A 576716-nucleotide genomic window follows, 5' to 3' on the forward strand; every position below is an offset into this window, starting at 1 on the left:
GCCTTTCATGAGCAAGTGCTCTACCAACTGAGCTACCCAAGCACGACTCATGCCCCATCCTCACAGCTTTAGTTCTGCCAGTACCTCGTCTCCTCATTCTGGAAACATCCCCAAGGCTGTGGCTAAGCCAAGTCTTTGCAATATCCTTTCTTTCAGGAGTGCTAGTTCTGCAAGGTTCACAGGAGAGCTTCTGTAAAGTTTGGAAGATAGGAGATGAGGTACTGGCAGAACTAAAGCTGTGAGGACAGGTCGTGAGTCATGCTTGGGTAGCTCAGTTGGTAGAGCACTTGCCCGCAAAAGGCAAAGGTCCCGAGTTCGAGTCTCGGTCCAGCACACAGTTTTAATCTGCCAGGAAGTTTCATATCAGCGCACACTCCGCTGCAGAGTGGAATTCTTATCTCATTCTTAAAGAACATATTCGAAGTCTTCACTTTGACAGTGGTAAAGCAGTGCAAGCAGAGGTGAGGTTGAGGCTCTGTCAACAAAGTCAAACATTTTACAGTGACAATATACAGTGACAGTATCAACAAATTGGTCTCTAGTTGCGAAAAATGTGTTTGTCACTAGGTTGACTACAATGAGAAATACATATGGACACATGAAAAATAGAGATGTACAATGTTAAAAGTGTTTGCTTTACTTGAAAACTCTAAGAGTTTCAGAAGAATTACTTGTCAGCACATTCTTGTACTTCTCACTTCCATCCCATACGTCGTTACTTCAATGTCCTAGACAGAATTTTGTATAACATTATTTAAGACTTTCTTGGTGTATTTGACATTCAGGTAACTCTCAAGTGTTCTCCCAGATGGAATTCAGAATATTAAATGTCATCTGTGTGTGGTGTGAAAATATCAGTGTGTTTAAATGAATTCACAAATTTAGCAAAGGTTGACAAGGGGCAAGCAACATGGGCACCTTGAAGGTAATGGCAATCCAGTGTCTGAGAATACATGGAAACCAAAACAGACTTTTAATGCAGACTTCTTTTATTCAGTTCAATAACTGGTTTTGATCATAATGACCTCTTAGCAACCAATAATACTGACCTAATGATGAGCATCAAAATGGATACATGGATTAGTGTACACAGTGTTGTTGTAGTGGGACTGAGAACCATAACTCTAAATCCATCAAAAATAAATGAAAAATATATGTATTCAAAAAAGCAGATTCAGACCAGATGTGGCTTGAATTCAAAGAAATAGTATCAACAGCAACTGAGACATTTATATCAAATAAATTAACAAACTACGGGGCTGATACCCCATGGTACACTAAACAGGTCAGAACATTGTTGCAGAAACAGCAACAACAAAAAATGCCAAATTCAAACAAACACAAAAGCCCCAAGACAGGCAATCTTTTACTGAAGCTCTAAATTTAGTAAGCTGGCAGATGAGCCAAAGAGATTCTTGTCATATGTAAAGTATGCATGTGGCAAGACACAACCAATGTATTCTCTGTGTGATATCAATAGAAATACTATCAATGAGAGTGCTGCTGAAGCAGAGTTACTCAACACAGCTTTCTGAAATTCACAATCCAATTCAAGAACAGCTGCCAACACGAGTAACTTAGAGTTAGATATCCTTGAAGTGCGAAGCAACTTAAATCACTTAATGAAAGCAAGTCTTCCAGTCCAAATTTTATACCAATTCAGTTCCTATCAGAGTATGCTGAAGCAATAGCTCCATGCTTAGCAATCATATACAACCAGTTACTCAAGGAAATATCTGTACCACAAGACTGCAAAGCTGCACAGGTCACACCAATAACTGAGAAAGGCAATATGCGTAATCCACTAAATTACAGACACATATAATTAATGTCAATATGCAGCAGGATTTTGGAACATATATTGTGTTCAAACACATGAAATGTTGAGTGCTATCGACAAAGGATTTCAAATTGATTCCATATTTCTAGATTTACAGAATGTGTGACTGGATTAATGATTTGCTATGAGGGAGGTCATAGCTCATAGTAATTGACAGAAAGTCACCGAGTAAATAAGAAGTGATTTCTGGCATTCCCCAAGGTAGTGTTGTTCCTTATCTATATAAATGATTTAGGAGACAATCTAAGCAGCTGTCTTAGACTGTTTGCAGATTATGCTGTTGGTTATTGTCTGTTGAATGCATTATAAGATCAAAACCAATTGCAAAATGATTTAGATAAGATATCTGTGTGGTGTGAAAATTGGCAACTGGCTCTTCATAAAGAAAAGGGTGAAGCTATCCACATGGGTGCTAAAAGGAATCTGTTAAACTTCAGTTACGCAATAAAGCAATCAAATCTAAATGACATAAATTCAACTAAAAACCTTGGAATTACAATTACGAACAACTTAAATTGCAAAGAACACATTGTAAATGTGGGGAAGTGAACCAAAGACTGTTTTTATTGGGAGAACACTTAGAAAATGCATAAGTTCTTCTAAAGAGTCTGGCCACACCACACCTGTCCGTCCTCTTTTTGAGTATGGTTGTGCAGAGTGGGATCTTTACCAGATAGGATTTATGGAGTGCATTGAGAAAGTTCAAAGAAGGGCAGCACATTTTGTGTTATTGGGAAATAGAGGAGAAAGTGTCATGGACATGATACAGGGTTTGGGGTGGACATCATTAAAACAAAGGTGTTTCTCATTGTGGCAGGATCTTCTCACAAAATTTCCATGGTCATCTTTCTTCTCCAAATGAGAAAATATTTTGTTGAAACTGACGTACATAGTGAGAAACTATCATCATAATAAACTAAGGGAAATCAGAGCTTGCACAGAAAGACATAGGTGTTCATTTTCTCTGTGGGCTGTCCAAGAGTGGAATAACACAGAATTATTGTGAAGGTGGCTCGATGGACCCTACGCCAGGCACTTAATTGTGATTTGCAGGCTAATCATGTAGATGTAATCAAATTGAGCAGTCTCCTTAAACTTACTAAAAGAAGCAAAGCAATTTTATTTTGTTCTTTTACTAAGTTTAAGGTAGCCGACCAATCTGATGACCATCATTATGATCAAGAACTGTTTATTGAACTGAATAAAAGAAATGTGTGTTCAAGGACTGTTTTGGTTTCAACGAATTCATAGTGACAGATGCTGATGTAGCAGAGAAAGATAAATTCCCATGGACTTCAGCAAGAAGCTGACTATCTCACAAATTTAAAAAAGTTTTCATAAAGGATGTGTCAAATCTCTGCTAGGTAGGATGGGATACTCACATAAATGATCAAAGCAGTACTTTACATAATAGCACCCCCACTGTTCTTATCCTGTCTAAAGTGTTGGAGAAATTAGCTGCAATTCTTTTTCAAAATTTTACTGTACAAAATTATATTAGTCTAGACATCTGATTCGATTTCCGACAGGGATACAACACTAGGGATGCAGAGAAAAGTTATATTGAAAAGGTACATGAAGCACGAGGTCAAAGGATGCATGAATTTTCTGAGATCTTAAAAAGCCTTTCCTCAGTAAACCAAGCCTTGCTTATCAACAAATTGGGTAAAAATCAGATTAAGAGGAATGGTCTGCAATGGCTTACATCATTCCTATGGAACAGAAAATAGAATATAACTGTCACTCCAAACGTATGAATTATTATTCTAAACAAAGTACAGTATCACATGACATACCCAAAGGTTCCATTTTAAGGCTAATGATATTCCTATTCAGTGTAGATGACTTACCCTTAAATATAAATTCCCCATCAGTTCTGTTTACAGGCAATACTTCTGTTTTAATAGGAGCTGATAATTCAGAAAAATTTCAAGCTCTACTGTGCGCATTTGACACTCTGCGGAACTGGATCCAGTTAAATGCATTGAAGCTGAGGATTGCAAAAACCTATAACGTATGTTTCATAAATGAGCATTAAAAATATCTACAGTTTACATCTAAGCATAACAATTAAAGTATGGAAAATACTGACACCATCAAATCCCTAGAACTAAACGTGGACACGAAGTTAACCATGCATAATAATGTTGACTTCCTATCAATTAAACAGTTTTGATTTTAGAATTCAAACGTGAGCAAATGCTACTGACATGAGTGCACAAAAACCATAAAATCATAGTTATTTTGAATCGTCATTAAGTATGTTGTCAGATACATGTGTGCTGCACGGCAACAGAATTTGGTCACTAATTATTTCGGAAACTACAAATCCTAATTATTTCCTACCAATAAATTTACAAAATTATATTTTTCTTGCATAGCAGACGAAAATTAATTAAGGAGAACCATTTTAGTCATGCATGCAATACAATAAACAAAGATAATTTTATGTTTCCCATCCTCGGACAAGTTACACAGAGTTTCTACAGTGTATGGAGATGAACATACATATTAAATTAATACCCTGAAACATACTTAAAATGAAGTCAGATTGTTGTTGTTGTTGTGGTCTTCAGTCCTGAGACTGGTTTGATGCAGCTCTCCATGCTATTCTATCCTGTGCAAGCTTCTTCATCTCCCAGTACCTACTGCAACCTACATCCTTCTGAATCTGCTTAGTGTATTCATCTCTTGGTCTCCCTCTACGATTTTTACCCTCCACGCTGCCCTCCAATACTAAATTGGTGATCCCTTGATGCCTCAGAACATGTCCTGCCAACCGATCCCTTCTTCTAGTCAAGTTGTGCCACAAACTTCTCTTCTCCCCAATCCTATTCAATACTTCCTCATTAGTTATGTGATCTACCCATCTAATCTTCAGCATTCTTCTGTAGCACCACATTTCGAAAGCTTCTATTCTCTTCCTGTCCAAACTATTTATCGTCCATGTTTCACTTCCATACATGGCTACACTCCATACAAATACTTTCAGAAATGACTTCCTGCCACTTAAATCTATACTCGATGTTAACAAATTTCTCTTCTTCAGAAACGCTTTCCTTGCCATTGCCAGTCTACATTTTATATCCTCTCTACTTCGACCATCATCAGTTATTTTGCTCCCCAAATAGCAAAACTCCTTTACTACTTTAAGTGTCTCATTTCCTAATCTAATTCCCTCAGCATCACCCGACTTAATTAGACTACATTCCATTATCCTCGTTTTGCTTTTGTTGATGTTCATCTTATATCCTCCTTTCAAGACACTGTCCATTCCATTCAACTGCTCTTCCAAGTCCTTTGCTGTCTCTGACAGAATTACAATGCAATCGGCGAACCTCAAAGTTTTTATTTCTTCTCCATGAATTTTAATACCTACTCTGAATTTTTCTTTCGTTTCCTTTACTGCTTGCTCAATATACAGATTGAACAACATCGGGGAGAGGCTACAACCCTGTCTTACTCCCTTCCCAACCACTGCTTCCCTTTCATGTCCCTCGACTCTTATAACTGCCATCTGGTTTCTATACAAATTGTAAATAGCCTTTCGCTCCCTGTATTTTACCCCTGCCACCTTTAGAATTTGAAAGAGAGTATTCCAGTCAACATTGTCAAAAGCTTTCTCTAAGTCTACAAATGCTAGAAATGTAGGTTTGCCCTTCCTTAATCTTTCTTCTAAGATAAGTCGTAAGGTCAGTATTGCCTCACGTATTCCAGTGTTTCTACGGAATCCAAACTGATCTTCCCCGAGGTTGGCTTCTACTAGTTTTTCCATTCGTCTGTAAAGAATTCGTGTTAGTATTTTGCAGCTGTGACTTATTAAACTGATAGTTCGGTAATTTTCACATCTGTCAACACCTGCTTTCTTTGGGATTGGAATTATTATATTCTTCTTGAAGTCTGAGGGTATTTCGCCTGTTTCATACATCTTGCTCACCAGATGGTAGAGTTTTGTCAGGACTGGCTCTCCCAAGGCCGTCAGTAGTTCCAATGGAATGTTGTCTGCTCCCGGGGCCTTGTTTCGACTCAGGTCTTTCAGTGCTCTGTCAAACTCTTCACGCAGTATCATATCTCCCATTTCATCTTCATCTACATCCTCTTCCATTTCCATCAAATTGTCCTCAAGTACATCGCCCTTGTATAGACCCTCTATATACTCCTTCCACCTTTCTGCTTTCCCTTCTTTGCTTAGAACTGGGTTTCCATCTGAGCTCTTGATATTCATACAAGTCGTTCTCTTATCTCCAAAGGTCTCTTTAATTTTCCTGTAGGCAGTATCTATCTTACCCCTAGTGAGATAGGCCTCTACATCCTTACATTTGTCCTCTAGCCATCCCTGCTTAGCCATTTTGCACTTCCTGTCGATCTCATTTTTGAGACGTTTGTATTCCTTTTTGCCTGCTTCATTTACTGCATTTTTATATTTTCTCCTTTCATCAATTAAATTCAATATTTCTTCTGTTACCCAAGGATTTCTACTAGCCCTCGTCTTTTTACCTACTTGATCCTCTGCTGCCTTCGCTACTTCATCCCTCAAAGCTACCCATTCCTCTTCTACTGTAGTTCTTTCCCCCATTCCTGTCAATTGTTCCCTTATGCTCTCCCTTAAACTCTGTACAACCTCTGGTTCTTTCAGTTTATCCGAGTCCCATCTCCTTAAATTCCCACCTTTTTGCAGTTTCTTCAGTTTTAATCTACAGGTCATAACCAATAGATTGTGGTCAGAGTCTAAAAATAAAGCTGCAGAAGACTGTAGCAAAATGTTACTATTTCACAGTGGATGAACTAATAATTTGTGCGAGATCATTCTTAGTATTAAGTCTTTTCCCTCTATAACAAAACTCTATTATTATTATTAGGACACTATTATTAGCATATATTATGCTTTTGTAGTGAAATTTAACTACAAATTTTTGACATGACGCCTGTAACTGAATCAAATGATTTAGATTATGTTCGTTATGAGGCTACCAAAATAAAATTCACAGTATCACCACCATCAGATGACTGATTTAATTGAGATACGGCATGGATGTGGTAGCTTGTACATAATATGTATACCTCCCCTCACCATGCACATCAGTCACACTTTGATACAAAAAATAATGAGACTGCCGGGATTTACCTCCTCATCCTCATCTGCTGCTTTTCACACTGTCATAAGTACAATTCAGCCAGTGAAAGCTAATTATCTGGTTTGAATACATTATTGCCAGTGGAAAAAAGCTACTATCTGAACACATAAAAAGTCAATATGGTTCGTTTAAAAGACTGACTGAAAATTGGGGTACCAGCTGCCTCATTCTACCTTTCTCAGCACCTTTAAAAATGTTCACAAAACTCTTGGCATGTGAACATATTTGTGCACTTATTAATGTGCAGCTCACTTCTCACAGCCACTAGCTCCCCTAACCGTAACTTACTGACATCAAGCAGTTCACTGCTGTAAGTCACATACCCACCCACTCCCACTTGTCCATTCTCACTCTCTTTCAGCCCAACTCATTATCATCATCTCTTTGCGTGTCTCTGTCTCTGTCACCTGTCTCATAGTCACAGTCTTCATCATTCTGTCCTACAACTACCATCTACTCTCACTGTCTCCGTCTTGATTTCTCTTACTGCTACTATCTCATTCACTCATTCCCACTGCTACTGTCTCTTCTCACTGTCACTATCTCTCTCTTCCTCATCACCATCATAGACTGTTTCTCATTACAACTGACTTTCTCCCACTTCCACTTTCTCCATCTATTTATTCCTCTCCCATAGGCACTGTCTCCTAGCGCTGTTCAGTCACTGTCAACCATGGTCCACTGTCACCATATCCCTCTCTTTCTCTCACACTGCCATTGTCTCCTTCACTCTGTCTGTAACACAGCCACTGCCTACTATCTTCCAGTATTTATTACTTTCCAATGTCTTTCCTAATGCCACCATTGCCTTCTCTCACAGCATGAAAAAATGTGAATACGTTCACATGTCAAAATTTTTGAATACATTTTTAAAGGTGTTGAGGAAGGCTGAATCAGGTAGCTGGTGTCTTGTACCCAACTTTTCAGCCAGAGGCTTTTAAACAATCTTTGAGCTCCGATAGGAGCATTTTCCAGCTGGTTACCTTCTTTTCCCTGCCACAGCAAGGTATTTCACTTATGTGAAAAGAACATTACAGTAAGTAAAATTTTGATAGTTTATGTGTGTGAATGTGAACTAATGCAAAACTAATTTTATGCCTCAGACCAGATTTCACAAGCACAAAAATTTTGGATGTGTTTCAGTACAACAACATGGGCTTCCCAGAACACTTCTGAGCATAACAGAGACACTTTACATCATATTTCTCTGTGCTATATCAATTTATAAACTATATTTTCGAGACACACATTTTATGTGCATATTTTTCAGGTACTGGTAGTGTAACATCGAACTTCTGTATCTCAGAAACAGGTGAAGATATCAATAAAATTTTCAAGGTTTTTGAATACTGGGATCTTAGGAATGTATCACAAAAATTTCAGCTCTTTGCTGAGTGTAGCCATGTTGGAATCCATAGTTCGGTTTTGATATGAAAAAAAGCTTTTTGGGGGGGGGGGGGGGGGTTCTAAGGTACCAACCACGAACCAATGATGTCCCAAGAAACCCCTTAAAGACCCACCATATACCACATCAAATGCAACAAGAACCAACTGATTTGCTCCATTTGCCCATGCAGGAGGAACTGTGTAATATTCAAACTCTGGCCCTTGTTGTAGCATAGTGACACTAAGACAATTAAAACAGTCACTGAGTCATTCGTGTTGTTCATGTTTAATGCTGGTACTAGGAATGGCAGGTGTTAGATGCTGAGTGATCACTCAGAAGACCACAGAGATGCTGCATACTCCTGAGAGACAGTATTATCAGAAACTGGCAGAGTTTGAAAGAGGTTTCTTTAAGGATCTCCAATTGCCTGTCGGGTCAAATTGTACAGTGTACAGATTTGGGGAGAATTCACATATGACAGAAGCTTGATGTTATTGCATGGGAACATAATGGCAGGTATAATTGTCAAGGGTCTGGCTGACCACATCAGATCTCCGGAAGGGATCACTGTATAGTGCATGAAGCACATTGTAACCCCTGCATATCTCTGCCTGACATCCACAAACAAGTAATGGACTCCCTGAAACATTCTGCATCACCTTGACTATTGATCGGAGACTAGCAGCAGCCGGACTTGAGGAATAGTGTCCTGTATGTACGCTGCTATGAACACCACAACACAACTGGCTGCAATAGGAGTGCTGCCGTTTCTGGGAAGCTTGGACTGCTGATGCATGGTGTTAGCAATAAATTACAGTTCAGCACTACACCAGATGACCTTCATCTGCGAGTATGGTGCTCACATGGGGATGGGGGAAAGCTCCCATTCATCCAATGCATTGGAGAGGCACAGTAAATTTACTCCAGGCACCCGGGTGTGGGGATCCATCGTTTATTATTTCAGGTCATGGCAGGTAGTGACTGATGGACAGTACAATGGTACATCATGGACACAAAGTGTCCTCATGTGTTACCTCTCATGTGACAGCATTATGGTGCTGTTTTTCAACAGGACAATTCTCATCCATAAGTGGCATATGTCTCTATTAATTGTGTGCAAGATGCTGAGATACTCCCGTGGCCAGCAAGATCCCCAGATGTGTTCCTGAAAATGTGTGGGGCCAGCTCAGTCATTAAAACAGTTCCAGTGGCAATATCCAGCATACCAAGTACCAGTTACAACAGTTGTGGGTTAGCTTGCCTTATACAAGGATACATACGAGGATACTGTGGCTTTATAACAACCTGGAAAGATTGTGCTTGTAACCAGGCCAGAGGGAATGCAAAGTCATTCTGATAAGTGGGCTCATACTCCCAAATTATTTGTAAATTTCACTCAATTGTGTAATCACTGAAACAACATCAAATTCCCCCTCAACCTGTGAAGTTTCATTTCGTTCCCTCCTCCCCTTGTGGATGTTTCAATATTCTTGTCAGGTAGCATAGTACAAGGGGCATCAAATGAAATCTGGTCACTAGTGTAAAGTAACAGTAATGATCTTATTAACTCAAAAATGCAGTTATACAGAGTACACATACTCAAAAATAGTCACCAAAACTGTTGGCACATTTATCCCATTGTGACACTAGCCAGTCGATTCCATCCTTGAAGAAGCTAGTAGGCTGCTGTCGGATCCAGGTCTGGACCCAGTCACACACTTTGTCATCCATTGCAGATTGACGTCTGTGAATAGCTCGTTTTAGAGGTCCAAACACATGAAAGTCACATGGTGAAAGGACGGGACAGTTATGGTGGATGTTCCAGCATTTCCCACCAAAACTGCTGCAATGTATTCTTCACCGCATTGTCCGTGTTTGGGTGGGCATTATCATGTAGGAGGATAACACCATTGGACAGCATGCCTCTGGTTTTCGACTTGGTGGCTCGTCTAAGGTTCTGTAAAGTGACTTGATAATGCTGGACAATGATGGTGGTTCCCTGTTCCAGGAACTCGACTAGCAGTGGGGCCTTGTGGTCAAAAACGAAAGGCCATCATGACCTTATCAGGACTGATGTGCATGGCCTTTGATTTCTTTGGAGGTGGTGAAGTCGCATGTTTTCACTGCTTGCTATGACGCTTGATTTCCCGTTCAAAATGGAGACCCCATGTTTCATCAACTGTGACAATATGCAACACATAGCTGTATTCCTCCTCATGATAATGTTGCAGATGACTCAAAGACAGCGCCATTTGAGTATTGCACTGTTCGGCGGTCCGTTGGTGGGGAACCCACTGCGCACAGATTTTTCAAAAGTTTAAGTGTTGATGTATTATGATGTGGGCGGTGCCCACCCTAATATCCTGTAACCAATGGATCTCGTCCACGGTGATTCTATGGTTGTCCAAAACTAAAGCATTCACTTTTGCAACCATTTCCAGTGTGATGACACGATGAACCTGTCCAGGATGGGCATCGTCTTCCAGTGACTTGCACACCTCAAGGAATTGTTTGCGCCATGCAATTGCATTCAAGTGTTGTGTATTCCACAATGACTCAAACTGTATGCACCGTACGCAGCCTCCAACTCCCTCCAATTCCCTCTGCCACCAAAAATCGAATCACTCCTCATTGTTCCTGCTCACTTGCCTTCATGTTCAGTAGTGGATGATAACTTGTGTGACCATCTTCTCTTTGGCATGAAACCACATTGGCACTATGCAACATCAAACGGTGCACATATGTCAGTCTCTCTACCTGTAGATGGTGCCACCATACCAGCAGTTACTTAGTGCCACCTTACCTGTTAAGGCAAAGGCAGACAGACTGACCAGGTTTTATTTGAATGAACCTCATACACAATGTGTATTCCATAATACCTTTAACAGTAAATAGTAGCATGGTAAGCAGCTGATGATGTAACAGAAAGTGGTCCCATCCTTATGCATCTCAAAACAACTGACATACTATCATCAAATCATTTAGTGATCTTGCCAAACCTATTTTATGCTACACATGATGTTACACATAAACTTTTGTCAAGTTTCTTGATTGGAGTAGCTTCAGTTCTGTCTGATCTTGGAACCCAGTTATGACGCAATCTCATTACGATTAAATGTGTTTTTGTTGTCAATCATATCTAAGCTAAGAACAAGGCATGGTAAATCTCTTTAAATATATACAGATTTGCATATAAGCTCTGCTAAATGAGTCATGTGATGAGTACGGAAAGTCTCATTTGTTTTGGGCAATCACACTCAGCTTAGCGATACTAAAATCTGTCTACTGCTTCAGATACAACAATATATGTATAGTTCAGTACACAGACAGATTATGTAATGAAATTTCCTTGGCAAGCCTAATTCCTTCCATTCTGTTATTACCACCATTATGGAAAAAAATGGTTCAAATGGCTCTGAGCACTATGGGACTCAACATCTTAGGTCATAAGTCCCCTAGAACTTAGAACTACTTAAACCTAACTAACCTAAGGACATCACACACACCCATGCCCGAGGCAGGATTCGAACCTGCAACCGTAGCAGTCCCGTGGTTCCGGACTGCAGCGCCAGAACCGCTAGACCACCGCGGCCGGCCCACCATGATGGAAACTGAGAGGATTAGACAGTTACCTTACGGTTTCCATACTAGTGGTATTGTGGTGGCTCTTTGTCACAGATAAATATTGGCAGTCCGGCCACATTCTATATTTGCTTAGCTCGCTACAGCCGTCTGCTGGTGCAGCAAGTTTCTTTCTTAATGCAGTTACTTCCATTAACAGTTCTGGATTCTGCAGTGTGACTGGACACTTGTCTATTAGATTCTATGACTACTGGGATCCAGACAACAGCTCCAGACCCAGCTAGGCTTCTGCCAGCCTAAACTCGTCCTTAGTCTGGATCTTCCCTTTGTGGTGACAACAGTGGATTTTGGCCCCATGCCCACACTGTGTCAGACTGCCATTTGGCAATGCACTTTGTATCCAGATGTTTGTTGCACAGTATTGAGATTCACCTGTGTCCCACCACCTTTATCCCTGCACTGCAGCTCAGCAGGTTAAATAGAGCTTTTTGCTGCTAGGCATTCCCACAGATCAGGAAGCATTTGTGCCAATGGGGGTACCAGCCAAGTTTTAAGCCCTGCCCGTACAGCCACATGGTCGTGTGATAAGTATGTTCCTTTTTTTTTGGATCTTGCCCTGGTCATTCCTCCCATGAGGAATGTTCGATTCTGCACCTCGTATCAACAAAAATCATGTTTGTGCTGCTACATATTGATGATGAGGTAGTGACTTTGTTCTGTGCCCTACACACTTGTGGAACATGTGTGGGACATTTATTTTTCAGGTGAGTCAGGATAAAGGATGCTATTCTTGCCAAGCTGCTCTTTTATTTAGTTTTATATCAGCAAGTGACTTTCACTAAGAACTGTTAACTTTTGAGATCGTTCAGTGCTCCATGTTTTAATTTAATTATTTCTAAACCTGCTGTTTTTTTAACACCTTGTGAACTTTATTCATGGTGCAGCACCCAATATGCCCTTCTCATGCCCTCAATTCCTGCTAAGTTTTTTTGTTTATTTTATTAAGTTAGGTAGGGACAGTTCCCCACAGTTCCATTATGTAACCAGATGTGCAAGCCCCTTTTATCTTTGTTGTGGCTGTTGTGTGTGTATATCACATATGTATGCCATATCTCTTGTGCATAAGATCAATAGATAATGGAGAACAGTTCACTGTCAAAATATAACAACATTTCTATGAATTTGGCCATATACACTTGGAAATTTTAAGATAATCCTTCACATTTCTTCACTATTTACTTCAATGTCCATTGCAGGTTTTCTATGTCAATTTTGAATTAAGTATCTTGTTCTACTTCTAGTGATTCACAGAAATGAAGCACTTATGATGTAACTTGAGTAAATGATATGATCTGACTTGCAATGAGGACTAAAATGTGGCTGGAAGTCACAATTTTTTTTTCATCAAAAGTGAACAGGTTCACAATGAAATTTACCTAGAAACACAAGTTAACAACAGCAGTATTGATATTTATTATCTTTTGTTACAATGTATTTACAAGATAGCTGCAGTCAAGAAGTCTTTCTACAAACAAAATAAATATTTACAATTTATACTCACAATTGTTTAAACCACAACCTTTGTTTGCATGCTGCTGCTCTTTTTTCATGTTATTCACAGCAAAAAATATAATAAAAGAGGCAGCAGACACATCATAAAAAACAGGTGCAAATTTTTTTAATATTCTTACAAATGCAAATTGGGTTTACTAAAAATGTTTTTAGGATAGTTAATGAGTATGTTATCTTTGTACCTTTGGCAATGGAAGCTCAGCTCATATCAACTGAACTACATTAAAACATACATTCAATCACAAGCAGTTGCTTGCAAGGGTATGAAATGAGTGATGTGCAAGATATGCATCAGTTATGCAGCATGTGAATAAGTAAGTAATGTCCACAGAATGAAACTTAATAATAGCACATTTAGTATATAGACCTCTTTCTATTTTTGTGAAACATGTGATCTACTTGAATTCCATTTGCACTTCAGCTAAACTGTATCAACAGGCACGAGGCCAAGCTCTGACCTCCTTCAAAACAAAATGAGTTTTCATTCAGAATGCACACAAGTGATACAAAAAGCTCTAAAACACAAACTTTTACCAAGATCAAAATAATACAATATTTATGAAAAATATTACACAAACACACAAATTCTGCTGTGCGATCTCTAAGATGTAACATTTCAAAGCAGTACAATACCACTGCGAACTGTGCCTGTAACATTGAATGAAGTTGGTCTCTACCGAAATGCGTGTTTTTTTTTTTTTTTTTTTTTTTTTTTTTTTTTTTTTTTTTTAGCACAGCATATATACTCAAAAAGGGAGGAGACTGTAAAACATCAGTATATATATATGTAGTCTTTCAGTAACACAGAAATTTTCTCCCACATTTCTTGTTTTGGCTGGCCTGTTTTTCCTTCCACATGAAATGTGTATATTTATGATTGTAGTCTGTAATATTCTTCATAATATTATATTATTTATTATCTATAGATTCACATATGTTGAGGGTTTAATGCATCACTCAGGTGCTAAAAGAGTGTCCATCACTTGTTATACAATATTTCTATAAAATATTTCAAGATAATGAAATATTTTTAATTATTGAACTCTTTTCTATTACCTCTTTAAATCTAGTTACATGCTCAGATTTCACCCATATTATTACTAAAGCAGTAACTGTGCTGTATGCACCATGACTAACAAATCCTAATTGTCTGCTCTGAATACGTTGGTGTATTACTATAAATAAATATTAATAAGCTGGTGTAAGAACAAAAATAATATAGTGCCACTATAAATGAATGTTCAACACCACGTTTATATTCACAGGCAATGAAAAACCATTATTGGAAGCCTTTTTGTGCACATAAGATTTATGACCAAAGCATTATATACCACAAACGACAATCTAGTTTCCCCCTGGAAATTTTGTCTTGTTATCACTTACAAAGTGATTTTTTAAAAAAAAAAAAAAAAGGGAGAGAGAGAAAAAGAGGATGCAATCCACAATGCTTCGTAACTAATTTGTGTTGGTGAAAACCTCTTATAACGTCTGTGTCATACGAAAGTATGATTTCTATACCTCTGACACTAAATGTTATCACATATGTCTACCAATTTCTGCACAACTGATGACATTTCATGTTTCATGTTATTTTGAGTTGTTCCAATGCAAAAGTGTGAAAGTAAGTGATTAATCAGTTTGAAGTGGTGACCCAATAATTGCTGAAGTGAAGACTTCATTCAAGCATGTCTCTAGCATACAAATAATGACAAAACACAGTAACAAAAAATTTCCAGTAATCTTGTTCAAAGTATGTAAGAAGTGTGCATTGACATACACTAGCTGTGATGACTTGCACTTAACACTCACATTGTATCTGACTGTAATTGTGGCACTGGAGAAGTGAAATTCCATGAGCTTAGTAACAAATGCCACCATTCTGCACCACTTCTGTACTGTCAACATAACACTGCACATATTGTCAAATCTGCATTGCACTTCATGAGATAATGATATGTTATGACACATATCCTTTGTCTTGTTTCATACAGTTTCAACCATGCCTTTCTTTCTACGAAGTTTCTTTTCTTCTGCCTGTGTACCATCAGGCACCTGAGTGAAAGAAGTTTCCTCTGAACTAACAGGAGGTGGTTGTGGAGGTGGTGTTGGAGGCGGTGGTGTCGACGATGGCTGGGAGGTCGATGGCAGTGGAGCTGTAATAGTACTATCACTAGCAACTGGTGTCGTCGTTTCTGTTGCAGTTTCAGATGAATCTTGCTGTGGCACTGGAGAAGGGGTCATTGGTGATCTAAACATTGCATCTCTATGATGTAAAGGTTTGTGCCTCATCTTCACTGGTGGATTTATGCTCCCAGATGTTCCTGCAACACCATTGGTGCCTCTACCAGTTTTCTGTAAATTAGAATGATTAGTAAGAAATTAGAGGTTACAGTAAATGTGGTGGTTTATTACTCCCAAATAAGAAAATTATGAAGTTTGCTTGTCAATTAATTAATCATACTGTTATGCTACCACTTCTGTTGTCTGCCATAATAAAAGCTACTGCTAAACTAATTAAAGTAATCTACAGGGCACAATCGAAAAGTTGTAGGCCCCATTTTCTGCAGGACAGACAAACCGATGGAGGGGAGGTTGACTGGATGAGCGTGGTGAGGGCAACCTTCACAAACTGAATGTGACTCTCTGTAGTTGTGTGCAGGTCTTTGGAGGGTGAGCACACTGCTTCTCATGAACCACTGTGAAGCAGTGTCATTACATGCAGCATGGAATGGAATCTTGATTGGTGCTATGTCATGAAGGTTTGATTCAGACTTGAAAAAACCATCATGGAAACCTTCGATATGCTCAAGCATGCCTACATGTACGTTGCCATGAGTCCCTCAAGTGTCCCTGAGTGGCACAAGTTGTTCCAGGATGGGGGTAGAGCTCATCATGGGTGACCAATGCGCCGATCACCTGCCAACATTAAGGGCCAACAAAAATCTGACAAAAGTGAAACAACTTCTGGAGTCCGATCATAGGTTATCGATCCATCTGATTAGTGAGTGTTGAGCTTTTTTTTTTTTTTTTTTTTTTTTTTTTTTTTTTTTTTTACAGAACCAATTAAGCCTTTCTTTGCCAAACCACTCATCATCATAGAAGATTTGGCGATTAGAAAAATTTGTGCAAAGTTTGTGCCAAGTATCTGGACTGGTGAAGAAAATGTGAATCATGTGCAAATTTCCAGAGAAATTGTGAACTGTGTTTGAGAAAATGTAGTTACAGGAGATGAAACCTGGTGTTTGCAGTATGACCCACAGATGAAACACCAAAGTTTGAAATGGCAGACTAACACATCTCTTCATCCAAAGAAGGTCCGGATGAGCAAATCCATTGACACAACCACGCTTCTGATCTTTTTTAGCTTCATGACATCATCCAGAAAATATGTGTTTCTCCTGCGCAAACTGTGAATGTACAGTTTTATACAAAAGTGCTCAACAGGTTGTGAAAATGGGTCAACCACGTGCAACCACACATTGCCCGTTCTTGGAAGCTCCACACCGCGCTGTTAGTGCAAGAGTAGGTGGCCCAGTACGAACTTGTCATGTTGCCTCACCCCATCTAGAGCCCAGATGTGGCTCCATTGGGCTTCTTCCTCTTTCTTCACCTGAAACGGGACATGAACATCACCAAGGGACAATTTTTTTGACTCTTGTCGAAGACATCCAAGTGGCTGTAACAAAGACTCTCAACAGCTTTCTGCCAGTGACTTCCAGAAGGTGTTTGTGGATTGTCAGACACATTCCACTCAGTGTGTCGAAGCACAAGGTTCCTACTTCGAAGATTATTAAGGTTTTTTACTGATATATTAAAGGTTTTTACTGATATGTGCAATAAATTATTTGTAATAAAATCAGTCCTACTACTTTTGGATCGTACCATGCAGGTCTCATCACAACATAAATTAATCTGTCTGGTAGATGTCTGATGTAATTCTATTGCACTTGCCACACTTTTTAAAATCCGAGGTTGACTGCACCCAGCGAAGGTATTCCAAATTGATTGTTACAGAAGACAACTCCTTCGTAAACTATAACCTAAAATTTTACATAGTAAATGTAGGTTCCGATGTAACATAACAAATATGTTTGGCCACTATATGAAACTGCCCTTCCACATCGATCTTTTTGCTCATATCTACTTTACCTGCTTTCTCTGTGTGGTTCACGTGCTCATATTTGGTTTCTCTTTCAGAAATTATACCCAGATTTACTAACATTATTGAGAGTCAGAATCATCTCTTATTCAGAGTGCAAAGTAGTTTTTGTCGGCAACAGCTTTCGTCTACTAATCCTGCAAAGCCTGATGTGGGTGCACTGCTCATATTAATTTTGACTTTCTTTTTTTGTAAAAGCTTTCTGAAGCAATTTATGTACTTCAATCAAAGCTTGAGGTCAAAATACTCCAATTCTGATACCTAAATTTCATTACATCTACATTTATACTCTGCAAGCCACCCAACGGTGTGTGGCGGAGGGCACTTTACGTGCCGCTGTCATTACCTTCCTTTCCTGTTCCAGTCGCGTATGGTTCGCGGGAAGAACGACTGCCGGAAAGCCTCCGTGTGCACTCGAATCTCTCTAATTTTACATTCATGATCTCCTTGGGAGGTATAAGTAGGGGGAAGCAATATATTCAATACCTCATCCAGAAACGCACCCTCTCGAAACCTGGACAGCAAGCTACACCGCGATGCAGAGCGCCTCTCATGCAGAGTCTGCCACTTGAGTTTGCTAAACATCTCCATTAACGCTATCAAGCTTACCAAATAACCCTGTAATGAAATGCGCTGCTCTTCTTTGAATCTTTTCTATCTCCTCTGTCAATCCAACCTGGTATGGATCCCACACTGACAAGCAATACTCAAGTATAGTTTGAACGAGTGTTTTGTAAGCCACCTCCTTTGTTGATGGACTACATTTTCTAAGGACTCTGCCAATGAATCTCAACATGGCACCCACCTTTCCAACAATTAATTTTATATGATCATTCCACTTCAAATCGTTCCGTATGCATACTCCCAGATATTTTATAGAAGTAACTGCTACCAGTGTTTGTTCCGCTATCATATAATCATACAATAAAGGATCCTTCTTTCTATGTATTCCATTAAAACATGATGTAACCATTGATCAAACAGAACTGTTTCATACACACTACAGTAACATTTTATTTCATTTTTATTTTGGTATTTTTCTAGTGATTTTTGTTTCTGCATGTTTTTAGGCATTCCATATACATTACAACATAGAACACCAAGAATACACCTATTCAGAGTTGCCTGCTCTCAGCTCCTGCTGTCACCAAGAAGTAAAAATATGGTCTTACGATGGTCCTATACAAGGTGTGATCAATAAGTAATGGGAATTCCTCTTAAAGACTCTTTATTTATTGATCATAATAAACTTTGTACCCTTCAAAGTAGTCCCTCTCAGACATAATACGATTGTGATAGTGCTTTTTCCGGTCTTGTAAGCATGTCTGGAACTTACTTTTCATTATGGTGTTCAGCTCCTTCAGTGGTCCTGTTTTTATCTCGTCAATGGTGGCAAAACGATGTCATTTTACGGTGCTCTTCAGCCTCACAAATAGTAAACAGTCACAGGGGGCCATTACTGGTGAATACAGTGGCTGAGGCAACATAACAGTATTGTTTTTTGGCAAAAAAAATCAAGAATAAACATTGAAGTGTGAGTGAGAGAATTGTCGTGATGCAATTTCCACGAGTGGTTTTCACGCAATTTTGGTCGTTTTCTTTGGATTGCTTCACACAAACAGCATGTAACTTCCTGGTAGTATTCCTTATTGACCGTATGACCATAAGGCAGGAACTCATGATGCACTATCCCATTGAAATCAAAGAACACAGTGAGGAGAACTTTCAAATGTGATCAAACTTGTTGAATTATTTTCGGTCTTGGCTCTTCATGCAGTTCCCATTGGGACAACTTGGCCGTGGTTTCACCTGTTATAACCTGCTTTAGAACTTGGCCTTGGTTTCACCTGTTATAACCTGCTTTAGAAGTTCTGGATCACTGTTGACTTCATTAAGCAATTTCTGAGTGACATTCTGCACAAATGTGGCTGCTACACAATTCATGCCCCAAACATCTGAAAAAATTGCTTGGCATGAGCCAAAGGATATGTTGACATCATCAGCAACCACTCTGATGGTGATTTTCCAGAATAATTTTCTTTACTTCTTCCATCAACATTTCTAATGCAGTGGTTAACTTTACACCATTTTTCAAACAAAATTTAATGCAAATTCTTTTACCCCCTTTTTGAATGTAAAAATTCACCAAGCAATCAAATACGTTTATAACCTTTCTGACTGTCAACAATAAATTAAACATTCAAAACAGCTAAAAAATACATCAAAAGCATGTCTACCAACAAGACAAAAAAATTAAAAATCTGATGTATAAAGCCAATGAAATTAAAAAATTCGCATCTTAAGACATCAAAACTGATCACCAAGTGAAATACACATAACTTATGCCCAATCTGTTAATTGAAGTAATTTTAATATCTGTTTTAGTAATGAATAATACTAAGTAACATTACCATAAAATTTTATTTGTTATTTATAAAGATAAATCACCTCAAACATAAAATGTATCCATGGACCTGCAACAGTGAACACCATCAACCACTGGATAAGTATATACAATCTACTGTTGGGGGCTTGCATTTTGTAAACTAAACAACGAAACATATCAACAATGTAGGAAAAAAAGACAGATTGCTATTAGCCATAAAGAAGAGATGTTAGGTTGCAGACAGGCACAATTAAAAGACATTTCCACAAAGCTTTCGGTCACAACCTTCATCAGTAAAACACACACACACACACACACACACACACACACACACACACACACACACACACCATTCATATGCACACGCAAGCACCGACACACACACACACACACACACACACACACACACACACCATTCATATGCACAAGCAAGCACCGCCAACGCAAGCATTTTGGGCCAGAACACAATTATCATGTGGGATCCAAGCAGCACTCTGGAGGGGGCAGGGAAAAGATAGGGTATGGGTGCAGAGAAAGATGAAAGCTGTCTGGTGGAGTGGGCAGAGACTAGGATGCCAATAGGTCCAGTGTCAGACAGTTTTGAGGCAGGGAGTGGGGGGAAAAAAGGGGCAAAAAAGGAGGAGTGGGGAAAGACAAGTAGATGCTTTGGCAGAGGGTGGCAAATAAGCAGGGTGGGAGATGACAGGACAGAAGAGTTGGAAACTGCTGGGTGAAGGGTGTGGGGACAGTAGTCACCATATGTTGAGGTCAGAATAATTACAGAAGCAGAGAATGTGTTGTAAGGCTAGCTCCCACCTGCGCAGTTGGTGGAGGGAAGGATCCAGATGGCTCGGTTAGTGAAGCAGCCTTTGAAATGAGGTGTGTTACGTTCAGCTCCATGTTGTGCCACATGGCAGTCTACTTTGCTCTTGGCCACAGCTTGGCGGGGGCCGTTCATCCTGGTGGACGGCTGGTTGATAGTCAGACCGATATAAAGCTGTACAGTGACTGCAGCAGAGCTCATAAATGACATGCCTGCTTTCACAGGTGGCCCGGCCCCTGATGGGGGTAGGATAAACCTGTGACGTGACAGGACAGGACAGGACAGGACAGGACAGGACAGGTGTTGGGTAGGTGGATTGGGCAGGTTTTGCGACTGAGTTTCTCTCAGAGACATGATCCTTGTGGCAAAGGGTTGGGTCTGGGAGTGGCATAGGGATGGTCTAGGATGTGGTGGAGGTTGTGTGGGTGACAGAACATCACTTTAGGAGGGAAGTATCTTGGGTAGAATGTTCCTCATTTCAGGTCATGATAGATAATCAAAGACCTGGCAAAGGATGTGGTTCAGTTGCTCCATTCCGGGATGTGGCTGGCTCTTGGGGTTGGTGGGAGGATTGGGGGTGTGAGGGTAAATGGCACAAGGAGATCTGTTTGTGGACTAGGTCTGTGAAATAGTGCCTGTCTGTGAAGGCCTTGGTGAGACACTCAGCATACTGAGCAAGGGAGTTCTGTCACTGTAGATACACCATCCCTGGGTGGCCAGGTTGTATGGGAGGGATTTTTTGGCGTGAAAGGGTTGGCAGCTGTCAAAATGCAGGTACTGTTGGTGGTTGGTGGGTTTAATGTGGACAGAGGTATGGATGGAGCCATCAGAGAGGGGGTCAGCATCTAGGAAGGTGGCACCCTGGTTTGAGGAGGACAGCGTGAAGGTGTTGAGGTTGTAAATGATTGAAGATAGGCTGTCTTGGCCCCGAGTTCAGATCACAAAGATATTGTTAATGAACCTGAACCAGACTAGGGGTTTGGCAGTCTGGTAGGCTAGGAAGGTCTCCTCTATCTGGCCCATATAAAGGTTGGCATAGCAGAGTGCCATGCAAGTGCCCATGACTATGCCACAGATTTGTCTATGTATCTTTCCTTCACAGGAGAAGTAGGTGTGGGTGAGGATAAAGTTAGTAAGGTGCATGAGGAATGAGGTAGTGAATGTGGAGACTGAAGGACATTGGGAAAGATAGTGTTCAAATAGACCATGGACATGTGGGATATTTCTGTCTAAGGAAGTGATGTCAACAATGGCAAGTGGGGATTGAGGAGGTAAAGGGATGGGGTTGGTGGAGAGCTGGTGAAGGAAATGGTTGGTGTCTTTGATGTGGAAGGCTAGGTTACAGGAAATTGGTTGGAGGTGTTAGTCACTGAGGGCAGAAATTCTTTCAGTGGGGGCACAACAACCAGCCATAATGGGGTGTCCAGGATTGTTGGGTTTGTAGATTTTGGGGAGCATGTTGAAGGTGGGTGTGCGGGGTGGCCTAAGGGTGAGGAGGGAAATGGTTCAGGAGAGATGTTCTGGGATGGGCCTCAGACATTAAGCAGGTATTGATGGTTGAGATGGGCTTCTGTGATGGGATAACACGGGCAGAGTTCATAGGTGGAGGATTCAGTCAATTGGCAGAGGCCTTCTGCTAGGTAGTCACTGTGATTCGTAACAATAGTGGTGGAGCCTTTGTCTATAGGTAGGATGATTAGGTCACAATTTGTTTAGAGGTAGTGTATGGCTGTTCTTTCTTCTACTGAAAGGTTGACGTTCTGAGGAAGAGACATGGGGAAAGACAGTGAGACTAAGTTGGAGGTAAGAAATTCGTGCAAAGTGAACAGCAGGTGGTTAAGTGGGAGGATCACAGCTGGATGGTGGTATGGACTAGAAGAGGCAGAGTTCAATGTTGGAATTAGGGTGGTTTTGGTTGGAGGGATTGGCAGCAAATAAGTGCTTCCATTGCAGGAATCAGGAGAAGGAGAGCAGGAGAAGGATAGTAGGTCTTTGACAAGTCCAGCGCGGTTAAATCTGGGTGTACAACTAAAGGTGAGGCCTTTGGATAGGACTGAAACTTCTGTGGAGCTGTGGGATTTGCTGGACAGGTTAACAACAGTGCTACAGGAATGTTTTTCCTCTGGATTTCATGGAGAACTGGTAGGGAGTATTGGGGATGTGACAAGTTGGAAAGATCAGCCAGGTACGGATTAGCTGCTATGAGGGGTGGATGAGGAGGAACACTGTGGGTACAATAGGGGTTGGATAGTGGTACCCTGAGGCAGTAGTCCGATCTCAACAAGTTGGACACCTCATGGAGGTGGTGTCTGGAATGCTCCCTGTGGACAACCTGGGTGCAAAGCTTGCCAAATCCATCTACAGTTTTATCCTAACCCATCAGGGGCCAGGCCACCTGTGATAGCAGGCATGTTATTTACACACTCTGCTGAAATCATTGTACAGCTTTTTATATTGATATCAATACCAACCAGCTGTCCACCAGAATGAATGGCCACTGCCAAACTGTGGCCAAGAGCAAAGTAGACACCATGTGGCACAACACAGAGCTGAATGTAACACACCTCATTTTAATGGCTGCTTCAATAACTGAGCCATACGGATCCTTCCCTCCACCAACAGCTTTTCTGAACTGCACAGGTGGGAGCTAGCCTTACAAAACATTCTCAGCTCCCGTAATTATTCCGGCCTCGACCTACGGTAACTACTGCCCCCATACCCTCCACCCAACAGTTTCCAACTCCTGTCCAATCATCTCCTCCACATTCTCATTTTCCACCCTGTTTATTTGCCACCCTCTGCCAATGCATTCACCTTCCTTTCCCTACTCCTAGTTTTTGCTCCTTTTTTTCCCCCATCTCCCTGCCCCACAACCTCTTGACGCTGGCCCAGTTGTCATTCTACTCCCTGCCTTCTCCACCAGACAGTGTTTGTCTCTCTTCCCACCCATACACTACTATCCCTTCCCTTTCCCTGCCCCTCCAGGTTGCCGCTTGCATCCCACGTGATGGTTGCATTCTGGCCCGAGATGCTGGAGTTGGCAGTCATGTGTGCATAAGATGTGCTTGCTAGTGTGTATGAATGGTGTGTGTGTGTGTCTCTTTTTACTGAAGAAGGCTGTTGCCAAAAGCTTTGTGGAAATGTTTTTTTGATTATGCCTGTCTGTAACTTCATTTTTCTTCTTTATGGCAAGTAGCAATCTGCCTTTTCCTACACTGATGGTATTCCTACCTGGAGTTTCCATTGTTTGAGACAAAGAAACATATGTAGATGTCAAGAAATGGCATAAAAATTGAGATTGTTTCGTGTATAGTGGCTTGAAGACACCAAGCCTGTTTTCGAAAATATCAGTGAGGAAGAAAACTGCAGATAGGTTCAAGTTTCAGTATATTACATATCAATGAAGGAGACCTCTGTGTAAAGTAACAGTTTTTCCCAAAATAAAAATGTGAAATTTGACAAGAAATACTCATTGCTGTCTGACTTGGTCTTATGTCTGATATTAGCAATAGTAAAATAAATTATTCATTCAAAAATAGTGTGATTGCAGTTTTTTTATTGATATTTTATAATGGGTCCCAAAACCTGTAATGTCAGGCTTCAGAGATCCTCAAACCAGGCCAATAAAATACAGTCCGTCACTACACTTCTCAGACATCTGTGTAACTACTGGAACAGTAACACAAGTTAAGTGTTATTTTTATTCATAAGTAGCTAATTTTTAGTTCTAAATTTGTGTGTTTATTTTCTATTAAATACATTCTGGGAGAGTGCATTTTCTGTTAAGGAGACATATTCCCAAAATAAGTCTGGCTGCTCACTATAAAAATTTTCCATGGTCATGAGTAGCTGCACACCAGTAAGAATGTGAAGCAAGTTAATTCATAGCCATAAATCAATGTGTTGAGATGGTTTTAATGCTTTACATTCAGCCAGTATTGGTCCACAGTATCAGCAGGTGGAGCTTTGCAAAGTAAGGTAGTTCACTCTCAGTGTGAACTTGTCTAACAGGTATCCCTTGTTTATGTGGGGCATTTAATCAAAGACGTTCGTACTGAAATTACAAAAATAGGGAAGTGCATCATAATTACTGATCACAGATAAGTTTTATAACTGTTAGGGTAAATACACTGGTAACCACCTCTATCCTTGAGTCATTTAAGGGAACACTGTAGCTTTTAACCATATGGCACAGGTCAAGAAAGTCACAGACTAGATTGCCTCACTATTGCCTACATCACAAGACTATTCACTCTGCTAAAAACAAGACCTCCACTATCTATTCTAGAACCAATCTTGTGGTTTTGTCAAAACACTACCATCAAAACTGCTCCTCTTGTAGTCATCAGACTGAATTATTATGGAAAAGTCAACTGGAACCCCTGGTCAGGTGAAACTTACTGGATGGGACGAGAAGGAATGTTGAGAGCATTACGTCATAATTGTGTCACATTGACTCAGACAGCATTTTGTATTTGGAGTTATGGGAGATGGATGCAGCACTCTTCACCAGCTTTCTTTGTACATCACCTCAAGCAACAGTACTAAACTATGTGACATCGATGACAGTAGATGTCTTCATCCATTTAGTTGATTAATTCACATGCAAGCTGATGAGAATGAGCCAAAGCCTTAATTAATTGTCTCTCTAACACCTTACCTTTTTGATTTCTCCAAAGGAATGTTGTCATTTGCTTATCAAGTGCTTTACATGTAAAGCATATAATTCTGGACAGTTATAGTTTCATATTTAATTATGGTTTTGTTGAATTGTTTTGTGGGACAGTGATTAGGAAGAACCTTTTGTATCCATATCATAACAGACTAAAAACATTTTTACAGAGATGCTCAATCATGACTTTTTCCAAAAATCTGAGACAAGATGTTAGTATCAGAGAAGAAAATAGTTGCCAATCACCAATTTATTTGCTGTAGAGTGACAGAAGGTAGCATACTTTAATCTAGCCAATGTAGACATCATGGAAGCCATGAAGACCGGTATTTTGCAAATTTTCCTGATCTGAAATTCCTTTCAAGGATATAATTTAATCAACTGAAAAATGGTGGACAGGTGTACTGATTTAAAAGGGAAGCTAAGTCTGAAACAAGTGCATTTTTAAACTAATGAATCCAATCTTTCATTAACTTTTCAGCTAATGCTCCTATATAACCAAGCACAAAACTGTGTAAGTATAACAGTACATAACTATTGTTCTTGAAAAGCTATCATCACCAAGGAAGATAGCTAGCTGTTTTCTTGAATAAGTTTTCACTTGGCAGCAGACTGTATGCTGAAATGAAATTAAAACTGTGTTCCAGACCAAGACTGAATAGCAGATCCTTGCCTTTCATGGGTGGTGCTCTTACAGATGGAGCTATCTATCCAACTCTAGGCTTCACTTTGTTAGTACTTCTCTCCTACTCAACAACCTTCAAGCTGGCTCCAAAAAGGGACTGTTAATCTGATATGGTAAGCAAATCACCTAGCAACAGCATAAAGGTTGTTTCCAGAGAGGAATATTTTGCAACTGAATGTTCACTGTAATAAATCTGGCTACAGTGGCACAAGCAAAATTGCCCCCACTGACTACTTGGCTCCTTGCACATGGGACTTTTAATGAAAATAAAGATATCAACGGTATTTTTCTTTTTCTGCTTTATGCTAGGTAGCTGATATGGCAAAAAACAAAAAAAAAACTAAATAACTCGCAACAATATTCCCTCACTGTGAAATATTTTAACTTCTTAATGAAGTTCCACAACAAATGATAAACACTACACGGCAGACCCTGCTCTACACTAACCTTTGTACTCATATCTTCAAGAGGTATTTCCTCACTGCGTGGTCTTGGCAGTCGAGGAGAATTTGAGCCCTCTCTCGACCTGACAGCACCATGGCTTACTCCTGCAGGCGGAAGTTCACAACAAGATACTCGCTCTGTAACATGTACAGAAATCAACTGATTGATTATCATAAACAAACATGTAAAACAATGTTATTTAACAAACACAAGAAGATACAGGAGGAACTTAATAAACAGAGAGTATGTACTTCAGAGCACATACAGCATCAGAAAGGAAACTCTGTGAAATTGGAGATGAAATGGTAGTTGTTGGATGATTGGCTGGGGGATGAAAGTGAGGCAGTTTAGCAGGTAAAGCAGACCGAATGAAAATAATGAAAGACAATAATGAAAATTCTTGGGCGGAACAATATTTAAAATAAGGTAAAGGCAACCACTCACTCATAATGGACTGATATGTAGAGACAGAAACATGCAACAGAAAACAGTGTTCACACTACCTTTCGAGCTTCTCCGGATTTTCTAGTAAAAATATACATGTTCACACACAGACACAATCACCAAAATATACAGTCCCACGGCATTGGCATTATTGAGAGCAGTGGCTTGAAATGAGGTAGGGTGGGGGTAGGGAAGGATGCACGAAGCTAAGAAAGGCTAGCAGGATAGTGAGGCAGATCTTTTGACATATGATTCTGTGGCTTCAAAAGTAGACAAAATGAGTTCAGAGAGCAGAGCATATATGAGATACGGAGCGAGGGAGAGGTGGTGGTGGTGGGAGGGGGGTCCATGGAGGATGGAAGAATTGTGGGAGTAGATGGTACAACACATGAATGGGGAAGGAGTGGTGTGGAGAGAAGGGAAAAGGCAAGATGAGGCATTGGGAAAAGGTTAGCGGAAATTTAGGCCAAGGAGATTGTGAGAGTGCAGAATATGTTGGAGACAGAATTTCCACCTGTGTAGTAAACTTGTGCTGGAAGGGAGCATTCAAACGGGCCCTGTTATGAAGCAGGTGTTTAAGTCATTTCTACGAAGGCATGCAGCATGTTTGGCAACAGGATGGTCAAGTTTGCAATATGGAACAGTCTGGGGGTGGTCACTCATGTTTGTAGACTTTTGATTACTTGTCATGCCCGCATAGGAAGCTGTGCAGTAATTGCAACAGAGATACTAGAAGGGGCTATCCTAAAGGACCCTGTAGCGAAGCAGACATGAAATCATTTCTGCTGTTATGTAACGCATGTTCGGCTACAGGTTGGTCAAGTTTGCAGTTTGCCACAGTTTGGAGGTTGCCATTTATGCGAGCAGAGTCTTGATTACTTGTCATGCCCGATAAAAAGCTATGAAGTATTTGCAGCAGAGGTGATATAAAACATGGCTGATTTAACATGTGCTCCTGGCTTTTATTGGGTAGGAAATACCTGTGACTGAACTGTGGTAGGTGGTGATTGGGCTGTATGGGATAGCTCTTGCAACTGAGCTGATCACAAGGGAATGACTCATAGGGTGCAGGATTGGGAGTAGGGTTGGAACAGGGATGGATACAGATATTCTGTAGGATGGATGGGTACAGAACACTACTTTGAGTGATAGGGTAGGAATTTGGGTTGGATATCCCTCATCTCAGGGCACAATTACGAGTTAGTCAAAGCCTTGATGTAGAATGTGGTTGAGCTTTCAAAGCCAGGATGATACTGTGTGACCAGAGGAGTACTGGTCAGTGGTTGGTTGGCAGATCTACTAATGTCAGAGGAGGAGATAGCATGGGAGATCTGTAATTGGGTGAACTCGATAAAATATTTTCAGTCAATAAAGGTTCTGATGAGGCTATCAGTACATTTTGACAACTTCTGCTTACCACTGCAGATATGGGTGATGAGATTTTTTTTATGTGGAACAAGTGACTGCTGTCAAAGTGGAGGTAGTGTTGAGGGTTGGTGCGCCTGATACGAACAGAAGTATTTAAGGAGTGATCTGAGAGGTGTAGGTCGACATTTAGGAATGTGATTTGTAGAGTTGAGAAGGCCCAGGTGAAAAGGATTTGGGAGTTTGGGAAAAGACATGGAGGAAGAGCAAACAAAGGTTGTCCTTGCCATGCATCTAGATCATGAAAATGTCATCAATGAATCTGAACCATACACGGAGTTTTAGTTAACTGGATAGGAAGGATTCCTTCAGATGACCCGCACATAAGTGTGTCATAGAAGTGATGTTGGACTCAGTGTGGATGGATTTAGGAAAGGACAGTGAGAGCAGATTACAAGTGAAGAATTCTTGAAAGAGTGCCAGGGGACGTCTGGATGGAAGAATAAGAGGATTATGGTTGGAGGGAGGTTGGCATGGTGAAGAAATGTTTCCACTGCAAAGCACAAGAAAGAAAAGATGGTCCCTTCCCAGTCAGTCCAACATCAGTCCTACTGAACACAAAGCTATCCATAACCTGACAACCAATCCCTGCAGGCAAAGTCTCCACCACAGGATGAAGGTCTCCGCCAAATTTCCAACGACCGTGATCCCATCCCAGAATTCCAAAATTACCTCCAGCAGCTCCCGAAGGCCTTAGGTCCATTCCAAAACCTGTTAGCTGAATTCATCTCCCTCCTCACACCAGCAATCCCCTGCACTCTTCCTTTTACCTACTCCCCAAACTCCACAACCAAAAGCCATGCCCCCCCTCCCTCCCAGGTATCCATACTGATCTGTGGCTGGGTACAATCCTACCACAGCAACAACACTTGCAAACTACTATCCGTAAGCCCTCATCTTACGTTCAAGAGCTACTCACTTCCTTCGGTGCCAGTCTTTTTCCACAATTCTCTTGTAACAACGTCTTCCTGATTCCAAATCAGCTACCTCTTTCCTAATCCTCCTAGCAAGCAACATACTGACTCTCCATTATTTACTTTCAAAGGACAAGTCTATAAGCAAATCTTTGGTACTCCATGAGTACTTGCATGAAATTATCCCATGCCAAATTAATTATGGGTCATCTGAAGGAATGATACCTATACAGTCAAAATCTAAAACCACCTGTCTAGTCCAGATTTATTGATGACATTTTCAAGATCTGGATTCATGGCATGGACCATCTTCACTCTTTCCTCCATAACCTTACTCCTACTCTCAAATCCATTTCCACTGATCTTTGTTGTCTCAATGGGCCACCCCCCTAAATGTCAATCTCCACATCTCAGATTCCTCCATAAATACTTCTGTTCATAGGAAGAACACCACCCATCAACACTACCTCCACTTTGACAGCTGTCACTGCTAGACATAAAAAGTCTTCTTTACAGCCTAACCACCCATGGGTGCCATATCTGCAGTGGAAAGCAGGAGTTGTCACAATACACTTATAGCCTCATCAGAACCTTTGTTGACTGAAAATATTCTACACAGCTCACCCATAAATAGATCTCCCATACTATCTCCTCCTTTGACACTAGTAAATCTGTGAACCAGCCACTGGCAAGCACTTCTCTAGTCACACACTGTCACCCTCGCTTTGAAAAGCTCAGTGACATTCTTCAACAGGGCTTTGACCACCTCTCACTGTGCCCCAAGATGAGGGATATCCTACCCAAAATCCTACTCACATCACCAAAAATTGTGTTCTGCCACCACTCAACCTACAGAATATCGTTGTCTATCCCTCTTCTAATCCCTAATCCGGTACCCCTGGTTCATTCTCTTGTGGTTGGTGAAACTGCAAGATGTGTCCCATAACTGACAACCCCCCCCCCCCCCCACTCCCCCAAAATCACATCCTACTGCAGACTGCAGTCCAGTCGCAGGTGTTTCCTACCCAATGAAAGGCAGGGAGAAAACAGCAGCCACTTTATATATCACATCTGCTGCAAATACTGCACAGCATTCTATGTGGTCATGACAATTAACCAACAATCTACTCACATGCATGGTAACCACCAAACTGTGGCACTGTGAACTTGATCATATTGTTGCCAAACAGGCAGCTCCCGCCCCTCTTCATACCCACCTTGCTCTCTTTTTCTGCCTCCCTCTCCCCCTTCCACCTCACCCTCACTCTGTATCTCTTATATGCTCTACCCTCTGAACTCCTATCGTCCTGTTGTGCAGCCACAGGTCATTTGTCAAAAGACTAACCTCACTCTGTCCTGCTACCTCTGTCCTGCTACCCCCTCCTTGTCTTGTTTGTTCATCCCTACCAACCTCCATCAGCCCAGGCAACCACTTTCAATAACAGATAATCAGATCAGTCTCACGATGGTTGCAGGAGGGTACATTTGGGTATCTGTGTGGTTCTGTGTGCAAATAGTGTATTTTTAATAGAAAAAGAGTAATAGCTCAAAATATAGTGTGAATACTGTTTTCTGTTAAGTGTTTCTATGCTCCACAGATCAGTCCACTGTAGGTGAATGGTTGCCTTTCCCTTATTTTACGTATGGAACTTATCAGAAAGTTAGTCAATCATTCTAGTAGTGATAGAATGTCATATTAACACATCATCCAATTTCTGTTTTTAGCAGCCTACAATGATTTCTCCTCATAATTAACCAGCCTATAAGTTGTCAACATCAGAGTCATTGAATCATTTATCAGTGAGCATTAAGAGGTGGTGTCCCAAATAATTTGCTCTGATCTTCTGATAAACATGACCAAAGAGCTACATTTCTTGTTATCTGCTCACTTCAAATATTTATATTTCTGGCCATCCTCAGTTTGATTTCCTTCCATACCTACTGCCTCACTTAACTGATACACTGTTTCCCTTCAACCCATTTTTTATTCAAGTCAATAATCTTGTGCATTCCCCAATGTTTTCATGTATTTGACAGTCTCAATCTGTCAGAGCAACAAGTTTCCAACAGTTACATAAACACCAGTTTTCTCTTTTGATGTTTTAATTATTCACATGACTATACTTTCTTAAGCCAAATTTCCAAGACAATTTATTCTTCCCTTTGCAAACTGTCTTGTCTGTCGATGTACATTTAATTCCTTGGCAATTTTATGTTAACTCACATTTCTGATTTTCATGAGCCATCTGAATATGCCTAATGGAAGCTGTAGCCCACCATTATAGACACCACTCCAACTTTTCAACATTCACAGAAACACTACTCCAAACATCACAGAAGTAGCACCAATGCAGTACAGAATGTGGCACATAATAGCTAAGCCACAGCCAAATAATCAAACTTTCACTCTGCAGAAATCACTCAAATGAATTTTCTTGACAGATTAAAACTTCGTGTCAGCACAGGAGAGATACAGGGGGTTTACAATAAGTAATGTCACACATTTTTTGTTCTTGGGCAATTTCAGTTGAAAAATGCGGGATTTGTTAAAGGACATCATGGAATATTCCTACTTCAGTCCATAAAGTTTCATGAAGTTCCAATATGTGGCAGTGCTACACAGTCTTCAAAATTGTGTGTGTAATGGAGGTGAGTTTCAAGCAGAGAGCTGTCAATGAGTTTCTTTTGGTAAAAACCAGAGCATCATAAATATTCACATGCACTAGCACAATGACTACGGAGACCTGACAGTGAACAAACGCATGGTGAGTCATTGGATGAGGCGTCTGCCATCAAGGTCATGCAAACCTGTCCAATCTCCCATGTGCTGGCCAGCCCCAAACAGTTGTGACTCCTGCAGTGTTAGGATGTGGAGACACTCTCTTTTGAGGTGATTGATGGGTCACAATCAAACACTCGCTGCACAACTGGACCTCTCTGCTGGTTGTGCTGACACACTCGTCCACCAGTTGGGGAACTCAAAGGTGTGTGTGCCTGCCGGGATACACCTCACAGCTCGGATCTCACACGTTCTGACTTCCATCTGTTTGGCCCAATGAAAGACGCACACCACGGGAAGCAGTACATGGATGACAGGGATGTTATTGATGCAGCAAGATGTTGGCTCTGACATCAACCAGTAGGGGAGTGGTACCAGCAGGCATACAAGCTCTCCCAGTAAGGTGGCATAAGGCCATCGCGTTGAATGGAGATTTTGTTGAAAAATGGGATTTTGTAGCCAAAAGAACAGGGAATAATATGGTGAATTGGATTCCCAAATAAAACCAACCTTCTTTCAGAAAAAAATGTGTTGCATTACTTAGTAAAGGTCCCTCATTCTGGGATGCTGCAGTCTTTAATCAATTCATGAGACACTGAGGTGTGTTCAAATAGATTAGCTGGTAAACCACTGGCTGTAGAATACATAGTTCTGACCCATTAATAATTTTAACTGAGAAAGGCCTATTTAAGTGAGTAGCATGTGCGCACATCCAAAGTAAGTGTTTAATTTTAGAATCTTCAAGTCTTTTTGTCGGTACTGCCTTTTTATTCGTGTTATACAAAACGTTCAAGAGGTCTAGTGCCTCACTTTACTCATAATAAGAGAAAACATTTACAGCCATTCTCAAATGAAAACAGCATACATTACATTATAAAATCAATATTACTTCTTCATTTCAACACATCTGCCATCAAGTAATGCTTTTCTTTCTACATTTGTAATGTTATAGAAATAAGATCATAACAATTTGGCAAATGCTGCTAACTAATGAATGAGAAGTAAAATAAACTTAAGCACACTACTAGTAAGTTGCGTCAAACTTGGTGAATAATTAAGGTGCTAACAAGTGGCTTAACTGAGGACGTTAATGGAGCTTCGGCAAATGTAAACTAGCAAATAATGCACACAGTTCAAATAAATGACAGCATTATTAATTGAGTTATTCACACTGTTTCTCTTTTTGGTGAGTTGACAGTTGACAGAGAATCTAAAAGGTCATACGCAGGAAAAATTCCCCTTCTGGTTGGTAGTCACACCCACATAAAATGACTTGCTGGAATATTATATTCCATCAAGGACTTCCACACCTTATTTACAAGGTATACACATGCACCACCACTTTAAACAGATTGTTACCAGCTGCTACATAAGAAATATTGTTAGTTGAGGAAAATTCAGTCTGCATAGTATTACTTGCCAGGAGCCTTCTCAGTTTTAAAGAGATGGCGCTAGACACCTGGGACTATCTTTCTGCTTCCATGCCACATTCATCAGCACATGGTACTCATGTGCAAATTGTGTTGGCACCCACTACAGAGAGCACTGTCAAATGTGGACTACGTTGCTTTTTCCTAGTATTGATGGGGATGGAGATCCTTCTGCCAAGAGGCACAAAAAAAGATGCACCACTGAGACCTTCAGCTCCTGCAGTTATGATACTGCCAGCATTCCCTGCAATTATGCTACAAAGCACAGTTTCACGAGTTCCATTCAGAAGACTACAGTTCTGACTTAGTTGTCACTTTTTATGGAGCAATAAAGACCATCAACTATGTGTGTCTGCATAATATTTTCAGTCATAGTGATAATATCGCAATATTGCCAAGAGACTACAAAGTTACTTAGATTTCACTGTTTTAGCTACAGACGCCAAGAGTAACACATTAAACTGTTATCAAAAGTAAGTAATGTTCTGTACCATCACTATTAATAAATGTTATTGATTAATTCTTACTGTGTTGCCATATTTCTGTTTCAGTGCCACCCTGTTTAGTAAGTGTTACATAGATTTTTAACTTACATGCATACTGCCACCTTTCTAGTGAACTAGTGAAATATGTTATCTGCCATGTGAATGTTTGGGTTGAATGGGTGGCAACATTTAGTAACATAACTAAACTAAAATTTTGTAGCTTTAAAAGATAACGTACTGCCAGAACTTGGCCACCTTTAACAGAATAAGATTACAGATCCATAGCCAGTGGTGAACAGGTGACACTGATTGTAGCTGTACAGAAACCAAATGGCTCACTAGGCATCTATGAAGAATTTTAAAACAATGGTTAATGCTGAATCCATTATTTACTCATATCCTATTCCCAAGCCACATGAATCTATGTCAAAACTAGTTGGCAGTGTGAACTTTGTGAAGATTGATCATAAATAAGCATGTTTGCAAATCACTTTGAATGAAGACACACAGATTTATGACGATAAATACTCCATTTGGTCTATACCGTTGCAAAAGGTTACCCTTTGGAATACACAGAGCACTGAGTCTGTTCCACTGGTATTTAGAACAATTAATTCAAAAAGCTCCGAAAGCAATATGAACTACCTTAATGACATAAGTGCTTCAGGCACAACTGCTCCAGGAACTCTTACAGAATTTGGAATCTGTTTTCAAAATTCTTCAGGTGGGAAATTTGAAATGCAACAAAGACAAGTGCATCTTCTTTGAATATAAAGTGCAATACTTAGGACACAAACAAAGACTCTGATAAGGGTACAAAGAAACTGTAGTCAGACTGAGGCGGCAGCTCTCGTGATTATATTTGCAGTCCAGAAATTCCACGATTACATTTACAGGCATAAATATATCCCCCTCATTGACCACAATCCTTCAGTGATTATCTTTGAGCCAAACAATACTGTTCCTACATAAACGCATAATTTTTGCAGCCCTGGGTACTTCTGTCTAATTATGACTAAGAAATTATATTCAGGTCCACAGTACAACGCGTGAAAGCAGATTAATTTTCAAGTCTGCCAATAAGCCAAGACAAAAATTTTGATTCATCAGCTGATGTTTGTTCTTCAGTAAGTATCATTAGCTAAGATACTATGGAAAATTTTTGAGTAAACTCAAACTTAATTGCAAAACTTGTGTCTAAAGATCCTGTTTTGTCTTAAGATGAAACAGTATATTCAAATGGAGCAGCCTAATGATAAGAGGTTGCTTAATAAGCCAGAAATTAAATCTTACTGGGATATGAGACATGCACCTACAGCGTAACAGTCGACCACAATATTGAGCCCACCTGGGAGTGATGGCGCTTCAGTTGGCTTTTCATGGGTTTTTATCATGAAATTTTATGAAGACATGCTGAACCACTTGATAATATATGCACAAGTGTCTTGAAATCCTTCACAGTGCAATGCACTTTCCATAGTCACCACTGTACCTGTTTACCCTCAGGTCATTGTGTGCTTCCAATATGGCTTGGGAGGTCAAGTGCAATATCATCATGGCTGGGTGGTACAAATGTGTCATTCTAGTACATTCAGAATCGGGCAAGACACAAGTGGTTATTCCTGCAGCGTTTAAATCTGCGTTACTACAGATGCTACATCAATGCAATTGGGGCATGGTTCATACAAAACACACTTCCAGGTAGAATTGCTACTGGAAAAATATTGAAAAAGACATTGAAATGATGCTGGCTAATTGCCACTTGTGTCAAGAACACCAGTCCGCACAGCCTCAACAAGATTTTCTGTGGCCACAGCCATCATAACCATGGACACGGTTGCATACTGATTTTGTAGGACCATTTTTTGTATCATCCTCATCAATACCTTCTCCAAATTTCCATTTGTGGTACTGAGGTTTGAATAACACTTAGGCAGTTTTTTTGTTCTACTGATTTTTATTTGTATGAACTAGTTTTCAGCTTATTAGGCTATCTTCAGATAACTACTAGCTATTGTTTACAAGGAACTTGTGTTCTTATGAACCAAACATTCTGGACTAAGATACAAGCACTTAAATACGATCTTTAGTTGTGGTATTGTCTTTCGAATTGGCAAACAGGTCCTTTGACTTTTTGTTCTGTAAAACTGTTCTTTAACATAATAAATCACATTTTATGGTTTGTCAGTACTATGTACGACAACAATTAGAATTATTTAGAAAAAAAATTACAGATAATCCACAACATTAGACACAGTAATACCCTCGTGTTCACAACATCCAATAACACACGAACATGCAACTTTCATTCCATGGTGCATCGCCTCACATCCATATCACGGTCAAAACAGAATTTCCAAACAGAAGTAAACACCATTAAATATATTGCATATAACAATGGCCATAACCCTGAATTAGTTGACAAAATCCTGCACAATAAACGAAGATGGAAACTCTTGCCCTACATTTATGCCCCCTCTGCAATAACAGCTACGCCAAAAACCAACTGGTGCACTATTCCATATCCAGGTAAGCTATCAGACAAACTAGCCAAAACACTGAAATCCCAAAACTATAAAACATCATTTTATGTAAGGCGTACTACAGCTAATCTCCTATTCAACAGCAAGGACAAAACAGATGAAATAAACAACAGTGGGGTCTACAAAAAAACCTGCACTGACTGCAATAAACTGTACATTGGTCATATGGGCTGCGCCAAATCAACAAGGCTGACTGAACATGAACACAGCTGGAGATTAAATAAATCAGACTCCACCTTTGCTGACCATGTGCTCAAAGGAGGATCAAATATCTAACACACACAGAAGTGCTACATATAGCCAACAAAGGCAGAAAACTCAGCCTACTAGAGGCACTTGAAATTAATTTATTATGTTAAAGAACAGTTTTACAGAACAAAAAGTCAAAAGACCAGTTTGACAATTCCAAAGACAATACCACAACTAAAGATAGTATGTAAGTGTGTTGTATCTTAGTCCAGAATGTTTGGTTCGTAAGAACACAAGTTCCTAGTAAACAATAGCCAGTAGTTATCTGAAGATGACCTAATAAGCTGAAAACAAGTTCATACAAATAAAAATCAGTAGAACAAAAAACTGCCTAAGTGTTATTCAACCCTCAATATGGAATTGTTCTATCAAGAAGTTACGGAAGAATCAATAAATAACATTTGTGGCACAATGTCGCTGACAATGAGACACAACTTTCTTCTCGGAAATTTTAACTATTTTATGAAACCAACAGCAATTAACACTTCAAGACTGCAGCGTTACATCCTGGAGCCAATGAACTTGCTGAAAGATCAATACAAACTTTCAAGTCACACATGATGAAGGCGGTTCAACAATATAATATAGACATAAGCCTTATTGAGCTTCCTCTCTTGAATACAGAGCCAGTCCACACAATGCACAATCTCGAGATAAGCAACTCCACAGAAGTCTGCAACAAACAATAATATCAATTTTAAAGCCACTCGTGCTCCACAGGCGAAGCTGCATTGACAGTTGCAACAACAACATTTTAAATTTGATGATCCGGTACTCATTTCAATGAACAAAGATGAGAAAAATATATGCGTACGAATCATAGTCAAAAAGCAGCTAGGCAATTCGATGTTTAAAGTGAAGTAGAAACATGTCATAAAAACCAAATCAGGCTGCACAGCACTCACATGAACATGGGCAAAACTCCTTGTACAAAATCGGAAGACATGTAGCCTATGGATGTCGAAATGGCAAACTCTTCACTGGCCGCCTTTCACTGTGGCTTCCCTATAGTATCGCAGGTGAATGCCAGAGGGAGGCTGGAGTCAGGGGAAACATGGATGTACCCAACAACAATACAAGCTGGTGAGCAAGAAAGCAGGATGCTAATAAGCCAGCCTGCTTTAATAGTCCCCCCTCCCAGGGGAGGGATACCGTGTACATGGAAGGAGATACACAGCAATCCCATTAATTGCAGCCGCCACACAGGCAATTTTGAGCAGCTGCCTCCATATGGCACTCGTCAACTAGAACTACCTTTCTGCTTCTCTGCCATGTCCATCAGGGTGTCATATTAGGCCATAAATAGTGTTGCCAGAGAGAGCAACGTCAACAGTGGACTGCTTTGCTTTGCTTTGCCGAACACTGGTGGAGACGGTGATCCTTCCACCAACTGGCACAAAATACAATGAGCAACTAACACTTCCTCAGTTCCCATAGTTCTACAGTTCCTGCAGTTCTACAGTTCTAATGTGCCACCATTTCCTGCAATTATTCTATGGGGTACAGTTTTGCGATTTTTGTCCAGAAGACTACAGCTACCACTCGGCAGTCGCTCTTTATGGACCAATAGATACTGCCAGCTATGAGTGTCTACGTAGTACTTTCTGTCATAATGACAATATCATAGGTTGCCAAGAGATCACCAAGTTTTTCAGATTTCATTTTATTAAGAATAAGACATCAAGTGTCACACATCAAACTACTACCAAAGTTAAGTAAAGTTTAGTATCATTACTATTAATAATGGTTATTGATTAATTGTTATTGTGTTGCCACATTTCTGTTTTAGTGCCACTCTGTCAAGCAAGTGGTAAGTAATTTTAACTCATGTGCATACTGCCACTTTTATAGTGAACTGTAGAAGTAGTACATTTTCTGCTAAGGTGAATATTTGGGCTGAAGTGATAGTAACACTCACTTACAATGTAACTGATTTATTAAACTAAAATTTTAGGGTGTTCCTTTTTTGTGAAGGTAGTCTGTATAACATCACAAGATGAAACAGAATGCCATACTGAAAAACTACACCAAAAGAATAAACCTAAATTTAGAACAAGTGAACAAGATGTACAGCTCTAAAAGCTTCAAAGCCAGGTACACACTTGTTCTTAACATAAACAACAAACTTCCCAGTTACTTAAAATGACAGCTAAAAAACTGCAGCAATTGGCGATGACACATGATACTAAACAAGGACCCAAACCCTATCATACAATACACAACCCGTATGGTAGCAAAACAGACCTACAGCTGATTCATAGCAAATAGTATATGTCTTAATCTCACAGACAGTCATTATGTAGTTTTACATAAACAATAATGACCTTTTCTGACAAATGAAAATGACCTGCTAACATAAAAAATACACGATAACAGCCAAATGAAGTACTATATAAAAAGATTCCTTAGGGTGTAACTGATCAATTAGTTAAATGGAGTCAATTAACCAATATACTCCATTCTGCATCTTTTGCGTTTAGAAGCATATGTCATGTGCTCATATCGTAATCATGTGTTTAGGGAACATGCCAACTACACCATTAGCACCTGTGCTGTTTTCATTACAAGACAGGTATGGTTAAGATAGTAAAATATTTAAATATTTTTTATAAACTTGTAAAAGTCGCTAAACACACACACACACACACACACACACACACACACACACACACATTCTGTTCACAGATCTTACAGTGATGAAAATAAAACATAAAAACCTAAGACACTGTCAAAACTTATTTTAAAAGGGGTTTCATCAGACAGTAACACCGTAAAAAGTCACTCAAGAAGACACAGCTGGTTGATCACTGACTAAACCATGACCAATCAACCATTCACATCATTATCAAAGCAAACTGCTGTCAGCTACAAGCAAGACAAGCTGGGGGTGCTCCTCAGAGTTGGGCAGCACGAGTTCTTAATCATGTTTATGCTGGCAGTTTTCCTTTAGGATGAATGCCATGAAGTATACCATGGTACCATGGCTTTGTAGTTGGTTTCACCTGGTGTAGCTTGTTGTATTGCATCCACAGCTACTAATTCTCCTCCTGACCAATGGTCCTTTCAACAAATTGATGTGTGGATCACCATTCCAGTTCTTGCAAGCAACCACTAGATAACACTATTGTGTTGTGATATTACTACCACTTTAAAATTTATTATTGGGAGAGAGAGCCAGCCATGACAAAATTATTTCATTTGGTGTGCAAGTTATGTGAGACACACAAAATACCTCATATTTCAGGAAGAATGTAATAATTCCAATTCCGTGGAAGGCAGGTCTGACAGGTGTGAATACTACCAAAAAATCAAATTACTTATGCAAGAACAGAAAAACAGATAGATGCTGACCTTGGTGAAAGTTAGTTTGGGTTCCAGAGGAGTGTAGGAATTTGTGAGGCAATATTGGTTCTACAACTTATTCCAGAAGGTAGGATGATGAAAGGCAAAGTCGACATTGTACACTGGAGTACACTCTTTGAAAAGCTAACGGTACAAGGGATAAAACACAGGGACCAAGACGGTTATCTGCAACTTCTAGAGAAACCAGACCACAGTTAGCTGAAGGACATAAAAGCAAAAAGGACATAAAAGCAAAACTAATTTGTGATAGTGAGACAGGGTGGTAGACTTAGTCTGAAATGTTCAATCTCTACAGTGAGCAAGCTGTGGGGGGAAAAAAATTGAAATTTGGAAAGGGAATTAAAGTTCAAGGCGAACAAATAAAAACTTGACGGTTTGCCAATGACATTGTATTTCTGACATGGATGGCTAAGGGCTTGGAAGAGCACTAAAAGGAACTGATAGTGTCTTGCAAAAACATTACAAGGTGATCACCATTAAAATTAAAACTATTGTAATGTAATGAAGTCAAAGTAAATCAGGGTGAGGGAATCAGGTTAGGAAATGAGACAGTAAATTTAGTAGATGAGTTTTGTTATGTGGAAAGCACAATAATGGATGATGGCAAAGGAAGAAAGGATAATAAATACAGACTGGCAATAGCAAGAAAAGCAAAAAAGAGGAATTTGTTAACATGTAAAAGAAATTTAAGTGTTAGAAAGTCTTTCCTCAAGGTTTTTGTCTGGAGTGTAGCCTTGTTTGAAAGTGCAACATTGATGATAGGCAATTCTGACAAGAAGAAGACAGAATCTTTTGAAATGTGGTGCTATAGAAGAATGCTGAAGATTATATGGGTAGATCAAACAACAAATGAGAAGGTATTGAATCATACTGGGGAAATAAGAAATTTATGGCACAACTTAACTAAAAGAAGGGGTTGTTAACAGAACACATCCTGAGGCATCAAAGGGTTGTCAATTTAACAATGTAATGAAGTATGGGGGGTAAAAACAGTTGAAGGAGACAAGGCTTGAATACAGTAAACATGTTTAAATGGATGTAGCATGTAGCAGTTATCGAGAGATGAAGAGCCTTGCACAGGATGGACTAGCATTGAGAGCTGCATCACACCAATCTTCAGACTGAAGACAACAACAACCCACACATTTCTCACGGGCAGAACATAAAATATGTCATTTCTGACCAGCTCTCCAGTTTACCTTATGTCATTTTTAGTTGATAATTATCAGTAAAAAGGCTGGAACTAGGACAAACAAATATAAAATCACTCACAGAAAAACAGCACTTGTCCTCTTACCAGTTAATTGCTATGGAGAAAAGTATGACACTTAAACACAAACTTCTCAGAAAAAACTAAACAGTGGGAACTAATTTTGCATACATTCAGTTTCTCTTGCCTTGAGGAATTACATTCTGGGACAATGTAATAAAAGTAGCTGAATCATTTATTCAGTAAAAGAAGACATTAAGAACACAGATTAAAGTAGATAATTTCAAATCTTCCCGAGGCGTCTTCAGGAACCTTGGAAGCCAGACACTCGCTTCCAAGTACTCCTTAAATTTACTTATTGTTAAGAATGAAAGTTAGTTTCATTATAAATGTGAAGACAAAAATAATTTCCATGTTGCCTTTGTCACCTTGTCAACAGCTGAGACTGAGGTTCTGCACTCCAGTTGAAGATCTCGAATAAGTCATCATCGGACACGAAACAAGAAAATGAGAATCTCTACAAATTCAAGAGAAAGTTAAATCAGACATTTATTACTAGTATGTCGAGTGTCATAAAAGAAATATCCAGGACATCAGCACACGTGTCCGCATCCGTAGCCGAGCGATCAGGGTGGTTGGATGCCTGGCTCAGAGATTTTCTATGCTTGGAGACTGGGTGTTCTGTGGCCCTCATCACGATTTCATCATTATCGGCATGCAATTCTCCGAGGTCTGGTAAAATAAAAAGACTCGCACCAGGTGACTGAACTCCCCGAAACGGTACTCCAGGCCAAAATATGCCATATGCGCATTTCATATGCAAATGTGATCACACAGGTCATAAATGCCCAATCCACGGGAACTCCACACCCTTGGGTGTGGATATAAGCAGTATTTTTACATGTCACCATGTGAAGGGAGTACCAGGAGTCCCTTAATTTGAGGAAAATTGCCACACTCTGAGTCAACTCCTGTGTATAACAATGTGTTGACAACAGAGATACCTACTGACTATAACAGATTTTAGCATCAGATAGCTGAGCCGCAGTACAACAAGTAACCCACTAATTCAATGTTGGGCTTAAATATGAGAGAACACGAATGTTAGCATGGTGTGGGAATATCACCACTGAATATTTTAAGGGTGGAAAAAGGTCACCTGGACTGATGAGTCGTGGTGCACATTGGAATGTGCCAATTCTAGGTTATGAGCATATCACTAACTAGTTCCAGTGAAGCATCCCACTTGCCAACAGGGCACTGTTCAGGTAAATGGTGGAGATATTTTTGTGTAGGAAGATGTTACATGGGCTGAAATAGAGGGCCTTGATGTGTCTGCCATTGTCTTTCAACGTTGGATATTCAAGATCCTGTTGCGGAATTAAGTGCATCTGTTCGTTTGCCTACTGACCACTGTATGCAACTTGTACCTTCAACAATACACTTCACTTCCCCTTAACTCCCATACTCTGTCATAATGGATTAAGTAACACTCAACACATGAGAGAGTTTGTATTCCCTGCCCCCTTGTACACATCGTCTGGCCTCAATCCCATCAATGACATGTGGCCGGCCATCAAGTGAAATGCACCTGGAAGCACCTGCAACTGGTCTACATGGACTTTGGTCATGGTTCACGTTGGCTGCCCAATGATTTTGGTGTGTAATTCAGTACATGTCACAACACATCACCACTGACATCTAGGCAGAAGTGTATGATGCTAGCTTGTAAGTGTGAATAATTCTGCTGTTCTTCCTTTGTAAAGCAAAAGCAAATATAATTTTTCTCATCTAGGAAACACCAACCACTGAGAGTGATAATATATTGCTCCAAGTAATATTATACCCCAAAAAATACCTCCTCTTCCTAAGAAAGAATAACTGTTCCTCAGCTTCATTTCCAAGCTTTGGTAGTTTACAACACACTGACCTCAATATGAAAAAAAAGTCTAGGTGTAGTCAGTTTTCACCAGAAGTGCTTTAGTTGTAGTTAAGTTGTAGTAGTATTTGTTTCAATGAATATGAACATTAAGAGAGAGATGAAGATGCCAGAGTTGCTGCTGTGTAACATGTGCAATCTTGCACACAATGACAAACATCTCTGGGGGGAAAAAAAACAAAAAACACATTACTGGGCAATGGTGTACGTGACAAGAACTATAGAAAGAATGCCCACCAATCCCTAAGTCTGATATACGTGACAACAGAAACAAATCCTGCTAACATGCAAAGAACATTGCTTTGAACCACTGATTAATGTAGGCACAATCTAAACTAAATTACATCAAACTAACACTGAAACTTCAAATACCTATGCAACCTCTTCTTAACCAATCGGAATAATGTAGAATGATAGTATAAGGTTTCAAGTAACTTACACAATAATTTTTGTAGACAACTACATAAAAATGCTAAAGCAAAGTTGTACTCACCTATACTTTGTTTTTTAAGATATTAATTAATGCATTCATTTGGACTTTCTTTTTCAGACTTCAACAAAAGTTAGTTTTGTATAACCCAACAAGCACAAACATTCCATGCAAAGCTGGTTTTTCTGGTTCACATCATACCATGCAATATCAATGAAACAACAATACTTTTGAAATAACATGCAACATGAATGCATAATTAAGAATATTACAATAACAACAGAGAAATACTGGAGGAAAAGTCTTTATGAGAAAGAATACAACTGAAAGCAATATTTTCAAGTTATAAAAGAAAAAAAGGACAGAATACAGAGAACAACAAAACTGAAGGCCTTTATGGTGTCCAAAACTTGTGCCCTATTTTTGATTGCCTTATATTTTATATCTAGCAAACTATCCCTTTTCAAATAATATGGCACAGCAAGTGCCTCACGATTACAGAGACGTATGTCTGTAAATTTTGTAAACCATTCATTCAGCTTTAAAAGAAAAAAATGTTATTTTAATTTTAAGTTAAAATGTCTTGTAGTCTCATGAGATATCGATAGCTGACACAATAATATTGATGCGCAATATAACAACCACACCTGGCAGGTTGCTGCGAGCAGTGAACAACACAGCACATCTGGCTGGCAGGTCAAATGGGCTGTCATCCGGCCAATTTAAGGCCAAGTGGTCATGGGCCCAGACACACTTTTTTTTTGGTAGCTAAAGTGTTCCTTTTCACTGACATAAGTATCGACAATGACTTGGCACAACACTGGTTATTCTTCTTCATTTTCATGTTTGATGGGCCTGCTTGGGTCCTGCATGTAGTTCTCAAGTTCTACCCAGAACCATTAAGTTCTATTTCGGCAGACTGTGATATCATACAGCTAAATAATGGAACACTGTCTAGCCTATAAATTGTATCTATCTCCATAACAAACTGCATCTATCAAATTATTTTCATTTGTAGTCCTAGAGAATTGACAGACCAGTAATTTTCATGAGCTGTGTGTCATTTATTCTGTATTCAGCTAATGTTAATAAATGACTTCTGTGCTATAAATTAGGGACTACCAAAAATATTTCAGTTTCACTATAATTTGATGTTACCACATTCATAAGGCTAATATACAGTTTTGCAGCAGACATTTCAACCACTGACACTGATGTGCAAACAGTAGTTTGAAGAGATTTTAGACAATAAAACTCATAATAAGGTGAAAAACATCTCAATTAACACAACATCCAACTAAAAATGTACAAGACATACAGAATTAATTTCATCCCGATGAGCACATACATCTTCATGATCGTTTCTCTAGCAGGTGATGCAGTGATGATAGCAACCAATCACAGTGATTAACTATGACTTTATTTTGCTAAAACTGGTTTCCTAAGGGACAGATAGCTTCAAAGGCTTTCACAGTTTGTTTTAGAATTTTAACATCTTGAAAACATATATGCATGAGTGGTACTACAATTACACCACAGAAAAAACGCCACTGTATACTGCTGTTATGGTATAATGAAAGATAGTATCAGCCAATTATCAGATGTACGAGTGTGAATGCATGTCCTTGAAGTAAATTAATGCTTACAATCCACAATAAATATCAGACATTGAATTGCATTATTGCAGCAGTTTTGTGTACAAACATGTTTAAGTAACTAAAATGTTTCTGTTTTCGCAGTGGCATTCAGACATATTCATATAATTTATGTGAAGACTACATAGCTTAGAGTATGGCAACTCTTCAGCAATCTTGGGTGGGTGGGGGTGGGGCAGGGACAGTGGCACAAATTCTGTAATGAAAAAATGTAAATTAATTTAAACACATTTAGCAAGCATACCATATATACAAGAATGTTAAACATTTAACATTCACTGTTACATAAAGGCCACCTCTAGACCTCTCTACACATTACCATCTTTGGCTAAATGCTTCCATGTGGACATCTTTAGCCTTTTGTATCTCTTGGAAACCAGTAAAGATTCCCTGGCTCTACTATTATCAATCTTCTTAACACTGTGTGGCATTTAAAAAAATAAAAAAATTAAAAATTAAAAAAATTTATTGTAAAACACCAACCCAATCTGTTTTAAGTTTTTGTTTTATCATTCTGCAACCAGTTTCAATAACAGACACCTTCTGGCAGAACTTATCATATAAAATGGCAAATGCATGTGGTCTTGAACATCTATTTTTTGAATTTCTGCCAGAAGATGAGTGTTAGGTTGAAACTATTTCATAGCAATAAAACCAAAACTTATAACATCACGGTGTGGTTATTTTACAGCAAAATGACTATCCACTCACTTAGCAACATGCACTGCTGCAACCTCAATTTCATTTTCATTACAGTCATCATTATGTCTTATTCAAGTTCATTTCCTTATACAGGGTGTTACAAAGAGGTACGGCCAAACTTTCAGGAAACATTCCTCACACACAAAGAAAGAAAATATGTCATGTGGACATGTGTCTGGAAACGCTTACTTTCCATGTTAGAGCTCATTTTATTACTTCTCTTCAAATCACATTAATCATGGAATGGAAACACACAGCAACAGAACGTACCAGCGTGACTTCAAACACTTTGTTACAGGAAATGTTCAAAATGTCCTCCGTTAGCGAGGATACATGCATCCACCCTCCGTCGCATGGAATCCCTGATGCGCTGATGCAGCCCTGGAGAATGGCGTATTGTATCACAGCCGTCCACAATACGAGCACGAAGAGTCTCTAAATTTGGTACCGGGGTTGCGTAGACAAGAGCTTTCAAATGCCCCCATAAATGAAAGTCAAGAGGGTTGAGTTCAGGAGAGCGCGGAGGCCATGGAATTGGTCCGCCTCTACCAATCCATCGGTCACCGAATCTGTCGTTGAGAAGCGTACAAACACTTCGACTGAAATGTGCAGGCGCTCCATCGTGCATGAACCACATGTTGTGTCGTACTTGTAAAGAGACATGTTCTAGCAGCACAGGTAGAGTATCCCGTATGAAATCATGATAACGTGCTCCATTGAGTGTAGATGGACGAAACTAAAATGAGCTCTAACATGGAAATTAAGCATTTCCAGACACATGTCCACATAAGATCTTTTCTTTATTTGTGTGTGAGGAATGTTTCCTGAAAGTTTGGCCATACCTTTTTGTAACCCCCTGTATATTTCTATCGCATTCCTATCATCATTTGAGCTTTTTACTGTTCTATCCTTTAATAGGTAACATCTATTTGAGATAGTCATTTCATTTGTCTCCCTCTTATCTGCAACATCTTTTGTTAGCTGCCTATATACATTTGTTACACGACTGTACCTTTTGTGTAATTCACACCTTCATTTTCCACAATGCTACGTTGTTGAATAATTGTATTTGGTTTGCTCCCTATCCTTATATAAATCATCAAAATTTACTTTCCAGTCCTATTTCTGACTAGTTTTTATCAAGGTCTGTCAATTTTTATTCTGTATTTTACTAGTCCACAGTAAATTTGCATTGGTAAGTGAGTTAGGACTGACACATTGTGTTTAATTCATTTGTTATTTGACAAAATATAGTCAAATTCTGATGCGAATTGCCAGGTCCAGTTTTTATCTGTTTTCTTCTGGAAGAATGTGTTAAGGACAATCATGTCCTCCTCTGCAAATTCCACTATTGTATTATCTGTGTCACTTACATGAGTTTCATAGAGAAGATTAATTCTTCAGTTTTTGGCATACTTTTGCTTAATCCTCCACTATCATCTTGTAGTGGGATTCTGTCATTTATCAGTTTCTGTAATTCTTCATAGAGGTCTCCTACTTTCCCCACAAGACTAAGCGCACTAGTACATGTACTCTATAGATTCCTTGAAATATATTTTGTTTATTTTTAAAAACAAGTATTTCTATTCAGTCTGAGATTCTTTCAATATCTGTAATGTTTTTAATTTTCTTGTCTACAATGAAGCCTGCACCACCAGAGGGGAGTCACTGTCTGATGATGAGCGATTTAAGCACTGCTGTGGTGGGCAGTGTGTAACTGAGTTAAGGGCACAGTCAGTAAGTTGCTATTAAGTGACTGCGTGTAGCAAGGGCAGTGACTTTGTGGCCGGTGGTACGCTTGAGTAGTAGTTAAATTTTAAGAGATAGTCTGTGCTGGTTTAAAGTCTCAGTTGTTGCTGGTTGGCCAGTGAAGGTCACCCAGCGGAAAACTTATTTTGAAGGGACAGTTAGACATTTACTTGTTCTTGGCATTTAAGTATCCAGAAAAAGCCTGTCTCAGCTGTGGTGACATATTTGTTACCTATCGCTCGGTTCTGACCACTGGGCACAAGGGCCGCTTGTGGATCAATTTCTGTTGGTTCCTTACTGAAAGTTACATTGTGGACTCTGTTATTTGGGCTGTGATTGATTTATATGTGGATCCTCTGAAATTCTAGTGAGCATTTATTCTTCATTTTAATGGTTGTTACATTGTTACGTGGACTGTGTTCCTTGCCGTCCTGGTTACCCAATTTTGTTAGAAGCAGAGTAGAATCACTGAACTAGTTATGTTAGGTTGTTTAGTAAGTGGTTTTTAGTGGTTTCCTGTAACTGATCTTGTGGTGTTAGCGGAACTGCTTGGAAAAGTCCTATCATGCTGCTCGAGGGCCCCATTCAAAATTGTAAACCTCACGTAAATGAAGTCACTACTGTGACGTAGTAAATAAATTTTATTTGAGGTTGTTTATTGTGCCTTGCGACTATGAGTGGCTCTTTTAATCTCAAGTTGTTCTGTATACGTATTATACTAAATAAATCACTACAATTACTAAAATAAGTAATTTTTGAGATTGATTGGTTGTGTTTCTTGTGTTACTGGAAGGGGACTTTTTAATTGTGTCTGTTTATTTTGTGTACCCATTGACCTCAAAACGGGCCAGTGTATTATAAGTAATGCCTCTACTGAAAAAAACTGTTCAGTTGAAACGGAAAAAGCTTTATGATGTCCTTAACCTGTAGTAATGGAGTTAAATTAAGAAACTACTGTGGCTGCCCAGCTATTTAGTCTAGTGCTGTTAAACTCAGTATTTTTTTGGTTCTGCTTCCATTACCATCTAATGGTTCAATGTTACAGACAGAATTTTGTATACAGTTGTACTATTTCAGGACGTGATTAGCAGTGTTGAGTTTTGGGTCTGCCTAATTTTGAGGGTCTGTTCTGTAATAAATTTTCTGAATGAAAGTGTGTACTGTTTGGTTTGAATTTCATTATTTAACAGGGCCTTGCTGGTCTGGTACAAGTAAATATATTTGCTCCAGTATTTCTGTGGACTAGCCATTCTGAGTTAAATTCAACACTCACTTAATGTCAGTGTTACACATAATTTTAATTATATCAATAGTTTTTAATAGTCCTTTGTTGGTTGTTTCTGAACAAGTGTTTGCTCATTCGATCACTCTATTAAATTCTGCCAGCAGTTGTTTTTCTTAAGCTCCTATAGTAAATTCTGTTGGCATTGGTTGCTCACATTTGTTGTGCCAACAGTTGCTTTTCTTAAGCTGCAATAGTAAATATTGTTGGTATGATGCTTAATACTGAAATCATCAACTTGTCTGTATTAAAACTGCCGAGTGTTACTTGCATAAAATCAAAAGAGTAAATTTTGATGTGTTTTTGGTTTGTAGTTAGTTCTGTCAGCAGTTACCTTTTGGTAAAGTCTCATTAATAAATTCTGCTAGCAGGGGCTGTTCTTATCCGATGTGCTTCAAACAATCATGTAAATTGTCATCATATTACCATATGTTTCAGAGAGAAAATGTATTATAATTGTAAGCCGATTCATTCCACTCATAGTTAGAGATCACAATTATGATCCATAGAACACGCAAATAACTAACTGACTGACTGACATACAGACATTTTTGCCCCTCAAATGTTTGTATACAAAAGTGGCACATCAGCTCAAGTGTGTGATGAGATGTTCATTGGCCATTTCATGCAGGAATACATTATATGTTTGTGCCTCAGTGCTTTATATTTCAAGTATTAGCCTAATTGTAGCACCAAGCAAACATATACTACTCTGAAACACTGCAACACATTTCCAGGTTGCTAAAAATTTAAAAGAAACTGTGTAAAGCAGAGTAATGTTTTATAGAAAAGAATTGTATGCTCAATCTGTATGTAGCCACTGGCTCTGAAAACCTGCAGACTTTAATATCTTTTTTACGAATGCATGGTGTCTGCTCTTTCGGACATGTCCAAAAGAAAGACACCGCGCATTCATATAACTGACTTGCCTAGATGGGCAATGAATCCACCTTCTTCAGTGTGGACACACAAGTATGTCCGAACTCCTGTGGGAATCTCAGTGCAGTGAGTATGGAGAAAATGGACAGGGAGAGCAGATAAGTGGCACTCAGTGAGAGTGTGTATCGGCTGTGAGGCATACCGAGATAGTCTGCACAGTTGCGCTAAACACTGAGTCCTGTGGGTGCAGTGGTTAATGCAACTGCCTCGTACGCAGGAGAGCCCAGCTTTGAATTCCAATCTGGCACACATTTTCACATGTTGCCGCTGGTGCCACACAAAGTCCTGAAGCAGCTGATATCAACCATCCCTTCCCTTTCCATTCCACCCCCACCCCCCCCTCCTCCAATTAAATCGAAATTTAATATGTTTACTCATGTGTTCTCCCACTGTCGCTTAGTAAGTTGAATTTTTATCTACCCAATTAAATTATACATACAAGCTCTGCAAGCCACAATAAAGGACATGATGGAGAGTATCATGTACCACTACTAATCACTCCCTTTCCTGTTCCACTCGCTATGGGAAAAATACTGTCTATGCACTTGCGTAGAAGTCCTAATTTCTTTTAGCTTGTTTTCACTGTCGTTACGCAAAATGTACATTGGCAGCACTAGAATCATTCTAAAATAAGTCATCTTCCCTCCACAGACCCCCATTTGAGCTCAAAAAACATCTCCGTAATACTTGCATACTGATCAATCCTACCTGTACCACATTTAAGAGCATACCTCTGAATTGCTTCAATGTTTCTCCGTACTCTGAACTACTGGGGATTCCAAACACTCCAACAGTACTCAATAACAAGTTACACTAGTGTTCTTTACTCTGTCTCCTTTATAGATGAACCACATTTTCCTAATAAACTGAAGTTGACTATTTGACTTCCCTATTACTAACCATACATTCTTGCTCTATCTCATATTACTTTCTAACATTGTTGTTGTTGTTGTGGTTGTGGTCTTCAGTCCTGAGACTGGTTTGATGCAGCTTTCCATGCTACTCTATCCTGTGCAGGCTTCTTCATCTCCCAGTACCTACTGCAACCTACATCCTTTTGAATCTGCTTGGTATATTCATCTCTTGGTCTCCCTCTATGATTTTTACCCTCCACGCTGCCCTCCAATACTAAATTGGTGATCCCTTGATGCCTCAGAACAAGTCCTACCAACCAATCCTTTCTTCTAGTCAAGTTGTGCCACAAACTTCTCTTCTCCCCAATCCTATTCAACACCACCTCATTAGTTATGTGATCTACCCATCTAATCTTCTTCTGTAGCACCACATTTCGAAAGCTTCTATTCTCTTCTTGTCCAAACTATTTATCGTCCATGTTTCACTTCCATACATGGCTACACTCCATACAAATACTTTCAGAAAAGACTTCCTAACACTTAAATCAATACTAGATGTTAACAAATTTCTCTTCTTCAGAAACGCTTTCCTTCCCATTGCCAGTCTACATTTTATATCCTCTCTACTTCGACCATCATCAGTTATTTTGCTCCCCAAATAGCAAAACTCCTTTACTACTTTAAGTGTCTCATTTCCTAATCTAATACCCTCAACATCACCCAACTTAATTCGACTACATTCCATTATCCTCATTTTGCCTTTGTTGATGTTCATCTTATATCCTCCCTTCAAGACACCATCCATTCCGTTCAACTGCTCTTCCAAGTCCTTTGCTGTCTCTGACAGAATTACAATGTCATCGGCGAACCTCAAAGTTTTTATTTCTTCTCCATGGATTTTAATACCTACTCCGAATTTTTCTTTTGTTTCCTCCACTGCTTGCTCAATATACAGATTGAATAACATCGGGGAGATGCTACAAACCTGCCTCACTCCCTTCCCAACCACTGCTTCCCTTTCATGCCCCTCAACTCTTATAACTGCCATTTGGTTTCGATACAAATTGTAAATAGCCTTTCGCTCCCTATATTTTACCCCTGCCACCTTCAGAATTTGAGAGAGTATTCCAGTCAACATTGTTAAAAGCTTTCTCTAAGTCTACAAATGCTAGAAATGTAGGTTTGTCTTTCCTTAATCTAGCTTCTAAGATAAGCCGTAGGGGTCAGTATTGCCTCACGTGTTACAATATTTCTACGGAATCCAAACTGATCTTCCCCGAGGTCGGCTTCTACTAGTTTTTCCATTCGTCTGTAGAGAATTCGTGTTAGTATTTTGCAGCCGTGACTTATTAAACTGATAGTTCGGTAATTTTCACATCTGTCAACACCTGCTTTCTTCGGGATTGGGATTATTATATTCTTCTTGAAGTCTGAGGGTATTTCGCCTGTCTCATACATCTTGCTCACCAGATGGTAGAGTTTTGTCAGGACTGGCTCTCCCAAGGCCGTCAGTAGTTCTAATGGAATGTTGTCTACTCCCGGGGCCTTGTTTCGACTCAGGTCTTTCAGTGCTCTGTCAAACTCTTCACGCAGTATCATATCTCCCATTTCATCTTCATCTACATCCTCTTCCATTTCCATAATATTGTCCTCAAGTACATCGCCCTTGTATAGACCCTCTATATACTCATTCCACCTTTCTGCTATCCCTTCTTTGCTTAGAACTGGGTTTCCATCTGAGTTCTTGACATTCATATAAGTGGTTCTCTTTTCTCCAAAGGTCTCTTTAATTTTCCTGTAGGCAGTATCTATCTTACCCCTAGTGAAATAAACCTCTACATCCTTACATTTATCCTCTAGCCATCCCTGCCTAGCCATTTTGCACTTCCTGTCGATCTCATTTTTGAGATGTTTGTATTCCTTTTTGCCTGCTTCATTTACTGCATTTTTATATTTTCTCCTTTCATCAATTACATTCAATATTTCTTCTGTTACCCAAGGATTTCTACTAGCCCTCATCTTTTTACCTACTTGATCCTCTGCTGCCTTCACTACTTCATCCCTCAAAGCTACCCATTCTTCTTCTACTGTATTTCTTTCCCCCATTCCTGCCATTTGTTCCCTTATGCTCTCTCTGAAACTCTGTATAACCTCTGGTTTAGTCAGTTTATCCAGGTCCCATCTCCTTAAATTCCCACCTTTTTGCAGTTTCTTCAGTTTTAATCTACAGTTCATAACCAATAGATTGTGGTCAGAGTCCATATCTGCCCCTGGAAATGTCTTACAATTTAAAACCTGGTTCCTAAATCTCTGTCTTACCATTATATAATCTATCTGATACCTTTTAGTATCTCCAGGGTTCTTCCATGTATACAACCTTCTTTCATGATTCTTGAACCAAGTGTTAGCTATGATTAAGTTATGTTCTGCACAAAATTCTACCAGGCGGCTTCCTCTTTCATTTCTTACCCCCAATCAATATTCACCTACTACATTTTCTTCTCTCCCTCTTCCTACTACCGAATTCCAGTCACCCATGACTATTAAATTTTCTTCTCCCTTCACTATCTGAATAATTTCTTTTATTTCATCATACTTTTCTTCAATTTCTTCGTCATCTCCAGAGCTAGTTGGCATATAAACTTCTACTACTGTAGTAGGCGTGGGCTTCGTGTCTATCTTGGCCACAATAATGTGTTCACTATGCTGTTTGTAGTAGCTAACCCGCATTCCTATTTTGTTTATTCATTATTAAACCTACTCCTGCATTACCCCTATGTGACTTTGTATTTATAACCCTGTATTCGCCTGACCAAAAGTCTTGTTCCTCCTGCCACCGAACTTCACTAATTCCCACTATATCTAACTTTAACCTATCCATTTCCCTTTTTAAATTTTCTAACCTACCTGCCCAATTAAGGGATCTGACATTCCACGCTCCGATCCGTAGAACGCCAGTTTTCTTTCTCCTGATAACGACGTCCTCTTGAGCAGTCCCCGCCTGGAGAACCGAATGGGGGACTATTTTACCTCCGGAATATTTTATCCAAGAGGACGCCATCATCATTAACCATACAGTAAAGCTGCATGCCCTCGGGAAAAATTACGGCTGTAGTTTCCCCTTGCTTTCAACCGTTTGCAGTACCAGCACAGCAAGGCCGTTTTGGTTAGTGTTACAAGGCCAGATCAGTCAATCATCCAGACTGTTGCCCCTGCAACTACTGAAAAGGCTGCTGCCCCTCTTCAGGAACCACGCGTTTGTCTGGCCTCTCAACAGATACCCCTCCATTGTGGTTGCACCTACGGTACGGTTATCTGTATCGCTGAGGCACGCAAGCCTCCCCACCAACGGCAAGGTCCATGGTTCACGGGACGGTTTGTAACATTATGCTTACATAAGTAACTGATGTGACTGTGTCAAGCAGCACAACACTAATACTGTACTGTAACATTACAGGACTGTCTTTCCTACTCATCTGATTTAACTTACATTTTTCTGCACTAAGTCTTCCTACATCCTCCTGCACAGTACTCAACAATGACACTTTCCTGTATACTGCAGCATCATCAGCAGTCACAGATTGCTACTCACACTATCTTTCAGATCATTTACAAACAAGAGTGTTCCTGTCACATTTCCCTGGGATACTCCTGACAACGCTCTTGTCCCTAACGAACACACACCATCGAGGACAATGTATTGGCTTCTATTACTTAAGGAGTGTTTGAGTCACTCATATATATGGGAACCTAGCTTGTATGCTCAGACTTTCGTTAACAATCTGCTATGGGGCATTGTGTCAAACACTTAAGATTTTTTGTGGTATAGTAGAATCAAACTGATGTTCTTCAGCAACAACTAAAAAACAACAATGTATGAAATTTCATAATGAAACACTGCTAATTTGCGGGGACAAAATGAACCTAACACATTTAGTCACTTTACATACCCCACCAGGCCTCTCAACCTACACATCCATACTACTCTACATCAATCATCTTGACAATTACATAAGAATTCAGAGATTTTACGGCATAAATAACTGTATTCCATGGCATGTGGTAATGTTGAAATGTGGAATCCTATCACTATGAGAGAGTAAGATAGGGGTACTTCTCTATCTCTCTTCCAGTTATCAGTTAAATCACCAGCAGCCAATTAGCAGCTTAAGAAGAAACAGAGAATATGTACAATTTTGGGTGTTAAGGAAAATCATGTAACTTCTATTCTGACACTCCTTAATAGTTCTATCATTTACTCAGGCAACACAGATAACTATCTTCACTTCAGAGGAGATGGCTGCCTCCAAGATTTCTGTAGTGCCACTTATATATGCCTTAGTGCAAATCTGCGTGCCACTTATATATGCCTTAGTGCAAATCTGCAATCTCCAATATACTAAAGTTGTCTTCCTATTTGCTTAAATACTTTGGGATGCATATTGCAGCAACGCAGTACATCATTCTTCAGTAATATGGTTTACTATGTCTGCATAGAAGATGGTTGTACAGTTGGCTGTATGGGCTAAGCTAATGGGTTATTTCATTTTCACCATTGCTGTTCCCTAAATGTATATAACAGAGAATCAGCTGCTGAAGTTCATGTTATTTACAAATTCTTACTGTGGAATGAATTAATGCACCAACTTATCCACATATACAAGTAACGTATGCACATTCTCCAATTGCATACAGCTCTTACTAATCTGACCGTCATAAGTGGTGGTCAATAATATATTACTGCATTAAACTTTTCTTAACAAGAGGAATGGCAAGAAAGTCATCTTGTGAAAGAATTCCTGCCAGTATTCCTACTTTGTAGATGCCCAAAATTAAGAGAAAGGACAGCTTTTCTGTTCAGTTCAGTCCTAGGTGGTTTGTTCAAGTCCCATGATTTCATTTTTAAGAAAAACAGAACTTAAGTAGTGTAAATGTTTGGACACAGCTGCATTATGTATATTGGAAAACATTTTTAGATTCTTCAGTTCCTTATTTATTTACAAAACTGACAGAAATCTGTGTACTTAAAACTCTGCAGAGATCTCTCACTGAATTCAGCATAAAACAAGTGGGACATGAAACAACCATCTATCACTCCAATTCTATGCCTAAATTTTATTATATATTACAGGACAACTGAATCTGTGGGGGGAAAAAGGACTACACACACACACACACACACACACACACACACACACACACACACACACACAGAGAGAGAGAGAGAGAGAGAGAGAGAGAGAGAGAGAGAGCGCTGGCTAGCTAGCTTGCTTTGAGTGAGCAATTAGGAGAGTCTTGGAGGCTTATCTGTACATGAAATATTAAAAGTTTTAGGTACCATGGACTACTATATTGAGATAAATCAGATTACTACAGATAATATACATATCCCTCAGATAATTAAGAAATACACAGATTTCAGTAACAGCTGATAAATAATCACATCTAGGAAAAGCAAAAATACATTCATAGGAATATTTAAATACTGTATGTGAAATGTAGGAAGAACTAACAGAATAAAAATGAGTGTTTGATAACATTATTCAGAAAGGAATATTTGGAGAAAAAGTGTTTCTTAATATGGTACCTGCAATGGGGAATCATCATGGACGGCTTCCTCTTTTCACTCATAAATAACACTGCAAAGTCAAACACTGCACTGGACACAAAATTTTACAGTTCTATGTCAACTCTACTCCTTTACCAACCTTGTGAGCCTGAGCGCCTGTTACATGGTGAGCTAGACCTGCTTGTAGAAGGAGGGCTATCCTGGCCACGTGCTGCTGCAAATCCTGGAACTCTGTTGACTTGGAATTGAAAGCGTCGATACGTTTTACGTTGTGGGGCTCTACCACTGCTTGATCCTGCACTCACCAGAAACTTGTAGTAAGTGCTCAATCTCAAAAAGAATTTTAGCCAGCAGACAAAGTATTTCCTTAATCTCTCCAAATATTTATTTATAAAATGTAACTGTAACTCTTCAACATTTTAAATGACTTAACTTTTCTCACTGCTTCATGACAAATGTACATTACAGTAATGGTTTTCAAATACTGTGAAAGAGTTAAGAAGATACCTCTGTCTGTTATACAACAAACTAGTTTTTTTTACCTGTATGAAGCTCAAGGATATGCCTATGAGCACACACAAGCAAAAAGCCTACACAATGTTTCTAAAAAAAAAGAAAGACACATAATATGCAACTTGAACTGAGCAAAGCAGACAAGTTATAAGTAGCAAAAGCAGAGTACAATAACATAAGGAAACCACCATTATAGCACATTAAGAGGCAAGACAGTCAGTTGCTTGTTAGAAGTATATTAGCTTGTGATAAAGGGTAACATTTTTAATCAGCCAGAAAGAAACACACATAGAAAAATTAAATAGTTTAGTTTTACAAGCTCTAAAGAACAAGCTACAGTAATTCAGGGAACACTGAAAGCCTGTCATACCTAATTGCATAAATGTTCTGGAAATCAATCAGGTCTGTTAGAAATAATTAATCTAAACAGGAAAGTCAAAAATGAAAGCTACAATTGTTATACTTACGTAATGTAGTATCTGTGATAAAGTCAAAATGAAACCAAAAAGTTAGTGCTGTATTTTGAGGTTTTACAATCATTAAAATTGTCTTCAAAAGCTGTGGCAGTAAAATGAGCAAGGAGACAATACAGAAAGGAAATACAAATGGAACAAGGAGTTTAAATCAGTGACACATTTGCAATTTTTGTCAGTGGAGGTGCAAGGTATAGGACATGAAAAGAAAGTGTGTGCTGGTATTATGTCAGAAATAATTCAAATCCCAAAGATTTTAATAAATGCACTGCAGAAGAGAACATAATCAAGAAGTACAGCCAATCTGGAATGGGACAATAACTGAGTAAAGATTGAAAGTTGGGGTGGGAAAACAGAGGGAGAGAAATGTGTATCCTGCCACAGTTTTTTTTATCTTCATTCCCCCTGCTTCTCTCTTAAATTCCTCCTCACTCAATCAAACATTTTTAACCATATACTGAAAATGCAAATAATTTGATAACCTCTGGCTTTTTTGCACCTTGTGCCTTAATATGTCGCTATCTCTATCTCTACTATCCTTCAAAGATATCGACCATCTCCAACTCAAAGTATAATACAAAAGTCTTGATTTTAGAATCACTGGTATGTATTACTTCAATACTTGAGACACTACATACAGCTCAAAATTCTTTATGTAATATGATTCTTGGCCCCAATTTACATTCCATTTTTATCACTGGTGGCATCCTCCCTCCACCTATAATCACGTAACTGTGTGGATCATTTGCTTAAAACTTCATATTAATTGTAGGTAAACACAGTTTTCATTAAGATTTCTGGAGTTAATGCTTTGCCATCTAAGAATGCCTCATTTACCAAAACTAGAGCCAGTAATTTTCTAGTCTTGTTTTACTAATTTTACAGAAATTCCATACACTTCATATATCTGCATAGAATGATAGAAGTGGAGACTTCCTTAGCCACGACCTAAATATAATTCAAAAACAAACCAGAAAACGATGATATGTCGACAAGCCACTCACACACATCAATTTGCCTTATAGCAGTGACATAGAGCTGATCTGCTGAACCATTGCCTTTGGCTCATTTGGATGCTGTGAGGGGCAACTAGAGCCCTGGCATAAGGAATGCCTTTGGATGGTTAAACTGGTTATCTCTATAATCTGTAAATAAATTTTTCATGCCCACAATCATTATCTGTACTCTGACAATATGTTTGATGTTATAAAATATTCCTTTTAGGTCTCTATACATTGTTCTGTATTTCCCATTTGAAACACAATTTCTAATTTCCACCTCTAATCAGTAGCTGTCAAAAACAAACATACAAATGTAAAGTAACTGCTGGCACTTGTTTACAAAACACTATTGAGTTATATACTTTTTATATTTTTATTACTGATAAAATACTTGTACATTTCTTCCATGGCATTTCTTACACAACAGTGCTATAAAACCATAATTCCATTTATTTTATACTAACTTTCTTGTTTAGACTACTTTTATTGCTTACTATAGTCAATGAAACCCTCTCCCCACTGTTTTACTGTATTCAGCGGGTATGAATTAACAACTTTCATACCTCCCTCTTCAACCCAAACCAACTGCAGAAGTTTTCCCTCCTGCTCTGTGCAATCACTAAAACAAATGTGACAGATTTCTAATCTTTAATAATTAAAAAATAATGAGAATAATAACATTCAGTCCTTAGTCTTCCTCTTTTCTACTAACAAGGACACACTGAACAGAGAACAGACCTCCAAAATCACAGTTCTCTCACATACATTTACTGACATAAGTAATGGACTTACTTACTTGCTGATGCTTCAGCTGCACGCTGTGCCATGAGATTATAAGGTGGTGGAGAGGGACATGGCAACACATTGCTGGGAAGATCTAGAAGCCTAGCTATCATGTGCATTTTCTTCTGGCGTGCTTTTATACGTCCTTTTGTTAGCCTGCAATTGAAAATAGTTGTCTGAACACCATCAAATGTGGAAAGGTAATTTTCCTGCAAGAATGGGTCAGGTCGAACATCATGTACCATAATTCCAAACATGCTGCTAATAGTAGCACAAACTACTGGAACAGGCACACGCACGCACGCACGCACGCACGCGCACACACACACACACACACACACACACACACACACACACACACACACACACACAGAGTCTGTGCTGTCTCCAGCCACAGTGGTCAGAATGCAACTATCGGGTTGAATGAAAGAAGAAATTCAGAGAGAGGTGGGGAAGGGGTAGGGGCATGAATACCCAGTACACGTAGGAGTAGAAAAGTCAGTGCTGTTCGGAGGAAAGTTAAAGGACTAGATGGCAGCACGACAATACTGCATGCACAGCTTCTTGAGGCTGTGGGGAAGTGGGGGGGTGGGTGGGGGGGGTGGGGGGGTGGGAAGGGGGTTTGGTTGGGTTGGGGGGGGGGGAGACCAAACAGCAAAGTCATCAATCTTATCGGATTAGCGAAGGATGGGGAAGTAAGTTGGCCATGCCCTTTCAAAGGCGCCATCCCGGCATTTGCCTGGAACGATTTAGGGAAATCACGGAAAACCTAAATCAGGATGGTCGGATGTGGGATTGAACCATCGTCCTCCCAAATGCAAGTCCAGTGTGAAGGGGGGAGGGAAAGCAGATGAGCAGAGAAGGTGAAAAGACTGGTGGGTGCATTGGCAGAGAGCGGCGCACAATGAGGGTGGGGGGTGTTAATTGGAAGAGGGTAACAGGGCAGTGGGGGTGGAAACTGTTAGGTGAAGGGTGTGTGGACATTAGGTTACAGTAGGCTGAGGCCAGGATAATTTCAGAAGTGAAGAACATGTTGTAAGGACAACCTCCATCTGCGCAATTTTGAAATGCTGTTAGTGGATGGGAAAATCCAGATGGTCCGGGTTGGGAAGCAGCAACTGAAGTTGAGCATGTTATGTTCAGCTACATGTTGTGCCACACGGTAGTCTAGTTTGTTGTGGGCCACAATCACACCAATATAAAAAGATGTGCAATGATTGCAGCAGAGGTGGTACATGGCATGGCTGCTTTCACAGGTGGCCCACTCAGCCTCTGATGAGGTAGCATAAGCCTGTGACAGGACTTAAATAGGAAGTGCTGGCTGGGTGATTGGGCAGGTCTTGCACCTCTGTCTTCCACAGATATATGATGTCTTTGGCAATGGGTTGGGATTGGGAGTGGCATAGGAATGGACCAGGATGATGTGGAGGTTGGATGGGCGATGGAACACGACTTTAGGAAGGTGGGAATGATTTTGGGTAGTATGTACTTCATTTTAGAGCATGATGATATGTGTTTGGGGAAATGGCAAGGGAAATCTGTTTGAGGACTAGGTCTTGCAAATAGTGCTAGTCTGTAAAGGCTTTGGTGAGACCTTCAGCATACTGGGCAAGGGAGTTCTTGTCATTGCAGATATGCCATCCCCATATGGCCAGACTGTATGAGAGGGTTTTTTTTTTTGTATGGAAATGATGGCATCTGTCAGAGTTGTGGGTTTAATGTGGACGGAAGTGTGGATGGAGCAATCGGTGGCGAGTTTGAGTCTCGGTCTGGCACACAGTTTTAATCTATCAGGAAGTTTCATAACAGTGCACACTCCACTGCAAAGTGAAAATTTCATTCTGGAAACATCCCCCAGGCTGTGGCAAAGCCATGTCTCTCCAGGAGTGCTAGTTCTGCAAGTTTTGCAGGAAAGCTTCTGTGAAGTTTGAAAGGTAGGGGATGAGGTACTGGTTTTGCTTTTGTTTATGTTCATCTTATATCCTCCTTTCAAGATACTGTCCATTCCGTTCAACTGCTCTTCAAAGTCCTTTGCTGTCTCTCACATAATTACAATGTCATCGGCGAACCTCAAAGTTTTTATTTCTTCTCCATGGATTTTTATACCTACTCCGAACTTTTCTTTTGTTTCCTTTATCGCTTGCTCAATATACAGATTGAATAACATCGGGGATAGGCCACAAACCTGTCTCACTCCCATCCCAACCACTGCTTCCCTTTCATGCCCCTCAACTCTTATAACTGCCATTTGGTTTCAATACAAATTGTAAATAGCTTTTCGCTTCCTGTATTTTACCCCTGCCACCTTCAGAATTTGAAAGAGAGTATTCCAATCAACATTGTCAAAAGCTTTCTCTAAGTCTACAAATGCTAGAAATGTAGGTTTGCCTTTCCTCAATCTTTCTTCTAAGATAAGTCGTAGGGTCAGTATTGCCTCACGTGTTCCAACATTTCTACGGAATCCAAACTGATCTTCCCCGAGGTCGGCTTCTATCAGTTTTTCCATTCGTTTGTAAAGAATTCGCGTTAGTATTTTGCAGCTGTGACTTATTAAACTGATAGTTCGGTAATTTTCACATCTGTCAACACCTGCTTTCTTTGGTATCAGAATTATTATATTCTCCTTGAAGTCTGAGGGTATTTCGCCTGTCTCATACATCTTGCTCACCAGCTGGTAGAGTTTTGTCAGGACTGGCTCTCCCAAGGCAGTCAGTAGTTCTAATGGAATGTTGTCTACTCCGGGGGCCTTGTTTCGACTCAGGTCTTTCAGTGCTCTGTCAAATTCTTCACGCAGTATCATATCTCCCATTTCATCTTCATCTACATCCTCTTCCATTTCCATAATATTGTCCTCAAGTACATCGCCCTTGTATAGACCCTCTATATACTCCTTCCGCCTTTCTGCTTTCCCTTCTTTGCTTAGACCTGGGTTTCCATTGGAGCTCTTGATATTCATACATGTGGCTCTCTTCTCTCCAAAGGTCTCTTTAACTTTCCTGTAGGTGGTATCTATCTTACCCCTAGTGAGATAAGTCTCTACATCCTTACATTTGTCCTCTATCCATCCCTGCTTAGCCATTTTGCACTTCCTGTCGATCTCATTTTTTGTATTCCTTTTCGCCTCCTTCATTTACTGCATTTTTATATTTTCTCCTTTCATCAATTAAATTCAATTTTTCTTCTGCTACCATGGGGTTTCTACTAGCCCTCGTCTTTTTACCTATTTGATCCTCTGCTGCCTTCACTATTTCATCCCTCAGAGCTACCCATTGTTCTTCTACTGTATTTCTTTCCCCCATTCCTGTCAATTGTTCCCTTATGCTCTCCCTCAAACTCTGGACAAACCTCTGGTTCTTTCAGTTTATCCAGGTCCCATCTCCTTAAATTCCCACCTTTTTGCAGTTTCTTCAGTTTTAATCTACAGTTCATAACGAATAGATTGTGGTCAGAGTCCACATCTGCCCCTGGAAATGTCTTACAATTTAAAATCTGGTTCCTAAATCTCTGCCTTACCATTATATAATCTATCTGAAACCTTCTAGTATCTCCAGGGTTCTTCCATTTATACAACCTTCTTTTATGATTCTTGAACCAAGTGTTAGCTATGATTAAGTTATGCTCTGCGCAAAATTCTACCAGGCGGCTTCTTCTTTCATTTCTTAGCCCCAATCCATATTCACCTACTATGTTTCCCTCTCTCCCTTTTCCTACTCTCGAATTCCAGTCACCCATGACTATTAAATTTTCGTCTCCCTTCACTATCTGAATAATTTGTTTTATCTCATCATATATTTCATCAATTCCTTCGTCATCTGCAGAGCTAGTTGGCATATAAACTTGTACTACTGTAGTAGGCGTGGGCTTCGTGTCTATCTTTTCCACAATAATGCGTCACTATGCTGTTTGTAGTAGCTTACCCGCATTCCTATTTTTTTATTCATTATTAAATCTACACCTGCATTACCCCTATTTGCTTTTGTATTTATAACACTGTATTCACCTGACCAAAAGTCTTGTTCCTCCTGCCACCGAACTTCACTAATTCCCACTATATCTAACTTTAACCTATCCATTTCCCTTTTTAAATTTTCTAACCTACCTGCCCAATTAAGGGATCTGACATTCCACGCTCCGATCTGTAGAACGCCAGTTTTCTTTCTCCTGATATATAGAGTAACTATCCTTGAATTCCGCATACTCATCGGGACATAACCTTCTTCCCAGCTGGTTGTGATAAGTGAATATAAATGTTTGAAAAGAACAGACTTGTTATACTTAATAACCTCTGCAGGGATCCCATATTCACGTGGGGCCTTTCTTCCATAACTGGCATTTGTTTGATGGCGTCACATGCATCCTTGCTAACTTCATTCTCGGATGCATACAACTCAAGGTAGTGTTCAACCCAGTGTTCCATTTGTTTGCCTTCATCAGTAATGACGTCACCCGTCTTGGACTTCAGAGGAGCTGTTTTTCTGACAGTTGGTCCAATTGCTTTCTTAATACCATCGTACATTGCCTTAGCATCCCCAGAATCGGCCGCTTTCTGGACACCTGCACATAAATTCAGCCAGTCGTTATTTGCACGTCTCCTGGACATTTGCTGTGCCCTGTTCTTTGCTTTTCATAGGTCATTTACAGTTCTTTCATTTTGGTTTCTTTTGTAAGCAAGTAGGGCTTTCCGTTTAGCCTCAGTGACTGGTTCCATTTCTTCCAAATTTTGCTCATACCAGTCCTTATTTCTTTTTCCTTTTATTCCATAGGCCAATACTGCTGAGTTGTAGATTGCACCCGAGAGTTTTGCCCATTTCTTATCAACATTCCTTTCTGCTTGCACGTTTCCTGGGAAAGCACTTTCAAAATTACTGGCAAAATCCTGCTTTCTTTGTGTGTCATGAACATGTTCTGTGTTGATATGGAGATGACCTCTCGGTTTAGCGTGGTGATATTTCTTAGGAGTGAGCCTAAATGTGCACGCCACCAGGGCGTGGTCAGTGTTGCAATCAGCACTATGATAACTTCGTGTCAGTAGCACATTTTTGAGACCAGTACGCCCAGCTATGACTAACTCAAGTTGATGCCAGTGATGAGAGTGCGGGTGTCTCCAGGACACCTTGTGCTGATCCTTAAGCTGGAAATATGTGTTTGTAATGCAGAGTCCATAAAAGCAGCAAACTTCAAGCAGTCTCTGGCCATTTTCATTCATTTTTCCCACCCCATGATGTCCCAGGCAATTCAGCCATAAGTCATTATCTGATACAACTCTAGCATTAAAGTCCCCTAGAATATACAGTGTCTCGGTGCAAGGTACCTTGGCTATTCTGTCGCTGAGTAAATCATAAAACAGATCCTTCTCTTCTATGCTGGATGATAAGGTGGGAGCGTACACATTTAGGATGTTGACAGTGCTGCTTGAGGAGCATATTTTTAAAGCAATAATTCACTCTGTTCCACCGGATGGTGGCACAGTACAGTCTAGGAGTGTGTTTTTAACAGCAAATCCTACGCCATTAAGTCGTGGCTCATCTTGAGGCTTCCCCTGCCAGAAGAATGTGTAATTATCCTCCCTGATAGCGCCCGCATCTGGAAGCCGCGTCTCCTGCAGTCCTGCGATGTCAACATTCAAACAATGGAGCTCTCTGTCAATTACGGCAGTCTTACGGATGAAATCAACCTCTTGGGCATCGTCAATGTACCTTGGACACATGGTCCTAACATTCCAGTTGGCAATACAAACTAGTGATTTCTTTATTATTTCATTTTTGTTTTTAGTAGGTGTACTATATCAACCCGCTTGTCGAAAATTACTTCTAAGCTCCACACACCCCGTGAAACAGGCGGTTAGTGGCGGGACAGCACCTTATTGGCTGGGGGCTGCCCAGCTTGAGGCAGGCAGTAGCTGTCCAATGAGATGCAATGATCTCTCCCACTGTTGGAAGTGGCCCCTGGCACTCGAGTCTTACGCCAATCAGACAGAGCTTATAACCGGTAACTGCCTCTTCCCGTGTTGTGCCGAAGTCCTTGGACGTCGCTGAAGTGTCCTCTCCAGGATGCTACAAGCCTGAGCGATAAATATGAAGACACGTGAGTTGCCCAATCATCAAGGTCTCCCTCCCGACCTAAACGATAATATCCAGAGGAAAGGCAAGCCAATACGTCTGGTATCACTTAGGTTGCAGGAGCTGCTGAAAGGGGACGTAGTACGCCTTCCAACCGCCTTTGGGGCTCCACTCCAGATTTTCTTTCAGGGTTTTCTCCCTTAGCCTTCATCCCTCCCAAGACCAACCACAAGGCAGTGGTGTGTTAAGGTAATTAGAGAAAGAAAAGGAATGGTAACTGAGGAGAGGGTAGGGAATAGGATGTATAGGATATTAGACGGGTTATTGTGAGGCACACTTTGTGTGGCTCCTCTGCTGAGACCTGTCCGGCTAGGTTGGACCTGCCAGTAGCTACGCTACCACCGATATAGCTCTCAGCTTCCTTGGAGCACACAAACTCTCCCGCCCACACGGACAGTGCTGCAATAAGGTGGTGCCTCATGGCAGAGCACAGCTTTATAAATATGTGCAAACAATAGTCTCACATAGTAAGCTTTAAATGTTCTCATGATTCTTTGGTCCACGGGTTGAAGCAAGCTGGTTGCACTCTGTGACAAAAATACAACATGTTAAAATTAATTAGAATAGCAGGAGGATGCCCTAATACATTGTCAATTAATAATGTCACTTTAAATGAGGTGTGTTTCGATTGGCAACAACATCTTGTAGTGCTTTGAGAATTTCCGTGCAAATTCTAGAACCACTTGGCCTTCCTCCATCTCAAACCCACGATATTTTAAGTAGAAGTGTGAGAGAGACGAATCCGACATACTGCATATCGCATGTTTGTGTATGCAGGTCTAAAAACAGTCACAAGCAAAATGTGGATGCGGCGGCCGACAAGTTCCTGCTGTATGATCCATAGAGTTTCAGTGTATGTGTGGAGAAGAGCCTGTACTATTCTTTGCTGGTTTAGTGATTGTGATGATTGTTAAGAACAAATGAAGAAATGAGATTAGACTTTTAAGTAATTCATGTGTTGGGCTTGCTAGAAGCAAGACATGTTCATTTTTTCTGGTGGTTATTAAACCAAGAGTGGAAAGAGCGCCTGATAAATTCCTGTAACCAGCATTATTCTTCGGAAAAGAAGTTTTTGGAGATCAATGTGGTTGGCTATCCAGAGAAGAAGATTGGCTGTGCATACCAAGTTAGTCAACCTATGGGAGAGAGGTGGGAAGTTTGCAAACCAGCTCCACATTGCTTCTTGTCGTCTAAAGCATTGGAATCTGACTTCAAGGATGACATGATTATGAAACCAGTCCTCAAAGAGGGTAGCTGTCACCCAAATCTTTAGCATTCAACTTTCAAATCATAGGCAATCCAGCTTTAGATGTATTTTTTAATGCTCTTGGATTTTCTAAGAAATAAAGTAAGAGAGATTTAATTTGCAATCACCAGCTACATTCGCACCAACCATCACAGAAAACTGATCTTTGGCTGCTTTGAATCCTTGAAAGATCCTCTCTTCATGCATGATAAAGGTTCTTCCAGGCACCCTCTTCCAGAACAGATCACTTTCATCTATGCCGAGTATGGTTTGGCTTGTATAGCCACCTCCTTCTATCACTGCCTCAATTTTCTCTGGATACAGCGACGTAGTCTCTTTGTCAACACTTGCCACCTCTCCACTTTCTGTGATGCTATGCCAGTTATGATGACTTTTGAATTGATTCAACCAATTTTTACTAGCTTTAAACATATCACCTTTGTCTGTCTCCATGGCTGCTTCATTCAGACTCTCAAAAATTAGCTTAGCTTGAGAGCACTCAATGTTCTGACCAACACAACAATTTTTCCCAATTAAGTGATTCTCATACCATACTTTTAACATAGTTTCCATCTACATCTATAATTATGCTTTGCAAGCCACCATGAAGGGCATAGTAGAGAGTATGTCCCATTATACCAATTATTAGGGCTCTTCCCATTCCATTCATGTATGGGAGCACAGAAAGAATGATTGTCTGACTGCCTCTGTGTGTGCTGTACTTATTCTAATCTAGTCCTCACAATCCCTATGTGAGCGATAGTAGAGGGTGTAGTGTATTCCTAGAGCATCAATGAAAGCTAGTTTTTGAAACTTTTTTAGTAGACTTTCTTGAGATACTTCTCATCTATCTTTAAGAGTCTGCCAGTTCAATTTCTTCAGGATCTCTGTGGCGCTCTCTCATGGGTCAAGCAAACCTGTGACCATTCGTGCTGTCCCCCTGTAGATATGTTCAATATCCCCTGTTAGTCCAATCTGAGAGATTTCATCATGACGTTTAAGAATGATACTTGAATTTAAAGACTAAGCATTCTTCACAGTTTCTAGAAAGTTTTCTTTACCTTTTGTAATTGTTCTAACAGTAGCGTCAAGTCGATAAAATTTCTTTGCCAATTAACTAATTTTAATTTTCACATTGTAGTCTTTGATAATATTAAGTTTACATTCTAAAGATAATTATTTAGTTTTCTTGTTTGATGTAAATTAGTTCTTCTTCATTTGGATGACACAGTTAAAATCTAACAATCAGGCCAGGTCCATAGATAAAACAATCCCACATGAAACACATTCAAACCTGTTGTAAGTGGAACACTATGTGGCAGAGTGGGGGAATAGTTGTGGCAGCACCCAAACAAATTGTTTTAACTCTGGATTTGGATAAAATGGGACAGCGCAAGTCAAGGTATTACTATATTTGTAGTCAATATGATTAGCAAGTTTTGCAAAGATACTGTTGTCATAAAGACTGCATCCCTTACTTTATTTTCCTCATATCTGAACTACAGAATAAAAATTTGGAGAGCAACAACCAACACAAATCTCAATAAGCTACTAATCTTTAAAAAATGGGGGTGGGGGGCTATAAGAATAATCTAGGGGGGGTGGGGGGCTATAAGAATAATCTGTTCAGCTAAGTACAAGGAATCATGCTGCAACTTGTTTCCAAAAACAGACGAGCTGATCATAGTAAACATGTATAGTCTAAAAGCTATTCTGCTTGTTGAAAGACTGCACCTGAACATATATTCTGATTGGCATCAGTACAGTATCAGAAATAAAGAAAAAATTTATAACAGCAGCCACAGAAGCACTCAATGAAAAGGATCTGCAATATGCAGTACTCAAATTAGCCAATGCATTGTCCAGTATATTATGATTCTTCCCACAGTGAAGCTTAAGTTTCAGCTTAAGAAATTCCTTTCACAAAACCCTACCAACATATTACAAGAAAAATCATAGCTACATGTAGAATGTTTTGAAAAGAATATGTAAATAGCAGCACATAATTCAAGTGCAATATTATCATTTGAGCATGCTGTTCTGAGAGAGATTTTTGGACTATTGAAGAGTGGAGATGACTGGAGAAAAAGGAAAAACCATGAATTTGGCAGGAGTTTTACAAATTACCAAGCATTGTGGCTGTGGTTAAAGAGAGGAGACTAAGATGGTACAGATGCATAATGCGTTGAGAAGGCCAGATCACCAGGCAGGTGCTAGAAGAAGACAAAAGAGGTAACAGACCAATGCGGAGAACTGGGCCGTGATGGACTTGATAGAATCAGAGAGAATATGAGTATGATGGGACTAGCTGGGAAGAATACAACAGCTGAAGATGATGGAGGAGGCTGATTGGCGAGGCCAAAGACTGACTGGCCTGTGAGGCTAACCTAGCAAGTAAGTAAGTAAGTAAGTAAGTAAGTATGTAGGTAGGTACTATCATACATTAGTCACTGGCATATTCAGAAGAATGCATTATTGTGTTGTGTATCACGTTCTGTGACCTTTAAAGTTTTTGTACACTTGAAATGAATCATTTGCTGTTGAATAAAGGATTATTATTGTTACTGACTTATTGTCACTTTTTTGGCATTTTTTCCTTCATTCTTTTTCAGTGTTATGCTGAAAAAATCTGCCATTTAAGTTATATTTATTAGACATTATGCAGAATGTTTATTTACACAAAACAGAAGAGGTAAACAACAGCAATAACTCTTGGAGACACCTAGCTCTTCAACTGAACACTGCTGATAGTATTTCGAATAACAGAAGAGTCATAATTCCTAAGTTCTCTTCCCAGGAACTGACACACTTATACTTCAACACTTCACTGTACTGCATAAACACCAATTCAATTTCTATATTTGAACATGGAAGCCAAACTGTTGTCAGAGACATAAATCTTAATGACAGTGACATCATAGAGGCTGAGCTTGGAATACTCAAGTGGAAGGGAGAAATTTGAACATACTGCATAGACAATGCAAGTAATCAAACATTTGGCATGTTGTTTGGCAAACATGGGTCTCAAGAGAATTGCATGAATTTCATTATTTAATAGAGAATTTATATATTCAATGCTCACAATTTACAAAAAAATTGTCAATAGAAAACAATTTTTTTTCCTCTAACACTTACTGTTGTCTTCCTAGCAAGAACAGAAATCTATAATAAACAATGATAAGGAGCAAAATAACAAGGTCTGACAAGCAAAATTAACATAGTGAGCAGAACACCCATCAAGTTGTCATATAGTACCAACATAAATAAATAAGAGACACCATTCTATTGATGGTCAGTGTAAATGTTTTTGATTAATGATCAGTGTGAACACAGCCACTTAGACTGCCAAAAATTATTTGATGGTGAAATTCTGTTTGACGTGGTGTTAAAAAAAAAGTGTCATTTGACAATACCACTTCCCTATCAACTGCCTAAAAATTGAAACTAGTACACAGTCACCTTCCACTGTTTTCAGTTTCAATGTCATTTTTTTGGCAATCTTTTTTTTTTGTCTCATTCTTTCCCAGTGTTATGCTGAAAAAAATTGCATTTCCTAAAATTAAATGTTTTGAAGTGGAATGATTGGCATTGACAAATTTATTTTCTATTATTAATATCTTTGTCACATCATATTCCAGTTAGATTTACTGATACCACTCAAGCAAAACTTTTTGACTATCCTGAAATCAGATATCAATTTAGTTTTCATTTATACAAAATTTTCATGTTCTTAATGGTCAAATTTACTGTTTCAATCTGCCATTTCTTTTCTCATCATTTTATGAGCAGTTTGGGAAGCACAGAAATCTACTTCCTAACTGTATTATAGGGGTGAGCCAAGCAATATACCCAGACAATTTGATTGCTAAGAGCTTGCCTACAAAAACCAATGACCAGTCAGCATTGTGTGCCAGGTTTAGCTGGTTTAAAAATACACATTTTTTGACCAAGTTCTGACATATTAAAACTATATGCCAGATTGGGACTTGGTCTCAGTAACTTGCCTTTCATAGGCCTTGCTCGTAACTTCAACTATACAGGCTTGACTTGCAGCCCATCAGTTAAAATTTAGATAGTATCTCTCTCCTACTATCCAAACTTTCTCACACATACCTTGCAGAATTAGTTCTCCTGGAAGAAAAGATATTATGAAAAATTGAAACTGTGTGCCAGAAGTCTTGTGAAAATAAAGTAGGAGGGATATAGTGGCAGAATTTAAGCCATGGGGAAAGGTTGTTAGTTTTGCCTGGATAGTCAGGCAGTACAAGTATTTCCCACAAAATGTAAGGTTCCAAGTTCAAGTCTCATCCTGGTACATTATTTTAATCTACCAGTGAGTTTCAAATTAGGCACACTCCATTGCAGAATGAAATAACTGTTCTGGAAATTTACAATACCAAGTACTGCTTTAGGATTATTGTCAGCTGAAACACAGCATTTCGATGCAAATATCATCAAACCAACTGCAATGAAGTTGTTAATAATCATTATTCGCAAAAATATTTGTGTGTATCAAACAGAACATGTAAGCAAGTGGATGATGTAAGTTTAACTCTAGAAGTATCAAATAAATTTACAATGCTACATTAGAGTGCCACAAAACAACCTATATAATACAACCGAAATAAAACAATAATCTTCTGCAGTGGAAATACTAATTTTCTAGTAGCAAGAATCACAATAACACTTCTTTACGATGACATTCATGAAACACCTCTTTATAATGGGATTCAATTTAAGCAATTTAGGGAAACCATGACAAACATAAATCAAACTGGCCAATCAAGAGTGCAAACTCCACTCCAGGCACCACCTCACTCGATAGCACTGTGTAAATGATCCGGATAATATTATAATCCAACTTCAAGTTCATATCACAAATAACTGTAACTCCAACATAACAGTAAATCATCTTATTTGAACAGAGCTGCTCTTCTCACTGATAATGAAAAACAAAAGACCACATTGTTCAACACAGCAGCCATTTCCTGCTTTTATTCTACAGTATTCAGCCATACGACTAAAGCAGGAGTCATTAACATGAAAAATGATTTTCAGACTACTTTTGTTTCAGGTATAAGCCTTATTAATAACATCTGTAAATAGAAAAAACTTCATATAATTTGAGTTCTCGATAATAACACATCATACATAATTTGGAAGAGTGACGATGAACACAAATGATAAATTATATGAAGCAACAACATAAAGTTAAAAAAAGTAATAAAATCTTAATAGTCACAATCACAAATGAATAATACTAAATGATGACTAGTTTCAGCTGATTATACAACCATCTTCAGATGTCAACCAACGACAGAAAATTGCACTAAGGTACAGCACCAGAAGCAATTACACAAATCATAATAATACAACCCAAGGCTCAATTACATATTGATTATGTATGTGCAGTATCTGCTTGTAAAATGAGACTAAGATGTGTGTGTATCACAATGGACGCTCATGAAAATATGGCATGTAACACTGAATAAAATATTGGGTACTCAAGACCTAAGATATAAACAGAGGTGTCAGTACAAACTAAAACACAAAACTTTAATAAAGCAAGCTAAAACATTCAGAGTACAAACCCATCCTCACAGCCCACATTAATACACAATATTTTAACACATAATATCGTTACATGAGTAACTTGTCAACCAAACCACATTATGTACAGGAATGCTAATGGGTCTAGTACTATGTGGCCTGTTCATAGTTGTAAGCACACTAATCAGCTACATGTGTTCATGCAGACCCACAAGGGGAAGGCAACATGCTGATAGGTAGTACATGTAGTTACTGTAAATAAGAAAATGCAATACACATAATAAAATACAAAAAGTAAACAGAAACTGAAAAAAGAATTGAGTAATATCTACCTAATATCATAACACAATACACAAGCTAGAAGAAATATACAAAAATATATGCATCTAAGATGAATACGTAAAAAATTTTTTGACCATCGGTATGTGATACAAATACATGAAATCATGGAGAAAGGAAAGGGATATGCAATAAATAAATAAAAAGGAGACAACATAGGATACACCGCAAAGTACTTCACAGATAAACGAATCACAGTCCGGTGTCTGAGCTCATGAGCTGCGTGAAGCAGAAGAGATGTGACAACAGCTGCAAATGTGTGGCTGGCACAGATCATATGTACAGTCAGCAAAGTAACAGCACATTCCAAAGCACAGCAGCAAGATGAACAATATTTTTGTAAAATACAATGAAAAAACTGAAGCTCTATCCCTCACTGAAACCATATTTAGTGTTAAGTATAAGATCAGGGGTGTATCTCATTGGGACTGTGACTCTCCAGTTCCTTCACCAAGCCCACTTTTATACCTTTGGGTGCTCTATGCAGCATCTCCACGTTACGTTTGGTATCCAGAACAGTGTACTGCCCAGTAGCCAAATGCGCTCAAAAAGCCATCCTATTCTGAGAGTAGTATGCTCTTATTAGTGAGTTTCAAAAGAATGAATTGTCTGGTCAACATAAAAATGATCACGGTACTTCATCTTATACACCCCAGATCTACTGAACTCATCCTTCTTTGGTCCAATTTTGTGCCAAAAACATGTACTCAAAGTGTTTTTCATTTTGAGCCCAAACCTACCATTTGACTTCCAAAAACTGATTCATTTTATCTGATATGTGACCACTATATGACAGCAACAAATTAATTTTTTATGTTCTGCTTACTTGTTGTATTTTATTAAGTATTTATTTATTATAACTATGTGTACTTGTGCACCACCTATCAGCACATTGCCTTCTGCTTGCGGCCTGCTCAAGCACGCATAGCCAATTACTCTGCTTACAACTCTGAATGGGCCACATACTACTAGACCCCCTAGCATTCCTGTACATAATGTGGCTTGGTTGACAAATTACTTGTGTAACGATATTTTATGGAAAATATTCAATGCTGACAGTTAAGATGGGATTGTACTTCATATTTACTGTGTTTTGCATTTTATTTTATAGTGACATCTGTTGATTTCTTAAGTCTTGAATATGTAATATTTTATCTCAATAGTATAGTTTTATTAATTTTCTGGCCGTCTCATTATGAGTGCCACTGTGATGCAGACATTGCGTCTTAGCCTCATTTTATGAGCAGACACTACATGTTTTTTTTAAATTGGTATGTAATTGATCTTTTGCCTGTATTGTTTTGGTTCGTGTAATCCCTCTGGTACTCTAAATTTGTGCAGTTTTCTGTTGTTATTCCAGATCTGAAAATGGCTGTATAATTTTGCTGATACTAGACATAATTTAATGTTATTCACTTGGAAACTTGACTATTAAAATATTTTATTAAAAGTGTTTTTAACTTTATGTAAAACTTTCAGATTGCTTGTCTCTATCCTGTCTATGTCAGGAATGAACAATATTCTTAACCCTTGAGAGGGTGCACCTGTGTATGAAGTGTACCAACTGCAAATAACATTGTCTTGTACCGTGCCACTGTTGTTTTACAATTATGAACCCACACCTACTCCTTCATTAATTCTTCATCAGAGATAAGAAGAATAATGTAGGAAAAGACAGATTGCTACTTACCTTAAAGAAGACACGTTAAGCTGCACACAGTCACAGTTAAAAGAAACTCACATATAGCTTTCAGCCACTGTCTTCGTCAGTAAAACACACACACACACACACACACACACACACACACACACACACACACACGACAGCCAAATCCAGCATCTTGGGCCAGAACATCCAAGTGAGCAATAGCAATATAAAATAAACAGTGAAAAATTTACGATCTGTGCAAGAAAATGCCCCAGATTCAAAGCTAGCAGCACAGTACCACAAAGAGGTAGTATTAGTAATTAAATAAGCATTTAGCTGAGATGTGAAGCAACTGTGCTGTTTAATGCTTTGAATGGGTCATTACGGGGTAACACTTGTACGCAGCAACAGTGGCATAACGAAAGTTTTTTATTATTGTGTAATTAAACAGCAATTTACCTCCTATAACTTACTTTTATTTTATTGTTGTTTAATTAAACTAAGATTAAACTGTGAGTCTGCTCATAAGTGTTTACCTTGGTAACATAAAAGCAGCTATTCTTTACACGTGTACAAAGTATGCCATGAGCCCACTCTTTTTACGAAAATTGGTGTGTCATCTCAAGGTTTAATTGTTACTGACAAAATACATATAATCTTCTAGGACATTTTCTTTTACATTTCTTGACATCTATTTAAGATCATGTAACTCACCGTTGTTTAGCTGCCATGCACCTAATATGATCATCAAATATGAACTTTGCTGACAACAGTGGCACCCGGTTGGAAGAGCTACTCGAAAGTGGACGGTGAACAGTAATATGCAAACAACGGGAGTCATCTTTGTCTCCTGTAACTTCTATGTCCTGAAACATGAAACAATTTTATTCTCATTAATTAAACTGTGGAGGCAAGACATGAACACTGTGATGACCACACTGAGTAGTAATATAAAGCCACCTTTACCCAAAAAGAATTGTTATTGTTGATTTTTCCACTTCGTATATAAGGACAAATGGTAGACAGAGTCTCTTTTGAAAGCTAAAAAAAAACCTTTCCAATAACATAAAAACAAGCGTATAGTACATCTTCCCTGCCAATGCCACCAAAAGTTATTTTCCTTGTAAGACTATAAATCTAACACTATGAAATCAATTTTAAAGAATTATTACACAAGTTCATTTTGCATGCATGCACAAAGACAATAAGAAACATAAACAAGTGCACACAATGATTCTGTGCTTGTAGAGAGGCGGAAAACACTAAACCACTCACAAAAAATTTATTTTAGTTAAATATTCAAGTATGTTAGGAATGATTTCTTTATCAGAAACAAAGAGTGATCAAGATATTAAATGTGTTGGCATGAAAGTGAAACAGTGGAGGCTATGTCAAACTGCAGGATTGAGACCTTCTAACATGATAAAAAAATTATAAATGTAATAAACATGATAATAATGAAATCAGTGTGGAAAAGATGAGAGTATGCACAGACAAAGAAACAGTGATAGGAGCAAGCCCAGTTACTGCAGCTGACTGAATGATAGCACCATCATTATTTATAATGAATTGTAAACAGCTGCAATACATTAAAAATTTTTCCATGGGAGCGATGAAAGAAAACATGTAGAAAGGTGAACTCAAACAATGGAAACTCCAGGTAGGAATGTCAATAATGTAGGAAAACGTAAGGTTACTGTTAACCATAAACATGACATGTTACACTGAGGACAGGCACAATTAAAAGACACTTATTCATAAGCTTTTGGCCAGAGCCTTTGTTAGAAAAACAGAACAAACTCCATTCATTCACACAAGCAAGCTACACCTCTCCCACACACACACACACACACACACACGCACACGCACACGCACACAGGACTGCCAACTCCGGTAGCTTGGGTCAGAATGCAACTATCACATTGGATGGAATCAGCAATCTGGAGGGGGCAGGGAAGAGAGAGAGAGGAGCACTGTCTGGCAGACTGTGCAGAGTCTAGAACACCAACAGGTGCAGCTTCAAGAGGTTGTGGGGCAGGGAGGTGGGGGAAAAAGGAGCAAAAAAGAAGAGTAGCAGGGAAAGACAGGCCACTGCATTGATAGAGGGAGGCAAATAAAGAGATGGGAGACGAGAATGGGGAGGAAATGATAGGCCAGACAGGGTGGAAACTGTCAGATGGAGGGTGTGGAGACAGTACATTACCATAGATTGAGGCCAGGACAATTATGGGAGTGGAGAATGTGTTGTAAGGATAACTCCCATCTTCTTAGTTCAGAAAAGCTGGTGTTGGAGGAGAGGATCCAGATGGCTTGTGTAATGAAGTAGTCACTGAAATCAAACACGTTATTTACAGATGTACGTAGTGCCACAGTGTGATCTAATTTGCTCTTGGCCACAGTTTAGTGAAGGCCATTCATTCAGGTGGACTGGTTTGTGGTCATACCAATGTAAAAAGCTGTGCAATGATTGCACCAGAGTTTGTGTATGACATGGTTGCTTTCACAGGTGGCCTGACCCGCAATGGCATAGGATAAACCTATGACAGGAATGGAACAGGAAGTGCTGGGTGGGTGGATTGGGCAGGTCTTGCACCTGGGTGTTCCACAGCGATATGCTCCTTGTGGCAAGGGGTTGGGATTGGGAATGGCATGTTGTGATGATATCTTCACAATCTGGACTTAGGAACAAGACACCTATCTTCATTTCTTCACAACCTCAAAACCTTCTCTCCCACCCGCTTCACCTGGTCCTCTTCAACCCAGCATGCCACCTTCCTAGACGTTAACCACCTCCTCCTTGATGGCTCCACTTGTATTTCTATTCACATTAAACCCACCAACCTCAACAGCACCTGCAGTTCGGGAGCTATCATACCTTTCACACCAAAAAAATCCCTCCCATACAGCCCACCCACCTGAGGACCTTAACCAGTATGCTGAGGGTCTCACCAAGGCCTTCACAAACAGATCTCCTTCGCAATTCGCCTCTCACTCCCAATCCTCCCACCATCCCCAAGAGTCAACCACAAAGTGGTGCCTCCCTCATCACCAAATACCACCCCGGACTGAAACAACTGAACCACATCATTTACCTGGGATTTGATCACCTGACATTACATTGTGAAATGAGAGACATTCTACATCTACATGGATTCACATTCAAGTGCCTGGCAGAGGGTTCATCGAACCACTGTTACAATTCTCTACTATTCCAATTTTGTTTAGCATGTGGAAAGAACAAACACCTATATCTTTCTGTATGAGCTCTCATTACCCTTATTTTATCGTGGTGATCGTTCCGCCCTGTGTAGGTCGGTGTCAACAAAATATTTTCGCATTCGGAGGAGAAAGTTGGTGATTGGAATTTCGTGAGAAGATCCCGTCCCAACGAAAAACACCATTCTTTTAATGATTTCCAGCCCAAATCCTGTATCATTTCTGAGACACTCTCTCCTATATTTCATGATAATACAAAATGTGCTGCCTTTCTCTGAACTTTTTTGATGTACTCCGTCAGTCCTATCTGGTAAGGATCCCACACCGCGCAGCAGTATTCTAAAAGAGGACGGACAAGCGTAGTGTAGGCAGTCTCCTTACTAGGTCTGTTACATTTTCTAAGTGTCCTGCCAATAAAACGCAGTCTTTGGTTAGCCTTCCCCACAATGTTTTTTATGTGTTCCTTCCAATTTAAGTTGTTCGTAATTGTAATTCCTAGGTATTTAGTTGAATTTACAGCTTTCAGATTAGACTGATTTATCGTGTAACCAAAGTTTATCAATTCCTTTTAGCACTCATGTGGATGATCTCACACTTTTCATTATTTAGGGTCAACTGCCACTTTTTGCACCATTCAGGTATCTTTTCTAATTCGTTTTGCAGTTTATTTTGATCTTCTGATGACTTTATTAGTTGATAAATGACAGTGTCATCTGCAAACAACCGAAGACGGCTGCTCAGATTGTCTCCAAAATCGTTTATATAGATAAGGAACAGTAAAGGGCCTATAACACTACCTTGGGGCACGCCAGAAATCACTTCTGTTTTATTAGATGACTTTCCATCAATTACTGCAAACTGTGACCCATCTGACAGAAAATCACAAATCCAGTCACATAACTGAGACGATATTCCATAAGCACGCTATTTCACTATGAACCACTTGTGTGGTACAGTGTCAAAAGCCTTCCGGAAATCCAGAAATACGGAATCGCTCTGAAACCTCTTGTCAATAACACTCAACACTTCATATGAATAAAGAGCTAGTTGTGTTTCACAGGAATGATGTTTTCTAAGCCCATGTTGACTGTGTGTCAATAGACCATTTTCTTCAAGGTAATTCATAACGTTCGAACACAATATATGTTCTAAAATCATGCTGCATATTGACATTAACAATATGGGCCTGTAGCTTAGTGGACTACTCATACTACCTTTCTTGAATATTGGTGTGACCTGCGCAACCTACCAGTCTTTGGGTATGGATCTTTCGTCGAGCAAACGGTTGTATTTGATTGTTAAGTATGGAGCTAATGCATCAGCATACTCCAAAAGGAACCTAATTGGTATACAGTCTGGACCAGAAGACTTGCTTTTATTAAGTGATTTAAGTTGCTTCACTACTCTGAGGATATTTACTTATACGTTACTCATGTTGGCAGCTGTTTTCAATTCGAATTTTGCAATATTTACTTCATCTTCTTTTGTGAAGGCATTTCGGAAGGCTGTGTTTAGTAACTCTGCTTCGGCAGCACTGTCTTCGATAGTATCTCCATTGCTATTGCACAGAGAAGGCATTGATTGTTTCTTGCCACTAACATACGACCAGAATCGCTTTGGATTTTCTACCAGGTTTCGAGACAAAGTTTAATTGTGGAAACTGTTATAGGTATCTCGCATCGAAGTCCGGTTGGTTTGTGGGATTAAAGGGACCAGACTGCGATGGTCATCGGTCCCTTTTTCCAAAAAAATTAAAACCACCCAAAGAGAATAAAAAACGAACAACAGGAAAGACGTCAGACGACACAGGACGAGAAAGACTCCGACAGAGATCAGACAAAACAAATTAAAACACACAGAGTGTGACGGTGGTTGGCCGACCATGGAGAAAAAAAAGAGGAAAAGCCAACCACCAAGAACACATTAAAAACTCAGTTTAAAATCAGAGGCTAAAAGCCATAATCAACACTAAAAAACAAACACTCAGATTAAACTATAAAAACCCCCTGCCCGAATAAAATGCAAAACTAAGTCCACCATGGCAGAGTCATCTAGTAAAAGGGCAGGGAGCGTGTCAGGCAGCGCAAATGTCTGCCTGAGCACAGTTAAAAGCGGACAAGTTAATAAAATGTGCACCACCGTCAAAACCGCCCCACAGCGACAGAGGGGTGGGTCCTCACGGCGCAATAAATAACTGTGAGACAGTTGGATGTGGCCAATGCGGAGCCGACAAAGAACAACTGAATCTCTGCGAATGGCTCGCATGGATGACTGCCACACACGCGTCGTCGCCTTGAGAGAACGGAGTTTGTTTGGCGTGGGCAGATTGCGCCATTCAGTGTCCCAAAGCGAGAGAACTTCGCGGCGGAAGACTGCCCGCAAATCAGTCTCCGGGAGGCCAATGTCCAGGGTGGGTCCAGTGGTGGCCTGTTTGGCCAGGCGGTCAACACGTTCATTGCCCAGGATACCGACGTGACGGGGGGTCCACACAAAGACCACAGAGCGGCCGCAACGCGCAAGAGTATGCAGGGACTCATGGATAGCCATCACCAGACGAGAACGAGGAAAACACTGGTCGAGAGCTCGTAAACCGCTCAGGGAATCGCTACAGATAACGAAGGACTCACCTGAGCAGGAGCGGATATACTCTAGGGCACGTAAGATGGCGACCAGCTCAGCAGTGTAAACGCTGCAGCCATCCGGCAAGGAACGTTGTTCGGAATGGTCCCCTAGAGTTAGCGCACACCCGACACGACCAGCAACCATCGAACCGTCAGTGTAAACAATTCCAGAGCCCTGATACGTGGCCAGGATCGAATAAAAGCGGCGGCGGAAGGCCTCTGGAGGGACTGAGTCCTTCGAGCCCCGTGCCAAGTCGAACCGAAGGCAAGGGCGAGGAACACACCACGGGGGTGTACACAGAGGTGCCTGGAAAGGAGGTGGAACAGGGAAAAACCCAAGCCCGGAGAGAAGCTCCTTGACACGTACGGCGATCGGACAACCCGACCTGGGCCGACGGTCTGGCAGATGGACGACGGACTGCGGGAACAGGACACGGTAATTTGGATGCCCGGGCAAGCTAAAAACATGGGCAGCATAAGCAGCCAGTAATTGTTGGCGTCGTAACCGCAGTGGAAGGACACCTGCCTCCACTAGTATGCTATCCACAGGGCTGGTGCGGAAAGCACCAGTGGCAAGGCGTATCCCGCTATGGAGGATTGGGTCCAGCACCTGCAACGCAGATGGGGAAGCTGAACCATAAGCCAGGCTCCCATAATCCAGACGAGACTGGATTAACGCCTGGTAGAGCCGGAACAGGGTAGATCGGTCGGCACCCCAGCGGGTGTGGCTCAAACATCGCAGAGCATTGAGATGCCGCCAACACGCCTGTTTGAGCTGCCGGATATGAGGCAGCCAAGTCAACTGGGCATCGAAAACCACCCCCAAAAACCTGTGTGATTCCACCACGGAAAGAAGTTTGCCGTTAAGAGAAAGCTGCGGCTCCGGGTGGACAGTACGTCGCTGGCAGAAATGCATAACGCAGGTCTTGGCTGCCAAAAACTGGAACCCATGAGCTACAGCCCAAGACTGCGCCTTGCGGATAGCGCCCTGTAGCTGACGTTCAACAGCTGCAATGCCAGTAGAGCTGTAGTAAAGGCAGAAGTCGTCAGCATACAGGGAAGCAGAGACAGAATTTCCCACGGCTGCAGCGTGCCCGTTAATGGCTATTAAAAACAGGCAGACACTAAAAACAGAACCCTGTGGCACACCGGTCTCCTGGACATGGGAGGAACTATATGAGGCCGCGACTTGCACGCGGAAGGTACGATACGACAGAAAATTGCGGATAAAAATCGGCAGAGGACCCCAAAGACTCCATCCATGAAGCGTAGAAAGGATGTGATGACGCCATGTCGTATCGTACGCCTTCCGCATGTCGAAAAAGACAGCGACCAGGTGCTGACGGCGAGCAAAGGCAGTACGGATGGCCGACTCCAGGCTCACCAGATTGTCGGTGGCGGAGCGGCCTTCACGGAACCCACCCTGAGATGAAGCCAGAAGGCCCCGAGACTCCAATACCCAATTTAAGCACCGGCTCACCATCCGTTCAAGCAACTTGCAAAGAACGTTGGTGAGGCTAATGGGACGGTAGCTGTCCACCTCCAGAGGGTTCTTTCCAGGTTTCAAAACGGGGATGACAATGCTGTCCCGCCATTGCGACGGAAACTCCCCCTCGACCCAAAGACAGTTGTAAAGATCGAGGAGGCGTCGCTGGCAGTCCACTGAAAGGTGTTTCAGCATCTGACAGTGGATGCCATCTGGCCCAGGAGCCGTATCAGGGCAAGCAGCTAGGGCACTGCGAAATTCCCACTCACTGAATGGAGCATTGTAAGAATCTGGGTGGTGGGTGCGAAACGAAAGGCTCCGACGTTCCATCCGCTCTTTAATGGAGCAGAAGGCCTGGGGATAATTCGCAGAAGCGGAACTCATAGCAAAATGCTCTGCCAAGCGGTTTGCCAATGACGTCGGAGTCAGTACAAACTGCGCCATTCAGTGAGAGCGCAGGGATGCTGACAGGGGTCTGATAGCCGTAGACGCCTCGAATCTTGGCCCAGACCTGCGATGGAGTGACATGGAGGCCAATGGTGGACGCATACCGCTCCCAGCACTCCTTCTTGCCTTGGCGGATAAGGAGGCGGGCCCGCGCACGCAGCCTTTTGAAGGCGATAAGGTGGTCTATGGAGGGATGTCGCTTGTGATGCTGGAGCGCCCGCCGGCGATCTTTAATCGCTTCAGCGATCTCAGGCGACCACCAAGGCACAGCCCTCCGCCGAGGGGACCCAGAAGAACGGGGAATGGCAGATTCGGCAGCAGTAACGATGCCGGTGGTGACCGATTTAACCACCGCATCAATGTCATCAGTAGAGAGAGGCTCAATAGCGGCAGAGGAGGAGAACAAGTCCCAGTCAGCCTTATTCATAGCCCATCTGCTAGGGCGCCCAGAAGAGTGATGTTGTGGTAGTGACAGAAAGATCGGAAAGTGGTCACTACCACACAGGTCGTCATGCACACTCCATTGGACAGACGGTAAGAGGCTAGGGCTACAGATTGAAAGGTCAATGGCGGAGTATGTGCCATGCGCCACACTGAAGTGTGTGAAGGCACCATCATTTAACAGCGAGAGATCGAGCTGCGACAATAAATGCTCAACGGTGGCGCCTCGACCTGTTGCCACTGACCCACCCCACAGAAGGTTATGGGCGTTGAAGTAGCCCAGTAGCAAGAAAGGTGGCGGCAACTGGGCTACCAGTGCAGCCAGGACATGCTGCGAGACATCACCACCCGGTGGAAGGTAAAGACTGCAGACGGTAACAGCCTGTGGCGTCCACACCCGTACAGCGACAGCCTCTAAAGGTGTCTGGAGAGGGACAGACTCGCTGTGCAGAGTGTGAAGGACATATATGGAGACGCCACCAGACACCCTTTCATAAGGTGCTCGGTTCTTATAATAACCCCGATAGCCACGGAGGGCGGGGGTTCGCATTGCTGGAAACCAAGTTTCCTGAAGAGCAATGCAGAAGAAAGGGTGAAGGCTGATAAGTTGGCGGAGCTCAGCTACATGGTGGAAGAAACCGCTGCAGTTCCACTGGAGGATGGTGTTGTCCATGGCTGGGAAAGGCGTGACGGGACTGGGAAAGCAGATTACGTCGCTGGGTCACCTGCTGCCTCCGATGGGGCACTCGTGCAAATGCTATCCATTGCGTCCGAGGGACCGGCGAGATCGAGGTCCTCAGCGGACGCCAGAATCTCCACTTCGTCCTCAGACGCAGAGCTTGTAGGAAGCGGTGGGATGGGTGCCACCGCAATGTCGTTAGCCTTGGGGACTTTCTTCTTCTTCTGTTTCTCTCGCTGTGCCTTCGGTGGTTCAGGCTGGGAGGGCTCCACTGGGTCAGTCTCAGGGACAGACGATGACCGTGAGGCCCTACGACCAGGGACCGGTGGTTGTTTGAGCCACTTGCGGCTGTCTGCTTTTGTACCGGTCGGAACTTGCGAAGGGAGGTCCCCAAGGGAACCCTTCCTGGCGAGAGGAGCCGAAGAAGACTTACGCTTCTCCGGCTGGGAAGGGGGAACTGATGTCCCCAATGGTTTGGGGGGTGTTGCTCCTGAAGTAGATGGAGCAGGAGCAACAGGGAGTTTAGTGCCCCCCCACCATCAAGGGGGCAGGTGTGGGCCTTCGACTCTGAGAGCTGACTGGAGCTGATGGGACTGTAGCAGGAGTGACAGTTGCGGCATAAGAAGAGGTCATACGCACTGGATGAAGCCGATCATATTTCCGCTTCGCCTCAGTGTACGTCAGTCGGTCGAGGGTCTTGATTTCCATGATTTTCCGCTCCTTCTGCAGAATTGGACAGTCCGGCGAGCAAGGCAGATGGTGCTCACCACAGTTCACACAGATTGGAGGCGGGGCACAGGGATGATCAGGATGGGATGGTCGACCGCAATCGCGACAGACGAGGTCGGAAGCACAGCGTGAAGACATATGGCCGAACTTCCAACACTTGAAGCACCGCATCGGGGGAGGGATATACGGCTTGACATCACAACGGTACACCATCACCTTGACCTTCTCAGGTAACGTGTCACCCTCGAAGGCCAAGATGAAGGCACCGGTGGCAACTTGATGATCCCTCGGACCCCGGTGGATGCGCCGGACGAAATGGACACCTCGTCGCTCCAAGTTGGCGTGCAGCTCGTCATCGGACTGTAAAAGGAGATCCCTGTGGAAGATAATGCCCTGGACCATATTCAGACTTTTATGGGGCGTGATAGTTACGGAGACATCCCCCAGCTTATTACAAGCGAGCAAGGCCCGCGACTGGGCGGAGGATGACGTTTTTATCAACACCGATCCGGACCGCATCTTGGACAAGCCCTCCACCTCCCCAAACTTGTCCTCTAAATGCTCTACAAAGAACTGAGGCTTCATGGATATAAAGGATTCCCCATCAGCTCTGGTGCAGACAAGATACCTGGGCGAATAAGTCTCACTTTCATTCAATGCCTTTCGTTCCTCCCATGGTGTGGCGAGGGAGGGGAACGATTTGGGGTCATAAACGTTACCTTTAAAATGGGCCCTTGAACGCTTAGAGACTGCTGGTGGCTGGCCACCAGCAAGAGAAGATGTGCCACGCTTCATTGCATGTCATCCACCCTGATGCCACCTACTCTGACCAAGGGCCCTCCCTACGGGCGCCACCCAGCCACAGCAAAGGCCACCTGGCAGGATGGCTATTGCCGGGAGTCTCGATGCCCCAGGGAGATGGGCATCTACTCCTTGGCATACGTGGGGAGTTAACGGCGCAGGCATCAGTAGAGCAATCCCTGTGTTGTCAGGGGGCTACAACCAACAGGGTACATGGCGGCCCCACCACAACGGACTGGCTACCGTGCTGTATCTTAGGTGCAAGAAAGTCCAAGGTCGTCGTCGCAGTTAAAAGCAACACTGCAGAGTGCAGCGTGGTAATTGCACCCAGGGACGTATCCTCGCCCAAGAGATGGAAAACGAGCGGGACACCATTGCAACGACGAAAAAGCCGGCTAAAGGTCTCAATGCACGACGGATACAGTGCACCATGTAAGGCGCCCTTCCCCAATTGGCTCTCTCTTCGGAATAATTTAGAAAGATGGAGGTCAAACCCGAGAGGGGACCATCACATAAGGCCGAAACATTTGAGACTCCTTTTAGTCGCCTCTTACGACAGGCAGGAATACCGCGGGCCTATTCTAGCCCCCGAACCCGCAGGGGGGGCATTGAAGTCCGTGCCAAATTTCGAGCTTCTGTAAAAGATCGCCAATCTTGTCGATTTTGTGTCTGTTTAAATTTGGCATGTTTGTTTCGTTGTTTCTGCAACAGTGTTCTAACCCGTTTTGTGTACCGAGGAGGATCAACTCCATCGTTTGTTATTTTATTTGGTATAAATCTCTCAATTCGTGCCAATACTATTTCTTTGAATTTAAGGCACATCTGGTCTACACTTATATTATTAATTTGGAAAGAGTGGAGATTGTCTCTTAAGAAGGCGTCAAATGAATTTTCATCTGCTTTTTTGAATAGGTATATTTCTCGAGGATTTGGGGACTACAATATTCAATCTCGCTATGACAACTCTATGTTCACTAATCCCTGAATCGGTTTTGACACTCGTTATTAACTCAGGATTATTTGTTGTTAAGAGGTCAAGTGCATTTTCACAACCGTTTACTATTCGCGTGGGCTCATGAACTAACTGCTTGAAATAATTTTCAGAGAATGCGTTTAGCACAATATCAGATGATATTTTACGAGTACCTCCGGAATTAAACATGTATTTTCGCCAACATATCGAGGGTAAATTAAACTCACCACCAACTATTATCGTATGAGTCAGGTACGTGCTTGGAATCAAACTCAAGTTTTCTTTGAACCTTTCAGCAACTGTATCATCTGAATTGGGAGGTCGGTAAAAGGGCCCAATTATTATTTTATTACGGTTGCCAACAATGACCTCTGCCCATACTAACTCACAGGAAGTACCAACTTCAATTTCCAACAAGATAAACTACTTCTGACAGCAACAAACACACCACCGCCAACCGTGTTTAGCCTATCCTTTCGGAGCACTGTTAGGTTCTTTGCAAAAATTTCAGCTGAGCTTACAGCCGGCTTTAGCCAGCATTCAGTGCATACAACGATTTGAGCATCAGAGTTTTCTATTAGTGCTTGGAGCTCTGGTACTTTCCCAACACAGCTACGACAATTTACAACCGTTATACCAATGGTTCCTGTATCTACATTCTTCCCGTGTTCCGCCTGCACCCTTTGTGACTGAAACCCTTCTTGTGTTTTTCTGAGACCCTCTAACCTAAAAAACCACCTAGTCCACGCCACACAGCCCCTGCTACCTGCTACCTGTGTAGTCGCCTCCTGCATATAGTGAACACCTGACCTATTCAGCGGAACTTGAAACCGAATCACCCTTTGGCGCAAGTCGAGGAATGTGCAGCCTACTTGGTCGCAGAACCGTCTGAGCCTCTGATTCAGACCCTCCACTTGGCTCAGTACCAGAGGTATGCAATTGGTACTGTTGACTATGCTGCAAATGGTCAGCTCTGCTTTCATCTTGCAAGCAAGACTGGCAGCCTTTACCACTTCTGTTAGCCGCTTGAAACCAGAGAGAATCTCTTCTGATCAAAAGTGACACACATCATTGGTACCGACATGAGCAACCACCTGCAGTTGGCTGCACCCTGTGCTCTTCACGGCATCTGGAAGGACACTTTCCACATCTGGAAGGACTCCGCCCAGTATGCTCACGGAATGCACATTGGTTTTCTTACCCTTGTTGTCAGCCAAGTCCCCAAGGAGCCCATAACGCACCTAACGTTGGAGCTCCCGACTACCAGTAATACCACCCTCTGTGATTGCTCAGATCTTGCAGGCTCAGTGGTTTACTCTGAAACAAGACAGGTGGCAGCATCTAGCTCAGCGACAGTGTCAGCCACAGGCAGCACCTGGAACCTGTTTGTCAGACAAACCGGGGAGGCCTTACATGTGGCCACCTGGGAAGTCTTTCGCTGCCTGCTTCACCCCAGGGCGACCTCCCACTCAACCACAGGTGAGGGGTCAGCTTCAGTGTGAGCAGTAACTGGGTTGGCCACCGGTGAGGACCGATTGGAGGACTCTTGACGTGCTGGACATCCGTTGGATCCCCACGGCCAGTCCACAACAATGGTGCCCATCCACTGCAGCCTCAAGCTGTGTAACTGAAGCCATCACAGCCTGAAGCTGAGAACAAAATGTCACCAACTCAGCTCGCATCCGGACACAACAATCGCTGTCCCTGTCCATACTACAGGCCGTGGCAAACTAAACTACACAGATAAATGGACTATCGGCACGTGCTGTGCAACTGTACTCTAGACCCTGACAGAAACGCGCAAACTGTGTCTAGTAATATGCAGATATTCGAAAACCTAACTACTGAAGCACCCAGGTGAAACTAAATAACTTGCCCCTGATTAGGAACTTGTAATATGACACAAAATCTGTTTACTTTCCCAGACAAAGAAAACACTACAACTGTGGCTATTAGATATTAAATTTACATGCAGAAACTCAAGAAACTAAACTATTAAAGCACACAGATGATACAATAAAATTCGCTCCTGGTTAGGAACTTGTAAATGACACAAAAGCAGTTGCTGCATCTGTCTCGGTCGGCTACTGCTGCCCAAGATCCTTCCGGCTCCTCCTAAAGGGGTGTTCTATTACCCACCCAACATCAACAACATTCTTGTCCATTCATCTACATCTACATCTACATTTATACTCCGCAAGCCATCCAACGCTGCATGGCGGAGGGCACCCTATGTGCCACTGTCATTACCTCCCTTTCCTGTTCCAGTCGCGTATGGTTCGCGGGAATAACGACTGCCAGAAAGCCTCCGTGCGCACTCGAATCTCTCTAATTTTACATTCGTGATCTCCTCGGGAGGTATTAGTAGGGGGAAGCAATATATTGAATACCACATCCAGAAATGCACCCTCTCGAAACCTGGACAGCAAGCTACACCGCGATGCAGAGCGCCTCTCTTGCAGAGTCTGCCACCTGAGTTTGCTAAACATCTCCGTAACACTATCACGCTTACCAAATAACCCTGTGATGAAACACACTGCTCTCCTTTGGATATTCTCTATCTCCCCTGTCAACCTGACCTGGTAAGGATCCCACACTGATGAGCAATACTCAAGTATAGGTCGAACAAGTGTTTTGTAAGCCACCTCCTTTGTTGATGGACTACATTTTCTAAGGGCTCTCCCAATGAATCTCAACCTAGACCTGCCTTACCAACAATTAATTTTATATGAGCATTCCACTTCAAATCATTCCGTACGCATACTCCCAGATATTTTATAAAAGTAACTACTACCAGTGTTTGTTTCCTTTATCATATAATCATACAATAAAGTATTCTTCTTTCTATGTATTCGCAATACATTACATTTGTCTATGTTAAGGGTCAGTTGCCACTCCCTGCACCAAGTGCCTATCTGCTGCAGATCTTCCTGCATTTCACTGCAATTTTCTAATGCTGCTACTTCTCTGTATATTACAGCATCATCCGCAAAAAGCCGCATGGAACTTCTGACACTATCTACTACGTCATTTATATATATTGTGAAAAGCAATGGTCCCACAACACTCCCCTGTGGCATGCCAGAGGTTATTTTAACGTCTGTAGACGTCTCTCCATTGAGAACAACATGCTGTGTTCTGTTTGCTAAAAACTCTTCAATCCAGCCACACAGCTGGTCTGATATTCCGTAGGCTCTTACTTTGTTTATCTGGCGACTGTGCGGAACTGTATCGAACGCCTTCCGGAAGTCAAGGAAAATGGCATCTACCTGGGAGCTTGTATCTAACATTTTCTGGGTCTCATGAACAAATAAAGCGAGTTGGGTCTCACACGATCACTGTTTCCGGAATCCATGTTGATTCCTACAGAGTACATTCTGGGTTTCCAGAAATGACATGATACACGAGCAAAAGACATGTTCTGAAATTCTACAATAGATCGACGTCAGAGATATAGGTCTATAGTTTTGCGCATCTGCTCGACGACCCTTCTTGAAAACTGGAACTACCTGTGCTCTTTTCCAATCATTTGGAACCTTCCGTTCCTCTAGAGACTTGCGGTACATGGCTGTTAGAAGGGGTGCAAGTTCTTTCGCGTACTCTGTGTAGAATCAAATTGGTATCCCGTCAGGTCCAGTGGACTTTCCTCTGTTGAGTGATTTCAGTTGTTTTTCCATTCCTTGGACACTTATTTCGATGTCAGTCATTTTTTCGTTTGTGCGAGGATTTAGAGAAGGAACTGCAGTGCTGTCTTCCTATGTGAAACAGCTTTGGAAAAAGGTGTTAAGTATTTCAGCTTTACGCGTGTCATCCTCTGTTTCAATGCCATTATCATCCCAGAGTGTCTGGATATACAGTTTCGATCCACTTACTGATTGAACGTAAGACCAGAATTTCCTAGGATTTTCTGTCAAGTGGGTACATAGAATTTTAATTTCGAATTCACTGAACGCTTCACGCATAGCCCTCCTTACACTAACTTTGACATTGTTTAACTTCTGTTCGTCTGAGAGGTATTGGCTGTGTCTAAACTTGCAGTGAAGCTCTCTTTGCTTTCGCAGTAGTTTCCTAACTTTGTTGTTGAACCATGGTGTGTTTTTCCCGTCCCTCACAGTCCCTCCTATGCCATTTCCAATACCACTCTCTTGCCACGAGGATCATATCCCTGTGGAAGACCACAATCCAGACCTGTCCAATCCACCCAGCCAGCACATCCTATTCCAAACCTGTCACAGGTTTGTCCACCCCATCAGTGGTCAGGCCACCTGTGAAAGCAGCCTAGACATTTACCATATCTGCACAATCACTGCACAGCTTTTTATATTGGTATGATCACTTACCAGCTGTCCACCAGGATGAATGGCCACTGCCAAAACGTGACCATAAGCAAAGTAGACCACCTACTGGCACGACATGCAACTGTACATAACACACTTGATTTCAATGGCTGCTTCGTTACCCAAGCGATCTGTACCCTTCCATACACCACCAGCTTTTACTGAACTGTGCAGATGGGAGTTATCCTTGCAACACATTCTCTGCTCCCATAATTATTCCCACCTCAACCTACAGTAACACACTGTCGCCACAACCTCCACCCAACAGTTTCCACGCCTTCTATCCTATTACATCCTCCCCATTCTCATCTCCAACCCTCTTTGTTTGACTCCCTCTACCAATGCACCCATCCATCTTTCCCTGCTCCTTTTCTTTTTTGTTCCACTTTCCCCACTTCCCGGCTGCACAACCTCCTCATGCTGCACCTGTTGGCATTCTAGTCCCTCCACCAGATATTGCTTCTCCCCCCCACCCCACCCGTACACTGCTATCCCTTCCCTTTCCCTTCCGACTGACAACCATGCAGTTTAATCTCTTTAATCTCCAAATCAACCAACCTTCCTTGCCCCCTCCAGATTTCTGCTTCCATCCCATGTGATAATTGTATTCTGGCCCGAGCTGCTGGATTTGGCAGTCCTGTGTGTGTGTGTGAGATATGCTTGGTTGTGTGAATGAATGGCGTGTGTGGAGGCTATGTCTGTAAGCTAGTGTGCAAGTGATTTTTAACTGTGCCTGTCTGCAGCCTAATGTGTCAGCTTTACAGTAAGTAGCAATTGATCTTTTACTACATATAGAAAGATTAAACATGATTCATACTCATTTTGTCATATATTAAATTAAGAATAAATGCTACAAAGGAATATCATACTCTATCTTGTCTTAAGATTGACAACTTGCTTCAAATGTAAATAAATGTAAAACTGTGCACTTTTCCAAATGAAAAAATGCAGTATCCTATGATTATAACATCATCAATGAGTCACTGTTGGAAACGGCCAACTCGTACAAGTACCTGGGTGTAACACCTTGTAGGAACATGAACTGGAATGATCACATAGCCTCAGACATGGGTAAAGCAGGTGGTAGCCTTCAGTTTATTGGTAGAATACTGGGGAGGTGCATTCAGTCTACAAAGGAGATTGCTTACAATCACTTTTATGACCAGTTCTAGAATATTGCTCAACTGTGTGGGAACCATACCTAACAGGACTAAAAGGTGATGTTGAATGCATAAAGAGAGGGGCAGCATGAATAGTCACAGGTTTGTCTGATCTGAGAGAGACTGTTACAGAGATACTGAAGTGGAAGACCCTTGAAGACAGATGTAAACGATCCCGAGGAAGTCTATAAACAAAGTTTCAAGAACTGGCTTTAAATAATAAGTCTATGAAAATATTACAACCTCCTATGTATTGCTTACGTAGGGATCATGAAGATAAGATTAGAATAACTACTGCACACATAGTGGCATTCAAACAATTATGCTTCTCAAGCTCCATACTTTAATGGAATGGGAAGAAATGCTACTAAGGGTACAATGGGACATACCCTCTCACATGGACTTCATACTGGTATGCAGAATATACCTGTAGATGCAGAAAATTACACAATTAGAACTCTGCATAAACTAAGGGAAAGGCAGCCACTCACCAATAGCAGATTGATGTGTGGAGCACAGGAACACACAACAGAATACAGCATTTACACTGCCTCCGAGCACTAGCTCCTTTTTCTAACAATAGTAATCACATTCACACATATAACCACACAGACACCCAAATGCACAATTCCATGGCCGCAGCAAGGCTAATTATTGATACTTGATTATTGAATGTGCTGACTGAGCTGATGGATGTGGGGAGTGGGTAAGGAAGGACGCAAGGTGTAGGTAGAGGGAATGAGGTAGGTCTTTTGACCGATGACTTTACAGCCATACAAGAACACAAAATTAGTACAGTGGGTACAACAAAAAGAGATGTAGGGTGAAAGATAGGGGGCTAAACTGGAGGGAGGGATGGGGAGGGGGAGAGGAGGGGAGAAAGGAGAAAAAGGTGGTGATGAAGAGGGAGAAAAGGGAAAGAGAGAAGGGAGAGGGTTGAAAGGAGAGTACAAAACAGGATGGGGGAAGGACAGGGAGAATGCCTGCATTGGGAGGACATGAAGGAAGAGTGGAGGGAGAAGGCTGTGCAAGATCTGTATGGGGGAGGAGTTGGTTGGTTGGTTGGATTAAAAGAGGGGGAAAGGGACCAAACTACGAGGTCATCAGTCCCTTGTTCCGAATAAAACAATGCCACAAGTGTGAGAATAAAACAAACAAGACTGACAACTCAAAACGGAATGAAAGGAAAAATCACAAGAATGAAGATGTGCAAAAAATATGTAAATGGGCAAAAGGGGAAAAGAAAACCACAGAAACACAAGAAACGGGAGAAGAGATTAAAACAGCAAAGCAGATTACCATGGCTGGCTGACAATGAGAATAAAAAGGAGGAGCCAGCCACCCTGCAAGATATTAAAACCTCCACCCTAGAAGCACTCAGGTGGAGGACACAGAGGGACAAAGGACATGTGCTAAAACTTATATCAAATGATAAAACCCACCCTCATGAATAAAACATAAAACTGAATCAGCTGATGAGGTGTTAACAGATAAAATTAGTGGCAACGAGTCCGGTAACCCAAGATTTCGTCACTGGGCAGTCAAAGTGGGAAGTGTACCAGAATATGGGTCACTGTCAACCAGGTGCCGCACCGACACTCAGGCTGGTTTTCACGGTGCAGGAGGTAACCATGGTCGCCCAAGCATGGCCAATGCGGAGCCGGCACAGGACAACTGATTCCCTGCGAAATGCCTGCAGCGAAGGCTTCCACATATTCATGATCTCCTTAATGACATGCAGTTTGTTGTGTGTACTGTTATGCCATTCTGTCTCCCAAAGCCAAAAAACCCTAGAACATAAGTCAGAATGCAGGTCAGGTTCAGAGACGCCCATCTCCAGATGTGGTTTACGCGTAGCCTGTTTTGCCAGCCTGTCGGCATGTTCATTGCCTGGGATGCTGACGTGTCCTGGGGTACACACAAATACCACTGAACGACGGGATTGTTCCAGGGCATGGATGGACACTACCAAAGAATGGCACGGGTAGCACTGGTCGATAGCTTGCAGGCTGCTCAAGGACTCAGTACACAGAAGAAACAATACCTTGGGCCATGAAAGGATACACTGAAGTGCATGAGAGATGGCCACCAGCTCTGCAGTGAATACACTGCAGCCATCGGGCAAGGAATGCTGTTTAAAATGGCCTCTGTGGACGTACGCAAAGCCAACATGACCATCAGCCATCAAGCCGTCGGTGTAAACCACTTCAGAGCCCTGGAACACGTCAAGAATCGAGAGGCAGTGACAGTGGAGAGCAGCGGGGTTAATGGAGTCCTTAGGGTCATACAAAAGGTCCAGATGAATCTGCAGCCTAGGTGTACACCATGGAGGTGTACGTGGACGGACCTGGATGGGAGTGCAAAAGGATAGGTCAAAATGGGAGTAGGTGTGCAAGGAGTCGGAAAGGAAAGTGGGTGCTCCAGTGTTACGACAGAAGAGGTTAATTTGATTAAGAAGGTCAACCAAGAGGGCACCTCTCTGACAGGTCATGGGAGAACCCCAAATGGGATTATGCGCATTAAAGTCATCAAGTAGCAAAAATGGGGTAGGTAGCTGCCCAATAAGCTAAAGGAAGTCTGCCATGGTGACATCAAATGACGGAAGTACATATATGGTACAGACGGAAAAAGTCAGGTGGGGAAGGAAAAGGCGAACTGCATCAGCCTGAAGATGGGTAGTCATGGAAATGGGTTGACTATGAAGGTCATCCCGTATGAGCAGCATGACGCCCCCATGAGATGGAATGCAACCTCAGGGGGAAGGTCAAAATGAATTGGTAAGTAAAGTGAAACCTCAAAGCAGTCATGAGGGAGCAATTTCGTTTCCTGAAGGCAGAGTACAAGGGGATGCTGCGATGCTAAAAGCAGCTGTAAATCCTCTTTGTGGGACTGAAGGCCGCGAGCTTTCCGCTGGAAGACAGTCATGAGGAGGAAGAGATGTAGGGGTGTCAACTCGGCAGCCGCCGAGTGACTGCCGGTGTGCAGTTGCTACTACAGGGCACAGATGCACGAGGATCCTGCTCCATGGGGTCCACAGAAGCATCGGCTTGCTTGTGTGGTCAGTCCGTTGAGTCCAACACTGAAAAACTATTGGTGGTGCGCACCGGCATGACAGAGGCCGGCAGGGCTAAGGTACCAGACGGCAACACTGTCAAACAGGACCTTCGAGTTGGCGAAGGAGAAGACTGTTTGCCTTTGGCGGACTACTTCGAGCCTTTCCAGTTAGAGGAAGACTCAGGTGGTGTTTGGCTGGAGGGACAGAGGAAGTCTTCACGGGAGTACTCCTTCTGTCCTTTCCTGCCTACTGGTTGTGTAGTTGTTGGCTTTGCCCCTTGAGGTGAGAGTTTTACGGTTTGTTGCAGTCAGAAGGGGGGACGGCGATGCTATCTTGTCACTGGCCAACTTCACAACCCCAGAGCCAAATTTCAGATCACATGTCTGCGTGGCCATGTCCCTCATGGAGTGAGGGGTAACGAGAACAGAACTATAGGTGCTAGATGGGAGAACATGGGGTTTCTGACTAGCCGGTAACTTGACAGCTACTGGGTGAGGCACCTTTTCCTTTACCTGAATCTCTTGGACAGCCCGCTCATCTAGATACGTGGGGCAATCCTGTGAGGAGGTGGTGTGGCCGCCATTGCAGTTGATACAGCGGGAAGGAGGATGCAGACAATCGCCCTCGTGCACTTCCCTACCACAGGTTGGCTGGGTGTTGACGAGATGTTAAGTGTGATTGAACTGATGACACTGGTAGCAGTGCATGAAGTTCGGAAAGTATGGCCGGACTGTGATAATTCCATAGCCTGCTTTGATCTTTGATGGCAGCACCACTCTATCAAAGGTGAGGAAAGGAGTGCCAGTGGGCACTAAGGAAGAATCTACCTTCTTCAATACACGATGGACAGCAATGACACGCTGAATGTAGAAGTAAGATCGTATTTCGGCCTCAGTTAGACCGTCGAGCAGCCTGGTGTAAATTACACCACGGGAAGAATTTAAAGTATGACGAGCCTCGACAGAAACAGGGTAGCCGTGGAGAAGTGAGGCAGCAAGCATATGTTGCGTTTGGGAATCAGAAGCTGTCTCCAAAAGCAAAGTGGCATTCTGCGAATGAGAGCAGGATTTCACAGGGCCAGCAATTGCATCAATGCCTTTCTGAATAATAATAAACAGATTAACTGTGGCGAAGGACTGACAGTCTTCAGTACGTGAGACCACAAGGAACTGTGGTGCAGCGGGAAAGGTCTTTGAATCAATAGACTCAGTATGTTTACATCTGGTAGATGTTGAATGGGGAGATGATTGACTCATCGCGAGAAAATCCTCCATGTTTGCCAGCGTCTCCAATGGTGCGCTCCTTCCAACTGGGGACTCCCTTCACAAGGGGGCACACCCATCTTAGGTGATTGTTCACACCTCAGATCACACCTCCTGAACACGTGACAGAGGGACCAATGGCCAATTTGGGAAGGTTGCAGCTCAGGCAATCACCCCTTCTTGGGCCTGGCCTGTACCAGGGGGTACGTACGAACCCAACCTGCTGACCTGGGACTGGGAATTAAGCGTTACTCAGTCACCTGTTATGCATCAGACGTGTGGGCCAGTCTTCAGGAGCACGCAGGAAAAAGACGAAAAAAGAGGATCCTCAACATCAAAGCAGAGGAATGAGAGGAGAAGGGAAACAAAGATAGGAAAAGGGAGCCAAAAACAAAGGTGAGACTGTCTGTATGTAAGCGACAGAATGCATAACATTCCCAAGAAGCCCCCAGGCATCTTCCCCAAGGGGGGGGGGGGGGGGGGGGGGGGATAGCAAGAGGATAGACATGCAGCACAGAAGGGAAAAATGCTGGAAAGGCTGGAGACCTGTGGTAGCCCCCTGGGGGGGGGGGGGGGGGTTTAGATTTGGTGCCGGTGAAAGACATGATGGGCACATTTTGCTCAAAACCCTTGAAAAGGCAGCTGGGCTTGCACTGGAATATGTTGGTCACAGTTACAGCAAAACCTTGTATTAACAAACCCACTTTTAATGAACATTTCCATTAGTCCTGGTCATGTTCCCATAGGAACAATGTTATTCCTCCCTAGTTTTAACGAACCCCACTTAAAGTCAGATTTTAAATAATAAACATAAAATTTCTGCAAATGAAAATAAAGTTTTTATGCCGTTCCTAATATGTCTGAGTAAGTTTATGATTTCTTTGAGTTTCACTACTTGTACTTCATGTCGTGTGATGCAGTAAATGGTAATCGATTCAATCGATCGACACCTACCTAGAGCATAAACAATAATTTGACTTACCCTGTAGAAAACAGGCATATGTGTTGAAAGTATTGGAAACTTATTTTGGCCCTGCCTAATATATGACTTACGTCACATGATCTGGTGTCACAGTCACGAAGGCTGTGAAGCGCGAAAAGCGTTGTTTGTTTCTTGAAGTGTCAAAGTTATCGATGTTACTACTGTGGAGTTGTGGCCTACAAACAGAAAATTTAGAGTTCAGCAAATTCTGATGATAATCTGTGAGGTCAATGACAACCTAAACATAAAGCTTTCTAAAAGGAAGAACATTTACGATGAAGCTGGTATCTTTTATAATTTACTTCCTGCAAAACCATGTCCCATTAAGAGAGAAAAATGCCATGGGGGGAAAAAAATGCAAAGAAAAAATGACAACACTATCATGTGTAAACAATGATGGAAGTGCGAAGTTGCCTCCATTAGTAATAGGAGTTGATTGTTACAATGATAATGATAATGATGATGATGACGAAGCTGCTTTGTAAATATGAGTATAACAACAGTGCTTGGATGACAACAGAAATCTTTATGAGACTTTTTAGGCATTTAGATGCCAATACAGGTACAGCAGGAAGGAAAATTGTACTTAATATTGACCACTGTCCAGTAAATTTCGAAGGAACATAGATCTCCGTTTTCTTCTTCTGAACTGCACAAGTCATCTGCAACCTCTGGGCCTGGACTTCTTACACTCAATGCAGAGTAGCTGTTGTGCAGAGGTCAATTTGATTCCTTGAGAAGAAGGAAGTGATGAGACTTAGCATTCCACAGGGTGTGCATATGTTTGCTGCTGCCTGCAACTGTGTAACACAATATGCTGTGTTATTCTGTTTCATACAAGGCTGACTGTAGTATATCAGTTGCTGCTGAAGACGACATTGTTCCACAAGAAGAACAAAGGAGAATCACTGATATTTCTGAAAATGTGACACTCGAGAACTTTTTTGTTGTGATGATGATGTCCGACTTCCACATACAGGACTGACGTAAGTCAAATGCTTGTGAAGGAACACTGACATAGGAGTTGGTAGTTATGATGAAGATGACGATGATGTTTGTTTTGGGAAATGTTAAGTCAAAGCCTTCTTATGTTTACCTTAGTTGCCATGGTATTAGTAAATAAACAAATCCTTTCAGTATTGAAAACACAATCAATAGTGGACTCTTTCTCTACAGTTCTTATTGGAGTAGTTTTTATTGTGTACTGAACATCCTTCCTCCATCATGAATCGAATTGGCTAATTGTGAAGGGTGTCACCAAAAAGCATGTGTTACTGACATCAGTTGAAAAGTGACACGTTGTGTCCCACTTCCAGCCATGTGTGTGACATCTGCTCGGCCTTATTCTTATTGCACTAGTATTTATTGTACATTTCTGACTAAGATGTATTCTAATCATCAATTTCAGACATGCACCTGACGTATGGACTTGCAAACTGCAACAAACTGCAATGCACCTGAACCCAGATGTTCGTATGCTGAAAGATTATCCAATACAAATTTATTGAACAATAACATCTTTCAAAGAATACACGAACATCTTGTGGAGGCAGGTTCCTTTTTTTTTTTTTGGGGTGGGGGAAGGGGGGGGGGGAGCGGCGACATGTCATTTCACTGTGGAAGACTAAACTGTGTTAAAACATCTGATGTAGAGAAGTTGAGTACTACATACTGAGGGCAACAATGGCAGCAGTATCAAAGAAATACCAGAAATTGATAATGTGAGTCATGTGACAGTGTGGAAAGTGTTATGAGACAACTTCTTTATCAACAGCATCTTCAGAGAGTGTAAGTTCTTACTGAAACAGATTTTCAGTCCAGAAAAGTGTTTTGTACTTGGTTACTGGGGTGTTTTCTCAGGACAATCACTTGCTGTCTACCAACCTATTCATTGATGAAGCAAAGTTTACTAGAAACTGAGTGCAGAATTTTCATAAATCTTATTTAAGACCGGATGAGAATCCTTTTGTAGTTTTGGAAACAAGATGTCAACAGCTGTTTAGTATTAATATACAAGCTGGCATTAGAAGAGGCAGATTAACTCGACCTCTCATTTTCCATAGAACACTGACTATAGCATCATACAGTGAATTTTAAAAGGTACATTTAAACTTTTGCTGGAAGACATTCTACTACATTTACATCAGAACATGTGGTTCTTGTTCGACAGGGCACCATCTCATTTTGCTCTACAAGCAAGAACACTTTGAAAGCAGCATTTCCCAAATAAATGGATAGGTTGTGGAGTAGCAACATCTTAGCCTACTTGATCTCCTGATCTCAATCCACTGGAGGGGGGGATTTAGAGATCTTAAGTGAATTCAGGACCTTTTGCAAATGTTGACATTCTTCCCCAGCCTGTTCAAGAAAGATTTCTGTGGATGCAGTAGATACCTGGAATAAGGGGGCAAGTAAGAATAGCTTGAAGGTGGTTCCAATGAACTTCCTGCCAGGCACTTAATTGTGAACTGCAAGGTAATCATGTAAATGCAGAAGTGTAGATGAAGACAATATGTGATAAGGTGTTTAGAAGCTTCTGTTAGAAGCTAATGGTAGACATTTCAAGCACTTCATATAGCCACCAGAAGACAAAATTTGAAAAGAAAAAAAAAATCTTTAGAAACAAGCTGGAAATTTGAAAACAGAAAGACAGAAATGAAACAAACATGTAACAACAAGAAAAGTTTTTAACTAAGCAAACAGGAAAAAAAAAACCTGTGCTTTTGCATATATGAACTTTTATTTTTTTTTTGCTTCTTTTTAAGTCCTCTATCCATTCTGCAGAGGTTACCCACATATTAGTTACACGATGTATATTTACTGCATTTAAATTGGTAGCACAGGATATTGGTAATTTTGTACTTAAATAGCACTTATGGTGATCACATAAACTATCTTGAATTATGATTCTCGGCCACTTCTTCCATGTAGTCTGGCAAAACCTTCATTTAAGGAAAACCCCTGTTTAAGGAAAAAAACATTTGGGTTCTGAGATGGAACACCAGCAATGGGAAGTGGCACAAAATGCATTTGCATCAGTACTGCACAAAAAAGTTACAATGATCATTGGGCGATTTGTGTGGGATTCCGTGTTTTGTACGTCAAGAAGCACTTTGTACAAAATTTTCAGACATGGATAATGTAATGAAATTGATGGTATGAATAGTAAATTTTCTCCAACACTGTGGTTTTTCACACAATTTCAACTGTTTTTGATGGAACTGAACAAAGAGCATGGAGACAGTATTTATTACTGTGAAGTACATTGAAAGGCACGTGGAATGCTTGTAATGATGTTTTGATTAAAGACACTCTATTGTTCAAATTCTGAATAAAAAAGAAAGCAGGATGCAACAGCAGAAAATCCGGGATGGATTGCAGACTTCGTATTTTTAGTGTACTTGATGGCACATGTTAACACCTTCAGCAAGATGAAAAGTAACTTGTTTCTGTTTTGAAAGGAAGCATTTAAAAAGAAAGTCATACTGTGGAAGGGACCTATGACAAAAACCCTGGTGCTAAATAAAATACAAATTTTGAAGAATTAACTGCAGTGTTGGAAGAAACACGATGACTGTTTTCTAAATAATGTAAGACAATTCCATTCTCACACTTGTTTTTGAACTGTGTTCAAGACCATCAACTGCATCAGTTCAAAGTGTCCCTGTCCATTCGCAGATGGAACAGATCGATCTACAACGTAATTCGCATTTAAAAGACAAATTCCTTTCATTACACAATTGTGCATTTGCAAATGGAAGAGATCAGCCAAATAAATCCAGTTCAAAAGGTGTATTCCTTACATTAAAACTGTCCAGGAGTTCTAAAGAAGGTTTACATGGAGAAAAATTTTTACATCTTCATAACAAGGCTGCAAAAGTGATAGCATTGTTCGGATCAATGCAAGTGTGTAAAAGGTTTTATTTTTCTTTTCTTCTTTTTTGATTATGAAACTAAATAGGTCACGATTATGTGGCAACCTGAGTGATGAAAATCTACAAAAATGTCCATGCCTGTCTGTGTGTCAGCAGTTCATGCTGGCTATAAATTTTATTATGCTTTCAGTGAACCAAAAATTAATAAATAATGGTGAAAATTTGTTTTGTTTGTGTGCTATGTTGACGAGAAATGAAACCACTGAAATTTTGACAGAGCGATAGCAAATAAAAATTTGTTTCTTTCACATGTGGTTAATATCATTTATTCTAACTTAACAGAGTGCTATAAAAGCTAGTTGTTTTGGCTCTCTCTATTTAAACTTAAATGTTGGCAGAATTTTACAGGGAACAATGTGGTGTGCACAAAATAGCTGGTGTAATGTAGTTGCAAATCCAGCTTTATTTTTTATTTTTTTAGGGGTATTCTACATCTATCTACATCTACATGGATACTCTGCAATTCATACTTAAGTGCCTGGCAGAGGGTTCATTGAACCATTTTCATACTACTTCTCTACTGTTCCACTCTCCAATGGCACGTGGGAAAAAGAAACACCTAAATCTTTCCGTTCGAGCTATGATTTCTCTTATTTTATTATGACGATCGTTTCTCCCTACGTAGGTGGGTGTCAACAAAATATTTTCGCATTTGGAAGAGAAAGTTGGTGATTGAAATTCCATAAATAGATCTTGCCGCAAAGAAAACCGCCTTTGTTTCAGTGACTGCCACCCCAACTCGCATATCATATCAGTGACACACACACACCTATTGCACGATAACACGAAATGGGCTGCCCTTCTTTGCACTTTTTCAATGTCCTCCGTCAATCCTTCCTGGTAAGGATCCCACACCGTGCAGCAATGTTCCAGCAGAGGACGGACAAGTGTAATGTAGGCTGTCTCTTTAGTGGATTTATCGCATCTTCTAAGTGTTCTGCCAACAAAGCACAGTCTTTGTTTTGCCTTCCCCACAATATTATCTATGTGGTCTTTCCAATTTAAGTTGCTCGTAATTGTAATTCCTACGTATTTAGTCGATTTGACAGCCCTTAGATTTGTGAAATTTATCGTATACTTAAAATTTATCGGATTTCTTTTAGTACCCATGTGGATGACCTCGCACTTTTCTTTGTTTAGTGCCAACTGCCACTTTTCGCACCATACAGAAATTCTCTCTAGATCATTTTGTAATTGGAATTGATCATCTGATTATTTTACTAGACGGTAAATTACAGTATCATCTGCAAACAATCAAAGGGGGCTGCTCAGATTATCACCTAGATCATTTATGTAAATCAGGAACAGCAGAGGGCCTATGACACTACCTTGCGGAATGCCAGATATAACTTCTGTTCTACTCGATGATTTACTGTCTACCACTACGAACTGTGACCCCTCTGAGAGGAAATCATGAATCCAGTCACACAACTGAGACGATACTCCATATGCACGCAATCTGCTTAATAGTCGCTTGTGAGGAACGGTATCAAAAGCCTTCTGGAATACCAGGAATATGGAATCAATCTGAGATCCCTTGTTGGCAGCACTCATTACTTCATGGGAATAAAGAGCTAGCTGTGTTACAGAAGAACAATATTTTCTGAATCCGCGTTGGTTATGGATCAATAAGTCATTTCTTTGAGGTGATTCGTAATGTTCAAGTACAGCACATTCTCCAAAATCCAACTGCAAATTGGGGTCAGTGATATGGGTCTGTAAATCAATGGGTTACTCCTATTTCCTTTTTTGAATATTGGTGTGACCTGTGCTACTTTCCAGTCTTTAGGAACAGACCTTTCATCAAGTGAGCGGTTGTATATGATTTCTAAGAACGGTGCTATTGTGTCTGCATACTCTGAAAGGAACCTGATTGGTGTACCATCTGGACCGGAAGACTTGCCTTTCTTAAGTGATTTCAGTTGTTTCGCAACACCTAAGATATCTACTTTTATGTCACTCATGCTAACAGCTGTTCTGGTTTTGAATTCTGGAATATTTACTTCGTCTTCTTTAGTGGAGGAATTACAGAAAACTGTATCTAGTAACTTTGCTTTAGTGGCACCATCATCGGTAACATTTCCATCGCTATCGCGCAGTGACGGTATTGACTGTTTTTTGCCACTGGTGTACTTTACATATGACCAGAATCTCTTTGGGTTTTCTACCATATTTTGAGACAATGTTTCATTGTGGAAACTATTAAAAGCATCTCGCACTGACGTCCGCACTAAATTTCAAGCTTCCGTGAAACTTAGCCAGTCTTGGGGATTTTGCGTTCTTCTGAATTTGGCATGCTTTTTTCGTTGCTTCTGCAACAGTGTTCTGACATGTTTTGTGTACCATGGTGGATTAGTCCCATCTCTTATTAACTTATGCAGTATGAATCTGTCTATTGCTGTCGATACTGTATCTTTGAATTTGAGGCATATCTGGTCTACACTTACATAATTAGCTTGGAAGGAATGGAGACTCTCTCTTAGGAAGGCATCAAGCGAATTTTTATCTGCTGTTTTAAATAGATATATTTTGCATTTATTTTTAGTGGTTTTGGTTGATATGGTTTTGAGCCTCGCTACAATGACCTTATGTTCACTGATCCCTTATCCGTCATGACGCGCTCTATTAGATCAGGATTATTTGTGGCCAAGAGGTCAAGTGTGTTTTCGCAACCATTTACAATTCGTGTGGGCTCATGGACTAATTGTTTTGAAAGTAATTCTCAGAGAAAGCATTTAGTACAATTTCAGATGATGTTTTCTGTCTACCACCAGCTTTGAACACATATTTTCGCCAACAAATCGAGGGTAGATTGAAGTCTCCACCAATTATAACTGTACAAATGGGGTACTTATTTGTAATGAGATTCAAGTTTTCTTTGAACCGTTCAGCTATTATATCATCTGAGTCAGGGGGGGGGGGGGGGTCGGGTCGGTAGAATGAGCCAATTATTATTTTGGTATGGCTGTCGAGTATAACCTCTACCCATAGTAATTTGCAGGAACTATCTATTTCAACTTCACTACAAAATGAACTACTATCAACGGACACAAACACACCACCACCTACTTTATTTAATCTATCCTTTCTGAACACGGTTTGTGCCTCTGTAAAAATTGTGGCAGAATTTATCTCCGGCTTTAGCCAGCTTGCTGTTCCTATAACAATTTCAGCTTCAGTGCTTTCTATCAGTGCTTGAAGCTCTGGCACTTTTACAACACAGCTACGACAATTTACAACTACAATACCAACTGTTGCTTGGTCGATTCTTGTCGTTCCTTTGCCCTGTACCCTTTGAGGCTGGAGCCCTTTTTGATCTTTCCCAAGACTGTGTAACCTAAAAAACCGCCCAGTCCGTGCCACACAGCCCCTGCTACCCGTGTAGCCACCTCCTGTGTGTAGTGGACACCTGACCTATTTAGCAGAACCCAAAACCCCACCACCCTAAGGCTCAAGTTGAGGAATCTGCAGCCTACAAGGTCTCTTGCACCAACTGTCAGTAACAGTATAATATTGCTCTTCATGATGTGTTGTATAGATATGCCATTTCAGTGCATGCATGTCTGAAGGAACAGGCATTGTGTCAACAACAGATATTAAATATATGGAATGTATTTGCCTTTTCAATATCATCATTCCATTATACAGCTGAAGGTTGTCCATATTTGCAACTGTGAATACATTTAATGTATTTCATAACATCTGTACTTTCTGCAATGTTTGTTCCTTTGGAAATGTGTGCTCCACAATACCATACTTGTACGTTGATACCAGGCATGCGACTTTCAATTAAAACATCTCCACTGTATGGGAATATACATAATGAATGAACGAGTGCAGGTTGTAGACACATGTATCACACCATACGGAAGTTTGGATCTGTCCGTGAAGCATGCTTGGATAATCAAAACTGTATCATGTGACTGGTCATGACAGGCGGGAAATCTGGGGTCGATCCCTGGTCTTGCACAAATTTTCAATGTCGTTGTCCCATTATAAAGCTGAAGGTTGTCCATATCTGTAACTGCCAATACATTCATATTGTACAGAGCTCAGATTTTTTTTAATTTCATAATACAGTATAACATCAAACCAAGCAGCATGCAAGCAATTCAGTGTTCATGTTGTCAGTGTTCTGTGCAGCTCCTGTTAGCTAGCCTTAGTCTGGTGCCCACACTGGTAAGTTCGATCGCCTTCTGGAAGCCACAAACCCTTAACAAACAAGAGATTCAGCCTTTGCTATTACTTCAATGGCTCAACATGTCTTGACTACATTCTTGGCACCTCAACTCAGACAATGCCATGTGGCTTGTGACCTTAGCTTCCACACACCACTTGTGTTTGTTTTACCAGTGAATTTTCATATTTGGAAATAGTTTATCACAGATTGTCACAGTTCGTACATAACACGAATCATACTGTGTCTTCTGCACCTCAGTTTTGAACTGCACTTTCTCAGAAGACTTCAGGGTTCTGCAGCAAATTCTGATACCAGACGCCTGGTTCATTCCTCTCAGTATCAGAGCTGGATTCATACGCAATTGCAGCAACTGGGCCTGAACCTGTATTCATGCCAGTGCAAAAAGGTCGGCTGGCATCTACGTGCACCTCACCACCTTCTCATCAACACGACACTGGTTTGTATAAGCATGTTCAACATTGTCGGTCCACTGTCGATATCTGTTGACAGTTATCATCCGATTTACGTGCTGGATGGAGGCCACTTCCATTCATGAAATTTCTGTCGAAACAGTAACTGAAGCCTTTGTTTGGCCCTAGGCATCCTGTTTTGGATGCCCCATCATGTTACTTCAGATTGTGGGCATCAATACCTCTCTGCACTTTGTCAGACACCTGCGACTTTAGTACCCATTATACTACCAGCTATCACCCTGTTGCTAACAACATGGTGGAACCATTGCCCTGCACAGTTACGGCTGTCTTCACATGTTATTTTTCTGAAGAGTTTGTCACCCTGCCCTTGGTACTCTGAGCCTGCAGATCACACAGAAAGTCAACCTGGAAAGTCTGCCACTGAGCTGGTATAGGGACATAACCAGGAACAGTGTGTGGCTTTTATGGTAGCAGCCCCTCTTCCTCTTGACAAAATTGGTTCAGGTTTCATGCAATGTTTCCCACATTTCATGGGCCAGCTGCGATCAACACCTCTACAGTGCCATGGCAAGCACCACATTTCCATTCATCACCTTACAGCATACACACACATCATGTTTTGGATAGGTATGTACCAGCCGTCACTTTGCCCACAGTACTCAGACACCGTACCTGATGTTGCAATGTAGGGACAAGACATTCTCCACTCATCTGAATGGGGTCACAACAACTATCTCATGCACAGGCACCAGCTGGCCTACGTAGTGAGCCTACTCTCAGCCAGCAAGCGCAGCACCACCGAAGTGCCATTTCCCTCGCCCATCACCGGCACCAATCACAACACCAATGCCAGTTCCTCTGCCGCTACTTACAATTCACTGCCAGCTGACACTGCCCCTTACACACCGCCAGCAAATGCCACCTCCAACATCGCTCCCAACCTGCCACCAGCCACCCAGCATCTGAGATCCTGGAGTTGTCACTGCACTGCCCTTCTCACAGCCCTTGACTGACAAAGACTCTGCCCCAACTCCATAGATGTCCAACATGGAGCTGCCACTGCTAGCACCCACACCTTTGGGACAGTGGTGTTATTTCATATGCTCCCAGTGGTGTGCACAGGAGCTGCTCATGGCCAGTCTCTCAGCAGCGACAACATGGGAGACTGTGAGGGTGCCTCTCAACCCGAGTTCCATGGCCTGCACCAGCTGTTTCGTGTGGTTCCAGCCGTGCCACTGCCATGAGAATGCCAACCGTCATCCCCATCTGGCACTGAGCACCCTCCAGCCTCATTGGTGACGGCGTTAACCTCTCGAAAGGTGGGAACTGTGTGGCAATTCCACTGACAGCAGTAGATTACATGCCATGCTCGCCAAACGTTAGCAGCTAGCTGGTACACTTTTGACCCCCACATCCTCTGGAAGCCATGTGCTCATAACCGTCACTAGATGCAATCTTTGCTCCTGCTTTGACATGTCTCCCTATCCCACCCACACTTTCGGCAGTTTAACTCACAAATTACCACATGGCTTGTAGGCTTAGATACTGTGTATCATCAAAGTTTGTTTTAACAGTCAAGTTTCATATTCAGTACTAGTTTGCCAAAGATTCTTACAGTCTGAAGTGCAAAAGGTAATCTACTATATCTTCCGTGCCCCAGGTTTGAAATCCACCTTCTCTGAAGACTTTAGGGTTCTTCAGAGAAGTCTGATAACCAGTTCATTCCCCTGGAATTACCACTGGATTAGTAAGCGAGTGTAGTGGTCACAGTTCACCGTGATTACAACCAAGTACCTGGTGACTATTTTACTCATTTCTTGCCCAGTCGTTTTGGCACCTCCTTACCGCCAAGCGTGCCCAGAAACAAATTCCTTTCTGACCGTTTTGGCCCCCTTCATTGCCAGACATGTCCATTTCACTCCATAACTTAAATGTCTCCTCTTTTTATTGTCCATTACCTTGCTGTCACGTGCGAGATACGAGCACTACCCAATGAACCTCCAATCTGTCCTAATATAACAGACTTCCTGTACAGTGATATTAATTTAATACTTCTTGGTGCCTATTTCTGGAATCAAACAACATAAAATTCAGGTTGGAACAGTGACAATATTTTGAACAGGATAGATTCCCACTCACCATATAGTGGAGGTGTTGAGCTGCAGACAGGCACAACAAAAAGACAGTTAAACAAGTAAGCTTTAGGCCAAGGTTTCTTGTTGTGCCTATCTGCAACTCAATATCTTCAGTATATGGCGATAGCAATCTATCCTTCTAATAATAATACTTTTGGAATTGCAATACGTGAACTTTGTCCCAATGATACCTTTTGTGATGGTTTTATTCAGCGTCTATTGAAGTATGCTGTCCTAGAATGAGACACAAAGTGCCAGACCTCACCTCATCAAACATCATAATTTGTTACTAACCTGTACCTTGTTTCTGGACTACACTGCTACAACTAAGTTCAATTCATTACTGTCCTAAACTTCATGTTTTGTTGTAGCCAGATCTCTAGGACAAAGTTGGGATTACTTTTGTCAAAATCAACATTAAGTTTAATTTCTAAGCCTGTGAGATCATGCCAACTAGCTTACATGTTCCTTACGGTGAGTTGTATTATTATGTTATATAATTACTTATTTAAATTTTGTTTGCTTAGAAGTGTGCTTAAAGTGCTAGGACATAGAAAACTGATTTCTGAGTGGTAGCCACTAATAATAACAAAGTCATTCCTTCAGAGTTATTGAAGTTGTTATGGTAGATTAAAATTTAGATCTCTTGGGGACTAGAATCCATTAACAAGACTAGGAATAGAAAGAAAAATAGAAGGAAAACGGACTGTGTGTAAAAGGGGAAGCTGTACAGAGCACATTTAATCACCATGGGTCACGAAAGATGGCTGTAACCTGAAGACATTAGAAGATTTCAGATGGATTATGTAAAGGCAAGAGAGAGATTCTGCAAAACCAGATTTTAAGCTGCAAAAAATTTCCAGGAGCACATGCAGAATTGCACTATCATTTTTTGTTCATGAACTGCTGATTCAAACTCAAGAAATTGCAGTAATGTAGGAAATTGAGAATGTAGGGCCTGCATAAGATGAAAACAACCAGAATTTGTTGAGAGTTTCAAAGAGAGCATTAGGCAACTGATGACTGAAATAAGGGAAAGGAACACAGTAGAGGACAAATACCTAGTTTTGAGAAATCTTATAGAAAGGCAGCATATGAACAACTACATAAGGAGACAAGGCTCAGTAAAAATCATTGGATACTACGTGAGATACTGAAATAATCTAATGAAGGAGAAAACATAAAACACACAACACCTAAAACTGAGAGTGACAGAATGTGCAAATTGACAAAGAAGGTTAGAAGAGAAATGAAAAGCTGTAGAAGCATGCAAGACTATGGAAGAAACAGATGCTACCTATAGGAAAATTTGGAGAAAATAGTAGCACCCTATGAATATTAAAAGCTCAGATGGCAGGCAGACTAGTAGTAAGTAAAGAAGGGAAGACTGAAAGGTGGAAGGAATATAAAGCACGGCTATACAAAGGAAGCAAACTTAAGACAATATCACGGACATGAAAGAGGAAGTAGACAAAGATGAGATGGTAAAATGATGCTGTGAGGAAATGCAAAAGAACATTTAAGACCTACACAGAAACATGAAATGTGGTGTAGATGACATTCCCCCAGATTGATATCCTCGGGGGAGACAGCCACGACAAAACTGTTCCAGCTGGGGTGTAAGATATGTGAGCAGCTGAAATACCTTCAGATTTCATGAATAACATAATTATTCCGATTACAAAGAAAGCAGGTGCTGGAAGCTGTGAATACTATTGAACCATCGGTTTAGTAATTAATGGTTGCAGAATACTGACACACATTATTTACAGAAGAATTAAGAAACTGGTAGATAATGATGATGGTAAAAACCAATCTGGGCTTCCAAGAAATTTGGCAACAACAAAACTACATATATAGCATTTGTACATATAGAAAAAGCTTTTGACAATGTTGACAGTAAAACACTTTCAAATTCTGAAGGTAGTAGGGATAAAATATAGGTAGTAGAAGGTTATTTACAACTTGAACAGAAATTAGAGTGAGGGAGTTAAATTTCAGGGAGAACAAATAACAACTTTGAATTTTTATTTTATAAAATAAATAAAAAATTAACATGCAGCATGTAAAAGACATTTTTATTGTAAACTACTGCAATTTATATACAAGTGCTGTGAGAATGGCCACCACAAGGACCTGTTACATAAGCCCTGCCAGGCATTTCTATTTGGCCTCTACCATAAATTCAGAATTCCAGGACACCCACTGAAGATTCCTTGTTTAATGGGCAAAACATGTTTGGGTCCACAAAAAAAAAAATTAAATATTAATGCGCATCACACAAAAGGCTTTTTTCTTGTAAACTAATGCAATCTAAAAACTTTCAGGTTAGCTGATGATTTTGTCATAGATGGCAAAGGACTTGGAAGAGCAGTTCAACAGAATGTATATTGTCACAAAAAAAAGGTTATTAAATGACAATCAAAGTAAAACAACGATGATGGAATGCAAGCAAACTGAATCAGGCAATACTGAGGGAATTAGACTAAGAAATATGGCATTAGAAGTAGTAGAAAAGTTTGCTATTTCAGCAGAAAAAGAAATGGTAATGTCCACAGACAAGAGGATATAAAATACAGGGGCAAAAAAAAATAAATGGAAATGACCCAGAAGAGAGGATATAAAATACAGACTGGCAATAGCAAGTAAATTATTTTGCCTATAAGAGAAATTTGTTAACACTGGATATAAATTTTAATGTTAGGGAGCCTTTTCTGAAGGTATAGACGTGAAACTTGCATGAAAGACAGTTGAGACACGATAAGAATCGAAGCTTTTAAATGTAATGCTACAGGAGGATGCTGAAGATGTGATGGGTATACATTGGATATCATGAAACCAATGCAGGGTCCCATCCTACCTAAATGTGCAGAAACCGAGTATCCTGTTTCTAACTAATTAATGGTTTGTTTCTGTACTAAATGTGCTAAAGCTCAGTGCCAAAGAGTGTAGTGTTATCGTAAAAATACCTGCTTCACAGGTAATGGATAATGCACACAAACTGAACCTATATGAAAGGTAATTTTGCTTTGATTATTACTATGAACTATTTTCTGAAGTTAATTGAACTTAATATTTGAATTACTTGCTTTAAAGTATGAACGTATAAACTATTTCAAGTGGGGTTAGAAAGCAATATTGGCAAATTGCATTTTGTTTCTGAAATAGTCACAGAATTTGCCTGTAAAGACAGTTTCAGATTATGGGCCCCCACTATAATCTTTTCTATTATAAGAAAGATAAACTAAATACTGCTTTTGCTAAAGAAATCTGAAGCATTTCCATAGAAGTGTGAGCATAAAAAAAGTGTCTGTGTAATGTTATTTAACTTCACTTGTGGTGTCTGTATGTTAGTTAAACCAGGACTCTGGCCATGCTCAATTTTAGTCTAGTGAGGTCATTAGTAACATCTTATTGCTGAGTTAGCTATCGACTGTAACAGTAACTATTATTACTATGAGTGAAATAACTTTTAAAATTCCTATGATTGCTGATTTGTGTAAATAGTAACTACTGTTACCCACTACTCACTTTGTCCGGTAGTCACGTGTGTTCATTGCACTATTCAAAAGGAGTATATATGAAAGTCAATTTAGTATCTCTTATTAAATTTTCTTGAGACATAATGTTTTAAATTATGATGCCTAATTAGGCTGGCAACCATTTATTATTTCATTTGTGTGAATGTCAATACTAGTATTACCTCCAAAGTGAAGTCTTTCAGTTTTCTATTAATTGCCGCTTATACAAAATTAACGTTTTGATACCCTCTGTCCATTAGGAATACAAACGGCCAAACATCAAATTCCTCCCAGAGGGTAATGCTAGTTTGTGAGCATAATGTTATACTTGGCGCAAACCTGCAGGCTAGTGTTATAAGGTCCTACATTATCATTATATTGAAGTTACTTATAATGTTTATAAAATCAAGGCAAATGCCCTATAAGCTCAAGCATTAAAAATACGAATAAAAAGAGTCATGGGAATCAAGCTCCACCTAATACGAAAAGACACCTCTCAAGGTTGGTCACTGCTCTGGGAAAACACAGATCACATTGTGTGTGGGAACTGGGGAACAGTATGTAGTGAACATGAACACTCTTTGAAGAAAAATACAGGTCTGAAATGGTCTCTTGCATAAGGTGGGATTTCTCCTCAACTAAGCTACCATGTGTAACTTTTTAAACATATGAGTATCCTTTGCTGAATATCTTCCTTATACGATGAGTGATTGTCTTCACTTAGTCCACAGTTAACATGGAACATTCTTACTGTTTTTCTTGTTTTACTGTACTCATTTCTTATATAAAGATTTGTTCTATTGTTTTCTTATAATATTCTTTGTTGCTCCTCTACCACATTGCATATTTGTTGCTCATAATTTTGTGATCTCTCATCTTTTTCTCTTGCACTGAACTTACTACTCACAATTAATATTATCTTACCTGAAGGAAACCAACAAATTTTGTAACACCCCATCCAAGGCGTCTTGTGTCAGGTTCAACAAGAATAAACTGCATTACATCAATAACAAGAAATCGTCGAATTTTGTGTCCTTCTTTGTTAACCACAGTGCATGCAATCAGGTCGCTGTTATCTGCACAAAGAGAAAGCCATATGAAACATGGAAACAATACAGTAACAATTTCAACAATAAACTAAATCCTAAAATAGTAACTGGAAGCATGCTGTCAGATGATCACATGAAAATACAGATAATACAGACTGGTTTTACAGTATATTGATAATTTTTACTTTTTGGACCATATGACTACAACTGAATGAAACACAATTGTAGTAACACTGTTCACGTTTACGTCGCACTTCACTTAGCGTAGACCGGGACTGTGCCCTAGGCATGCCCGATGTTAACTGACTGGGCACGGCCCGTGCTGCCTGAGTTTTTGTGTTACGCCGGCAGAGGTCGCGTCCGAATTCTTGCGTGCCCTCTGGTGGACGGGACTCTACTTGCGGCAACTACCGTCCGTGACGCGCCGTGCCGATGTGCGCCTCCCGCAATCTTTCTCCTCCTTCGGGGGGGTGAAGCCACTGTGATCCACTGCGTCGGAATGTGGAGCGTCGGGCAGGAGTGATGACCTCCACATCCATTGGAAGGCCGGAGTCGAGGGGATCTGCCAACCCTCGAGCCGGAACCTTCGAATACGGCTGGAAGTGACCCACACGAAGAGGCCCCCGTCGTCCCAACACCGGAGCCCAGGACAGAACAGGCGACAAGCTGTCGAACTCCGGATCCTGTTCCACCTCAGGAGGGGCAAGACCCAGTGGCGGGGACGATGGGGAAGTGATGACCAAAGGTGAACCAGCCTCCTGAGAAACCGGGCCTGCGAGGGGGTCCGGCTCTCGCTGGGGCATCTCGAACGATGGCGATGCCGGTGCTGGAGCTACTGGAGGCTGCCAAGGCTGAGAGCCATTGCAGTGTGGCAGAGTCACAGCGGGGAGAGGCGGTAACGTCCCCTGAGAAACCAACACGGGTGCCGGCAATGGGGAAGCCGGTGTCCGAGAGGTCGGAGGGTGGGTGCCCAAACGTGGACGTAGCTGATTTTGGTGACGACGTACCACCCGGTCCCCTGCCTGCAAGGTATAGAGCCGGCGGCCATTTCGGCGCAGGACCACTGCCGGTAGCCAACGTGGATTGCGACCAAACCCACGTGCCCAGACCGACATACCCAGTGGAAAGGCAGGTACTCCGTTTTGCGAAGACTGGTGAGGACCAGGCTGGAGGAGGTGCAGCAGAGTCCTAGGTTGGCACCCGTGGAGGAGCTCTGCGGGGCTGCGTTCTCCCATTGGTGTAGTCCGGTATGCCGTCAGGAAAAACGTCAATGCCTCCTCCGCAGGAAATTCGTGCACATACTTTTTCATCTGCGTCAATTGTGCGCACCATGCGCTCGGCTTCCCCATTTGATTGTGGATGGAAGGGGGGAGAGCAAACGTGCCGAATACCGAAGCGCCTACAAAAATCCTGGAAGGTCTGCGAAATAAACTGCGGTCCATTGTCCGAGACCAGGGTGATTGGCAGACCTTCCACAGAAAAGATTTTTGCTAGTGCCTGGATTGCAACTTCTGAAGTGGTGGAGGAGCAGCGAACCACATATGGTAATCAGGAATAAGCATCAATGACAATGAGCCAAAAGCCATTGAGAAACGGGCCCGCAAAATCGATGTGAACACGTTCCCATGCTTGGGTTGCCGGCGGCCATGAAGAGAACGCTGCCCTGGGAGATGCCTGTTGGCTCGCACACTGGGAACAGGCGGCCACCAAGTGCTCAATTTCTCTGTCAATATCGGGCCAGTACACATGTCTGCGAGCCAAGGTTTTAGTACGGGAAACACCCCAGTGCCCCGCATGTAATAACGTGAGGACCTCCATTCGTAAACTTGCAGGAACAACCACGCGAGGAGCTGTATCCTCCGTAGCCAGAAGGAGAACTCCTTCCAAGACCAAGAGGCGGTCTCGTAGAATAAAATAATTACGAAGAGGGTCCGAGGCCCGGCCTGGAGGGCGGCATGACCACCCCTGCTGAATGAGGCGAACTACTTGCCAGAGAACCGGGTCAGCTGCCGTTTCCCTGGCGACTCGAGAACTAGTGATCGGGAAGCCATCAACCGCTTGGCCGGACGCCACATCCAAATGAAAACACATAATCTCCTCTCGATCGAACGTAGGATCCGGGCCCACCGGAAGACGGGAAAGAGCATCGGCGTTGGCATACTGTCCGGTAGGGCGAAAATGAATGTCATAATGGTACTTAGAGAGGAACAAGGCCCAGCGCTGTAGTCTGTGGGCTGCCCTATCCAGGATCAGAGAGGCGGGGCCAAATAACGATATTAACGGCTTATGGTCAGTGATTAACTGAAACTTCGCGCCATACAGGAAAGGGTGAAACTTGGTAACAGCGTAGACAATGGCCAAAGCCTCTTTTTCCACCTGGGAGTAATGGGCCTGCACGGGACTAAGAGTTTTAGACGCAAATGTCAGTGGTTGCTCGGAACCATCTGCATTGCGATGGGCCAGGACCACCCCCACGCCATACTGCGAAGCATCTGTAGCCAGGACCAACGGCTTATGGGGGTCAAAAGTAGCCAAACAAGGCGCTGACGTGAGGAGGCCCTTCAACGAGGTGAACGCTCGCTCGCATGCAGGCGACCAATCAAAAGGAACACCCTTGCGCAGAAGGCAGTACAAGGGGTGGGCTATGGTGGAAGCCCTAGGAATGAACTGGTGGTAATAGGCTATCTTGCCTAAAAAAGCTTGTAACTCTTTCAGCGAAGCGGGCCGGGGAAGATCTACGATACCTTGGACCAAACTTCCTAGTGGCCGGACGCCGTGCCGAGAGATGGTGTAGCCCACATACTCAATGGACGGTTGGAAGACGTTTGACTTATGCAGGTTGCAACGCAAGCCCACAGACCTGAATTTGAGAAAGAGGATGCGAAGGTTGTGCAAGTGTTCCTTCGTGCTGCGGCCTGTGACAATTATGTCATGCAGGTAATTAATACAATGAGGGATTGTCGACATGACGTGCTCAAGATAACACTGGAATATCGCCAGGGCACTGGATATTCTGAAGGCCAACCGCTGGTATCGGTAAAGGCCAAACGGGGTGTTGACGACCGCCAGCCGTTTGGAGTCCTCATCAAGTGGTATCTGATGATAAGCCTCCAAAAGATCGATTTTCGAAAAATATTGGCCTCCCGCCACGGCGGAGAACAATTCATCAGCACGAGGCACAGGATAGGTGTCCACCACCAATTGGGAATTAATGGTGGCCTTGAAATCGCCACAAAGACGTAATTTTCCCGAGGGCTTCCTTACAATAATGAGGGGCGAAGCCCACTCACTAGAAGAAATGGGAAGAACGACCCCTAGGGCTGTCAGCCGGTCTAGCTCTTCCTTTACCTGAGGGCGGAGAGCCAAAGGGATCTGCCTCGCGCGTAGAAAACGCGGGCGAGCCGACGCCTTCAACGTTAAGTGAGCTTCAAAATCTGAAACACGCCCCAGGCCCTCCTCAAAAATATCTGGAAAGTCTGAGATCAAAGATTCCAATGATTGATAGGGAACGTCTTCGGAGACCAACTGTATGGTGTCAGCGATAGAAAAACCGAAAGCTTGAAAGGCATCCAGGCCAAAAAGGTTAGCGGAGCTCGCATCACTGACAACAATAAAAGTAATAGGCCGAATGACTGATTTGTAAATCACGTCAGTAGTGAATTCACCCAGTAGGGGAATGAACTGTTTACCATAACCGCATAGACGCCGGTAAACTGGCGCCAGCGGGGGCGATCCAAGGTCGGAATAAGTTTGTGCATTCAACAACGAAACTGCCGCGCCCGTATCTACTTGCAGTTGTAACCGGCGCGACAGAACCGACACCTCGATAAAGAGTTTGCATGCTGATGCGTCGGGAGCCTGGCCCGATGAAACTTCCTGAATGTCCACGTCCATGTCCTCTGTACCTGCTTCCTTCGATTCTTTTGAGGCTGAGCGGCAAACTTTAACAATGTGACCTTTTTTATAACATTTGCGACAAACGGCCCAACGCTGGGGGCACTCTGACCGATCCTGATGTATATAGCACGACACACAGGACGGTAACAGGGGCCGGCGGCCAGAATTCTGTTTACGCGCCGTGCGGGAGCGGCCGTAACGGCCGGATTGTACCGCTCGCACGTCGTCCACCCCGGACACAGTGGACGCGGACGCGCCGCCGTGAACGCCGCGACGTCGCACCACGCTTCCAGCTGTCGACCTGCGGCATGAGAGACTTCATACGATTGAGCAATGGACAGGACTTCCTCAAGGAAAGGGTCTTCTAACTGCAGGGCCCATTGCCGGACCTCCCTATCAGAGGCCGAACGAACAATGACGTCGTGTACCATAACGTGGGCATACGACTCTCGCAACTGCTCCGTGACAAAATGACACCTGCGACTAAGACCGTGCAGGGTAGCAGCCCACGCCCTGTAAGACTGATGGGGCTGCTTCTTGCATTGATAGAACTCGACCCTAGCTGCCACAACATGCGTGCGGTGGCGATAATATGAAGACAGCAATGAACACAATGCGTCAAAAGACAAGGACGAGGGTTCCTGCAATGGCGCTAGCTGCCGCAAAACTTGATACAGCGAGGGAGATATCCAAGACAAGAAGAGAGCACGACATACCTCCGCATCGGCAACATGAAACGCCTGGAAATGCTGCCGAAGGCGATGTTCATATGCGTCCCAATCCTCCGCCGTCTCGTCATACGGGGGAAAGGGAGGAGGGAACTGCGCCGGAGCAGACGGCGTGGAGAGCAACGCCGGAAGCACTTGTTTCATGGTGGCCATGAGCTCCGTCTGCTGCGCCACCAAAACCCGCACCAAATCCTCCATGCCATGGAGAAGCTGCGAAACCGGAACAATGACGCAACACGCGAAAGAACGACCCTACTCGTCGCCAATTGTGTAGTAACACTGTTCACGTTACGTCGCACTTCACTTAGCGTAGACCGGGACTGTGTCCTAGGCATGCCCGATGTTAACTGACCGGGCATGGCCCGTGCTGCCGGAGTTGTTGTTGTTGTTGTTGTTACGCCGGCAGAGGTCGCATCCGAATTCTCGCGTGATCTCTGGTGGACGGGACTCTACTTGCGGCAACTACCGACTGTGACGTGCCGTGCCAATGTGCGCCTCCTGCGATCTTTCTGGTGGCTACTCCACCCCCCTTCTAACAGACGTGTACCGCAAGTCTCTAGAGGAGCGGAAGGTTCCAAATGATTGGAAAAGAGCACAGGTAGTCCCAGTCTTCAAGAAGGGTCGTCGAGCAGATGCACAAAACTATAGACCTATATCTCTTATGTCTATCTGTTGTAGAATTTTAGAACATGTTTTTTGCTCGAGTATCATGTCGTTTTTGGAAACCCCGAATCTACTATGTAGGAATCAACATGGATTCCAGAAACAGCAATCGTGTGAGACCCAACTCGCTTTATTTGTTCATGAGACCCAGAAAATATTAGATACAGGCTCCAAAGTAGATGCTATTTTCCTTGACTTCCGGAAGATAGTAAGAGCCTACGGAATATCAGACCAGCTGTGTGGCTGGATTGAAGAGTTTTTAGCAAACAGAACACAGCATGTTGTTATCAATGGAGAGACGTCTACAGACGTTAAAATAACCTCTGGCGTGCCACAGGGGAGTGTTATGAGACCATTGCTTTTCACAATATATATAAATGACCTAGTAGATAGTCTCGGAAGTTCCATGCGGCTTTTCGCGGATGATGCTGTAGTATACAGAGAAGTTGCAGCATTAGAAAATTGTAGCGAAATGCAGGAAGATCTGCAGCGGATAGGCACTTGGTGCAGGGAGTGGCAACTGACCCTTAACATAGACAAATGTAATGTATTGCGAATACATAGAAAGAAGGATCCTTTATTGTATGATTATATGATAGCGGAACAAACACTGGTAGCAGTTACTTCTGTAAAATATCTGGGAGTATGCGTGCGGAACGATTTGAAGTGGAATGATCATATAAAATTAATTGTTGGTAAGGCGGGTACCAGGTTGAGATTCATTGGGAGAGTCCTTAGAAAATGTAGTCCATCAACAAATGAGGTGGCTTACAAAACACTCGTTCGACCTATACTTGAGTATTGCTCATCAGTGTGGGATCCGTACCAGATCGGGTTGACAGAGGAGATAGAGAAGATCCAAAGAAGAGCGGCGCATTTCATCACAGGATTATTTGGTAACCGTGATAGCGTTACGGAGATGTTTAACAAACTCAAGTGGCAGACTCTGCAAGAGAGGCGCTCTGCATCGTGGTGTAGCTTGCTCACCAGGTTTCGAGAGGGTGCGTTTCTGGATGAGGTATCGAATATATTGCTTCCCCCTACTTATACCTCCCGAGGAGATCAGGAATGTAAAATTAGAGAGATTCGAGCGCGCACAGAGGCTTTCAGACAGTCGTTCTTCCCGTGAACCATACGCGACTGGAACAGGAAAGGGAGGTAATGACAGTGGCACGTAAAGTGCCCTCCGCCACACACCGTTGGGTGGCTTGCGGAGTATAAATGTAGATGTAGATGTAGGGGTACAGACAGACAGTCATGCAAAATACTTTGGAACATGTTTTCTGAAAAACTGTCTTGAACAGCTAGCTCAGCAGCCCACACAGAATGCGAATATCTTAGATCTTGTAGCTGCAAATAGGGTGGACCTTACCAGTAATGTCAGTATAAAAATGGGGATTAGCAATCATGATGTCATTATAGCAACTGCTGTTGTGGTCTTCAGTCCCGAGACTGGTTTGATGCAGCTCTCCATGCTACTCTATCATGTGCAAGCTTCTTCATCTCCCAGTACCTACTGCAGCCTACATCCTTCTGAATCTGCTTAGTGTATTCATCTCTTGGTCTCCCTCTACGATTTTTACCCTCCACGCTGCCCTCCAATGCTAAATTTGTGATCCCTTGATGCCTCAAAACATGTCCTACCAACCGATCCCTTCTTCTAGTCAAGTTGTGCCACAAACTTCTCTTCTCCCCAATCCTATTCAATACCTCCTCATTAGTTACGTGATCTACCCACCTTATCTTCAGCATTCTTCTGTAGCACCACATTTCGAAAGCTTCTATTCTCTTCTTGTCCAAACTGGTTATCGTCCATGTTTCACTTCCATACATGGCTACACTCCATACAAATACTTTCAGAAACGACTTCCTGACACTTAAATCTATACTCGATGTTAACAAATTTCTCTTCTTCAGAAATGCTTTCCTTGCCATTGCCAGTCTACATTTTATATCCTCTCTACTTCGACCATCATCAGTTATTTTACTCCCTAAATAGCAAAACTCCTTTACTACTTTAAGTGTCTCATTTCCTAATCTAATCCCCTCAGCATCACCTGATTTAATTTGACTACATTCAACCATTATCCTCGTTTTGCTTTTGTTGATGTTCATCTTATATCCTCCTTTCAAGACACTGTCCATTCCGTTCAACTGCTCTTCCAAGTCCTTAGCTGTCTCTGACAGAATTACAATGTCATCAGCGAACCTCAAAGTTTTTACTTCTTCTCCATGAATTTTAATACCTACTCCGAATTTTTCTTTTGTTTCCTTTACTGCTTGCTCAATATACAGATTGAATAACATCGGGGAGAGGCTACAACCCTGTCTCACTCCTTTCCCAACCACTGCTTCCCTTTCATGCACCTCGACTCTTATAACTGCCATCTGGTTTCTGTACAAATTGTAAATAGCCTTTCGCTCCCTGTATTTTACCCCTGCCACCTTCAGAATTTGAAAGAGAGTATTCCAGTTAACGTTGTCAAAAGCTTTCTCTAAGACTACAAATGCTAGAAACATAGGTTTGCCTTTTCTTAATCTTTCTTCTAAGATAAGTCGTAAGGTTAGTATTGCCTCACGTGTTCCAACATTTCTACGGAATCCAAACTGATCTTCCCCGAGGTCCGCTTCTACCAGTTTTTCCATTCGTCTGTAAAGAATTCGCGTTAGTATTTTGCAGCTGTGACTTATTAAACTGATAGTTCAGTAATTTTCACATCTGTCAACACCTGCTTTCTTTGGGATTGGAATTATTATATTCTTCTTGAAGTCTGTGGGTATTTCGTCTGTCTCATACATCTTGCTCACCAGATGGTAGAGTTTTGTCATGACTGGCTCTCCCAAGGCCATCAGTAGTTGTAATGGAATGTTGTCTACTCCCGGGGCCTTGTTTCAACTCAGGTCTTTCAGTGCTCTGTCAAACTCTTCACGCAGTATCTTATCTCCCATTTCATCTTCATCTACATCCTCTTCCATTTCCATAATATTGTCCTCAAGTACATCGCCCTTGTATAAACCCTCTATATACTCCTTCCACCTTTCTGCCTTCCCTTCTTTGCTTAGAACTGGGTTGCCATCTGAGCTCTTGATATTCATACAAGTGGTTCTCTTCTCTCCAAAGGTCTCTTTAATTTTCCTGTAGGCAGTATCTATCTTACCCCTTCCTGTAGGCAGTATCTATCTTACCCCTAGTGAGACAAGCCTCTACATCCTTACATTTGTCCTCTAGCCATCCCTGCTTAGCCATTTTGCACTTTCTGTCGATCTCATTTTTGAGATGTTTGTATTCCTTTTTGCCTGCTTCATTTACTGCATTTTTATATTTTCTCCTTTCATCAATTAAATTCAATATTACTTCTGTTACCCAAGGATTTCTATTAGCCCTCGTCTTTTTACCTACTTGATCGTCTGCTGCCTTCACTACTTCATCCCTCAGAGCTACCCATTCTTCTTCTACTGTATTTCTTTCTCCCATTCCTGTCAATTGTTCCCTTATGCTCTCCCTGAAACTCTCTACAACCTCTGGTTCTTTCAGTTTATCCAGGTCCCATCTCCTTAAATTCCCACCTTTTTGCAGTTCCTTCAGTTTCAATCTGCAGTTCATAACCAATATATTGTGGTCAGAGTCCACATCTGCCCCTGGAAATGTCTTACAATTTAAAACCTGGTTCCTAAATCTCTGTCTTACCATTATATAATCTATCTGATACCTTTTAGTATCTCCAGGATTCTTCCAGGTATACAACCTTCTTTTATGATTCTTGAACCAAGTGTTAGCTATGATTAAGTTATGCTCTGTGCAAAATTCTACAAGGCGGCTTCCTCTTTCATTTCTTCCCCCCAATCCATATTCACCTACTATGTTTCCTTCTCTCCCTTTTCCTACTGACGAATTCCAGTCACCCATGACTATTAAATTTTCGTCTCCCTTCACTACCTGAATAATTTCTTTTATCTCGTCATACATTTTATCAATTTCTTCATCATCTGCAGAGCTAGTTGGCATATAAACTTGTACTACTGTAGTAGGCATGGGCTTTGTGTCTATCTTGGCCACAATAATGCGTTCACTATGCTGTTTGCAGTAGCTAACCCGCACTCCTATTTTTTTTATTCATTATTAAACCTACTCCTGCATTACCCCTATTTGATTTTGTATATATAACCCTGTAATCACCTGACCAAAAGTCTTGTTCCTCCTGCCACCGAACTTCACTAATTCCCACTATATCTAACTTTAACCTATCCATTTCCCTTTTTAAATTTTCTAACCTACCTGCCCGATTAAGGGATCTGACATTCCACGCTCCGATCCGTAGAATGCCAGTTTTATTTCTCCTGATAACGACGTCCTCTTGAGTCGTCCCCGCCCGGAGATCCGAATGGGGGACTATTTTACCTCTGGAATATTTTACCCAAGAGGACGCCATCATCATTTAATCATACAGTAAAGCTGCATGTCCTCGGGAAAAATTACGGCTGTAGTTTCCCCTTGCTTTCAGCCGTTCGCAGTACCAGCACAGCAAGGCCGTTTTGGTTAATGTTACAAGGCCAGATCAGTCAATCATCCAGACTGTTGCCCCTGCAACTACTGAAAAGGCTGCTACCCCTCTTCAGGAACCACATGTTTGTCTGGCCTCTCAACAGATACCCCTCCGTTGTGGTTGCACCTACGGTACGGCCATCTGTATCGCTGAGGCACACAAGCCTCCCCACCAACGGCAAGGTCCGTGGTTCATGGGGGTTCTGTACTCATGAGACATAAAATTATTTTTCTGAATTCCACATAAAGTGTCCAGGAACACCTCAAAGTGAAAATTGATTAAGTCAAATGCTGTGATGGCTCTTTACAAAGTACAAGGCATTTTCCTCCACTTCCTTGTCCAATATGAGATCGTGTTTATAATTGGTGTATCATTGATATTTCCCTTTTTCGGTATTTTATTGAAGGGCAAATGAAAAAATAATAAGAACATATAGCTGCCCCTGCTTCAGTATCACTTTGTTCCTGTCAGCATATATGAGTGTGTAAAGGCCATATAATGCTTTGAAAACACACCAATTTCTGTATTACATAATTCTCTCTCTTCTTACTTTGGTTGCTGTATCATACATACATCCTACAGGCATTAAGAGCAGTCCACATTCACAATTACACAGCAGTGAAGAGTCCCCTTGTGTAATCAACATTATCTTTATGTAATCTTTACTTCTGTGTAAGGTAAATAAGGGATAAAAGAAAAGAGGGTTGGTGATGACTGTACATGGGGAGTGGAGGAAGAGGGCAGGAAACAGTGAGGAGGGGAGAGAAGGATGAGAGAAGTAGCAGAGGTGGAAGGAAGCCACTAAAGTACACAGGGACAACAGATTTATCATTTATTTGAACATAGAAGTTGTTAGCAAAATAATATATTAAAATAAAATATTACACATTGGCTAAAAAACTTAACAAGTTTCGTTAACCAGCACTTACTTAGATCTAGAACAACATCAACTTGAACACACGACTGTGGGTTTGTGAGAGGCAACTGAGTTTCAGGCTCTCCTCTAAGGGTCAATGACAGATCTCTGACCAAGAAGAACACTCTTATTGCCCGTCTTGCCCGTTCAACCTGCAAATACGAATGCCTTTTGAAAAAATAAACAACCAAAGTTATTGTAAGCTACAGAAACACAGTTATGAATCTGCTCAAATGTTATGATTACAGTACTAAAAGAAAAGAAATTATTTTAATGGTAACAACAACTACAAAAAAATTGTATAATATTTAGCTTTCAGGATTAAACATTTAAAAGGAGAAGCCAGCCACTCTGCAACACATTAAAATCTCCACCCTAAATGCAAAAGGGTGGAGGACACAAGAGGCATTTAAATCGGGCAGTTCACACATGGATTAGTAGGCAGGAACAAATGCCCACAGAATACTATGTGACAAAACCAATCTCTGTTTTACACAAACAAAAACAAAACAGAATTGTTTATTCCACCCAACTGTAATCTTTGAATTGCATTGTGAATATGTTGCTCATATGGATGTATGCAAAAATAAAGCATAATATGAGCAACATATTCACAATGCAATTCAAAGATTACAGTGGACACAAGAAAATGTAATCACAAACATAATGCAATGAAACTAGGTTTTACATCATGTCAGATATTTTTCATTTTTGATATGTGCTAAGGCGCATTTATTTCCACTTGATACGAACCACATGACTGAAACTGCAATTATAGATTTTACAAATAATAATTTTATGGTCAAAAGGTAACAACGAAGTTATTTACAAACTTTTACATGACTGTCAATCCTAGCTATGAGAAGTTAATCTTAGTTTTTTGTCAAGATTTCTCAAATATATTATTTTGCAAAGCCACAAAACTCTTTTGCCCAGACACACAGTTTACTACTGGACTCTATGGCTCACTCACAAGGCATACATGAAAAATATTGTTACCTAAATCCCGTATTTCAAATTGAAAACACAGATATTCATGCCACATTTTCCATATTCAAAGTTCACTACCACGCCATCAGGAGTGCAGCAGTCATTATCCATTACCATATCATGGATCCTGCACTTATTATAATTTGGTGTTCTGTGATGGCACCAGAGAATTGAGCACATCGACACATCGTTACATTCATGTACTTTTTATTTTGCAAACAGTTTCTTATGCACTTTATGTTGTGTTATCTAAATTAATACATATAGATCCAAGAAAAACTATAAATGAAGATTGTATAGAATGTAAGTTATTGACAATATTATGAAAAGGACAGATTGCTACTCACCATGTAGAGGAGATGTTGAGTCACAAATAAGCACAACAAAAAGACTGTTAAACATGTCAGCTTTCGGTCAAAATTCCTTCTTTAAATGAAACCTGTCTTTTAGTTAAAAAAGTAAATAAAGCTGTAAACCATAAAGCCGAGAATCTCTCTTCTGAAATTATTGAACTGAGGGAGAAAATGAAAGATTGCTATATACTTTTTAGAGATACTAAAATACAATATTTCTCAACAAAATATAAACTGCTCAGAAAACACACAGAGAGTCCTTGACTAACCTAAAAGCACAGAAATAAACCTCTGAAATAAGAAACTCTAGCTGTATCAGTAAAACTGCCTGGAAAATAATGCATAAAGAAAGTGGGAAACAGAATTCCTGTGAACACAGCAACATAACATTAAAAGAAAATGGTGAAGAAATAAATGATCCAAAAGAAGTGTGGTTCAGTACAGTTGGTACAAGTGAAGTTCATGTCAAGACACAAGATTTTAATCTTGGAAAATCTAGCCAGTCCTTTTATATACACGGCTTTACGGAGAGGGACGTCCTCGCAATCATATCAGCACTTCGACCAAAAATGTCTTGTGGCTGGGATGACATTTCACCTAAACTGCTAAAGAAATGCAGGGATGAATTAGTGAAACCCCTGACTCATTTGATAAATACCTCCATCAGTAATGGTATTTTCCCTGACCTTTTGAAAATTACTGAAATTATACCAGTGCATAAAAAGGGATTAAAAACTGACACTAAAAACTACAGGCCAATATCATTAACCTCAGAACTAGGCAAATTGTTAGAGAGAGTAATACTAAATCAAGTTGAATCATATTTCACCAAACACAATCTGTTAAACAACCTACAACATGGATTTAGAAAAGGGAGATCTACTACAACAGCAGTAGTATCTTGTATACATGAAATATTAAATAAGCTGGACAAAAGTGACAAGGTAATAGGCACTTTCCTAGATATGAGTAAAGCCTTTGACACTGTGAATCATACCATTCTTCTGTGTAAGCTAGAAGAGTACGGGTTGAGAGGACTAGCCCTGAAACTACTTACCTCCTATTTGAAAGACAGGAAACAGTGCAGCTCCTAACAACCAAATCAACCTCCAGGACACTTCAATGTGGCGTGCAACAAGGAAGCATACTAGGGCATTTTCTGTTCCTTGTATACGTAAATAACTTATTTGAACCCCAAAGTTGCATGGTTGTAAGCTATGCCAATGACATATCCTTCATCAGCTGTGGCAGTGATATGCAGTCTGTGGCTAACAGCACTGAGATCAGTTTCAATACTCTGTCCACATACCTTACAGCAAACAAGCTTCTTGTAAATAAAGACAAAACAGTAATTTTAGATTACAAAAAAAGGCAGTAAGAATGGTAGCCAAGGTAAAGAAGAGAGAGCCTTGTAGAGACATCATTAGAAGATATAAAATTATTACGGTGTACTCCATGTATATATTGCAGACACTCATGTTTGTGAAACAAAATCTTGAATTTAATATGACAAACAGTAATGCACACAACTATAATACATGGGGAAAGGAAAATTTTCATAGAATTGTGACCAATAAAAAGGCAACGGACCACAGCCCACATAGAATGGGAGCAATTTTCTACAATGCACTACCCTGTGAACTCAAGAAAGCAAATCTAAATATGCTAAAGAGTAGAATGAAGCAATTATTAATAGAGAAGTGTTGTTATTCTATAGAGGAGTTGTGGTGCCATCATGGAAAACAGTGTATATAGACAATGTCTCCGATATATCAGTGGTATGAAAGAATGTAATTATACACTGTATTATGTGTACTGTACTATTATAAATATAAGCTGATTTGTGTTACACTATAGAGGAATCTACTTGTAGCGCCCTTTTGAAAAATAATGTGTACAGACATGTGTCTGATCCATAAGATGTTATGAAAGAATGTAAATATTTTACAGTATGTGTGTAATGTAAGCTAAATTTTCCTGACAATGTCCAAAAACTTTTTGTTATATGGACAGAAAATAAATAAATAAATTATAAAGTACACAACACACACATTCACACATTACCACGGTCTTTGGCCACTGATGCCATGTGTGTGCAAGTTACGCTTGCATGGATATATGTGTGTGTGTGTAAAAACAAAGATGATGTGACTTACCGAACGAAAGCGCTGGCAGGTCGATAGACACACAAAAAAACACAAACACACACACAAAATTCAAGTTTTCACAACAAACTGTTGCCTCATCAGGAAAGAGGGGAAGGAGAGGGAAAGACGAAAGGATGTGGGTTTTAAGGGAGAGGGTAAGGAGTCATTCCAATCCCGGGAGCGGAAAGACTTACCTTAGGGGGAAAATAGGACAGGTATACACTCGCGCGCGCACACACACACACACACACACACACACACACACACACACACATATCTATCCACACATATACAGACACAAGCAGACATATTTAAAGACAAAGGGTTTGGGCAGAGATGTCAGTCGAGGCGGAAGTGAAGAGGCAAAGATGATGTTGAATGACAGGTGAGGTATGAGTGGCGGCAACTTGAAACTTGAAATTAGCGCTAATTTCAAGTTGCCGCCACTCATACCTCACCTGTCATTCAACATCATCTTTGCCTCTTCACTTCCGCCTCGACTGACATCTCTGCCCAAACCCTTTGTCTTTAAATATGTCTGCTTGTGTCTGTATATGTGTGTGTGTGTGTGTGTGTGTGTGTGTGTGTGTGTGTGTGTGCGCGCGCACGCGCAAGTGTATACCTGTCCTATTTTCCCCCTAAGGTAAGTCTTTCCGCTCCCGGGATTGGAATGACTCCTTACCCTCTCCCTTAAAACCCACATCCTTTCGTCTTTCCCTCTCCTTCCCCTCTTTCCTGATGAGGCAACAGTTTGTTGCAAAAGCTTGAATTTTGTGTGTGTGTGTTTGTGTGTCTATCGACCTGCCAGCGCTTTCGTTCGGTAAGTCTCATCAACTTTGTTTTTAGATATATTTTTCCCACGTGGAATGTTTCCCTCTATTATATATATATATATATATATATATATATATATATATATATATATATTGTCCCAGCTATCTTGTCCACCAAAAATATCTCTGGAACAATAACAGCTATTGGAAAACGACTTTCACCGGTATCAATGTAGGACTGGGGCCCATGAATGTACATATTTGGAAACATTCTAAAACGAAAGCATATGTGTTTTTTAACACAAACTTATGTTTTTTTTAAATGGACCTCCTATATTTTCTCTTCAGCAATTCATAGCATGACAAAGCACATACACAATGGCGTTGATTGCATCGCAATATTCCCATTACATCCCGAGATATTGAGACGCGAAGTTGACGCTTGAAACACCCGACATGCGCTGCTAGCGCCCGTCCTGAGGCTCAGGCGTGAACCCCATGCTGCCTGTAATCGCAATGTGATTGACATGTGTAATCACACCTCCATACTCATCAGGAGGTCCGAAACGAATAATACGGCCTGCTGCTATTACGGGCAGCATGGGGTTCACGCCTGAGCCTCAGGACGAGCGCTAGGAGCGCATGTCGGGTGTTTCAAGCGTCAATTTCGCGTCTTAATATCTCGGGATGTAATGGGAATATTGCGATGCAATCAACGCCATTGTGTATGTGCTTTGTCATGCTATGAATTGCTGAAGAGAAAATATAGGAGGTCCATTTAAAAAAACATAAGTTTGTGTTAAAAAACACATATGCTTTCGTTTTAGAATGTTTCCAAATATGTACATTCATGGGCCCCAGCCTTACATTGATACCGGTGAAAGTCGTTTCCCAATAGCTGTTATTGTTCCAGAGATATTTTTGGTGGACAAGATAGCTGGGACACCCTATATATATATATATATATATATATATATATATATATATATATATATATATATATATATATATATATATATATATATATATATATATATATATATATATATAATAGAGGGAAACATTCCTCGTGGGAATGTGTAGGTTTGTGTTTGTTTGTGTGTCTATCGACGTGCCAGCGCTTTCGTTTGATGATGTGACTCACCAAATGAAAGCGCCGGCAGGCCGACAGACACACAAACGAACACAAACACACACACAAAATTCAAGCCTTCGCAACAAACCGCCGCCCCACCAGGAAAGAGGGAAGGAGAGGGAAAGACGAAAGGATGTGGGTTCCAAGGGAGAACGCAAGGAGTCACCCCAATCCCGGGAGCGGAAAGACCCACCCTAGGAGGAAAAAAGGACGGGTACACACTCGCACACACACACACATCCATCCACACATATACAGACACAAGCAGACATCTCACAAGCAGCTTTAAATATGTCTGCTTGTGAGATGTCTGCTTGTGTCTGTATATGTGTGGATGGGCCGGCTGCGGTGGTCTAGCGGTTCTAGGCACTCAGTCAGGAACCGCGCGACTGCTACGGTCGCAGGTTCGAATCCTGCCTCGGGCATGGATGTGTGTGATGTCCTTAGGTTAGTTAGGTTTAAGTAGTTCTAAGTTCTAGGGGACTTATGACCACAGATGTTGAGTCCCATAGTGCTCAGAGCCATTTGAACCATTTTTGTGTGGATGGATGTGTGTGTGTGTGTGTGTGTGCAAGTGTGTACCCGTCCTTTTTTCCCCCTAGGGTGGGTCTTTCCGCTCCCGGGATTGGGGTGACTCCTTGCCTTCTCCCTTGGAACCCACATCCTTTCGTCTTTCCCTCTCCTTCCCTCTTCCCTGGTGGGGCGGCGGTTTGTTGCGAAGGCTTGAATTTTGTGTGTGTGTTTGTGTTCGTATGTGTGTCTGTCGGCCTGCCGGCACTTTCATTTGGTGAGTCACATCATCTTTGTTTTTAGATGTATTTTTCCTGCGTGGAATGTTTCCCTCTATTATATATATATATATATATATATATATATATATATATATATATATATATATATATATATAACAAAGATGATGTGACTTATCAAACGAAAGTGCTGGCACGTCGATAGACACACAAACAAACACAAACATACACACAAAATTCAAGCTTTCGCAACAAACTGTTGCCTCATCAGGAAAGAGGGAAGGAGAGGGAAAGACGAAAGGATGTGGGTTTTAAGGGAGAGGGTAAGGAGTCATTCCAATCCCGGGAGCGGAAAGACTTACCTTAGGGGGAAAAAAGGACGGGTATACACTCTCACACACACACATATCCATCCACACATATACAGACACAAGCAGACATATTTAAAGACAAAGAGTTTGGGCAGAGATGTCAGTCGAGGCAGAAGTGCAGAGGCAAAGATGTTGTTGAATGACAGGTGAGGTATGAGTGGCGGCAACTTGAAATTAGCGGAGATTGAGGCCTGGTGGATAACGGGAAGAGAGGATATATTGAAGAGCAAGTTCCCATCTCCGGAGTTCGGATAGGTTGGTGTTGTGGGAAGTATCCAGATAACCCGGACGGTGTAACACTGCGCCAAGATGTGCTGGCCGTGCACCAAGGCATTTTAGCCACAGGGTGATCCTCATTACCAACAAACACTGTCTGCCTGTGTCCATTCATGCGAATGGACAGTTTGTTGCTGGTCATTCCCACATAGAATGCGTCACAGTGTAGGCAGGTCAGTTGGCAGATGACATGGGTGCTTTCACACATGGCTCTGCCTTTGATCGTGTACACCTTCCGGGTTACAGGACTGGAGTAGGTGGTGGTGGGAGGGTGCATGGGACAGGTTTTACACCGGGGGCGGTTACAAGGGCAGGAGCCAGAGGGTAGGGAAGGTGGTTTGGGGATTTCATAGGGATGAACTAAGAGGTTACGAAGGTTAGGTGGACGGCGGAAAGACACTCTTGGTGGAGTGGGGAGGATTTAATGAAGGATGGATCTCATTTCAGGGCAGGATTTGAGGAAGTCGTATCCCTGCTGGAGAGCCACATTCAGAATCTGATCCTGTCCCGGAAAGTATCCTGTCACAAGTGGGGCACTTTTGTGGTTCTTCTGTGGGAGGTTCTGGGTTTGAGAGGATGAGGAAGTGGCTCTGGTTATTTGCTTCTGTACCAGGTCGGGAGGGTAGTTGCGGGATGCGAAAGCTGTTGTCAGGTTGTTGGTGTAATGCTTCAGGGATTCCGGACTGGAGCAGATTCGTTTGCCACGAAGACCTAGGCTGTAGGGAAGGGACCGTTTGATGTGGAATGGGTGGCAGCTGTCGTAATGGAGGTACTGTTGCTTGTTGGTGGGTTTGATGTGGACGGACGTGTGAAGCTGGCCATTGGACAGGTGGAGGTCAACATCAAGGAAAGTGGCATGGGATTTGGAGTAGGACCAGGTGAATCTGATGGAACCAAAGGAGTTGAGGTTGGAGAGGAAATTCTGGAGTTCTTCTTCACTGTGAGTCCAGATCATGAAGATGTCATCTGTACCAAACTTTGGGTTGGCAGGCTTGGGTAACCAAGAAGGCTTCCTCTAAGCACACCAACCTATCCGAACTCCGGAGATGGGAACTTGCTCTTCAATATATCCTCTCTTCCCGTTATCCACCAGGCCTCAATCTCCGCTAATTTCAAGTTGCCGCCACTCATACCTCACCTGTCATTCAACAACATCTTTGCCTCTGTACTTCTGCCTCGACTGACATCTCTGCCCAAACTCTTTGTCTTTAAATATGTCTGCTTGTGTCTGTATATGTGTGGATGGATATGTGTGTGTGTGCGAGTGTATACCCGTCCTTTTTTCCCCCTAAGGTAAGTCTTTCCGCTCCCAGGATTGGAATGACTCCTTACCCTCTCCCTTAAAACCCACATCCTTTCGTCTTTCCCTCTCCTTCCCTCTTTCCTGATGAGGCAACAGTTTGTTGCGAAAGCTTGAATTTTGTGTGTATGTTTGTGTGTCTATCGACGTGCCAGCGCTTTCGTTTGGTAAGTCACATCATCTTTGTTTTTAGATATATTTTTCCCACGTGGAATGTTTCCCTCTATTAATATATATATATATATATATATATATATATATATATATATATATATATATATATATATATATATATATGGGGGGGGGGCGTTTTTAGTCTACTTTAGAAGAAGGCCTTTTGGTCAAAAGCTCACATTTAGCAATCTTTTTGTCTGCGACTCAACATCTCCTCTATATGGTGAGTAGCAATCTATCCTTTTCATAATACTGTCATTATTCCATCCTGGATTTTCCATTGTTAGAACATAAGTTGTATATTTTTGGAATGGATTTTGTAGATTTAATTTATTAAATGACAAAATCAGGTGAAGGTTTACATCGTTTTTTATTGGGTGGCATCAATATTAATTGGTATGGGTTTGTATAAAGGACTTTTGTACTGTTTGTAATTTCTAAATACTGTGTTTGGGTCTGTATTTTTTTTTGGGTTGAGATTACCTTAGCTTAGTTTAAGTTGTTAATTACTTACTCTGAATTACCAGAAGGACTTAGGATTAAGGTAGAGGTGCAATTGACTGACTCGCCCTCTTTGTAGTTTAGCCCAACCCACATGAACACTGAAGATGCTCTCTCAGAGAAGACAAAAACAAGAATTACCATCATAGATTTTATATTCCAAAAATGAAAAACAAAATCAAATGCCATAAATGCAGCAGTTAGACTGTTTATATCTATTTAATAAAAATCAACAGGAGAGGATTCTTCTAGTCAGACCACCATTTACTCTAAATCGAAGTAAAATCTCAGTCCAACACAAAACAGAAAAGAGTAACCTAGAGTTTAAGACCGATGACAAATATCTAGCACTCAACAAAAGAAACTCACTGAAAAAATCTGTGGGATAGATTTCACAAACTGGTCTTAACTCATGTAGAAAATGATTCAAACAATAAAATTAGGTCAACCCCCAAGGAGGAGGAAATATAGGTAGTGGAATATAACATGTGATCAAGCTGTTGAATACAGGATTAAAGCATGGAAAACTTCAATATACACAACACAACAGAAAAGTGACAAGAATTTGTAGAGGTATGGAAAACCATCTCTAAAATTATTCAAAAAGAAAAATGCAACTATGATAATAAGACGTTGAATGTAATAAAAAAAGACTTTACTGAGACCACCACCCGCAACTATTAGAAGAACTTCAGAGAAAATTTAGCTGGCTACCAACCTATAAGCCTAAGCTTCCAATAGCCTGATGGATTCTTGGAAAATAATAAAATAAATAATTGTGGAATTCTAGGAAAATATTTCAGTACACTCCTGAATTCAGAGTTATCAGAACAACTGCGATTTTCAAAATCAGCACCAAATGCCAAATACCATCCATCCTCACACGAAGAAATAGTGAAAATAATCAAATCAATGAAAAACAATAAAGCACCTGATGAAGATCCAATCATTGCAGATTATGGAAACTGGACCACAACAAAAACACCAAAAATTTTTAGAACAAAATCAGGAGCCTGACAAACAGAGGTAATTCCAAAAGAGTGAAAGAGCACCTTGACACACCCACTTGACAAGAAAGGATATGAAACAGATCTGAACAATTACAGAGAAATCTTCTGTATTTCTGAAGTTTTGCTGGACCAACTTGAGCCAAAAGTGGACCAACAGGTTGGCAAGAATCAGGCACACGTCAGATGATGCCGGAACAGCACAGTCACATTTGTGGATTTCAAAAAAGCTTACGATTCTGCTGACAGACAAATGTTGTTTAAGAGCCCAGTAGGCTTAAGAGCTGATAGAAAGAACACAGCCATCATCCAAGAAATCTTATCAGGAACCACTTCAAAACTGAAATTCATGGGAGAAATCTCAAACTCTTCTGGAATTCATACAGGAGCCATACAGATAGAGTATCATCTTAGCCCCACAGAACACTCTCAATATATGTTACCATAACAGCAAAGGTGCATTATTGTCTGCTTATGCTGTGAGATTTTTGTTTTTCTCTCAGACTGAGGGGAAAAATTCAAGAAACTGAAACTCTTGCGTTTTGCAAATTCTACAAAAAAAGAAAAGAGGTTCAGATTGGTAATGTAAAAATATAATAAACTGTCTGCCAAAAGGATGTCAGTATAACTTTGTACACATATGCACCATTGGCAGATACGTAATTCGACTTGCAGTTTTCTTCGACAGGTAGAGAGGCCGTCAGAGTGCATTAGTCTTGTTCATTATTGGTGTTGCTACAAGGCTTGGCAGGGTATATGACAGGCATGAATAGTATCTTTTGTTGACTTATCACTGTGAAGGACACAGAGGTGCCATGTACTCCTGTGATACAGCATTACTGTTGTGACTGGAAGTGAACAAGGTGGCACAGACACTTCAAGAGTAATAAAGGGTTAAAACATTAGCACTTTTATTGTATTTATATACAATATTTGCAAGACTGATGTATTTATACATAACTTTTATATCCTTGTATGTAACTGTTCCACACTGTCTGTTACAATACTGTGTATCACTACACAGCGGTTTCCATGTACAATCACTTGCTATCTGGTTTCAGATTAGCAGCGTTCTGCTAGGTCCTTCGATTTTCACTGCGAGTCTTCAGAGATCACGGATGGAGATCAATGTGAGTCTTAAAACGATGCGTGGAGGGATACATTGCACGCAGAGTTCAAGTAAAGATGGAATCTTCTGGTGGTGTCTGTGGTGTCATTCATTGCAAGACAGCAGGCTCTGGAGACAGGAAGGTTAACAACAGCTTGCTGGCAGGCACTTTAAAACTCTCTTCTTCTGCAGTGAAAAGCATGACGTGTGGCCACCACGTGTAGTCCACACCAACAGTGCCAATACCACAAGTATCAGCATTAGATAAGAGTTTGAAAGCGGGTCACCATTTGCACTCCTGGTCAAATAGTGCAGTGACGAAACTTGTGGGGGAATTGAATGTAACAGCAGCCTGATGTCAGACTGCTTGGGAACATGGGGGCAGGCATACTGACTGTCAAGGTTCCAGCTGACCATGTCTGACCACCACATGGGAGGATCACGAAACTGTGTGTCAAGCACAGTGTAACCTATAACTTTTCATGCTTTCCCGATGGATCTGATGCAAATATACTTCTTGGGTTTGCAGCCGGATCATATTGTGTAACTCGCACAATATTTCATTGATGCAAGTGCTCGATATCATCAGGTAGTGGTAGATTCTGCTGTCATTGCTGTAAAGCGCGACTCACGATAATCACATGGCGACGCCAAAATTTATCATGCTGGGAGAAGGCAACATGCGAGCCCAGGAAGCCGCTCGTAGTAGGAGGAAAGCAGTGCTCCTGGTGCGCCCTGCTGGGAGTTGCCCAGAGGCCATCCACACATGCGCGATGGGCGATGACTGTGCTGCTGGACACTCCTGTGGTTAAAGGCTGACTTAAATCTTGGTAGTGCATTCCATCACATGATGAATCAAATGTTCTTATTTTCCCTGTTTTAATGGCAGCCAGTTCTGGATTTTAGGCAGTGCTTAGTTGAATACCTGCATCCCTGTTGATAAGATTGTCTGCCGTATAGATATGTATGGCCTCCTTAACAACACAGTCCCAGAAAGATGACGCTGGAGATAAAGTTTCAGTCTTTTCATAAAACATACGATGCCCTTGTCCAGGCAATGCTCCGCTACTGCAGATTTATCAGGTTGCCCCAGGTATGTATGATGATGGTGTTCGATGCAATGTTCATGCACGGTTTGGCATGTCTGCCCAATGTAAGATTTTCCACATTGACGTGGGATTTTATAAGCGCTACATTTCCTAAGGCCAAGGTTGTCTTTGACCAAGCACAATAAATTCCTCAATTTTGATGGTGACCAAAAAACACACTTCATATTGTGCTTTTTGAGGATTATTTCTATTCTTGAAATTGTGGGCAAGATGGCCGCCGAGTAAGTGACGCCAGAAACCATTTCCAGAAAGTTAAGTGATTTAGACAGGAATATAATTTAGTTTAACGCCGACAACAAATTAAATACGTGCATTAGTGTATCGTTTAGTCTTGCCGTTAAAGGTTTGACTTTTCTTTGCGTATTTTTTCAGAAAACACGAAAAGATCGTAACTTTGCAAAGTCGCGCTTAGGCTTAAATTTTGTAAACGTGTTTATTTCTTGTTTCACGGTAATTTAACTAGTTTCTCGGTAACAAATAAGTAAACTACCGTAAACAGCGAATAACTTCATTGTTTTAATACAGATTTCAGAAAAACAGCGTAACTTTATATCAGAAACTTGCTTATATACATTTGTTTATAGGCCTAATTCTCGTAACGTCTTTGGAGAATCAAAGTTAAAGTAGGCTATCTCGTTTAATTGTCCTTTTTTTTTCATTCCATCGAGTGAAATACATAATAAATAGCGTATACCTTCATTGTTTTAATACAGATCTCAGAAAAACAGCGGAATTTTAAATCAGAAACTTGCTTATATACATTTGTGAATAGGCTTAATTCTTGTAACGTCTTTTTTGATTTTCGGTAATTTAATTGATTTATTCTAGCTATAGTATTATTTTTGCCATGAGTGAGAAGTGCCTGACTTGCCGTAGAATTGTTAGTTCCGGGGTTTGGTGTGATGGATGCAGTAGTTTTTTTCACTGGGGGGACTGCAGTGGCGTGGGTGTTGGGAAAGTGGATCAGGCTCATCAGTGGTTATGTAGGATTTGCAGCAGAGATAGGAAGATAGTGGAACAGGAGGGGAAAATTGCTGCCCTTCAGGCTGAGCTAGATCAGGCTAGGGAAGATCTGGACAGGTTAAGGAGGGAGAAGGGCAAAGAGAGGTGGGAAGTGGCAACAGGTAACAGAAGGAACAGGCCTAGAACTAAGTCTGACAGTTTTGTGGTGAATGTCAAAAATAAGTTTGACCTGTTGCTTCAGTTAGAAACTGATGAGCCTCAAGCACAGGTAGGTGTAGACAGGACACAACAAACTTTCAATAGGAAATTGAAAAAGAATGTAGGAAAGTCATCGAAAAGGAAGAAAGTTTTGTTGTTAGGCAGTTCTCATGCCAGAGGTGTAGGCCAACTTCTGCAGGAGGAATTAGGACCAGAATACCAGGTCACAAATTTTTTCAAACCAAGTGCTAGTCTGGATCAGGTGACAGAGGATTTAGGTTCACTCTGTAAAGGATTTACCAGGGAAGACACCGTGGTTATTGTGGGAGGGCCAGGGAACAGCATCGACAGAGATCCTGGGTACAGTATAGAGTGTGACCTGGTAAAGATTGCGTCGGCATCGAGACACACCAATGTTGAATTTGTATCTGTCCTGAGACGCCATGACCGGCCTCATTTGAACTCTGTTGTTGGGAGAGTTAATTTGGAGTTGGAACGGCTGCTTGGGTCGGGTGCGGGGGCTCATATTGGTGTGGTTCCTGTTGATTATCTCAGTAGGTGGGACTATACCAGGCACGGCCTACATCTCAACAGGAAAGGGAAGGGGAAACTGGCTGGGGTAATAGCAGGAAATTTAAGGGGCGGAGGCACTGCCATGAATGGTAAAATACCAGTGGTTACAGGTGTTGGAGCAGCACCTTTTTTAGGATAGGTAAGACAGAAAGACGTCAAGTTCTACGAGAGGTTAGGATTGAAACAAATCTTTAGTTTAGGAAAGAAATTAAACAGCACAATTCTAGCACATTGGATCACCAATCACAGCTGTCAATTATAAATTTTCACCAATCACCAGAAATTTTATCTCCACCAAGTTGTATCTCAGTCCTAGGTAATTGCATTGATGAATTAAAGTCACCCAACCCAGTTGACATAATCTGCCTCTCTGAACACCATGTGACCACTGGTATAGGAACTAGGCCTAAGCACAATGAGAAACTCAGACAGGAGAGTACTGCAAATGTTAGAATAAGGAAAGGTTCTCATAAAAGTATAATTAAAAATAATGTAAGTATATTTCATCAAAATATTAGGAGTTTAAAGAATAAAGTAGATGAGCTTCTGGCTTGTTTAGAATATTTAGAAGCTGAGAATGAAATAGATATACTATGCCTGTCTGAGCATCACATTGTTACTGATATGGATAAGGTAAATGTAAGTGGATATAAGCTCTCTGCACATGTAATGAGAGAAAATATGGAGAAAGGAGGAGTTGCCATATATGTCAAAAGTTATCATTGTGCAAAAAGTATAGAAACAAAAAAGTTTTGTGTAGAGAAACATATAGAAGCATGTGCCTGTGAGCTTAAATTAAATAAAGGCACATTTATAATTGTAACTGTATATAGGTCCCCATCAGGAAATTTTCATCTATTTCTGAAAAATTTGGACTCCTTGTTGTGCTATCTGTCAGACAAAGGGAAGCAAATTATTATTTGTGGGGACTTCAATGTAGATTCTCTTAAAGAGGGTAAGAGGAAAAATGACATTGAAGTATTACTTGGTTCTTTCAATTTGACACCCGTTATTGATTTTCCTACTCGGGTGGTAAAGGATAGCAGCTCACTGATAGATAACTTCTTTATAGACCAAGATAAGTTTAACCAGATAAATGCTCAGCCTGTTGAAAATGGTCTTTCTGATCATGGTGCACAGCTAGTTACAATATATGACATAGCTCCATTCAGCAATACTAAACAGTCCTCCAAAGTAGTACGTTCAGTCAACGATTTAACAATTGCAAATTTCAGGGAAAGCCTACAGCAGTTAGACTGGGATGAGGTGTACCGTGAACCTGATGCCAATTTAAAATATAATTTATTTCATGACATTTTTGTAAATGCATTTGAAAACTGCTTCCCCAAGAAAATAGTTAAATATACTTGTAAGAAACCTTGTAACAAACCATGGCTTACTAAGGGTATAAAAATATCTTGTAACCGGAAAAGGGAAATGTATCTGACAGCAAGAAAGAGTAGTGACCCAGAAACTATCAAACATTATAAAAACTACTGTGCTATATTAAGAAAAGTTATTAAAAAATCCAGGAGTATGTGTATCATGTCTGAAATCAGCAACTCTGATAATAAAATTAAAACAATTTGGAATATTATTAAACGAGAAACAGGACAACCAAGAGCAGAGGAAGACAGTATTACCATCAAATTGAATGAAAACTTTACGAACAAAAAGTCAAAAGTTGAAAATATTTTTAATAATCATTTTCTAAATGTTGTGGATATAGTAGGATCCAGGTGTTCATTAGAAGATGCTAGGCTGTTAATGGAAGAGGCCATACCTATGCAATTTGATCCAATTGAAATCTCACCCACTTCTCCCTCTGAAATTAGGAAAATAATAAACTTGCTTAAAAGCAAAAACTCACATGAAATTGATGGCATTTCCAGCAAAATACTAAAAGCTTGTACTCAACAGATAAGTAAGATTCTCAGCCACCTGTGTAATAGCTCTCTGGAACAGGGCATTTTCCCTGATAGGCTGAAATATGCTATTGTTATACCTTTGCATAAAAAGGGGGATAGATCTGATGTCAACAATTACCGTCCAATCTCCCTTCTAACAGCTTTATCCAAAATTTTTGAGAAAGTAATGTATTCAAGAGTAGCTTCACATATCTGTAAAAATGAAGTACTAACAAAATGTCAGTTTGGTTTCCAGAAAGGTTTTTCCAACAGAAAATGCCATATATGCTTTCACCAGTCAAATTTTGAATGATATGAATAACCGAACACCACCCATTGGGATTTTTTGTGATCTCTCAAAGGCTTTTGATTGTGTAAATCATGAAATTCTGCTAGACAAGCTCAAGTATTGTGGCATGAGTGGGACAGTGCACAAATGGTTTAATTCGTACCTAACTGGAAGAGTGCAGAAAGTTGAAATAAGTAGTTCTCATAACATGCAAAGATCAGCACATTCCTCAAACTGGGGAACTATCAAGAATGGGGTTCCACAAGGGTCAGTCTTGGGTCCTTTGTTGTTCTTATTATATATTAATGACTTGCCATTCTATATTCATGAAGAGGCAAAGTTAGTTCTCTTTGCTGATGATACAAGTATAGTAATCACACCTGACAAACAAGAATTAACTGATGAAATTGTCAATACTGTCTTTCAGAAAATTACTAAGTGGTTCCTTGTAAATGGACTCTCACTGAATTTTGATAAGACACAGTACATACAGTTCCGTACAGTGAATGGTATGACGGCATTAATAAATATAGACCTTAATCAGAAGCATATAGCTAAGGTAGAATATTCCAAATTTTTAGGTGTGTCCATTGATGAGAGATTAAATTGGAAGAAACACACTGATGATCTGCTGAAACGTTTGAGTTCAGCTACTTATGCAATAAGGGTCATTGCAAATTTTGGTAGCTTACTACGCCTATTTTCACTCATTGCTTTCATATGGCATCATATTTTGGGGTAATTCATCACTGAGGAATAAAGTATTTATTGCACAAAAGCGTGTAATCAGAATAATAGCTGGAGTCCACCCAAGATCATCCTGCAGACATTTATTTAAGGATCTAGGGATATTCACAGTAGCTTCTCAGTATATATACTCTCTTATGAAATTTGTTATTAACAACCAAACCCAATGCAAAAGTAATAGCAGTGTGCATAACTACAATACTAGGAGAAAGGATGATCTTCACTATTCAAGATTAAATCTAACTTTGGCACAGAAAGGGGTGAATTATACTGGCACTAAAGTCTTTGGTCACTTACCAAATAGTATCAAAAGTCTGACAGATAATCAACAAGTATTTAAGAAGAAATTAAAAGAATTTCTGAATGACAACTCCTTCTACTCCATAGAGGAATTTTTAGATATAAATTAAGAAAAAAAATATTAAAAAAAATAAAAATAAAAAATAAAGAAAAACAAAAAACACAAAAAATAAAGTTGTTATATTAACTTAAGTATGTTGTTAAATTAACCTAATTATGTCATGTATTGGAAAATTCGACTCGTTCCACATCATTACGAAATATCGTATCCATGATCCATGGAACCTGTATTAATCTAATCTAATCTAATCTTGAAGACATGCTACCAAAATAGGGCAGGAACACTGTTGCAGTAGGTCCTCTGCATCTTCATTTACATCCCTGCTTCAAATATGCTTAGAATGGTATGCATGACATATCTGCCTATTGGAACAGCAATTCTGTTGAAATACCGTTCTTAGGTGCTGTAGCTCACCAGGTCGACTGTCAGCATCTGAGACCACATGTGCTCTATGCACCAAAGAGCATAATACACTACCACATTGTGCAGGGTGAAGACAACTTGTGGCTTGCAAATATAGTTCCATATAAGTTGATTTGTGATAGATGCTGTTCCCAGTGTACCATCAGCATTTCTTCTAACTATGATGTCCAGGAATGGTAAAATGCCACCCTCTTCCACTTCCATTGTGAATTATATATTAGGATGGAGCGCGTTCAGATGCCGGAGAAACACAGGTAATGTCTCTATTCCGTGCGGGCCACCCCACAAAAGTATAGTCTACATACCGCCAGAAGCAGGAAGGTTTGAGACTTACTGACTGCAGAGCTTTTTCTGCAAAATCTTCTATAAATAGTTGGCCACCACGGGAGACAGATGACTTCCCATGGTGACACCATCAAATTGTTCAAAATAATGATAACTGAATAAGAAATAAGTTGATGTAAGCACATGTTTAAATAATGCTGATAAGCTCTAACGAGACTTGCAGAGGTGTTTTTTAAACGAAGATACAATGTCTAAATTAACCAAAATATCTGACACTTGTATCTTACATGTCTTGAGGAATCCTATGAAGTCCTCTGAAATCCAGATATGGTGATCACCCTTTCCTATGCGAGGTCCCAACTTTGTAGTATGATGTCTCTGTGAGAGTGGACAAAGAACTCTTGATTTTACCTGCTGACATGGGGCAATACCACCGTCCTCCTCACACAAGTTGAATACAACAGTATGATGGTAGGTGCTGCTTCACAATCCTGCCTAGAGAGGATCAGACTGGCAAAACCAGAGAATGACATTAGATCTTCTCAAGAAGAGTTCTATTCCTTCTAAAATGATTAAGAGGCCACGCCAACATGCTGCAGTTCGCTCAAGACTGTATGGCCTACCCACGATACATAAGGATGGGAGATCTGTTCGTCCAATAGTGAGCAACACTGTGGCTCCTACCTGTTGGGACCTCTCATAGGCAAGTGTGATCACCATACCTGGATTTCAGAGGACTTCGTAGGACGCCTCAAGACACTTCCTGCTTCTGGCGGTATGCAGACTACACTTTTGTGGGGTGGCCCGCACGGAATAGAGACATTACCAGTGTTTCTCCAGCATCTGAACTCGCTCCATCCTAATATATAATTCACAATGGAAGTGGAAGAGGATGGCATTTTACCATTCCTGGACATCATAGTTAGAAGAAATGCTGATGGTACACTGGGAACAGCATCTATCACAAATCAACTTATATGGAACTATATTTGCAAGCCACAAGTTGTCTTCACCCTGCACAATGCGGTAGTGTATTATGCTCTTTGGTGCATAGAGCACATGTGGTCTCAGATGCTGACAGTCGACCTGGTGAGCTACAGCACCTAAGAACGGTATTTCAAAAGAATGGCTATTCCAATAGGCAGATATGTCATGCATTCCATTCTAAGCAAATTTGAAGCAGGGATGTAAATGAAGATGCAGAGGACCTACTGCAACAGTGTTCCTGCCCTATTTTGGTAGCATGTCTTCAAGAATAGAAATAACCCTCAAAAAGCACAATATGAAATGTGTTTTTTCGGTCACCATCAAAATTGAGGAATTTATTGTGCTTGGTCAAAGACAACCTTGGCCTTAGGAAATGTAGCGCTTATAAAATCCCACGTCAATGTGGAAAATCTTATATCGGGCAGACATGCCAAACCGTGCACGAACATTGCATCGAACACCATCATCATACATACCTGGGGCAACCTGATAAATCTGCAGTAGCGGAGCATTGCCTGGACAAGGGCATCGTATGTTTTATGAAAAGACTGAAACTTTATCTCCAGCGTCATCTTTCTGGGACTGTGTTGTTAAGGAGGCCATACATATCTGTACGGCGGACAATCTTATCAACAGGGATGCAAGTATTCAACTAAGTGCCGCCTAGAATCCAGAACTGGCTGCCATTAAATCAAAACAGGGAAAACATGAACATTTGCACTACCAAGATTTAAGTCAGCCTTTAACTACAGGAGCATCCGGCAGCACAGTCATCACCCACAGCGCATGCACGGATGGCCTTTCTGCAACTCCCAGCAGGGGGCACCAGGAGCACCGCTTTCCTCCTACTACAAGCGGATCCCTGGGCTCGCATGTTGCCTTCTCCAAGCATGATAAATTTTAATGCTGCTGCACACTCATCATCAGCTGCACCTTGCAACAATGACAGCAATAGCTACCACCACTTCATGATGTTGAGCAGTTGCATCGGTGAAATACTGTGCAAGTTACACGATATGATTCTGTCCGCAAATGTGAGAAGTGTATTTACCTTGTAACTTCTTCACGTCTGTGCCTTCCATCCAAGAACAAATTATAGACACTCTACCGCATTCAGTGTCAACCGCACGATTGTTGGAGCCCAGCAGCAACTGGACTATGGAGTTACCATCTGTGGGTATGCTGCTGTTAACACCGCTACACAAACAGCTGCATTTGGAATGTTACTATGACAGGCAAGCTTGGACTGCTGATTGGCATTGCATTGTGTTCAGTGATGAATTGCAGTTGACAAAACTATTGTCTCTATTGAGGTCGAAGTTGAGTGTGACAGTGATGCCATCTGGTCGTGCATAATAGATGGTGAAACAAATTAATTGTTGGATGTTTTTACTGGCCACCCGATTCTCTCGCGAAAGTTCTAGAGTCATTCAAAGAAAGTCTATGGTCAATAGCGTGTAAATACCCATATCATACCATACTAGTTGGAGACAACTTTAACCTACCAAGTATAGACTGGTATGTCTATGGATTCATTGCAGGGGGTACAGACAAATACTTTGGAACATGTTTTCTGAAAAACTGTCTTGAACAGCTAGCTCAGCAGCCCACACACAATGCGAATATCTTAGATCTTGTAGCTGCAAATAGGCTGGACCTTACCAGTAATGTCAGCATAAAAATGGGGATTAGCAATCATGATGTCATTATAGCAACTATGATTAGGAAATTATTAGAGAGATGCACCAAATAGCTGCTTATAATAAGCAATCTTCATTTAAAAACAGACTGTTTTGGCTTTATTGTTATTTTCAGGTACACCTAGATTGATGTGACGTCCATATTACTTCACTAGTGGACTGTTTTATAACTGTCACTGTTTTAATAAGATGGTAAATGACATCAATATGTTGAAAATAAAATGTTAATTATGATGTGACTGCAGTTTGACAGTTCCACTCTTACGACGCTATATGTTTACCAATAGCATATATGTTTACCAATAGCTATATGTTTACCAATAGCATCGTAAGAGTGGAACTGTCAAACTAAATGATTAATGGAAAGTCTCATATAAAGATGTGAAACAAATACTAACAAAGAGATAGAGGGGCTGGCCAGTACTTACCTCAGCTCAGTACAGCCGATAGATACACAAAAAACAGAACCGAAAATTTACGTTCCTAGCTTTTGGAACAAATGTTCCTTCATCAGGGAGGAGAGAGGGGAAAGAAAGGGAAGAAGGGAAAGTAGCTTCAGTTACTCACAACCCAGGTTATGAAGCAACAGGGAAAGAAAAACAGGGAGGGTAGCAAGGATGGAGGCATGGTTGTCAGAGGGAAGCCAAAGATATTCTACTGTAAGTACTGTGCCAGCTTCAAACCAAAGAGTATGCATACGGAAGTAAAGAGGTATATAGTATAAAGATAAACACAACTATATAGGATGAAAAGATGCGTGAATGGCTAAAGAGGAAAGGGAAAGAGGATAAGACTGAAGAGTAAATGGGAGTGAGGTTGTTTAACGTAGGTTCAGTCCTGGGGGATGGCGGGATGAAAGGATATGTTGGAGTGTAAGTTCCCATCTCCGCAGTTCAGAGGGACTGGTGTTGGGTGGGAGAACCCAAATGGCACATACAGTGTAGCAGGCTCCTAGGTCCCTAGAATTATGCTGGAGGGCATGCTCCACTACTGGGTATTGGACATCTCCTAGGGGGACAGTTCGTCTGTGTCCGTTCATGTGCTCAGCCAGTTTAGTTGTTGTCATACCGATGTAAAAGGCTGTGCAGTGCAGGCATGTCAGTTGATAAATGACGTGTCGTTTCACATGTGGCCCTGCCTTGAATTGTGTGTGTTTTACCAGTAGCAGGGCTGGAGTAGGTGGTTGTGGGGAGATGCATGGGGCAGGTTTTGCAGCGGGGTCAGTTACAGGGGTAGGAACTGCTGGGTAGAGAAGGTAGTCTGGGAATATTGTAGGGTTTAACAAGGTTGTTACGGAGGTTAGGGGGGTGACGAAAGGCAACTCTGGGTGCTGTGGAGAGAATTTTGTCAAGGGATGATCTCATTTCAGGGGTTGACTTGAGAAAGTCATATCCCTGGCAGAGTAATTTGTTGATGTTTTCGAGGCCAGGATAATATTGGGAGACAAGGGGAATGCTTCTGTGTGGTCTGGGGATAGTAACATTGTTGTTGGATGGGGAGGAATGTATTGCTCGGGAGATCTGTTTGTGGACAAGGTCTGCGGGATAGTTGCGGGAGAGGAAAGCACTGGTTAGGTTATTGGTGTAATTGTTGAGGGATTCGTCACTGGAGCAGATATGTTTGCCTCGAATACCTAGGCTGCAGGGAAGGGAGTGTTTGATGTGGAATGGATGGCAGCTATCAAAGTGAAGATACTGTTGTTTGTTTGTGGGTTTGATATGGACAGAGGTGTGGATGTGAGCTTCAACAAGATCCAGGAAGATGGCTTGGGTTTTGGAGAAGGACCAGGTGAAATTCAGACTCGAAAAGGAGTTGAGGTTATGGAGGAAATTAAGGAGTGTTTCTTCACCATCAGTCCAGACCACAAAGATGTCATCTATAAACCTATACCAGGCCAGGGGAAGCAGCTGTTGGGTCTTCAGGAAAGCCTCCACCATGCGGCCCATGAAGAGGTTGGCACAGGACAGAGCCATCCTGGTTCCCATGGCCGTTCCCCTGATTTGTTTGTAGGTCTGGCCTTCAAAAGTGAAGTAATTATGGGTGAGGATGAAGTTGGTAAGTGTGATAAGGAACGAGGTATTTGGAAGATCTTCGGGTGGGCATTGGGAGAGGTAGTGCTGAAGGGCAGAGAGACCATGGGTATGTGGGATGTTTGTGTAAAGGGATGTAGCATCTATGGTGACAAGAAAGGTTTCAGGTGGGAGAGGAGTGGGAATGGATTTGAGGCGTTCTAGGAAGTGGTTTGTGTCTTTGATGTAGGATGGGAGTCTGCAGGTGATAGGTTGGAGGTGTTGGTCTACCAGAGCTGAGATACGTTCTGTTGAGGCTTTGAAGCCTGCCACAATGGGACGGCCAGGATGGTTCTCTTTGTGGATTTTGGGTAATAGGTAGAAGGTAGGGGTACGTGGCTCAGGTGGAGTGAGTAAGTCTATGGAAGCCGTTGTGAGGCCTTGTGAGGGACCTTGTTTTTTTAGGATTTTCTGCAGCTCAGTCTGGATGGAGGGAATGGGATCCTGGGTAACAGCTTTGTAGGTTGAGGTGTCGGAGAGTTGACGCAGTCCTTCTGCCACATACTCCACACGGTCAAGTACGACAGTTGTGGAGCCTTTATCTGCCGGGAGGATGACAATAGAGTGGTCTATTTTCAGCTCCTTAATGGCACGGGATTCAGCTGGGGTGATGTTGGGGGTTGTCGGGATGTTCTTCAAGAAGGACTGGGAGGCAACACTGGATGTGAGGAATTCCTGAAATGTCTGCAAGGGATGGTTTTGGGGGAGGGGAGGAGGATCCCTTTGAGAAGGCGGTCGGAACTGTTCTAGACAGGGTTCAACACTGGGTCTAGTATTTGGGGGCTGTGTTTGGGTAGTGAAGTGATATTTCCAGTTGAGGTTCCGGGTGAATGAGAGGAGATCTTCAACCAGGGCAGTGTGGTTGAATTTAGGTGTGGGGCTAAAGGTTAAGCCTTTTGATAGAACAGATGTCTCTGGGGGAGAGAGGTATCTGGATGAGAGGTTTAGAACTGAATTGGGAACTTGCACTCCAACACATCCTTTCATCCCGCCATCCCCCAGGACTGAACCTACGTTAAACAACCTCACTCCCATTTACTCTTCAGTCTTATCCTCTTTCCCTTTCCTCTTTAGCCATTCACGCATCTTTTCATCCTATATAGTTGTGTTTATCTTTATACTATATACCTCTTTACTTCTGTATACATACTCTTTGGTTTGAAGCTGGCACAGTACTTACAGTAGAATATCTTTGGCTTCCCTCTGACAACCATGCCTCCATCCTTGCTACCCTCCCTGTTTTCCTTTCCCTGTTGCTTCATAACCTGGGTTGTGAGTAACTGAAGCTACTTTCCCTTCTTCCCTTTCTTTCCCCTCTCTCCTCCCTGATGAAGGAACATTTGTTCCGAAAGCTAGGAACGTAAATTTTCGGTTCTGTTTTTTGTGTATCTATCGGCTGTACTGAGCTGAGGTAAGTACTGGCCAGCCCCTCTATCTCTTTGTTAGGAACTGTCAAACTACTGTCACATCGTAATTAAAATTTTATTTTTGACATCTTGACGTCATTTACCATCTTATTAAAACACTGACAATTATAAAACAGTCCACTAGTGACATAATACAGACGTCACATCAATCTAGACGTACTTGAAAATGGCGATAAAGTCGAAACAGTTTGTCGTGAACGAAGATTACTTATAATAAGCAGCTATTTGGAGGATCTACTCTAATAATCATGTCGTTATCAGACATATGCTGCTGGCCTTAAAGAAGAAAAAATGTTTACAAAAGTTTACAAATTAGTCAAGAAGGCTAGGAGAGTGTTTCTGCTAGACAGAGCAGACAAGCAGTTACTAGTACCTCACTTAGACAGTGAATTGGCAGCACTTATTTCAGGTAAGATGATCATAGAGGAATTATGGACAAAGTTGAAACAGATCGTAAATCATGGTCTGGAGAGTGATATGCCTAATACATGGATAAAGGATGGAAAAGACCCACCAGGTTTCATAACAAAATTCAAAGGATGCCGAGGAAGCAGAGGCTGTTACACACTCAGTTCAAAAGGGAATGCACAAATGATAGCAAGCGAAGGTTGCTAAAGATTCGTGCATCCGTGAAAAGATCTACGGGCAAAGCATGCAGCAACTAACACCGCCACAACTTAGCAAAAGATCTGGCGGAGACTGCTAGAAAATTCTGGTCTTACCCAAAATCCCTAAGCGGATCTAAGGCTACCATTCAGTCCTTTATTGACCAGTGTGGTGAGACAGTTGAAGACAGCAAAACAAAAGCAGAAGTTTTAAATTTCACATTCAACAAATTGTACACACAGGAGAATCACACAAACATACTGTCATTTGACCATTGGACAGAGTCTCATATAGATGACATAGTAACAAGCATCCCTGGTGTAGAGAAACAACTGAAAGATTTGAAAGCAAATAAATCACCAGGTCCGGACAGAATCCCAGTTTGATTTTACAAAGAGTGCTGTAAGGCATTGGCTCCTTGCCTAGCTTGCATTTATCGTGAAATTTCTTGCCCATCATGAAGTACCAGGCGACAGGAAAAAAAGTGCAGGTGACTCCAGTATATAAGACAGGTAAAAAAAAAATGGACTTGCAAAATTACAGACCAATATCCCACACTTCTGTTTGCTTTGGAGTAATTGAACATATTCTCAGCTCGAATATAATAAACTTTCTTGAGAGTAAGAAGCTTATATCCATGAATCAACGTGGTTTAGAGAGTATCGCTCATGCAAAACTCAGCTTGCCCTTTTCTTACATGATATGCTGCGAACAATGGATGAAGGACAACAGGCATACTCCATATTTCTAGATTTCCAGAAAGCATTTGACATGATGCCCCATTTCAGGCTGTTATGATGGTATGAGTATGGAATAAGTTCACAGATATCCGAGTGGCTCAAGGACTCCTTAAATAATAGAACCCAGTACGTTGTTCTCAATGGCGAGTGTTCATCACAGACAAGAGTATCTTCAGGAGTGCCCCAGGGAAGTGTGATACGACCACTGTTTTTCCCGATATACATAAATCATTTGGCAGACAAGTTGGACAGCAATATGCGGTTGTTTGTTGATGATACCATGGTGTATGGTAAGGTGTTGAAGTTGAGTGACTGTAGGAAGATACAAGATGACTTGGACAAGATTTCCGGTTGGTATGAAGAATAGCAGGCAGTGCTAAATGCGGAAAAATGTAAGTTAATGTGGATGAGTAGGAAGATCAAATCTGTAATGTTTGGGTACAGTATTACTAGTGACCTGCGTAGGACAGACAAGTCGTTTAAATATCTGGATGTAATGAAGGAAAGCAATATGAGCTGGAACAAGCATGTGAGAACTACGGTAGGGAAAGCAAATGGTGGACTCTCGCTTATTGGGAGAATTTGAGGAAAGAGTGGTTCACCTGCAAAGAAGACTACATACAGGATGCTGGTGCAACATATTTTTCAGTACTGCTCAATTGTTTGGGATCCATACCAGCTCAGATTAAAGGTAGACATCGAACCAATTCAGAGGCAGGCTCCTAGATTTGTTACCATTAGGTTCAAACAACACGCAAGTGTTACAGAGATGCTGTGAGAGCTCATCAACTGGGAGTACCTGGAGGGAAGACGATGTTCTTTTCAAGAAAGGCTACTGAGAAAATTCAGAGAACCGGCATCTGAAGCTGACTGCCAAATGATTCTACTGCCACTAACATACTTTGCGCATAAAGATGAATCATGAATATAAGACACAAGAAATTAGGGCTCATACAGAGGGATATAGATAGTCTTTTTCCCTTGCTTTACTTAGGAGTGCAACAAGGAAGGAAATGACTAGTAGTGGTACAGGATACCCTCCGCCACCCACCATACAGTGGCTTGTGGAGTATCTTGTAGATGTAGATGCACTACCCTAGATGACCATCACTGGTTAGTATGGCACAAGCCTGGGAGAAATATTCTGGAAAAGCACAGCAGCATTAATCCTGGCATCTTAGAGTGGGGAGCCATAGAATATGACTTCAGGCCATGGCTGGTAGTGACTGAGGGAACTCCGATGGCACAGTGGTACATCACAAACGTTCAGCATCCTCGTGTGTTACCTCTCAAGTAACGGTATTGTGGTGCAATTTTTCAACAGGACAATTCTAATCCACAGATGACACGTGTCAACAGACTATCTGTGTGATGCTGAAGGACTCCTGTGTCCACCAAGATCCCCACATCTGTTTCTGAAAGAGAATATGTGCGATCAGCTCAGATGTCAACTCCATTCTAGTATCAGTATCCTAGGTATCAAGGAAGAGTTACAGCAGTTGTTGGCAGGCTTATCTCAGGAGAGGATACAAATGGCTTTGTCACACCATTTACAAACAAATAAGTGAATACATCAAGGCCAGAAGAGCTGAAATGTAATACTGAGAAGTGTTGCAGCAAAGTTTTTGTAAATTTCAGCCTAGTTTTGTAATTACTGAGCTAAAATCATAGACCACCACAACCTGTGAAATTTAATTTCACTTCATTTCCTCCTTCCCTTCTGGGTGCACTGTATTTCAGTCACTGTTACTCTTTTTGAGTTGAGTCATATCATAGTGGAATGCAAGATTCCTCTTCTGATACTGGGCATAATATAAATGCAATGACAGTGCATGAACTGTACAATGCAGCTGAGGCCGGGCAGTCAAATCATGTATGAGATAGTACAACGTGTGTATGTTGCTGTTATCGATACATTATTTAGTTTCTTCTTTGGTTTACTGTGAAGTACAGTATGCAAACAGAACAGAGACACAGAAGTTACATGGATCCAATTATCAGTATTATCAAATTTTAACTTGAATTCAGCTATTCCTATTGCAGAATGATATTGTTTTCAGAGTATAGGGCACACAGAACTTATCTACTAATGACAACCATAATATTAACCTAACTGCACTTATACCTAGTTGCTGGTAAGAGAGAAACACTGAACAACGAATAGTTGAGTGGAAGGGATAGAGTTTGGCAGAGTAATCTCATGTGTTTTAGAACAATAAATTGAGCCAATGATACAACTGCTTTCATTTCAAATTAGCTTCAAGCAACAGATGTGCAGCACGGTAAATTACTGAGATGTTTTGGAATAAACAGGTCCATGATTAATTCAATCAAACTAGATGTGTCCTGGTTGTAAGCTATCATTGACTAAAATTATCAGTGTCCTAAACTGAAATTTTATTAACAATAGAAAATGGAAAAGGGGGTAGGGGGGTAGACTTTTAGTACAAGACAGCCAGAAACATGCAGTCTGAAGTTACATTAACAGCAATTGTTAACATTTTTGGAAGAAATTAGAAAATAACTTATTAATAATTACAGGAAAAATCACAACTAAAAACACTGGTGCAGTACCCACATACCTTTTAACCAAAGTATAAGTATTCTTGCAATTTTTTATTACTGTGTGACATTACTTCGTGGATACATATGATCAGTATTCATGAAATGTGTGCCAAACTGGCAATTAAACATCAACACTTACTTTTCATTACTGTTTTCCAACAGTCATCTAGGCACACAACACACTTAATGGCTGAAACTTCTGAAACGGTGCGACTCCTCTCCTTTCACTCAAAATTCCGTGCAAGTACTTCAACAGAATACTTATACTCCCACAAGGATTAATATGGTACCAAGTTAACCCAATATGTTCTAACACATAAGGACATTACCTCTCCGCATGGTAACCGTTTGCTAAATTCAATTCCTGTCATAGGAGTTCCTGTTGGTGGCAGTAGAATGTTGGAATCCATCATAAGCCACTCTACATTCAGTGGGCGTTTCTTCATTTCATTGTATTCATCTTCAAACATATCGAGAAATATTTCTTCACTCTGAATGGGCAAACAAATTAGATGTACATGCAACAAATAAAATCCTGTGACTGTAACAAGAGATACACAATACATATTCCGACTGCTTTAAGAATGAACATATAAACTTTAGTTTTACTGGTACAAAAATACTTTGTTCACTTTTGCCTTCAAAAAAAGCTCTCTAGAAAACAAGGAAAAAAATTTAACTTTTCTGTTACAACATAATCATATTTCAGAAGAAATTGAGACATACAGAGGTGCAATTAATAACTTGAAAAAGATAACCAATACTGAAATTTCAAGCCACTGTTAACAAGCAAAGAATGTATCACATGACCACCCACATATCACAAAGACAAGACAAACAAAACTAAAATTCTGTTTTGGAGAAACAAGAAAAGTGATGAATGCCACAAAAAATGGAAAAGAGAGGAACAATTTTTTTCAGAACTCAAGTCAATATTGGAAAAAGGTAAGGGAAAGCAGACACTAACATGTTTGTTTGGAATGTGGGTTCAAAACAGTTCGAGCTTTCAATGACCCTTGTGATGACCATCATCTGCAGCAATGTGGCATCAACTACTGAATATAGGCCCCCTACAGACTTTTAAATTCTCAGTCACTACTCTCCACTTGGAATTCAACAAAGAACATACCGTACTTGGTCCATCTATATATTTTCCATTTAGGTTGTTCCTCTACCAATTTGTTTATTTCCTTTTCTCTCCCAGTAATTCCCAATATGCATCTCTATATCATCACTGAACAAACCTTTGGTTTTAAATAGCTTTCACATTTAAAATCCATGACTCACTCCAATAAGTTACAAGTGGCAATACACAACTATTGCACACTTTCATTTTTAAACACATCTGAAGCTTTGTTTTGAATGTCTTATTTACTTTATTGAATGTATTCCAGACCCTTTTGGCACTTCTGTTTAGTTTTATTGCTTTCCATACACTTTCTTGCAGCTGCCTTCAACATAAAAATTAAAATGTATCTACAAGTTCACTATTCATTATATATTCATTATAACTATTTTTCTTCTCAATGTGTTGGCTTTACATTGTTTTATTACAATTTATTTTCAGTCATTCCCCTTAATCCTTAATTAGAGGTCATAATAAGAACAACCTTCACTGTCACTTAAGATGTAAAGGATCAGTGACCAGTTTCTGTGTGTGTCTACATCTACACCTATATACTGCAAAGCCACTTTACAGAGTGTGGCAGAGGGCACACTGCATACCAGTGTCACTTCCCCCTTTTCTTTGTTTCAGTTGCGAATGATTTGTGAGTAGAACGATTGCAGGTAAGCCTCTGCATAAGCTCGAATTTCTGTAATTTCATCTCCATGGCCTTTTCATGAGAGATACATAGGAGGAAACAATTTATAGGCTGACCCTTCTCGTAATGTACTGTCTCAGATTTCTTAACTGTAAAGCACACCATGATGCAGAACTCTTCTCTTGGAGCATCTGCCCATGGAGGTGGCTGAGCATGAGCCCGTAACAAAACTTGCTGTTCTTCTTTGGATCTTGTCTATTTCCCCTATCAGTCATATCTGGTATGGATCCCAGACTGCTGAGCAGCATTCAAGTATTGGTCAAATGAGGCTTTTGTAAGCTACTTCCTTCCCTGATGGACTATATTTCCTGGGGATGCTTTCAATGAATCCGAGTCTGGCATCTGCCTTACTGCGATTAATTCCATGTGGTAGTCACACTTTAAATAGCTCCATGCACATGCTCCTAGCTATTTTATGTAAGCAACTGCTTCCAGTTACTGTTCTGCAATTGTCTAATCACATAATAATGGATCTATCTGACTATGTATATTCAATATGTTACATTTTTTCATGTTGAGGGTCAGCTGCAACTCCTTGTTGATCCTCTTATTGCATTTTGCTACAATTTTCTAGCACTGTGACTTCACTGTATATAACTGCAGCATTTGTGAAAAGCCTCATGAAACGTAAGACATTACGTAACAGGTATTTATATATACTGTTCAAAGTAATGGTCCTTTAACACTCCCTTGGGGTATGCACGAAGATACTTCTAAGTCTGAAGGTTTTTCTCCGCTCAGAATGATGTGCTGCGTTCATTTGCTAAAAACTCTTCAATCCAATCACATGGTTGGTATGGTATTCCATTTGCTTGTATTTCGCTCATTAAATGTCAGTGCGGAACTGTATCAAAGGCCTTCCAGAAGTCCAGGAACACAGCATCTACTGCTTTCTGTGTCTCATGGATGAACAAAGCAAGCTGAGCATTGTTTTTAAAATCAATGTTGATTTCTGCAGAGGAGATTTCCAGTCTCACAAATATCATACTATGCATGGGTAAAATATGTTACAAAATTCAACAACAGACTGACATCTGGGGTATAGGCCTACAGTTTATGCATCCGTTTGATGATCCTTCTTGAAAATGAGAATGACCTGTTCTTGTTTCCAATAATTAGGAATGCTTCAGGCCTTCAGACACCTAAGGTACTGCCACAAGAAGAGTGGCAAGTTTTTTCACTTACTCTATTTAGAATTCAATTGGTATCTCACCAGGTTCAGTGGTCTTTCCTCTGTTGAGGGATTTCAATTGTTTTTCTATCTCATGGTCACTTACTACTTACTACAGTAGTACAAGTTTATATGCCAACTAGCTCCGCAGATGACGAAGAAATTGAGGAAATGTATGATGAGATAAAAGAAATTATTCAGGTAGTGAAGGGAGACGAAAATTTAAGTCATGGGTGACTGGAATTCGGGAGTAGGAAAAGGGAGAGAAGGAAACATAGTAGGTGAATATGGATTGGGGATAAGAAATGAAAGAGGAAGCCGCCTGGTAGAATTTTGTGCTGAACATAACTTAATCATAGCTAACACTTGGTTCAAGAATCATGAAGGAAGGTTGTATACATGGAAGAACCCTGCAGATACTAAAAGGTATCAGATAGATTATATAATGGTAAGACAGAGATTTAGGAACCAGGTTTTAAATTGTAAGACATTTCCAGGGGCAGATGTGGACTCTGACCACAATCTATTGGTTATGAACTGTAGATTAAAACTGAAGAAACTGCAAAAAGGAGGGAATTTAAGAAGATGGGACCTGGATAAACTGAAAGAACCAGAGGTTGTACAGAGTTTCAGGGAGAGCATAAGGGAACAATTGACAGTAATGGTGGAAAGAAATACAGTAAAAGAAGAATGGGTAGCTTTGAGGGATGCAATAGTAAAGGCTGCAGAGGATCAAATAGGTAAAAAGACGAGGGCTAGTAGAAATCCTTGGGTAACAGAAGAAATATTGAATTTAATTGATGAAAGGAGAAAATATAAAAATGCAGTAAATGAAGCAGGCAAAAAGGAATACAAACGTCTCAAAAATGAGATCGACAGGAAGTGCAAAATGGCTAAGCAGGGATGGCTAGAGGACAGATGTAAGGATGTAGAGGCTTATCTCACTAGGGGTAAGATAGATATTGCCTACAGGAAAATTAAAGAGACCTTTGGAGAAAAGAGAACCACTTGCATGAATATCAAGAGCTTTGATGGAATCCAAGTTCTAAGCAAAGAAGGGAAAGCAGAAAGGTGGAAGGAGTATATAGAGGGTCTATACAAGGGCGATGTACTTGAGGACAATATTATGGAAATGGAAGAGGATGTAGATGAAGATGAAATGGGAGATATGATACTGCATGAAGAGTTTGACAGAGCACTGAAAGACCTGAGTCAAAACAAGGCCCCCGGAGTAGACAACATTCCATTAGAGCTACTGACAGCCTTGGGAGAGCCAGTCCTGACAAAACTCTACCATCTGGTGAGCAAGATATATAAGACAGGCAAAATACCCTCAGACTTCAAGAAGAATATAATAATTCCAATCCCAAAGAAAGCAGGTGTTGACAGATGTGAAAATTACCGAACTATCAGTTTAATAAGTCACAGCTGCAAAATACTAACGCAAATTCTTTACAGATGAATGGAAAAACTGATAGAAGCCAACCTCGGCGAAGATCAGTTTGGATTCCGTAGAAATGTTGGAACACGTGAGGCAATACTGACCCTACGACTTACCTAAGAAGAAAGATTCAGGAAAGGCAAACCTACGTTTCTGGCATTTGTAGACTTAGAGAAAGCTTTTGACAATGTTGATTGGAATACTCTCTTTCAAATTCTGAAGGTGGCAGGGGTAAAATATAGGGAGCGAAAGGCTATTTACAATTTGTACAGAAAGCAGATGGCAGTTATAAGAGTCGAGGGGCATGAAAGGGAAGCAGTGGTTGGAAAGGGAGTGAGACAGGGTTATAGCCTATCCCCGATGTTATTCAATCTGTATATTGAGCAAGCAATAAAGGAAACAAAGGAAAAGTTTGGAGTAGGTATTAAAATCCATGGAGAAGAAATAAAAATTTGAGGTTCGCCGATGACATTGTAATTCTGTCAGAGACAGCAAAGGACTTGGAAGAGCAGTTGAACGGAATGGACAATATCTTGAAAGGAGGATATAAGATGAACATAAACAAAAGCAAAACGAGGATAATGGTTGAATGTAGTAGAATTAAATCAGGTGATGCTGAGGGAATTAGATTAGGAAATGAGACACTTAAAGTAGTAAAGGAGTTTTGCTATTTGGGGAGCAAAATAACTGATGGTGGTCGAAGTAGAGAGGATATAAAATGTAGAGTGGCAATGGCAAGGAAAGCGTTTCTGAAGAAGAAAAATTTGTTAATATCGAATATAGATTTAAATGTCAGGAAGTCGTTTCTGAAAGTATTTGTATGGAATGAAGCCATGTATGGAAGTGAAACGTGGACAATAAATAGTTTAGACAAGAAGAGAATAGAAACTTTCGAAATGTGGTGCTATAGAAGAATGCTGAAGATTAGATGGGTAGATCACATAACTAATGAGGAGGTATTGAATAGAATTGGGGAGAAGGGGAGCTTGTGGCACAACTTGACTAGAAGAAGGGATCGGTTGGCAGGACATGTTCTGAGACATCGAGGGATCACCAATTTAGTATTGGAGGGCAGCGTGGGGGGTAAAAATCATAGAGGGAGACCAAGAGATGAATATACCAAGCAGATTCAAAAGGATGTAGGTTGCAGTAGGTACTGGGAGATGAAGAAGGTTGCACAGGATAGATTAGCATGGAGAGCTGCATCAAACCAGTCTCAGGACTGAAGACCACAACAACAACGGTCACTTATCTCGATGTATGTCATTTTGTTGTTCATGCAATGATTTAAAGGAGGTACTACAATGTGATATTTCTCTGTGAAACAGTTCTAGAAAAAGACTTCAAGTATTTCGGCCATTTCTGCATCATTATTCATTTCAGCGCCATTATTGTCACAATGTATGGCTTGTGGTTTCAATCCATTTACCAATTTAACATAAGCTCAAAACTTCTTAGACTTTTCTGTCATGTTGGTGGACAGAATTTTGCTTTTGAATTCATTGACAGCTTCACGAATGGTTCTCCTTATGCTAATTTTGGCATAGTTCAGTTTTGTTTCTTTGTGAGTCTTTGGTTCTGTTTAAAGTTGAAGTCAAGCTCTCTCTGGTTTCGCAGTAGCTTTCTAATACTGTTGTCAAACAAAAATGGGCCTTTCCGCGCATCTCACAACTTTGCTCGGGATACTCCTATGTAGAACATATTGTAAATACTCTTCAAGTATTTCAATTGACACTCAACAATGTCAGTGCTGGAGATGAAATTTTCATGTTGATCTGTCAGGTAATTTGAAATCCATTTTTTGTTGGTCTTTCTACACACAAAGAACTTCCTATCTTTCTTTGTATTCCTATCTGCAGTCATATTCAGTGAGGCTGTAACAGTCTTGTGATCACTGATTCCCTGTTCTATGACAAAAAATGGGTCAAATGGCTCTGAGCACTATGGGACTCAACTGCTGTGGTCATTAGTCCCCTAGAACTTAGAACTACTTAAACCTAACTAACCTAAGGACATCACACACATCCATGCCCGAGGCAGGATTCGAACCTGCGACCGTAGCAGTCGCACGGTTCCGGACTGCGCGCCTAGAACCGCGAGACCACCGCGGCCGGCTGTTCTATGACAACTGAGTCAAAAACTTCAGTCTCTTTGTCACCAGTAGCTCTAAGATGTTACTTCCATGAGTCGGTTCATTGATTAACCACATAAAGTAATTTTTGGAGAAGACACTTAGTACAATTTCACATGATCTCCTGTCCTTACTACCTGCCTTAATCACCACCTAAAACTTTAACTTGGCCAGTTACGTGAAATATTCTTCAAGTTTGCCCACAAATGTTACACCACCACTAATGCTGAGGCAGAGGATCTATAAAAGCATCCAATGATCACTTTTAATCCAGTTGTTAATGCTCATCTTCACACAAATTATTTCTCATTATGAACCTGCACTAATCTCGCTTCATATTATCACATTTTTTTATGGCTGTAAACACACGTCAGTGATATAAATTTCAATCTGGGTTTAGAATTTCACTACTATTGACAGCTTGTTTTAGCCAATTTTTACCACATAACAAGGGACACTAGTTTACAACCTTTTCATACATGCTCCTGTAATTAACTAATATTACATAAACTTTCTCCAATCTGCTACAATGAATGCTACTCTGTCTGGAGTCAGAAGGCATCTTATCAGGCCTCTGAAGGGACTTCTCCAAACTAAAAAGCCCACATGTGCACACCACATGTGCTCTGCTACCCTAGTAACCACATCCTGCATGTAGTGTGTGCTTGACCTGTGAAAGGGGGTCCATCTGATAGTGGAGGTAGAAAAATCCACATCCAAGACTATCACAGAATTGTCTGAGCCTCTAGTTTAAGTTTTCCACTTGGTTCCAAACCAGAGGTCCGCAATCGGTTCTGGAATTAATGCTGCAAACGCAAGCTCTGCTTTCAGTCCATGAGCGAGACTTGTTGCCTTCATCAAATCAGGCTGCTGTCTGTAGGAAACGAACCTGATCTCTGAACCCAGGCGCACCCGGTGCACTCAACTCTTAGCAGCAGAGCTTCCTCAACATCTCGGATGACATCATCTGGCAACCTAAAAGAGTGGGCACTGGCCTTCTTTCCTGACATGACCTCTATTTCCCTAAAGGGCTCCAACACAAGCATAACATTGGAGGTACCAATGACAAGAAATCCCACTCTCTGCACTTGTCTAACCTCTCAGGAACATTGGCAGCAGTCCCAAAAGGTGAGGCATTGAGCAATACCTCAAATCTGTTTTAAGGCTTAAGAAGACAGCCATCCACAGTCAGTATCCACTTTTGCCTTCTGCCCAAAAGATTTGCAACCCACCACTGTTCACCAGTTGCTGCCTGGTCGACTGGTCGGGATGTGCAAATCAGAGGGCACTGTGACATCAAGGATCCCAGGCTGTGGCCAACACAGCTTCCAGCTGTTTACAGACAGTGGCCAGTTCCCCCTGCATCTGTACACAACAGGTACAATCCCTATCCATTTTTCATAAATTTTTGTCTATATCACAAGTAATATAACATTAACTCAGCGGTTGGTGGGTGTAATCTAAGATCTGCTGCTACACTACTTCTAATTTATGTAATGCTCCGAAGTCAGCTCACACAAAAATAATGCACTAACATTTACGCAAAAACCTATAGAGTAGGTTAAGTTAGTAAACACTAGTCTACAAGTAGGAAAGACAGGTGTAATTCACTTCTTTGCAGAAGTTCGAGGGCTTCCCAGAAAGTAATGCACTGCACATTTCTTCTTCAACAATTCTTTATTGAACATAACGAGAATTACACACACGAAAGATTGGTGTTTTATCTACACACCCTATTTTTCCACGTAATCTCCATCCCATTCTATATCCTTCCTCCAGCACGAAACAAGGGCGAGTACGCCCTGTCAGTACCAATCCTTGTCTTGGCGACGAAGCCAGTGCTTCATTGTGTGAATCACCTCCTCATCATTCTCAAAATATCTTCCATGAATGGCATCCTTTAATGGCCCAAACAACTGACATCATCAGCTTGCTGCAACATGTCAGATGTGACAGCCGTGGATGGTCTCCCAGACCGCTGCAAATCATGGAGCTCTGCCGAACTGCCTTCTGATGACCTCACCCTCTGTGCCTACTGACTAACTGTACATCTGTTTACAGCAGATGCTCCATAGACTTTGCACAAGCATTTGTGAATATTCCCCACAGTTTCTTTCTCTGCAATTTCTTCAATGATGGCACATTGCTTGTAATGTAAATCACCTACAGATTCCATTATGAAACTGTTCTGCAGCTACAGTATCTGTCGAAAGTGACAGAAACTTAGCACACTCACTCAGGGGACATCAAATAATACATACGTACCATTTCGCATTCATAGCATTGTTTTCGGCTGAGAAAAAATAAGTGGTGCATTACTTTCTTGGCAAACCTCATATGTGAAAACAGACTAAATTACTGTGTATAAAATAGAAACTGCATCTTTTCAACTACGAAACAGCTGCTATACTGCATATTGGTTGAGTGAACAGTACATTGTCTAAAAGTGATTATTGAAATAGTAAGTACCTTAAGAGGCAAAATCAATAAATACATACATCTTTGCTAAAATAATTTGAAGTATCTCATACCACTGAGCCACTAACGTACTTACATAATTATATACATTTTTCATTTTTTCTTACAAGAAGTCAAACGATTTTTCAAAATTATCTCATGTGTATGTTGTGAGATATGAGTGTTGACATATTCATGCTTAGAACAGTGACATTAGACTATCATGTAATGTACTCATTGCCAGAAACAGAATAAAGTACATTTTCCACAGGGCAATTAATTCATCAGCTATAGAAGTGGATAGATAATATTCCAAATACCCAAATAAAATTACTAGCAGCCAGCTACTTCATTTTCAATGAACAAATAATGGTACTGGATTATTTAACCACTACATGCGCAACAATAACTAGTAACATGATAATGGTAAGACCAAATGCCACATGGATAATTACATATCTAAACAAAATAAATGACTGTGACTGTGTTATAGTCTCACTACCAACAGTTGGCATAAACCTCAATTGATGTCATAAATCATGACCACAGTATACTACCATAAAAACAGTGACTGTGTTAATGACACCTAAATGGTGAACCACAAGAAAAAATATGAAAAACTAAAAGTAAAAAAATTGACTACATACAATTTTATAATTCTTACTTTCTGCAACAGGAAATTAAATGCACTGCAGAATTATCAACAATATCTATACCTTATAAAAATTTCTCAGGAGAGCAACACTTTCCTCTTTCGCTCCTTCAATTGCCGCCAAGTGACCATCACGGAGGAAACTTTGCCCATTCTTCATCACTAGCTGTATTAGTAAGCGAATACTAAGCTCCAATGTCACAAGTCGTATTCGACTATCTGAAGATACAGAGAAAGAAACAAGTTGAGTAACAATACCATTTAATAAGTATAAGAGAAAGTGAAATTGGGTCATACTGCAAAGTCAATATTAATAATTACCATACAACTTAACAGGATGAAATAACAAAGTGAAAATATGAAAACTGGGGGAAGTGAAGAAGACACATTTCCTTTTTTCTGATATTTCCTTCATGTTCTCTAGACAACTACATATCTTACAACAGTATAAATGAAATATGTGACAATAATATTAATAACATACTACTACAAGTGTCCATAATGCTTGGATGCCATTTCAAAATATTCACACACACCATCCAATAGCACATGATAAGCTCTGATTGAAAGCTACTCCTACTTACGGAAAACTAAGTACTTACTGCATTTCTATATGGGCGTGTTTAGACATTCCCCAATAGCAAGTATGCCATCTAATGAGTTCATTACTACTATCCCATTTTCACACAAGAAGCCATTCCTGTTTCCTGTGATCAGAAAGATTTTTGTAGCTATATAGTAATTGCAAAGCTAACAGAGTCAGCAAAGGAGTCAGCAAAGGTGTCAGAAGAGCAACTGAACGGAATTGACAGTGTCTGGAAAAGAGGTTATAAGATGACATTGAGAAAAGTAAAACAAGATAATGGGATGTAGTCAAAATTAAATTGGGCAATGCTGATGGAATTAATTAGGAAATGAGATACTGAAAATAGTAATGAATTTTGTTATTTGGCAGCAAAATAACAGATGATGGAATGAAGAAGAGAGAATATATAATACAACTTGGCAATAGCAAGAAAACATTTCCGAAAAAGAGGATCTGTAAACATCAAATCTAAGTGTTAGGAAGTCTTTTCTGAAGATATTTGTCTAGAATGTAGCCTTGTATGGTGGTGAAGCAGACAGACACAACAAACAATTCAACAAGATAATAATAGAAGCTTTTGAAATATGGTGCTACAATCAGGCATCAAGCACCAATCCCTTTGGTATTGGAGGGAAGTAAGTGTGTGTGTGTGTGTGTGTGTGTGTGTGTGTGTGGGCGTGCGCGCGGGGAGAGGAGTATTATAGAGGGAAATCTAAGCATAAAAACAATAAGCAGATGCAAGTGGATATAGGTTGCAGTAGTTATCCTGCATCAAGTAAGTCTTTGGACTATAGAGTGTAGACAACAACAACATAGTAAATATAGAATCATACCCAAAACATGTATTATTTCATGGCGTATTTGCTAAATTCTTAGGGATTATGAATGTCCTACATCCACACAAAAAGATGAAGCTCCTTTCATTACCAAAAAGCTGTCATATTAGCAGACAACTGTTTTTTGAATTTGAACTGTGTCCTTATTCTTGATAAGTTAATCAAAATCAGTCTACTTGGTGACAAAGTACAGGTAGCTAAGTATAGAATGTTCTTGGAATCATCTATAAAATGTGTGCAACACCTGTCAGAAAATAGATGACCATAAAAGTATCTATTTGTGACACTATAACATATACAATAATTCTACTCATCAAGTGGCAATAGGAGTACACACATATATTTAAAAAAAAGAAATTTATAGCACAACCTGACTAAAAAAGGTATTGACTGACAGGGCACAGGAGAACAGACATGTGTTCTCCTGCCACTGCTTGGTAAGTGGATTTTTTTTTATCAATTCTATTACTTCGTTTTGTCAAAAATTGATTATTTTCATTGTTAAAGTATCTATCTGAGTACACAGATGTATGCTTCCATTCATTTCACTGCTCAAAGCATACATGCACGTCTTCCACTTAATTTTGCCATAACTCAACTGTCTTCGCCTTCCGGCAGAGTGTACAGGCAACTCTGTATGAAACCTCTTATTCCCTGTATAAAATTTATCACTTTCTTGATATTTTTTCTAGTATAAGGACACAGTCCAATGTCAAAAACAGCCATGTACTCATACACACTGACAAATAATTCCTTAATAATGCAACCAATCTGGTTCTTTTGTATCAATATAGCATTCCTTAGTATTATACAAAAGGGACTAGGAAAGATCTGAAATACAGCACTCCATTTCCCTCCAAGTATGTTTACATTTGTCCAAATAACAAAACAGACTAACTTAAGAATTCTCGTCTCATTTGCCGGTAGTAATGACTTACATAAAGGAAGCTAAGTGGTGTAGAGAAGACTGGTAAGTGGTGCAAGCAAATGTCTCTTGAGCTTAGGAAGATTGTCCACATTGTTGTAAAGCTGACTGTTTCAAGGTGTAAATCCAGTCTCAGCCACATTCCTTTCTACCAGTCACTGAAGAGAAAGCAGCTGCTGCAGAGAAACTACAGGAAGAGACCGACGTGTGCCATATTTTCGGATAGTAGAAACTTAAGAATGCTGACATTTGCAATTTCTACCATTCTAAAAGAGCACTTTAAAGTGAGGGGACTTTTTTTTTGTGGGCACCACAATTCACAAAAACAAATAACACAATATTCCTATGATGAAAATAAATGCTAAAAAATTCTCATAAATGGAGCATCTCATATAAAAATATCATTCTCACTGGTGACAAATGTTGCCTTGTGTTTCAACCAAACTGTAAAATAAAAACTGGTGTTTGAAGAGTAAGGAATTAATTATAGCCAAGAATAAATGAAATGTGTGGGAACATTAAAATTTCATCCAGAAGAATTTTAGGTTGAGAGGGGGGTGGGGGGTGGCAAGGTCTGCCCAATCATAAAGCATATTATTTGATTAAACTTTTATCCAGTACTGTATAATGTAATCTGCTATTTGTAATGTAATTTCACAAGCTCAGCAAGTAGAAGATAATGTTGCAGTATCACTTCAGAACAAATTAGTTTATTTGCATTCTTCTGTACCATTTTTTCTCTCAGTAATCTAAAATAATGTTATTTGCTGCATGTTACAATGATGAGTTGTTTTAAGTGTTAGCAGGTACCATGTGCCCTATAGGTATACACAAAAGTTTGTTTTAATCCTCAGACCAACCATTTATGTAATATGGTGCCAGCTGCAGGACATATACAAACCAAATAAGAAAATGTGGTTAAATGCTTCATTGGAAGTATGTAAAGCTCTTTCTCAGACTATAACTGTGGAAGTATTCAGAATTGCAGCTACTGCAGGAGCTAAACAACAACAACAACAAGAAGAAGAAGAAAAACAATAATAATGATAATGACAAGTACTGTAAGGTTTGCTTTGCCTACTCTGAGTTCTTTGACATCCATATAAATCCATGGATTTCTAAAGTGAAATATCTTGACTTTAAATGTAGTGCTGCTCCTACAGGCGCTCACAAAACAATAAAAATATGATTACTGTATGGCTAGAATTTATCTTCACATAGGATTAGAAGAACGAAAATAGGAAACTTTCTAAGTGCTATTTTTTTTACAAAAGCCTTTTCATTGCTGTTGCATTCTCTGTACTCTTTTGCTTGTCCCTAAACTGGATTCAGGTGTCAAATCAAGGAGAAAGTCCTTCACACATGCATTAGTAAAAGTCTCATGGCCTTTCTGCCATGCTGTGCTTTTCCCTGAAGTTCAAAATTTTAAAAGATATGATAAGTGGTTATTGCTGTCTATAGTTCTAACAGGTGTCCAGGAAGGAAGGACGAATTTGAATTTTGTGCCATTTCGTCATATGATGGTTGGTAGCCATGGTTTTTTCACGTTTGTTTTCTGCGATCCTTCACATTAGTAGCCTGACAAATTTTGTATGGTGAGCATTATTGTTTGAAGTTTCTTTTAATCATGGAACAGATGACAACTGAGCAATGCATGCAAGTGATAAAAAGTTATTACAAAAAGAGTGAAAATCCCACAGCAACTATTCGTGAATTGTGTGTGACACTCAGATGTAATGCTGCTCCAACTGAATCATCAGTTCAGAAGTTGATCCGGAAGTCTGAGACCATGGGTACTGTTTCAAATGTTAAGAAAACAAGACAACCACATTATGTTCGAACACACACACACTGCTGTAACTCTTCAGGCTTTCCCGGCAAGATCTTGACATGTGGAATAATCGGGTCTACTGCCAGATGTTTGTGTCGCTCTGGCACAATATTTCAGCCACGTAACTCGTTGCCTTCTTCAGGTGCTACCTGAGACTGCCGTATTGGAGGATCTTGTCCAATATTTATGCCCAGAGGGCGCTGGGTGCTCTCTTTGCCGTCCGCACCCACCTGGCGCTGCTTGTAATGTGTTGTCTCTTCCCTGGTGCTCCCTCGGACTTGATGGCGGCCAAGTCGGGCGCGGACAGCAAAGAGAGCACCCAGCGTGCTCAGTCATAAATACTGCTCAAGATCCTCCATTACGGCAGTCTCAGGTAGACCTGAAGAAGGCAACGAGTTACGTGGCTGAAATATTGTGCCAGAGCGACACAAACATCCGGCAGTAGACCCGATTATTCCACATGTCAAGATCTCGTCGGGAAAGCCTGAAGAGTTACAGCAGTGTATGTGTTTGAACATAATGCGGTTGTCTTGTTTTCTTAACATCTGAAACAGTACCCATGGTCTCAGACTTCTGGATCAACTTCTGAACTGATGATTCAGTTGGAGCAGCATTACATCTAAGTGTCACACACAATTCACGAATGGTTGCTGTGGGATTTTCACTCTTTTTGTAATAACTTTTTATCACTTGCATGCATTGCTCAGTTGTCATCTCTTCCATGATGAAAAGAAACTTCAAACAATAATACTCACCATACAAAATTTGTCAGGCTACTAATGGGAAGGATCGCAGAAAACAAACGTGAAAAAACCATGGCTACCAACCATCATATGACGAAATGGCACAAAATTCAAATTCGTCCTTCCTTCCTGGACACATGTTAGAACTATAGACAGCAATAACCACTTATCATATCTTTTAAAATTTTGAACTTCAGGGAAAAGCACAGCATGGCAGAAAGGCCATGAGACTTTTACTAATGCATGTGTGAAGGACTTTCTCCTTGATTTGACACCTGAATCCAGTTTAGGGACAAGCAAAAGAGAACAGAGGATGCACACTTCCACCTCAGTGGGCACAACAATAAGCAGAACTGCAGAATTTGGGATAACAAAAAAAATCCATGAGTGACTGTGGAGGATAAGATGTATCTACAATGCATCATGACTGTGTGGTGTGGGTTCTGGGTAGGACTGATTGGCCCATACTTTTTCAAAAACGATGAGGGAGCTGCTGTCACTGTGAATGGCGACCATTGCCAAAAATGGTTTCTGATTGGATTTTCACTCTTAGTGATGAAAATGATGATTTTTGGTTTCAACAAGACAGTGTGACATGTTACACCTCCCATGAAATGATTGCTCTGCTGAATGAAGTTCCCTCAAAAAATTATCTCTTTGCATGGCAACCAGGAGTGGCCTGCCACATCATGCAATCTTATGCCCCGTGACTTTTTTTGTGGGGATTTGTAAAATCAAATGTGTACACGAACATATCACAAACCGTATTCCAATTGAATGATGAAGTTAATAGGGTTATTACCAGCAGCCCACCAGATGTTTGTGAATGTGCCATCGAGAACTTCAACATACGCACTGCTCTTTGCCATGCAGGCTTGGGTAGTAATATAGAGGATATAATTTTACATACATAAATGGGAGAAGGTGCTTAATGTGTCTGAAAAATAAAACAAACAAACAAACACACACACACACACACACACACACACACACACACACACACACACACACACACACACACTACATTTTCAATAAATTTTCTATGTTCTATGGCATTTTAATATTCGTCCCTAGTTCGCTGACACCCTCTACTTGTATTAACTTAATGCTGTATTTCTGTACCTGTATTATCACAAATAGAACATAGTGCCTCAGTATTAATGGCACATAGAACAAAAACTTTCTTTCTGGTATTTTGTTGAAAACTGACATTTTTGAGACGATGGCTGTGTACAAAATACAAGCTAAATCTTGCAAATAGCTAATATAAACTACATCAAATGCAATATAAATGTGAACAGCCATTTGAAGATGAACCTCTTGGTTCAAATCCGGTAACAGCAATATTAGCATTAATAAATAGCATTATTAACAACAGCTAGTTGCTGTTTCCTTTTTTGCCAAAATTAGCTTGTAAAAACTTGCTTATTGGCACTGTGGACCACTCAGTTTTTATGGTATAGAATTTTGAACATTCTTAATAAAGTATTTATTTTCTGATTTATATCATTATTTTTTGCAGTGATATGGTGAGCAACACAATTCTGTAATACCAGAATGACTCCTCAGTTTTTTGGATACAACTCAGTTATGTACAAATAAAGGTACATTGTTTTTACATTCTCCAGGCAAATGTCAGGTTTGGTACTTAGCACATTTTCCATTTACACTCTTCAATTATTCTTCACACAAAGGGCTGTTTCAGGTGTTCTCAGACTGTGTGTATTCTCTATATTAAGATTAAAAGATTATGTTAATATACAAGCATACAGTTGTTGAGTGAATAAACGCTACATAAATATTTGGGCCGCAATCCTTGTACAGTCCCAGTACTACTCTTGCCCTGTCCTCTGGCAATGATTCATCTATGTGAATAACTACAAGTTGCACCACGATTTTAATCCCATGTTGATCTGTAGGTCCCCCTATTTATTTCTAAGTCAGTCTGTCAGCCAGCAGATTGGAGAAAAGCAAGCCATATTATGTCCAATAGAATCAACTCCTGCAATTATCAAATCAAGCTTCAGAATGGATGCAGAAATCTGTGCAATCAAGACAAAAATAAAATTCTGAACAAAAAAATAAAAATTAAATAAATACCATCTTCATGTCATCTGAAAACTCAGCAGCTGCATGCAACAATAAATGATCATCTTGTATCAATGCTCAATGAGCAGCAAAGTTGTTTCTCTACTGTCGCTTACTACAAATCTCAACCAAAATATAGCATACAGTTATTGAGAAAGATTTCCTAGAAAGAGCATAGTACATTAGATATTATGACATGGCAACTGATGTTTTTGAAGCAAAATACATACCATCTTCAAAAACAGAATGATCCCACAACAATTTTGGAACATTTGGTGAAGGAAGTTTATAAAAGTTTATTAGAGCAATGTCAGGGAACACTTAATCCTGACATATGATAGAATTTTTATCAGTTGCGGCAATGTCAATTCTCTAGTGTATATTGTTTTAATGGAAATAAGTTACGACTGTCTATACTTAAAGATTATAAATGAAATAACATAGTGTAAAAAAGAATGAACTGATATTTCCCTTCTGTTTGTTTGTGCAAGCTATGCCTAGATGTGCAGTGTGTCGACAATAATAATTTATCACTATATAAGATACGACTCACTGTTTTTTCCCCTTTTTAAATCTGGTTTAATAAACAGACTGGCTTTATTTTACAAATGTCAATAAATATAGAAATAAGTGTTATTCATATTAGGCAAAAAATGTATCAGTTTCCTTGTTCCAATGGAATTTTAACCACACACATTTTTGGCATTTGGAAGGAGTGTTGTGTGTTGTCCAATGAAAATTACATATGAAGCCAATGAAGGAAGTAGACAAGTTTGTGTTATGAACAGAAGGCATTAAAGATATTTTTTTCATAGTGGATGAATTCAATGTAATATAGTTTTGCAGTGTAAAACAAATTACAATTTCACCAGATGGTATATTCATGATGGTACTTATGACAAACAGCATGATGACAATGAGGGCAGCCTTGATCACAAACAGCCATTGATAATATCTTTACAGAAAAGTCCAATTAACAAAATTATATTACAAAACCAATACTCATTGGCCTCTCAGACATGACATGCAGTTCCTTCTGTTAAATGTTAATACTGAATAGGATATAAGATCTGTTAAATCTGAACTCAAGACGGTAATCAATAAGCCAAAAATTGATTATTTTAGGACACTCCTCAGAGACATTCACTGGAGTGATGTTTACAGTGCTCATGGCATGAATGAAAAATATAACACTTTTGCTAATAAAGGCTTACCTTATTTGAACACTGTTTTCCCCCACAACTAACCAAGGCTAGAGCAAGGTCTACAAAGAAGCCATAGATTACTCAAGGGATACAGGTATCTTGTAAAACAAAAATAAAACTGTATCTTCCAATTCGAAACAGTTCTGACGTTGATGCAATAGCACATTACAAGAAATTCTGCAAAATATTAAAGACTGCAATACGGACATCAAAGCAAATATATTACAAGGAAATATAGTCATATAAGATAACAAAATAAAGACTATATGGGATATAGTCCCCCCCATGAACCATGGACCTTGCCGTTGGTGGGGAGGCTTGCGTGCCTCAGCGATACAGATAGCCGTACCGTAGGTACAACCACAACGGAGGGGTATCTGTTGAGAGGCCAGACAAATGTGTGGTTCCTGAAGAGGGGCAGCAGCCTTTTCAGTACTTGCAAGGGCAACAGTCTGGATGATTGACTGATCTGGCCTTGTAACAATAACCAAAACGGCCTTGCTGTGCTGGTACTGTGAACGGCTGAAAGCAAGGGGAAACTACGGCCGTAATTTTTCCCGAGGGCATGCAGCTTTACTGTATGATTAAATGATGATGGCGTCCTCTTGGGTAAAATATTCCGGAGGTAAAATAGTCCCCCATTCGGATCTCCGGGCAGGGACTACTCAAGAGGATGTCGTTATCAGGAGAAAGAAAACTGGTGTTCTACGGATCGGAGCGTGGAATGTCAGGTCCCTTAATCGGGCAGGTAGGTTAGAAAATTTGAAAACGGAAATGGTTAGGTTAAAGTTAGATATAGTGGGAATTAGTGAAGTTCGGTGGCAGGAGGAACAAGACTTCTGGTCAGGTGACTACAGGGTTATAAACACAAAGTCAAATAGGGGTAATGCAGGAGTAGGTTTAATAATGAATAGGAAAATAGGAACGCGGGTAAGCTACTACAAACAGCTTAGTGAACGCATTATTGTGGCCAAGATAGATACGAAGCCCACACCTACTACAGTAGTACAAGTTTATATGCCAACTAGCTCTGCAGATGACGAAGAAATTGAAGAAATGTATGATGAAATAAAAGAAATTATTCAGATAGTGAAGGGAGACGAAAATTTAATACTCATGGGTGACTGGAATTCGAGTGTAGGAAAAGGGAGAGAAGGAAACGTAGTAGGTGAATATGGATTGGGGCTAAGAAATGAAAGAGGAAGCCGCCTGGTAGAATTTTGCACAGAGCACAACTTAATCATAGCTAACACTTGGTTTAAGAATCATGATAGAAGGTTGTATACATGGAAGAACCCTGGAGATACTAAAAGGTATCAGATAGATTATATAATGGTAAGACAGAGATTTAGGAACCAGGTTTTAAATTGTAAGACATTTCCAGGGGCAGATGTGGACTCTGACCACAATCTATTGGTTATGACCTGTAGATTAAAACTGAAGAAACTGCAAAAAGGTGGGAATTTAAGGAGATGGGACCTGGATAAACTGAAAGAACCAGAGGTTGTAGAGAGTTTCAGGGAGAGCATAAGGGAACAATTGACAGGAATGGGGGAAAGAAATACAGTAGAAGAAGAATGGGTAGCTCTGAGGGATGAAGTAGTGAAGGCAGCAGACGATCAAGTAGGTAAAAAGACGACGGCTAGTAGAAATCCTTGGGTAACAGAAGAAATATTGAATTTAATTGACGAAAGGAGAAAATATAAAAATGCAGTAAATGAAGCAGGCAAAAAGGAATACAAACGTCTCAAAAATGAGATCGACAGGAAGTGCAAAATGGCTAAGCAGGGATGGCTAGAGGACAAATGTAAGGATGTAGAGGCTTATCTCACTAAGGGTAAGATAGATACTGCCTACAGGAAAATTAAAGAGACCTTTGGAGATAAGAGAACCACTTGTATGAACATCAAGAGCTCAGATAGAAACCTACGTTTCCTAAGCAAAGAAGGGAAAGCAGAAAGGTGGAAGGAGTATATAGAGGGTCTATACAAGGGCGATGTACTTGAGGACAATATTATGGAAATGGAAGAGGATGTAGATGAAGATGAAATGGGAGATACGATACTGCGTGAAGAGTTTGACAGAGCACTTAAAGACCTGAGTCGAAACAAGGCCCCGGGAGTAGACAACATTCCATTGGAACTACTGATGGCCTTGGGAGAGCCAGTCCTGACAAAACTCTACCATCTGGTGAGCAAGATGTATGAAACAGGCGAAATACCCTCAGACTTCAAGAAGAATATAATAATTCCAATCCCAAAGAAAGCAGGTGTTGACAGATGTGAGAATTACCGAACAATCAGTTTAATAAGCCACAGCTGCAAAATACTAACACGAATTCTTTACAGATGAATGGAAAAACTAGTAGAAGCCGACCTCAGGGAAGATCAGTTTGGATTCCGTAGAAATACTGGAACACGTGAGGCAATACTGACCTTACGACTTATCTTAGAAGAAAGATTAAGGAAAGGCAAACCTACGTTTCTAGCATTTGTAGACTTAGAGAAAGCTTTTGACAATGTTGACTGGAATACTCTCTTTCAAATTCTAAAGGTGGCAGGGGTAAAATACAGGGAGCGAAAGGCTATTTACAATTTGTACAGAAACCAGATGGCAGTTATAAGAGTCGAGGGGCATGAAAGGGAAGCATTGGTTGGGAAGGGAGTAAGACAGGGTTGTAGCCTCTCCCCGATGTTATTCAATCTGTATATTGAGCAAGCAGTAAAGGAAACAAAAGAAAAATTCAGAGTAGGTATTAAAATCCATGGAGAAGAAATAAAAACTTTGAGGTTCGCCAATGACATTGTAATTCTGTCAGAGACAGCAAAGGACTTGGAAGAGCAGTTGAACGGAATGGACAGTGTCATGAAAGGAGGGTATGAGATGAACATCAACAAAAGCAAAACGAGGATAATGGAATGTAGTCGAATTAAGTCGGGTGATGTTGAGGGTATTAGATTAGGAAATGAGACAGTTAAAGTAGGAAAGGAGTTTTGCTATTTGGGGAGCAAAATAACTAATGATGGTCGAAGTAGAGAGGATATGAAATGTAGACTGGCAATGACAAGGAAAGCGTTTCTGAAGAAGAAAAATTTGTTAACATCGAGTATAGATTTAAGTGTCAGGAAGTCTTTTCTGAAAGTATTTGTATGGAGTGTAGCCATGTATGGAAGTGAAACATGGACGATAAATAGTTTGGACAAGAAGAGAATAGAAGCTTTCGAAATGTGGTGCTACAGAAGAATGCTGAAGATTAGATGGGTAGATCACACAACTAATGAGGAGGTACTGAATAGGATTGTGGAGAAGAGGAGTTTGTGGCACAACTTGACCAGAAGAAGGGATCGGTTGGTAGGACATGTTCTGAGGCATCAAGGGATCACCAATTTAGTATTGGAGGGCAGCGTGGAGGGTAAAAATCGTAGGGGGAGACCAAGAGATGCATACACTAAGCAGATTCAGAAGGATGTAGGTTGCAGCAGGTACTGGGAGATGAAGAAGCTTGCACAGGATAGAGTAGCATGGAGAGCTGCATCAAACCAGTCTCAGGACTGAAGACCACAACAACAACAATGGGATATAGTGAAGGAGGAGATCAGTAGAACCAGACATGAAGAGGGGCAAATAGCATTAAGAGTTAATTATACATTGGTGACATATGTGTATAGTGTTGCAGAACTTTTTAACAAACATTTTATAACTGTTGCTGAAAAGATGGGGTTGTCAGGTTCTGTAGATGCTGCCATGGAATACGTAAGACCAGACATTTCAAGTAACTTCCATAATATGAATTTGACCCTCACTACCCCGGCAGAAGCAACATCCATTATAAAATCTTTAAAATCAAAAACATCTAGTGGGTGTGATGAAATATCAAAAAAGTTAATTAAAGAATGTGATTTTGAGTTAAGTAACATATTAAGCTATCTGTGTAACCAGTCGCTTATCAGTGGAATATTTTCTGAATGGTTGAAATATGCTGAATTTAAGCCATTGTTTAAGAAGTGTGATAAAGAAATAGCGCAAATTTCCATCCAATTTCACTTTTTTCCAGCATTCTCAAAATTTTTGGAAAAGGTAATTACAATCAGCTTTATAACCATCTTATCACAAATAACAAACTGTCAAGGTTGCAGTTCAGATTTCTAAAGGGTTCTGATATTGAGAAGGCTATCTACACTTACAGTGAAAATGTACTCAATTCGTTAGACAAGAAATTGCAGGCAAATGGTATATTTTGTGATTTGTCAAAGGCATTTGACTGTGTAAATCACAATATCCTTTTAAGTAAATCAGAATATTATGGTGTAACAGGAAACGTTGCAAAATGGTTCAAATGTTATATCTCTGGCAGGAAACAAAGGGTGTTATTAGGAAAGAGACATGTATTAAGCTATCAGATATCATCCAACTGGGAACTAATTACATGTGGGGTCCCACAAGGTTCCATCTTAGGGCCCTTACTTTTTCCTGTGTATATCAATGACCTTTCATCAGTAACATAACCAGATGCCAAGTTTGTTTTATTTGCCAATGATATAAACATTGGAATAAATAGCAAATCGAGTGCAGTCTTAGAAAGATCGGCTAATAAAATATTTGTGGACATTAATCACTGGTTCCTAGCCAATTCTTTGTCACTTAACTTTGAAAAAACACGATACATGCAGTTCAGAGCTTGTAAGGGGTGTCCCATGAGTATATGCCTAACGTATGATGACAAGCAGACAGAAGAAGTGGACAGTGTTAAATTCATGAGCTTACAGCTTGATGATAAATTCAACTGGGAGGAGCACACCACAGAAATGCTGAAACATCTAAACAAATCTCTATTTGCAACATGAATTTTGTCAGACATAGGGGATTTAAAAATGAAAAAGCTGGCATACTATGCTTACTTTCACTCCATAATGTCATATGGGATTATCTTTTGGGGTAATTCATCAAGCCAACCTAAAGTTTACTGGACACAAAAACATGCAATAAGAGTTACATGTGGTGTGAACTCAAGAGCATCCTGCAGAGGCCTGTTTAGGGAACTAGGGATACTAACTACTGCTTCTCAATATATTTATTCCTTAATGAAATTTGTCATTAAAAATGTATCACTTTTTCAAACCAACAGCTCAATTCATGGAATCAATACTAGAAACACGAATAATCTTCACAAGGATTTAAAGTCACTTACTCATGTACAAAAAGGTGTGCATCATTCAGGAACACACACTTTCAATAACTTATCAGCAAGCATAAAAAGCTTAACAACCAATGAAACTCAGTTTAAGAGAAGCCTAAAGGAATTTATTGGTGGCCAACTCCTACTCCACTCATGAATTTCTCAGTAGAACCAACTGTGTGTGTGTGTGTGTGTGTGTGTGTGTGTGTGTGTGTGTGTGTGTGTGTGTGCGCGCGCGCGCGCAGTACAATCTTGACTTCTGCACCATTTCAGTGCAGTAATGTGTTCATTTTAAATAAGTATTGTAGTAGTTCAATCATATGTTTATTACGTTATAAATAAATAAAAACTTTTTTTAAAAAAAAATTAAATTCAGTGCATTAATGTGATCTTAGTAAATGAGTGTTGCAAAATGATCCTTTCATATAGTGTTCATTAAGAAATAAATAAATAAAATGACTATCATAACACTTGAGACCTGTGGACGGTACATTAGCTTATTTATTTGAGTTGTAAATATTTGTCATGTATTATTGTTTTTCTGACATATTCTACATCCTATAGGACCTCCTCACTACAGATCAATTGGAATGAAAGTAAATGTAATCTAATCCTGAGTGCAGATTTAGAGGCAAAGTCAGAAATACTCAGATTTTGTAGTGCAGTTGCAGCACACTCCCATGGGCCTGTCCACTGATGCAAGAGCACCAGTAAATGTTGCGACCCTGCAGTAGTGCCCAAGTTCCTCAGCATTATTATCTGATGCCTTCGGCACAAGCCACTGATAGAGTGATTGCCCATGCCCATGTTCATATTTTTCAATTCAGGTTGCTTCCTGGACTGTTTCGCACCTACTCATGAGATCTTTTGCTGCTCTCTGGACTTTGCTTACACCTAGCCAGTCACTTTGTGATATCCACGACCATCGACCACAAGAACTGCCTGTTCGTTCCACTAGTCTCTGCTTCTCCACTAGTCTCTGCTTCAGCATCGGTATGAGTGATCATAAACTGCATTCTAACCATGCAGACTGGGACAGAAAAACTGCAATTATTATTAAAGAGCAGAAAGGCTTTAATGTTTGATATTAATAACTTTTCAGTGCTGGCACTGTGACAGTAAGCACTGTAGCTATAATATTAAGGTAAAATGTACTGTTATATGAATCCTGTAGTGAACAGCCATTAGTCTCAGATGACCTGTTACAAAAAATTCTCTCTTCTCGAATATGAAGGTAGGGTTAAGCAAGTGTCTCTCTCTCTCTCTCTCTCTCTCTCTCTCTCTCTCTCTCTCTCTCTTTCTCCCAACAACAAGAACTGTTAAACCAGTATCATGACATACATGTAGGGACTTCAGAAAGTAAGCTACACATGTTGTCCCATGCTAAGGCCACTGTGCAACAAGAGTGGCACATTGTCAGAAGAGAGTATATGTTTCCAGTTTCCTGCAGAGAAAGTTCTGCTGCAGTATGGATAACAGGTGCAACACAATTCAAAGTTCAGTTACGTAGGATAGTACAATTCATGTGAGCAAAATGTATAAATTGCTCATAGATTCACCATGTTATTCTGGGGGGTATATGAACCAAATGTCACATTTCATACAGCCATAGTGAAATGGTACCAGCAATCTGATTGAGGACACACAGACATGTGTGATGCTACAAATTAAATGACTGGTTCAAAAAATGTTCAAATGTGTGTGAAATCTTATGGGACTTAACTGCTAAAGGTCGTCAGTCCCTAAGCTTACACACTACTTAATCTAAATTATCCTAAGGACACACACACACACACACACACACACACACACACACACACACGAGGGAGGACTCGAACCTTCGCCGGGACCAGCCGCACAGTCCATGACTGCAGCGCCTTAGACCGCTCGGCTAACCCGGTACGGTAATGACTGGTAGAATGTTTTGACCACAGTGTTCAGAGACTTGGTGGTGGTGGTGGTGGTGGTGTTTAGTGTTTAACGTCCCGTCGACAACGAGGTCATTAGAGATGGAGCGCAAGCTCGGGTTAAGGAAGGATTGGGAAGGAAATCGGCCATGCCCTTTCAAAGGAACCATCCCGGCATTTGCCTGAAACGATTTAGGGAAATCACGGAAAACCTAAATCAGGATGGCCGGAGACGGGATTGAACCGTCGTCCTCCCGAATGAGAGTCCAGTGTGCTAACCACTGCGCCACCTCGCTTGGTCAGAGGCTTGGTGATTATGTTGAAAAATACCAGTGTTACTATGAAGTGTAGCACAGCTTTCAATAAAAGTTACTGGGTCTGCCATAATAATGTGTAACTTCCTTCTTGAGGTTCCCTTGCTGCTAAATACAGGAAACAACTAGAGTTCTGTAAATGGTTGTTTAAATAAGCTATAATTTCTAAAGGCCAAGGTGCAATATATAAATAATATTCACTTGGAACATAGAAAGTAACATACAAAACAATGCAAATGAAGTTTTTGAAAATACATAGATGTATAGTCTTCAGAGAAAGTGAAGAGAAAAGGGTAGGTCTAATCACTGTAAAAACTCGAATAAACATAGCTGTATGACTAAAAACAGAAACTGGACATGTACAACACAATCATACAAATAATATTTACAATACAAAAAAAAATGGTTAGTGTACAAATCAGCAGCCCATCATAATGGAAAGTGATCAAAGAGAGGGAAGTACAGAAATCAAACAAAATATACAAAAGGCAGTAACACACAACTGTCTGACAGCATGGATGATGTGAGAGCTCAAGTTTTGAGAGCTCCCAGCTCTTCAGTAACAATAATGTTTCCTTTTCCTCTATCACCCATCTGCAGCCAATCATCTCTCTCCACATTATTTTTGTCTTCTGATTCTCCTGAAGATAGAACTTTTGTTTTGATGAAGATGATAATGTTTGGTTTGTGGGGCGCTCAACTGCGCGGTTATCAGTGCCCGTACAAATTCCCAACCTTTTCTCAGCCCAATCTCGACACTTTTCATGAATGATGATGAAATGATGAGGACAACACAAACACCCAGTCATCTCGAGGCAGGGGAAAATCCCTGACCCCGCCGGGAATCGAACCTGGGACCCCGTGCTCGGGAAGTGAGGGTGCGACCGCAAGACCACGAGCTGCGGACAACTTTTGCTTTGAGCAGCTCATTACCAATTACATTGTTTATTAGGGTTTTTTTCATTTTCTTTTTCCCCCCTCAAAAGTACCAATCTTTGTATCAGCAGAGATAAGAATAATTATCTGTCAACTGTAATGTGAAACATTCATTATTAATCAACAGTTTAACATTCAAGCCACATTGTTCTCATTCTCTTTTTTGCATTCAAATAATTCAAGATCTTTCTTCTAGTAGATGATTTAGATCAGCACTGTCTGTGTGGTCTCTTATTTAAAATCTAACATTAATCTTTAAAAAATAAAATGTTACTCACTTGACTGGCATGCTTGTGATATAATTTTAATGAGCTTCTCAACTAGAAGAACATTGTACCAGTGTCGAGTTTCTGGCTTCTCTGAAGGAAGCAGAACCGTGTCAATAAGTTCTTCATTTACACCTGAAAAAAGGACAGTATACTGCAGTGGAGAAAAAGAGAACAAAAAATCAAGACAAAGTTGGAAGAGACTTATCTCACTCTACGCAGCAATTACACGAAAAATTATTTTTATCAAATATGTAATACTGAATTGACATACAATTTTCTAGATAAATGTCTAACAACATGCACACAATAAAGTTGTAGCACAAATATTTTTCCATGCTTCATAAAGAACGAATTCTGTCCTTGGAGAAATTAATACTTAAGCAGATAAGTAAAATTCTAGGCAAAGACAAAATTGACAAAAATGCTGAGCATCACAAAAATGCTGAAAATCAGCTTTAGCATTCAGTGCTGAAAAAGTATAACAAGATGCAATTTTACAACAAAAATATGATGAATGAAATTGTAGATTTTATGTGCAATATATTCAAACACATTTGTGGAAATTACAACACCCAGAAAGAATGGTAGGAGTGAAGCAAAATTTAAAGAATGTGTTACACAGCAAAAAGGGGTTCATGTATCAGACTGTGTAAATGTAGAACCCCTTTTTTGCATGACTAGAAAGATAAGTGCTACAACAACAACTCATCAACCTATGACTTGAGGTCAAACAGCCCACAATTATTGGTATCTTGGAAATGGGTTGCACAGTACATACTGCTATGGCAGTGATGCATTGTGGAAGCAGTAGATAGAAGACAACTGTGTGTGGTGAGGAGCCATAACTAGACTACACAGTGTGATCACAGAATGTAGGAAACACCTCCTTGTTCGCATGGCTATAACGGATTTAACAGCCTTGTCCACAGTGTTGGCTAGATGCTGGAGCACCAGAAAGGATATGAACCTCTCTGTATTGATGAATCAATCCACTTGTTATTCACTGGACTGGTGGCATGTTTGCCAGTGCATCAGCCTCACACTGTCTAGAAACCACGAACTCCTCAGACTGTAACGAGTACACAAACACCCTCACCAGCACCCTAAGTGGCAAATCATAGCATTTACCCGAATTGAGGCCTGAATGTTCACATAAACTTCTCTCGCCAAACATCTGTGGACTTAGCAACTCATTCATCACAATCCTCTAGCAACCACTGTTGATACGATGTTGACTTGTAGACAAACCACGTGAAGGGAGACGAAACACGATCATATCCAAAACTTCACATTTTGTTGAATGTTATTTAGAGGCAGTGATCGCAGCACATGTGTACTTCACACCAATTGGAATTCTCCGAGACAGATATAGCATACAAATTGCATTCCTAATCATTTGCATATTGTAATGTGTGTAATCTCATGAAAATGATAGTTTACTTGGGAAAACTATAACATTACAAATAAACACAAAGGGTGGCCATACCTATCTTCATAAGGCTAAGATCCAGTACTGCCGACCAACACATTTAAAAGTGAGAAACTTTTGGAACTATTAGTTTTTTTCCTAAGGGAGGGCGGTGGAATAGTGGTAAAATTTGGAAAGGAGGGGCATGTCAATCAGACCCCACAATGAGAAGGGCACAACTTGTGTGACAGGTACACAGCAAACAACAACAAAAAATATTTTTTCCCCTTTATCATCCTTGCAACAGGTGTCTTCCTTGCACCCCAGTGACATGCATCTCTTTCTAACCTTCCCCAAGCAACCAGTCTTTTCTCCTTGAGGATGTAACTAATAGTTCCAAACGTTACGAATTATTTTCTCACTTTTAAATGCGTCTATCGACCGAACTAGAACTTCATCTGATGCATGTCAAAACTGTCTCTGTAAACATTATCTGTGATGTAGAGTTCACTTCAGTTATATACACACTCACAGTGTTGCAATTTTCACATTGGAGTATTATGTTGTTCATTCATCAGAATAAAAATAACGCATGCAGCTGGTGCCATATCTGTCCATGTATGCATGTTTATTCTCATTAAAATTTAGTGTAACTTGTAATAGGAAATGTTTTACTTTCTCAAACCAATTTCATTCTTCAGATGTATCTGATGATACTTAATCTTGATGGTGGTGTCATTACATCAACTTAAATATACTTCTTTGTACTTTTCTGGCAATACAAGATTCACCTGACTTCCCCATATCCCCCCCCCCTCCCCCCTTTGACATGCTCATTTCACTTCAAATGGTTACTTGAAAAGTAACTGTCATTTTGAGTAGTTTATATCTGATGACTTAACATAACGACCGGCCTATTAGAGTCCCATTTACTACATCTAATACCAATTTTTTCTGAAGTTCCCTATTTTATCGCCATTCCCTACTTGCGACATCAATAAACAAACAATTGCATTATCTGGGAACATACTTTTTGCAACTGACAAAAGCTTCACAATGGAACTATGCATCTCAACTGATGACATACTTGTCTTGTCGACAACATCTTCAATGGTCAAAGAATCACCCAGAGCAGTCTTTGTTATGAGTGTTTGCTGAAACAGCTTTGTCAATCTGGAGATCTGATCTTTCACAGTCCATGACTGCTTGTGATGCCTGCAAGAAGTCCCATCCGAGAATAACATCATGTCTACTGTGTTAGTTATTCTTGCAATACATGTTCCTTTCGACTGGATGTATTTCCCATTCGCGACCTTCAGCACAATCGCTGTTACATCACGGAATAGTCTTCATTAGCTGGTAATGATAAGCATGAAACAGAACAAACTGGATCCAACCATTTGTTCTTGTTACACCCCTACAAATATTTAATTTTTTACTCAGTTTTAACTTTTAAGAAACGCTTGTGTAATACATATTCAAATTCATCAGGACTTTAATTACACTTTGCCTCACTTGAATTCATTATTCAGGCTTTTCTGTTCAGTACACTGATTTCATTAGTGTAATTAATTTTCCTGAAAACCGTGCTGATTAAAAGTTATTAACAAAACAAGGTAGGGAACTTTGACTGAGCTAATCACGTATGTTGACATCACAAATTAGAAAGATTGGCAGTGGGATCTTGGAGTAACATCTTTAAATTTCTATGAAGATAATAAAAGATAATTGTAATCAGTGTTCAAATACAACCAAAATTACTTTCACCATTTGTACCATTAAGCCTGTTCATTGCTATACTTGTGTTAACCTATTTTCTTCCAAATCAGATGACAACTTTCACTAAGTAATTAAGCCAATAATGAAGCATTTGCATAAATTTGCATCAATTATTGTTGTTGTTGTGGTCTTCAGTCCTGAGACTGGTTTGATGCAGCTCTCCATGCTACTCTATCCTGTGCAAGTTTCTTCATCTCCCAGTACCTACTGCAACCTACATCCTTCTGAATCTGTTTAGTGTATTCATCTCTTGGTCTCTCTCTACGATTTTTACCCTCCACGCTGCCCTCCAATACTAAATTTGTGATCCCTTGGTGCCTCAGAACATGTCCTACCAACCGATCCCTTCTTCTAGTTAAGTTGTGCCACAAACTTCTCCTCTCCCCAATCCTATTCAATACCTCCTCATTAGTTACGTGATCTACCCATTTAATCTTCAGCATTCTCCTGTAGCACGACATTTCAAAAGCTTCTATTCTCTTCTTGTCCAAACTAGTTATCGTCCATGTTTCACTTCCATACATGGCTACACTCCATACAAATACTTTCAGAAAAGACTTCCTGACACTTAAATCTATACTCGATGTTAACAAATTTCTCTTCTTCAGAAACGCTTTCCTTGCCATTGCCAGTCTACATTTTATATCCTCTCTACTTCGACCATCATCAGTTACTTTGCTCCCCAAATAGCAAAACTCATTTACTACTTTAAGTGACTCATTTCCTAATCTAATTCCCTCAGCATCGCCCGACTTAATTCGACTACATTCCATTATCCTCGTTTTGCTTTTGTTGATGTTCATCTCATACCCTCCTTTCATGACACTGTCCATTCCGTTCAACTGCTCTTCCAAGTCCTTTGCTGTCTCTGACAGAATTACAATGTCATTGGCGAACTTCAAAGTTTTTATTTCTTCTCCATGGATTTTAATACCTACTCCAAATTTTTCTTTTGTTTCCTTCACTGCTTGCTCAATATACAGATTGAATAACATCGGGGAGAGGCTACAACCCTGTCTCACTCCCATCCCAACCACTGCTTCCCTTTCGTGCCCCTCGACTCTTATAACTGCCATCTGGTTTCTGTACAAATTGTAAATAGCTTTTCGCTCCCTGTATTTTACCCCTGCCACCTTCAGAATTATAGATCTAAAAATGGCACTTGTACTCATAAATGGGTTATAGCCAACACAAATGTATGAAGTGGTTCCATGATCTTTTGCATTTTCCTAAACTATAAATTTTGCAAACCAAATAACTACCATAACATGCAGCTCATCCACATTGGAAAAATCTAACCTAGCTGTTTTTCAAACCAAAATGTAGTTCCTAAAACTGCAATATATTCGTATGGCACATTTACATAAAACACCCAGCCCCAAAATAGTGTCTGTGGGAGTCTTTCACCATGCTAACATCTCTGTGTTATTCTCATGAGTAAAAAGTCCGCATTGAGCTAACACATGACAAACGTTTATGAGTAGAGTCTATGCTCAGATATCTTAAAGAGAAGAACTGTGTGAAAGTTCTGCACGAGCTAGCACACACCCAACACCTTTGTAACAAAATCAAAGGCTAGTTGGAGCACAGTTCTGGATCACTAGACTGCACCTACATCCCAGGTAACTCCCACCCCCACCTCATAGTATAACACGGGATGAAGGCTAATGACGCTATTGACGGCAACCCATCTATAAGAACAAAAGGTTTATCTTGTCAGCTCAGTTTCACTTCCCTTCTTTGTTTGAATATTAGAATAATTGATAATACAAGTACAGCATTTTTAAGCTGCTAAAGCATGACACTTCATTAAAAAGACAATTTGACTTAGCATGACATAACAAATCCAAAGGTTCACTGTCTTTACCTAACTAAAGTCTCTGCCAATAGTTTGTGTACATAAAAAAGTTATAACTTTACTACAGTTCAATTTTAACTTAAAATCTTTGACCCTATAGTGACAAGGTTGATTAGGCAAGTCTCACAAAAGAGGAAGACATTCCCAGCGAGATCTTGCCCTGTAAATCACCGTGGAACTCAAACAGAGAGCTGTACTTCTGTAAGTACTACATCTCTAAACTGACCCTGTTCTCATTGCAAATTCTGGTTATAAATGTCCAAAAAGTAAAATCTAAACACAAAACACATCACTATGGTGGAAATACCATAACACAACTTTACAACCACTTATGGTTGTGTAATGTCATTCTTATTTCCAACTGTGTTTATAGTGAATGAGTTGTTTAACAAGATTCAAAATAAAGTGTGCACTAGTCTAATTTTCTCATTGAAATCTAAATTTTAAGATCAAGATAATGAAAATACAAAAATCTACAATTACTGCATACCATCTATGCAATACCATGGATGCATGGAAAGGAGAGAAAAAAGCATTGTGCTTAAAATAATATCAAATATATAGTCTAGCAATAAAATATTTAATTATTTTAAATTACTATGCTGAAATTATAGTTTCTACATTAAATGATTTTCTTCTGTGGTAGAGCACCTATGTTTATACTATTTATATTACAGGAATGAAATCTTATACATAAAAGCAACTAAAACACAGTACATTTAAAATTTAAGAAATGTATGGTACTATCACTTGACAGATTAACAGCACTTAATGGAAAACATGAAAGGGTACCCAATAATTTATTTTCCCACAAACTGACATCACTGTTGGAGATTTCAGCATGTTTTAATGGTTGATAAAATGGCCCCAGGGAAATAAAATGTTTATTGCAGTAGAGAACTACTCTTAACAGATGCACAAAATCCAAATCAAAGGGGAAATGGAGTCCGTTCTTCATCCTGAATAAAAGTAATTTGCTGAATGGATTATGATTAAGCAATAAACAGATTAAACCTCGTCAGTGAGAAGGAACAATTCTAACAAAGTGTATTTGTGAATTACTGAACTGCTACATATAAGGAAAGACAAAACCATGGAAGTTAGGCACAAAAATCAAGTTCCTCTACTGAGAGTATGCCGATGTATGTGCTGTTAGAGTGAATGAAATTTATGAATATGAAAAGATTTCTCAGTTTCGTGGCAAGAGCAGGATTAAAGGGAGAAAACCGATATAAATTCTGGTCTATAGCGGTTATGAAAAAATCAACAATTGGCAAAAAAGCATGGAAACACTTCTCTTCTTGGAGATGCACTATGTATTAGGCTCACAGGATTCATAATGTTCACACTGGCCACTACTCAAGGACATTGGGGTTTCACAACTATTGCAATTTCACAGTGATGTCAAACAGAAATGTTATGGTATACTGCTACATGTGCCAACATGCCACACAACATTACTGTAAAACATATGGTGCTATTTAGGAAATTGCTGCCTTCATAGAGCTTCATCATTCTCTCCACATTAAGGACTCAGCACTTAATAATTACCTTGTGTCACAAATAATTTACCTGGTTTGACTGAGTAAAATTGAGACACCTTCCACTGTTGATGCAACAGCCTGTGGAAGCAGCTCAGTTTGGCTGGCCAGGCAAAGTTACACCAGGGGCTTCCTGTTTATATGACAAGTACTGTCCCCAAGGCACCACGACAGTTACCAAATGCTACTGCCAAGCAGGAGAAACACAGGCATAACAGCACTAATACACCAGAAAGGCAGAGCCGTTGCAGCACGTACGGCCTGAATGCTACACATCTGAGCCACAGTTCCGTTATGGCTTACATAATAGAAACAAATGCTTTAGCAAATAAGCCCACATAAATACTCCACATCTCTAGTCACAACTAGTGCAGTCTGCCAGCCAACAGCTCCGAGGGGGCACATATGATGGACTGCAAGTCTATATGGACCAACAAGTCTCCACCTCCAGACTCTGCTGCTGCTTCTCCGAGTGTCTACTAATTTTCTGAAGATCCAATTCATGACTTTTCCATTACTTATTTGGTTCAATTTATGAACTCTCAAACATGTGCCTGATACAATGAAACAATCATTATTTTAATGAATCTGGAATCCAGGCGACATGAAAGATGAATGTAATAACTCTTATGTAACCTAAACTGCGTGTTAACACAAATAATGTTACAACATGTGAATTGTAGTAAAAAATTCATCAAATGTTATAAAAACATTCAACTATCATCTATGATGGGGTATGACTATACAAAATTTATGTCAAATTTCACAGTTAAAGATTCAATGTTCAAGCTTCTTCGTACAATAATCCTTTTTTATCTTTGGCCTCTTATTTCTTGAACTGCTCTCCTTTACGAGATTGGCCACTTCATATTCATCAAACTACTACTTTTTTAAGCCTTGTACTCTTTTTGATGAAACTCTCTTCACAGCCAGTATCATTCATTTTGTAATGTCCACATTCAGTTCTTTCTCTCTATTAAGTAAACCACATAGCAATTGTATTGTATTGCATTGTAAACAGTTCTCTCTGTAACAACCGTATCTTCTAAGTTTTCAACAAGCCTCTTGTAACTCAATATTTCCATGAAACATACATAGCAGCTTCTGTATGAACTTGATAAAGTTATGCTTCACACTGCATAGTAAATTCATCAACTAGTGATCTAGTCTGTCCTCCTTAGGATTGAACTGTTTCAGTTGTTTTTCATGTTGTTTAAAATACTCTCTCTTCATCACATAAGCTGTTGATGGAGTCGTATGATTTTTGACAGAAATTCTTCCAATGCAATCACCATTCGAGAGTTTTTCAAAATGGAGCTCTGCATAATTTCAGGTGATGAACACCTTTGAAATCTTTAATTTTAAAGGGCTCTTCTCAGCAAGTTTTAGATACAAGCTTTGCAAAATACCTGTGCACTCATGTTTGAAAATTAGAATATTGTTTTCTGCATAGTTCTTGCAGCAGTGGCACCAGTTCCAATATCTACATGACTTGTTTTACATTACATGCTTTGGCAACAAAAACAGCAAGTAATTTTTCCATAACAATTGTATTTATGAACTGAGAAGCAATTCTACACATTAAACTGAACAAACCTTTGCATAAAAAGAGGAAGAGAGAGTCATCTGACTGACATTTAGATAAGAACTGATAATGATATAAGAAACTCAAGTTCTGGACAAAGGAATTTGTCTTCTAAATGATGCTTAATCTTTTCAAAGTTGCCTTTCCAGAAAAGATGCAGCTTAAAGATATTTATATAGAAAAGGGAGTGAACAGAATTAAAGAAACAGCTGCTCGAAATGACACTCCTCCAGCAACACATTAGATGGCTGCAGTGTCTGAGGCGGAGCTACAGTTCACACGACATTTCCACTATGTGTGCAGACGTCATATAGACCTGCATTAACAATGCCACACCTCAAAATTTCTCCATCTGCTTCTGTTCCAAACTGCAGTAGGTGGTGTCGTGCTAACAAGACTTGCACAAATGCACATACAACTCACTTATACATAGCTATGACTGGTGAACCTTTATATATGTTATTTTTTATTAAATGGACTGCAGGATACAAGACTTTTGGAGGTAGCACTAACCTGCACTACCTTCTAGAACCACAATAAATAAATATGCAATGACCTCCCACTCAATGTCATTATTTTTTCATTATTTTCATGACCATATAACCATTTTCTTTACTTTTTCATGACTTTCATCACCAGTAGATGCCCTGAGCTACCTGCAACCCTGCTGCTCACCCTGCCCTGTGGACTTAGCAACCTCCAACTCACTGGCCACCTGATGGCCTATAGTTTGAGCTCAGGGTAGTGTAGCTGCTGAGCTACCTTCACTTGTGTGGGCGAACTCCCTGGTTCCTGCGTCTGCTGCTTCTGTGAGTCATCTCAAACACATCAGGTCCACGGCATGACTCAGCGTGCCTCTGTGTGCTCTCTCATGTGCTGCCAGGCATGTCCTTGTCTGCACTGCAGTGGCTGCCTGCTGCTGTGGACAGCACCCTTGGTGATCAATGGCATCATCAGCCCACTAGCTGTACAATGCTGTGTGCCACTGAACTGCATGCTGATGACCGTATCTCTTAGATGGCCGTCTACTGCTTCCATCCAGGGGATGCTGGCCTCTCCAAGTTATCATCACAATTGTTGTAGTTGATGAATAATCAATAAATGTTTTAACAATGATATTTTTATGATGATACATCAGACCTATATCATGTATCCACTCACCACTCCACTGATCACTGGTTTCCTGACACCTGCCACCTCAGTTCCACCACCCACCTGCCACACCAGTCTCTATAACTATAATGAGAAACTAAAAGTTTGTGTTTGTGTGTGATGATTTCCTAATGTAACCGCTATCAAGGGAACAGTAATGAAATGTCTTGGTACTGAAGGTATTCCTTCCCATTCTTGAAATAATGTGTTACAAGGGGCAATAATTGAACACACGTACAAGCTATTATAAGGTCCAAGAAACATTTCAAAACACCAATACAGATGACAAATGATCAGGAATAACGTAACAAATGATGCAGTATGTAAAAGACAATTTTCTTTACATTGTCTATAAATGTACTGTGTGACTACATTTTGTCACATGATGCACATCTGACTGGTTGCCCAGTTCTTCCCATACTCAATCCAGCATATAAGAAGTGATGGTAAACAGCAACTGCAATGCGGAGTCAAAAGTCTTCAAGGTTATCTGGAAGAGGCAGAACTTCCTTGATAGGACACCACAAGAAACAACTGCAAGGCATCAAGTCTGGTGACAATGGTGCCACTCAAGCAGTATCAGACAGTGGCCACAACATGGCCTATCCACTGAAATGACAATGTGTCATTCAGGTAACATTACACACTGTTTTTTAAATGTGGGGCACCATTTTGCTCAAAGATGATATCGGTGATATCAGCTTCACGCTGGGGCATAAGCCACAATTGCAGCAAGTCAAGATAGTTGATACCACTGACAAATCTCTCAGCAAAGAAGAAAATTATACAGACTGACTTTTTGGACAGTTGCATGTGATTCTCTGTCTTCCACATTCATATGTAGCATAGACTGATCTTTCCCAAAAGATTAATTTGCTTGCAGTCATTATTTCCACAATGTTTCTGGATATCGATCCAGAACTGCAGGTGGCACAATCGATTGTGATGGCTTAAGGCTTGCAGGAGTTCCAATTTGTATGGTTTCACTCTTAATAACTTGCGAAGGATTTTGTACAATTTTGACTGTGGGATCTTCAATTCAGCACTAGCTTGGGAAAGGTAGAGTTGTGAGACTTCATGGCATCATGCCACACACACACAGTCCATTGTCTGTTCTTACATTCCCAATCAACCTGAATGTTTTGCATCACACAAACAACCAACATCCTTCAATTTCTTGTACCACTTCACTATACTCTTGGCACACTCACTACTGACCGACAACAGAAAAACTCCAGCACACAAAATGCTTTGTCTGCCTAGTCTGGCGCCATTTTCAGCAACTATAGTTGGTAGTCTCCCTGTTGGCAGTTTACCAAATTAATTTGCTCACACACACACACACACACACACACACACACACACACACACACACACGAGCGCGCGCGCACGAGAGGGTCTCTTTCATGCACTGTATCATCTGTTATGTTATTTTCAGCCATATATCTATACCAATTCGTTTAAGTGTTTCATGGACTTCATAATTATCCCGAATTGTTATGAAAGAGGGATTCAATGTAAAATGATAATTTCTGATGTCATGTTTGTAGATTACCATCTGAATGTAGATGACAACAACACAAATCTCTCTTCGCTCAAATACTGCTGCCATTACAGCACATAATTTAAATCTTCTTGTATTCAAAGCAATACACAACACTTTTCCTTTGTGTTCTGTCTGAAATAAAAAGGTATACTTTAAAAAATTGATGTTTTTATCTCTGGATGTTAAATCTGTCAAGTTAGTGGTACTAGATCTACTCTCCACATTCTTACAGCTACACAATCCCTAATTACTTTATGAACTACTTTTTGTCACATTCAAACTGAGAAAACACTACAACACTAGGTTACCATAAAGCATTGCTTACTGCATTGTTCAGTACATCGATCCCTGCATGAATGCCTTTACCAAAATTTCTCTTCACACTGAGACACACAAAATTATGAGCCATGAAATTTATGTTTACCTTATATTTTTAAATGGCCATATGAGGCAAATGGTATATGACACTTCTTGGAACACACATGAAACTGAAAATGATTTTTTAAAATGTTGCTGACATCAACAATGTCTGATCACAAATATGTATCAAAACAGGAAAGAGCTTGGCAATGTTATACTTGGGAAATAGAATGGACAATAAAAACAGTTCAGACAGTCCCATGTGATAAGGCAAAAAGGCATGAAGGAAAACAACTGAAGATGTTGCCAGAAAAAAAAGTTCTTGGACATAACTGCATGTGGCACCCAAAAGTCATTCATACCGGGTATACTGCCTTAGGGAAACACAATGAAAGTCTTGTAAAACTGTTTTATCATACATTTCAGCTTCAAGTCATCCAACTTGGGTGATCTGAACTAAAATATGTAGCACAGCAAAAGTGATTCAATTATTTAAAAATTTTTGGTGTTGTTACTAGTTGTGAGATGCTTAATTTAATCTCATCCGTGGCAAAGAACACAAGCATCGGCATTGCCATCAGTGCATTTACTGCATATGGTGGAAAAAATGACATAACAGAATCCCCAGTATCCCTTAAAGCCAAAAACACCAACAGCAAATCTGCTGTAGGGATTTTATCTGTGTAGAAGCCTTTCTGTACTCCAACTTCTCTGATTATATCCATACTGCCGATAGTTCAAGATAAATCTTTCAACAACGTAGCTGCTTAAGTATGTCATCACTGAAAGTTTGTGAATAATTAACACTACATGACAAACTTGCTTAGGTGGGCAGTGAATATGACTTGATGGTACCCTTTAACAGAGACAGAGCTAAGAATGAAGCTCAGTAGTGGATAGATAAAACCATAAACCTGGACTTACAACTAACTTTTCATATATACTATATAGTCTGAAAGACCTGAGATACAAGACAGAAAGATTAAACCTACAGTCCTTGTGAAAAAATAGTTACTGTATCATGAAAATGCGTATGAACTATCAAGTGGTGAATGAATATCAATTTCATTTTCCCCAAATGTCTCCTTCACAGCTCACTGATCTGAATATAAGAGGCCATTTATTTTAAGCTAAACTATTGTACACATTTTCCTCTTCTACAAAGTATTCCCTGGAAAAAAACACTGGAACTACACAGTGTCATTTATCCATCAGGTGTAAGCAATCATTAATAAATTGTGCCAACTGCAAATATTAAATACATCAAATGAATAAATTCAGTGAGCCAAATGATATTTTGGAACAAATGATATTTCAGTCATCCTGGAAATGTCAGTGATTGTTCAAATGCTTGTTTTCAAAATAATTTATTTTCCATAACAATCACATATAAATTCAATATGAAATGACCAGCTTCGGCTATCACTGGTCATCTTCAGATCCACAAGACAAACAAGTTTGAAAGTTAAAAGAGAAATTACGCATATTATGTCAAAAATAGAACACAGTAAAATAAAGTGATGTCATACCATGACACTTGGTGTAGTAGTTCACTGTAACCACAGAGGAAACCACATTGTCAATTTATGTACATAATGTGAGTCTGTATACAGAAGATAATCCCCTGATGGGCTAGTAACTACTAAATCTTATTGAAATATGTCAATAACACATGAATAATTAACAATTAGTCCACCACGAGATTAGCTTTAATGTAGTGTACTCCCCTCGTGTGGTGTGAAAGGCATTCCACTTGCATGGATGGAGATGTACCAAATAAAATAAAGTAGAGGATCATATTAACACATGATGAAACAGGAGTGAGACTAAATTGAAGTAGGGAATCACTAAAAATGATGTCCTGCAACATTCAATGATTCATAAATGATCTACCTAGGACAACTGGTGTATTCTTCAGTTACTACGATGTTTGCTCGTAACACAACACATCCACACCAGACACTGCCAAGAGAATAATGGTACAGGGTTACAACTAGATCACAACAAACAGCTTAACCCTTAATGCTAAAAAGACCCATGTGGAATACCAAACCAATCAAAAACACTTAAACAAATCTAAATTAAAGATCAATGGGCACACACTGGATGAGGCTTCAGGTGTGAAGATCCTAGGCATCCTGATGGATAGTAAACTAAGTTAGCACCAATATGTGACTAAGTTAATCAAAAAGCTCAGTTATAAATGTGTCGTACACACAAATTTCTCTCACTGTGTTGATCTGCAGATGGGCTTGCTATCATATTTTGCATACATTCACTCATTACTGCCCTGTGGCATATTCTTCTAGAGCAGGGGTTTCAAACTGTGCATCACAGCTCCCACAGGCGGTGCAGACTCACAGCAGGGTATTGCAGTGGTTTCATTTACATAAATTGATATGTTGGGGAACTTGTAAACATCATTTTAAAGAAATAAGTTTGGTGTAAAGCCATTCAGGAGACAATGGGAGATACCATGACGCTAGTGACAGCGGATGACCATTTGGCAGAGAGCACAAGTTATCACAGAGCATCACATTTTGGTAAAATTGCTGAAAAGTTAGGAAAATAGTTAAGAGCAAAATACATAAACCCCACCTTTTCTACCCCTCGCAAAGTAAAAGAGGCACCGACACTTAAACAGTGTGCATCCTGTCAAAAGTACAGTGCTACAGGGGCATCTCGTATCAGATGTGATGATTGCCTGAAGCAATACATGGAGCAGGCTAGTAGGCTCTTTAATATTAGGTTTAGGCAGCATACAGACCTGGCTAATTCCAAGTCTGCCATGAGTAACCACCTATGGGATCACTGCCACTCCCTCACTAAGATATTTAACATTTGTAAGATACTGTACAGGGAGAGCACAAGCCACAACCTTAACATCCAGGAAGTAGTTGTGTTAATGCATTGCATGTAACACCTCCCCCAACATACACTCAATGAATACTTAGAATGATACATTGTCATTTCTTACGTAATTTTGATTGCCTTAACAGTGCTCGATAGACACACACACTCCTGTGACTGTATACGTGTCAGTAGTAGTATTTCTTTTAGCAACGACTCACCCTCACCTTTTTTCTGCACAGTTTTTGGTTACTGCCAATCCCTTTGTGGCCTTTGACTTTTAATTGTGCTGTTATTCTTTATTTTTTCCATCTCAAATACATTAAAATATTTTTTTACAAAAGTGTCAACAGTAATTTTTACAGCGCTACAGGGGCTTCATTTAGATTGTTTTTACTGCATCAACTTATCCTCCCACCCGAATCTGATCTAGATCAATACTCTGAAAGCTTCTTTGTCATTGCATGGGGAAGGTACTTCTAGTATCCACGAAGTGATCCGCCCCTGTCTGTTCCACTTGTGAACGGCGTGTGGGAGAATAACTGTTGATAAGCCTCTGTATTTGTAATTTGTTTTGCACTTCCTATGCAATGACTTGAATCCAACGCCACTCTCGTTTTTTAACTTGTTAGCCTCAAGTGAGAGTGGCTTTTCTGGGAGGAGGGGGCGATAGGTTGATACCAGTAAATTATTACATACTATTAACACAATGGTTCAGATGTCTATTCAGTCACCCCTTGGTGTAAATCAGTATTGTGTGAGGCTGTGTCCAATGGTAGCCGTATAATGTTGGATTGCTGCTGTTTACTGTTATAAAGAAGTTATGTTGTAAAGAAGATACCTAACTTTCCCTGTTGACACATAAGTGGGCAGGTGAGGCTACACGTTGTTCTTGTCCTATACTGCAGTGGACTGGCATGTTCCTGCCTGGTGCGCACGTGCCACACTATGATAGTTAGCCACCTGTTCCTGCAGGCCCAGTACTATAACGTCGTTGCTGGGGCTCCTTTGGTGCATGAGGTTTTCTGAATGTTTGTAAGTTTTATTAACACAGAGGATGCAGTTTTTTAGAGTACATTCTGTGGCTTTTACATTCGTTCTGATTATGTTGTGGGTTGCAGTTCAATTTTCAATGGTGTTGGTGGCACCACTCAGCCTATTTACAATTTGACAATACACTCACTAGGCAGATTACTATTATTTGGGTCTCATACAATGTAATTTATGTTTGTATGTATTTGCTATTGCCATTAGGCACGACTGGGGCAACATTCTGGTTTTTAAGGCATATTTCCTTTTTCTATTCAGATATCCATCTGAATATGTGGCCTTAAGCTATAAACCAGTTGTGGATCCAAATAAAATATCTTACATACAGCTGTCTGTGGTTTCATTCCACACAATAAAAATAATAATTTGGCTTACTCACTTTCTGAATAAGGGAACAACGTGTACACTATAGTTGAATTCTTTTATCTTGGCGACTCGCGCATGCCCGCTTAGACGCTGGAGATTGCTGCGTTGCCAGTTGCACACGACGCACGCGCCAATAGAAGCAGCGCCATAGTATAGCATAGTTCGCAAGCTTACGTTTAGGGGGGAGCGCGCAGTTCATGAATTAAAGCCAGCACGGCCGCATTAACCCTTCCGCTGCTTCAAAGACGTGCCCCCTGCATTCCGCGCTGTGCGCGATTTTGTCACTGCACTGCTCGCCTGTGCAGACACATCGTGTTCCGAATGCTTTGACACTCTTATCATTCGATTCCACAAAAACTATTTGGCCCAAAAATTAGATTTTTACACATCTTCTTGATTGATACCTTCCCCCCATAAATGACTTAATTTTGTTTCGATGTTCAACGCAGTTATTATGCCCCATTAAATATAGTAAACCATTGCACGAAATTTTGAAGAGTTTGCAGAGGTAAAAGTCCATAGAGTATACTTTCTGTATGGTCGATTTTAGTCGCCACAATTTTTATATAAAATTTACTGTATAACAATATCTCATTTAAGTACCACATAGGTGTCGTATGTAATATTGAGAAATATTCCGTCTTTCGCAATTGTAACAAAAGTTTTATTTACACTGAGCACGTTTGGCTTTATTTTAAAGCACTTCAATCAATCAAAAGGAAGTAGACAAAATACATCAAACAAAACTGTGGACTTACAAAAACATCAGGACTTCAATATTCCGTCTATCAGTGAAGTGCTCTGAGCTATGTGAAATATAATTTTTGTGTGTGGCACACACAAACATCATTTATTTGCTAAAACACTGATCAGCCAACACAAATGTTGAATATTGTGTTACTGCAGCACAAAACTACGAAAGGTGACTTGGCAATGGAGGAGACAAAATACTGTCCACTGAAGATGCTTCAAAAGAGAGAAATGCGTCTGGTCTAAATAAGTCGCTTATTACAGTTGCAGAAGTATTTCAGTACCATTGGTAAAACTGCGACTGTGGAACAAAAACAAGAAAGAGAACATGCGTACCATTGTGTATGTGCCAAACCTTTCATTGACTGAAGTGCTTTAAAATAAAGCCAAACGCGTTCGGTGTAAATAAAACTTTTATTACAGTCGCGAAAGACGGAATATTTCTCAATATTACATACGACACCTATGTGGTACTTAAATTAAATGAGATATTGTTATACAGTAAATTTTATATGAAATTTAGGTATCTTGTCCACATTTCATTCTCAACATTGTGGCAACTAAAATCGACCATACGGAAAGTATACGCTACGGACTTCTACCTCTGCAAACTCTTCAAAATTTCGTGCAATGGTTTACTACATTTAATGCTGCGTAATAACTGCGTTGAACATCGAAACAAAATTAAGTCATTTATGGGGGGAAGGTACCAGTCAAGAAGAAGTGTAAAAATCAAATTTTTGGCCCAAATAGTTTTTGTGAAATCGAATGATAAGTGTGTCAAAGCAGTGGGAACACCATGTGTCTGCACAGGCGAGCACTGCAGTGATGACAAAATCGCGCACAGCGCGGAATGCGGGGAGCACGTGTCTGCAGCAGCGAAAGGGTTAATGAAGAGACAAAGCACTAGAAATTTCAAAAAATTGCATTCAAACGAATATAATTCGTGAAGTAAGGAACTTTGATATTGTTTTCAAATAATGAAAATATAAAGCACCGCACCAGGTTTGATCTCACAACCTTTCACATAGCAGCCCAACACCTTAACCGTTACGCTATGGCGCCTCATTCTACAACAGTACGCTTGAGGGCTATAACACGTGACGCAAAATACTGACAAACACTGTTGGTATGACTATGAATTACTCACGCTTCGTCGAAGTACAATAGGAAATAAACAATTGCCGCTGTTCTTTATTGCGAAAAAGTGGTTCGTGAGATTGATACAAACACCTTTCCTTGCTATCGCCTGGATTAGGAGTCTTATTGCTTGTTTGGTTTAATTAATTAATAGAATATGAAGCAATTGGTATAAAGAATGCTTTTTCCAAACTTACTATAAAAGAATGTCTGCTATCAAGACATTGCTTTTGTTCTATTACTTTATTTATGACTGAACGTTTCTAAAACTGAAGACACTCGTCCATGCTCTGCACTGCAGTCGAGATCTGGCAACGTCGTTCTCTGTTCATTGGCTGACTGTCTTTTGTGACGTCAGATGCGTAGAACGAACCTAAACTCGGCCGCCAATATAAATGACGCGCACTTTAGTAATGATACCTAGTGGGCCAGTAAGTAAGTGTCGTCATTATGGCAGCATGGTAAGAATCAGTCGAATCATACTATGTGCCTCATTCGTTTTTGTTCTGTAACTAGAAGTTTGGAGGTGCATATCATTCTTAACTGTTGTAGTGAAAAACAACCACAGAATGTCATTTGTTTCAAAGACCTAGATGCTGAAAGTGCACTTCCTAATAAAATGAATTGATATTTTGAGTCAAATCACAGTAGTTTGGTAAAGAAATTACAAATATACATTCCTTACAAGTTAAAAGAAACATCAGAACAAATAAAAAAGTTTCACTAAACAAGTTACAATTTCTACAAAAGGCTCTTCTTTAATCTTACAAAGTTGCCTACAGTGTAGTGTGGGGCGGCGGATAAGAAGGGAAATTATATGATTGCTGCATAAATGTTTGCATGTCGAATCAGTTTCTGGCTATTAGAATGTTGTTAATGCTGTCTTTCGCCGTTCTCAACACTGGCTCTCTATTTACTTTTTAGCCCCCAGAAAGCGATTTAACAAAACGTGAAGCCTGTAATTAGAGTTCCTAGTGCCCACTTCATCTGAGAAGAATATTATAGCTGCAGCTTATAGCTCTGAGGAATTAGGAGATTGTCCGGGATTTCTAATCAAAAACGATTTTCCAAAATAGTTGAGTATATTCTCAAAGTCACAAATAAAAAAAAAACACAAGTATCCCTACAACCTAACTAACAGAGCAGTTCAGAGTCGAATGCGCTGATGCAACTATAAATGTCTGAATTAAATGTTCAAAAGAATGCTCGCCATAATTTGATGAAAATATTTCATCAAACGCCACGCTAAATTATTGGTAGAATGTCTGTCCCGCGACGGCACGTGAAAATACGACAATACGCAAACTGAAGCTAGATAATGAAAATCGTCCCAGAATTAACACTTCACTTGAAATGATTTCATGGTTCCGCGTATCTCTATTAATACGGCACCCGAGGCTGTTTGTAGCAGTGATACCGACGCGACGCGACTCCCGTCACAGATGGCGTGTTATTCAGCGTCTGGAGAGAACTGGGGCCTTGCTTCCTCGCGCAACGCTCTTATATATAAAGCCGCGGTGCGGACGGCTAAGGGAACGCCTGATCAAATAGGCTCTCCCGGCTAGCCGCTGGGCTAGTAACGCACCACTTCAAGTTACATAATAAATTATGGCTTCTTTTGCTGATGGCCGATGAAGCTCTTAATTTAACTGTGCATTCAGCACGCAGGTAAGTATTGGTAATAAAATTTTGACGTGGCTAACTTAAATATTTTGGGCGAGAGAACTAATTTAATTGCACTGCACGCAGCAGATGAGCTCTGAACTGTCCCTTTTGAGATCCGCTATCGCTATAATTTTATAGGTATTCAAAAGAAACTTTTCACATCTTCATAGTCATAGCGGACCTCCAACCTATTTAAATCTAAACATCCTAGCCTTATTTACTAGCCTACTTAATCTATCTTGCTTCCTTCAGTTTTGAGACGAAAACCAGAAAATCATGAATTTCCACTAAAATCTTAATTTGTGAAATCCAAAGTACAGTTTTTATTAAATCATTATGAAAGATGAATCTAAATATAAATTTTGAAGTCTCTAGCTCTTTTCTGTTGCGCAAATGGTTTTTACAGAAAAACGTCCAAATTTCGGAAATGGCGTAAGTTATCGAACTGATATTTAACACATATTAATTTAGTATTATTTCTGACATGCCAGAAAAGTTTTAGGTTATTTGCTTGATTTTTAAAGTATTGCGCAACATTTATGACGTCAGAGCTAGTTACAGCATACTGGCTGGCACACAATTGAAAACTGATGTGAATTTACTACAGCGTGAGTAGGCTGCTTCCCTACAGTAGGAAAGAGCAAGAAATGCTACACCATAGCATGAAACCACATTTTATCAGCAGCTCTCGAGATTGTATCTATTATAATAGGTGAATCAGTTTCCAAGCAACTAGCAGGAGTGCTTTCGTCTCTCAACATTATCAGTCACTGAGTACTGGTTATGACAAAAGACATCAATGATCAGCTGGCTGAAAATCTCAAAGGTAATGGTGATTAAGCTATTAAGTTTGATGATGCTACAACCACAACTTTTTACGTGCAATTTATGCTCAACAACAATTTCATAAAGCTCTTCTTTCCTACAAGGAATTAACTCCTGGAACAAAAGCAACAGACCTCTTTGAAACATTGCATTCTCTTGTGGAAGAAGACAACATTAATTGAGAAAGTCTATAGGCATGTGTATAGATGGAGAGAAAACAGGTTGTGCACCCAGTTCATGGGCCACATCATTCCAAATCGCAGCCGAGGCAGTGCCGTAGACAACAGCAGCAGTCGGCACACACGGACAAATCTTGCCCTCACTGCCTCACATCACACAAGCGGCAGGAGTGCCCTTGGCATGACACAGTGTTTCCATTCTGGCAAGCACGAACGTGTACAATCAGTGTGTTTGCAAAAACAGAAGTCACATACGCAACCTGTTCCTTATTCAAAATGCCAGTCTTGGAATGTCAATGTCGTACTTTACAAAGCCATCTAGTGCTACTCACAGTGCCACATCAGTGTCAAAATCTGTGTTGAAGAAGTCCCAGAACTCTACCCCTATGCAGTGGCAAGCAAACAAACTTTCTGTCACATTACAGATTGCAAACTGCAACTAGCACATGCAATTAGATAATGGAGCACCACAGAAAATTTTGAACAGGTGCACGCACGAACTGTTAGGAAAGCACACACATCACAGTTCCTGGTATTTGTACCCCGCCCACCACTTTTTGTAATGTCACAATGACAGTTTCATTCAAAGTGTTGTTTTCAAAGGACAGTCTAAATATTTTTGGTATTAATTCAATCTTCTTGAGCTGCACATTCAGGACAATGTATTCTCTGTGAATTTTTCTGTGCCTCAGGACAGTGTTTCAAAACTTTGTGCAGAATTCAGATAACTTTTCTAGGATGGCCTAGGCAAAGGAACCAATTCCCAGGCTCACATTACAATGAAGGAAAATGCACAACCTCAGTTTTATTGGGCACCGCCCGTCCTTCATGTAATTAGGTCTCAAGTGGCACAATAATTGTTAAATTGGTAGGGCAAGAGCATAATCACTCCAGCAGCAGTTAGCCAGTAGATATCTCCTCTTGCAGTCATCAGGAAACTGTTTGGCAAATTAAGATTGAGTGCTGATTTCAAGTCAACCGTGAATCTGTGGTACCTGACTCCTCTCTGCTACCAATCTGCTGTAACTGACTCCTCTCTGTTACCAAGGCCTGATGAACTGATGTATAAGCTAGGACCTGGTTGCTTCTTCTCTAAAACTGATTTACAGGATGCATATTTGCAGATTCCATTCGACGAGCAGACTCGGAAACTTTTTGTGATCAACACCTACGAGGGGTTATTCAAGTTTTTACGTTTGCCAGTCAACAGTGTTTCTGTGCCTGCAATTTTTCAGCACTGTCTTTAACCGTTGACTGCTACAGTGCCTTCATGCACGAATTATCTCGGTGATAGAAGGGTCATCCAGACAGTAAAGAATGTTTGCGCATACCGTTGGCACACGTCTTGTGGCAGCTGCTCACTCGTTTCTGGTGTTCTGAGATGCAGACAGTTGCCACATGCAATTGTACATCGAACCTTGTCATACGGTAAGTGCAGATATAGCTATGAGCATGGCTGTGCTGACTGCGAATCTTGCTGACTGTAAGGTGTTATATGTTTCTGCAAGTGGAAAATGTTAAATCCTGTGACATTCACCAAAAATTTGTTACCATTTAAGGCAAATATGTAATGAATGCAGCCAGTGTCTGAAAGTGGTGCATAACATTTAAGAATGGGAGAATAGATGTTCATGACAAAGAGAGATCAGGCAAACATTCGTAATTACAGGTGCAGTGAAACAAAAAGATGAATCACAATTAGCAATGTCCATGAACACTGTTAGGAAGCATCTTCTTCAATTGCACACAAAATTGTCACTCAACACTTACGGTAACACAAAACCTGTTCATGATGGGTACCAAGAATGTTTATAGGTGACCAGAAAACTGCGAGGATGGGTTCTACAGCAAGGTTCTTGGAGCATTATGAAAGGGATGACAACACATTCCCCATTAAAAGAGCACCCCTACAATAAAGCGACAGTCTATGAAATGGCACTATCCTCAGCTGCCACAGAACCCACACACTTCAAACAAACTGCAGCATGTCAAAAACTGATGTCTCATGTATCCTGGGACAGTGAAGGGGTACTACTCTGCAATTTCATGCCCCGTAACACGACAATCAATAGTGGTGCATACCAAGCTACTCTCAAACATTTTCGTTGGGCTATCTTAGAAGAAAGATTAAGGAAAGGCAAACCTACGTTTCTAGCATTTGTAGACTTAGAGAAAGCTTTTGACAATGTTGACTGGAATACTCTCTTTCAAATTCTGAAGGTGGCAGGGGTAAAATACAGGGAGCGAAAAGCTATTTACAATTTGTACAGAAACCAGATGGCAGTTATAAGAGTCGAGGGGCATGAAAGGGAAGCAGTGGTTGGGAAAGGAGTGAGACAGGGTTGTAGCCTTTCCCCGATGTTATTCAATCTGTATATTGAGCAAGCAGTAAAGGAAACAAAAGAAAAATTTGGAGTAGGTGTTAAAATCCATGGAGAAGAAATAAAAACTTTGAGGTTCGCCGATGACATTGTAATTCTGTCAGAGACAGCAAAGGACTTGGAAGAGCAGTTGAACTGAATGGACAGTGTCTTGAAGGGAGGATATAAGATGAACATCAACAAAAACAAAACGAGGATAATGGAATGTAGTCGAATTAAGTCGGGTGATGCTGAGGGAATTAGATTAGGAAATGAGACACTTAAAGTAGTAAATGAGTTTTGCTATTTGGGGAGCAAAGTAACTGATGATGGTCGAAGTAGAGAGGATATAAAATGTAGACTAGCAATGGCAAGGAAAGTGTTTCTGAAGAAGAGAAATTTGTTAACATCGAGCGTTGATTTAAGTGTCAGGAAGTTGTTTCTGAAAGTATTTGTATGGAGTGTAGCCATGTATGGAAGTGAAACACGGACGATAAACAGTTTAGACAAGAAGAGGATAGAAGCTTTCGAAATGTGATGCTACAGAAGAATGCTGAAGATTAGATGGTTAGATCACATAACTAATGAGGAGGTATTGAATAGAATTGGGGAGAAGAGGAGTTTGTGGATCAACTTGACTAGAAGAAGGGATTGGTTGGTAGGACATGTTCTGAGGCATCAAGGAATCACCAATTTAGTACTGGATGGCAGCGTGGAGGGTAAAAATCGTAGAGGGAGACCAAGAGATCAATACACTAAGCAGATTCAGAAGGATGTAGGCTGCAGTAAGTACTGGGAGATGAAGAAGCTTGCACAGGATAGAGTAGCATGGAGAGCTGCATCAAACCAGTCTCAGGACTGAAGACTGCAACAACAACAACATCCACAACCGCCAAAGTGGCAACCTCTCATTTGGAATTGTTCTACTGCATGCACGACAATGCTCATTTGCATACTGACCAGCAGACACAAGCCTTGTTGTGTGAAAAATTCCAGTGGGACATCTTCAAGCATCCTCCCTATAGTTCAGACCTCAGACTTTTTCTTATTTTCAAAACTGAAGGCGCACCTCACTGGTAAATGCTTCACAAGTGATAAAGAACCGAAGTACGCTGTCATGATCTTGCTGAACAGCCAGGTGGCCTCATGGTATGTAATGGGTATACACAAACTAGTGCCCAGGTACGGCATGTGTATTAACATCAAAGGCAACTATGTGGAAAAGTAGACAACTTATGTGCCAAAACATGTACATTCAGTTTCTGTATCTGTATCTTGGTATGGCAAACATTCTTTACTTTTCCAATGGCCCTCGTATTATGGTTTCAGGTCATACTGCTCAGGAACATCTCTCTAATCTGAGAAGTTTGTTTCAAGCTTTCTCTGTTGCTGGTCTCAAGTGCAGCAGAAACAAATGTTTCTTTTTTCCAACTGAAATAAATTATTTAGGCTGTGTAATTAATGCACAGGGCAGCCAGCCTTCACAGTCTCATTTATCTGCAATTCGTGACCTCCCAGCACCACACAACATAATTTAACTTGAAGCAGTACTAGGAAAACTCACTGACTAAATTCACTTCATTCGGAACGCAGCACAAGTTGCTGTTACGCTGCACACATTACGCAGGGCAGCACAAGTTGCTGTTACGCTGCACACATTACGCAGGAAAAATTTCCCTTTTGAATGGTCTTGGGAATGTCAAATTGCTTTTCAGCAAATTAAGGAAGCTCTGTTGAGTGATAGTTGTTTAATACATTTTGATCCCACAAAGCCAGTCGATAATTCTTCATACATGACTGGTGCTGTGCTTTCGCACAGAGTTGGATCTATGGACATACCAAATGCTTTTGCAATGGAGCTCCTGACCATGACTCAGTGTAATTATTCACAGTTAGAGAAGAAAGCTCTTGCAATATCTATGATGTAACAACATACCACCAGTATCTTTATGGAAGGAAGTTTTACCTAGTGATGGACCACAAGCTACTGATGCCGTCATTCACCCATTCCAAGCCTGTCCTGCTAAGCACAGCCCAGAAGCTGCAAGGCTGGTCTTTCCTTTTTTTAGTTTTAATTTTTTTAACTCTGTCAAATTACCAGTATGAAATCATGTACAGACAGACTAACAGACAAATTTTCCAATGCAGACACCTTCTCTCATTTACTTCTTGGCAATGACATAGTGTGTGTCACTATCAGAAGAGACTTGTTTCAACATTGATGTGCAGGACCATGAAACTCTTGATGGTTTCCTCATCAACCACCACTGGATTGGTTAGGTGATGGCTGCGGATACTAATCTACTAGTCTTGCTGCAGTACATTTGCACTGGTTGACCACATTCTGTCAAAGCTGTTCACTATCCAGTGGTTCGCCGATACTTTGCATTCTGGCATGGTTTTATGGGGTGTGTTCAAAAAGAAACTGAACTCTTGCTGTATCAGCTTTATTGCTTATTGTACAATGTTTTAAGCACCGTCCCCTTCAAAATAGTCCCCTCTCTTGGCAATACACTGTTCCCATCATTTCTTCCTGGAACACATTTTGTGGGACACCGCACAGGTTTCTCCTCACATTGTCCTGTATCTCCTCTATGGTTTGCAAACAATGTCCTTTCAACGTGTTTTTCAATTTGGGAAAAAGGAAAAGGTCTGCTGGGGCTATGGTGGATGGGGCATAATAGGAATGTGGTATTTTGCTAGGTAGCTGCGAACAAGGAGTGATGCGTGATTTGGTGCATTGTTATGATGCAACATCCAACTCTGGTTTTCCCACAATTCAGGCCTCTTCTTGTGTACAGCATCCCTCATGCGCACTAAGATTACCGTCTGACCAACTGGCACAAATTCATGATGGATAATGCCTTTGCAGTCAAAAAACATAACCAACATCACCTTGATCTTTGATTGATTAATGCATGCTTTTTTTGGACGAGGTGACCCTTTGCCCACCCACTGTGTTGACTGCATCTTCACTTCAGTGTCACAGCCATACACACCCATCTCATTGTCTGTTAGGATGTTTTGAGAAAATTTTCATTGTCATTAACAGCAGCAAGCAGTTCCTCGTACATTTCAACAGAGGTCTATTTATGATCTTCAGTCAACAAATGTGGTATGAATTTTACACTGACACGATGCATACTTTTTGGTGCTATCTATCTATCTTTTCTAAAACCAGATTGAAAAGTACTGGAGCTAAAGCATAGGCCTGTTCTGACTTCAAACTCCTTTGACACTAATGAGTTGGTCTTTACTTTGCAATAGGTTTCCTCCAAGCACATCTGCACTAGGCATATTAACTTTCCAGGAAATTGAAACTCCTTGAGAAACCTGGTTATAGTGCTCCTGTGTGTGCTGTCATAAGCTTTTTTGAAGTCAACAAATACCATGTGGATGTCAACATTATGTTCCCATGCTTTCTCAGTTATCTGTCAGAGTGTAAAGAGGTGATCACTTGTTGACATGTCTTCCTACAACCACACTGATAGTCACCTATAATTTCTTCATCTTGTGGTATCACTCTCTTGAGTAGACACTGTGAAACGATTTTGTAGGTTACATTAAGGAATGAAATTACTCTATAATTGTCACAATTCAGAGGGTCATTATTTTTTTGAAATGGGGCAGATTATGGCCATTTTCCAGTCGTCATGCATTTTCTCATATTCCCACACTTTCCTTATCAACTTCACAATTCTTTTTACCAATTCTGGTCCTCCATTCTTTATTACTTCACCCACAATTTTATCTCCACCTGAAGCTTTATTATTTTTTAAAATTTTTAATTATTCCCTGTATTTCTTCTTCACTGGGTGTCCGCCCCGATAGCTGAGTGGTCCGTGTGACGGATTGCCATCCTATGGGCCCGGGTTTGATTCCCGGCTGGGTCGGGGATTTTCTCTGCTCCGGGACTGGGTGTTGTGCTGTCTTCATCATCATTTCATCCCCATCCGGTGTGCAGGTTGCCGAATGTGGCGTCGAATGTAATAAGACCTGCACCAAGGCGGCTGAACCTGCCCCACAAGGGACCTCCCGGCCAATGATGCCAAATGCTCATTTCCATTTTTCTTCACTGGGTGTCTCTACTTTGATGTCTACTGTGTCAGGCATGTCACATACGAGAGGTTCAGTGGGGTCTTCGCAGTTTAGTAAATTAGCGAAGTAGTCTACCCAATGCTGTTCTACTTCAGCATCACTTGTGAGGATTTTTCTTTGGGAGTCTTTAATAAATGTTTCCCTCTTTTTATATTTTTGTGTTACTTTCTTTACTTTTTGGTACATCTGTCTTGTCCCGTGATGAATACAATCCTCTTCTGCCTCTTATTAGTTCCTTGTAATACTTCTGTTTCTCCTGCCTTAGTATAGTAGCAGTTTCCTTTCTTATTCCAGTGTACTTGTCTCTGAGATCGTGGTCTCTCAGACATAGAATTAAATTTTGAAATCTGCTCCACATTTTTAATAATATATAAAATACATTTCATATTGTTCTTGATGGTAGCATTGCTCAAAGCAAAGCTGCAATGACAAATCACGCCTCCCCTGCCAACAACCAACTCCTCTACAAGCAGCAAAGAAATAATGCATTGCTAATAGTCATTTTCGTTGCAAGCATTCCTTTCTAAGAAGAAGTAATGTTTATATACCCTGAAAGTGATATTTTTCTCAGATGGCATAATGTTTGAAAATACTGTGTGGCACACACAACAGAAAGGGAAGAAGCGTTGCAAGTACAATAGTTTACCTATTCTCACGCTCTGATCTCTGAATATAGAGTAGTTGTCTCACGAACATTATATAGCATATAATGTCATTCTTTACACACATGAGAAAGGAATGTTGTCAGTAGATAAAGTCAGATATCCTTATTAGTCCCACAGGTTTTCATAGCTACAAGTTACTGCATGAAGGGGAAGGGAGGTGGTGAAGTTCCAGCTTCAAACGATATTGAAAACTTCACATTTTGCACAAATCATCATGCACAAGACATTCTTTGAGGATGACACGGCGGTCGGATGGTCCCAGTAGGCCATTCATGGCCTGAAGACGAAGTGCTACAAGACAAATGAACTGAAATGGGAATAAATGTCCTCCAATCATAGTACATGGTGCCAGCTTTCAAAAGGGTTATAAGTGCTTATTTTCTTCCATTTTTAATATAGACGCTTATACATTAATTTTCTTTTCTCTCCCTTTACATTCATGATTAAGAAGAATCAAATTACAGCAACACAGGGAGAAAACTGGATGTAAACAAGCTCACCGGTGCAATTTAGAAATATGTCAGTTTTTGAAATCGTACATCTATGTTCAGAATGATTTCACAGCTGTCTACTTACCTGTGGAATGAAAATGACCAAGAACAAACACAGCTGCTATAATCATCAGCTGTCACCAATCATAGTCAGTGATACGAACGGCTGTTGATTCGGAAAGAGGAGCAGCAATGGCTTTGTTCAGAGAAGCTGTTTCTCTCCTGACATACATACAAATTTATAAAATAATCTAGAACTAATTTCCATAATTATAAGCATGAGTAGATTAGTGTTCATCATTATCTGTTGTTAGCAACTTTACAAGAGTATCCTGCAATGACTGTTTCTGCCTATTACAGGACACAAAGTGTGAATAGCAGAATGAGGGAATAGTAAAAACTGTAAAATAGTGCTATGCAAGGGAGTGAAGCAGCTATCAATGAACGAAACAAAGCTACACATGGATAAGGAAATTTCTTTGTCCACAGGTTGTTCGACATCACTAATCTATAAAACAACAGTGAACTTTCCACGTTATGTTGGTACTGAAAGCAACGATGCAAAGTGAGAATGTGAGTGAAAGTAATACTGATAGAAATATTATAGATTTATCTTAAAATATCTCAAAACTGATTTAATTTGAAATTAATTTGCTGACTGTGAAATCCTTGACATCAGCTGTATTAGATATAGATCTACTATCGAAGTCATGTATGGAAATCTGTGACAACTTGAACTGAAACAGGACTTGAACCCAAATTTCCTTGACCGAACCAGGATTCGAACCTATATTTCCTGCTTATTGCGAGTGGTCACCTTAACCACTTTGGCTATCTGTGCAGACTCCCCAGATTGACCCAAACTCCCTATGTCACACTATCTACATTCTTACATGCACTAATTTCGTCACTTAATGCTCACAAATTTACTTGGATTTCCACAACAGGGAGATTGTATGGATAGTCAAAGAGATTAAGGTGACCATTTAAGCGAAAAACCTGGGTTCGAGTCCCAGCCTAGCACAAATTTTCGCAGGTCACTATTGGATAATAGACCAAACCTAATACAGCTGATGTCAAGGAACTCACAGTCTGCAAATTAATTTCAAAGTATTTCATACAGCTGTGGATCATCAACAGTGATGTGCTTTCAGTCATGCATGTAACTAAAAACCAATGTTGCAATTTCCTAGACACTCAACAGATATACATTTTCACTGTCTGCCTGTGTGCTACGCAGCTATATTCAGTGAACTAGTGTTTGGTTTTGTTTTCTTGTTCAGCATTTAGAAATGAACAGGGACTGTGCTGCTTGTGTGCAGAAATTAAGTGAACTGGCCTCTGTCTGGAAACAGCTAGAAGTTGCACTGGCCACAGTTAACACACTTCAGCAACCTCAATGTCACTGTCGACAGTTACTGAATGCACTGGCTACAAATGAGAGCTCATGTCAGCATGAATTACACTTGCCATTCTGAGGCCACGCTTGGTTCCTTTAGGTGGTTGGCTGAATTGGTGAAGATAGCTAGCCTCACCCACAGGGTGGAAACATGGCTCTCTACTTACAGCATCATACCCAGAAACGACCATGGTCAACTGTTTTGGACCTGAGTAGAAGATCTAAACCAGAGACTTTAGACTATTCTGCATTGATCTCAGTTTTGCATTTCAAAACCTCCGCTATTGGGTGGAGAACTATACGGTACCTCTGAGGAACCTCTTCTTTGGGACAGTAATGAGTTGCCTACCAAAAATGGAGAGATGGCAGCTACTTTACTCTCAGAGCAGAACTTTTGTCCCTGCAGAGCAAAAAAGAAAATGTTAGTATGCCACTAGTAAATTGCAAGAGTGCCCTTGTTGAGATTCCTGAATTAGCATGACTTATTAAAGGTAATAACCCCCACATAGCATTAGCAACAGAAAGCCGGCTCAAACCAGAAGTGGATAACAATGTAATTCTAAATTCCGATTAGAATATATATGAAACATACAGACTAAATGCCAATGATAGTGGTGTTTTTATCACGTAAAAACCTCTGTATCTAGTGACGTTATAAAAGAATTCGAACGTGAAATAATCTGTCTAAAGGTAATTGTCAAAAGTAGGTCCACCAAGGCAATCGAATGCTTTTACAGACCCCCTGCCTCAGAAGTGTAGTGATAGAACACTTCAGAGAAAGCTAGGAGAGTACTGGGAGTAAGTAAGTTTCCCAAACATTCCATTGTAATTGGGAGGCGAGAAAGGGGGGGGGGGGGGGGCAGAGACGACTTCAATTTGACAGCTATAGAATGGGAGAGTTTCAATTAAAAGTGGTGCAAGAAATATGAATTTGTGAGAAATTGTTCTGAATTATGATATTCAAAGATTCATATAAGATTATGAAATACTTCAAGCACACAGAGAATCAATCTCTGAAGGTAATGGCTTAGACCTCCCAGTTAATACTACACACAAGCTTTAGAAATTAGTTAATGTACATGTGGACATTAGTGATCACAAGGCTGTCACAGTATAACTGAATACAGCTGTCAAAAGGAATGTTTACAATGGTGGGAAAATATTTTTCTTTAACAAGTGTAACAGGAAACAAATTGTAAAGTATCTAAGTAGTCAGTTCTGATGACAAAGATATGGAACAAAAAGAACAGAATTCAGGAACACTGTACAACACTCCTTAGATGAGTATGTGTCAAGCAAGGCTGTGAGGGACGGCAAAGGCCCATCATGTTACAATACCTGTGTTAGAAAGTTGGTACAAAAGCAAAGAGAGCTTTGTCTTGGATTTAAGATAAGTCAAAATCTGTTGCTGGGCAACAGTCACATAATAATTTTTGAATGAACACACCACCATTTGACTGCATTGTTGTCTATTTAATTATGACCCAGGTTTCGGCCTTTTATGCCATTTATGCCATTTTCAAATGACTGAGCTTATGTCATTAACATATATTGCAGGCTATTGAGCTCAAAATTGGCCAACAATTAAGAAAAATATTGGCTCCCCACAAAATGCCAGATGTAAAATCATCATATTGTAAAACGTTCAGTAAATAATAGAGGGAGCACATCATATTTAGTAAAAACAGGTATACTTTGGCATATAAAACATGGACAAATGTCCTCGAGTCATAATGATACTATCATTACGGAGGCCAAGAAATAAATACAGTAAGCAGATTCAGAAGGACGTAGGTTGCAGTAGTTACTCGGATATGAATGTGCAGGATAGAGCAGCATGGAGAGCTGCATCAAACCAGTCTTTGGACTGAAGACCAGCAGAACAACAACAACAACAACAACAACAACCTTTCTTTAATTTTCAAATAAGTATTGTCGACAGTAAATTCCATCATATTTTTCACGTAGTTTGCGGGATTACCCACATATTATCTAGTGACATAAACCAAAAATACCATGTTTCGACTTGGGTCGCTTTTCTTGCCACACTTCCACCTTATACATGACAGCTGCTAGATGGCAACCTGTCCTAGAGTCTGTCGAAAACCTACACAGGCATTCATGCAGTTTCTATTTTTATGATGTATTAATCATAAAATTTATCTTTACATCACTCTATGATGCATCCACAGACAATGTACTTCACAAATATTGTGAAACTGATTATATAGTATGCTATTTCAAACAAGTAATCAAACACAGTGCAATACTTAAGAAAGCTCCACATACTGTACTGAATATACACTATTTAAACTGTAAGTGAGATTAAGGAATACAGTAAAAGTTTCTCACCTTGATTGTGGCCCAATGCATACAGCAAACAAAGTGCAAACAGAGCAGAATAATCATTTTCTGAACACTGCAGGGTGTTGAAAATCATTTCCAAAAATGGTTTGTTGCTAAGTGTTTGAGACTGCTGTGGCAGCACTGGGGCCACAGTTATGCTATCGGATACCGCTGTTGGCGGTGGTGGTGCTGCTGCCGCCGCCGCCGCCACTGTCACTGGTGGATTTGATGTTTCTGTAATAATATTTCAGTGAATTACAAACTGAAAACAAAGACTTGAACATCTTAAAACCACTTTTCTTCCAATGACCACAGGAAGTTACCAACATTCACGTAAATGAGTAGTTTCTATGTTTGGTTAACCTTGCACTTTCTCTAGTTCATGGACATCGTCCTAGTTCTGCCAAGGCTGCCAGTTCCAGTATCAATGCAGCCTGCTCCCTGAATTTCCTCAACACCTCAGCCTCCAGCTTCAGTTCCTCTACAATTGTCCAGCAAAAAAAGCTTCGCCATGGAACTGACCACAGGGCCCACTGAAAGCAACCACGCACTACCACCTTCCCTACAATGGCCCGGGCAGTTTCGGTTCTACAAGCTGATTCAAATGGGAACAGGAAGGATCTCATAACTCTCGCGCACCCGTCCTAATGCAGGCCACCACACAGGGTAGACAAGGTAAATATCAAGCCATACACTAAGAACTCAAAGGAATTAATTTTGAACTAATGTTCCAGAGCAGCCACACCTGCGTGTGTTACTGGACTTACAATTTCTGGTGCAGCTAAACCTGCATTAGCATAACTACGTCCACTCTGAACAATTCACAGTACCTCTCTCCCTAACCATTGTAGATGGCAGCGCAGTCTTGTATCCGAGGGCAGTGGCTGATTGACTGACTACACGATAAGTACACATAAAAACACTAATGTTTGCTTGTATTTTAAGATTAATGATAACAAGTATGTGTATTTCATGGTTTTCCACAGATAAAATTGGCATAATAATTGCATAATTAATTATGCAGTTATATTATTTATTATTGATGAAAGAAGGCCAGTTAATTAGTACAGAATTTTCTGCTGCATCACATATTCTAAGTTACACAGATGCACGATACTTTCCAATAAGAAACATCATAATTAACAGAAACTATTTAATTGGATGGATAAAACAAGTGGAAGCAGAACACACACATAAAAGAGGGTTGTAATTGGCAAGCTTTCTGAGCCAGTGGTTCCTTCTTCAGGCAGAAGTGCTTGAAGGGGGAAGGAATGGGGGTGAAGGCAAAGGACTGGAGTGATCTAGGAAAAGGGGTAGATTTCAGGAAAGTCACCCAGAACCAATGGGTCAGGGGAGACTTACCATATGGGATGAGAATGAAAGACTTTTTTTATCGATCCAATTAAATAGTTTTGTGAATAATTGATTGTTTTTGTTGTTCTAATTAACAGAAAGATAAAACGGGAAAGATTCATAATACATTTTCTTGTCTAATCCTGGTGAAGGTTGTTATATATTATTTTTAGGGCACCTAAAGATCATTACGGATGCAGTACGCCTCACTTTACCAGTCACAAAGCTGGGCAAAAAATTTATTTTATTTATTTATTTTGTGTATTTTAGTTATATGATTATATTTACTTCAATGACTGACAGGAGCAAATTTAGCTTCTTTTTTTTTATTTGTTTGTAAATGAAAGCGATGCAAAAGTTTTACTTATTTATATAACTTAAAGAATTTATTAGATGTTCGTTCATTTTCATCTGTTCTAGCAGAAAACTGAACATTAAATATAATTGCTGGTTAAGAAGCAGAGCATAAGCCTAATGTTGAGCAAATTACTCACAGGTGCTAAAGCACTGCTGTGTTTCAAATCTGATATTCATTATTGAAACTGGCTATTAAAGTAAGTGATGGTACAAACACGTTTAGTTATATTTTTTACTTTATTAATTATTAATGTCACTTTTTGATAACTAATGAAGGTTTTATACCTGTATTAAGTTTTATTCAATGCTCAGTTATAGCTAATGGAGACATTTTAGATTACCTGATCTGATGTAAACACATTTTCCTAGAGACATATCTATTCTCAATTTTATCTTCCATAAGGATATTCTGATGGACATTTGCCAGCTGATATGCAGCAAGGGAAGTCACCTCACATTCAGAGTTAAGACTCTTCGACTGTCAAAATATTATCAGTAAATTGTCAAAGTATTTGCAACCAAGTTCCTAAATTCACTGTCCTCCAGGAAAGTTCTCACCCTCAAATTATTCTCGGAAGTGGGAGCTGGCTACAACCCGAAATGGAAATATCCGAGATAATTAACAAGTCATGGAACATATACTGGAGAGACAGTGAAGTTATATGGCTGCATATAATAGGTCTAGGTGAAACCAAGTTAATTGTTGGAGGTTTTTAATGGCCACCCATTTTGGCTGTGCCAGTTGTAGAGACATTCAAAGAAAATCTACAGTCATTAGTGCGCAAGTACCCAGATTATGCAATATTAGTTGGAGGAAATTTTAACCTGCCGAGTATAGACTGGGACATCTATGGATTCAGTGCACGGGGTACAGAGAGTCATGCAAAGCACTTTTGAACATGCTTTCTGAAAACTGTCTTGAACAGCTAGTTCAACAGACCACACGCAATGGAAATATCTTAGACTTTGTAGCTGCACATAGGCCAGACCTTATCGACAATTTCAATATAGAAACAGGGATTAGTGATCTTGCTGTCATTATATCAACTATGGTTATGAAAGTTATAAATCAGTTAAAAATGTTAGAAGAGTATCTCTGCTAGAAAGAGCAGATAAGAAGTTATTAGTATCTCTCTTAGACAGTGAACTGACATCACTTAGTTCCCGTAAGGTGGACATACAGAAATTATGAGCAAAGTTTAAGCAGATTGTAAACTTCGTGCATCTATGAAAAGATCTATACGTGAAATATACAACTACTAACATCGCCATAGTCACTTGTTGACTAGTCTGGTGTGGCAATTGAAGGCAGAAAAACAAGAGGACATTTTAAATTTCGCATTCAGGAAATCGTTCACGCGGAAGAATCATACAAACATACTATCATTTGACCACTGAAATGACTCCCATATGGACGACACAGTAATATGCATCCCTGGAACACAGAAACAACTGAAAGAATTGGAAACAAATGTCACCGCATCAGGATGGAATCCCAATTCGTTTTTACAAAGAGTATTCTAACGCAATGGCCCCTTAATTAGCTTGCATTTATCGTGACTCTGTTGTCCAGCTTGAAGTCCCAAGCAACTGGGAAAATCACAGGTGACTGCTGTACATAAGAAGAGTACAGGAACGGACCCACAAAATTACAGAACAGACCCACAAAAGTATAGACCAATATTGTTAACATCAGTTTGCTACAGAATTCTTGAATATATTCTGAGTTTGAACATAATAAATTCTCTTGAGACAGAGAATCTTACATCCACGAACCACCATGGTTTTAGAAAGCATAGCTCTTGTGAAACTCAGTTGGCCCTTTTCTCTTACGATATGCTGTGAACCACGGACGAAGTGCTACAGACAGATTTCATATTTCTAGATTTCTGGACAGTATTTGACATGGGGCCCCATTACAGGCTGATAAAGAAGGTACAAGCACATGGAATGAGTTCACAGATATTGAGTGATTCAAAGACTCTAAGTTATAGAACCCAATATGTTGTCCTAGACAACGGCAAGTGATCATTTAAGACGAGGGTATCATCAAGAGTGCCACAGGAAAGTGTGATATAATATCTCTATATACAGAAATGATTTGGAGGGTAGGGTGGGCAGCAATCTGCTGCTGTTTGCTGGTGATGCTGTGGTATAGGGGAAGGAGTTGAAGTTGAGTGACTGTAGGAGGATGCAAGATGACTTAGACAAAATTTCTAGTTGGTGTCAGAATGACAATTAACTCTAAATGTAAAAAAGAAGTAAGGTAATGGGGATGAGAAGGAAAAATAAACCCATAATGTAGTAGTGTCCCTCCTGACACAGTCACATCATTTAAATATCTGGACATAAAATATTGCAAAAAGCTATATGAGCTGGAATGAGCATGTGAAGATTGTGGTAGGGAAACTGAATGGTTGACTTTGGTTTATTGGTAGAATTCTGGGAAAGGGTAGTTCATCTGCAAAGGAGATTGCAGATACGACACCAGCATGACCTATTCTTGAGTACTTCTTGAACTTTTGGGATCTTTACCAGCCATTCAGCGGAAGGCTGCTAGACTTGATGCTGGTATGTTCGAACAACACACAAGTGTTATGGACATGCTTCCAGAACTCAAATGCGAATTCCTTGTGAGGAGACAACATTCTTTTTGAGGAACACTATTCACAAAATTTAGAGAACCGGCATCTGAAGATGACTGTTGAACAATTCTACTGCCTTCATCATACATTGCGCCTTCATCACACGTTGCGCGTAAGGACCACGAAGATAAGATCTAAGAAATTAGGGCTCGTAAAGAGGCATGCAGACAGCAATTTTCCCCTCACTCTATCTGTGAGCTCAGTAGTGGTATGGGGTACCCTCTGCCACATGACATACAGTGGATTGTGGAGTATCTATGCATATGTAAATGTAGACAGAAGCTGAAGTAATGAATCAAAATTTGTGTCAAGGCCAGGAATTGAATCAGAGTCTCCTGCTTACTAGGCAGATCTGATATCCAATACACCACACTGACATTTTGGCTAACACAGCTGCACAGAATGCCCTTGTCCAATCCCCTCCTTAACATAAACTTCTATTCACACTGCAGCCCATCTTGTTTCTCCCTTTTCTATCCTTAGCAAAAATAAAATTGAGATTGAATATGTTTCAAGGAAAATAAATGTATTTCCATCAAATCAGTAGATCACCTATGCCTGAGGTACAGGGAGGATTTCCCCATTATGTACAAAGCTGAGGTGCAACTCCAAAATCAGAGAGCTTCAACAATACTGGCAATTTGAAAAGGGGAAACATCACAATGGGCTGAGGCATGAACTAAAGTTTGTGTTGGAGAGGGGACTGAACTAGCGTATTCTGTACAGCTCTGTTAGTCACAATGCTAGGATGTGTAGTGGGTGGCACATTCTGCCTAGGAAGCAGGAGACCTGGGTTCAAGACCCAGCTCTGGCACAAAATTTACTTCATTATATCAGCTTCTATACTTATTTAAATTTTAGATTATGTTACAAACGAAGTGAATCATGCATTCAACTCTAATGAATCAGCTGGGATGAGTGAGTCAAACATTATCATTGGAGCAGTGGCAGTAATAGCACTGTAGTACAAAAATTGGAGCATGTCACATAGTAAATACACTATATTATGCAATATGAATATGTTAATGAAATCCAAGTCCTCAAGAGAATCTGCTATCTTTGCAGATTATGCAGACTGACGACCGCTAGGTTCAGAGTTGGTATGGAAATCTGTCTTTGGGGATCTGTCTTCTTTATTTCTTCGATCCTCTCACACTCATTCTTAATTTTATTTTTCTTACTTATACAACTGGAGTATCTATTCTATTATTCCTTTTTACTCATTCAAATTATTCTATCACTGGAGCCCTTTTTCCCACATATCACATCATTGTTTTTATAACCTATAAATGTTAACAGACACAGACGATGTATTCGGAAGTAATAAATACGTTAGCCCCATCACAAAACAGGGAGAAGAATGTTGTGGAGTAAATGCACTATAAGTGAAGAAAGATGTGATGGACTAGCATATAATTAAAGGTAAAGCTTGAGTCCAGAGAGAAAATTGTCCTGCAGCTGTATATCTCCAGAAAAGCACACAAATTTTATCAATAAAAAATAAAGTAACAAACTTAGGAAGAATACAGTAAGAGTTATTTTATTAGTTTGTTTCTAATATATAGCTTACAACATAGCAAGGAAAAGCAGGCAAGAGATATAAAAGAAGAAGTTAGGAATAACAGAAGGATGAAGTGTTCTCCAAAATAGTTGAAGTATAACAGGCTTACATTCACATTCTTTACATGTTGAATTTCCAGAAATCTGAGATCTGAAGTTGTAAAGAGGTTGTAGTTTACAATGTAAGCATGTCACTCCTTATGGCAATGATGGAAGTAAACATTCTTTATCTCAACAAATTTGAGAAAATTTATGCTTTTATAATTAATGATGCATAGGCACAAAAGGACTGTTACATATGAGCAACCAGGATATACCGTATTTACTCAAATCCAAGCCGCACCTGAAAAATGATACTCGAAATCAAGGAAAAAAAAAAAATTCCCGAATCTAAGCTGCACCTGAAATTTGAGACTCGAAATTCAAGAGGAGAGAAAAGTTTTAGACTTCACCTCCAAATCGAAACAAAGTTGGTCCATTGTAATAAGAGACAATTTAGGTCGAATGGATGAAGTTACAGCTACAGTAGTTTGGTTCGAGTCGTAAGCTTAACAGTCAAGCTTTACCAAGTAGCCATTGCTACGTTCAGGCGCTCCGTCCACATTTACATGGGTACCCTTCCTTTTTCATGTGCTTCATCTGGTTTGAATCGATTGCTTGTTTTGCTTTGATCTGATAAGTGACGTTCTCTTTGTTATAGGTGTTTACGTCACTCTAAGTTCAAAATACATGATTGTACTGTGTCATGCATTGTTTGTCGAATTCTGATAATGAGCGTTTACGACCTGTCGCCGCCCGCAGCATGGCTTGCTTTTGTGTGCACTACCGCAGCTTACAACTTAAAAAAAAAGTCTCATAAGCAAAACAATGGCAAGAGACTGCTATTCGTTGTTACTAACACTGCTGCTTTCTTTGAGAATGATCAACAAGAACCAAATAATAAACTATGTATGATAGAGGATGTTCTGAACGAGAGTTAAGCAAAAATTTTTCTCCGTTGTAAATCTTTGCGGCCGCTTCTTTAGTACATCAAATTCTGCACAGAAATTAGCCATCTTAGATTTAAAAATCTAGTCACAGTTGCCGTGCTTCCTTTCTGACTGTATCACTATTCAGCATAAGAATAATATGAATATAAACATGACATGATAAGCATATTCTTCCGCGTTTGCTGTTGTCTCCCTCTAGTTTCATAGTTTATTAGGCAGACAGGATTTAAATGAGATAGCAGCAAACACGAAAGAATACATGGCATAATGTTTACATTCTTCCACCTTTTCTTTTAATATATTTACTGACACAGAGGTTTTGGCGCCAGTATTTATCTTTGTGTCTGCAAAGTATGCCTGTGTAGCGCTACATACAGTGGCGGTCGAAATAATAGAGCCACCTCTATTGACGAGATTAAGAACTAGGATATCTATCAGTTCGCGAAATCGCCACGAGTGCCGTGTTGTCAGTCCCTTGTAGACAACATCAGGGAAGACGTTGCTGCTATCTTTAGTCGTCCGAAAGGAAGTGTTTGAGCTAGACGTGTGAAAAGAGGCATAAAGGTAAGAATCTTATGGGTCAAAATAATAGAGCCGCTTTACACATGTGCCTTTAAATTGATTTTTATGCAGTTGTTTTGTATGTAAATTGACGTGTGGTTTTGTTTACATTCGTCTAGATGGGCAGAGCAAAGCATACCAGTGAAGATGAGCGTATAGTAATGTTCCGGATGTTCAAAAGTGGGATGTCCATGAATAAAATAGCCAATGTCTTGCACGTTTCGCGAAAACAAGTCCAGAACGCCATGAGACGGTCAAAACAAACAAAGCCGCAGGTGGAGAACAGGGGGCGACCTCGTGTAACTACTCCTCGCGTAGACAGACTCATCACTAGGGAAGTGAAGAAAGGCCCATTTTTGTCAACACCACGACTGAAAGCCATTTTGTTTAGCGACGAACATGATGTTCAACCATCAACCTCAACGATTCAAAGACGACTGAGATCTGCAAAATTGAATGGGCGCATTGCAAGAAAGAAGCCACATGTTTCACAAGCTAATGTTCGGAAAAGCCTTTGCCCGGAGAAATGAACAAAAACCTAATACTTGGTGGAGGAACATCCTTTGGTCCGATGAATCCAAGTTTAATAGGTTTGCCTCAGACGGAAAAGCCTATGTGCGCCGCCCACCAAACCAGGAATTTAATCCCAAGTACACTTTAAAAACTGTGAAATACGGTGGCGGAAGTGTTATGGTACGGGGATGTTTTTCGTGGTACGGCATTGGTCCAATACACCGTATCAACGGCATAATGAACGCAGAAATGTACAAAGACATCTTGGCAAATGTGATGCTGCCTTATGCTGAAGAGGAAATGCCGCTGAAATGGAAATTTCAGCACGATAACGATCCAAAGCATACTGCAAGGATCATAAGGCAGTTTGTTCAAGAGCACAATATCGAAGTATTAGAGTGGCCACCTCAGTCCCCTGACGCATCACCCATTGAGAACTTATGGGAGATCTTAGACAAGAGAATTGACCGCTCAAAAGCTACATCTTCAGAAAAACTGTGGGAAGAAATCCAGAGAGCCTGGTATGCGATCAGTAGTGACGAATGCAGGCGTTTAGTAGACTCTATGGGTAAGAGGTGCAGGGCAATCCTCAAAAATAAGGGTTACCCCACGAAGTACTAATGCAGTCCTATGCAAAAAAAGACTGTTCCTGTACGTTTCATAAGATTGAGATCAAGTACAATATATTTGTTTCAATTGGCTCTATTTTTTTGACCCTGGGGTCTGGTATTCTTTTGAATATTATTGATTATTACTGATTATTTTGTGTTGTGTTATCTATATAACTGACTATAGTACAATGTGACTCGGTTGTAATGGTTTCCATCATAGTTCAAACATGTCTAGTAATAAATGTGCACTTTATTCCAAACCTTTGCCAGGTGGCTCTATTATTTTGACCGCCACTGTATATTCGATAGCAGAAGTTAGTTGTGGCGGCACCTACCAGCATTTTTCAGAACTTCCACTTACTTTGCACTCGATTCTAAGCCACAGGCGGTTTTTTGGATTACAAAAACTGGAAAAAAAGTGCGGCTTAGATTCGAGTAAATACGATAGTCGGGATACACGCACCTACTATCTTTTATATTCTTCGCTACAAAAAGGGAAATAATGTACAAGGGAATTCCATGCGAATAAGGCAAAAATATGTAAAAGGGAAAAATTATTTGCTAGAATATAGGATGTGACTGTGGATCCCAAAAACTCAAGCAGTACTCAAGAATGGGTTGCACTAGTGTCCTATATGCAGACTGCTTTGTAGATGGACTTCACTTTCCTAAAATTTTCCCAATAAACCAAAGTTAACCATTCACCTCCCCTGCCACAATCCTCACATGCTCAGTCCATTTCATACTGCTTTGCAACGTTATGCCCAGATTTTTAAATGACATGACTATGTCATGCAGGATAATACTAATGCTGTACCCAAACATTGTGGATTTGTTTTTTCTACTCATCTGCATTAACGTAGATTTTTTTAGATTTAGATCTAGCTGCCATTCCATCACTTCAACTAGAAATTATGTCTAAGTCATCTCAGATCATATACTACAGTCACTCATCTTCAACACGTTGCCATACACCACCGCATCATCAGCCAACAATTGCAGGTTGCTGCCCACCCTGTCCACAAGATCATTTATGTATACAGAAAATAACAGTAGTTCTATCACACTTCCCTGGGTCATTCCTGACAATACCATTGCTTCTGGCAATCACTCACCGCTGAGGAAAACATACGAATTTCTATTACTTAAGATGTACCTGAAAAGTAATTTTATTTTCCTTAGAAATACCACTTCCTGCTGTCTCATCTGGTAAGACACATTTTTTCTAGTGCCTGGGCCCACCTTTTCTTGAATGACACAGAAACATCCTCACACACAGTTCGTTTTCAAAAGTTCACAGTATTTTTCCACTGGATATATTCTGTCAGTTCTCCTGCTGAACCATTTAATAGCCTTCTCACAGGGAAGAAAGGAATATCCTCAAACATGGAAATAGCCGGTTATAGTTTTCAATATATCGTTATCAAATATATTAAGCTGAAAATGCACCAGTGTATGATTTCTATTTTGCACAGGACATGTGTCACTGAACAGTATCAGATGCTGCAATCTTGCTCTTTAATATTTTCTTGAATGTAGTCCAACAAAAAGCTACAAATTTCATCAGTTCTCTCGGCAACTCCTTCATGGTAAACATACGGTGCTGCATGGCCAACAAGACAACCAACAACTAGCACTACCATGTCCCAGAGGATGTACATGTGACTCATCTGCACAGTGCATGGAATTACAATCCAGCTATCAGTTAGATATGCTCTGCAGTTCAATTATATTATGACTGCTTGTCACTATGCCATATGCTTGTCACACATGGGGATATAATGTACCAATTACTGAATATCACCAAACATACATGGTACTATAAACTTATCTTGAATATTATCCATGTCAACTTAAATGCAAGATGCAGTAGCCACCAGAAAGATCGCGGGAGGCGCACATTGGCACGGCGCGTCACGGACGGTAGTTGCCGCAAGTAGAGTCCCGTCCACCAGAGGGCACGCGAGAATTGAGTAGAGTCGTTCTTTCGCGTGTTGTGTCGTTGCTCCGGTTTCGCAGCTTCTCCACGACATGGAGGATTTGGTGCGAGTTTTGGTTGCGCAGCACATGGAGCTCATGAGCACCGTGAAACAAGTGCTTCCGGCGTTGCTCTCCATGCCGTCTGCTCCGGCGCAGTTCCCTCCTCCCTTTCCCCCGTATGACGAGACGGCAGAGGATTGGGACACATATGAACATCGCCTTCGGCAGCATTTCCAGGCGTTTCATGTTGCCGATGCGGAGGTATGTCGTGCTCTCTTCTTGTCTTGGATATCTCCCTCGCTGTATCAAGTTTTGCGGCAGCTAGCGCCGTTGCAGGAACCCTCGTCCTTGTCTTTTGACGCATTGTGTTAATTGCTGTCTTCATATTATCGCCGCCGCACGTATTTTGTGGCGGCTAGGGTCAAGTTCTATCAATGCAAGAAGCAGCCCCATCAGTCTTACCGGGCGTGGGCCGGTACCCTGCACAGTCTTAGTCGCAAGTGTCATTTTGTCACGGAGCAGTCGCGAGAGTCGTATGCCCACGTTATGGTACGCGACGTCATTGTTCGTTCGGCCCCTGATAGGGAGGTCCGGCAACGGGCCCTGCAGTTAGAAGACCCTTCCCTCGAGGAAGTCCTGTCCGTTGCTCAATCGTATGAAGTGTCTCACGCCGCAGGTCAACAGCTGGAAGTGTGGTGCGATGTCGCGGAGGTTCAGGGCGGTGCGACCGCGTCCACTGTGTCCGGGGTGGACGACGTGCGAGCGGTACATTCCGGCCGTTACGGCCGCTCCCGCACAGCACGTAAACAGAATTCCGGCCGCCGGCCCCTGTTGCCGTCCTGTGCGTTGTGCTATATACATCATGATCGGTCAGAGTGCCCCCAGCGTTGGGCCGTTTGTCGCCAATGTAATAAAAAAGGTCACATTGCTAAAGTTTGCCGCTCAGCCTCAAAAGAATCGAAGGAAGCAGGTACAGAGGACATGGACGTTGACATTCAGGAAGTTTCATCGGGCCAGGATCCCGACGCATCGGCACGCAAACTCTTTATCGAGGTGTCGGTTCGGTCGCGCCGGTTACAACTGCAAGTCGATACGGGCGCGGCAGTTTCGTTGTTGAATGCACAAACTTATTCCGACCTTGGATCGCCCCCGTTGGCGCCAGTTTACCGACGTCTACGCGGTTATGGTAAACAGTTCATTCCCCTACTGGGTGAATTCACTACTGACGTGACTTACAAATCAGTCATTCGGCCTATTACTTTTATTGTTGTCAGTGATGCGAGCTCCGCTAACCTTTTTGGCCTGGATGCCTTTCAAGCTTTCGGTTTTTCTATCGCTGACACCATACAGTTGGTCTCCGAAGACGTTCCCTATCAATCATTGGAATCTTTGATCTCAGACTTTCCAGATTTTTTGAGGGGGGCCTGGGGCGTGTTTCAGATTCTGAAGCTCACTTAACGTTGAAGGCGTCGGCTCACCCGCGTTTTCTACGCACGAGGCAGATTCCCTTGGCTCTCCGCCAAGGAAGAGCTAGACCGGCTGACAGCCCTAGGGGTCGTTCTTCCCATTTCTTCCAGTGAGTGGGCTTCGCCCCTCGTTATTGTAAGGAAGCCCTCGGGAAAATTACGTCTTTGTGGCGATTTCAAGGCCACCATTAATTCCCAATTGGTGGTGGACACCTACCCTTTGCCTCGTGCTGATGAATTGTTCTCCGCTGTGGCAGGAGGCCAATATTTTTCGAAAATCAATCTTTTGGAGGCTTATCATCAGATACCACTTGATGAGGACTCCAAACGGCTGGCGGTCGTCAACACCCCGTTTGGCCTTTACCAATACCAGTGGTTGGCCTTTGCAATATCCAGTGCCCCGGCGATATTCCAGCATTATCTTGAGCATGTCACGTCGACAATCCCTCATTGTATTAATTACCTGGCTGACATAATTGTCACAGGCCGCAGCACGAAGGAACACTTGCACAACCTTCGCACCCTCTTTCTCAAATTCAGGTCTGTGGGCTTGCGTTGCAACCTGCATAAGTCAACCTTCTTCCAACCGTCCATTGAGTATGTGGGTTATACCATCTCTCGGCAGGCATCCAGCCACTAGGAAGTTTGGTCCAAGGTATCGTCAACCTTCCTCGGCCCGCTTCGCTGAAAGAGTTACAAGCTTTTTTAGGCAAGATAGCCTATTACCACCGGTTCATTCCCAGGGCTTCCACTATAGCCCACCCCCTGTACTGCCTTCTGCACAAGGGTGTTCCTTTTGACTGGTCGCCATGCGAGCGAGCGTTCACCTCGTTGAAGGGCCTCCTCACGTCAGCCCCTTGTTTGACTACTTTTGATCCCCATCAGCCGTTGGTCCTGGCTACAGATGCTTCGCAGTATGGCGTGGGGGCGGTCCTGGCCCATCGCAACACAGATGGTTCCGAGCAACCACTGGCGTTTGCGTCTAAAACGCTTAGTCCCGCGCAGGCCCATTACTCCCAGGTGGAAAAAGAGGCTTTGGCCATTGTCTACGCTGTTACCAAGTTTCACCCTTTCTTGTATGGCACGAAGTTTCAGTTAATCACTGACCATAAGCCGTTAATATCGTTATTTGGTCCCGCCTCTCAGATTCCGGATAGGGCGGCCCACAGACTACAGCGCTGGGCCTTGTTCCTCTCTAAGTACCATTATGACATTCATTTTCGTCCTACAGGACAGCATGCCAACGCCGACGCTCTTTCCCGTCTTCCAGTGGGCCCGGATCCTACGTTCGATCGAGAGGAGATTATGTGTTTTCATTTGGATGTGGCATCCCGCCAAGCGGTTGATGGCTTCCCGATCACTAGTTCTCGAGTCGCCAGGGAAACGGCAGCTGACCCGGTTCTCCGGCAAGTAGTTCGCCTCATTCAGCAGGGGTGGTCATCCCGCCCTCCGGGCCGGGCCTCGGACCCTCTTCGTAATTATTTTTTTCTACGAGACCGCCTCTCGGTCTTGGAAGGAGTTCTCCTTCTGGCTACCGATGATACAGCTCCTCGCGTGGTTGTTCCTGCAAGTTTACGAAGGGAGGTCCTCACGTTATTACATGCGGGGCACTGGGGTGTTTCCCGTACTAAAACCTTGGCTTGCAGACATGTGTACTGGCCCGGTATTGACAGAGAAATTGAGCACTTGGTGGCTGCCTGTTCCCAGTGTACAAGCCAACAAGCATCTCCCAGGGCAGCGTTCTCTTCATGGCCGCCGGCAACCCAAGCATGGGAACGTGTTCACATCGATTTTGCGGGCCCATTTCTCAATGGCTTTTGGCTCATTGTCATTGATGCTTATTCCCGCTTCCCATATGTGGTTTGCTGCTCCTCAACCATTTCAGAAGTTGCAATCCAGGCACTAGCAAAAATTTTTTCTGTGGAAGGTCTGCCAATCACCCTGGTCTCGGACAATGGACTGCAGTTTATTTCGCAGACCTTCCAGGATTTTTGTAGGCGCTTCGGTATTCGGCACGTTTGCTCTCCCCCCTTCCATCCACAATCGAATGGGGAAGCCGAGCGCATGGTGTGCACATTTAAGATGCAGATGAAAAAGTATGTGCAGGAATTTCCTGCGGAGGAAGCCTTGACGTTTTTCTTGACGGCATACCGGACCACACCAATGGGAGAACGCAGCCCCGCAGAGCTCCTCCATGGGCATCAACCTAGGACTCTGCTGCACCTCCTCCGGCCTGGTCCTCGCCAGTCTTCACAAAACGGAGTACCTGGTTTTCCACTGGGTATGTCAGTCTGGGCCCGTGGGTTTGGTCGCAATCCACGTTGGATACCGGCGGTGGTCCTGCGCCGAAATGGCCGCCGGCTCTATACCTTGCAGGCGGGGGACCGGGTGGTACGTCGTGACCAAAATCAGCTACGTCCACGTTCGGGCACCCACCCTCCGCCCTCTAGGACACTGGCTTCCCCATTGCCGGCACCTGTGTTAGTTTCACAGGGGACATTGCCTCCTCTCCCCGCTGAGCCTATGCCGCACTGCGATGGTTCTCAGCCTTGGCAGCCTCCAGTAGCTCCAGCACCGGCATCGCCATCGTTCGAGATGCCCCAGCGAGAGCCGGCCCCCCTAGCAGGCCCGGTTTCTCAGGAGGCTGGTTCACCTGTGGTCGTCCCTTCCCCTTCGTCCCCGCCACTGGGTCTTGCCCCTCCCGAGGTGGAACAGGATCCGGAGTTCGACAGCTTGTCGCCCGTTCTGTCCCGGGCTCCGGTTGTGGGACGACGGGGGCCTCTTCGTGTGGGTCACTTCCAGCCGTATTCGAAGGTTCCGGCTCGAGTGTTGGCAGATCCCCTCGACTCCGGCCATCCAATGGATGTGGGGGTCATCGCTCCTGCCCGACGCTCCACCTTCCGACGCAGTGGATCACAGTGGCTTCACCCCCCGAAGGAGAAGGAGTGCAGTAGCCACCAGAAAGATCGCGGGAGGCGCACATTGGCACGGCGCGTCACGGACGGTAGTTGCCGCAAGTAGAGTCCCGTCCACCAGAGGGCACGCGAGAATTCGGACGCGACCTCTGCAGGCATAACAACAACAACTCCGGCAGCACAGGCCGTGCCCAGTCAGTTAACATCGGGCATGCCTAGGACACAGTCCCGGTCTACGCTAAGTGAAGTGCGACGTAAACGTGAACAGTTACTACACAAGATGTTTAAAGAACACAGTAACTGCGAAGTATATTATTGAAGGAGGTTGTGCTGTAAAAATTCAATGCTTAGGTTTCCAAATTTATTTATTCATTCTTTAGTGTCGGTTGTTTCACATCCACCAACAGAAAGTATGTACATATTTAGATTTACCCTACAACAGTTAATAGAAGTTATGTTTATCACTCCATACTTTCTTCTCGGAGGTGTGTAAAAAGTCAATAATGTAAACATCCATTTTAAGTTTCAGTTCCTGTTTGATGGGACAAATAATTATGTTCCAACTAAGTGTTTCAAAGAGCAATACACATTTATGGAGGGAGAGCATCTGGAATTCTATTTGCTACATATAATTAAATTAGCACCTCATGTACACAAGTGTGAAAACATCCTAAACTGGTAACCGTTAATAAAATAGATTTGAAAAGCTAAACAATAACTTGACCTGTAGCTGACAGATGTATGGCATGTAAACATAAGTAACACATTAATAAATTTTATGTGAGTGGTTGCCTTTCTTCATTTTTATTTATTAGTTCCATTTTGAAATTCTTTATGGTAGCAAATAGTGACTGATTGGTGCAAATCTTTCCTCATCAACTAAATACAAGTGCAGTTATTCTAAAAGAAAATTTAATGTTGCTGTTCCTTACCTAGTGCCAAGCGCTCTTTTTCTTCATCTGTTATGTTGACATTAAGGTCAGTAGAATCATCATCAGGATACTCCCTCAACGTATTGTCATTGCTCTCTTGATTTTCTGTAGTTTCTGAAAACAAGGTTTTACGTTCTTAAAACATATACATCTAGAAACAAAGTATTGACAATATAGATCGGAATACTGCCTACTTTTTTCAAGACAGGAATTTGTTCCCAATACAGCATCAGTACCAGGCGATGCATCACTTTCCTTTGTAATATCAAGTGCGCTTGTTTCCAAAGATTTTTCCAGTGTCTCTGTTGGTGGAACAAACCCAGGTTTTATCGTTCCAGTGACCTGTCTCCAGATGAAAACAAAAATTAGTTGGAAACAATATATGGTTGAAGAGAAGGTGTGCAAAATTATTTCTTACTTGTTCCCCAATCAATTCTGAGTAGCCCTGTAAATGAGAGTCAATTACTGTTGACATGAAACATGAAATACGATAAAGTCATGAAGAAGATCGACTGCTACTAGAAGATGTCAAGTAGCAGACCAACATAAAGATTGCGATACATTTTAGCTTTTGGCCAAAAAGGAGTAGTAGTCCAAGCTTTTTAGTATTTATGGTCATGAAGAAATAAAAATGTTAGTGTAATATTCAGTAATTATAGCTCATGAGCAAATCTGTCATCTAAATTGAGGAACATTGCAAATGTCCCCAATAAGGTCTTAGTTCCTCTGTGTTGGAGCTGGGTGGAAAGCTTAAAAGAGAAGCTCTGTTGATTTTTTTATAGTAGAGGCTGTCACAAGGCTGCCCCATAGGGTGTGGGTAGTGATGGGTGCCCCACAACTCACTAGCAGGCAGGCACAGCTAATACAGCTACCCCACCAGATGGTCCTACCACAGACATTAAGCGAATGCACAAACCATTTGGGCAATCCCGCCCGGAGGTATTCGGCCAGTGTAGGAGAATTATATAAGCTATAATCTAGCAGCCTTACTGCCTGCACTTCAACTGCTTGCCCACTCCTGACCATCTGTTCCAGGGTTGCCTAGCTGCCCACCAACAGGGACATGAACTGGAACAGCCTAACCTACACTATCTGGTCAATTTTAGGGTGCCCCTGAAATGTAAAAGCATACACAACACACAGGTAGCTAATAGGGCAGCTTAATACCAATGTCACGAATGTGAGGGACCTTTAATTCAATCAGAAAGACCCATATTTGGGTCCCATACACACTTAAACGAAGTACAACCCAAAGTCAGCAGTGAGTCAAGAGCGGATGGGAATATATGCCCTAGCAAGTCAGAAACAGAAAAATGTACACCTGGCATTAGTCAACCACAGGAATGTTCAAGGTAACATCCCTGAGTTACCTCCCACTTATTAAAGCAAGTAACACCCATACAAGCATACATGAAGATCTGCATATTATCATGAAAATTCCAGTAATGTCTATTACAATTTACTATAAACTGGAAGACGCAAATATTTAGAACATGAGGTAAACACAAAGATCACTGCAACCTTTTTGCAAAGGATTTCCAAACATTACTTGATCACATGGTTAGATAAATTATTTAAGAGGGAAACCAATTGTATGGCAACGAGCAAGCCCAAAACTTTCAATTCACTGACCATACAAACAAGAATAGTCACCACAAGCTTAATGAAGCATCACTGATTACTGGCATTGAAGGAAAATACTTCCTTGAAGGAAAATACTTCCTTGAAGTAAAATATTTTTGGTTCATAAGTGTGTCAGGAAATGATTACAAATTGCCTAGACAGCCAGCATCAATGACTGAGCTCTTGCAAGAACAATATGGAGGACTCACAGTATTTTAGACAAAGTGCTAGATTTGTTTGTGCAGTGAAAGATAGTAGGCTAAATGATGGAAAGGAACCATCTTTGTTCGATAACAATATTAGAAAATCACTACAAAATCAGAGATACCTGCATAGCAGATTCAAATGAAACCAAAAGTTCTTACCGGCAAAGAAAAGCTGGAAAAGTCAAAGAAAAAAATAAGAATGCCTGTTTGAGACATTTTTGATTAAGATTATGGTTTAATGCCCTTTGACAGCCAAGTCACATTAAGCACAAGCTCAGATATGGGCATGGATGAAGAATGAAATTGGCTATGTCCTTTTTAAAGCAAATCAATTGTTACAACGGCAACAAAATGGAATGAGATAAAATAGAGGTCAAAGTACTACATTTTGCCTTCCGAAATTGCTTCACTGAAGAAGATAACAACACGGTTTCCATTTTTTATTATCAAATGGATAGGGCAATAAGAGATGTCGAAACCTATATTACTACATGGCTAACCGGAGCATGGTCTCCTGGTCCCAGCTGCAGGATGCCTACAGTATCTAATGGCTTCAGGGGAAACAAAAATTTGATTTTCAATAAATAGTTTAATTATTGTTCAAATTGTAAATGCTGTCATAACCTATTTATTAAGAGGTGCAACATTGTGTTAAGGTGTCACAGTAAGACATGTATTACAGTGAGAGACTGTGTATACATCTTGAGGCAAAACAACTCATTAATTTTAAATCTTTTCTATAAAAATGTTCTCACTCACTTGTTAACATCAAGTATTTAACACAATAACTCATCTGTAACATAATCAGATGTTTAAAGCTGTTTTGTACAAGAGAGTTGGGTCCTTAACACTTTTGAAATGTGTGACATAGCTTCTACAGCAGGCAGATTTACTTTGAAAAGAAGAACCAGCTTTGTAAAGGTATCCCAAGATTTGCTTTACTTCTGTTATCTACATAAAGGTATTCAGTGAAGCCTGTACTACCACAATAAAAATACAACTTGAAGCACCTGTAACTCTTATCGGCAGGAATGTTACTTGCTTTGCGGCATGCTGATTCTTCTTATTGCTTCACACAGTGCCTCAGAAGGCCACACAAAAAGCAAAGGGCCTCAGTAGTTGTCTGTGTTGACAGTGTCACTTGATGGACAAATTTCTAGTTTCAAAAGCAATAACGGTAAGCTATTTGTTTTGTCACATATTTTCTGTAAGTGTACGTATTGTCTACTGCACACAAGGAAGCTAATTTTTAAGATATGTGCTATAGAAAAAGAAGGCATCTGTGATGATGCAGAGTCAGCAAGCCCTAATGATGAAGCTGCTGATGTTAATACTGCATCAGAGATCCCTCTGCCTCAACTTAGCAATCTGCCCACTTTGACTGGGCAGTGGACAGATGATGACACAACCGTTCCACAGCTTCCAATTTTTGAAGAATCAAGTGGAATTCAAATTGACTAGTACACTCGCAAGTTTGAACATTTGATAAAGAACTGCTGAAGATGGTAAAATGAGAGACAAATCGCCATACTAGAACATACATTGACAAGCTAAATGCAACAGGGAACCTCAAGCCACATTTCGTTTGGCACGAGTCAAGTATTGTGAAACTCTGTGGACTGTAGAAGTTTTTTGGTGTTGTTTTACAAATGTGCCTCATTAGAAAACCAAAAATGACCAAATACTGGTCTGCAGACCTGCTTTGCAGGACAGTTTTTATCATGAGACCATTTTTTGCCAATTCTGCAAATGTTACATCTCGTAGATAATGTGACTAATTTTTTTTTTTAATCAAGAAGTATATGATCCTATTCATCAGGTGTGACCCATCTTTGACATATTCGTGACAAAAAGTGAAAGTGCGTACAAAAAAAGAGAAAATCTCACTATAGATGAAGCAATCTGCCCTTTTCACAACAGACTTATTTCAAAGTCTACATGAAAATTAAGTGTGATAAACATGACATAAATTGTTTCACATTTTGAAACAAGAAATATATTCTGGTAGTCAGGGAAATGCTAATAATAACATTCTGCAGGTAGTAAACAGACTGTGAGAAAGTTTCTATGGTAAAGGCCATACTCTACACACGGGTCATTTTTACATTAGTACTGATCTACTCTCATCATTTATGGAGCAACAAAACCAGAGCAGTGATTACAGTAATGAAATATAGAAAAGGGCTAGCAAAGATCAAGTAGCACAGAGACTGAAAAAAAAAAAAATGAACTTTATTTTCATAGATGAGACCTTCTGCTATTTGTGAAGTGGCAAAACACTAGGGAAGTACTTATTTTGACAACAAAACATACGATGACAGCAACTAACGTCAGTGTCAAAACGAAGTTAGGAATCACAGAGAAGATGAAACCTAATTGTACTTTGAATTACAACAAAAACAAGGCTAGTGTCAACCCTTTTGAGAGACTGTCAATAAAGTGGTGGAATAAAGTTTCTTTTCACCTTTTCATAATGATAGTGGTAAATTCGTATGTTCTACCTAAAAAGTTGAGGCCTACTAATAAAGATTTTGTTGACCTCATTAGTGAATTGGTTAAAGGATTTGGTGAACAAAGGTGGATTGGTTGACTCAACTTCCACTGAAAACAATTCACCTGTAAATAACTCAGTGTAAGACATTTTCCTAAACTGATTCCAGCTGCAGAAAAGTCAAAATAGCCTAAGAGGCGATGCAAAGTTTCTGCAGAAAGAAGCAAGGCAATATCTGGCAAATTGGGAAGGAGAGATACCAGGTACTACTGCAAGAATGTGACGTAGGGCTTCATTTTCCAAAAAGCTTCAAAATTTTTCACACTAAACCAAATGCAACTAAGTAATTTAAATAATGAAAACCACATTTTAAAACAATTTTATTTATAGTACCAACAGATTCTAATCTTATTTCCATCTGGGAAATTACAGACAAAACAACTGTTGTTGTTTCGAAAACAATACATTCCAAAAAAAAAAAAAAAAAAAAAAAAAACCTTATAGACATAATTTTATGTTTGTTCGGAGCATTTCATGGAAAAAATACATCTTTCAAATGCAATAAAGTGGTATAAATTATGTGCAATAGGACTCGCCCCCCATGAACCATGGACCTTGCTGTTGGTGGGGAGGCTTGCGTGCCTCAGCGATACAGATGGCCGTACCGTCGGTGCAACCACAACGGAGGGGTATCTGTTGAGAGGCCAGACAAACCTGTGGTTCCTGAAGAGGGGCAGCAGCCTTTTCAGTAGTTGCAGGGGCAACAGTCTGGATGACTGACTGATCTGGCCTTGTAACATTAACCAAAACGGCCTTGCTGTGCTGGTACTGCGAACGGCTGAAAGCAAGGGGAAACTACAGCCGTAATTTTTCCCGAGAACATGCAGCTTTACTGTATGATTAAATGATGATGGCGTCCTCTTGGGTAAAATATTCCGGAGGTAAAATAGTCCCCCATTCGGATCTCCGGGTGGGGACTACTCAAGAGGACGTCGTTATCAGGAGAAAGAAAACTGGCGTTCTACGGATCGGAGCGTGGAATGTCAGATCCCTTCATCGGGCAGGTAGATTAGAAAATTTAAAAAGGGAAATGGATAGGTTAAAGTTAGATATAGTGGGAATTAGTGAAGTTCGGTGGCAGGAGGAACAAGACTTTTGGTCAGGTGATTACAGGGTTATAAATACAAAATCAAATAGGGGGATTTGCAGGAGTAGGTTTAATAATGAATAAAAAAATAGGAGTGCGGGTTAGCTACTACAAACAGCATAGTGAACGCATTATTGTGGCCAAGATAGACACAAAGCCCATGCCTACTACAGTAGTACAAGTTTATATGCCAACTAGCTCTGCAGATGATGAAGAAATTGATGAAATGTATGACGAGATAAAAGAAATTATTCAGGTAGTGAAGGGAGACGAAAATTTAATAGTCATGGGTGACTGGAATTCGTCAGTAGGAAAAGGGAGAGAAGGAAACATAGTAGGTGAATATGGATTGGGGGGAAGAAATGAAAGAGGAAGCCGCCTTGTAGAATTTTGCGCAGAGCATAACTTAATCATAGCTAACACTTGGTTCAAGAATCATAAAAGAAGGTTGTATACCTGGAAGAATCCTGGAGATACTAAAAGGTATCAGATAGATTATATAATGGTAAGACAGAGATTTAGGAACCAGGTTTTAAATTGTAAGACATTTCCAGGGGCAGATGTGGACTCTGACCACAATATATTGGTTATGAACTGCAGATTGAAACTGAAGGAACTGCAAAAAGGTGGGAATCTAAGGAGATGGGACCTGGATAAACTGAAAGAACCAGAGGTTGTAGAGAGTTTCAGGGCGAGCATAAGGGAACAATTGACAGGAATGGGGGAAAGAAATACAGTAGAAGAAGAATGGGTAGCTCTGAGGGATGAAGTAGTGAAAGCAGCAGACGATCAAGTAGGTAAAAAGACGAGGGCTAATAGAAATCCTTGGGTAACAGAAGAAATATTGAATTTAATTGAGGAACGGAGAAAATATAAAAATGCAGTAAATGAAGCAGGCAAAAAGGAATACAAACATCTCTGAGATCGACAGGAAGTGCAAAATGGTGAAGCAGGGATGGCTAGAGGACAAATGTAAGGATGTAGAGGCTTGTCTCACTAGGGGTAAGATAGATACTGCCTACAGGAAAATTAAAGAGACCTTTGGAGAGAAGAGAACCACTTGTATGAATATCAAGAGCTCAGATGGCAACCCAGTTCTAAGCAAAGAAGGGAAGGCAGAAAGGTGGAAGGAGTATATAGAGGGTTTATACAAGGGCGATGTACTTGAGGACAATATTATGGAAATGGAAGAGGATGTAGATGAAGATGAAATGGGAGATAAGATACTGTGTGAAGAGTTTGACAGAGCACTTAAAGACCTGGGTCAAAACAAGGCCCCGGGAGTAGACAACATTCCATTAGAACTACTGATGGCCTTGGGAGAGCCAGTCATGACAAAACTCTACCATCTGGTGAGCAAGATGTACGAGACAGGCGAAATACCCACAGACTTCAAGAAGAATATAATAATTCCAATCCCAAAGAAAGCAGGTGTTGACAGAAGTGAAAATTACCGAACTATCAGTTTAATAAGTCACAGCTGCAAAATACTAACGCGAATTCTTTACAGACGAATGGAAAAACTGGTAGAAGCGGACCTCGGGGAAGATCAGTTTGGATTCCGTAGAAATGTTGGAACACGTGAGGCAATACTGACCTTACGACTTATCTTAGAAGAAAGATTAAGAAAAGGCAAACCTACATTTCTAGCATTTGTAGACTTAGAGAAATGCTTTTGACAACGTTAACTGGAATACTCTCTTTCAAATTCTGAAGGTGGCAGGGGTAAAATACAAGGAGCGAAAGGCTATTTACAATTTGTACAGAAACCAGATGGCAGTTATAAGAGTCGAGGGGGCATGAAAGGGAAGCAGTGGTTGGGAAAGGAGTGAGACAGGGTTGTAGCCTCTCCCCGATGTTATTCAATCTGTATATTGAGCAAGCAGTAAAGGAAACAAAAGAAAAATTCGGAGTAGGTATTAAAATCCATGGAGAAGAAATAAAAACTTTGAGGTTCGCCGATGACATTGTAATTCTGTCAGAGACAGCAAAGGACTTGGAAGAGCAGTTGAACGGAATGGACAGTGTCTTGAAAGGAGGATATAAGATGAAACATCAACAAAAGCAAAACGAGTATAATGGAATGTAGTCAAATTAAATCGGGTGACGCTGGGGGGATTAGATTAGGAAATGAGACACTTAAAGTAGTAAAGGAGTTTTGCTATTTAGGGAGTAAAATAACTGATGATGGTCGAAGTAGAGAGGATATAAAATGTAGACTGGCAATGGCAAGGAAATCGTTTCTGAAGAAGAGAAATTTGTTAACATCGAGTATAGATTTAAGTGTCAGGAAGTCGTTTCTGAAAGTATTTGTATGGAGTGTAGCCATGTATGGAAGTGAAACATGGACGATAACCAGTTTGGACAAGAAGAGAATAGAAGCTTTCGAAATGTGGTGCTACAGAAGAATGCTGAAGATAAGGTGGGTAGATCATGTAACTAATGAGGAGGTATTGAATAGGATTGGGGAGAAGAGAAGTTTGTGGCACAACTTGACTAGAAGAAGGGATCGGTTGGCAGGACATGTTTTGAGGCATCAAGGGATCACAAATTTAGCATTGGAGGGCAGCGTGGAGGGTAAAAATCGTAGAGGGAGACCAAGAGATCAATACACTAAGCAGATTCAGAAGGATGTAGGTTGCAGTAGGTACTGGGAGATGAAGAAGCTTGCACAGGATAGAGTAGCATGGAGAGCTGCATCAAACCAGTCTCAGGACTGAAGACCACAACAACAACAACAACAACAACAACAACAATAGGACTCGCTACACAAAAATCAGAAAAACTGTGGAAATTGCACATTATCAGCCAACTGAACAACACCATAGCTGTCCAGTCCTCAAAGTGTCAAAAGAATTGTGGGTTTGCTGGTTACAGCAAAATAGGCACCTAGACAACATGAAATTCCTGTTAGTTTCCACAACATATATGCAAAACACAGCTACCATAGTTCCCTCTACAGCAATGGGAAAGGGATGGGAGTATGATTCTGAAACCATACCTTGGTTTGTGGAGAAGAGACTTACTTAGATTATGTGCACAATATTTTGCTATGTACTAATCACAATCAGTTCTTATTTTGCTATGATTTAAAACACATAACAGACTTCCATATTTGATTTTTTAAAGCCCACTGTCTCCTATCCAAGATAAGATTTTTTTAATTCTTATATGGTTTTAACATTTTGTGAGTCTTTATGGAACTGAGTCAATGATATTGTAAAATTAGCATATCACCTTAAGATGTGCAAATCCATTACATTAATTCAGTATAAATGGCGCATAATGCAATAACCAATGGTGATAGAAGAAGTTGTATTAGCAAAACATTGTGCTCACTTTATTTAGAAATAATAAATGCAATCATCAGGCCTAAAATTTATCAAACAATGGAAACTCCACATGGGAATATCAACAATGTAGGAAAAGACAGACTGCCACTTACCACAAAAAAGACAAGTTAATTTGCAGACAGGTACAACTAAAAGACACTTACACAAAGCTTTTGGCCACTACCTTCATCAGCAAAATGGTCACTGTGTGTGTGTGTGTGTGTGTGTGTGTGTGTGTGTGTGTGTGTGTGTGTGTGTGTTTTTTTTTCTCTTTTGTGATGAAGGCTATGGCCGAATGCATTAATCCTTGTTCCATAGATCACGAATATGACATTTCGTAATGATGTGGAACGTGCCACTTTAACATAAATTTTCTTTACACGAAATAACTACTTAATTTTTTTCAGTTACTACTTCATGTCTAAGAATTCATCTATTGAGTAGAAGGAGTTGTCATTCAGAAATTCTTTTAATTTGCTTTTAAATGTTGGTTGGCTATCTGTCAGACTTTTAATACTATTTGGCAAATGACCAAAGATTTTTGTGTCCACATAATTCACCCATTTCTGTGCAAATGTGCAGATGCAAATGCTTGACAAACAAATGCTTGGAATGTTTTGCTGGCAGTGTCATAGTCATACAATTAAATTATTTGCTAACATCTTAAAAATATTCAGTTTCTTTTATCTCTCTCATGTAAAAGTTCTCCGACTGAATGAATGAATGAATGAATGAAAGACTGTGAAAAGTGTTGAAAATGTCAAGGTAGAGAATGTTATTATCAATCACCTAACTTTTATCTTAAAATGAAATCTCATATCTAAGTTGCAGATAGAATTTAATCTCCATGATATTAAAACTGGACCTTTATCAGAATTTGACTTAAATTTTAACTTATTCTGCACAGTAATTTTCACTGTGGATTCACTGCACCGCGAACTGACAAGTATTACAATTAACCAAAATACACACATCAAAAAAAGTTTTGCATCACCTCGGTTCCAAGAGTTCCAGAACCTGTACAGAAAATTGGAATAGAGATCAACATAAACAACATTTCCGCCCTTTATACTGCTCATGAAAACCACACATTTCATGTTGTACAACCCTACAGCGAGACCTTCAGAGGTGGTGGTCCAGATTGTTGTACACACCGGTACCTCTAATACCCAGCAGCAGGTCCTCTTGCATTCATGCATGCCTTTATTCGTCGTGGCATACTATCCACAAGTTCATCAAGGCACTGTTGGTCTAGAGTGTCCCGTTTCTTAACAGCGATTCAGCGTAGATCCCTCAGAGTGGTTGGTGGGTCACATCGTCCATAAAAAGCTGTTTTCAATCCATCCCACGCCTGTCGATAGGGTTCATGTCTGGAGAACATGCTGGCCACTCTAGTCGAGTGATGTCGTTATCCTAAAGAAAGTCATTCAAAAGATGTGCACGATGGGGGCACGAATTGTCGTCCATGAAGATGAATGCCTTGCCAATATGCTGCCGGTATGGTTCCACTATTGTTCAGAAGATGGCAGTCACATATCGTACAGCCATTACGGCACCTTCCATGACCACCAGTGGCATACGTCAGCCCCACATAATGCCACCCCAAAACAGCAGGGAACCTCCACCTTGCTGCACTCGCTGGATAGTGCATCTAAGGTGTTCAGCCTGACCAGGTTGCCTCCAAACAAGTCTCTGACGATTTTCTGGTTGAAGGCATACGCAACATTCATCGGTGAAGAAAACGTGATGCCAATCCTGAGCGGTCCATTCGGCATGTTGTTGGGCCCAATTGTACAGCGCTGCATGGTGTCATGTTTGCAAAGACGGACCCTGCCATGGACGTCGGCAGTGAAGTAGCGCATCATGTAGCCTATTGCACACAATTTGAGTCATAACACAACATCCTGTCACTGCACGAAAAGCATTATTCAACATGGTGGCATTGCTGTCAAGGTTCCTCCGAGCCATAATCCATAGGTAGTGGTCATCCACTGGAGTAGCAGCCCTTGGGCGGCCTCAGCGAGGCATTTCATCGACAGTTCCTGTCACTCTGTATCTCCGACGTGCCCGAACAACATCACTTTGGTTCACTCCGAGACACCTGGACACTTTCCTTGTTGAGAGCCCTTCCTGGCACTAAGTAATAATGCAGGCACAATCTAACCGCAGAATTGACCGTCTAGGCGTGGTTGAACTACAGACAACAGGAGCCGTGTACCTCCTTCCTGGAGGAATGACTGGAACTGATCGGCTGTTGGACCCCCTCCACATAATAAGCGCTGCTCATGCATGGTGGTTTGCGTCTTTGGGTGGGTTTAGTGACATCTCTGAACATTCAAAGGGACTGTGTCTGTGATACAATGTCCACAGTAAACGTCTATCTTCAGGATTTCTAGGAACTGGGGTGATGAAAAACTTTTTTTGATGTGTGTATTTGTATCAACTTCTTCTTCAACATTAAAAACACATGTTAATAGTTGCAGTAACAAGCTGCACTTCAGTCTCTCCCAAATAAAGACATTATCGCAAAATGCCAATTTTTTCTTTGCTGTTTAAACGCAGTTGAGATCGATACTGAGTCAGACTGTGAAATAGTCTGGATAAAGCTGTCAATCAGACATGGATTGACCATTGTGTTAGGACGTTTTTATAGGCCACCAGAATCCGCAACAAACGTCGCAGATCGTTTCAGGGAAAGTCTTGAGTACATAGGAAGTAAATATCAAAATTATCCATTAGTTATACGTGGAGACTAATCATTGACTGAGAAAATTACACATTTATCACAGGGGGCAGAAGCAAAGATTCATGAGAAGTTTTTCTAGGAGCACTCTCAACATACAACCTTGAGCAGTTTGTTAGAAAACCAATTCGAGATGGGAACATATTAGATATCTTGGCGACAAACAGACCTGATCTTTTTGAGGAAGTTAATCTAGAAAACGGTATTAGTGACCATAATGTCGTTGTGGCTTCTATGTCAGTGGAAGTTGCAAAAAAAACCAAAGAAACAGCATAGAGTTTTCTTGTTTGGGAAAGCAAATAAAAGTGTCATTAAGGAATATCTTCATAGTCAGCTCCAAGCATTCACCGTGGGACACAAAGATATTGAGCATCTTTGGTCGTAATTTAAAGGTATTGTACACCAAGTGCTAAGAGAAGTATGTGCCTAGCAAAAATATAGGGGAGGGAAAGGACCCACCTAAGTATGACAAACATATTAGGAGGTTGCTGAGAAAGCAGAGAATATTGCACAGTTGTTTTAAACGTAGTGACTGCCCCACTGACAAACAGAAATTATGTGAAATAAAAGCAGCTGTCAGAACGACAATGAGAGATTCTTTTAACGAATTTGAAAGAAATATTTTATCTGCAGATTCTAAAAATAACCCCAAAAAATTTTGGTCATACATAAAATCTATGAACACTACAAACAATTCAATACCTTCTATTGCTGACAGTACGGGTAATATAACTGATGATGATAAACAGAAGGCCAAAATTCTAAACCTAGTTTTCAAAAACTCTTTTACGGTAGAGGACTGCAGCACCATTCCCCGTTTCAATCATCGAACAAATACAAGGATGACTGACATAGTGTTTAGTGTATTTGGGACTGTAAAACAGTTAAGATCCTTAGATGCCAGGAAGGCATCTGGCCCAGGCGGTATCCCCATAAGATTTTATGTTGACTATGCTACAAATATAGCACCAGTCTTATCCATCATCTATCAGAGATCATTGGAACAGCGGTAAGTTCCACAGGACTGGAAGAAGCCCCAGGTCATAGCAATCTATAAAAACTGTAGAAAATTGCATGCACATATGTTGTTGTGGTCTTCAGTCCTGAGACTGGTTTGATGCAGCTCTCCATGCTACTCTATCCTGTGCAAGCTTCTTCATCTCCCAGTACCTACTGCAACCTACATCCTTCTGTATCTGTTTAGTGTATGCATCTCTTGGTCTCTCTCTACGATTTTTACCCTCCACGCTGCCCTCCAATACCAAACTGGTGATCCCTTGATGCCTCAGAACATGTCCTACTAACTGATCCCTTCTTCTAGTCAAGTTGTGCCACGAACTTCTCTTCTCCCCAATCCTATTCAATACTTCCTCATTAGTTATGTGATCTACCCATCTAATCTTCAGCATTCTTCTGTAGCACCATATTTTGAAAGCTTCTATTCTGTTCTTGTCCAAACTAGTTATCGTCCATGTTTCACTTCCATACATGGCTACACTCCATACAAATACTTTCAGAAACGACTTCCTGACACTTAAATCTAAACTCAATGTTCACAAATTTCTCTTCTTCAGAAACGCTTTCCTTGCCATTGCCCGGGGGGGGGGGGGGGGGGGGGGCATGCACATAATTACCGGCCAATTTCACTGACATCGATTTGTAATAGAATCATGGAACATATTTTGTGATCAGACATAAGGACCTTTCTACACTCTGAGAAGCTCATCTGCAGAAACTAGCACAGTTTTAGGAAACAGCAGTCATACAAGACACAGCTGGCCCTCTTTGTGCATGATATACAACAGGCTCTAGATACCGGCTCCCAGGTTGATGCCACATTTCTCGACTTTCAAAAGGTGTTTGACTCAGTTCTGCACTGTAGCTTGCTCCAAAAAGTGCGAGCTTACAGTCTACCTGATGACATATGCTGTTGGATAGAAAATTTTCTAGCAGACAGGGAGAAATATGTCGTCCTGAACGGGGTGACTTCAACAGAAACAAGCCTAACTTTAGGTGTGCCCCAGGGCAGCGTAATAGGTCCACTGCTTTTTACGATTTACATAAACAATCTGGTTGACGGTATTGACAGCGGCATTAGACTGTTTGCTGATGATGCTGTAGTCTACAGGAAAGTAGTATCACACGAAAGTTGTGAACAAATCGATGAGGATTTGCAGAAAATAAATGTGTGGGGTAATGACTGGCAGTTATCTCTCAATATTATTAAGTGTAACCTACTGCAGATAACAAGGCAAAAATCCCCATTAATGTAGAAGTACAACATAAATACCCAGTCTTTGGAAACGGTAACATCCGTCAAGTATCTGGGTGTGACTATTCAAAATGATCTCAAATGGAACGATCAGATTACACAAGTAACAGGTAAGGCGAACTCTAGATTGTGGTTCATTGGTAGAATCCTGAAGCAATGCAGTCCTTCAACAAAGGAAATAGCTTACAATACGTTAGTTTGTCCAGTCTTAGAGTATTCTTCGTCTGTATGGGACCCTTACCAGATGGGTCAGATTGAAGAGATTGAGAAGAGAAGAGCAGCAAGATTACTGACTGGTACATTTAGTCATCGCAAGAGCGTTAAAAATCTCATAGAAAGTTTGAAGTGGGACACAGTTGCAAATAGAAGGCGCGCTAAACAGAAGGGGCTGCTCACTAAATTCCGAAATCCGATCTTCACCGAGGATATAGAGCATATATTATTACCACAAACTTTCAAATCGCACAATGATTACCATTCAAAGATACGGGAAATTAGAGCTCATACTGAGGCGTTCAGACAGTCATCTTTCCCCTCGCGCAATTCACAAGTGGAACAGAGGAGAGGGAAATATGACTTTCGCGCAAATTGTGCTCTCCGCCACACACCGCTTGGTGGCTAGTGGAGGATAGATGTAGATGTAGATATTTTCTACAGAAAGCATGAAACAGAGGGCAGGGTACTACAATACATAAACATTTAACATAAGCAATGAGTAACTTACCTGAGCCCGTCTATAAGTTGCCAGTTTATCAGAAGCTCCTTGTGAAAAAATTTCCATGTCACCATTGAGTATTATCCATGCTAACACTTGAACCAGTGGCTTGTGAGTGATTATAAGGAAAACTTGTGACAACAGGAATAATGAAACAACACTGCTTACATGGGGCTTCGTATCCTGCAGAAAGGGACAAAAAAGTGAAAACTTATCATCATTGAATATGTTTTCAGTTGTAATTTTCAACCATAATTAAACTAAAAATTTAACACACCAACCAGAAGGAACTGATATAATTATTTTTAGTCATTTTCTTCCTGTCAAATTAGTAATTTGGCAACTATGTAAAGTTTGGTGATATCTCAACATGCTTAATTTGTAGATGTCATATCACAGGGTACTAAAAAAGCTAAAAAAGGCCTGTAAACATATGTCCAAAAGCAAATTTTTATCGAAACATGAGTTGCCACTCATTCTTATACATCTTTCAGACATTCTTGTCAATGAATCACAAATTAATGCAAACAGGACAAATATTCCTGTAATGTGTGTGTACATTATCAGTCAATGTGGAAAACACTGATGCTCTAAAATTTTCCCAAAGCCAAAAATTTGAAGGGATCAAGATCAGTTGAACAGAGAGGTCATGCTACTGAACCTCTTTGACCAACCCACTCTCCATTAAATATTTGTGTTAAGTTCTGTCACTTGAGGCATACAAAATAAGGTGGGGCACCACTGTTCATAAACTTCATCCACTGTCTTTCTGCAAGAGAAACTTTCTCCAATAGCACAAGGGATTTTTTGTGCACAAGTTGGTGATAAACAGTGCATGTTAATTTGTCAGGGAAAGCAAATGGTCCTATGAATCTGTTACCAAAATTCCGGTGCACACACTGACACTAATGTGAGCCTGATGCCTTGTTCCCATGATTACTTGAGGAATTGCATCTGTTCACATATGAGCATTGTGGTAGCTTATTAATCAGCTGTGAGTGAGTCCTATGTCATCTGTAAATAATATGCAAGTTGTGAACTCCAGATCTTCAGCAGTCCGCCTTAGACTACAAAGGCAGAACTGCAATCTGACATGGTGCTCTTGTAGTCTGATATGTTTCATACAATGCAATTTATGTGTGTAAAGTAACTGCTTGCTCAGAATGTAGTTTATGCCTTCAGCAGCACCAGTCCTGCCACACATATTTCAGGATCATCATCTACTCATCGCACCACTAACTCTTCCATATTTGGGGTGTGAACTGTGTGATGTCTAATGTGATTCCTTGTTGTGTTGGCTATGATCCCACAACTGCAAGTTGCTGGAGCAGCTTGTTGAACCCCCCCTCCCCCTACAGATGGAATGCAGAAATAAGTATGTAGTTTGGCATACATGATACATACTGTAGATGAAATTTGTTGGCTAAGCCAGTACAATACCTTGCCCATCATTTATCACATGGAATAATAGCACTCAATTTCACTTTTTACATTATTCACACTTCACAGAATCACTTATTCTCATGCCAATGCAACCTCAGCCTTGAGTCTTCTATTTGTTTGGATCTATGTACAAGGGGTGTTCAGTAAGTAACACAACATTTATTTTTCTGTACCACTTTAGGTTCAAAAAATGCAGAATTGGCTGAGGGACATCAAGGAATATTCCCACTTCAGCCCCTATAGTTTCATGAAAATCTGATAGGGGACAGTGCTATATGTAGACTTCAAAACAGCATCTGTAATGACTGTGTGATCCACACAGAGAAATTTCTTTTGGCAGAAAACATGATAATGACAAACATTCATAGGCACTTGCAGTATGTTTACGGATATCTAGCACTGAACAAAAGCATCATGGTGAGTCTCGGGCGAGGCATCTGTCATCATCGCAACAAAGTTGCACAAACCTGTCCAATCTCCCATACGCCGGCCAGCTGCACACAGCTGCGATTCCCGCAATACTGGAATGCGCCGACACTCTCATTCGAGGCGATCAAAAGATCATAATCAAACACATTGCTGCATAACTGGATGACTCTGTAGGTAGGCCTCAAACAAGTCTGCGCACCCAAGTGGAGCTCACAAAACTTCATTGGACTGTTCCTCCTTATACACCAACACAGCCTGGATCTCACATCTTCCGATTTCTGTACATTTGACCCAATGAAGGATGCACTCCTCAGGAAGCAGTATGGTAATGGTGGGGAGGTCATTGACAAAGCAATATGTTGGCTCTGATGATGACCAGTAGAGTGATACCAAACAGGCATACAGGCCCTACCAGTACGCTGGCATAAGGCCGTCACATTAAACAGAAATTATTTGGAAAAATACGGCTTGTAGGTAAAAGATTGTGTAATAATATGGTGTACTGAAATCCTGAATAAAACCAACCTGCTTTCAAAGAGAAATGTGTTGCGTTACTTATTGCATGTCTCTTGCAGTCTCTGTGTTCCTCCAAACTGCTTGAGGTTTATCAACCATAACAAATTACACTTCTCAGATCTGTAAGCATTAATGTCAACAATGTCTAGTTTCCTCGCATAAATGTTTCAAAGTGAATTCTCAAAATGCTCACCTCAAGCTGTGAATGCCTCCTTCGTTTTGTTAGGGAATACACATATAATGGTATAAGTAGTTTATTCAGTAGATGATCAGTAAGGACTTGATTCAAGTCAGCAATATCCAAACATAAAATATCATTCAGATAATGCAAATGATCCAAATGTTCAGCAACAAGATCTGATAGACGATTCTGACTCTGATGACTGCAACAAAAAAAGTGGTAATCAATATAACTCAGGAAGAGAAAGATTTTAATGTACATAGTAAGCTTTGAGATTGCACTATACTTACTCAGCATCATTTCGAACACATATATCAAGCTCTAGGACGTGATTGCCAATGAACCAAACAAGGTTTGAAAAATATGGAGCAGCTGTTTTGTCTCGGATAAATTTGAGCATTGATCTGTCTTCTACCCTGTATACATTCAGTGTCAGTGTTCGTACTGCAATACGCACCATGCTCTCTGGGTGGTTGAAAAATTTTATTGCCTCAGTGTACAAAGGGAAATCATTTGTGTGCTGAAAGTGAGACAAAAAAAGAGATTAATAAAACACACACACACACACACACACACACACACACACACACACACACACACAAGGCCAAACATCTTCAGCTACACTTTTATAAGGCAGCTATTTGACACTATACAAAACCTGTTGTCAATGAAATATGATACGTGTCAAGACAACAACACTGAGTCATGCTGATTTAGGTTTCTCGCTGTTTTCCTACATCATTTCAGGCAATTTCCAGGATGTCCAAGATGTATCCTTCAATAAGGCCACAAATGACCACCTGCCCACTCCTCATTACTCATATGTATATATATGACATCTTTTTTACCCATTTATTAAGAGGACAAATCCTGTAGTTATAAATGTAAAAAGATACTTGGATGAATAAATTATTGCTACTACTAGACACCAGTTCTTTCATCCACTTAAACCAACACCTGTCAAACTACCAGAAACAAACAGAACATTGAGGGGCTGGTTGCATTCATAAGACGACAGACAAAGAGAGAAAAACTGATGATCTCATACACAGAAATTTATCCTTTCATCACAAACCCATTGAGACAAACTTAACAGTTAATTCCGCTGTTTCCTGGCTATGAAGAATTCTTTCATGCAAGGTTTACTGCAACATGAACCCCATTCACTTCCTGTACATCTTTATGGTGTGTTACAGGCCCACACTTTTAAAATCACACATATAGTTGGAAAATTTACAACTAACATTCAGCTATCATATATGTACAGCCCATACAACCAATATATGTGCCTGATAATTGAGCTGCACTTGTGCCTTGGAGGGTAAATGTGTAGCTATTACATACTATATAATTAAAAGGAAACAAAACAGCTGATCAGTACTTAAATTCAGGAGGCATATTTCTAAAAATTGCCAACAGATACAAAAAAAGAACAGAAAAGATCCTAGCTTACAAAACTGTCAGTTCTTTCCTCAGAAAGGAAAAGAAGGATAGATGGAGGGCAGTTGGAAAGGAGGGCAGATCACTTAATAGCCTGGAATTAAAGCAACCCACCTGTTCTATGGACCACGGGAGACAAAGCTCTAAGCTTCCCCAACCTTCAAATGTTTTCTCCCTGAGGAATTAACTAATCATTCCAAACAATAGTATAGTTGTAAATAGTCTTCACACGTACAGATTTTGTCAAATTTTCATTTTACCTTCTCACAGTCTCAAAGGAATGTCAGAGTATTCTGAATTAATAAAAATATTCAATCCAGTTCCCCACTGTGGCTCATTTCACATTCTTGTCTCCCCTTTTAACAATTCCCTTGATCCACATGATGTTTTGTTTGCAGTTACTGCTTCTTCATACAAACAACATATTTTTGTGTTTGTCTTACAAGCCCTTGATAAATAATTGTCCCTTCTGTTTGGATCCATACAATCTTCTTTTCTTTTATACAAAACTTATTGCTCAATTTGATCTGGTATGTCTCCCTCTTCTTAAATAAATTCTTGTAAACTTCATTTCTGTCTTCTTGCTCAAGAGCCTGTTTATTCTGAGCTTTGCACCTACTCTTACTCTTCATTTATGTGTCTATAATCACTTTTAATTCACAAACAATTCAGGATTGTCAAATCTTTACAATTTGGTAAGGAAAGTTCTGGTAGAATGTAAACAATTTAACAATAAAAGAGGCCACATACTGAATAGTACATGCATTGAGTTGTCAAAACGTAGCTTTCAGACGAATCTTGTAATGAGGTGTAGTATACACATATATGCAAGGGCAAGAAATATTGGTTTGTTACAGCAGCTGAAATGAACAAATGTAGAGGGATGAGCATGGCTGAAATTAACTTCATTACCTCCGTCACCAATGTTTTTCAATCCATCTGTGAAATTGCGAGTAAACTTCAGATACCAAATTCCACACACAGTGGGTACAGTGAAACAATGAAAATGACACGGAGATGAATGTTTTGCTCTATGTAAAATAAAGCTACCTGCTGTTTAATACTGCATTAAATGTTTTACAGAGCTGAACAGCAACCTTCATTAGGATTTATGTGATTACATTTCAGTACAATTTAAAAAGTTAATGCACAACTCAATCACCCACTGTGATGCCTGCAAGTTACAGTGCACAAACTGATTACCACAGCACAACAAAGGTTGTAACAATACTGATAAATTTAGCACATAGTCAGAAGGTGGGAAGTACATCAGAATCTTCCAAACTATATATATGTAGAAGAGAATTTAACACATTTTGATGCTTTTTAAATAATTAAGTCCACCAATATTGGCTCTGTAGGTCACCAAAAATCTTTGAGGCAAGCAAATAAATAACATGGTGAATTTCAGTTGCTTTCAATTAGTAGTATCTCATGAAAAAAAAATCAAGGAGCTTATCAGTCCATATATCAGGTAATAAAATTTGTTGTCAATCATTCAGTCCATTTGAAAAGAAACTGTAATTTCTATAGTTACAGAAGCAGATACAAAAATTACTTTAAGTACAGTTGAATAAAACTGAAAAAAATTACCAACTGGTTGACTAATGTTCCAAAATAATTAGCAGGAAAGTTAGCTATAAAAGAAAATTGAAAATGCTTTTCAGTACAGTATTTTCTATTCTGCTGGTGAATTTTCATTTAGAAAGTATTAAGATATAGTGTTTCCTCTTCTTCCCGTTCAACTCTTCTGAGAGAAGGACCCACAGGCTCCGAAAGCGTGCAAATTTCAGCATCTTTATACGTGTGTACTCCTGCTGCCACTCGATGAATAGATTTTATATCTATACAATTACATTATATTTTCAAAAATTATGTTCATTGATATATAACTCAAGTATTGTTTCTGATGTTTAAGCATTATCATGCAGTCACACACAAAATTAAATTATGCCCAGCAAGGTCTAAACTGTCTTATTGCACACTGTTACAACATGTAGTACAATTGATCGATGGAACATGTAATTATCTAGTATAGTAGCATGAGTGTGCACGTCCATGTGTGTACACACACACACACACACACACACACACACACACAAAAGATCGTGTGCGCAAGCTCATGCCATGGGGGGTACAAGAAGTAGAAAAGATAGAACTGAAAAAGAAGCAAGAGAAAGTGGCCTCAAGAACAAAGTAAATAAAACAAGAATGAAAACAAAACCAAGCAACAACGGAACAGGAATATAAAAGGAAGAGAAGGAGCAGGTCATGAGATTGAGCCTGCAGTCACATTATGAAAAAGGTCCCAACAAAATGTGATGAAAGTTTTGCCAAGATTTTTAAAGGTAGGAAATGATCATCATTTGATCTCTCAGTTGCAAGGGCAGAAATAAATGTGAAGTACACAAGGATTGATGGACTAGAAGATATACAATATTGGGGGAAGCGGAAGGAAGAGAAAAAGAAGGTAAAAGAACAAAAACACCTTAACTTGTAACAGACAGCTGTTTGAAGAAGCATGCAAGGTAAAAAAAAGTGTATTCTGGAATAGAAATGATGATGAGCGATTGGGAAATCTAAAGAATAAAATAAATAAATGTCAAAACAAAGTTCACATTATGTTGAGAGCCAAATATATGAAAGGAACATATTCTGACAGCGCCAACAACTAGCAAACAATAGACAAATCTATGCTTATCTAGAAATACGCACCTCATTGTAGAAAAAGTGTACTGTATGAGCATTTAGTTTCAATGAGAGGGTCTTCAGAAATGATATATAGTAAGCCATAACTTCTTCATCAGAGAAATCAAATTTGTGAACTATAATTGAATTTACATGGTTATTGCTCAGAAGGTAATCTGAAAATAAAATTTCAATAACAGTTAGCTTATTTTTTTACATCACTCTATTATTCACAAAAATAGTCAACATTCAAATGACATAAGCGTACAACAATTAGTTCTTAAAAATTATTAAGTATGAATTTTTTAAGAACTCAGGCGGGAACAAGTAACTCCCAAATAAATCTATGCCAAATCTAAATGTCACAATGTTGAGAAATGAACAACTGTGTGATTCAAGGTACGTCTGCAGGGGGGGAGGGGGGGGGGGGGGGGAGAGGCGGGCAGAGGGTGTATACATATGTATTAACAATTAGAAAAAATAGTTTGTGTAAACAACACCTATTTATCACAGGTATAAGATAGCAGTGCCATGGGAATGACATACGAAAATAAACATAACTCCGACACATCTGGAGCTATTAAAACCAAACTAGGTACACATGACTCCCTATAGTGGGAAAAAATACTGTGAGGTAAGACACACACACACATCCCCAGTGGCAGAATAAGTTAGCCACTTGGAAATGTACAAAATTAATTAAACATGATCAGTATTAATGTTGAATAAACCGTTAGTTCAAGTGGTACTGCAACTTTCATTTCATCCACCAATATAGTTGCACAACCATATTACACCTCAGCCAGGAAAAGTTTTAATTCCCACAGATGGAGAATGCATGGCTCCACTCCTCTTAGTTCAGAACTAAAGGCATCTTTTTCTCTTTGAAATTTGAAATCACTGCCTCAGCTGTTACCTAACAAACTCATTTAGCCACTTTACATTCCGCACGTCCAGGGCCTCGCTGCGATGGAACACTTCCTTTCACGCCGATCACCTGCCACCCTACCTAAAACCTCTTTCCTCATCACCTCAGCCAGCTTCATCTTGACCCACAACTTCTTCACTTTTGAAGGCCAGACATACCAACAATTAAAGGGAACAGCCATGGGTACCAGGATGGCTCCCTCGTACGCCAACCTATTCATGGGTCGCTTAGAGGAAGCCTTCTTGGTTACCCAGGCCTGCCAACCCAAAGTTTGGTACAGATTTATTGATGACATCTTCATGATCTGGACTCACAGTGAAGAAGAACTTCAGAATTTCCTCTCCAACCTCAATTCCTTTGGTTCCATCAGATTCACCTGGTCCTACTCCAAATCCCATGCCACTTTCCTTGACGTTGACCTCCACCTGTCCAATGGCCAGCTTCACACGTCCCTCCACATCAAACCCACCAACAAGCAACAGTACCTCCATTATGACAGCTGCCACCCATTCCACATCAAACGGTCCCTTCCCTACAGCCTAGGTCTTCGTGGCAAACGAATCTGCTCCAGTCCGGAATCCCTGAACCATTACACCAACAACCTGACAACAGCTTTCGCATCTCGCAACTACCCTCCCGACCTGGTACAGAAGCAAATAACCAGAGCCACTTCCTCATCTCCTCAAACCCAGAATCCCCCACAGAAGAACCCCAAAAGTGCCCCACTTGTGACAGGATACTTTCCGGGACTGGACCAGACTCTGAATGTGGCTCTCCAGCAGGGATACGACTTCCTCAAATCCTGCCCTGAAATGAGATCCATCCTTCATGAAATCCTCCCCACTCCACCAAGAGTGTCTTTCCGCCGTCCACCTAACCTACGTAACCTGTTAGTTCATCCCTATGAAATCCCCAAACCACCTTCCCTACCCTCTGGTTCCTACCCTTGTAACCGCCCCCGGTGTAAAACTTGTCCCATGCACCCTCCCACCACCACCTACTCCAGTCCTGTAACCCGGAAGGTGTACACGATCAAAGGCAGAGCCACATGTAAAAGCACCCACGTGATTTACCAACTGACCTGCCTACACTGTGATGCATTCTATGTGGGAATGACCAGCAACCATCTGTCCATTCGCATGAATGGACACAGGCAGACAGTGTTTGTTGGTAATGAGGATCACCCTGTGGCTAAACATGCCTTGGTGCACGGCCAGCACATCTTGGCACAGTGTTACACTGTCCGGGTTATCTGGATACTTCCCACCAACACCAACCTATCCGAACTCCGGAGATGGGAACTTGCTCTTCAACATATCCTCTCTTCCCGTTACCCACCAGGCCTCAATCTCCGCTAATTTCAAGTTGCCGCCACTCATACCTCACCTGTCATTCAACATCATCTTTGCCTCTTCACTTCCGCCTCGACTGACATCTCTGCCCAAACCCTTTGTCTTTAAATATGTCTGCTTGTGTCTGTATATGTGTGGATGGATATGTGTGTGTGTGTGTGTGTGTGTGTGTGTGTGTGTGAGTGTATACCTGTCCTTTTTTCCCCCTAAGGTAAGTCTTTCCGCTCCCGGGATTGGAATGACTCCTTACCCTCTCCCTTAAAACCCACATCCTTTCGTCTTTCCCTCTCCTTCCCCTCTTTCCTGATGAGGCAACAGTTTGTTGCGAAAGCTTGAATTTTGTGTGTGTGTTTGTTTGTGTGTCTATCGACCTGCCAGCGCTTTCGTTCGGTAAGTCACATCATCTTTGTTTTTACATATAACTAAATAAATACATAGTCATATGACTTCCAGGCTCAATCAAGCATCTACACTGAAGAGCCAAAGAAACTGGTACACCTGCCTAATATCATGTAGGGCCCCCGCAAGCAGGCAGAAGTGCCACAACATGACGTGACATGGGCTAAACTAATTTCTGAAGTAGTGCTTGAGGGAATTGACACCATGAATCCTGCAGGGCTGTCCATAAATCTGTAAGACTGTGAGGGGGTGGAGATCTGTTCTGAACAACATGTTGCAAGACATCCCAGATATGCTCAATAATGTTCATGTCTGGGGAGTTTGATGGGCAACAGAAATGTTTAAACTCAGACGAGTGTTCCTGGAGCCACTGTATAGCAATTCTGAACATGTGGGGTGTCACACACTCTTGCTGGAATTGCCCAAGTCCATTGGAATGCACAATGGATGCAGATGATCAGACAGGATGCTTATGTACATGTAACGTGGCAAAGTCATATCTAGATGTATCAGGAGTCCCAAATCACTCCCACTGCACATGCCCCACACCATTACAGAGCCTCCACCAGCTTGAACAGTCCCATGCAGAGTCCATGGATCCATAGGTAGTCTCCATACCCCTACACATCCATCCGCTCTGTACAATTTGAAATGAGACTCGCCCGACCAGGCAACACGTTTCCAGTCATCAACAGTCCAGTGTAGGTGTTGATGGGGCCCAGGCAAAGCTTAAAGCTTTGTGTCATGCAGTCATCAAGAGCAAACAAGTGGGCCTTCAGCTCCGAAAGCCCATATTGATGAGATTTCATTGAATGGTTCACATCCTGACACTTGTTAATGGCCCACCATTGAAATCTGCAGCAATTTGCAGAAGGGTTGCATTTCTGTTATGTTGAACAATTCCTTCAGATGTTGTTCGTCCCATTCTTGCAGGATCTTTTTCCAGTTGCAGTATTATCAGAGATTTGGTGTTTTACCAGATTCCTCATATTCATGGTACACTCATGAAATGGTCATATGGGAAAATCCCCACTACACTGCTACCTCGGACATGCTGTGTCCCACCACTCAAGTGCCGTCTACAACAGCATGTTCAAACTCACTTAAATATTGTTAACCCGCCATTGTAGCAGCAGTAACCGGTCAACAACTGCAAGAGACACTTGTTGTCTTATACAGCTGTTGCCAACTGCAACACCATATTCTGTCTGTTTACATATCTCTGTACTTGAATACATATGCCTATACCAGTTTCTTTGGCACTTCAGTGTATTTTTTTGCCACTCTGATGGCTTGTTTGTCACTGACACAGCTTAATTAACCAAGCAACTTCTCATTTGGCATCACAAGGTGGAGAGTTAACCCCATACCAGAACTGCTCTTCTTACAAAAGACTGATTTTATCACCATGAATTGAAATCACGACTTCTGCATTAGTAGCTAGCGGTGCGGCCACTGGACCAGAAAGGTGATCTATTTTGTGACTTTCCACATTACGTAAGATGAAGAATTTGAAAGAACAATATTTTTGCTAATAATAGTTCTAGATAATGATTTGTCCTTTCCAAACACCCTGCCAGCTTACTTTCGTACTGTTAAAAAAAGTACATGACAGCAATTGTCCTTAGCACTCTGGTTCCAATAATTAAATTATCACACAAGTAAATAACCCTTTCCGAGACACAATAGTAGTAGTAATGATAATAATAAACAGAAATATACTTAAAATATAAATACAAAACTTTCTGTCAAAATTACACATGGTGTTAGAAACCTGAATATTTTATAGCTTGGCTGTTAGTATATGCCTAAGGAACATCCTTCCAAACAGCTTTGATAGAAACTGGGAAGGGAGGAAAACAATTTAGTAAGGGCTGGACACTTTTAGTGCCATTGATCAAACTGTGTGCATTCTACCAAAATGTGGTATATGGATGTTTGTGTGCCACAATTAATGCACACTGACTGTCATCTGGCCAAATAAAGAATTCATTCATCAAGAAAAGTGTTCTTTCCGAAAGGAAGTAAGTAGCTACATTATTTTTCACCTACCACAACTTCTTGTTCCTCGCTCCTTGCCACTTGTCCTCTAATTAAAATATGGCCCTATGCCTCAACAGCAGGATCTACACTTGAAGTCTGATATTACACAGTGCTACAATGGGTACACCAAATGCCTTCAGAAAAGTATTGTGTGTCAGACAAACTAGATGACTGATTTCTCCATCAAGTACATGGACTGAATGGCACATAATGCAGTCACAGAATTGTAGCAAACAGGAATTTTGTTGTTGAATCTGTCATATCTGCCTCAATGTCTTCAACATTATACGAACCTCTGCATTGAGCAGAGTGAATTCATTTGGGATCAGATCTTGAAAACGTGATCAGGACAAGCCTCACAGTGGCCAAAGTTGCCCCTTTACTTAGATAAACCAGTATGGATTTGTCAAAAAATTAGGTGCTTGCAAAAGTCACAAAAGCTAGTAGACTGCAGTTCTTTCTGCGGATGTGATGTTAGTTTCCATGTTGCGGGATTTGAAGAACAATGGTGATGAAAAGGTTTGCATTTACAAGGTTCATGAAAGTTATCGGGATTATTCAGGGGGAATGGGGGTGAACCACGTTTAGACGGAGGACTAAATTGAGTAAGACAGGGTTCAATATTGGTTTTTGATCAAGTCTAATTGGTATGTCTGGTGGTGAAAAACTGTTTCCAATATAAAAAAGTTTCTGTATCACTAGCCAAAACTCAGTTCCACCTACTGGTCTTGCATTTGCTAGCACATGGAATTCCTCCAAATGGCCTGACCACCAAATTATCCTTCTATGGCTGCAACGCATCCTTCCATAATGAACTCTACCTTTTTTTTTTTTTAATTCCGCAACCCTCACCAACCTAGTGTTACAAAACTATATTGCTAATTATTCCATTACATAAAACCAAATAACTCAAGCCAAGCCCCCTTGCACTACCTCTGCTCCATCAGTAAAGTGCTCCCACTCTGCTAATCCACAATGCCTGCAGTTCATACCCCAGATTAAAACCCCTGCCCTAATCGAACTAGAGAAGCATGAACAATGCCACCTCAAATTGTCCAATCTATCCACCTCATACTTCCTCCTTGGACTACTGCTTACCACCACTTCACTCAAACCTTCCCCACATTCCCTCATTGTCATCATCAAATACTGCCTTGTGGACCTACTACGTGTTTTCCCCCCTAACCCTACCAGTCACCCACACCTCAAAACCAATACTGAACCTTCTCTTACTCAGTTTATTCCTCCATCTAACTGCAACCCATCCCGCTCCCCTCCTCCTGAATAATCACCTAATAGCTTTCCTGAGTTTTCTAGACTCAAACTTTGCATCACCATCAATCCCCAACCCCTCAAGATAGAAACTGGCTTCCTCTGCACAAAAATCTGCAATCCACCATCTAAAACTTGATATTGACCACAAAATTTCACCATTGTGGTTTTGTATTTCAGGGCTCTGACAGATGTCAGACACATCCACCTACAAGCCCTGCTACAGTGATTCCAAAAATCCAACACAATCTCCAGTTTCTCCTCAGACCCCTAAATTCATTCCAGAACGTCTCCCCTGAGGCTATCTCCCTTCTCACTTCCCACCACTAACCACATCCTACCTTTTACATGCTTCCTAAAATACACAAACCCAGCCACCCAATCAGCTCCACTGCCACTGCATACTGAGTCTCCACAGAGAGAATATTACTGTAGTGTTTTGTTTTGTTTTAGGGCACAAAAACAACTAGGGTCATACATGCCCATGTCAGAGCCGTAGAATACAAAGAAGAAAAAAAAGAAAAGAAAAGAAAGAAAAGGAGCTGAAAACAACTACACATTAAGCCCAATCAACGTAAGAAAAGAAATCTAAAAACAGGAACTTGGAGAAAGGCGCATAGAATATGAGACAGAGAAATGGAGGTCCTGAACTAAAGATTAAATGTCCTTCACCTTATTGCTACAATGGATAAAGAGTAACATGCGTTCGACGTCCTGCAAGTAATTCGCTAAAATGACCGATAACTCGAACAGCAAACATAAATGAGAATGTAAGTGGTTAAAAAAGGACATTCCATCAGGAAATGGTGAACCATCAAAGGTTGACGGCAATTAGCATGAAGTGGTGTGGGAGCACCAAATGACAATGGCTAAATAGACAGTGCCCAATACACAACGTAGCTAAAATTTTCTCCTCACAGCGAGAGGGCTGAGAGAAGGTCGTCCAAGCTGCTGGGAGGGGCTTAATTCCCTGGAGCTTGCTCCCATGAAGGGAGGACCAGTAGTGATGCCAAAGTGACACCACTTGCTGACAGACAGCAACACAGAGATCATCGGAGGGAATGAAAGAACTAGCGGGCCGAGGTATGAGGACTGTAGCCTAGGCAGCAGCATCAGTGGCCCCGTTGCCCATCACACTGACATGACCAGGAACCCAGATAAACATCACAGTGGCTCCATCAAGAGTGAACAAGTGACAGCTTTTCTGGACCCGTTGTACTAAGGGATGGACGGTGAACAGCACACAGAGGCTCTGAAGGGCACGGAGAGTTGGAGCTGATGACATAACTGAAAAGCCTGTGTCTCCTGGTGTATTGTGTGGCCTGACACAGGGCGAAGAGCTCTGCTGTAAATACTGACCAGGGTTCCAGAAGTCGATACCGAAAATCGTTGGTGCCAATGATGAAGGCACACTCGACACCAAGGTCCGTCCAAGAGCCATCGGTGTACACAAAGGTATTATATCATGAAGTTCCTTGCAAACGTCATTAAACTTACGACAATAGAGCAAGGCTCGAGTAGTGTTCTTTGGAAGCAGATGAAGGCCAAGATGAAAACGGGCTGCTGCACTCATCGGGAAAGTGGCAGGTGAAGTTAAGCTGTCGGAGCAAGAACTGAAAGCGAACTCCAGGAGGTACCAGAGAAGAGCTTCTGCATACAGACTCTCAACCAGGCTAGCGTAAAAGGTGTCAGTGGCCAAAGGGATGCCATGAGATGGTGGAAAGTATTGTGATGACGTAAGAGCGATGGATGTGAAGATGCCTAAACAAAACACCCAATAAACAAAGGAACCATACAAATGGAGGAGGGTGGTCCAATCCACTCCCAGGAGGTACTGCTGAGGAAATGTAGACACTGAGGGACCACATACAGCGGGCAGCCAGGTAAGACACATGGGAAGGCCAAGAAAGTTTCCTATTGAGCATGTGCCCTGGGAATTTCATGGTTTCAACGAACGGAAGAGCAACAGGCCCAAGATGTAAAGATGGTGGAAGAAATGAACTGCACTGCCAAAAATTCATACAAACGGTTTTGTCAGTGGAAAAGCAAAAGCCATTGTCAATGCTCTAAGAGTAAAGATGATCGAGACATTGCCGAAGACGTTGCTCAATGAGACAAGTCTGTGGAGGACTGAAATAGATCACAAAATCTGTCAATGAAAATGGAGCTGGAGATGCCTGTCGGGAGCCAGGCCATCATAGAGTTAACAGCAATAGCAAAGAGGACAATGCTCTGGACAGAACCCTGAGGCACACTGTTTTCCTGGACAAAGGTGTCCGACAAGGCAGACCCACACTTACCTTGAAAACTTGGTCTTTTAAAAGTTTCTAAATAAAACAGGGCATGCAGCTACTGAATCTCACATGTAGAGAGTACGGAGGATACCAATAACCAAGCAGGTATTCTACACTTTCTCTAAATTGAAAAACATGGCCAGTCTGGTATTTCCACAGAAAGCCATTCGTGACATGGATTGACTAAGTGACAAGATGGTCAACTGCAGAATGGCACATTCAAAGTCTATAGTGTGCAGTTTTCATAAATTGCAAGACTTTGAGCCACCATACCAGCCTGGCACAAATCATACATTCCATCACCTTGCAAACCCAGCCAGTGAGAAAAATACGGCAATAATTAGAAGTAAGGTATTTTTCCTTAGGTATGAGTATGACAGTGACTTCACATGAGCATCTGGGAAACATTCCCTCTGCCCAGATGCGATTGTACATATGAAGGAGAAGACGCTTGCCCGCAAAAGAAACGTTTTGCAACATCTGGCTGTGAACATCATCCGGCCCTGTGGTGGAGGATCAGGATGAAGTGAGAATGTGATCTAGGTTTCACATAGTAAAGGTGGCATTGAAGCACTCGTGATTCTGAGAAGAGAAGGGTATTGCCTGAGCCATCTCCACTTGTTTCCAATGGAGGAAGGCAGGGTGATAGTGAATGGAGTTCAAAATCTCCGCAAAAAAGCAGCCCAAGGTGTTGGAGATAGCAATAGGGTCCACTATGACATCATCTGCTATGGTCAGGCTAGAAATTGTGTAATGGACCTTGGTCCCATAGAGCTGCTGGAGGATGGCCCACAGAACTGAAGAGGGAGTGGAACTGTTACAAGAACTGGTAAAGGAAATCCAGCTAGCTTTTTTACTACCCTAAAGTACACGACGACACTGTGTATGCATCTGTTTATAACGAAAGCAGTTTTCCATCATAGGGTGACTGTTAAAAATGCAGAGACCATGTCTACACGTAAAATGCATCACAACCCGCCTCAGTCCACCAAGAAACCAAGACATGGCATGGTAAAGAGGAAGTGCAAGGATGGTATGTTCTACGGTGGTAAGGATAATGTTTGTAAGATATTCCATCTGGTCATCACAACTGGGGAAATTTTGTTATTCAAAGGGTGCCAGGGAGAAGTAAAGCCTCCAGGTTGGCCTTAGTAAGCTGCCATTTGGGTGTGTACGCAGATGGGGTAGGAGTCAGAAAATGGACAGCACATGGGAAATGGTCACTCGAGTACGTGTCAGAGAGAATGGACCACTCAATAAGATGGGCAAGCTGTACAGCACAGAAGGAGAGGTCCAAATGGGAATAGGCATGCATAGAGTCTGAAACGAATCTGGGTGCTCCCATGTTAAGGCAGGCAAGGTTAAGATGATTGAGAAGATCAGCCAAGAGGGCACCTCTCGGACAGGTTCTGGAAGAGCTCCAAACAGGGTGGTGTGCATTAAATACACCGAGCAGCAGGAAAGGACGAGAGAAGTGTGCCCTGGTGACACCAAATGACGGCAAGATTTAAATGGTACAAAGAGGAAAGGTCAAGTGAGAAAGGAAAATGCAGACTGCAACAGCTTGAAGCCAGGTAGTCAGGGAGATAGGTTGACTATGAAAGTCATCCCAGATAAGCAGCATGACTCCCCCATGAGGTGGAATGCCATCCTTGGTAGGGGTAGGTGGGGTGGGGAGTCAAAGCAGACCAGGAAGAAATGCAAGAGCTCAAAAGTGGTCGTGAGGATGCAATTTTGTTTCCTGGAGGCAGAGAACAAGTGGAAACCAAGATTCCAAGAGCTGCCATAAGTCCTCTTTGTTGGATCAAAGGCCACAAGTGTTCCATTGGAGGAGAATCATGGCAGAAAAAAAAGGAGGAGGAAAAATAATGGAGTGTCACCTTGTTGGCTGCCAAGTGCCAGCCTTCAAAGACTCACTACTATAGCATGCAGAGGCTGGAGGATCCTGTTACACAAGATCTCGAGGAACATCGGCATTCTCCTGTCGGTTTTCAGAGTCCAGGGCAGAAAAATGGCTGGCAGTGCACACCAGTGACATGGAGGTCAACACAGAGGTCGAACAGGTGAAGGTATCACGTGGCGATACCATCGAAGAGGATCTCTGAGTCACTGAAGGAGAAAACCATTTGCCTTTGTTTGATTTCTTGGAGCCTTTCCAGTTGGCAGAGGAAGACTCAGATGTTTGTTGGCTGGAGGGATGTAACAAGTTTCGCAGGAGTATTCCTTCTGTCCATTCAGGCCTGCCAGTTGTGTAGCAGGTGACTTTGCCCTGTGAGGCGAAAGTTTTGTAGCTTGTTGCATAGCTGGAGGAGGAGACAGGTTTGCTGTCATGACACTGGGTGTTTTTACAACCGCGGTGCTGAATTTGAGGTTGCATGTCTGCATGGCCATGTCCTTCATGCAGTGAGATGTAGCAAGAACAACACTGTTAAGTGCCAGATGGTAGAATGCACAGTTTCTGACTAGCCAACCACTTGCGAGTGACCGGTAAGGCACTTTTTCATTCACCTGGATCTCCTGGATGGCCCGCTCATCAAGGTACACAGGACAATCTTGGGAGGCAGCGACATGGTTGCCATTGCAATTGATACAGTGGGGAGGTGGGGGCAGAAAATCGCCATCATGAGCATCTCTACCACAAGTTAGACATTTAGCTGGCTGCTGACAGGACATTCAAGTGTGGTTGTTATGATCACACTTGGTAACAGTGCATCAGGTTCAGAATGTACGGTCAGACTGTGTTAACTTCATAGCCTGCTTTGATCTTTGACGGAAGCACAACTCTATCAAAAGTGAGAAAGAGAGTGCATGTGTGCACTAAGAATGCATCTTTTTCATCAGCTGATGGACTGCAATGAGATGCTGATCAGAGAGGTACATTTGGATTTCTGCCTTGGTGAGACCATCAAGCAGTCTAGTGTAGATAACACCACAGCAAGAATTCAGCTTTCGATGGGCCTTGACACGAACAGGATAGACATGGAGGAGCGAAGATGCAAGCAGTTGTTATACTTGAGAATCAGAAGTTGTCTCCACAAGCGAAGTGCCATTGTGTAAATGGGAGCAGGATTCCACAGGGCCGGCAACTGCATTAACACTTTTCTGCAAAATAAATGGATTTACCACACCAAAGAACTGACCAACTTCAGTACATGATACCACAAGGAATTGTGGTGCAGCTGGGAGGGTCTTTGAATCATTAGCCTTATTCCATTTACATTTTGTAGATGTTGACTGTGAAAATGATGATTGGTTCACTGTGAGAAAATCCACAATAACTGCCAGCGTCTCTGATGGCGCGCTCCTTCCAACTGGGGCCCTTCTCAGAGGGGACGCACCTACCTTAGGTGATTGTTCACACCTCCTGAACACCTGACAGAGGGACCAATCAGTAATTTGGGAAGGTAGCAGCACGGACAATCCCCCTCCCCTGGGCCTGGCCTGTACTAGGGGGTACGTTCAAAACCCTACCTGTTGACCCGGGGCTGGGAATTATGCGTTACCCAGTCACATGTTATGCGTCTGACGTGCGGGAGAGGAAGTGCACAGAGAGGAAGTAGAAAGTGAGGAATCTCAAACACCAAAGTGGAGGAAGAATAGGAGAAGGGGAATGAAAAGACAAAAAAGGAACGAAAAACAGTGGAGAGACTGTTCTGATATCAACTACTGAAAACGCTGAGTACATTTCCAGAAACATCCCAGACATGCTCCCCAAGGGAGGGGAAAAAGAAGAGCAAGAGGATAGACATGCAGCAAGGAAGGGAAGAGATGCTGCAAAGGCTGAGGCCCCATGGTAGCCAAGCACGAATCTGCCAATGACAGGCGAGCACCCTGGGGGAATTTACCCTGTGGATCAACAACTGCAGCCTATTACCTGTAAGTTACTCTCCTATATACAAGATACTAACCATTTCCTCTACTGACTCTCCACAGTTCCTGGCCCTTTATCACCCAATGCCACGATCATCACTATCAATGCCAACTTCCTCTACACTAATATCCCCAAATGGCCATAGCCTTGCCGACACTGAACACTATTATCAATAGCTCACACACTCCAGAGCCCCAACCTCCCTCCTGGTCACAACAACAATTATTGCTCCTATGAATGCATCATTTACAAACAAACTCCCAGTACAGTTGTCGGCACCCAAATGACACCATCCTACACGAATTATTTATAGTAACAAATAACCTAGGTGTGACAGTGCCACAAGTTGGTTTCTGAGAAAATAGCAGTACAAAGTACCGATTGGTTGACAGTAGTATTCACAAGTGGAACAGCAAAGAAAAGGAGTAGTTGTGATACAGAGTACCCTCTGCCATGCACCATATGGCGACTTGCGAAGTATGTTTGTAGACGTACCTGCAGAGGTAGGCCAAGTGCAATTGCCGAGACTGGTGGAGTTAGAAGTTTCATGTGACATGTCGAAAAGAAGGGAAATTGCTGCATGTGTCAAAGTCGCAGCATGAATCAGTATCATTTGGTACCCCTAGTGGCCAAGGACGACACCGAGTGCCCAACCTGACTTCCGGCCAAGTGTGCGAGCCAAACTGCAGCACCCTGCTGATAGCGGGGTGTGTAACGGGCTCAGAAGTCACAGTATGTCTAGGAATGTGCACACTTGCACCAATGCAGTTGTTTATGTCGGCTTCATCTGATGTAACTTGGGCTCAGAGCTCACAGCAGGTCTAGAAATGTGCATGCCTGCACCCAGGCAGTCCTTCCAGTGGGCTTCATCTGATGACTGGGGCAAAATTATATGCCAAGACTTCTTCAATGGGCATCTACTTGAGTGCTTTCCTCATTTGTCCCTTGGAAGTTCTAACCATTTGCTCTGCTTCTGTTTTTGATGCCAGTCATACACGGGCAATGGTCAGATGCTGTATTTCATTGCGTTGGCAGAATGTCTCATATTCTACCAAAACAAAATAGGGATCATTGTTGGGCAGGGAGGGGTTCCTCCCTCTATGGCGAAAATTGTAGCATGTGTGGTCATAAATGCGGCTCTTACCACATACGCAAAAATGGAGAGTGCATCCACCACCAGGAAACAAACTGCACTCTGAAAGAGCCAGTGAAGTTAATATGACCATCTCCCAGGTGTGTTCAGGATGAGACCATAGTAAAAAGATTTTTTTCTGTTGATGCTTGGTTGTGAGCACAAGTCTGACACATACACTCTGTGTGCTTGATTGTGTAATCAATTCCTGACCAATAAACATGGCATCAAGCAAAATTTTATCTCCTGCATTGGCAGCCCAAGTCAAGGCTTACAATTGCGGTTCGCGTCCGGTCCCTTCTGTCTGAAGTGGAGTCCTTCCCGTTACCACCTCCCCTTGAGGTCCATTCATGTACACCGTCATGGTGGCTTGTATGTACTAGCAGTAATTGAAGAATGATGGCACAGAGTGGAGGTGGAACAACAATGTGACATTCAGTATCCTATGTAGACAATAAAACCACTACGTGAACAACACTAAGCTTGTGTATCACAGCAAAATAATTTTGCAACACCAGATCTGATCCTTTTGGGAGAGACTCTGGCCAACCACTCTGCACTGCTGACACTACCTTAGGCTGGAGACAATCCTAACCAGTAGCAGCCCCTATTTCTAAAGTAATTGAAAATCTTGCAAGGTGTGGCAGAGTCCAGTCCAAGGCACATTGCTTCCCGGTGGTTAAACTCAATACTGGTGCCAGTGGGGAGGTATGATAATGCGTTGGCATTTGCACGCTGTGCAGTGAGATGAAAAATGTCACAATGATAACTTAGGAACAATGCCCAATATTACAAATGTGTGCCATTTTCTATGGCACGTGGGAACAGGGATACAAAGAGAAATGAGGACTGATTGGTTGGTTGGTTTAAAAGAGGGGGGGAGGGACAAAACTGCTAGGTCATCAGTCACTCGTTCCGATTAAAATAATTCCACAAGGGTGGGAGTAAAATAATCGAGACATACAAAACACAGCTGGAAGAAAGGAGAAAACCACAAGAATGACAGGTCAACAAACACTAAAATGGACAAAATTGGAGAGAAAAAAAAAAAAACAGAAAGATGCAAGAAACATGTAGAAGAGATCAAAACAAGAGAGCAGATTACCACTGCTGACTGACCATGAGAATAAAAAGGAGAAGCCAGCCACTGTGTAACACATTAAAACCTACACCCTAAAAGCACTAGGGTGGAGGATACAAAGGGACACAGGACATGCGCTTAAACTTAGATCAAATGATAAAACCCACCTTCACGAATAAAACGTAAAATTAAAGCTGCTGTTGAGGCACTGTTGCCTAACACTAAGGTAGGGTGCTGGGAAAGTTAAAAGCCCGCTGCAGGGTGGCTAAAATTAGGCAGTCCACCAAGAGGTGGACGACTGTCATTGGTGAGCCACAGCAACAACGAGGTGGGTCCTAGCAACAGAGGAGGTAACCATGCGTTAGCCACGTACAGCCAATGCAGAGCCAGCAGAGGACAACTGAGTGTTATGCCATTCTGTCTCCCAAAGCTGAAAAACCATGCAGCGTAAGACGGAGCGCAGGTCAGTTTCGGAGATGCCCATTCTCCAGAAGCGGTTTCCGCATAGCCTGTTTGGACAGCCTGTTGGCAAGTTCGTTGCCTGGGATTCCAATGTGTCCTGGGGTCTACACAAACACTACTGAATGACGGGACCGTTCCAGGGCATAGATGTATTCCCGAATGGACGCTACCAAAGGATGGCAAGGGTAGCACTGGTCGATAGCTTGTAGACTGCTCAAGCAGTCAGTATACAGAAGAAATGACTTGCCAGAACATGAGCGGATGTGCTCAAGAGCATGAGAGATGGCCACCAGCCCTGCAGTGAAAACACTGCAGCCAACTGGCAAGGAGTGCTGTTCAATATGTCCTCCATGAACATATGCAAGGTGTACGTGACCATCAGCCATTGAGCCGTTAGTGTAAACCACTTCATGGCCCCAGTATATGTCGAGTATCTAGAGAAAGTGATGGCGGAGAGCTGCAGGGTTAACGGAGTCCTTAGGGCCATATGAAAGGTCCAGAAGAATCTGCCGCCTAGGTGTACACCATGACGGTGTACATGAATGGACCTCAAGGGGAGGTGGTAACGGGAAGGACTCCACTTCAGACAGAAGGGACCGGACGCGAACCGCAATTGTAAGCCTTGACTTGGGCCGCCAATGCAGGAGATAAACTGCTGTGGTTGGGAAAAGAGAAATGGTAATTCGGATGCGCAGGAGAGCTACGAAAGTATGCAACGTACCTGGCGAGCAGTTGTGCATGCCTAACCTTCAATGGAGGGACTCCAGCTTCCACCAGGACACTGGTCACTGGATTGTTCTAAAAGCTCCCGTCGCTAGGCGAACGCCACAGTGGTGCACTGGGTAGAGTAAACGCAATGCTGATGGTGCCGCCGAACCATAAACTAGACCCCCATAGTCAAGGTGGGATTGATCAAGGCTCTGTAGAGCTGCACCAGCGTAGCGCAATCTGCACCCCAGTAGGTGTTGCTCAGGCAGCGGAGGGCATTGAGGTGCTGAGGTGCCAGCACTTCAGCTGATGAAGCTGAGGTAGCCAAGTCAATCGGGTATCTAAAAAAGTCCTACGAATCGATATGTCTTCACTACAGTGAGTGGATATTCATTAAGGTAATGCATGACACATGACTTCATGGCTGAAAATTGGAAGCTGTGGGCTAGAGCCCATGACTGTGCCTTGTGAATGGGTCCAGTAGGCACTGCTCAGCAACACCAGAACTGGAGGAGCAGTACGAAATGCAGAAGTCATCCACATACAGAGAAGGTGAGACCGACGGCCCTACAGCTGCTGCTAGACTGGAGCCCTGCGGAACGCCATTCTCCTGAATACGGGGAACTATGGGAGGCACCCACCTGGACATGGAAAGTACAGAGTGAAAGGAAGTTTTGGATAAAAATCGGGAGTGGGCCCCTGAGACCCCACTCATACAATGTGGCAAGGTTATAACATCACCAGGTAGTGTCGTATGCTTTACACAAGTCAAAAAAGACAGCAACCAGATGTTGGCGTCTGGAAAAGGCCGTTTGGATGGCAGATTCGAGGGACACAAGATTACCAGTGGTAGAGCGACCCTGGCGGAAGCTGCCTTGACATGGAACCATAGGCCACGTGACTCCAGGACCCAAGCCAACTGCCAACACACCATACATTCCAGCAGCTCACAAAGAAATTTGGTGAGGCTGATGGGCCAGTAGCTATCCACATCAAGCCGGTTTTGAGCGGATTTGAGCACCGGAATGATGGTGGTGTTCTGCTATTGTGATGGAAAGATGCCATCGCACCAGATCCAGTTGAAGATGAGGAGATGTTGCTTGTAGTCAGACGAGAGATGTTTAACCCTCTGACTGTGGATCTGATCCGGCCCAGGAGCTGTGTCGGGGCAATGTGCAAGGATGCTGAGGAGCTCCCACTCTGTAAATGGGGCGTTATAGGGTTCACTGCGGCTTGTAGTGAACGAGAGGACTTTCCTTTCCATCAGCCGTAAGAGGGTGCGAAAGGCTGGGGAGTAGTTCTCCGACGTAGTGGGTCGAGCACAGTGCTCGGCAATCGCGTTTGCATTGGTAGGTAACACGCCACTGATGTTAATGCCAGGGACACCTGTTGGGGTCTGGTACCCAGAAATACATCTGATCCTTGTCCAGACTTGGGAAGGTGACATATGGCACCCAATGGTCGACACATACCTCTCCCAACATCCCTGTTTTCATCATTTTATAAGCTGGCAAACATGGGCACGGACCCGCTTAAAGGCTATTAGGTGCTCTAGGGAAGGGTGCTGCTTATGTCGCTGTAGAGCTCGCTGATGCTATTTAATTGCCTCAGTGACTTCCGGCGACCACCAAGGGACTGTCTTTCAATGGGGGCACCCTATGGAATGAGGGATCGCATTTTCTGCCACAAAAACGATCGTTATAGTGACCCGCTCAACGACAACATCAACGGCACCTTTGGAGGAGATTCAGTGGTGACAGCAGAGGTGAAGGCTTCCCAGCCTGCCTTGTTTAAAGGCCATCTGAGTGAGCGTCTGTGGGCATTGCGCTGGGAGAGTGACAGGAAGATGGGGAACTGGTCACTACCAAACAGATCGTCATGTGCTCTCCAGTGGATAGATGGGAGAAGGCCAGGACTGCCAACTGAGAAATCAATGGCTGATTAAGTGCCATGTACCACACTGAAATGTATGGGGGCACTTGTATTTAAGAGGCAGAGGTTGAGTTGTGACAGTAAATTTTCGACCTCCCTACCTCGGTAAGAGAGTATGGTGCCACCTCACTTGGGGTTATGCGCGTTAAAATCTCCCAAAAGTAGGAAAGTTTAGGGAGTTGTAGAATCAGTGCAGCCAGTAGGTGCAGGGTACTGAACAATCTGGAGGAAGATATACATTGTAGACATTTATTTCCTGCATCATCCTTATCCTGACAGCCACATCTTCAAGAGGGGTTTGAAGAGGCACATGTTCACTACATATTGAGTTCAGAACATACATGCAAACTCCAACTGACACTCTATTATAGTCACTACGGTTCCTGTAATATCCCTTATAGCTGCGAAGGGCAGGGGTCCACTTTGCCGGGAACAAATGTTTCCTGGAGGGCAACGCAGAAAGCAGATGTAGAGCTTAACAGTTGCCGTAGCTCGGCCAGGTGGTGGAAAAAACCAACGCAATTTCACTGGAGGATTACATGATCATTAGACTGGGAAGGCAAGAAACACTCAATGAGGCAGTCTACGCCTCAGGGTCACCTGCTGCCACCAGATGAGTACCTGTGTGATCGACATCCACTGTGTCTGAGGGCCCAGCGAGATCTGGGTCCTCAGTGGATGGCAGAACCTCCACCTCGTCCTCAGACACAGAGCTTGTAGGTAGTGGTGGTGTGGGTGCCACCACAGTGCCTTGGTTCTTGGAGCTCTTTTTCTTTTTAGGTGCCTCTTGCTGTTCCTTAGATTTGATCGGCCGCGAGACCTTCAGCAGGGACTGAGGAGGACCGTGAAGCCCTACGACCAACTACCTGTGGTTGCTTCAGCCACTGGCCAGTGTCAGCTTTGCCACTGATAGGAACCTGTGAAGGGAGTGACCCATGGGACCTCTTCCTAGTGAGAGGAGCCAAAGAAGTCGTACGCTTCTCCAGCTGAGAAGTGGGGACTGACGTCCCCGATGGTTGGGGGGGGGGGGGGGGGGGGGGTGCAGGAGCAACAGGGAGGGATGTGCCCTCCACCACCAAGGGGGCAAGTAGAATCTGATGGCTCTGAGAGCCAACTGTACACGGTGGAGCGGAAGATAGTAGAACCGTTGTCGTAGCAACGGCGCAGGTTGACGTCATATGCTCAGGATGTAGCCTCTCAAATTTTCTCTTAGCCTCAGTGTAGGTCAGTCGGTCCAGAGCCTTGTATTCCATTATTTTCTTTCTTTCTGGAGAATCTTGCAGTCTGGCAAGCAAGGCGAATGGTGCTCTCCGCAGATGACACAGATGGAAGGCAGGACACCGGGAGTATTGGGATGTGAAGAAAGTCCACAATCCTGAGAGGTCATGCTGGAAGTACAGCGGGAAGACATATGGCCAAACTCCCAGCACTTAAAGCTGGATATATGGCTTTAGGTCACAGCGGTAGACCATCACCTTGACCTTCTCGGGTAATGTATCACCCTCAAAGGCCAAGATGAAGGCACCGATGGCAACCTGATTATTCCTTGGGCCCTGGTGGATGCGCTGGATGAAATGGACACCTTGCCACTCTAAATTGGCATGCAGCTCATCGTCAGACTGCAAAAGAAGGTCCCTGTGAAATATGATACCCTGGACCATATTTAAGCTCTTATGGAGCATGATGGAAACAGAAACATCCCCCACCCCAGCTTGTCACAGGTGAGTAGTGCCCGTGACCGGGCAGAGGATACTGCTTTGATCGAGACCAACCTTGACTGCATTTTGGACAAGCCCTCCCCCTCCCCAAACTTGTCCTCTAAATGCTCCGCAAAAAACTGAGGTTTCACTGACAAGAAAGATACCCCATCAACTCTCATACATACGATTTACCGGGGTGAATAAGCTTTGCTGCCATCCTTAGCCTGGCGTTCTTCCCATAGTGTGGCAGGGGGAGGTGGGGGGGGGGGGTTACGGGGACAATGGGGTCATATTTTTTAGCATTGAAGTTAGACCTCGAGCGCTTAGAGACTGCTGGTGTTTGACCACCAGCAAGAGATGACATACTACACTTCATGGCGTGTCATCTGCCCTGATGCTATCCACTCCATCCAGGGGTCCCTCCCCATGAGAGCCACCTGGCAGAATGGCCATTGCTGGGAGTCCCGGTGCCCCAGGGTGACGGGCATCTACTCCTTGGCATAAGTGGGAAGTTAACGGCACAGTCATCAGCAGAGCGATCCCTGTGTGGTCAGGGGGCTACAACCAACAGGGTACATGGCGGCCCCGCCACAACGGACTGGCTACGGTGCTGGATATCAGGCGCAAACGAGCTAAGAAGTCCATTATCGTTGACAGTGCAGAAAGCGATACTGCACAGAGGATGGAGGAAAACGCACCCTGGAGGGTGACCTCACCCAACAGCTGGAGAATGAACGGAAGTGCAGATCCACGTTGATGAAGGATGCAAGAGGTCTCGGTGCATTATGGTTACTATGCACCATGTAAGGCGCCCTTCCCCAATTGGCTCGCTCTTTGGGAAAATTTTGAAAAATGGGGGTCAAACCCTACAGGGGACCATCACATAAAGGCTGAAACATGTGAGACTCCTGTTAGTCACCTCTTACGACTGGCACGAATACCTCGGGCCTATTCTAACCCCCGGACCTGCAGGGGTGAGAGAAATGAGGAGTTCGTGATCTGTCCGATACTATAACTTATTCCCAGATAGGAAAACATGGAACTTTTTAAACACTGCACACAACTGCCAACACCTTCTCCTCAATTTGAGTGATTTTGTTGTGTCTGTGGGAGTGTCTTAGATGCAAAAGTTGTTGCTCGCTCTGTGCCACTGGCATTCTTATGGGACAGGGTATCTCCAGCACCATATTGTGACGTGTCGGTTGCAGGAGTTAAGAGCTCAACTGGTGTGAACGTCACTTAGCATGGGGTCAACCACAGGTGGTTATTCAACTGTGAGAATGCTTTGTGACATTCTAGAGACCAAATGAACAGAATGCCTTTCTTCTTCAAATGATTCACTGGATATGTGAGGTGAACTGCAGGGGGAATGAACTTTGCACAGTAGTTCACTTTCCCCAGAAAAGACTGTGATTCCTTTAGATTTTTTGGAACCAGCAGTTTCTCAATAGCATCAACGTGCTCTACCATTAGCATCATTCCTTTGCTGCTTAATGTATGGCCCAAATATTGCATGGATGGTACATAGAACTCTCCAAGTTACAGCCAAGTCTGTTCTCTAGCAGCCACTGAAATAGTGTTTACAAGTATTGCATGTGTTCATCTCTGGTATCATTACTCACACAAATGCCAGATAAATACCTTATGCAGTATGGAATACCTCGAGTTACATGTTCTGCATATCTTTGGTAAACTGCTGGTGCTGAAGTGACCCCAAATAGTAATCCCTCGTATTGATATATTCCAAAAGGCATATGTATTGTCACGATTTTCTGTGTTTATGCGCCTAGAGGCAGCTGCAAATACACATTCTTCAAGCCAATCTTTAAAAAAAGAAAATATTGTGCCCCTGCTAACTTTGCTGAAAGCTCCTCTGGCCAAGGAACTGTGTAAATATCAATCACACTTCATGTGTTAATTTTGGTCTTAAAATCATCGCAATTCCTGATCAACTTGTTTCCTTTCTTTATAATGATCATAGTTGTTGCCCACTGACTAGCTGAAATAGGAGCATTTACTCCCAATTCCTGTAACAATTCGGCCTTTATTACACTCGCATTGTGAACTGGACTGGTTGTACATGAAAAAATGTAGGTACAGAATCCTGGAACTGTACTGAGGTTGACACCCGATACACCTCATCCAATACTCTGAAACCAAATGCAGTGAATGCGTCTAAACCAAAAGTGTTTACAGCCAACAGCAAACTTATGACAAAAAAGACGGTTTGCCAGTCCATGTTCTTGTATTTTGCCCACAGTCTAATTTGCCCTTTAGAAGGAATTTTTTGCAGCTATATGAGATAACTTGTTGCTGCAGTACCTTCAGACAGAGAGAGCCCAAATGCTAACAGGTTTCCTGGTTAATCAAAGAGAGAGAACTGGATTGGGTCATAACACTATTGATATTGTACTTAAGCAGTAATTTATTAGGTGCTTGATTGGGTTCTGCCAACACTGGAGTTAAAGCGAAAACCAATGCTTGGTCAGGTTCTTCTGTCCACAGTGTAATGGTAAAGACTGGCAGTTACACACTGTGTTGTACTGGCACATTATTGTCAATTGCCCTTGCTTGAGATATGCATAACGTGTTGAAAAAATGTGGACACTGGTGACATTGTTGCTGCATCTAACATTTGGGACATGACTTGAACATAAATGAGGATGAAAACAATGCTGAGGGATGGCTGCCTCTCATCTGCCACAAATACAGAAAGTGAACGCTGTCCGTCTGTACGCCTCTTCCATCTGAAATGTCCGACACAGTGGGGGAACTTCTCTCATTATCTAAGCTAGGCTAGGTTGCACCTGTTTACTACAGGAGTCACAGCCTGATTGCCACCTGAGGGACTGAGTTATTTGCCAACTGTCTGAAAAATCATTTTGGTCAGTCATAGATACCTCAATATTTGCAATCGTACTTAACTAAGAGTCTGACGACTCCTAAACTCTAGTCAGGTCCTCGTTTTCAAGTGCTAATCTTACAATTACATCTCTTATTATGGAATCAATTTATAAGACACCACAATTAGCACTTTCAAACTTGCATTTCTGGATGAGCCCTTGTAAGTTCACTAACCAAGAATCACAAGACTTATCATTACACTTCCTGTATTAGTTAAGGCGCAATCCTGCTGGCACAATATGCATCTGGAGACAGAAATGCTCCCTCAACAAATTCCACAATTTGTCAAGCTCTAATGCTTAAGGGTCCATGAGTGTTCACAGCTTTTGCACATTCTTGCACAAACTACTACTGCTAAGTAACAGACTGCTGTGGCCTACAGAATCTGTTACGTTGCTTACCTTGCAATACAGCAAAAAATGTACATAGGCAGTTTTCCCACTTCTCTACAGTGTTGTCAAACAAAGTGAATGGCAAGGGTGGGTGCAAAGATTATTCCATAGATGCTTGCCCCCATCGGGTGCATAATCACATTTAAGATCAGCTTTGCATTTTGTTTGAATATCTCCCACACCTGCTTTTGCCGAAGTTGTTATTGCAGTTGATATGTTGTTATTGTTGGAGTCACTTCAGTTCCAACTGTTGTTGCAGCAGCATCTCTTCCAACTGTTTACAGTGCCAAAGCTAACAAAATCATTTTGAGTTAATTGGCATGTGACAGTAAGCCCTATCACCACTTTACTAATGCACAAGCCAGGTGTGTGTGAGTGTGTGTGTGTGTGTGTGTGTGTGTGTGTGTGTGGAAGTGGGACGGGACACAAGTCAATTTCTGAGAAATTGGTGTCTGGCTGAAAAGACTGAATGGTTGATGGCAGTAACTGTACAAAAATCTGACAGGACAAACCAAGAGTAATCCAAAACGTGAAATCCAAGAATTGTCAATGACATACACACACAACCATATTAGCATACTGAGAGAAAAACCAAGATCAAGCAAGTAACTGTGTACGAAAGTAAAGTTACCAATCAGAAAGGTTCAGAATCATCAACACAACTGGATTAGAAATGCCTGCACAGTTTCCTACCATCAAACGGCCAGCAGAGGCTATTGCCAACTGACGAGAAGTACACACTCCCACAGTAAGGACACAAAACCAAACAACTCTTAATGGCCAATGCTGGTGCAACCAGCTTGATCTCGATATCGATATCATGGTCCAGTGTAGGTACTCAACTACTCGTATTCATAGGCCACACAGAGGAATCCTTAATACTTGCTGGGAATCCTAAACCCATCCCCTGGTTCAGACTCATTGATGACATCTTCATCTTCATGGGACCCTCTCTACAATCCTCAAAAACCTCCCCATCATCATCTCCTTCATTTGTTGCACTTGGTCCTCTTCAGCACAACACACCACCTTCCTCGATGCCTGTCTCCATCTCACAGATGGCTCCATCAGTAACTCCATCCTTATCAAACCTAGCATTCACCAACAATACCTCTATGGCCACAGCTGCCACTCATTTCACAACAACAAGACCCTTCCATATAGCCTAGCCACCCGCAGTTGTCACATCTGCAGTGACAAGCAGTCTCTCTACAAACTGTGAAGGGCCTTGCTGAGGGCTTCACAGGCCAAAATCACTCTCCCCACATAATCCACAAAGCGATCTCTCCGGCACTGTCTCCTCTCAGTGATCTATCATCCCGCATGTACCCACTGACTGGCTACAAAAGAGTGCTCCCCTACACGAATCAGTACAATTCCAGACTGCAACAACTGAACCATGTTCTCGCCAGGGTTTCAACTACCTCTCATCGTGCCCTGAAATGAGAAATATTCTCTGCACTATACTCCCACCATTCCCACAGTGGTATTCTACCATCCACCTAAACTACATAATGTCCCTAATCCAGCCCTGCTCCCAACCCCTTGCCCCATTGCTCATATACCTTCAATACTCCTAGATGCAACACCAGTACCGTATACATCCTCCCAAAACCTCCTACTCCAGTTCCATCACAGGGTTTTCCTACCTAGTCAAAGGCGGGGGCACCTGTGACAACTTTGTTACAAACACTGTGAACATGAATGGCCAAGAGGACACCGGATCACCCAGTTGCCGACCATGCCACAGAACACAGTGTGACTGACTACAACCACTGTTTCACAGCCTTTGCCAACTGGATTCTTCCAAACAACATCAGCTTTTCTTAACTGTGCAGGTGGGAACTCTCCTACAACATATCCTCCATTCCTGACACTCCCTGGTCTCAACCTCAACTAGCCTGTGTCCAACTGTATCTAATACCATATCTGCTCCCGCTCAAGCCTAATATCTGCCTGCTATCCACTCAGAGCACCTGCATAGCCCTTCACCTTCACTGCTTCTCTCCTCTTCTGATTTGCTCACAAATATAGCAATCCAATGCCGTACACAACAGCCCACTATCCCACCATCCATCACACTATCAGAGGTATCACAGCATCTTCCTCCATCTCTACCCTGCTATCCTTCCCTCTCCACACCCCATGCTTCTTCTGTACCCCATTACTCACCTTGACCAAAAACACTGCTCACTGCACCATGCATAATGCCTTTTCCTTCATTCAGTAATTATATACAAATGACTAATAAATGCTACATACTAATTTCTTTTCACATTCTTACATGTCATCATTTCTGACATTCCCAGTGTCAATAGCATTCTGTGCAAGTGTTGTTCACCATCTCTTACATCCTCAGCAAAATTTGTCATTTTCCCTATGCTCGTCTTGATCTTTTTTGGTCTTACATCTTGGGATGAATTGTTTAATAGGGATGCTAATATAAGTACTTACATAAATTTTGTTACTATTTTAGTTTTTAACATAAATCAGATGGGTAATGGTTTAGCTAAATCATCAGTAAACATGAATAGGCTAACCCTATATTTAAAGCAACAAACCAGTACAAAATAAACTGAAACAACTGTACTCACACAAAGACGTTTCATTTCGAATATTTTCAAATAAAATATTTAAGGTCTGTAGTAGCTGCACACAAACATAGCTTCCACATTTTTGCTTCATTATTTTTAAAAAGAAAGACAGCATGTTTTTTTCCAAGAAAAAGCTGAAAATATAATGTACAATATTACTAAACCGTACAGTACTTCCCAAATAACACAATACTGTCACTGTAATTCTCAACAGGAAATACTTACTCAAAGACACTGCTGTCATTTTGGTCACCCCATATTAGTATTTCAGCAATTGACCTCAATGTTTCTACAAGAAGTCCTCTATTTGTTTCTGACACTGACTGGTTTTTAGATAAAACATTGTACAGGTACCTGAAACAGTGCAATTTTATGGTAAGCTTTTTCATTCATAATACACGAAACATAAACAAAATTTGGAAGGCAAATAAGACTGCACACAATGAATATGGCTGAAATCACTGTAGGGAAAAGTGAGGCACATTTCAACCTACTTTAGATCACAATTTTCTCATATGGAACACAATATTTTATTTTTTGTAACCAGTATTGTCTATTAGCCCCTAGTATAGTAGGATGGACAATTTGGAAAAAAAATTCAATGCTTCCTAGTAGCAAACAAAAAGCTGAATTTCAAATTTAAATCAAAACACATTCTTACTGAAATATACCCCTACCACGGAGCACTTTTCAACATGGTATCGGGTACTTTTCAGCACCTAAATAACAACAGCTCTCTATATTTTTAACCAACTACACATATTTTATTGGTGTAACAGGCCTATAATATATCTGCAAATACGAATGCAGCAAAATTACTGATATAAAATCGAAAAAATAGAAACAGAATTGGCTGCCTTTATTTTACTTTGTAATTCCTGCCTTCTCTCTTATTTTGGGTCGACAGAAGCGTCCGATCCCACGCGTCGGCTTTGACCCGTGACGTAAGGGTGTTGTCGTGTGTGACGTCATGACGGCGTGGAATTTGGTTTGTGAGTGTGGCGTGTTTGTAGATGTTGTCGTGTTGTGGTTTGTTGTACTCTCTGGTGGTATGTTCAGGGTTTTCGTTTGTGTGGTGTAATGGGCTCGGTTTGAGTGTCGGGTCTGTTTTGTAGTGGAATTCGTTTCAGTGAGTTAACGATTTTGTGTGAAGGTTAATTTAGTGTTGTTCGCTGTACATCGTGTGGTAATTTTAGTCAAATTAATCGGTTGTTGTTTTTGTTCAGGAATGGATATGACGGATAAAATTAACAGTGCGCAGGTCAAGGGAAGTGTTCGATCCCAGAGTGTGGCTGTGTATGTTGATATTGGTATCGGGAGATGTTTTTGAGCTATACAGACCAAGGGAAGTGTTTGACCCTAATTTATGGGACCGGGAGCTGCTGTTGAGCTATATAGGTCAAGGGAAGTGTCCGATTCCAGATGATATTGTGTTTAGTGGTATTTGGGGAGTTTTGCGATGTTGGTTTTTTTCGTCGTTTTGTATGGGGGTTGGTGTCTAAATTTGTTTATATTAAGTTTGCCCACACCGAAAAACACCCCATTTCCCGCGCTTGTCCCGTTAGTGTCATTAGGCTTTTTGTGGAAAGTGTGTGTGTTTGTTTCTCGATGTATTTTCGTCCTCATAATGTGTATGTACCGACTTTATATGCGCCATATTGGAATTGTGGTTTATGGTCGTTTCAGCTATATTTGTGACGTCATGGGTCAAAGCAGACGGGCGGGATCGGACGCTTCCGTATTTCCCTTATTTTTGCCCCACAAACAGTAATCTGTTGTCCTTCCCTGTACACTTCAAAATTTCAAAATCATTTATTTGATAGTCTTCAAATCATCATCATTTTAAGTCCATAAAAGCTACCACCAACCTGAATGTTGGTTTGAGTACCAGAATAGTACTAGCCATGGTCCTATAGGAGGTGGTATGCCACTACCTTTGAACTGACTTATCCACCCAATTACAGAGGGAGCAACAGTTTAACATGGATCCTGAATCACTATGCAACTCGGCACTTTTCTCATTAAAAACCATCACCAGATGTGTAAAAAGGGATAAATGACAGATTAAAATCTTGATACTGACCAGAAATCAAACCCGTGACCTTTGTATTTGTAGTCTGGCACTTAGCACTGTGCCACTAAGACAGAAATCTTCTACAAAAGGCTTCATTACTCAACTTTTTCAGCACTGGAATGGCCATTTAATTGGCCTACAAATAAACAATCACGTTCCAACCAGAACAATAACTGACAACGCATCCATTATAATCCATAAGAGTATTGCTGTTCAATAAATATTGTTTGTGGTGTGCAAAATAATAGTTAAACTTTGTTTTCAATAGTGCATACTTAATATGAACTGACAAATGAGATTATTTTGCCCAATTAATCCAGAAATTAATCACCTAAATGTACTAAATACCACTCAAAATACTTTCTCTAAAAGTAGTAAGAATGCTTTAACCTTGAGGATTGATTTAAACACTGTTAAATGTACCCTACCCCACTTAAATAGTTTATTTTTATATGAATATATGAAATAATATCATATATTACTATATGGAATAATGCCCACAAATTGTTTCCTTTTTGATTTGGGTAACATGGTGAGAACTTGCAAAAATAAGTGTATTGAACTAGAGGTGATTAAGGAAAAGAATGCAAGGCCATGAAAGCAGCAGAAGATGGCATATCCCTTGGAACTGCTGCAGATCTACATGAGAAGCAGCATTCTGCATTCTTTGGTGTATTAAGAAACAGTAAAATATACAAGTCAGAAAATTTTCACTCCAAATGAAGAATGTCAGCTTTATGATTACAAAAGCAAATGGACAATGTATGTTTTCTCTACTTAGTGTTCAACCCTGGAGTTGGTTTGTAGCAGTATGCCACTCCCTTCTCCTGCCTCTGTCCTCTTCATTGCCGCATATTCTGTGAATCCCACATCATTCACATGTGTTGTTGTACATCCTTGGTTGTCCCTGGTGATTCCTTCCCTTAATAACCCCTTCTGCTTTTGTTCCAATGATTTTGTTGCATCTTAAAATGAGTAATTTAACTTTGTCTCTTCCTGCTTGGATGTGCCTTTGTGGCGATCTGGTTTCCTGCACTCTTCTCAGCACCTTAGATTGATAACACACATCTCTCCAGCAATCATCATCATCCACCTGTAGCATGGAATCTTCATGGCTTCTAACTGTCTTCTCTCTTGTTTTCCTATTGTCCAAGTTTCACACCTGTACATGATTAGTTTCCTTACTCCAGACTAATGTTCTTGCCAGCAATTTTCGCCTGCAGTCTTCTGCTCACAATTTCTTTCCAGCTTCTATCATCCCTTATGATCCTGTACCCATACCTCTATCATTTCTAGCCCCTCTCTTGCAATTCTTACTTTGAAGGTTCACATTCTTCTTCAGTACAGCATACTGTCACTTTAGTCTTCACCTGTTTACTCATATCATAATTATTACAGAAGATCCTTTCCAATGTGCTGAGGACCTTCTCTACATATTCTTCCATTTCCATGATTGTTGTTGTTGTGGTCTTCAGTCCAAAGACTGGTTTGATGCAGCTCTCCTTGCTACTCTATCCTGTGCAAGCCTGTTCATCTACAAACAACTACTGCAGCCTATCTGCAGTCTATGTCCTTCTGAATGTGCTTTTGGAATATTTCTATGATTTTTACACCCCAAGCTTCCCTCCAGTGCTAAATTAGTGATCCCTCAATGTCTCAGAATGTGTCCTACCAACCAAATCTATTTTCGTGTCAGGATGTGGCACAAATTTCTTGTCTTCGCAGTTCTATTCACTACCTCCTCATTAGTTACTCAATATAATCATCTAATCTTTTGCATTTTTTCTGTAGCAGCACATTTCAAAAGCTTCTACTCCTTCTCATCTAAACTTCCATGTTTCACTCCCATATGTGGCTACATTCCATATAAAAAATTTCGAAAAAAATTCCTAACACCTAAATCAATATTTGATGTTAACTAATTTATCCTCTTCAGAAATGCTTTTCTTGCCATTGTCAGTATACATTTTATATCCTCTCTACTTCGGACATCATCAGTTATTTTGCTGCCCAAATAATGAAACTTACCAACTACTTTAAGTGTCTCATTTTCTGATCTAATTCTTTCAGCATCACCTGACTTAATTAAACAACATTCCATTATTCTTATTTTACTTTTGTTGATGTTCATCTTAGATCCTCCTTTCAACATCCAGTCATTGTCATCAAAAGCCTTCTCTGAGTCTACAAATGCTATAAATGAAGGTTTGCCTTTCCTTAACACAGATTTCATAATCAGATTTTAAACTGTTGTACATTTCCAAGGACGGATTTGGACTCTTATCACAATTTATTGGTTATGAACTGTTGATTAAAACTGAAGAAATCGCAAAAAGGTAGGAAACTATGGAGATTGATCTTGGGTAAGTTGAAAGAACCACAGGTTGTTGAAAGTTTCAGAGGGAGCATTTGGCAACACGTGACAATAACAGGGAAAAGGAATACAATAGAAGACGAATGGGTAGCATTAAGAGATGAAATAGTGAAGGCAGCTGAGGATCAAATTGTAAAAAGACAGGCCTAGTAGAAATCCTTGGATAACACAAGAGATATTGAATTTAATTGATGTAAGGAGAAAACATAAAAATGCAAAAAATGAAGCAAGGAGAAAACATAAAAATGCAAAAAATGAAGCAGGGGAAAGGAAATACAAATGTCTAAAAAATGAGATTCACAGGAATTGCAACACGGCTAAGCAAGAGTGGTTAGAGGACAAATGTAAGAATTTCGAAGCATATATCACTAGGAGAGTAATAAATACTGCCTATAGGAAAACTGGAGTGATCTGCCAAGAAAAGAGAATCAGCTGTATGAATATCAAGAGTTCAGATGGAAAACCAGTCCTAAGTAAAGGAGGGAAAGCTGAAAGGTGGAAGAAGTACTTAGAGGGTCTATAGAAGGGAGATGAACTTGAAGGCAATATTATAGAACTGAATGAGGATGTAGACGACGATGAGATGGGAGATATGATACTGTGAGAAGAATTTATTGAGCAGTGAAAGATCCAAGTCAAAACAAGGGTGCAGGAGTAGACGACATCCTGTCAGAATTAGTGATTATGTTGGGAGAGTCTGGCATGATAAAACTATTCCATCTGGTGTGCAAGATGTTTGAGACAGGCGAAATACCCTCAGACTTCAAGAAAAACATTACAATTCCATGTGATTCTTCAACTTCTCCCGGCGTATTTCTTGCTCGAACAGTCCACAGGTGTACTGCCGGTCCACAGTGTCCAACAGGCATAATATTTCGGCGATCAGACATGTCGTCATCGTCAGGTGCACTGACAAACTGAGCTCCTGAGGGCGCGCGGCCGTCCTAAATCCCCTTCCTCTGTAAGGCATTTTCACTGTGTGGAGATGGACGAAGTCATGGAGGAAGAGAGAGCCACTGCCTATATACCGTATAATGGCAGTAGGAACTGTCTTTTGCCCGCCCAATAAAACACGAGAATTATTGGGAAGCGTCAAAGATGATCTCGGTTTGCGGAAGGCCGGCATAGTATACCAGATTCAACTGTGAGTGTGAGAAGACTTACATAGGACAGACAGTGCGGACAATCGAAGATCGTTGCCGAGAACATCAGAGGCACACTCGACTTATGTACCCCAACAAGTCGGCAGTCACAGAGCACTCTTTGTCCAAAAATCACGAAATGGTCTACCAACATACCAGGATCTTGGCACAGACATCTAAATACTGGGACAACATCGTTAGAGAGGCTATCGAAATTTGTACCAGTGACAATCTCATCAACAGAGATTGCGGCTATAACCTCAGCAAGGCATGGGAACCAGCACCGAGTCACACTAAAAAGAGGCTCAGCAAAGAAAATGAATGAGCAACCAGAGTAGATGAGGCAGTTACACCGACGCCAGCACAGACGCAGACGCCCACCTCTCAGCGGCCGAGGACCGTGGAGAGAACGCCTCACTGGGGAAGGGGATTTAGGTCGGCCGCCCGCCCTCAGGAGCTCAGTTCATCAGCGCACCTGACGATAAAAGTTTACAAGATGTCCAATACATTATAGTAGTGTAACTAATGGTCCTATTTAATAAAAATTAATTTTTGTGTTTCACAGAGAAAAATATTATAATCTTCAATTTGTTGAAATGCAATCCTCTCCCCCCTACATCTCATTAAGTGGTAGTAAAAAGTGTATAATATCTGCATTTTATTTTCTTGCTAGAACATGCATCCATTTGTAATTTGCGTAAAACAGTAGGGCCCTTAGAACAATCAAGTGCTATGTACACAACAATCTGCAAATTGATTGCAGTACCAAATCAAGTGCACCAAAACTAAGACCTAATATGATATAACAGTGACTATTCAAATAATGCAAACTATAACATAGATCTTTTCTTCATTCAACTTAAAATTAATACAGTAACACTGACACGCACTATCTGTACCTCATAACAGTGACATTTGTTGGTACATATACCAAACATACGTACATAGCTATTCACAATCAGTTTAAGTAAAAATGTCTGTTAGATTTCAGTTTTGACAGCACTTGGTCACAACAGTCAAGATTAGGTATTTTGTATATGATAAATTTATTAAAAGTGCATAACAATATTTCATTCTGACAGCATATTAATTCTGTAAATATTAGCAGTTCCAGTTTAATATAATCACCTATTTTAACAAAATGACCAGGTAGTAAGTATTATATTTAAATGTTTTATGTTTTTTATGTTATACTTTTTGACATGTTCCACACCCACGAGAATCATCTCAGCTTTTGGTCTATGGAACTACAACTGAATCTAATCTAATTTATTGTAGCTTTTCATTTATACTATAATGGCAAGAGATCATTAAAAATTTCAATACTACTTCCTTAAATAATGCTAGTTTTTTGTTTCTTTTCCTCCATTAGGAGATTAAAAAAATAATGTGTTAAGGAATTCAAATTTTTAATGATCAACTGTTATTACAATGTAAATAAATATCAGGAATAAACTTGCTGCTGCAAATAAATATACATGTTTATCATACAGCTTATGTCAACAGTATTACCAAGTGCTTTCACTAACGTAAATTAATATTTTGAATAAATGTCTCAGAAATCATTTTTATCTGTATGTAAATGTTAGCTGTAGCCTATGCATTCTTTATAAAATACCAAATGTCACACAGTTTTGTAATCCATCTAATTTTTTTAATGCAATTGTTGAATGTGATACTGTATAGGGTAAAATACGGCTACTGCATCTACTAATACTAATTACAACAATAACACTAATAACGCTGCTGTTGGGTGTCGTAATACCTGGTAAACAGCGAAATCAATTTAATACAATAGTTGTTGGATTTTTTACACAACTATGATACATCTTTCCTACATGTACACGTTACAGGATACAATGTCCATTGCATTCAAACGCTAAACTAGAGAGAAACTCGGAATGACAGCTACTCACTTAAGATGTTCCAATGAATGTGGATTTTTCGGTTTCCATAAGCCGCCTCCAAACCAGCTTCTACTTCTGAACATTTCGGCGAGTCTCACGGTGGGTGACAATCACGAGAATAACTGAGTCATAATGCATTAACCACAAAACCCATTTCAAGCGTAACACATTAAAGGCTGGGGGATGTCATTCTCGGCAAACGTATTTATAGGAACATCATCGTCTCACACACAAAACAGAAAACACTTACACTCTACCTATAAGGGATATGCAAATACAAAAGCAAACACTCCCTCTCCACCACCATCGTAGGTTCTAACACTGTTGTTATTAACCCGCTTGACAGCAATACGTCACGTGATGCATAGGTGTTTTATCTTTGTTCGCCTACTAGAGGTGGCAAAAAATAACGTAACTGATAGAAATAACCGGTTACTGAGAAGTAACGGTTATTGCGATAACCGTCCTCTGATACAGGCAGTTATTTCAATAGCCGAAGATCATACTACGCTTTCCCGTCAACTCATCAGAGATCTGGCTAGGAACTACGGAGAGGGTAGACCATTTGGAAGGCGTTCTATAGGCCATGAGAATAACTGTGAGACTGCGCGCCATCTGTTGATAATAACTGTGTACTATATCGTGCGTCTTCATTACTTTTAGCACAAACAATTAAATAAAGTTAATGTCCGAGCGGTGGCTGATAGGAGATGCAGTACAGGCATTAAAAAGTACGGTCGTTCCCTTAAGCCACCGCCTCATACGTCAATTTAGCTTGGACTGATAGTATAAAGAGAGATACCATAAGGAATTCGAGTGACTATCGAAATAACTGTCAGAGATCTGTATTTTCCTCTGGCAGTTATCGTTATTGGCTCACAGTTCACGCTCTCTGGCAGTTATCGGGCTACCATTACAGGTAACCTGGAAGTTGGTAACGGAATAACTGTGTCTGTGTTCCTGATACAGTGACTCCAGTCTTAGGACCCGGTGATATTTCAGAGACGATAGTTACTGGAGCGAACAAATATTTACGTACTTCTTCCGAAATACCCGCTGGCCATCGCGAATGCCATTAACATGTCAGGAAGTATAACATAATACAGTTGAATATAATAATTATTATCCTCATCATTTGTCAGGAGATTGTCAAAATATGTGAATATATTACAGTAATTGCTAATATTTACAGAATTGATACACTGTCAGAATAAAACACAGTTACGCACTTTTAATAAATTCATCATACACAGAATACCCGATCTTGACTGTTGCAACCAAGTGCAGTCAAAACTGAAATACAGCAGAATTTTTACCTAAGCTGGTCTATCAGTCTCTGTTACGATATTCATCTACAGAGTAGGAGGAGGGGTCAATGGAAGCGTCCGATTTCCCCCGTCTGCTTCGACGTAAAAAGGTGTTGTTGTGTGTGAATGTCATTACGGCACGGTGTTTATGAGTTGGTTTTTGTGTGTGTGTGTGTGGGGGGGGGGGGGCGTGGCTCGCCGATCTAGTTTGCAGTGCCGCAATTTGCTGGTGGTAATTATTTTTTTTTTTTCTAGTGTGATGTTTTGTGTCTTTATGGAGTATTGAATGTGATTTAATTTATGTAGGGATGATTGATTTGTGGACTTTTGGGATTGTGGTTTTATTTTTCGCAGTTGTAGGTGTTGGTTTTTTGGCATCAGTAGCTGTGGTGGACCTATATAGGTCACCGGAAATGACCGATTCCCATTTTCATAGTTGTACGTGTTGATGTTTTGGTATCGTCATCTGATTTTTACCTATGTAGGTCAAGGGAAATGTCCGATTCCAATTTTCGTGCTTTTAGTTGTGGGCATTGGTGTTTTGGTATGGTCACCTATGGTTGACCTATATTGTTCAAGGGAAGTGTCCGATTCCTGCAGATTTTTGTTGGTGTAGCAGAATGCTGTATTTTTTTTTCTTTTTGTTCTTCATTTTGTGTTTTGGGATCGTGGTGTGCGTTTTTTTTTTTTTTACTAACTTGTCCTCACCCTAAAACCCCCAACTTCCCGCAGTTGTCCCATTGTTTTTTTTTGTATCTTTGGTGGGAGATGTTATTGTATTATTTATATGTGTCTTCGTGTTTGTTGCCATGTGTATGTAGTGACGTCATGGACACACTTAAAATAGCCATTTCCGGCATATTGATGATGGGTGGAATCAGACACTTCTGTATCAAATAGTCTTTCAAACATACTGTAAACCGTGCTTTATCTGAAACCAAGTTTTTAATGGTTGCTGACTTGCTGGCAGTTTATTGAAAATGCATGTTCCTGAATATTGGACCCCTTTTTGACCAAGGTAAGTGATTTTTTATGTATATTGCTGTTCCCATTCCTAGTAGTGATATTATGTATTGAGCTATTGGTTGGAAATACTTGTAACAAATTTCATTAAAGAATAAATATACTAGGAAGCAGTGGTTAGAATACAAAGTTCCTTGAACAGGTTCCTACATGATGTTCGTGAATTTATACCACAAACGATTTTTATTACATGCGAAAAACTTTCGCTACGTTTGATAAGTTACCACAGAATATGCTCCCTTATGAAATAACAGAGTGAAAAAATGTGGTATGCCCTTCCCAACTGAATTTATTATCGAGTTGTAGTCCCAGAAATGTAAAACTGTCAACCTTTTCGATCTGCATGTCTTCGTATGCTATAAACATGTTGTAGCTGGAGAAATCGAGCAGTTTCCAAATCTCACATAAAACTTTGATTAGCGTACTCACACTTTCCCCAATAGGACTAGCTTTTACAGCACAGGAGTAAACGAATCTGTCACATTACGTATATTTTTGTTGTATTACAAAGCTGTACACTTTATTCTATTATGTGAACAGCACAAGAAATTAAGCTTCGAATTTAACCTAAAGTACTCAGTTTACATATTACTTCATACTTAAAAACGCACGTTGTTAACATGTTACTTAAACAGTGCTGTGGCGAAGTTCCGCGTACTTTCTGTCGCAGCTGCGAAGATATTTCTAATAGCGACCGATAACCTACAAACATATGATATGAAACACTAATAACCGTTCTAACATCAACTAAAATGTACCCGGAGTTAATAAGCTAAGGTTATGACTCGATTCATACGACATTCCTGCCATTTCACACTACTCGCAGTTATACTGACTGATAACTAAACTGATGGATTCCAACTATGTCATTTAACTGTAGCCCCTCGGAGTATTCGGTATTCGCTAGCGAAAAATAACTTGGCAGTTATTAATAACCGTTAACGATAACGGTTATCAACGAATAACTGGAACTTTGATAACGGTTACCCCAGAATAACCGTTTGGCCCACCTCTATCGCCTACATTTCTGATTTCATATCAAGGAGTCAAGCTCAGAAGCGTCTCGCGGGCCCCGAGGAATCATGACGTCACATCATGACATGACGTCGTCTCTCACGCTAGCCAATATCGCTGGTAGTTTTCGAAACGCGGATATTCTTTGAACATGACATGCTAATGATTTGTGGGTGTATAATGGCGGATTTTGTGATTTGTGTGCGTTAAAGCTTTTCAATCACGGAAAAAAATTGATAATACTTGCTGCAAAAGCAGATGTTTACAGAGGAGAAAGGATAGTTTATATTCCAGATAATGGACGGTAAGTAACTTCCGTTAGTAATCTTATAATGCTCAAGAAAAGTAAAGTGTATGGTAAGTCTATAGAAATTTCATTCTTTGTGCCTATAGTATTCTGATGCATTATGTTACCCAGTAAAGTTTCTTTCAATGCATCTATGTGGATTATTTGTGGTAATGGCGTATTCTCATAACAAATGGCGGGTCAACAGAAAGGTCCGATCTTACTCGTCGGCTTTGACCCGTGACGTAAGCGTGTTGTGGTGTGTGACGTCATTACGGCGCGGAAAACCTAATACATGGTTTGATGTACTCTTGTTTAAAGAACATGTATACGTAATATGAAGCAATTTGATGAACATATTGATCTGTAGCGTAGCCCACTTGAGGTTAGGTTGGGAGTTTTTTTTTTGGAATGCGGCCGCGGCAGCGGCCGCCTATGATTCGAAAATATTGATTTGACACTAATGAAGCCTGTGGGGGGATGGGGGGGCACTGCAGACTCCCCCCACCGCATAACGACATATTTAGTTTCTCCCCACCCAAAAACCCCCAATTTCCCACGCTTGTCCCGTTACAGTCATTAGGCTTTTTGTGAAACTTGTGTATTTCAGTGTTTACAATACGTATTCGATGTTTTTATATCCGCCATATTGGAATTGTTGTTTATGGTCGTTTCCGCGGTATTTGTGACGTCATGGGTCAAAGCCGACGGGTAAGATCGGACGCTTCTGTATTTCCCAAATGGCTTCGGTATTTAAGTTGCAATCATCGTAACTTTTTCCTGATCAAAAAGTGTGTAGTAACTGTATTCTAACGTCAGTAACCTGCACATTTGGAAACTTTTGAATGTTCAAAATTACGTCATTCATCAAAGTCAGTATTTTTTTACAATGAAATAGGTATGAATTGCAATGACTGAATCCAGATTTGTGAGTGATGTAATCTGTTTTTGTAATGGATGTTTCAGTTTCTGAAGTGAAAATCCAAAGAAGAGAAGACAGCGAGAAGTAGCTTTTTGTCTGTTTCATGGTTTATAGGCCTGCTGGGGAAACTCGCCATGTAAAAAAACGAGTAACGCATCAAGCTTGGTACCTCTATGGTGATGTGGAAATCCGAGCGTTGTTAATAAAGAAATTAATTCAGTGTGTGTGTGTGTGTGTTTCTTTTGATTCCTTTATCATGTTGCTTATAGTAGACCAAATTTAATTAAAATACTCAGGTGATAATTTCAACATAAATTGGACTATGTGCATAGCTGTTTCTAATGGCTTTGCTGCTTGTCAGAGGCAAAGTACGAATATTTACCATCCTCTGGCATGTGTGTTCACTAGTCATTTATGGCAAAGGAAATCACTGACTGAAAGCATAATTTGCTTGGTAGACATAATTGGAAATGACCTTTTTAGTTATAATTTTACGTTTTTAGATTATAGTACTCCCTGAGAGATTATCTTCTGCATTTCTTGACCCTGACATGACTAGTAATGGATGTTTCACCACCAGGTTAGGCATACAGCATTAAGTGTCCTGCTCCGCTGTGAGCAGCATGGTAGTCAATGTGTTAAGCAGGCATTTAGGAACTTTGAATGTGAAGTATATGCATATGTACAGTTGTGGCTAAAAGAACAGCTAGAATGCTAATTACTGTTTCAGGAATTATCCTTTACACAGTTATATATGTATCTAAAAATGAATTCATGAATAACTTTGTAGTCATTTAATCGTTTGGTTTTGTAAGACATTTAAATAAAAATACTGCACACCCAAAAATAGTCTGGAAATGGCAAGGAATATCAAATATAAGTAAATATTTTTCCTCAGTAAGATAAAAGTGTGTAATTGCTGATACCTGGTTGTTACCATATCACTGCTGGCCCCAGCAGAGCAGTCTGCTGTGACCACCAGCACATTCATGCCAGCCAACGGGTTAATACACAAAACAGGGCAGTGCAAGACTTGGTCCGTAATTCTCATTGGTTGAAGCAACTAAAATCAAATTTCTGAGGTGTGCTGGAATTGTGTTATTGGTATATTCCCCAGCATGATTTAAAATTTTTGCATTGAAATGGCACTGACAGTGCGTAATATATTTTGCAACTGAGAATAGATACTAAAAAATTTATGTGGGGATATATTTCAAGAAACCCTTTCATACCAAACCTGACAATTATATTGACACACAAGTAAACCACCTGAATGGCACACTGGGTTATACAAGCATTCGCTGTAGGTGTAGGTGTAGAATAGGTAATTTACACCGAAAACTTTTCATACAAATTTTATTGTAAAGCGCACTAAAGTTAAGGGAAACGTGCAATGCCTAGATGAGATAAACTTGGACACGCAAGAACTGGTTTTGCTCAGATATATGGAAAATTAACTGCAGTATTATATGACATACAACATATCTGAGGTGCAAATTTATGGAGAGGAGAGATTGCATTTAACCTGTTGTGTATGGTGCACATTTTGTTACAGTGCTGGGATGATGTCATCCAGATTTCAAAATTAGTGGTCTAGTAATGAAACGCTCATCAGTTTTAATATTTAAAAATAAACATGCCTGAAAAAGGAAGCTGAATTAGGACTTTCAATTAAATTGCAAAAATGTTCTTGTTTTGCACATTCACTGTGGATGACACTTAAAAGCATGGTGCTAGTAGCTCTTATTGACCTTTGTGTCAGCCACAGTGAACATGTTGAAGGTTTTAAAGTAACAAAGTAGTTGTTGACATTGAGATATTAATGGATGACAGCAGGAAACAGCAATGAAATACTGTGAATTACTTAAACCAGGAATTAAATAAGTCTACATAGCTTTGAACACAGCCAAAAAATGGTTGGTTCAAATGGCTCTGAGCACTATGGGATTTAACTTCTGAGGTCATCAGTCCCCTAGAACTTAGAACTACGTAAACCTAACTAACATAAGGACATCACACACATCCATGCCCAAGGCGGGATTCGAACCTGCGACCGTAGTGGTCGCGCGGTTCCAGACTGTAGCGCCTAGAACCACTCGGCCACCGTGGCCGGCGAACACAGTCATTTCACTGCATATTTGCGTGCTATAACTAATACAGCAACCTTTTATTTTCTCATCTTTGATCTGGAACACGTGTCACATCTTACTTGTTTTCCTAGAGCAACTCTAGGTTTACAAGATCCACATTTCAGAATTCTGGTAATTGCTAGTCCTACCTCATGCTGAAAGTGTGGGTTGATAGCTGTCTCTTCAGATATGATCTCATCAACTGCCTTTTCAGAAACTTGAAGCAAAAATGTGATTATTCAATTTTCTGTCAGTGATGAATATATCACTAATGTATAGGTATATTCATGATGGTATAGAACAGTGCAGGGCCATCTTCTGCTGGGTAGACTAAACTGTGCACTTCACATCCAGTGCATCAATTTCTTCATAGGTAGTATCATAGTACACTACTATCTCAGACTTGATTGTTGCGATGCTCAATGAAACAGCATTATGCCTTGAAGACACTAAACTAACAGCCTTCTTAAGTTTTTGAATGAAGGATATAAGAAGTAATATATCCAAAAACAATTAAGTTTTACATTTTGCTCTCAGGAACTCTTTTGGAATCTTTCCTTTTATTATTATTTTGTACATGTGTGGCCTTTTTGTTTCCTCTTCCCAGTTTGACAAGCACATCTGATTTGCTTAATGGGGATATTTATGGTTACAAAAAATAAATATGTGGATACAATGCAACCTGCAAACCAAGATCATCCTCCAAAACTTTACGAGCCTAGGAAATAAGCACAATGATTTGGACATAGTAGCATGTTTTAATAAACCAGATGTTTCAGTTATTACTGAGCATTGGTATACCAAAAAAGAATCTTATTATGCACCCATTAACAAAGAATTTCTGCTCATCTTTCAGTAGGGATATCAAACCTTATGGTAATGTTGCAAAAAGTGGCAATAATTGGTGCTCAAAGATGTAATTCCTACGTGTTGAAGCTGTTACTCAACTTTCTGCGATAAGCTGTAGATGGGAAAGGAAACATAATTTTAGATATAGACAGACCTCCATCTGAAATTACAGATTTGTTTTAGCTAATCTCTATCAGTTGCTTGTAGAGAGAGATAGTAAATACTAAGGGAAAACGGCTGGTAATTATGCTGATAATTGTTCACAGTTTAATAAAACCTTATCTAACACAAATCAGTTTTCACTCATAAGGATGGCGAGTGGCACACACAGATCTAACGTTACTGATAGGTAATACAGGGTACCCAGGACTTTGTACTGGGATACTTTCTTTTGTTGATTTGTGTAAATGACAAAATACTGCTCCTCAAATTCAAGGATAGTTCTGTATGCTGATGCTATACCCATTGCATGCAAGTGTAAAGATCGTGAGCAACTACAAAAACTATGAAACTGTATTACAAATGAAATAACTCAGTGTTTCTATGAAAGTCATCTCATTGTCAGCACAATATAGCAGCAGTAACAGATTTTCACCCCAAAAGACAGATTTTTAAATTCAGTTGTGCACTGGAACTGATATTGTCACCAAAGAAAACTACTGCTTGGTTATAGTTAAACTTTCTATATTTAACATGTTATAACATGGAAATAAACGGTCCTTATCAGAGCCAACTGTAACTATCATATCTATAAATATTGAAGGCATATCATCAGCCAAAGAACATCTGTTATCCAACCTATGCCGTGACAAAAAATGCAACGTCCTGTGTATACAAGAGACGCATAGAGATGAGCGACAGAGACGACCAAAAATACCGGGCATGAAACTAGCTGCAGAAACACCGCACTCTCAGTATGGAAGTGCTATATTTGTAAGACCAGGGCTTCAGATAATCAGTGCTCACTGCGCCGTAGAAAATAACATCGAAGTCATTTCAGTGGAGCTGAGTAACTGCGTGGCTACCTCTGTGTATAAGCCCCCTTCGGCTGCATTTTCCTTCACACCATCCAGGAACTTCCATAACAGCAAGACGTCTGTAGTAATCGGTGACTTTAACAGCCATAGTCATTTGTGGGGATACTCTGAAGATGACGAAAATGGGGAGGCAGTCCTCTCCTGGGCTGAATCCTGCCAGTTGTCTCTTATACATGACAGCAGGCTACCCCCCTTCCTTCAACAGTGGCAGGTGGCAACATGGATTTAACCCTGACCTCCTCTTTGTGAGTGAAGACATCACAAAGCTTTGCTCCAAATCAGTGTGCTCGCCCATACCAAAGACGCAACACAGACCACTACTGTGTCAAGTTCTTCCAGCAATAAGGCCACAGGAGATGAATTTCAAACGGAGATACAATTTCAAGAAAGCTGATTGGAAAAAATTTGCTAAGATGCTGGACAAGGAGATGAAGTCTGTGCGACCTATTCCTGAAGAGTATGACAGCTTTGTTCAAACTGTCAAACATTGCTCCCGGGCATCAATTCCAAGAGGGTGTAGGACAATGTATCTGCAGGGTGTGACACCTGAAACAGCTGCTCTGCTGTACGGATACTATCGACTATGTGAAGAAAACCCTTTTAGCGAGGAGACTTATCTGGCTGCGCAAAATACTCTCTCCTCAATCTCTGAGGTGAAGAGAGAACAGTGGATTAAACTGATGACAGAATGTGAGATGAGTAGAAGTAGTCAAAAGGTCTGGAGATTGTTACGACACCTTAACAATGATCCCTCCCAACCCAATACGCATACAAATGTGAAGGCAGACCAGATCGCATACCAGCTTTTGAAAAATGGTAAACCTGATCATACAAGTAAAATCGGGAGATGAACCGTGGAAAGGGAGCCCGAACAAGAGGGAAACACTCTGTCTCGACCATTCAGTTTGAATGAGCTCAACTCAGCGCTAAATAAGTGCAAAGTCGGAAAAGCAGTAGGGGTAGATGACATAAGAAGTGAACAGATCAAGAACTTTGGTCCAGGCGCAAAGTGCTGGCTACTCGAGCTGATGAATAATTGTATCAAAAGCGGCAAGATACCAAAATCTTGGCAGAAAGCAAAAATTATAGCTATACATAAACCAGGGAAAGGCCGGGATGACCCCAAAAGCTATAGGCCAATCTCCCTCCTATGCCACCTGTATAAGGTATTGGAAAGGTTGATCCTCCAAAGAATTACAGATATGATAGAACCATTACTGATCCCTCAACAGGCAGGATTCAGACAAGGGAAGAGCTGTACAGCACAGGTGTTGAATTTGACACAGCATATAGAGGACGGCTTCCAAAGGTGGCAGATAACAGGAGCGGTGTTTATAGATCTTTCAGCCACCTACAACACTATCAACCACAGACTCTTGTTGTTGAAGCTATACAACCTCACCAAGGACTATAAACTAACCTGTCTAATTAGAAATCTTCTGCAGAACCGAAGATATTTTGTGGAATATCAAGGACAAAGAAGTAGATGGAGGCAGCAGAAAAATGGGTTGCCACAGGGCAGTGTACTGGCACCCACCCTCTTCAATATATACACTAATGACCAGCCGTTACCAGAAGGAACACAAAGCTTCATATATGCAGATGACCGAGCAATCACAGCACAAGATTACAGCTTTGGGAGGGTGGAGCGGAAGCTAACTGATGCTCTGAAAGAATTAACTGTCTATTACAGGGACAATCAATTGAAACCAAATCCTTCTAATACCCAGACCTGTGCTTTCCACCTCCGAAACAGACAGGCTAGTAGAACCTTGCAGATAGATTGGGAAGGAACCTCTTTAGAACACTGCAAGACTCCAAAATACTCTGGACCGTGCTCTTACATATAAGGAACACTGCGTAAAAACAAAGCAAAAAGTGGCTGCCAGGAACAATGTGGTTAGGAAGCTGACTGGAACAACATAGGGAGCACAGCCATACACAGTGTGCACATCCGCATTAGCCCTCTGCTACTCTGCAGCTGAGTACGCTTGCCCAGTATGGTGCAGATCTACACATACAAAGAAAGTTGATGTTGCTCTGAATGAGACATGTCGTATCACTACGGGTTGTCTAAGAGCCACACCTGTGGAAAAACTGTACTGCTTATCCGGCACAGCCCCCCCGGACATCCGAAGAGATACAGCAGCACGGAGTGAAATGAAGAAGGCATTAACAACCGAAGCCCACCCACTACATGGCCACCAACTGGCACAGCAAAGACTTGTGTCTAGAAAGAGCTTCCTTCACAGTACAGAACCACTCACTGACACTCCACATCAACACCGGGAGAAGAGATGGCAGGTCAGATGCCAGCATCTGGAGGAGTGGCTGATCCTGCAAGAAGTATTTCCTCCAGGCCACACAGAGAAATGGTCCACTTGGAAATCACTCAACCGCCTGTGTTCTTCTGTCACAAGATCCAAGAGTAATCTGGAGGGGTGGGGCTTCCAGGTGGACTCTCTCCAGCGTGACTGCGGAGCTGCCGTGCAGACATCAACACATCTACTACAATGCACATTACCTCAAACTGTGTGCACCATGGAGGACCTCGTAAACGCTACACAAAGTGCACTGGACGTTGCAAATTTTTGGGCATCCACTGTATAGATTAAAATTACCTTATGTTTGACAACACAATCTGTGTCTAATCATTTATTTCATTCTTGACTAGTTTAATTTATAACCCATAATGTATGTATGTGTGTAGTAATGTATCTAATAATGTTTTTTTTAGTTTGCTTCTGACACGATAAATAAATAAAATAACACGGAAACTAATTACCGTACAAGAACATAACTTGGTAGCATTAATGTCAAGGACATGGGGAAGAGAGATAATGCAGAATCAATTCAATTGCTACAGTACACCATAACATTACATACCAGTACCATTACTGGTGACGGTGATGGAGGCTGTTATGAAAAGCTTGCAATATTATTCAAATCTGATATGGCAAGTTAACAGAACTTTTGATCCATGTGAGTAAAATTATTGTGTAGAATCGATAGTGCAGCTTCTTACAGAAGCCTCTTCAGGGCCATCGGAGTCTTTCACTTACATGTCAACATATTTACTCCCTAATAGTATTTGTTGTCCATAATAGGGGTAATTTTACTCTGTTCAGTGAAATGAACTTGCAAAATACTGGAAGGAAATGGAATTTCACATTCTGATTGAAAGTCTTTACGAGGTTGCTGCAAGACATCAGCAGCAAACTGAAAATCTTAAGATATTAATAAAATACAAAGTAAAAAAATTATTTTATTAGCCTCTCCTTCTATAATTATAATTAAACGTAATGTTCTTACTCAAGGATGCATATGATAGTTAACACTAAGGTTCAAATTAACAGGGTTTTAATGTTACCATTATATGTAGGGCTGCCAGTGCTCATTGTAAAATTCTGAAATGCTTTGTACAAAGTATGAGAGAAACAGCACTTGAAAAAAAAACCATTTCTAGCTTTCAGGGTCATTACTTCCTTCCTCTGGGAAGATGAATATGTTTTGTGACTGGAAATGAGGGGAAGATCACTTAGACCACCCGTATCGAACACTTATGTGACACATTCATGAGTACTGCTCCAAAGTTTGAGATCCATGTCAGATTTAAGCAACACATTGAAGCAACTCAGAGGCTGGATGCTAGATAGGTTACCAGTAGTTTCAAACTATGTGCAAGTATTATTTTGTATAACACTATTGAGAAAATTTAGAAGGCATGAGAAATCAGGGCTCGGATGATAGACAGCCTTTCTTCCCTCTCTCTATTTGCAAGTGGAACAGTACCATTTGGTTTCTTGTGTAGTATGTATATACATAAAAATACGGAAGAAAATTGTGACTGCCTACTACATTAAGAAGTAATAGTTGAACTAACCTAAAGCTTCGTGATTTACTTCAAATGTTTTGTGCCACTGACACACTCTGACAATCAGTGACTTCCATCTATAGCAGTCTTACAATTTGGAGATGTGAGTATTGCTTCGATCTATTAATATTCCCTCATTGAGCTCTTTTTATTTTAAGATCACATAAACTGGATTTTTGAGAAACTACATACAGGAATATGTGATTGGCATATAGCTGTTTGTTTACAGAAAAACAACAGTCAAAATTTAAGCATATCGGTAACACACACAGGGCAAGAGCACATATCTGGGCAAGAGCACTATACTGGATTTCGCCCCCTTTTCCCTAGAAACCTTGACTGGAGTAATAACTTTATTTGTAGCATAGTCTGAGGTCTACATTAGGTTGAAAAGCAATAATTTCGTTGATAGTTGTGGAACACAGCGAATGAGAAATAAAGATTGTGGTAACAGACAGACGTGTGTCTTTGCCTAATATTTGTTTGTGGCATATTTAAATGCACTTTCCCACATTTAACGCATTTCTCATAATAAGAAAAATAAAACTACTAGGTCATCCCCAAAAAAACATATATTAGAAAATGAACAAGCATCCGACGTGTTTTGATGCATATTACGTACAGATATCGTACACAAACTGGAAAAATGCAATGGGCGTTCCACTACGCATCCTTTACCATATTTGATTCGTTTTTCCGCATTTGCTACTGCTGGTATGGGTTCAAAGACAAATTCGTGCTGCAAACGTCTCAGTGGTAGTTAGCCTACATTAGTAAGCAGCAGTTAATGCCTTAAAAACATTTAGACACATTGTCCGCAATGTGTAATATGTGTTATGCTATAAATCACTCTGCCTTTCGACCAATAATTTGTAATGAGTTGGTTTCAATCAATCACGTACGGCTCTAATATGTAACCTTGACTGCGCTGCGGATTTATCATGTCAGCATAATACAGATTATTCGCATTTAAACCTTCTTTCTACATTTTATTCTGTTAACGGAAGCTTCATTCAAACAATCTGGATTGATTTGACATTCCAAAACAACAGCTGAAGGCAAGTCTGTATAAATACTGTAGCCAACATGCGACGTCACTTACGTCAACAGAGTTGTTTACAGGTTTAGTCACCAGGCAGCGCTGTCACGCTTTCAGCCTTGTTGATGACGTCATGAAGCGATTCCTCGGGGCCCACGAGACGCACGTGTCAAGTTCTATAGTTCACGCCATATGATCTATGGTTCACACGATAGATTATAAAAATCTTTGAAGTGAGCATTCGGATGGGCACAACGACAATTTTGTCTGCAAAATCTACTGCAGTTCAAGTCACTTGATTTTGGGACCGCGCAGTTTAGCTCATATATCGCTCATCGGACTTTGAGCCTTATTACCTTGCTGCTACATATAGATCACATTTAGAAGCACCGTGAATCAGTTTGATATCAGGAACTTAACTTAGCTTAAAGATATGAAGAGCAATTGTATTGTGCCTTTTCCCACAGTGTCATAGCACAGATTCCACTTTATTTACGTTTTCCAACAACAAAATAAGAGGTGACAGCCAACAATATTTTTTTTACGTTTTCTACTTATTCATATTGTAGAATCTCTATTCTAATTAATTACGCTACAGTGACACTGCAGAAGCTGACGAAGTGTCACCAAACACAGTGCATTTGATACTATGAAACTGTTACACTAAATACAGTAAGCGATTTGCAACACCTACTTACCTGTTATTATTTTCAATTTCTCTTTATTTACTCTTCTACTCTTTATACACAAGAAAATATCTATGATCAGAAAAGTAAAACCATACACTCTGCACAAAAAATAAAAAATACAATATCAATGGTCGAATATTGGAATAATAAAAGAACTCACAGCCAACAATATTTCTTTAGATTTTTGTAGCACTGATTCATGTTACCGAATCTGTTCTGATTAATTACGTTACAATGACACTGAGTAGGAAACCGTCTCATACAGAAATGCTTAGATACACACATGGGTTTGAGAATGTGCACAAAGTGTAGGATATTAATCAGACTGTCATGTACGAATTTTATCTGCATTTGAGCATAGCACTAATATGTATACACTGACTGGAAGTTTACTCAAACACACTTGCAAATTTATCTAGCAGTTTCTCATAAACAAATGGCCATAAAATTGTAGAAATTATCTCTAAATTATCTCTACAATACAAGGACCTAGCCAAAGGGAGGAAGTTTTCCAGAAGGTCTGGACCATCCTTCCCCTCCCCCATCTCCCAGAAGAAATGTCACTCAACCGTTTTGCCATGTAGTGAAATTTAAAGATATTTGTTTCTCAATCACATGACGAAAAATGGATACACACTATGAATAGTCAGCAAGGCCAATGATAGATTTAAACCATCTATATATCCATAATATTATCGGCTGTCGCCTGTCAGTGTTTTAGCCATGACTTGCCAGCAGCCATAAGAAGCTTAAGAACCAATGAAACTGAGTTTAAGAGAAGCCTAAAGGATTTATTGGTGGCCAACTCCTTCTACTCCATTGATTAAAACCAACTGATTTATATATATATATATATATATATATATATATATATATATATATATATATATATATATATATATATATATAATTTCTGCACAATTTCAGTGCAGTAATGTGTTCATTGTAAATGTGTGTGTGTGTGTGTGTGTGTGTGTGTGTGTGTGTGTGTGTGTGTGTGTGTGTGTGTGTGTGTGTGTGTGTGTGTGTGTGTGTGTGTGTGTGTGTATGTGTGTGTGTGTAAGTACAATCTAACTTCTGCACCATTTCAGTGCAGTAATGTGTTCATTGTAAATAAGTATTATAGTAGTTGTATTAGATGTTTATTACCTTATAAATAAATAAAAAACTTTTTTATTTTAAATTCAGTGCGTTTGTAAATGTAAAATGACTCCTTCATATAGTGTTCATTAAAAAATGACAATCATTCCACTTGGGATCCGTGGAATGGTACATTAGCTTATTTGTTTATTTGTTTTAGTTGTAAACATTTGTCATGTATTGTTGTTTTTCTGACATGTTCAACATACTGGAGGACCTCCTCACTACGGATCAACTGGAATGAAGTAAATTTAATCTAATCTAATGTAATCAATTAATGGCCCTGCTTGAGCTCAGGCATTGTTCACTCAATCGGTGCAATTCTTACTTGCAGTTGAATTTAATGTAAGTGCTATTGTTTATTGTTTTTGTGTTGTGTGCTTCTGTGATAGTTTCTAATAATGGGTCATTTGGTGATGAGAAAGGAGAGGAAAACAGTGTTTGTTTTGCCACTAGTGTTGTGGAAAGTTAAAAATAAACATGCACTTCTAAAATAGTTCAATTAAATATCTATAGCAGTTAAATGTTAGCACTGGTGTCATTATTTGAAGGCTGGTAGAACTTTGGAGTTGCAGCGTTTCAGTATTTCACAAGGCAGCAGAGCAGCAAATGCAATTATATACAGCATTAAATTAAAATAAGTGCATAAATCTGCACTTGGACTTGTCTGTGAAGCCCAAAAATTGCGCTGAATTACCATGCAGAATTAAATTTTAAAATATGCATGGATTCATACACAATGAAAGAAGAAACTTGTAATGTCAGAATTCAATCATTTTTGTGATGCATTTTTATTTTATTTTAAAACAATCAGTTTTTTCAACTTCTGCACTGAATTAGGGTAGCTCTGCTTATTGAGCCACTGCGCTAACAATCCCTGGATCCTGGAGGCAAAGTGGTTTGAATCAAACTGCTGGCAACCTTGAAAATGATTTTCTGTGATTTCTCATTTTCAGTTTGGGTACATGCTTGGGTTGAGTCCTTCTATAGGCCATAGCCAATTCATTCTGAATACCCTTCTTTCCTGGAAGATTCCAATTCCCTTAAAGATGCAGCTCCTCCGCTTTAATGAAAATGGGTGCATTGAAGGTGTGCCAAGCATTTGTTTGGAGAAGCCCAGCTCTAAAAGCCATATGATAAATAAATAATAATCCAAATTCTCCTTATTGAGGCTCATGCATTCATCTTCCAGAACATTCGTTAACTCAGAAAATGATCTTTCATACATGGCATGAAGCGACAGATGCATACTTAAATGAGGATATTTGCAAAAGTGTAAGCTTGAATACCCCCCCATGAACCATGGACCTTGCCGTTGGTGGGGAGGCTTGCGTGCCTCAGCGATACAGATAGCCATACCGTAGGTACAACCACAACGGAGGGGTATCTGTTGAGAGGCCAGACAAACGTACGGTTCCTGAAGAGGGGCAGCAGCCTTTTCAGTAGTTGCAAGGGCAACAGTCTGGATGATTGACTGATCTGGCCTTGTAACAATAACCAAAACGGCCTTGCTGTGCTGGTACTGCGAACGGCTGAAAGCAAGGGGAAACTACGGCCGTAATTTTTCCCGAGGGCATGCAGCTTTACTGTATGATTAAATGATGATGGCGTCCTCTTGGGTAAAATATTCCGGAGGTAAAATAGTCCCCCATTCGGATCTCCGGGCGGGGACTACTCAAGAGGATGTCGTTATCAGGAGAAAGAAAACTGGCGTTCTACGGATCGGAGCGTGGAATGTCAGGTCCCTTAATTGGGCAGGTAGGTTAGAAAATTTGAAAAGGGAAATGGATAGGTTAAAGTTGATATAGTGGGAATTACTGAAGTTCGGTGGCAGGAGGAACAAGACTTCTGGTCAGGTGACTACAGGGTTATAAACACAAAGTCAAATAGGGGTAATGCAGGAGTAGGTTTAATAATGAATAGGAAAATAGGAACGCGGGTAAGCTACTATAAACAGCTTAGTGAACGCATTATTGTGGCCAAGATAGATACGAAGCCCACACCTACTAAAGTAGTACAAGTTTAGCTCTGCAGATGACGAAGAAATTGAAGAAATGTATGATGAGATAAAAGAAATTATTCAGATTGTGAAGGGAGACGAAAATTTAATAGTCATGGGTGACTGGAATTCGAGTGTAGGAAAGGGAGAGAAGGAAACGTAGTAGGTGAATATGGATTGGGGTTAAGAAATGAAAGAGGAAGCCGCCTGGTAGAATTTTGCACAGAGCATAACTTAATCATAGCTAACACTTGGTTTAAGAATCATGATAGAAGGTTGTATACATGGAAGAACCCTGGAGATACTAAAAGGTATCAGATAGATTATATAATGGTAAGACAGAGATTTAGGAACCAGGTTTTAAATTGTAAGACATTTCCAGGGGCAGATGTGGACTCTGACCACAACCTATTGGTTATGACCTGTAGATTAAAACTGAAGAAACTGCAAAAAGGTGGGAATTTAAGGAGATGGGACCTGGATAAACTGAAAGAACCAGAGGTTGTACAGAGTTTCAGGGAGAGCATAAGGGAACAATTGACAGGAATGGGGGAAAGAAATACAGTAGAAGAAGAATGGGTAGCTTTGAGGGATGAAGTAGTGAAGGCAGCAGAGGATCAAGTAGGTAAAAAGACGAGGGCTAGTAGAAATCCTTGGGTAACAGAAGAAATATTGAATTTAATTGATGAAAGGAGAAAATATAAAAATGCAGTAAATGAAGCAGGCAAAAAGGAATACAAACGTCTCAAAAATGAGATCGACAGGAAGTGCAAAATGGCTAAGCAGGGATGGCTAGAGGACAAATGTAAGGATGTAGAGGCTTATCTCACTAGGGGTAAGATAGATACCGCCTACAGGAAAATTAAAGAGACCTTTGGAGATAAGAGAACCACTTGTAGGAACATCAAGAGCTCAGATGGAAACCCAGTTCTAAGCAAAGAAGGGAAAGCAGAAAGGTGGAAGGAGTATATAGAGGGTCTATACAAGGGCGATGTACTTGAGGACAATATTATGGAAATGGAAGAGGATGTAGACGAAGACGAAATGGGAGATAAGATACTGCGTGAAAAGTTTGACAGAGCACTGAAAGACCTGAGTCGATACAAGGCCCCCGGAGTAGACAACATTCCATTGGAACAACTGACGGCCTTGGGAGAGCCAGTCCTGACAAAACTCTACCATCTGGTGAGCAAGATGTATGAGACAGGCGAAATACCCTCAGACTTCAAGAAGAATATAATAATTCCAATCCCAAAGAAAGCAGGTGTTGACAGATGTGAGAATTACCGAACTATCAGTTTAATAAGCCACAGCTGCAAAATACTAACACGATTTCTTTACAGACGAATGGAAAAACTAGTAGAAGCCGACCTCGGGGAAGATCAGTTTGGATTCCGTAGAAATACTGGCACACGTGAGGCAATACTGACCTTACGACTTATCTTAGAAGAAAGATTAAGGAAAGGCAAACCTACGCTTCTAGCATTTGTAGACTTAGAGAAAGCTTTTGACAATGTTGACTGGAATACTCTCTTTCAAATTCTAAAGTTGGCAGGGGTAAAATACAGGGAGCGAAAGGCTATTTACAATTTGTACAGAAACCAGATGGCAGTTATAAGAGTTGAGGGGCATGAAAGGGAAGCAGTGGTCGGGAAGGGAGTAAGACAGGGTTGTAGCCTCTCCCCGATGTTATTCAATCTGTATATTGAGCAAGCAATAAAGGAAACAAAAGAAAAATTCGGAGTAGGTATTAAAATCCATGGAGAAGAAATAAAAACTTTGAGGTTCGCCGATGACATTGTAATTGTGTCAGAGACAGCAAAGGACTTGGAAGAGCAGTTGAACGGATTGGATGGTGTCTTGAAGGGAGGATATAAGATGAACATCAACAAAAGCAAAACGAGGATAATGGAATGTAGTCTAATTAAGTCGGATGATGTTGAGGGTATTAGATTAGGAAATGAGACACTTAAAGTAGTAAAGGAGTTTTGCTATTTGGGGAGCAAAATAACTGATGATGGTCGAAGTAGAGAGGATATAAAATGTAGACTGGCAATGGCAAGGAAAGCGTTTCTGAAGAAGAGAAATTTGTTAACATCGAGTATAGATTTAAGTGTCAGGAAGTCATTTCTGAAAGTATTTGTATGGAGTGTAGCCATGTATGGAAGTGAAACATGGACGGTAAATAGTTTGGACAAGAAGAGAATAGAAGCTTCCGAAATGTGGTGCTACAGAAGAATGCTGAAGATTAGATGGGTAGATCACATAACTAATGAGGAGGTAGTGAATAGGATTGGGGAGAAGAGGAGTTTGTGGCACAACTTGACTAGAAGAAGGGATCGGTTGGTAGGACATGTTCTGAGGCATCAAGGGATCACCAATTTAGTATTTGAGGGCAGCGTGGAGGGTAAAAATCGTAGGGGGAGACCAAGAGATGAATACACTAAGCAGATTCAGAAGGATGTAGGTTGCAGTAGGTACTGGGAGATGAAGAAGCTTGCACAGGATAGAGTAGCATGGAGAGCTGCATCAAACCAGTCTCAGGACTGAAGACCACAACAACAACAACAACAACAATCTTGAATAATTCCTGGTCCTTTGCAGTTGCCACCAGAAATTATTGTAGCTTCTCTGTTGAACAGAGATCCCTTTATTCCAATAGCCCTGTCGATAATAATCAAGGTGTCCTAAAAAATTAGCACTATGTGTTACTGATCACTTCCTCAGCTCCAATTCAGACTGAAAGTTGAAGAGTGTAAAATGTCCTTGGAGAGTGATCTGCGATTGGAGCATGACTGCTTCTTAGTTGTTTGGCAAAATACAACACTCCTAAGTATCAAGAGTATGTCTCCATTTGGTGGAAACTCCGAGATCATTTTCGAATAAAATAGTTTATCGCTCTGCATGGAAAGTTTTAGAATGAATAAAAATCCTGAGTCTTTTTATGGTCCTCTTTAACATATCGGACCCCCTCCCCACCTTTGGCAAAATCCTGGCTACATCCTTGTGCAATAGAAGACATATCAAGCGCCTCATACATTTGTTTTACATAGCTATGAAAATTAAGTGGTGTTCCTTTTTATATTTCTCTTTACATCTGTAGCAACAACTATACTGCACTAAAACTCAAACATGCAGAAATGTATGTAAAACAAGGCAAATACCTGTGATATTCAAGTTTCGCTATTATCGAAAACTGTAGGTAAGCAGATTCGTCCCAAAATCACCTGACTATCCTGGTTTGATGCACTTGACTGCCCTGGTTTGATGTTGAGCACAAGTGCAGTAGACTAGGTTTACTCCATAGATAAACATGCTCTATGGTTCACATCAGTGGTTCACTCTGTGATGCACTTATTGCTAAATATGTGCACAAACACCCAAACATTCCCTTAAAGAGGGTAGGCCTAAATATTAACTGCATTTATCATAAATTAAGTCTGTTATCGAGTTTGATAACAACTATAACTAAACCCAAAATGTTTTAGGAAAATAGCAATTTTTACCACAAGTTTTTGTGTTGCCTTAATAGAAATCTTGTTTTGTGTATTTGCGGTAATTCTTATAGGGAATTATCAACTTTTTAGCTAAACATCTTAAAAGACAATCAGTGGTCTTAATTTAAAGTTGTTTACTGCCTTATAAAACATTGTTCCAGCCGAAATGCAGCCCCCCTGTGAATGCTGTTCTTGAGCATGGGATGAATTGGCTGATGTTTGAAAGCAGCTGGATATCGCCCTAACTACTGTCAAACGATTGGCAGCTGCTGCTACTCAGTGTGTTGGAAGAGCTCCTGTGAGTCGTGTACCTGTGAAACCAACACCAGAGGTACCTCAAATTCTATACTCTCCTGTGAATCCCATCTCCTCTGTAGAAAGTACAGGATATGACTTGAGCTGTAGGGTTGAGAACTGTAGGGCCCCCCTAAAGGGGTCAGGTGTGCACTACACATCAGAGGCTGCTACTCAGGTAGCTGTCTGTGTGTGGGGCGCGCACAAGGGTTTTTAGGTTAGGTGATTCTCCATTGAATACAGATAATGATTGCTGTAGGAAACACAGATGTATCTGTGTAAGATCAAAAGAAATGCCTCTCAAGGTGAGAGTACTAAAATCCTAATGGAAAATTGCCAAGGCAGTCGCAACAAAGTGACAGACTCTGAAGGGCTCATGAAAAGCCGTGAAGCTCACATAATACTAGGTACAGCAAGCTGATTGAAACCTGATATTGACAGCAGTGAGAGTTATATAAGTTCGAACACACTACCCCGACTTACACTATTAGAATATATCGGCCCTTTCACAACGAATACTGCATAACGCACCCATCATTATTGATGAAAGATGACATAGGACATAAAACAGCGAAACTGTAGTATGTAAATGCCGTAATGCAATAATCTCGCTTAACCTGTACACATGTCAGGTGTCCATACAATTCTCCTACGTGTCTTTTCGAGTCAAGCACATTTTATCATATCATATCTATTTAACAATAGCCCTTAATATAAGTAGCTATAATTCTCTTTTGTAACACATAGTGAAATTGACCTCTGTCGGTCAATAGAGTATAAGGGCGATGAAAGGGCGTTGCACGTCCGTTCAAGCAATTACCACATTTTTTACACATAAAACATAATTTGACCTATGCTGGTCATTTGCTATTACATGGTGATGAAGTGGTGTTGTTCGTTCACTCACGCGTTTTTTTTAGTAATAAGATAAAAAATCAATCTTGATAATATTCTTCATTCAGTGCATGTCAGCAATAAGAAGTATATCTACATCAACTGATAAAAACACCTACTCGACCATCTGTGTACAGGTTAACCGAGATTATTGCTTTATGGCGTTTACATACTACAGTTTCGCTGTTTTATGTCCTATGTCATCTTTCATCAATAACGATAAATTCGTTATGCAGCATTCGTTGTGAAAGGGCCGATATATTCTAATAGTGTAAGTCAGGGTAGTGTGTTCGAACTTACATAAATCCACACATCGTTTGTTACATTTTAGTCATAACCTGGTGCCAAGGCTTTATGTTTAAGATTTTCAACCTTTCTATAAGTTATTTGTTTTAAGATATAACTGCATTGGTCTTTTACCTTTGACAGTCATGGTCTGAGTTAGATATGCGCAATGTTCCCCACCATGTTGATTTGCAACATGTTATCTAGTCCTACTTAGTTTGAAGTGAGCTCCCAATGCCTGCCGCACGGCGTCTATGGAGACAAGGTGTACACCAGAGCTTAAGTCTTGGTGTTGACTTAAAACTTATGTACTGAATTTTTAAAACATGACTACGCCTATTCAGGCTGTTTTAGTTTTATTTCTAGACCATGCCCTCTTAGACAAATTATAAATTCAGTTATATCTTCTGAAGAAGGCCCAATTATTTGGGCTGACGCCTAGGTAAAAGTTGGTTTCATTACCGCAATCGAGGCTGACAGTTTCTTATATATTTCATAACGAATTCTTCTCGTGCGCCAACCTATTCATCTCAGAATAACACTTGCAACCTTCAGCCTCAATTATTTGTTTGATATATTCCAATCTCTGTTGTCCTCTACAGTTTTTATCCTCTACAGCTACCTCTAGTACCATGGAAGTTATTCCCTGACGTCTTAACAGAAGTCCTACCATCCTGTCCCTTCTTGTTGTCAGTGTTTTCCATATGTTACTTCCTCGCCGATTCTGCAGAGAGGCTGAATCAATTGGCATGGCCATAATAGATAGTTAAAAGCTGTTTGGCCAGGATGGTAGAAACTTGGAAGGAACAAATGAATCTATGTTCCACAAGATATTGTAATTTAAATGATGGATAATTGGACAGGTATAAGATGACTTATGGAATAATGAAACAAATACTGTCTCGTGTAGAATCAGGTAATTTGTTCACATGAACTAATGGCTAACTGTCAACAGTCTCAGAGAACTGAATAGATGAGTGCCTGTGTCGTTAGAAGTACATTACAATGTTCCTCTGGACATGAATGTATGTTCAAAGTAGCAGGCACTGTGGCGACTACGGCTAGTATGAAACATATGAAAAGTATTCACAGTTGCAAATATGGACATCAGCTGTATAATGGAATGATGACAATGAAAATTTGTACCGGGCCGAGATTCGAACCTGGATTTCCCGCCTATCACGAGCAGTCGCCTAACCATTGGGTTATCTGTGCACACTCCATGCCCAGACAAAATTTCCATGTCGTCAGCTGTGTGTCTACAACCCATATTTGTATATTAATTACTTAGACTCACATACAGGGGAGACATATTAATTGAAAATCACTTGCGGATAAATACAATACTGCAGTGCCTGTGTTGTTCAGAAGTTCGATGGCATGTTCCTTCAGAAATGCATGCATTTGAAAGTTGTTGAATTACTCCTTAGTAAATGAACGAGTGGTATCGCCTTGCTGTATGTAGCTGATGATGCCACTATTAATGCTGAACTATGTTGCTGTCTCAGTAATGCAAAAACACAAAATATTACTCATTAGTTAATCATACATACTCACCACACAAGAACATAAGATTGTAAATGTGTGAATAACTGCAATTTGATGTAAAGATACTCTATGAATTTCTAGTCGACTGTTAATTAAATTACTCGTGTTGAGACCTGACCATGTATAAAGTACTTTATAAATAAGGCGAGCAGAAGAATAAAGTTAATTGATCCAATCTAAGTAACTAACTGTGGTATATATATTCAGAATTCTTACTGAAAGTGAATAAAAGGTAAAACAGTGGGACATAGTGATGTGAAATAACTATGTTGAATACTGTAAAAGCTAGTTGACAATGAAAGTACGTTTTACTTCCAGTGCTGGAATATTACAGGGATGTCAGAGACTGAAATCACAAAACATATTTTCTTCTTCCTGTGGAGAGTAGCAAATGCTGCAAAATCGATTATAACATGCATATTCGTCCGAAATATTGAGAAGACCATTACTAAGAATGAACATACTGGCCATTGTGGCAGCATTGCATAACCTAGACGGGAAGCCACCCAGTGAGGTGGTTTAAATTCAATTGGTGTTGGCGTTCTGGTGCAACATCTGCATTCTTAACTTTCTGTGAACAAATAAAGGTAGTTTAAAATTTGACAAAATGGCATACAAAGACGCTGAACGCCATGCCTGTGATTAGTTACCGCTGGAGTGGTCATTTACTGATAAAGACGATTTAAAATTGACTAAAGGTTTCCCATAAATAGGTTGTGCTAAAGATACAATGTCATGGTCATGAAATGATATTCTGTCCTCGCACTTAACTTACAAGAATTCCTAATGAATTCCGATTTAAAATGATCTTGATTAGTATTAGTTAGAGAAAACAAATTACTTGTATCCTAAAGTGAACTTTTCTTTCAGCATACACATGTACCTCGTACATGTACCTATTCTAGTTCTCGTCTATATATCTTTTCATCTAATTCGCCAAATGTGGGCATCATCATTACTTCTTGAAATCCTGTCCTGAGTGACCTCGAGGTATCCTGTCCACTGATCCCAAAAACATTTCCTGGATGGTCCTGGGTCTCAATGATGGGTTCTGTGGCATCATGCAACCATGTTAGCAGTCCTTTGTAAGATGTCCATCATTGGCAAAGCAATCTTCACCAGCCCATTCCAGTTGAAACTTCCATTACAATTGGCATAAATGAGAGAGCTAATCGTTTTTATCTAATCTTTTAAGGAAATAAACTATATTGAAGATCAAATAATTTTTACACTTGAGTCATATAATGAGGTATCATAGAAAATGAATGGCTAACAACACTTTATACTTGTGGTATTTACGTGACTGACGTAAGTCTTGAAAATTTAATAACTTTTGGTGTAAGTTGGAAGCTAATTATGGTAAAAACATTACTTCTGTCTAAGTATATTATACATATGCACAGTGTGTGGGTTTAACAAAGTGAAAGACTTAATTTCAGACCAAAATTAAACATTTTTACGAATCCAATAAGGCCTGAAGGTCCCCCCCCCCACAGCTTTTATTCTTGCAATTTTTCTGTTTTCTTGGCTAGATGCGGGGACAGTAACTAATTAAGACCCTGAATGTAATCATGTTGTTGTTGGCTTTAATTTTATTAGGTGGTGATTTTTATTCTTTTATATTTTTTATTAAACTTACTATTTATGTTGTTCCAGACCTTTAACTGGAAGAATTTAACATTGGTAATGAAAAAAAAATTTATCCGTGTATCCTACTAAATATTTGTGGTCCATAGACATTTTAATTTAGTGAAAAGTATCTGCAGTTACTTCCATAGTGTAAATGTAACCATTTTTGTGCCTCAGTCAATGGGGCAGAAACGAGCCATAATATTCTTTTGTTAATTATTTTACATGGAGAGTTTAATGGTTTGCTCAATTTTTACATTTTCTTTTGTGATAAGAGGAGGTTCCCATAATGTATAAACTTGAAATAATGGTGACACTGAGCTGAAAGCTGAGCAAAGGAAATATTTCTGTCAAAAGATTTTTCCTTATTTTCCCTTAGTTCTCCTTATAGCCTTTGTTGGTACACACAAATGTAAATGTGTTAAGCTATTTATTATAACAATAATTACCATCAAATAGTCAAATCACATTGCAGTTTTCATTTTTCGTGTCCCCAGTGCCATGACTGTATTTTTAACGGCATCTCCCTTGGAACTATTGGTGGACTTTATTTCATGGTTAGAATTAGGTGGCTTGTACGTGATATGTTTTGTTTGTGAAGCTGTATTTTGTGATTTTTGTATCATATGCTTGCGTACTACGAAAACATACAGTTTAATTGATCTACCACAATAAATATCTCTTCCAAATACTTCGTTTTTGAGCCAGTTTGTTGGGCAAAAATGTTGAGAAATGTGATGCCGCAGAAAGAAACTGTTAATTCTATTCAAAGTTAAAATTATTCGTTATTCTGTGAAAAGGAATTTTTGTAATGTAAACAGCAAGCGTTTGAGAAAGGAAAAGAGAAAATACAGAGGTGAAAGAAACAGTGAAATGCAATGGGTTGCACCTATATTCGTACAACCACAGTTCTATGAAAGTTTACTACTTGTTCACTTCATGCAGAGTTATGACACAGTGGCTAATGAGAGGAGCAGTTTCTATAGACAGTGTATGACTGCTTGCCAATATTCACTTATTTATGATCTGTGTTCACCTTAGCTCTCAATAATTAGTGTGAAGAGTACCTTCTTTGAACATATCAACAAAATAAAAACATTTTAATCTCAATTATGTATACAGGGTGAATCAAAAAGAATCATCTGTTTGGTATGTCTATATTTCTGAAACTAATAAATATATACAATGAATTTTGTTTTTTGATGAACAGGAAACTCAGAAAGTTTTTTTCATGCCTTTTCATAGGTGTTTAATGTGCCCCCTTGAGATGCATGGCATATATCAATGCGGTATTAAAATTGTTCCCACATTGCATCGAGAATGCCTTGAGGTACAGACTCCACAGCTGCTGTTATGCGGTGTTTCAGTTTATTCATTGTTGTTGATAATGGAGGCACATCAACAGAGAGTTTTATGAACCCCCAAAAGAAATAATCACATAGTCAGCTCTGGTGACCTTGGAATCCAGTAATTTAAGGCTGAATCACTTGGTCCAGTGTGGTTGTTTCACTGTTCAGTAATCCTTTGATTTGAAAATTCCCGCGTTTCCAGATACCAGTGTCGCAGTGCCCCATCCTGCTGGTAAAAGAAGTCGTTCGAATCGGTCTCCAACTGTGGGAAAAGAAAGTTCTCAAGGATATCGAGATATGTTCTTCTTGTAGCAGAGTTTCCAGCAAATAAAAATGGATCATTCACCTTTTCCCATGAAACTGGAAAAACACATCAACTTTTGGAGCGTCCCTCTCATGTTGTGCAACTTTATTTGGTTGTTCCATACCCCATATTCTCACATTATGATGGTCACCTTCCCATTGAAATGGAATGTTGCCTCGTCACTAAATAATAAGTGTGGAAGAAAATTGTCATCGTCCATCTTGTCAAGAACGAAATCACAGAATTCCACGCTTTGTTGTTTGTCACCTGCTCAAAGAGCTTACAGTAGCTCAATTTTGTATGGTTTCATGTGTAAACGCCGACGCAAGACACGCCAGACGGACATCGGGCCATGTTGAGCTGTCGAGCTGCACGGCGAACGGATTTCTGCGGACCCCTTGTGAAACTATGGCGGATATGTTCAACATCTGTAGCTGACACTTGGGGATGGCCCGGCGATTTGCCTTTACACAAACAGCTTGTTTCTCTGAATTGTTCATGCCATCATCTAATGCTCGGTGCTGTTGGACGATCCACACCATACCTCGTACAAAAGTCACGCTGGACAGTTATTACTGACCCACACTGCTCAAAACGTAGAACAAAAAATGCTTTCTGTTGTCCCGGCATCATTTTTATTAGAAGTGAAGTGGGCGCACACTGCTGCTACCTCATGGGAACCATGTACAACTCGAAAGTTTGCTCTTTCCAACAGTACATTGTTGATGCACATATCTCAAATAACATAATAAATGCGACTTTTTAAAAATCGGATGACTGTTTTTGATACACTCTGTATATTTCTATGATCTCTAACTCCCAGTGTCATGTTAACTTTTGTCTATGAGTATGTAGACATGCTGGACATATTGTTGTCTGCCAACTATGGTTGACTAGTTTGGCTGCCCCAAAAAAGCTTTCAGAACTGACCAAGACGATTCGACATAGCTACTCCCATCAGTCACCACACACTACCTCTACGAATAATGAACAAGGAGTAACATTTCTAACCATAGGTTGATAATCGTGAACTCTGTTAATGATGACATTATAGGGTGTATAGTTCTTATGTATAATATTTATGTGTTATTTATGGTTATGTATAATAATTATGTGTTATTTATGGTTGTTCAAAGCAGAGATCCGCCAGGAAAATACGTAAAGACTTATTTATAGGTTAAGTGAACATTTTAGAGCCTTTGATACGTTAAGCCACAATATTTGGAAGCGGCGGCTGTCGAACAAGGAGGTCGACGACCAGTGGAGTTTGCACAGCAGCGGTCAACACTTGGACAGATCAGTGACCGAGCAAACGGGCAATGCTTCCAAGGAGAACAACGACCAGCGCAGTTTGCACATCAGCAGTCAATGCTCCAGGAACTGCCATCATACTGAACTCACGTGCGTGACGTATCTGGCGAATCGGAGAAGGACGACAGAGCAATGCCCAACTACGCCAGCGTGGAAGTGAAACAGGGAAAGCTGGCACGTGCGTCAACATTGGTCACGTCTCTGCCCATCGTAAGAAAGACAGATCTACGACCGAAGAGTCAGTCACCATCCTAGAAACTTCGCGACATTGGCGAAAACACCGATTAAATACCTCTGACAAACGAGCATGGGGAAATCCTCTGAGGAGAGAAAGAAGACAAGAAGAAACGTCGTCACGATGGACGCATGGAAGCATTTTTTGCTGATTTGTTAGTATCCACTAAACTTGGTTCCTGGCCAGATGAACACATGTTGCAAATGACGAAGTATCAGTTGATCGCGGAAGCTAAGGCACATGTGTTATATCACAAAGAGTTACAAAATGCATTAACTTTTGAACAACTGAGACAAGATTAGCTCAAAAGATTTAAAAAGCATAACAGTAGCCGTTTTTATAGCGAGGAGTTCAAAGCTATGTCCCAAAGACACAACGAAACAATAGAAAGCTTTGTGGATAGTGTGCTGGCGTAAGCTGTGGCCAGCACAGTGGTGGGCAAAGATGAAGTATGAACATCAATAAGTAGGTGCGGGATCAAGCGCATCTATCACGAGAGAGTCCAGAGACATACCAACAAGCAACAAGCCGCCAAAGCCCTCTCGACACCACGTATTTAGGTCACCGCCGCTGACCGGAGGGTCTCACTGACTCACTCATCCAGTTGGAGCTTGTCAGTCCACTCGCAGCATAGTGAATTGCCCTCTCTGTTTATTGATTGGATAGCCACTAAATTGCTATTTATTTATTTAATGGGATAATAATAATTATTAAAAGGTGGCAATTTTATTTAAGCACTGTTTTTACTCTTTCGATTGTTGCGAGTCAGCGATAGTGCAATGCTGCTCGCTTTGAAGAATACACATTTTATAAGAATTATTTGGTCCAGGAAACACTTTTGCGATCACGGTTGCGATTTAGACGGTATTGACGTAATTGTACTGATTAAAAGTTACCGTTTCCGAAAGACGCAGGTTCGATTAAAGCTGTGTGCACTTTTGCCCGTATAATGAAAATATTCATAACACGTCGCGTAACAAAAAGAAACATGCGAATCACAACCGTGATCAAACGAAGAAAATATATGATAACATAAATGTTCTTCGCTGTTATTCAGGACAGGCTCAGATTAGACCCTGCAATTTTTAGTTATAGGAAATCACAAGACGTTACACTTCAGAGATATTTGTTTTGAATAACTTGTATTTACCTTCTCTCTCTCTCCTTTTTACAGCCTTTATACCTTCACATCGATTAAGGAACTTTTCCTTCTCTACCGACCAGTACGAGAACAAAATTCAGACTCAACAAAATGTCTTACATAGAATTATTACATGCTTAACCCTAAACAATCATATATAGTTTCGTAGTACAAACAATGCTAATTTATTCCATGCACTAGAAAGTCTTTGATACACAGAGCACAAAAATGAAAATAATAAAATTATAATTACATTTTTAATATCATGAATACTTCTTTAAATCATGAAAATAAGGTTTGACATCGTCGTAATATTAATTTTCATCGTTGTAGCACTACAATAGGTATAGTTCATTGCAGGTTATGACAGTACATAGCGACCAGATTAGTGCCTGCAGCGATGAGACTAATGTTTGTAACAGCAAGATTACCGATATTGTCTGCAAGAGGACTATTACTAATGATCTTGTACCACAAAACATGGACTCAATTCAAGTTAAGTAAATGTTCATGTAAATAAAGAACCGTATTAATCCACATGTGCATTTGTGTTGTAGAAAGAGGATACCGGCCACCTACAACATCTTCTTCTTTGTTTCCTTGTGGTACAAGACTCTACAATGGCGCTGAGGATACTACAGTGGCGAACAATGATAATTCAATGGCGATCGAAGATAATCATCTTGGCCCAAGATTTTGTTTGCTTCTCTTGTGTTATTGCTTGCAGGGGTGATTGCTTTAAATGTTAGTTGGCTATCTGTCAGACTTTTAATACTATTTGGCAAATGACCAAAGATTTTTTTGTGGCAGCATAATTCACCAACCCTTTCTGTGCCAAAGTGAGAATTAATCCAGAATAGTGAATATCATCCTTTCTTCTAGTGTTGTAACTGTGCACTTCACTGTTATTTTTGAATTGGGATGGGTTATTAATGACAAGTTTCATAAGTCAATATATGTATTGGGAAGGTACTGTGAATATCCTGAGCTCCTTAAATAAATGACTGAAGTTGATCCTGGGTGGGCTCCAGCTATTATTCTGGTTACATGCTTTTGTGCAATGAGTACTTTCTTTCTTAATGACGGGTTTCCCCAAAATATGATGCTATATCAAAGGAGTGAATGAAAATAGTCACAGTAAGATAATTTACTGTCACGATTATCACCAAAATTTGAAATAACAATAGTAGCACAAGTAGCTGAACCTAACCATCTCATCAGATCATCGATGTGTTTCTTCCAATTCAGTTTCTCATCAATTCACACACCCAGAATTTTTGAGTATTCTGCCTTAGCAACAGACTTCTGTTCATTGTCTATATTTATCAATGGTGTTATGCCATTTACTGTACAGAACTGTATAAACTGTGTTTTCTCAAAATTTAGTGAGAGTCCATTTGCAGACTATCTGTACTATCCACTCAATAATTTTCTGAAAGACATTATTTGCAATTTCCTCAACTAATTCTTGCTTCTTGGGTGTGATTACTATACTTGTATCATCATAAAAAATAACTAGCTTCGCATCTTCATGAATATAGAGTGGCAAGTCGTTAATATAACAAGAACAATTGAAACGTCCCCTTTTGAACAATATACACGACTGTCCTTAACCTGACACACAATATTTATAGCGCAACGCAATCTGACTTTCCACACACAATATTTTGTTAACGCAACGCAATCTGACTTTCAAAATTCTCTACAAGAGAATGGCCCTGACTAACATTAACCTGTACTTTTCAGAAATCACTTACCTCACAAAAATCTTGGTTACTCCCACTACTGCAATACAGCAAGCGCCACTACTGCCAGCTAAATAAAAGATTCAAACTATGGAAGGCACTAACTACTGATAGGGATAGTTAGCAAATGAAAGATATTAATAGAGAACAAACAATGTATTTACCTTGATATCATGACAAATTACAAAACTCCGCCATCTCTCTCCCCACATCCACCACTGCTGGCGGCTCACCTCCAACTGCGCAATGTTACGCGCTGTTCACAGCCAGCTGCCTAACACTACAATGGTTGAGTATTACAACAATGCAAAGCAGCCACAGGCTGCACACGGCACAGCCGGTGATTTTCATACTGAGGTGGCGTTACCAATAAAAAAACCTAAACAGCCTACTTACATAGCCCCCATGCTCCCCACAAAAAATTTTACAAATTTTGTTGGGCACTGGCCAATACATATTTGTTAAAATTTTTCATAATCGTAATTACAATAACAAAGAAATCAAATGCACACACTTATTGATACAATGTTGGTCAAAAGCTAAAATTTTCTCACAGTCCATAAAGACAGTCCTGATCATTCATCACATTGCAGTGTTTTTCTCAAAGTCTGAGCAGTAAAAGAAAATGCACACGGAAGTAGTGGATTTCCATGCAGTCTTGAAGAAGTATCGTTGTCCTTCCAACGGAAAGACAGTGCTGACTCTTGACATGCAGGCAGGTAATGGGCCACAACAGAGCAAACCCACAACAGAGTCAGTCGAATTTTTGAAGAGTATTGGTGTGTAGGTCATCACAGAGCAGACCCACTGTAGTCCTGGTAGAAATTACGGTATTGGTGGGCCACCAGAGGTGCAGACCCACTGTAGTCCTTGTAGAGATGGCCAGCAGCCATCTGTTGTGACTGTGCAGGTGCACAATCACCATTGAAGAGTCTTGCGGATAATTTAGCAAGTCCATAACCACCACTTGTGCACTCACAAAGTTTTTGGAATAGTCCTCAGAACCAGCAATGCTGTTATCCAGTCCCTTGCTGAATCATTAAAACATGTACAAACACTATCACTCCCTACTTCTCACATATTGTGCATATGCTATGACCAACAGAAACGAGTGCAGTCAAAATATACTTAATTTGACGACCTGGTGTCAATTACAATATTATAACATGAGAATACAATTACAAAGGTACAAAATACATTAGTAAAGAACATAACAATACAGATAACATTTGTAGTAAAACAGGCTTTACAAAAGAATAGAAATAAACATATACATTAGTGTTACAAAAATAATGACATAAGTACATACATAAAAGATCAGAATAGCTTTTGAAACATCAACTTTACACATGAGCATTAAAATAGAACAGAATTACTAATGACTAACATCTTTACAAAGTAAATAACATATTATCAATGCAAATTATATTTGAGGATAACAGTATTCCTCATCATAGTGAATGTAGCTTAGTATTTGAAAAATTCTACAACATAAGTCTTATCAGATATACATATAAATACAGGAAAAACATAAATACACAAGGGAACACAAACACATAGGGGGATAACACAATGGAAAGGACAGGGTTCGTTTTCAGTGTAACTTTTGGTACTGCAGTATTTTGCGAACAAAACCTTTTGTTTGTTCTTGGAGATCTCCCTTCGTTCGTCATTATTCCCAAAAAGTCCTATCTGTACCTCTTTTCTGTATTTTTTTCGTATAACTTCTAAATGCATTTCTTCCAATTCATCACAACGCAGTCTCTTATATAGTCTACCCCCTCTTAAGCTAACTTAAATCTACTGAGCTCAGACATTAAACTAAGGGACGAGGCAATGCAGCAGCACATAACAAATTAACACAAACAGCAATGACAAAAAAAAACGCAGATTTGCGAAGCAAGCAGCATTAAGAAATTAGCAAAGCAATTGTAATATTACAACTAATCTAAGGCAATGTGCAACAAATAATAACAAGAAATCATTAGTAAAACTGGCTTAACAGAATAATACAAAGTCAAATTCAATAACACTATGCCTGGCAAACAGCAGCAGCTGATACCTAAACATGACATAGCTCAAGCAGAAAAAATAGTACACTAGAGATAACAATGCAGATAAGGGAAATGTATAATCACATCTTAATGTCTAAGTAATTAAAGTGGTGCACCACAACAACGTATTGTAAAAAAAATATTACCATGTACTTGAAAAGAAAATTATGTGTGCAGTAACTGTTACTAGTCCCTTCTTATTGTTCTTTCCATTCCAAGAGCTCCTTTTTCGAAGAATGTGGGTCATAAAGTAATTATTTAATAGATCTGTTGACAGAAAGTGTTCACATTAGCAAATGAATTTTTTTTTTATGAAACCAATGCTGCAACACAGCTGGAAACTAGATATCAAATGAAATAAGCAACTATGTACAAAGTAAAGCATAAAATAATCATTCAGTAGTCATGTGACATTTCATAAGTTAGAAATTCTCTCAACTCTCGTAGAAAGACGCTTGTCGTAATCAGGTGTGCAGATGTAAAAATATTTCTCGTCATTTCATTAGGCATTTCTGTAAATATCATAAATTAAGAGCTCCACTGTGTCAACATATGTTTTCAAGTTCGACCGTGTCGTTTTTGCGATGCTCGCTACAAAGGAACGGCAATAGCTAGGCTAATGGCCTCTCTTTTTTTTTTCTCTCCACCTAATGGCTGTTTCTCCAGGTGGCTGGCACAGGTGGCCGCTCAAGACGCATTACTTCAAGGTCACTTAACTTTCTTACTGAAATATTTACGACAGTGACAGTCTCACATAAAAATATTTCACAGGTCAAGAATTAGCGTTGCAAATCTGTAGAAACAAAATCGTATGAATATAACAGTGTCCAAAAAAAATTTTTCGCCGGCATTGTGATACATTCACGCATTTACACTCATTTCATAATTCTAAAATACGATTCTTGGTTTCCAACATCCTTTTCCACAAAGCAGAGTCCCTAAATCACTATTCATTACTCCTTACCTTATTACACATATATATATCGTTGACACATAATCAAATTCCTCATATAGCATCAGCTTCTTGACCATAAACATACCTCAGCAGCATAATACACATCGTCGTCGTAATAATAACATCATAAAACCTCAGTCAAATCTCAAAAACGTCGTAGCTTCCTCCAATAATTTCAAAACCTAAAAAAATTCTCTGCTCATTTCAATAGTGTCATCAACCTCAAACGTACTTTAAAAATCATGCTCCCTTACCAAATACATCATTCAAAGCTCTCATAGTATCACAATGGTTCTGAAAAAATATGAAGAGTTCACAAGGTACATACAAAATACAATTTCGTAAGAGTGAAGTTATCCAACTGTGTAATTACGTAAACATCTGTCACTGATGTAGTAAAAAAAATGTTTATCTCTCAGTTACATGATCTGATAGCTGTGTAATACTGTGTTGGAGAAATATGGTACCGATGTGTAAAGTTGTATAAGCAAATACCATATTAGCTAGGGTTCCTTGTGGTTGCCACACACATGGTACACAAAGTAAGCGTGTACCCCCCTGAGGATTAATGTAATTATACCCTCAGGTGTTACAGATTACAGCAATGGAATGAAATGTATCACGGAAAACCTTCTTTGTAATTAAAAAATCTTTAAAAGTAAGTGTTTTAAGTATAAGATTAATCACTCAAATGCGTGTACTGTAGCGCTAAACTGTGCGTCTTGTCGCAACATAATCTCTGTGGAAGTGTCGTAGTTATCGTCCTCCGAAAGCTAAGTTCTGCAGAAGTCAATGTACTTACCTCATGCTAAACAAAAGTGAAATGCTTTGCGTATAGATATCTTAGTTATTACGCTTATTGTTGTGATGAAGAAAGTACTGTACTGTAACGTATTGTTGTGCCACGAAAAAGGCTGTCTCATTGTTGCCATACCACAAAAGTTACTACTAAAACATGTTTTTCTTTCCTGAAGAATTCAGAAAACTGTGCAGATATAAAACAGATACACCGCAAAAGCAACAAGATGAATTGTGTCACACATTAGTAGCATCGTGATATAATAGTCGTGTAGCTGTCAAATAAACTAACCACTGTGTCACCTGGTATCTCTCAGAAAGCACTTTAATTTCAGAATGTATTTGCAAGTAAACCAAAATGTTGCATTAAAATCTCAAGTTAAAAAAGCACATTATCTCTCAATAAACGGTTTTACGTGTGAAATGTGGTGTAAACCTTTGCTCTTCATAGTACTCAGAGTTTGAACAATGCAATTAACATGCGGTATACGTCGTTAAAGAATACTGGAATTTTTCTCAAGGTTAGCGTCTATGTTATTTTTCTCGGAGCCAGCCGGCGCAGGTGTCTGCCTGCGGTGCGGGTCATTGTCTGTCTCTCCACTGGCGCGCGTCGCTAATGGGATTCGGAGACCGAACCTCCACAAATTCGCCTTGCCGAGAGGGCCCAGCTCTGTTAGAATCCCGCCAGTTCTGATGCAATTCAGGTCTGTCGTTATGTCGGTAGTTTACATAGTTTCTTGTTTGTCGGTCATGTGGTGGAGAATCTCTCCCGGAATCGCAACTGCGCGCCGAACCGTCGCGTCTGAAGTCATTCTGCCACCCTTGATAATAATAATTGTTTTGGTTCCCATATTGTCTGTTTCTATGATTGTCTCTGTCATAGTCATTACTACGGAAATGCGATCTTTCTCTGTAACTATTATTCTGCCAACGGTTGTCATAAGGGTGGTGTCTGTTTTGGTCACGATTTGTGTTGTGAGAATAGCCTTGTCGTGTCCAGTTCTTGTTTCTGTCGTCACGGAATTGTGACGTATGTGACCTGTAGTGATTGTTTTCCTGTTTTCGCATCCGGCGACTGTCAGTGTCAATTTCTAATTCTTGTAAGAGTCCCTGAAATGCTTCAATGTCGTCTTTGCAACGTCCTGCCAAAATAATGTGTCGTATATGTTCAGGTAATTTCATTAAGCAAATGCGGATGAGTTCTGAGGGGCTGTATGGGTTTGACAGGTACTGATTCTTGTGCAACATGTCTTCAAAATATTTCACAAGACTGGAGAATTCAGATTGTTCGAAATGTTTCATCATTATGATGCCATGTTTTACTCAGTCTTGTGTGGCTTGAGACCAATATGCTGAGAGGAAGGCATGGTAAAATTCTCCTTCACTATGACAATCGTGAATGACCGAACGCATTCTTACAGCTGGTTCATTCTCTAAATAGCCACACATAAATTCTAATCTGTGTTCTAACGACCAGTTAGGGGGAAAACAATGAGAGAATTGATGGAGCCACGCTTGTGGATGAATGTCGTTGGCAGAATTTTTAAACGTTTTGAATTTACGTGTAGTAATGAACAGCTTATAGTCAAAGTCATCATGTCGGCGAGTCGCATATCGGTCATTATTACGTCGTTTCGGCGGTTCCATCTCAAAATTCGGTGTGCCTTGCCAATTTCTGTCATAATTTCCGAAGTGTCCTGTGTTATTATTTTGTGGCTGTTCCATATTGCTAAGTCCCTCTTCCCGTATTGGGGCGCGAGTGTTCTCCGAAATACGTAATTCTTGTACTACCTGTGTCAGCTGATCTTGTACTTCGCGGATTTCTCTTTGGTGTTGCGTATTAATTTGATTCTGATTTTGTTTGAATTTCCTAATTTGTTCGCACTCTTCTGTGTCATTAAAGACTACCGGTTTTGTGTCATTCAGATTATCATCTACCTTCGTAGATAAATTATTTAGCTGATCCGAAAGTTCAACTACTTTCTCTGATAATGTACTAATTTCCTCCATGTGTCTTTCTACTGTGTCTTTTAAGTTTTCCTGGGTTTTTGCAAGTTGCGTAACCGAATCGGTAGATGCAACTGAGTCAAATTTAGCTTGCAAGGTCTCATGATTTTCATGAACAGTAGTTTGCAGTTCTTTTATGGCTGCTTCGTGATTCTGTAGTGCATTTTCATGACGCGAAAAAATAGGTTGGAAATGCTCACAAATTTGTGTTTTTACGTCATTACAGACTTTTTGACATTTCGATTCAATGTGATGTAACTCATTAGTTAAATCCTCACGTGTTTGTTCAAGAATTTGCTCCAATGAGTCTAACTTTTGAAGCTGTTGCTGTGTTTGACTCTGATTTTGTTCCATTTGTTTCTGATTTTGTTCCATTTGTTTCTGATTTTGTTCGATTGTGTCTAATTTTTGAAGATTTTGTCCCATTTGTTTCTGATTTTGTTCGAGCGTTGTGTCTAACTTTTGAAGCTTTTGTTGTGTTTGTCCCATTTGTTGTATTAGTTGTAATAACAATGCACTGGTGTCTGGAACATGTTCCTCAGTGCTTTTCGGCAGTGAATTTGCACCGGAAACATTCACATTTTGACAAGCAGAAAATGTGTCTTGACTCATTTGAGAAAACGGTGAGGACCCAAATCCTGAATTCACAGCATTTGCGAGATTGTTTCCTGTCGTTTCGGATTCCTGAGGCGAGCTGTCGCCGACCGATCGATCGATAATGCTTCCCTGTTCTCTAATTGTTTCGCTGTCTACACCATTGTTTGCAGCCCGCTCCATTTCCCTATGCACAGCTACCAAATTATTACTTTGAACATCTGTTAATTCATTACACAGTGGTGCTGGCAAGCTACGCTCGTCGTCACTATTATTTCTCAGTTTGCTTTGGAGCCTAGTGTTACGTTTTTCACACGCCATTATTGTCACAGTATTTCACACGACAACACAGAAAAACACAATTTGAAGAGCAAAAATAAGAAAACACATTAACATAGCACTGAAAATAATATCTAGTTAATTGCAAGCGCAGCTGCGAAATACTTGCTGCAAATCTACATGCATGCCACAACTGTTTTACTGTACAACAATGAAAAACTACAACTACAAAGGAAATTCTCTCTATAATTACGCGCTAGCAATAAACAAAATCTACACTAATTACACAAACTACAAGGAAAAAATCAGAAGATTCGAGTGAGGTATCCTCGGCTAAGGGTCGACATATGAAACGTCCCCTTTTGAACAATATACACGACTGTCCTTAACCTGACACACAATATTTATAGCGCAACGCAATCTGACTTTCCACACACAATATTTTGTTAACGCAACGCAATCTGACTTTCAAAATTCTCTACAAGAGAATGGCCCTGACTAACATTAACCTGTACTTTTCAGAAATCACTTACCTCACAAAAATCTTGGTTACTCCCACTACTGCAATACAGCAAGCGCCACTACTGCCAGCTAAATAAAAGATTCAAACTATGGAAGGCACTAACTACTGATAGGGATAGTTAGCAAATGAAAGATATTAATAGAGAACAAACAATGTATTTACCTTGATATCATGACAAATTACAAAACTCCGCCATCTCTCTCCCCACATCCACCACTGCTGGCGGCTCACCTCCAACTGCGCAACGTTACGCGCTGTTCACAGCCAGCTGCCTAACACTACAATGGTTGAGTATTACAACAATGCAAAGCAGCCACAGACTGCACACGGCACAGCCGGTGATTTTCATACTGAGGTGGCGTTACCAATAAAAAAACCTAAACAGCCTACTTACACAATATATAAGAACAATAAGGGACCCAAGACTGAACCCAGTAGGACACCATTCTTGATACCTCCCCAGTCAGAGGACTCTGCTGGCTTTTGCAGACTATCTGTACTGTTAATTTCAACCTTCTGCATTCTTCCAGTTAAGAATGAATTAAACCATTTGTGCACTGTCTCACTCATACCAAAATACTTAAGCATATCTAGAACAATTTCATGATCCACACAATCAAAAGCCTTTGAGAGGTCACAAAATATCCCAGTGGATAATGTTTGATATTCAATGCATTTAATATTTGATCAGTGAAAGCATATGTAACATTTTCTGTTGACAAGTCTTTCTGAAAACCAAATTGACATTTTGCTAGTACTTTATTTTTACAGATATGTGATGCTACTCTTGAATACATTACTTTTTCAAAAAGTTTGGATAAAGCTGTCAGAAGTGAGGTTAGGTGGTAGTTGTTAGCATCAGATCTATCCCTTTTTTATGCAATGGTTTAACTATAGCATATTTCAGTATATCTGGAAAAATTCCTTGTTTCAGTGAGCTACTACATATGTGGCTGAGAATCCTACTTATTTGTTGGGAACAAGCTTTTAGTACTCTGTTGAAAATGCCATCAATTCCATGTGAGCTTTTGCTTTTGAGTGAATTTATTATTTTCCTAATTTCAGTAGGAGAGGTGAGTTGAATTTCAATTTTATCAAATTGCGTAGGTACTGCCTCTTCCATATAATGCCTTGCATTTTCTGATGAATAGCTGGATCCTATTTTCTCTACAAAGCTTAAAGAGTGATTATTAAAAATGTTTTCTACTTCTGACTTCTTGTTAACAAGCTTTTCATTGTGTTTGATAGAAATACAGTCTTCCTGTGCCCTCGATTGCCCTGTTTCCCTAAATTGTTTTAATTTTATTATCAGATGTGCTAATCTCAGACATAATGCACATACTTCTTGACTTTTTAATAACTTTTCTTAATACAGTGCAGTAGTTCTTATAATGTTTCACTGTTTCAGGATCATTACTCCTGCTAGCTATAAGATACATTTCCCTTTTCTGTTTACAAGATATTTTTATCCCTTTAGTAAGCCATGGTTTTTACGTGGTTTCTTACAATTGCATTTCACTGTTTTCTTAGGGAAATATACTCACAAAGGTATCATGAAATAGGTTAAATTTTAAATAAGCATCATGTTCCCTGTATCTCTCATCCCAGTCTAACTGTTGCAAGCTTTCCCTAAAATTTTGAATAGTTAAGTCATTAATGGAACACACTGTTTTGGTGGACTGTTTTGCATTACAGTATGGAGCTATATCATATACTGCAACTAGCTGTGCATCATCATATGACAGACGATTCTTCACAGGAAAAGTTTTTATTTGATTAAATTTATCTTGGTCTATAAAAACATTATCTATCATTGTGCTGCTTTCCTTTACCCCTCCCCCCCTGAGCACGGAAATCAATAAATGATATCAAATTGAAAGAACCAATTAATACTTCAGGGTCAAGATTTCTATCAGACTCTTTCAGAAAATCTACATTGAAATCCCCACAAACAATAATTTGCTTTCCTTTGTCTGACAGGTAGTACAACATAGGATCCAAGTTTTTCAAAAATAGTTGAAAATTTCCCAGTGGGGACCTATACACAGCTACAATTATAAAAGTACCATTATTTAGTTTAAGCTCACATGCACATGCTTCTATATGTTGCTCTACACAAAAATTTTTAGTTTCAAATTTTTCACACTATGGCTGATTTTAACATACACTCCTGGAAATGGAAAAAAGAACAAATTGACACCGGTGTGTCAGACCCACCATACTTGCTCCGGACACTGCAAGAGGGCTGTACAAGCAATGATCACACGCACGGCACAGCGGACACACCAGGAACCGCGGTGTTGGCCGTCGAATGGCGCTAGCTGCGCAGCATTTGTGCACCGCCGCCGTCAGTGTCAGCCAGTTTGCCGTGGCATACGGAGCTCCATCGCAGTCTTTAACACTGGTAGCATGCCGCGACAGCGTGGACGTGAACCGTATGTGCAGTTGACGGACTTTGAGCGAGGGCGTATAGTGGGCATGCGGGAGGCGGGGTGGACGTACCACCGAATTGCTCAACACGTGGGGCGTGAGGTCTCAACAGTACATCGATGTTGTCGCCAGTGGTCGGCGGAAGGTGCACGTGCCCGTCGACCTGGGACCGGACCGCAGCGACGCACGGATGCACGCCAAGACCGTAGGATCCTACGCAGTGCCGTAGGGGACCGCACCGCCACTTCCCAGCAAATTAGGGACACTGTTGCTCCTGGGGTATCGGCGAGGACCATTCGCAACCGTCTCCATGAAGCTGGGCTAAGGTCCCGCACACCGTTAGGCCGTCTTCCGCTCACGCCCCAACATCGTGCAGCCCGCCTCCAGTGGTGTCGCGACAGGCGTGAATGGAGGGACGAATGGAGACGTGTCGTCTTCAGCGATGAGAGCCGCTTCTGCCTTGGTGCCAATGATGGTCGTATGCGTGTTTGGCGCCGTGCAGGTGAGCGCCACAATCAGGACTGCATACGACCGAGGCACACAGGGCCAACACCCGGCATCATGGTGTGGGGAGCGATCTCCTACACTGGCCGTACACCACTGGTGATCGTCGAGGGGACACTGAATAGTGCACGGTACATCCAAACCGTCATCGAACCCATCGTTCTACCATTCCTAGACTGGCAAGGGAACTTGCTGTTCCAACAGGACAATGCACGTCCGCATGTATCCCGTGCCACCCAACGTGCTCTAGAAGGTGTAAGTCAACTACCCTGGCCAGCAAGATCTCCGGATCTGTCCCCCATTGAGCATGTTTGGGACTGGATGAAGCGTCGTCTCACGCGGTCTGCACGTCCAGCACGAACGCTGGTCCAACTGAGGCGCCAGGTGGAAATGGCATGGCAAGCCGTTCCACAGGACTACATCCAACATCTCTACGATCGTCTCCATGGGAGAATAGCAGCCTGCATTGCTGCGAAAGGTGGATATACACTGTACTAGTGCCGACATTGTGCATGCTCTGTTGCCTGTGTCTATGTGCCTGTGGTTCTGTCAGTGTGATCATGTGATGTATCTGACCCCAGGAATGTGTCAATAAAGTTTCACCTTCCTGGGACAATGAATTCACGGTGTTCTTATTTCAGTTTCCAGGAGTGTATATGGCAACTCCTCCTCTGTCTCCATAGTGGCTCTACTTGTGCTGAAAGCTTATACTCACCTACACTTACCATTTCCATACCTGTGACTATATGATGTTCAGACAGGCATTGCACATCTATTCCACCCTCAGTTTCTAAATCTTCCAAACAAACAAGAAGCGCATGTACTTTGTTTTTTAATCCCCTAATATTCTGATGCAATATATTAACATTATTTTTCGCTGTACTGTTATGAGAATCTTGTGATATTTTCACACCTCTAGTACCTTCCTGTCTGAACTTCTCATTAAGAGTAATTTCAATCAATGTAGGATGATTGGACACTGATCTTAGCCTAAAGAAGTACTCCCATGAGTTTCAGTGCCCCCCACCCCCTTAAAGACCCTGCAGAACTAATCAAATTTCTCTTTTCAGGGGCTTTGCTTGCTGTTTGATGTGATGTATTCATACAAACCATGAAATCCCTGCACCCTGTGCCCCTTGCCCCGTGCCTCAGCAGTAGACGGTCAGTGTGACAGATCTAACACAAGCTTTTCAGTTTCAGAACCAACAAAATGCTACGCTACCGACGACAGTACAAAAACTACTGGCTGTACAAGCTGCGTCAGCTACACAACCGACCAACCAGCCAGCCCAAAAAGTTCCACCGACTAGAATACCAATGTCCCTGCAATATGCGAAACAGAAGAGAAACGGATTGAATACCTGACTCTGTTGCAATCTCATTGTCAAGTTCATCATGTTCAAGGTATTGTAAAGATAAATACTTCCTTTCGATTGTGGGGTTCCCAGCGTTCAAGTTAATACAAAAGCTGTTCCCAACCACATCTCCCACTGAACTCAGCTATGACCAAGTAATTGCTACATTAACTCAATACTATGACCAGTAAGTCCAAGTAGCTGCAGCTAGATATCAGTTCTTTCGTTGCAGAAAAAGCTGGAACAGACATTCTACCAGTGGTGCACAAAATTACCAGGCATGACTAGGAAGCGTAAATTTAAGTGCAGTTGTGGCAACTTTTTCGGTGATTTAATGATACGTGATGCTATAACATTCCAGATAGTAGAATACGGGAACAGATTTTACAGTACTCTGATCCATCACTTCCCCAAGTATTGCAAATATTAAAGCAATATGGTTCGGGTGCCATAGCGGCCGATAAGTTTGTCCAGGTCCCAATTTGTAGGGTCGAGTTGCTTCTTGTTCACGACCACCCCAAATAGCCACAACAACGAGCGTGTACACAGCCGCATGGACAGCCACGTAGACATGTAAACAGGCCTGTGAATTTAGTGAAGTCTTGCCCTAGATGTTTTGCTCGCTATAAAAGACACACATTGCCCCTCACGTAACGCAATGTGCGCAATGTGTTACATGTGTGGAAGAAAAAGCCATGTCCAAGTAGTTTCTTTTCAACGGACAAAAACGCCGATTTTGCCTGCTCCTAGGGGAAAAAAACATGCTCGTGCACATGCAGTGAACGCCGTGTTTTCAAAACCTCCAACAGCTTCTGACAAAAGTAAGGTTGAGGTTGAGCCTCCTTCTCGCCCTAGTCCGCAGCTCACGGTCTAGTTGCTAGCGTTGCTGGCTCTGGATCATGGGGTCCCAGGTTCGATTCCTGGTCGGGTGGGAGATTTTCTTTGTCGGGGAATGGATGTTTGTATAGTCCTCATCATTTCATCATCATCATCATTCGTGTCAGTGGCTAGCGCGGGCTGTGAATAAAATTGAACTGTGTAAAAGTTGGGACTTTGTACGGGCGCTGATGACCACGGAGTTGGTCGCCCCACAAACCAGACATCATCATCTTCTTCTCGCCCTAATGCTGTGCAACGACGTTCTAACTATTTGTCTGATTACGAATTGCTGGCCGTCGTGTGAACTTTCAGTTAGACACAGGTACCTCAGTAACTTTGCTTAATTGTGCCATGTACGAACAGTTAGGCTCACCACTCCTTTCTAAATCTAGCAGCACCCAACTGCCATGTGAAGTGGCTGAACTGTATGAGGCGCCATGTCACGGACTGCACAGTCGCTCCCCTCCGGAGCTTCGAGTCCTCCCACGGGCATGTGTGTGTGTGTTGTTCTTAGCGTAAGTTAGTTTAAGTAGTGTGTAAGTCTAGGGACTGATGGCCTCGGCAGTTTGGTCCCTTAGGAATTCACACACACAAGCACCTCACTGCTTACAAGGGACAGGAAATTCAAGTGCTTGGACAGTGTAGTTTGCCTGCCACTTACAAATCTCACACCAGGACAGTGAATTTTACTGTGTTGAAATCAAGAGACAGTGGGAACGCTTTCGGTTTACATGCCTTTGATTTGTTTGAACTTAGCATCCAAGACAATGTACTTTCCGTGTCTGCGTTTAAACCAAAAGACAGTGTAACTAGCTTGCTTAAAACATTTCCTCAACTATTTCTAGAAGGAATGGGAAAAGCTAATAACTTTGTAGCGCATGTTAGATTGAAAGACAATGCACAGCCTAAGTTTTTCGGCGTCCATCGCATTCCAATTCCTTTAAGAGACAAAGTAGCCAGAGAATTGAAAGAACTGCAACATAATAATGGAATTGCTCCCATTCTAGCTAGTCAATGTGTAAGTCCTCTCGTCTTGTTGCCTAAGCCTTCTGGTCACATTCACATTTCTGTTGACATCAAGTCTACAGTAATCCCACAGACAGTAGTTGACGTTTAGCCGTTACCTCGCCCTGATGAGCTCATGGTCAGGATTGGTGCAGGACGTTACTTTTCTAAGACAGATTTGCGTGATGCCTACTCGTAAATTCCATTGGATGAAGACTCACAGAAAGTGTTTGTTGTGAATACACACTTAGGACCACAAAATTGTTAAGGCTTTTGTGGCCACTTGTTGACAAACTGCTTATTGGCTTCTATCTCTGGTTCTTTGGCGGACATTTGTCTAATGATTTTATTGACGTTAGTCAGTCTGCGGCCGCGAGATCGCCTCCAGTTCACCACCAGCAATGGAGGATGAAGCTTTGACAATGCCAGGCACTCTTGCTGGACAAACGTCAGTAAAATAATCAGATGAACATTGGCCGAAGAACCCATAACAGAAGCCAATAGGCAGTCTGTCACACTTAGGGCTGTTTAAGTACTTGCTTTTGCCCTTCGGCAGTGCTTCAGAACCCGCCATTTTTCAACATTCCTTGGAACAGCTGACTGCAAAAGTGCCATTTTGTTCAAACTACCTTGACAATATTGTCGTCTCAGGTCGTACACCAGAGGAACACATTGCCAATTTGCATATTCTTTGCTGGCCAGAGTGGCCAAGAGGTTCTAGGCACTTCAGTCTGGAACCGCGCCACCGCTGCGGTCGCAGATTCGAATCCTGCCTCGGGCATGGATGTGTGTGATGTCCTTAGGTTAGTTAGGTTTAAGTAGTTCTAAGTTCTAGGGGACTGATGACCTCAGATGTTAATTCCCATAGTGCTCAGAGCCATTTGAACCATTTTTTGCATACTCTTTTTAGAGTGTTGTCGGAAACAGGACTCAAGTGCCAGTATTGGGACAAAGCAGGTTCTACCCCATTCTCCATTGTTGTCAGATGTATCCAAGACAGCGGCGACGATGTCATGCAAGATGGCGGAATGTAGACTTGGGAACAGTGCATGATGTCATCGGAGATGGCGACCGTGATGCCATTCAATATGGCGGCTTTTGGTGGGAAGTTTGAATTTTGGTGGGAAGATAGTTCGATTGGGCTACCTCCTCTAACCTAACCCCCTCCACCAGAAAATGACTGGAAGTTCAAATTCCATCAGGATAATGCATCCTCTATTAACGTAAGAAAAATGGTAGGAAAGAAAGTGCAGTTGGGGTACCTCCGCTAACCCAAGTCATCCAGGTGGCACCTCTTCCTAGGGATTGGCGCGAAGTTCAGATTCCATCAGGACAATACAACATACCTAAGAAAATGGTGGGAAAGAAAGGGCAGTTGGGCCACCTCCTCTAACCTAAGTCAACCAACCGTCTTAACCTAATGGTTGGCCCTTTGTCGGCACTTAAACTATTGTTCTGTTATGTGGTTTTCCATGTCACCCCCATTTCCTTAAACTACTCTACCTCTTTTGATACCAAATTAAGTAATTAGTTATGTCATCCCACCATTTTATGGTACACTTTTCGAATTTCACATGCTTTTGAACGCCATTTCCTGTGTATTCTTCTTTGTCACCCACCCCCTTAAACTTTTGTACTGTGTTTGAAACAAAAATTATGCAAATTAACCTAGTGTTCTGCACTTAACCTGCTGTTCTGCTCCATGTCACCCACTCACGCACACCCTTCCCTTAACTACTGTACCGCTAACAACATGTTGATATAAAAAATTTATGCAAATTAGTTAAATCAATAATTTTCACATGTATGGGGTAGTTTCTTTTAATTTGCGGCATCCTACTGGTCAGTGAAATCGATGGAATACAGTTTAAACAAAAGATCGCTGCCACTCGACATCTGACGCTGCCGCTGCCGCCGCCCCCACCAGAGCTACCACCGCCTCCGCTCCCCCTGCCCTGACACCACCCCGGCCGCGGCCGCCACAGTATAGCTCTGGCGTCCATGGGCCGCCCTCCCTCAGGCTAGTGGGTTAGAGGTGCAGCAACCAGGCTGCTCACAGCAGCCCGATTCCGCAGTGTCTCCTGCTCCGCCGTCACGTCCTGGCCGATCACATGGGGTACAGCACACACCCCTGCCCACCTCGCCATAGACCTCGAAGGCGCGCTCACACCGATCCCACGCACGAAACGCCTCCAGGCAGCACGTGTGTTTACCGTTGCTGATGCTAAACCTATGGTTACTGACGTCACAGATCGCGCTATAGAAATCTGTTCCAGAATAGGACAGACTGCTTTCTCCCTAGCGATCCTAACGGAACATACAAGCTGCGTCCAGCTGTGTTTACCTGCCCCAGCATGACTTATACCTCGCTGCGAAACGTGCGTGGCGGCTCACCATCTAAAAGGTTCTCAATTTTTTCCTGACTTCACATGACTATGTAAAATGAGAGTTAAGTCGACCTCTCGGAAACTTTGTAGCGTCCCAGAAATAGTTAATGCTCGCTTTCTTGATGTCTCAGCTTGTATGCAAGGAAATTCTTGTCCTAACAGAACCTGTTTACGAAAATGGCGTGGAATAACGCTAAACGCATTCTTCCTCGCGGTCCTAACGTGTCACCACGTCCATCACGTGTTACCCTTCCTGCTTTCAACATATGCAAACGTTCTCACTGTTATGTAGAGACTCCTATATCCCACCACAAACGGTGTCACGTGAATGAATCGAGCATTGTGATTGTCTCTTATCGAATTTACCCTCTGAATTACTGATGCAGCCAGTGTGGAAGCACCATCCGCCTTTCTTTCTGCAGATGAGACTTTCAGCGGCAAAAAAAAAAAAAAAAAAAAAACTATTTTACACAGATTGCCATATTGCACCGACAATTAAACCCTGCAAAGTGCCTCTAAATATCCCCAAATATGGAAAGACTCTTACTCAATTACACTGCTCTCCCACTGAGGACATGAGTTTTGAAACACCCCCGATTAAGTTCTTAATTGGGTTTTGCGTGATTTACCGAAGCCGCCAAACAGTTAATTATTATGATTATATGACTATATGACCGTGTGCTTAATGGATGAGAGGCTATCGGTTTTTCTGCTGTGGCTTCGGCGGTATTTCAACCGAGTGCGGCTGTTCTGAGACGGAATAGTTAATGATTGAAAGTTTGTCTATTATTAAGGACCACAATGGTTGTGATGTACAAACTGATGTATATTTCCTGCTATATTATAACACACAAATTCTGAGGCAGTTGCTACCTTCGCCTCACACGTCTAATTACGGTTATATCTTTTTATTGGTTGCTGATTTTCAGTACTTCGTCACACCTAATGATGATGGTTAACATTCACAGCAATCCTCACTGCAATCCATGGTTGTCGCTGGCCGACGTGGTTGACGCGAAACACATAATTCGGCACTTGTCACTTTCGGTTTCGATGAGGGTCCACCCCACGACGATCAGGGTGACGCGCTCATTTGTCATACTCTGGTGAATTTACTTGACCACCATTCTTGCCCGTCTCCCCAGTACCACTTCTCACTCGACTCTCTCTAGTACAGGGCTTAACAACTGGCCGGTTTTGAGCGCGAGTACTCGCGTCTGCTCAGGCACGTGCTCACGAGCAGGTGCAAGGTCGCAGAGTAGGGAGGGAGGAGAAATGCGCGCGCACGTTTGAATAGGGCCGCAGCGTGCCTATTGAATTCGCGCCGACTGTGTAACGTTTAAAGTACTACGATCAGCTCTAACAGTCATTTCGCTGGTTCAGAATCATGTAAAGTCGCCGTTGTATAACCCCAACCATGCTTTCACAGTTCAACCCCCATTGGGAGGAATTGTATATGTTTACAGAAAAAGATGGTGTTGCAAAATGTTTAGTATGTCACAAAACGCTGAATTCTTTTAGGAAATTTAATTTGCAGCGACATTATATGTCGTACCACGCGAAAGACTATGGAAGTGGAAAATATGATGACAAGATCGTGCACAGGAAGTTATTAAACTGAAAAGGAAGCTATCCGAAGAAGATCTGGACGACGAAGAAAAATCAACTGAGGCAGCTCTCAGAGTGAGTTACAAAATTGCTTTGCTTTTAGCAAAATCCCTGCGCCCCTTCACTGATGGCGATTTAATAAAAGAATGTTTGGTAGTTGCAGCGGAACATTTGTGTCCATCTCAAGTTGAACAGTTTCGGATTGTGTCATTATCTAAGATGACCATTATGCGTCGCATACAGGACATGGCAGACGACGTCCAGAGCCAGCTTGCAAATATCTGTAAAGATTTTATGGCGTATTCTCTAGCTCTGGACGAAAGTGTTGATATCACTGGAACAGCGCAGCTTGCCATATTTATTAAAGGTGTTAATAGAGATCTTCAGGTGAGGGAGGAGCTCCTCGATGTAGTAGCCATGAAGAACACTACAACCGGAGGTGATATTTTAATTAGTGTTGAAGAAAGTGTTGAAAATATAGGATTGTCGTGGAATTCTTTAGTTTCAGTGTCTACAGACGGTGCACCAGCGATGACAGGGAAAAAAATCAGGTTTCGTTGCGCTGTTGAAGGAGAAAATGCAAAAAGTGACCGTGCCAAATGAAATAATGGGCATTCACTGAGTGATCCACCAGCAAAACATACACTCCTGGAAATGGAAAAAAGAACATATTGACACCGGTGTGTCAGACCCACCATACTTGCTCCGGACACTGTGAGAGGGCTGTACAAGCAATGATCACACGCACGGCACAGCGGACACACCAGGAACCGCCGTGTTGGCCATCGAATGGCGCTAGCTGCGCAGCATTTGTGCACCGCCGCCGTCAGTGTCAGCCAGTTTGCCATGGCATACGGAGCTCCATCGCAGTCTTTAACACTGGTAGCATGCCGCGACAGCATGGACGTGAACCGTATGTGCAGTTGACGGACTTTGAGCGAGGGCGTATAGTGGGCATGCAGGAGGTCGGGTGGACGTACCGCCGAATTGCTCAACACGTGGGGCGTGAGGTCTCCACAGTACATCGATGTTGTCGCGAGTGGTCGGCGGAAGGTGCACGTGCCCGTCGACCTGGGACCGGACCGCAGCGACGCACGGATGCACGCCAAGACCGTAGGATCCTACGCAGTGCCGTAGGGGACCGCACCGCCACTTCCCAGCAAATTAGGGACACTGTTGCTCCTGGGGTATCGGCGAGGACCATTCGCAACCGTCTCCATGAAGCTGGGCTACGGTCCCGCACACCGTTAGGCCGTCTTCCGCTCACGCCCCAACATCGTGCAGCCCGCCTCCAGTGGTGTCGCGACAGGCGTGAATGGAGGGACGAATGGAGACGTGTCGTCTTCAGCGATGAGAGTCGCTTCTGCCTTGGTGCCAATGATGGTCGTATGCGTGTTTGGCGCCGTGCAGGTGAGCGCCACAATCAGGACTGCATACGACCGAGGCACACAGGGCCAACACCCGGCATCATGGTGTGGGGAGCGATCTCCTACACTGGCTGTACACCACGGTGATCGTCGAGGGGACACTGAATAGTGCACGGTACATCCAAACCGTCATCGAACCCATCGTTCTACCATTCCTAGACCGGCAAGGGAACTTGCTGTTCCAACAGGACAATGCACGTCCGCATGTATCCCGTGCCACCCAACGTGCTCTAGAAGGTGTAAGTCAACTACCCTGGCCAGCAAGATCTCCGGATCTGTCCCCCATTGAGCATGTTTGGGACTGGATGAAGCGTCGTCTCACGCGGTCTGCACGTCCAGCACGAATGCTGGTCCAACTGAGGCGCCAGGTGGAAATGGCATGGCAAGCCGTTCCACAGGACTACATCCAGCATCTCTACGATCGTCTCCATGGGAGAATAGCAGCCTGCATTGCTGCGAAAGGTGGATATACACTGTACTAGTGCCGACATTGTGATGCTCTGTTGCCTGTGTCTATGTGCCTGTGGTTCTGTCAGTGTGATCATGTGATGTATCTGACCCCAGGAATGTGTCAATAAAGCTTCCCCTTCCTGGGACAATGAATTCACGGTGTTCTTATTTCAATTTCCAGGAGTGTATGTGCAAAGAGTATCACTCTAATAAATGTGATGAGTGTTGTTGTTCACACAACCAATTATATAAGGAAGCATGGGCTACAACACAGGCAATTTAAAAGCTTTCTTGAGGATGTAGAAAGCCAGTATGGTAGCCTGCCTTATTACAGCGAGGTCCGCTGGCTTAGTTGTGGCGAATTATTTAATCGATTTTTTTGCCTATTAGATGAGATAAATACGTTCATGGAAATAAATAACATGTGTGTTCCTGAACTGAAAGAGCCTTCATGGAAATGTGATCTCGCGTTCTTAGCAGAGTTAACTATCCATCTGAATGCTTTGAACATTTCACTACAAGGTAATGATCTGCTAATTACTCATTTCATAGATCGAATACGAGCTTTTAAAATGAAATTGACACTTTGGGTGAGTCAGCTGGAAACAGGAAATCTAGCTCATTTTCCTAAATTATCATCCATGCAAGATATTCACAAAGACTGTGAACGTTATTCACATTGTTTTTTTGCCCTTAAGGAAGAATTTGATCAACGCTTTCAAGATCTGACAGAACTAGACAGTGATTTTGATCTGTTCTCCTCTCCATATTCAGCGAATATTGAAGAGATTCGTCCTGAGCTGCAACTAGAAATTATTGACCTACAGTGTGACAGAGAATACAGAGACAAATTTCAGAACAAGAAAAACATTTTGGAATTCTACAGACACTTCCCTCAGGATAATTTCCTCGTTTGCACAAACTGGCGGCTACAATAATATCAGTGTTCATTTCCACGTATGTTTGTGAACACCTGTTCTCTGCAATTAAATGTAACAAGACGTGCCTGAGAAACGCATTGTCTGATCGAAATTTAAACTGCATGCTGCGCCTACAATGCACAAGAACAATTACTCCGAACATAGATGCAATTGTAAAGGGCAAAAGGTACAAGATAACCGAGAATCCCACACTTCAGTGACACCTTTTATTGTGTAACAGTTCACAAATTAATAGGAATGTAGAGGCATACACTAAGCTAATAAAATTATGTGGCACATGTACATTCTCCTTTATTTGTTTCATTTGTCGCAGTAATAATTCGTGAATGATATCCCTGCAGGTGGCCGCGGATTTACGTTGGCTGGCGGCAGCTGTTGTATGCCCCACATGACACTCCCCACTCTCCGCTCTGGTCCAGTAGTGGGGGTAGCGTGCTCGCGCTGCTCCGTGCTCGCGCCTTGCTGCTCACAGCTTGCTCCACAAGCACGTATGTTCTGAAGCCCTGCTCTAGTACTACTGCCTCCTGCAGCACTCGACAATCGACTCCTGTCTGCTATCGACCTGGGTGCCAGATACTAATATCTTTGTTCGTGGGATCACGGATCCCTTACAGTTTGTATATTAGAGGGTGAAACCGATCTCCAACCGAGCAATATATCACCACATACAATGTCGAAGTAGTAAACATACAATTAGTAGCCTGCACCAAACAAAATCCCCCCTTTTACGTCATTTGTACATATACTACGAAGACAACCGGCACCATATACACCCCTCACAGCACTAGATATTTTCCTGCAGCCGACTGTCACAAGTCATCCACTCCCAACGCTCGACCAGAGAGCCCTCAGTGGACAGAAGTCACTCACAGAACTGTTCTACAAGTTCGGGCTCGTTTCCCTATTGGCACAAACGCGTTAATGTTTCTGGTCCGAAACTGCTTCCTTGCTTGCTCGCTTTTCTACACCCATCTGCAGACTCTGGGATTACAAGAACACTTGTATTTTCGCATGGTTTCCTAGAATACCACACCATTTTGGTGGTACTTCTCGATATCAAGCACACAGCAGTATCCTATCGATCAATCGCGCAACATAATTCCGAAGATATAGACTAGAAATTATTTCTCTACATACCTGAAACTTTAGCTGGGCAGTGCGTGTTCTAAACCATAGAGTAACTAGAAACTTATCCCATATGTGAATACCTTTACATGAAAAAACTCGACAAAAGAAAAATAGAGTAAACTGATCTCCACTCGCTAATACCAATGTCGGTGACGTAACAGATTCCAAATCATCCCTATAATTTACAAAGACAAATAACGTGTTTCTCCTGTCTAGAGAACCAGCAAAAGTGTCTTCCAGCTGTTAGATGCATACTCCACAAGCGATGTTCTCTCAACTATATAAAGACACAAAATGTGAAGAAGCAGTCAACTGAACAATTTACATAGGCGGGAATAATGGCCCAGCGCAAACACACGTCCATATTGAATCTTCTCAAATTTCCACGCGATCATAAAAGCTATCCAACACATACTAAGTATTAGTTCGCTATTCCGTCGTCTAGAGGACAACCCAGTTAAGACGTCTACATTCCTACACTCCAATAGGCCTCTCCATTCAGACAGATTCTACTGTTAACATTTAAGGTGAATCACCCCCACACAGGTCACCAGCACTGCATGCCAAGCACGCACAGGTAGAATCATCATCCTAAGGAATCATCCACATACATATTTTATCATCCCTGTACTTACAACTAAATGATACGATCGCGGTCTCAGTTGAGCAACATTCGACAATGAGCGAAATATCGGAAATACACCCTGTTGAAGGCTGTGGCTCTGGAAATAGAAAAATCAGTACCATTCTTATGACTTGACATGATCTTCCCTTTGTCATTGCAGTACTCACCGTGAAATCCATACCTTCCTTACGAATGGACATAGTCATTTCCTTTGCTCATATCAGAACACAAACACATACTTTATAAGCCTGATGCTCAAGGTGAACCTATTATGCACCCCCTATTACTAAGTATAATAGTTAGTCAATAACTGTTTGCTGGCGATACGAATTAATACTGACTGAAAATCGACAATGGGTAGGCATGTCTCATAAGTTTGTCTTGCGAGTGCTACCACTCTGTCTTAGAAAAAGAGGTTTAATCGTCTTACAAACCGCAAGATGTTAAAAAAAACGATCCCAACAACTACTGTATGTTACTGCCACAACTAGTCTTGGTTCTATAAAGCTATACCGGCTTTATAAATCCACATATGTCTTTACCTATGACTCGTGTGGTTTTTGCAGGCAAATACCGAGACGGTGATCTTAGGAGCATATATTATCAGACCTGCAGTCCGTTTATGCATAACCCATGATGCAACCTCATCATAAAATCGTTCAATTTTGAAAGTGATTTGGCTAAGGAACGTGGTATGAAATCGCTATTTGCAACCCCCTCATGCTGCCGCCACTAGATATTTCTCCAGTATTTTAACCTATTTTGTTTCGATACCATGTTAGAGGTTCTGTGCTATATCCACTGAGTTATAGGTGATGACTGATCGAGAAGGATCACAAACAGCAGTAGATGGTGTGCTGATTGAGGTCTTAAGCACTAGCTTTTCAGATCTCTAGTGCTACGCTTTCTGCTAGAAATGATAGTAGTGGGGCAACAAGGACGTAACCCCACATTCCATTGTTGACAGATGTATCCAAGATGGCAGCGATGATGTCATACAAGATAGCAGCGTCTAGACTTGGCAGCAGCACATGATGTCATCCAAGATGGTGACCATAACGTCATTCAAGAAGGCGGATTTCGGCGGGAAGTTTGAATTTTTGCGGGAAGATAGGTCAATTGCGCTACCTCCACTAACCTAACCCCCCTCCCCTCCCCCAGAAAAATGGCGGGAAGTTCAAATTCCAACAGGATAATGCATCACACCTAAGAAAATCGCGGGAAGATACGTCACTTGGGCTACCGCCACTAACCTAAGTCACCCAACCGCCACTTCTTCCTAGGGATTGGTGAGAAAAGGACTCAGCCTGCAATCAGCTGCTGGAGAGAGTAAGGAAGGAGTCTACTTTATTTTGGAACAATTCCTTAGGTATGGAGTATATTTATCACAGTGATACAGAACACACGCTCTGACATGCTTGGGGTCACCCCACACAGCCTGCAGACATGCAAACCACTAAAAGACTCTGCAAACATGCTTGCTAATCGTCAGCTGTCGAAATCATGCACCTGCCTTTATCTAAGCAATTTGAGCCACTACTGCCACCAAGTGTGTGTGTTCGCCACAAGGTCCAGAGCCCAACTGACTTAGTACATGGTACCACCACCAGAGAGCGCTGTCGTCCTAGATGGGAGCCATGACATCAGGTGATGAGGCAAGTACCATTATCCAAGATGGCGTCAAACAGTGTGTCCATCACAAGGTCACTATGGACACAAGTCCTTATTTTGCAGGCAGTGTCTCCACCATGAGATCTAGAATCCAACTGACCTAGTACACAGTACTGCCACCAGATGGTGCTGTCATCCCTCCTGTGACGTAATCTAGGATGGTGGTCTGGGGTGGAGGAAAATGGCGGGAAAACAGCTCTGGACACAAATCTTTATTTTTCAGGCAGTGTCTCCACCATGAGATCTAGAGTCCAACTGACCTAGTACACAGCACTGCTACCAATTGTGCTGTCATCCCTCCTGTGACATAATCCAAGATGGTGGTCTATATGGGGAAATGGCGCGAAAATGACTCAGCCTCCTCTGGGCTGCTGGGGGACAGTAAGAAAGGGGTGCACTCTATTTATTTTGGAACATTTTATAGAGGGATGGAGTATATTTATCTCACTGACACAAAACATTAGCCCTGATGTGCTTGGGGTCACAATACACAGTCTGCAGACACACAAAAAACTCCTAATTTTCCAAAATAATTTCAGTACAGACCTGAAAACTGCTCCTAAATAATGCAGTACACAGATGTGCAGACATGAAGTCAACTCGTATACTGTCCAAATAGCGCATAGCACAGCCTACAGGCCCACTCGCAAAATAATGCAACAGACACGGAATCAACGTACGCCCCCCCCCCCCCACCTTGTCCACTGGACCACACAAGAGGTTAGCAGCAACCCCCATAAGTGACGTGGCCGTCAGCTGTCAAACCACACACAGGTGTGCCCTCCAGCATGAGGTGGCGACATCCCTTTCATACTTGACACCTGAGAAATTCCGATCAAAATACGAGTTCACCTAGATACCGGTGCAGACGCGCACAGCCGCGAACCGCCGCCAGACACAGGTGAAAGTTGTCTCTATTTTCGAGTATACAGTCGCTGTTATACTGACGCTGCAGAACTCCAAAACGCGCTCACGCCAGTCTCATACGCGATACACCTCTGGGCAGCACTTGTCTTTACTGTTGATGATAGAATAGCATAGGCTGCTTTCCCCCTAACAGAACATACGTACAAGCTGTGTTCAGACGTGCGTACCCGCCCCCAGCGCGACTGACGCCTCGCCCCGAAACGGTGGCAACTCCCCATCTAAATAGTTCTCAATGTTATTCTTATGTCACATGGCTTTGTAAAAATAACAACCGTGTCGACCTCTTGGGAATTGTATAGTGTCCCAGAAATAGTTAACGCTAGCTTTCTTGATATCTCAGCTTGTGTGCACGGAAATTCTTGCCCTAACAGAACCTGTTTACGAAAATAACGCCGAATGCAGTCTTCCTTGCGGACCTAAGGTGGTACCCAGTCCATCATGTGTTACCCTCCTGCTTTCAACACACACAAACGTTCCCACCGCTATGTAGAGGCTCCAATATCCCAGCATTAAGGATGTGAATGAATCGAGCATTATGATTGGCTCTTATCGAATTTACCAGTCGAATTACTGATGCCGTCGGTATCGAAGCACCGTCAGCCTTTTTTTTCCTTCTGCAGACGAGACTTTCAGCGGCAATCAACTATTTTACACTGATCAACATATTGCAACGACAACTAAACCTCGCAAAGTGCCATAATACCGTCAAATACGGAAAGACTCTTACTCATTTACACTGCTGTCCCACCGAGGACAGGAGCTTGAATATAAGTCTGTGAAACCGATCTCCAACCCAGCAATATATCACCGCGTACCTTGTCGATGTAGGAAACACACAATTCATATCCTCCACCATACAAAATCATCCCTTTTACATCATTCGTACATATATCGTGAAGAGAGACAGTACCGTATATACACTCCTCTCAGCACTAGGGCATCTACAACTGACCGGTGCCCACAGCACCTCAGCGGGCTGAACTCGCTCTCAGAACAGTTCCACAAATTCGGCACAAACGCGTCACTGTTTCTGTTTCGAACCTGCATCCAAGCTTGCTCGCTTTTCTATGCACATCTCCAGACTCGGGGATTCCAAGAACACATGTATTTTTTTCGCATGGGCCGCCATAATATTAGACCATTTTCACGGTACTTCTCGATATGAAGCACTAGGCAGCATGCTACCGATCGCTAGCGCAACATAATTCCCAAGATATAGACTGGAAATTATTTCTGTACAAACCCCAAATTTTAGCTACGTGCAATGTGCTGTAAACCACTGAGTAACTACAAAAAAAATTCCACTCTCGAATACCGATGTCGGTGATGAACCAGATTCCATATCATTCCTATAATTTACAAGCCAAGTAAGGTCTTTCCGATAAACTGGAGAACACGCAAATGTGTCTTCCACATCCTAGATGCACACACCACAATCGATCTTCTCTCAACTAAATAAAGGCGCGAAATATGCAGAAGCAGTCAACTGAACAATTTACATGGGAGGGAATAACGATCCAGTGCAAACGCATCTCCATACACAATCGTCTCAAAAAATGATTCAAATGCCTCTAAGCACTATGAGACTTAACATCTGAGGTCATCAGTCCCCTAGACCTAGAACTACTTAAACCTAACCTAACCTAAGGACATGACACACATCCATGCCCGAGGCAGGATTCGAACCTGCGACCGTAGCAGCAGCGTGGTTCCGGACTGAAGCACCTAGAACCGCTCGACACAGCGGCCGGCCAATCTTCTCAAACTTCCACTCGATCACGAAAGCCACCCAGCACATACTAAGTATTAGTTCGCTATTCGGTCATCTAGAGGACGGCAGAGTTAACTCAGATACATTCCTACACCCCAACAGGCCTCTGTATTCGGACGGCTGCTGCCGTTAACATGAAACGTAAATCATTCCCACCAGAGGCCATGCCTACACGAAATCATTCTAGAAAACCGGTTACATATATGTTTTATCATTACACTTACAATTAAATGCTATGATCGCGGTCTCAATTGAACGGCATTCGACAATGAGTGAAGTATCGGAAATACACCCTGCTGTCGGCAGTGGCTCTGGAAATAGAAATATCACACTACCTTTCTTATGACTTGTCATACTCTTCCCTTTGCTATCACAGTACTCCAAGTCAAATCCATACCCTCCTTACGACTTGACATAGTCATTTCTGTTCCACAAACACATACTTTATAAACCTGATGCTCAGATGCGAACATATGACGCATCCCCTACTACTAAGTACACTCCTGGAAATTGAAATAAGAACACCGTGAATTCATTGTCCCAGGAAGGGGAAACTTTATTGACACATTCCTGGGGTCAGATACATCACATGATCACACTGACAGAACCACAGGCACATAGACACAGGCAACAGAGCATGCACAATGTCGGCACTAGTACAGTGTATATCCACCTTTCGCAGCAATGCAGGCTGCTATTCTCCCATGGAGACGATCGTAGAGATGCTGGATGTAGTCCTGTGGAACGGCTTGCCATGCCATTTCCACCTGGCGCCTCAGTTGGACCAGCGTTCGTGCTGGACGTGCAGACCGCGTGAGACGACGCTTCATCCAGTCCCAAACATGCTCAATGGGGGACAGATCCGGAGATCTTGCTGGCCAGGGTAGTTGACTTACACCTTCTAGAGCACGTTGGGTGGCACGGGATACATGCGGACGTGCATTGTCCTGTTGGAACAGCAAGTTCCCTTGCCGGTCTAGGAATGGTAGAACGATGGGTTCGATGACGGTTTGGATGTACCGTGCACTATTCAGTGTCCCCTCGACGATCACCAGTGGTGTACGGCCAGTGTAGGAGATCGCTCCCCACACCATGATGCCGGGTGTTGGCCCTGTGTGCCTCGGTCGTATGCAGTCCTGATTGTGGCGCTCACCTGCACGGCGCCAAACACGCATACGACCATCATTGGCACCAAGGCAGAAGCGACTCTCATCGCTGAAGACGACACGTCTCCATTCGTCCCTCCATTCAAGCCTGTCGCGACACCACTGGAGGCGGGCTGCACGATGTTGGGGCGTGAGCGGAAGACAGCCTAACGGTGTGCGGGACCGTAGCCCAGCTTCATGGAGACGGTTGCGAATGGTCCTCGCCGATACCCCAGGAGCAACAGTGTCCCTAATTTGCTGGGAAGTGGCGGTGCGGTCCCCTACGGCACTGCGTAGGAGCCTACGGTCTTGGCGTGCATCCGTGCGTCGCTGCGGTCCGGTCCCAGGTCGACGGGCACGTGCACCTTCCGCCGACCACTGGCGACAACATCGATGTACTGTGGAGACCTCACGCCCCACGTGTTGAGCAATTCGGCGGTACGTCCACCCGGCCTCCCGCATGCCGACTATACGCCCTCGATCAAAGTCCGTCAACTGCACATATGGTTCACGTCCACGCTGTCGCGGCATGCTACCAGTGTTAAAGACTGCGATGGAGCTCCGTATGCCTCGGCAAACTGGCTGACACTGACGGCGGCGGTGCACAAATGCTGCGCAGCTAGCGCCATTCGACGGCCAACACCGCGGTTCCTGGTGTGTCCGCTGTGCCGTGCGTGTGATCATTGCTTGTACAGCCCTCTCGCAGTGTCCGGAGCAAGTATGGTGGGTCTGACACACCGGTGTCAATGTGTTCTTTTTCCCATTTCCAGGAGTGTATAATACGTTGTCAATAGCTGATTGCCTACGATACGAAATAATACTGACCAAAAATCAACGATGGGTGAACATGTCTCTTAGGTTATTCTTGCGAGTGCTAGCACTGTGTCTTAGAAAGAGAGGCGTAATCGACCAGATGTTAAAAGAAATACCCGATTCCAACAACTTTTGCATGTTACTGTCACAAGCGATCTTGGTTCTACAGGTGCACACAAGAATCCATGTTAAAAGCTATGCCACTTTACGAATCGAGGTACGACATTACCTCTGAATGAGGTGGTTATTTTCCTGACAAATACCGTGACAGTGATGGTAGGAATGTGTATTATCAGATCAACACATAGCCCATGATGGAAGCTCGTGATAGAATTACCGCATTTTGAAAGTGATTCGGCTAAGGAACGTGGTATATACGCGGTATTTGCGACTCCCTCACCCTGCCCCAGCTAGATAATTCTATAGTATTTGTAGCGCATTCTGTCTCGAGACCATGTCAGAGGTTCCGCAATATATCCACTGAGTCATAGGCGATGACTGATTGAGAAGGAACACAAACAGTAATAGTAGATGATATGCCGATTGAGGTCGTAAGAACATGTACACTAGCTTCTCAGATCTCTCGTGTTACGCTATCCACTACTTTCTGCAACCCATGCAGAAGCAGAACGATCTGAGTTACTACAAACAAGACCGTGTTTTGACCATTCGGTGGAAATGCGAACAATGTGGTACGTCTCCAAACTAGATACAGATACTACAGTCTGAAGCAGATCCGTTTCCATTCACATCTACAGGGTGTTTCAAAAAAGTACAGTATATTTGAAACGGCAATACAAACTAAACGAGCAGCGATAGAAATACACCGTTTGTTGCAATATGCTTGGGACAACAGTACATTTTCAGGCAGACAAACTTTCGAAATTACAGTAGTTACAATTGTCAACAACAGATGGCGCTGCGGCCTGGGAAACTCTATAGTACGATATTTTCCACATATCCACCATGCGTAGCAATAATATGGCGTAGTCTCTGAATGAAATTACCCGAAACCTTTGACAACGTGTCTGGCGGAATGGCTTCACATGCAGATGAGATGTACTGCTTCAGCTGTTCAATTGTTTCTGGATTCGGCGGTACACCTGGTCTTTCAGGTGTCCCCACAGAAAGAAGTCACAGGGGATCATGTCTGGCGAATAGGGAGGCCAATCCACGCCGCCTCCTGTATGTTTCGGATAGCCCACAGCAATCACACGATCATCGAAATATTCATTCAGGAAATTAAAGACGTCGGCCGTGCGATGTGGCCGGGCACCATCTTGCATAAACCACGAGGTGTTCGCAGTGTCGTCTAAGGCAGTTTGTACCGCCACAAATTCACGAAGAATGTCCAGATAGCGTGATGCAGTAATCGTTTCGGATCTGAAAAATGGGCCAATGATTCCTTTGGAAGAAATGGCGGCCCAGACCCGTACTTTTTGAGGATGCACGGACGATGGGACTGCAACATGGGGCTTTTCGGTACCCCATATGCGCCAGTTCTGTTTATTGACGAAGCCGTCCAGGTAAAAATAAGCTTCGTCAGTAAACCAAATGCTGCCCACATGCATATCGCCGTCATCAATCCTGTGCACTATATCGTTAGCGAATATCTCTCGTGCAGCAATGGTAGCGGCGCTTAGGGGTTGCCGCGTTTGAATTTTGTATGGATAGAGGTGTAAACTCTGGTGCATGAGACGATACGTGGACGTTGGCGTCATTTGGACCGCAGCTGCAACACGGCGAACGGAAAGCCGAGGCCGCTGTTGGATCACCTGCTGCACTAGCTGCGCGTTGCCCTCTGTGGTTGCTGTACGCTTGTCGCCCTACCTTTCCAGCACGTTCATCCGTCACGTTCCCAGTCCGTTGAAATTTTGCAAACAGATCCTTTATTGTATCGCTTTTCGGTCCTTTGGTTACATTAAACCTCCGTTGAAAACTTCGTCTTGTTGCAACAACACTGTGTTCTAGGCGGTGGAATTCCAACACCAGAAAAATCCTCTGTTCTAAGGAATAAACCATGTTGTCCACAGCACACTTGCACGTTGTGAACAGCACACGCTTACAGCAGAAAGACGACGTACAGAATGGCGCACCCACAGACTGCGTTGTCGTCTATATCTTTCACATCACTTGCAGCGCCATCTGTTGTTGAAAATTGTAACTACTGTAATTTCGAAAGTTTGTCCGCCTGAAAATATACTGTTGTCCCAAGCATATTGCAACAAACGGTGTATTTCTATCGCTGCTCGTTTAGTTTTTATTGCCGTTTCAAATATACCGGTCATTTTTGAAACACCCTGTATCAGCCCAACATGCTATCATCGTTGTTCTGTAACAACCAACAGAGAAAAATTACGAACTATAAAAGCTCCAGTAACTCAGCTAGGCACCGATGCTGGCACGATGACACATAGCTACGGCAGGGGTCCAGCGCGGAGAGAGAGAAGTCACAATGCTTCCCAGAATAGCAATCCTAACGGTCAGCCTGTCCGTCACTGAATTCACCTGTCAAACTGCTGCTGCTGGTGTGGGGCGATCCTGTTAAACATACAGGTGTTGATCCACTGCAGAGGCCAGTTTAAAGTTTCATCACCTGTACTGTAGGAGGATGGTCGTATCCCACATACTATATTGTAAATCATAAGAGATGCTCCCTGTGGCCCTGTCTCGTTGTATGAAACATTACTTTTTTTCTGCGGTAGCACGCTTTGTACACTGCCATACATTTTGTTTTTCTTCAAGGTCTGTGTCGGGTTCTAAACTGACATTAAGACATTCTGATCCACGACCTCTCACAGGAAACTATGTGTCACACAGTGTAAATCATATTGTTACTGTGGCTACCATAACATGCCACAAACACTGGATGATTTTAAATAAAAGACAGTTACAACATAAAGAAACTGGAAGATTTTGGTCACGTTGTGAAGAGTTTCCAAACTACAGTCCAAAGGTGATCCACGAGCTCTACATTTAAACTCATCTGTCATAGTGACAGAATAACTGATGACTCTACGTTCCGTTTTGACTGGTTCATCATATTGCAGTCATGTATGCAATCACTGTTTTGGTGCTCTCCACCCCAGAAGGTGCTGTCCCTCCACCAAAACTCTTTCTCCAACTCAAACAAGCGATGTCAGTCAATCGTTATTTGGTAACCAACAGTGTGGCAGTCGATGGCCGGGATGGAAAAGACACCATCCATGTACTCTAATAATAAGCATCACAGTCGATAGTGCAAACAATTTTAGGAATTTTACAGTAATTCCAACACCGATCAATGATGTGACAACATGTTTCCCAATTTCAATACCACAGCTAAACCACCTCTTCTCCACTTTGCTAATATTATTGCGAATGTGGATAGATGACTGTGCGGCACGTCCATTCATTGTTAATTCTCGAACAAAAAAATGGCTCTGAGCACTATGGGACTTAACATCTGAGGTCATCAGTCCCCTATAACTTAGAACTACTTAAACCTAATTAACCTTAGGACATCACACACTTCCACGCCCGAGGCAGGTTTCGAACCTGCGACCGTAGCGGTTGGGCAGTTCCAGACAGAAGCGCGTAGAACCGCTCGGCCACACAGGCCGGCAATTCTCGAACACATACACCATCAAAGTATATCAGACAGTTTTCTACATACTTCAGACACCTCGAGCATAGTGTTTCATTTACGATCTGTCTCTCTGCGTATGAGAGTCACAGAGCATTCTTGCTGTCTTAGGGTAAAATTAGAGTGAAAGACCCCCCTCACACGGTCATTGACCAATCCGTCATGCAGCACTGTTACCGATTTAATCTACAACCGAACAGAAGTGGACCGCTACATTCCACGTCTCGTGAATGAATGGAGTTTGCCGAGTCCTCACCCATCCAAGTGCACAAGATTTCTCGAGGTGCCCATGTCGAGGAGGTATAGTAACAGATTTGAAAGTGTCGTGATGTGATAGCAGACGGTTAAGATGAACAAGAAACAGATTTTAATGCGCGATGCAGCTCCAAACGAATAGAGTTCAAAGAATTTTAACGTAAATCAACCAAGCTATCAATTTTAGGTATAGTAACAGATTTGAAAGTGTCGTGATGTGATAGCAGACGGTTAAGATGAACAAGAAACAGATTTTAATGCGCGATGCAGCTCCAAACGAATAGAGTTCAAAGAATTTTAACGTAAATCAACCAAGCTATCAATTTTAAAGTATTATTCCAGAATCTAGGATCAGTACCTGGAAGGTATTGGTAAGAGAGAACATAAACACACGCACTCCTAGAGCTACAACGTTCTGCATTTAAAATGGTCTATAATGTTAGATCACTTGCATTTCCGACCTATCAGTCGTATGGAATGTAGCGCTGTTAATATTCCAATGTAAGAAATATATTTCAAAGGCTTGACGTACATCCTTCTTCCAGGTTTCTCTACGATAAACTATGTTATCGAATCGTAAAACGAAGAAACTGCTTCCTTAAAACATTTGCTCTGCATGATACGAGCACAATATAGCTTTCCGGAGATGTATAGCGTCCACTGTTCACATCTGATCACGGTTCAGAAATTATACTATGCCTGCATCAGCCTTATATAAAATGATAGTAACGGGGGATACCTCTTACAAGGAAACAGATAAACGCATAACAGCCAGCGTCCGACGTGTGAAAATTACAAGTCATTGCGCCACTAACTCTGTAAACACCACATCTGTCAGGCAAATGTCTACACAGAGATTGCAGTACCTCACAAGCACTTATCGCTAACTTAATTACGAAGCTTTAGTCTCGATTTTATACCCAAGATGCGACAGGGGGATGGAGTACATCGCAAAAATCAAAGTTCGTTTAGAGGAGTGTGTCTCGTTTCATCACACATGAGATGGAAGTCTTCTGATGACCGACAGGTTTATCGTTAACGACCTCAAGTAGACAGTGCTTTAAACCACATACAGAAAACGTGGCTATATACAAGTCGATCGCAGGCTATGTCAAGTGACTGATGCATCCTGACAGAACAGTGGAAAATTTGACCTGCAGTAACTTCTCCCTCTCTAGAACACATCATCAGTCTACCATTAAATCGTACCTCGTTACAGCTCCATCTCAATCGATCATACCGTCCACTCTCTGTTATCCTTTAGCAGATGCAAGTAAGTATAGAGGTGGATGGTTCTATGTCTTCCTGAAAAGCATCAAATACAGTAGTAGACTCGCGTGCATCACTCGTACCTCAATAGATATACAGTATAATACTACCTCAACGGAAAAAAATTGACTGCTTCCCTTCGCTTGCATGTCGGTGTTTTCTCGGATTCCTCTTGCTGCCGCATACTTCTACCCCATGTAGAAATTGCTCTGCGCGAACCAGAAGTATGCAAGTACCTCCTCAATTTCCCCGCAATTCGGTGTATATTCGGTCAATTTATACCTATTCCCCATCATTTTTCGTAATTCTATCGATTTTTTTAATGTCAGTTCTATCCATGTAATCGTGACATAACCTCTCATTCTGTGTTCTAAAACTGCTTGTAAATGTAGCACAGCTGCCAACACCTACCCCAAATGCACTGATCGGGAGGCAGAGTATAGCACTGTACTCGATTGTCTCCAGTCACCTCCAAATTTGGAGAGCGTTTGCTCAGATTTCTTTATGTGTTGATTCACCATTTAAAAGTTTATGGTAAAATACATTTTTGTACAAATATACGGTTTTATCGGCTATTCACCTTCTCGAATTAGAAAAATCACCGTTACAATTTTGATTAATGCCACGTTGTAAGAGGAAGTCGATTGTTGATTCTTTGACACACCATTCTGCAGGATCATCAGTAACGAAGTTATTTCTTTTTGTAGTGTTTGACTCGACACTTATTTCTTCGTTTAACTTTAAATCTGGAACAGTTTGCTTTTCTTCATTTTTAACTTTTGTTTCGTCTGTATTTGCTTCTTTTACAACAGTTGCAGTGCCAGAAAAATAATCCGCACAACTTGAACTCGAAGTCGAACCAGCAACATTTTTTGCGAAAATTTATCTATTCTGCCAAGCGTTTTGAAAAAATTGGCTTCTCGTTCTCGCTTTTCCTTCGATAATTTCCGAAATGCCACTCCACTTAATTTTGCACGTTTGCTTTTTTCACTGTTATTCATTTAAAGTACTTACAAAATTGTCAACCAACAGTCGAAAGAAAAGAAAAAAATTGTAAAAGGAATTAAAGAAAGACTGCATCCATTTCCAATCGTACTACACCGCAGATGAGCACAAAACTTTTCACTTTAAACAGGACACACGAGCACACAGATTTTTTTCCTTTAAACACGCAGCGATGAACTGACCAATTCGGATTACTCGACGTAACTGTGCTATGGAAGAATGACAATGCAGAATAATTTAATTTTATTGTCGCCTGTCACTCTGTTGTCAGTGAACAGTAGAAGCACACCTGCCAGCTGGAATTCGTCTCGTAAAGAAAACGGGACAGTCCCGTTTTTGGCTTCTGTTTCCCGCGTCGGCTCAATTTTAGCTGGGATGCAAATATGTTCTCAATATTCTTGACATTGTATTTCTAATTTAAAATGCAAATAATTTGTGCAATTTCTTGCAGTGAGGTGTGCTGGATCGACTCTTATCCCACTTATTATTATAACATTTTAGCAGTTTCTGTAGGCAGAGAAGACAGACTACAAAGTAGTCTTGTTGGCAATTGATGTGGTGTGTTTGTCATCTGTGTGAACACTGCTCTTATGTCTACACGCAAATGCACCTTTTGTTCCAACATAAAATAAAAATAACCTTTCCTCGAAGATAAAAAGCTTGGGTAAGAAGTTTAATGTAAAATTTGCAATGCTACTTACTATTCGATTGCACAGAGTGGGAACTTTGATACCATGCAGGCTGCAGTACAATAAATGAGACAAAGGAAAGTTGGTTTCCCCTTCTTTTTTCGCCTAAAAAAAAACTAAGTGAATAAATAAAAATTTTAAACTGTTGTGAAGTGTATTTCACACATTATTCTGCTTATGTTCTTTCTGTACAAACATGTGTTTAAAAATGTGAAACATTCCCAGTATCACTATGTTTTGTTAAACAGGTGTCATTAAAACAAAGCTAAGATATTGAAGACCACAGAGCTTTCACATTAATTACAGTTATGGAGGGTTGGCTTGATACTTCCCCATAATTTCTACAAGAAATTTAAGTAGAGTCAGGTTTTACATACTGAGGCCCACACATGTTACAGTATTTAAGAAACTGCTGATTAGTTTATCACAGCTTTTCAGGGGTCCCAGTATTTTCACGGGGAGAACATGGAGGGTTAAGTAGAAGCCGACAACATTCTCGGAATAATAACGTTTCAAACACTGTATTGTAGATTGCCGTCCTGACAGCTTACTTCAAAATATTGTGAACAATCATGAAGATGGTACCAGACAGAAACCCAATGTTAAATTTTCATTCAGTCACCAAGTAAACTATGTACACTCCTGAAAATTGAAATAAGAACACCGTGAATTCATTGTCCCAGGAAGGTGAAACTTTATTGACACATTCCTGGGGTCAGATACATCACATGATCACACTGACAGAACCACAGGCACATAGACACAGGCAACAGAGCATGCACAATGTCGGCACTAGTACAGTGTATATCCACCTTTCGCAGCAATGCAGGCTGCTATTCTCCCATGGAGACGATCCTAGAGATGCTGGATGTAGTCCTGTGGAACGGCTTGCCATGCCATTTCCACCTGGCGCCTCAGTTGGACCAGCGTTCGTGCTGGACGTGCAGACCGCATGAGACGACGCTTCATCCAGTCCCAAACATGCTCAATGGGGGACAGATCCGGAGATCTTGCTGGCCAGGGTAGTTGACTTACACATTCTAGAGCACGTTGGGTGGCACGGGATACATGCGGACGTGCATTGTCCTGTTGGAACAGCAAGTTCCCTTGCCGGTCTAGGAATGGTAGAACGATGGGTTCGATGACGGTTTGGATGTACCGTGCACTATTCAGTGTCCCCTCGACGATCACCAGTGGTGTACGGCCAGTGTAGGAGATCGCTCCCCACATCATGATGCCGGGTGTTGGCCCTGTGTGCCTCGGTCGTATGCAGTCCTGATTGTGGCGCTCACCTGCACGGCGCCAAACACGCATACGACCATCATTGGCACCAAGGCAGAAGCGACTCTCATCGCAGAAGACGACACGTCTCCATTCGTCCCTCCATTCACGCCTGTCGCGACACCACTGGAGGCGGGCTGCACGATGTTGGGGCGTGAGCGGAAGACGGCCTAACGGTGTGCGGGACGGTAGCCCAGCTTCATGGAGAAGGTTGCGAATGGTCCTCGCCGATACCCCAGGAGCAACAGTGTCCCTAATTTGCTGGGAAGTGGCGGTGCGGTCCCCTACGGCACTGCGTAGGATCCTACGGTCTTGGCGTGCATCCGTGCGTCGCTGCGGTCCGGTCCCAGGTCGACGGGCACGTGCACCTTCCGCCGACCACTGGCGACAACATCGATGTACTGTGGAGACCTCACGCCCCACGTGTTGAGCAATTCGGCGGTACGTCCACCCGGCCTCCCGCATGCCCACTATACGCCCTCGCTCAAAGTCCGTCAACTGCACATACGGTTCACGTCCACGCTGTCGCGGCATGCTACCAGTGTTAAAGACTGCGATGGAGCTCCGTATGCCACGGCAAACTGGCTGACACTGACGGCGGCGGTGCACAAATGCTGCGCAGCTAGCGCCATTCGACGGCCAACACCGCGGTTCCTGGTGTGTCCGCTGTGCCGTGCGTGTGATCATTGCTTGTACAGCCCTCTCGCAGTGTCCGGAGCAAGTATGGTGGGTCTGACACACCGGTGTCAATGTGTTCTTTTTTCCATTTCCAGGAGTGTATATTTACAAACTTGTAGTGACGAATTTCGTTCTTAAGGCTTATTTAAACTAGCAAGTTGTTCAACAATATTAAAAAATTTTCTCGTTTGTAAGCGCAGTTATATTAAAAAGTAAAAGGTTAAAATGAGTACAGAGCAAAAAATGCCGCCCCCCTGAAGGTACCACCCCTAGGCCCGTGCATATAGGTGCAAATCCGCCACTGTACATAGAGAGAACATTCGCTTGTCCATTGATGCGAAAATTCAGGCTATCGTGAATAAAGTTGAAGGTATGCACAGGGAGCTAGCGACCTATTACCAGACTCTTCTGAGAATGATAAACGCATTGCATGAGTCAGTGAATGAAATCGGTAAGAAAGTAACCGACTTAACTGAAAAGGTCCAGGCTATTGAGGGGAAAACAGAAGAAGAGGCCGTTGTTGTTGAGAAGGGGGAGCAGGCGCATAAGAAGAGGAAGCAGAGCGGACGTATAAAGCCTAACGCTGCAGAGACGTCTGGTTAATATACACCGAATTACAGTTGCTAAGATTAGGGCATGTGGATCGACAGAAACCACTAAGAGAGACCTTTAAGCCCGTTACTGAATCTCTCAGGCAGCTCCCAGCAAAAACAAAACCACACGATGGTGTTGTCATTGACGAATTCATTATCCGTCGCCCCTGACCAGATAGATAGGACATTCAGCGTTAGCAGGGGAAGACCGTACATGTTCGGTATGCAGCCTACAAACGTAACTCATGACGCAATACAGATTGGTGATAGGCGGTCTGAGAAAACACCTGGCTTAATGAATCATCTTTTCCTAAGACCCCCCAAAAAACCCATAAACTATTCAGTTAAAGATAGGGAAATGTACCGTGAAATACTGCCTTTGACTGATGTACATAACATCGCCAAAGGTCTGAGCAACAAGAAATATAAAACCATTATAAAACCAATATTTGTTGGTGAAAACAACATCAACAACAGCAGCAGCGGCGATAGTATTGACATTGAGCGTACAGCAGTGAACAATCGAATCCCGCAGTGTATAAATTATGACGACCTCAACGAGCTAATCGATGGACTACGGCTGCTCGTGTCATCAGCTACTGCAGGTAATACAGCTCATTCGAATGAGGCTGTTTCATTAATCTCTGAGCTTAGAGAGAGAGAGAGAGAGAGAGGTATCATCGAATAAGTATAGAGACAATCGTTTGAAAACTGCACAAACCAGCAAGCAAAATATACCCGTCATAAGACAGTTATAAATAATGTTTGGATGGCAGGCTGCTCTTCTCCTAGATTCGAGGAAATATTCACATGAGAATAATGAATTCAAATATATTTTAATGGTTATTGAGACATACTCCATATTTTCCTGGGCATTGCCTGTTAGAACAAAAATGGGTAGAAATGTTGCAGACGTGTTTGAGCGTTTGGTACAGAGAGGGACAAATCGATGCCCGGACAACCTCCAAACTGATCACGGTGGAGACTTTTACAGTAGGTATTTCAAGACCGTGATGCAGCGGTATGGAATACGCGTACATCACTACTCAACATTCACACACCTGAAGGCAAGTATCGTGGACCGTCTGAACAGGACAATAAAAGGTCAAATGTGGATGCGTTTCAATCTTCCTGGTCGTACATATGGACTGATATCCTACCAGAAATAATTGCTCAATATAATCGAACCAAACACAGCACAACAAAAATGAGACCATTGGATGTTTATGATAATGGACTCATGGATACGGTGTACATTCGCAGTAAAATGCTGGATCCACGCAAACAGAAATTTAATGTAGGTAATTTGGTACATATCTTAAAACACAAGACTGTGTTGCGTCGATGGTTCGTATCGACCACGTAAATTAATAACTGTGAACTTTAAGTACTCTGTCGAGCTTCCATCTTTACTTTATTCAATTCTTTGTTATACTTCATTCTGTGCGGACGCTGTGTCAAGTGTAAATATATACGAGCTATGACATATGTTGGAATTAAGTTTTCTATATCTCGATTACCGATCCCGTTCCCATAGTGGTGACCCCGCAGTTCATTCGTGTTTCGCGTCTTCCGAGCCAGTGTTTATACAACAGGTTATATGCACTATGCAATGACCACGCCAAACAATGCCTTGTTCGAAGGTGTGGAAGCACAACTCCGCTCACCGAGTTTCGTCGTTTCTTCGTCAATGGCGTATTCATCATTTACGAACAGTGATTCGCTTTCTCAACCAACCCCATGTGCTAACCTCATTAGTTTTCAACGGTCGACATCTACGCTGTTAGAGCGAACAATGGACTCAGGCTTCGCGTCACCGGATTACGCCCATCCGACAGTGAAATGTGAACTGAACAATATTTCGAATTGTGCCTCTTCAAATCGAGTGTTTCAAAAACAAAGTGCTCTCCATTCGAACACGTGTTTAGCCACCCACCGGCATGCTACATCAGTTACTGTCGGGCCATGTGCAACGCCACCATTACCACAAACCGCGCCGGATTCGTTTCGCGCATGTGGTGTTCCAGTTGTGTCCAATTTACATGCACAATTCAGTGTTTCGCATAACATGGAACCCTTACCTCGCCTCAGTGGGCCACCACATGCCCCCCCCCCCCCCTCACTTGCGGGGGTGCCCGTTTCCTGCCGCTCAACCCTCAACTGCCTGCTGCTTCCACAGTCACACCTGTGTCTGCCGCCCCGGTCTCTTGCCCTGTTCCAGAAGCAGGTCGTTTCCATCCAGCACTCGTCACTCACGGTCCAGTTTCCAGGCCCCCCTCGTGTGCCGTCCATCTGCCCACTTCCACGGAACCGTCCATGCCTGCCGCGCTGTGTTTTCGCGACACACAGTCAAATATGCCAGCTGTCGCTACTACGGATTCGTTGTTCTGGCTTAAATCTGGGCCTACCGCGCCGGCCTCTGACTTAACCTCAGTTCAGCTGCTACCCCAGGAGACCCTGAAGCCGCCGTCATCACCCCTTCTTGGCCGCCTGCCGAAGCTACCGCCCTTATATGAGGACAACCCGGCATCGTGGTTCGCGCTCGTCGACCATCTGTTCTAGTTACATCAGGTGTCTGACGACAACTCAAAGTTTCTCTGCCTCGTCAAACACCTCCACGACCACTTGGATTTGATTTGTGACCTGCTACTTTCGCTGCCGCCTGCACCAAAATACGATTTTGTAAAGAAAACTATAATGGAACGACTTGCCTGCTCGCCACAAGAGTTAAGGACCAAGATTCTCTACGAGGAGCACCTGGGGGAACGCACCCCTTCACAACTCTGACTCGGCCTTCGATTGCTCGTGAACGAGCATACCGTGCCTGACGTCACACTATGGGCTGTGTGGTCTGCCAGACTACCTACCAATCTACAGATACATCTGTTTGCACACTCGTTCGAGTCCATCGGCTTCCACCTATGCATCACTGACCAGTTGTATTCGCTGCTGCAGCAACGTCAGCTGGTTCATTCCACAGCCACCCCCGCATACCGACCTTCGGCCAGCAGAAGCAGGGCTCGCTCTGCTGTCACCTTGTCTACTTCTCCTGGCAGCATCAGCTCACTCTCTCCACTGTCCGAGGACTCCAGAATCGCCCATGCACCTTACATGCCAGTCTATTTACCGGAACAAATCAATCAGGACAAGCCGTCCTCGCTGCTGCAGTCTCCACCTCCTCCTCACCTTGATCACCCTTTCTGCTGGTACCGCAAAGTGTTCAGTGACGATGCCAAGAAGTGCAGATTGTCATGCCAACACCCAAACACCAACCACAGGAACTGAGAGACTCCAAGTCCTGCTGGGAACCTAAAAGGCATCCTCTTACATTACACTCTGTTCACTCGTCTGCCCAGCAGAGTGGTTGTCTCTATGTGACTGACATTGCATCAGGTCTAGCTTTTCTGGTCGACACTGGTGCTGACGTGTCGATCATACCTACTTCTTCACAGACGAAGTCACTTCTATGAGCTGTCAATGCATTGACGTTACATACCTCAGGTCCAGTAAAGGTTACGGTGACCCCATCTCCTTCTCTACGTTTTCTGTGGACGTTCTACATTAGCGACATCCATGAATCGATCCTCGGTATGGACTTTTTGTCTCATTATGAATTATCTCTGAACGTCGTACAGGGTTCAGTGCTCCACCATCCTACAAACACTCACATACCTTGCACCAGCACCTATGTCCAACACTCTGTTTCCACTGCAACATACGATATCATACGCAAGTGCTCTGCCCTCGTAGGCAACATTGTGACCTGCATTACCGACCTACTGTCAGAATACGACTCAGCGGCACAACTCCGCCAGGACAACCAGAAGCTGAAACAGCGCATCACACCCACTTACAGCGAGCTCGTCGCGGCTCGTACCTCACTTTTGCAACTGCAGTCCACGGCGCCGCCACCTAAACAAGATTGCTCGGCCGAGTCTAGCTCGAACTCTCACCAGGTTAGTCCACAAACTTAACTTGCGTGTGACGTTCCAACCCCCCTGTCGCGCTCGCCTCATCCAGTGCCATGTGTTTCGAACAGTGCTGCTAAGGACAGTCATGCAGGCATTGCGACTACGCGCGCTCTCAGACACCTACCACGCATGTTGATAAACATTCCCTCTCTCTCACTCACTGGCCACATGACCCAGAGGCCATTGTGGCTCCACGTGCGACGCCAGCGCTGCTCTCGCCCGCGCCGATTGTGCAGTGCAAGGTTAACAGCGGACAGTCGCCGCCCGTTCCCCTTCGCTCGGCGCTGCCTGCGCACCCACCCCCTCCACACAAGCGCATGCTGCGCTCCCGTAAGAGACATGTGACCTTTCCCCACTCGCGCTAATGGCTACGCCTCGTCGCGCCATACTCGTCGAAGACTTGGCGCCAGGACATTAACCAATCTCATGTGCAGTTCTCAGTTTCTTCCGTCACTGATGGAACAACACACAAGATAGTTACCACTGCTGGCCCTCCTATTATGCATAAGGCCCGATGCCTCAACCCTATCAAGTTGCGCATGGCCCAGCAGCAGATTAATGAACTTTTGGCGGCAGGTGTTCTGCAACCTTGAGACAGCAACTGTTCTTCACCAATCCACCTCGTACCCAAACACGACAGATCTTTCCCAATGTGTGGCCATTACAGATGCTTAAACGCTCATACCATCATGGACAATTACCCAGTGCTGAACATCAATGGCTTCACTCATATGTTATCTGGCGCCACAATTTTCAGTGTTATTGAGTGTAAATGCGCCTACCTCCAGATTCCTGTGGCGCTGGAAGACATTCCTAAGGTGGCTATTATCACACCGCTCGGTTTATTCCAATACCACTTCAGGCCGTTCGGCCTAAAGAATGCGGCGCAAACGTGGAAACGTTTCATTGACTCTATCTTGGGACAGTTCGAGTTTTGCTCTGCTTATCTGGACGACATTCTCGTTTTCAGCAGCTCAGCGGAGGAAAATGAAAATCATCTGTCTACGGTCCTCCAGACCTTGAACTGCAACGGTGTCGAGGTCAACAAAGACAAGTTTCAGTTTCGCCAGGCGTCAGTCTCCTTCCTAGGTTGCACTGACGGAATACAGCCTCCCAAATCTCGTGTGCAGGCTTCCGCCGCCACTGTTCAGGCACCCCTGCGGCAAACAAACTTCCGGTATCGAACCCGTCTCTTGGACTGCTCCGATACTAGGACCTTCAAGGTTCTGAAGACTTCTTTAGCTCACGCTGTGACACTCGCCTACCCCGACGCCTCGACCGAGTTATTCATCACTACGGACGCCAGCGACATCACGGTGGGGGCAGTGTTGCAACAACGCAAGGGCGACTCGGTTTCTCCCCTTCATTTCTTCTCCAAGAAACTATCTACAGCTCAGAGAAAATATTCTGCATTCGATAGAGAGCTCCTTGCTGTTTATGAGGCAATCAAACATTTCCGCCCTGACGTCGAGGGATGCTCGTTTTTCGTCCTCACCGATCACAAACTACTGGCAGAAGCGTTCTGCAACCCACCTGGGGACCCACCCCCTCGACGTTATCGCCATTTTGACCTGGTTTCTCAATTCACAACGGACGTCTGTTACATCAAGGGTGCAGATAACGTCGCTGCGGATTTCTTCTCGCGGATCAGTGCTGTTTCCCGCATCGTTAATCTTTCCGATCTAGCCTCCCTCCAAGCTTCTGACGAAGATCCTCAGGTTCTCCTACGAGACCCACAAACATCACTTGTTTTCACAAAGGCTAAATTTCCTGACGTTTTCGTCGAGGTGTTGTGTGATTCTTCGACCAGCACCCTACGCCCTTTGCTCCCACCCAGGCTGCGCTGACAGGTTTTTGACGCCCTACATAACCTAGCCGACCCGGGCGTTCAAGCGACCACACGTCTCGTGTCAGAACGTTTTGTTTGGGAGAATATCAAACGGGACTGTCAAACCTGGGCACGCAGCTGCGTCGATTGCCACCGCAACAAGATCAGCCACCACACCTCCCTGCCTCTGGAGAAGTTCGACACTCCCGCAGGACGATTCCGTCACGTACATATTGATCTGATCGGGCCACTTCCTCCTTCTGAGGGCCATAGACATATCTTATCAACTATCGACCGTTTGTCTCGCTGGGTCGAGGTTGCCCCTCTCCCTAACATTACTGCCGAGATGGTAGCCAAGGCTATCATTGGCTTGTGACCACTCGTTTCGGGTGCCCGACCACTATCACCACTGATCAGGGTCGACACTTCGAATCCTCCATTTTCAACATCCTCTGCAATTTCTGCAGGATTAAAAAATACACACTATCGCCCTTCACCCACAAAGCAATGGGTCGGTGGAGAGATGGCACCGCACCCTCAAGATGGCCATTCGATGCCATGATTGTCTCTGGCCGGAAGCTCTCCCGTGGCTGCAGATCGGCCACTCGAAAATATTGATTTTCCTAAGCTTGTTAGTAGTGTTGCAATTTAGATGTTTTGGAGGTCCCAGCATCCATTGGGTGTCATATGTTACGAAAAATGCAGACACCGTCTACTATTTCGATTCATTTGGTGACCTGCAACCGCCAGAAGAATTAGACGATACTTTACTCACAGAGGATATGTTTTATACGATTTTCGGGACTTTAATACACGCTTCTGCGGACGCCTATGCATCAGGTTTTTCTTGATGTTTACAAAGAAGAAGAAGCAGGATATATAAGAAAGAACTTTAACCACTCCTTCATCAGTTGAGGTTCAGATGCAGTGTCATACATGTTGACTTTAAAGGAACGATCATCTGTATTACATGTAAATTACTTCCAGCCAATTGATTTGAGCACTGGTGAATGGAGTATTAGATTGACTGGACTAGAGACATACAGCAGCATCCCAGATATCACCAAGACTAACAACAAACTGCATCTGGATATTAATGGTGAAAAAGATATTGCATAAACTGGTGCGTACGATATTGACGATTTAAACGAAATCTTAAAACAGTCTGTACAAGGTACTGAGCTATGTGCAAACATCAATATACTTAAACCTGAAATAAGGACTGTGAAAGCAACGATTGACTTTAACCAGAAAGGTTCAATAGGGCGCCTACTGGGTTTCACAAAAGGACAAGTTTTGAAGAAGGATTCTAGTAAATTTTACAAGTCACATAAGACTGTGGACATACTGCCTGTCAGCACAATCCGAGTCAAGTGTAACATTACAACGAACTCCTGCCTCAACGACAATCTGATTCATACTATGGATTCTCCCCCTCAGTTGCAACAAGGTATAAGATTGTTGAGACTCGTACCAACACAATATACCTTCCAGTGACAGTGCAGACATTGGACTGTTTGGAGTTGCGTATTGTGGACCAGAATAATCAACTTGTCGACTTTCGTGGTGAGGCAGTCATTGTACAATTACATATAATGCAGGATGGGCGTAGGTATAAAACCGGGGCACGCAATCCACAGCACATCACTTTGCTACCGAACCGCAAAGTGATAATACATGTGAACTACGAGTTTCTTAAATCAATTGGCTTTAAACCGCGCAATGACGTCCTCCCTCAATATAACCATTCCAATAGAGTATGATGAGCGAATTACATGTCATGGACATTTCTCGCATAAACCTTATGCTTCAGCCACATTTAACAAGAATGATGAAATTAGGATTGTCATCCAGCACCAAGACGCACTAACGCTTCCGTGAAAGAGTTTCATGTATTTGGAGGAATCATTCAAGAAAACCGACGGCAGCGCTACAGTGGGATCCAAGCTTACAAGTCACACTTTAGCATTCCATAGAAGATCTGGCGGGTGGAGCAATTTCAGAGTACAGGCGATTTACTATATGCATACTTTAAAAATGATTATGGGCTATTGTGAGTTCATGAGGCAGATTCTTATGAATGCTAAACAGGAACTCATTCTGGCACAGAGTGCGACGCATAATAACTCATACATTCGAGGAGCTCAAGTGGAAAATATGATTACAATCACTAAGCCAACATGGAAAATGCCTAACATTAGTGTATCATACTAGGAGGGTTTGAAGCTTTTAAAAGTCCTGAATTCCGGTACATCTCTATCACTAACATTTCGTTCTTGGAAGGTTTTCGAGTACCCAGTGCTACCGACTGCAAGCAGACAAACATGGGCTATTAAAAACTCTTCGCAGTTAAGAGACACCTAGAGTCATCATACTTGCATTTCAGATTGATAGAAGAGGGAATATAGTAAATGATTCCATGGTATTCGACTACTGCAAGTTAACTAATGCCAGAGTCTACCCGAATTCAAAATTCCACCCATATGCCAATTTACACCTGCAGTGGGATGAAAGTGTATAATGTCTAGCATACGTAGGGTGACCAGACGTCTGGATTAATCCGGACATGTCTTCCTTTTTAGCTCTTTGTCTGGGCCTATAGATGTACAAATTGAATTTGAATCTTCTGCAAATTTCCTGGAACACACCGCTGTATATGCGCTAGTTCTACATGGCCGTGTCATCAACGACTGCCCACTCACCTGTGTTGTGCAACGAGCTGTATAAATGAATGAGCTGTATAAATGAATAGGTGCTGCGCCATACCTAGAGCATTCCACAATGACATTTCAAGGTGTGAACATCACTGCAGATGCTCAGGGTTTCTATAATGGTGAGATTAGACAGTTCATATTTAAAGATTTACACAGAAAATGCAGGAATAATAGAGACATTCTCAGCAAACATGCATCACCGAGATCTTTCAAGTGTGCTAAAAACTGGAAGAGTGTAAATTCGTTAATACAAATCTGCCATGGAATTCACTGGGATAATACTGGCTTACGCTATAAAGGTATGGTGACGTCGCTTCGAATATAGGACCACACAGATAGGAAGGAGAAGATATCATGGATTCGTCGAATCTTCAAGTTCGCTGCTTTTGAAGCCCTGGAATTCTATTGGTATCCTTCTCTCCATCGACTCAAGAATAAGATGTGTGAAAATAGTGTTTCTGTGTCTGCTTCTGAAAATGTAAAATTACTTTTAAGTTGGAGGAGAAATAAATGAATTTTTGCCTCATAATATGTGTATGATTTCTCTTCGCCCTGTTCCCGTTTTGACAGTGTACAGTTTTACGCAGATACTATGTTTGTGGTTTTCTTCCAGAACTGGAGATACAATTTCAGACATGTTTGCTGTATGTCTTTAGAGGCAGACATGGTTACGTGCCTCCTGCCCCCATAGACCAATTCATACTGCTCGATAGGCGTAATTACATACAGCCGTTCTACATAATTTGTTACTCTCGGTCTTAAACTTTACCTCCTTAATTGCACTCATCTACAGAAAAACTAATGTCATTTGTGAACTGCACAGCCTCTATATATATATATAATGCAATAGGGGAAATAACAACAAAGACATATGGCAACAAACTTTTTTTCGTTTATTCACTTCACACAGACACAATTCAGTTCATGAGATTACAGTTAAGTTCTTGAGATACAGCTAAGTTCTTGAGATACAATTCAGTTCTTGAGGTACAATATAGTTCTTGAGATAGAAAGTAGTTTTTGAGATACAATTTGACTCTGCTATTCCAATGCAGAGATACTTTTAACTTACATGCCACAACAATAACACAAGTCGATAATATTTTTTACAATATTTTTTCCAGTAGCACTGGATGACAATGTTTACATTTTTTTATAAATATATGCTGAAAAGTAATGCAGAGATACTTTTACTGCAAGTAAATTCCACAGTCCCAGTAGCATAGTTTTTACATTAATTCTGATGGACTGTGCACACTTAGAATTTAATTTCAACAGCCTCAATAGCAAAGGTTTTTGCAATACAGAAATAATAATTCTGATGGACTGTGATATAGACACACTTAAAAACTAATCTGACTTGTATGGCTAGTGACAGGAGAAAAACTTAAAAACAATTCTATTTACAAGAAGCATATGGTGTATATATATTTACAGGCTGCACAAATGTTGTGTATGGATAAATAAGTAAACAATATTTTTTGTTTATGCTTTTTTAACTTGTTTCTTTCACTCACATGGTGTGCATACACACTCATGCTCAAAAATTAAGAATAATATTGATACATGGTGAAACAACGCTCTGGTGGGAGGTTTGCGGGTTTAAATGACCTCAGGGTATGACCATGCAGTGCATTTGACCTGTGGCCATCGCACGGTGGCGCTGGCCGCAGTCGACATATGCAGAGGTGTGTTGGTGCATGTCAGAGTAAGGTGCAGCGAGTACGTTTGCAGACGTTTTCAGACATGCTAATGGTGACTGTGTGTTGAAAATGGCTCAAAGAAGACATGTTGATGACGTTATGAGGGGTAGAATACTAGGGCGACTGGAGGCTGGTCAAACACAGCAGATTGTAGCACAGGCCCTCCGTGTGCCACAAAGTGTGATCTCAAGATTATGGCAACGATTCCAGCAGACTGGAAACGCGTCCAGGCGCTACAGTACGGGACGTCCACAGTGTACAACACCACAAGAAGACCGATATCTCACCATCAGGCCCACAGACAGCCACGGAGTCCTGCAGGTAGTCTTGCTCGGGACCTTACCACAGCCACTGGAACAGTTGTCTCCAGACAAACAGTCTACAGACGACTGAACAGGCATGGTTTATTCACCTGGAGACCTGCAAGGTGCATTCCACTGACCCCTGGTCACAGGAGAGCCCGTAAAGCCTGCTGTCAAGAACACATTGGTCCCAGGTTATGTTGAAGGACGAGTCCAGGTGTAGTCTGAACAGTGATTCTCACCAGTTTTCATCTGGCGTGAACCAGGAACGGGATAACAACCCCTTAATGTCCTTGAAACGGACCTGTATGCAGGTCGTGGTTCGATGGTGTGGGGCGGGATTATGATTGGTGCACGTACACCCCTGCATGTCTTTGAAAGAAGAACTGTAACAGGTCAGGTGTATCAGGACGTCATTTTGTACCTGTATTCCGCCTTTTCAGTGGTGCAGTGGGTCCCAACTTCCTCCTGATGGATGATAATGCACGGCCCCACCGAGCTGCCATTGTGGAGGAGTACCTTGAATGGAGTGGCCTGCCTGTTCTCCAGACCTAAACCCCATTGAGCACATCTGGAATGCTCTTGGTCGACCTATCGCTGCACGTCTTCAAACCCCTAGGACATTTCAGGAGTTCTGACAGGCACTGCACTGGTGCAAGAATGGGAGGCTATACCCCAGCAGCTGCTCGACCATGTGATCCAGAGTATGCCAACCTGTTGTGCGGCCTGTGTATGTGTGCATGGTGATCATATCCCATATGGATAATGGGGTACATGTGCAGGAAACAGTGGCGTTTTGTAGCATATGTGTTTTGGTACGGTTTTCTCAACTTATCACCAATATCGCGGACTTACAGATCTGTGTCATCTGTGTTCCTTATGTGCCTCTGCTATTAGCGCCAGTTTTGTGTAGTGCCACGTTGTGTGGCACCACATTCTGCAACTATCCTTAATTTATGGGTATGAGTGTATATACAGGGTGTTTCAAAAATGACCGGTATATTTGAAACGGCAATAAAAACTAAACGAGCAGCGATAGAAATACACCGTTTGTTGCAATATGCTTGGGACAACAGTACATTTTCAGGCGGACAAACTTTCGAAATTACAGTAGTTACAATTTTCAACAACAGATGGCGCTGCAAGTAATGTGAAAGATATAGAAGACAATGCAGTCTGTGGGTGCGCCATTCTGTACGTCGTCTTTCTGCTGTAAGCGTGTGCTGTTCACAACGTGCAAGTGTGCTGTAGACAACATGGTTTATTCCGTAGAACAGAGGATTTTTCTGGTGTTGGAATTCCACCGCCTAGAACACAGTGTTGTTGCAACAAGACGAAGTTTTCAACGGAGGTTTAATGTAACCAAAGGACCGAAAAGCGATACAATAAAGGATCTGTTTGAAAAATTTCAACGGACTGGGAATGTGACGGATGAACGTGCTGGAAAGGTAGGGCGACCGCGTACGGCAACCACAGAGGGCAACGCGCAGCTAGTGCAGCCAGTGATCCAGCAGCGGCCTCGGGTTTCCGTTCGCCGTGTTGCAGCTGCGGTCCAAATGACGCCAACGTCCACGTATCGTCTCATGCACCAGAGTTTACACCTCTATCCATACAAAATTCAAACGCGGCAACCCCTCAGCGCCGCTACCATTGCTGCACGAGAGACATTCGCTAATGATATAGTGCACAGGATTGATGACGGCGATATGCATGTGGGCGGCATTTGGTTTACTGACGAAGCTTATTTTTACCTGGACGGCTTCGTCAATAAACAGAACTGGCGCATATGGGGAACCGAAAAGCCCCATGTTGCAGTCCCATCGTCCCTGCATCCCCAAAAAGTACTGGTCTGGGCCGCCATTTCTTCCAAAGGAATCATTGGCCCATTTTTCAGATCCGAAACGATAACTGCATCACGCTATCTGGACATTCTTCGTGAATTTGTGGCGGTACAAACTGCCTTAGACGACACTGCGAACACCTCGTGGTTTATGCAAGATGGTGCCCGGCCACATCGCACGGCCGACGTCTTTAATTTCCTGAATGAATATTTCGATGATCGTGTGATTGCTGTGGGCTATCCGAAACATACAGGAGGCGGCGTGGATTGGCCTCCCTATTCGCCAGACATGAACCCCTGTGACTTCTTTCTGTGGGGACACTTGAAAGACCAGGTGTACCGCCAGAATCCAGAAACAATTGAATAGCTGAAGCAGTACATCTCATCTGCATGTGAAGCCATTCCGCCAGACACGTTGTCAAAGGTTTCGGGTAATTTCATTCAGAGACTATGCCATATTATTGCTACGCATGGTGGATATATGGAAAATATCGTACTATAGAGTTTCCCAGAGCGCAGCGCCATCTGTTGTTGAAAATTGTAACTACTGTAATTTCGAAAGTTTGTCTGCCTGAAAATGTACTGTTGTCCCAAGCATATTGCAACAAACGGTGTATTTCTATCGCTGCTCGTTTAGTTTTTATTGCCGTTTCAAATATACCGGTCATTTTTGAAACACCCTATATATATATATATATATATATATATATATATATATATATATATATATATATATAGAGTGTTACAAAAAGGTACGGGCAAACTTTCAGGAAACATTCCTCACACACAAATAAAGAAAAGATGTTATGTGGGCAAGTGTCTGGAAACGCTTAATTTCCATGTTAGAGGTCATTTTAGTTTCGTCAGTGTGTACTGTATTTCCTCGATTCACCGCCAGTTGGCCCAATTGAAAGACGGTAATGTTGACTTCGGTGCTTGTGTTGACATGCGACTCATTGCTCTACAGTATTAGCATCAAGCACATCAGTACGTACCATCAACAGGTTAGTGTTCATCACGAACGTGGTTTTGCAGTCAGTGCAATGTTTACAAATGTGGAGTTGGCAGATGCCCATTTGATGTATGGATTAGCAAGGGGCAATAGCCGTGGCGCGGTACGTTTGTATCGAGACAGATTTCCAGAACGAAGGTGTCCCGACAGGAAGACGTTCGAAGCAATTGATTGGCGTCTTAGGGAGCACGGAACATTCCAGCCTATGACTCGCGACTGGGGAAGACCTAGAACGACGAGGACAGCTTCAATGGACGAGGCAATTCTTCGTGCAGTTGACGATAACCCTAATGTCAGCGTCAGAGAAGTTGCTGCTGTACAAGGTAACGTTGACCACGTCACTGTATGGAGAGTGCTACGGGAGAACCAGTTGTTTCCGTACCATGTACAGCTTGTGCAGGCTCTATCAGCAGCTGATTGCCCTCCACGGGTACACTTCTGCGAATGGTTCATCCAACAATGTGTCAATCCTCATTTCAGTGCAAATGTTCTCTTTACGGATGAGACTTCATTCCAACGTGATCAAATTGTAAATTTTCACAATCAACATGTGTGGGCTGACGAGAATCAGCACGCAATTGTGCAATCACGTCATCAACACAGATTTTCTGTGATCGTTTGGGCAGGCATTGTTGGTGATGTCTTGATTGGGCCCCATGTTCTTCCACCTACGCTCAATGGAGCACCTTATCACGATTTCATATGGGATACTCTACCTGTGCTGCTAGAACATGTGCCTTTACAAGTACGACACAGCATGTGGTTCATGCACGATGGAGCTCCTGCACACTTCAGTCGATGTGTTCGTACACTCCTCAACAACAGATTCAGTGTTCGATGGATTGGTAGAGGCGGACCATTTCCATGGCCTCCACGCTCTCCTGACCTCAACCCTCTTGACTTCCATTTATGGGGGCATTTGAAAGCTCTTGTCTACGCAACACCGGTACCAAATGTAGAGACTCTTCGTGCTTGTATTGTGGACGGCTGTGATACAATACGCCATTCTCCAGGGCTGCATCAGCGCATCAGGGATTCCATGCGACGGAGAGTGAATGCATGTATCCTCGCTAACGGAGGACATTTTGAACATTTCCTGTAACAAAGTGTTTGAAGTCACGCTGGTACGTTCTGTTGCTGTGTGTGTCCATTCCATGATTAATATGATTTGAAGAGAAGTAATAAAATGAGCTCTAACATGGAAAGTAAGCGTTTCCGGGCACATGTCCACATAACATATTTTCTTTCTTTGTGTGTGAGGAATGTTTCCTGAAAGTTTGGCCGTACCTTTTTGTAACACCCTGTATATATATACACACACACACACACACACACACACACACACACACACATATATATATATATATATATATATATATATATATATATATATATATATGATGATGAAAGGGTCATACTACTACTCTGCACTCTGCAGACACGCTCTCTCTCTCTCTCTCACTCACTCTCTTACTTTCACTCAATCAGAGTCTCCAACCCTTTCTCTCGCTAAAAGTGAGTAGTGTGACTACAGGAGAGTTTCAATCCTGCCATCACAAATTACTCTCTTACTGCCATGAAGTGGCAGGCCGATTTTAGACTGCAGCACGTCCTCTAGATCGAATACTAGTTTGCCATACCATATGTGGAACCTGTGGTGCCACACCGGAAACACCGCTATACAGGCATCGCAAATAGTCTTCGATAGAGAGGGCTTTCGATGCCATACAACTCCCACCCTTACCCTGTCTCTGGGTGACACTTTCCAATGTGCAATATGTGTACATTTTTTATGGTAGAGCTACAAACTCCACAGTCGGCAATGCATTCGCCTCGTCCTTCAAAAGGCCGGTAACCTTCTTGTTGTATAGAACAATACCATGGGGATTATCGTCTGTGTATGAGGATGTGCCTAATTCATTACTGTGGTAACTCATTATTTCATATGGATTGCAGTTCTTCACCCAATAGTTGAAGCTATCTGTATCCATATAAAGTAATTGCGTGATCTGTGAAATGAGTTTTCACAAACTCATAATGAAAGAGGTACAGATGGAGTTTGGATAGGTCTCGTATGCATATCCCCACATAAATAGGTTTCTTAAAGTCTGCTACAGCCTTCACCATTTCCACAGCAACAAAGTTCTTATTGAATATGATGACCAACTTAAAATTTGGTCTGGCAATGCATTTTCTTACGCTGTAACGCCCATACCATTCGGTTCTAACGAAAATTTCACGTCGTCCCCTCAGGTTCTCCATTGCTTTATCGAAAATTGAGTTATTCATTAATTTATAAAAATCTTTCTCAAAGTCACACATCTCAGAAGTTCTCTGTCTCGTATTTAAACCAATATACTCCTTCAAGCAGGGGGCAGCTTGAAGGAGATAGTCTGAGTGATTCTAATCAACTCCATCTCCAAGCTGAGACACTGCTGGAGATTAAGATAATGAATAACATAGCTCCACTTATTCCCCAGCATTGTCTTCAGTTTTGGGATGGAGTCACCTCACAGAACTAGTTGCTCTGGACACAGCAGCAAATCGGTGTGGGCATCATGCAAACTATTAGGGTATGTTGGTTCTGTGTCCACCACATACCCTACATCAGAATCAGCTGCCATACCTCCCATGAATTTTCCACCTAATCTCTTGTGTTCGTCTTTGGGCACCCATCGAAACTCACCTACTGGCAGTGATAGCTGCATGGCATGCCTGTATAAGATATTTACATCCAGGTACATTACATAACTCGAATCAAGGGATGTATTGAACCTGTAACCTATCCGTGGGTTATTTTCTTTTGCGTGCCTTTGGACACATTGGCAAAGTCCCTCACAGATCCCTCACTCAAAGAAAAGAAGCGTGTCAGCATCGGTCAATAATTTGATACTGCACTTCGTTTTCTTGATCATTGCGTCACAATACAACATAGGTGCCATGCAGTAAAAGGCAGAATGCAGAGAATATGTGGCCATGCATAGACTCCAGAATTTCTCGAAAACGTCTACAAGCAAGTGCACATCTTTGGCCATGAAAAGCTGTGTATACTCTCCTAAAGTAGAGATGTTGAATTCCTGCCAGACATTCATGGGATGCTCATACCCTGCATCCATTATGGCATCGCCTGTGGAGAATGTAGTTATGTCATGTAGCCTGGTTTCGTTCAGTTTCACCATACTACCCACATATGGGAAAACGCTCTTCCTTCCCACACCTTAAACTTTTTCTTGCTCGAGTGTTATGCATAACCCCCCTGGGTAGAGTTTCAACGAGTTTCTGGGGTGGCACCTACATAAAACGTAGAATACCAAGGAAGAGGAGCATAATTCTTGGCATCGTTCATTTGGACGAAGAAATGTATTTCTTAACACTCTCAGCTAGGATGCTGACCTGATCCTTATTAATGCCGAAATCACTCAAGCACTCAGCTAGAAAGTGAGCATCACACCCACTTAAATTATGGGAGAAACAGGTATAAGCCTTGGTAGCTGGTACTTCAAATTGAATGTATTGTGAGCTGCACCATGGAACCTCCCCGTAAGGTGAAAGTGATCTCCACAAGGAGTTTACGCATTTCTGTCTAAAGGCAGCCCACAAATATGACAGTCAATCGCATTATTGTACAAATCTTCATACTCCTTCGATTTCGTCATGGGAACATTGACGCTGTAAGGCTTATCAACCTGCCATGAAAGTTATTCGAGTTCAGTGAGCAGCCAAATCGCAGAATTATCCCTGACACAAGATTTGTAGCTGTTAACACTCGAATCATAGGACGATACAATTTGGCAGGCTGCTGCAAGTAGTGGGACAAAGAGAGTATGGACCCACTCTGCATTGCTGTCATATTTATTCAAGATGGTGGATCCAAGATGGCTGCAATAGATGTTGCAACATCGCAATGACGTGATGGCACGAAGTTCAAATTTTGGCAGGAAAATAGGTCAATTTGGCTACCTCCAATAACCTAACACCCTCCCCTCCCCCGTCTCCTCCCCTAGAAAATGGCGGGAAAAAATTGTGGGAGAAAAGGTCACTTGTGCTAGTTCCAATAGCCTAAGTCATCCAACCACTACCTCCTCCTTGGAATTGGCAGGAAAAATACTTAGTCTGTGGTGGCCTGCTGGATAGGATGGACGTAAGTCTTTATTTTGCATGCATTGTTTATTCAAACAATTTGAGTTCTTGCAGGCAGTAGCTCCATCCAGTGTGCTCACCATGAAGTCTGGAGTCCAACTGACCTAGTACACAGTACCATCGCCAGAGGGCACTTTCGTCCCTCCCATGATGTAGTCGAAGATGGCGGTCCAGAAAAAATAGGTGGGAAAAGGACTCAGTCTGTTTCCAGCTGCTGGAGAGGAAGGAGTGTACTTTATTTATTTCCAGTGGGATGTTGGAACAATTTATTTAGGGATGGTTCAAATGGCTCTGAGCACTATGGGACTTAACATCTATGGTCATCAGTCCCCTAGAACTACTTAAACCTAACAAACCTAAGGACATCACACAACACCCAGTCATCACGAGGCAGAGAAAATCCCTGACCCCGCCGGGAATCGAACATTTAGGGATGGAATTCACAAAGTTTATTTATTATGCTGATACAAACCATTTGTCCTGACGTGCTTTGGGTCACAATTCAAAGTCTACAGACCTGCAAACTGCTCATAAATTACCGAAATAATGTAATACATTGATGTACAGACATGTAAACAACTCGTAAATTGTCAAAATAACGTATGTAAAACGCTCTGTAAACACTCTAACTAATTTAAACTGCTGAAATAATGCACTGCATAGCCTACAGACGTGTTCACAAAATAATGCAGTACACTGACGGTAAGACACGTTCACTATGCATAAAACTGTCAAAATAATACGAGGGTAATCCGAAAACTAAGGTCTCCTATTTCTTTATAAGTACATAGACCTGTTTATTTCTACAATGGTTTACATGAGTATATAGCTTGAACATTTAGCTAGTTTTCGACATAATCACCATTTCTGGCGACGCATTTTTGTTGATGCTGTGGCAGTTTTCGTATGCCCATGTCATACCAGCTCGCCGCCATGCTATTCAGAAAGTTATGAACCTCTTCTTTCACCTCGTCATCGGAGCTGAATAGCTTTCCGGTCAAATGTTCCTTTAACATAGGGAACAGGTGATAGTCACTGGGCGCCAAGTCAGGACTATAGGGTGGGTAGGTGATTATGTTCCACTGAAACTGTTGCAGGAGAGCAACAGTTTGCCAAGTGATGTGTGGGCAAGAGTTGTCATGGAGAATGTGTACGCCCTTGCTGAACATTCCTCTTCTCCGGCTCTGAATTGCCTGTTAGAGTTTTTTCAGAGCTCACAGTACCTGTCAGCGTTAATTGTGGTCCCAGCGATTCAGCTCGGACGACGAAGTGAAAGAAGAGGTTCGTAACTTTCTGAACAGCATGGTGGCGTGCTGGTATGACATGGGCATACAAAAACTGCCTCAGCGTCTACAAAAATGCATCGACAGAAATGGTGTTTATGTCGAAAAATAGCTAAATGTTCAACCAGTAAGCTGATGTAAACCATTGTAGAAGTAAACAGGTCTATATACTTATAAAAAAATAGGAGACCTTACTTTTGGGATTACCCTCGTACATACATAATGCTCTGCAAACACGCTCACAACTCTTAATCAGTGAAATAAGAAGTCCTGATGAATAGAACCTAGCTTAAGTCCAAATAGCAAAAAATAAAAATAGAAACAATGTTATTTCTTAATTGTCACCTCCCCACCCTCTCTCTCTCTCTCTCTCTCTCTCTCTCTCTCTCTCTCACACACACACACACACACACACACATTAAGAATGAATGTAAATCGTAAAATTTATTTGCATAATCATCTAATTATTAGTTGCCTGTTTAATGAAGAACACCAGCTTACTGATGGAAAAGAAGTGTATAAATGAGTTGCTATGGTCCATGGTGGCTTAACCACTGCTAGTTTCATTTCACCTGAGAAAACCAGCATTCCCATTGCCATAGGGGCCACGCCCGATAGCTTAGCAACAACAGCCACGGGTGGGCTTCTTACCACAGGATCTCAAGCCTGACAAAGGTTCCTTTACACAGGTTCCCAAGCCTGATAGTAAAATTATTTAAGTGCCCTGTGTAAAATAAGAAGGCACTCTTGGGTTCCTTAGATTGTTTCCTCTAACCTATTTTTGATATGCTACATTAATTTTCTGATGAATATCTAGAGGAATGGTGTATTGCCGGCCACACGAATTTACTGATGGAGCTGGAATAACTCCAATAATGTGGTGTTCCGGAACCCAGCACTTGTCAATTCTTGGTGGCCAATAAAATGAATTTGCTGGACCATGTGGGTGCATAAAGTTTATTAATGCATGGTCTCACAGATATTCCCAATCCACCACACGTTTTCATATATGCATGCAACATATTGTCCTGTTTGGAGAGCAGACATTAATATGCCTCCTTCATTACTGTGACCCATTTTAGCTAGAAAAGATGAGCAATCATTTGAAACGCTGCTGACCTGAATTGTTGTTTCATCAATAGGTAAAAAGTGAGGATTTTCTCTAGTGCCTGCTACAGTTTGTCCAAGTTTAAACCTCTCTTCTTGTGACACAATATTTTTTTCAATTTCATCTTTACCGACGAAAACAAATTTAATTCCATTAATGTTTTCAGAGCAGAAGTGAAACAGATCTAGGGGAGTAAGAATTTGTCCATTAAGTGGCCGTTGCAAGCTTGCTCTTGCTGCTAACCGCTTTGTTGTACCTCCAGTCCCATCGCAAGGTGATTTCCCGTGACAAGTAGCAAAAAAATTCCATTTGGCTATCATTCCAAAATCACTCTTATGATAGCACAAATTTAGGAAATTCTTGAAATTTTTATATTGAGCACTGGAGCCATCACTGAAATAATGAATGTGGGATATCTGTGCAAACCGTGCTTTTATATATTTGATGAGCTCCTTGATAAAAGCGTGAACTGTAATAGAGTCATGCCGCAAACAATCACTGATAATGCAAAAACTTAAAGTTTCTACTTTCTCATTTTGCTTGGCAATGTAATGATGGCATGACAGACTCCATATTTTATTTTTTACATCTTCAATAAATTCATTCACTACTATTTGCTTCGTGTCCAGTGTAGCCTGATCGGTATTTATCCATTGCTTAAGCACAATAACTTCCTGTGGCTCATGATCTAGGAAATAGCTGGCAATTTCAGATGCTACAGCTTTGGGCCCAGGACACCTTTCACAGTGATGTAGCGTGCAATGTTTAGAGTTCAAACTGCAAGCTGCCTTGCTGAGAATCTCCTTATAATTTTCAGGTATACCAGCTCTGCTAAGCATAAGCTTAACATTTTGGTGAATTGCACAGATGCAAACCGCATGCATTCCAGCTGATCCTACTGTTACACATCATTTGGATCTAAGTTCACAAAACTTTGAGAACCCTATTTCTGGACTATTTATATTCTTATAGAAAACATACATTTCCCGTAAATTGCAAAGTAACAATCTTTTCTGCATGTATGTCTTTCTGTCTAAAAGTCTAACTGAAATACTATCTTTTTTTCCAGGGCACACCCTACTGTACTCATCATCTTCAAAAAAATTTCGCACTCTAATAGCAACTTCTGCTGCTAATTTCCTGCTTTACCTATTTTCAGGCAGTGCCAGAATGCCCTTCTCTGCCTGAAGCTTCCGAGCATTCTTCACCATTCTTTCGGACACGCCGAACTGAGCTGCTGTTTGTCTGACTGTCCAACTTACAGGTGCCAAGGTTGAAATTTGCATCTGTTCTTTATGAATTGCATTCTGCATCTTGGCTTTCAGTTCAGTCAGCAAATGTGCATAGTCGGCACAGTTTCCACATTCCTTAATTTCACTAGCATCTTCAATTTGTCGGTTTACTCCCATTGCATTTACAATTCTGTTTTTAATCACATTTTGAGCCTTTTGAATTTTCTTCTTCACATATTGGGGCTTATCTCTGTAGCTTACTGTTCTCTTCAGGGGTGAAATACTGATAGACAATAAGCTACTATTTAATTCTTCTTTTGGTGTAAAGTCCTCATCACAATGTGATGATGAAGCTGATAAAGCTTCGTCCAAGTGTTTATTTAAGGTAGTCCTGCAAGCCAGACAAATTTTCTGACCTGGCTTTATGTTATTAACAAGCTGCTTCTTCAACATATCAGAAGCCTTATTAGCTGCTTCAGTGTCAACAGTGCGAATTCCTGCCTTAACATTATGATTCACCTTCCCAAGGGGATTGAAGCATTTTTTTAACCTCTCATTTTGTGTCAATAACAGGGTTTCATGGTGTAGGCAAACTTGAGAGGTATTGTCCAGCTTTGCTTCAGAACGTCGGACCAACAACTCTTTTTCCTCATCACTAAAATCCGCAAACTATTTTAAACCATTTTTTTGGCAAAGAAAGTGACATGACACTTTGTTCCACTATCTCCTTGCCCAGTTGAGCAGGAAGGTATGCTGTTCCCTTCTGCATCCATCTCTAATCAGTCACTAAATAATGTACTTGGCCTCTAAGTGCAAATTATAATCTGCTTAAATTTCAGACAAATTGCTACTGAATGAAATTATACACAAAGTATAATACCAATGAAAAAATCTAATAAGAGATATATGCAATAAAAGACACAATCAAAACAATTTTTTGTAAATTAGATTACAAACTTTGATGGTCTGATGAATCACTTAACAAGCCACACTCAGTCAAGAGAACCCACTCACTATGCTGCAAACACACCACTGAAATACTGATTGCTCAAACAAGGCTCACAATAATGAAACAATCTGATTGTTAAAGTATTTGTTGCCATTATACTTTCTATAAACAGTGAATCTTGTGAATTTTCTCTGTGAAACTAGTGGTTACGTATTAACCAAGGTAGTAGGCTACATTTAAGTGTGATTAAATACAAAATTAAAACTCTTAGATGTTTAACCAACCAATTTCAAATGTTTCCCTAATAACTTTAAGACAAAAATTCACAGGTTACAACACCTAGATATTAAAATCTCTGTAATATTGATTGGAAAATTTGCATCACTTGATGCATGATTCCATGCCAAGTGGTCTAGAGGCTCCCACATGACCCTCATGGATTTTGATGAAATTTTGTATGAACATTTACACATGTTCTCAGTGAACACTGGTAAAGTTTCAGTTTCAGAAATTCAATACTTTCGGAGATACAGTCACTTGTTTAAGACCATAGCACAGCTTTCTATGGTGCGTCCTTGAATTTTCAGCAACTTTGAGATGAGATATCTCTGTAAGTATTTGCATGAAGGAAACAAAACGTGGCCATCTTATACAACATTTAGAGCTCTTTAAAGTAAAGTATTAAGAAAAGGATTTCTGAGCAATTTTCATATAGATAATTTTTAGCAAAGTTGGGCGAAAAAATAGCTGTTTAAAAAAATGCGAACTTTAGTTTTTTATATCTCCAAAAGTAATTGTGGGATGTGCATGAAACTTTGCACACCATAACTCACCAACACAAGGTCTTAGAATATAAAATTTCATTCTCCTATTGCTTTCCATTATTTCACAAATCTAGGGTGAAGTTGACGATTTTTCAAAAAGTGCTAAAAATGGGTATTTTTAGTCAAATTTTTCAAAAAAGTGTTTTCTCCAAACTCTTCTAAACTATGGTCATTAGAAAGAGCATATTCTAAAATATCTACAAAAGTGGATTTGGTTTTGCAATGCAAGCATATGAGGCCCTAAAAAGTAGCATCACCAAAGAGGCGCACTGGAAGTTTGAACACATTTTTCTGGCACTCAAATTATACCTGAAATATTTTATTTTGCCTTATACATGTTTATTAATGTCTGGGATAAGTGAAATAAGAAGTCCTGATGGATAGGACCTAGCTTAAGTCCGAATAGCAAAAGAATAAAAATAGAAACAATGTTATTTCTTAATTGTCACCTCCCCACCCTCTCTCTCTCTCTCTCTCTCTCACACACACACACACACACACACACACACATACACACACACACACACACACACACACACACATTAAGAATGAATGTAAATCGTAAAATTTATTTGCATAATCATCTAATTATTAGTTGCCTGTTTAATGAAGAACACCAGCTTATTGATGGAAAAGAAGTGTATAAATGAGTTGCTATGGTCCATGGTGGCTTAACCACTGCTAGTTTCATTTCACCTGAGAAAACCACCATTCCCATTGCCATAGGGGCCACGCCCGATAGCTTAGCAACAACAGCCATGGGTGGGTTTCTTTACCACAGGATCCCAAGCCTGATAAGGGTTTCTTTACACAGGTTCCCAAGCCCGATAGTAAAATTATTTAAGTGCCCTGTGTAAAATTAGAAGGCACTCTTGGGTTCCTTAGATTGTTTCCTCTAACCTATTTCAATTTTTGATATGCTACATTAATTTTCTGATGAATATCAAGAGGAATGGTGTCCATGATGGTCATGTGGGAACATTTCTCGATATTAGACCACTTGGCATGGAATGGCCCTATAATGAAACGTTCAGTCCTGTTGCTAGATATGATACAATTAGAGCAATTTTGAGTGTCTCTGCTAGTGAGAAACTTCGGTTGGCATAATTCGATGTAAAATCTGTTTTTTTGAATTGCTTCTTAAAAGAATATGTATATATCGAACAGCCTGAGGAATTTAGTGATGGAACTGATCGGGTACGCAAACTTCATAAAAGTTTATATGGCCTAAAACAATCTGCAAGGTGCTAGAACCAACGGTTCAAGGACTTCCTAATAAATCTTGGGCTTGTGGAAAGTAAGGCAGATCCGTGTTTGTTCTATCGAGAAAACTACAATGAAAAGTTGATGATAGTTCTGTATGTTGATGATGGATTAATATCTGCAAGTAAGAAGAAGGATATTGAAGTTTTCCTAAAGGAAAACCAAGATGAGTTTAAAATTACTGTTGAGCCAGTAGGATATTTCTTAAATATTAATATTCTATGTCATGATAATGGATCAATAGAGATTAATCAAGAAAGTTATGCTAAAGATATTCTGTCGACGGTTTAACATGACAGAGGCAAATCCTGTGTCACCTCCAATTGAACAGTACCTGCAGCCAAATAAGTTAACCAGTGATAAACCAACTAATGCTCCATATCAAGAAGCAGTTGGCTGTCTTATGCATTTAGCTGTTGGTACAAGGCCTGATATAGCATTTGCTGTGAGCTATGTGTCAAAATTTTTAGAGAATCCCTGAGAAAATCACTGGTCTGTGGTAAAAAGAATCCTAAAGTATATAAAAGGTTCAGTGTCATTGGGTATAAAATATGATCCTAGCCATGTATACAAAAGACTGGAGATATATACTGACGCTGATTATGCCAGTGATCCAGCAACCCAACACTCAGTGGAGTGGGTTGCAAGATTTTGTGGAGGAGCAGCTACCTGTGCTAGTAGGCGGCAACATTGCATATCACTATCAACAACAGAGTCGGAGTATGTGGCTACCAGTGAAGGAGCAAGAGAAGGAATATGGCTATCTAAGTTCTGTGAAGAAATTTCACCACTGGAGAGTGTTCCTGTTCTTCTTGTTGATAATGCAAGTGCTATTAAACTGGCCAAAAATTCTGAATTTCACAAGAGGTCAAAGCATATTGATGTTTGCATGCACTACATCCATGAGAAGATTCAAGAAGGCCAGCTAGGGATTGAGCATGTACCAAGCAATCAGCAAGCTGCAGATATTCTCACCAAACCATTGCCACATGTCCGGCTTAAATATTTAAGATCATTAATTGGAATGTGTTAGGTACTGCATTTAGCAAGATAAACATTTAGGGGAAGTGTTCAAGTGAAATGTTTATATTAATCTCTCTGCTATGTACTATATCTATGTCTTTGGTTGGTGTCATAAAATAAACTACATGTGTCTTGTTATAGCAACTACGTCGTCGTATGCTTTATGTTGTACCTCTTATTTCTTTCTTGAAGTCTCTGCAATAATAGGCCAATAACTTTGGTATGTGCCGACTCAAAAATAATGGTGCGCATAGTAGTTGCAATACCAAAAGAGACTCTTCCAGAGATAATCGAGCCTGGCCAGTCGTGTAGTGTTCCCCATAGAAAGAACATTGATGGACTTTGCTACCTAAGAGAAATAACCTTCTTCTCATGGATATACCCGAACGGAACGGTGGGATTATTGAACATCGACCTAGGAAGTGTCTTTAACAAAGTGAACAAATAACTAAGGAATGTGCTCTAACACCTTCCCACAGGCCACAAGAAATCTACTACTAGCTTACAGGAATCCAATTGTCTCCAAAATACAAATAAACGGCCGCTTCATGCGAGAGTTCTCGATTCAGAGCCTAGTCTGGCAGTGATGTCCATTATCCATGATATAATATTAATACGTGAACACGAAAACTGAAGTATCGATTTTTGATATTAATTATACAAGGTACGTCGGCATAATAATGCACAAAGAAAAAAATAGTGTGTGTATGTAGCCATTAAGATTGGTAAATGGAACTAGAAGCGTTCATATTCATTACCTTGATGATACCTTCTCTACGACGTATTAAAATCTCCAATAAGTAAACATCTAAAATTAAAGTGCTAAGAACTTCTGCCCTGCGTGCCGATCAGTTGCTATGATAGAAATGACATCCGAAAGCAAAAACTTTTCGTGAAATCTCATTCTAGGGACGTTCACTTCCACATATTCATTGTCAGTAACACACACATACTGGGCAGCTACAGTGTCACAACTGCTATGGTGATGACGTTGTCAGCAGTGGAAATCAAAATGTAGTAATGAAGTCTGTAAATAGCGCTGTATATTGGCGTTGTTATTTCGCTTACTTTTCTGTAAGAGCAACTTGGTGGTCATTTTCCGCTGGTACCAGGAAATCTTAAGTAAGTTCCTAATTCTTAATATCTTTATTTTGAATAGCTACAACTTCCGACTTCCTTTATTATACGGAAACTATACTTGTCTTAGGCTATGCCTAGAAGGAGATCGCGAAAGGGCCAGACTGAAAGAAAAGAGCTAGTGCGAGACAATTTTTGCATAGATGAGGCAATAGGAATAATAGCGGCATCGATAAAGATAATTCTATTGTTGTTTCGAAGGATGCATTTCAAAACGTAATTGCAAAAAATATTGACAGTTATGAATATGGTTTGATTAACTTACAGTGCAGGTCTTAGTAATGGAAAAAAACTCATATCCCAGGTTACTTAACGTTCTGCGACGGCATTCTCATTTGTTGTCATAAGAGAAATGTTAATTTGAGCCCATTGACAGAAAATATATTTTTCAAAGCCTTATATCAAAGACTCACTTGAAATGACCGAACAATTAAAGAGAAATCCAAAATTATTTCAATAATATTCGTAGTTATAATGCAGCATTTGCTATGGTCAGTTCTGATGCTAAAACTTCAGACACAGTTTTACGTTTAATGTACCACTTTAAGATAGATAACATTTTTTTATCACATATCAGCTGCAGTAACTTCTGCATATGGTCGTTCACCCTGTTTATGATACTGACACTGCCTGCCCTTCGCCCTTTCTTAGTCTCTTTCTCACAGCGTTCAGATAAGAACTAAAAATCTGCATGTGTTCAGGTAAGAACTAAGAATATGTATATAAATAAATTCCAGTTAATTAAATACAGACGTTATGCTTTCGTTACTCTACGAAGACAATTGGTCGAATTTCGACCACAGGTTACACTAGTTGTTCTTAATTGCTGTGGAAATAGTAACCCACACAGTCATCAACCAAACCTCTGGATAAATGTTGGTGCGCAAAAGTTCATCACTAAAATCTATGCCGACGATTAAACAATTGTAATCCCGCAGCATCTAGATATCTGGGAAGATATTAGACATAATGGATTCTTATAAGGAGCAACAGTAAACAACAACCAAACACGAGTCCTATGGTTGAATAATACTTCACAGTTCATGTCACATCACTTCAAGAGATTGCGACGAAATGGAAGAGCTGTTCAGGACAATTCCAAATCACTTGCAGAGAAAGGAAGAGGCACCTTAATAGCGAACATCACTCGGAGCTTAAATCTTATTCAAAGAATGCAATATGTCAACATGCTGGCTCTTTCAGAAATGTGGTATTATAGTTCAAATAAAACCCACAGAGCGAAAGTACATTGCTAAAATTGAGAAGTAATACGAAAGTTCATCTAGAAACGACTGCCACTCCACGTAGCCAAATATCAGTCAACAAAACCGTCAAGTGAAGGTAGATTAGGCTTAATGGATTGTGGGAAAAAATACACAGCCCTCATAGTTAAAAAACTTATAAAATCCTTGTAACATCCAGTAAATCAGTCGACTTTATTGAAGGCAGCATGAGGAGTTACCACAAGAAGTGGAACTCACATTTTTAAAATCACATCGGGAGTCCGGGAAAAACTTCCAAATGAAAAGAACATCACTTCAAAAAAGATTATGGACGAACTACGGAAGAAAACAGTCCTCACGCTAGTCAGCCAAATAAAACACGAAGATATAAACTGGAAGGTAGCAGTCTTAGCATTTCAGATGCGACTAGCAAGTTCAACATTGCGCTCGTCCATTTACATGTCCATAAAGCGATGTGTTTCCTACAGCACCACGACGACACCGCCTAAGGCTCACGGGAAACCCTTACGGTGAACATTGAGCCTTGACTGACTGATACAGTGCTGCACTGAACAGTAAGCTGTCCATGAATCCTGGGCTTGTGGAAGTGGATTAAATTTAAATGTGCAGTGCTATTAATGTCAACAACGCTTGAAGTTAATACCAAGAAGTTACTCGGATTTGTAAAAGATCCTGTCTTCAAAGATGGCAACAACCATTTGGCTTATATATTCCTATATAAACTATGTCATCAACAATGGAGGTGAGTCTATAACTGGATTCAAACTGTACTTGCACCAAGAAAGGGGAAAATGGTCAGAAGCAGCTGGAAAAAGGAAAAATTTGGCAGTTTCATACACTTTCTATAGAAACAAGGATATTTGAAGAAGGAAACACCAAACAAGCACTTTTCAGAGGAAATTTCGAGTTTATGTAGTTATTTAAAACGTAGTTAAAACAAAATTTTAATTCTTCTAAAATGCCGTGACAATTTAAATAATAACATACCCTTAAGAAGAAGAACGTTTTGGTTTCCAGAAGTAGCTGAAGTTTTCAGTTAAGTTTAAATACGAATATTTTAGTTACTTAAGTAAACTTGAATACAACTGATGGAAGCTGGCTGTTGAAGGCATAAATTGGCGAGCAGGGGAATGGGCTGTAGAGGAAGTATGGAGGCCCGAAAAAATAGGAAAAAGAAACGAAAAAAAGAAAAAAACAAATAACGACTAGGAATCGTGATGGAGTGGTTATGAGTGTGGAATTGGTAGTGTTAGACTGCAGGTTGCTAGTTCGCATCTTCCTAGCTCTCAAATTTTATTCATCTTTCTTATAAATTTAATAGAAGTACATTCCATAATATTCGATGTTATACACATATAGAAGTGCTCTTTCAGGAACGAGTTATCATTGTTAATAATTTACAAGTTAAGAATGGGACATTCAAAATACGTCGGCCATCTGGTAAAACAAAACTACCACACAGAATGAAACGCATCGAAAAGACTGACACATTTGCAAAAGAATTAATACGTACCAGTAACTTAGCCTCAGCCTTCTATAAAGCTTAAAAGAAAATATATGAGCTAGTTTTTTTAGCTCCCTTCTTTGCCAAACAAGAATGTCTTCAATTAAAGTACCTCTTTAACCAAACAACACGACGTTTTTCTTTACTTTGTTACAACAAATTGTACGAGTACGACACATTTTCAAGAGATCCTCAATGCGCTTGTGTGCTGAAACAGGATTTATTCATAGAACTTAAGTTAAATGAGTTGCCACTTTAATTCGTCCGCTAGAATGCCTGTCCATCCAGTCAATTACAGACAAACAACCTAAACTAGTTTTCAGAATTTCTAAAGATAAACTTATGAGACACCTGAACGAACAATGTTGAGTATAAATGGTGAATCACCTAAAATTTGCACCACAAACATTTCGGATATGGAAAGCCCTGTGCATCTTTTATACTGTCCGCAGGCTTGATCCTCTCCACTCCATGGTTTCCTCCTTCCTCTCCACCCCCCACCCACTGATGCGCCTCTATCGCTGTATCCCTCCCTCTCTCCACTTCCTCACCTTCCATCTCCTTCATCAAGGTAATTTCCAGTACCTCCACCTCCTGGATGATGAACTTCACCATTGGATCTACCCTTCCTACCAACTGTAGCCTGACCTTGCTCCCCACTCCTCAGGGCTCCCCCTTTCCCTCTCCCCTCCTTCCCCTCAGAGCGGTTTTTCCTCCTTCCCACCCCTCCCAAGTCTCTGCAACCCCTCCTCGGCTGTTTCCCAACCCCCTTTGGTGCACCCCCCACCCCATCTCCCCTTCTCTGGCCCTCCTCTAGCACCGCCCGTTGACCCCTTTCGTCCCTTCTCCCTCATACACGTACCCCAGGTAGATTCTATCAGTTTGTTCTTCATCGTCAGTGTGCTATGTCAGTGTTGTGTTCAGTGCTGTTCTACAGTGACGTCAAGTGCTGTGATTTTAATCATGTGCTGGACTTGTACATAGTGTTGCTCTAAGTGCGCATTCTGTGCTATGCTGCCCATCGCAACTTTTATGCTCCAGCCACTTCGCCTTATGTTCTATTAGTCATCACAGCATGTGACCAGAATGAGATTTTTACTCTGCAGCGGTGTGTGCGCTGGCAGATTAAAACTGGGTGCCTGACCGAGTCTCCAACTCAGGACCTTTGCCTTTCGCGGGCAAGTGCTCTACCAACTGAGCTACCCAAGCACGAGTCACGCCCCGTCCTCACAGCTTTACTTCTCCCAGTATCTCGTCTCCTACCTTCCAAACTTTTACAGAATCTCTCCTGCGAACCATGCAGAACTAGCACTCCTGAAAGAAACGATATTACGGAGGTTTAGTCTGCCAGGAAGTTTCATCACAGTGTGTGTACAATTTTTTAGATTTTTATCTCCATTTTTACAGTCACCCCTTTTGTATGCTGTCTTCTATCTTATGTCCCCTTTTTATATCTCTGTTTCGCCATATTTTCTCCTTTATGTTATTTTAAATGTCTCCCTATTATTTACTGTCACCCTGCTGAAGAGCAGCGCCTATGCTGCTGCCAGCCCGCCCTGGATGGGGAATTGAAATTCAATAAAGAAAAAAAATTGTTGTGGTGTTTGGTTATTGATAAGAGAGCCCCCCCCCTGCTCCCTCCATAGGTCACTGCTGGTAGAAGAGGGTGGAGGAGGGTGCAAAGACCTGGCCACCAGTCCAGACTACAGGGATGATGCAGCTGTTGTCTTAAAAGCGGTACGGTGACACAGAGAGCAGCACTGAACGCTGAGGTGGGTGAGGCTTCCTGCTAACTGCAGCAACTATGCAAGAAGCAGGCCTGTGGACTTTGAGCTACCAAAAGAGAAATGCCACCCCACCATCTTCCCCCACAGGACAGAAGGTGGGAGTGGACGCCGCCAGGCAGAGATAAATGGAGCCACGGAGGTGATCCCAGAAAAAGAGAAACCTGCTCCAGCCACCCCCTCCCCAGAGGAGCCAGCAGTGATGCAGCAGGCCAATCCCAGCACTGTCTGCGCCCAGGCACCAGTGGTGTCACAGATGGCTGCTCATAGGCCACATGTTTGTCGTAGCTCCCTAGGCTGCATGTCTCAGCACCATCATCTGCTGGCCTGCCTCCCTCTCCCATGCAGGGAATGTGGCGTCAGAGCCAAATATGATCGCGATATCTCTCCAGTATGGTCTCTACGCCCATTCCCCCTACCATTAGTCATTCAGTTGTGGAACGGCAGGTGTAATTTATTGTTGGCCGATTCAAATGGCTCTGAGCACAATGGGACTTAACTTCTGAGGTCATCAGTCCCCTAGAACTTTGAACTACTTAAACCTAACTAACCTAATGACATCACACACATCCATGCCCGAGGCAGGATTCGAACCTGCGACCGTAGAGGTCGCGCGGTTCCAGGCTGTAGTGCCTAGAGCTGCTCGTCCACCCTGGCGGGCCTAATTTATTGTTATGACATTAGTTGTATTACGTCATCTTTCTCACGCGAGCCTGGCAACTAAATTTGTGGTCAGCCAGAAATTGAGGGGAAACATACTGACCTTAGTTTGCAGTCTGCACGGCCACATTCTGGTCCAGCCCACTGAAAGAACTGTTTTTTATTCTCCTTCTACTTAGCGGGATCAGGACTATGATTTTAAATGAAAGTATAAAGTTCTAGTTACTACATATAACGGGTAAAGTTTCTCACGTACTACACTTGGAAATTCACTATGTTCAATTGAAAGTAAATCTTTCTATCATAAATAACACAACTAGCAGTTCAGAGGCGACCTCTACGGTACATTCTTACCAAATTGTCTTTCGCCCTGACTAATAATACTCAAATAAATGTTCAAGATAAATGTTCATAATTAATGCTCGCCATAAATGTGGAAATGACAGTCGCCACTTGCCACGCGGATTTGTAATACTCACAGATAGCACGCTAACAGATACTTTGGCGAATTCTAAGCCATCCAAGACGTTGTACAGTCCTCGCGAGTTCACTATCCGTTTTTACTGCAAATACGCGATTTCTCACAGTCCGTCTCTGACGTCATCCGAGGCAGCGCGCGATCCGACGTTTAACAGACGTGGATCTTACCATGGCTGAGTCCGAATATAACCTTGTTACTGCCTCTCGGGCTATATTTATTTAGGTGCCGCAGCGGACGGCCGAGGGAACATCTGTTGTCTACTGCTTTAACACAGAGCAGCAGCCTCAGAACGACTGCTTTCTCGGACACATAATCTTTAACTGCATAGTTATAAATTAATTCAGAACCTTCTTAATTTTTACTTGTAATCAGGTAAGTTGCTTGAAAGCACAGAAAAAGTTTCAGTACGCTTGAATAAAAATTTTGCCTTCTAGAATTTTTGTAATGCAACGAATGGCAGATCGTTACATCTGAACCATATTTTTACTAGAATTTGTACTGAATGGTATTAATACTACAACTCTAAAATTTGGTGCAGCTTTATTATTTATTATGTTCTATTATTTTCATTAACCAAAATTCTCTATTCTTAAAATTACAGATACTTAACTACTACAGTTGGGTATATTTTAGTTAGAAAATTGGTTTTTATTTAATGACTTAAAAAGTATAAGAGGTAGCTTAACGTGATCTCTCAGTTATTATTTTTTGGGTGAACTGAAGCATAAACCAAATTTATACGTTTCTAAGTCCAATATTTAGCGCCTTCCATCTTTCCTAAAAATGTGCATTCCGGTGGTAGTTATTGCTCTTGAGCTTTGATACTTGCATCACTTATTTATGAGCTCTATAGACACCTTCTGACCAAATTCTCGTTTGCTAGCTTTATTATTTAGCACCACTTATTTTTTCTTAAAACTGAATTTCTGTGGAAACTGTTAACCCTAGGTACGTAAAGACTTGATTTTTGAAACATTATAACAGTAAATTATATGTTAACAAAGTTTTAAACGTAAATTTTGACTTTTAATTTTATACTTAATTGTGGTGCAAAACTTGTGCACTATGTGCAGACGCGTTAAGGTGACGTGGTGCTACTAGCAGTGAACTGGGGTAAGTCCCAGCACATTCGCTCGCCTCTGTATCTCACACACGATACAGTGCTTGCTTTGCTTCACACTCCTCGTGACCAACCAAGACCTCTTTCCCCTCATAAGCCCTATCCTTTCATCCCTGGGCAGCTAGAGGTGCTGCCCAACATCCTTCCCCTGGGGACAGCGAAAACAATCAATGATGTGGCTATTTTCACTTCCACTGAGTGGGAACTCATCATCAGCAATGCGCATGAGAACATCCGTGACATAGAAGTAGCCAACTAAGATGAGGAAGAAGCCACCACCATGGACAAAACTTCTAAGCAACTGTTTGGAAGATCATCAAGAAGAGGAAGAAGGAAAAGAAGAAGCAGAGGACTTAGGCGGAGTGCTAAACCACCCTGCCATAACCCCTGTCACGTTACCCAATCATCATCACCAACCCCATTCACCAGCCAAAGGACTGCCAGCAAAGTTTTTGCTTTCTTAATTTCAGATCGGCAGAAGGCTATTGATCAAGAGAGGCTTCGAGCAAATCAAAGTATATAGGAATATAGTTAAGTGATTAACATTGCAAGGTCGTAGACTAATGTAAGCGCTAGATAAGCCACTGCAAATGTGAAGTGCTGGTACATTAATAACTGGTGTAACCACCAGAACGTTGAATGTAAGCATGCAAACGTGCAGGCGTTCTGTTGTACAGGTGCTGGATTTCAGTTTATGGGATGGAGTTCCATGTCTGTTGCACTTGGTCAGTCAATAAAGGTATAGCAAATGCTGATTGTGGTTCAAATGGCTCTGAGCACTATGGGACTTAACATCTGAGGTCATCAGTCTGCTGATTGTGGATGTTGCTGTGTTGTCATTCGATGATGTGCAATATGTGCTCTACTGGAGATAGATCTGGAGATCAAACAGTCAAGTTAACATTTCTATGCTCTGTAGAGCATGTTGGGTTTTAATAGCGGTATTTTTAGCGAGAGTTATCCAGTTGGAAAACACCCTCTGGAAAGCTGTTCATAAAACAGATCGAATCGCCAGACTGACGTACAGATTTGCAGTCAGGGTGCATGGGATAAGCACGAGAGCACTCCTGTTGTACGATATCACACCCGTGACCATAACTCCAGGTGTAGGTCCAATTTGTGTAGCATGGAGACACGACGGGTGCAAGTCCTCAACTGGCGTCTTTCTAATCACCACAAGGCCATCACTGGCACCAAAGGAGAACCAGTTCTCATCATAAAACACAACAGACAACCACCCTGCCCTGCAATGAGCTCTCGCTTGACACCACTGAATCCGCAAATGGTGGTGGTTTGGGATCAGTAGAATACACGCTACAGGGTGTCTGGATCGGAGCTGTCCATGAAAGTTACCTGTTTATAGCAGTTTGTGTCACTTGGGTGCCAAATGATGCTCAAATTGCTGCTGCAAAAGCAGTACAATGCGCCAGAACCCCATGCTGAACACGATGGTTTTCCCACTCGGTAATGCCATTTGACTGCCCGAAGCCTGGTCTTTGTGACCACTGCTTCCAATAATAACGTACAGTTGTTACATTCCTGTCCAATATTTCTGCAATGTCGCAGAAGGGACGTGCAGCTTCTCATAGCCCTATTAAAAGACCTCGTTCAAACTCAGTAAGGTGTTCATAATGGCGTCCTTGTCACCTCAAAGACATTCTCGACTGACAGCAACTCATTGTGTCCAAACTCAAAGGTAACAAACCTCACGTCTGCTACAGCGTATATTTAAAGCGAACCTAATTTGCATTCTCTGCATGTCGCTACTAGCGCCATTCTTATGCGACTGGCTCGAAATTTTAATATGCGTCATCTTTCAGACATAGAAACATGATCACCAATTTTTGTATATGCCGTATGGCTCCTTCTTGGTATGACAATTTTTTGTTCGTCAATGTGGTACTCACTAGAGAAATAATCCAGTGCAAAACGAACTGGCACAATTCAATAGTTAGTGTGGTTGAGGTGACGGGAGACAGCCGCCCCATGATGTCAAATTCAGTAAACTAAAAGCAACCTCATCATGCCCTCAAATATCGGCCACAGGATAGGTTGAGTGCAATGTGCCAGTTCCATTAACATGCTCTGGTACGATGATGGGATAGATATTAGAGATGTGTTGTGTACTGATCTTAACGTGTGTAATGAGCAACATGAATACCTAGTTCAACCTGCTGTTAACGCCATAGTGGGAAAACGTATCAACTACAATTGTACAAGATACTGGAGCTGTTGCCAATGAGATATCTACTAATTTTTAAAATAGAATTAATGAGATTATTAAAGTGCCTGCCTTGCAAGTCCAGAACCGTAAAATTCTTGGTGGGGTCGTGCAATGTCAAGCTGCATACACAATTCATGTAAACCTGGGAAATAGTGCCATTAGTTGCATATTCCTAATTGGAAAAGTCTGATCTTGGGTTGCATCCTTGGCAGTCTTGGCAATTTTTACGAGAGAGGGTCGCTAAAGTAGACCTCTCTGATGATAAATGATACTTGTGTATTGGGAAAAGAATGTTGATTTATTGAAAACAGAAGCCAGATATGTTAACTAATGTCAAGGTGTACTGGTCAAATTTATTAAAACATAAGTGCCACATTTTAGACATCACCTTTTTCACTGCACGGATATGAAATCTAATGAAGGTCATATTAATGATACATTGTTGAAATCTAAATATCTTAATTCACAGCAACAAGATGAGCTACTCAACTTATTATTAAAATATATAAATGTATTTGTAAAGAAACCAGGTATCATCTGAGGGTGTCAATACTGTTATAGAGGATATTCTTCACAAAAGCCATTACCATACATCGTACTCTATCCTGTAGTCCTAGTGAAAGGCTGTTGTTAACGAAATATGTGACAAGATTAATGAGTTACAACCTCACCAGGACGTAAAGGAATACAGGAGACAATTATTGAAATATATTTAAGAAAACGTAAATTAGTTACAAACTGTAGGGTGCACACACTTTATTCAACATGTAAACGTCACTACAGATATTCGGATTTAGGTTATGACATGTTAGATATGCCTGCCATCATTAGCGATGATGTGTATGCCTGCCATCATTGCCGATTATGTGGCGCAGATGAATATAAAAATTCTGCATGACCCGCTCAACTGTCAGAACATCAATGCAGTCGATGACCCCCTGAATGGCTGTTTTCAGCTCAGCTATGGTTTTGGAGTTATTGCTGTACACCTTATCCTTAATAGAGCCCCACAAAAAGGAGTCACATGTGTTCGGATCCGGAGAGTACAGCAGTCAATCGATGCCCATGACAGTGGCCTCTGGGTACCCCAGAGCCATAATGCTGTCTATTCGGTAGTCACTGTGCCATCAAGGAATATCGCACCGATTATTTCGTGACTGGACATTGCACAGCACACAGTCACCTGTCGAGGGTGAAGAGAGTTCTCGATTGCGAAATGCGGATTCTCAGTCTCCCCAAATGCGCCAATTTTGCTTATTGACGAGCCCATCCAAATGAAAGTGGGCTCCGTCTCGCTAAACCAAACCACACAGTGCATGCCAACTCTCACCATGCCCCACGGCCAACCACGCAGTTTGAACGTCCTAACGCAAACCGTTCAGAAATTACAATGATTTTATTTCATGTAGTTCAATAATTGTCACCCTGTATATACAGTAATTTTAAGTTTTCTACACATACATGTTGTGCAAATACAAAGAAGTTCTGAGTTATAGATAAGGTAGTTGCTTCATGGACATTTACAAAAAAAAATTTTAATTAGACGATTTACGCAGAGAAATACTAGGGTGCAAGTAAACTGTAACAATTATTGTGATCTATACCCTTGTACATAATTATGTATAATATATGTTTATTCTGTAGCTATTTAGTATGTACTTCAATCGATATTCAGGAGCAGAAATTATCTTCTCTCAATTAAATGGCTGTTACACAAAGCATAGTTAAGCTGTAAAACAGTGCCTGTGGATGACTAATCCTCTCCATGCCTGCTGTATTTGCATACATATACAAAGTAGTGTGCCTGCACATGAGATATAATACACTTCAAATACTTTCAAAAAATACTTCAAGCTGCGATGGAACTGTGGGTTAAGGACTACCTGCAGTACTACTGACAACTGTATCTACCTCGATAAGTTTTGCTAGTTCATTGAACTAAGGGCACTGCTAATATTTCTAATACAGAGTCTGTGAAATGCACGGATTAACAATATATTCACGTGTTCTTATAGGAAAAGCAAAAATGCGTACTAAGGGAAAGGACAGTACATTCTGCTACATAAACTGTCATACAGTTTTAAGAAACAGACTTATTTACCAGTAAGATAGTGGTTGATACCAGCTTAGATGTCAATGCAGCGAAGATGAGAGACTAACAATGTCTAGTGTGCGAGGGTATAACAGCTATGCTCCATCAGTAACCATTGGCACCCAGTAAAAGGAATACTTCTAGTGTCAAGATGGACATGACTGGCAGTGATGTTTTCAAGCTACATATTCTCTACAAACGATTTTATTTCTTTAAAATATGCACCAGTTTTACAGCAGTAGCTGGAAAAACTGAAATTTTGAACTAATTACTAAATTTTTTTAGTATGTCTATATATTTAGCAAGGCATATCATTTTGGGGAGGTGTAGTACTTGGTTTTATGACTGACATATCTGCAGCACTAATAACTACACAAAGTACAAGCCGTGCAACGAAATTGTGATGTCACACTAGTTGCCTTGCCCACAATACATCGTAAATGCTCAGCTGTGTCCAGGACCAGATGGGAAATCAGTGTATCAATGGAAAAGTACCCAATAAAGTCATTAATTTTGTCATATAGTACTGAGAGCAGCTACAGAGTAATGAAGTGGTCTCAAAGCTACAACTTCCTTCCCACTGGAGATGTTTGCTGCAACTAGTACAACCTGTAGTGTCATGTTTTGTGTCGTATGCCTCAGGGTCTGTGTATTTCGCTGGCGCTGGCTCATGACATCATGGTGCAGTTACCTAAAGCTGCCACAAGATGTCCCTCTCAGTGAATCGTCTTCAGAGAGAGAGGCCAACACTACTACTCTATCACATCCCTGTTTCTGCCTGACTGCGATGGCACATACGACTGATGATAGCCAAGAGCAAATTCCACTGTTATGCCTCTGGGACTGGTGCAAGAACGTTAGATTAGATTAGATTAGATATTAGATTAGACTAGTACTTGTTCCATAGATCATGAATATGACACTTCGTAATGATGTGGGACGTGTCAGGTTAATAAAAGGTGTCTATACAAGATATTACATTAGACAAAATATTACATGACACTCAATTTTTTTTGAGGTTGGGAAATTACCCACTTACTATATCCAAAAAATCATCTAATGAGTATGAGGAGTTGCCATTAAGAAATTCTTTTCATTTCCTTTTAAATGCTATATGGCTATCTGTCAGACTTTTGATGCTATTAGGTAAGTGACCAAAGACTTTTGTGACAGCACAATTTACCCCCTTGTGAGCCAAGATTAAATTGAGGAACATACGCTAGTAAAAGTGTTTGGAATTATCGTATGCTTGCTGAACAAATAATACCACGCCCTGCCGCTATCTACACTGTTGTTGTTGTTGTTGCGGTCTTCAGTCCTGAGACTAGTTTGATGCAGCTCTCCATGCTACTCAATCCTGTGCAAGCTTCTTCATCTCCCAGTACCTACTGCAACCTACATCCTTCTGAATCTGCTTAGTGTATTCATCTCTTGGTCTCCCTCTACGATTTTTACCCTCCACGCTGCCTTCCAATGCTAAATTTGTGACCCCTTGATGCCTCAAAACATGTCTTACCAACCGATCCCTTCTTCTAGTCAAGTTGTGCCACAAACTTCTCTTCTCCCCAATCCTATTCAGTACCTCCTCATTAGTTACGTGATCTACCCACCTTATCTTCAGCATTCTTCTGTAGTACCACATTTCAAAAGCTTCTATTCTCTTCGTGTCCAAACTGGTTATTGTCCATGTTTCACTTCCATACATGGCTACACTCCATACACATACTTTCAGAAACGACTTCCTGACACTTAAATCTATACTCGATGTTAACAAATTTCTCTTCTTGGGAAACGCTTTCCTTGCCATTGCCAGTCTACATTTTATATCCTCTCTACTTCGACATCATCAGTTATTTTGCTCCCTAAATAGCAAAACTCCTTTACTACTTTAAGTGTCTCATTTCCTAATCTAATCCCCTCAGCATCACCCGATTTAATTTGACTACATTCCATTATCCACGTTTTGCTTTTGTTGATGTTCATCTTATACCCTCCTTTCGTGACACTGTCCATTCCGTTCAACTGCTCTTCCAAGTCCTTTGCTGTCTCTGACAGAATTACAATGTCATCGGCAAACCTCAAAGTTTTTATTTCTTCTCCATGGATTTTAATACCTACTCCGAATTTTTCTGTTGTTTCCTTCACTAACAGTACAATATATAGAATTCAATACAATGAATGATAAAAATATTTATGTAGCTACATCTACTCTGAAGCTCGTTCAGGAGACAAATCATTGAACTAATGTGAACATAGACAGCTAATTTAAGTTTTTTAAGATTTGTTTTCCGTGTAAGGTGCAAGAATTCATGCAACACACACTAAGCCAGATAAGATAAAATCCCCCCAATAAATATTAATATTTTAATTTAGATAGTAAATCTACATGTGTACTATGTTATGAGACAACAAAGCTTAAGTACAGTCAAGGCGATTTTGTCAGCAATGTATCTTCAGGTGGTCACTTATTTACAATAAACAGTGCTGTAAAAACCAACTGAAAATTCCGGAAAAAATTATATAGTTTCACAATTTGTCTGTGCCAACAGTCAGTGGTAATACAAAACCCAAAACAAAGCCTGGTGTTCTGGATCATGATAAAACTGAAATTGGAACTGTACATTAACAGCAACGACTGGGAGAAACAGCCTCCATAAAGTTTGATGGTGAAATGCACGAAATTTGTAGCTATTGTACGTAGTTCATCAAAAGAATCAGTACATTTCAATATTTGGTGGAACAAACAGTACTGACAGAAACAAACTAATGTAGTCACATAAAACTTTGAGAGACAGTATGGGTAACAAGCAAACAAATTTCTTGACAGGCATCTCCCACGGTAGTCAACTAGTAGGTTCTAGTTTACAAACATTTAAAAGTCAAAACTGTGTTTACAGAAAGATCTGATGGTCAACTGCAAATGCATTTCTTTCCAGGGTATTCTGTATCTACCATACTTCTAATGCTCACTAAGTTCTTCTTTCTTACCATGGAGAAACAAACATATGAAATGCACCAATATTTTTGATAGAATAATCTGGTTTTAATCTCTGAGGAAGTTTCATTTCAGCATCCACTCCGCTGCATAGTGAAAATTCATTCTGGAGTATTATTTATGCAGTCTATATAAGTCATTTCATATATCTGTATGAAATATTCATTTGTTTCATGTGACCCATAATTTTAAAAAAATAATGTTTTTCTATTACAAAATTACGATTCAAAATTTGTTTATCGTAATTTCCATTTGACAGAAGTATGTGATTTAAACAAAAGTAAAAAGAATATTAGCTGCGAAGCATGTTCAAAACTGAGACTTCTCTACTACATGACCATGACGATACTTATTCAGCTACAGGCATCTGTTTCATTTTAGCGAATTTTCTTTTACTTAACAGAACTCGAAAATCATTTAATTTTTACAGACAATGTTCTTGGGTTTTCTTTTTTAAAGCGGTGTCAGTCTGTTTTAGGAAACTCATGTCTGGACATAGCTTTCCTTTTCTATAAATATATAAGAGACATTTATGCAGCTGCATATTTCTGCTTTGAAACTTACCTATTCAGTTTGTCAAGTCTTCTGTTAAATACATATGGGATGTGTAATTTTCACTAGCATCTCATGAAGTTTTTATGTTGTGGCTAAGGAACGCGGATTTTCTTCTCCCTGAATCCTAACAACCATGATGAACCAGCGTAAAAAATTCACATGTTCAAAGTATGGATAAAGCCACAATTACAAGCCAATTCACACTTGACAAAAAGAAGCCCAGAACGTCAAAATATTCCACATTGCATTTCAGATGGCATTCACACAAGCCGTCAATGGAACAGAGTTTCTCAGCAAGAAAATTTTGATGTTAGTGGTGGCGATGACGTCGTCGTCTGCTAACATCGTAATTTAACTATTTCGCCACACTCACTTACCTTATAGTGGTAGATTTTCTGCTTCTGCATCCTCATAATATGTATTTTATTATTTCACTTTGATTTTGTGTTCCATTACAAATGTTCCATGAAAAATTGTATATTTTTTCCATGAGTTTTCTTCCCCAAAGAGGCCAGATATGTGAAAGTCAGTATCTGTGCCCGGTAAAGGACAACACCAGCTGCTGGGCAGTAGTTTTACCTAAAGAGCGCTTAGGCAGGAAGCGTGAGACGAGTAACCAGCTAAACTGTTCTGAGCACCACATCCAAAGCTTCAGTACACGAAGCTGAAGGCTTCAGGCTGTCAACCAGTGGCCACGCAACACGAAAGAAGATTGATATGTTGTTGTATCTACATCACACTAGCCACTAACACCAATTTCGTCAAGTGGTGAGACAAAGTGGTATAATTCCCCCAGTCTTATAGGTCTGCTGAAATTCAAAGTGTATTATTATTGTCTTTCTAGAACAGCAATAGGTATCACCCAGTTCGTGTAACTATGAAGGGTTTCTGTGTGTATTGGTGGAGGAGTATAAAATACATTGATTCCAAAAGAAAAACATTCATTGTTGCAGGGGAAACAATGCTTTTATTTATACGTTATGTCCTTCTTGATATCATCAGAAAATCTATAAGAATAAAAAAGGAAAATAGTTTTTGTCAAGGTATGGCCCAATCCTGTAGAGCTATACTGGAAAATAAAAGATTTACTAGAGAATTTACTTTAATGTATTACAAAATTTGCATTCATCATATGTGTGAAGACTTGGTGTGTAACTACTAGGCAAAGAATGGTACAAATCAGCTATTCAGGAAAATCACAAAAAGTGTACACATACTGCAAATCTTACCTTAAACAGACTGTGATCAGTCAGAAAAGCAGTGCTGTCATAGGATTACACTTACAAGTTTGAAATCACGTAGCACAGTCTGTAAACTAAGCAATAGCTTGTTCCAATCAGACTTACAACTTAGCATGAAAAATATACAATGTTCACAATGTCGGCTGACTAGGACACTTTGCCCTAGGTGGCGTGTGTATTTGCATCCATAGCATAATTTCGAACATGACAGTTGTCTTCAGTCTGTCTGTCTGTCATGAGAGAGTGAGGTGAAGAACAAAGACGAAACATTGAAGAAATCAATCATTCAAGGAAGAGATATGATGTGGTGAAATGTCTTGCTTTTGCTGATGACACTGCAATAATTTCTAAGGACAAATCAGATCCAAAGATAATGACAGAAACACTTTACAAAGCTGCATTAAAACTGGATTACAAATATTGTATGACAAAATGGAATACACTGACCATAAACACAAGCGAGAAAAATATATGGAAACACAACACAAACTGTTAATGAAGTCGATTAGTTTAAGTATTTGGGAGAATGGGTACAATCAAATGGATTAAAAATTAAACATTACACAACAGTAATTAAACCAGAAGCTCTACACAGCTCTGAATGCCTAATGTTGAATAATAGAGGTGAACAAAAAGACCTTATTTTGAAATTAAAAACATTACAGGGTGGCTGGAAGAGGCAAAAACGGGCTTGAAAAAAACTTAACATCTCAGAATAAAACAGGACAGGGAACATTTAAGACTAAACAACAATACTATAAAGATTCCTACCCAACACCAAAAACGACAACCTAGGAGCGTGATGTCAAATTAATAGAGGTAGGCCATGAGTCAATGCTTGAAGACTGGGCACATTTTTTGTTTTAGAATATTTTGAGATGAAATTTTATATCTGTGGATTATTTCATGTGCTGTAGGAAGCATATATCATCTAATATCTACAGTGATTTACATGTTTTATTCTAGTTAAAACTTTACAAACACAATACTTGACAACAATGTGTAAATATCCACTCTGCCTCTGTCATGGGGCCGCTGAGCATTGGTATGTGGCAGCGTGAGCAACAGGAGAAAAATCCACAATCAGATTGGAAACATTTGTCTTTCTTAGTAAACATTACGTCATACATAGAATTTGTTAATAATAAAATGACTGACAGTCCATGTCAACAGGAAATACAAACATTTCTAGAATTCATTTTTTGATACTGACTTTGGAAGGCTTTGGTAGCCTATAAATGATATATGAGAAGCTAATTTCATGTGATTCTGGATCTGTAGGAAGCAAGAAATGTCTGTCAAGCTCAATAACTTCTGCAGGTAAGTCACAATTACTCTACTTTCATGTTTATTAATTGCATTGATATGCACAAAAAAGTGGTGAATGGTTATTTCTTTTATTTTGGTTCCTCTTTGACATGAACATAGCCATTCGCTTGAGGATCACCTCTCATGTTAAATTTTTCATTGTCATGTAGACTCGCATTATCACCAGTATCACTCATCTGAAGAATAGCAGAGCCTTCACGAGCTGTTCGTTGACTGAAGCTGCCTTCTGACATTTTTATAAACGGGCTTATTGGTTGTTTGATTTTGAGAGTTTTTATCCAATTTTTGTCCCCATTTTCACATTCTAGACTCCTGCTACTCTACAGTATTACCAAGAATTCTTATCCTCCTTCTTTTTCTTCCACACTGAGATTTTGTCTTATGGGTAATTACCTTTCAAAGAGATCAAATTTCCTTTGGTGATACAAGGAGTCTTGAACTATTTAAACAACTACTCATTGCTGGCAGACTTACAATTGGAGTAATGCTTGTGTTGTTGGTGTCTGTTATATCTGCTCTACTGGTACCATTATCCATATTTTCTGGTACATTTCCAACTATTCCACCTTTTTTACAATCGTATTGAAGAGTCTGTCTAGGGATGTTGTATTACTTTCCTGCTGCCAGAAATTTCACCCAGCTTGAAGCATGCAATCCACAGTTTCCTTCATTTCTTCAGTGGGTGTAGTGAACCCTTTTATTTTCTGGACACAGAGTGAGGAGGTGCAGTGGTTACTGCACTAGACTCGCATTTTGGAGGATGATGGTTCAAACTCACATCCAGCTATCCATATTTAGATATTCCTAGATTTCCCTTAATTGCTCCAGGTAAATCCCAGAATGGTTCGTTTATAAGGGCACAGTCAATTTCCTTCCCCTTCTGTGAAACAATCTGAGCCTCTGCCCCATCTCTACTGACCTTGATATCGATGGGACAAAACCATAAGCTTCCTTCCTTGTTTTCTGAAACCTACAGAATACTATGCACGAAAAAACAACATGTGGGGCACAACGAAAATATATGCTCACTGTATCCCTGAAAAACTGGTCACTCTGCATCATATCCCCTAAACATAATGAAACACATTTATTCAGTCAGAAACAGATGTTATAATTCTGTATTTTATATAGTATGCAGAAGCAATACAAGCGACTAAAAATCAGAAGTATATTTATCACTCAGCTGAATCAGAAATCGGCCAGGTGATGTCCCTCGTTCCCTACTTTTTAGCTCACATATTGAATTCATAATATTTCGGTTGTTTCCATATAACAACTTGCATGTTATGAAAGTAAGCCATTTTAAGGCAAAGGCACAAAGAAGACATATCACTCTACGTGCAATTTATTGTAATTAAGTATCAGATAATAACACATCATCTGTAAAAGTTCTAGGAAAATTTGCTATGAATAGTCTTAAAGCCATAACTGCTGTATGTTTTTTGTTGTTGTGTAGTAAAATACTTGCTGTTGTGGAAGAGAAGGAGGTAGGTTCGATACTAGGTACATATAAATCGTTTGTGTTTTCATCGTTGTGTTTGTAACACATTCTGGGAGTTTCTTATTCATGTAACAGAAGTATGTTCTGCGATATTCAATGTTATTTATATACAAGAGCATGCTCTCTCAATAATGAGTTTCTTCCATTTTGTGACTTCACTGTGATTAAAAAACGAAGCTGAAATTGCTGCCAGTGAAACAACCAGGAGTGACATTAGTATTCCTTACTGTTACAAATATTTGACCATTTTTCCTGGATATGTTGCAATTTCCGAGGTTATGGTTACTCGGGAATCTAAGACGACAGCTTCAGTTTTTGAAGGTAAAATGAGCAGCACTGATATGTACACTCTTCCTTGCCACAAATATTAGGCATTTGTTTTTGGATATGTAGCGGTTTCCGATGGTGACCTTAGGCAAGAACCTAAGATTTTATTTATTTATTATTTATTTATTTATTTATTTATTTCGTATTCCATTAATCCGTATTGTGATAAATCACAAGGATGTGGAATGAGTCATGATTACATACAACAGATATAATACACATATATAAAATGACAAAAATGTACCATAAGATTATGAATAAGTTTGTAGGTTAAAATCAAATCAAAGGTATAGCTCAAGTAATATAAAACAATACCTAAAAAGGAAATATAGTACATTTTCCAAATTAAACAAATAATATACATATATAAAATGACAAAAATGTACCATAAGATTATGAATAAGTTTGTAGGTTAAAATCAAATCAAAGGTATAGCTCAAGTAATATAAAACAATACCTAAAAAGGAAATATAGTACATTTTCCAAAGTAAACAGTTAATGTGATCTATAGCAAACAAATTTTTATCAGTATAAAAAATCATTGCTTTATCTGTAGATACTCATCAAGAGAATAGAAGGAATTTACCATTAGGTATTCTCTCAATTTACATTTAAAAGTAGGTAAGACATTAATGTGATCTTTAATACCTGATGGAAGGGAGTTGAAAATTTTTGTGGCTGAATAATGAACACCTTTCTGAACAAGACTTAAATGTTTCAGATCCCTGTGTAGATCATTTTTAGACCTAGTATTATGATCATGACATTCACTATTAGTTTTAAAAAGAGATAGGTTGTTAGAAACAAAAATCATCAAAGAAAATATGAATTGAGAGGTAAGTGTTAATATTTGTAACTTATGAAACAGACTTCTGCAAGAATATCTTGGATGAACACCACTCATGATTCTAACAGCTCTCTTCTGTGCAGTAAATATTTTTTTGGCTAAAGGCTTGTTGCCCCAAAATATTATGCCATACGACATGATAGAATGAAAATAACCAAAGTAGGCAGCTTTAGTAGCGTCCTCATCACCAATGGGGATGATTACACGCAGAGCATAAGTTGCCACACTGAGCCTTCTATGTAGGTCTAAGATATGCTCAGACCAGTTCAGCTTGCCATCAATTAGAATGCCCAAGAACTTAGATGATTCACAGTGTAGTATATTTTGGTTACCACAGTTTAAGTGGCATACTTAATTTTCTTGTTGAGATGTGTGAAATTGCATATACTGAGTTTTCTGAATGTTTAGAGTTAGTCCGTTGCACTTAAACCAGTGTAGGATGTCAACGAGTACAGCATTACATTTATTTTCTAGGTCACTGTTAGTTCGACTTTCAAGCAGAATAGTGGTGTCATCGGGAAAAAGAGTAAAATTACACTCGGTGTCTGTGCAAAGTGGGAGATCATTGATGAAGATAAGGAAAAGCAAAGGTCCTAGGATGGACCCCTGAGGCACACCACACTTTAATGTGCCCCAATCAGAAGAAATGGGACTATCATTGGCACCATTAATTATCACCTTCTGTTTTCTGTTTTGCAGATATGATTCTATCCATCTACCAATGCTACCTCGCAAGCCATAAAAATTAGCCTTATGTAAGAGAATGTTGTGGTCCACACAGTCAAAGGCCTTAGACAAGTCACAAAAAATTCCAATAGGTGACATTTTATTATTTATTGACTCTAAAATTTCATTTGTGAGAGAAAAAATAGCCTGCTCAGTTGATCTACCTTTTTGGAAACCAAACTGGTTTCTGTTGAGTATGTTGTGGCTGTTAAGATGTTCTACAATTCTTGTATACATTAGTTTCTCTAATACTTTTGAGAAACTACTTAGTAGTGATATTGGACGGTAGTTAGATAAATTAGTTTTGTCACCCTTCTTGAAAAGTGGTTTCACAACGGCAAGCTTTAGTCTCTCTGGGACAACACCTTGCTGGATAGACTCATTAAAAATGTGACACAGGACTTGACATATGTGGTCACTACAATGCTTCAGTATTTTTGGTGAAATGTTGTCAATACCAGTGGAATTTTTATTTTTTAAGGCCTTGATGGTATTTTTAACTTCAGTAATAGTAACCGGGGCAATACAAATTGGGTCATACGTGTTAGGGTTAGCTCTGTGTAATAAATGCGTAGCAGCATTTAAGGAACCGTTACAACCTACTTGTTCTGCTGCAGTTATGAAGTGATTGTTGAATATGTTGGAAACTGTTACAGGATTATGAATAACCTCATCCTTATAGCTTATCTCTGTGGTATTAACATTCTTGTTACTCTTGCCACACACTCTCTTTATAACATTCCAAACTGCTTTTATTTTGTTCTCAGATTTATCAATTTCAGACTTAATATACAGGCTCTTGGATTTGTTTATCACCCTTTTTAGAATTTTACAATATAACTTAAAATGAGACCTTTCAAGGGGATCATTTGATACTCTTAGTGAGGCATGTAACTCCCTCTTAGTCCTGCAAGAAATTTTTATACCTCCAGTAATCCATGGTTTACTGGAAGAAACCTCATTGTTCTTTCTGACAGTTTTTTTTGGGAAAGCCATTTCAAATACAGATATAAATTCATTTAAAAAAAGGTTAAATTTATCATTAACATCTGATGTGCTGTACACTGGCTCCCAATCTATCTGTGACAAATAGTCGTTAAAGGCAGACACAGTTTCAGTGTTTATACATCTATAGGACCTATAGGTGTGGGAGATTTTATTGCACAAACTGATGTTATTTACTTTCAGAAGTTGTCCATCATGGTCAGACAGGCCATAAATTACTTTGCTCACACTAGCACTGTTGACTCTATTCTTGTCAATGAAAATATTATCTAGAAGGCTCTTGCAATTTTCTGTAACTCTAGTGGGCCAGGTAACCATCGCAGCCAAGTTGTAAGAATTCATTAAGTGGTCCAGGTCAGTTTTGAGGTTGTTATCAGTTAAGAAGTTGACATTAAAGTCACCTACAATTATTAAATTTCTAGTTTTAGAGAACAATTTGGTCAAAAGAGATTCTAACTTATTCATAAAGATGCAAAACTTCCCTGCTGGAGCTCTGTAAATTGCAAGCACAGTAAGTAACATGTCCTTTGCAGAAATTTCAGTCCCGCAAACCTCAAAATGTTGATCTACACAATACTTACTTAGATCTAAAGATTTATAAATGATTTTACTGTCTATATAAATTACAGCACCACCTTTCTCCTTACTTGTTCTGCAGTAATGAGTAGCTAGATCATACCCATCAAGCTGCAGCCCATCAATTCCAACTGTTACATGATGCTCAGTAAGGCATAAAACATGAGGACGGTCAACAGTGTCCATGTCCCCTAAATTTACAGATAAAAACTCTAATTTACTTTTGAGACTTCTGATATTTTGATGAAGAATAATAAGATTCTTATAGCTACCTCTACTGTCCTTCTGCTGGTCTGCTTGTCCATTAACACCGTTAGTCCCCGTTGCACTCAAAACTGTGTTGGATAAATTAAGACCTATGTCGCAGCTGGAGATTTGTTCACTAGATGTCGTTGGCGAGGTCGGGTGGGTGCTGGCCATAAAAAATCACTGTTTCTTTTTGGAATTCTTCTTTCTCTCTTAGAAAATCGGGGATTACCTTTTATCCTTGGAGATACTGCATCGGAATTATTTTCCAGTCCTTGAGGTTCTTTGGGTGGAACTTCATCATATGGTATTAATATGTCATTGGCAGTGACAGGGTGAGACACAGCTATACATCTGTTTCTTGTATTCACATTGGTTCCCTGTCTATCTTGGCATGAATTGGTTTCTACAGTACCGGTACAAAATCTGACCTTTCTTGCAGAGCTGGTTGTAAGTGTTTTTACTACATCACACCGTTTCCATGGGTTTGATACTGATGAAGCAATGTTCCTGCACAGTCTGAGCTTTCCTGTTTTGTTCAGGTGTAGTCCATGATTAGTGTAATCAGGCCTTTGCAAGAATAAATTGACATCAATTACTTTCACATTAACAAAATTAGATGACAAATTCATTATATATTCATTAAATCTGTACACTGTTTCGTTGACTTCTGGCTTGTCATAACAGTAGGGAACGGTGCATAACAATAGCTTTGTATGATCAAGTGCTGCAGTCAACTTTTCCAAGTATGGAATAAAGTTGTTTTTCTTACGAATGTCATTTATTCCTGCAAGGATAATAACTGCATCGTCCAAATTGAAATCACTAGTAAGATCTGATGCCCCTTCAACTACACCACTGAGGCATGCATTTGGTTTAACAACAGATGATGTGTAGTACTTGGGTTTCAAAAATTCATTTAGTAATGATGCACAGTTTCGCCCATGACTGTCCGATAGTAATAAAATCTTATTCGTTGGCTGACTCTCAATTGGTCTTTTTGTCGAATTTTTAGGAACATTGTCTCGTCCTACCACCTGAGTAGATTTCTCTGTTTCATCAATTTTATCACTTAAGGCACTAAAACGGTTGCTTGTATTCAGATGATATAACTGCTGAGAAACGAGATGTTTTGGTATCTTCTTGGGCTGGTGACAATTTGTGCTCTCGTCTTGGGATTCACTTTTGTTCTGTTGACTTCTGGCAGACAATGTGACATTTTCAGCTTTCAGTCTTTGCAGTTCTTCTAACAACACGGAAATTATTTCTTCCTTGCTGTCTATAGTGCCCACTTTTACGCAATCATCACATTTCCATATCTCTTGTTTTGAGTCCACCTTTGCACAGTTATAATGATAAACAATTTTACACTTAAAGCACATAATACCTGTAACGACTTTCTTTCTGCATGAGCATAGTTTGCTGTTTGTTATTTCTTGAAGCGCAATTTCGTGGCTGTATGATGAAGTTGATGCTAAGCAAACACTGAGTTTCTCATTTTTTACTACCACCTTCATAATTAAATAACAAGAGATGCACTTCCCATCACTAAATACGTCGAACTTCTTACACTTCACACAAACTTCGGATTGTTTGCTTTTATTTGCGGAACTCATGCTGTTCTGTTTACCGATCGTCAACATGGTTTCTTTTTCACAGTTTATAGATGCATCACAGTTTTTTTCAGATACTTTTAACACAATATAACACGTAATACATAACTGGTCACAATACCAACCGACATTTCTGCAAAATGCACACTTTTCTTCATTAAATTTACATTTATTACTGGAACTAACACACTCGCGAATTTCATTCGGCGCCATCTTGAAAGATTACAGCTTAAATTGCTGTGGGTAAAACGAGATGCAATCACGTTTATTATCTTTGTCACCAACACTTTGCTGTTTATACAGCACTCAGTCTTCAGGCCACAGGTGACCCATCGGGACCAACCGAGAGCAGTGTCATCCTCAGCTGAGGATGCGGATAGGAGGGGCGTGGGGTCAGCACACCGCTCTCCCGGCCGTTATGATGGTTTTCTTTGACCGGAGCCGCTACTATTTGGTCGAACAGCATCACGAGGCTGTTTATAAAGAATACGGCGCAATTTTCGAGGGCGCGGTTTGATAGCAACCAAAGAGCACAAAATAAATCATTGCGACTGAAACAAGCAGCAATCATATATATATATATATATATATATATATATATATATATATATATATATATATATATATATATATGATTGCTGCTTGTTTCAGTATCGACTGAAAGTTAACATAGTCTTACTAGCCATGACAAAAAAAACAACAGCAGAAATCGGAAAGCTGTCATGTGACGCATCTCGCCCATGTCGTGCGATCTTCGTCTTGACCGACAAAGTCGCGAAAGCATTGTTAAGGATTTATTCACAACTATGTATTTGTGATAAGCAAGAATATATATATATATATATATATATATATATATATAGTCTTGCTTGTCACAAATCCTTAACAATGCGTCACATGACAGCTTTCCGATTTCTGCTGTTGTTTTTTTTTGTCATGGCTAGTAAGACTATGTTAACTTTCAGTCGATACTATTAGTATCAAAGACAAAAGAAATTGTATCCCATACTTCAGTTGACCTATATAGGTCAACAGCGCTATATAGGTCAACTGAAGTATGGGATACAAATTCTAAGTGAGTCGTCTTCTTCATCCTTTGTGTAGCTGAAGTGAGGTGCAGATTGCCAATGTTAGGAAAGCCGATTTCCTCGTTTTAGTTAGCAGTAGTATTCTGTTCTTCAGTTCACCTATATAGGTCAACTAAAGTATGGGATACAAATATTATGTATGTAGATGTTTTTGCCTTCACTAGGAATACCATCTATGTAAGAACAGAACGCTACTAGTAGCAGAGGCGAAAGAAACAACACCTCTAAATTTCGTATACTCTACTTCAGTTGACCAATATAGTTACTAATGCTAAAGAAAATGAAGAAATCGACGTATGTTAAATTTGTATCCCGTACTGCAGTTAAGCTATACAGATTGGCTGAAATTCGAGATGCAACTCATATATATGCCAACTGAAGTATTCGATGCTATCGCTACTTATATCACTTTTTTCTTTATTTTTTATGGAAGTACTAGGACTCAAGCAAGCAATATTCTTATCATTATGGTCGAAATATTACTGGACGTGGCATATGTCTACCATCTGTTTCCTCTCCTGCATTCCTTTATTTATGAACACTCGTTTCTGTTGTTAAATATGTGTAATAAATCATTTCTGGCAAATTCTGACATCATTGGTCAAAGCCGATGGGTTGTATCCCATTCTTCCGTAGTCCCGGGTTTTTAATCAGCGATTACTGATACTTTTATAGACTGGTTACCTGGATATCTGGGCTCATAACCCGTTGAGGTTCCATGGATCTTGAGAACTTGATAAACACATACACATTCGGTGATTTATCATATTATTTCATGTCATACACTTTACTACATGGTAGTACACACACAGTTTATTTATTTAGCTTATGGCATGACACACTACATTGGAAACAGCATAAAAGAGAATATACATTGTTAAAATATAGGATACAAAATTAATAAAATAAAGTAAATTGAACATTGGCACATAACAATAAATGTATAACTGCATTACAATACAATAAGATTGCATCAAGTTCAGATTCCAGTATTGTCAGCAATCACAATTCCACACTTAGATTCTGCAGCCAATCCACAGCTTGTTGTGTTGCCACTATCAATATGCATGAAACGGAATTGAACAGAACAACATGTAGGAACACATAGCACACCATATATCGATATCATTTAAATGGGTTTGACCAGAATAAAAAAGGGGACTATGTGGACTGACCTTGTACGATTTCCATTATGTGCATTTATAGGATTTGAAAGTCTGTACCCAGACGTTAGTTTACTAAAACTGTGCGACACAATTTTAAAAAAACAGAAATTGCTTCTAAAAATGATATAATTTTCGAGGTCTTTTAAGTGCAAAACAGTACTTATATACTAAGTCGATTATCTTAGCTGAATGCATAGCTTACATGCTTCATATTATGACGGTCTCTGCTTCAAATATCCCTTCACACCAAAGTTTTTTCCCCCATTTCTATTTAAATTCTATATTTTTTGTCAGGTGGAAATTGTAATAAGGTAATACTAAACCATAATTTTGTAATGAAAATATCATTTTATTTTCAGTTGTGGCTCACATGAAACAAATTAAAATTTTATACAGATATGTGAAATGACTTTTATACATCAATAATAATCCAGAATGAATTTTCACATGCCCTCGGTGGCTCACATGGATAGAGCGTCTGCGTCTGAATTTTCACTCTGCATTGAAATGAAATTTCCTCGCAGATTAAAACCAGATTAATCTGCCATGATATTTAGTCAATAATACTGATGCATTTCGTATGCTCGTTTCCTCATTCAACAAAGAAATTAATGGGCATCAGCAGTAAATTGAGCGAACATAGAATACTCAGGAAAAATGCTTTTACAGTCGAACCAGAAGATCTTTCTGTATATACAGTACAACCTTTCAGTTTTTATGTACAGTACTAGATTTTGCTAGATAACTTATGTGAGGGATGTCTGTCATGATATTTGTTTGCTTTTTCACTTTACTCACAGTGTCTCTCTATGTGTTAGATGACTATTTCTTTGTGTAAACATAGTTTATTCCACCAAATATGGAAATGTACCGATTTTTTGATGAACTATAGTTCCTTAAAATTTCGTGCTACTACTAAAAGACTTCATAAAGACTGTATTAACCAGTAACAGCTGGTGACGAAAAGATTCAATCTCGGTTTTGATACGATCCAGACTATCAAGCATTGTTCCCGTTTTGCTGTTGCTGCTGACTGTTGCCACTGATGGATTGTCAGCACGTATTCTTTTTTTCTCGCATTTGTAGCTGGTTGCTGTAGCACTGTTTACTCTAAATAAGCGTCTGCTTGAAAAAAACTTTTTGAACTATCACCTTGACATTACTTGAGTTTGTAGTCATCACATAGTGTAAACGCCGATTTTCTACCTAAATTAAAATATTAATATTTATTGTGCAATTTTATCTAATCTGGCGTAAAATGTGTTTGTTTAACTTCCTGCATTTGATGTCGAAAACAAATCTTAAAATATCTAAATTTGTAGGCTATTTTGTTGTTAGTTCAGGTATTTGTCCCCTCAATAAGCTTCACACCAGAGACATTTAGGCCTTCCTGTGTAAGTATGCTATACATTCTATGTTTTGAACTCCATATACTGTTAGGGTAAATAAAGCTAGGGAGATGCATTATTGGTTCACTAAGCATACAATACCTCCAAACACTTTTAATAGCGTATTTTCCGCAATTTGATCTTATGGGTTTTGCCTCACTGTCATAAGTATAACAGGGGAATTTCCACTCAGCTTCCATCCGTACACACTTGCCTTCACAGGTTGAACATGACTCGTTCAGTGTGGCATCTAGTGGAAGAGCAAGATACCTGGTGGCATGATGTCACAAGACGTGGCCCCAGAATTAAGAGAGTATTTGGCCTGAGAAGATGTGCTGAGCTTCAGCACCACACACACACACGGCACTCTACCCCAGTCCAACTCTACCCTTCGTGCATCTTGCTCTTATATTCTGGAAAATACGAAATGGTATGTTTACACCAATGAGCAAATGTGAGCACACAACACAAAGATCCAGGTTGAGGAGGCTTCTGGAAGATTGAGGCACCCAGGGTTCCCCTCCAGTTCACTGTGGCTAAGGTGGTCCGCACTTCCTCGATATACCAGTGCAGACTATGGACAGCATGATGAACACCTTCGTGATCGTGGAGATCATGTCTTGGTGGCACCAGTCGAGACGCAGGTGGTCGTCAACAACCTGTGCATCGACTATGTGGGCAACGCCGCCTTTCACCACCACGATGTTCATCTTCTGGAGTCCACATGGTGTCTGGAGGTGGGGTTCAACGAAGGTGCTGAACCCCTTCTGCACCAGCCCCCACACGATGTACTTAGCAACAGTGTCATGTCTCTATGTGGGAGCCATGGGTCCTCCTGCAGGTCTGGACAACGTGGTTGGTGGTCTTGATGACTTTACATCCTGCTCTGCATCTTTTCTCGAGTTCCTGGACAGGATTACATGGATGGTAGGGCGTTAATACATGCACGTATGCAGCTGATGGAGTCATGGCCAAAAAAGGAAAAATGGGTATTCACGACCCACTGATGCTGGTGAGCTGTTGCAGCCAAAGACATCAGCGCTGCACCGCCACAAGACAACTGTAGTCATGCTGCCCGCATGTCTGCTATCTTCCTCGTCGTTGCCAGCAAGTGCTCCTCCCACAGAAGATAATTCTCAAGGGCGCCAATCTCCTATTCTACTTCTTGTCGGCCTCTGTCATCTGCTGGTGGTAACGTCTGCTGCAGTGTCGGGAGGCGGCTTTGTCGGAGGATGGGATCTACCCACCTGGCAGATGGAATGCCAAGGCCTCCATGTGAGATGGGGTGTGGAAATAGCTGACAGGGGTGTCTATTGAGAGTCGAAGCCAGCTCTGCACTGCAGTTGCACATGGGTGTCGGTGGCCTTTAGTGCAGCCAGGAGTGTACGACTAAGGGCGAGGTCGTGGTAGAGGCCCAGGAGAATGACACTGGAGAGCACATAAAGCCACTGCTGGGACTTCAATGGTGCTCTGGAGATGACATCGAGCTGCCCCTGGAGGTGGCGCCTCAGATTGAAGAGGCACCACCCATTGAATGAGAATTGCAGACCCAGGTACCAGAATGTCTCACCCCATACGTATGGCCGGCATGGTGGTATTGCCAGCTTTGAAGATTCTCCCATCATCCACTTTAACGTACTTCTAGTAGCTGGACGCCACGAGTGCGGGGGAGACACACTTACCTGCAACCCCAGATGGCCCAGGGTTGTGACTGGCAAGCTGATGAGGGTCTTCAGCCCTCCTGGTGTAGAGGCAAACAGCAAGACGTCATCTGCCAAGGCCGCCACGTTGATCGGTAGGCCAAGGACAAGGGCGCCGATATGGGAGGGAAGCTGGTGCAGGGCAGGTCGAGGGCATAATGGGAGAGGAGGGGAAAAAAGAGGTGGCCCGACGGACTTCTCTGGAAGGCTGCACGATCTTACTCTCGCCAGCAGAGCTCGCTATCACCCTCCGCTCGTCATCGTAGCAGTGCAGGACGTAGCGAAGGAATTCAACTGGTAGACCATCCAGCGACGGCACGTAGACAGATCGACCAGAATTTAACTCCGAGTCTCCCATTAGCCACCACTCTGACATCAACTTTGTGCAGAAAGCAGTGACTTGCGCGAGCACACGAAAGAGTAGTACACAGTTCTATGAACAGATGACGCGCAGTCTCACAGTTATTTCCATGGCCTATAAACACCTTCCCGATAGTCTATCCCCCATCCCCTCCATCTACCCCTCCTACCAGCTTTGATCCTCCCGCCCTCCTCCTGTGCTTGCTCCTCTGGGCACCCTCCCTCCCTTCTCTCCCTTTTCCCTTCCTCCTCCTTTTCTCCCCCCTCCTCCCCTGGGCCTCCCCTCCCCTGTCCCTCGCCTCCTGCCCCCATCTCCTCAGCCATTGGCATCCTTTTTCTCCCCTCTCCCCCACCTCACCCCTGTTCCCCTCTTGGCAGGTCCCCGGACTCGCACACGCTCAGTGGACATTCGCGCGCCGGAGATCACCGCCATCAGTGTTTCGTGTGTGCCGTCATGTTTAGTGTTCAGTGTTCACCGTCACACTCCATCGTTCACCAGTGCCATCGACATCTTCCGTGTTTGTGCCTCGTGTCAACAGTTTGTAGTGTGCATCACAGTCTAACATAACAGTCGCGACACTCACTGCTGTAGAAGTTGTTGCCGTTTGACAGATGGAGCGACACTAGCGCTCCAAGCGGCAGGTAAGGTGAACGTCAGACGCGTCGTAAGCATAATGTTTGTTTGCATCCATTTCCTACGTAATTTCAGAATTATTTGAGTTATTTTCTTGCCTCCAAGGGTTTGTGTAGTATCAGAAGGCATATATATTTCTAAAAATGATTCTAAAATAAGCGCAAGTATGGACAAAAACCATGAATAGAGAAGCAAGCTACAACACATTCGTGAAGAAACACTTGTGACATTGGACAGAATTGCAGCTTACCACGTTGATATCAAAAGAATATAAACACACAGATTCACATGTAAGAAGCACAGACATGCACCTCTACATGCAAAAGCGATCGACAGCTCGTTTATCGTTCTGTAGGTCTACTGTGTTTGTCATTGTCGCCTGTTGCCACAAGTACGAGCTTCATCTTTATATTGGGACAAGCAACTGCCAAATAGTGGGATAAATATGCTGAAACCATTATAATGAGCTGATTACATTACATTTCACGAAAAACCAAATATTTGAATAATTTTCAAACAATCTGTCAGCGAACAGGGCGCTAACAAAATAATGACATCACACGAAAGAAGCAAGGCAAATTAAGTGACTAACAACAGAAGTGAATGAAATACATACCAAAGAAATCAGTAGCCCAAATGAGCAAACTTCTTCAGTTTCTTGTTTGCTTTCTTGTTGTTAGAAACTAAGTCTTGATTCCAATATTTGAACCGGTAAACGAGTCTCACTTTAACAAATATCTTGATCAACAGCACCTTTGTTTCTTCACAACATCCAGGAGGAAAACTTGGGATAGCCATCAGCAAGTCCACATATAATTCACCACAGTTTTTCTTGTGAGAATGTTCATCAAAAACTCAAGCCATCTGATTTTCACAATCCCTTAAAGTAAACAAACATTTTCACTGCAAATAACCAAGCTTCCAAATTTGTCTTCATTACTTTTGAAATCGCAATAAAACCTGTCGAATCTTTGTGGCAGTTTCCTCTTTGTCAGTTGAGGTGGCATATTTGGAATGTCAAACCGTGTGGGTGCTGCATTCCACACGAGTTTGTTATTTTCTGCGTTCATGAACTGGTTTTGTTCGAAATGTAGCGAACAAAACCTAATATTATTATACAGGTAAACTGGGTCTTTCTTCATAAGATCTTCTCGTCTGCTATTAACTAGCCATTTGCTGCTCCTAAAACGAAACATTCATCATTTATACACATATAGTTTGCAACTGAATCCTGACGATACAATTTAGTAACATCATGCTATATACATCTCAGGATCCTCAGGAAACCTAAAAAAAAAGACAGCTGTGGTCTCTTCTTCCTGTTGTTGCTGCAATTTATTGCGCTATAAACGCTCCCGATGGTAAAAACCATTGTATAAATCAAAATAAACAATCACTATTCGTAGCGTGTAGGCTTTCACGGCCGGCGTCTTCAGTAATTAAAACTTCCGGGCTAAGAGGCCGTGGTCCAATAGTAGAAATACTTCTCCCTGACGTTTCGTTGCCAGCTGCGGGCAACATCATCTGAGGTGAGTCTACGACTGGCTGCTAGGCTTTTTTTATTTTTTTTTATTTTTTTTTTATTTTTTTATTTTATTTTTTTTTATACTATTCATTTCCGCTCCTGAAGGGAGGCGGATGGGCCGCTGGAGAGCTTGTTGCTCTATTGGGGCCAGAGATGAGGGTATTACATTTTTTCTTTTCTTTATTTATTTTGTACTTAATGCTAACTTACATACTAGTTACTGTTTTCCTAAAATAGAGTTTGGCAATTTACAATTGTTTTGTTATCTTACAGACTAATTACAATTTTTACAATTTTTAAGCTGTAGAAGTCAAATAGAATTAGAGATTTAGAGATGGAGCTAGTGGTAGAGATGAAAATAGAAATATAAAAACAAAAGTACAAGGGTACAAAAGTCAGGGCGACAGTGGAGTTAGGTTTATGTGCCGTTTTGTTGCTATCGATTCGGTAAGGTTTATGGTGGCGGCCGGTCGGGGTTCAACGCCTGGAGGTGTGGGGGGGTAGGAGTGTCGTTGTTCTGTATGTGTAATTGTCTTGCATGTTCGTGTTGGTGTATAGTGTCAGGGAAGGTGTGGAGGGTGTTGTTTATGATTGTTCTTGGTGGGTAGGTGTATTTGTGTTTGGGTTTGTTTCTGTGTCTGGTTCTGTGGGTGTATATTGTGTGTAGGTCAGGTCGGGAGGTGAGGGTGGTTTTCCCATAGCGGGCTCTAAGGATGGCTAATCTTGTTTGGACAGGGGTGATTTTTGCTTCCTCAAAGACCTCTTGTCTGGGGGTGGAGGGTGGGAGTCGTAGGATGCTGCGAAGTATTCGCCTGTCGGTGCGAAAGATTCTTTCTGCTTGGGTCTTGGAGATGCAGGCGAGAGGCGCTGCCGCGTATTCAAATAGTGGACGGACGAAGGTTTTATAGGTATTTACAGCTGTCTTATCATTGCAGCCTGTAAATTTGCCTTGTACCCGTCGTATGAGGTGTTGTCGTTGACGGGCTTTATTCAGGGTCTCCTTGATGTGGTTGCTTAGGTTGAGATACTTGTCAAGGTGGACGCCTAGGTATTTGGCGTTGGAAGAGGGGAGGAGCTGGGTGCCCCACAGCGTGAGGGAGATGTGGTCGGGATTTTGGTTTGTTTTTTTGTGTATGTTGCGGTGTTTGAATAGGATAAGTTGGGTTTTGGTGGGGTTGGGTTTGATGCGCCATTGTCGCATCCAGTCTTCTAGTTTTGTCAGGTATGTCGCTGTCTGGTTGTTGATGGTGTTTATCGAGGGTCCCGAATTCCAGTATGCTGTGTCGTCTGCGTATAGTTGGAGTTGTTCGGTGGTTCTTGTCGGGGTGGGGATGTCAATGGTGTTCAGGGAGTGGAGCAGGGGGGAGATAATCCCACCCTGGGCTACTCCTGCTTTGGGACAGAAAGGGGATGAGGTGGTTTGGTTGATGTGGATTTGGCAGCGTCTGTCGTTTAATAGGGTTTTGATTAGTCGTACTGTCTGCGGTGGGAAGCCTGTCTTAAGCAGCTTGTATAAAAGTCCGTCATGCCAGATTTTGTCGAATGCTCGCTCGATGTCCAGAAAGATAGCGAGCGTGCACTGTCCAAGGTTCTGGTGTCTTTTTATGTCTGATGTGAGTCGGAGAAGGGGATCATTGGTGGAGTGGAGTTTTCGGAAGCCGGACTGGAGGTGAGGGATGAGTTGGAGCTTGTCAGTAAAGTGTGAGAGTCTGTCTGTAATTATTCTTTCGAAGGTCTTGCGGATGACGTCAAGGAGGGATATGGGGTGATAGGATTTGGGGTCTGATTTGGGTTTGCCTGGTTTGGGGATCATGACGACTTTAGCGGATTTCCACGCTGTGGGGATGGTGTTGTGGGAGAGGCAGAAGTTGAAAAGGAGGGACAGGAGGGGGATGATGGTGTTGAGGGGACAGTTGCGGAGGTGAAGACGCTGAATCCCGTTCTCACCAGGGGCTGAGTTTCTGCCTGAGAAGATGGCCTTTTTAATTTCTCTGTCGGTGATTACATTCTGCAGTTTAATTTCTTCTTCTGTGGGGGCTGTGGGGGAGACGAGTAGCAGGGGGAGTTCTGTGGTGACTGTGTGGTGGAATGGTTCGATAAATAGGGGGTCCTGTGGGAATTTGTGGGTGTCTTCTAGGATGGTTTTGAAGGCTTCTGCTACTTGGGTGGGGTCGGTGGTGGGGGAGTCGTCTACGTTTAGTTTGAATGTCCTGTCAGTGTTTTGTCCCGTGAGTGTCTTGAACTTGTTCCAAAATTTGCGTCCTTGTCTGTAGTCAAGTTTGGAGCAGGTTTCGTCCCATTGTTTTTGTCGGTGCTCAGAGGTGAGTCGCTTAATTTCGTTGTTTAGTCTGTTCCAGATTGTTTTAAGGTCGGGGTTTCTGTCTTTGTTGATTTCGCGGTAGAGTTTTCTTTTTTCTCGGATCAGTCTGAGTATTTCGGGGGGAAGGTGCGGTTTGAAGGAGGCGATGGTTTTGGTGGGGATGGCTGCGTCGATGGCTGTCTTGATGGTGTCTATTATTCTGTCATTGATGTGGTTAAGGTCGTCGGTGTCGGTAATGGTTAGTGGGGCCAGTAGGTTGTTGTTAATGGTCTCTTTGTACTTTGCCCAGTCAGCTTTGCTATAGAGTTTTATCGTTCGGGATGTTGGAGCTGGGGGAGGGGGGTTGATGGCAGTGGTGCTGAAAAGGATGGGTAGGTGGGGGCTGGTAAGGGTGTCACCTATTGAGTACTGGGTGATGGTATCAGAGAGGGAGGGGCTGTAGAGGATATGATCGGGGAGGGAGCAGCCGTTGTGTCCTATGAAGGTGAAGGTATTAATGGGAAGTCTTGTCGCGTTTTCGGTGGTGAGGAAGTCAAGTAGGTCGGTACCATTTTGGTTGTGTGTGGTGTCTCCTAGTAGTTCATGTCTTGCGTTCAGGTCGGTTAGGAGGAAGTATTCTTTAAAGGTTGTTAGGTAGCGGAGGAAGGATCTTGGAAGTGGTGTATTTGGTGGGTTGTATAGGCAGGCTATGATGAGGCGTCTACGTCTGGGGCAGGGTATGGATATCATGACTGCCTTTAGATGTTGATATTGAGGTGGGAGTGGGACTTCTTGGGAGGCAAGGGTAGTCTTGGTGTATATAGCAACACCGCCTCTGCTGTCAGGTCGGTGTTTGGCGTAGTGGTCGTAGTTGCGGTTGAGTCTCATATTGTCGGTAGGTTTTGTCCAGGTCTCTGCTAGTCCAAGGATGTCTATGTCGTTTCTGCAGAGGCAGTCGTTGAGGAGGGCTTTGCGTCTGTGGATGCCTTCTATGTTGACAAAAAGGAGGTTAGTGGGTTCTCTATTGGGGTGTACTGCCATGAATGGGATTGGGGGGGGGGGGGGGGGGATGAGGGTGTTGGTATGTGTGTTTAACTTCTCAGCACTTGCGAATATGGTGTTTTGATTATTGTTGTTGTGGCGTTATTGCCTGCTTGATTGTATTTGAGGTCTTTGAGGAAGAATTTTTGGGCCACCTGTCGGAGAGTAGATATTATCTCTCGCCGCCGGCCTTGGAAGAGGGAAGCAAGGGTGAAGGTGATGGACTTAAGGAAGTCCTCGATGAGAAGGTGAGGACCTTGGCTGGCGGGGGTGTCAGCGAGGTGGAGGGGGGCTTGGAGATGGTCGCTTTCTGCCTGTTGGGGGCGGTTTTGGCATCGGAAGGAGCGGGAGGAGTGTGGGCCACCGCAGTTGGCGCAGGTGGGAGTGACGGTAGGGTCTAGTTCACAGGATGAGAGGGGGTGGTCCTTGCCACAGCGGCTACATTTGGGTGGTGAGGAGCATTGTTCGGTCCTGTGGTTAAATTGTTGGCATCTTTGGCACTGAATGGGTAGGGGACTGGGTGGGTTGGAGGGTTCTACTCTGTGGTGCGACAAGAAGATGTGAACTCCATGTTCAAGCATGAAGTCGATGTCTCTCGCCGTGGAGGTCCTGTTTATATAGAGCGCGTAGAGGGCGCCATCACTCGTCACGTGTTGTCAACAGTAAAACTATCTCTGGCTGTTTTAATTACTGAATCACTATTCGCTTTCACGATCGCGCCGAACTCATATTTTAACCTACCGGCCGCTTGGGGCGCTGCTGGCGCTGTAGGCAACAAAATCGAGGCGAAGTGTCGCGACTGTTATGTTAGACTGTGGTGTGCATTGTCTTCGAGTGTGAACGGCCTCATATTTTTTATGTTTATGTGTCTACTGTTTTTTCTCCCGCCGTTTTGTTCCAACCCATGTGTCTTCTCTGTTTTATCATTGTACTATCTTTGGCTGAAGAGCGGCGTATTGTGCTGCTGCCAGCCTACCTGTTATACTGGTATCAAAATCACAATAAAGAAAAAAAATATATATCTATCCCTCTCGTTTGTGGCCAGATCTCGTATGAGCGAAAGCGTAGTACAATCTTCGGTAAACAGATGGCGCGAGCCACTGTTGGCAGTTTTTGAAATAACTGCTAGTTTCAGAGGAACAGTGATTACGGTAACTGCTACTTCTCAGTAACTGGTTATTTCTATCAGTTATGTTAATTTTTGGCCACCTGTAGTAGACATGGCCATTGGCCAGTGTGACGTATGTCGTCTAAGAAGCAATGGGAGTAAGCTGCTTAACTTTTACAGGCTTATTTATATTTTACGGCACCCTTTATGGAAGGGAAGCACAATTCCAAGAATAATAACTGAAAAGGCACTTTATGCAACTGCAGTATGTAACCTGATCATTGTTTACCAGCTTTGAAAATACGGAGTATGAATTGTTTATAAACACGGAAGCATGGGATTACGGGTGTTGGAGCTGTTTAGTGGAATCGGAGGCATGCATTATGCTCTTCGAGGCAAGTGCTTCATTAAATACCACAGAATAGTGCGTTTTCGTTACGAGTTTAGTTGCAATCGTTATTAGCCATCACCGTAGGCATTTGAAGATAACTGTGTATCATACAGTCTTTCTATTATACGTAAAACAATGTGGTCGAGGCTATTTTATTTCTATTCCCTTTTTCAGAAAGTTGTTCTGGTGAGGTGGTTGCAGCAGTTGACATCAACACTGTTGCTAATTTGGTTTACGCAGCTAATTTTCCACAAACGAAGCTCCTTCAGAAAAATATTGAATCACTAACAGCCGAAGAAATTAATAACATGGGAATAAATATGATTCTAATGAGCCCACCATGCCAACCCTTCACTAGGTAATTTGCATTTTATGAAATCTGAATGTTAGTGCACAATAATTATTATTTTGTAGAACGTGAACAGCTGCTGCAGCGTCTTCAATTCGGGCAATTTTTTTGGGGTGAGGATCATTACCACATTTTGGCCTACTATTGCCCCAAACGTTGATCACATCGTAAAGGAATATTTTGAGAATGCTTTAATCCCACAAATAGTGGAGACATATGAAAAAGTAGTTTTCTCAGTTTGCTCCATTATTTGTGGCATTAACACACATTCAATTTTGTTGTACAAAATATACCTTTACTATGTAATCAATGTTTGAGACAAAAGTAAGCTAGGATGTGGTAATGATCCTCACCCCAAAAAAATTTTCAACACCTACGCTCTGCAAACCATTGTGAAGTGCATGACAGGCGGTTCTTTACATTGTATCACATATAGGGCTTTTTCCCATTCCATTCATGTGTGAAATGTGGGAAGAATGTTGCGTAATTGCCTCTGCGCCTGCTGTAATTAGCTAGTGTAATCTTCATGGATCAGTCTAATCTTGTCTTCATGATCCATAAGCGAGCAAGATATAGGGGGAGTAATATATTCATAGATCCATCAGTTCATGTTGATTCTGAAAACTTTTTTCATAGGCTTTCAAGGGATAGTTTGCTTCTATTTTCTAGTCTCTGTCACCTCAGTTATTTCAGCATATCTGTGCGTTGTAATAATTTGTGCTGGCTTTCCTTACATTCATTCAGTATTCCAAGTTGGTCCTGTTCGGTAAGAGAAACACACACTTGAGTGATATTTTAAGGTGGTTCGCATGAGATTTGTGTATGCAATTTTCTTTGTAGACTGATTGCATTTCTCTAGTATTATACCAATGAATGGCAGTCTGCAATCTACTTTACCTGTGACTGAGTGTACATGATTGTTCCATTTATCTCTGCAAACACACGAGACAAGAAGCCAACACCCACCACAGTAGAATAAGATTATATGCCCATAAGCTGTACAGGTGGCGAGAGATCGCAAGAATTTCGGACAGTATAAAAGAAATTTATATTATTGAGGGAGATAAAATTAAATGGGGGGAGAGGGGGGGCTGGAATATAATAGTAAGAAAGGAAAGTGAAGGAAAAATAATGGAACATGAACTTGGGCAAAGGACTGAAAGGGGAAGCCATGTGGTATAATTTTGTGCAGAGCACAATTTAATTATTACTAAAACTTGGTTTAAGAATTGTAAAAGGAGGATGTGTCTGTGGACGAGACCTGGAGACACCAGAAAGTTTTAGGTAGATTTATGTAATGGTAAAAAGAGATTTGAAAATGCAAAATATTTGAAGTGGGAGGGGGGGAGGGGGGGTAAGGAGTCTGACCATAATTTATCGGTTATGATTTGCAGATTAAAACTGAAAGATAATTAAGAAGATAGGACCAGGATGAGTTGAAAGGGCCAGAGGCAGTTTAGACGAGTTGAAAGGGCCAGAGGCAGTTTAGAATTTCAAAGTGAGCATTAGGCAACATTGACTGAAATGGGGATGAATACAATAGAAGACAAATGGGTATCTTATGAGAAATGAAGTAGTAAAAGTAGCAGAGAATTGATAGATAAATAGAGAACACCCAGTAGAAATGTTGGATAACACACAAGATACTGAATTGATTGACAACAGAAGAAAATAGAGCAGTGACAGTGGCAAAAGGGAATACAGACAAAAATGAAATTGACAGATAGTTCAAAATGAAAATGCGGGAATGGTTTAAGGAGAAATGCAAAACTAGTGGAATTACATATTCCATTTGTAGGAAATTAAATAACACTGTGGGGGGAAGCACCTGTGCGAATATGCAAACTTCAGATGGAAAGTCATTTAAAAGTAAAGAAGGAAAAGCTTGAAAGGTAGAAGGAATGTGTCTAGATCTGTGAAAAGAAAACAAACTTGAAGATAGAATAACTGAAAGGGAAGTGAAGTAGATAATTTTAATGGTGTGGAATGAGTCATTTTTCATTCACATTGCACATTTGCGTACAATTGTGGCTACATGGTCTGTCTTGTTTACTGACTTAAATTATATACAGAAGAATGTAAAGACTGGTAGAAAACAGTATCAGGGAAAATTAGTTTTGGTTCCATGGAAATATGGGAATACACAAGATAATGGCTTATCTTCATAGATAGGCCAAAGGAAGGTAAACCTTAGTTTATGGCTTTGTAATTCTGCCAGAGATGGCAAAGGACTTGGGAGACAAATTTAATAGAATGAATGATGCCTTGAAAAGAGTTTAGAAGACAAGTAAAACAAGGATAATGAAGTGTAGTTGAATCAAATCGGGCAATACTAAGGGAACTAGATTAGAAACTGACACACTAAAAGTAGTTGATGGACTTTGTTATTTGGGCAGCAGATTAATGGATGATGCCCAATGGAGAGAGGATGTTGAATGCAGATTGGCAATAGCATAAGAAACAGTGAGAAAATTGTGAATACTGATTACAAATTTATAAGTGTTAGAAAGCCTTTCTAAAGGTACTTGTCTGGGGTGTAGCCTCGTAGTGAAACATGGCTATAACAAGAAGTGAATAGAGGCTTTTGGCATGCAGTGCTAGAGAAGGATTCTGGGGTCAAGAGGAATATTTGACCATTGACATAATGTTATGGCCGCTGTGACATCACTTTTTGGTGCATATATTCAGTTTTGTTAGGTGGTGAAGCTAACAAATATGCTAACAAAAAGAACTTAGTTATGGTGACAGACTGACCTGTAGCAAAGCCCATTGGAAAAAAACTGCCACTGATATCACGTTACAGTTGCCATGTTGTTTACGGCTTTCATTACATGTTTCCTATGTCAACGACTGGTGTCTAATAGTCCTCTTTATCCCGATGCTGAATTGATTCGGGGAGGGGGGGGGGGGGGGGGGCAGATCACATAACTAATGAAGATATGCTGAATCAAATTGGGGAGATATCAAATCCAGATATGAAGAGGCTTTGCACAGGACATACTACTGCTGCACCTGCTGCACGAAATCAGTGTTCAGACTGTAGACAATAACAGATTGGTCTGCAGTGTTGTCCGATGTCTGTGCGTGCTTCTATTTGTGTTATAAAAACTAAAAGTAAAAGGTAAACCCAGAAAAGCTGTATTACCTAAAAGTCATATTTCCATCAAGTATTTTGTTCGGGATTATGGACATCGTACAATATATGTCAGTATGAAAAATGCAAGAGAGGTGAATGGGGAGAACACTACGTAATTCGTACCACAAAAGTACTTTTTTTTCCCTTCATATGAAGTAGGCAGTTAAATTTTACAGGATATACTGAAATGAAAATCCTCAAAGAAAATCTTTACATGAAAAAAAAAAAAGACTTTTTAAGATAGCCACTTCTCTCTAATAATCCATGGCTCTTGCACTCCATACTTATGGATGTTCTCATACCAGCAGAACACGAAGTCTGGTGGAGGCCCCAGCAATGCTTGCATTGTTTGGTTTGCAGGGACATTTCTGGTCAGAGGGAAACTAGTAAACAAAATATATCCTTACAGATTTCCTTTGTACCTGAACTGAGTGGATTATTATCGTAGGATACCTTATTCATTTATTAGAATCAAAAGTAGTTTTAGCTATGTTGAAGGAAATGTGGTGTAACAATTGAAGAATACTAATGAAGTGTAATTCCATCTGACTGTAACACCATGTATTTGTGGCAGCGGCTAGCAAATTCCAAGAACGAATTTTCATTCTGCCAATGAAGTTGTGCTGAGATGAATCTTCCTGAAAGATTAAAACTTTGTGCCAGACTGGGCCTCGAACCTGGGACCTCTGCCTTTCACAGGCAAGTGCTCTACCAACTGAGGTGTCCAAGCACCCCTCATGATCCAAATAACAACTCTGCTTTTGTCAGTAACTCACATGTTTTCATATCTTCTTGCTTCTGTGAAGTGTGGCTGTGATCAAATGAGCTGATGTCATATGTCTTTTCTGCCATGTGTAAAATTGCAATGTTAACAGTTACTGTGAGGTTCTGATAACATTCTAATCATGCGATGCACCAAATTGTTCCATTCACAATCATAATAGGTATGCTTTCCCTCCAACACAGTAGATATTACAAATTCAGCTCTTTTTCTCTGTGATGTGTCCCCATATATCATAAGAAATTGTAAACTGTAAATTAAGCGAATTTTATTAGTCATTCTCGGTGTAATACTTTTCAAACACATATGTAACCTATGTCTGCCTGTGTCTGTATATGTGCAGATGGATGTGTGTGTGTGCGAGTGTATACCTGTCCTTTTTTTCTCCCTAAGGTAAGTCTTTCCGCTCCCGGGATTGGGATGACTCCTCACCCTCTCCCTTAAAACCCACATCCTTTCGTCTTTCCCTCTCCTTCCCTCTTTCCTGATGAAGGAACCATTGGTTGCGAAAGATTGAATGTTTGTGTGTTCTTTATTTTTATTGTGTCTATCAACATACCAGCGCTTTCATAGAAGAGTAGAACTGGTAAAAATAAAAAGTGGGGGCGAGAGAGAGGGAGAGTAGTAGAACCAGTAAAAATAAAAAGGATATTGTCAATGATAAGCAGCTGTCAGTAACACACGCCCTTTCCTTGGTACATCAGACTGCAATGCTCTTCTTTCCTTTCAGTCTAAGTAATAAAGGCAATGAACGATATTTGTATGTTTAAATGTAAACATTTACTAGCTTCTAACATCGGGCTTATCAACCCATCCCCTGTTTTAATTGGAAAATTATACATCCTTGTAGTAAAAACTTTACAAAGTAATTTTTTTCACAAATCCCCAGATTTTGGCCATTTAAAACTGCTATGGGCAAATGCCCATTTATAAATGTCCTGCCCACTGGGCATTTGCCCAGCCCACATTACTGAACCCATGTCATCAAAGTGTTGTAGCCTGTCTCATTTCTGTTTATTACTTTTCACAGAAATGGGCTGCAAAAGGATATGGCTGACAATAGAACCTCACCTTTTCTGCATTTCTTACGGCTGTTACCTGAACTGACTGGAAATCTGAAATATATTCTTTTAGAAAATGTCAAAGGTTTTGAGAAATCCGAAGCCAGAGATATGTTTGTTAACATCCTGCAAGAAGCGAATTTTATTTTTCAAGAATTTCTCTTAAGTCCATTTCAATTCCATATCCCTAATTCTCGAACGCGTTATTACCTTATTGCAAAACGAAGGCCACTGAATTTCTCATTTTCTATAAAGCCGCTGGTAAGTGTAATGACAACATTATTTATCACCTTATAATATATTTATAACAAATTTAGAATTGTGAATGATAAAATTTCAGGATGTATTTTAGGAGAGAATACTGTGCATTTCTATAAATGCAGTATACTTAAGCATATAGTTTGTGTCCTGTTGACAGAACTGTTTTGCCAGAGAGGTTCATTTTTAATTTGCACAAGAAGGTCAACATTGAATAAATATTTACATAAATGTTACAAAAAATTGGTTCACTACACATTATTAGCTGCACTGAGAAATCAGAATCATTGATTCAGTGTTCCTGTTTCAAGCTCAGGTTGTAATCATCCTAGCTATTTTTATTGAGGTGGCTCAGCAGTTAAGGAACTAGGCCCGTATTTGAAAGGAGTGGGGTTCAGATCTCCATTTGGTCATCCAGATTTAGGTTTTCCATAGTTTCCTGGAGGCAGATTAAGACAGAGGGTAAGATACAGCCTTTAGGTATGCCAGTGCTGACTTCTTGCCCAATATGGATGTGTGTTCTCTCTGATGACCTCGTTGTGAATGAGTCTTTTGGTAAGCTTCTTTTCCTAGTCAGTCAGTAGCAGTCACATTTATGATTTTCAGAAGTATAAAAAGAGTAAAGCAGTCTGTAATCTCAAGACTGTTTTGAGCAGCTCAGTGCTTCACAAGACATGGTCATATTCCGGAAGTAGTAGTTTCAAGGATGAATGCTAAGTACCATAAAGGAAAAGGCCAAGTATCAAAAAATAATCAGTCGTATTTTGCAAGTAATGCAGCTCCTCAAAAATACGGAATCTGTTTGCCTCCTCATTCTTAGTTGGCATTGTACCATTGTAACAAATGATAATGTTAAGACATGCACAGCTGTAATTTTGTACTTAAGTTTGTAATAGCTCTAGCAGCAAGAGAAAAAGTTAATTTATGCATATCTTCAGATGATGGTATGACTTTCACATCTCTTCCTGCCTCTACACCTCCTCAGCATGTTGCTCCTCAGAGCAGTTATAAGCAATCAGATGGGTGTGAATCATGTAGCTCATTGGGTAATACATTTGGTGACTGCACTGACGGGGAAGTTGACACACTTGTAAAAGAGCATGTGGGCTAACATAACCAGTTTTTTTTTTTTTGGGGGGGGGGGGGGGAGATGCGGTACATTTTCAAATGCATGCTTCAGTGACACTGGACTGTGTGTGAAAACTCAAAACAAGTAGTTGTTAGATACACCTCAATAAACCATGATACAAGGCAATGCTACTTCGTGTAATTGGATTACACACCATAGTTGGATTTATTATCTGATGTACTTCACATTCCCATGCAGCCACCAGTAGTTATCAGCTGAAACTTTGAGCCATTTTTGGACCCAACATCATATTTCAAGCAGCTGCTGGAGGTTAGTGGACCACTAGAGACAGTTGGGTAAGAATAACTCGTGGACATAATGCTGATGATCTCATGCAACATCCCATGTGCAGTGACGTCCTCAGTATACGCTGTAATTACCAGGTGACACACACTGATGGTAAGCTGATGTGATGGTTCTGTGAATTATCACAGGTTGCAGTAACAAACAAGACCAGTAAGTACATGGAATTCCCTCAGTCCTAAGACACCAACATTTGTGTGCTGTAGATACCTTGCAAATCAGATGATCCATCTCAATGACTACTCTTGCGGAAAAAAAACCTGCAACTGTTGATGTCTCCTACATTGCACAGCCAGTTCTTCACCACTTGGTGCACCAACTAGCTATCCTCACACACTTCACAGCCTGACTCAAAATTTCTTTTTGTACCTTCCAAGCTCTACAGATGCTCTCCTGCGTGCTTATTGCTCTAGTACCCGTGGTAGAAGGATGTAGCAGAGAATGACGTAACAACAGTGTGTGAGTTGTTTGCAGAATTAATTTTCTGGCAGATAGACGAGAGGCATTTGTGGATTGAAGCTTGAGTGGAAACTTGTCTGGATAGCTCAGTTGGTAGTGCATTGCCCACAACCTACAAGGGTCCCAGTTATAATTTGTCAGTGCATTATATAGAATGCTTGTTGAGTTGCTTGTATCTTCTTTTTATGGTATATCATAAATATGAAATTGTTGGTGGTGAAATTAAGTTATAAAAGTGAATAAAATAATTCAGTCTGATATAGAATTTCACGTTTCAGGTGGATGATATAACACAAATTTTGGACGGAAATGACAGTACTTTGTACAAGACGTATCGTATAAATACACAGTATTGTGAACTTGCTGCACAAGAAGAAAGCCATGAAAATAGCAGAGACAAGAGAACTTGTTTCTCTCTTTCTCACATTCTTGAAAAAGAAAATGCTGACAATTTGTCAAGTTTTAAGTTGCCCGATAACATACTACTAAAATATGCTTGTGCCTTAGACATTGTTTTCCCATTGTCTAAACATTCTTGCTGCTTCACAAAAGCATATGGTCATTATGTAGTGGGCACTGGGTCAGTCCTGTCAAGTGAATCTACAGAGTATGTTCTAAGTGTTGCTGAAAAAATAAAGTCACGTGAATGTGAATCAGAACAGTGTCTGGACCTACTGCATAGCTTGCAACTACGCTACTTCACACCATTGGAAATAGCGAGATTAATGTGTTTTCCACCAGATTTTAGCTTTCCCATAATTGTGAACCGGAAACAGAGGTACCGTCTCCTAGGGAACAGCATAAATGTTCATGTTGTATCAGTTTTAATAACACTACTTGTTACTGACATATGATAGTATTTAATAAGAGCTTTGACTCAATGAGAAACTTGTATCGAAAAGATTTTATACAGTTATTTATTAAAGTAGCCAAATACTCTTTGTGTAAAATAAAGTCTCAGCTGAGCATTATATTGACTGTATTTCTTTTGTCTCTACCATTCCTACAGATATTTTTTACACTATTAAATTTTGGAGGAAATACTACATTTATTGTACATTTTTATGACTTAATTTTGAAAGCTGTGCAAGATGATCACAAATTTAACAGTGGCAATCATAACAAAGGAAGACTTAAGACTGCAAGTCTGCAGATAGAAAGTGGTTAATCAGTACTTTTCTGAGTGAATATTTTACTCCGTGTAGGAGTGTGCACTGTTATGAAATTTCTTGACAATTGAAAACTGCAATACACTTGAATGCTTGCTTTAAGTTGGCAGTGTACTTAACCGTGTTCACAGTTTCAATTTTGGCCTCTGTTAGTTTCTTGGCCCACATACACTTTTAAGTAGTTGGAAAGTTTCAGCAACTATGATGTTTACATGACACCATACAAAATTTTTGTTCAGTGTTTGGTTCTCCAAAGTTCATACCCATTTCGTGTTTCTCCCATCTTGCTCAGTCATGCTACCTAACTGCGAGGAAACTTCAAAAATTAAGTTACACATTGCGCTGGCAAAGTAACTTTTATGGATAGCTGTACTATTATTCAAAGTGAGATACATGACTATTTTTCAATGTAGTCATCAAGTCTGTGAATGAGGGTCAGAATGTTCTAACAATCTTTCATTTCCTCAATGATAGTAATCTGCTCTTGGTCGTGGAGCCATTCGAGAATCACTGTGTGAATGTCCTCATTGTTGAAAAATAGCTTCCCCTTGCGACTGATGTGAATCAGTTCATATTTGTGTGGACATTCTCTTTCTAGTCGATGTCGAAGCCCGTCCTCTGTACTTCAGCTTTGGAGTACATTTACAGTTGCTACAGCATTTCACTTTCACACTGTGATGCACCTGTTCTCCTTTTTGAAACAGAACTGTCTGCAGGAAACCTAGAACATATGCTGTCTTTTGACAGTTTGCTACTCTTGTTGGGCATTGGTAATGGTGGAGAACATGTAACTTCATTACTGAAGTCCCAACATAGTTGAAGCTCTTCACTTTTTGCAGTGTCTCCCTACCAAATGGAACTTAAGTATCAAATTTGTTTTTGTCTCATTTTATTACATCACTGTTCTCCGACAAGAATGTCGTTCCACCATAAGTAGCTATCTCCTGTCAGACATCCAGCTGTTCGTGGACTCACTCAGTTCCCCACACTATCAAGTTATCTGCAAACACTACTGTCTTTATTTATACTAACCTGTCCATCAGAAACTGAGCTATGCTAAACACCGCATATAGGAGTACTGACACATATCTTGTTTTAGTCTGTTTTCAAATTGCTACCACTCAGTTTAATCCAGGCCTTCTTCCACAGGTAATGTAGCTATTGTTCAGACTTTTAACTCTCCCTGTTGTTTCATACTCACTTCCAAATTTTGCTCCTGCATATAAATTTGAATACTTCCTATATCTTAAAAAACTGCACAAACTGTTGGTTGTACAGTATAACCTCATTAATGCAAACTCGCATAAGACAAACTCGCAGTTAACGGGAAAAAAATATTGGTCCTACCAGGAATGCATTAGTTCTTATGGTATGTTTTATCTGTTAACACGAATTTTGGTTAAGGCGAATTACGAACTCTGTTTCAGTTCCTAGTGTTATTAAATTTCACTAAAAAACAAACTTCCGACCTTAGAGTATTCTAAAGCACAATTTTTTTCCCGAAATAAATGTAGGAAATGTAGCTACAAAGCTAATTATTACTTATTGTTGACTCGTTTTTAACATATTGTTGGTCGGTAGCTGCGATTATCACCTCAACAATCAGCATATGCTGTACATTTTAAGACATTCAATAATGTGTGCAGCAGCATTTAGGAACATACTCAGTGCCAGATTTGACAGGTGTTCTGTTAGTCGTAGCCGTATCGAGTTGGAATACTGAATAAAAACTACAGTTACAACCGGTACCGTAGTACGCGAAAATGGCAAAGAGGAAACAGACAGCTCTAAATGTACAGTTAAAGCTTAAGATTCTAGATGAAGTGGACTGTGGTACCAAGAAAACAGCAATTGCAGAGCAGTTTGGAATACCTATATCTACTTTACCTACAATTATTAAGAATCAAGAAAAAATTATTAATGCTGCGGCATCAGGCTCTGGAAACAAATCTAAAGGACTTCGTACCACCAAGTATGAAGACGTCGAAACATTATTGCTAGAATGGTTCAATCATATGCGTGTAACTAACATACTTTTAACTGGCCCTGTGATTCAGTCAAAAGCAAATGATATTGCTAAAGATATGGGCATCAAAGACTTCCGTTGTTTTGCTGGTTGGTTGTATCGGTTCCAAAAGAGACATTCAGTTTCATCTGTACAAATTTGTGGTGAAACAAATAAAGTTGATAAAGAAAGTGCGAACAGCTGGTTGCATGAATTCAACCGAGTGAGGGAAAAGTATGCCTCGTGTGACGTGTTTAACATGGATGAAACTGGATTTTTCTACAATCTTTTTCCAAATCACACCCTGGGGATAAAAGGTGATAAGTGTCACGGTGGAGTATGAAGCAAAAAATGTGTGACTGTTGTACTGTGCTGTAATGCTGATGGCAGTGAGAAGTTTCGTCCCTGGGTTATCAGTAAATCCGAGAAACCACGTGGTTTTAAAAACATAAATATGGACACTTTACCTTGCATCTACTCTCACCACAAGAAAGCTTGGATCAATGGCACATCATTTCGCAAGTGGCTTCTTCATTTCAACAGTCGAATGGTTGCTTAAAATAGACATGTTCTTCTTACATTGGCCAGATGTACTGCCCATAACGTTCATAAAGGTTCAGTGGTTTCCACCCAACGCCACAAGCCGCCTTCAGCCTTTGGACCAAGGCATAATCTCTCTCATAAAGAGAGCGTATCGTAAGCGACTTGTAAGAGCTGCAATTTGTGCTGCTGAAAACAATAGTTCAACCCCAAATTGGAATCTGCTTGACGCAATAAAAGCCATCGTAGCAGCCTGTAACTCAGTATCGCCACATCATATAGGGAAGTGCTTTAACAGAGCTTGTAGACATAGCAACACTGAAGATGTCCACGAGTTAGAAGATGCCACTTCACCTGTTGAATGGACAGTTCTGCAGGACGTTGCGATCCCTGGGATTAGTTTCGAAGAATTCATTAGTGTAGATGACGATGCCGTATGTGCTTCTGTGGAATCGGATGTACCAAAAGCTGTGAACGAGGTGCAAGAAGGGCCATCAGAAGAAAGTGAAGAGGAAGAGAATACAGATACCATTCCACCTACCCGTCAGGAGATGTTTACAGCCTTGGACTGTTTAGAACGGTTCCTTACAACATCCGACGTGACTGCTGGTTTTACGGACGCTATCATTACAATTGGTTGTGAAATTACAAAATATTATCGTTCCCATGAACGTCAGTGAACCATGACCGAAGTTTTTCCAAGAAAGTAACGTACATAATTTGTGAGTACTTGTAATTTTACAATCACGTGGTTGATAGTGTAGTGTATTCCCCATGAGTGTACTGCTGTACATGTACACTTATTAAAATCTGTGTTTTTCACTTAACACGAATTTTTTTAACAGAACTCCTGATTTTTCGGTCCCTTGAAATGTTTGCATTGGATATCGCCTTGAAAATAAATAAGTTACTTTTCAGACAATTGTTATGATGCAATAGCATTGAGAAAATCTGTAACTGAAGGCATTGGTCCAATAACCAGGTATGTCCACATTTGGCATAAAGATTTGACTACCACTGCATAGTTTGAAAATTGTTCAACCTTTTCATGCTAGAATGAGACTCGTCCGTGGGACAACTCAGAATAATAGACGGAATGGACTTGTCTGACATTGGATGTTTGGGGCAAGAAACAGGGTTATCTTGTGCTTCATTTGCTATTCAACAAAACTAGTCAGATTGTGGCATGTGAAATACATCCAAAAAGTTCACTATAGCTGACGTTACACAAAATATTTTTAGACATCGCACCCCCACCCTTATATGCACTGTTTCAGTGTAACATTAAGAGTACTGATAATGAGACCTTTACCATTTCAGGCCCTTTTAATACTTCTCTGAACACAGGTATGTAGTTCTCTATAGTGCATAATTATCACAAATTATTTAGACAGCCTCTACTACATTGGCTTTTTCCGAGAAAAATTTACATAGCACCTCTGCCAGAAATCTTTGAATATAAAGGTGCTATGAATCACATGCCAGCCTCAGGAATGGAATTTTATAGTCAGTTGATCTGTGACAGAACAGTTACTGATGCTACACATTGTTCATCAAAAGAGACTTGCAATTCCACTCCTAGGGATGTATTAGGATTTTCAGTTTTTTTCTTTTAAATTCTCAGACTTCTAATAATATTAAGTAACTGGTGAAGTACTAATAGTTTTCTTTCTTTAGTTATTAGTGTATTTGACATAAGAAAATTGTTTGGTGCAAGAGTAATCATAAATATTTTCTTTGCTTGTTACATAAGCTATACAGGGTAGTCCATTGATTGTGAACAGGCCAAATATCTCACAAAATAAGTATCAAACGAAAAAACTACAAAGAACCAAACTTGTCTAGCTTGATTACATATTCGTGTAGTACGTAAAGAAATATGGATGTTTTAGTTGGACCACTTTTTTTGCTTTGTGATAGATGGCGCTGTAATAGTCACAAACATATGGCTCACAATTTTAGACGAACAGCTGGTAACAGGTAGGTTTTTTAAATTAAAGTACAGAACATAGGTATGTTTGAACATTTTATTTCAGTTGTTCCAATGTGATACATGTACCTTTGTAAACTTATCATTTCTGAGAAAGCATGCAGTTACAGCCTGATTACCTGTAAATACCACATTAACGCAATAAATGCTCAAAATGATGTCAGTCAACCTCAGTGCATTTGGCAATACGTGTAACGACATTCCTCTCAACAGCGAGTAATTCGCCTTCCGTAATGTTCGCACTTGCATTGACAATGCGCTGACGCATGTTGTCAGGCATTGTTGGTGGATCACAATAGCAAATATCCTTCAACTTTCCCCACAGAAAGAAATCCAGGGACGTCAGATCTGGTGAACGTGTGGGCCATGGTACGGTGCTTTGACAACCAATCCACCTGTCACGAAATATGCTATTCAATACCGCTTCAACCGCATGCGAACTATGTGCCGGACATCCATCACATTGGAAGTACATCACCATTCTGTCATGCAGTGGAACATCTTGTAGTAACATCGGTAAAACATTATGTAGGAAATCAGCATACATTGCACCATTTAGATTGCCATTGATAAAATGGGGGTCAATTATCCTTCCTCTCATAATGCTGCACCATACATTAAACCGCAAAGGTCGCTGATGTTCCACTTGTCGCAGCCATCATGGATTTTCCATTGCCCAATAGTGCATATTATGCCAGTTTTCGTTACCGCTGTTGATGAATGACGCTTCGTCACTAAATAGAATGCGTGCAAAAAATCTGTCATCGTCCTGTAATTTCTCTTGTGCCCAGTGGCAGCACTGTATACAACGTTCAAGTCATCGCCATGCAATTCCCGGTGCACAGAAATTTGGTACGGGTGCAATCGATGGTGATGTAGCATTCTCAACACCGATGTTTTTGAGATTCCCGATTCTCGCGCAGTTTGTCTGCTATCGACGTGCGGATTAGCCGCACCAGCAGCTAAAACACCTACTTGGGCATCAGTCTTCAGTCACCTAGAGAGGGTAGCAGGTCCGATTGCCAAAAATTCATGCAGTATCAATGATAACAACTGGCTTAACACCTGAGAATAATTTAATGGACTGTGGATTCCAACACTGACTACTTTAAATGATGTAGCCGATAGATGCACGTTTTACAGTACTTTGATTTTTACTTTACCCAACCCCCTAATAATACACAGTTATATGGTCAGTGCACTATTGTTTAACTTTTAATAAGCCTCATTAATAGTTTGAAGGTGAAACTCCACATACTGCTATGATAGTTTCTTGTTGAACATCTGTTATTGTTGTGGTCTTCAGTCCAGAGACTAAGAACCATTCCTATGACTGTTGGTGGTCTCTCGGGACTGTGTAACATCGGCGTAATGTCTCTTCGGCACATAACACACATGCTGCCGAGCGTCCCGCCGCTGCCACATGTAACTGGCTATAAAGCGAGAATGAATAAAGCTATGTTTAAAATAACAGCGGCATTGTTTTTCTGGTGAAATTCTGTGTCTGTCTGATATGTCACATGACCACATTCCCATTTGAAATTTTGGAGTTGAATCCAAGATGGCCGCCATGTTGGTGGCACAGCCTATAAAGTTTACCCCTTCCCGTTCCTCGTGTGTAGGGACTGTTTCCTTGTTTGCTACTCCATTTCTATTTTATGAGGGTGTTTCCGGACTTTTGGATCACCCTATATACAAGAAAACTTCTCTTACATTTGTGGGAAATCCACTTGCAAGAAATAAAGAATTTCACTGTTTATGATGCAGACTTACAAAATTTTGGAACAGCCATTGGAGATTAAAGTAAAGTATGAAGACCAGACATATGTTGTGCAAAGTGTTGTAAATTAATTAACTGGTGGAAAGAAACATTGTGTTATTTGATATACCTATGGAATGGAGAGATCCAAAAGACATATCACAGATTACTTTTTTTTTGACTATTTGGAAATTTAAATAATGGAAACTCCAGGTTGGAATATCAACAATTAGAAAAAGATACATTGCTACATAGCATAAAGATGACACAATAAGTTGCAGACGGACACAATTAGAAGACACTCACACACAAGCTTTTGGCCACAGCCTTTGTCAGAAAAAGATAAAGAAACACAGATCATTCACCCACACAAGCAAGACAATGATCGCAACTCTGGCAGATTGGAACAGAATGATTTGGAAATTTACAAATGATAAATGAAAGTAATACATTGCTTATATGTACCTACCTTCCACACTCTGAGAGACTTCTGGTTCCTTCAAGGCAAACAGATGAAGAAATGACATTTCCTGAAAGATATGATCCTTTGCTCCAGGATACATACAGCAGTGCCACACTTTACAACACAGGAAGATTTGAATGATTTAGTGCATGACATAGTACTAAGGAAACAAAAGGCAGAACTGCTTAGTTCGAGGTTACAGGAATATAAATCTTCTCCGCCAAAGTACCAACGAATTTATACACAGAGAATATATTTTTATTTCACTTATATTTTGCAACGGTGTTGTAGGCTTAATGAAAGCTCTCAACTTCAAATACAATCAACCTTTGTATTAAGAATATTTTAGTACTAACATTCAACAATTAAATGAGCTCGATTTTTAAGCATTGCATACGATATTATGAACTTAAACCCTACAAGAGCTTACTATTCTGAAGAATGCTTGTAGTCCCACAAATTCTGATAAAATGTAAGGGGCAGTCAGGGAAAAATGACACAGATGGAAAAGAGTAAGTTAAGTGTTTATTATTTCAAAAGCAGTTGCCATAACTGTTAATATGTATATCCTACTGTAAGACAAGCTGGTCTATGTCTCCATGGAAAAACGATTGCAGCTGCCTACAAAACCATGATTGTACCAAGATATGCATCTCTTTGTCCAAAGCAAAGCAAAGCAAATCAATGGCCACAAAAGGTTTTTTCAGGGCTCCAAATATATGGAAATCATATGGGGAGAAATCGGAATGTATGGAGGATGTGTTACGGTTTCCCAATGACACTTCTGCAGTGCAGTTGAAACAGGCATGACCACTCCGGGAAAGTCATGGTAATCTTTTTCTTTGACTACAAGGGCCTGCCACTCATTGACTTTCTGGAACACAGCACCATGATTAACACTTATTGGTATATGGACACTTTGCAAAAACTGGAACATATTGTCAAATTCAAGTGTCAGATGACAACATTCTGTTGCAAGCTAATGTCCACCCTCATGTCACCAAAGTTGTTTCGACTAAGCTGCAGAAGTTTCATTGGAAGCCTTTAAATGTCCTCCATACAGTTCTAATCTTTCCCCATGTGATTTCCATATTTTTGGGGCCCTAAAGAAAGACATTTGTGGTCACAGATTTGCTTCAGACAAAGCGGTGTATGCCTCGGTAGTCATGGTTCTGCAGGCAACCGCAAACATTTTTCCATGAAGGCATTGATAGTCTTGTCTCATAGTGGGATAAATGTATTGACAATTATGGTGATTAATTTTGAAATAATGAATAGTTTACTTACTTTTTTCCCCACCTGTTTTGTTTCCATTTGTCTGCGCCTTATAGGTTTAACCAGATGAAGTAAATGTAGCTAGTCTGTTTTATCTGAATATGAAAGATTAAGTGGACATTCTTGGATATTTAGCAAGTAAAAGAACACTGTAACTGCCTGTATGCAAGTGTATCCTAATTATCACAATTTTACAAGTGTATATCATTCTTTTTATTAAGACAGCCATTTGTACACTGAAACATACTTCCACCAAACAGAAACTGAGAGAAGGAAGAAATGCTAACATGATCTCTCAAAATAGTTTTATCAGATAAGATCACAATATGGTTGTTCCTTTCAATCACTACACAAATCATGAAATGGCAGATACTGAGATAAGAAATCACAAAATAAAAAAAATAAAAAAATTATCAAAAATTACTCAACAGTGGAAAGGCAGCAGGAGTGTGTGAAATACTTACGAGGTTCTGTAGAGATTATGTGAAACAATCTGCCATTCCCTTTCTAGCAGGAGTTGATTGTATGTTGCTGCTGGAGCAATGAAAAGTACCTAGCGATTGGAAAAAAAAGCTCAGTTGATTCCCGTTTTCAAGAATGGCCATCAGACATGCACACAATTGTAGACCTATATCACTAACATCTATCTATTGTAGACTCATGCAAGGTGTCCACAAAGTCTGGGTACATAGGGAATTCTAATAAATATTCTTTATTCTATAAAATAAAATAAATTGTAATAATCGTAATAAGTTTTATTTATTTTTTTTTTTTTCCAGACTGAGTGGTGGCTCTGTCTGAAAAAGAATGCTTGGAGTTGGTACTCTTCAGTGGACGAGAAGGATGGTAATATCGCAAAACTGCAGAAGAATTTAACCTTTGACACCCTAATTGTCAACCTATTTGTTTTACTGCTATTGAAGGTTAAAGAAATAGGTCTGGTTGACGGGCATTAAAGGGAAGCAGTGGTCGAGAAGGGAGTGAGACAGTTGTAGCCTATCCCTAACATTATTCAACCTGTATGTTGAATAAGGAAGAAAGGAAACCAAAGAAAAATTTGGAGTAGTAATTAAAGTTCTGGAAGAAGAAATAAAAACTTTGAGGTTTGCTGGTGACATTGTAATTCTTTCAGACAGAGCAAAGGGCTTGGAAGAGCAGCAGAATGGAATGGACAGCGTCTTGAAAGGAAGATGTAAGATGAACATCAACGAAAGCAAAACAAGGATAATAGAATGTAGACTAATTAAATCAGGTGATGCTAAGGGAATTAAATTAGGAAACAAGACATGTAAAATAGTAAATCAGTTTTGCTGTTTGGGCAGCAAAATAACTGATTATGGCCGAAGTAGAGGGGACATGAAATGTAGACTGGCAATGGCAAGAAAAGCATTTCTGAAGAAGGGAATATACATTAGGAAGCTTTTCTGAAAGCATTTGTTAGAGTGTAGCCATTAATGGAAGTGAAACATGGATGATAAACAGTTTAGATAGAAAGAGAACAGAAGCTTTTGAAATGAGGTGCTACAGAAGAACGCTGAAGATCAGATGGGTCGATCACATAATTAATGAGGTGGTACTGAACAGAATTGGGGAGACAAGGAATCTGTGGCACAAATTGACCAAAATAAGGGATCAGTTGACAGGACACATTCTGAGACATCAAGGGATCACCAATTTAGTATTGGCGGGAAGTGTGGCAGGTAAAAATTGTAGAGGGAGACCAAGAGACAAATACAGTAAGCTGATTCACAAAGATGTAGGTTGCAGTAGTTATTCAGAGATGAAGAGGCTCTCACGGGTTAGAGTAGGATATAAAGCCCCATCAAACCACTCTTCGGAGTTAAGACCACAACAACAACAACATTAAAGCGAGTAAAATGTGCTTTATTATTATTATTTATTATAATTCCCTATTTACCCAGACTTTATGGACATCATGTTGCATGTTCAAGCATTATGTTGTTTTTTTTGAGAATGGTAGTCTCCTCCATGAAAATCAACATGACTTCAACAAAGAGATATCTTTGAAACTCAGAATGTTCATCCATGAGATCCAGAAATATGTATACAAATGTGCCCAAGTTGATGCTATGTTCCTGGTCTTGATACAGTTCCACACTATTGTTTAGTGTACAAAGTATGAGGCTACTGCGTATCAGACCACATTTGTGATTGGAAAAAGTCTCACATGAAGGTAAAAGCTCAACATATTGTTCTTAACGGAACAAAATCTAAACATGTAAAGGTAATTTTGGGAGTTCCGTGCTGTCACTGTTTCCAGTTTATGTTGATGATCTAGTGTATAACATTGGTGGCTCTGTGAGGCTCTTCACACACAATGCTGTTGTCTGTAGGAAGGCTGCAATGCCAGAAGATCTGCAGAGGATCGATGATTGCTACAGGGACTGGCAGTTGACTCTGAATGTAAATAAATGTAACATATTTTGAATAAATATATGAAGAAATCCACTACCTTTAGATTATACTATTGGCAACAATCACTGGAAACAGTAACTACCTTAAATACCTAGGTGTAATCCTGTGGAGTGATGTATAATAGAATGACAGCATAAAGCAAATATTAGAAAAAGCAGATGTCAGAATGATTCCGTGGGGAAATCTAATTCATCAGTGAAAGAAGTATCTTACAGAACACATGTTCAACCATTTCTTGAGTACTGTTCATCGGTCTGGTATCCTAACCTAGTAGGATTAATTGCAAAAATGGAGGATATCCAGTGAAGAGTGGTGCGTTTTGTTACAGGATCATTTACTCGTCGTTTGAGAGTTATGAAGATGCTCAAGCAATTCGAGTGTCAGATGCTACAAGAGAAGCAATGTGCATCACAGAAACTGTTGAAACTTTGAGAGTGTATGTTCTGAGGAGAGTCAGGTAACATATTACTTTCTCCCACATATGTCTTGCGAAATGATCATATCAAGAAAAATCTGGGAAATGAGAGTTGTTAGGGAGCTTACTGAGACTCATTCTTCCCTCCAGCCTTTCACTATTAATATAGGAACACGGGGGAGAGAGAGGGGAGGGGGGGAAGAGTAGGAACGAACAGATAAGGCACATTCATTTTGTTTCTGTTGATTTGTTAAGAGGCTAAGTAAAATAGCATATGCTCAACATTTCTATTATTTTTTACACCATTAATAAAAAAAATTTACGACATTTTTTAACACAGTCACCTTGTTTTTCGATGTACTTTGTCCATTTTTACGTTAGTTTTCCAATACTATTCAAAACAAGTTTTTCGGTTGCGCAACAGGACACACATACACTGTTTCCTTCGCCTCTTCGTCAGAGATGAATAGATGGCCTATTACAATGTCTATAAGTGGAACAAACAAATGGAAATCTGATAGGGTTAGATCAGGCTGTATACCGTTTACTGCAACACCTTCAGATGCATATTTGGAAACAGCATGGGCAATGATAAGTGGATGCATGTTATCACGCAAAAAAGAACTTAATTTGATGATAGAACTCAACATTTGTAACAAATTGCAGGCTTCAGCTCATTGCAAAAAGCATATGACTAACATTTACTGTTAACTGTTGACCCCTTTTTCTGGTAATATTCCAGAACTGGCCCTTGTGGACCCTAAAAGAACTGCGAGCAACACTTTCCTGCAGAGGGTTGACTCTTTAATTTCATTTTGGCTCGAGATACCAGGTTTTTCTATTCCGTATCATCTGGTTCAAAGTGATGAACCTATGTTTCATCTCCGGTGACGTTTATTTCAAGAACATTTCACTTTCATTAGAATGACTTTCAGCAGGCGCTGACAGGGTCTTACAGAGTTACAATTGTACCCTCCATCTACAGCGACACGACTACTCTGCAATTCACAATTAAGTACTTGGCAGAGGGTTTATCAAACCACCTTCCAACTATTTCTTTACCATTCCACTCTCTAACAGCATGTTAAAAAAAAAAAAGAACACTTAAATCTTTTGTTGTGAGCTCTGATTTCTCTTATTTTATTACAAAGATCCTCAAGTTGTTTTGGGACATATCTTCATAGACTTTACAAAAATTGTGCTTGTGATGGATGACATGACTGGTTCAGGGTTCAAGTGGCACAAACCTACTTGGGGTGCCCAGACAGCAGGGGCACCACAACTAGTAAGACTTCTATACAGGACATATCACCATCAGTAGCGGTGGCTTGGGGTACCACTCTAAGACAGGTGAGATTTGTGTATAATTTGTATCATAATTAATTGTGGAACTGCCATGGGTGAAATTGTAGATGGAAATTGGGGAAGGGGGGCACCAAATGGTAAGTCGTTTGCATGGGAAAATGTTCTTGAACCATCCCTGGCAGAACTGTGTCTATGACACACTTGTTTTGGCCAATTATATATTATTCAATCAACCAGTAATCATTTTTGATGATAAACATTGACTGTATGTTGTGCTGAAAGTCTTCTATAGATTTCAACTACTGACAGACATAAAACAACAACAACAACAACACACGCCACAGCCATGTTTACAAGTGCAAAAGCCAACCAATGTGACTATGGTGAACCTTGCCGCAAATGAACAGAGTAGTGCCAGCTAGCAGCTGGCAAGCACACTAAACTGTACTGCCAACATATAGACAATAAGAGCAAAATGCAACTACTTATTCATTTACCTTCAAGTCTGAAACAAAAGAGGAGACTTTAGCTGCGTAACATTTAGGCAAAAGCTAGATCTACAACTGCAACTTTAAGATCGATGTCAGCAAGGAGAGGAAAAATGATGAAATTTATGAAAGTGTCTGAAATATGCAAGACTCTATAATGAGGCTTACCATCTGTCTGAGAATTTTATGACTGGCAAGGATTTGTTTTAGATCTATATGTATGACACTGCATATTTAAACGCTCCCTTAGGCCATGCCTCTTTTTAAGAAGATACATAATAAAAGGTATTACAATTTGAAAGCTTTCAGAGCCACTGGCTTCTTCTTCTGGCACATAGGTTGAAGGGGGAGGAAGTGGGGTGAAGGAAAAGGATTGGTGTGGTTTAAGAAAAGGCGTAGAGGTCAGAAATGTTCTCCTGCTGCTGCTTGGTGAGTAGATTTTTTATCAATCCATTGCATAAACAAACCTTGGTGGCTGCTTTAATCCCACATTAACTTAGGCAGTGAGTGAAGGAAGAAGATGTATATTGAAGCTGTGGGTTGGTATGAGTGGAGTACTTGAATAGCATTTTCAACTGAGCACACCTGGAGGCAGATCTGAGCTCAAGTCCTAATTTGCTGCTTACTTTGCCAGGAAGATTTAAAAAGTGTCTTTTTAACTGTATTCCTCACTGATGACAAACATATTGATCAATTGAGAAGTCAACTGCAGAAAAGCAGACAATAATATAACTAGCTGGCAGCAAACATTTAATTCTCAATCCAAGGCCCACATTATAGCACTCCAGACTAAGATTAAAGACCTATATGTAGTAAACATTTACATCAATTATTGACAACAATTCAAGATAGATTACAAATTGAAATGGAATGCAAACAACAACAACAACCTAATCAAAAAGCTTAAGCACAGGCTGCTATTTATTCTCTCATTATTTTGAACCTGTAAAGAACAACCATGATGTATTTTGAATACTTTCAAATGGCTCTGAGCACTATGGGACTTAACATCTTAGGTCATCAGTCCCCTAGAACTTAGAACTAGTTAAACCTAACTAACCTAAGGACATCACACACATCCATGCCCGAGGCAGGATTCGAACCTGCGACCGTAGCAGTCGCGCGGTTCCGGACTGCGCGCCTAGAACCGCGAGACCACCGCGGCCGGCTTGAATACTTTCATTTGCTGTTGTCTTCTGGTATAATTTTCTTGAGTAACACGGCAAAGTTTCGCAAAACATTCAGTCCACTAACAAATAATTGAGCATCAATGATATTGTACAAAACTGATAACCTAAACTCTTCAACTGAAATGAGATTGTTTCGCAAGGTCACAAAGCACTAGCTAAAGCAGATTATAAAGAATGGCAGAGAGGGAGGGACTAGCTGTTGCCTATGGAATTACCCTGAAACATCTATTCTTTGCCATAAAGGACATTAAAGAGTAACTGTAATGATACACAACTTCAATTGTAAAGGTAATTCAGTAGGCACCCACAAGAAATTTCTCTCTTCAAGTCTTACAGACAAATGCCATTACATTTATTCTTTGCTGGCACTTATGGCTCAGAACGCACATTCACAAGACAAGTTATAAAAATAATTTCAACAGTCTTTGGACCTTTAAAAGTGCTGCCAGTTATCTAGAGAAAAAAAAGTAGGAAATTGGATACACTAGTAATTAAAAGTTATTTAAAGGCGTTCATTCCTTTACATGTCATTCAGGTTCTGTGGCCATAAATCCACATAAGCACTGCATGGACTAATGTAGTAGAAAATTGATAGCACTGCAATTTTTAGAGTTAATCTGAACACATACTGAAAGGATAGGTTAATGGAATTTAGGTACTGTACATTTGTCACAGCAGACAAGAAATTAAATTCCAATGAGATAAAAACTGAAATTGCATAAAACTGTAATTCCATTTTTCAACTGACCACCAGACTTACTCCCAGAATTAACTGCAAACTTTAGCAAAATAGTCAGCTCACTACTGAGTATGTTCCCAAATCATACTGTCATCATTGGACTTTAATCGTCCAACAATTGTTTGACATCATTATAGTTTTGAAAGTGGTGGGTGTGACAAGACATCCCATGAAGCAATACTGTAGTAGAATTGGGGAGAGAATATCCCTGACAGTAGCAGTGAGCTGGGCATGGTTGCTTCGGTGTGTGTACCTCAATTAATCGTATTTTGTATACATCTCTCACGCAATACCTCAGTGTTGTCATATCTCTAAATTACTTGCTTTTACCAAAAGCTGACAGATATCATTTCTTGCCAATTGTAATATAAATGCCTTATCTAAAAATTACCTGGAAAGATAATTAAAAAACAATCTCATGGTGGAGGTATATTAGATCTAATGGCTACAGATACATCCAATCTCTTTGAGAACATCCAGGCAAACTTGCAATCCTTGGTAATCAGTAACCATGGGGCAGTTGTAGCAACAAGGTACAAACACCAACTCAAACACGAAGGAAATTTCACATGTTCACTAAGTTAGATAAAAATGCAGTCCTTTCATACTTCTACCATAGGGCCTCAAAATATTTATTACTGGGCAGGAGCATGTAGAAGAACAACTGATCAAGTACTGAATACATATTGATAGGGGAGATTTTCCATGATGAATAGGCTCCGTAAAGAAATGGCAACTATTGTACAATAGATGAAAAATAAAGAATAGGGTCGTTGATAAAGAAATGCTATATTAAACATGCCTGGATCCCAAAAGGGCAATGCACAGTTTTTAATGATTAACATTGCAGATTCTTATCTTAGATCAAGGCAATCCGGTAGGTGTAGTATTTTTTGACTTCCAGAAAGTATTTGATTCAGTACCACATCAACACATATTAACAAATGAACAATCATTGCAAACTTTTTGCAGATACCTATGATAAAGTACGAAAAAAAAAGAAACTACACAACTATTCTATGAGATCTTGACAAGATTTCAAAGACTGACAACTTGCTTTAACTGTTCAAAAATTAGTCAATTTATACAAATACTTTGGAGCAACAATTTGTAGGGATATGAAATGGATTTATCATATAGGCTCTAAGTAAAACAGATGGCAGATTGGGTCATTGGTACGATGCTGGGAAACAATCAATTTACAAAGAAGAATATTTACAAACCACTTGTGCAATCCATCTTAGAATATCACTCACACATATTGGCCCTATTCTAAAGGAGAAAAAGTGACGGATATTAAATGTATACAAAGTATCTCAAGAGCTCAGATGGCAACCCAGTTCTAAGCAAAGAAGGGAAGGCAGAAAGGTGGAAGGAGTATATAGAGGGTTTATACAAGGGCGATGTACTTGAGGACAATATTATGGAAATGGAGGAGGATGTAGATGAAGATGAAGTGGGAGATAAGATACTGCGTGAAGAGTTTGACAGAGCACTGAAAGACCTGAGTCGAAACAAGGCCCCGGGAGTAGACAACATTCCATTAGAACTACTGATGGCCTTGGGAGAGCCAGTCATGACAAAACTCTACCATCTGGTGAGCAAGATGTATGAGACAGGTGAAATACCCACAGACTTCAAGAAGAATATAATAATTCCAATCCCAAAGAAAGCAGGTGTTGACAGATGTGAAAATTACCGAACTATTAGTTTAATAAGTCACAGCTGCAAAATACTAACGCGAATTCTTTACAGACGAATGGAAAAACTGGTAGAAGCTGACCTCGGGGAAGATCAGTTTGGATTCCGTAGAAATGTTGGAATACATGAGGCAATACTAACCTTACGACTTATCTTAGAAGAAAGATTAAGAAAAGGCAAATCTACGTTTCTAGCATTTGTAGACTTAGAGAAAGCTTTTGACAACGTTAACTGGAATACTCTCTTTCAAATTCTGAAGGTGGCAGGGGTAAAATACAAGGAGCGAAAGGCTATTTACAATTTGTACAGAAACCAGATGGCAGTTATAAGAGTCGAGAGGCATGAAAGGGAAGCAGTGGTTGGGAAAGGAGTGAGACAGGGTTGTAGCCTCTCCCCGATGTTATTCAATCTGTATATTGAGCAAGCAGTAAAGGAAACAAAAGAAAAATTCGGAGTAGGTATTAAAATTCATGGAGAAGGAGTAAAAACTTTGAGGTTCGCCGATGACATTGTAATTCTGTCAGAGACAGCAAATGACTTGGAAGAGCAGTTGAATGGAATGGACAGTGTCTTGAAAGGAGGATATAAGATGAACATCAACAAAAGCGAAACGAGGATAATGGAATGTAGTCAAATTAAATCGGGTGATGCTGAGGGGATTAGATTAGGAAATGAGACACTTAAAGTAGTAAAGGAGTTTTGCTATTTAGGGAGTAAAATAACTGATGATGGTCGAAGTAGAGAGGATATAAAATGTAGACTGGCAATGGCAAGGAAATCGTTTCTGAAGAAGAGAAATTTGTTAACATTGAGTAACGATTTAAGTGTCAGGAAGTCGTTTCTGAAAGTATTTGTATGGAGTGTAGCCATGTATGGAAGTGAAACATGGACGATAAATAGTTTGGACAAGAAGAGAATAGAAGCTTTCGAAATGTGGTGCTACAGAAGAATGCTGAAGATAAGGTGGGTAGATCACGTAACTAATGAGGAGGTATTGAATAGGATTGGGGAGAAGAGAAGTTTGTGGCACAACTTGACTAGAAGAAGGGATCGGTTGGTAGGACATGTTTTGAGGCATCAAGGGATCACAAATTTAGCATTGGAGGGCAGCGTGGAGGGTAAAAATCGTAGAGGGAGACCAAGAGATGAATACACTAAGCAGATTCAGAAGGATGTAGGCTGCAGTAGGTACTGGGAGATGAAGAAGCTTGCACAGGATAGAGTAGCATGGAGAGCTGCATCAAACCAGTCTCAGGACTGAAGACCACAACAACAACAAAGTTGGGCGCCACAACATCACGGATTTGTTTGTCCCGCAGGTCAGCATAATGTAACTGCTGAAATAGCAGTCGTTTTAAGACAGATGCCAACTTCCCTGTGAAAGCTTCTTACAATGTTTCAGGAAGCAACTACAAGTGAGGAATCCAGAAATATACAATAATTCCCTATGGACCACAGAGACAATATTTGACTTATTACAACTTGCTCAAAAGTTTTTAAGCGCTGTGATTGAAAACACAAGTATGAGTAATAAGTCATATAATGGGTAGTATACTCTGCTACGCACTTGACAGTGGTTTCAGAGTGTAGATAAAACATTATTCGCCCGGATAACTGCGTGCATTAACACTCCACTTCCGGGATTCGAGGAGGAGCGTGAGACAGATTAATGATTAAGGTTGGTGTGCTGGCCAGCCTGGATGTGGTTTTTAAAACAGTTTCCCTACATCCAACTAGGTGAATACCGGTCTAACCAACATTCTGCTGCAATTACACAATTTGTAAACATTTTGAAAATGTTCACACACTTTATTTCACATGGGTTAGCAGTGGATGCAAACAGATGGGTTACACAAATTCTGCCCACCCAGGAAGAGGGGCCACCCAGGGAAGGAGGATGACAGAAAGGGCATCTGGCCGAATCTAACACTAACGTTGTCTTGTTCAGGTTACCATAGTGACCTCATGATGACATACATAAATTCCATCAGTGAGTATCAAACAATGTAAATTCGAGGTTGGAATATTAAGAATATAAGGAAAATATAGATTTCTACTTACCGTAAAGATGACACTAAGTTGCAGACAAGCACACCGAAAAGATAGTTACACATTAGCTTTCGGCCAAAGCCTTCTTAAGAAAAGGAAATACACACACGACTGCCATCTGCAGTAACTCAGAGCAGAATGCGAAGGTCATGTACAATGGAAGCAGAATTCTGGAGAGAGAAGTGAAAGGAAAGGCATAGCAGGGTATGGGTGGGGGAGAGAAGAGTACTGTCTAGCAGAGCTTACAGGTACTGGGCTGCTAACTGGTGCAGCATCTGGAGGCTGTGAGGTAGGGAGGTGGTGGCGAATAAGGAGAGTAGAGGAGAAGGGGAAGGAATGCTGGTGCATTGGCAGATGAATGGCCACTGCCAAACTGTGGCCAAGAGCATAGTAGACCACCTTGTGGCACAACGTGTAATAACATGCTTGATTTCAATAGCTGCTTCACTACCTGAGCCATCTGGATCCTCCCTCCACTACCAGCTTTTCTGAACTGCACAGATGGGAGTTACTTTACAGTACATTCCCCACTCCCAAAATTATCCTGGCTTCAACCTATTGTTACTGCCTATTGTTATCTACTGTTTCCACATCCTCCACCCAACAGTTTCCACACCCTCTGTCTTATCACCACCTCCTCATAATTTATCCCACCCTCTTTGTGTGCCGCCCTCTGCTAACGTACCCGCCTATCTTTCCCCTTCCTTGCTCTTCTCCTTTTTCACTCACCGTCTCCCCACCTCCTTGCTCCACAGCCATCTGAAACTGTGCCTGTTGGCACTCTACTCCTACAAGCTCTACTGCACAGCACTTTTCTCTCCCCCCACCCATACCCTGCTATTCCTTCCCTTTCCCCACCTCCTCCAGATTGCTGCTTCCGTTCTACATGTCAGTTGCATTCCAGTCTGAGATGGAGGCCATGTGAGAGTGAGGTGTGCTTGCTTGTGTGAAAGAATGTGTGTGCACATTCCTGAACAAGATTTTGGTATGACAGATTAAATAAGTTCATATTACTGCACGGGTAGACAAACTGCAGTCAGTATTAACTGTAAAAAATGAAAGCAATTTTGGATACAAGAGAGTAGTTTGATTATTTATAATTAAAACATATCCAAATTATGACAAATATTGATTTTCACATTTTTATAAGTAGTCTCAGTAATGGAGACGTGTGTGACAAATTGTATCCTGAAATAGGAAGAACAAAAAACAGTAAATGTGACAGAACTACTAACTGGTGAAATATTTTACAACATGGAAACTCTAATGAAGTAATATTGTAGCATGTATTTCATTTGCATGTTTTAAGAAATACAAGAAACACTGCACTATCTGGCACATAATACATATATACAAATAAAGCAATATTTTATGAATTGGGCCACATACTGAGCATGAAAGTTATAAGATTGTCAAAAATATCAGAGTGTATGACAATCATTATTTTCATCATTTGCTACCACTTATAATTTTTTTTGAGTTACGTATAAGCAGCCAAACAGAAATTGTAAATTTATATTAACAAACACTAAATACTAATACAATTCAGTCAAAACTTATGAGTTCTGCAGTTTGATCTTGTTTCTGATCCTGCTGTGCAGGCTGCTGCTGCTGCTGCTGCTGCTGCTGCTGTTGTTGTAGCTGTTGTTGCTGCTGTGGTTGTGGCTGTTGAGGACTGCCAGAGGAAGACCCAGGTGGTTGCTGTGGTGCCCCTGGAGCAAACTGTCCAGGTGAGATATGATTCTGAATAGGCAATGGTGGTCCCTGAATCTGAGGATTTGGCCCTTGTCCTGGTGGACCTGGCAAATTAGGCTGTGGATGAAAAGGGGGAGTAGGCTGCATCTGTCCTTGCACACCCTGGCCAGGTAGAGGCATAGGCCCAGTTTGATTTGGCCCATGGGGTCCTATTGGACCCATAGGAGGCATGACTCCTCCAGGAAGGGCACCCTGCTGTGGTCGAACAAGTTGAGGGAGTGGTCCTGGTGGTCCCTGTACTGGAACAGGCTGTGATGAATGTGGCTGAGCTGCTGGTATACCTGCAGAAGAGTTTAAATACCTACTTACTTTAATCTTGTTTTAGAAACAGTCAAAGTATTAAAACATCTAAAGTCACATCAAACAAGAAATACAAACAGATCCAATGCAAAAGAAGTTCATATAATTATTAAAAATTAATTTTTTATTCTACTAATTTGATATCTATGCACAGTGCTAATGTGTGGGGTAATCCAAGATTTACTTATATCTTGGGGGGGGGGGGGGGGGGGAATTAAAGTTATGTAATTAACCCTTTCACAACTATGGGCATATATTGATGCCCAGCAGGTAGAATGCCCAGACAGCTGCGGGTGTACACGTACACCTCGCTGGTGGAATGTCCAGATGTGAAGGGCATTCGTTTATGCTAGAACAAAAGGAATACCTGAAGGCTAAGGTCACTGAGGCACACCCAGGTGCAGGAGCAGGTAAATAAGCACAACAGAATGGCAACTTGCTGTTGTCTGCATTTTAAAATTCCTGCCAGGACTGTCATTATCTGCTCTTTTTGGCAATATCGGAGAGCACTACAGCTTTTACCTCCTCCTGAGCCCTTTCTACTTACTAGTCATGCACTGGGCCAGTTTCCACATTTGATGAAAAGAAACATTAGCCTTTGCAATATTGGGATATAATTCATCAGACAAGAGAATCACGGAAATCCTCATAAAAGCACTGATAAAGACAGTAATGATACTTTCAACCTTTCTTCAGATGAAGATCTGTATATGTGTGAACATACTGCTGATTCTTCAACACTACCAGCAACTTTTCAGAAGATTTTTCTTCTGGAGACAGAAATACAGAAATGAAGGTGAAATAGTAAGCAAGGTCTAAATGACTTGTTGAATCATTGAAGTCTATTCATACAGTGCTAAATGTGTTCACAAAATGGTGGAATTTTCCCATACATAAAAAAATGATGTATGGGAAAATGCCACCATTTTGTGAACACATTTAGCACTGTATGAATCAACTTCAATGACTCAACAAGTCATTTAGACTTTTTATTTTATGTCATTTGAGTTTGTTTCTGCCATTTGTATAGAGATAAGTAATTATTACATATTTCTTACTGAAAAAATGACAGTACCCAGCAGGTTAGCATGATGGAAGCATATAAAGCCTGCAGAATTTTATTACTTCTTGGCATGTTCCCTGCTAATGTGAACAACTAATAAGTTAGAAGTGAGATAATATTGGTCAACAGATTATTTGCTTTAAACACCAATATTTTCACAGTACAAACTGATTCTGTATTTATTGCTCTTTAGTGACAATTTGGCCAAATCTCAAGATATTCTTGCAAAAGTACAGCTCACTGTAGAGCACACATCAAAAGAATTTTGTGAGGCCACAGTCCCTTTTGAAAATGTAGTAACAGATGAATGTCTGCTACTTTTCAAAGGGAGGCTCCAATTTAAGCAATATATACCAAAGCAATATATAGCTGTTATAGTATTTAAATTTTTTTTTCTTTGTTGCATATAAAGTAATTATATTCTAGATTATATTGTCTACATTGGTGCTGCTACAGGAATCTGGAAATGCTGAATGGAGAAAATCAAGTGAGGTTGTGAATTTGTTTTTACCAAACCTTAACAAAGGTCATACTATTTATTTAGAGAATTGGTATTTAAGCCCAGAATTATTCCCTAGGCTCCATGAGAAATTTACTAATGTCACTGGAACAGTACGAAAAACATGAAACATTTATCACCGTTTGTTGACAAACGGACTAAAGGGGGAAATCCAGTCAAGTCCTGTGAAATATTGTTGGTTCTAAAATGGATGGACAATCAAGAAGTCTGGATGCTTTCAATTGTAAAAAGACCAGATTTTTCTCAAACTGAGAATAAGGAATATAAAACCGGCCAAAGTAAACAGAGATCCACTTGTGTGGTGAGCTACACTAAGTCAGTGGGTGCTGTTGATAACCCGGACATGATGTTAAATTCTGTACAGTGCATCCAAAAGACAATGAAGTTGTTAAACTGACTTGGGTGTGCTGAATGCAAAGACAGTTTTTGAATAAAAAAATAAATGGAACACATCACTGGTGAAATTCCACTTGGAACTAATCTGCCACCTGCTGGATAAATCTAATGGACAAACATGTAAAACTGAGATTCCACGGACAATAAAACAAGAAACTCCATTTTGACTGCAAAATAAAGATGTAATTATCCAGGATTCCTCAGAGGAACAGAGAAACAAGAGATTCTGCAGAGACATTGTGTAATATGTACTGCTAATTCACATTGAAAAATGACATGCAAATGATGCAAAAAGTATGATGTTGCTCTTTGCATGGTGCCACACTTTGAAAAATATCACACTAAGGAAATCTTAAGTGATTTCTGTAAGTGTGTATGTTTCCAGAAAAGGAAAGTAAAATTAATAAACACAAAAAAGGAAAGAAAATGGAGGTTTTTAACATAGGCAGCAGCAGTACAAAGCCCGCATCAAAAATGAGGATGGGAAACCACAAAACTAAATTGAGCTGAATGTGACAAAACGGAAAGAGAAATCACTGGGCAGGAAGCAGATTGAATTTTTTACTGTGGAGGACAGAGCTTAGGATTTAATTACAAATGAGCCATTAGGCTACCACAAAATGAGTTATACCAAAATTTTCCTTTTTAAATTCTGCATCAGGCTATATATTTGTTTTAGAGTTCAATAGTTATTATTTATTTATGACGAGAGTAAAGATTGTTTGAGTTCTGAGCATCTTCAGTACGAACTGCTCTCTTATAAAACACCATACCTTGAAACATGTTTGTTCGATGTTAATGAAATTGTATTGGGTTGTAGGCGAAAATATTATAGAATTTTTAGTAACAAATACAAAAGTTTCTATCATTTTTCTAAGGTACCTTTTTCTTAGCTCAGGGTGAAACTACAAGAGAAAGTGGAGTTTAGTATAGTAGTTATCAGAAACTGCAACCACCTTACAGTGGCGATATTGATTTTATAAAGAGTATTTGTACATGCACTGGAACGAAATAATAGCCAACTGTGGCCATAGCCTGCAGCGGTTGTTGATTGAGTCAGCTGCCCTGCAGCCAGATGGACAATACGTTCACCCCATCAACCAAACAGGGTGGGCAGGACACTCAGCCCTTGCAGCCGCGAGGGGGTTAATATTTTTTTGTCTGCCATCCTGGTACACACCAAAATTCCACAGTATAGCATTGTAGCATGCTGCTAGAGAAACCAAAATAAAATGTGACAGCCAGTTGTTGAAATGAAGTACTGTACAGTAATTCACTTCTGCCAGGGCTGAGTATGAATTACTACACAATACCTCACCTTATCAATAGGCTGTGCCATTTTGTTTTGGCTCCTCTAGCAGCATGTGACAGTGCTGTGGCCTGGAGAATTCAATGTTTACCGGCTTTGTATAAGGGGCAATCAAATAAAACTGAGACAGGCAGGGAAAAGTATGTAAAGTGCTTATTATTTGAAAAGCAATTGCCATGACCATTAAAACATTCACCCGAATGTGGTCAATGCCTTAATGGAAAAATGTTTGTAGTTGCCTAAGGAACCACGATTGTACCCAGGTGTCCGCCTCTTCATCCAAAGCAGATCAGCTGCAACCAACATCTTTCTTAAGGGTTCCAAAAACATGGAAATCACACGGGGACAGATTGGAACTGTATGGAGGACATGTGAGGACTTTACAGTGAAGCTTCTGCAGCATAGTCGAAACTTTCATTCTGTTGCAGAATGATGACTGCCCGTATGCGGTCAAGGTTTTTCGACTAGCCTGCAGAAGTTTCACTAGGAATCCCTTACACTTCCTTCATACCGTCCCGATCTCCCACCCATGCAATTTCCATATATTTGGAGCCCTGAAGAAAGATAGTCATGGCCATCAATCTGCTTCAGTTGAAGAGGTGCACGTCGTGCCTGGTTATGTAGCCAGTGGCAAAAGTTTTCCATGAAGGCAGTGAGCAGTCTTGTCTCAGAGTGGGATAAATGTATTAGCAGTCATCACAGTTACTTTTGAAATAATAAGCAGTTTACTTACCTTTTTCCATAGATTTCGTTTTTATTTTGCTGCCCCATATAGATATGTAAACAAACTAGAAATTAATGAATTAACTTTTTTTTGAGGTGATAATAGTATTTTATGACTACCTCTAAATGCAGGGACGCCATTTCTTCTCATAATGTTCTCCCTTTCAAAGTGATTTATGCTGGCTTGTAACTAGGGCATCGTTTATAAAATCTGGCCCTCGCAACTGAGTTATAGTCGAGCAGCAGTCACTAGTGCTGTCATATTTACACCCTGCTTCATCAAGAGTTCCTAAAGATTTACTGAAGAGATTGTAATCAAATGGAGCTAGGAGATGTGATAAAATATAGCCATCCAATTTTATTTTATTTTGTCCATGGTTTTCAGTAACTGAAATGAGACCTCAAATATCATGCATAATTGACAAGTGTACGTTCTGCACTGCATTAGAGCCAGGGGTACTAAAGTTTGTAATGAAATGTCAAATGAATGTAAAAAAAAAAAAAGACAAAGTCATTTCAATTAAGCTCATTATAATGTAAAACAGTTCATCTAACCGATTGTAAAAATTACCTGGCAAAGTATAATGTGGATATTCTTGAAATGATTGTGGGCCCTGAACTGGTGCACCTGTGGTTACTGGTGGTGGTGCCCCAGTAAACATCTGCCCACCAGGTGGCATACTAGGCGGTCCATAATGTGTATGCACAGGAGAACTCTCAGGCCCCGGTGGAGGATAGGTTTGGTGAGGACCTAAAATATCGAAGTCATCATTTGGAACTATAGTTTAGTCACAGTACTGAATGAAGAATATAATCAGAACTAATTAGAAAAATTGACATCTTAAGCACAAGAAGACATATAGAAAATAGTAAGTTATAGAATAACTAGTAGGGCCATACCTGGTGCACCCACGTATGGTGGCATTCCATAGGGCAGTGATCCTCTCATGTACTGCTGCTTCTGTTGTTCTTGTCTCATTTGCATTTCTCGTTCTTGCTCTTGTATTCTCTGCAAAGCTAATTGTCGCTGGTACTGTAAAAGTGGGAGACCACGTGGTGTCAGTGCACACTTACATGAAAATATTTCAGTATTTAAATTAGAACACACCAATCACAGATGCTTAAGAAGGAAAGATCAGAAAGATGGAAGAAAGGCTTCACATTTTATTTCTTGGTGCAATTATGTCTCCAGATTCGTTAAACACATGCCTACAAACATTATGAATTAAATGACAAAGTCACATCCGGAGTAGTGCGTAATTTAGCAACTCGTGAAATCTGTGTTATCACTGTCACAACTGGGGAAGGGGGGGGGGGGGGGGGGGAGAGGGGGGAGAAATCGCTCGCTAAAACGGCATCTCTGGATTTGTACCTGTGTCTCTTGTGTTATGTAACTGCTTGCGTCTACAAGTTCTGTGTAAACAAAGCTGTACTTTACCTGATGTTAAATGATTTACTAATTGTTACCACACATTTTCAGATGCTGAAAACCTACAAAATGCTTGAGACAGGAACTTATGGAATCTTAAAGATGTCTAAACATTCAAGAGGACTTGCACATTGATTACAAGCAACTAAATGGTGGAATTTCTTCAGACATGTGACATATAATGTTTTACTTTTTTCTTTAATACAGTTTTGTTATAATGTAAATACTTTAGGAGTAAAGGAGACCACCACCGAAAAGCAGAACTGTTGAGTCATTGACAGGCGCACATACAAAAAAGAAAACTTGCTAGCTTTCAGAATAATTCTATTTCAGGCTAGAGCATGTGCATGCACTCATGCATGCCCTTCGTATCAAATATTTATATGCCAAGATGGATCAAAAACTCTGAATGTGGAAGCGTTTGCAACCAGTTTTTCTGTGACACTTCTGAGCATGCATACGGTGTGGTCTAGTGTGTCACCAACCTATAAATATTGAGTTCCCCATCCAACTGATGTGTACCAAAAGCAGACTAGCACCCAATAGGGTGGGAGGTGTTTACATTGCCATGACAAACTGCAAGTAGGATTAATGGGATGAGAATTATACATTACTAATGCAAGGCTAGCACCACAGATATACGTAGCACAACTCTTTTGACTGATTGTGTGGTGACTCAAGGTCATGGAGTTATTATTTATTTATTTATTTATTTACAAGTCAAGTTCCAGACCAAATTGAGGAGCAAATCTCCAAGAGGTCATGGGACGTGTCAGTACATGAAATTAGAACATAAAAGTAATAGATAAAAACAAAATGTTTATGAACTCGATAAAAGTCAATCCATAAGTTTAAGTAAATGCAATCAACAATGCAACAAGAATCAGCTTAATTTTTCAAGGAACTCCTCGACAGGAGGTGTGACCCATGAGGAAACTCTTCAGTTTCGATTTGAAAGCATCTGGATTAGTGCTAAGATTTTTGTATTCGAGTGGTAGCTTATTGAAACCGGATGTAGCAGTATACTGCACACCTTTCTGCACAAGAGTTAAGGAAGTCTGATCCAAATGCAGGTTTGATTTCTGCCGAGTACTAACTGAGTGAAATCTGCTTATTTTTGGGTATAAGCTAATATTGTTAGCCAGAAATGACAGTAAGGAATATATATATTGGAGAGGCCAACATAAAAATACCAAACTCGTGAACAGGGGTTGACAAGAGGTTCGTGAACTTACACCACTTATTGCCCAAACTGCCCGTTTCTGAGCCAAAAATGTCCTTTTAGAATGGGAAGAGTTACCCTTATCAATACATAGAAAATCTCATAGTAGAAACTGAACACATCCTTACATGTGAAGAACCACAAAATCATTGTGAAATAAACATAGGACTGACAAGAGAACTATTAAAAGAAGAAATAAAAGGCATAATAAAACAAACACAGCAGACACACAATAAGAACAACCAAACAGAAGCAGCCGCTATGAAAAGGTTAAAACAAAAGTTAACAAACAATAACACATTAATAACAAGAGCAGACAAGGGAAATGTAACAGTACTCATGGATAAAGAGCAATACATCACAAAAACTAAGGAATACATAAACACCAATACTATACAAAAACTGAATTCAGATCCAACTACATGATTCCAGGCAAATGTGAAACGAACACTGAAAAACATTGAACACACACTCTCAGACAAACAGAAATACTACATAACACAGATTTATTTATTTATTTCTTGTTCCGTAGATCCAGTTAGTGAGTCAATCACAAGGATATAGAACATGTCAAATTGTACAGGTTTCAATTTAAACCTACAATAAATACAAAGGGCAATTCAATGCCAAATTGTACATAGTTTAACTAAGACATACTATAAATACAGTAATAGATACAACGTCAGCTACATAACATAACAACCATTTAACAGAAAAAGGAGTTTCAAATAAAGGTTAAAGATAACAGCACAAAGTTAAATCAGATATTAGGCCTACAAGAGTAAATACAGGTACAGTCAATTTGTTGTTACAAAAAGTGTGCTAATGCTCAATGCACAATAAAATCAATTGAACTACTTCTAGACGCAGTAAGTTTAGTGATGGTATACATATTCTTTCAGATATTCATCCACAGTATAAAAAGATTTCTCTGTCAGGTAATCTTTGAGAACTTGTTTAAATTTTGGCAGTTCTGTATGAACACATTTGATATGTAGTGGTAGAGCATTGAACAGCTTAATGCTGGAGTAGTAAACTCCTTTTTGTACCAGAGAGATGTTTCATTTCGAAATGTAGATTGTTTTTGTTTCTGGTGTTATAGCCATGGAATTTACTGTTGTCTTGGTAGATAGAATAATTTTTGCACACAAAGGTCAGCAAGGAAAAAATATACTGTGAGGCAGTTGTTAGGATACCTGTCTTCCGAAACAAGTGCCTGCAAGAGTGTCTTTGATGGACCCCACACATTATTCTGATTGCTTTTTTTTGGATGGTGAAAACTTTTTTTGCAAGTGGTTGGTTCCCCCAGAATATGATAGCATATGACATCAATGAGTGGAAGTAGCCAAAGTAGGCAACCTTAATGGTGTCAACTTCAGCCACTGAAGAAATTACCCGTAATGCAAATGTTGCCGAGCTAAGTTTTTTACATAGATGAATAATGTGAACTGACCAATTACATTTACTGTCTATGTAAGCAGGAATTTTGTATCTTCAACTTTATGTATTGAATATAATAGAGGGAAACATTCCACGTGGAAAAAATATATCTAAAAACAAAGATGATGAGACTTACCAAACAAAAGCGCGGGCAGGTCGATAGACACACAAACAAACACAAACATACACACAAAATTCAAGCTTTCGCAACAAACTGTTGCCTCATCAGGAAAGAGGGAAGGAGAGGGAAAGACGAAAGGATGTGGGTTTTAAGGGAGAGGGTAAGGAGTCATTCCAATCCTGGGAGCGGAAAGACTTACCTTAGGGGGAAAAAAGGACAGGTATACACTCGCACACACACACATATCCATCCGCACATACACAGACACAAGCAGAAAATGTCTGCCTGTGTCTGTGCACGAGCAGACGGACAAGCGCGCGTGTGTGAGCGCACACCCATCCTTCCCCCCCCCCCCCCAAATGCAAGTCCCCCCGCCCCCGGGACCAGAACGATGCGTGCATGCCCTGGCGTCCATCGACCCGCCAGCACCCCTGTTCGGCAAGTCAGACCATCTGTGTTTCTAGATATATTTTTCCCACGTGGAATGTTTCCCCACCTACACATCAACTCAGCCAATGAACACACCCGTCAACTCCTATCCTTAATAAAAGTCCTCATCTTTCCTCTCCCGCATCCACGCAGGTTGTTCAAAGCATCCCCCTACAGGCCAACCGCAAATTAGAACAGCATGCCACCCTCCACCTCAAAAAATTATCCAATCTCCTGGTTTCCCACCTCCGGAAAGGCAACTCACTCACCCTTCACAAGCTTTCCAGCAAACCTCAACCTCCTCTCATTGCACACAGACCCAGTCTCTCCCATCTACTCAATCTCCCACTTCCAGCTCCACTCCCCCCAAAACCTCAAAATTCCAATCAACACAATCTGGAACCACAACACCCTAATTCAGTAGTTAACCTTTCCTCCAAACCTCTCTCCCAATTCGAAACTTCTGTCCTATCCAAAGGACTCACCTTCAGCCCCACTCCCAGATTCAACCAAACAGCCCTCGTCAAAGATTTACTGTCCTACACTCGTACTCTCTGCTGGAAATATCACTTTGCCATGAAGAAAAATGATCCTAATCCTACTCCTAATGATCCAACTCCCCAAGACACTATCCAAATTGAACCCTGCCTGGAACAGTTCCGTCCTCCGTCACAGCGGGACCCACCTCCTCTTCCTCAAAATCACCCTCTCCAAACCTTCCAGGAATTTCTGACTTCCAGCCTTGCTTCTCAATCCTTCTTAAAAAACCTTAATCCAACTCCCAACATCACCACTGCTGAAGCCCAAGCTATCCATGATCTGAAGGCTGACCGATCCATCGTCATTCTTCCGGCGGACAAGGGTTCCACGACCGTGGTACTTCATCGTCGGGAGTATGTGGCTGAGGGACTGCGTCAGCTTGCAGACAACACCACATACAAAGTTTGCCAAGGTAATCCCATTCCTGATGTCCAGGCGGAGCTTCAAGGAATCCTCAGAACCTTAGGCCCCCTACAAAACCTTTCCCCTGACTCCATCAACCTCCTGACCCCACCGACACCCCGCACCCCTACCTTCTGCCTAAAACTCACAAACTCAATCATCCCGGCCGCCCCATTGTAGCTGGTTACCAAGCCCCCACAGAATGTATCTCTGCCTACTTAGATCAACACCTTCAACCCATTACATGCAGTCTCCCATCCTTCATCAAAGACACCAACCACTTTCTCGAACGCCTGGAATCCTTACCCAATCTATTACCCCCGGAAACCATCCTTGTAACCATTGATGCCACTTCCTTATACACAAATATTCCGCACGTCCAGGGCCTCGCTGCGATGGAGCACTTCCTTTTACGCCGATCACCTGCCACCCTACCTAAAACCTCTTTCCTCATTACCTTAGCCAGCTTCATCCTGACCCACAACTTCTTCACTTTTGAAGACCAGACATACCAACAATTAAAGGGAACAGCCATGGGTACCAGGATGGCCCCTTCGTATGCCAACCTATTCATGGGTCGCTTAGAGGAAGCCTTCTTGGTTACCCAGGCCTGCTAACCCAAAGTTTGGTACAGATTTATTGATGACATCTTCATGATCTGGACTCACAGTGAAGACGAACTCCAGAATTTCCTCTCCAACCTCAACTCCTTTGGTTCCATCAGATTCACCTGGTCCTACTCCAAATCCCATGCCACTTTCCTTGATGTTGACCTCCACCTGTCCAATGGCCAGCTTCACACGTCCGTCCACATCAAACCCACCAACAAGCAACAGTACCTCCAATACGACAGCTGCCACCCATTGCACATCAAACGGTCCCTTTCCTACAGCCTAGGTCTTCGTGGCAAACAAATCTGCTCCAGTCCGGAATCCCTGAAGCATTACACCAACAACCTGACAACAGCTTTCGCATCCCGCAACTACCCTCCCGACCTGGTACAGAAGCAAATAACCAGAGCCACTTCCTCATCCTCTCAAACCCAGAACCTCCCACAGAAGAACCACAAAAGTGCCCCACTTGTGACATGATACTTTCCGGAACTGGATCAGATTCTGAATGTGGCTCTCCAGCACGGATACGACTTCCTCAAATCCTGCCATGAAATGAGATCCATCCTTCATGAAATCCTCCCCACTCCACCAAGAGTGTCTTTCCGCCGTCCACCTAACCTTCGTAACCTCTTAGTTCATCCCTATGAAATCCCCAAACGACCTTCCCTACCCTCTGGCTCCTACCCTTGTAACCGCCCCCGGTGTAAAACCTGTCCCATGCACCCTCCCACCACCACCTACTCCAGTCCTGTAACCCGGAAGGTGTACACGATCAAAGGCAGAGTCACATGTGAAAGCACCCATGTGATCTACCAACTGACCTGCCTACACTGTGACGCATTCTATGTGGGAATGACCAGCAACAAACTGTCCATTCGCATGAATGGACACAGGCAGACAGTGTTTGTTGGTAATGAGGATCACCCTGTGGCTAAACATGCCTTGGTGCACGGCCAGCACATCTTGGCACAGTGTTACACCGTCCGGGTTATCTGGATACTTCCCACTAACACCAACCTATCCGAACTCCGGAGATGGGAACTTGCCCTTCAGCATATCCTCTCTTCCCGTTATCCACCAGGCCTCAATCTCCGCTAATTTCAAGTTGCCGCCACTCATACCTCACCTGTCATTCAACAACATCTTTGCCTCTGCACTTCTGCCTCGACTGACATCTCTGCCCAAACTCTTTGTCTTTAAATATGTTTGCTTGTGTCTGTATATGTGTGGATGGATATGTGGATGTGTGTGTGTTTGCGAGTGTATACCTGTCCCTTTTTCCCCCTAAGGTAAGTCTTTCCGCTCCCGGGATTGGAATGACTCCTTACTCTCTCCCTTAAAACCCACATCCTTTCGTCTTTCCCTCTCCTTCCCTCTTTCCTGATGAGGCAACAGTTTGTTGCGAAAGCTTGAATTTTGTGTGTATGTTTGTGTGTCTGTCGACCTGCCAGCACTTTCATTTGGTAAGTCACATCATCTTTGTGTTTAGATATATTTTTCCTACGTGGAATGTTTCCCTCTATATATATATATATATATATATAAAGATGATGTGACTTACCGAACGAAAGCGCTGGCAGGTCGATAGACACACAAACAAACACAAACACACACACAAAATTCAAGCTTTCGCAACAAACTGTTCCCTCATCAGGAAAGAGGGAAGGAGAGGGAAAGACGAAAGGATGTGGTTTTTAGGGGAGAGGATAAGGAGTCATTCCAATCTCGGGAGCGGAAAGACTTACCTTAGGGGGAAAAAAGGGACGGGTATACACTCGCGCACACACACACATATCCATCCACACATATACACACACAAGCAGACGTCTCACAAGCAGACATATTTAAAGACAAAGAGTTTGGGCAGAGATGTCAGTCGAGGCAGAAGTGAAGAGGCAAAGATGATGTTGAATGACAGGACTGACATCTCTGCCCAAACTCTTTGTCTTTAAATATGTCTGCTTGTGAGATGTCTGCTTGTGTCTGTATATGTGTGGATGGATATGTGTGTGTGCGCGCGAGTGTATACCCGTCCCTTTTTTCCCCCTAAGGTAAGTCTTTCCGCTCCCGGGATTGGAATGACTCCTTATCCTCTCCCCTAAAACCCACATCCTTTCGTCTTTCCCTCTCCTTCCCTCTTTCCTGATGAGGCAACAGTTTGTTGCGAAAGCTTGAATTTTGTGTGTGTGTTTGTGTGTCTATCGACCTGCCAGCGCTTTCGTTCGGTAAGTCACATCATCTTTGTTTTTAGATATATTTTTCCCTTGTGGAATGTTTCCCTCTATTATATATATATATATATATATATATATATATATATATATATATATATATATACACACAAAGATGATGTGACTTACCGAACGAAAGCGCTGGCAGGTCGATAGACACACAAACAAACACAAACACACACAAAATTCAAGCTTTCGAAACAAACTGTTGCTTCATGAGGAAAGAGGGGAAGGAGAGGGAAAGACGAAAGGATGTGGGTTTTAAGGGAGAGGGTAAGGAGTCATTCCAATCCCGGGAGCGGAAAGACTTACCTTAGGGGGAAAAAAGGACAGGTATACGCACGCACGCGCGCGCGCGCACACACACACACACACACACACACACACACACACACACAAGCAGACTATTTCCCACGGGCAGGGGGACTTGCCTTGGGGGGGGGGGGGGGGGTTGTGCACTCACACACGCACGCATGTCCGTCCGCGCGTGCACGGACACAGGCAGACATTTTCTGCTTGTGTCTGTATATGTGCGGATGGATGTGTGTGTGTGCGAGTGTATACCTGTCCTTTTTTCCCCCTAAGGTAAGTCTTTCCGCTCCCGGGATTGGAATGACTCCTTACCCTCTCCCTTAAAACCCACATCCTTTCGTCTTTCCCTGTCCTTCCCTCTTTCCTGATGAGGCAACAGTTTGTTGCGAAAGCTTGAATTTTGTGTGTATGTTTGTGTTTGTTTGTGTGTCTATCGACCTGCCAGCGCTTTTGTTTGGTAAGTCTCATCATCTTTGTTTTTAGATACAACTTTATGTATTTGTTGATCTCTACATTTTATGTTAATTTCATCGAGATTACTTTGTGATGTATGGAACCTCATATAATGAGTTTTATCTGCATTGAGTGAGAGACCATTTGAAGAGAACCAATTTAAGATGTCATTAAAAACAGTATTTGTCGTCTGTTCAAGAGCGTCATCAATCAAATCATCAATTAGAACTGTTGTATCATCCGCAAAGAGGGTTAATTTGCTGTTTGTCTCAGAACAAAGAGGAAGGTCATTAATAAATATGAGGAAAAGCAGTGGACCCAAAACGGAGCCTTGAGGCACACCACACGTTATCGTGCCCCATTCAGACGAGGCAGGTTCTCCAGAAGAGCCATTTAGCATTACAGTCTGCTTCCGATCCTGTAGATATGATTGTAGCCACAAGCCAACAGTGCCACCTAAACCATAGTATTCTGCCTTTTTCAAGAGAATTTGTTGGTTTACACAGTCAAAGGCTTTCGTAAGATCACAAAAAATACCCACTGGAGACATTTTTTTGTTAATGGCTTCCAAAACTTGGTTGCTGAAAGAGAATATTGCCTGTTCAGTACAAAGACCGGCACGAAAACCAAACTGATTTTTGCTTAAGATACTGTGGAAGTTGAGATGGTCTACAATCCTCCTGTGCATGAGTTTTTCTAGAATTTTCGAGAAGGTAGTTAATAGGGATATTGGGCAATAGTTTGTAACAATGCTTTTATCACCTTTTTTAAAGAGAGGAATCACTACAGCCAACTTTAGTCTGTCAGGGACAATCCCTTCTTGTAGGGATGTATTGTATATGTTGCATAAGACGGGACTAACAAATTTATAACAGTGTTTCAGTATTTTACTAGAAATATTGTCCACACCAGCAGAATTTTTATTTTTTAATGATCTAATTACTCTTATGACTTCGCTTACAGTAACTGGAGGTAAAGATAAGTGTGGGATTCTGTTGCTAATAGCTTTCTGTAGGAGGGACAATGATTCTTCTATAGAACCATTACAACCTGTCTTCTCTGCTGCTCTCAAAAAGTGGTTATTAAATATTTCTGCAACCAACTCAGGTTCCTTTATGATACTGTCCCCTGTTTTAATCTCTACCCGAGACATGTTCCCTGTTGTCTGCCAGTTTCCCTCTTTATTACATTCCATATAGTTTTAATTTTATTTTCTGAGCTTTCAATTTCTGATTTTATGCACATACTTTTAGATTTATTTATAACCTTCTTGAGAATGCTACAGTTTGTAGTGTTGTCGTTTCTTTGGATCATTACAAGTCCTGAGAGAACTGTATAACATCCTCTTTGTTCTACAAGATGTTGTTATCCCTGTAGTGATCGAAGACTTCTTGGCATTGCCTATATGACTATTTCTAACTACTTTTTGGGAAAGATGGACTCAAATACAGACATGAATTCATTTAAAAATGAATTGTACTTTTTGTTTACATCTGTTTCCCTATAAACTGGGCTCCAATCTCTATCTTTTAGGCTGTCATTGAATTTTTTAAGGCCCTGTTCATTTATTATCCTAAAAGATTTGCAAGAATGCTCGGAACTGTTGCACACACTGATGTAATTGAGCCTAAGCAATTGACCACCATGATCAGAAAGGCCAAGGATTGGATGTACAGTGATCTCATTGCATTTAGACTTACCTATAAATATATTATCTGTCAGACTTTTACTGTTAACAGTAACCCTAGTTGGGAAATCTACTATTGCCATCAGATTATACACAAGCACCAACACTCCGCAGTCAACCGAAAGTACATAAAGACGAAAAGCCAATGAGAGCTGTTATCAACTTCAACAAAGCCCCAACATACCACATAGCCAAACACCTCCAAAAGTTAGTTACAAAACACTATAAAGTAGAAAACAACAGAACAGTGATAAACACAAGAAACCTAATAGAAAACATACACGTACCACACACAGCATCACTGATTTCATTCGATATAGAAAATATGTATACCTCCATCCCTATCACAGAAACAATAGAAATCTTAGAACAAAATCTCTCATCCCACAGCAACCTCACCACAGACGCAATAAAAGAAATAACAGATATGCTCAGACTGACAACTGAACAAAACTACTTTCAGTTTGAGAAAGAATATTATCTACAAAGCGATGGACTGCCCATGGGATCCCCAATATCAGGAACACTAGCAAACATTTTCATCAGTCACCTAGAAAATCAGATATTTGAAAAGATAACCGCTAATGAAAGTTTCAAAATCATATATTGGTACAGATACGTGGATGACACTATCTGTCTGGTAGATGAGCCAAGTGAAAAAATACATGAACTCCATTCAGAAATAAACAAAGCTCATCAGAACATAAAATTCACACTTGAAAAAGAAAAAGAATATCAAATTTTCTTGACATTACAATAAAAAAAGAAAATGACAAACATACATTTAACATCTTTAGAAAACCAACAGCCACAGACACATTAATACATTCCACATCCAACCACCCCCACAGCCAGAAACTTGCAGCACTAAGACACGTTACATAGATTAAACAGAATCCCACTCAGCAAGAGAAACTATGAACAAGAAATGAGCACAATCATACAAACAGCTAGGAACAATGGATATGACACGCATGTGGTACACAGGCTCAATCAAAAGATAAAAACAAATAAAAAACAAAAACAACATTTCCAGAATACAAAAGAACTCACAAGCTAAAAACTTACAAACACACTCAACAAACACACGCAATGACAACACCACACAGAAAAGAACCAGATGGTACACCATGACCTACACACATAAACTAACACACAGAGTTGCAAACATACTAAAGAGACAGGGCTTCAAAATAGCATATAAGCAAGCCTGGGCAAACTCTCCAATCACACCTAAGCCAGCCAGCTACCAAGAGGGAGAAATTCCAACAATCAGGAATATATAAACTTGAATGTCAAAGTTGTGATACAGTATGCATAGGCATGACATGCAGTAGTTTTGAAACAAGATACAAAGAACGTATCAGATGTTGGAAGTATGAAACAAACCATTCCACATTTGCATAGCATTTAAAACACCATAACCACCATCCTACAAACATGGAACAAGAAATGAAAATAATGAGAATAAGCAACCATGACAAACATCTTATACAAATGCAAGAAAACTTCCACATCCAGAAAGCCATAGCAGAAAACAAACATGTTATAAATGAACAAACACATATCAGCACAGGCTCCCTACTACACTTAATAAAGGAAATGATAACATAAAACAAAAAAACTCTTCCCCACACCATCTGCACACACACACACACACACACACACACACACACACACACACACCAGATACTTCAATAATTACACTCGAAAGTTTGGCAATAACATACGATCTTTGGCAAAAACATTTGATAATCGGAAACAGAAACCAAAACATTGCATTCAAACAAGCGTTCAGTTCACAGTCCTGTGGAATGTGGGGGAAAAAACCGCAAATTGGCATTCATAAGGAGAAGAACAACACCAAAAATGCAACAGGAGCGTAATATGTAAGAAATTGTCCGCGCAACCTGTAAGTACAGTTCAAAACATTACTACTTAATAGGAAATACCAACCACCAGAACTGTTTATAACCTATATGCACAGAGACAAAAATGTAAATTAAATAGCTATCATATGTACATATTCCAAGTCACTGATGATGCCTTGCAGAAAATAAAGGTGAAACGCGTATGGCACTAAAATTGTGTTTTATTCAGTTGCTGTCAGACGGTCCATAAGTAAAAATTATCAATATACCGCAACAATCAAAGGCCTTAGTTAAATCAGAAAATATGCCTAGCATTTGAAACCTTTTGTTTAGCCTATCCAGTACCTCACAGAGAAAAGAGAATATAGCTTTGTCAATTGTTAAATGACTTCTAAAGCTGAACTGTACATTTGATAGCAAATCGTGTGATATAAAATGATCAATTATCCTTACATACACAGCCTTTTCAATAACTTTAGCTAACACTGATGGCATAGAAATAGGTCTAAAATTGTCTGCATTATCCCTTTCTCCCTTTTTATACTTCTGAGTACTTAAATCATTCGGTAAACCGAACATTCCTAAACTAAAAATTACAAATATGGATAACATGTGCAACACAGTACTTAAATATTCTGCTCGACACACTATCATATCCATGAGAGTCCTTAGTCTTCAGTGATTCAATTACTGACTCAATCTCCCCCTTGTCTGTACCACAGAGGAGTATTTAAGACGTCAATCTCGGAAAGGCATTTACCAAGAAAGTTATACGATTCCCTGTAGAAACTAAATTTTTATTTAATTCACTAGCAATGCTCAGAAAATGATTGTTAAATACTGGACATATATCTGATTTATCAGTAACAGAAATATTTTTACTACGAACTGACTTTATATCGTCAACCTCGTGCTGCTGACCAGACACTTCCTTCACAACTGATCATATGGTTTTAATTTTATCCTGTAAATTAGCTATTCTATTCGCACACCACATACTCTTTGCCTTCCGAATAACATTTTTAAGCATCTTACAATACTGTTTGTAATGGGCTACTGTAGCTTGATTGTGACTACTTCTAACATTTTGATGTAATTCGCACTTTGTTCTACATGATATCCTTATCCCACTAGTCAGCCACTCGGGCTACCTATTACTGCTAGTACCCAATTTAGAACATTCTAATGGGAAGCAACTCTCTACGAGCATGAGAAATGTCTTAAGGAAAGCATTATATTTATCATCTATGTTATCAGCACTATAAACATCCTGCCACTCTTGTTCCTTGACAAGGTTTAAAAAACTCTCTATTGCTGTTCGATTAACTTTCCTACATAATTTTTAATTACATGTGACATTTGTTTGAGTACAAAAGTTTATTAAATCATTATTTCGCCACTAACAGCACGAAACACCTCTGAAAACTATTAAATTTAGTAACTGTATAACAGTGCACAAATAAGTTTGTCAGTACTTGGCTTTATGGCTGCTACAGCTGCAATTGCGCGCTGCAAAATGTAAACACACTACTGAGGCGTGAGGTGGCTGAATGACGTAAGCACACTCACGAATAACAGACCACTCGAGCCAGTAACAAATGAAGAAAGACCGAGATTAATGAAAATCCACTAGTAAGTTACTTTTACAGTAAATATTAACACAAATAAACTTTAAATAAGTAACTGAAGATTAAAACTTTATAAAATATTGATGAGCGATTTCAACAGCAGTCCAGACCAAGTCACGTCAAGCCAAAGACCAGTACTTCAAAAACTTTTGTATGCAAGTACACAACCGGATCACAGAAATTAACAAGTATACTTAGCCATCTCAGTGGAGGGACTGTCCACACAAAGACAAGCCTGCAGATCATCTGCCAAGAGGAAAAATGCATCAAACCTTACATGCAACACACATGTAGTGGCTTTAGCTGCTTTGGTTTTCACACCAGCTCTGTCAGTGGCCAAATGAGGATCACAAGTATACTGCACCCTTTCTTTGCTGGAAAATAAACACTCAAATGTGTATCTACTGGTCCTCTTTATGTAGATACTCTCATATGATACTGTGTCCTTACAATTTTTCCAGTAGTGACCTGCTACAATTAGTAGCTCAAGGGGGAGCTCATCACATCCTTCGGTAGGCTCAACCAGCTGTACAAGGGTGTGCTGACAAGTAATGCCTCCTGGTTTTTTTGTGTGAAAACTTACAGATTTTTAAATAAAATAAACTTTATTGACATTCTACATCTTTATTCTTCATGTCTACATATTTCTCAACTCACCTTGGCGAGAAATACATTTCTCCCAATGAGAGACCACTGTCACTATAGAACCGTTTGTTGACAGAGCCACAATGTCATCTCTGCTTGCACTGCTTCATCACTATCAAAGTGAAGTCCTCCATGGTGATTTTAAGTTTTGGAACCCAATTCATTTGGTATTGTCAGCTGCCATACGCAGGCAACTCTGAGCTCTATCACACACTTTGAGGTTAGCACCACCATTTTCTTTATTATTTGCATGCACAACCCAATGTCACACATTACTGATGTCGATATAATCATCACTGGACAAATTTTTCATTCTTCTATGGATCTCAACTGAAGGCATGTTTTCTGCGATTAGAAACTATTACAGCATGCTGTTTCTCAAACACCAACAAAGTTATGTTACACCCCCCAATGTTGCAAGTCACAATTTGGAGCCCTCTAGTGGCAGAGGATTGCAACTTGCATCACTGAAGTGGGAAAGTTGACCGACTAATACGCATGCATGTAATACCTCAACTGATAGAATAAAAAAAATTAGGAGGCATTACTTTTTAGCAGGCCCTCACAATTTTCTTATGTATTGCTTTTTGAACTCTCGAGGTACTGACAGATGTCTTGAAAAGGACTGAAAACTCTCTAATGTGGTAACTGTAAACTGAGTATTGTTCCATGTGCTTCTCAACATCAGGCAGACCAGCTGACGCTAAGTCTGCTGCAGAGAATGAAGATTCAAAGGCATGCCAGTGGATGATTCGCAACAACTTCTAGCTTTATATTGTTGTCTAATGATCTGCTAATGAAACTAGATTGGCTGCTACCACCTAAAACACAAGTTGTAAGTCTACTTACACCTGTAGGTCTGTTACTTAAAACACCGGCTGTCTGGAACTGAGTTAGTACTTAACAAACAGTATTCATATTGCTGACTGAATTTCGTTCAGAAGGAGTAGCCAATGAAGTAGGCAATTCTGAATTGCTGCAAACTGATTTGTGATTCTCTCTCTCTCTCTCTCTCTCTCTCTCTCTCTCTCTCAAAAGAGACCTCCTTTCTACAGTCTTTTCCAGAATGACCCTCATTGAGAAAAAAAAGTACCTACTGATGGAGCTCAAAATTTTGAGGTGGTCATAAACACCCTTCACCTTCTCACACTCTTGCATACAGTGACCACACTGTTCGCAAAACACACAGTAGGCTTCTACCTACAATATGGATCTGTGTTCTGTATCTCATAACTTAGAAATTTGAGGGCCGCTCTGTACAGTGGAATGTTAGTTGGTCTGCAAGTTTCCCAATTTAAGGATGTTCCCCTCTGAAAATTGTTCCCTCTTTATGTGGATTTATCCAGTGACAACATATGCCTTCTGGGGAAGCGTGAGGTATCTTTGGATCTAAGACTTGATCTTAAGCCTAGTGCTTGCAAAAATTAAATGTGCTTACTGCATTCAAAAACGTTTAGAGATTTTGGGGTATCAGATGTTACAGGCGTGACACCTTCCAGTTACTTAAGAAGCACCAGCATAATTCTATTTCTATCACCATATAACACCCACATAAAATTTCCTTGGTTTGCTTATAATCAACTGCAGTTACAGCAATGGCTTGCAACAAATTCTTGGATTCCCCCTCCAGATACCCTCAAAGACATACAGATTTATTTATAGTTAACAAGTTTGGGTATGTGTAGACAGAGGAACTGAATTGTTTCCAGAAAAGATTCCAATACTCAATGTCATCAGAAAATATATCTATTTGATCAGTGGCAGTCTAACACTGTAATTACATCAATGTGTATAATCATCAGAATGCATCCTAACCTGTCTGCTGTGCCACCTAAATATCTGCCCTCAGTACTGTATTTTGCCTTCAGAATTACCTACTTCAAAGAGTTTGTAAAGTCTTCACATGCTCAAGCAAGTCTTGGATTGCATCATCAATGATCACTAACTAGCTATAGTTTCCTGCAACAGACTGCTAATGTAAAATGTACAAATTTATTTGACTTCCTAAGCATGTAACACTAAATATTGTGTTCCTCACTTGCATTTCAAATTAGACACACAATCGGTTCTTTCAAAACCATTTCTCACATTTAGTTTTAATTGTAGCATCGCTAACAGATGGCAACAATTAAAACTAAATATGAGCAATGATACTGAAAGGTATTCTATGAGGAAGTGGAAGGTACAGCTGCTTGAGCTAGGACACTGGAAGTGTTCTTCATAACTCACTTTCCTCAATACACTGTGGCACATAACACAGACCAAGAGTCAGTCCCCTGAGAGGGACTGGATTATAATTAATCAACATGGAAAAACTGGAAATCTGCCAGAGAATGTGTTGATTTCAAAAGAATCTAGAGGATAGTGGAGTTTCAACCATTCAAGTCATCAGCCCCAAATGGAATCTTTCCAGCTCTACTGCAACATGCAAGAAGAGGTATTAATTACATTTCTATGTAGACTGTTTAGGTGGTCAGCCTAGCAGCAGGAATAACTGCTAATGCTTGGAGGACAGTGAGCATTGCCTTCATTCCGGAGCCAGCAAGAACTGATCATACGAAGGCAAAGGATGAGAGACCCAGCAGTCTATCTTCCTTTCTTCTAAATGCATTATAAAAACTAGTTAATGTGTGTGTTAGAGAAAAGAGCTTAACTGAAGTTCCTCTACATGTAAACCAATGCGCAGACCAACTACACAAATATGTGAAACAGCACTTCACTAACTTGTTGGGAAGGTAAAAAAAAGCTCTACACTTTCAGGAAATTTGTTCTTGGTATTGTCCTGGGTATTGAGGGGGTTATTAAGATACAACATTCGAATCCACGGTTATATCTGCAGAAGAGCATGGTGCTGAAACTGCCATATGCAGGTAGATTAAGTCCATGCTAAACGGAAGAAAGGCAGAAGCCACCACGATGAACGAGAAAGTGATGATCAACACCACAAGGGGGTGTCTGCGAGGAGGGGTTTCGTCCACACTACTGCGGAATCTTGTGGTGAACGAATTCATTGTAGACCTAAATACTAGAGGCTACTTTTATCAAGGATATCCAGATGGTTTAGTCATAGTAACACTTGGAAAGTTTTGTAACTGTTACAATAATGGCACAATGTTCACTGAACAATGTGCAAAACTGTTGCACAAAATAATATCTAAGGGTCAGTCCCAAGAAAACTGCTGTACCATTCATGAGGAAGCATATCCAGTACACATACTGGAATCTCAAGCTTCTCAAGAAAACTCTGCCAGTAGACGGGGTAGTAGATTGTCTAGGTGTAATCCTGGACACAAAACTGTCATGGACCTCTTACATAAAGAATGTATGTTTCAAGGCAAAAAGAGCTCTTTTGAGCACTAAAACAGCGTGTGGTAAAAACTGGGGTCTAAACTCCAGGAATACATAGTGGATATACACCACTTATTACCAAAAAACAACTATATGGCAGAATAAAGTAGAACAGATAGTGGCTGCTAAGGGGGTTCGCAATATGCAGAGACTGACCTGCTTAGGCATAACTTGTGGAATTGGCAACACACTTATTTATGGCTGTGGTGGAGACTGCTGGACATGCTGCCATTACATCTATGGGTTACAGTGGAGGCAGTAACAGCAATATACAGGTGAAAAACAGGAAATATCTGAATACCTTTAGGACATCCAAAATCCCACAGCAAAATTGGGAATGTAGTAAATATAAGAATGGTTGGGAAAAATGTTGGCTGTTTGTACAATAACTTTCGGCTGCTTCAATAAAACTTTCGACATAACAACTGGAAGTAGGGAGCAGCGGAATAATGAACCCCTAGACAGCATGTGGGAGACAGTATGATTTACTGACAGACTGTAAGCAGACAAATGTGCTGGAGTTGGGGTATACAAGGTACAACCTAGTCTAGAGTGTGCAATCTCTCTAGGGAAGCTGGCAATGGTATGCTAGGAAAAATACCTGCTGTCGGGGTGTGTATGGAGTAGAATTTGTGTAGGTGCTACGAAGGTCGTAGCATCTGCATTTATTCAAACAGCCAAGCAGTTCTGAAATCTCCAATAGCCCCTGCAATGAAATCAAGGACCACTGGAGACTGCTATGAAGCCATTGTGTGAGGGGGGCAAAGCAACATGGTAAACCTGGTGTGGGTACCTGGTCATTTGGGAATTAGTGGCAAGGAACATGCTGATAGGCTGGCCTGAACAGGTGTGACGACTCCAATTTTTGGACCAGAACCTGTTCTAATGATCACTAAGGTGATAGACAAATCAGAACTATGTAGATGGATGGGGAGGCAGCATGCAGATACTTGACTATGATCCAAAAACAAAATCCATGGCATGCTATTGATGCGGAAGCTGTTTTTCACAAGAATTTCCATAATCCTGGGCTTGGACATGACAGATTAACTCATGATAGGGCTTATGACTGGTCATGGGAACTTTAAGAAACCCTTATTGATGTAGAGGAACAAGCCCGGTGTAGACTATGTGGTAAAGAGAATGAAACCACATATCACCTAATCGTCCAATGCAAAACATTGGAGGACAAAAGATGGAATATTCGAGCCATTAAGTCCTGAACAAAGCATGTCTAATAAAGAGCTACTAAAGGGTCTCCTATTACTTCTTACGGGTACTGGTTGGTTTTTCTATAATCACAGAGAGCAAAACCACACAATAAACTTAGTGCAGGCTACAGTGGGATAAGACCACAGTTGGTTTCATCCAACTGCACTAATCAAATCAAATGAACAGATGTCAACAATTGACAAATCTTAATATTAAACATCCTTGCCAGAGGTCAACTTTGTGCTAGTTATATAATTTAACAATTACTCTTCTACCTCTTTCTCAAATATTGCTCCAAGAGCTAGTATACTTACAATAAGCTGATACATTACAATAATAACTGGAAGTAAGATGAAAGTAGCAATGCTTAAACAACTTAGCTGAGAGCAAGCATTGTATGTTGCAAAAGAAGAAATTCTGCCATTTAGTTCCTTGAAATTTGTGTAAAGTCCTCTTGAATTATCTTTCACATCCCAGAGCTTCAGAACATTTCTATCCTTTATGCATTTCCTAGGTTTTGGCATGATAAAATGTGTGGGAATGAGGATCCAAGTCAGTGTCGATGTCCTCATGAAAAGAGGAGTTGTTCTATGTCACACGTTGAAAAAGCCAAGAGTACAGAAGCTGAAAGACAGCAGAATGGGGTCTCACACAGCCATCCTTGCAACTGCTGATGGAAGACACCTCAACAGGCCTGTCCAGCTTGTGAGCTGAAGGCAGATCAGTGTGGGAAGCATGTAAGGGATCTCTAAACAGCATCTCTACATTTGTATTTTTATTCTGCATTATGTAACTTCCATGATCTGTAAGTCCTATGAAAATAAAGTCAACAACAACCACCACTAATGACCCTATACTTCCATAATGTTGTTGCTCGATTCAAATAAAATTTAGTATAAAACAAACCTGCAAATATTCTTGTTTCTTCTTGCGCATTATTTCAAGTTTGTGAGCCATCTGGAGTTGTCTAATACGCTCTGCTTCTTCTGCTTGCCTTCTCAGCTTCTCTCTGTGTTCTTCCCGCAATGCATCTAGAGCGGCTCTTGCATCTTTCACTTGTGCTAGCTTGTCCTGAAGTCCTTCGTAATACACTGACAGGAAAAACAGATGCTTAGTGAAAGAAATTTTGACTAACACATTGAGAAAAAATAGCAATTATGATTTATCTGGCTCATAATACCCTCATAAGGCTATAGCCCAGTTCATATTATCAATTTATGGAACATTTCATGTAAAAATGACTATCATCATGTGCCAAAAGTTATCATAGTTTGTTACTTAGTCAGTAGGTCATATTCATAATGAATGTTACAATGTGAAATGTATCAACCGAACAAAAGATTACAGAGACAATAAAAAGATACTTATATGGCTATATCCTGACAATTTACAGATCTATTATTTACTGCTTATTTTAGTTCAACAACTCATCTACGGCATAGAAAGTGTGTTGCCACAGAGAAAAAACTTTAATCTGCACTTGAAATTGTTTCTGCCATGTTGTAGAAATTTTATTTCATGAGATAAATTGTCATAGTTTCATAACTATCTATTTCACCCCTTTCTGTACCAAAGTTAGGTTCACTATTGGGGACAAGAATGTACCCAGGACTGAACTGCGAAGTCCGAGGGGGTTAATCATTCAGTTTCATGGTCAATGATGAAATAGTTCCGAGATTTCATGACACTTCTGTGAGCATCTGCTGTTGCTCTGTTTCCATGACATGTTCTGGTTTCAGCCACCTGCTCATATAGCTGATAAGTGCAGTTTAGTTACAGCAGGTAAGTTCTGGTAGAATGTAAATATTTTAGGAGTGAAGGAAGCCACTCACCAAAAATCAAAAGTGTTGAGTCGTCGACAAGTTCGCACAAAAAAGAAAGAAAACTTGCTAGCATTCAGAATAAAACCTTCATCAAGCTAGAGGACAAATACACATGCAAAACACGTGCACATATACGCATATGTGTATAAAATAGTACCCAGACTGGCCCAACATGTAATGATGGTGGAAGAAACCAATTGCGCCGCCAGAAATTCATAAAATGGTTTTGTTGGTGGAAAAACAAAAGCCTTTGTCGATGTTACACAAGTAAATATGATTAAGACAAAGCTGAAGACACTGCTAAATGAGATAAGTCTGTGGAGAACTGCAATGGATGGCAAAATTGTCAACAAAAAGGGATCCAGAGATGCCCAGCGGGACACAGGCCATTATAGGGTTACTTGTGAAAGCAAAGAGGATAATGCTCCGGACAGAACCCTGAGGCACATTGTTTTCCTAGATAAAGGTGCCCGACAAGGCACAACCCACTTGTACCTTGAAAACTCAGTCTTTTAAATTTTCCTGAAGGAAATGGAGCAGGCAGCCACGGAAGCTCCACATATAGAGAATATGGAGGCTACCAGTCCTCCGGCAAAAGTCACAGGCTTTCTCCAAATCTAAAAACATGGCCACAGTCTGGGATTTCTGCAGAAAACCATTCATGCCATGGGTGGACAAAGTGACGAGATGTCAACTGCAGAACACCGTGCTCGAAATCCACAAAGTGCAGTGGTTAGTAAACGGCAAGACTTGGGCCACAATACCTGTCGGGCATGAATCCTATGTTCCATCACCATGCAAACACAGCTGGTGAGAGAAATGGGGCAGTAGCTAGAAGGAAGGTGTCTGTCCTAACTGGGCTTAGGTATGGCTTTGATAGTGGCTTCACACCAGCATTTGGGAAACATGTCCTCTGCCCAGATGCGGTTGTACAAATGAAACAGTAAGTGATTTCCCAAAAGAGAAATGTGCTGCAACATCTGAATGTGAACAGCATCTGGCCATGGGTCAGAGGATCGGGATGAAGTGAGAACTTGATCTAGCTCTATCGTAAGAAAGGCAGCATTGTAGCACACACGATTCTGAGAAGAGAAGGGTATTGCCCAAGCCTCCTCTGTTCATTTCCAATGAAGGAAGGAAGGGCGACAGTGGGAGGAGCTCGAAATCTCCGCAAAATGGCGGACCAAGGTGTTGGAGATAGCAGTAGGTTCCACGATGGTATCATCTGCTACTGTCAGACCAGAAATTGGGGAATGGATCTCAGTCCCAGAGAGCCGTCAGGAGTTGGTCCACACAATGGAAGAGTGAGTGGAACTGTTAGAAAGAACTAGTAAATGAAATCCAACTAGCTTTTTTGCTATCCCGAAGAATGCGACGACACTGTGCACCCATCTGCTTACAATAAATGCAGTTTGCAATCATCGGCTGATGGTTAAAAATGCTGAGAGCACGTCCCCGCATGAAAATTGCGTTGCGGCATGCCTCAGTTCACCAAGGGACCAGGACATGGTGTGGTAAAGAGGATGTGCGACAAAATGGAACGTTCTGCAGCAGTAAAGTTAATGTTTGTAAGATATTCCACCTGGTCATCACAACTGGGGAAATCTTGTTCGTCAAAGGTCACCATGGAGGAGTAACGCCTCCAGTTGGCCTTAGTAAGCTGCCATTTGGGTGTGCACACAGGTGGGGGTAGGAGACAGCAAGCGGGTAGCACGTACGGGAAATAGTCACTCGAGTATGTGTCAGAAAGAACAGACCATTGGAGACGATGGGCAAGTTGGGCTGTGTGCAAGGATAGGTCGAAATGGGAATAGATGTGTGTGGAGTCTGAAAGGAACGTGGGTGCTCCCATGCTGAGGCAGATGAGGTTAAGCTGACTGAGGTAAGCCAGGAGGCCATCTCTCCGACAGGTTCTGGGAGAACCCCAAAGGGGATGGTGCACATTAAAGTCACTGAGCAGCAGAAAGCAGTAAGGGAGCTGCCCAGTAAGCTGGAGGAAGTCTGCCCTGGAATGTAAACAGTACAAAGAGAAAAGGTCAAGCGAGGAAGGAAAAGCTGAACTGCAACAGCTTGAAGCCAGGTAGTCAGGGAGATAGGTTGACTATGATCATCATACCACATGAGCAGCACGACTCCCCCATGAGATGGAATGCCGACCTTGAGGGGAAGGTCAAAATGGACAGGGAAGAAATGCAAAAGCTCAAAGTGGTCGTTAGGACGTAATTTTGTTTCCTGAAGGCAGAGAACAAGTGGACGATGCGATTCTAAAAGCAGTCATAAATCCTCTTTGTTGGATTTAAGGCCACAAACATTCCATTGGAGGAGAGTCATGATGGGGAAAAAAATGAAGGGATGTCACCTTGGAAGCTGCCGAGAGCCAGCGTACGAATACTCACTGCCACAGGGCACAGAAACAGGAGGATCCTGCTCCATGAGGTCTACAGAAGTGTTGGCTTTCTTCTGTTTTCCAACGCAGAAAAATGGTTGGTGGCGTGCACTGGCACTACAGACCGGCTAGGTGAGGGTGGCGACACTGTCGAAGAGTATCTTCGAGTTGGCGAAGGAGAAGACCATTTGCCTTTGTCAGACTTTTTTTAACCTTTCTGGTTAGCAGAGGAAGACTCGGGTATTGGTTGGCTGAAGGGATGTAGGAAGTCTTCACGGGAGTATTTCTTCTGTCCTTTCTGGCCTGCCGGTTGTGTAACTGGTGACTTCACCCCCTGAGACGAGAGTCTGATGGCTTGTTGCACAGCTGGATGAAGAGATGGCGATGCTACCGTGACATTGGGTGATTTTATAACCTCAGAGCTGAATCTGTGTGGCCATGTCCTTCATGGAGTGAGATGTAGCAACAACAGTACTGTAAGTGCCAGACAGTAGAACACAGGGTTTGCAACTAGCCAATAACTTGCGAGCGACCGGGTATACCCAGACCACCTGGACAGCCCCTCATTGAGATACACGTGACAATCTCAAGGGGCGGCGGCATGGTCGCCATGGCAGTTAATACAGTGGGGAGAAGGAGAACAATCGCCCTCATGCATATCTTAACCACAGGTTATACATTTGGCTGAGTGTCAACAAGACATTCGAGTGGGGCTGAAAAAATGAGACTGGTAGCAAATGCCGAAGCAGAGGAAGAATAGGAGAAGGGAACAATGGAAGAAAAAGGAACAAAAAAACAGTGGTGAGACTGTTCTTATATCAGCTACAGACAATGCGGAACATTCCCAAAAACTCCCCAGATGTGTTCCGCAAGAAAGGGGCCCCGTGGTAGCCAAGCACAAATCCACCAAAGAGCGGTGAGCCCCCGGGGGGGAGCAATATTTAGTGAGAGACATATTCATTTCTGGTACTGATGTTTTATTGTTGATTGTGAGAATGAGATGACGACAAACAGTGCTATCCTCCCTTGGATCTGTCTCCATGCAGGTCATAATGTTTAAGGCAAGAGTGTCATATGGTTCAAAATAAATGTCTTGTGAACATTTAAAAATTTGTTTACCCTCAGTCAAAATCTTTATTTCCACCAAATGACTTAAGAACCTGTTCACAATACATCATAATAATTCTGCCACTGATTGGAGATTGTTCTCCATTTTTCTACATTTATATTGGGTGAAAGGTTTTAAGTGGAGACACATATGTCAAGTTCCGTAATGAAGTCACGTGGATCATTGCAATCATCTGCCTGATCGTGTTACAGCTGCCTTCTCTGGCAGTGATGTTATCTTTCTTGATATCTTCTGTTTACTATTGTGGGAATTTGGCTTAGGAAGGAAGAGTGTTTTTTTTTTTTTTTTTTTTTTCTCTCTGTGTATCAGACTATTTGACAATACTTTCTATAAAATGTTAGCCATTTGTTCAAATGTTGGTTTGGAAGGAGCTGCATATTACTGTCCTGTGTATGCAAATTCTCTTACAAGTAAAGCTGTTTATTGGACCATCTATTATTACCTCTGCTTGCAAAGAGATGCTTAGTTTTGTTAATGTTTTCCATAAAGCTTAATGCAAATGACACCACAAAAGCAGGCTGCTGCAGGCCCTTATATACTTCTTGGGTCTGGCCTATGGAATTTGCTTTGTTATTTTCATTTCTTGGATCTTGTACTGTTCGATGTATGCAAAACAATTACTACCCTAAATAGAGTGAGCATCTGAGCAATTTGTGCGCATTTCTGGAGAGCAACAAGAGCCAGTTTTATAGCTTATTCCCCACATGCTCTGTAAGTTGCCTTACTGTTACTGATATTTTATTGTGGCCATGTCTGACATCTGAAACATCATGCTGGATTTTGAACATAAGGTTTTAGTTTTGGAGGGATAAATTCACCTTTGACGTATTTGGAAAGTAGTTGTGAAACTGATGTTAAGGCAGTAGTTTTTGTAATTCACCAATGTTTTGTTGTTACATTCTTTACTTCTGTGCCTCCTTCCACTCCTCATTGCTTCTGTGATTCTGCTGTATCTATAACCAATACATCTCTTCAGCTTGAAGTGCTTGCTGTATTTAAGACTGTTGTGTTTTTGTTCTCTTACGGGATACTGACTTAGATCCTTGTCTTGCAAAAGTGCAGTCTTCTGACAATGCGTAGCTGTTTGTATCAGTAAGGTGTCATTGCACAACCTAGTGATAGATTTCAAACTCCCGACAGTATTTTTCACATCTTTATGGATATTGATGGGCACACAATTTCAAATGGATTCTCTCTCTTTTGTACAGTACACATATTTAATCATTCCTTTATCTTGTTGTACTCGTGTAACTTTGTTGTAACTACACTTTTATTTTTTTGGAGGACTAGCTTTCCAAGTGCGTTTTTAAAATGGTTCCACAATACGCTACGGAAATAAATATCCATACAGCCAGAAGACTTCTTGCAGGAGTAGTTGATTGATTTGAGGGAGGGCACCAAACAGCGAGGTCATCAGTCCCATCGGATGAGGGAAGGATGGAGAAGGAAACTGGCTTGCCTGAAGTGATTTAGGGAAATCATGGAAAATCTAAATCAGGATGGCCAGACGCAGGTTTGAACCATCGTCCTCACAAATGCGAGTCCAGTGTGCTAACCACTGTGCCACCCCGTTTGGTCTTTTGCATGGGTAAGGTACGTGCTCCTGGGGTGCTCAAGTGGCTTAGATTGGATTGGATTGGATTGATTTGGGGGAAGAGACCAAACAGCGAGGTCAATGGTCTCATCGGATTAGGGAAGGACAGGGAAGTAAGTCGGCCGTGCCCTTTCAGAGGAACCATCCCAGCATTTGCCTGGAGCGATTTAGGGAAATCACGGAAAACCTAAATCAGGATGGCTGGACGCGTGATTGAACCATCGTCCTCCCACAAGTGGCTTAGAAGTTGCCTGCTAACAACAGTTTAATCTCAATAGATAGATACCTTATTGAAGCACAGCTTAAATAAATATTAAAGGTTTTTCCATATGGATCTATGTCCTGTCCCTGAGATTTTGGTGGCTAAGCAATGATGTTCTCTATCCCAGACACAAAGTTCTGCTGTCATGTCCCATGGTTGTCACTGAAGCATACCTGAGCTTACAATTACTACTAGATTGGTATCACTGATTAGCCCCAATCTCAATGTATCTTGATTCACCAAGCCCATATCTAGTCATTTCTGACTCAACAGTGATTCAGTTTATGCAAACTGTGTTTGCAATATTAAGTAAAGAATAATCACAAGGACACTAATGGACAGTTTAACAAACTGAATCTGTTATTGCAATGTTTGATGAAGACTGCTAAAGAAGGGAAATTATTTATAAAAGCAAAGTGCATCCTTCCAAGATACTACACCAAGGTTTTATTCCATATGAATACTCACATTTATGAGGACATCATGGCACACAATAACAATGTAACAACAGCCAGTGATGTGCCTGATTCATGGTGCGCTGTAGTGGGTAAATTTCTATACAGTGACTACATGATGGACTAGCAGCTCTGGAATATACTGTGGTAGCAGAATTTGTGTTGCTATACTTCAAGATTTAGTTTCTTGAGCATTGTTACTAAGATTTAATTTTCTCAACTAATAGAATTATGAAAAAATGGAATTCAATGCCCAAGACTTCATAATCTGCCTCCAAAACATCAAAGTCACATGAAATGCTTTTCGAAAATATAAATAAATAGCTAGGTTGCTGGAATACACTTTGATGCACTCGACACTGCCACATTAAATTTTGCTTATATCATTGACACAAGTCTTTTTTGTAGTTTATTACAAATAGAAAAACCTACTCTAAATTTTATGGGCGGTGTTTTTCATCCAACATGTGAGGAACTCATGTAACATAGTAAGTAACATACATAACACCATGTGATGAAATGCAACCTCACGTCATTTAACAACAATGCTGGTGCACCAATGCCACTTACACTGAAGTCATTAGCAAAATAAAACTGCTTCAGGTCTGTTTAGTACATTCTGTAGTAAGTCATTAACATATATTACATACTAATATTATAGACGATTTTTTCAGTGGTACACAAGTTCTTCAGAAGAGTGGTATGATGTCAGACCACAAAGATGCATAAACCAATGCCCACTCTCATTAAAATTCCTCAAAAAGAAGAACGAGCATATTTTCCCCAAAAATACGTCACAACCGAATAGTGTATCAGTGCAATAGAAGGTCATAATAAATAAATGTTGGGCAAAAACTCATGTTAAATATAACAAATGTAATGACCAGTAGGCCAATTTTTTAATTGTAATTGCAAGCACAACATGGCACCCTTGCAAAATTACACTCAAAAACTAAACAGTCATTGTGAACCATTAAGATATAGTAAATTTGAAAGGCAAATTGCTAATATATTTATAGGTGCAGATGGCTGAATACAATCACTATACATTACAAGTCCATGTCAAGGACTGTAGAAGAAGCCACAAAGAGGGATCACAAGTATTTCAATCAAAAAACTTGTTAACTAACTACAGAAAAATACACGTCTTCGTGCTCATCTAGCTTGTAAGGATTTGACTGGATGAACTGTGAGTCTGAAACTTCCTGGCAGATTAAAACTGTGTGCCGGACCGAGACTCGAACTCCGGACCTTTGCCTTTCGCGGGCAAGTGCTCTACCAACTGAGCTACCCAAGCACGACTCAAGCCCCATCCTCACAGCTTTACTTCTGCCAGTACCTCGTGTCCTACCTTCCAAACTTTACAGAAGCTCTCCTGCGAACCTTGCAGAACTAGCACTCCTGAAAGAAAGGATATTGCGGAGACATGGCTTAGCCACAGCCTGGGGTATGTTTCCAGAATGAGATTTTCACTCTGCAGCGGAGTGTGCTTGGGTACCTCAGTGGTAGAGCACTTGCCCGCGAAAGACAAAGGTCCCGAGTTAGAGTCTCGGTCCAGCACACAGTTTTAATATGCCAGGAAGTTTCATATCAGCGCACACTCCGCTGCAGAGTGAAAATCTCATTCTGGAACTGTGAGACTGTTGGCTGTGTGTCTGATGCCTAATAAATGTTATAATTTGTTACATTTATAACCTATTAGCATTCTGGTCATCAAAACTGAATGATACTATATCATGAACAGAGATATTTGTTCTGTGCTCTTTTCACACAATATAGCTTTTACTTATAAATAGAACATAATAATAATAATAATAAAATAAACCATTTATGTCATATGTGAGGAAAGGGGGGGGGGGGGGGGAATCTGCATCTTTAGCATGACTGATGGCACCTCAGTTCAGTGTGTAACAAAGATATTGTCGTACGTCAGTAACTTACCTCTGCTGTCATCTTGTTGTTGAATATATCGCAGAAGTTGAGAATGCATAGCTGTAATATTCATAAAAAGTGTTTGCACGGAGCTGTCATTAGCAATGCTACGCCCACGACTTGAGTTTGATTTCATACGGTTCACAAATATTTCCACTTGACTTTTTAGAGCACCCACAAATTCCTCAATTTGAGAATCCGGTTCACCATTTTCCTGTTTCTGTTGCTGAAACATACAAAATGATGGCATAAAATTAAAGAAGAAACATAAATAGACAAAGCCGCCACACTCACTTGGAAGAAAAACACACACACACACACACACACACACACACACACACACACAGCATTAATGCTCAATGTGTTAGATCTGAACTACCCAGAAGCATGAATAACGATGGAAAAGAATTAAAGAAAAATATCAATCAATTAAAACTCAAGTTGATACAAAGGGTCAGACGGAGGAAGGAACGAAGGAATAACGAAAGTGACAAGAGAGATGATGATGATAAGAAGAATTAGTGGAAAAGTTGAGTCAAATTCCGCAAAAATTTTTGAAGCGCAGAACTGTTAGTGACAACCCATGTATAAGGTGGTTACAACAACTTTTGGGGGCCAATGTAGACAGTGAACTAATTACTGCTGGTTACCCAATTTTATAGGAATGTGGTACAGACTGTGCACTACAGGTTTCCACTGATAGCAGTGTTAGTGCCATGACTTGCCATTAGGTAGGAGAACTGGTGACGTTGGGTTGAAATAAAGCATCAGTGTGCATTGTTGCAGGCTGTCAACATGGGTCTGGACAAGGTGAGCAAGATTTTACTCGCAAAGCTGCTGTATCGAAACGACAGCAATAGTGCGGCTTCTTTTTGTGAGTATTGATGCACTGAAGGAATATGGAGAGGTTCTTTTTCCACACTGTGGTTGAAAGACATGATTTGGAAGTTGGAATTAACTAGTGATTTGGGAATTGCTCCTGGGCAAGGCGAATAGCCAATTATGCCATAAATTGTTCAAGAATTTACTGTTGCCATAGCTGAGAATGCTGGATGCAATGAGCATCTTTCAAGCAGTGCATGACCTGTGTCAGGACAACTGCCATGGTACACTGTTAAAAAAGTGCTGCCAACAATTGAATGTTACCTTCTCAGGCGAAAATCAAAATATTTTTCTTCCAATTGTTTATTCATTATTTCTCTTCTGCATGTTCTTACAAATCTTTCCACAAAGATTCACTGTCCTAAGATAACTTGTTTTTCTAAAGACCTCAAGTAACAAAGGTTTAATTATAACCACTCTGTTCAGGAATTACTTGCAGACATGTAACACATGATACTGAAGATACAGCCATCATAATGCCATCTTAGAACATAGAACATTTAAACAAGAATGGATGAAAAATGTTTAATATATAAGAGGCATAGCTGGACGGGTGTGCACAGATATTCACACCAGCTGCACTAAACTAAAGCAACAGCAAGATACTCACTATCTGGACAAAAAACAGTTGTTGTCCACAAAATTTATTACATATCCCAATAAGCTGCTCTCTAGTCATAACTGAGATTACCTTTTTATTTATTAAAGATTCCACCACTTTCATTAACGATTCCACCACATCCCAAGAAATAAACTGTAAAGCTCAAAATACAACTATTCTAATAGTGATGAAAAGAATTGTTAGAATTGATAATTTCAAAAGAACAAATTTGTCACAAGCTGCTTATTGATATAACTTTTGGATTTTAAAGAAGTTATAAATCATACACATATAAAGCTGATGCTGGCAAACAATGGTGTTGTGATAGCAGCAACAAAATTGCGTAAAAAACTTAATTTACCTGGCTACAGCTGCTACATTGCATACAGCAAAGAATTTGTAACATAACTGCAACAGTAATGAAATATGCAGAATAATTTCTAGATGAAATTTATATTTCCATACAATAATCGAAGGAATATTTTCTATTCAGAAGGTTTAAAGTTTCCTATATCTGCCAGAGATGTACTCTTAGACAAACATTAAGTCTGATGACTTACTATCCTAGGACTTGGTGCAGAAGGCTGCTGTCCAGGGCGTGGACTGCTGCGTTCAGAGCTTGCACTGGTAGATGGACCAGATGAGTCTTCATTCTGTCGCTTTTCCCAATAAGCTCGGTTCAGGTAACGAGCAAGCTCTGGGTCCTCTTCTTCCCCTTGATTTGGGCTATTGTCCTAGAAATTGTTTCATGCAAGTAATAATTTCAGTGCTACATAATCTTATGAGATGAGTTACGCAATATACTTTGAAATTATTTGTTATTTTCCAAGAAATTTTTTTAATGTGGATCACATTTTACACCAACTCTATTGCAGTATAATTAAATGAAAGAACAACGAGCTGACAACCACAACCACGTTAGTTCGGTTTTATTCAGTTAATGGTGTAAGATATAATGAAACGATATATAGAATTACTTTTGACGATTCTGGTAGTAATTATTATGAACAGTATATATAAGGCAATACAGTCAACATAAATTAATCTCTTATGTACTTCATAATCATTATTTCTTACAAAGAATACAGCCTTCATCTCACACTGCCAGCATGTTGACTTAACACATCCTTTTTACCTACAACTCATTATTCAAAAGCTGCAACACACAGCAGTGAAAAGTCACAAGACTTCTTCACGTGGGCAAAATTATGCTGTTCTCCCCATAGCCAAAATGGAGAAGCTCTTCTAATAACGATTTGCAACAATAGGTAATTTCCCCCTGTGCTAATAGGTGAAACTTGCTTTAATGGGTGCTATAATGCATAAAACTATCTAGGGGCTAATGGCTCAATTTTATATTTAAAACTGGTGACTGATGGGAGTCCATACAGGCAAAATGATGCTGGTCTGTGCTCACAATATCACACATTTAATCATCAGTGGTATTGAATATAGTGGTATGTGAGTGTATTGCACAATTTAAGTTACTAATGCATTTAGTATTAAACTAAATTAAAATTAAGTTACATGTTAAATGTTATTTATACATTTGTCCATGGTCACGGTCACTTGCACATCACACTGTGACACTTAACTTCCTCGCCATCGGCACTACTCATGTTGCTTCACACTTCCCTATCATTCACATCTCATCTCACTATCCTCCCATCCCCTGTTAACATCTCTCAGTCCATGTTTTGGTCTCTATTGTTCATATTTATCCTGAACTTGAGTAAATTCCTGAATATTTTGTTTGTTACAAGATTCAGAAACTTCCAATTTATCAGTAGTCCTAATTAACACGTGTGTTTCACACTGACGGGGGAAACAGAACCATGTCACAAGCAAGTAACTCCCGTGACTGGGCAGAGGACGCTGTTTTGATCAAAACTGACCCAGATCTCATTTTGTACAAGCACTCCACCTCCCCAAACTTGTCCTCTAAAGGCTCAACAAAAAACTGAGGCTTCATTGCCATGAAAGATTTCCGATCAACTCTCGAACATACAAGGTACTGGGGCGAATAAGATCTGCTGCCATCCTTAGCCTGACGTTCCTCCCATGGTGTGGCCAGAGAGGGGAACGATTTGGGGTCATACTTCTGTGTTGAATTCAGCTCATGATCGCTTGGGACTGCTGGTGTTTCACCACCAGTAAGAGATGATGGACTACGCTTCATTGCGTATCATTCACCCTGATGGCACCCACTCCGACCAGCGGCCCTTCCCACGGGCGCCACCCAGCTGCAGCAAAGGCCACCTGGTAGGATGGCCATTGCCGGGAGTCCCAATGCCCCAGGGCAATGGGCATTTACCCCTTGGCATACATGTAGAGTTAATGGCGCAGGCATCAGCAGAGCGATCCCTGTGTGGTCAGGGGGCTACAACCAACAGGGTACATACGGACTGGCTACCACGCTGGATATCAGGTGCAAAGAAGTCCACGGTCATTGTTGATGCAGAAATCAACACTGCATAGTGCATGGTGGAAAACACACCCAGGAAGGTGTCCTCGCCCAAGAGATGGAGAATGAGCAGGACTGCAATGCGATGATGAGAAAGTGAGCTAAATATCTTGATGCACGATTGACACGATGCAGCTTGTAAGGCGCCCTTCCCCAATTGGCTTGCTCTTCAGGAAAATTTTGAAGAATGGAGGTCAAACCCTACAAGGGACCATCTAATAAAGGCCGAAATGTGTGAAACTCCTTTTAGTCGCCTCGTACGACAGGCAGAAATTTCTTGGGCCTATTCTAACCCCCGGACCTGCTTGGGCCTATTCTAACCCCCGGACCTGCAGGGGGAGGGGGAACTATACTTAGAACAAAGAGTCAAAAGAAGGGGACATGCCACCAATATGTGAGTTATTGTCAGTCTGGCGCCACAACCACATTGTGGGAGTGGGTCGTTACGTAGGAGGAAGCAATGGGTGAGCCGGGTACGGCCAATGCGTAAACGGCATAACACTGTGGACTCCTTCCAAGAGGGGTGGAAAGAAATGCCCCAAACAGCAGTAGACTCCTTGATTGCGTGGAGTTTATTACTATGAGCAGTAGTGCTCCAGATGACATTCCACTGTTGGGCAAAGAGAGATTTGATGTAGATCCGCATATCCGCAGCTGGAATCGTGAAAGGAAATGGGGATAAGTATCTGCTGCTCTATCCAAATTGTCAGCCAATTCATTCCCTGGGATTCCCACATGACTTGAGACCCAGGGAAAGATGACTGAACAGGCAGCACTCTCAAGGGCAGAGAGAAGGTCATGGATGGCAGAGACCAAGGGGTGACATGAATAGCATCGATCGATAGCCTGCAGGCTGCTCATCGAGTCAGAACAAATTAAAACACTACGGAGGGAGGCCTGAGAAACAAAAGGAGGGCCCTGTAAGTGGCTGCTGTAAATACACTACGTGATCCTGGCAACAAATGGTGCTCGAAGCCGGTAGGAGATGTGAAAGCATATCCTACCTTATCAGTAGTCTTAGAACCATCAGAGTAAAAGATGGTGGCACCCTGGAGCTCTGCAAGGATGGCACATACAAGTCGCCGGTAAACCATAGGAGCAACAGAGACCTTAGGACCCTGGAAGAGATCGGTCCTAATCCAAGGTCTAGGCATCGCCCAGGGAGGGGCGGAGGGAGGGGGGGGAGGGTATGGGAGGAAAGACATGGGGGGCAGTCCAGTGAGTGCATATGGAGATCCTGGCAGAGGGTAGTGAGACGCTTGCCAATCGGCAATCCCACGCTGGTGTTATGAGGGAGACATCCCTCATTGGTGAAGAGCATAGGGTACATAGGATGGTCAGGGAATTGGTGAATGATGACTGCATAAGGAACAAGGAGTTGGCTCCATCAGATATGTAGAGGGGAAATCCCTGCTTCTGTGAGAAGACTATTAACAGGACTAGTGCGAAAGGCACCAATAGCCAGACGCACCCCACAATGATGGACAGGGTCAAGGAGTTTCAAAGTGGAAGGAGCTGCTGAACCATAAACCTGACTACAATAATCGAGTCTGGACAAGACCAGAGCATGGTAAAGATGGAGAACAGTTGAACGGTCTGCAGCCCAAGATGTGTGGGCCAGGAGGCAGAGAGTATTAAGCTTTCGCATGCATGTAGTCTAGGTGGCGAATGTGGGGCAGCCAGGTCAGCTTCTTATCAAAAATAAGGCCCAAGAAATGGGACTGTGCTACAACATCGAGAAGCTGGTGGCCTAAATAAAGTTCTGGATCAGGGTGTACTGTGGGTCGATGACAAAAATGCATAACCCGCATTTTGGAGGGGGAAAACTGGAAGCCATGGGCGGTGGCCCACAGAGGCCCATTGGATGTCGCCTTGGAGCTGGCACTCCGCAGACACCACCGAGTGGGAGCTGCACCAGATGCAATAATCATCAACGTAGAACACTGGGGTAACCAGAGGCCCAACAGAGGTCACAAGCCCATTTATGGTAATGAGGGAGAGAGTGACACTTAGCACAGAACCCTGTGGGATACCATTCTCCTGAATCAGAGGGGTGCTGAGTGAAGTGCCAACGTGAACCCGGAAGAGCCGGTAAGATAAAAACTCGTGGATAAAAATTGGAAGGGGACCACGGAAGCCCCAGTCATGGAGGATAACTAAAACGTGACGGCACCAAGCCATGTCATACGCCTTATGGTCAAAGGAAACTATGACAAGGTGCCGCCAGTGAGTAAAAGCCTGTAGGATGGCTGATTCCAATTGGAGTAAATGGTCAGTTGGAGATCGCCCTGCCCAGAAGCCACAATGAAGGCACCGAGATTCGAGTACCCAATATAATATGGAGTTGACCATCCTTTCGAGCAGTTTACAAAGCACATTCGTAAGCCTAATGGGGCGGTAGCTGTCTAGAGACATTGGGTTTTTCCCAGGCTTAATGACAGGCATAGCTATACTGTCCCACCACTGTGACAGAAATGCACCCGTGAGCCGGATGTGATTGAAGATCCTAAGGAGCTGTTGCCTCTGGGGAAAGTCCAAGTGTTGAATCATCTGATTGTGAATGAAATCTGGCCCTGTGGCTGTGTCTCGTGAAGAGCTAAGAGCCTGCACCAATTCCCATTCAACTGAAGGTGCTTATAGGGCTCAATGTGGTGCACGATGAAATGGAGAGGGGTCTGTTCAACTCTGTGTTTCTGCTGGAGAAAGGTAGGAGGGTAGGAAGCGGACAAAGATGCCATCACAAAGTGTGTCACAAAGTGTTCTGCAAGGACCAATGGATCAGTGCACAGAGATCCTTGGAGGTTCAGACCCTGGACAGTAGACTGTTGCTGACAGCCCAGAATGCTATGGAGCCTTGACCAAACCTGTGATAAAGAGGCATACGTCCATAGGGAGGAAACATAGTGCTCCCAGCATTCCTTTTTACTCCGCTCCATAAAGTAACGGGCCTTAGCTCGGAGACGCTTAAGAGTGAGGAGGTTGGTCTGGGAGGGGTGTTGCTTAAATCGCTGCAGCGCCTGTCGGCGGTCCTGGCAGTGACTGTGATGTCCTTGGTCCACCACGGTACTGGCCGGTGACAAGGGGGCTCTGTGGCTAAAGGGACGGCAGTGCCAGCAATATGAAGAAGAGCGGCAGAGATGCCTTGAATGACTACATCAATGGAATACAAGAGGCAGGTGTCAAAGCGGACAGCAGGCATGTATAAAGGCCAATTGTCCCAGTGGAATGCCCAATGTAGGGGCGTGTCTGCCTGGCGGCAGCAGGGGAATGAGTGTGTCACTGGAAAGTGGTCACTGCCACAAATGTCATCATGGGATGACCAATGTAGGGAAGCCACGAGGGCATGGGAGGAAATTGTGAGATCGGTAGCAGAGAAGGTGCCATGAGCGGCACTGAAGTGGGTAGGGGAACCATCGTTGAGGATACGCAAATCAAAGTCCATGGTAAGTTGGTTAATTAGGATACCCTGACCCACTGAAGTGACACTCCTCCACAGTGGATGGTGGGCATTGAAATCCTCAAGGAGGAGAAATGGGGGCGGGAGTTGCCTAAGTTGCACTATCTACCTTAATCCAGCAAGTGGCCTACCTGGAGGGAGGTAGACATTGCAAAGGGTGATTGCTGGAGTCGTTTTCACTCTAACTGCTATTACTTCCAAGGTGTACATAGGGGGTTCCAGTCACTAAGGGCATGAGAGCGAACCAAAGTGCAGACCCCACCAGATGCTATCCCAGGGCTCTGACAGAAGGCCCGATAACCACGGAAAGTTGGAGATTGGTCATCACGGAAATGCGTTTCTTTGAGAAGAAGACAGAACACAAAGTAAGAGGAGACAAGACATTGAATTTGCCGGTAGGTGACGATAGTATCCGTTGCAGTTCCACTGGATGATCATGTGGCGTGAGTCCAAGGTAGGCATGGAGGAGCCGAGGAGGTAGTCAGGCCACTTTGTCAGTATTTCTCACTGACAAGGATGGGTTGACATCCATAAATAAGATGTCGACTCAGGTTGTAAGAGGGGAGTTGACACCTCCAGGGACACTATGGGTGCCTTATCATGGGATTTATGTTTCTTCTTCTTCTCTTTCTGAGGTGGAGGAGGGCAGGACATGGGGAGGACAGGCATCCGCAAGATCGGCGACTGAAAGAGAGCAAGTGACCTTGGGGCGCACTGATGGTGCAACTAGTGGCCAAGTGGTGGTGAGAGTCTTCTGGCCTGTGAGATGCAGGAAAGAGGGTTCCTGGGAGGTAGCCCGATCACCAACAGATGCCAAAGAAGGGAGGCACTTCTTTGGCCAGGGAGGGGGACAACTCCCTGACGGGAGGTCATGGGAACTGCAGGGGAGGTGGAGGGGAGAGTGGGGTGGGGCTGGGGTACGGACGAGGGGGGTGGGAGGAGACGGAGGAGGAGGAAAGGAAGTAACAGAGACATACTTTTTGCGAGCCTCAGTGTAAGACAGGCGATCCAGGGACTTTTATTCTTGTATTTTCTTGTCTCTCTTCTAACCGGGCAATCTGGCGAGCGAGGGGAGTGGCGGTCAGCACAGTTGACACACACACAGGTGGCAGAACACAAGGGCTTCCCTCACAGACTGGGTGGCCACAGTCACCACACAAAGGGTTCACCGTACAGCGGGAAGACATATGCCCAAAACGCAAGCACCGAAAGCACCGTATAGGTGGAGGGATGTACGGCTTCACATCACATCTGTAGCACATAGCCTTGACCTTCTCTGGGAGGGTATCCCCTTCGAAAGCTAGAATGAAGGTGCCAGTATCGGTGTGGTTGTCTTTGTGACCCTTCTGCACACGCCGAACGAACTTAACGCCACACCACTCCAGATTAGCCCGGAGTTCCTCACCAGTTTGCAGGATAAGGTCCCTATGAAAAATGGCGCTCTGGACCATATTCAGAGATTGGTGAGAAGTATAGACACTGGGACATTGCCAAGACGATCACAGACACAAAGAGCTGCGGATTGGGCGGCAGAAGAAGCTTTGATCGGCAGGGAGCCCAACTGCATAGACTCCACTTCACCAAACTTATCCTAGATATTTTCCACGAAAAACAATGGCTTTATGGCAGTGAAAGTGTCTCCATCCATCCTAGTAGAGACGAGGTAACGGGGAAAGGGCTTCAGCCCAAGACAGCGAGCCTGGCCCTCCTCCCATGGTGGAGCCAGGGAAGGGAAGGCTGCCAGGGCATACGAGGCAGCATTTAAGGTTCCTTCACCATTCGAAGAGACGGCCGTGTGAGAACGGCTAGATTTTTGCAGCTTGATACACTTCACTTCATGTGCCAAGCACCCGTCCTTATACCACCCACTCCGACCAGGGTCTCTCCCCATGGGCCCCACCCAGCCACAGCAAGGGCCGTCTGGCACAGTGGTCGTTGCTGGGAGTTCCAATGCTCCAAGAAGGCAAGCAACCACGGGGAGGGGAGGGAACAGCTCAGGTATCAGTAGTGTGATGCCTGTGTTGTCAGGGGGCTCAGCCATACGGGTACACAACAGCCCCACCACACGGACTGGCTACATGTGCTGGAGACCTAGCAGGGTGGAAGGGGGCTACAGTGAGTATGGGAGAGGGGAGAAGAATCCACACCGTAGATGCTAGGGAGGGAGTTCTTCCCCATATGGCTCACACTAAAAACAGGAAATTTTGAATTGGAGGTCAAACCTCAAGTGGGGACTGAAACACCAAAAAGGGGTGAAAAAACAGGCAAAAGGAACAAAACTGCAAGCAGTACAGAAAACCAGGGGAATAGTCAGGTCGACATAAATCAGAACACCGAGAGAGGAAAAGGAGGTGGCAATGGAGAAGGAGTGGGGATAGGGAGGAAGGGGACAGGGAGAAGGATATGCAGCTAGGGATTAAAAAATGAGCTGCAATAGCTCGAGGTCCCATGTGCACCATGCACGAACTCACGAAAGAACCGTGAGCCCACTTGGGGAGGGGGGTGGGGCAGTGTCAGAAGTTATGGGGGGCAGGAGGGTGGAAAAAATTGAACAAAAAGGGAGAGGAGCGGGGAAAGATGGACGAATGTGGTGGGAGAGAGCGCAGCAACAAAGAGGGTGACAAATGAGAATGGGGAGGAGGTAATAGGACAGAGGGGGTAAAATCTTAGGTGAAGGGTGTAGGGAAAGTACAATATGGTAATTAAGGCAGTAGAGAATGTGTTGTAAGGCTAACTCCCAGCTGCATAGTATGGAAAAGCTGGAGGTGGAGGGGAAGATCTAGGTAGATCGAGAAGTGAAATCAAGCATGTTATAGCATGTTGTGCCACAGGGTAGTCTACTTTGCTCTTGGCCACAGTTTGGCGGTGAACAGCTGGCTGGCTGGTAGTCATACCAAAATTAAAAACTGTGCAATGATTGCAACAGAGCTGCCCTATGACTTGTCTGCTTTCACAGGTGGCTCAGACTCTTATGGGGTAGGATAAACCTGTGACAGGACAGGAATAGGAAGTTCTGGGAGGATGAATTGGGCAGGTGTTGCACCTGGGTCTTCCACAGGGATACGATCCTTGTGGCAAGGGATTGGGACTGGGAGTGGCATAGGGATGGACCAGGATGTTGTGGAGGTTTATTGGCATTCCGATAGGTAATCAAAGTCCTAAGGTTGTGGTTCAGTTATTCCAGTCCGGGGTGATATTTGGTGATGAAGGGGACACTCCTCTGTGGCTGACTCTTGTGGGTGGTGGGAAGATGGAGGATGTGATGGCTAATAACATGGGAGATCTGTTTGCAGACTGTCTGGGGGCTAGTGTGCCTGTTTGTGAAGGCCTTGGTGAGACCCTCAGCATACTGGGCAAATGAATTCTTGTCACAGCAGATACACCGTGCCCATGTGGCCAGGCTATAAGGGAGGGATTTTTTGGAATGAAATGGATGACAGCTGTCGAAATGCGGGTACTGTTGGTAGTTGGTGGATTTAATGTGGACAGAGGTGTGCCATCAGAGAGGTGGTCAATATCTAGGAAGGTGGCATGCTGGGTTGAGCAGGACCAGGTGAAGCAGATGGAGGAGAAGGTGTTGAGGCTGTGAAGGAATGAAGATAGAGTGTCTCGGCCATGAGTCCACATCATGAAGATATCATTAATGAAACTGAGACAGACACGGGGTTTAGCAGTTTGAGAGGCTGGGAAGGTCTCATCTAGATGGTCCATAAACAGGTTGGCATAGGAGAGCGCCATGCGGCTGCCCACGATTGTGCTGTGGATTTGTTTGAATACCTTCCCTTTAAATGAGAAGTAAGAGTGAGTTAAGATACAGTTAGTAAGGTGTATGATGAATAACGTAGTGGGTTTGGAATCTGAAGGATGTTGGGAAAGATAGTGTTTAATAGCTGTCATAGGGTTGAGGAGGAAAATGGGTTCAGGAGATATGTTCTGGGAAGGGCCTAAGGCTTTAAGCAGGGATTGTAGGTTGAGTTGGACTTCTGGGATGTGATCACTCTGGCAGAGTTTATAGGTGAAGGAGGCAAATAACTGGTAGAGGCTTCCTGCCAGTAGTCACTGTTATTCGTAACAACAGTGCAGGTACAATGATTAGGTCAGAATTTCAGTGGGGCATATTCCCTAAATCACAAGGACAGCCTCTACTAGTACAGAACTAAAAGCTGCTGTCATCCTTAGGAGAACCCAAACTGTTCCAGGGGTGCTGCACAAATTTGTGTTGGTGTTACTGTGTTGTAATGTGACTGTGCCAATCGTATAGTACTACTAGAGTTTTCGAAGCATAGTATACCATACAAAACAATTGTTTAGACATTCTACTGAAATCAGTGGACTGGACCTCTTGCTGACAAATTGCTTCATTCTCAGACTCGGTTGCACAACATATAACAGTGTGTGTATGTGGCCACGGGAGGGTGTGTGTGTGTGTGTGTGTGTGTGTGTGTGTGTGTGTGTGTGTGTGTGTGTGTGTGTCTATATATATATATATATATATATATATATATATATATATATATATATATATATATATATATAAAGAAAGAAAGAAAGTGATGAGACTTACCAAACAAAAGCGCTGGCAGGTTGATAGACACACAAACAAACACAAACATACACACAAAATTCTAGCTTTCGCAACAAACGGTTGCTTCGTCAGGAAAGAGGGAAGGAGAGGGAAAGATGAAAGGAAGTGGGTTTTAAGGGAGAGGGTAAGGAGTCATCCCAATCCCGGGAGCAGAAAGACTTACCTTAGGGGGAAAAAAGGACGGGTATACACTCGCACACACACACATATCCATCTGCATATACACAGACACAAGCAGACATTTGTAAAGGCCTTTACTCGCACACACACACACATATCCATCCGCATATACACAGACACAAGCAGACATTTGTAAAGGCCTTTACAAATGTCTGCTTGTGTCTGTGTATATGCGGATGGATATGTGTGTGTGTGCGCGCGAGTGTATACCCGTCCTTTTTTCCCCCTAAGGTAAGTCTTTCCGCTCCCGGGATTGGGATGACTCCTTACCCTCTCCCTTAAAACCCACTTCCTTTCATCTTTCCCTCTCCTTCCCTCTTTCCTGACGAAGCAACCGTTTGTTGCGAAAGCTAGAATTTTGTGTGTATGTTTGTGTGTCTATCGACCTGCCAGCGCTTTTGTTTGGTAAGTCTCATCACTTTCTTTCTTTTTAGATATATTTTTTCCACGTGGAATGTTTCCCTCTGTTATATATATATATATATATATATATATATATATATATATATATATATATATATATATCCCAGATCTTTTCCGGATTTCCCAGTTGAAAATACAATTTTTTCCAGGCGAAAATACATTACTCCACATTAAGTGACGGTATACTTTCCCTTGTAACTTTAAAGTTATCAATCCTTCAAATGGTAAAGGTTTTTATATACCAATGTAGAACTTCCCGGCACTTTAGGAGACATGACCTAGAAAAAAAAAAGACCCTCATTTTGAAATATTTTTCATGAGCAGCAGCTTGTACACTGCACATTTTATTGTGATGTGCTTCTGTCAGCCAATCATAGCTGACGTCACGTAATCTCGCCAGCCAATGACAGCAGATATTCGAAGCACAGGACACATGGAGTAGTCAACCAATAGCAGCATCATTGTTAAGCAGCATGAACACACAAATAGGAAAAGTTAATGGTTTAAATTAATATTAATGTATTATAGCCACAAGAAAAGCTAAGCTTTCACATATAATATTGGTCTTTTTTCAGTGTGTTACCCCCTAAAGATATATTAAACAGAAAAAAGCCAGTGAAACTTTAAATTATAACATAAATGTCTAGTCTTCTGGCTCGACATTTTTCTAAGTGGCTGGTCCTCAAAGTGTTAAGTGAGAGTCAAATGCTCTGTGATTTAAAAACTTCATCACACATTTTCACACATAACGTAAGTCATCTTGCATAAAAGGAAAGTTACTTTGAAAGTAACACTTCTCAAACCACCATTCACAATATTTTTCCCACAACTTGTTAGATCTTTAAACAGTTGTGACGTCTTGTTCATACAAAGTAGTTTTTTTGTCACAAAGTATTGCATAGTCTTCATCCTAAAACCTTTGGTCATCCTAAAACCTTCGGCACATTCTGCTGTCGGCAGACGCTTGTGTACACACTTTGTTTGTTGTTGTAAATGCGCATTTTCTCTACAACTCCAGTTTTACTTTGGTGTTTTTCTCTCGTAACTTATGTTTTACTGCTGCAGTACTATTCTTTGTTAGAGTATCAGTTCTTACCCCTCAAAATTACCAAAATTACACTGAAAACTAAAACAATGAAATATTCCTGGGTTTTTCCCAGTTTTCTCCAGATGGAAAAATTCCTGGTTTTTCCCAGTTGCCTTGCGGCGGATACATCCACCCTGTATAATATCTCAGGATAGGCTATCATAAGAGACTTCAGACAAGAGACTGCCCAAAATATAAATAAGAGGTTGGTATTCTCTTCTTCAACATTGCTCATTTTGGATTCACACGATCATCCATCTGCTGTATTCCTTGGAGCTGCGGCTGGTGATGAGGTCTGTCTGCTGCACTTGCACTGACATCATGGCATCTGCTCCTGTGCCCCAATGCCACCCTTACACCAATGAATACCTCAGCCCAACAAATACCTCAAATAGGTGTTCCAAACAAAGCCAAGCGCCATGTTCAATACATAAAAAAAAAAACATGGGTTTATGGAACAACATCTTACCTAACATTAATCACCACAAGAATAATGCTGTAACATGATACATTCATTGATTCATATCTGACATTGTGGGAGGAGAAATTTTAGCATGGTAACTTCCGCACACATTTTAAAGTTTCTGTGGTATCAAAATTTCTGCACCCTTTCACTTTGTACGTTTTACGATGACTGTGTCATATCAGACAGGGCAAGTGAACTCAAGCAATTGCTGCGAAGCCTGCAACGTAGCAGTGTGTCCGAACAGCATGTAGAAACACGCATGGAGCAAACACAATCAATGCGAGTGACTGAATAACTATGCACAAAGGAAACAAACCACAGCAGAAGGTGAAGGATAAGTGCAAGGTAGTTCAGGTCAATGTAAGAACTGCTGGGCCAGCCTATTGCCACTGTCAAGTACACCTGTGTTCTGCACAATTCCACTGTGATACCCAGAGCAGCTCATCTGCCTCCAATAGCAGAGATGCTAAATCCCTCACTCCTGAAAAGGGGCCAAAATGGCCACGTTTGTTCAACAACCTCTGGTGTCAGATTTTCCAGCAAAAGACTGTCCATTGAACAGCTGAGGGACAGGAGACTGTGGTAGCTGAGGCAACAGTTCCCTGCAGGCACCCTATTCTGCGGTCAATGGTAGGACAGTGGAAGGTGTGCTGGGGAGGCTGCAGATGAGCATGGTGCCACAATCAGGAGCCTCCCAACAAAACAGTGTTGCAACTGAACCTATCACCCAGCTGGCTCGGAGGTGTCTGTGCCAAGGTTCCACCACAGGTAGCAGATAGGTCAGCCGCTCCCAACCAACATCCATCACAAATGCCTACTTTTGAGGCCAAACATGATACCCGGCAGCCGCCACTGTTGCTGGCCAAAAGTCAGAGCCCATATGGCTGTCCCATGAGAAAACTGGCAGGCCACTACTGTCTGGGGTTTACTACTTGGAATGCAACTTGTTCAAAAAAAACCTGTGGCTGGTGCCCATGTAAACATTTCACCAGACTGCACACATTATCCGTTATCTGTAGGGTTGCCAGGTCTTCCGGATTTTCACATATTTTCACCAATTTCTTCAATCTCACGTTTTTAAGAACATTTCTCCCATGTTTCATTGTAATATAATACTGGGTGGTTTAAGTCCAATTTTTTTCTATTTTTAATGATACAGCTTCAATTATCAAAATATTCTGAGCAACAAATCAAACTGTATATTGGCATCAAAGCTTTGTTCTGAAGCAGTATTGCACCAACTACACAGTGCATTAGCATCAATGCCAACGTTAAATTAGTTTTACATGCACATACTCATATGTGAAAGTGTGTACATCTATGTTGGTTAAGCTAGAAACTGGAAGTCTAAGATACAGAAATGATAACATTCCTCAAATTTGCCTTAAACTTTGCTTTGCTTCTGCGTTGTTGCAGTGACTGTGTCACTAAGTGATTCTCTCTTTTCTCTTATACGATTACGGTATGTCTGTTACAGTTCAAATAAGACGCTAAGGGTGGCGAAAGTGATGAGGCGCACCATATAACACAAAAAAAGAATAAACCTCATTACATGCATGTTTATTTTTTGAACTGGGAGAAAACAAATAAACACAAAGCCTATTGTTCCTTGTGTAGGAATGAATGTATCATCACACATAGGTGGAATAATGACTGCCCACAACATAATCTAATGAAGTAAATAATAATTTATTTGGTAGAGCATATATGAAGTTATATTTTGTAGGGCCATTTCATCTAGGGTGTCTCTGTGTTAAACTGAAATAAAATCTGATACCGTACTTTGAAATGGTGTCATAATTATACATCTTTAAACTCATAGGTTATAGAAGTAAGGAGCGAGAGATGAAACAAAATTCCAAAATCTCCACCTTCTGCAAACAGCCTACAAGTTCAGCAACAACAAACAGTGAGAAATCTCTGACTGCAAATGTAGCTATAGTATTCCTTATAGTGAAGCACAATTTAAGTTATAACAGTAAAGATCGTGGCAATAAACTGTTAAGAGAATTATTCAGTGACTGTGCTGTTGATGCAAAAAGGTAGAAATAATAATGAAAAACATTTTAGCTCCAAAAAGTGTTATGGATTGTGTAAACATTCTTAAAGACCCCAGTAAAATACAAATATTTTCAGTTGCCAATTATGCTTCGAATTTCAAAAATTGAAAACTGTTCCCTATAATGGTTAGGTACTTTGACTCCCTTGAGTGTATTAAAAATAATCTTTTAGACTTTATTGAAGAAGCAGATTAAAGTCCATGTGGGATTTATAGTCTGCTTAAGGGCACAATTAAGAAACACAGCTTGAAAATGTGTCATCATTTTGCACAGAAAATGCCAATGTAAATTTTGGATAACATCAAACTGTAACGAAGTTCTTAAATGATGAAAATCATACTATAATTGCTTTAATCACATTTTAAACAATGCTTGTAAGCACGCTTGCAATTCACTGCATTTAGGTGTTTAAGTAATTGTCTTAAAATAATGCAAACCACTTCCCTTCTTCTGTTAAATGAAGAAAAGAATTGCAATAATTCTTATTTTGTTACTTAGAATGATCAGAAATATTGAGGAATGTGCCAACCAGGTGCCTCTTGTTCACACCTGTTGTGGACAGGATTGAATGTAATTGGGATGCCATTAAGAGTTATATAAGTGTTGCGAATTGTCCTTGAATTTTACAGAAGCATTATAGTGATAATCATGAATGTGGAAAGGACTAGATCATTCGGGCCCACTTTAGCTTTTTTTTCTCACACTGGCAATTTTCAAGAGTTCAAAGTACCTAAAAAATGCAAATCTAAGTATTATATTAACTTACATTCCTGTAAATGAACTTTTTGAGTAAATATACCAGAAAAAGAACGATAACATTTTAGAAAGAGCAACACATCAGTTTTTAGTTTGTAAGCTACAAATGTTAAACGTTGATAGGAAACATTTTCAATGGTTTCTATGGCACATTACATTCATACTTACTCAAGAATTTCAATATTTCACCAAATATTCTGATTAATCGTCGTCTTCCTCTCTGCCTGACCAAAGAAAGTAATTTCAGTGAGCTAAAAGATGTACGGAAATATTTTGAATTTGATGTAAATGAAGACGAACTGTGTGACAAGTTCTGTCATGTCAGGAAAATTTTACACGATAAAGACAATCTTACTGATAATGCTTGTGAGAAACGGGTATGTATGTTTTGTGATTTTAAATGCAAAGGAATTAGGTACACAATTGGAAAAATTCTGTGTTTTGTTATGATTATCCCAGGATCTAAAGCCCACACACACAGTTTTTGATTATAAATAATAAGTGGACTGATGTGAGAAACAGAAGTGCTGTTGAACTCAATGCTGAACTGCACCTTGTAATGAATTTCAATTTAACCTGTAAAAAACTTTTCAAATGTGTGAAAGATTATGATGTGTTTCTTTCTGAATGAAAATCAAACTGTAAATATTTGTAACCATGTTTGAGCATTCAAGTGCTTTATTTATTTTAAGTGTATGGGAATGAAAATTCCATTGGACGCGTCAAAGCTAAAAACTGAAATACTATACAAAATGTTGATAGTGTAGTGTTAATCCTATGTCGTATAACCTGTTAGCGATTTCCAGAATGAGATTTTCACTCTGCAGCGGAATGTACACTGATATGAAACTTCCTGGCATATTAAAACTGTGTGCTGGACCGAGACTCGAACTCGAGACCTTTGCCTTTCGCCGGGAAAGTGCTCTACCAAATGAGCTACCCAAGCACGACTCACGCCCCGTCCTCACAGCTGGCGGAAGTAAAGCTGTGGGGATGGGGCATGAGTCGTGCTTGGGTAGCTCAGTTGGTAGAGCATTTGCCCGCGAAAGGCAAAGGTCCGACACACAGTTTTAATCTGCCAGGAAGTTTCATGTTAGCAATTTTCAGCATCTCCCTTATTTTCAATTAGAAAACCTAGCAACTCTAGTCACTCGGCATGAGGCAAGAACCAGTGCATTGTCACAGGATGAGGCAGAAATGGACTTCTTCATTTGGGTTTTGAACATTTTCACAAATTGTTCCACCACTGAATTAGAAGCTGGATGAAACAGGGCAGCAGTAGATGTTGGATACAACTGTGACTGCAAAAATCTGCAAACTCCTTCGACATGAATTACTGATCGTTATTGGAGACAAGGATCCTGCAAAAGCCAGTGATAGCAAAAATGACTGACAACAGCAAATAGATGCAGTTGATGTTGTGGAGGGCACCTTGGTTACATTCGGCATATATGACAGTGCATTGACCACCATCAACAACATGCTTCCCAAAAAAGAGCCGGCAAAGCCAATGCGCATCCTGTTGCAAGGGTGCTCCAAAAGTGACCAAGGGGAAAACTGCCATGATGGTGCAGCCTGGTTGTGTGCACAGACCATGCAAGCTCACACAAGATGTTCAATATCTTGATCAATCACTGGCCAGTAGATGTGTTGCCATGTCAAAGCCTTCAGTATGGGACATATCCTAGTGCAATGCAAACAGCAACTGGAGTATATGAAGAAGCAATGCCAGAGGATTGACCAGTCAATACCTTCGCTCCTCCATAACCAGCGTGAAGACCACTGAAAAACACTGAGTCAATCTCAACATACGAAATCTGCGCCCAAAGGAACTCCATTTTACCATCCTGTCTGGATTGATACACCAACATAAATATTTAGTACACTTCATACGACTTCAGAACTATTCATACATAGTAGGCAGAATAATAATTCTCATTTCTTACCCGATATTTATAGTTTCCTGTGTAGTGGCAAGGTAGCAGCAATGTTTTAATGAGACTTGGGTCCTTCTAGTATTTAATATGTCCAAGAAGGCTCCTGATAAATAATATTTGATAAAGAAAATGTCTCAGTTTCCCACCTAAATACTGGTGGATCTCCATTGTTCAGAATCGCTGAGCTGCATTCACTCTCATGGATTACTGATTATTCCTCAGACAACTAATGTGCTACAGTATCATATGGTGCAGCCAGTCTTGCTGCCTGTGTTCAGAACGTGGGAACCACGTCTACTTGTTGCTATGGCATTCTACATTGCTGCTTAAGAAAGCAAGTTCTTTCTGTTAACTGCGCATCCCAATAAAATGTTAAATTAGCAAATAAAATACTGTTTAAAATTAGATGAATGTCACAACTTCCTGCACAAACTTGCATTAATGACCTACCAATGGAGTCTGATAGTTAAATGAAACAGATTTTCTTCACACATTTTTATTTGCAAGTGTTCTGCAACTAATAGTAAATGTTTGCTCTATATTTTCTATTTTCCTACAAATTATTTAGTCATCATTTCTCACAGGTCAGTCCACATGAGTGATCTTTCTTTGTAACCGCAGATGCCAAATAACTTATAGGGTCATCACCTTTCACTGATGTTCTGCCTTGATAGCATTCTACTTACTAATCATAGATTGTCACACAAAAGGCCACAAACCAACAAAAAATTCCTTTCAGTCTTTGAAAGCAATCATGATAGCGTTATCCACACTTAAAATCATTATAAACTGTTAAATGAAAAATGCTCATGAGACACCTGCAATGTAAAGCACACAGGACCAAGTTACTAGCACAGATTCCTCAACTGGTGTCATTGCTTCGCATTTGTGTTTGTATTTCAGTTTTAATTTTTCTAGCAACTGATATACATGTATAGAAGAATAGCACTCACCATGAGTGGAGGAGGTGAATACTGCTTTGCACGTTGAATGGCCGCTGCATTTGAAATAATGGCTGATGTAGTGCGTTTCTTCTGTAAAAATAAGAAAGTTGTGCGAAATGTATAATGGGTTCAAATAATCATGAAAATTGTTTTGCATTATTTATTCATTAAATAAGAAATGGTAATTTTCAAAATTTTACATGGGAATTACATAACTATTTCAACATATACATATTACACGACAATGACTTCCAGACTACAAAGATTAGATGGAATTGATTAAAAAATTTCATAGTGTCGTTAAATTACAACAAGTGAAGGCAAGGGTGCACCAAGGTCATGATAGACACTTTATGAAGGCTTTCAGGTTGGACTGACATGATGTGTGCATACAAAACATTTGTATGTGTTTTGTATAATGACCAATATATCAGTTTGCCTGCTATTCTTTCACAGTGGTTGCTGTGAACTGACACCAACAACTGAATACAAATAATCTTGCTGTTCAAAAGAGGAAAGTTGGTTGGTTGACTGATGGTGAGGGGAGGGGGGTGTAAGGGATCAAATAACAAGGCCCTCAGTTCTTTGATCTAAGAGTCGTGCATCTGGATGCAGAGATGTCCACTGAGAATGTTGTCTGAACTAGTCAATGCAGTCACGAGATTCATAATAGTAAAAGCACGGTGGTGAAAAATGTAAGGGACAACATTACAGTCAAGAGTGCCCACTATTCATAAAATGCAACACCCAGGACAGAAAACAGGGTGTGGCAGAAAGGAGGCAAACTGAATCCAAAGTGATTAAAACAGAGTAAAAGAGGGATGGAAACGTAGTCTGGTTAAGGAGGTAGGTTCGGGGATCCCACAGACCTAGCATACAAGGGGGGAGGCCCTATCCCCAACCATTCCGCCCCTGCTCTGCAGGTAGGTTAAAACCTTCTAACTAAGAATAAAAACCACTTTCATGGAGAGAACTGAGAACGGGTTCAACCATCCGTGAATCACCCACCCATATTAGAGGCAATCTGTCTGGAAGTCCATACTTGGCATAGAGGACCAAAAGGAGAGAGCATCCAACCAGAATATGAGCTACTGTCTGTAAGGTTCCAAGACCACAATTGGGGGGGGGGGGGGGGGCGCACTTGTTACACAAAAGAAACTATGGGTTAACCTGGGGTGACTGATTTGGAGATGACATAGCACGGTGGATTCCTTCTGGGAGAGGCGGAAGGAAAAGCACCATGCTGCTGTAGTCTCCTACTGATCATAGCCACAGAACCTAGGCATTCGTATTTCTTCCATATAAGACTGGCAGTAAATAACTTTCTATTCCTGGATCTAAAGTTCTTTCTTGAAAACTGACAAACTGGAGACGATGTTTTGCACAGCTGAGAATAAAGGTGGATGTTCACAAGGTCTACCTTCATGGAGTGATCATCCACAGTTGCCACATTCTGGATCTGCCAAGCAGCATGATGACATATTCTCAAAGCGTTAACATCTGATGCAGCTCATGGGCAGTGGAACATTTGGTTTCACATGACACCTGTCCACCATGACCTTAACTTTCTCTGAGAAGACATTCCCTTCAAAGGCTAAGATGAAGGCACCTGTGTTCGTATGATTATCCTTGGGCCCTTTTTATACATGTCTTATAAAATGTATGCCTCACAGCTGGATATTAATCCAGAGTTCCTCTTCTGTTTGGAACATAAGATCTCAGTGGAAGCTCAATCCTTGGATCGTGTTCAAAGTTCTGCATGGGGTAATGGTCACAGGCATGTCACCTAAACAACCGCATGCCTGAAGAGCTGCAGACTGGGCAGCAGAGAGCTGCAGACTGGGCAGGCGAGGAAGTTTTAATAAATACTGAACCATTTCGCATTTTCCCAGAGACTCAACTTCCTTAAATTTGACTTCAAAGCTTTCAACAAAAAATAATAGTTTTGTCACAGCAAAAGCATCCTCATCATCTCAAGTACATACCATTGGGTGAAGTGTTTTGCTCCTAGACATTTGACTTATTCCTCTTCCCATAGAGCAGCCAGGGAAGGAAATATCTCTCTGTATTGTAATAATCTTTCCCTTGTGATTCATGTGCAGCTACGAGTGGAAGAAAGTTTAATTTGCTTCCTGTGCGAATCTTCCTCCAGGGTAGCACCCACTCCGAATGGGGGCTCTCTCTGCAGGTGCCACTCAGTCACAGCAAACCTGACCAGTAAGCCGTTGCCTGCAGTCCTCATGCCCCAGCCATGACAGCAGTAGAATCCTTCGCTTGCATGGGGAGTTGCCAGCTTAGACATCAACAGCGTGATTCGTGCACGCACGCACACACACACACACACACACACACACACACACACACACACACACACACACACACACACACACACACACACACACACGGGAATGGCTAGCATGCTAGGTTTTGGGTATAATATATTTATAAGAAGGGAAGGGTGCAAAGAGAGAGAGAGAGAGAGAGAGAGGAACAAAAGATGGAATATACACCACACTGAGCAACCTTCTCTCTAGGATCCACACTTCTGTAGAATTTGGAAAAGGAGTAGCAAGTCAAAGCTGACAAGGGGACTATATAGTTAAGAACGAAAAGTTATTGAATGCCGTAAAGGAAGGAAATGAGTGTCCAAACTCACGTACCAGATCCACGCACAAACAGTCCTTTGGTGGCCCAGCACAAACTCATAAGAGGTGTGAGCCCCTGGGGGCATCAAAAGAGGAAATTCCACAACACAATCAGTTAACACTAGAGTGCACTTAGTGCTCAAGTAACCAGATTTATCTCAACAAAAGAAAAGAAAGGTAATGACACAAGGTGCAATGTTCTTGTTATAAAGATGTGGCTGCTTTATCAATGAGGCTGTTTCCCTGGATACCATCTGCCCTGCTGTCTATCAGAATAGTGTCATTTATTCAAATATGGAGAAGACAGTCCTAACACACAGAATTTTATTGTCTGCCTGTAATAGGTTGCAGACCAAATAACTTTAGATATAACTGAAACTTTGTCCTTCAAATATGTGCTAAAGAAAAGATGTAAGAATAGACATAGTAACACCCCCTATATATCAACTGTAAAATGGTTACATTATACAACACTAACAAAAATGACAACTGGAAAAAGTAATCTCACCTCTTTTTCCTTGTGCTCTGCCTCAGACTTTGACAAAGCAAGAGCAAGCTGCAGTTCCTCCTCTTCCCGCAGCTCCTCCTCTGTTTTACGAGGGGGGCCCTGAAATAAATGTCACCCTTATAACAGATACTATAAATCACGTTTCTTTAACTTTAGTTACTGCAGATCTATTGTCAATAGCACGGTTATTATGCTGTCAATGTCTTTTGGGTCAAGTCATACTTTTTAAGGAAGTAAAAAAGCTTTCCATAATTGCCTTGCTACATTATCAGAAACTACAGGCCCATATTCATTAAACAGGCATACGTTAGAAGTTATGTTTCCCTACAGAGCAGTAGTACGCATGTAGATGAACTGGATGCTGTAATAAAGGAAATGACGACACTGCACACAGCCACAAATTTTCCTCTGTTCTCCTCCTTCCCCAGATTTAACATTTATAATATTCGTTACGTTGATCCATTAGTTCACAGTGAAAGTCAGTCAGCAAGTATACCAAGTCTCCATCAAAATTGATGTTACATTTGAATTTCACTGCTTTACTGCACTTATACTTCATACAGATTTCTCAGACAAAGAATTCAAATTCAAGATCAAAAAGTAGGTCAATATTAAGATTAAATTTCAGTATGACTTTTCAGCACACTTTATATGCACCACTATAAGTTTAAACTCTAAATTTTGTGAAAAATGCACAAACAGCAACACACATTTATAAGGTTTCTTTTGTCTTTATTGCTGTTGTTCTTATCTACACCAAGATCAAGGATTAAACTATCTCTGGTTTGTTTGTCCTGAAGTACTTTGCTCTATCTCCTCTTTGACCAATAACTTCCGTCTTCCTTGTTTCGGCATATAGTTCAGCACAAAAATAGTGATCCAAATGAAATTTTGAACATAAGCAAAAAATACCATTAAGCAGTATAGTGACCATTCATAATTAAAACCTATACAGATTATGGCTTTACAATCCTTGTCTTTTTTAGTGTCTACCTTAACTTATTCCACATCCCTGAAATCCATCTTTCTTGATGGAATGCAATGAATGAATGAAAATGAATCAATCCACCAATCAGATTACCTCAATGGCTTCTCAAAACAGTACAGTGATTCTTTCTCATACCCTCAAATTGCCCATGTCAAACTCTGTAAGCATGATTACTCTAACTTAGCTACTGTCATTTGCACTAAGATGTAAGTATGTGCATAACAGATGGCTCCCAAACCATGACTACTGAAGCAACACAACAAACTTAATATAACACTGTTAATTACTGTTCTCCATCCCATCTCTTTTCTTCCCTCCTCCCATCCACTCCTACTGATGGTACAATTTGTTTAGAGCATTTTAAATTCACCTGTTAATTGTTTCTGATCAGTAAACTCTTACAAATCCCAAGTTCAGCCTAGAAGATCATTAATATTTTGGAATAACTAAGCAAACTAAGAACTAAATTCAAGAAAAAAAAGACATGAAGATTTTATTTCAATATGACTTTCAGCACACTTTAAAATACCAGACATGCAAAAGTGCATTTTGTGAAAAAATGCACACTCCACAAACAACAAAACTTGTCTCCCCATTTCTGTTTCAGTGAATATGTCACTTTGACCTTGTCAATGTTCATAGATTAAAGTATATATGAGTACATACAAATGGTCTCACAGCTATTTTCAAAACCAATTAAAATACCTGTATGTCTTGAGAAATTGGATCATCATTCTGAAATTTTGCTGACTTCTTCATAGAACTGAGCAAGAGAAAAGATATGTTTATTTACTCTTCCAAAACAAAAGATGACAGCTCAGTCACTTGTTTCAGTGACATTTCATCCAAAAGCTGTTTATAGTAAAGACTGTGCAAATGAATATTTTTTTATATATAAATGTTATCTCTAGTAAGAAATATATCAAATATATCAGTACTTATGTCACAGCATTAAATTTTTTTTAACAATATCAATAACAGATACCATTATTAACTTCATATATTCTCTCTCTTTTCCATTAGACTATGTTAACTTAATTGAAATAATCAGCATTTCAGTATAGACTTATTTTTATAATTTGTAACAAACATTTTTAATAAAATCATGCAAATATATTTGGTTGAGAAGCATGCAGAAAAGTATCAAAGCACAGTTCATGACTCTGCTAAAGACTGAAAGAGGCTCAAAATTGAAATATGATCATTTGACACATTTTAGACATACTAGATCAGACATATGATTCTATATCAGGAATATGTATATAAGCAATGGACACAGATGAAAAGCCTGACTTTTTCTATAACATGAAGAAAAAGTCTAGTAATTTTGTGAGGAAACAATTGTGTGTAAACTTTCATTACCTAAAGCTATTACGTCATTATTTGGATGGGTTGTCATAAACTGCAAATATTTTTTTTTAACTGAAGAAATAGCAAATGAAATACCTGACTTTGCTGTGCTAATGAGCTGCTGAGATACTCTGGTGGCAACTCCCCCTCAGACTTCTGTGTAGGTGGTGGGGTTGAGGTAGATCTAAATTTTCAGTGAACATTTAGTTCAATTTTAGTAAAAGGAAATCTTAGCTTCTTGGAAGCAGATGTATTATGCTGATAAATATTTATGTACTTACTTATTGAGCGATTCATAGCATGCCTCACATACACGAACTTCTTTTTCTATTCCAAACTTCGGCAGTGTCGAGGTTTTTGACGAGCACTGACTGCAGAACACCTGTCCACAGGCTCTGCAGTGATGCTGGAAAAGTGAAACTAGTGCTAATCATGAATTCATAATCAGACAAAATAAATACTGGCTCATTCTATTTACTATGAGGTGGTTCTGCACTATTAATGATGTTGTCAAGTCTCTAAAATATGCCATGACATTTACAAATGAGGAAACGTGATGTTAAATTTCCAAAGTACCATGTTCTAATACTGAAAATCTATTACCTAAACAAAAGAAAGTTGTGCTAGACAACAAGGTTGGTGCTATGTTGCACTGCATTTAAGACAAAAGAGATACAGCTCTAAAAGTTCTTAGAGGAAATACAAAATGGCACACTTGTCAAAACATTTTACAATCTGTATGGTTACGCTGAAAGCCATCTGCCAGAATTCACATGAACCTCAGAAAGACATGTAAGTATATTTAGTGCAATGTCTGTACTGTTAGCAGTCCCTGAAAAGTTTAACATCTGCCACCATAACTCCTGACACATTTTTCATTTGCTCAGTCTGCAACTAAATGGATAAAGGCCACAATTTAGTAAGAAATATGAAGAATACTGCTTATTGGGCACCAACGTCTGAGCCAAACAAATATTTTTAATCTATTAAGGTAATCTTTGTTTACAGTTTTAAGTTGTTTCGAATTATTATTATTAGCCAGTGTTTTCAGATGACACTCACAAGATCATATAGAAGTAGTAGTAGTAGTAGTAGCAGTAGTAGTAGTAGCAGTGCTAATACTGTGACTCCAGCCTCTGGAGAGGTAGGAAATGTAATGTCATTGTTAACAATCTTATGGCATTATGGCAGAATATTTACTGTCTTCCAACAGGGAGGATATACATATTCTTGCACATCAGATTTAACTCCAGCATAATTTAAGTAACAATCAGCTTCATTTATATTTTACACTTTGTCATCGAGGTATTCACAATATCCTGTTCTCTGAGTACAAATGCTTTGTGGAGTCTTCATGTGTCTCAGCAATACTACTACAACTCATTCTTCAAACTTGACCACATTACTAAATTAAAAAAAATAACTGAAAAGTTTTAAAGTCGTTGAAAATGGATGCAATGTAAAATTTCTTAGTCAATGATAAATTTAACTGCCAGTCCTCCACTCTTGTAAAGTATCAATTACAATTGCATTCTTGTAGTTGTAAAGCAGGATAAGTGGAAAACTGAGGGAAAAAATCAATTCGCTCAATGGACTACATGCTAATTTTAGATTATATCTACAGCAAAAGCAAAGAGATGTGATTTAAAATACTAGCCACAAATGTCAATTCTTGTGAAGCAATGTCAGGAGATACTCCTCTGAACTTTTGCTCACCAAACATTCACCTATAATACTAGTCTTACACTGTTATACCTTCTAGTTGTATCATAACTAATTTTAATGTTCAAAACTCATGAAGGAAATATTGTTGTTTACTAATAGGCTCAACATGTTTCACTGAAACAATGAGATTACATTCTTGAGTTTATTATTTCTATTTACCATGACAACATATCAACAGCCAAATTAATACAGCTAATAAATATAGTGGCTTCAATTTGCTGCATCATGTCTGGAAACTGCCAACAGAATATGTAGATGCTTTGGCAGTCGTGCGGATTTACTGTTTATATACCCCACTGTGACTGTGCAATGGAACACTGGAAAATCTTCCATATTGCTCAAGAGTTCCAAAAAGGAGTCTGTCAATGTGATATGATGGATCTGCTTGAATTAACCCCATCTGTGATAGAGGTGATTGAACAATTATATATATATATATATATATGAACATGTAGTTTAATGCCTGTACTATATTGTGACTTTACATTCCTTGCATTGAAATGTTCCAGTATACACAGTGTTTCTGTCTTCTGTGTGAAGATGTCACACAATAAACAAATAAGCAGCACTATGGAACTCTGCTCTTATACCTAAAACTCTTTGCTGGTGTGGACCAAATAAAGAGCACCTTACAAATATCAGAGGCTATGCCTGCTTTCCCACAGGGTTTGCTGTGTTCATTATGCGAGACAAACTGTGTTTTTTGACCAGGATTCAAAATTAAAGTCTGGAAGGGAAGGGAAGGGAAGGAAAGGAAAGGAAAGAAGCTCATGGGATGTTGAAGCTTTGAGTTGGACCATGAGGCAAGCTTGACTAGAGTGGTTGTTCACTGCTCTTGGTGTAACACACAATTTTAGCTTGTCATTTATATCAGCACAAACTAAGGTGACAGCCAAGAGACAAGTGGCTAAAAGGAGTGGAACAAACCATTTGGAAGAGAGCATAACAGCTCAAGTCTAGATACAGGCCAGCAGCAGTCACAGTGGTGTTTCTCTATTACTCTTAGGTTGGCAAACACATCAGTTTCATGTAGCCAATAAGATGATACATTCACATAACTGATGAGATTTGAGAAAAGAGGCTATGAATTTCTAGCACCAAATTATAAACCATTTTCTTCACTGTGGTCACAAATATTTGAATTTTTGACAAATATGTAATGACTTACAAGGTTGGGATTAGTTTGGAATGTGACAGTTGTGTTCTGTAGCTTAGCCTGAGGCTTAGGTTAGGATGGAATACAGTAGTTTTACTCACAGAAAATAAATTAATAATCTTAGTTGTCACATATATTTGTTTCTTCTTAATATGTCATGAATTATGAGATTGTAGTTAGGCTGAGACCTAACAGAGCACCTTAAATTAAATTAATAACATTGGTGTTCAAAATATTTGTTTCTTCTGAATATTTTATGATTTTGGGGGTTATGATAAACTGAAGTGATAATGTGACAGCTGTCAGCTGCTCTCTCACTGGCAATGTAGACCCAGCAACTGACACACCCTCTTTCCTTCCCATCATGCCTCATAGGTGCTAACAACATTGCTGCTAAATGAAACACGTAAGTACACCACCTACCTTGATCTAAACTTTTATTGAAGAAAACATTATGCCATATAAGTTATAGATAGGTGGTGGTAACATCAGAGGAGACTGACAGACTTCTGTTCCAAGCAGACACTGAAAGGGTGAGAAACTGAGCAAAACGATGATTGACTGACATAAATTTTGAATCTGCATTTAGATTTGAACAAACAATAAATAAAATAAATTATCAAAGCATAAACTTGAAAAAATGCCTTGAACAAAATGTGTTATATGAGGACTTGATGAGCATGAACAAAATTGACGATAGAATTTTGGAAAATCAACAGTACATAGTGCTGGATAAAAGGAAATAAGTCAATTTAAACCACCAAAATTGACTGTTAATCAAAGTAAGGGTCAATATAATTTCAGAAGAAACTCATTTTGTTTGTGTGTGTGTGTGTGGGGGGGGGGGGGTGTTTACTTAAAATGAAAGCTACTACAACCTTTTTAAGTGTAATTGTTCTTTGAAGCAGCAGCAGTTGGCATTGGTGCAAAAAAAGTGGTGAACTTGAGACAGAATGTAACCTACACACAACTACGTTAGGAAGTAGCCATAATTACGATCCAGGGTGGAAGCAGTGATTTGTCAGCAAATTTACATTATCACAATTGTGGCTAGGGGCAGGGCAAGGAAGAATATGAAAGTAAGGGACTTTGTTTAGGGGAAAGAAAACAACTCACCAAATAACAGAAGTACTGATACACTACAGTACAGCTACATTGTGCCGGCACAGAGGTACGCAAGTAGGTGTGGTTGTAGGTGTAGGTGTAGGTGTAGGTGTAGGTGTGTGTGTGTGTGTGTGTGTGTGTGTGAGAGAGAGAGAGAGAGAGAGAGAGAGAGAGAGAGAGAGAGAGAGAGAGAGAGAGAGAGAGAGCGAGAGAGAGAGAGAGAGAGCAGGAACACTCGCACGCACACATTCATAAAATGATTCGTCCAAGAGAGGGCCCAGTTTTCATTCTTTTTTTGTGTTCCTGTTGATGACTCTATGCTTCCACTATTTGGTGAGTTGTTCTTTGTCCTCCTACATTATTTACATTATGACAGGAGTAACAAGTTTGTTGACAATGAAGGAACAAAAGTCTACAGCATTACGAGAAGTTGCTGGAGAAATGAAAATATTCTACTACATACTGGAAGCTAAATGAATGTGACATGTACATGTGGTATATCTTTTTTATGAAAAAAATGAGCAGTGCAGTTTCATTCTTTGCTTGTGTCAAGTGTTACAGTCATGGATGTACATAGAAGTACACGAAACTTATTAAGGAGGTGGCCTTGCTGCAAATTTTAACTGGACAATATTAATGGTAGCAGTGTTGAATGCACCACAATCTTTCTCTTTTGGTAGAGATTGACTAGCAAGCAACAGAGTTTCGTTGGACATCAGGTGGTCAAATATTTTGGGCATTATTGTATTTCATTCAGTATTTGTATGTTTTGTAAGGTAAGTTGTTGAGAACTGAGAAGACATTATAAGTCTTGCAATGATTGCAGAAACAGCTTTGGTACGTGACAAAATGAAAGAGAGAATTTAAAATAGCTGTTGAAATTTCAGAAAATGAATCTCATAACATACAAACACTGGGAAACTGTAATGTAGCAGGGTTGTACCCTCTGCCAAGTTTTACCATACCTTGTAACCGTTAGAATCCTTGAACGTATTTGTTCTATGCAAGCAGAACATGTTATGTAGATGAAAATACTTTGATAATGAATATTAGTAAATTAGATTTAATTTGCATCTTTCACTTACAAGAATTTTATCATCATTTTATGGAGAGTTTCATTTTTAATATTTCAATCTGAATGGCTTCTGCTTAAACAAATTGTATAGCACTTGGCACAATGGACAGTTCGTGAGGTCTGTCATGGAAGCCATACCTGTTGTAATATTATTAAGGCGATACTTGTTATTTACCCACACTTGGTGTTCATAAGTGGTTATATTGGCATTAATTAAAAGGACTCAGGTATTCAGGCTCTTTTCCATTATCTTTAAGCAACACATGTCTAATAATCATTACACTGCTGAATGTAGCATTACTTGCTTGACAACTGAGGCATAACACACCATTTCAGAGAAAATGATTGGTTATAATATCTGTTCTCCTAAACAATGAATGATGATCATGATATTTAACAAATCTTTATGCAATGAAGTGCCAAAGAAACTGGTATAGGTATGCTTATTCAAACACAGAGAAATGTAAACAGATAGAATACAGTGCTGTGATTGGCAACACCTATATAAGATGAGTGTCTGGCCTAGTTGTTATATTGGTTACTGCTGCTACGATGACAGGTTATCATGATTTAAATGAGGTTGAATGTGGTGTTACAGTCAGCACACGAGCCAGGGGACATGGCATCTGCGAGGTAGTGATGAAGTGGGGATTTTCCCATACGACCATTTCATGAGTGTACTGTGAATATCAGGAAACCGGTAAAACATCAAATCTCCAACATCGCTGTGGCTGGAAAAATATCCTGCGAGAATGGGACCAACAACAACTGAAGAGGATTGTTCAATCCTTCCGCAAATTTCTGGGCCATCAACAAGTGTCAGCGTGTGAACCATTCAACAAAACATCATCAATATGGGCTTTCAGAGCCTGAGACCCAATTTTGTACCCTTAATGACTGCACAACACAAGGCTTTATGCCTCGTCTGGGCCTGTCAACCTTGAAATTGGACTGTTGATGACTGGAAACAAGTTGCCAGGTTGGACGAGTCTCGTTTCAAATTGTAGCTAGCGGATAGACGTGTACGGGTATTGAGAAAACCTCACAACTCCATGGACCTTGCATGTCAGCAAGGGACTGTTCAAGCTGGTGGAAGCTCTGTAATGGTGTGGGGCGTGTGCAGCTGGAGTGATATGGGACCCCTCATACTTCTAGATACGACTGACAGGTGATACGTAAGTAAGCGTCCTGTCTGATCACCTGCATCCATTCATGTCCATTGTGCATTCCAACGGACTTGGGCAATTCCAGCAGGACAATGTGACACTGTACACATCTATAATTGCTACAGAGTGGCTCCAGGAACACTCTTCCGAGTTTAAACACTTCCGCTACCCACCAAACTCCTCAGACATGAACATTATTGAGCATATCTGGGATGCCTTGTAACATGCTGTTCAGATAAAGATCTCCATCCCCTCATACTCTTATGGATTTATGAACAGCCCTGCAGGATTCATGGTGTCAATTCCCTTCAGCACTACTGCAGACATTAGACGAGTCCATGCCACGTCATGTTGTGGCACTTCTGTGTGCTTGAGGGGGCTCTACACAATATTAGACAGGTGTACCAGTTTCTTTGGCTCTTCAGTGTATTAATAGTCATGTATTGGACAGCATAATGTGGGAGAAATTGTTTTTTATTATGCACAGGTAATACAAGACACACGAGCACAGCATATCTGCATAACTGGATGACAAGTTTAATGTCTCCATATTCTCTGAGCCGCTTGCTCTTAAATGTCACAGCCTGGGGTTGTGTTGCAGAAGAACGGCGCTCACAGTAACAACAGTGGTGTTGTAGAAGCAAAAACAAAAGAAGTTTTAAAACTGTTATTCCGTCTTTTATTCTCAAACATTTTGCTCTGTCAAAATGTGTTCTTGATGTGCAGTCTAATGAGGCAAGATATTTGTAATTCAAGCAGTTGTGACACAGTTGTACTATACATATCTGATGAGAGTTATCTGTCACTGTATAAAGAAGGTTATATCTAAAAAGAAAGAAAGTGATGAGACTTACCAAACAAAAGCGCTGGCAGGTCGATAGACACACAAACAAACACAAACATACACACAAAATTCTAGCTTTCGCAACAAACGGTTGCTTCGTCAGGAAAGAGGGAAGGAGAGGGAAAGATGAAAGGAAGTGGGTTTTAAGGGAGAGGGTAAGGAGTCATTCCAATCCCGGGAGCGGAAAGACTTACCTTAGGGGGAAAAAAGGACGGGTATACACTCGCACACACACACATATCCATCCGCATATACACAGACACAAGCAGACATTTGTAAAGGCAAAGAGTTTGGGCAGAAATGTCAGTCGAGGCGGAAGTACAGAGGCAAAGGTGATGTTGAAAGACAGGTGAGGTACGAGCGGCGGCAAATAGAAATTGGAGATTAGCGGAGATTGAGGCCTGGCGGATAGCGAGAAGAGAGGATATGCTGAAGGGCAAGTTCCCACCTCCGGAGTTCTGACAGGTTGGTGTTAGTGGGAAGTATCCAGATAACCCGGACGATGTAACACTGTGCCAAGATGTGCTGGCCGTGCACCAAGGCATGTTTAGCCACAGGGTGATCCTCATTACCAACAAACACTGTCTGCCTGTGTCCATTCATGCGAATGGACAGTTTGTTGCTGGTCATTTCCACATAGAAGGCTTCACAGTGTAGGCAGGTCAGTTGGTAAATCACGTGGGTGCTTTCACACGTGGCTCTGCCTTTGATCGTGTACACCTTCCGGGTTACAGGACTGGAGTAGGTGGTGGTGGGAGGGTGCATGGGACAGGTTTTACACCGGGGGCGGTTACAAGGGTAGGAGCCAGAGGGTAGGGAAGGTGGTTTGGGGATTTCATAGGGATGAACTAAGAGGTTACGAAGGTTAGGTGGACGGCGGAAAGACACTCTAGGTGGAGTGGGGAGGATTTCATGAAGGATGGATCTCATTTCAGGGCAGGATTTGAGGAAGTCGTATCCCTGCTGGAGAGCCACATTCAGAATCTGATCCAGTCCCGGAAAGTATCCTGTCACAAGTGGGGCACTTTTGGGGTTCTTCTGTGGAAGGTTCCGGGTTTGAGGAGATGAGGAAGTGGCTCTCGTTATTTGCTTCTGTACCAGGTCGGGAGGGTAGTTACGGGATGCGAAAGCTGTTTTCAGGTTGTTGGTGTAATGGTTCAAGGATTCCGGACTGGAGCAGATTCGTTTGCCACGAAGACCTAGGCTGTAGGGAAGGGACCGTTTGATGTGGAATGGGTGGCAGCTGTCATAATGGAGGTACTGTTGCTTGTTGGTGGGTTTGATGTGGACGGACGTGTGAAGCTGGCCGTTGGACAGGTGGAGATCAACGCCAAGGAAAGTGGCATGGGATTTAGAGTAGGACCAGGTGAATCTGATGGAACCAACGGAGTTGAGGTTGGAGAGGAAATTCTGGAGTTCTTCTTCACTGTGAGTCCAGATCATGAAAATGTCATCAATAAATCTGTACCAAAGTTTGGGTTGGCAGGCCTGGGTAACCAAGAAGGCTTCCTCTAAGCGACCCATGAATAGGTTGGCGTACGAGGGGGCCATCCTGGTACCCATGGCTGTTCCCTTTAATTGTTGGTATGTCTGGCCTTCAAAAGTGAAGAAGTTGTGGGTCAGGATGAAGCTTGCTAAGGTGATGAGGAAAGAGGTTTTAGGTAGGGTGGCAGGTGATCGGCGTGAAAGGAAGTGCTCCATCGCAGTGAGGCCCTGGACATGCAGAATATTTGTGTATAAGGAAGTGGCATCAATGGTTACAAGGATAGTTTCCGGGGGTAACAGACTGGGTAGGGATTCCAGGCGTTCGAGAAAGTGGTTGGTGTCTTTGATGAAGGATGGGAGACTGCATGTGATGGGTTGAAGGTGTTGATCTACGTAGGCAGAGATGCGTTCTGTGGGGGCTTGGTAACCAGCTACAATGGGACGGCCGGGATGATTGGGTTTGTGAATTTTAGGAAGAAGGTAGAAGGTAGGGGTGCGGGGTGTTGGTGGGGTCAGGAGGTTGATGGAGTCAGGTGAAAGGTTTTGTAGGGGGCCTAAGGTTCTGAGGATTCCTTGAAGCTCCGCCTGGACATCAGGAATGGGATTACCTTGGCAAACTTTGTAAGTAGTGTTGTCTGAAAGCTGACGCAGTCCCTCAGCCACATACTCCCGACGATCAAGTACCACAGTCGTGGAACCCTTGTCAGCCGGAAGAATGACGATGGATTGGTCAGCCTTCAGATCACGGATAGCCTGGGCTTCAGCAGTGGTGATGTTGGGAGTAGGATTAAGGTTTTTTAAGAAGGATTGAGAGGCAAGGCTGGAAGTCAGAAATTCCTGGAAGGTTAGGAGAGGGTGATTTTGAGGAAGAGGAGGTGGGTCCCGCTGTGACGGAGGACGGAACTGTTCCAGGCAGGGTTCAATTTGGATAGTGTCTTGGGGAGTTGGATCATTTGGAGTAGGATTAGGGTCATTTTTCTTCGTGGCAAAGTGATATTTCCAGCAGAGAGTACGGGTGTAGGACAGTAAATCTTTGACGAGGGCTGTTTGGTTAAAGCTGGGAGTGGGGCTGAAGGTGAGGCCTTTGGATAGGACAGAGGTTTCGGATTGGGAGAGAGGTTTGGAGGAAAGGTTAACTACTGAATTGGGGTGTTGTGGTTCCAGATCTGGATACTTCCCACTAACACCAACCTTTCAGAACTCCGGAGGTGGGAACTTGCCCTTCAGCATATCCTCTCTTCTCGCTATCCGCCAGGCCTCAATCTCCGCTAATCTCCAATTTCTATTTGCCGCCGCTCGTACCTCACCTGTCTTTCAACATCACCTTTGCCTCTGTACTTCCGCCTCGACTGACATCTCTGCCCAAACTCTTTGCCTTTACAAATGTCTGCTTGTGTCTGTGTATATGCGGATGGATATGTGTGTGTGTGCGCGAGTGTATACCCGTCCTTTTTTCCCCCTAAGGTAAGTCTTTCCACTCCCGGGATTGGAATGACTCCTTACCCTCTCCCTTAAAACCCACTTCCTTTCATCTTTCCCTCTCCTTCCCTCTTTCCTGACGAAGCAACCGTTTGTTGCGAAAGCTAGAATTTTGTGTGTATGTTTGTGTTTGTTTGTGTGTCTATCAACCTGCCAGCGCTTTTGTTTGGTAAGTCTCATCACTTTCTTTCTTTTTAGATATATTTTTTCCACGTGGAATGTTTCCCTCTGTTATATTCATACCATTAATATAAAGAAGGTTAAATAGATTGGTGTTGAAAGTAGAAATATTTTGTGTCAAAAGTATAAATCTGACAAGGGTTCCAGATTTCTTTCAGCCTCTAGCACTGAAGACACTGCAAAGGAAAAGAAGTCAGCTGAAAAGAGCTGAAGCATAGTAATTTGAATCTTATCAGCAGGTCCAAATCTTAGTTAATTTATGACATAGGCAACCATGGAAAATATATTACGTGCCATTCATTAATCAATCAAAAGAGACAGATCAAAAATAATATCATTAAGAAAAATAACTGGAGATGAGTTTGTGACAAGCAGACAAAAAGTAAGGCATTGAGCAATGAGTGTTACTGAATGATACGAAAGTCACACTAGCGAATGAATCTGTCAATCAACACTAACCCGAGGACTTAACTTTTCTATACTTAGAATAGCCCTGCTACATTGTGTTACTATTTTAGTGGTCATGAAAGGAAACAAACACTTCTAAGAAATGCTGTGCAAGTATAAATGGGCATTTTCCATTAATCAATGGATTACTGAAGGGTTTGTGAGCAGGAGCAGGCTAAAGATTAAGGAGCAAGAGCAACTTGTACGCATCCTTATGCAACACCATTCAAGGGAGGCTTACAAGGGGTAAGTTCCCCACTGCTGATTTGATTCATATAGACAAGGTGTGCAGGGCACAACTACAACTTCAACGTACGCAAACTGGAAGATGCAACTCCCAACTGTCATCAAAAAGACAGAGTTTGAATATTTTGGACAAGTTTACATATTTTGTATTGTCACAAATATTCAAGTAGTCGGCAGCTGTGTGAGCATGCAGGTACTTTCGTAAGTGCGAGGTTTCTGGATCGAATCAAGCTGCAAGTAACTTTTTCCATCCCTATGTAATTTTGACAACGGACTTATGTCGATGCAAATTATCCATATTTAATGATTCATTTATTATTTACATAATATTTATCCTGAAAAACTGAGAGAAAATTATTTTCATGAGGAGATTGAAATGAAAGAGAATACACAAGAACTCCCAATCAAATCAGTATATTCACTTCATTTATATTACTGTACATACATTTGCGACAAATATAATATGTAAACCCAGGTAGCATTCCATGAATCAGGATGATGATGATCATAGAAACATGGAAAACAATAATTATTGTGACATACAGCATGTGTGATGAATGCCAAAATTATAGATGTGCATGATTTTTCCATGCATCTATAGCAAAACAAACTTTATTTACATTGCTGAACAGTTCTCAATGATCACACATTTTAGCAGCATACCATACATATCAATGCACATCACAGAATATTGGTACAATGACTGACTGTGTATGATTAACTGAGTTTTCATGTAATCTTCTCTTGAAGGTATCTCTCTATTCTGTTTCATGATGTTTGCACAATTTTGTAGTCATTTTATAAGGTTATTCGCCTGCACGTAAAAATAAATGTTGCAAGAAATTAAGAGTCAAGAGTAATATTACAACTGATTAGGTTCGTCGGGGCAACTCTTAGCCCAAGTCAGCCCAAAGCCACCTGGCTAAAATGTGGCAAGAGGCAACCCTACATCCCCATCCAGCAACAAATACTTCAGATAAACAGTATACACTCAAATCTAATGGATAACATTCAAAAACTGATTCGCCGCATGGACTCTATCAGCTTGGATTTCAGAGAGTGATTCAGCTAGCTGCAAAGTCCACTGTGTAGCAGTGAAGGTGAAGCCCTACCAGAAGATATGGATGACTTTCAGGTGGGGTAGAGGGTTGGCAGGCACTACAAACACAACAGAATGGTGCAGACTGTCATAATAGGTATATAAGGGTCAGATAGGTGTGACCAGTAGGGAGGCAGCAACGGTCTAAGAATTCACAGTGAGACAATCCAAGGGAAGATTACAACAATATTACGAAAAGGAATGATTGCTATTCATCCTATAGAGAAGATATATATGTACCCCATAGAGTCACAGACAGGGACAACAGAAAGACTATTAACAATGCGAGTTTTTGGTCAAAAGGCCTCCTTCTAAAGTAGACAGTCCAGATACATTTACGCAAGCACAACTCTCACACACATGACCACTGTTGCTGGCCAATGAGGCTGGGCTAGCAACCTATTCTTATAAAAAGATTCTGAAAATATTGTCATTATTCCTTCTTGGGAGACTACTACAGAGTCGAAGACACTCTTATAGTCCGTAACTTATAGATTGTGGCCGTGACATACCATTCTTTGTTCCATGCAAGTTGGTGGTATGACTGACTGCCACCAATTCCACTGTAAAGACATAGCATCTAATAGGCAGGGAGTGTTGTTTCTGGTATGTAAAGAAAGAGGCTGTCTGGTCTCCAACTCCTGAGCCATCTTTATAAATGATATCCCCACGCAGGTCCCTACAAGCTCCAAGAAGAACAATTGATGGTGAGAGGTCCATCACATATTTTGGACCAAGAGAATGATCCAGGCAAATTTGTGGGTAAGGTATAAGTCATGTGAGTGTTCCACAGTGTGACACAATGAAAGAATTGTCAGAAGGTAAGCAAAACTTGAAATTGGTAGGCTGTAACCTGGCCGATAAGAAAATTCTAGATGGAGATCACTTTTTTGGAAGTTATACTTTCACATCAAGATTGGTAAGTAGTCAATTCAAATATTCTAGATGAGTATAGATTTGTGTGGTGTAGCTAAGGAGTAGTGGTTTCTACCCATAATGGGGCATTCCTTGTGCCACCAGGAGGCTGCCAACAAGGCTCATCAGAAAGTCACCAATTACAACTCTGATCCTACAATGACAGATCGAATCTAGGAGCGTGCCACTGACCCATAATCCAAGCTTCTATAACATGAACATTATAAAATGATGGGTCTGTAGAGTTCTAAAATGGTGGAACAGTCCCCACCTCAGATGGTGTTTCTGAGATAGCACAGGAAATTAAGTTTTAACTAAGGTGTCTGCTTGAAGTTTCATACACAGGGTGCCCAAGTTAGCAAGGCATCAAATAGAATTCCTAAGAAGTGATGCAGCAAATGAAGCAGGTGAAAAGGAATACAAATGTTTAAAAATGAAATTGACAATAAGCTCAAAATTGCTAAGCCAGAATGGCTAGACGACAAACATAAGGATTTAGAAGCATATTTCGCTAGGGGAAAGATAGATAGTACCTACAGGAAAATTAAAAAGACCTTTGTAGAAAAGAGAAGCAGCTGCATGGATATCAATAACTCAGATGGTAAACCAGCCATAAGCAAAAAAGGGAAAGATGAAAGGCGTATATAGAGGGTCTATACAAGGGAGATGAACTTGAAAGCAAATTTATACAAAGGGAAGTGGATATAGATGAGATGGGAGATATGATGCTGTGAGAAGAACTGGACAAAGCTCTGAAAGATCTAAGTCAAAACAAGGCCCTGGGAGTAGACAATATTCCATTAGAATTACTGATAGCCTTGAGAGAGTCAACCATGACAAAACTCTTCCGTCTTGTTCACAAGATGTATGAGATAGGTGAAATACCCTCAGACTTCAAGAAGAATGTAGTAATTCCAATTCCAAAGAAAGCAGTTGCTGACATGTGAAAATTACTGATCGGTTTAATAAGTCAAGGTTGCTGAATATTAACACAAATTCTATACAGAAGAATGAAAAATGGGTAGAAGCAGACCTCGGGGAAGATCATTTTGGATTATGGAAAAATATAGGAACACACAAGGCAATACTGACCCTATTACTTATCTTACAAGGGAACTTCCCCATCACACCCACCTCAGATTTAGTTATAAGTTGGCACAGTGGATAGGCCTTGAAAAAACTGGACACAGATCAATTGAGGAAACAGGAAGAAGTTGTGTGGAATTATGAAAAAAAAATAATCAAAATATACAAACAGAGTAGTCCATGCGCAAATGAAGGGTGGACCAGGATATTATACAAACTGGGTGGGTGGTAGAATACCACTATGGGATGGCTGGAAAGAATTGTGGGTAGGATGCTTCTCACTTTCAGGCATGATGACAACTAGTAAAAGCCCTGGTAAAGGATATAGTTTAGTTTGTGAAAAGTAACATTGCAAAATTCAGCAAAAATGTTAATGTCAATAACAATGACACAGAAAATGAATTTTTTCACACATTGTGTATGTCTTCCTTTAAAAATGAATTATTTAAACAAAGTATACGAGGTGTGACAATAAAGTAATGAGACTGATTTTCTTTGCAAGATGTGGGAACCCTGCAGGCTTGCGCAGGCACAATATGTTTAACCTTTGTCTATAAGCTGCTTCTAGTCCAAGCGGCACATCGATGCAACTGCTCAGTCGTGAGTTGTGCTGTAATAAGTTAACATGTGTTTCTGTCTCTCGTCACAGAAATGGAACTGCATAATATTGCGCAACAGTATGCCATTTCTTTTTGCGTTAAATTGGGTGAAAACGCGACGACAACTTACGGTAAGCTTCAGAAGGCTTTCGGAGAAGAGGTTCTGTCAAGAGCTCAAGTTTTTCATGGCATAAAATGTTTAGTGAAGGCAGAATGAAAGTTGAAGATGAAGACCGCAGCGGACGACCATCAACCTCATGGATGGATGTCAACTTGGCCAGGGTGCATGAACTCTTACGATCTGACCAAAGATTATCTATGAAAATAATTGCAGAAGTGAACGTCAATCGAGAAATGGTTCATCTAATAATAACTGAAGATCTTTGTACGAGAAAGATTTGTGCAAAAATGGTCCCCAAAAGTCTCACACCACGACAGCGAGAAAAACAGAAAAATGTGGCAGCCGACCTGTTAGAGCAAACTGAAATCAATCCAGAATTGTTGAGCCGTGTTATTATTGGTGATGAAAGTTGGTTTTTTCAGTATGATCCAGAGACAAAACGCTGAAGTTCCCAATGGTGCTCAAAGGGACCAACCAGACCAAAAAAAGCTCGCATGTCAAAGTGAAATGCATGCTTGTGTGCTTCTTTGATTCCAAGGGAATTGTTCATAAAGAGTGGGTGCCTCCTGGACAAACATTTAACCAATATTTCTAAAAAGAAATTTTAGAAAGACTTCGTAAAAGAGTTCTTCGTGTCCATGCCAACATTGCTGATAATTGGATTCTACATCGTGATAATGCGCCATCCCATACTGCTTTGTCAGTACAGCAATTTTTAACCTCAAAACAAATTTCAGTACTACCACAGCCGCCTTATTCAGCAGATATCGCTCCGTGCGACTTTTTTCGATTTCCAAGAGTCAGAATGGCGGTCAAGGGACACCATTTTCAAACAACACAAGATGTCCAAAAAGCTGTGATGAGGGTCTTGGAGGATATTACAGAAGATGAGTTCCAGAAATGTTACCATCAATGGTAGAAGCACGGGAAAAAGTATGTGCAATCAGAAGGGAACTACTTTGAAGGAGACACTAGACTTGACTAAAAAGGTAAGCAACATTTTTTTTCACATCAGTCTCTTCACTTTATTGTGACACCTCGTACATGTAAACAACAAACTACCAAGAGAAATACAAAACATGAAGTCTAACACTCAGTCTTCTTTACATCCTACTGACTCATCTATTTGATGAAACATTACCTTCATTCTTTCTGTTGTTTATATTCCATTAACTTCCCAAGCACTTTATTTTGGCCTGAACAGTGTTCAGGTAGAAGTTCCTAAGAATGTATATTTGGAGCACAGCATTGTATGGAAATGAATCGTGGACTGTGGAAAATCTGGAAAAGCAGAGACTCTAAGCATTTAACATATGCCACAGTAGGATATTGAAAATTAGATTAGACTGCGGAATTGGTGAGAAGAAGATGTTAAAATATCAAGGAATAATTATGCTTGAGGGGGTAAAAACCGTAGGGAAAGAAAGAGATTGGAATACATCCAACAAATAACTGAGGATGTTATGTGCAACTGCTGCTCTAAGATGAAAAGGTTGGAACAAGAGTGGCATTCATGGCAGCCTGCATAAAACCACTCAGCAGACAGATCTCTTCCATTCCCCTCCCCTCCCCTCCCACAAAAAAAGGAGAAAGGCTCAATGAAGAGGAAATAATTTAATTTACACTGTCAAGTGATAACCCTGAGGGGTTAATACTTTGCACGAGTTGAAAACAACCACATACACACCAGATAGCTGTTTCAGAAACTGCAGCCAATGGGAATCTACGTGCTATCCAATCAGAAATGAAGAAGGCAGCTACCAACGGTATTCACAGGTCTGAAAGCTAGGGGCATAACTGCACAATAAAAGACATTACATCCAACATACAGGGTAGCCTGCTTAAACACTTCAGTGCAAATATCTCTGAAACAAAAATAGATAATGAAAAAACATTTTCACATGATAATAAATACTACAAGACATTCTATAACATGAACAAATATTAGTTTCAACAAAGACTTATGTTTTTTAAATGGGCACCTCGTACTATTTCTAAAGCAAATCAATAACATGAAAAACCACAAAAAGAATGGCACTGGTCGCACCACAATACGTCAATTACATCCCGAGAAATTGTAAAATGGAGTTGACACTTGAAATAAATTAAATGCATCGCTGTTGCCCATCTCAAGACATAAGTGTGAATGCCACACTGCTCATAATCGCAATGTGATTGATGTACATAATCTTACTTTCACAAAAACGTAAATATGAGCTGAAACATATATTTGCTTACATTTTAGAATGTCGCATAGTATTTACTCTTAACAGCCCTGCCTTACACTCATACCCACGAAATCGTTTTTCAATATCTATTGCTCTACCAGAGATATTTGAGGTGAAACATTTAAGTGGACCACCCTGTACGTGCGAAGAAAGACAGTAATGTACTATTTATTTTTATTACTGTTAGCTCTATGCACTTTGTCTGGTAATAATTTCCCAGCTGAGCCACATTGCAGGAGATGAGTTACAGGGTATAAGTGATACGAGTGCAGCTGAAAAGGAACATTGATTTCTATGTCACCAAAATCTCTAAGTGCTGGACTTGATCTTATCTACTATACCATACAATATTACATTTTAAGATATATGCCTGGAACACTCCAAGACACCTATGAACTGTTTACAAGTACTTAAAAGAGGGACAGGGATTGGAAATTTATGTGATGTACACCTTACCTTCATCAATTTCTTTGAATAGACTAATTTGTCAGAGTGACAAGGGTAAAGAGACAAAGATCACTTTCACTTTGGAAAAGACTGGCCCAGAGGATTAATATAATGCACTTCAAGGTGAACTGCCCAAGTGAACTTAACAAGACAAAACCATTCCTAAAACCATGAGCCACGTAAATTCAAACAATAAACTTGTAAATCAGCTAGCTAAGTACAATGCAACAATTAAATAATTTTACTGATCAGTAACAATTTGGTGATGTTTTTGTTTTCCACATTTTATATACAGCAGTAATAAAGTGCAGAAACTTCTTAAACAACTCAATTTCCTGACAAAAAACAGAAATCCACAAATCAATTTCCTGACAAAAAAACAAAATCATTAGCTGACATGAAGTTCTCAGTTACAATTCCAGTATTGCAAATATCTTTACTAACAATATGGAAACATTTTTGTATAAAAGACAATGTTTCTGTCATGACCATAAATGAAAATTCTATTCAACAAACATTCCGCTAGTCTTTCCCACAAATATAAAAAACATCAAGTACTAACAATAGGGCTACTTGAATTTATAATACATTTCTGTCACAGTCATCCCACACAAATTCTGAAGCTTGTCAATTCAGTGTAACTGTGAAGGAATGAGTTTGACAAATGAGGCTTAACTTTTGAGGAATTCTAAAAGTAGAAAGCCTAGTTTGTTAAATATGATAACTTTTTATATGAAGCAGCACAGTCATCAAATTGAACAAATTAACTTTAATAATTCAAATAACATTTTTTCCTGAATGATTCTGCCAACACTGAAATAATTTTGTAACATGACAGGACCAATTCCATTACCAAACTGGAGTTAAAACTTTTATCTGTTACAATTTAAACTAACAGCTATACAGAGTGAAGCTTACCTTTCGCTGAACCACTCCAAATGAAACACGACAACGATGGCAACAATCACCATCTGCCCATTCTGGAGCAGTGTCTGCAGAAAACATGGCATCACTCTCTTTCAGAACCGGAAATTTGTAGCCCTCAGTTTTCATAATATTTAGTGTGTCCTGCAATATTGAAAAGATTCCTGTAGCTAAATACCTTCATCACAGTAATACAGCCAGTTCTGGATACAAATTAATTATAAATATCAAGGACAAGATTCCTATGTGAGCATAAAATATTGCATAGGCTTGAAAAACAAATGTTTGTTTGAAAACTTTTCTCATAATTACAATATTGCATAGAAACAAATTACAGCAATTTTTCACTGCTCAACTTTTCTTTCCACACAATGATAAATGTTCTTCAACACCAGTATGTATTAATTAACAAAAAATATTTAGTTCAATGAAAAAATGAAGAGAGACAAAACGAAGTTGTATCCTACATAACACTACAGTTATTTATGTGTAGCCACTAGCATTTAATAACACGACTGCATACATATGCAGAAATATGTGAATTATATTATTCAGCGCTTACTTACAAAAGGCACAGATGACATTAGAGTATGGCCTACATAAGTGGAAACATGCATACAAATGAAGACAGACTTGCAAACATACCAGTAATGACAAAAATGAGGAATAGCAAAAAAGTCTTGCTACTGAGCGAGAACATACTATTAAAAAGAAAATACAACCAACAGCTAAACAAAAGCATAAATTCAGGTGTGAGTAAAACTGGTATAGAAGTAAAAACTGCCTTGAATCGGACAAAGAATTTACTTACTGTCACATTGCAATATCGAATCTGGTGGCAGGAGGAGTAAATAAATTATCAGCAGAAATAACCAAGCAATACAGTTCAACAGGCAGAGGAAATTATTTCAAATAGCATAGGAGTAGAAATTAAAAATAATCTACTAGAAACATTTTTTGTTGAGCATACTATTGTATGAGAGTTAGACCTGGAGAGGAAAAGAATAGGAACCATCACACAAACATGGTGCTATCATTGAATCCTGGTGTTTTGGGTGAAAAGAGTAATACATGAAGTGCTGAAAAAGTGGAAATGACACTAGATCTGTGGAGGGAAGAAACTTGGGACAGGATCCATTTTAAGACCTGCTAATATAGTGAAGTAATACTGAAAGGTACAGAAGAAGTAAAAAAACAGCATAGCAAGACCCAGGAAGGAATATATATATATTGAACAACTGATGACAGATAAAGGCTGCAACAGCAACCATCATACAAAGACATTGGGTACAAATAGAAAAATGTAAAAGATCTACAGCAAATCAACTCAAGAATTGAATAGGAAAAAAAAAAGAATCCTGATATTAAATTAATTGCTAATATTAAGAAACATTTATGTGGAAAATAAAAATGTTATTCTCACCTGTACTGCTCTGTACTTTGGGCTATTTCTAAAGGCATAAGCCCATGCTTGAATCATTTCTAATACTTTGTTTTTAACATTTTCATGGTTTGTTGTTTTTACTAATTCACGCAGCTGCTCCATATACTGCTTAGTGCCAATTTCATCATGGATAAGGTGACCACAATTCTTCACGCACGATTCTAAAACCTGGATACAAAAGCATTTTTTTTTTAATTTCACAAAAAAGAGCACTCCAATGTACTCAGAAAAAATAGAAATACTAATAAAAACTGAACACCAGATCTTCCCAATGTTTTTCCAACAACAAATGCTAACCCTTCAAATCACAAGTTTAGTTTGTACAGAATCTATGTCTTCCCAATAGAGCAAGCCAATATACACAAAAATCAACCAATTAACAAATAATGGCAAATGGAGTTTCACTATAAAGGCTGATTTACAAATCAAAGCATCACACCTGCACAGTCTACAAGAAACTCAGAGCGATAAACCATGACTCATTAAAATAGCCCAATAAAGCTATGAACTACATATAATTTTTCTCATTGAAAGCCCATTCTTTAAAATTCAAGTGCAATTAGAAGACACAGTAAAATCCTGAAGTTATCAAAATGAAAGATACAATGTCCAGAACATTAAATCACAGGACACCATAAGGCTATAATGGAAACGAAAGCAGGAGAACACAGAACACAAACTGCTGCACTAACGAGTCATGTGGAAAACTTTTTGCAGGCATTCCTCTGCTCCTCTACATCTACATCATCAATACTCTGAAAACCACCTGATGGTTTGTGGTAGAGGGTACCTCTGGTACCCCCTCCTCCCCCCTCCCCCCTTTCCACTCGTGGACAGCACATGGGAAGAATGACTGACAGTAAGACTCTGTATTAGCTCTAATTTCTCAAATTTTCTTGTCATGATCATTTCAAAAGATGTATGTGGAAGGAAGTAATATGTTGTCTGACTCTTCCCAGAAAGTACTGTCTCAAAATTTCAATAGTAAACCACTCCGTGATGCACAATGTGTATCTTGTAGTGTCTGCCACTGGAGCAACTCACTAACGCTATCCTGCCAAGACCTATCTAGTCTTCATTTTTGCCACCTATACAGAGATCTGCTTACTGAACCTTAAAGTTTCTCTCTGAAAGCCACTGGTTAAAAAGTTTACACACAATAAAAATTATTATAGCACCTAACAGAGGGTATAGAATATTATGTATGAGACTGAATCAGCCTGAGAGTTAGTAATCAAGTGTGCATGAGGTGTGCTTGCTTGTGTGAGTGAAGGGTGTGTGCCTCTCTTTTACTGATGAAGGCTGTGACTGAATGTCCAAAAGCTTCATGTGAGTATCTTAATTGTGACTGTCTGCAACTTGATGTGTCGTCTTTATCGTAAGTAGCAATCTGTCTTTTACTACACTGTAGACTGAATACTCAATTTAATTTGCATTCCCAACCAGAATAAAGAAATATAATTGCCATTGGTGGATGTGTGGTTGGTTGGTTGATTTGGGGGAGAGGACCAAACAGTGAGGTCATTGGTCCCATCGGATTAGGGAAGGATGGGGAAGGATGGGGAAGGAAGTTAGCTGTGCCCCCTCAAAGGAACCATCCGAGCATTTGCCTGAAACAATTTAGGGAAATCACGGAAACCTAAATCAGGATGGTCGGATGTGAGTTTGAACCGTTGTCCTCCCAAATGCAAGTCCAATGTGCTAACCACTGTGCCACCTTGCTCGGTGGATGTGCTGTATTGACAAGTGAACAGTCCAATTTGACGCATCAAACTCTGCACTGAATTTTTTTTATACGAGAAGCACACACTGAAAGAAATACAAAGTTAAAATTTTAGCTGCTATGGCACACTGCAAGTACTTAAGAAACAGTCAAAAACTGACAAAACTGTAGCTCACCATATGGTTAGAGAAATGCACATCCCTACCATAGCTGTAGCAGACAATACAGCAGGCACATAGTCTTGGTTGACAGCATATTGATCAACAGGAGACAGCACAACTAATTTGTAAAGCAAATTTCAGTTTCCACTTATAGTTTCTCTGACACAGTCGTTCATGACTGCTGTTTGACAGAATATGCAGCTCATTTAATATCCACAATAATTTACAGTTGCCATTGTAGTATTGCCAAGTGTTAACGATGGTGATAAAACTGAAGTAACTTTCTGAGGGTTTCCTTTGCATTTGCCTGTTAATAGCATCTGACTTCATGCATGTTCCCGAGTTCCACAGTAATGCGGAATCCAACTAATGTTTTCAACACTGCGAAGATGACATCTGAAGAACGTAGTATGCAATTGAAATCACCTACTTCACATGAAGACCTACACGTGTGATATTTATTAGTTAATTTCTTTGACATTCATTCAACTGATGTCAACATTTCACTAGAAATTCTGGAGGAAGAATTACAAGAAATAGAAAATAATTCTAACAGTTGCATGAACTGGGTTCAAACGATGACTGTTGTGCTAATACAGTACCTTCCCAGACCACAGAAAACATGTGCAGTATTAGCTTTCCGTTTCTGGTTAAATGAAGGTAGGAAAAAATGTTTAAAGTTAAGCAGTGTGCAAAGCCGGTTTCATTTCCTGAACTCTGAATGTGAACTGTATAAATGGAAGAAAGATATGCACAAAAAACAAAATATGCACTTTAATGAAACTCACAAAAGTGACAAAAATTATTTGAAGGATTTAGAATTGCTCGTAAGAGTCCTGCACCATTACCAAGGAACGTCTACGAGACGGGCCCTCTGAACTGCAGATGAGATGAATATTACAGATTTCCGTGCTTCTTTGATCTGGTTAATCGGATTCAGGGAATTACATGGAAAAAGAAGTTGCAAAATCATGAAGTTTACTAGAAGCAAACATGTCATTAATAGGTAACACAATAGAGAAATTTATAGCTGATGTGGAGAGGGGGGAAAAAAAAGCCTTCTCGTTATCTCCTAAAATGCTGTGTATAAAGACAGTCAGGGTTCGCGTGAGAAACGTGTGCAAACCAAACATCATTTCTATTGAAGTTTGTAGCACAAGCTTGAAGCACAAGTGAGCTTTATGTCTATCTTCAGGAACCTCAAGGCAAATTAGCACCAAAAATTACTGTTTGGTAGCAAAAATCTTGTAATTGAAACCGCAAAATCTGGAGAAATGAGAGAGGAGACTTTTCAATACTACCTCTGAAATGTCTTCTTAGCGTTTGCAGAAAATAATTCATTGCTTTTGTTGGAATGTTGGTCTGGACATAACACCACCTCTGTCTTTAGAAGAATGACAAAAGACAGTTAATATAATTCAGGAGCAATTCAGAACTAATAGTGTGATTCAGTCGCATGATAAGGAAATTTTTCACCAATGTAAGGAATTTTCCAGAAATTGTCAGGTTATATAACTCCCAACATCTGCTTGTCATTTCAGGTTTATCAATAAAACAGTAAAGAAGAAATGAAGGAAGAATGGGTTTAACGACCCGTCGACATCAAGGTCATTAGAGAGAGAGAGAGAGAGAGAGAGAGAGAGAGAGAGAGAGAGAGAGCACAAGCACAACATCGTATTTATGTGAAGGACGGGGAAGAAAATCAGCCGCGCCCTTTCAGAGGAACCATCTCAGCACTTGCCTGAGGAATTTAGGAAAATCACAGAAAACATTAATTTGGATGGCCAGATGCAGTGTGCTAACCACTGTGCCACCTCACTCAATAGCAGAACAGTGAATTTGATCAAGTATGCCTCATACACGGCACAATATGCAGAACAACAGCCATGACCATTTCTTACCCCATGCACATTTTGTCTAAATAAAACTAGTAATTGCTGTGAAATGCCTGAAAGCATTAATCTGTCTTTCAACAGTTGTGCCTGGTACCCGGAAAATGTCAGTTTTCAGCATCCAATAGATACTTCACATTTTTGAGATGACTAGGAAATAATATACATTATTCAAACATTAATACAAGAACTGTGCTATACAAATTGTTATGAAATATTTCATGTCAACAAATTTAAAGTTCTGATTGATGGAAGTTGTCAGTAATATAACCTCATGCACAGCCTTGTTTTCTTTTCTCTGCTAGTCACTTGTGTAACAGTTACACCTACAACAGTTTAGCTGATGATACTAACAGCAAGATTTCAAAAAAATAATGATTTGAGATATTTTTTGGTATGGTTAAAGTGCTTAAAATTCGCGTGTGTGCACTTTCGACTTTGCACTACACACTGTGTTCTCGTCATGACTGTGTCTGCTTATTCGCCAATTCCATGCTTGACAGGAGTGGCTGTACAAACTGCCGTAATAAGCTGCTCTTCGTGTGGCACAGAGGAGTAACTTCAACATTTTTAAAAAAAAGTTGCAGTGCATCTTAGCAGCTAAAATCACGACAATGCATTTCTTTTGGTGTATTCTTCCTGTGTGCAAAATTTCAGAGTAGTTTTCGACATGTCAGATTGGACCATTCCCTAGCGAGTTGTCATATAGTGTCTCCATTCACAACATCTAACATCAGGCCTGTCATCACTTTACACAAATATGAAAAAACTGTCCCTTTTGAAGTATTATACAACAAAGGAAACTCAAATCTGGCTGCCTGTACTGGGATTTGAAACCCATTTCTCCTTCATGTAATAAATTTAAGTAATTTTGATTGATAGGAATGTAAAGGAAAATTTCAACATCTCCTATGCATTGCAGCCAACAACTCAACTGTGTGTTTAATGCTTTGTACTGAGCACCTACTGACTATAAGCATGTCACGGTAAAAAATATTTACAATTTTCAGATGATCTAAGCTATAACTGCCTCTCCAAGTTAAAATTATTTGCAGTACCTATAGCGTAAAAGTTATTCCACCATAGATCATCTCATCACCAGCTGCCCCCCCCCCCCAATCTCTTTCTCTTATTCTGGATCCCCTATCTTCCACTTCAAATATTTCTCACAGCTACCTCTTACTCTGCCCCCTGCTTAGGCGGCAGACACTTCCTGTACATACATCTATCTTCCATTAAGGTCTGTACTTTAATGATCCACAGAGCTATGCTGGCAGGAGCTATGTTCTTGGTAGGGTCATTCATGCCCGAATGGTCAGTAGGTAAGATAGTATTGGAAATCCATGGGTGGCAACCACCATGGGCCCTTAGCTACATCTGACATTGCCTCCATTTACTTGTGTAAGACTACTTCTGTTTTCTCCTCTTTCAGCCTCTCTTTGACAATTCTTGTTTTTTCAACCCCGACAGTATTAGGCTGCGAGGCCTGGGGAGTCTTTTATTCGGGCACGCCAAGATGCCTTAAGGTAGCACCTGGATTTCCCTAGGGAGGTGCCAGTACCCTCTTCAAGAGGGACTTCAAGTCATTGTCCTTCACCCACCTATCCCTTCCTTCTCCCACTCCACAGCCTTCTATTCTGTAAGTGTCTCCCCCCCCTCCCCCCCCCCCCCCCCGTTCCATCTGTCCTCCGTCTAACTTCCTGTCTGCACCCAGTTTCCCTATCCTCTCTCCAACTCGTCCCTGAATGCTGCCACAAACAGCACTTTACCGAACCCCACCTGCACCCAGCTCTCCCTCCCACTCTCCACCCCAGCCCCCTTCTTACCCCCACCACCCAGACTGGTTCTCCCGTTATGTACAGTTGCTCACAGTCTGGCCTCGGCAGACATAGACAGTGTGTAATGCCGGAAATGCATATCCTCCTATTTCCATCTATCGCACTATAAATTTTTTCTTTATTTTGTTACCTGAAGATATGACATTTCTGTGTCTTTACATATTTATGCATTTATGTTGATGTATAATTGGTTTGTTTTGTGAATATTATTTGTATTTATACGCTGGGTCTGACCTAAGGAAAACTATGTTATCGAATGGATACATCGATAGGTCGTGTGGAGAACCAAAGTGTTTAGGATCTTTGGTAGTGTTAACTCTGCCGCATGGAGTGCGGGCAGGAGGAGTCTGGCTGGAGTAGAGCGGTGGAGCAGGTGTGTTGTGTGACGCTCCCGCGAGTTGCCCCACTTTCGGGGTTTTGCAGCATGTAATTGCGCTCGACTTGCTATGATAGTTTCTGACACGGTGTCGCGGACGGGAAGCATTAGCTGGCGCACATCAAGAGCCCGTTTCGTCTGGTGACCGTGTCGAGAAGAAGGCGCGCCAACATCCAGCTTCTGCAACAGCGACGGCCGACAATGAGTGACTGTCGCCACCTCCTCGATCGATGGCTTCAAACCTTCAATCAACCAACAAGGAAGACTGGAAGCAAGTTTTAGAACTGTATGGCAGACCTCAGCTTTTAAAATTGTTGCATCACAAAATTACAGCAACTTAGCACGAACCTTTGTTGCTCATTGTCCCAATTCCATTACCAAGCAGGGTCCCTTCCTTTTCCGAAATGAACCCGAGTGTCGTTGAAATTCAGACGCCAGCATTAAAGTAATATCATTCCATTTCACTGCTCTAATTCCAAAGTTCAGTTAAAGTATTCATAGCTGGCTACAATATTTAGATTACACAAGCACAAATTAAGAGTGCGAGTTTTGTTACCATATTTTAGCTTACCTGTGATCGCAGCTCAGCTTGGTACTTACTAAATTTTACTATTGTTAATTGTTCAGAATCATTTAATTCAAGTTCAAAGTTAAATCTCTTATTTCTAAATTGCGTAGATTCAAGTAGCTTTTGAAATGATTGTTGAGGTAGCCCAAGACTAACCGTATTTTACTGAATTTCGATGTGCTTCAGAAACAAATCTCACTATTAATTTCAGTCACTAAATTAACTTTCAATTTTCTGGTTTTATTAATTCTTTTGCTAAATTAAGTCAGAGTGTAGCGAAATTTATTACTTCTGACAAACTTTCAGTTTTCACACTACATGTGTCAACCTTCAGTTGCCACGCTTCTAGTGCTAATTATATGTGTAATAACCTTTCTTTTTCAGTTATTATAGTAATTGTCCATAGGACTGGCGACCGTAATTTCCCCCAAATCTCAAATATCTAATTACCGCTAGTTAATTGTTAACGCAACGGCCGCACATTTACTTTCTTTATTAACTCTACCCCTTTTCAAAATTAATTTCCACCAGTTTCATTTGCATTTTTCCTTTCATTTAGATGTAACCCTTTCCTCCCTTTTTACTGACAGATGAACTTCGGTGACGATTGCTTTTCCCAAATTTCCATTAGGTACATTCGGTTTAATTTTTCGCTGTCATTAAGGTCGATAAGTGAGGGGGAGGTTACAAGTGGTCATGCATGTGTCAGCTGCATTTGTGTAAATGTGTGTGTGTGTGTGTGTGTGTGTGTGTGTGTGTGTGTGTGTGTGTGTGCGCGCGCGCGCGCGCGCGCACTTTCCAAAGATTACGTATTTGGTAGCCTATTCATTGCGCCTGTTTGTGACTCAACATGGTGAGTAGTAGTCTATCCTTTTCATAATATTGTCAATATTAAATAGCAGTCTTTTTTTTTAAAAAAAAAAAAAAAAAAAAAACCTTGTAAATTATTATTAGTAAAAAGCAGACTGGATTTAGTAAAGGCAGATCACTCAGAGACAAGTAAGAGAGATAATATGGTAACATAACCTACAAACACAAATACCATTTATAGATCGGGATACAGTGTAGATGGCTGTAAGTGGAGGACCTGGGCAATTCTCAATACTGCCAAGAATTTTTTCTTGCTGGGAGTACTGGTAATGGGTAGTACACTTGGCCTCATGATGATGAGCTACTTCACTGAGTAGTAGCAGTTTCACAGACTGCAAAATCTTCAAAAAAGCACACTGAGGGTTTATTTGTTCATTAGTTCTTGGATGAAACCTTTCCAGGCAAATGGATTGAAAGAGACAGTCCAACATTGTGGCCACCACGCTCACCAGACATAACCCTTTTGGTTGGGTTACATTAACGATAAAGTGTTCAGTTCACCAGTTCCTGATGAGCAAACTCTTATAGGACAAACACAAATAATATAGAGGTGGTGAGAGAACAGACATTGTCAAAGACATGGAGAGCAACTGAGTGTCCCCTAGACATTCTACACACAACAAATGGAGCACATGCGGAAGTGTGTCCACAAAATACTTTGAGAGTTAAGCTACCAGTTCCAGCAAAATGATTACCGTATTTACTCGAATCTAAGCCGCACTTTTTTCCGGTAAAATAAATACTGGCATCAAAACCTCTGTGCAAAAAAAAAAAAAAAAAAAAAAAAAAAAAAAAAAAAAAAAAAAAAAAAAGGTGGAAGACGAGCTTTTTTCTCCGCCCCGAGTTTCGACCACTGCATTTTCATACATTATACAACGAAGTAAATACAAATTCCGTATTGTTCACCTTCGAATGCAGCAGCGTTTCAATCCGACTGGCAAGACTGTTTGGGATGTTTGTCAATATGGCCAACTCTACGTTCTGAATTTTTTCCTGTGAGACGAGATGGTTGCTAATAGGAACTTTTATGAATTGTGAATCACATGCAGTATTCTCTTCACCATAAGAATAATACGAATATAAACATTTTGCCCTGTATTCTTTCGTGTTTGCTGCTATCTCGTTTAAATCCTGTCTGCCTAATAACCTACGAAACTAGTGTGAGACAACAGCAAATGCAGAAGAATATACATATCATGTCATGTTTATATTCGTATTATTCTTATGCCTAATAGTGATACAATCAGAAATGAAGCACGGCAATTGATTAGATTTTTAGCTCTAAGATGACTCTAATTTCTGTGCAGAATGTAATGTACAAAAGAGGCGTCTGCATAGATTTTCAAACAGAGAAAAATTTTCGCTAAACTCTTGTTCAGAACATCTATCATATGCAGTCTATTATTTGGTTCTTGTTGATCATTATCAAAGAAAGCAGCAGTGTAAGTAACAACAAATAGAAGTCTCTTGCCATTGTTTCGCTAATGAGACAATTCCTCTTTTTTTTTTTATTGTAAGCGGCGGTAGTGCGCACATAAGCAAGCCATGCCTCGAGCAGCGACAGGTCGTAAACACTCATTTTCAGAATGCGACAAACAATGCATGACAGTACAATAATGCGTTTTCAGCTTAAAGTGACGTAAACACTTTTAACAAAGAGAACGGCACTTATCGGATCAAAGAAAAATAAGCAACCGATTCAAACCAGATGAAGCACGTGAAAAAGGAAGGGTACCTGTATAAATACAGACGGAGTGCCTGACGCATAGCAATGGCTACCTGGTAAAGCTTAACTGCTAAGCTTCCGACTCGAACCAAACTACTGTACCTGTATCGTCATTCATTCAACCTAAATTGTGTCTCCTATTACAATAGACCAACTTTGTTTCGATTTGGAGGTGCGGCCTAAAACTTTTCTCTCCCCTTGAATTTCGAGTCTCAAATTTCAGGTGCGGCTTAGATTCGAGAAAATTTTTTTCCCTTGATTTCGAGTCTCATTTTTCAGGTGCGTCTTAGATTCGAGTAAATACTGTAGTAGTATCTGGTGTCATTCCTTAGATATAATTTTCTGTAATCAGGGAAGGGCTTGTACTCACCCTGCACAGGATGCGGCAACCCACGGTAACTTAAAACATGCTACTACTTCGCTTAATAAATGGCTGTGGTAAGCATCCAAAGGTCTGCATGTAAAGAATCTTGTTGATGTTCGTTCCCAAAAATTGGTATTGTAATTGAAAGTACTTTTTGAATGTAAATAGTAATTTTATAAATAACTAAAGGAATAGTAGAGGGGATGAGTTGTCGACAGACATATAAATAAGACTGAAAACTTAGCTTGTGTGAGTTCAGAAGAGAATTCCTATTCATCCCTCCAGCCAAGTCCCACAACCTGTTCCTTAAATGTTGCCTAAGCTCTGAAATCCCCCTCCTCTTCCCCTCAACAGCCTAAACATAAAATTCCTCACTCTGGATGCCACCCCTCTTCTCACAATGACCCTCAGGTTTTCACATTCCACCGATCCCTATTCATCACTACCTGATATTACTGAGACAAAGCCCCATGAAGCAGGCACTCCTGAGCCATCTCTGCTCCGCTCCCTCCACGAGATACTGTTATTATGCAACACCAACAACCAACACCATGTCGCTCAAATTGAAACTCTTCCCCTTCTACACAGGAAAACCTCAGCTCACTTGCACATTAGTTCCCCAATCATACTGTAATCATCAGTGGAGACTTTATTATCTAATAATTAATTATTAAAACTGCAGTTCTGATAGTGGTGGGAGTTACGAGACATCCTGTGAAACTTTATGTAAAGCATTTTCTGAAAATTACTTAGAACAGATAGTTAGGAACCCCACTCATGATGTGAATAAACTGGATCTAGTGGCAACGAGCAGACCTAACCACTTTGAGAGTGTCCACATTGAAACTAGTGTCAGTGACCATGATGCAGTTGTGGCAACAATAATTAACAAAGAACAACTAAAACAAGCAGCAAAATACATATGTTCAGCACACTAGATAAAAAAATCAGTAGTGTCATATCTCAATGAGGAACCTGAAACTTTCAGCATATGGCAAGAGCATGCACAGGAACTCTGGCTCACCTTTGAAAGAATAGTTGAGCATGCACTGAACAGATATATACCCAGTAGAACAGTTCATAATTGGAGGCAACCTCCATGGTACAGTGTCACTGTAAAGAAACTTCTAAAGAAACAGAAATTACGGCTTAATAGGTGTAGAACAAAGCACAGAGTTATAGATAGAGAGATTCAGAATGAAACACAGCGGGTTGTCAAGAAAGCAATGCATGATGCCTTCAATGATTGGCGTAATCTTCCACAGAACCCAAAGAAATTTTGGCTGTATGCAAACACTGTTGGTAGCACCAAAGTTCGTGACCACTCCATAGTGAATGAGACAGGAACTGAAATTGAGGGTAGCAAAACAAAAGCTGAAACGCTTAACTCCATTTTCAAATGTTCCTTTGCATAGGAAAACCCAGGCAAACTGTACCAATTTAATCCTCGTACTACTGAAAAGAAGAATGAAATAAAAATTAGTGTCAGTGGTGTTGAGAAACAGCTGAAGTTGTTAAAATTGAACAAAGCTCCAGGGCTCAATGGAATTCCTATCAGATTCTATATTGAATTTGTGGCTTAGTTAGCTCCTCATCTAATTATAATCTATCATAGATTCCTCTAACAATGCCCACTTCTTGTAAAGAGGCACAGGTCACACTGTCTTAGCATTGCTTCAAGTAACCACTCCTTTCTTCACTCCATTTTAGTTTTCTACACCTTTCATTTTCTAACCTATCTATTTTTCGTCATCCCCTTCACACCTCTGTTACATACAATGCACTTGGCTTTTCACTCTTATTAATGCGTGCACAGTGTTTTAGCAGTAATCTCTGTCTTACCTATTACCCTGTCTTCCACCTTTAACCTTTCAAATCTCATCTAGTGCAGTCCCCACCAATCAATCTTTCCTCCTCATCCTGTTCGGTAAGTCTCCCCTGATCCAGGGTTCTGGGTGACTTTTCTGAACTCTGGTCCTTTACCTAAACCTCTTCAGTCCTTTCCCTTCACTCCTCTTACTTCTGCTGATGTAAAATCTTTTTTTATGTGTGTGTTCTGTTGATGCCACTTGGTGAGTAGATTTTTTATCTATCCCATTATCTTATATCACTTCATAGCGGAATATATACTAACAATGTTATGGAAAGGATAAACTGCTGCTCAGCATATAGAGGAGATGCTGAGTCACAGACAGGCACACCAAGCAGACAGTTAAACATGAAAACTTTGGGCCAACGGGCCTTCTTCTGAAGTAGACAACAAAATCAGTGGCCAGAGATAGTTGTCATGTGTGCGTGAGCTGTTCCTGTGTGAATGTGTGAGCATTGTCTGCTTTAGAAGAATATCTTTTGGCCAAAAGCTTGTGCTGAAAGCTCACATGTTTAATAGTCTTTTCGTTACACCTATATGTGACAACATCTGTTCTACATGATTATTAGCAATCTACTCTTTTCATAACATTGTCATTATTCCAGCACGGATTTTCCACTGTTGGAATACATATAATACACACACACATTATATGTGACAGCACAGGAGATTCTCTTCACCTATTGGTGATGGAGGAACAACTGCAGCAACAATGACAGAAAAACATTAGTGTAACTGCTAGTTTTTGGAACTATTACACAGATGCTTCTTCACAATAAGACATAAAGTAGGATAAAGTAACACAGGGGCAACATTTATGTTTTAAGACACTACTCTTTATTGACCCACAGCTAGGAGGAACTCACTTCCGCAAGAATTCTGTTGGCATAGATGGTATCTCTTCAAGATTACTGAAGGAGTGCTATAAGCCAATAAGCAAAATACTGTGCCACATATTAAATGAATCCATCCAGCATGGGATTGCTCCAGAGACTAAAGTATGCTATTGTCAAACCTCTCTTTAAAAAAGGTGATAAAGCCGATGTTACCAGCTATCGGCCTATCTCCCTTTTAGCAACCTTTTCTAAAATTCTTGAGAAATTGGTATTAAACAGTAGCCAGTTCAGATTTCAACAGGGTGTAGCAACAGAACAAGCTATTTTTTCCTTCACCCATCAAATCTTAGAGTCATTTAATAATAAATTATCTCCTGTTGGTATCTTCTGTGACCTTTCTAAGGCCTTTGATAGTGTTAATCATGAAATCCTCTTAGCAAAGGCTGAATATTATGGTATAATTGGCTCATGGATTAAATCCTACCTAGCTGGAAGATAGCAGAAGGTCATGTTGAACGACTCTGAGGGGTACTCAGTGTCATCTAGCTGGGACTCTATTGGCTGTGGTGTTCCTCAGGGCTCTGTACTTGGCCCCCTTCTCTTCCTCATCTTTAGCAAAGACCTTCCCTTGCATACTAGCTTTAAAACTCACTTTACTCTTTTTGCTGATGACACTTCTATCCTCATCAACAAAACTCCCAACCTCAATCTTGAGGAATCGACCAATATTGTCTTTAGTGAAGTATGTACTTGGTTTGTAAATAATGGGTTATCACTAAATGTTAATAAGACCCTGTTTGTGCATTTCCAAGTAAGGAATGAAATTGAGGCTCAATTAAGTATTACATTGAATGGCAGTGAGTTACTACAAGTTGAGTCAACCAAGTTTCTGGGTGTACACATTGACAACAGTATAAAGTGGTCTGACCATATTTTGCACCTCCACAAAAAAACTCAGCTCAGCAACATTCGCTGTTCGTATTATTTCCACTGTATGTGGCCGAGACACCACAAAAACTGCTTATTTTAGTTATTTCCATGCATTATTGCTGTATGGTATAGTTTTCTGGGGTAATCAGCCACTATCAAAAAAATTCATTGCCCAAAAGAGAGTTATTAGGATAATGAGCGGAGTCCAGCCTAGACATTATTGTAGAAACCTTTTCAGAAAATTAGGGATACTGACAACCGCATGCCAATATATCTACTCCCTGTTATGTTTCATTGGTAAAAATGGACAATCGTACAAAACCAATGATTCATACCATACCCACAATACCAGGAGGAAGATGGACCTCTATTATGAATCAAAAAAACCGTACTATTGTACAAAAAGGAGTCCGTTACCTGAGCTGCAAGGTGTTTAATGCTCTCCCACCATCACTGACATTACTTATCCACGCACTTCCCAAATTTAAAACAACAGCTCAAACAGTATTTATTAGATAATTCCTTCTATTTGGAACAAGAATATTTCAGTAGAGTTAACTGTATTTGATTTTTTTCATTTACTAATTTGATGTGCTATTGCGCATTACGATACTCACAATCACTGTTAACATTACTGTGTCTTTCATTTAGCTATTAAGATCTACCATATTTTTTAATGTAATTTTTTCTATATCTATTAATGTGTATTTTGTCTTATACCAGATATCCTCTTGCAAGAGGTACTCTTATGTATTCCTTTTATATTATTTGTAATAATTCTGACACGTTCTACATCTATACGAATGCCTCCCAGTATTGGATTTACAGGATATAAAGAAATAAATAAATAAAATACAGCATCTGCTTATCAATCTTTTTCTTACTTCCTACCTTCCCTTCTTCTACATGAAGTGGCAGATAAAAATTCTAAAATATTAAATTCTTTTTGCATAAGGTAAACTTTAAAAGAATATTAGAGAACTTACCAGAAGCCCAAACATTGCAATATGAGGGTTTGCATTATAGAGTTTCTTCTTAATTGCAGCAAGAGCATACTTTGGCCTGAAATATAAGTAGAGAAATTATAGCAAATTAAATGCATGGTTGTCATGAAATACATACATGTAGGCTTGCATATCAGATAACCAGAAATCGGTGAAAAAAAGAGACAAAATATCAATTTTTCTTTCAAAGACATCTTTCACACTAAATTTAATCCAGTCTGCCAAATATACCTTAAGTTTTAACACCATACTTATTTTGGGTTTATCTGCAGTCCTAAGTGCAAACAGTTTATTACTTTACCATATTCAGTACTGCTCAGTGACTAAAAGGTAACATGCCATAGTTATCCCTCAATTTTTATTCATAGCATTTTAATACATAAAATATTTTTAGTGATTGTATCCCTACATGAAACATGGATGGATTAACTTCGGCTAAGATGCTCAGTTATATAAGAAGGCTGAAGATTAGGTGCATAGATCACATAACTAATGCAGAGGTACTGAATAGAATTGGGGAGAAGAGAAATTTGTGGCACAACTTGACTAGAAGAAGGGATCGGTTGGTAGATCATGTTCTGAGGTATCAAGGGCTCACCAATTTAGTACTGGAGGGCAGCGTGGAGGGTAAAAATCGTAGAGGGAGACCAAGAGATGAATACACTAAGCAGATTCAGAAGGATGTAGCTTGCAGTAGGTACTGGGAGATGAAGAAGCTTGCACAGGATAGAGTAGCATGGAGAGCTGCATCAAACCAGTCTCTGGACTCAAGACGAGGGAAACATTCCACGTGGGAAAAATATATATAAAAAACAACGATGCTGTGACTTACCAAACTAGGAAGCGCTGGTAGATAGACACAATAAAAAACACACACACAAATTTCAAGCTTTCACAACCCAAGGTTGTTTCATCAGGAAAGAGGGAAAGACGAAAGGATGTGGGTTTTAAGGGAGAGAGTAAGGAGTCATACCAATCCTGGGAGCGGAAAGACTTACCTTAGGGGGAAAAAAGGACAGGTATACACTCGCGCACACACACATATATCCATCCGCACATATACAGACGCAGGCAGACATATGTAAATGCAAAGTGGTTGGGCAGAGATGTCAGTCGAGGCGGAAGTACAGAGGCAAAGATGTTGTTGAATGACAGGTGATGTACGAGGGGCGGCACCTTGAAATTAGCGGAGGTTGAGGCCTCCTGGGTAACGGGAAGAGAGAATATACTGCAGGGCAAGTTCCCATCTCCGGAGTTCTGACAGGTTGGTGTTAGTGGGAAGTATCCAGATAAACCGGACGGTGTAACACTGTGCCAAGATGTGCTGGCCGTGCACCAAGGCATGTTTAGCCACAGGATGAACCTCATTACCAACAAACACTGTCTGCCTGTGTCCATTCATGTGAATGGACAGTTTGTTGCTGTCCATTCCCACATAGAACGCTTGACAGTGTAGGCATGTCAGTTGGTAAATCACGTAGGTGCTTTCACACATGGCTCTGCCTTTGATAGTGTACCCCTTCCGGGTTACAGCACTGGAGTAGGTGGTGGTGGGAGTGTGCATGGGACAGGTTTTACACCGGGGGTGGTTACAAGGGTAGGAGCCAGAGGGTAGGGAAGGTGGTTTGGGGATTTCATAGGGATGAACCAAGAGGTTATGAAGGTTAGGTGGACGGCAGAAAGACACTCTCGGTGGAGTGGGGAAGATTTCATGAAGGATGGCTCTCATTTCAGGGCAGGATTTGAGGGAGTCGTATCCCTGCTGGAGAGCCACATTCAGAGTCTGATCCAGTCCCGGAAAGTATCTTGTCAAAAGTTGGGCACTTTTGGGGTTCTTCCGTGGGAGGTTCAGGGTTTGAGGGGATGAGGAAGTGGATCTGGTTATTTGCTTCTGTACCAGGTCAGGATGGTAGTTGCGGGATGCGAAAGCTGTTTTCAGGTTATCGGTGTAATGGTTCAGGGATTCAGGACTGGAGCAGATTCGTTTGCCACGAAGACCTAAGCTGTAGGGAAGGGACCGTTTGATATGGAATGGGTGGCAGCTGTCATAATGGAGGTATCTGTTGCTTGTTGGTGGGTTTGATGTGGACGGGTGTGTGAAGCTGGCCATTGGACAGATGGAGGTCAACGTCGAGGAAAGTGGCATGGGATTTAGAGTAGGACCAGGTGAATCTGATGGAACCAAAGGAGTTGAGGTTGGAGAGGACATTCTGGAGTTCTTCTTCACTGTGAGTCCAGATCATGAAGATGTCATCAATAAATATGTACCAAACTTTGGGCTGGCAGGCCTGGGTAACCAAGAAGGCTTCCTCTAAGCGACCCATGAATAGGTTGGCGTACGAGGGGGCCATCCTGGTACCCATGGCTGTTCCCTTTAATTGTTGGTATGTCTGGCCTTCAAAAGTGAAGAAGTTGTGGGTCAGGATGAAGCTGGCTAAGGTAATGAGGAAAGAGGTTTTAGGTAGGGTGGCAGGTGATCGGCGTGAAAGGAAGTGCTCCATCGCAGCGAGGCCCTGGACGTGTGGAATATTTGTGTATAAGGAAGTGGCATCAATGGTTACAAGGATGGTTTCCGGGGGTAATAGATTGGGTAAGGATTCCAGGCGTTCGAGAAAGTGGTTGGTGTCTTTGATGAAGGATGGGAGACTGCATGTAATGGGTTGAAGGTGTTGATCTTCGTAGGCAGAGATACGTTCTGTGGGGGCTTGGTAACCAGCTACAATGGGGCGGCCGGGATGATTGGGTTTGTGAATTTTAGGCAGAAGGTAGGGGTGCGGGGTGTCGGTGGGGTCAGGAGGTTGATGGAGTCAGGGGAAAGGTTTTGTAGGGGGCCTAAGGTTCTGAGGATTCATTGAAGCTCCGCCTGGACATCAGGAATGGGATTACCTTGGCAAACTTTGTATGTGGTGTTGTCTGAAAGCTGACGCAGTCCCTCAGCCACATACTCCCGACGATCAAGTACCACGGTCGTGGAACCCTTGTCCGCCGGAAGAATGACGATGGATCGGTCAGCCTTCAGATCACGGATAGCTTGGGCTTCAGCAGTGGTGATGTTGGGAGTAGGATTAAGGTTTTTTAAGAAGGATTGAGAAGCAAGGCTGGAAGTCAGAAATTCCTGGAAGGTTTGGAGAGGGTGATTTTGAGGAAGAGGAGGTGGGTCCCGCTGTGACGGAGGACGGAACTGTTCCAGGCAGGGTTCAATTTGGATAGTGTCTTGGGGAGTTGGATCATTAGGAGTAGGATTAGGATCATTTTTCTTCGTGGCAAAGTGATATTTCCAGCAGAGAGTACGAGTGTAGGACAGTAAATCTTTGACGAGGGCTGTTTGGTTGAATCTGGGAGTAGGGCCGAAGGTGAGGCCTTTGGATAGGACAGAGGTTTCTGATTAGGGGAGATGTTTGGAGGAAAGGTTAACAACTGAATTGGGGTATTGTGGTTCCAGATTGTGTTGACTAGAATTTTGAGGTTTAGGGGGGAGTGGAGCTGGAAGTGGGAGATTGAGTAGATGGGAGAGACTGGGTCCGTGTGCAATGAGAGGAGCTTGAGGTTTGTTGGAAAGGTTGTGGAGGGTAAGTGAGTTGCCTTTCCGGAGGTGGGAAACCAAGAGATTGGATAGTTTTTTGAGGTGGAGGGTGGCATGCTGTTCTAATTTGTGGTTGGCCTGTAAGAGGATGCTCTGAACAGCCGGTGTGGATGTGGGAGAGGAAAGATTGGGGACTTTGATTAGGGATAGGAGTTGACGGGTGTGTTCATTGGCTGAGTTGATATACAGGTGAAGGATTAGGCGGGTGAGTGCTATGGATTGTTCAGTTTGGAACTGGTATAGGGACTGATGGAAAGAAGGGTTACAGCCAGCGATGGGAACTTTAAGTGTGAGGTCTTTGGGGGTAATGCCAAATATCAGACGAGCCTGATAAATAAAATATGGGAGCGTAATCCGGCTAGGGCAAAGGCATGTTTGCGGAGGGAATGTAAATAAAACATAATGGGATCGTTGTGGGGATGTTGTGAGGGTGACATGGTATTACAAGGTGGAAAGTGTAACATGAGGCTAAAGTGAAAATAAAAATAAAAATATATGGAGAGAAATAAAGGTGAACTAGAAAAAAACTGGAGTACTGGTATGAAAAAAGTCGAAAAAGTGCTGGTTAAAGCTGTGCTATGTTGATCCTGTGGTGAACTTAGGTTGGTAAACAATGATGTGAACAAAGGTTGGGTAGCTGTATTGCCTCCAAAACACGTTAAAAGGTGGAAAAATTCGGGAAAATTTCGAAAAACCTGTGTGTAAATGTATTAAAATGACTGGTTGTGTGGTGGCAGATTATGAAAATGAGGCTAACAATCGTCTGGCGAAGAAATAATAACGTTAAAACCTGTGCGAAGCTGCTAAAAAATGATCGGTTATGTGGGAAAAATGGGAATGGAAATAAAGCGAAAGTTGTTAGAACTGGCCGAAATGGTTGTTTAATAGGTGAAATGAACAAGCCTGTGTCTGTGTATGTGCGGATGGATATGTGTGTGTGTGTATGCGAGTGTATACCTGTCCTTTTTTCCCCCTAAGGTAAGTCTTTCCGCTCCCGGGATTGGAATGACTCCTTACCCTCTCCCTTAAAACCCACATCCTTTCGTCTTTCCCTCTCCTTCCCTCTTTCCTGATGAGGCAACAGTTTGTTGCGAAAGCTTGAATTTTGTGTGTATGTTTGTGTTCGTTTGTGTGTCTGTCGACCTGCCAGCACTTTCATTTGGTAAGTCACATCATCTTTGTTTTTAGATATATTTTTCCTATGTGGAATGTTTCCCTCTATTATATATATAGACACACACACACATGCTGTGACTTACCAAATGAAAGTGCTGGCAGGTCGACAGACATGCAAACAAACACAAACATACACACAAAATTCAAGCTTTCGCAACAAACTGTTGCCTCATCAGGAAATAGGGAAGGAGAGGGAAAGACGAAAGGATGTGGGTTTTAAGGGAGAGGGTAAGGAGTCATTCCAATCCCGGGAGCGGAAAGACTTACCTTAGGGGGAAAAAAGGACAGGTATACACTCGCACACACACACATATCCATCCACACATATACAGACACAAGCAGACATATTTAAAGACAAAGGGTTTGGGCAGAGATGTCAGTCGAGGCGGAAGTGAAGAGGCAAAGATGATGTTGAATGACAGGTGAGGTATGAGTGGCAGCAACTTGAAATTAGCGGAGATTGAGGCCTGGTGGGTAACGGGAAGAGAGGATATATTGAAGAGCAAGTTCCCATCTCCGGAGTTCGGATAGGTTGGTGTTGGTGGGAAGTATCCAGATAACCCGGACGGTGTAACACTGTGCCAAGATGTGCTGGCCGTGCACCAAGGCATGTTTAGCCACAGGGTGATCCTCATTACCAACAAACACTGTCTGCCTGTGTCCATTCATGCGAATGGACAGTTTGTTGCTGGTCATTCCCACATAGAATGCATCACAGTGTAGGCAGGTCAGTTGGTAAATCACGTGGGTGCTTTCACATGTGGCTCTGCCTTTGATTGTGTACACCTTCCGGGTTACAGGACTGGAGTAGGTGGTGGTGGGAGGGTGCATGGGACAGGTTTTACACCGGAGGCGGTTACAAGGATAGGAGCCAGAGGGTAGGGAAGGTGGTTTGGGGATTTCATAGGTATGAACTAACAGGTTACTATGGGAAGTAGAGCATGTGGGAGAAAGAACTTTTGTGTAGCCACAAAATGATTGCCGGCAGTGTAGAATGTGTTGTTAATTACTGCTGTTGTGCACAGCAATCGACAATACTTAGTTTTGGTACTCATGTTGTGATGAAATGAGATCCTGCATAGATGAAAGAAGATTGTCAAAGCTTTTAACCACCTAGTAGATTGTTCTGGAGAAGATAAAAAGGCATACTTTTTAAAGTCCAGGACTGGAGGTGTTTTTTAGATTACAGTGCATTGAGTGTTAACAAAGCATAGGGAGATGGTTAGTCAGATAGAAGTGTTGTGGAAATAAACAGATATACATGAACTGCTGAAAGGACATTGCTAATCAAAGCAGTAACACAGTAAGACATTCCAACACACTGCCATCAGCCTCTAGTGTCGTTCATTTATGGGGGGCAAAAAAAAAAAAAAAAAAATTTATATATATATATATATATATATATATATATATATATATATATCCCATAAATGAACGACACTAGAGGCTGATGGCAGTGTGTTGGAATGTCTTACTGTGTTACTGCTTTGATTAGCAATGTCCTTTCAGCAGTTCATGTATATCTGTTTATTTCCACAACACTTCTATCTGACTAACCATCTCTCTATGCTTTGTTAACACTCAATGCACTGTAATCTAAAAAACACCTCCAGTCCTGGACTTTAAAAAGTATGCCTTTTTCTCTTCTCCAGAACAATCTACTAGGTGGTTAAAAGCTTTGACAATCTTCTTTCATCTATGCAGGATCTCATTTCATCATCACAACATGAGTACCAAAACTAAGTATTGTCGATTGCTGTGCACAACAGCAGTAATTAACAACACATTCTACACTGCCGGCAATCATTTTGTGGCTACACAAAAGTTCTTTCTCCCACATGCTCTACTTCCCATAGTAACTGACACAATATTAACAACAAATAAGTTGAGTTTGTAAAGACTTAGTAGCAAAAGTAAATAATCACATAAAGCTTTAAAACATGCTGAATAAGTTCCACAGTAAACAATCGCAGACACTACAGAAGAGAATACTCCTGATTATAGAAACTTGAACACACTTTCTATCTGTTTGGAGGAGTAACATCTACAGTCAATAATTTCAGAGAGTAATGAGGACATTCAAGAAAAGTTATATGAAGCATTAACACAAGAAATAGGGTACACAGATATCACTGTACATGCAAGTGCTGCTGTGCAGTGGGCCCATTTTTGCCATCCTATGCCACTCTGACCGAATATACCAAATGTGTAGCAGCAACCTAAAAGCTGTGTTGGAAAACTTGACCCTGATAGTATCAATTTCAAATACAAATTCCTGGTGGACCACACTGTTGCTGTCAAAACTAATAAGCTAAACTGTGTTACTCCTGGATATTTGGAAAGACGAAAGATAACTGTTTAGAGACCTATCAACATTGAGGTCATTAGAGGCAGGTATATTTGGAGCTGGTGTGGTGAAACTAAGCACCTGATCCCATCTGTCTGCTTTGACCATGACACAATGGTGTGGTTTGTGATGGGCAAGGTGTTTTTTGATTTGGTTTGTGTTTGTAAATGTCGTGTTGTTGTATTTCTGGTACCGCGCACCGCGAATTTGGAATACGCGCAAGACGGCATGGACGTCAAAGACCCCTAGAGGTCTCTGCACCATCACGCCGTAAGCTGTAGTGGCATGCGCCTCCTGGCCCATGTTTAATGTGAGGACACCACAGTGGAACATGTGGTCCCAGCAGCCAATAGCAGCACCCGATCATTTATTTAAGCGCCTGCCTCTCGCTCAGCCAGTGAGTCTAATCATTGCGTGCATCTTGACACATCGCCTCGACAACAGACAGCGTGTTTACCATTCTTTATTTTCATTACTAGTGGACATCCTGGATTCGTTTGGTTGTCTCTGTCACCCTGTTGCTTCTTGCATGTTGTCGTCGTAAGGTCTCTCTCAATCGTCCGTCGTCGTTTCGTGTCCGTCCTTTCCGTTCGTTTGTTTGTTTGTTCGCAGGCCACTCTCTGTTTGGGGTCCCGCTGTGCTTTCTCAGCCACCCCGCAACTGTTCCAGTAGCGGTTACAAAATTTTTGGCGATGAGGTAAATGGTGGCAGTTGTCAGCATAGAGGCGAATTTGGTCTGTCTTCTGGGGCAACAGCAGCAGCTCATGCAGCCGCAGCAGCTCCAGTTAGACATCTTACAACAGTTGTTGTGGTTGCTAACGGACAAAGTCGATGCCTGGGACACATTACCACAACAGCTTCCGAGTCTTCGGGTGTCCAGTGCTTTCCCGCGTCCGCCGTCGTTCCCACCCTTTAATGACGCTAAATAGGACTGGGAAACCTACTTATATCAGCTGAAACAACATTTCACGGCTTTTCAAGTCACAGGTGACTCCTTGTAGCGGTTGTTGTTTTCGTCTTGGGCTTCCCCAGACACGTTCTCTCTTCTCCGCAAGTTGGCACCATTGTCCGATTCTGTGACTCTCTCTTTCCAGGAGATATGCCTTTTGCTGACAAACTATTATTTCCAACGCTACCAAGTGGTCGACTCTCGGCTGCAGTTCCACCAGTACCATAAACAGCCTGGTCAATCATATCGTTCCTGGGTCACAGACTTGCAGGGTCTCAGCCGTCGATGCGATTTTACGTGCACCAAGCAGCAATGTAAGGCTTTGTATGCGGACTCCCTGATCCGGAATGTGGTGCTTCAACTGGCTCCCGATCCCGAGGTCTGTACTGGGGCACTGAAACTCGATAACCCCTCCTTGGAAGAGATTCTCCGCAATGCAAACTCCTTTGAAATTGCTCAAGTGGCTAACGAGCGTCTTATGTCGCAGCTGCAGGTGGCGGCAATCAAGGCGTCATGGCGGGTTCCGCCCTCGCGACGTCGACGTGGCCCGGCCGACAGAGGCCAGAGCTGTCGCGACTCCTCGTTGTCCGACGTCTCTATGGCATCGGCGCCTTCGATCGCCCCTCGTCACCACCCGCGCAGAACACTTCCATCTTGCCCACAGTGCTTTACTGCACATTCTCGAGCCGATTGTTCCCATCACTGGAAAATGTGCACGCTGTGTAACAAGTAGGGCCACATCTGTTGGTTTCTCGTAGTCGCTCGACTCGCTCCAGTCCTGCCCCTCCTGGGCCTCAAGATACAGTCCATGCTCTGCAATCAATCATCCCACAGAATGACCCATCAGCGCCGAAGCTTTTCCTCACACTCTGCCTTTTCACTGAGGATGTCAGTTTTCAGGTCAACACTGGGGCCACTGTCTCCCTGATTAATATGGTGACACATACCCGGCTGGGCTCTCCTGAGTTGTCACCTCCCTCTCGCCGTTTGGTCGCCTATGGAGACCATTCCATTCCCCTTCGTGGGCAGTTCGTCGTCCAGGCGACGTACAAGTGTGTTCCCCGGCTCCTTACCTTCTTTGTCATCGACCAGCTCCTTACCTTCTTTGTCATCGACCAGCTCCTTGCCCTCTTTGTCGTCGACCATCCATCGGCTTTGAATATTTTTGGCCTGGATACGTTTCAACTGTTTGGCTTTTCAATTTCTGACGAAGTTAAGGTCATTTCAACGTCTGTTCCTTTTCAGGACTTGGACGATCTGTGCTCCACTTTTGCGCCATGGTTTGCAATGGATCTCTGATGTGCTTCCGGTTTTCAGGCGCACATCACCCTATGGCCGGATGCACAGCTTCGCTTTTTCCTGGCCTGGCCCCTTCTGGTGGCCTTACGGCCGGCAGTCAAGCAGGAACTTGATCAGCTCCAGGCTGCTGGCGTTTTGGACCCCCCCCCCCTTTTTTTTTTTTTTTTTTTTTGTTTTAGGGCGCACAACTTCAACGGTCATTAGTGCCCAGTTTTGGACCCTGTGACTTACAGTGCCTGGGAGACGCCATTGGTGGTCATACGGAAACCCAATGGGTCCCTTCAGCTGAGTGGGGACTTCAGCACTACTGTCAATGCTCATTCCCTCAGTGACACATACCCCATTCCCCGACAGGAAGACCTTCTCGCCAAGCTTGCCAGGGTAAAGTATTTTTCAAAGATCGACCTGGCTGAGGCATACCACCAGTTACCCTTGGATGCCGAATCTCAGAACATCATGGTTATCAACACACCTTTCGGATTGTATAAGTGCCTTCCCTTTGGTGTCTCTTCTGCACCGACCATTTTCGAACGGTTCCTGGAGCAGCTTACACAGCCTATCCCCTCCTGTGTGAATTATCTGGATGACATCTTGGTCACCGGGTGTTCCCGCCAGGAACATTTGCGAAACCTCAGCGCCTTGTTTCATGCTCTCTGCAGGTTTACGCTGTCAGCCGGACAAGTGTTTGGGTTTTTTTTTTTCCCCCCAACCGGAAATGGAATACTTAGGCCACTGGCTTAGCAAAGATGGCATTCATCCTTCGGGTCGTAATGTCGTGGCCATTGAGGCCCTTCCTTGTCCCAAGGACTTAGCTAAACTCCAGGTGTTTTTGGGCAAGGTTACTTATTTTTTAAAGTTCTTGCCCCAGGCTGCCTCCGTTGCTCAACCCCTCAATCACTTGCGTCACAAAGGAGTACCTTTCGATTGGACTCCTGCCTGTGACCAGGCTTTTCTCCATTTAAAGGCGATGCTGAAGTCTGCCCCTTGCCTTACTCCCTTCTCTCTGGAGTTGTGGCAGCTGATGCGTTGGCATATGGCATTGGGGCCACCCTCGCGCATCAGGATGCCGATGGCTCCGAACAGCCCAACGCTTATGCCTCTAAGACGTTGACCCCAGCACAACGGAACTACTCCCAGACTGAAAAGGAGACCCTGGCGATCATGTTCACCGTCCAAAAATTTCACACCTATCTCTTTGGGCCCCCCCATGAACCATGGACCTTGCCGTTGGTGGGGAGGCTTGCGTGCCTCAGCGATACAGATAGCCGTACCGTAGGTACAACCACAACGGAGGGGTATCTGTTGAGAGGCCAGACAAACGTGTGGTTCCTGAAGAGGGGCAGCAGCCTTTTCAGTAGTTGCAAGGGCAACAGTCTGGATGATTGACTGATCTGGCCTTGTAACAATAACCAAAACGGCCTTGCTGTGCTGGTACTGCGAACGGCTGAAAGCAAGGGGAAACTACGGCCGTAATTTTTCCCGAGGGCATGCAGCTTTACTGTATGATTAAATGATGATGGCATCCTCTTGGGTAAAATATTCCGGAGGTAAAATAGTCCCCCATTCGGATCTCCGGGCGGGGACTACTCAAGAGGATGTCGTTATCAGGAGAAAGAAAACTGGCGTTCTACGGATCGGAGCGTGGAATGTCAGGTCCCTTAATCGGGCAGGTAGGTTAGAAAATTTGAAAAGGGAAATGGATAGGTTAAAGTTAGATATAGTGGGAATTAGTGAAGTTCGGTGGCAGGAGGAACAAGACTTCTGGTCAGGTGACTACAGGGTTATAAACACAAAGTCAAAGAGGGGTAATGCAGGAGTAGGTTTAATAATGAATAGGAAAATAGGAACGCGGGTAAGCTACTACAAACAGCTTAGTGAACGCATTATTGTGGCCAAGATAGATACGAAGCCCACACCTACTACAGTAGTACAAGTTTATATGCCAACTAGCTCTGCAGATGATGAAGAAATTGAAGAAATGTATGATGAAATAAAAGAAATTATTCAGATAGTGAAGGGAGACGAAAATTTAATAGTCATGGGTGACTGGAATTCGAGTGTAGGAAAAGGGAGAGAAGGAAACGTAGTAGGTGAATATGGATTGGGGCTAAGAAATGAAAGAGGAAGCCGCCTGGTAGAATTTTGCACAGAGCACAACTTAATCATAGCTAACACTTGGTTTAAGAATCATGATAGAAGGTTGTATACATGGAAGAACCCTGGAGATACTAAAAGGTATCAGATAGATTATATAATGGTAAGACAGAGATTTAGGAACCAGGTTTTAAATTGTAAGACATTTCCAGGGGCAGATGTGGACTCTGACCACAATCTATTGGTTATGACCTGTAGATTAAAACTGAAGAAACTGCAAAAAGGTGGGAATTTAAGGAGATGGGACCTGGATAAACTGAAAGAACCAGAGGTTGTACAGAGTTTCAGGGAGAGCATAAGGGAACAATTGACAGGAATGGGGGAAATAAATACAGTAGAAGAAGAATGGGTAGCTTTGAGGGATGAAGTAGTGAATGCAGCAGAGGATCAAGTAGGTAAAAAGACGACGGCTAATAGAAATCCTTGGATAACAGAAGAAATATTGAATTTAATTGATGAAAGGAGAAAATATAAAAATGCATTAAATGAAGCAGGCAAAAAGGAATACAAACGTCTCAAAAATGAGATCGACAGGAAGTGCAAAATGGCTAAGCAGGGATGGCTAGAGGACAAATGTGAGGATGTAGAGGCTTATCTCACTAGGGGTAAGATAGATACTGCCTACAGGAAAATTAAAGAGACCTTTGGAGATAAGAGAACCACTTGTATGAACATCATGAGCTCAAATGGAAACCCAGTTCTAAGCAAAGAAGGGAAAGCAGAAAGGTGGAAGGAGTATATAGAGGGTCTATACAAGGGCGATGTACTTGAGGACAATATTATGGAAATGGAAGAGGATGTAGATGAAGATGAAATGGGAGATACGATACTGCGTGAAGAGTTTGACAGAGCACTGAAAGACCTGAGTCGAAACAAGGCCCCCGGAGTAGACAACATTCCATTGGAACTACTGACAGCCTTGGGAGAGCCAGTCCTGACAAAACTCTACCATCTGGTGAGCAAGATGTATGAAACAGGCGAAATACCCACAGACTTCAAGAAGAATATAATAATTCCAATCCCAAAGAAAGCAGGTGTTGACAGATGTGAGAATTACAGAACAATCAGTTTAATAAGCCACAGCTGCAAAATACTAACACGAATTCTTTACAGACGAATGGAAAAACTAGTAGAAGCAGACCTCGGGGAAGATCAGTTTGGATTCCGTAGAAATGTTGGAACACGTGAGGCAATACTAACCTTACGACTTATCTTAGAAGAAAGATTAAGGAAAGGCAAACCTACATTTCTAGCATTTGTAGACTTGGAGAAAGCTTTTGACAATGTTGACTGGAATACTCTTTTTCAAATTCTAAAGGTGGCAGGGGTAAAATACAGGGAGCGAAAGGCTATTTACAATTTGTACAGAAAGCAGATAGCAGTTATAAGAGTCGAGGGACATGAAAGGGAAGCAGCGGTTGGGAAGGGAGTAAGACAGGGTTGTAGCCTCTCCCCGATGTTATTCAATCTGTATATTGAGCAAGCAGTAAAGGAAACAAAAGAAAAATTCGGAGTAGGTATTAAAATCCATGGAGAAGAAATAAAAACTTTGAGGTTCGCCGATGACATTGTAATTCTGTCAGAGACAGCAAAGGACTTGGAAGAGCAGTTGAATGGAATGGATGGTGTCTTGAAGGGAGGATATAAGATGAACATCAACAAAAGCAAAACGAGGATAATGGAATGTAGTCGAATTAAGTCGGGTGATGTTGAGGGTATTAGATTAGGAAATGAGACACTTAAAGTAGTAAAGGAGTTTTGCTATTTGGGGAGCAAAATAACTGATGATGGTCGAAGTAGAGAGGATATAAAATGTAGACTGGCAATGGCAAGGAAAGCGTTTCTGAAGAAGAGAAATTTGTTAACATCAAGTATAGATTTAAGTGTCAGGAAGTCTTTTCTGAAAGTATTTGTATGGAGTGTAGCCATGTATGGAAGTGAAACATGGACAATAAATAGTTTGGACAAGAAGAGAATAGAAGCTTTCGAAATGTGGTGCTACAGAAGAATGCTGAAGATTAGATGGGTAGATCACATAACTAATGAGGAGGTACTGAATAGGATTGGGGAGAAGAGGAGTTTGTGGCACAACTTGACCAGAAGAAGGGATCGGTTGGTAGGACATGTTCTGAGGCATCAAGGAATCACTAATTTAGTATTGGAGGGCAGCGTGGAGGGTAAAAATCGTAGGGGGAGACCAAGAGATCAATACACTAAGCAGATTCAGAAGGATGTAGGTTGCAGTAGGTACTGGGAGATGAAGAAGCTTGCACAGGATAGAGTAGCATGGAGAGCTGCATCAAACCAGTCTCAGGACTGAAGACCACAACAACAACATCTCTTTGGGGCAAAGTTCACCCTCCTGATGCACCATAAACCCTTGGTTACACTTTTCGGACCCCACTCTCACCTTCCAGAGCGGATGGCTCAACGTCTCCAGTGCTGGGTGTTGATTTTACAAAATTACGCTTACACCATCCCGTATAAGCCCACCGCCCACCATTCTAATGCGGAGGCTTTGTCACATCTCTCAGAAGGCCTCGATCCTGCCTTTGACCAGCAGGAGGTCCTCTGCTTTCAAATTGATTCTGCCCACGAGGATGCGCTGGATGGTCTGCCTCTTACGGCTGCTCACATTGCCCCAACTACCCGCTGTGACCCTATCTTACGGCAGGTTCTCCACTACGTGGTCCACGGGTGACACTCCTATGTTACTCGTCGCATGCAGTCCGATTTCAGCCCCTGGCGCCACCTGTCCCACAGGCTCTCTCAATGGTCGATGATGTCCTTCTGTTGGTCACGGAGTCGGAAGCCCATCGGGAGGTCATCCCTCTTGATCTGCGGCTTCGGGAGCTCAGTTTGTTACACCACGGGCACTGGGGTATGTCCCGTATGAAAGTTTTGGCTGGCCAGCACGTGTATTGGCCCAGCATCAATGGCGATATTGACCGCCTGGTCTGTGGGTGCACTGTGTGTGCGCATCACCAGGCAAGCCCCCTTCAGTCGTTTGCAACTTGGCCTGTGCCTCGCCGGCCCTGGGATCACGTCCATATTGGTTTTAGGGGCCCGTTTTTGGGGTCCATGTGGTTACTTACACTGATGCCTACTCCAACTACCCATATGTCGTCCGCATGGCATCCAGCACCACGGAGGCTACACTCACAGCCCTGGCCCAGGTTCTCACCATTGAGGGCCTGCCACACACATTGGTCGCCAATAATGGCCCCCAATTCACGATGTCCTCCTTCCACGACTTCTGTGAGGCCAACGGTATCAAACATATCCGTAGCCCGCCTTTCCACCCTTCGTCCAATGGTGCGGCGGAGAGGCTTGTCCGCACTTTTAAACAACAGTTGACAAAGGCGGTCAACACACCTCCAATCAGGTCAGCCCTTACCCTGCACCTATCACACTACCCAAATTGACGGTCACAGTCCGGTGGAGCTCCTTCATGGGCGACAGTTGCGGACCCTGCTCCATTTGTTGATGCCATCACCCTCCCACCCCCACTCCCGGCCCTCTCAATATTATGCGCCCAGCGCAGCCATGTGGGCCCGTGTGTACAGGTGCAAGAGGGGTTGGAGACCTGCCATGGTCATTGCGGCCCATGTCGTCGAAGCAGACGTCAAAAGGGTTGGAGCGCTGCCATCATAATCAGCTCCGCCCATGTGCCCCCGCGGGACTCCAACCCTACCTTCTTCAGGTGCGGACATGGTCCTCGAGTCGCCGCCCCTGCCCCCGGTTGCTGTCTCCCCGCGGGCCTGCCGCCGGCCCTTCCTGTCACTGGGTGGATCGGCAGCTTCCTCCCCTGCCCTGGACTTTGGGTCGGCCGTCATGGACACTTTGGGCGTCCCTCCTTCGCCGCGAATGGCGGTTGATGGGCCCGGCTCTTCTTCCCACTTCCACCCACCTCGGCACCGTCCAGGGCTTTTCTGCCCCTACGCGCAAGTTTCAGGGAGGAGGGATCTGATACCGCACGCCACGGATTTGGAATATGAGCAAAACGGCATGGACGTCGAAGACCCCTAGAGGTCTCTGCACCATCACGCCATAAGCCTTGGTGGCGCGCGCCTCCGGGCCAATGTTTAATGTGAGAGTGCCACAGTGGAACACGTAGGCCCCATTGGCCAATAGTGGCGCCCCAATCATGTATTTAAGTGCCTGCCTCTCGCTCAGCCAGTGAGTCTAATCGTTGTGTGCGTCTTGACATATCACCTCGACAACAGACAGTGTGTTTACCGTTATTACTAGTGGACGTCTTGGATTAATTTGGTTGTCTCTGTCACCCCGTTGCTTCTTGCATGTTGTCAGCATAAGGTCTCTATTGATCATCCGTTGTTGTTTCATGTCCGTCCTTTCCGTTTGTTTGTTTGTTCGCAGGCCGCTCTCCGTTTGGTCCCGCTGTGCTTTCTCGGCCTCCCTGTGACCATTCCGGTCGCAGTTGCAAGAGTATTTGATGGCTCCCTCTGGTGGTGGATGTTGACGTGTTGAGTCTAATGCGTGGTGTTGGGTTCATTTGAGTCTCAGTTGCCACTGTGGTAGCATGGGTTTATTTGAGTCTAGGTGGTCAGTGCTGTAACATGGATTTGGAAGTGCTTCCTTTGTTTTCAGTGAGTTCTTATGATTTTCTTCTTCTTCTTCTTCTTCTTCTTCTGCTTATGTGTTTGGCATTTTTGTTACGTCTGATTAGTTTAGGGTGTGTGTGTGTGTGTGTGTGTGTGTGTGTGTGTGTGTGTGTGTGTGTGTGTGTATGCGCGCCCCCATCTGCACGTGTGCGTGTGCATGCTGGGCAACCAAGGTGATTTTGTAGGAAGCTTCTGTTGGTAAGTAATTTTTGTTTTGGTTTTATTCTATAGTAATTGAGATGTTTTATCTGTTTTATACTTATGGTATTTCGTATGTATTTTAATTCATCTAGTGAATATGGTTTTTTTTGGGTGTTTGAATGGTTGGGCTTTTGGTTTCATTGATGTTTTGTGAGTTATGTAGGTGTGTGAAGTTTAAGGTTTGGACCCTTCTTTTTTTTTTTTTTTTTTTTTTTAATTTGTGTTTTGCCAGTAGGTATCGAGAGCTGTGTTTGAGCTACGTAGGTCAAGGGCAATGTCCGGTTCTATTTTTCAGAGTTGTAGGTGTTGGTTTTTTGGTATCGAGGGCTTTCTTTGAGCTGTATAGGTTGTGTGAAGTGTATGACTCCTGTTGGTTTTGTGACTATAGAGTTATGTCATAAGTTGAGGTGTTTTTTTTTTTTGTTTTTATTTTAAATAATAATATTTGTTTTTAGATGGTGTGATGTCTTGTACTGTTATATATTTAGCTACCATAAACCCCCTATTCCTCACAGTTGTCCCGTTAGTTTCATTTTATTGTTGGACTGAGACATTCTTGTGCCTTTTTATTTCTGTTCGTGTTGGAGATAAACAGTTCCACCATATTGATGACATCGTGGGTCAAAGCAGATGGGTGGAATAGGATACTTCATTAATTCTGTGAACTCCATTTCATTTCAATTGGACACAGTGGTTTGAATTGATTGCATGATTTTGTAAGATAAATCTCTGCCGAACATGTTAGTCTTTGCTTGCAAGTTAATTTGTGACACAGATTATTAGGGACGAACTTTTGATAGAGCTGTGTCTTCAGAATCACAAAGTAATACTGGCTGAAACAGACAAATCAGCTTCAGTTTTATGTGTCACTCTTGTCAACATTAATATTAATAGTAACCCCAGACTTTTTGCAGAAGATGATGCAATTATCTATAATGAAGTACTGCCTGGGAAAAAAATGCATAAATATTCAGTCCAATCACAATAAGACTTCGCAAAGGTACACAGATTGGCAACATGATTTAAATTTTCAAAAATTTAAAATTATGTACTTCATAAAAAAAAGGACAGTATCCTATGATTACATAACCAAAAACTTACAGATGGAATCAGGCAACTCATACAAATACCTGTGGGTAACACTTTGTAGGGATATGAAATAGAACGATTGCATAAGTTCAGCTGCTGGTAAAGCAGGTGTCAGACTTCAGTTTATTGATACTCTACTAGCAAAATAAGATCAGTTTACAAAGGAGAAGGCTTGCAAATCACTTGTATGACCCATCCTAAAATAACAATAACAACACTCAATAACCATTCATATTATCATAAAAATTGCAGCAGTTAAAACGTCGAGAATGATGAGGCGTTCCCAAAAGCCACATAGCTTTATGAAGATGCTTTATTCGCAACTACCGGCTTTGTGTCAGTATAGACGCATCTTCAGATTTATACTGGTCATATTTTCATAACATAGATGGACAATCCCCCCCATGAACCATAGACCTTGCCGTTGGTGGGCAGGTTTGCGTGCCTCAGTAACACAGATAGCCGTACCGTAGGTGCAACCACAACGGAGGGGTATCTGTTGAGAGGCCAGACAGACGTATGGTACCTGAAGAGGGGCAGCAGCCTTTTCAGTAGTTGCAGGGGCAACAGTTTGGATGATTGACTGATATGGCCTTACAAACACTAACCAAAACGGCCTTGCTGTGCTGGTACTGCGAACGGCTGAAAGCAAGGGGAAACTACGGCCGTAATTTTTCCCGAGGTCATGCAGCTTTACTATATGATTAAATGATGATGGCGTCCTCTTGGGTAAAATATTCCCCCATTCGGATCTCCGGGCGGGAACTACTAAGGAGGACATCGTTATCAGGAGAAAGAAAACTGGCGTTCTACAGATCAGAGCGTGGAATGTCAGATCCCTTAATCGGGCAGGTAGGTTAGAAAATTTAAAAAGGGAAATAGATATAGTGGGAATGACTGAAGTTTGGTGGCAGGAGGAACAAGACTTTTGGTCAGGTGAATACAGGGTTATAAATACAAAATCAAATAGGAGTAATGCAGGAGTAGGTTTAATAATGAATTAAAAAATAGGAGTACGGGTCAGCTACTACAAACAGCACAGCGAACGCATTGTTGTGGCCAAGACAGACACAAAGCCCACGCCTACGACAGTAGTACAAGTCTATATGCCAACTAGCTCTGCAGATGATGATGAAATTGAAGAAATGTGTGATGAGATAAAAGAAATTATTCCGATAGTGAAGGGAGACAAAAATTTAATAGTCATGGGTGACTGGAATTCGATAGTAGGAAAAGGAAGAGAAGGAAACGTAGTAGGTGAATATGGATTGGGGGGAAGAAATGAAAGAGGAAGCTGCCTGGTGGAATTTTGCACAGAGCACAACTTAATCATAGCTAACACTTGGTTCAAGAATCATAAAAGAAGGTTGTATACATGGAAGAAGCCTGGAGATACAGACAGGTTACAGATAGATTATATAATGGTAAGACAGAGATTTAGGAACCAGGTTTTAAATTGTAAGACATTTCCAGGGGCAGATGTGGACTCTGACCACAATCTATTGGTTATGAACTGTAGATTAAAACTGAAGAAACTGCAAAAAGGTGGGAATTTAAGGAGGTGGGACCTGGATAAACTGACTAAATCAGAGGTTGTACAGAGTTTCAAGGAGAGCATAAGGGAACAACTGGCAGGAACGGGTGAAAGAAATACAGTAGAAGAAGAATGGGTAGCTTTGAGAGATGAAGTAGTGAAGGCAGCAGAGGATCAAGTGGGTAAAAAGACGAGGTTTAGTAGAAATCCTCGGGTGACAGAAGAAATACTGAATTTAATTGACGAAAGGAGAAAATATAAAAATGCAGTAAAGGAAGCAGGCAAAAAGGAATACAAACTTCTCAAAAATGAGATCGACAGGAAGTGCAAAATGGCTAAGCAGGCATGGTTAGAGGACAAATGTAAGGATATAGAGGCTTATCTCACTAGGGGTAAGATACATACTGCCTACAGGAAAATTAAAGAGACCTTTGGAGAAAAGAGAACCACTTGTATGACTATCAAGAGCTCAGATGGAAACCCAGTTCTAAGCAAAGAAGGGAAAGCAGAAAGGTGGAAGGAGTATATAGATGGTCTGTACAAGGGCGATGTACTTGAGGGCAATGTTATAGAAATGGAAGAGGATGTAGATGAAGATGAAATGGGAGATATGATACTGCGTGAAGAGTTTGATAGAGCACTGAAAGACCTAATTCGAAACAAGGCCCCGGGAGTAGACAACATTCCATTAGAACTACTGACAGTCTTGGGAGAGCCAGTCCTGACAAAACTCTACCATCTGGTGAGCAAAATGTATGAGACAGGCAAAATACCCTCAGACTTCAAGAAGAATATAATAATTCCAATTCCAAATAAATCAGGCGTTGACAGATGTGAAAATTACCGAACTATCAGTTTAATAAGTCACAGTTGCAAAATACTAATGCGAATTCTTTACAGACGAATGGAAGCCGACCTCGGGGAAGATCAGTTTGGAATCCATAGAAATATGGGAACATGTGAGGCAATACTGACCCTACGACTTATTTTAGAAGCTGGACTAAGAAAAGGCAAATCTACGTTTCTAGCATTTGTAGACTTAGAGAAAGCTTTTGACAGTGTTGACTGGAATACTCTCTTTCAAATTCTGATGATGGCAGGGGTAAAATACAGGGAGCGAAAGGCTATTTACAATTTGTACAGAAACCAGATGGCAGTCGAGGGGCATGAAAGGGAAGCAGTGGTTGGGAAGGGAGTGAGACAGTGTTGTAGCCTCTCCCCAATGTTGTTCAATCTGTATATTGAGCAAGCAGTAAAGGAAACAAAAGAAAAATTCGGAGTAGGTATTAAAATCCATGGAGAAGAAATAAAAACTTTGAGGTTCGCCGATGACATTGTAATTTTGTCAGAGACAGCAAGGGACTTGGAAGAGCAGTTGATTGGAATGGATAGCGTCTTGAAAGGAGGGTATAAGATGAACATCAACAAAAGCAAAACGAGGATAATGGAATGTAGTCGAATTAAGTCAGGTGATGCTGAGGGAATTAGATTAGGAAATGAGACACTTAAAGTAGTAAAGGAGTTTTGCTATTTGGGGAGCAAAATAACTGATGATGGTCGAAGTAGAGAGGATATAAAATGTAGACTGGCAATGGCAAGGAAAGCATTTCTGAAGAAGATAAATTTGTTAACATCGAGTATAGATTTAAGTGTCAGGAAGTCGTTTCTGAAAGTATTTGTATGGACTGATTCATGTATGGAAGTGAAACATGGACGATAAATAGTTTGGACAAGAAGAGAATAGAAGCTTTCAAAATGGGGTGCTACAGAAGGATGCTAAAGATTAGATGGGTAGATCAAATAACTAATGAGGAGGTACTGAATAGGATTGGGGAGAACAGGAGTTTGTGGCACAACTTGACCAGAAGAAGGGATCGGTTGGTAGGACATGTTCTGAGGCATCAACGGATCACCAATTTAGTATTGGAGGGCAGCGTGGAGGGTAAAAATCATAGAGGGAGACCAAGAGATGAATAAACTAAGCAGATTTAGAAGGATGTATGCTGCAGTACGTACTGGGAGATGAAGAAGCTTGCACAGGATAGAGTGGCATGGAGAGCTTCATCAAACCAATCTCAGGACTGAAGACCACAACAACAACAACAGATGGACAATTACAAAGTCCCAGCTTTTGGGAAGTTACTCATGTTAAAAGTCAAACCACAGTAGTGGGTTGTCATAATAAAATTGAGCACACACTAAATACACTTGTAAAAATGTGCAAAGCATGACTGCTGAATGAGCCAGGCCCATGGCAATAGGTGGTATTGAATACCTCCCTTGCTGTGTACACACTAAAAACATCCATAGCATTGCCAATAATTCGAAATATGGTAATGCATTGTCAGTTACTACAGCATGAGGTTTGCCTACTTTGGGTTTGTAGGCTTTTACCGGAGATATTGAATGTATACATAAAAGGGCAGCAGAAATGGTTATCTTAGGTTTGTTTGACACATCGGACAGTGTCACAGACGTGTTAAAGAAACTAAACTGGTAGACTCAAATGTAGATGTGAACTATCCCGAGGAAGCCTACTAACAAAGTTTCAAGAACCAGATTTAAATTATGACAAAGAATATACTGCAGGCGTAGTCCATATCAACTCGGGCAGGCTAGGAAAAAATCTTACCTTCACAGTCTCGGATGTTCTTGAATTTAGCAAATGTTAAAATGAAAGACTTAGTAAAGAAAACGTATTTTTTATTTTTGTTTTCTCCAAAATAATTTCTGCTGCGAGATACAGTCCCCCAAAGATGATATTGCGCATACCATTTTGATGAAGTGAACAGATCTAGATATTTTGTTGGTTTTTTTATTTGAAAGATAGTTGCTTTATGATTACAAAGAAATCCTCCATTTGGACTTATCTGTCAAAGTTCTTTTACTATAGCATTCTGAACTTCTTTAAATAATTTATGGAACTTTTTTTCCTTCAAAATACCAATCCATAAAATTTTGATTTTCTCCTGTTGATTAGTACCATATAGTTCCACATTCCCTAAAATGTAGAGCTTCCACTTTCAGGTTGAACAGGTTTTACAAACAATTGGAATTTTTGCCATACATAAAACCTGTTTTATTATCACATAACAGGTTCATAAAAATCAAAACCTAGCCTTATTTAAAATAATTTTAGTTTCGAAAGATGTGTAAGAGACTCATTTTTAAAGCATTTTAAATAGTTCCAAAATGTATGTGAAAGGTTCAAAGACTTAAAGGTTTCAATTTATACAACTTCTGTCCACTCTGTTTTGTACTGAAATTAGCCAGCCAATTAACTAAAAATGTGTTCCACTGCTTCAGTATCTTCCTTTGATATAGAGTGATGCCTTCCTGTTGAACCAATAGGAACTGGAGCACTTAACAGTCTTCAAAACAGTATGAACAGGAAGTGAGCACTGATAGTGTTGTTGCTGCCCTTCAGCTGGAAACCTATATACACACCCACCTTCTCAGGTTGTTAATCTGAATATTATCCTGCTGTTACTGAGGTGTTGGACAAACAAATGAAATTTCTTCTTTCTTGCTCTTTAAAGTGTGTGCAATATGAGTTCGCCCATCACTTTTGAGTCCAAAAATGTGTCTTCTGAATTCCTTTCACAGGAGTAATTTGTTTGGACCATTCTTCTTTTTTTCTGCTGACGGAATTCTTCGATTTCCTCTTTGGACAAAAGAATGAGGGCTGTGGATGTGTAAGATTTCACGACTCTCGTAAAATCCTCAGCATTCTGAATCACAGCTGTATTTAGTCTGGAAAGATTATGTTTTGTAGCACGGTGCTTCAGCAGGCCTCCTACATCACACAAGGCCCCATCCTGCAACCAGTAGCACTGTATACTCAGTCAGTTGGCACAAGCGACTTACTCAATTCAAACAGCTGGTAATTAATTTTAAAGTAAGACGGAGCACATCAGAAATAATGATGATCTTCTCTGCCCCTGTTTGTAGTTGAAGAACTTTGCCATTGCTAGCAAAGCAATTGCTGAGTCATGTCCTGAGTTATCACTTATAACTGCAATACTTGGGGCATTGTTTTCAAAACATGTCACTCCTGTAAAAATTGAAACCTGATCATTACTCCAATGATACCCTTCTAATTCTTGTGGGAGAGTTACAGACCAGTTCCCAGCAAAATCACAGTGAAGCACTAAACATAGTTCCTTAGCCTGGCACACCCTTTCACTTCTGCAAAGTTGTGTTGTTGCAATTTCTTCATATGCTGGTGTGTTACTCCTTTCACTAACCATTTATAAAGTTAGTCAATGAAACTGTCAAAGGTAACAGTTTTCTTAATTAGTTCATTTTCCTCGCATGTCGCATATCTAATTTCTGCAGAGTTATGTGATTCGCCTTCCAGGCCAAGTGTTTGTAAAGATAGTCCTCCCTTTCCAGGGCAGTCACCACATTCTTGAAACAAACAAACCTCTCGCTTTAAGTCACAGACTACCAATGACTTCACACGCCCAACCAAGGTGTTGTACGTCATTTGCTCCAGTAAGTTCCTCAAAGTTACCACACAAAGTTCAAAATTCGTGCAGTACACACACAGACAGACATCTCTATGTGGGTTTTGAATTACCCAATTATTTGATCTTCCAATGTGTGAAGTTGTATAGTTGCTCTTAAAAATTGCAAAGTTTATTTAATGCTGAGAGTCATGTGCCTCTTCACTTTCACAAACTTTTGACCTTCAACTGTTAGTGTCTTTTTTGTTCACACTATGATGAGAACAGTACCATTTATCTTCCAGATAAAATGACTGTGATATTTGAACTTTAGCTGCTTCTACCGAATGACCATAATACGGATCTGGTCTTCCGAAGACTCCTTTCACAAACCTCATATTTCTTAATCAAAATATCCACGGGTATGCTGCCGGTCTATAGTGTCCAACGGGCACAATATTTCGGTGATCATACATGTCCCCATCATCAGGTGAACTGACGGACTGAGCTCCTGTGAACGTGCCGGCACGGAGATCCGTACGCTATGGCTGCTCAGAGGGAACTGGGTTCGGTCGCGAAGGCGGCCGATTTAAATACCCTCCGCCCGCGGCGCGCTCCCTCCACCGTCCGCGCCCCACGCCACGGTCGCGCGGTGGAACAGATTGCGACGGCGTCTGAGATGACGTCGGTGTGATGGCTCTGTCCGCCGTGGTCGTCACAACTATATGTTTGCTCGATTTACTCTTGATTAAACCGATCGCTGGTTCCCAAGCCTTGCTAAGATTATAGCCACAGTCACGGTTTATGAGGTCGTCATTGGTGCGAATTTCGATGGCCTCTCTAACAACACTGTCCCAGTATCTCGACGTGCCGGCACGTTCACAGGAGCTCAGTCCGTCAGTTCACCTGATGATGGCGACATGTATGATCGCCGAAATATTGTGTCCGTTGGACACTATAGACCGGCAGCATACCCATGGATATTTTGATTATCAAATACGCTGGGAGAAACTCAAGAATCACCTCATATTTCTTGATTTGTCTTCCATGTACTTTGATACTGATGGAATGTGGTTCAAAATTGTTTTCTTTGAAAATGTCTCTGGAATAATAGTCAAAATTTGCACCTTTTCACTGTAGGATGCACAATATTCGACAGCTGAATTGATATCTGTGAAAAATTCCTGGGAAGAGGTGTAACCGTGCTATGGTTCATTTCCTTCTTAAGATGAAATTTCTACTTTGGAGAGCGTGGTCAGTTTTGCTGTAGTGTATTCATCCATAGCTTTAGTAATTTCTCTGCACTTTCTTGATGCATTGAGCTTATGACTCTACTTCACTGACCATGGTTTCTTAACAGGACTAACACCTACCTCTGTAGTTGACTGATTCAGTGTATTTAATTCTTCCTCTATTGATCTACATCATCTGCACCATGGGAGGCTTCACCTTGTTCAGATACTATCATTGTTGTTATACTGTCAAAACATTTAGAACACAAAAAGTTGTCACTGGAAACCTCTTCACTTTGAAACAGAGTATTCAAATGAGAATGCTTATTCCCAACTTGAACAAAGTCTGTTTTTTTGTTTGTCTTGTATAGTCCTATCACTCTTTTATGGATATACAAAAAGTCAGCACACTTCACTCTCCCGAGGTCCCAGTTAGAAGACATTTCAAACTGTCCTTTTCACAAAACACACTGCAACTGTGTCAGCTGGCAAATTCCTCATGAAAACACAGAACTCACTGTATGGTCTCAGATTTCTAAGGAACCTCTTCAGTAAACAAATTAGCACTGGACAACTACAATACAGAAAACCTGCAATGAACAACCACGACAAAGAAACTGACAAGACACTATAACAAAGTGTAAGAAATATCTGCAACAATGAAAATGAAAAGAAATAATTGCAACAAACAAAGCGATAAGAAATAACTGCAAGAAAGATAATAGAAATAAACACTGTAACAAAGAAATTAGTAAGAAACAACTTCAGTGAAGACATATTATTACCCTTGAAAGTTAAAAAAAAAAAAAATGATTTTTTTAAAATAAAACTTGTCCAAATTAAAAATGGTACAGAGAATATAGTACTACATGGTGCTAACCAACAGGAAAAAATCTAACTTTTCTGGATTGGTATCTTTGAAAAATCCTGTAAATTATTTAAAAATAAAAATAAAATAAAAAGAACTTTGACAGATATGTCCAAATGGAAGACACCATTGTAATCGTAAAGCAATTATCTTTCTTTTTTTTTTTTTAAAAAAAAAAAGAATCTAACAAAATGTCTATAACTGTTACAGAGATACACTATTTTAAAATTTTTTTCAAAATTTGCATCTTCAAAATGATGTTTGCAGTGTCATCTTTGGAGTCCCATACCTCGGGGCAGGAACTTGTTTTCGGGGCAGGAACTTGTTTTGAAGGGGGGGGGGGGGGGGGGAATTTTAATATATGCTAAATTCAATAACATCCAAGACTATGTCTACTTCAATAAACTGCCAATAACCACTAAAAAGTTGGTTTCAGATAAGGCACAGTTTAAACAGAGTTTGAAAGACTTTTTGATAGGCAACTGCTGCTACTCTATAGGTGAATTTCTTAACAGGAACTGTTAGACCAGCTTAAGAAAACATGCCTGTTAGATTTCAGTTTTGAAATCACTTGGTCACAATAGCCAAGATTAGGTATTTAGAGTGTGATAAATTTCTTAAAGTGCATAACTATGTTTCATTCTGACACTGTATTAATTCTGTAAATATTAGCAGTTCCAGTTTGCTATAATGTGTTCACCTATTTTGTCAATCTGCCGACAAATGACTGCCAGGCTAGTGAGTATTCTATTCAAATGATTTATGTTTTCTATGATTACTTTCCGACTTGTTCCACATCCATGAAAATCATCTCATTTTAGGGTCTATGGAACAAAAACTGAATCTAATTTAATCTAATCTGTAATCATCATAATAAAAAAGCAAATGTCTGTCTCAGTGTGTGGTGTATGTTTTCATTATTCATTACTTATATGAACAATTGTATATTTTTCTGCATATTTTAAATTACATCAGTAATTCCATAGATGAAACAGCAAGCTATAGCCTACACTACCAACAACAATGTTAACAGGGAAAAAATTTCAACACATCTTATTAAAATTATGCACAGAAGCAATCAACAAACCAATACTAAACTGACTGGAAGAGCAGTATTGCCATAACAATTGGAAATAAAAATGGGAGAGTCTGTTCACACATTGACGCAACAAAGGGACAAAAACTGGAGGTTGGAAATTAATTTGAAAGTGCTGTGAACAACAAAAGTCCAAAATCAGAACACATTTTTCATCTGTTGTGGTTCACATTCTAAAGTCCATCCATGTGACCTCAAACTCCACGAAATGTCTGAATTATGAGGATCAGTTGATGTCAAATCATGCAGTAAATTTTCAAGTCCAAAATATTAAATTATGGTGGGTGAATTGAGTTTAGCTTAGCTTTTTGCTTGTTAAGTGAAACATTTTCACAACAAATCACCTTGATGTGGAATGTGTCAGTATATTTACAAATAAGATACATTTTCTCTAAGATAGCATGGCTACATGCTGGATTTTTTTGTATTAATCTTAGTTAACAACAAAATTTAACAACTGTGACATAACCACAAACATACTATCTACTTGGAAATCCATTTATACAGTAGTGGTTTTCGAGAAGCAGTTATTTCAGTTTTACAACTTTCATTACCATATTATCTACCAATGTGTCTTAATTCACAGGGGAGTTGGTAACATATTCCTTAAGCTGCATACTTTGCTCCTTTCTGCACACTATCAAGGTTAAATCATAGTTGAAGATATTTAAATACCATATGTTATATTTCTGCATACTATTATTTCCAAATAATGTCTTTCTTCACAACAATCCACGTAATAGAAAAACGTATTATGAAGCTGCTGTTGGTATGCCTACTTTTTTTTAAACAGTTGCCTACATGAAGTTCAATGATGGGCACCAGATGTCCCAACAGCATTTTTCTCTACAATAAATATTTTCTCTCTCTCTCTCTCTCTCTCTCTCTCTCTCTCTCTCTCTGTGTGTGTGTGTGTGTGTGTGTGTAATTGGCCCATTTACTATCAATTTCAGTGTTTGTATTTTTGTTATTTATTTACTTGCCCATTATCACAGAAATCCACTCTTTGCACACTCTCGGTATTTGTGTTCTATTTTTATATTTAGGTAATAACAAGGTCATTAATGGGGGGACAATCTTCTTTTATTCACATTCAACTGAATAATAACAAAGGATTTTTATGTATCTTGTGAAGTTAATAGCCCTGTCTGAACAGTTTGGCGAACACTGCAGAAAACGGTAGTTTCACCAGATCAATCCTAGATTTATGGTGGATAATAATTTGGTAGCAGTAGTCTTTAATCCTCCTTCAGCAGCTGTAGTTATATACACTGAAATCAACAGCAACCAGTTGCATAAGAGAAATTTTATATCCTTAACCGATTTCAGGCACTTAGTCTCCTCCTTCAGAAGGTTATACTCATTATCTGCGAGAGTCAACAATAAGATGCAGTCAGCATGTTGATGTGGTTCATACTGCCTCTACAAAAATGGTGTAAAAAAAAGTCAAACAAGTGCCGACATCATGCCAATGATACTGTAGTTGCAAACAATGAGATTAAACGCGAATTTTGAACAGAATGTTGATGTGAAAGTACAGTACACGACCCGCGAAAAATGAAGTAGCCCACGCCTATACATAAATATATTACGTTAAACATTCAGTGAGGAGCGGGTGAAGGTTTACAGATTTCGTACACTAATAAAAACAGATCGCTTGGGATGCAGCGGCATTAAATAGAAACATAAAAATCTTGGTCCGATTGATTAGCACACGAGTTTTAGAAAAGAAGAAGATATCCACAGTCAGCACTAAGTCACCAACAACATCCTATGCAAATATCTCGTCAAGTGCCACAAATCAGTCAGCCCACGACATCCAAGTGGAAACAACAAAAAATGTGCAGCCACACTCCAAATCAGTATCACTGGAAACTGTGCCAAGATCTTCAACACGAAAACGCAGACCTCCAGCCCACAGCCAGGATTTTTTATGGGCAAGAACACCAGTAGCTCCCTGATAGCAGCAAACCAAAGGAAAACAGGTGCAGAGCAAAATTTTCATGAACCAAAGCTACAAGAAAACCCGGTGAGTGGTGTCAAAAATCATTCCATTGGAAAACAGTCACTATTATCCTTTAAAATATTACACCATAATGTGCAGTCAATGTTTAATAAGTTACTAGAAATAGATCTCTTCCTAAAAACAAAGCCACACTTAGATGTTCTCTGTATTACTGAACACTGGTTAACAGAAGACAAAATTAAAAAAACCCCACTTGGCGAATTTACTCTAGCTGGTTATTCTTGTCGGAACAAAAGTAAGGGAGGTGGTACAGCAATCTATGTCAAAAAATATTTAAGATACAAAAGCCTCACAAAGTACAATAATATGCAAATAGAAACAGACTTTGAATTCTCCTTAATTATCTTAACAGACTCTAACCTATTGATACTGAATGTATATAGAGCCCCTGATGGGAACATCCAAACCTTCAAACACTCCCTCGAAGCACTACTCACAAAAATTTACTCACTAAACAAAAATCTATTAATAAGTGGAGACTTTAATATTGACTTCCTCACACCTGGAAAAAACAAAGACGAATTGTTGAATATTACAAATTCATTCAACCTATCCCAAACTGTAAACACACCAACCAGGATCACAAAAAATTCAAAAACAGCTCTAGATCAGATTTTCATAAACACAGACAAACTGCACCACTCAATCGAAGTCATCAGCACAGGTTACAGTGACCATGAAGCCCAAATACTAACAGCGAATTTAAATTACATAGGACAATATCCCACAATAACTAAAATGCAAAGGCAATTTAATGACGATAATATAAGGCTTTTTAACTATCTGTTAAGGGCTGAAAACTGGGCAGAGGTCTATAAAGAAAATGATGTAAACTACGTATTTAATTCCTTCCATGAAACATTTCTCCACCACTTCAATACTGCATTTCCACTTAAATCCAGGAAAATTAGAAACAAACACACAAACTCATGGGTAACAAAAGGGATAAGGATTTCCAGCCAAAAAAAGCGTGACTTAAAAAATCACATGAAACACCATGACGTCGATGATCAGTTTAGGTCATATTGTAAGACCTATTTTGCAATCTATAGGAAAGTTATCCAACAAGCAAAAAAATTATACAATGATAAATTTATAAAGGAATCTAACAATAAAATGAAAGGCTTGTGGACAGTTGTAAAAAATGAAACAAACAGTTAGCAGCATGTCATAAACAAAACATTAAAACTAAACCTAAATGATGAAGTCACATCAGATCCCCAAAAAATAGTAAATGGTTTTAATGACTATTTTAGCAAGATAGCAGAAAACCTGATAAAGAACAACTGCCACAGACCAAATGCTCAACACCAAACACTAATAGAAACCGCACCGGTACAGGCATCAATGTTTCTTCACAAAGTCTCCAATCCTGAAGTACTTACAGTTATAAAAGGACTAAAGAATAAGTACTCCAGTGGTAGTGACAATATTCCTGATATAATTGTAAATAAATGTGGAGAATCCATTGTAGAACCCCTAACCCACATAATAAATGCATCCTTTACAAATGGAGTTTTCCCTGACCTACTAAAGACTTCTAAAATTACCCCACTTCACAAAAAGGGCTCTAAAAATGATGTAGCCAATTACCGGCCCATAGCACAGCTCAGCTCATTCTCAAAAATATTTGAAAAATTATTTTACACCAGATTGGAAGACTTTACTAATAAACTATCCTTATTGACAAAACACCAGCATGGTTTTAGAAAGCAAAAGACAACCACCACAGCTATTTATGAGTATCTCAACGAAACCTTAAAAGCACTGGATAATAAGGAAATCACTACTGGTATCTTTTTAGATTTATCCAAAGCGTTTGATGTAATTGACCATACCATACTCCTTAAGAAGTTAGCAAATAAAGGTATAAGAGGAATTGCAAACAAATGGTTAGAATCTTACCTGTCAAACAGATTTCAAAAAGTTGAAATTAATTTTGAAAAAAAGAATACAACCACCCATCAATCTACTATCCACTCCTCTGACACAATGCCTATTAGATATGGTGTGCCACAAGGCTCAATCCTAGGACCCATACTGTTTCTGCTATACATTGATGATATAAGCACAAAGCTTGTTACAGGACATACCACACTATTTGCCGATGACACAAGTATTCTAATAACGGGTACTGATAAAGAGGACCACAACCAAAAAATTAAACCGCTTATGTCGTCACTCAGCAAATGGTTCAACGAGAACAAACTGATTATAAACATACAGAAAACAACCTACATCAACTTCAGACTCTCATCCCAAAAACCAGAAATGCCTGATGTGATTCTAAATAACCAAGAGCTTATGTGTGTGGACTCCGTCAAGTTTCTTGGCATATGGCTTGCAGAAAATCTTAAGTGGGAGACACACACAAATTATATCTCAAAAAAGCTCTCAACTGTGTGTTACATTTTAAGGGTACTCAAAAAATCAGTCACAAAATCTGTTCTCATACATGTATATTATGCTTACTTCCATTCTACATTACAGTATGGAATCATATTTTGGGGGAACTCACCTGGAGGTAGATATATTTTCAAAATGCAAAAAATGGCAATACGCATAATATGTAATCTAAGACATAATGAATCATACAGACAACATTTCAAAACAAATGGCATTATGACACTGCCCTCTGCTTACATTTATAATATCGTCTCATTTGTCAAGTCATACCTGTTAAACAATGACTGCACACTAAAATTCAATGGAGATATTCATAACTATGCAACAAGGCAGCAATCTGACCTACATATGATTCAGTCCAGAACTACCTGCTACCAAAAAAGTGTTTTAAATGTTGGGATAAAAATGTATAATAATTTACCCAATGAAATCAAAGCAACAAAGAACCCAAGAGCCTTCACACATAAGTTAAAAAAATATCTCTTGGACCATTGCTTTTATGCAGTTGATCATTTTTTTGAAAGGGGTTAAAAATGTAAAAAATATGATAAATGTGCATGTCTATGAAATACACTGGACTACTTTATTATTACATTTGTATTGGCTGTTTGTATTTTACCATACAACATTTGCACTTACTGTTTTGTTAAAGATAGCTAACTTCCTCATTGCAAAATGATGTAAAATCAATTTATTAAATATTACCTGGAAATATGTTCCCTTGACCTATCCAATATCGTATGTAAAATCTTACATCTCTTTGATTGGTATTAACTGTTTTGTTGAAGATAGATAATTTCCTTGCTACAAAATAATGTAAACATCAATTTGTAAAAATTACTGTAAATAGCTCTCTTGACCTATCCAATATCATATGTACAGCTGTACAATACTATGATTGCCTGGATCAATAAAAATACAATACAATACAATACAGTTTATTACAAGGTAACAAACTACACTCTATCAAATTGATATTCAGAAATTTCTCTTTATTTAACCCCTATGGGAGAAAATACTTACCAACATGTTTCATTGTTCACTTAAACAGCACAAACTGGGCTGATCCAAATATCCTGTTTCGGAAGAGGATAGAAAGAAATATCCTGTTTCGGAAGAGGATAGAAAGAACACTGTGTTAAATGATACTTACTGAACATCTCCTTGTCTGATTTGGTCACATATTTGAAGTATTGTAGGCCAGTCCGGTTCCAATCTCAAATTGCTTGTCGCCTTATCTAGGAAATAAATGACAGGTAATCCAATTAAAGCGATTTCCGAACAAAACTTCTGTGTTATATTACACGTCACCTTAGTGAAAGAAATCGTTTGTAAACCGTACCAAGTAACTTATCAAAACCCGACGAAGAGCGAAACATCTTCTCAACAATTGTGAAGCAGGCAATCAACTGCCTATTAGATGATTAGTTGTCACAAAACCAGACGCGTAAACCATTAGTCACAAAACAGCTGACAATGACGCACGTTATTCAACGATAACTGTATTACCTTTCCTCAGTCTGCTTGCGGTTTTTTAGTCTGTTACCACTACACCAACGTTGAATAATTTACATGTTACCATTCGCGAGACTTTATTGTTATGAGAATACGCGAAAGTCGTTGAGTTCATTAATTAGTATTCATTTGTGGTATTTACTCGTAAAACATTTATTAGAAATTTATTTATCAGTAAAAAGTATAGTCACTCCGCAAAAGCCACAGTGTAAACTGTAAATCCACTTCGCGCATGCTCTGCGGCTACTGACATCCCAACGAAACAGTTAACAAAAGGAAAAACCAAACTTAAAACGAGAGAGATTGAAAGGTGTATTATATTGTTGTGTAAATATTTCTGTTTTCAGAAGAAAACTTTTAAAATTTATAGGTTCGCATGCCTTTCATATTGGTTTTTAATTCCTGATCAATCATTTTACATTTAATTACAGTACGAAAAAAGCCATGTACGTAGTTTGCGTATGTGAGTACGGCATTCTGTAGGAAGTAGAACTGCGCTATGCTACAAAGCGTATTAACGTGACTGAAGCTATGCTCGTAGCTATTAGCAAAGGAGAGGTGATTTGTGGCACCCAGTATTAGTACTTTTTTGGTCAAGCGAGAGGATAAGATCCCGTTGATAAGAGAGAAAAAGAAAGAAAGATTTGTAAAGATAAAACCCACGATTTCCCAAGCAAGGAAAGATTAACTTCTAATGCCACATTATTATAGTGGACAAGAAATGCATTCGAAATTTTCAGAAAAAGCTACACAGTATCAGTACATATATGTGCTACAAAGTTACGGTAGAAATATTTAATTCCGCAACTCCCTGTGCACCATGTAAGAGTGCAGATCATAGATTTTGTATTCTGAATGTCTGCAGTCCTTAATTGTGAAATTTAGGCACACTCCACGGTTTAAGGTAGTTACTAATGTTTACATACATTAGCAATTTATTTATTCTTCCGTAGATAATTTATTACAGCAGTATCGGACATGAGAGAAACATTACAAAAATAATATATACGTTTAACACATTAACAAAATAGGGGAGGATGGGGCAAGAAATCGGCCATGCCCTGATCAAAGGAACCATCCCAGCATTCACCCAAGCGACAAGTAAAAAACATGGAAAACTCAACCCAGGATGGCCAGACGTGGATTAAACCCCAGTCCTAGCGAATTCGTGTACAGGACATTAAGACTGTGGAACGCATGAAGTTCTTCTTATCTGGCAAACTGAGAAATCTAGTTGGTAAAACAAATACTTTTATAAAAGATTTGAAACATTTTTTAGAAATTATATGCACACTGAGGATATCTGCAGGTGACATTCTTGTTAGCTTTGATGTGACATCGTTATTTACTAACGTCCCAGTATCAGATACAACGGAGATCATAAGAGAAAATGTTGATCCAGATGTTTGTGACTTAATTGAGTTACGTCTTCATTCAAGCTATTTTAAATACAATGGTGAATTCTATGAACAGGCAGATGGCCTTGATATGGGCTCACCCATTTCGCCACTTGCAGCTGACATTTTTATGGAACATTTTGAGCAACAAGCGTTAAGTAGTGCTCCTTTGAAGCCTTCTTGCTGGCTCCGCTATGTGGACGATACATTTGTTATATGGCCACACGGTGAAGAAGAACTTCATGCGTTCCACAATTTCTTAAATGGAATTCACCCCAAAATCAAATTCACTTTGGAGGTTGAGAGTGAGGTCGGTCTCCCATTCGTAGATGAGTTGGTATACAGAAGATCTGATAACACTCTAGGTCACAGAGTGTACAGAAAGCTGACTAACACAAACAGGTATTTAGATGCCATTCTTAAGAATGCAATTGGACAGAAACCTATCATGGTCCTCAGACATAGATTATCTAAAAAATAGACTAAACAGCCTGGTGTTTGCTATGACAATCTTAGCCAACGTAACTAGTATAGACACAAAAAAAGGAGTATACCATACTTACACTGAGTCAGTAGTGAGATACAGTATTGTCTTCCGAGGGAATGCTAGCAACATGACAAAAATATTAACTTTGCAGAAAAAAAATTATCAGAAACATATGCAGTGCAAAGCCAAGAGAATCTTGTCTGCCATTATTAAGAGATCTTAAGGTACTAAGCGTTCCCTCATTGTATCTGTATGAAATAATTCTTTTCACAAGTAATAACCCTAAACTCTTTTTGTCAAATAATTTCCAGCATAGATGCGAAACTAGAAACAAAGAAAGCTTCATGCTGCCTACACACAGGCTTAATCTTTCTGCACAGACTCCACATTATATGGGAATGAAAGTTTACAATAAACTGAAAGACACAAATTTTAGAAAGATCCAAACTGAGGCAGTAAAAAGAGAATTGTGTAGCACGCTGGTGCAGAAATGTTACTACTCTGCTGATGAATTTTTTAATGATCTGACCACCTGAGCAGGATAAAAACAATAATAATTAATAATACTCAGATTTTATTGTGATTATATAAAAATATAGTATTCCATGTATAATTTATCATAGTTTATTATAGTTATAAGCTGACGAGTCTCCTGTACATAAAATCAATGATTTAACTTGTACATTATGAGACAATAAAATTCTGATTCCGACTCTGTCAGGAAGTCTTTTCTGAAAGTAATTTGTATGGAGTAGCCATGTATGGAAGTGAAACATGGACAACAAATAATTTAGGCAAGAAGAGAATAGAAGCTTTTGAAATGTGGTGCTACAGAAAAATGATGAAGATTAGATGGGTAGATCATGTAGCTAATGAGGAGGCACTGAATAGAATTGAAGAGAAGATAAATTTGTGGCAAAACTTGACTAGAAGAAGGGATTGGTTGGTAGGACACATTTTGAGGCATCAAGGGATCACCAATGTAGTATTGGAGGGAAGCATGGAGGGTAAAAATCATAGAAAGAGACCAAGAGATGAATACGCTAAGCAGATTCAGAAAGATGTAGATTGCAGGTGTTACTCGGAGATGTAGAGGCTTGCACAGAATTGAGTAGCATGGAGAGCTGCATCAAACCAGTCTCTAGTCTGAAGACAACAACAAAAACAACTTGATGCTTGAGTGTCTGTTACACATGTTGCTGTTCCTATTGTAGGTTTCTAGACTCAAGGACAACAGGTAATGTAATTTTTGCAAGCATTTCTGTGCAGATAAAACAGTGATCTCAGTAGAATATTTTAAAATTAAGATTAAAACAGTCTTGATCACAATACAATATTGATTAAAATGGCAACTGGTTTCAGTCAAACAGCAGATGTGAAGAACTTGGAAGTGTGTGCATTTGACAATTGTATGAAGACAATCAGTTTTTGCCAGTTTGAACTTCCGTGCGGTATGGAAGACTTTAAACCCTGTGAGATGCTGATGAAAGTAAACTCCACTGAAGATGCTTGTGAAGACGTGATTGACAGTAAACCATGCTGAGAATTAGTAAGTGGTTTGATATATTTAATGACAGATACAAGACCAGACATCAGTGCATCAGTTAACTATCTTAGTAGACATCAAAACAAACCAAGAGTACTATGCTGGAAAGGTTTGAAACAAATTCTTTGATATGTTAAAAGAACACTTGATATTGGTTTGTGTCACAGAAAAAAAAAAATACAAGGAAGCAGACATGTTTCACTGTTTTCAACAGAAGCAGAATATATTGCTTTGGCAGTAGCTACAACAGAAACACTTTGTCGATGAAGGCTCTTCTTGAAGGATTTAAGATATTTGTGAAAACTTTATCAGAAATATTGGATGATTTATTCAGGAGAAGGAGCTTCACAAATTGAGCAAATGAATAACTGGTTGGTCCACATATGTCCTTTATGCAAGCAGTTTTTCAGCTTGACACTGATAGAGTTGCCGGATATTCTCCTGAGGGATATCACACAAAATTTTGTCCAATTTGTGCATTAGTTCATCAAAATACCGAGCTGGTAGGACTGCCCTGCCCATAAGGCTCCAAAAATTCTCAATTGAAGAGAGATCCAGTGACCTAGCTAGCCAAGGTAGGATGACAAGCAGTAGAAACTCTTGTACATCACTGTCCGGGAGGTCTCCAGACATGTCTTTGGCTCGGAACCTCATTGACCAGGGTAGAATTGTCTTCAGTGATGAGTCCCAATTCAACATGAGATGTGATGACCACCGAAGATATTTGTGGATATGCCCAGGACAGTGGTGGGACACTAACCTGACTGTCTTGCACCATAAGGCCCAGCAGTGAGGGTCTGGGGTGCCATTTCATTTCATAGCAGGACCCCTTTGGTTGTCATCCACAGGACCCTTCATGTCGATGACATTCTGTGTCCTGTTTTGTTACTTTCATGGCAAGTCATCCTGGGCTTATGTTTCAGCAAGGTAATGCCCACACACACACACACACACACACACACACACAGCGAGTATTTCTACTGCTTGTCTTCTTGCATGCTAAACTGTACCTTGGCCAGCTGGGCCACCTGATCTACCCCTAACTGAGAACCTTTGGAAAAATTATCAGTAGGGCCCTCCAACTAGCTCAGAATTTTGATGATCTGACACATCAGTTGAACAGAATTTGGCACAACATCCCTCAGGAGGACATGCAACAACTCCATCAGTCAAAACCAAGCTGAATAACTGCTTGCATAAGAGCCAGAGGTTGAGCAATGTGTTATTGACTTACTCAATTTGTGAAGCTCATTCTCTTGAATAAATCATCCATTTTTTCTGAAATTATAATCATTTGTTTGTCAGTGCACGTATATCACATTTACTGATTTCTGTTCCATTCGCGTAATCGCTTCATCAAGGTGCATTTCTTTTTATTTATTTATTTTTTATTTTTTAGTGTATGATAGTTGTAGAATGAAGTACACCTGGATGTCCAGTATATCAACTCCAAGAAACAAGTGTCAGTGTCAGATATCGCAACAAAAGAAACTGTGAGATGGGGATAATGAAATTGGGAGATACTTCAGGCTGTAATGTTTGTGCTTGTAATCAATTGCTGAGCATGTGTTATTTTTGAAACCCTCAAGTGGAGTTACTAAACTGAAAGATAATGTGAGTGGGGGGGGAGTGGAGAATTGAGGTATGAACAATTCAGTAATCAAATTTTGACAAATTTTATCTTTACTTTGAATTACCAGGTGTCTATGCTAAGAATCATCAGGTCCTTTTTCTCTCATGTTTCGGCAGATATTTGCAGTTTCTCTGTTAATCCATTGAGAACAATGGGCAGCATCAGGGCATGAAGTACATGAATAATGAATATTGAAACCAACTGCTGTATTGTAATTCATATATCATTTATTCAAAATGTATTACCAGTTTCAATGTGAAAAGGCAGCATCTTCATGCTCCGAGCAAAATCTGCTATCAACACACAAACCACATTGACACTGACCAATGGAGTCTTTAAATGGAAAAAGCACAACTTATGAAGCATGATATACCAGCATGTGCAGTCAACAAAGTTGAGTGCAGCAGGGCCGAAATCAACTGGAATCCACAACTTCCAATAACAAGCCCACCAAGGGTCAGACAACCACCGAGATGATGAGGTGGCCATGACTTGGAGGTTGATGGCTGGACCTTCATGGCGATGGCAAGAACAAGCGGCAGCCTAGGGATGGCAGGAACAGGCAACAGCAGTGCTCGATACAGCCCAGCTTCAGGCAGCAGGATGCCACCAACAGGTGATGGCACAGCAAGCAAATTCGGCCTGCAGCAGCATGGCATCCATGGCTAGTAGGAAGCCAGTTCAGGTCAGAGACAGACCATGCATACCAAATGCACACTTGCACATACTAAACATACTGGCAAGATGCACTGTATGGCAATGACTGGTTCAAATGTTGGGAACACAACCCACTTATGTGACATCAGATTTGTACAGGACAGAGGGAGTGGGTCACATGTAGGCATCCTGCTCAGTAGTGTTCATTGAAATCATTAAATAGCAGATTGTAAAAAAAACAACCCAGAAGGTTTATTCATGATAAAAGGGGTACAAATGAGGCACCTGGGAAAGCAACCAACTGCTTCAAAAAATTGCGAATATAACCAAAGTCCTGGGGATGCCATGGGTAAGTGAAAGAGGATGGTGTTAGCAGGTCAGAGGCTGGCAGGCAAGAGCACATTTAAGTGATTGTGCTCCATCCCCAGTTGCCAGTGTCCAGTACTCCTTGTGATTCTCTCACACTCCCCAGTTGCCAGTGTCCAGTACACCTTGTGATTCTCTCACACTCACCCATCCCCAGTTGCCTGTGTTCAGTACACCTTGTCATTCTCTCACACTCACCCATTGGCCAGAGACTGTGATTGAAACCCCCTTAAGGTGTCACCCAATCAGCAGTCCTTACCCTGTGAACAAAAACAGGTCAGCAGCATGTGCCAGGTCCGTGTGTGGGCTAACAATGGTCTACACAGCGTCTCAACTTTTCTGTCCCTGCCCTTTCCAAGCAGGTAGCACCGATACAATGTCTAAAATAGTCTTTTCCAATTTTTAAGATCTTACCTTTGCTTGTAGCTTTCCTAACCAAATGCAACTTAATAAATTTAGAGAAAACATCTACAGTGACAAATATGTAACAGTAGCCAACTTTTCTTTTTCACAGGGGTCCATAAAAATTGACAGCAATTAAATCCAAAGGTTTTCTGGAATAATGTTTTGCATTTCACCTTGCCATGTCCTATTACTTACCTTGACTCCCTGACATTTACTGGAAGCTGGCACCTCTTTCCTTACCTTTTTAGTCATATTATAAACATAGATATTTTCCTGTAATTTTTGCATCCGTTTGTGAATACCACAATGACCATAGCTCTCATGTATGTATTTAATTAACCTTTCTTCTTCTTCCTCTGGCCAACATAATTTCCAGTTATCAGATTCTACATCTGTTCTTCAAATAAGTTACCCTTAAATGTGTTGTTATTCTTGTTCAGTTTCTCACACTTATTTTTACCTAAACAGCTTTCACTAGTCTCCAGTTTGGATCATGGTTCTGACTTTTCCTGATTTTGTTGAACATGCTCCTAACAATTTCTTCATCATGTATACCTTTCATATACTCATTTTGAATTCTTTTTCTTTGTCTTGGTCAAAAGCTTCATTGACTTTTCCTAATGGCAACAACATTGTCAAATCTTTCAATGTTTATTACCCATAGTCAAACTGTTGTAAGTACATTTGCTACCTAGTGAGCTGACTGTGGGTAAGTCTGCACTCCTGAAGCTAGCTTAATGTTTTGTCATCTGACTATACTTTTACCTTGTGTACATGCAGATAAGTTCCAAACTTTGTGAATGTCCAATGTATTACTGACAATCTTTTTTCAGTGACTGTGTAAGATTTTTCATGTTTTAGAAGCATCCTGCTTGCATGTGAAATTGTACAGTGTACAATTCCTCCATCAACTTCCTTTTCCTGAAATAATTCTGAAGCTGTTACAAAATCACTACTGTCAGTGTGTAAACAAAATGATAAGCTAAAATTAGGTTTTGTAACAAGTTCTTGTTGTTTCTTTCTTTCTTAGTTTTCTCAAAAGCGTGTTGACATTCTTTATGCATTCCTAAACAGTGTTCTTTTTAAGCAAATTGCAAAGTGCATTTAAACTTTGTCCATTTATGAATTTTCTGTAAACACCACATAAGCCACAAAAAAACTTCAATTTTTTCTGTTGTGTGGGTTTGGAAACCCTGAAACACTGTTAGTTTCCTTTGGATCTGCCAAAATTAATGATTTCCTTCTTTTAGTGTCATTTCATCTCTAAGTTTTTCATATACCTATCTCAAAAGTTCAATATTTTCCCCCCAATTTTGCCTGTTTTCCCAAATGTCATCTACATTAACCATTAATTTGTACATATATGTTCCTGCACCCAAGTCGTATGCTCTGATGCATTCTGCTACAGATGAGTTCAAACCAAAAGGTACTACAAAATACTGGAACATCTTCCACCGTAAAGAAAAGCAGTATGGGCTAGATTCAGGACTCTGTTGCTAATTGAACCTGATGAAAACCTGATGTTAAATCTGAACTTGACAGGTCAGATTTTTCTGGGTGATCTGTTTCTCTGTACAAAAATGTATTCAAATGCCAAGAAGCCAAAACTGACCTCACTGCTCCATCCTTCTTTGACATAACCACAAGTGGATTACTGTACGGACTGATACTTCTTCCAATAATAGCACACATTTCAATTTTTTGTAACTCCTTTTCAACTGCAATTTGTGTAGCTATAGTTACCCCATATGGGTTTATGAAAAATGGTTGATACAACTCTAGTTGTAAAATACATTGCTATTCTTTAACTCTTCCTGGAATATTGTTTAAAACATCATGGTATTCCCACAATAAGAATTTCTATTCACATTTTTGTTTGTTAGCAAGTCCTCTTGTTTCAGAATTTTTTGGATCTACAAGTTTTTTGCATTCTGATTCATCTGTATTTAATCCTGGTATATCTTTGTCTACAAATTTTCCTTCTAATTGCTTACCAGAGATAAAAATCTAGCATTACAAAGCTAATTATTATCAAAGTTTGATATTTTACATTCACAGAAAATTATAAGTGATTAATGGTTTATGTTACAAATATTTTTCAAATTATGTTGCAAACATTAAGAAAAATATTTTTCTTTAAATCTGAAAAATATCTATGTGTTGAGTAAGCTGGTTGTCTAAGTGGGGCACTCTGTATGTATCAAATACACCAATTGTGTGTATTATCAAATACAAATCATAATGAAAATAGGCCCCTGATCAAGAGTTGACAAGATAAATACAAAGCCAACATCCTTGAAATAGTTCTTGCTTATATGTCTAATAGCTCCATAGCTGATTTAGAGACTAAAAGAATGTCTGAAAAAATATTATTCAGATTGTTCAGAAAGATGAAAATTTAATTATGACAGGGGGATTGGAATTTGATAGTAGAAAAAGGAGAAGTTGCAATAATAATAATAATAACAATAATAATAATGGGACAACATCATCCGTGTGTAAATCGATGAAGGGGAAGCCACCTGGTAGAATTTTGTACAAAGCGCCATTTGAACATTGATAACTCTTGGTTTGAGAATCGTGATAGAAGGTTGTTTATTAGCAAGAGACCTGAAGACACCAGATGATTTGAGACAGGTTATACAATGGCAAGACATTTTAAACTGCAGGACAATTTACAGTGGCAGATATGGACTCTAACAATAGTTTAATGTTTATGAGCTGCATATTAAAACTACAGACAGGTAAGAAACTAAGGAGATTAGAATGGATAATCAAAAGTCTCAAATGGAGTATTAAGCAATGCTTGACTGGAAGAGGGGAAAGGAACACAGTAAGAGACAAAATGAGTAAATTTGAGAGATGGAATAGTGAAAGCAGGAGAAGAACAACTAGGTAAAAAGACAAGGTTCAGCAGAAAAACTTGTGCAGCAAACAAGATACTAAATGTAAGTGACAGAAGGAGAAAATATAAAAATGTGATTAAAAAACAAAGCAAAAGAAATATGTACATATAAAAAAAACTGACAAAACATGCAGCCTGGCAATGCATGAATGGCTAGAGCTGAAATGCAAAGATGTAGAACCATTCACCATTAAGAGAGAAATAACTACCACACATGGGATAATTAAAGAAGTCCTGGAGAAAAGAGAAGCATTTGTATTAATATTAGGAGCTCAGATGTCAAGCAGGTACTAAACAAAAGAAGTGAAGGCTGTAAGGAATATATAGAAGAACAAACTTATTTCAAGGCAATATTATAAAATGAGAAGAGGAAGTAGATGAAGATAAGATGGAAGATATGAAATTGCAAGAAGAATTTGATTGAGCACTGGAAGATTTAAGTCAATAGAAAGTCCGTATAGTAGACAATATTCCTTCAGAGTGATTGAGTTCCTTGCAAGAGCTGGGCATCACAAAACTATTTCTGATGTGCAAGATATGTGAGGCAGGCAAAATATCCTCAGACTTGAAGAAGAATGTGACTACAAAGAAGGCAGATGCTGACAACTGTAAATATTAAAAAACCATCAGTTCAGTAACTCATGACTGCTAAATACCGACATGAATAATTTAGAGAATAATGGATGACTGGTAGAAGTTGACCTTGGGGAACATCAGTTTGTGTTTTGGAGAACTTTCTCTGTATGAAAGAAAATGTTATAATATGGTATCTTACCTCACACAAGATACTATGTTTTAAAAATATTCATTTATGATCTGTGTATGATGTGGTGACGTGATGAGAACAACATTTTTCAACATAGCAGCCACTGTACTTCCTCCTTTTCTTTCAGAAAAGCAAATAAAACTAAGTACAACATCCTAAGGCAGCTCCATGATGAAGGATCTGTGAATATCTGCATGTTGTAGCATTATTGTACTTAATGAGCAGTAATGCAGATGAAGAGTTGTAATTTCCTTCTCTGATTATTTTGTTCATGAGAATGATGTTACTGGGGGACAGATTTTTTAAGTTTTATATTAGCATATAACATGTTTTCCTGCATATAACCACAGATTGCCTCTCAGTACTTTTCTATTTCAGCCACATCTGCTGTGTGATATTCAGCAAGCCTTTTCCTTTTCTTTTTTCTTTCTTTTTTTCTTTTCTTTTTTTTTAAAAAAAAAAAAGCTCACTTCACTCACTACAACTCTAATGTCACTTAACTAATCAGTTACGTCTGTTGTCTGCCATATATCACAAAGCTTCATCTGAAGAACATGCAGTATGTTTTCACCCTGTGTATTTTCTATAACAAATTGCTCGTAACCTGCTTTCCATATCAGCCTTTTTGATATAAGTTGATTCCAGCCCTGTGAGTTCACTCTCCCAATTATTACATTTCTATTCTTCTTTTCAGCTAGAACCCCACAATCCCAAGAATTTCTCAATTACACTTTCATCACATTTTCCATTCTATATCTACCTATTATGTGTAACTGTTCCCCTTTACAAGTCTCATTGGCACTTTTGCACAAACCTGTTTTCATATGTATGCTTCATGTAATAAAATAAGTACCCCAATGCACCAATGTGAAGTGGTGCTAAACGCCAAAAAATTGCCCTTACTACTGTTGCACATGTTTGAGGATTCGCAGATTTTGCCTTGGTGACAGTGATGGCTCTGTGTTGGTGAAGAGGAATCCAGTTGAGTGTCTGCAACCAGTCTGTCTCCATGCTAGAAACAATGGACCTACATCTGTAGTTATGATCAAGGGTGCTATTTTGTAAGACAGCAAGAGCTCTCTTACGGTTATTTCACACACCTCAACTTCAAATTTGTATGTCAATTTGGTGATTCAAGCTTTTGTGCTGCCATTCATGAACAGCATTCCAGGGGGTGTTTTTTCCAACACAGTGACACTCACCCACATACTGCTGTTGTAAACCAACATGCTCCACAGAGTGCCAACATACTGCCCTGGCCTGCTTGATAACCAGATCTGTCTCTAATCGAGCACATATAGGACATCATCGGATGACAACTCCAGCGTCATCCACAACTTCATTAACAGTCCCCATATTGACTAACAAGTGCAATAGGCATGGAACTCCATCCCACAAATTGACATCTGGCACCTGTACAACACAATGCACATTTGTGTGCTGCATTCAAAATTCTGGCACTTGCACTGGTTATTAATATACCAGTATTTCACATTTGCAATGGCTTACATTCACCTGTGATCTTGCAGTGTTAATCATTTAAATATGATATCTAGACAAATGTATTCTCAAAATTAATTATTTTTTGGTGTAGCAGTTTTTTTCCCATCAGTGTATTTATGTTGAAGAATCAAATATTCAGGATCAGAAAATTCTTTATGGTGGGACTAAGAAAGTATCAAATCAATGCAGCATTTATTATGTCTTTAGTGTGACTATTTGGAACTTAACCCTAAGTATCAATGCAAACACTAACTGTCCTTGTAGATATGCATACTTGAGCCCTTAAGTTCTTCTAAGCTGACTACAAGTGCAGTTAAATATCATCCAAACAGGAGTAGTCTGTTTCAAGAATCCATATCAGTGTTTTCCTCCACACCATTACAATTTTTTCCATATAAAAGAAAAAGCCGCATCACAAGCTAAAGGAAAAAAACAATTAAACACTGTGGCAGATCTATCTCATTATTTGTGAAACATACTTTTATAGATATAATTAAGCAGTTACCTGATACAATTATAATGGATGGTCCTTTTAACATAATTTTTTGTCTTAGAAGCTTACCCCAGGGTCAATATCTTGAGAGTGCTATTAGTAGCTGTCATCTGAAAAGAGTCAAAGCTATTAATTTCAGCTCAGCCAAAGGCTGATTTTGACAAAACACCATTTGATTTCTTCTCTAGCCCATGCACACATTTCTGAGAGGGTACTTAAAATTCATCCATATTATAAAAATCCAAACAATGGAAAATCCATGATGTAACAATATTATGAGAAGGGAAGTTGCT

At 40.8% G+C, this 576716-nt stretch overlaps 3 protein-coding genes and 1 non-coding gene across 9 annotated transcripts; 2 read left to right on the forward strand and 2 right to left on the reverse strand.

Moving 5' to 3' along the window:
* The first annotated feature begins 259 nt into the window (after nt 1-259).
* On the forward strand, nt 260-334 carry Trnal-caa (transfer RNA leucine (anticodon CAA)). Its single transcript has one exon. It is a non-coding gene; the product is annotated as a tRNA-Leu (tRNA).
* Nucleotides 335-13393: 13059 nt separating this feature from the next.
* On the reverse strand, nt 13394-278266 carry LOC126235695 (protein CLEC16A homolog). 3 transcript variants are annotated; one of them, XM_049944444.1, is made up of 20 exons: nt 277925-278266; nt 270644-270772; nt 270419-270552; nt 245382-245530; nt 241517-241746; nt 241239-241428; nt 238667-238840; nt 224323-224470; nt 224129-224242; nt 208253-208480; nt 176843-176965; nt 160082-160236; nt 150672-150833; nt 122523-122661; nt 111637-111788; nt 75033-75184; nt 59430-59572; nt 56786-56941; nt 26689-26822; nt 13394-15868 (listed from the first exon to the last, which is right to left on the reverse strand). In XM_049944444.1, the coding sequence occupies exons 1-20, from the start codon at nt 277996-277998 to the stop codon at nt 15500-15502; spliced, it is 3255 nt and encodes a 1084-aa protein (XP_049800401.1). In that variant the 5' UTR covers nt 277999-278266; the 3' UTR covers nt 13394-15499. The 3 variants fall into 3 exon arrangements, with proteins under 3 accessions (XP_049800401.1, XP_049800402.1, XP_049800403.1); XM_049944445.1 differs by lacking the exon at nt 56786-56941; XM_049944446.1 differs by lacking the exons at nt 13394-15868; nt 26689-26822 and having other exon boundaries at nt 56793-56941; nt 59426-59572.
* Nucleotides 278267-409890: 131624 nt separating this feature from the next.
* Nucleotides 409891-418672, forward strand: LOC126235697 (tRNA (cytosine(38)-C(5))-methyltransferase). Of its 4 annotated transcripts, none has more exons than XM_049944449.1 (4): nt 409891-409992; nt 410400-410583; nt 415522-415813; nt 417980-418672. In XM_049944449.1, exons 1-4 carry the CDS (start codon nt 409947-409949, stop codon nt 418553-418555), a joined length of 1098 nt encoding a protein of 365 aa, XP_049800406.1. In that variant the 5' UTR covers nt 409891-409946; the 3' UTR covers nt 418556-418672. The 4 variants fall into 4 exon arrangements, with proteins under 4 accessions (XP_049800406.1, XP_049800405.1, XP_049800408.1 ...); XM_049944448.1 differs by having other exon boundaries at nt 409934-410233; nt 410404-410583; XM_049944450.1 differs by lacking the exon at nt 409891-409992 and adding an exon at nt 410241-410258.
* A 20098-nt stretch (nt 418673-438770) lies between these two features.
* LOC126235696 (hepatocyte growth factor-regulated tyrosine kinase substrate) lies at nt 438771-564272 on the reverse strand. Its single transcript, XM_049944447.1, has 15 exons — nt 564093-564272; nt 563904-563988; nt 531700-531775; nt 517539-517727; nt 516110-516259; nt 498071-498195; nt 497886-497973; nt 495452-495550; nt 492308-492388; nt 474500-474673; nt 472466-472682; nt 463782-463966; nt 444192-444324; nt 443863-444042; nt 438771-439261 (listed from the first exon to the last, which is right to left on the reverse strand). Exons 1-15 carry the CDS (start codon nt 564127-564129, stop codon nt 438771-438773), a joined length of 2310 nt encoding a protein of 769 aa, XP_049800404.1. The 5' UTR covers nt 564130-564272.
* Nucleotides 564273-576716: the final 12444 nt, after the last annotated feature.

The sequence above is a fragment of the Schistocerca nitens genome, chromosome 2 (assembly GCF_023898315.1).
Source record: "Schistocerca nitens isolate TAMUIC-IGC-003100 chromosome 2, iqSchNite1.1, whole genome shotgun sequence".
NCBI lineage: Eukaryota > Metazoa > Arthropoda > Insecta > Orthoptera > Acrididae > Schistocerca > Schistocerca nitens.

Coding starts and splice junctions, on each gene's coding strand:
- LOC126235695 (XM_049944444.1), bottom strand. CDS start 277,998: ATGTTCAGAAGTAGAAGCTGGTTTGGAGGCGGCTTATGGAAACCGAAA. Junction 241,429..241,516: donor TGTGTTCGAAATGATGCTGA/GTAAGTATAGTG, acceptor TTTTTGTTGCAG/TCATCAGAGTCAGAATCGTC. Junction 224,243..224,322: donor AAATTCCTGTCTTGAAAAAA/GTAGGCAGTATT, acceptor CCTTGTTTTCAG/AAACTACAGAAAATCAAGAG.
- LOC126235697 (XM_049944448.1), top strand. CDS start 410,169: ATGGGATTACGGGTGTTGGAGCTGTTTAGTGGAATCGGAGGCATGCAT. Junction 410,234..410,403: donor CATTATGCTCTTCGAGGCAA/GTGCTTCATTAA, acceptor TTTTTCAGAAAG/TTGTTCTGGTGAGGTGGTTG. Junction 415,814..417,979: donor CATTTTCTATAAAGCCGCTG/GTAAGTGTAATG, acceptor TTCACGTTTCAG/GTGGATGATATAACACAAAT.
- LOC126235696 (XM_049944447.1), bottom strand. CDS start 564,129: ATGTTTCGCTCTTCGTCGGGTTTTGATAAGTTACTTG. Junction 516,260..517,538: donor CAAAGTACAGAGCAGTACAG/GTGAGAATAACA, acceptor TCAATATTGCAG/GACACACTAAATATTATGAA. Junction 439,262..443,862: donor TCCACATTATACTTTGCCAG/GTAATTTTTACA, acceptor ACTCTTCTGCAG/GTATACCAGCAGCTCAGCCA.